The following is a 569,117-nucleotide window of genomic DNA, read 5'->3' as shown; positions in this document are numbered from 1 at the left end:
ATTTTTCTAATCTTCTACATGGGTTTTAACAGGGTAATATCTACTAGTACCTTTGCTACTTACCTCTCAGTGTATTCTTTAGATGGGAGGCCCTGATATGTATTATATTGTCTTAACATCCCTGCAAGAAAGTCAGCAACCCCACTACCCAACTACAGTTGACCCCAAGGTTAGTGGGAGAGATTCTTACTAGGGAAAACAAATAAATGAGAACTATGGTCTCTGGAACCTGAAAGCACCTACTGATTTCTTTCACTTCTTTTCTTTTTTATTTATTTTTTAGAGCTCTCTCAAAAAACCATCGGTAAGTCACCCGCCTCAAATTATAATGCCTTTTGGTCTTTTACAATGCTCAAAACATTAGTCTATTTTAACAATTCATGCCCACAGACTCCAGGATCAAGTGTTTCTGTTGCCACATTATCCCACCCAGAATTCCTAGAGATTAGATTCACTCAGGTTCTGCAATAAAAAGATATTAACTATGAAGTTGAAATATACAGTGAAAAAAATACTCCCCTGGGATGGTCTTTTCTGAGCTGTTCCCACTTCAGTATATAATCTAGTTCTTTAGAACCAATATATAATAAAAGAAAATGTAGAACACAGCACCTGAACTTCTTGCTTTCTGTGCAAATGATTTCTCATTATTAGGTCATCTTCATTTTGTAAAATATGTAAATTCTAAGTTTCTTTTCATTTCTGATTGCTCTGAAAAGTTCTCTCCAGGACAGTTAGGTTCTATTTTCACCAACTTTTAGCAACTTGCCCTATTGCATTTTTCCATAGAAACATTATAAATAATGATTAGGTTCAAAGACACAATCATCCATAATTTACATGTTTATAAACTAAGAGCAGAAACATAACTTTACACACTGGATTATAGTACTAGCAAAAATTGAGAATTTTTTAAATTATAAAACTAAAGAAATATGATTTGAGGTTCCTCTATAGTCATCAACAGAATGAATATGAGTCCTGTATTTGTACCTAGCCATATTCTTTGAATGATTCCTATAATGCTTCATAGTTTTTCTCTAACTTTCACATACATTATTTTGTTGGATCTGTACAACATTCCAATAGTGGTAGGTAAAGCAGATATTATACTCATCTTTAAAGATGAGGAAACTGAGGCCCTCAAAAAGATAAGAGGAGAAGTAGTTAGTTAATAACGAAGTTAGGACTGAAGTTTTGCTGACTTTTAGTTGACCTCTTTCCACTACCATACTGGGTGTTATAATGGGTTATTAGCAATGAATAAAATGAACTTCTGATTTTAGAACTCAGGGGTCAAAAAGGCCTATGGGGAGAGGAAGTGAGCAAAACTACAATAAAACAGTAAAAGATAGAGAATGAAGATATAAGTTAAAAAGAGAAAAATCGAGAGGAAATAAAAAGGAAGAAAATTGAAAGAAGAAAGATTAAGTGAATTGACAGACTGGAAAAGAAAGAAGTGTAATTACTGTATATAAAATAGACAAATAACAAGGACCTACTGTATAGCACAGGGAACTATATTCAATTTCTTATAATGAGCTGTAATGGAAAAGAATCTGAAAATATATACATATATAAAGAAAGAAGTGTAAATGAATATAAATAAAACTGATAAAGAGAAGGAAAAGAAGGGTACAAGGGGTTACAAATTAAAAGTGAAAAAGAGGGGAGAAAATATAGGAAAACTAAAGAAACAAAATAAAATTTGAAATGATCATCTGTCCAAGGGTTTAGTGGCTTTTACCAAGAGGGCAGCTGTCCTAGGAGTCCTACTCCAGGATCAAAGCAAGTATTAAATTATTTTTTCAAAATACCTAAATTTCTAGCTTGTCTACAGCCCATAACCCAGGATACCCAGAACTGGTAAGCCACTTTCTAGCTTTTTTACACAGAAAACAAAATGAGAGTTATAAGTTTGGTTCTTATGGGTCAGAATGGGGATATTTCCTATCAAGAGTGCCATGAAGGGAGGGGCTGTGGAGAAGAGAGATACTGTGATGCCCACTGGGAGGAAGATTCAATTAACCATGCAGACTCACAAAATTATCATAGCCCTCACCTGGCACCAGTAGGACCTAAGGCAGGAAGCACAGCCTGCCAGCAGGGCAGCATCAGCCATCCCTCTTCTGTGGGAGCATTCCTCACAGGTCTCTACAGACCCACCCAGGAACCATTCCCTTTGGTCTCCCATAGGCTGAGTACGGGAGCTACCCTGACTTAGAAACTCCAGGAGCCAACATCTCTAAGAACTCCATACACATAACCTATGGGGATCTCATAAGGAACATGCCCAAATACATGGTCACCGCACTCAAGGAACCCCAAAGCTATGGCTTTCAAATAGGTATTTATAGTTCTCCCAGTTCATATGCAGTTTACTGTTCAAGGATCATTCTTATGTTAAAAAAAAAAAAAAACCAACAATGTTGCCAAGTAACATAACAGATTAACAATCTTTATCAGGTCACCAAAGGATTAGAGCTAGAAAATCAACTGAGGACCAAATTTTCATTAAAAACTGAAGACTTTGTTGATCCTTTGCCCACAGCCACTAAAGCTAATCAAAGCAGTATTTAACTGTCAGCCCCCAATAAGCTGGAAGCTGTTAGCAGCTTAGATCCTTCCCTCTCTACCTTAATGCTTACCCCTAGAACATATTAGTTGGTCAGAAATATTTTAGTACAGGATGGTCCCTTGAAACAGTATTATCTTCTACTGCTACTGACAGGTAAGAAAAGTATAAAGTTTCATTTTTTTCTTATGTCTGCCAGGTTGACAAGGATCCTAGAGAAACCCTCACCTCAGGCTGAAATACTGCAGTATATTTTAATACTCCCTTTCCTCTGTAGTTAACATAGCTCCCTGATGTCCTCATTACTGATAATCACTTTTTCTCCCCTCCTCTATCTTCTAAAGTCCACCCCTAGAATAAAATTAATAAAAAAATGTATTCTTCAACCAAACACCCATACTAATATGCCAATTTGGATTTCTTTTTAGTGCAAACTCCAGGACCTATTGGTAAGTTGCCTATGTGTATTATACACACACATACATATATATATATATATAAACTCATATATCACTCAAGTTCATAATAGGTAGAATAACATTTTTCTAATGGTAATAATAGTGGTTTGTCAATAATCATTAGAAGAACATTCTGGGGGAGGATATAAGAAATGAGCAAGAAGACAAGAGAAAGATGGCTGAGAGAGTGAAATAAAAATGGCGTGAAGGAAAAAAGATGAGGGAAAATGTAGGGAAAGAAATACAATTAAAATTTTACCTTAAACACCTATAAGAGAAAGGCAACAATGAAGTGGTTATCTTTCAAACTAAAACAAGGTTAAAAGTCTCCTCGAGGAAGATCTGATTCTTACAGAGAGCCTATAGACCAGCAGAAGTGCAGTAAAAAATATTTAATCCTAAAACTGGGACTTAGTAATTCCTAGCAAACCATTTTCACTGTTCTCTTTCAGAAAACATCAGTGGTACATGTATTTTTCATGTTTATTAACCACAATAATTTTTTTCTATTTTTAGTACAATGTACTGGACCTAGTGGTAAGTCCCTTATCTACTTCTTTCCTCTGGTGTTCTTTGAACATCAACAATGTCTAGAGGGCCTGTTCTCTGTCCTAAATGTATCTATTGCCATAAAGATAGTGGTTTTAGATATGTTTTCATGCTTCCTAATTTCCAGGAAAATTATTTTTTATAGAAGAAGAGTAAGAAAATTCCTCCAGTAATGGTCATAATGGCTTCTATAACAATATAGAATCTTCTAATGTAACAAAGAAAGAATAATAAGGGTAGCTTTCCAGTTCTGATGTGCTTTGTAGCTGATAAAGGGCCTACTCTAAGATAATGGAGACAATGTAGAGAAAATGAGAAAAGGAAGGCAAAATTTCAAGATAAATGTAAAAGAAGAAAAAGAAAAGCAAACTTAAATAGACTGAGGTCTTATCAGGTTCCTCCCTGGTTTCCTGGGGTAAGTCTACCAGGGAGTGCTGCTCAGGATCTAGTCTACCTTGAGTTCTCCGTCTTTTCTCCTGAGACCTTTCCTTTTCCTCATGTCCCATCCTGCCTCCTCACTCCAAACACCTCTCCACCCACCTCTACCCCCACAGACACCCCACAGAGCTTCAAGAAACAGGATATGACAGTAGTTGGGCTACAACTACAGGATCTGACAGATTCATCAGGTAGAAGAAAGTGGAAGACAAGTTTGCATTGTGATCAGCAAGGGCAAAGCCAGGGTCAAAATCTAGACTGTTGAAACCAACCCCATGTCATAGAAAATTCTGAGTCTGAAAATTAAGTAAAAGCATCCCAAAGTTTAAGTCAAAATGGAGGAAATTATCAGAAGGCAATTCAGGTGTACAGAGATACTCCTTCAACTAGCTGAGCTCCTACTACGTATCAGAAACTGAGCCAAGCACTGGGGATAAAGTTACGAATAAGAGAGAAAGATGTGGTTGATCTCTGGTGCTCTGTGGAGTTTACAGTCCTACAAGGTATCTTGGAAAAAGGAATTCAAAATGTAGAGATGGCAGGCAGTCTCTCACACAGTCATACTATGACCACTAAAACTGGATGTTCATACTATGACCACTAAAACTGGATGTTGCCAGCTCTAGATGCTCGTTCTAAATAAGCTTCATGTTGTAGATGAATATGAGCCATAATTTATTAACTAGTCCCCTAAATCAAGGCTGCCCTTCTCAGTACTTATGATTATCATCAAGACTTACAGACTTGAAAGTTCTCACAATTCTTGTAAGTGAAAAATCACAAATCATTTCACACTGTGGCTAAAGGAAGGGTCCTATCTGGCCCAAAGTCCCCTAATAGTCACCATGTGCCAGAGAATCTATATAGGTACATCAATTCCATTTCCCTTCTTTTCTTCCCTATGTAATTCCCTCTCCCCTATGTGTAAATGCTTTTAAATATATAGTAATGTATAAATGAATTATACTGCTACATGTATTCCTTCCTAGCTTTCCCCTAAATTACAGGTGATTTGGAGAAAGTGCAAAAGGCATTGATTAATTTTTTTAATTAACAAAAATGAGTGGTCCAAGTGGAACTAGTAAGAGGAGGAATGGGAAGAAAACTTTTCAAACCAATTAAAAGATCAGGTAGGAAAAAGACTAGTGAAAACAAGAACGGCAAAAGTACATAGAAGTACAAATTCTAGACCGTATGAACCTCTGTAAGTGTTTCAAACATTTACCATACCCAAAAGGAATAGAACGGATGGCCTCTCTCCTGCCCCAGACAGGAGCAGCAGGCCTGAGGATGCAAAGTACAGGGATGGGTGCTTAAGCCCAGACAACGCTCTGAGCTAACAAGCAGGTTTCAGCGCTCCCTGCATCATCTCTGCCATTACTCTTCTTAAGCCCATCATGGGAGAACTGAGTTCTCTTGGTTCTACACACACTGATTTCTCCTTTTTCTTTCTTTCCATTTTTCCAACAGCTGAAACTTCAGAAATGTCCAGTAAGTTCCATGCCTCTTCTTATATGATGTTCATCTTCAGCTTCCTATAGGGTCTAGATAATAGAAATTTGTATCCCTGTCTTTTGTTTATTCCACTGTCTAGCTGCACCCCACTCCAAGAATGAATGAATTAAGGAGAATACAAACCCCATTTAATAACTCAAAATATATATTATATACATATATGTACATACAGATATAGGTATTACATTATATTTTTAAATAGAGGAAACTATCTCAAGTTTATTGTGACTTATCAGCAAGGGAGGGAGCATATTTGTATGAGTGAATGAGACCTTGTGCCAGATAGCAGAAATAGGAATAAAAAATGTGAAGGCAGCACAGCATAAATTATCAACCCCTGGTAGTTTTAAGTGGTTGACCAGCCAATGCAAAAAGGGAAGAGATCAACCATCTCCCTTCCTGCAGCCTCCCATACTAAGGTGGCGGCAGAATCCCCCAAGGCATGATGGCAATTGTATTCCTCACCACAGTGCACTGCATTACAACACCTACAAGGGTTCTCTCTCCACAGATATTTCTAATAATCTCTCTCAGAACAGCAGCAGGAAATCTAAACCATCTTTCACTGGCATTTTGACACTGATTTCTCTCTTTGTTTTCCAGCTCCAGGATCCTCTTGTAAGTTTGAGTATCTCCCTTTGTGATGGAACTCAATTGTCTCCAGCAGTATCTACACAGATCTACTTGAATCAAAATTTATCCATCCATATTGAGACTACAGTAGCTTAAAGCTCCTATTTCCCTGACTCCTTATTTTTCTAATACTCAGAATCTCACTAGGTTATTAATAAGTTTCTAGAATATTCACTGAGTTACATAAAAATTAAAGAGCAGAGAAAAAAATTCTCAGTGGTTCTAAGAATTGTCAGTTAGGGACTTTCCATACAGAAGGGAAAAATGAATGGGAGAAAAAGACATAGATAATATTTCTGTTTTACAGCTGGGTCATCTATACAAGCAAATAGTAAATCGTTTATTTGTCTCTGCTGTGCACTTATCGAAGTCCAGCAATGTCTATTGAAATTTGAGTTCCAGTACAGAAATTTTAAACTATTTTTCCCCCTTTTGCTTCTCCATTAACCAGAATTCCACCAGCTGATTATGTTTGCTGGAAAATTCAAATAAACTGATTTTAAACAATTTTCATGCAATTATATCACTAGGAAATGTATCAGTAGGAAAAAATGAATAGGAGAGTAAACAAGAAGGGGGAAATACAAAATCTCTCTTATTGCTTTTCAGCGGGATCAACTCCTCATGCAATCAGTAAGTCTGTGTGTTCATTCTGTTCTCTTCCACAGGGTTCTACTGGTTTCTAGTGGGATCCAAAATTCTGTATCTGGCCATATTGGGATACAAAGGGCTTGAGGTACATCCTGACCTCTTGCTACCTCATTATCAAAATCCCTCTGGGTTACTAACGATGTACTGGAAAGTTCTAACACTACTAATTTACATAAATATGAAGAGGGGAGAATAAATTTTGCTTAGTTATAGAAACCAACACAAGACTGTCTACAGCGAAGAGAAAAATGATGGGAGAGAAAGGAGGGGATAAGAATTTTCTAAGACAGTCTTCATTTGGACCTCCTGCCCTACTCACTCTGTTTTCTACATTTGAACTTCAAGATATCTGAGGAAAATTTTCCTGACCCTATAGGGTTTTAGGGACTAGAAGTTCCTATTTCTTTGACATCTTGCATTCACATTACCAATAATTTTCTAAGCTTTTTAATAATTTTGCAGAAAAAGACAAACTCCACTGATCTACATAAAAAATAAAGAGCAGAGAGGAGAGTTTCCCAGCAGTTAAAAATGACATGTTACAAAGGGCTTCACAAAATGAAAAACAAATTGAATGGGGAAGAAAGGGGGAAAAGACGGTTTTTTCTGTTCTGTTTTCCAGCTGGATCAGTTCCACAAGCCCTCAGTAAGTCATTCCATGTTTCCTCCACTGTGGAAACCTCTCCTTTCCCCAGCTATACTAGGATTTCTGGGTATGGGGTACATGCTTCCATAACCACTTACCTTCCCATGATCAAAATTCCATTGTGATTAATGATTTTTTAGAAAGTTCAAATCCTGCTCACTTACATTAAAAGTACATAAAGACCAAAGTTAACTTTTTTCCCTGTTATTATAATGACCTACCAAGAAGGAACTCTTTAAGTAGCAGGGGGAACTACAGTGGGAAAGAAAAGAGTTGTGAAGATATTTTTCTGTCTTTCAGCTGGTCCATCTTCAACACCCGGAGGTAAGTTTAGTTTGTTTTTCTACTGTTTTCTGTTGTTATTGTTGTCTACAAGGCTTTGGGAAATGTCCCTGCCCTACTCATTACTAATTTTTGTGTAGCAACCTGCGACTAAGGACTAAGAAACTGAGGCCACATCCTTGCCCAAGAATACACAGTCATAGAACAATCATTTAAACAAAGAGCTGTGTGACACATAAGCCTCTCCCCTACACAAATATTCCTCCTTAGAAGGAAACTTGTTCTTTTCAAACAAATATCCACTAACAACTAATTTGTTTTTTAGGTCTGCCCGTGGCACCCATAAGTAAGTATTACACCTGTTTCTCTACTTTGGTTCTCTCTGGTCTTCAAAGTCTGAGGGACTTTGTTCTGTTAAAGTGATTTGACTTTCTCACTGCTCTCTTGCTTCCTTATTACCCACCATCCCCTACTTTACAGACAAGTTAAGAAAATACTGATTAGAAGAAAGAATAAATTAGCATTTGTCAACAAAAAAAAACTGAAGAATAATATGAAATAACAGAGGTAGGCAGAATTTTTGAGAGAAAGGAAGTCAAAAATGATGTTTAAATGGAGATAGAGTTTTGAGTGTTTCCTAAAAGAATACACTGTTATTCAAAGGAAACAGAAAGATCCCGTGGTCTTTACCTGGTGCTATACCCAAAGTTGTTCAAGTCCAGTAATGAAGAAGGCTTTTAAGGAAACCCAACTTTGACTTCATCATTACACCATCACTGCTTAATCTTACACCTAAATTTTGCATTACAACTATGCTCTAGGGCTATTTGGGGTGCTTTCTTCATATTCTCACCCAAGTCTTCCCCTCACAGACAAAGGCAGAATATATTACTTAATATAATGGTTTTTTCCTATTTAAGAAAAGTTACATGAATTTCTTTTTGCTTATTTTTTAGTGATTTCACAGAGAACCTCAAGTAAGTTTTTTTACTTCTTAACCTGTCATGTGTGAGACTTCTGAGCTTAGATGTTTCTGTTCTAACAGCACAAAAGATTGAGACTGATGTTTCTCATATTTGTTTGCTTCCACACTATCCAAAGACCTCCAGATTGGGAATGCAAAACAACATTTTTGATTCATAACTATAGGAACTCCCATTATTTCAGTTCTTAACTCAAATTCTCGGGTAACAGACACATACAGTAACTCAATACTTAAACCGGATCAAGCACTGATAATGGCAATAATTAATATAGAATTCATGAAGCCACATTTCACGTTATGCTCTAATATTCCATAATTCAAATTTGGTTCTCACACCTATACTACAAGCTATTTTTATGCAATCCCAATATCTCCTGGGGTTCCTCTGGTTGAAATTAAATGATATTAATATTAAAAGTCAAAGTTCCCATCAAGGCTAAAAATTCAGATGCTGATAGAACTCAGGCAGGTAATGTAAATGAGGTGAGGTACATCCCCTAGGAACTGTGGAGAATGGGAAGGTCACATACTGTCTAAAGAAGATAACTGCTGCTCAGCTCCAGCCAATTTTTCCACCAAAAAAAAAAAAAAAAAAAAAAAAAAAGATCTATAGCTGCCAAAGCATCTCACTTAATCCAGATTTTAGGTAAAATCTCTCAAGTTTTTAAAACATGATAGATATATACATCATTCTGACAGATTGTAAGCATGCTTATACACCCCCCCCATAGTTGCAAAAACACATTCTGAATATATTTTTATTATAATAACAATTTCAATAATGTTAGGACACAAGGATTGGTAAGTAAGGAGGAAATATTGGAAATGCTAACACAGAATGAGCTAGTGTCCTTCTGAAGTTCCCATCTATACATCCTTTTTGAAATTTGAGCAAGGAGGCTGACTAGTAAAGACTCTTACTGCACAGATGATAATTCTTACTTTACAGAGTCAATTGTGCAAACCCAAGGATGAGGTTGGAAACCTCAGATATCCATGTTTGGGCACAGACCCTTTAACTGGGAACAGAGACAAAGGCTCACCTGTGGCCAGCAGAAGGGATTAGTGGTCATGCAGCTAGAAATTATACTCCATAATCTGAATTGAATGAATAATGTAGTTTTCAATGGAGGCATTAGGGATTGACAGGAAAGAGATGTCAAAATTCAAGATCTAAAGGACTGGGAGGAAGAAAAAAGTTATACCAAAGCAACTCAGGATTATGCCACCTTCTTTTGGGCTGGCTTGGCCTTGGTTGCTAATTATTTTAATTAAAAATACACAGCCAAGCTTAAGCATAAAAATGGGAGGAGGGTGTTAGAATGATTTCCAGTGTGTAGAAACCAAATAGGAATACATTGTGAGGAAAAAGTAAAGTTAAGCCCTCAGCAGGAAAGGTGAAGGGACAGAGGAATATAGATAGCAGCTTCACCTCAGAAACAGAGCTAGAGTTTCAACACCTGCTACAAGATGGCAGCCAAAGCCCCAGGACTCAACAGGTAAGAACTGGAATTGGGCCTCCTTGATTGAAGATGGAGGCAGAAAATACACTTCCTGTCCAAGGAGAAGAACCAAAATAATTTCACCCATCTGCCCCAGCCATGAAAACGGAGCCAACAGCACAGGTCTGGACCTAAATCTACCCAGGGCGCAAAACTCAACTGGAAGTGTGCTATCCAAGCAGTGCGGGAATCCCAAGCCAAAACAGTTGATATCTGGTTGGGTGATGTGTACCCAGGTAACAGGCACAACAGCAACCACAAAATTCCCCACAAGAAGGAATCCACAACACAGAGTATTCACAGGATAAAACATCCAAAAAGATAACTCCCAAAGAATAAGAGACTACCCACCCCAAAATTGTGATATGTATGAAGAAATCCAGGCCAGGAATTATCCTAGGCACTGAGAATATAGCAGTGAAAAAGACAAAGGCCCTGCACTCCAGGAACTTACATTTTAGATTAAACCAGGAAAATAGTAGCAAATAAACATATAATAGATGTCAGGTAGATAAATGCCATGAAGAAATATAAGCAGGGTAAACAACTAGACTAGAGAAAGATGGTATGCAGAAGGAAGAAAGAGCTCTCCAGACACAAGGGGCAAGTACAAAGGGCCTGTTGTGGGGTACGTATTGTAGCCCAGCCTGCTTCTTCAACCTGCTTCTTCATTCTGTCCACTCTCTTGAGGTTCCAGTTCCCCCTGAGCTGAGGCTGAGAAGATGAATTTTACTTAATTAGGCATGTAATTTTCCTATTGTGTTAGTTGTAGGTCCTTTTTTCTGAGGACATAAGATTGACTGCCTTTCAATGTCATCTAGGGCAGGCACCCAAAAGCATTATAGAACACACCTTTTACTTCTTTGAAGGAATCTCCAAGTGCTTGCCCAGTTCTGAGAGCTCCACTGTACAGTCTCTGATGTGGAAGTACTGACTCCAGTCTGGACTATTCCAGAGCCCTGTAGCTCCCTCCCCACAGTATACCTCATTTAACAGACTGTGTAACAGTCATGACCTCAAAGGTGCTTATTAGCATAACTTTTAAAATATATAAAACAAAACTGAAAAATACCAAAGAAGAAATCAATATATTTATGATTAAATGAGGATATTTTTGAGAGAGAAGCAAGATGGCAGAGGAGAAGGACGCTTGTAGCTCACCCTCTCCCACAAATACACCGAAACTCACATCTACGGACCTACTCAGCCAACCAGAGCACCTGCTGAACTCCGACAGAACATCGCGGTCTTCGAAAGACAAAGATGCCAAAAATCTGGTAGGAGAAAAGGAAAAAAGAAAGAAGAAAAAGCAAAACTACAGGACCGATCCCGCAGGGAGGGAGCAGCAAACGAGGACTGGCGCTCATTCGCTGGGTACCCCCCTTCCAATGGAGAGGCCAGTGGGACGGAAGGGGAGCCTCCAAGGCTCAGATCTGCCCCGAGCACCCCTTGACCGACAGAACTAAGTTAAATGGGCACAAAGGGTCCCCGCCACACCCAGCCTGAGAGACAAGCTGGCAGCTGGGGCCGGGATAGGCCACCTGAGCCAGGCAGAGGACTGGGGCGGCTGCACTGAGGCAGCCCCAGGGGACTGCAGGGTGCTGCATGCCACGGCTGGGAGGGGATACGGAGCAGAACAACCTCGGTTCCCCACAAATTGCGGAAAAAAGCAAGGCAACATGGCTGGTGTGCCCTGGAGGGAGGGGCACTGTAGCCTTTGTCTCCTCAGACCTGCACCGCCATTACTGGCGCATCTTGCGAGAAGAGAGGCAGGGCACAGCCATAGCCACCATCTCCTCCTGTGCGCAGCACCCGGGCAGGGGAGGGGCCGAGACCTGAATCTGCACCTGAATCCGGGGGCTTCGCAAACTCCTAGGCAGGGCTGAGACTTGTCTACAGCCCAAGGCAGGTAGGATCTTTCTGCCCTGGCACCTCAGAGAATTTGCGCCGCCAAGACAAACAAGGAGCTGAGATTTGGCAAGGAGCAGGGGCAGGGCCGTTCCATGGTCTTCCCCGAGCCCAGAGCATCGACCCAAGGCAGAGCGGGCAGCTGCACAGAGCAGCGGAGCGACCGGCACCAGGAGAGGGTGGGGGTCCACCCCCTTTCTGGCAGGAACGCAGCACCTGACCATGCTGCTGGGAGGGGGCGCGATCCACCCACCTGCCTCCCCTCAAGTACAGCATCTGACTGCAGCATCGGGAGGGGGAGTGACCTGCCTGCCCACCAAGAGCTCAGCTCCTGACCCAGTGTTAGGAGGGGGTGCAATCTGCTAGCCAACAGCCACGGGGAGCAGCACAGACGAGGGTGCCAACAGAGGGCCTCTGGAAACAGCAAGCTGAGTTCGTGAAACAGGGCAAAGACACAAAAACCTCTCAATAAAATCATTAGAGCACACTGTCTCCCGAGAACTAGATAACTGATACTCCTTAAGCCACAGTGCCAGAGAGATATGAGCAATATGAAGAAGCAGAGGAACCACTCCCAATTAAAAGATCAAGAGAAATCCCCTGAAAGCACGATCAAGGAAGTAAACACTGATGGCCTACTAGATCAAAATGTCAAAAAAGGAGTGATCAAAGTACTGAAGAAACTAAAAGAAATAGTGTTCAGAGATATAAAATATGTCAAAAATGAAATAGAAGCTATAAAGAAAGAACTAGAATTAGTAAACTCAATTGCTGAGATGAGAGCTGACTTAAAGGCTGTACAAAGCAGGCTAGATAATGCAGAGGAACCAATAAGTGACCTACAAGAGAGGACAACAGAAAGCACCCAATCAGAACAGCTGAGAGAAAAACAAATAAAAAACAATGAAAACAATATAAGGGACCTATGGGATAATACAAAGTGTGCCAATCTATATACATAATAGGGGTTCCAGAAGGGGAAGAAAGAACAAAGGGGATTGAAAAGGTATTTGAAGAAATCATGACTGAAAACTTCCCAAACCTAAAGAAAGAATCAGATAACGAAATACAGGAGGCTTAGAGGGTCCCAAACAGGAAGAACCCAAACAGACCCACACCAAGACATATCATAATCAAGATGGCCAGAGTCAAGGATAAAGAAATGATCCTAAAGGCAGCAAGAGATAAATAGAGTGAGTTACAAGGGAACCCCCATAAGGCTCTCAGCTGATTTCTCTACACAAATACTACAGGCCAGAAGGGAGTGGCAAGATATATTCAAACTCCTGAATGAAAAAAAGATGCAGCCTAGGATATCCAGCAAGGCTATCCTTTAGGACAGAAGGAGAGAGAAAGAATTTCACAGACAAGCAAAAACTAAAAGAGATTAATTGCCAAAGCATTACTGAAGAGAAAGAAAGAGGCTGGAGGAATAACTCTCCCAGACTTCAGACAATACTATAGAGCTACAGTCATCAAGACAGCATGGTATTGGTACCAAAACAGACATATAGACCAATGGAACACAATAGAGAGCCCAGAAATGAACCCACAAACTTTTGGTCAACTCATCTTTGACAAAGGAGGCAAGAATATACATTGGAATAAAGACCGTCTCTTCAGCAAATGGTGTTGGGAAAACTGGACAGCAGCATGTAAAACAATGAAGCTAGAACACTCCCTTACACCATATACAAAAATCAACTCAAAATGGATTAAAGACTTAAACATAAGACAAGATACAATAAACCTCCTAGAGGAAAACATAGGCAAAACATTGTCTGACATACATCTCAAAAATTTTCTCCTAGAAGAAATAAAAGCAAGAATAAACAAATGGGACCTAATGAAACTTACAAGCTTCTGCACAGCAAAGGAAACCAGAAGTAAAACAAGAAGAAAACCTACGGAATGGGAGAAAATTTTTGCAAGTGAAACCGACAAAGGCTTGATCTCCAGAATATATAAGCGGCTCATACGACTCAATAAGAAAAAAATAAACAACCCAATCCAAAAATGGGCAGAAGACCTAAACAAGCAATTCTCCAAGGAAGACATACAAATGATCAAAAAGCACATGAAAAAATGCTCAATATCACTAATTATCAGAGAAATGCAAATCAAAACTACAATGAGGTATCACCTCACACCAGTCAGAATGGCCGTCATTCAAAAATCCACAAATGACAAATGCTGGAGAGGCTGTGGAGAAAGGGGAACCCTCCTACACTGCTGGTGGGAATGCAGTTTGGTGCAGCCACTATGGAAAACAGTGTGGAGATTCCTCAAAAGACTAGGAATAGACTTACCATATGACCCAGGAATCCCACTCCTGGGCTTGTATCCAGAAGGAACCCTACTTCAAAATGACACCTGCACCCCAATGTTCATAGCAGCACTATTTACAATAGCCAAAACATGGAAACAGCCTAAATGTCCATCAACAGGTGACTGGATAAAGAAGTGGTGGTATATTCATACAATGGAATACTACTCAGCCATAAAAACCGACAACATAATGCCATTTGCAGCAACATGGATGCTCCTGGAGAATGTCATTCTAAGTGAAGTAAGCCAGAAAGAGAAAGAAAAATACCATATGAGATCGCTCATATGTGGAATCTAAAAAGCAAAAACAAAAACAAACAAACAAACAAAAACAAAGCGTAAATAAAGGACAGAAATAGACTCACAGACAGAGAATACAGACTTGTGGTTACCAGGGGGGTGGAGGGTGGGAAGGGATAGACTGGGATTTCAAAATTGTAGAATAGACTACACTGTATAGCACAGGGAAATATACACAAAATGTTATGATAACTCACAGAGAAAAAAATGTGACAATGAGTGTGTATATGTCCATGAATAACTGAAAAATTGTGCTGAACACTGGAATTTGACACAACATTGTAAAATGATTATAAATCAATAAAAAATGTTAAGAAAAAAAAAAGAAGGCACTTGCTCTTGTCTAATCACATCTGCAAGTAAGGAAATATTGGCAAAAATTCATAAAATCTAATTATTCCCTTTGGGTAAATGATGCCAAACTCAGTGGCACTGTTGCCATTTATAAGGATGAATCACACATTTACATTGCCTCTGGACATTATAAATGCCTGTCTCATAAAATGTGAGTAAAAATCCTGCTTCTACTCTGTAACAAGGGTCAGTATGAATAATCAACTCAAAACAAGCCTTTAAAAAAAATAATAAAATAAAATACCACTAATCAATCTAGTCACTTCTAATTGTATCTTCATACCATTGATTGCTTTAATCTTTGTTGTATATTTTATATCTTAAACTTAATTAACACAAATTAGATTTTCTAGGATTTATTTTTTAGAAAACTAATTATCCCATAAAGTGAGATCCACTCTTATTTCAACTTTGCATTGCAGAAGTAAGCCACAAGTATTATTCCACCAAATTCTAAGCTCCTCTCTCCATTCTTCCATACTTCTAGATAATACATAAATCTTTTCTTTCCTTGAGCCTTATAATTTCCATAATATAAAAATTTTAAGCCCTGGTTGAAAGTCTGTTTATTACAGGCAGTAGCCTATACAACAAAATTATAATAGAGTCAAAAGTTTTAATTAAGACCTTGGTGATCATTGTAATGTATTAAATTAAAAATTTAAGGCTGATTAAAATTTTTAAATTGGATTAATTTTTACTAAAGTTGAAAGATATCATGAAATGACTATCACATTAATAATTCTAATCATGTGATACTTAAAATCATGTAGAATATAGACCATGTGCTTTATTAGGATATTAATCTTATTAGATTCTTAATCTAGTGACTTGTCAGAGCACAATCAGATGTAGACTCTAAAAGATCTGTTAAGCATTAGAGGGGAATCATTCTAGTTCTCAGGTTTTGAGTTAATTTAACAGATCATATACTTATTAGCAGAATGTGGAGGTAAGAAAATAAGAAACTCAACTCGAGAGGATGATGAAGTTTGATGGGCAGATCTGTCTTAAAACTTTCTTTGAACAATAAATTAAAACTAGACCTCCTTTTACTGAAAATACCAACACGAAACAATATGTTTGAAATATTGTCAATAAGAACATATCTTTCACAAGAAGAGAATTTAAAAGATTGAACTGTATTTTTCTGGTAATTAAAAATATATTTATTAAAAACGATCCCTTTCCATCTCCCCCTTCCTTTTGGTTAGGAAACACACACAGTCTTATCACCTTCCCCATGTGAGGAGGGCATTTGAGGGATGCAGACAGTTCATGAATGCTCTGAATGCATATTGTTTCTTATTTTGTGAATCAAAAGAAAATAATTTTCGCTTTCATCTTTGTGTTTTCTCCCCACTCACAAACCCACATTCCTTCTAAGTGTGAACTGAGAACAGTGAGGCTTAAGTATGATTATAAAGACATATTTCATGTTTGTCAGTGAATGTTTGAGATACTTGAAATGTATCTCACTACATTGCTTCTTATGATTAAATATTTACAGAGTTTTAAAATTATTATTCTATTTTTATATGATTTCCATGAAGAACTGAGCCATTAATTAAATAATCCTGATATAGAGAAGTCTGAACTTAAAAGTTAAAAGCCAAACTGATTTAAATGAGACATCTTCTATTTTAAAAGGATGATTTATGTGTATTTAATTTTACGGCTTTTCTAGTAGATGTATATTTGTATTTACAAACATTTGATTTATAGATAAGATTTCAGGTCTAATCACAAAAAAGGCATTTGTGATTCAGTATAGGAGGCAGTGTGTTGATTTGGAAAGAGTAGGTACTTCAGAGGCAGGAAGTCCTTGGTTTAAATCCTGACAGTGCTGTTTACTAATTCTTTAAACTTGGGCATGTCTGAACCAGTTTCCTGATCTGTAAAGAAGGGGATAATAATAGCTACCAGGCAGGGCTATAGTAAAGAATAAGAGATACTGTTTTTGAAAATGCCCAGCACAGTGCACAGTATATAGTAGGTGCTCAATACCTACTATCCCTCAAAGGTAAGGTTATTTACAAGGCAACAGGAAGCAGGTAAGATTTTGTTCTTAAATAGTTCTTTTTCCTATTAATATGATTTAGCAGGCCTTCACTTATAACTAAAAAAAGAGTTCTAAATTACCAGCAAAGAACTAACAGAATTCAGAAACCAATCTTTCTTTTATTACATTTTGCTGAGTCAGTAAGGAGATTCTTTTTCAGAGCCTAGAAGATGGCCAGAGACTATGGCACCCTTTTGCAGTCTCTCCAAAAATAGTTATTTAAAATATTGGAAGATTCTGGAGAATAGGGACATTTAAAATGACCTTACAAGCACAAGACTATTTTGTGAGTAGAAACAACCAGTTGAGAAAATAACCATAAACCATGTAAAATATCAGAGTTGAGACTAGATAATGAACTTACCCATAGGAGATAGTGCTAAAAATAAAATACAAAAGAAAGGTCAGTGGGAATTTTCTAACTCAAGGAGAACCCAATTCCCAATGATACCCTTTGTTGGTGAATGCAGGAGTAGGATCTCCAGCGAGTATAAAACCCTGTTTCATCCTCCGGGAAGCTGCTGGCCAAACCCCCACATCCTACTCCACAGGGGAGGTTATCGCTAGGAAACCATTAGTGTGTGGGATTGAATCCTTGGGTAAGGAATATTTATTCCACCAAAATTCAAACTATTGCATTTCCCACTTTTCATTGTTCTCTCACAAGTCAGTTTGTTACCCACTTTGCTTCATTTAAGTTTGAAAAATGTGTATTTTGGTCAGTTATCAAAATCACCATCTAGTCCTATTCTTTGCCAGTCCTGGGGATTTTCCTTTTTAGTAAAAATTATCTATTGCCAGATTATAGCACAAGGAAAATAGGCTCTTTTTTGATGGACTAGCTGGGAATATATGCTGCCAATAATGTTTGATAGAAAATAACCAGAACCAAATATAAGACCATTATATTTTGTTTCAAACAGAAATTAGAGAAAAGGAAATAAAAATATGAGAAAATCAGTTATTTAAGACATAGTGACTATTCTAAGGCAGAAGAGCTTGGAATACAAAAATTTGGGGGAAAACTCAAAGGACCGAGACACAGAAATGGGTAAAGCAATGAAATGAAATGATCCAAACTTACTGATTTTTCCAGAACTGTCCATTGAAAGAGACAAAAAAAAAAAAAAACAAACAAACAAACAAAAAAAAAAAACAAAAACAGTAGGTATTGGGTTTTCCCTTCTTACCCAACCCTCAAGCCTCTATACTGGTTGGAATCTGTGTCAAAAACAATTAAGTTCCATTTATTTAAATATGGAGAACCTCCATTTCCCTTCCCTCTTATCTTGGTCTGTTGTGATTAGCTACTTTGTTAAAAAATTTTTAAACTGAACTATAATTGACATATAACATTACACAAATTGAAGGTATAACAAATGTTAATTTTTTAATTTTCTTTTTTTATTGAAATATAATTGATTTACAACACTGTGTTAGTTTTGGGTGTATAGCAAAGTGATTCAGTTATACATATACATGTATATATATTCTTTTTCAGATTCTTTTCCATTATAGAAAGGAATTCCTATAATGTAATTATTATCACAAGATAGTTAATATAGTTCCCTGTGCTATACAGTAGGTCCTTGTTGTTTATCTATTTTATATATAGTAGTGTGTATATGTTAATCCCAAACTCCTCTAAGTTATTCTCCACCCCACCTCTTTCCCCTTTGGTAACCATTTTTTTTCTCCATCTGTGATTCTGTTTCTGGTTTGTAAATATGTTCATTTGGGTCATTTTTTTTTTTTTTAGATTCCACATATAGGAGATACCATATGATATTTGTCTTTTCTCTGAGTTACTTCACTTAACACAACATAATTTGATACATTTATGTATTATAATATGACTGACATTGTAGTGATAATTAGCACCTCTATCACATTACATAATGATCCTTTTGTTTTAGTGGTTGGCATCCTTATATTCTAGTCTCTTAGCAAGTCTGACAATTATAATATTGTTATCTATATTTACTATACTGTCCATTAAATCTCAAAGGCTTATTGACTACTTGTTGCAAGCTTGTAATCTTAAACATGTCCTATACCTGCACTCCTCTAATTCTCTAGTAACCACCATTTTACTTCTGTTGTTACTAATTTGGCTTTTTTAGATTCCACATCTGGATGATACCATGCAGTACTTCCTTCCTGCGTCTGACTTAACCACTTAGCGTAACATGTTCATGGTCCATCTGTGTTGTTGCAAATGGTGAGATGTCCTCCTTTCTTATGGCTGTGAATCATATTTCATTGTATACATAAGTCATCCCTCAGTATCTCTGGGAATACTTTATCCTTCCCACCCAAATCCATGGAGCTCAACTTTCTTATATAAAATGGCATAGTGTTTGCATATAAACTACAAACATCCTCCTGTATACATTAAATCATCTCTAGATTGCTTAGAGTACTTAATACAATGTAAGTGCTATGTAAATATTTGCTGGTATGCAACAAATTCAAATTTTGCTTTTTGCAAGTTTCTGGAATTTTTTCCTGAATATTTTCTATCCATGGTTGGTTGAATTCATTGATGCTGAACCCATCGATACAGAGGGATGACTGTATGCCACATCTTCTTTATCCATTCATCTGCTCATGGGCACTTAGGTTGTTTCCATATCTTGGCTATTGTGAATAATGCTACAATAAACATGGGATTACATATATCTCTTTGATACCTTGTCTCATTGCCTTTGGGGTATAGACCTGGAAGAGGAATTGCTGGATCATATGGTAGACCTTTTTCTAATTTTTTGAGGAATCTCCTTATTGTTTTCCATAGTGGTTGGACCAATTTACGCTCCCATCAACAGTCCACAAGGGTTCCCTCTTCTCCACATCCTTGCCAACACTTATTATCTCACATTCTTTATATACATATATATATATTTAGATATAGTCAGTTTACATCATTGTGTCAATTTCTGGTGTATAGCATAATGCTTCAGTCATACATGAACATATATATATTCATTTTCATATTCTGTATGAAATATAATTCCTTGTGCTATACAGTATGAACTTGTTGTTTATCTATTTTATATATATATATGTTACTATCTGCAAATCTTGAACTCTCAATTTATCCCTTCCCACCCTCTTCCCCACTAATAATCATAAGTTTGTTTTCTATGTCTGTGAGTCTGTTTTTTTTTTTTTTTTGATTCCACATATAAATGATATCATATAGTAGTTTTCTTTCTCTTTCTGGCTTACTTCACTTAGAATGACAATCTCCAGGTCTATCCATATTGCTGTAAATGGCATTTTTATTCTTTTTTTTATGGCTGAGTAGTATTCCATTGTATGAATATACCACAACTTCTTTATCCAGTCATCTGTCAATGGACATTTAGGTTTTTTCCATGTCTTGGCTATTGTATATAGTGCTGTTATGAACACTGGGGTGCATGTATCTTTTTGAATTAAGGTTCCCTCTGGATATATGCCCAGGAATGAGATTGCTGGATCATATGGTAAGTCTACTTTCAGTCTTTTGAGGAGTCTTCATACTGTTTTCCATAACTGCTGCACCAAACTGCATTCCTACCAGCAGTGTAGGAGGGTTCCCTTTTCTTCACACCCTCTTCAGCACCTATAGCTTCAGATTAAAATATAAATTTCTTAGTGTGTTATTTCCATAGCCTTTCCAGTGATCTGACCCCAAACATATTTTGCCAGAATTGTTTTCCTATTTCTCTTCTGTAACTTAATTCTCTAACCAAATGAACAACTTTTTATTTTTTTTGTCCTTGACATGTGGTTTCCTGTTTCTGTGGGCCTTTAATTTACTGGAACCCCCCCCCCCACCAAACTTCAAATCCCAAGACTGTTTATAATTAAAGTGATACTTAAAAATGTGGAAGAAAAGAGGTGGAAAATAGTCTGATTTTCAGGGTTCAGACCGGTCAGATGTCAAAAGTATCAGTGCGTTAAAGGACCCCAGATGTTACAGATGACCAGAGGAAAGAGAGAAAGACAATTGGAACTTACCAGCTGCTACTGGACCAATTACTAAAAAAGAAAATAAAACAAATTATTATTTAAAAAATTATGTACTCAATTCCCATTGAAAATCCAGTTGGAACATCAGAAAAGGGACTTTTAGGAAACATTGCATCTTGTATGAATGTGCTATCTCTTATTAATTCAATATTAACTCCATTTAAATAACCTAAACATCCAGGCCATTTTGGAAGGCCTGTTTGATAGGTTATATGAGTGAGACTCACTTTTCTAATGAAATAATTTTTAAGATTGTTAACTAGGGCAAAGGTCACAACCTTTCAGGAGACTGGTTACCAGTTCAAGATTACTAATTTAAATTCCCTTTTCCTTATTCCTTTTTTTAAAAAAAATTATTTTAATGTCTTCTTTATTTTTATTTTTAATTTAATTTTATTTATTTATTTTAAAATATTTTACTTATTTATTATTTTATTTTGGTGGGAGTGGGGGGAGGTAATTAGGTTTATTCATTTTTAGAGAGGGTAGTAAGGATTGAACCCAGGACCTCATGCATGCTAAGCATGCGCTCTACCACTTGAGCTATACCCTCCCCCTATTTTATTTTTTTTAATTGAAATATAGTCAGTTACAATGTTGTGTCAATTTTCAATACTTCAGTCATATAGGATCTTTTCATTTTTTCTGTCTTTCAACATTCTCTCTCCCTTTCAAAGCTCTACCACCATCTCAGAACTCATCATATTCCTTTTGTAGTGCACAAAGTTTATTTATAATTATGAATTTTAAAGCTTTTGTAATGATAATTTTTCAATGTTTTTTTCTTTTTGATAATTTCTGGAGTTTAATCAGAATTTTAGAAATAGCGTGTAAAACTTATAACCATGTAAGACAAGCATTCTTTCTTGCACATCTTCAGGGGTATAGGATAGGGCAGAGCCAGGATCAGTTATAATGACAGATGAGAAATTCCAAGAGCTTCAATTTCCTGATCTTCTATAGTCCTCAATCTTTCATATCTTCAGAGTGGGTAAAATGGAGTTTAGTCTTTCTTCCTTTTCTTCTCAATTTTTATGAAAATTTAAAACTCTTCAAGAGCTAGCTATGTTTATTTAAGTTTTGCTCCTTTTATTTTTCTTTCTATTTCAGTCTCTAATCTCAGAATGTGTCTGTTTTATTCTTTACTTTTCCTTATATAATTCTTCTAAGTCCATCACTTTACTATTCCTTGTCTTATTTAAAAGATATCTGAGCTAAAGTCTTTATTACTTTAGGACATTTGTTCTATTAAAATTAAGGCCATATTATGTCTGTTCTTTTTATTCTATTTATTTTTATTCTATTTATTGCATCAATAGATTTTTCACTTATCATCAGTAATTTTGAGAAATGCAGAAAAATTTAAAAGTAAAAGAGATGGGGAAACATGCCACTTAGATTTTGCATTAACAGGCATGATTATAGAGAATCAAAGAACCCTGTGGGAGGCCAAAGGACACTAGGATTGACAACCAGACAGTATGTTGATGGGTTTGGAAAAGAACTGTACCTAACCTAACACAAAATTCAAGCTTCTGAAAATTCAGTTACTAATCATATTCTCTATGGTGGAAGAGGAAAAGAATTCCTGAAACCACTCTTCCTCCTAAGAAGGAAGCTGCAATGAAGCATCATTAATTAACCCCTCTGTTGTTTTTGTCCTGTAATCTAGGGCTGAAGGGCAAAAGTGGAGGCATTAATATACCCACAACTTCATATAAGTTGCAGGTAGTAGGAGTGCTGGGAGATGGCATGCAGTAATGATTATTGTTCTGGTATAGAAGTTATTGACAGTCAGATACTAGTTTCCAGTTAGTATAATGTATTGATTTCACACAATTATTATAGATAAGCATTATTTATGACTTACAAACCAACAGTGACTGTAAAGACTATTATTATAATAAGTTGAAGATTTATTCTTTGCTCATAGGTCATTTAGAAAAGAGTTGAAATATAGTTGTTAGATAAAAATGGCTGGCTTTGTATGTGGAGGGGATACGGTAAGCTGCTGAGAAATAGGCAGCTGGTGAAATTATACATAAAATCTCATCCAAGTCAGTCACACCTCCACCTAGTGTCCTGAACAGAATATGTCTTAATGCTATTGCTTCTAAATATAGTAAAAAGGGACATTTTATCATCTGATTAAAATACGAAGCCTTTTCGCAACACTTAGCACTTAGCTAATGTCAACCTGGAAGAAGCTCTTTATGACTGCCAAATAAAGAACTACACTACTACAGGTACTTCGGAATCTTGTGTCAAAAACATAAAAATAGATCTCTCTACGGGTGTTTATTTTGAAAGAATAACTAACATGGTTTCCCTGACTTAAAGAGTTAGTAAGGTTATCATCCTATATAAATGGACATGAAAAATTTAAGTTTACTTTAGGAGACATAGGCAAGGATGGGAAAAGTATGTATATATACACATATTTCTTAGGAAATCAGGAAAAAAGAATTTCACATTCATGTGTAATTTTTGAAAAACTGTTTCTCTTGAAAGTCCTCCACTGAAAAGTATGTTAAAGTAGACCCTTGAAGCATAGTAGGAGAAAGGAATTAGATGTTGCTACATTTGAATTTAGCTCTCACAATTTTTCTGCCTTCTCTCTTTTGGCTGAAAGTCCTGATTTTTCTGCTCCCTTCTCTCTTCATCATCAGATTTCCCTCATGGCTTGATCTGTGTTGATAAAATGTTTAAACTGTCCCCAGCACTTGTTTCCCCCTGTCTTTTTTTTTCCCCTTCAGTAGAGGTTTATGCTTTCTTCTAATTTATAAATAAATAAATCAGTTGTTTCAGTAATGTGGATTAAGGAGAATGAGAACATCAGATTTGCAAGTAAATAATTAAAGATAATACCAAATAAAGATAATACACATTAAATTTTAAGAGAAATTAAGTAATTTACCCACAGCCACATGTCTGGTGTTTTAGCTGAGATTTGAACTTAGGTCTGTATGATTCTTTTCTTAATCACTGCAATATATTACCTTTCCATTTTCTTTTACCAGTTAAAATCATACAAATGGTTTTATTCCATATTTAGAATCATTCTTGAGAATATATATATATATATATATATATATATATATAAATGGAATTATGAATTTAAAGGATACTATCATCTGTAGAGCTTGCAACATACTGCACATTTGCTTTCTAAAATGGTTATATTAATTTAAATGGAATCAGTGATGTATCAATGTATAATTTTTATCACAGCATTAGTGATATTTTTTTATCATATTTAAATTTTTCTCTTCATTGGGTGAAAAGTACTACCTCAGGGTCATGATTTTCTATCCTTTTTTTTAAATTTTACCAGTCATTGGGCACACTATAGACTCTAAATTCATCAGTAATTTAAGGGTACTAGATAATGGGACAGCAAAGGGGGTTGTAAAATGTGAATTCATTTCAGGGAAACTTTTCTAAAAGACATTAGAATTAAAAACAGATGAATAATAACTTACCAATAGGTATTGGAGTAACTGGCAGGACAACATGAAACAAAAATATATTAGCAGAATTTTTGGATCAAGAATATAATTTCCTTCTTTGCTCTTTCCAGGGCAACAGAGAGATATTTGTAAGACATCAAACCTCCCCCAGAAAGATGCCCATAATGGAATAAGAGGAATTAGCATTTCTCTTGTGGTAAAGGAATAGTCCTAGTCTGATACGACTGGTTTCAGTGTATTATGATGGAGTAGAAAGGCAGGGTGGGCTAGTACATATATGCTTACATCATTCTTTTTCTTCTCTAGTATGGAGGATTTAAATTGTGCAGAGAACTTTCAAAAAATTTGAATGCTAATTGCAGTTATTCTCTTTCCTTTTTTCACATCTAACATAGTGATTTTTCTCCTCTGTTCCTTATTGGTAACTCCATATTGACTATATCCCACCCTATATATCTTTCTTTTTTGCAGTATGAAAAGTTTTATTTGTTACTGAAAGCTTTTTGAGTTTTTTTAGAAAACAAAATGTTTCTTTTATATTTGGCCTCTTAGTCAAATACTCTTTTCATTGAGGAATTAATAACACAGCAGGTTGCCAAGGAAGAAGGAGAAGGAGATTATTTATAAATAAAAGCATTAAGTGCAGCTATTCAGAATTGGAAAAAAGTTCTCATTTTGGGATCCCAATTTGTACCAGATTTATGAAAAGAAAAGGAACTTACTGATAGGTACTGCTACATGTGCTAAAATCGAAACAGAAATTATTAGTATGGGTTGACACTGATAACAGAATTGACACTGATAGTAAAATTCTTACTGATACTGTTTCCAGACAGGAATTTCTGGAATGGAAAGGATGAGCAAGCGCCAAGCCTTTTACGTGAGTTACTTTAGTGTCCCTTTTACAGTTACACAGTAGTTTTGACAGGTGGAGAAGGGGTGAGTTAGTTTCCTTTTATCAGCCAGTTTTGCTTGGAAATTGAAATACCACAGAGCCGGAAAAGCCTTATTTCCTTTCAATTTTGCTTCCATTTTCATTCTATTCCCTTCTCTCATTGCTTACTCTTTCATGAGTTTTCCCACTTTTCTCTGTCATCTCTCTCTTATAGTTAGTTGAAAATATATTTTCTTGAAATTCAGTAGTGCTAATCCCAAGATTTTCATCACATTCTTAATTATTCCTGTTTATCAGTTTCATTTTCCAGGTATTATTCAGTAATCCAGGTGGAAATAAGTTGGTTTATGTATATGCAAAGATATATGACCATGAGCAGTTCTAGCTGTCAGAAATGAAGACAGAGTTCACTTTTTCTGACTCCCTCCTCAGGCAATAATATATGATGTTTATTACATCCATATCGTAAGTCTTTTTAAGTATACAAAAACGGTTTGTTTTTAGTAGGACATTTTAACTTACTAGGAAAAAAATCAGTCATGTTTATTTTTTTCACCTATCTTTGTAATCTGTGCTTTGTATAAAGTCATAAATATTCTAGCAGGATTCTGAAGAGAGGATATAAGAGATATAAATGTCAATCTTTCCCTTGAAATGGAAACAACCATGTTTAGGAAAAAGCCCACAATAGGTACATAACAAATATCAAATAGAAAGGGAATTTCTTAGAATTGCAGGTGTCATCAATCTGGATATAGAGACCATGGCTCTCTTGTTTATACTGTTCAGTGAATGAAGACAGAAATATACTTTACTTCTTAATACTAATAAAACATATTGGTCAGATGCAATAGCTCAATTTCTAGAAGAAGTGAGAGAAATTACTTTTTCTTCCAATTTTCCTCAACTTCTCTGGATGAGAAACATGTCAAGAATGTTCAGATTTATATATAAACTCTGGGAGGGCAGTATCTTCTGTTTTGGTCCTTGCTGTATTCCCAGAGCCTGGCACACGGTAGGCCCTCAATAATTATATATTTCTGAGTGAATAAGATCTCAGTGAATTTAACTTTGCCAGTTCAATTTTATTTCTGTTACCTACTTTTAAAATTTCCTACCAAAATTATTTATAAACTCTAATAATAAAAATATTAGTAGCTAGCTTTTTTCCATAGGTGACAATTTGCAAAAAATATTCATAAGCATTATTTCTTATTTCAGGTCATCTTTAACCAGCTGAATATTTGATTTGCTATCTGTGGTTTTTTACTTTCAAAATATTCATCAGTAACTTTAAAGGAATTTATCCAATGTAAAAACAAGAGAAATTGGAAAAGTTGAATGTCAAGGCCTTACATGTTCAGAAAAGGATGTAATCGATACAGGAACCAACCCTAGAATTAATGAATAGGTGTAGAACTTACCTGGTTCTTCTTGCCTTACTGTGAAAAGGAAATCAAATAATTAAATGAATGGGAGGTTACTGGGTAAAGAACAGAGTTACTTCTCAAATATTTTATGCTGAAAGTTTTAGAAACAGGACTTTAAGAGACCACCAAACCCTCTTTTTAGAGTCAGTTAAATATAGTGGGAGGGTAAGTATCTTCAGATTATTTTGCTCAAGTCCCTTTTAATTTGAGAGCCTTTTTGGAAAGAAACGCAAGAGTGGAATCATTCAGAAAGGCTATTTTCTTCCTTCTGATTTCTCTCTGCTAATTCAAACCTTCAAAAATCATCAACTGGTAAGATTTTTATATAATTTACCCTTTATTGCCTCTTCTTCTTTTTATTCCCCTTTTTTCATCACTTCTTTGGAATTATTGTATGGATTTATCATGGTTACCATGATTCTTCTATGCTAATTATTATTTTTTAGATTAATTTTAGAAAAATTTTTATTTTCCCCATAAGCATAAATATTTTAGGGCTAGTGACTGTATTTCTCATTTGAATGAGATGGAGGCACTGCTTAACTGTATACAAACCTGAATTGAATCCCAGCTTCTGCTGCTCATAATTATGGAATCATAGGCAAGTTACCTAATCTATTTCCTTCTTTTTTTTATAATAGGAATAGCAATACTTATCTGATATAATGTATGTGTATATATAAAGCTCTGAGTACAGTGCCTGGCATATTATAAGTACTTAATACATATTATTTATTATTGTAGTACCACATTAATTACTAATTAGATCCAGTTATAGCCTCCAAATGGAAATTGATAGTTGAAAATGGAGCAAGTTGCTGAAAATAGGAATAGGGAAACAAGAAGATAGAAGGTGAGAAATGCTGAAAAAATTAAGTAAAGCATAGTCAGAAATATAAATCTTAAACCTTGGCACATTCACACTAAAAATGGGCACAAAAGGGCTTCTAGATACTCTGAAAAACCAAGGATAACAACCGAATTGAGGGAAACATGGGACTTACTTTTAGGTTTCTCAGGTCTTGCTTTAATAAAAAATTCAAATGAACAAATTAGTGTAGTTGTCTGATGAAACAAAAACACATTATCACTGATGTCATTATTAAGATGAGCATCACAGACTGAATAGTAGTGAAGAGAGATTAAGAAAGAACCACCTTGCCTTGAGAATGTTATGGAAGGAATGGTCCACAGCTAGTGATGGAGCTCACTCTTTCCTTTCCCATCTAGGTCTCTGATTGTGTGAAATCAGGAAATGTGTCACATCCCCACCTGTTTCAGTTGAGCTACTTTCTTGGTCTTTGCCATTTTTCTCTCCCAATCTCCACCCACATTCTTAATCTCTGTAGTCCTCACCACAGTTCCTCACTGGATTTGCCCAGGTTGTCGCTCCCTTCTCTGAGAGCAAGTTCTATGTTCTCTTCACTAGTAAGGGCAGCTTCTTCAAATAGCCTCATGGGCAGTCGATAAAATAAAGGAAACCAGAGGAGGTTTGTTCTGATAGAAGATTTCAGTGAAGATGTGGAGTTATTCCTTTAGAGATTCCAAGAACTTGAAGGGATAGGTTGCACTGCAAAAAGGGCTGAATCTTTTGCAGGTGGACACACTGGTAATCTACAGACATATTTGTCATGATTACCTGCTTCCTCATGACTTTAGAGTATATTTGTTTTATATGCTTTCTTTTCATTTTCAATTATTTTAAGAATACTAAAAATCACAATATCTCAGGAACTAATAGTTACACTACCTATAATGTAACATTTGTCACATTTGTTCCCAATTTTTCTTTCTAGAAAAAATAGTACTGACATGGCTAAAATTCCTTTGAATCACCAATCCCAGGTTTATTTTCTTCCCTCTGCTCTTTGGAGGCAATCACTGTTATGAATTCATAAATTTTATTATTTATTTATAAGTAATTCTGAAATGAACATAGGGGTGCAGATAACCCTTTAAGATAGTGATTTTGTTTCTTTTGGATATGTACTCTGAAGTGGGATTGCTGGATCATATATTAGTTCTGCTTTTAATTTTTTGAAGAAGCTCAATTCTGTTTTCTATAATGGCTGTGTTAATTTACATTCCCACCAACAGTGCACAAGGGTTCTCTTTTCTCCACAGCCTCACCAGCACTTGTTGTCTTTTTGATAATAAGCATTCTAACAGGTGTGAGATTATGTCTTATTGTAGTTTTGATTTACATTTCCCTAATGGTTAGTGAGTTGAGACTTCATGTACCTATTGGCCATTTGTATATCTTATTTGGAAAAATGTGTATACAGTTTTGCTGCTCATTTTTAAATACAATTTTTTTTGCAATGAGTTCCATATATATATTTTGGATATTAACTCCTTAGCAGATTAGACAGTTTAAAAGTATTTTTTCCTATTCCATAGGCTCCCTTTTCATTTTGCTGATGTTTTCTTTTGCTGCAAAAGTTTTTAGTTTGACTCTCTAGTTGAGTGAATTGGTAGTCAAATTAAATTTTTCGACTGTGCTGGTTGGATGGAAGGTTCTATGTACATCTCTTAGATCAAACTTTTAAAAACTGTGTCAGCCAAAGCTTCTCTAGCCTTAATCATTATTGCTTTTTTTACCTATTTTCTGAGGCGGGTATTATAAAAATATCCTCATATTTTTTTTACATTTTTTTATTGAGTAATAGTTATTTTACAGTGTTGTGTCAAATTCTAGTGTAGAGCACAATTTTTCAGTCATACATGAACATGTTTATATTCATTGCCACATTTTTTTTTTGCTATGAGCTACCACAAGATCTTGTATATATTTCCCTGTGCTATACAGTATAATCTTGCTTATCTATTCTGCATTTTAAAATCCCAGTCTGTCCCTTCCCCCCCCCCGCCCCCTTGGCAACCACAGGTTTGTATTCTGTGAGACTGTTTCTGTTTTGTATTTATGTTTTGTTTGTTTGTTTGTTTGTTTGTTTGTTTGGTTTTAGATTCCTCATCTAAGCGATCTCATATGGTATTTTTCTTTCTCTTTCTGGCTTACTTCACTTTGAATGACATTCTCCAGGAACATCCATGTTGCTGCAAATGGCGTTATGTTGTCGATTTTTGTGGCTGAACAGAATCCCATCATATAAATATACCACATCTTCTTTATTGAGTCATCTGTTGATGGACATCTAGGCTGCTTCCATGTCTTGGCTATTGTAAATAGTGCTGCTATGAACATTGGGGTGCAGGTGTCATCCTGATGTAGGGTTCCTTCTGGGTATATGCCCAGGAGCGGGATTCCTGGGTCATATGGTAAGTCTATTTGTAGTCTTTTGAGGAATCTCCATACTGTTTTCCACAGTGGCTTTCCTTGCTTCCCTCTCCCACTCTTAATGAATTAGATGTCTTCTTTTACAATTTTGTGTTTATTCTTTTTGTAATTCATGGCAGCTATCTCCTTTCCAGTTATAAGTTTCTCATTTTTGTAGCATCCTGCTTCTTTTCCATTTAGAGTAGACCTGTGAATATTTCTTTTAGTATGGGTTAGTGTTGCTAAACTCTTTTAGTTTTTTTTTTTTAACATTTTTTATTGATTTATAATCATTTCACAATGTTGTGTCAAATTCCAGTGTTCAGCACAATTTTTCAGTTATTCATGGACATATACACACTCATTGTCACATTTTTTTCTCTGTGAGTTATCATAACATTTTGTGTATATTTCCCTGTGCTATACAGTGTAGTCTATTCTACAATTTTGAAATCCCAGTCTATCCCTTCCCACCCTCCACCCCCCTGGTAACCACAAGTCTGTATTCTCTGTCTGTGAGTCTATTTCTGTCCTTTATTTACGCTTTGTTTTTGTTTGTTTGTTTGTTTTTGTTTTTGCTTTTTAGATTCCACATATGAGCGATCTCATATGGTATTTTTCTTTCTCTTTCTGGCTTACTTCACTTAGAATGACATTCTCCAGGAGCATCCATGTTGCTGCAAATGGCATTATGTTGTCGGTTTTTATGGCTGAGTAGTATTCCATTGTATGAATATACCACCACTTCTTTATCCAGTCACCTGTTGATGGACATTTAGGCTGTTTCCATGTTTTGGCTATTGTAAATAGTGCTGCTATGAACATTGGGGTGCAGGTGTCATTTTGAAGTAGGGTTCCTTCTGGATACAAGCCCAGGAGTGGGATTCCTGGGTCATATGGTAAGTCTATTCCTAGTCTTTTGAGGAATCTCCACACTGTTTTCCATAGTGGCTGCACCAAACTGCATTCCCACCAGCAGTGTAGGAGGGTTCCCCTTTCTCCACAGCCTCTCCAGCATTTGTCATTTGTGGATTTTTGAATGACGGCCATTCTGACTGGTGTGAGGTGATACCTCATTGTAGTTTTGATTTGCATTTCTCTGATAATTAGTGATATTGAGCATTTTTTCATGTGCTTTTTGATCATTTGTATGTCTTCCTTGGAGAATTGCTTGTTTAGGTCTTCTGCCCATTTTTGGATTGGGTTGTTTATTTTTTTCTTATTGAGTCGTATGAGCCGCTTATATATTCTGGAGATCAAGCCTTTGTCGGTTTCACTTGCAAAAATTTTCTCCCATTCCGTAGGTTTTCTTCTTGTTTTACTTCTGGTTTCCTTTGCTGTGCAGAAGCTTGTAAGTTTCATTAGGTCCCATTTGTTTATTCTTGCTTTTATTTCTTCTAGGAGAAAATTTTTGAGATGTATGTCAGATAATGTTTTGCCTATGTTTTCCTCTAGGACGTTTATTATATCTTGTCTTATGTTTAAGTCTTTGATCCATTTTGAGTTGATTTTTGCATATGGTGTAAGGGAGTGTTCTAGCTTCATTGTTTTACATGCTGCTGTCCAGTTTTCCCAACACCATTTGCTGAAGAGACGGTCTTTATTCCAATGTATATTCTTGCCTCCTTTGTCAAAGATGAGTTGACCAAAAGTTTGTGGGTTCATTTCTGGGCTCTCTATTCTGTTCCATTGGTCTATATGTCTGTTTTGGTACCAATACCATGCTGTCTTGATGACTGTAGCTCTATAGTATTGTCTGAAGTCTGGGAGAGTTATTCCTTCAGCCTCTTTCTTTCTCTTCAGTAATGCTTTGGCAATTCTAGGTCTTTGATGGTTCCATATGAATTTTATTATGATTTTTTCTAGTTCTGTGAAATATGTCCTGGGTAATTGGATAGGGATTGCATTAAATCTGTAGATTGCCTTGGGCAGTGTGACCATTTTAACAATACTGATTCTTCCAATCCAAGAGCATGGAATATCTTTCCATTTTTTAAAGTCTTCTTTAATTTCCTTCATCAATGGTTTATAGTTTTCTGTGTATAATTCTTTCACCTCCTTGGTTAGATTGATTCCCAGATATTTTATTACTTTGGGTGCTATTTTAAAGGGGATTGTTTCTTTACTTTCTTCTTCTGTTGATTTATCGTTAGTGTAAAGAAATGCAACTGATTTTTGAACGTTAATTTTGTAACCTGCTACCTTGCTGAATTCTTCAATCAGCTCTAGTAGCTTTTGTGTGGACCTTTTAGGGTTTTCTATATATAGTAACATGTCATCAGCATATAATGACACTTTTACCTCTTCTTTTCCAATTTGGATCCCTTTTATTTCTTTCTCTTGCCTGACTGCTGTGGCTATGACTTCCAGGACTATGTTGAATAGGAGTGGTGATAGTGGGCATCCTTGTCTTGTCCCAGATTTTAGTGGGAAGCTTTTGAGTTTTTCACCGTTGAGTACTATGCTGGCTGTAGGTTTGTCATATATAGCTTTTATTATGTTGAGATATGTTCCCTCTATACCCACTTTGGCGAGAGTTTTTATCATAAATGGGTGTTGAATTTTATCAAATGCTTTTTCTGCATCGATTGAGATGATCATCTGGTTTTTGTCCTTTCTCTTGTTGATGTGATGTATTACACTGATTGATTTGCGTATGTTGAACCAGCCTTGTGTCCCTGGGATGAACCCCACTTGGTCATGATGTATAATCTTTTTTATGTGTTGTTGCATTCTATTTGCTAAAATTTTGGTGAGGATTTTGGTGTCTATGTTCATCAGTGATATTGGCCTATAATTCTCTTTTTTTGTAGTGTCTGCCTGGTTTTGGTATCAGGGTGATGGTGGCTTCATAGAATGAGTTTGGGAGTATTCCCTCCTTTTCAATCGTCTGGAAGAGTTTGAGAAGGACTGGTATGAGTTCTTCTTTGTATGTTTGGTAGAATTCCCCGGTGAAGCCGTCCGGTCCTGGACTTTTATTTGTAGGGAGGTTTTTAATTGCTATTTCTATTTCCTTTCTAGTGATCGGATTGTTCAAGTGTTCAGATTCTTCTTGATTCAGTTTTGGTGGACAGTATGTTTCCAGAAACTTGTCCATCTCCTCTAGGTTATCCAGTTTGGTTCCATATAGTTTTTCATAATATTCTCGTATGATATTCTGTATTTCTATTTTGTTTGTTGTAATTTCTCCATTTTCCTTTCTTATTTTGCTAATTTGTGCTCTCTCTTTTATCTTCTTTGTGAGTTTGGCCAGAGGTTTGTCGATTTTATTTACTTTTTCAAAAAACCAGCTTTTGGTTTGGTTGATTTTTTCTATGGTCTTGTTAATCTCTATTGTATTTAATTCCTCTCTGATCTTTATTATTTCCTTCCTTCTGCTGCTTTTTGGGGCTTTTTGTTCTTCTTTTTCTAATTCATTCAGGTGATGGGTTAAATTGTTTATTTGAGATTGTTCTTCTTTTTTGAGGAAGGCCTGTATCGCTATAAACTTCCCTCTTAGAACTGCCTTTGCTGTGTCCCATAGGTTTTGAGTGGTTGTGCTTTCATTATCATTTGTCTCAAGGTATTTTTTAATTTCAGCTTTGATTTCCTCATTGATCCATTGTTTTTTCAATAGCATATTGTTTAATCTCCATGCTTTCCTTTTTTTCTCCTTTGTTTCTCTGTTATTGATTTCCAGTTTCAAGGCATTGTGGTCAGTAAAGATGCTTGAGATAATTTCTATCTTCTTAAAATTGTTGAGGTTTCTTTTGTGCCCAAGTACATGATCGATCCTGGAAAATGTTCCATGAGCACTTGAAAAGAATGTATATCCTATTTTTGGGGGGTGTAATGCTCTGAAAATATCCACCAAATCTAGTTTTTCTATTGTAGTATTTAATTTCTCTGTTGCCTTGTTTATTTTCTGTCTGGAAGACCTGTCTAGTGATGTTAATGCAGTGTTAAAATCTCCAACTATGATTGTATTCCCATCAATATCCCCCTTTATCTCTGTTAGTAATTCTTGTATGTACTTAGGTGCTCCTATATTGGGTGTATATATATTAACGAGTGTAATATCCTCATCTTGTATCACTCCTTTAATCACTATAAAATGTCCTTCTTTATCTTTCTTTATGGCCTTTGTTTTAAAGTCTATTTTGTCTGAAATCAGTACTGCAACACCTGCTTTTTTGGCTTTTCCATTTGCATGGAATATCCTTTTCCATCCTTTCACTCTCAATCTATATGTGTCCTTCTCCCTAAAGTGGGTCTCTTGTATGCAGCATATTGAAGGTTCTTGCTTTATTATCCAGTCTGCCACTCTGTGTCTTTTGACTGGAGCATTTAATCCATTAACATTTACAGTAATTAATGATACATGTGTGTTTATTGCCATTTTGAACTTATCTTTACAGTTGAATTGGTATATCCTCTTTGTTCCTTTCTTCTTCCTTTTGTGGTTTGGTAATTTTCCTTTGTATTATCATGGATTTTATTTAATTTTTGTGACTCCTTTGTAAATTTTTGGCTTGTGGTTACCCTTTTTTGTAAATCTATCAACCCACTGCTATAACTGTTTTTATTAAACTGATAGTAACATGATCTCAAACCCATCCTACTGTTAAAAACATTTAAAAAAGAAAGAAAAAGATATTCTATATTTCTCTGCCTCCCTCTCCCACTCTCAGTGATTTGTATGTCTTCTTTTATAATTTCATGTTTACTTTATTTGTAATTCATGAGTTATCACCTTTCCAGTTGTGTGTTTCTCATTTCTGTAGCATCCTGCTGCTTTTCTATTTAGAATAGCCCTTTCAATATTTCTTTTAGCATGGGTTTAGTGTTGCTAAACTCCTGCAGGTTTTTTTTTTTTAGTCTGTGAAACTCTTTATTTCTCCTTCTATCCTCAAGGATAGCCTTGCTGGATAAAGGATCCTAGGCTGCGTCTTTTTTTCATTCAGGGCTTTGAATATATCTTGCCACTCCCTTCTGGCCTGTAGTGTTTGTGTAGAGAAATCAGCTGAGAGCCTTATGGGGGTTCCCTTGTAACTTACTCTTTGCTTTTCTCTTGCTGCCTTTAGAATCATTTCTTTATCCTTGACTCTGGCCATCTTGATTATGATATGTCTTGGTGTGGGTCCATTTGGGTTCTTCCTGTTTGGGATCCTCTGAGCTTCCTGTACTTGGATATCTGATTCCTTCTTTAAGTTTGGGAAGTTTTCAGTCATGATTTCTTCAAAAACCTTTTCAATCCCCTTTGATCTTTCTTCTCCTTCTGGGACCCCTATTATGCGAAGATTGGGACGCTTTATATTATCCCATAGGTCCCTTATGCTATTTTCATTATTTTTTATTTGCTTCTCTTGTAGTTCTTCTGAATGGGTGCTTTCTATTGCCCTGTCTTCTAGATCACTAATTCGTTCCTCTGCATTATCTAGTCGGCTTTGCACAGCTATTAGATCATTCCTCATCTCTGTCAATGAGTTTACCCATTCTACTTGGCTCTTCTTTATAGCTTCAATTTCATTTTTGACATATTTTATATCTCTAAACACTATCTCTTTTAATTCCTTCAGCAATTCGATCACTCCTTTTTTGAAATCTTGATCTAGTAGGCTATCGATGTCTATTTCGTTGATCTTTCTTTCAGGGGATTTCTCTTGTTCTTTTAATTGGGAAAGGTTTTTCTGCTTCTTCATCTTGCTCATACCTCTTTGGCACTGTGGTTTATGGAGTATCAGTTGTTTATTTTGGTCCTTAAGGATTTTATCTATCTGATGCCTATTTAGGAATAGAACTTAGGGAAAAAAAAAGAAAAATAAAATAAGAGAGAGAGAGAAAGAATTTTAAAAGAAGGGAGAAAGAGGGTTTGAAAACAGTGTATAATGAATAATAGAAGAGTGAGTTGAAGCAGAGTATTAATCGGGTTGAGACGTCCTTTTAAAACCTTTACAAAATAAGGGGGGGGGGAGATGAATAGATGTATTTGAAACCTGTGTCTAATCAATAGCAGGACACCAAAACCCAAGAGAAATAGAAATGAATTAAGAAGTAAAGATTAAGAGAGTAATAGAAAATAGAACAGGTAAAAACAGATTTTTAAAAAAAGGGGTGGGGGTTGTCGGTGTTCTCCTGGAGTCTGTGTGCTTTTAATGTGAAGTCTTTCTGTCTTCATCCTGTTTTGGAAGCTCAGCTTGCTGTTTTCAGAGGCCCTCCGTTGGTGCCCTCTTCTGTGCTGCTCCCAGCACCTGTCGGCAAGCAGATCGCGCCTCCTCCTAACACTGGGTCAGGTGCAGCTCTCTGCTGTGGGCGGGCGGGTCGCTGCCCCTCCGGATGCTGCAGTCAGATGTTGCAGACTGGCCAGGTAGGAGGGCAGGTCGTGCCCCCTCCCAGCACCTGGGTCAGGGGCTGTGCTCCTGCCCGAATGGCGGGGGGGCCGCTCTCCCTCTACCTGCGCCGCGGGTAGTTCCGCTCTCTGTGCGGCTGCGCGCTCCGCCCTGGTAGGCGCTCCGTAGGTGGGCTAGAGGAAGACCGAGGGACAGCCCTGTCCCTGCTCCGAGCCAAAACCCAGCTCCTTGTTTGTCTTTGTGGAGCAAGTTCTCTGAGGGACCAGGATGGAAGGATCCTATCTGCCGCGGGCTGCAGGCCAGTCTCAGTCTGGCCTTTGAGGCTGCTAAGCCCTTAGGTGCGGATGCAGGTTTCGCCCCCGCCCACGCCTGAGTGCTCAGCGCGGAGGATATGGCAGCTGTGCCTGAGCCCCGCCTCTCTTCCCCTGAAAACTTTCCGCGGGTTTTCAGAGATGGGGGTGTGCACCCTTCCCCCGAGAGCACATCAACCTCGCTGTTTTATGGAGGGCCCAGGTTGTTCTGCCCTGTGCATCCACAGCCACGGCGCGCAGCCCCTTGTAGTCCCCCGGGGCTGCCTCCGTGCAGCCACTTCCGTCCTCCACCCGGCTTGTGCAGCCTGGCCCTGCCCGCCGCTGCTGGCCCGCGTCTCAGGCTGGGTGTCGGGGGGACGCTCTGTGCCCGTTTAACTTAGTTCTGTTAGTCAAGGGCTGCTCTGTACAGATCCGAGCCTCGGAGGCTCCCCCTCCGTCCCGCTGGCCTCTCAGTGGGAGAGGGGAGACCCAGCGAGCGAGCGCCAGTCCTCCTTTGCCGCTCCCTCCCCGCGGGACCCGTCCTGCGCTGCTTTGCCTTTTGTTCTTTCTTTTTTCCTTTTCTCCTACCAGATTTTTGGCGTCTTTATCTTTTGAAGAGGGCGATGTTCTGTCGGTGTTCCACAGGTGCTCTGGTTGGCTGAGTGGGTCTGTAGATGTGGGTCTTTGTGTATTTGTGGGAGAGGGTGACCTGCGAGCGTCCTTCTACTCCGCCATCTTCTCCCTGTTTGTCTCTGTCCATTATTTTATTAGTATTGTTTATTATATTAATTGATTGTTACATGTTAAGCTGATCTTGCATTCTGGGAATGAACCTCACTTGGTGGTGATCTATAATAATTTTTGTATGAGTTGTTATACTAGGTTTACTATTATTTTACTGAGAGTTTTTGCATCTGTATTCATGAGGGATATTTGTGATGTCTTTGTCTGGCTTTAGTACCAGGGTGATACTAGCCTCAGAATGAGAAGGGAAGTGCTCTACCCTCCTCTGTTTTCTAGAAGATTTTGTTGAATATTGGTATTTTTTTATTCTTTAAATGTTTGATGAAACTCACCAATAAAATCATCTGGGCCTTGGGAATTTTTTAGTGGGATTTTCAGTGAACAATTCAATTATTTTACTTGTTATAGATCTATCCAGATTTTCTATTCCTTAAGTCATTTTGAGTAATTTGTGTACCTTGAGGAATTTGTGCATTTCATCTAAGTCTAATTTATTGGCATGCAATTTTAGTAGAAGTTTCATTTGAGCCTTCTAAATTCTGTAGATTCAATAGTCATGTCTCCTCTTTCATATCTGATTTTGATAACTGGGTTTCTCATTATTATTGAGCAGTCTAGTAAAATTTGCTGACTTTTAAAAGAAGCAATATTTGCTTTATTGATTTTCTCTAACGAATTTTGTTTTTTATCACGGGTTTCTAACTTATTTTTTATTATTTCCTTATTTTGACTACTTTAAGCTAAGCTTCTCTTTTTTGTTCCTTCAGAGAGAAGCTTAGGCTATTGATTTAAGATAATACTCTTGTTCTACTTAAGACATTTAAAGTTCTAAATTTCCTCTAGGCATTACTTTTAGCTGCATCCAATAGTTTCGTAGGTAGCATTTTCATTTTTATTCAATCCAAAATATCTTCAAAAAATTTTTTTGATTTCCTTTTTGGTTCACAGGTTATTTTTAAATATATTAATTAATATCCAAATGTTGTTTATATCTAAAATTTCCTTCTGATTTTTATTTATATTTTAATTTTTTTGTAACTAGATATCATCCCTTTATATAAAAGGGCAGCCTTTTATTAATCATTTAAAATATTTTTTCATGAATAAGTGTTTTTCAATTTGATATGTACCTTTGTCAATTTCCAGCATTGTAAAGTAGTCATTTTGGACAATTTTTCCAGTCTCAATTGTTGCTTTTGGGGGAGGGATTTGCTGAGCTATTCACTTGACCATTCCATGTTATTTTGACAACATTTTTCTCCAAATTTAGTGCGCTTCTCATAAATTTCCTTCTAACCAGTTAGTTTCATGTGTCAATAGCTATTTCCAAAGTACAACTGTAGATATATTTGTCAATTTCATTTTTTTTCCTTATGTGTCTTCTTCATGGTTTCTCTCTTGAAGCTACCTGGTAAAACTGTAAGAAGTCCATCATTATGATCTTTGCTCATTCTTAACTTTCCCAAGTCATTTGGTTCATTAAAGAAATTGCACTATTCCCTTGTGCTAAAAGTGCACTTTTAATTTCATCTTTTATTTCAGGTGGCCTACAAAAGTGATTGCCATACTTGTTCTGTAAAAGCCAAGATTGTAAATATTTTAAGGTTTGTGGGCTATGTAGTCTCTGTAACAATTACTCAACTGTGCCCTATTAGCACAAAAGCAGCCGTAGGCACTGCATAATGAGTTAGAATGGCTGTGTTACAATAAAACTGTATGTACACAAATGGCAGGTGGTGGGCTGGATTTAGCTCCTGGGCCAATCTGCTGACTCTTGGTCTAGAAAAAGTTACCTTTTTAAACTCTGAAAATTTACCCATTTTAGGAATTTTAAAAATTTATTTGCACTTATGCTTGAAACAAAGGTGAATATTTTAAAAATGAATTTTTTTTAATAGGATGTCAATAATAGACCCAATGAATATTCTCTTTTCAAGTTCATTCCTTTAGGTCCTGTTTAGGGCACAAGATATATTTTTTAAACGGTCATAGGAAACAGTTTTAGCATCTGTTTTGTCTCTTCCTATCATGGATGTCTCCACATGCAGTTAGTTTTATCTGTTTTATCACTCTATTGCCTATACACGAAACCAGACCACACTTCTTTAATTGTTGGCTGCAGTATTTCACTTTCATTTTATGATAGCACTTTCTGCCTTGATCAGTGTAATCAGCTTTGATTTTTATAAAAAGCAACTCCCATATCTCCGTGGTTTAACCTCACTCAAACTGGTAATATGAGTATACCTGCATCAGTAGCGCTCCTGGGCAACTCTCTTTAAACTAGTAACTCTGAGAACTAGTTTTTTTCTAGTCTTCTGTCTGCTCTGTTTTTAGGGTCTTGCAGTTCTGGTGTTAGGTGGGAAACTGTTAGAATGAGAATGAGGGTGAAAAAATCCACATGAACTATTTTATTGTCAAAACTGGAAGTGGTATGGCTCCCCGCTAAGCACTGTTGACTGGCCACAAGTCAGTGACGTTGTCTCACCTAAATGCGGTGAAGGTGGTGAGAGGCAGACATGTAATTTTGCTATTTGTTTAAGAAGATAATTGTATGTTGGGAATATCTGAAGTCTGTACTACATAAAGTATAAGTTAGAGGAATTAATTATTATGATTATATTCAATAAGAAAAGCAGTGGAAACTTTAGTTCAAGCAAAAGTTACAGAATAAAATTGGGTCATTAGCAAAAGAAGTATTGGAAAGAAGAAATTATCTCTTGCACCAGGAAATTCAGATACTAGGTCTGACAATGCATATTTATTTTCTCTTCAGACTGGAGGAAGGAATTTTTCCAGGCTGGTGAGTCATTCCCTGATGACCTAAGAGGAACTCAACTCCTTAGTCCCAGGATCAGTCTCAGGATTTGTTGGAAGAGGGCTGATGAAAGCCTCCACATGGGAATATATTCACATCCCACAAGCGCAAAGATATCTCAGGCTTGTATCTTTGCTTCCAGAATCTCTCTTTTTTAGAGATTAAAAGGGTTATTTTCTTTGCAGTGAATGTTACTCTGGATCCAGTCACAGCTCATCCTGCCCTCATCTTGTCTGAAAAGAACAGATGTATAATCTGGGGAGAGAAGCCTCAAGATCTACCTGAGGATCCACAGAGATTTTACTCCCTTCCCTGTGTCCTGGGTCATCAAGTCATCACTTCAGGGAGATGCTACTGGGAAGTAGAAGTCGGGCACAGTGGAGCCTGGGACCTGGGAATTTGTAGGCCTCATGTAACGAGGAAGGGGAGGATTTGTATAAAACCAGAGGATGGTTTCTGGGCCATCAGGTTTTATAAGGATGAGTACTGGGCACTCACCTCTCCAGAAACACAACTTACTTTAAAGGAGCACCCTGCCACAGTATGTATTTTCCTAGAATATGAGGAGGGGCGTATCTCATTTTATAACATGACAGATAAATCCCACATTCACACCTTGTCTCAAGGATCCTTTGATGGGCCCTTAAGGCCATTTTTCAGACTTTGGTCCAGTGATTCAGGGCATTTGACCATCTGTCCAGTGTCTGAAGCAGCACAGGTGCCCCTGTACTAGGAGCACCATTTAAGCTGCGGGTCAGTGTATATTGATGCATCGGATCATGACATGAATTCTCCTATACCAGAAGCAAGTTACTTTTTCTTATTCATTTTTATGCTTCTCCCTATTATTTTATCTCCTTCATAAACAGCTCCCCCAAAGCATGGTGCAGAGTGAAAAACTGTGTGTTGCATGTGGTATGTTTAATGAAATATATAAACATAGACATATATGTATAGACATACTCTCATTTAATGTAATCGTATTATCATTATAAATATACACAAGGAACTAGTGCATGTGATCACCCATACAGTGTTATAATTTCTTTAATATTACAAACTTAAAGTGACAAAGGTAGGAATAAGGGAAGAATAACTTTTTGTTTTATACTCTTTTGTACCTTTGGGTTTTGTACTACATTTAGAAAGTGATATGGAGAAAAATAAAATTAAAAGTTTCAAATAAAAAATAATTCAATTGTTCTCAGTCATCTAACTTATTGACATTCAGAGGGGAAAAGAGGGCACTTAGAACAACAATCTCCAGGTCCATCCATGTTGCTGCAATTGGCATTATTTTATTGTCATTCTAAGTGAAGTAAGCCAGAAAGAGAAAGAAAAATACCATACGGTATCATTTATATGTTGAATCTAAAAAATAATAAAAGATGCAAATGAACTCATTTACAAAATAGAAACAAACTCACAAACATAGAAAACAAACTTATAGTTACCCAGGGGAATGTGGTGGGAAGGGATAAACTGGGAGATTGAGATTTGCAGATACTAACTACTATAGATAAAGTGGATAAACAAATAAGTTTCTACTGTATAGCACAGGGAACTATATTCAATATCTTGTAGTAACCTATAATGAAAAAGAATATGAAAATGAATATATGTACATAGATGTGTGACTGAACAATTATGTTGTACACCAGGGATTGATACAACATTGTAAACTGGCTATACTTCAATAAAAAAATAAAATAAAATAAAATAAAATAAAATTGTGCCAAAAATATTAAAAGTCTATTAAAATACTAAAAAGTAAAAAGAAAAAGAAAATATTATGTCTTTCAAAATTCATTTTTCTAAATATTCATGATCAGAAAATGTTGAACATGTGCAATATCATATAAGTGGATGATTTGGCATTCTCTGATGATAAGCTTACAGGCCACAGGACAAAATTTGAGAAGCAAATGGTCTTGTTTGTATATGCTGAATTTGAAGTACAAGCAAGATGACCAAAAGAAGATGTTCTAGGAGTTGTTAAATATATGTCAGGAGCTCAGAATGAACACTTAACATATATAGTTGGAGTATAGGGAAGAGGTTAAGGGCTAGGATGAAGAGAAAGACCCTGTGATTGGCCTATGGCGACCCACAGAAACAAAAAAGAGTGCATGTTCATGGTAATCAAACAAGACTTCAGTGTCACAGGCTTAGTGACCATACATGTCCAATGCTGTGGAGGGTCAAGTTAGTTCAAGTGTCCAAGCAGAGCACGAGAGACCTGGCTAAGGCACTTCAGCAGACTGATGGGGTTTGGAGAGTGCATGGATATTAGGGAAGTGGAAGAGCTGAGTGTAGACCACTCTTCCAAAGAAACACTGACTGTAAAAGAAAGAAAGATATGACAGGATCTAAAACAGAATGCAGGTTAGAAGGAAGGAATTTAGTTTGTGCTTGCTTGAATAGCTTTGCTTAAATTTGTTTTGTTTTTAAATGGGAAACACCAAAACATATGTTTAGGTAGAAAGGAGAGCAGAACTTGAGAGATGGAAGTGATTGGAGAGAAGGTACTACAGGAAGTGATTATGCCTGGGAAAGAACAGAGGCCATGATATTTGAGCCCAGGATTGAAGCCTGAATAAGAAGATGCGTCATGGAAAAGCACTTTAAGGGAGAAGAATATCAGTTTACCAGTGGTTAAAATGCTCGCTTAGGCTGCATGTATGAGTTGACTAAAATAATCTGCAGGATTAATGCATCTGGTGGAGAGTTAATGCCACCAGAGGCCAAGACCCTGAGAGAAATACCCTGAAAGCAGAGGGAACAGTACACTCTGGAAAAGAGGGACATCTCCAAGAGCCTGAGATGATGAGAAAGGGCAAGACATTGTAGCATTGTTTGTGCAGGTAATCTTAGAAATTGTTCCAGTTGCACTTTTGCTTCTCAGTTATAATTATGCTCAGGATTTGCCACCATTTGGTCTTTTTGAGAAGGGAGCTTACACATTACTCACATATTACCATGTCCCATAAGGTTGGTATCTAAACAACCCCAGACTGAGCTGAGATTCATGACCCTGTTACTAATAACCAGTCACTAGCGATCAGTTAATAATGACTCCATAGCCAATGCTTTCTTTCTCTCTGCAGAAATAACCTTCCAATATTCTGTGGGGTCCTTCTGATATTTTCTCTTTAGTCTTTTTGAAATTCCTTCTGACCTGCATTGCATATTTGTTTGTTAGGTTTCAAATTTTTCCTCTGATTACTCTTGTGCACCATTTTTATCATGACTTTGCCACTGAAATGTACCAATGTTTTAGTTTCTTTTTATGAACCCTAGAACATTCTTCAGTTTTCAAAACTGAAACACATAAAATATTTATACAGCAGATTACTCTCCCAGTGATAAGAAAAATAACTGCTCTGCAGTCTCACGGAATAAATTACAAAGGTGAACCAATTTATAGCCCCGATAGATATCCTTGCTAAGTCATCAGTTACGGATGATTTACTTACTTTTGCAATTATTCTTATCTGGGCAATAAAAACATTCATATGACTTTCTCATATTTTCTAAAGTTCTATGTTCAAAGATCAACAATATGCCAAGAAGGGAAAGAAGAGAAAGAGAATGACAGAAAGACAGGCATCTTATGACACTCAGTAGAGAATTCATGGAGAGCAAATAGAGATGTGAAAATCTGCAAATGTTGGAAACAGATGTATGGATTAGTCTATTTGAACTACTTTGAAAATGTAGGTTGCAATAGAGTGAAGAAAATTAATAAATATAAAGGCATATGAAATTCATTCATTCAACTGCTCATTTGTTCTAAATGCATTTACTAAGTTTTTGCCATGTTTCACACTGTGCAAGTGAGTATAAACTAACAAAATTACAATAAGCTGGATATCAAGGAAATTGTTTTCTGAGCATTAGGAGGGACAAATAAATGATTGTCCTTTTATTTGACATATGATTTAATCCTATTGTTGAAAATACATTTTGAAAGAAATCAATGTACTTGGAGGAGTGTATGCCATGGCGGTTCCTCATCTGCCCTTATGAGAGGTGTACCTGACTCAAGTCCCACTGTGACACCAACAGGTTGGGCCGTGGAGTTCACACTTGAGGCAACACAACACAAAATCAAAAAGTGAAAAAGTGCCAAAAACTGAAATGGAAGGAAAGTTACACAGAGGACTGACATACCCGAGGGAGACACAGGCTAGTCTCAACTAGGGAAGCTGAACCAGTTGTTTTTACCAATAAGGTTACGATTCAAAGCGAAAGATTTCTGAGTGATTTCCCAGGAATGCCTTTATCATTACTAACTTTTTTCTGGACTCCATAGTGAGTGAACAGTAGAGAAACCATCCCCCACCCCTGTCGTCATCAAAAGGCCAAAGTCTCTCACCTGAGGAGCCTAGAATTACAGGGTTTGACTTAGTAGAAATTCCTGACAGTTTCAATGGAATTTTTATGGTAGGACTTGAGTGTTATTTCTGACTTAATTTTTTCCCATTTGACTTTGTTTTTACATTGGTATGCAATAACAATCTCAACGGTAGTAAGAGAGTTAATAGCAATTATTAAGCTCATAGGTTAAGGGATGTGAAAACCACCACCTTACAAGGCTGGAGATGTAAAATTAAGAATCAGCTACCTTCAATGTCCCAGGTCGATTTTCCACAAACTGTAAGCTTAATAAGTCTAGACTGCACAAAACTATACTGGCAGTATATACACACCATGCTTACTCTGAAAAAGGTAAAAGCATAAATCTAGAAAGTTGGTATAATAATAGTTCACTTAAATCTCTATGTTAGTCTCTTGAAATTAATAGTAATAAAAACAGGAAGGACAGCCATTCCTCAGAGGGTTTATAAATTTTGTGTGTGTGTGTGTGTGTGTGTGTGTGAGTATGTGTCTTCATAGGAGCACACATATCAGCTTTATGTTCATGTCAGTTCATATTTATTACCATCATATGAACAAAGAGGAGTAAAGTGCAGTCCAGAGTCCCCTTCTCTGGTACTTCCTGCCCTTGGACTGCTCTCCTACCTTCGCTGGTTACAGAACAGGGAGGAAGACAACTGGGTGGCCTGGAGCTTCCAGGTGCTAGGCTTCAGTGTTCAGAGGGGCCTCAAGAGGAGAGGAGAGGACACTGACACTGTGTTGTTGGAAATTCAGCCAGGTGAGTTAAAAACGAATTTTGTTTGCTGGGGAATTAGAAGTGGAGTGGGGGTGGGGGGTGCGCACTCGTGTGTGCGCAGGGCTTGAGAAAGGTCAATGTAGATGTGACGAATTTAGAAAAAAACAAAGGCCTAAATTTAGCGTTTTGACCCTCATGAATTGTTGATCTTTTCTTTCTTTCTTTCCGTGGTTAGAAAACCTTCAGGGTTTTCTAGGAGACCTCTAGGAGAGCCGTGTCCTCTCCAACCTCGGGTCCTGGGCTCCCCCTCGGCACTCGTCCTCGGAACCTGTCTGGCTCTGTCTCTGTTGGTTCTATATCCCTCCCATGGTCTCTATGTCCTTTAATATCTCTGTTCTCCTTCCATCACTGTTTGCCCAACAGGCTTTTTTTTTTTTTTTTTCTCAGCTGAGAACACTCTGAGACCCATTTCTTTATTGTACCTCTTTCCCTAAACTCAATCCTTCATAAACAAATTAGGAAAATGGGACCTTTTTCTTATAGTCTTCTATTTAATAATACTGTCTAAAATAGGATATGAAAATCATGATAATATTACAATGCACGTAGAAAGAGTTCTGTAAGATTTAAAAACGTAATTCTCTTCTCCTCATACAAATGCCCAAATAAAAATTTTGTTTAAAAAAAAAACAAAAAAACTGTACCGATTAGACTTTTGCTGCTTATTTTATCAGTTTGCTGTCGTTCCATAAGGAAATACATTACCTGCAGAATTGGCCGTATTGTACCATACATATTTGCCAGCTATTTTGTAAATATTTTCCCCTTTTGTTTCCTTCATTACATCCTTTGAAGAATAAAATTTTAGATTTTGTTAAGGTCCAATTCATAATTTTTTTTGATTCAAGCTTTACATGTTCTAAGAAATATATGCTTAGTCCAAAGTTGCAAAAAATTTCTCCTGTGTGTTTTTCCAGATTTATAACTTTTGTATTTATATGAAGCTCTATGAGCCTTTTTGAATTTTTAAAAATATCGTTAAGGTTAACGTTGCTGATTATTTTTTCCCATGTGGCTATCCAGTTGTTTTATTGAAAGATTATTCTTTCTCCCATTGAATGGCTTTGGCATCTTTGTAACAAATCAATTAAGCATATACATATAGATGGGTTTCTGTATTAATCATTCAGGTACATTAGTCTATATATCTCTCCTAATGCTAACAACAAACTTCAGAGATAGCATAGGTTTATTGAAATTTTAAAAATATGCATATAAACCCTCCAACTTTTTTCTTTTTTTAATATTGTGTTGACTAGTTAAAGCCCTTTGTTATCAGACTGTGAATTACCACAAAAAAGGCAGCTGGAGCTTTGCTGAGAAATATGTTGATGCTATAGAAGAATTTGGGGAGAATTGACATTTTAACCATAATAAGTCTCACAATCCATAAAAAAAGTTATTTCTTTCCTTTCATGCTTTTTTAAATTTTTCATGCTTTCCTTAATAATCTGTAGTTTTCAAGGAAGAGATACTATATGCTTTTGTTATGTTCATTCTTAAGTATTTTACATTTTTGCTAATAAAAGTGGAGTTTTCCATTTTTCTTTCCACTTTTATCATCTGTTTATTGTTACTGCATAAACTTAAATTAATATTTGCATATTAACATTGTATTTTGTGTCTCTGCTAAATATACTTATTAGTTGTTGTAGCTGCTTTGTAGATTCCCTAGAGTTTTTTACACGTATATTCTACACATTATCTGCAAATATAGTTCTACTCTTTTCCTTACTGATTTTTATGTTTTTTTTCTTTTTACTGCAATGGCTAGTACCTCAAGTAAATTATTGAGAAGAAGTGGTGAGAGTGGGCTCCTTTCCTGTTGTTCAACCTTGGAGGAAAACATTTAGTATTTAACCATTAAGTACAATATAAGCTTTAGGGTTTATCATAGACATCATTGATCAGATGGAGGAAATTCCCCTAGATTCCTATTTTAATAGCATTTTAATTTTTTTATTCTATGAACAGATGGTGTATTTTGTTAAATGCTTTTGAAAAAATCCTTTGAAGTGATTTTTTTCCTTTTATTTTGTTAATATGATGAATTGCATTGATTGATTTGAGAATATTGACCATTCTTGCATTGCTGAGATACATTCTGTTGACCCCAGTCTTCTCATATATATTGGATTCACAGTTGCAGTTTCTTTGTGAAGGATTTCTGTGTCTTTGTTGATGAGTGTTGTTGACGTGGAACTTACTTTTTGCCAGGTTTTGTTTTAGGAGTTATACTGATCTCATGACACGAATTGATAAATGTTCCCTCCTTCACTATTTTCTGCAAGAATTTAGTGAAAGGCTGGAGTTATTTCTGCTTTAAATGGTCAAAAGAATTCCCCAGTGAAATCACTGTTCTGAACTTTTTCTGTGGAAAGGTTTTGTTAACAAATTCTATTTCTTTAATAACTTAGGGATAATGACATTTTATGTTTCTCTTGCATCACCTGTAGTAAGTTGTATTTTCAAGAATTTTTAAAATTTAATCAAGGTTGTCCAATTTGTTTCTAGAAGTTGATAAAAATATTCTCTCATTATCCTTTTAATATATACAGAATTTATAGTTACAGCTCCTCCTTTATTCCTAATATTAGTGATCTGTGTTATCTCTTTTAAAATTCTTGATCTGATAAATGAGTATTTTATCAATTTTGTTGCTCTTAGCAAAGAATCAACTTTTGGCTTTAAAATTTTTCTCAGTTATTGTCTCTTATATTTTGTAGATTTCAGTTGTTTTGTGGAAATTGACAAGCTGTTACCCAAGCTTGTCAAAATAGTGTATTTCCTTTCTTCTACTTATACTTTGCATTCACTTTGCTTCTCGGGTACATTCTGCAACAGGTTGGTGTAATTATTGATATGGTTGGATTTACGTTTACCGTTTCACATATGTTTTTAATTGTCTCCTCTGATTTGGGTGTTCTGTCCTCCCTTTTCATTTTCTTGTTGATTACTTGAATATTTTTAGGATAGGAGACTATTTTAATTTATTCTTTGACTTTATAGCTTCAACTCTTTGCATTATTATTGTATTGTATGTATTTCATTTAAAATATATAAACAGTAACAACATAGATCCTTTTAGCTCCCCTACCATCCATAATTTGTGAAAAACACATGACAATGTTCTATGTTTTTAAACAGATATGTACATCTCTAAAAGAAAAGTGGGATTTCAAAATTGTAGAATAGATAAACAAGATTATACTATATAGCACAGGGAATCACAAAGGAAAAAATGTGATAATGAGTGTGTATATGTCCATGTATGACTGAAAAATTGTGCTGAATACTAGAATTTGACACAACATTGTAAAATGATTATAAATCAATAAAAAATGTTTAAAAAATGAAAAGTGGACTATTTCATATATCTAGATATTTACTACCTCTGGTGGTCTTCATTCTTTTCTGAAGCTCTGATTTTTCTTATATTATTTCCATTTAGTCTAAAGAATTTCTTTTAGCATTTAAGGTGTGAGTCTGATGGTGACTCTTATAGCTTTTAATTACCATAAAGTATCTTTATTTGTCATTAACTTTGAAGGGTATTTTGCTTAAATTAGAATTTTGGGTTGAAAACTATTTTTTTTAAACTTTACAGAGATATTGTTTCACTGCTTTTGACCTTCCAGAGTTTCTGATAACATTCCGCATTGCCAAATCATTGTTTTTCTTACAGAATATGTCACTTTTCTGGCTACTTTGAAGTTCTTCTCCTTATCTTTAGATTTTTCAGTGTTAACATTGTGTGTCTAAGCATGATGTTCTTTATATTTATCCTGTTGGGGGTTCTCTGAACTGACTGGAACCTCAAATTGTTGTCTTTCACTAAATTTAGGAGGAGAATTTGAAAAAGAACCATTACTTCTTCAAATATGTTTCTGATATAGTCTCTCTCCCCTTTTATTCTCTTTATTCCACATATCTATATGTAATTCTTTTTGCTATTGTTCCACAAGTCCCTTGGGCTCTGTTGTTTTCCCCCGTCTTATACCTCTCTCTTCTTGGTTTGGATAATTATTATGTTCATGTTTATTAACTCTTTCTTTTGTCACATTCTTTCTCCCATAAGCCTATTTATGATAAATTTTTTATATTGTCTTTTTTTAGTTTAAAAATTCCAATGTGATTCCTTTTTGTATTTTCTTATTCTCTACTGAGATTTTCTCTTTGTATTCAAAATGAACATGTTTTCATTTATCTCATTGATCATAGTTATGATAGCAGCTTTAGAGTCATTGTTGGATATTTCCAACACTTAGTTCATTTCTGGAATGCCATCTATTATTTACCTTTTCTCTCGAGATAAAAATGTGTGTCACATTTTCCTAATGCTTCATATATCATATAATATTGGACTATAACATGGACAGTTTGAATGTTATGTTACAAACACTCTGAGGTCTTTTATATATTTCCAAAGACTATTGAATTATTTGCTTTATTGGACAGTTAACTTGCTTAAACTCAAACTGCAAACACTGTGATGCCCAACTTAGATTTCAATTGGGACTTTGAAAGTCATTCCCATGTGCATGGTTGACAACTCTGAGGGATTTGGCATAAATGTGTACAAGACTCTGGGTTTCCCTTTTGGCTCTCCCCTTCCTGCATTCCTCTCTCATTCTCCTGTGTTTTTAGTTCTTTCTCTGGTCCCTATAAATAAAAATATGAGACTTTCTACTAGAATGTAAGCAACACTGCTAGCTGGCCGCCTCAGGGTAAAGGCACAGAAATTAGAAAACTTGCTTTATGCTGGTCGCTTGCTTCAGGTTTTGACTCCCCAACAAATTCTGTCTGCTTTTGTTAACTCTCCAGGGCTCTCAAGTAGTTGCTTTTTATACTTCATTCAAAGTTTATAGTTACTTTCTGTGAGGAGGGTCAGTTTGTTAGTAGGCTAATTCTCCATTTAGAGGCAGACATTGCTTTAACTTAAACATATACCAGCCCACTTTATATCTGTCAAACTGATTTCCAAAATGTTCACTGTGACTTACCTATTGGCAGAAGGCTATGAAAATTCCAATTACTTCACATGTTTACCAGAACTTGGTACCTCAAAAGGAAATATAAATATGTGTGGGTCACATGTGAACAATACACAAGTAACATCTTACTCAATGGTGAAAAGCTGAAAAGTTTTTCTGATCAGATCAGAAATAAGACATATGTCCACTCTTGCAACTTCTATTCATTGTAGCTCAGGCATCTCTCTTTTTATTGCACTTTACTCTATTGTGCTTTGTAGATAATGCTTTTTTTTTTTTACAAATTGTGTTTGTGGCAACCCTCATTGTCAGATGATGGTTAGCATTTTTTTAGCAATAAAGTATTTCTAATTAACGTATGTGCATTTTTAAGACATAATTCTATTGCACACTTAATAGACTACAATATAGTGTAAACATGACTTTTATATGTACTGGAAAACTAAAAATTTGTATGATTCATTTTATTACAGTATTTGCTTTATTGTGGTGGTCTGGAACTGAACCTGCAATATCTCCAAGGTATGTCTGTACTCAAAATCATAGCCAGATCATTAAGGCAAAAATAAATGAAAAATTAAAGAAGTAAAAGGCATCTGATCAGAAAGGAAGACTTAAAATTGTCTCTGTTTGCAGACAACATAAAAGTGTATGTAGAAATCCATAAGGATTTCATAAGAAAATTGTTAGAACTAATACCTAAATTCAGTATTTGTAGGAAACAAAATCAACGTATAAAAATTGGTGGCATTTCTGTACAGTAATGACGAACTACCTAAAAAAGATATTTTAAAATGTCCCATTTCCAATAGCTTCGAAAAGAACAAAATACTTAGGAATAAATTTAGCCATGGATATGAAATATCTGTACACTGAAAATGATAATAATACTGATGAAAGGGATTGAAGGAGACACAAATACATAAAAAGTTATCTCATGTTCATGGATTGGAAGAATCAATTTTGTTAACAATCCATAGTACTCAGAGTAATCTGCAGATTCAATGTAATACTTGCCTTAATTACAATGGCACTTTTTACAAAAATAGAAAAAGGCATCCTGACACTTGGACAGAATGACAAAAGACCCCAAATAGCCACCAAAGTTTCAAGAAAGAAAAATAAAGCTGGAGGAATCAAACTTCCTCATTTCAAACTATATTACAAAGCTAAAGTAATCAAAGTTGTGTGATACTGGCATATAAACAAAAACAAGGACCAATAGAACATAATCATGAGCCCAGAAGAAACTCACGAAGGTAAGTTCAATTACTTTTTGATAAAGATGCTAATAATACACAAAGGAGAAAGAGTAGTCTCTTCAATAAATGGCGTAGGGAAAATTGGATAACCAAATCCAGAAAAATGAAATTTTAACCGTATCTTACAAATCAACCCAAAATTGATTAAAGACTTAAACATAAGATCTGAAGTCATAAAACTACTAGAAGAAATCATAAGGGGAAAAGCTCTTTGACATTGGTATTGGTGATGACTTTTTTTGGATTTAACACCAAAAGAATAAGTAACAAAAACAAAAATAAGTAGTGGACTACATCAAACTACATAGTTTCTGCACGCCAAAGGAAACAATCAGCAAAATGAAAAGGCATCTGAGAAAATGGGAGAAAAAAACTGCCAATCATATATCCGATAAGGTATTAGTATAGTAAGTAAATATAAAGAACTCAAACAACTCCATAGCAAACAAAACAAAACAAAACAAAAACTTTTTAAAAATTGAGCATAGACCCTGAATAAACATTTCTCCAAAGAAGATATACAAATGTCCAAGGGATACATGAAAATGTGTTCAACGTCTTAATCATCCAGCTAATGCAGCATGGTATCACCTCACACTCGTTGTAAAGGCTATTATCACAAAGACAAAAGATAACAAATGTTGGGGAGATTGTGGAGAAAAGTGAACTCTTGTGCACTGTTGGTGGGAATATAAACTGCTACAATTCTCATGGAAAACAGTATGGTAGTTCCTCAAAAATTAAAGCTATCATATGATCCAGCAATCCTGTTCCTGTATATATATTTAAAAGAAGTAAAATCAGGATCTCAAAGCAACATCTGTACTCTTTATGTTCACCACTGCATTATACACAATAACTAAGATGTTGAAAAGCCTAAGTGTACAACATCAACAGATGAATGTATAAAGAAAATGTGTATAGGTATGCAATGATACATTATTCAGCCTTAAAAAGAGAATAAAATCTTACCTGTTTTTGACAAGATGGATTAACCCACACGACATTTTGCTAAGTGAAATAAGCCAGACATATACAGACAAATATTACATGATCTAATTTATATGTGGACTCTTTGGGAAAAAAAAGCCAAACTCATAGAAACATAGTAGAATGGTGGCTACCAGAGACTGGAGCTTGGTGAATAGGGAGAATTGGGTTTTTTTAAAAAAGGAAATAAAAGAAAGAAAGAATAACTGTTTTCAGGAGCTGGGGAGAAGAAATCATAGGGAGTTAATGTTTAATAGGTACAGAGTTTCAGTGTTGCAAGGTGAAAACAGTTCTGGAAATGGTTGCTGGTGATGTTTGCACAATATGAATGTACTTAATACAACCAAACTCTATGCTGAAAAATGGTTAATATAGTAAATTTTTATGTTTATTTCATCACAATTTTTTAAAATTTTTATTGAGTTATAATCACTTTACAATGTTATGTCGAATTCCATTGTAGAGCACAATTTTTCAGTTATACATGAACATACATATATTCACTGTCACTTTTTTTTCTCTGTGAGCTACCATAAGATCTTGTATATATTTCCCTGTGCTATACAGTATAATCTTGTTTATCTATTCTACATTTTGAAATCCCAGTCTGTCCCTTCCCACCCTCCGCCCTCTTGGCAACCACAAGTTTGTATTCTATATCTATGAGTCTGTTTGGGTTTTTTTTGGTTTTTTTTTTTTTTTGTATTTATGTTCTTTTTTTTATTTAGATTCCACATATAAGCGATCTCATATGGTATTTTTCTTTCTCTTTCTGGCTTACTTCACTTAGAATGACATTCTCCAGGAGCATCCATGTTGCTGCAAATGGCATTATGTTGTCGGTTTTTATGGCTGAGTAGTATTCCATTGTATAAATATACCACTCCTTCTTTATCCAGTCATCTGTCGATGGACATTTAGGCTGTTTCCATGTCTTGGCTATTGTAAATAGTGCTGCTATGAACATTGGGGTGCAGACGTCACTTTGAAGTAGGGTTCCTTCTGGATATATGCCCACGAGCAGGATTCCTGGGTCATATGGTAAGTCTATTCCTAGTCTTTTGAGGACTCTCCATACTGTTTTCCACAGTGGCTGCACCAAACTGTATTCCCACCAGCAGTGTAGGAGGGTTTCCTTTTCTCCACAGCCTCTCCAGCATTTATCATTTGTGGACTTTTGAATGATGGCCATTCTGACTGGTGTGAAGTGATACATCATCATAGTTTTGATTTGCATTTCTCTGATAATTAGTGATATTGGGCATTTTTTCATGTGCCTATTGATCATTTGTATTTCTTCCTTAGAAAATTGTTTCAGTCTTTTGCCCATTTTTGGATTGGGTTGTTTTTTTCTTCTTAAGTCGTATGAGCTGCTATATTCTGGCGATCAAGCCTTTGTCGGTTTCACTTGCAAAAATTTTCTCCCATTCCGTAGGTTTTCTTCTTGTTTTACTTCTGGTTTCCTTTGCTGTGCAGAAGCTTGTAAGTTTAATTAGGTCCCATTTGTTTATTCTTGCTTTTATTTCTGTTGATTGGGTGGACTGTCATAGGAGAACATTTTTAAGACAAGATACAGTAAACCTCCTAGAAGAAAATATAGGCAAAACATTATCTGACATACACATCACAATTTTTTTAAATTGGGAAAATTGAATAAATTTAACAAAAGTTATGAAATAAATAATTTTTAACAATTTTTACTGCAGAAAGAGAAGAGATCATGAGAAAGTCGCAACGGAGACCTGACTCAGGCAAGAATTAACACCTGTAACTTTTATTCATATTCCACTGGCAAGAACTAATTATACAGCCAAATAAAGCTGCAGTGGAGATAGATAATATACTCTGGCTGGAATGTTGATTCCGATGTATCTCTCCTTTTATCAGTTATGGGTCAAAAAAAGCAGAAGCCAAGTACATTGGATGTCCTGTGACTAAATTTTCCCTGTGTAAGGTGCATGATTGATATGTCTGGTATCCTCGATGGGTAGAATAGCATTTCATCCAACTTCCTGCATGGTGTGTTTCCAGTTGTGTTCTTTTTTTCATCAGGGGGGTGAATGGAAATAAAAATAAATAAATAAATAACACATTTTTTTCTGATTGGTAACATGGTCTTCAGTCTTGTGGCTCCAATTCTCACCAATGTGTGTCAGTTAGGATCTCAGTGAAAACTATAGCAGTGTTTGAATTTTTTATCTGCATTCCTTTCTGACAATGTGCCATCATTTTAAATTCATTGCTTCTTTCTTCCTTTTATTTTCTCAGTAAATGTGAAGAACAAAATGGTAAATCACATTAAGGTATTTCCCTGGGCACATAGTCAAAGTTTCATCTGTTTTTTTGTATTTTCTTTTAAATTCCTTACAAACATCTTTCTCATTGGACCTACGCATATATGCTTGCATGATTTTCCCTCCAATCTTATTTTTGCACCAAAGGTTGCCATCTTCATTTGCTATTCAATTATCCTCCCACATTCTGGGATAACTGATTTGTCTTCTATGATTTGACTTTTTGCTTCAATCTGTGCAGACATTACTTTTGAGCCAACCAATTTTTATTAAACATACACATCTGAAGTATTAGCACTTTCAGTAACACTGATATGAAAGTTTTTTCCAGGCTATGTCAGGTCCTTTGACTTAGACCATTTCGCTGCCATGTACTACTTCATTTCCTTCTTATCATGGAATTTGATTAATAAGAACATTAGGTAGGCATTTTTTAAAATAGAAATTTACAAAACACAAAGTTATGCATTTATCAGTTGGTGAGAATATTGTGAATAAAGGAGCCCAAGTAGATTGCCCTCTAATATCTCTAGAAGCAGTGCCTCAGGATCTTCCCACCAGGAATTTATTGTGGAACATAGTTACTTCCGAAAGTAGAATCAACGATACATGTAAGTTAAATGCCAAAGGATTTAAGAAATTGTACGAACTGAATAATAAAACCCTAACTGATGTCTAAAAGGAATAGGAAAAAATTTTTAAGCAACCATGAGAACTACTGTTCCTAAAATTTTCTCACAGATCAATAAATTCACTAATTTAATACCATTTTCTTGCCAGAGAGAATACTTTCTGGACAAAATTGTCTCTATAACTCTATATTTGTGCATGCACGCATATCTGTGTGCGTGTGTGTGTGTGTGTGTGTGGTTATCTGTGTCCTTGTATGTTTATTTTTATGTATAAATTTTCTGAAAACCTGTAAGCCCCCCACCCAAATAACTACTCTCATGTTGCCTTAACATACCCTGCCGTTTAATCTGATGCCACCCATTAGTTCCCACGTCTCCTGGATGTCTAACTTTGCTTCCTCAATAAATAGCTTATGGACTTTTCCAAGATTAAATTCTCCTTCTTTCAATTTCCACCTTCCATATTTTCTCATTCCTTCCTCCCTCCCCCGATTCCATAGCATTCTTTCCCTACGCATGCTAGCTTTTTCTGTTTTCCAGACACTTGCTATAATTTCACTTAGAAAGTGGTGAGGTGTAGGGCACTAGGTTGATACGAATATCCTTTCCATTTTGTATATATTTCTGGCACACATCCAGTATTAAGACACCTGTCACATATTTCATGTTCATGGACCAAATTTTATGCCACTGATACTTTCATAATCTAAGACAGGAAAGAAGAGCCTCACTTGCTGATTTCAGTCTGTCCATCCATTGTCTTTCCAAGGCATGTGTATACTCAGATACTACTCATTGGTTAAGTGTTAGATGGAGGCTCATTATTCCACGGATATGAAGCATGAGCTAGGTGTTCCAAAGTATATGAAGTTTTTATGATTCTCACAGAAATTTTTATAAATACAAGCATGCTAACTGTTCTTTCTTTTTTAACTTCTCAATGAAACAATTTAATTTATTAAACATCAATTCCTATTATATATTTGTAAATGGAATTCAGTTCACATGGAATTTTAACTGTTAATGTACCTCTCACTTCTGAATTTTTTACGTGAAATACATGGAAACCATTATCCCGGGATTTTTCCTGAGATGTTTGATTACAATACAAATATAACTCAATTAGAACTTTAACATGCTCTATGTAATTAATATGTTAAATGATAATTTCTATTTCAAAAGGAATTCAGTTCAAGTATATATCAATTTAATGTTTGTATGAAGCTGTATATGAGTACCGCTACGCCAAGAGTATTTAAAAATTTGTGCTTGTAATCTATTCTTTTTCTTTGTTTTCAAGGACCACTTTTTTTGTGTGTGTATGAGTGTGTCTTCATTTTATTCTAAAAAAGGTAGAAGGCCCAAAACAAACCAACAGTTGACATATCCCATATCCTTTAACCCAGAGCGAGTGCTGCTCTACTGCCTTGCATTCTGGGATGTCCCTCTTTGTCCCTTTGTCATGTATGGACGTGAAATAACACTTCCTTGGACTGGGCAGATGGTCTCTGACGTTTGCAGTTTCAATTCTCAGAAGACAGGTCTCAGAAACAGCTATGGAAATGCTTGAAAATTTGTCCTTCTCCTTTCTAACACTGTGTCTCATTTTGGATGAATGATTTCTTTCTCTCCTTTAGTTAATGACGAATGTGAAGAAGAAAATGGTAAGTCTCATGAATGTACCTCCCTGTGTACCTAAGTATGGTTTCAACTGTTACTTATGCCTTTCACTCCAGCTTCCAAGGATCATCTTTCTCAATTCCAGTATGTGCTGATTTTCCACGACTTCCTCTCCAGTCACATTTTTGCAACCGAAGTTTCCCTCTTCATTGGCTTTACAATTATCCCCCAAAACTGCTCTTTGATTTGTCCTGTAATTGCAATGTTTGCAGATATTCTGTTGGAGTTAAGTACATTTTACTAATTGTATACCTTTGGAATAATGGCTTTTCAAAGTGGCTGAAGTGAAACTTTTCCAAGACATGCTCAGGTCACTTGATTTAGGTTCATCTCACTGCTATTTAATACTTTTTTTTTCCTTTTCATGAAAATTAGTTAAGAAAATTTTCATTTAGGCATAGTTGAAAGAGAAATTCACACGCACACTGTTATGTATTCATCGACTGATGAAAATATTCTTAATAGTGCGGCTGAGGGGATACACCCTATGGTACCGCTAGAAGTAGTGGTGTGAGATCCTCCAATTCATTGTTTGTGGCTGCTTTATACCACTTAGATGTCATAAAAACCCAACTGAATATACAGATTAAGTAAAGGAAAAGTACCTACTACATCTTACAAACTCAATCAGAAAAGCCTAATTGTATCTAAAGGGATGAGTAACATTTGAAAGTTTGACACGAGAACTGCTATTTTTAAAAAGCTCTCAAACAAGAATATTCACTCATTTTATGTCTGCTTTCATTTTGAGGGAAATATTTTTCAGGTAAAACTGAGCTCTCAACTACTGCACATGTATTTGTGTGTGTGACTTCATGCAGTGGTATCTGATTGTGTGTATCTGGGTGAACAACCACGTGGGTTCAAATTGAAATATAAATTTTGTGTTAAATCTGAACTAGTTTCCCATTTTACATTATATTTACATTGATCTCTCCATTTTATTTTTCAGAAAGACCTCAGAGGAAAGTAGGTAAGTTTTCAAAAGATCTGTCTCTCCTAACCCCATGAGAATGATGGTTTCTCACTGAATAACATTTCTTGCCCTTTAATTTGTGTCTACCCATTGTCTCGCTCTTCTCCTGGATGCCTACCTTTCCCTCACAATTAAATGTTCATGCAATTCTTTCTTAACTTACCTTAAGTTAACTTTCTTTCAATTTCCCAACCTTCCATTATTTTCTATTCCTTCTTTTTTTATTCCATACCGTTCTTTCCCTATGACATTGGCTTTTTCTGTTTTCTAGAGACTTGCAATAGGTTCCCTGAGAAGTTGGTGAGATGAAGGGCATTAGGTTGATAAGCACATTGTGTTTGTCTTTGTGAAACACGTTCAAAGATAAGAACTCTGTAACATATACCAAGTTGAAGAGACCATTGCTATGCCAATGATATTTCCCCACACATTTAGAGGTGATAGAAGGTGTCTGTCATGTGAGTGATGTTTATCATCCATTGTCCTCTCAAATAACAGTTAATATCAGTCATCAGTTAATGTAAATTTGAGGCTCTTTTATCCACTACTCTTTAATATGTTGTCCAAGCATTTCCACATTTGCAAATAATTTTACATGATTCACCTGGGAAATTTTTAATGTACAATCATACTGCTTTTCTATTTTTGCATTTTCAATAATACAATTTTAACTGTGTCAAATACAATTTCCTGATAAATAATGACAGAAGGACTTCTAGTTCAGGAAAAGCTCTATTAAAATATATCTCTAACATATCAGTTCTCATTTTCCGTGCGATGCAATTACCTAATATGATGTCAAAGATTTTCTTAATATGGAATAGTTTTTTATTGAACTATGGTTGATTTACAATATTGTATTTTTTTCAGGAGTACAGCAAAATGATTCAGTGATATATACATACATAATCAGTGGTGGGAATGTGTATTGGAAGACACTATGAAGGTTCCTTTGAAAACTAAAAATATAGTTAGTATATGATCTTTCAATTCACTCCTATGGTGCGTTATAGACTATAACTGTGGTGAGTTATAGAATTCACCGTAGAAAGTTCTCTTCATTTCGTTTCCCAATTGAAACTACAATTAGCTTATTATATCTAAGAAAATGAATAATGAGAAACTAAGAATAAAAGTGATTAAAAACTTTTTCAAAAGATTACTTCTGTAAATAATGTTTTTACAATTCTCTCTCAGTGTACTACAATGATTCAGTTTATGCCCCTCTCCATTTCTGGAAAATATCCTTGAGCAAAAGTATGGGTTTGGTCACTCTGCATTTGTGAGTGTGTGTGTGTGTCTGCTCCTGTGTGTATGTCCGTTCTCTGTATATGTATTACTGGTTTCTGTAATTCTGGTTTTGAATAAGATTGAATTTGACTTTAAATATAAATTTTAAAATAATTTGCAATTCTCTTTTTCTTTCTTTCTTGGATCTTTTCATGGATCTTTTCTTTTTGTTTTTCAGGTGAACTTCGAAAAATATTTGGTAAAATATTTTTAACTCATATTGTTCCATAACTTTTTAAACTATTGCTAACTATTCCTACCTTTCTATCTATATGCCAGTTCCTGGCTCATCGTTCTCCTCTTCCCTCTCCAATATTTTTGGATAAGGACCACTCTCCTCTTGTTAGATTTCATTTAGGTTTTTTGGGAGGAGAAATTCAGTTCAGCCATGTATCTCTCTACACTTTGCAGAGGCTACCGGTGGTGACTGCTCCATTACCCCATGTGTACAGAAGGGCCCTTTACTGTCTGTTTCCTCATCACTTTTCAGATACGTCTCCCCTCTGTTTCTTCACATCAGTGTTTTATTCTGACAAAGGCTGAGCGACCCACACACGACATGATTGTATTTCTAACCCCAAAGGACTCCAATTCTCCCTCCTCTTGTGGGGCCGTTTCAAATCGGACATCCTCTTGCACGAGGACTGTGTGGAATTAAAACTGCATTACTTCTCACTAGTGGGATGGATTTTGAAACCTTATGGTTCCAACTCTTATGAATGTGATTCCATTTGAACCCAAGAGAAAAACCAAGAAAGGGTTTCGCATGTTTAACCTCCTCCCTACCTGGCTTGACTTGTTATTTCGAATGAATTTGAACGTTTTTTTTCTTCCTTTATTGATCAGTTAGTGTGTAGAGGAAAGAAGCATGATCATCAATATTTCACTGTGTCCCCAAGCATGCTTTCACCTGTTTCGTATCATTTTTCTTCAGCACGCAACTTCCGTCTTCCTCAACACCATCCGACATAGAACGTCCATGATTTATCTTATTATTTAGTTTTCCCAAGTGAAGCATGGCTTCTGTATTTGTTACCCAATTTTCCCCTTATCAACTTTGTGATTTCTCGTATTGAGACAATCTAAGCAGACATTACTTTTGAGTCTACAAAATGTTGGTCATGATACATTTCTACATCCTGCCACGTCCGGGCTTCTGAAGTGTGACTTTTCTCCCTTCTATGCTCAGCCCTTTGATGCACCACCACTTGCACTGTCGTTCAGTACTTAAACCCTGTCTCTTCACGTCAGTTCATGAAGAACTGCTCCACTTTGGCTTTAGCGAAAATAGAAATTCCCGTTACAGACGTGTATGTATCCATCAGTTGACAAAAATGTGACTAGAATCATCTGGGAAACAAACCTGCATTTCTCTACAACACGGATACAAAACGCTAAGTCAGTGTTCCTGGCTTCTATTAAATCTTAGGTATTACAGTAATGAGGTAGGCTCTGTCTATTTAGTCACAGTTTAAGAGAGTATTGGAGTTCAATGCAAATACTAAGAGCGCTACTACATTCAATATAGGTAAAGAATATTTTTAAAAAGTAACTTTCAAAACTAGTATTTTAATAACCATCCTCCATTAAGAGAATACTTTTAAATATTACCCCTACTCTTCTTTGGGAGTATAGTCTCCTGACAAAATGAGCCCTCACCCACTGCACGTGCGTGTGTTTGTGTGTCTGTTCTTATCTGCATTCAGCTAGTTATCAATTTACTGTGAAGTTTGTCAAAAAATTTTGTTCCTTGGTTTTCCATTTCCATAGTATTGACCTTAATATTTCCATTTTATTTTTCTATAGAAATTCAGGAACGAAACGGTACGTATTCTAAAAGTTGTAACTCACTACCTTCTTTCACACGACTGAAATACTAAGTTGTTTATCGTGGGGAGGAGGGTACAGGTCACGTGGAAAATTGCATGCTTAGCTTGCACAAGGCCCTGGCTTCAATTCCTAGTACCTCCTCTAAAAATAAATCAATTAACCTAATTACTTCTCCTCCCTTTCACCCACCCTCCCCCAAAATACATGCATATATGTATATAAATTGTTTATCTTCCTCTCTCTATTCTCAGCTTTAGAGGTGAAAGACCAAGAATCCATTGCCTGGGAAGTTGCCAAAGAGATTTTCTTTTTCCTTGTACAACAGGATGTAGTCCTTCCATCTTTAATATCTTCTAATGGCAGTTTTCAGTGATAATTTTTATTCCAAAGATAATTCCATTCAGGAATAGATCAAATTAATACAAGTACACACTTGATATGACTACCGTTACAGGTAGATGTTTGGACAGATCTGTCCCTTTACTGTGTTCTTCCTCATCTCTTTTCAAGTACCTCTCTTGTGAATGAATGTGGGTTTGTTTTCTGTGTACCCTGATAAAGAAGTAAGGTCCAATGCCAGACCAATAATTGATGTGACTCTTACACCTGAGGGAGGCCTATACTACCTCTTTGCACGATGTCATTTTCAGTCACATTTTTTGGAACACACAGGCATACACAGAAGTGCAAAAATATTTTTTCTGCTTGGTGAAATGAGCTTTGAATGTCATGGCTCCATTGCTCAGAAATGTGTGTCAGTTAGGACTCCACCGAAAAGAATGTCAGTGTTTGAAAAATTTAACCTCCTAGCTTTCCAACATTTTATCCACATTTAAGGGAATTCTTTGTGTTTTCACGTGATCAGTAAATGAGAGGAGAAAAAGGCAAATCCTGTCAATGTTTGCCCCTGTATATCTGGTCATGCTTTTGTCATTGTAATCTTGTTCAGTGCCCAATCACTGTCTTCAAATTCGGTATACACATAGTCTTGCAGGAATTGTCTCGTCTATTTGCTTTTCAACGGATGTTTGCCACATTCATCAGCTATTCAATTTTTCCCAGTGGTACTTCTGTTTTTTGTCCTGTGGTTGCAGTCTCTGCAGACATTCTCTTCTTGTCCAGTTAATGCTAGTAACCAGATACCTCTGGAGCACGATCATTTTCAGTGTGGCTGATGCATAATGTGTTTGTCCAAGACGTGTTCATGTTCTGTGATGTAGAACTTGTATCACTGGTGTTGAATATTTCACGTACCTTCCTTACATGAGATTTAATTCAGATGAGCTTCCTTTTGCCTTGGGTTGAAATAGAAACCCACAAAAATTGGGTAGTATGTTCACTGACTAACATAAATGTGAATAGAGAGGTCCAGTACATGACCGCATGGAATCTCTAGAAGGGGGTTAGCCCTCTCATTCAGCGTTTGTGTCCAGTTTATTGAACGTAACTATCCTGATCTCTGGACACATGTAGTAGCAGCCAAATAGCTTATAATATCTGACTAAATAATGAAAGCCTAACTACTGTCAAAATATTTAAGAACTTTTAAAAAGGTAACCCCCAGGACTAACAGTCCTAAAATTCTCTCTCAATGTGGAAAAATCACTCAGTTTAAGCCCCTGTGCATTTCTGGAGAATATGCTGATGTGAAGTGAGGGTTGACTTTGGTGACTGTGGATGTGTGAGTGTGAGTGTGTGAGTGTCTGTGTGTGTGTGTTTCTGTGAATATGTACTCCTGTGTTTATAGACCTGTTCCGTGTAAGTTTTCCTGTTTTCTGTGTGTGTACCTGACTACTAATGCATTTAATTGTCAGCCCAAAATTTTCAATAAGATTGAATTCAATTTGTTTTTCTTTCTTTTGATATTTCCTTGGACTTTTCATTTTATTTTTCAGATGTTTCTGGAAAACCAGTTGGTAACTTTTCTCGCATTCTTTGCCCCATAACCCTTTCAATGAGTGCTAACTTTCCTGACTTTGTATCTACATGCCACCGATTGGCTCATCCTTCCTTTCTTCCCTCTCCAAGTTTTGGAACTCACCTACACCAATATTAATTTCTTCCATGTCTTCTTGCCCGATTCCATCAATTCCCTTTTATCCTTTTGTATGACAAACGTTTTTTCCTCTGTAACCATTAGGGGTTTTTGTTTCTTTCTCTCTTTCCGTTTTTTTTGTTCAGTGTGTCCAGGAAATGGCCCAGATTTTTATAAATACAACCACACCATTTGTTCTTTCTCTTTTACCTTTTCAATGAAACAATTTAATTTATTAAACTTCAAGTATACTATATATTAGTAGAGGGAATTTTATTCACATGGAATTTTCAACTGTTAATGTACCTCTCACTTCTGAATTTTTTACATGAAATACATGGAAACCATTATCCCGGGATTTTTCCTGAGATGTTTGATTACAATACAAATATAACTCAATTAGAACTTTAACATGCTCTATGTAATTAATATGTTAAATGATAATTTCTATTTCAAAAGGAATTCAGTTCAAGTATATATCAATTTAATGTTTGTATGAAGCTGTATATGAGTACCGCTACGCCAAGAGTATTTAAAAATTTGTGCTTGTAATCTATTCTTTTTCTTTGTTTTCAAGGACCACTTTTTTGGTGTGTGTATGAGTGTGTCTTCATTTTATTCTAAAAAAGGTAGAAGGCCCAAAACAAACCAACAGTTGACATATCCCATATCCTTTAACCCAGAGCGAGTGCTGCTCTACTGCCTTGCATTCTGGGATGTCCCTCTTTGTCCCTTTGTCATGTATGGACGTGAAATAACACTTCCTTGGACTGGGCAGATGGTCTCTGACGTTTGCAGTTTCAATTCTCAGAAGACAGGTCTCAGAAACAGCTATGGAAATGCTTGAAAATTTGTCCTTCTCCTTTCTAACACTGTGTCTCATTTTGGATGAATGATTTCTTTCTCTCCTTTAGTTAATGACGAATGTGAAGAAGAAAATGGTAAGTCTCATGAATGTACCTCCCTGTGTACCTAAGTATGGTTTCAACTGTTACTTATGCCTTTCACTCCAGCTTCCAAGGATCATCTTTCTCAATTCCAGTATGTGCTGATTTTCCACGACTTCCTCTCCAGTCACATTTTTGCAACCGAAGTTTCCCTCTTCATTGGCTTTACAATTATCCCCCAAAACTGCTCTTTGATTTGTCCTGTAATTGCAATGTTTGCAGATATTCTGTTGGAGTTAAGTACATTTTACTAATTGTATACCTTTGGAATAATGGCTTTTCAAAGTGGCTGAAGTGAAACTTTTTCCAAGACATGCTCAGGTCACTTGATTTAGGTTCATCTCACTGCTATTTAATACTTTTTTTTTCCTTTTCATGAAAATTAGTTAAGAAAATTTTCATTTAGGCATAGTTGAAAGAGAAATTCACACGCACACTGTTATGTATTCATCGACTGATGAAAATATTCTTAATAGTGCGGCTGAGGGGATACACCCTATGGTACCGCTAGAAGTAGTGGTGTGAGATCCTCCAATTCATTGTTTGTGGCTGCTTTATACCACTTAGATGTCATAAAAACCCAACTGAATATACAGATTAAGTAAAGGAAAAGTACCTACTACATCTTACAAACTCAATCAGAAAAGCCTAATTGTATCTAAAGGGATGAGTAACATTTGAAAGTTTGACACGAGAACTGCTATTTTTAAAAAGCTCTCAAACAAGAATATTCACTCATTTTATGTCTGCTTTCATTTTGAGGGAAATATTTTTCAGGTAAAACTGAGCTCTCAACTACTGCACATGTATTTGTGTGTGTGACTTCATGCAGTGGTATCTGATTGTGTGTATCTGGGTGAACAACCACGTGGGTTCAAATTGAAATATAAATTTTGTGTTAAATCTGAACTAGTTTCCCATTTTACATTATATTTACATTGATCTCTCCATTTTATTTTTCAGAAAGACCTCAGAGGAAAGTAGGTAAGTTTTCAAAAGATCTGTCTCTCCTAACCCCATGAGAATGATGGTTTCTCACTGAATAACATTTCTTGCCCTTTAATTTGTGTCTACCCATTGTCTCGCTCTTCTCCTGGATGCCTACCTTTCCCTCACAATTAAATGTTCATGCAATTCTTTCTTAACTTACCTTAAGTTAACTTTCTTTCAATTTCCCAACCTTCCATTATTTTCTATTCCTTCTTTTTTTATTCCATACCGTTCTTTCCCTATGACATTGGCTTTTTCTGTTTTCTAGAGACTTGCAATAGGTTCCCTGAGAAGTTGGTGAGATGAAGGGCATTAGGTTGATAAGCACATTGTGTTTGTCTTTGTGAAACACGTTCAAAGATAAGAACTCTGTAACATATACCAAGTTGAAGAGACCATTGCTATGCCAATGATATTTCCCCACACATTTAGAGGTGACAGAAGGTGTCTGTCATGTGAGTGATGTTTATCATCCATTGTCCTCTCAAATAACAGTTAATATCAGTCATCAGTTAATGTAAATTTGAGGCTCTTTTATCCACTACTCTTTAATATGTTGTCCAAGCATTTCCACATTTGCAAATAATTTTACATGATTCACCTGGGAAATTTTTAATGTACAATCATACTGCTTTTCTATTTTTGCATTTTCAATAATACAATTTTAACTGTGTCAAATACAATTTCCTGATAAATAATGACAGAAGGACTTCTAGTTCAGGAAAAGCTCTATTAAAATATATCTCTAACATATCAGTTCTCATTTTCCGTGCGATGCAATTACCTAATATGATGTCAAAGATTTTCTTAATATGGAATAGTTTTTTATTGAACTATGGTTGATTTACAATATTGTATTTTTTTCAGGAGTACAGCAAAATGATTCAGTGATATATACATACATAATCAGTGGTGGGAATGTGTATTGGAAGACACTATGAAGGTTCCTTTGAAAACTAAAAATATAGTTAGTATATGATCTTTCAATTCACTCCTATGGTGCGTTATAGACTATAACTGTGGTGAGTTATAGAATTCACCGTAGAAAGTTCTCTTCATTTCGTTTCCCAATTGAAACTACAATTAGCTTATTATATCTAAGAAAATGAATAATGAGAAACTAAGAATAAAAGTGATTAAAAACTTTTTCAAAAGATTACTTCTGTAAATAATGTTTTTACAATTCTCTCTCAGTGTACTACAATGATTCAGTTTATGCCCCTCTCCATTTCTGGAAAATATCCTTGAGCAAAAGTATGGGTTTGGTCACTCTGCATTTGTGAGTGTGTGTGTGTGTCTGCTCCTGTGTGTATGTCCGTTCTCTGTATATGTATTACTGGTTTCTGTAATTCTGGTTTTGAATAAGATTGAATTTGACTTTAAATATAAATTTTAAAATAATTTGCAATTCTCTTTTTCTTTCTTTCTTGGATCTTTTCATGGATCTTTTCATTTTGTTTTTCAGATGAACTACTAGCACTATATGTTAAATTTGTTTAATGCGCATTGTTCCATACCTTTCTAACTATTTCTAGCTTTTCCTACATTTCTATCTATATACCAGTTCCTGGCACATCCTTCTCCTCTTCCCTCTCCAATATTTTGGATAAGGACCACTCTCATATTAATGTCTTCCTTCTGTTTTTCCCATTTCACTCCCTAATTTTCCTTGTTTTTCACTGCATGCCTTTTCTTTTTCTTTTTTTTTTCTTTTTTTTTTTTTATTTTTAGTTCTTCAGAGACTTGCCCTGATTGATTATTATTTTTGTAGAGATGACTGGCATTAGGCTGGTCACTACATCACTTCCATTCTATATATGTTTTCTGGCAAATGACCGCTGAGGTAGAATTTCTGTCACCTTTCAAGTTCTGGGGAGAATAACTATGCAACTGAAACTGATCCAACTTAAGTGAAAAGAAGACTCCAATTTGCCGAGTGAAATTTCTCAACCTTCTGATCTTTCAGGCACGATAAATTGACGTCATTCTTGGTCAAGTGTGAGCTCTAACTACAGTTCACCTTGATCGTATTACCCAATTGTTCCCAAGTAAACAAATGTATTAGCTAATACTTTGTGACCTCTTTTCTTTCAAAACTATTAGCTCTGCAAAATGTAATTTTTCTTAATGAGTTTAGAGGGACTTTACCTGCTAAGAGAAGGGCATTTAATTACATATCTATCATTAATAAAATGTTATTTCGTTAATGTGAGAAGTGAAGTTTTGGGGAAAATTTTTTAAAGTCTTTCAGAACACACTAATTTAAACACTAACTTTTTACCTCCTCTATCCTCTTGATATTTTCCATCTACATTTTTGTTTCAGGAGGAATTCAGTTTAGCCATGTATCTCTTCACAGTTTTTAGGAGGCTCAAAGTGGTGACTGTTCCATTAGCCCCTGTGCACAGAAGGGCCCTTTACTGTATGTTTTCTCATCACTTTTTAAGTATATCTTCCCTATATTCCTTTACATTAGTATTTTATTTTGAACAAACTTAGAAGAGCCAACATAAGCCCAATAGGAGCTCCTATTCTACCTCATCTTATGGAAAAGTCTCCAATCTTAGATCCTTTGCAAAATAGAGGTTATGGAATTAAAACTACAATACTTCTCATTGGCTATATGGACTTCAAACTTCAAGGCTTCAAATCTCATAAATGTACGCTCATTTGAACCTAAGAGAAAACTAAGTAAATACCATATATTTTTGAAGCCCTCGATTCCTCCCTTCCTGACATCATCATCTTACATGGAATGAGTTGCTGTTTTCTTATTTTTATTGATGGATCAGTGTGAAGAGGGAAAAGTCATGTCTCATAAGGTATCTCACTGTGTACTAGAGCGTGCTTTCATTTGTTTCTTGTAGCTTTGTCTTCAATACTCAATTTCCCTATGCCCAAACAACACTGCACATAGAGCTTACGTGTTTGTCTTGCTATTTAGTCTTTCCAAAGGAAGTTTGCCTTCTCCATTGTTTTTTAATTTCTCCCATTAGTACTTCTGTGATTCCTCTTCTTGATACTATCTAGGCAGATTTTTTTTGGTCAGTAAATATTAGTAATAATACATTTCAATGATTTGCCTTTTCCAAGCTTGTGAAGTGTGAGTTTTCTCCAATATATTCTCAGTCCTTGATGTACAAATGCTTTCAAACTAACATTTGGTACTTAAACTCCATCTTTTCATGGGATTTTATTAAGACATCCTTCAGTAGGCTTTAGCTACACTAGAATGTCGTACTACACGAAGTTATTTATTGATAAGTTGAGAGAAATATGAATAGAATCATCCAGGAAAAGAGCCCTGAATTTCCTCTACAAGACTGGTTCATGATGTTAGTTCAACATACATGTCTTCTTCACACAACTTAGGTATTACAATAATGAAGTTGATTGCATCTATGTATTAACAGGCAAAGAAGTATTACAGCTAACGAACCCAATAATAATAGCTCTAGTAATGTCAAAATAAAGAACATTTTAAAAATGTGCACTTCAGAACTGTTATTATGATACTTTTCCTTAATTTAGATGGTATTTATTTTTATTCTGATTCTCCTTTGGGAGAATGTTTTCTTGACAAAATCAGCTCTAATTCACTGTGTGTACGTGTGTGTGTGTGCCCCTTTGTGTGCGTGTACCTGCATTCAGATAATTTAACTTTATATGTATATATTTTGTAACAACTTTGGTTTCCTGGTTTTCCATTTCCATATTATAGACATTAATCTTCCATTTTGTTTTTTTTTTTTAAAGAACCTGAGGGAAGAGATGACAAGTATCCTAAAAACTCTGATGACAGGATTCTAAAAAGTGGTAAGTATTCTAAAAACTGTAGAATCCCTTTTTCACGGCTGATTTCTTGAGCCCTTAACATTCCCAGTACTCAATCCCTATGTTTTCTTTGTCTTTCCCTTCTCCTGGATGTCGACCTTTACCTCTCGCAATTTTACGTATGGACCTCCCCATAAAATGTTCTCTCCATCTAGTCTCCACTGGTACAATCCATTTCAAATCCTTATTTTTCCATCCTGCATCATTTCTTTCCTGTTAACATTATCTTTGTATGTTTTTAGATACTTTTTATAGATTGTCTAAAAGGTTGATGAGATTATGGACATTAGTATAAAAGGCACTGGGTTCCACTCTGTTTAGCTTCCAGGAAACATCCCTAGTTAGGACCTCTGTTACTTTCCAATTTCAATGGCCCACGTTTGTTTTGATAATACTTCCCCCAAAGCTGCAGAGATCAGAGAAGATGCCTGAGAGGCTGGGTGAAGTTCACCTATTAATTTTCGCTTCAAAGCCTGTGTAAATTCTCCTCTCTCTCCTTCTTGCGGCACATTCCTCCACTGTGCTTGAATACAAACCCTAGCACTCTTAGGTTTAACAATATTTCCAATGGTGTTTTGGGAAGTTTTTCTTTCATCTTCTTCTTCTTTGTTTTTTGTTCTGCACTTTGAATGACACAATGAACACCTCAACAACCAGAAAGTTGTTTGATGTTTACAAAAGAAGTTTAAATAGCAGGAAATGTTCAGTTGTTTTTCTCTCCCTCTCAATTCTCATCTCTTGATGTGAGAATAAGGAAATCATTGCCCTGGAAAGTTTCCAAACAATTTTTTAAAACAATTGGATAATATTTTTAAATTTTAACATCTTTTCATAACAGTTTTCGGTGATAAGTATTATTTTTAAAATAATAGAATTCAGGAATATATCAAATTAATGTATATAGCAGGATTTATAAGACTATCATTACAGGTAGCTTTGAGGAAGATGGGTGCCATTACTCTGTTCTTCCTCATTTCTTTCCAACTACCTCTCTTGTGAGTGGGTTTGTGTTTGTTTTCTATGAGTCCTGAAAAATGACAAAGTTCCGATGGAAGACCAGTGACGTGTAGGACCTTTATCCCTGAGAGAGGGCGCCGATAGCTCTTAGGTATTACAATATGTATAGGTATAACGTGATATCATTTTCACTCTTACTCATTTTGACACACAAGCACATATAGAAGAGCAACTATATTTCCTCTTCCTGGTGAAATAACCTTTGAATCTCCTGGTTCCAGTGCTCAGAAATATGTGTCAGTTAGGACCCCTCAGAAATGTATTGCAGTGTTTGAAAATTTAAAACTCCTCTCTTCCAACATTCACTCCTCATTTTGAGGGAATTGTTTATTTATTTTTTTACTTAAACAGTAACTGTCCTGGTAGTAGCTCACAGTGAAAAAGAATATGAAAATGAATACATGCATATTCATGTATGACTGAAAAATTGTGCTGTACACCAGAAATTGACTCAACATTGAAAACTGACTATAACTCAATAAAATTTAAAAAAAAAAAAAAAAAAGACCGTAATTGTAAGGAGAACAAAGCAAATCTAGTTATTGTTTACCCCTGTGTATCTGGTCATGCTTTCACCGGTTATTGGAATCTTGTCTGCAATGCTCAATTGCCATCTTCTCCAAATGCAATTTACACATATTCTTGTACGATTTTGACTCATCTATTCGCTTTTCAGTGGATGTTTGGCACATTAATTAGTTATGCAGTGTTCCCCATTGGTACTTCTGTGATTGGTCCTGTTGCGTCAGTCTCTGTAGACATTTTCTTCCTCTCTAGTTAATGCCAATAATCACATACCTCTGAAGCACCGTCATTTTCAGGTGTGTAATGTTTGTCTGAGAGACATACAAGCTCTGTAACTTAGAATTTGTGTCACTGGCATTGACTATTTCATTTCCCTTTGCCTCATGAGATTTAATTAACGTGCCCTTCATTTAGGCATGTGTTGAAATAGAAGCCCACAAATACAGGCATGTGTTGAAATAGAAGCCCACAAATACAGGGTGATGTGTTCATTGACTGACACAAAAGTGAAGAGAGAGACTCAGTACATGACCATGTGTAATCTCTAGTAGGGGTTTCTAGTCTTCTAATTCAGTATTTTTATCCAGTTTATTGAACATAACTACCCTGAACCCTGAATAAACGTGGCAGCAGCCAAACAGTTTTTTATATTTTGCAAAATATATAATGAAGGCGTAACTAATATCAGACATATTTAAGAACTTTTTCAAAAGGTAACCTCCAGGACTAACGGTCCTCAAATTGTCTCTCAATGTAGTGAAATCATTTAGTTGAAAAGTCCCTCTCCATTTCTGGAGAATATTCCTGTGCAAAGTAAGGGTTTGGTCACTGTGGATGTGTGAGTGTGTGTGTGTGTTTGTGTGAATATTTGCTCCTGTGACTATAGGCCTGTTCCATGTATGTTTTCTGGTTTTGTGTGTGTACCTGAGTACTAATCCATTTAATTGTCAGTCCAGAAATTTCAATGAAATTGAATTCTATTTGTTTTTCTTTCTTTTGATATTTCCTTGGACTTTTCATTTTGCTTTTCAGATGTTTCCAGAAAACCAATTGGTAACAATTCTTGCATTCTTTGCCCCATAACCCTTTAAATGAGTTCTAACTTTCCTGCCTTTGTATCTGTATGCCACCAACTGGCTCATCCTTCCTTTCTTCCCTCTCCAATTTTTGGATCTCACCTACAATATTAATTTCTTCCATACCTTCTTCCCCAATTCTATCAATTCCCTTTTATTCTTTTGTAGTACATTTTCTTCTCTGTAACCATAAGGGGTTCTTCCTTCCTTCCTTCCAACTTTCTTTCCGTCCTTCCATCTTTCTTCCGTCCTTCCGTCCTTCCTTTCTCTCTCTCTCTGTTGCTCTCTCTCTCTCTCTCTCTGTCTCTCTTTCTTTTTCAGTGTTTCCAGGGAATGGCCCTGATTTGCTTATTGTATTTGCAGAGATGAGGGTTAGTAGGCTGATCGTGACATTGCTTCAGTCCTATGTATATATTTTATGCAAATGACCACAGAGATAGGATCTCTTTGAAATTTCTGATTCAAGTGACAATAATTATACAGCTGATACCAACTAAAACTGCAGTGGAGCGAAAACACAAAATTTGCTGAGAGTCTTTCCTCCACCTTGTGCTCTTTCGAAAGCTAAAGTTCAGACGTCGTTCCTTGGTCAAGCGTGAACTCTAAGCTGACTCTCCCATTCACCCTGATCCTATCACCCAGTTGTCCCCAGGTACACACATGTTTTACATCCCATTGTACGGCCTCATTTCTTTCCAAATTACTAGTTCTGCAAACTGTAGATTTTCTGAATACCTTTAGAAGCGTTTCACCTGTTAACAGGAAGTTACCTGATAACATATTGTCATTAATAAAATATTGTCTCAGTGATATGAAGAGTAATCTTGCTTGGGAAATTTTAAAAGAGTTCTTCAGAAAATACAAAAGTAAACGCTAAGTTTTAACTCCACTCTCCTCTTGATAGTTTTCATTTACGTTTTTGTTTGGGGAGAAATTCAGTTCAGCCATGTATCTCTCTACACTTTGCAGAGGCTACCGGTGGTGACTGCTCCATTACCCCATGTGTACAGAAGGGCCCTTTACTGTCTGTTTCCTCATCACTTTTCAGATACGTCTCCCCTCTGTTTCTTCACATCAGTGTTTTATTCTGACAAAGGCTGAGCGACCCACACACGACATGATTGTATTTCTAACCCCAAAGGACTCCAATTCTCCCTCCTCTTGTGGGGCCGTTTCAAATCGGACATCCTCTTGCACGAGGACTGTGTGGAATTAAAACTGCATTACTTCTCACTAGTGGGATGGATTTTGAAACCTTATGGTTCCAACTCTTATGAATGTGATTCCATTTGAACCCAAGAGAAAAACCAAGAAAGGGTTTCGCATGTTTAACCTCCTCCCTACCTGGCTTGACTTGTTATTTCGAATGAATTTGAACGTTTTTTTTCTTCCTTTATTGATCAGTTAGTGTGTAGAGGAAAGAAGCATGATCATCAATATTTCACTGTGTCCCCAAGCATGCTTTCACCTGTTTCGTATCATTTTTCTTCAGCACGCAACTTCCGTCTTCCTCAACACCATCCGACATAGAACGTCCATGATTTATCTTATTATTTAGTTTTCCCAAGTGAAGCATGGCTTCTGTATTTGTTACCCAATTTTCCCCTTATCAACTTTGTGATTTCTCGTATTGAGACAATCTAAGCAGACATTACTTTTGAGTCTACAAAATGTTGGTCATGATACATTTCTACATCCTGCCACGTCCGGGCTTCTGAAGTGTGACTTTTCTCCCTTCTATGCTCAGCCCTTTGATGCACCACCACTTGCACTGTCGTTCAGTACTTAAACCCTGTCTCTTCACGTCAGTTCATGAAGAACTGCTCCACTTTGGCTTTAGCGAAAATAGAAATTCCCGTTACAGACGTGTATGTATCCATCAGTTGACAAAAATGTGACTAGAATCATCTGGGAAACAAACCTGCATTTCTCTACAACACGGATACAAAACGCTAAGTCAGTGTTCCTGGCTTCTATTAAATCTTAGGTATTACAGTAATGAGGTAGGCTCTGTCTATTTAGTCACAGTTTAAGAGAGTATTGGAGTTCAATGCAAATACTAAGAGCGCTACTACATTCAATATAGGTAAAGAATATTTTTAAAAAGTAACTTTCAAAACTAGTATTTTAATAACCATCCTCCATTAAGAGAATACTTTTAAATATTACCCCTACTCTTCTTTGGGAGTATAGTCTCCTGACAAAATGAGCCCTCACCCACTGCACGTGCGTGTGTTTGTGTGTCTGTTCTTATCTGCATTCAGCTAGTTATCAATTTACTGTGAAGTTTGTCAAAAAATTTTGTTCCTTGGTTTTCCATTTCCATAGTATTGACCTTAATATTTCCATTTTATTTTTCTATAGAAATTCAGGAACGAAACGGTACGTATTCTAAAAGTTGTAACTCACTACCTTCTTTCACACGACTGAAATACTAAGTTGTTTATCGTGGGGAGGAGGGTACAGGTCACGTGGAAAATTGCATGCTTAGCTTGCACAAGGCCCTGGCTTCAATTCCTAGTACCTCCTCTAAAAATAAATCAATTAACCTAATTACTTCTCCTCCCTTTCACCCACCCTCCCCCAAAATACATGCATATATGTATATAAATTGTTTATCTTCCTCTCTCTATTCTCAGCTTTAGAGGTGAAAGACCAAGAATCCATTGCCTGGGAAGTTGCCAAAGAGATTTTCTTTTTCCTTGTACAACAGGATGTAGTCCTTCCATCTTTAATATCTTCTAATGGCAGTTTTCAGTGATAATTTTTATTCCAAAGATAATTCCATTCAGGAATAGATCAAATTAATACAAGTACACACTTGATATGACTACCGTTACAGGTAGATGTTTGGACAGATCTGTCCCTTTACTGTGTTCTTCCTCATCTCTTTTCAAGTACCTCTCTTGTGAATGAATGTGGGTTTGTTTTCTGTGTACCCTGATAAAGAAGTAAGGTCCAATGCCAGACCAATAATTGATGTGACTCTTACACCTGAGGGAGGCCTATACTACCTCTTTGCACGATGTCATTTTCAGTCACATTTTTTGGAACACACAGGCATACACAGAAGTGCAAAAATATTTTTTCTGCTTGGTGAAATGAGCTTTGAATGTCATGGCTCCATTGCTCAGAAATGTGTGTCAGTTAGGACTCCACCGAAAAGAATGTCAGTGTTTGAAAAATTTAACCTCCTAGCTTTCCAACATTTTATCCACATTTAAGGGAATTCTTTGTGTTTTCACGTGATCAGTAAATGAGAGGAGAAAAAGGCAAATCCTGTCAATGTTTGCCCCTGTATATCTGGTCATGCTTTTGTCATTGTAATCTTGTTCAGTGCCCAATCACTGTCTTCAAATTCGGTATACACATAGTCTTGCAGGAATTGTCTCGTCTATTTGCTTTTCAACGGATGTTTGCCACATTCATCAGCTATTCAATTTTTCCCAGTGGTACTTCTGTTTTTTGTCCTGTGGTTGCAGTCTCTGCAGACATTCTCTTCTTGTCCAGTTAATGCTAGTAACCAGATACCTCTGGAGCACGATCATTTTCAGTGTGGCTGATGCATAATGTGTTTGTCCAAGACGTGTTCATGTTCTGTGATGTAGAACTTGTATCACTGGTGTTGAATATTTCACGTACCTTCCTTACATGAGATTTAATTCAGATGAGCTTCCTTTTGCCTTGGGTTGAAATAGAAACCCACAAAAATTGGGTAGTATGTTCACTGACTAACATAAATGTGAATAGAGAGGTCCAGTACATGACCGCATGGAATCTCTAGAAGGGGGTTAGCCCTCTCATTCAGCGTTTGTGTCCAGTTTATTGAACGTAACTATCCTGATCTCTGGACACATGTAGTAGCAGCCAAATAGCTTATAATATCTGACTAAATAATGAAAGCCTAACTACTGTCAAAATATTTAAGAACTTTTAAAAAGGTAACCCCCAGGACTAACAGTCCTAAAATTCTCTCTCAATGTGGAAAAATCACTCAGTTTAAGCCCCTGTGCATTTCTGGAGAATATGCTGATGTGAAGTGAGGGTTGACTTTGGTGACTGTGGATGTGTGAGTGTGAGTGTGTGAGTGTCTGTGTGTGTGTGTTTCTGTGAATATGTACTCCTGTGTTTATAGACCTGTTCCGTGTAAGTTTTCCTGTTTTCTGTGTGTGTACCTGACTACTAATGCATTTAATTGTCAGCCCAAAATTTTCAATAAGATTGAATTCAATTTGTTTTTCTTCTTTTGATATTTCCTTGGACTTTTCATTTTATTTTTCAGATGTTTCTGGAAAACCAGTTGGTAACTTTTCTCGCATTCTTTGCCCCATAACCCTTTCAATGAGTGCTAACTTTCCTGACTTTGTATCTACATGCCACCGATTGGCTCATCCTTCCTTTCTTCCCTCTCCAAGTTTTGGAACTCACCTACACCAATATTAATTTCTTCCATGTCTTCTTGCCCGATTCCATCAATTCCCTTTTATCCTTTTGTATGACAAACGTTTTTTTCCTCTGTAACCATTAGGGGTTTTTGTTTCTTTCTCTCTTTCCGTTTTTTTTGTTCAGTGTGTCCAGGAAATGGCCCAGATTTTTATAAATACAACCACACCATTTGTTCTTTCTCTTTTACCTTTTCAATGAAACAATTTAATTTATTAAACTTCAAGTATACTATATATTAGTAGAGGGAATTTTATTCACATGGAATTTTCAACTGTTAATGTACCTCTCACTTCTGAATTTTTTACATGAAATACATGGAAACCATTATCCCGGGATTTTTCCTGAGATGTTTGATTACAATACAAATATAACTCAATTAGAACTTTAACATGCTCTATGTAATTAATATGTTAAATGATAATTTCTATTTCAAAAGGAATTCAGTTCAAGTATATATCAATTTAATGTTTGTATGAAGCTGTATATGAGTACCGCTACGCCAAGAGTATTTAAAAAATTTGTGCTTGTAATCTATTCTTTTTCTTTGTTTTCAAGGACCACTTTTTTGGTGTGTGTATGAGTGTGTCTTCATTTTATTCTAAAAAAGGTAGAAGGCCCAAAACAAACCAACAGTTGACATATCCCATATCCTTTAACCCAGAGCGAGTGCTGCTCTACTGCCTTGCATTCTGGGATGTCCCTCTTTGTCCCTTTGTCATGTATGGACGTGAAATAACACTTCCTTGGACTGGGCAGATGGTCTCTGACGTTTGCAGTTTCAATTCTCAGAAGACAGGTCTCAGAAACAGCTATGGAAATGCTTGAAAATTTGTCCTTCTCCTTTCTAACACTGTGTCTCATTTTGGATGAATGATTTCTTTCTCTCCTTTAGTTAATGACGAATGTGAAGAAGAAAATGGTAAGTCTCATGAATGTACCTCCCTGTGTACCTAAGTATGGTTTCAACTGTTACTTATGCCTTTCACTCCAGCTTCCAAGGATCATCTTTCTCAATTCCAGTATGTGCTGATTTTCCACGACTTCCTCTCCAGTCACATTTTTGCAACCGAAGTTTCCCTCTTCATTGGCTTTACAATTATCCCCCAAAACTGCTCTTTGATTTGTCCTGTAATTGCAATGTTTGCAGATATTCTGTTGGAGTTAAGTACATTTTACTAATTGTATACCTTTGGAATAATGGCTTTTCAAAGTGGCTGAAGTGAAACTTTTTCCAAGACATGCTCAGGTCACTTGATTTAGGTTCATCTCACTGCTATTTAATACTTTTTTTTTCCTTTTCATGAAAATTAGTTAAGAAAATTTTCATTTAGGCATAGTTGAAAGAGAAATTCACACGCACACTGTTATGTATTCATCGACTGATGAAAATATTCTTAATAGTGCGGCTGAGGGGATACACCCTATGGTACCGCTAGAAGTAGTGGTGTGAGATCCTCCAATTCATTGTTTGTGGCTGCTTTATACCACTTAGATGTCATAAAAACCCAACTGAATATACAGATTAAGTAAAGGAAAAGTACCTACTACATCTTACAAACTCAATCAGAAAAGCCTAATTGTATCTAAAGGGATGAGTAACATTTGAAAGTTTGACACGAGAACTGCTATTTTTAAAAAGCTCTCAAACAAGAATATTCACTCATTTTATGTCTGCTTTCATTTTGAGGGAAATATTTTTCAGGTAAAACTGAGCTCTCAACTACTGCACATGTATTTGTGTGTGTGACTTCATGCAGTGGTATCTGATTGTGTGTATCTGGGTGAACAACCACGTGGGTTCAAATTGAAATATAAATTTTGTGTTAAATCTGAACTAGTTTCCCATTTTACATTATATTTACATTGATCTCTCCATTTTATTTTTCAGAAAGACCTCAGAGGAAAGTAGGTAAGTTTTCAAAAGATCTGTCTCTCCTAACCCCATGAGAATGATGGTTTCTCACTGAATAACATTTCTTGCCCTTTAATTTGTGTCTACCCATTGTCTCGCTCTTCTCCTGGATGCCTACCTTTCCCTCACAATTAAATGTTCATGCAATTCTTTCTTAACTTACCTTAAGTTAACTTTCTTTCAATTTCCCAACCTTCCATTATTTTCTATTCCTTCTTTTTTTATTCCATACCGTTCTTTCCCTATGACATTGGCTTTTTCTGTTTTCTAGAGACTTGCAATAGGTTCCCTGAGAAGTTGGTGAGATGAAGGGCATTAGGTTGATAAGCACATTGTGTTTGTCTTTGTGAAACACGTTCAAAGATAAGAACTCTGTAACATATACCAAGTTGAAGAGACCATTGCTATGCCAATGATATTTCCCCACACATTTAGAGGTGACAGAAGGTGTCTGTCATGTGAGTGATGTTTATCATCCATTGTCCTCTCAAATAACAGTTAATATCAGTCATCAGTTAATGTAAATTTGAGGCTCTTTTATCCACTACTCTTTAATATGTTGTCCAAGCATTTCCACATTTGCAAATAATTTTACATGATTCACCTGGGAAATTTTTAATGTACAATCATACTGCTTTTCTATTTTTGCATTTTCAATAATACAATTTTAACTGTGTCAAATACAATTTCCTGATAAATAATGACAGAAGGACTTCTAGTTCAGGAAAAGCTCTATTAAAATATATCTCTAACATATCAGTTCTCATTTTCCGTGCGATGCAATTACCTAATATGATGTCAAAGATTTTCTTAATATGGAATAGTTTTTTATTGAACTATGGTTGATTTACAATATTGTATTTTTTTCAGGAGTACAGCAAAATGATTCAGTGATATATACATACATAATCAGTGGTGGGAATGTGTATTGGAAGACACTATGAAGGTTCCTTTGAAAACTAAAAATATAGTTAGTATATGATCTTTCAATTCACTCCTATGGTGCGTTATAGACTATAACTGTGGTGAGTTATAGAATTCACCGTAGAAAGTTCTCTTCATTTCGTTTCCCAATTGAAACTACAATTAGCTTATTATATCTAAGAAAATGAATAATGAGAAACTAAGAATAAAAGTGATTAAAAACTTTTTCAAAAGATTACTTCTGTAAATAATGTTTTTACAATTCTCTCTCAGTGTACTACAATGATTCAGTTTATGCCCCTCTCCATTTCTGGAAAATATCCTTGAGCAAAAGTATGGGTTTGGTCACTCTGCATTTGTGAGTGTGTGTGTGTGTCTGCTCCTGTGTGTATGTCCGTTCTCTGTATATGTATTACTGGTTTCTGTAATTCTGGTTTTGAATAAGATTGAATTTGACTTTAAATATAAATTTTAAAATAATTTGCAATTCTCTTTTTCTTTCTTTCTTGGATCTTTTCATGGATCTTTTCATTTTGTTTTTCAGATGAACTACTAGCACTATATGTTAAATTTGTTTAATGCGCATTGTTCCATACCTTTCTAACTATTTCTAGCTTTTCCTACATTTCTATCTATATACCAGTTCCTGGCACATCCTTCTCCTCTTCCCTCTCCAATATTTTGGATAAGGACCACTCTCATATTAATGTCTTCCTTCTGTTTTTCCCATTTCACTCCCTAATTTTCCTTGTTTTTCACTGCATGCCTTTTCTTTTTCTTTTTTTTTTCTTTTTTTTTTTTATTTTTAGTTCTTCAGAGACTTGCCCTGATTGATTATTATTTTGTAGAGATGACTGGCATTAGGCTGGTCACTACATCACTTCCATTCTATATATGTTTTCTGGCAAATGACCGCTGAGGTAGAATTTCTGTCACCTTTCAAGTTCTGGGGAGAATAACTATGCAACTGAAACTGATCCAACTTAAGTGAAAAGAAGACTCCAATTTGCCGAGTGAAATTTCTCAACCTTCTGATCTTTCAGGCACGATAAATTGACGTCATTCTTGGTCAAGTGTGAGCTCTAACTACAGTTCACCTTGATCGTATTACCCAATTGTTCCCAAGTAAACAAATGTATTAGCTAATACTTTGTGACCTCTTTTCTTTCAAAACTATTAGCTCTGCAAAATGTAATTTTTCTTAATGAGTTTAGAGGGACTTTACCTGCTAAGAGAAGGGCATTTAATTACATATCTATCATTAATAAAATGTTATTTCGTTAATGTGAGAAGTGAAGTTTTGGGGAAAATTTTTTAAAGTCTTTCAGAACACACTAATTTAAACACTAACTTTTTACCTCCTCTATCCTCTTGATATTTTCCATCTACATTTTTGTTTCAGGAGGAATTCAGTTTTAGCCATGTATCTCTTCACAGTTTTTAGGAGGCTCAAAGTGGTGACTGTTCCATTAGCCCCTGTGCACAGAAGGGCCCTTACTGTATGTTTTCTCATCACTTTTTAAGTATATCTTCCCTATATTCCTTTACATTAGTATTTTATTTTGAACAAACTTAGAAGAGCCAACATAAGCCCAATAGGAGCTCCTATTCTACCTCATCTTATGGAAAAGTCTCCAATCTTAGATCCTTTGCAAAATAGAGGTTATGGAATTAAAACTACAATACTTCTCATTGGCTATATGGACTTCAAACTTCAAGGCTTCAAATCTCATAAATGTACGCTCATTTGAACCTAAGAGAAAACTAAGTAAATACCATATATTTTTGAAGCCCTCGATTCCTCCCTTCCTGACATCATCATCTTACATGGAATGAGTTGCTGTTTTCTTATTTTTATTGATGGATCAGTGTGAAGAGGGAAAAGTCATGTCTCATAAGGTATCTCACTGTGTACTAGAGCGTGCTTTCATTTGTTTCTTGTAGCTTTGTCTTCAATACTCAATTTCCCTATGCCCAAACAACACTGCACATAGAGCTTACGTGTTTGTCTTGCTATTTAGTCTTTCCAAAGGAAGTTTGCCTTCTCCATTGTTTTTTAATTTCTCCCATTAGTACTTCTGTGATTCCTCTTCTTGATACTATCTAGGCAGATTTTTTTTGGTCAGTAAATATTAGTAATAATACATTTCAATGATTTGCCTTTTCCAAGCTTGTGAAGTGTGAGTTTTCTCCAATATATTCTCAGTCCTTGATGTACAAATGCTTTCAAACTAACATTTGGTACTTAAACTCCATCTTTTCATGGGATTTTATTAAGACATCCTTCAGTAGGCTTTAGCTACACTAGAATGTCGTACTACACGAAGTTATTTATTGATAAGTTGAGAGAAATATGAATAGAATCATCCAGGAAAAGAGCCCTGAATTTCCTCTACAAGACTGGTTCATGATGTTAGTTCAACATACATGTCTTCTTCACACAACTTAGGTATTACAATAATGAAGTTGATTGCATCTATGTATTAACAGGCAAAGAAGTATTACAGCTAACGAACCCAATAATAATAGCTCTAGTAATGTCAAAATAAAGAACATTTTAAAAATGTGCACTTCAGAACTGTTATTATGATACTTTTCCTTAATTTAGATGGTATTTATTTTTATTCTGATTCTCCTTTGGGAGAATGTTTTCTTGACAAAATCAGCTCTAATTCACTGTGTGTACGTGTGTGTGTGTGCCCCTTTGTGTGCGTGTACCTGCATTCAGATAATTTAACTTTATATGTATATATTTTGTAACAACTTTGGTTTCCTGGTTTTCCATTTCCATATTATAGACATTAATCTTCCATTTTGTTTTTTTTTTTTAAAGAACCTGAGGGAAGAGATGACAAGTATCCTAAAAACTCTGATGACAGGATTCTAAAAAGTGGTAAGTATTCTAAAAACTGTAGAATCCCTTTTTCACGGCTGATTTCTTGAGCCCTTAACATTCCCAGTACTCAATCCCTATGTTTTCTTTGTCTTTCCCTTCTCCTGGATGTCGACCTTTACCTCTCGCAATTTTACGTATGGACCTCCCCATAAAATGTTCTCTCCATCTAGTCTCCACTGGTACAATCCATTTCAAATCCTTATTTTTCCATCCTGCATCATTTCTTTCCTGTTAACATTATCTTTGTATGTTTTTAGATACTTTTTATAGATTGTCTAAAAGGTTGATGAGATTATGGACATTAGTATAAAAGGCACTGGGTTCCACTCTGTTTAGCTTCCAGGAAACATCCCTAGTTAGGACCTCTGTTACTTTCCAATTTCAATGGCCCACGTTTGTTTTGATAATACTTCCCCCAAAGCTGCAGAGATCAGAGAAGATGCCTGAGAGGCTGGGTGAAGTTCACCTATTAATTTTCGCTTCAAAGCCTGTGTAAATTCTCCTCTCTCTCCTTCTTGCGGCACATTCCTCCACTGTGCTTGAATACAAACCCTAGCACTCTTAGGTTTAACAATATTTCCAATGGTGTTTTGGGAAGTTTTTCTTTCATCTTCTTCTTCTTTGTTTTTTGTTCTGCACTTTGAATGACACAATGAACACCTCAACAACCAGAAAGTTGTTTGATGTTTACAAAAGAAGTTTAAATAGCAGGAAATGTTCAGTTGTTTTTCTCTCCCTCTCAATTCTCATCTCTTGATGTGAGAATAAGGAAATCATTGCCCTGGAAAGTTTCCAAACAATTTTTTAAAACAATTGGATAATATTTTTAAATTTTAACATCTTTTCATAACAGTTTTCGGTGATAAGTATTATTTTTAAAATAATAGAATTCAGGAATATATCAAATTAATGTATATAGCAGGATTTATAAGACTATCATTACAGGTAGCTTTGAGGAAGATGGGTGCCATTACTCTGTTCTTCCTCATTTCTTTCCAACTACCTCTCTTGTGAGTGGGTTTGTGTTTGTTTTCTATGAGTCCTGAAAAATGACAAAGTTCCGATGGAAGACCAGTGACGTGTAGGACCTTTATCCCTGAGAGAGGGCGCCGATAGCTCTTAGGTATTACAATATGTATAGGTATAACGTGATATCATTTTCACTCTTACTCATTTTGACACACAAGCACATATAGAAGAGCAACTATATTTCCTCTTCCTGGTGAAATAACCTTTGAATCTCCTGGTTCCAGTGCTCAGAAATATGTGTCAGTTAGGACCCCTCAGAAATGTATTGCAGTGTTTGAAAATTTAAAACTCCTCTCTTCCAACATTCACTCCTCATTTTGAGGGAATTGTTTATTTATTTTTTTACTTAAACAGTAACTGTCCTGGTAGTAGCTCACAGTGAAAAAGAATATGAAAATGAATACATGCATATTCATGTATGACTGAAAAATTGTGCTGTACACCAGAAATTGACTCAACATTGAAAACTGACTATAACTCAATAAAATTAAAAAAAAAAAAAAAAAAGACCGTAATTGTAAGGAGAACAAAGCAAATCTAGTTATTGTTTACCCCTGTGTATCTGGTCATGCTTTCACCGGTTATTGGAATCTTGTCTGCAATGCTCAATTGCCATCTTCTCCAAATGCAATTTACACATATTCTTGTACGATTTTGACTCATCTATTCGCTTTTCAGTGGATGTTTGGCACATTAATTAGTTATGCAGTGTTCCCCATTGGTACTTCTGTGATTGGTCCTGTTGCGTCAGTCTCTGTAGACATTTTCTTCCTCTCTAGTTAATGCCAATAATCACATACCTCTGAAGCACCGTCATTTTCAGGTGTGTAATGTTTGTCTGAGAGACATACAAGCTCTGTAACTTAGAATTTGTGTCACTGGCATTGACTATTTCATTTCCCTTTGCCTCATGAGATTTAATTAACGTGCCCTTCATTTAGGCATGTGTTGAAATAGAAGCCCACAAATACAGGCATGTGTTGAAATAGAAGCCCACAAATACAGGGTGATGTGTTCATTGACTGACACAAAAGTGAAGAGAGAGACTCAGTACATGACCATGTGTAATCTCTAGTAGGGGTTTCTAGTCTTCTAATTCAGTATTTTTATCCAGTTTATTGAACATAACTACCCTGAACCCTGAATAAACGTGGCAGCAGCCAAACAGTTTTTTATATTTTGCAAAATATATAATGAAGGCGTAACTAATATCAGACATATTTAAGAACTTTTTCAAAAGGTAACCTCCAGGACTAACGGTCCTCAAATTGTCTCTCAATGTAGTGAAATCATTTAGTTGAAAAGTCCCTCTCCATTTCTGGAGAATATTCCTGTGCAAAGTAAGGGTTTGGTCACTGTGGATGTGTGAGTGTGTGTGTGTGTTTGTGTGAATATTTGCTCCTGTGACTATAGGCCTGTTCCATGTATGTTTTCTGGTTTTGTGTGTGTACCTGAGTACTAATCCATTTAATTGTCAGTCCAGAAATTTCAATGAAATTGAATTCTATTTGTTTTTCTTTCTTTTGATATTTCCTTGGACTTTTCATTTTGCTTTTCAGATGTTTCCAGAAAACCAATTGGTAACAATTCTTGCATTCTTTGCCCCATAACCCTTTAAATGAGTTCTAACTTTCCTGCCTTTGTATCTGTATGCCACCAACTGGCTCATCCTTCCTTTCTTCCCTCTCCAATTTTTGGATCTCACCTACAATATTAATTTCTTCCATACCTTCTTCCCCAATTCTATCAATTCCCTTTTATTCTTTTGTAGTACATTTTCTTCTCTGTAACCATAAGGGGTTCTTCCTTCCTTCCTTCCAACTTTCTTTCCGTCCTTCCATCTTTCTTCCGTCCTTCCGTCCTTCCTTTCTCTCTCTCTCTGTTGCTCTCTCTCTCTCTCTCTCTGTCTCTCTTTCTTTTTCAGTGTTTCCAGGGAATGGCCCTGATTTGCTTATTGTATTTGCAGAGATGAGGGTTAGTAGGCTGATCGTGACATTGCTTCAGTCCTATGTATATATTTTATGCAAATGACCACAGAGATAGGATCTCTTTGAAATTTCTGATTCAAGTGACAATAATTATACAGCTGATACCAACTAAAACTGCAGTGGAGCGAAAACACAAAATTTGCTGAGAGTCTTTCCTCCACCTTGTGCTCTTTCGAAAGCTAAAGTTCAGACGTCGTTCCTTGGTCAAGCGTGAACTCTAAGCTGACTCTCCCATTCACCCTGATCCTATCACCCAGTTGTCCCCAGGTACACACATGTTTTACATCCCATTGTACGGCCTCATTTCTTTCCAAATTACTAGTTCTGCAAACTGTAGATTTTCTGAATACCTTTAGAAGCGTTTCACCTGTTAACAGGAAGTTACCTGATAACATATTGTCATTAATAAAATATTGTCTCAGTGATATGAAGAGTAATCTTGCTTGGGAAATTTTAAAAGAGTTCTTCAGAAAATACAAAAGTAAACGCTAAGTTTTAACTCCACTCTCCTCTTGATAGTTTTCATTTACGTTTTTGTTTGGGGAGAAATTCAGTTCAGCCATGTATCTCTCTACACTTTGCAGAGGCTACCGGTGGTGACTGCTCCATTACCCCATGTGTACAGAAGGGCCCTTTACTGTCTGTTTCCTCATCACTTTTCAGATACGTCTCCCCTCTGTTTCTTCACATCAGTGTTTTATTCTGACAAAGGCTGAGCGACCCACACACGACATGATTGTATTTCTAACCCCAAAGGACTCCAATTCTCCCTCCTCTTGTGGGGCCGTTTCAAATCGGACATCCTCTTGCACGAGGACTGTGTGGAATTAAAACTGCATTACTTCTCACTAGTGGGATGGATTTTGAAACCTTATGGTTCCAACTCTTATGAATGTGATTCCATTTGAACCCAAGAGAAAAACCAAGAAAGGGTTTCGCATGTTTAACCTCCTCCCTACCTGGCTTGACTTGTTATTTCGAATGAATTTGAACGTTTTTTTTCTTCCTTTATTGATCAGTTAGTGTGTAGAGGAAAGAAGCATGATCATCAATATTTCACTGTGTCCCCAAGCATGCTTTCACCTGTTTCGTATCATTTTTCTTCAGCACGCAACTTCCGTCTTCCTCAACACCATCCGACATAGAACGTCCATGATTTATCTTATTATTTAGTTTTCCCAAGTGAAGCATGGCTTCTGTATTTGTTACCCAATTTTCCCCTTATCAACTTTGTGATTTCTCGTATTGAGACAATCTAAGCAGACATTACTTTTGAGTCTACAAAATGTTGGTCATGATACATTTCTACATCCTGCCACGTCCGGGCTTCTGAAGTGTGACTTTTCTCCCTTCTATGCTCAGCCCTTTGATGCACCACCACTTGCACTGTCGTTCAGTACTTAAACCCTGTCTCTTCACGTCAGTTCATGAAGAACTGCTCCACTTTGGCTTTAGCGAAAATAGAAATTCCCGTTACAGACGTGTATGTATCCATCAGTTGACAAAAATGTGACTAGAATCATCTGGGAAACAAACCTGCATTTCTCTACAACACGGATACAAAACGCTAAGTCAGTGTTCCTGGCTTCTATTAAATCTTAGGTATTACAGTAATGAGGTAGGCTCTGTCTATTTAGTCACAGTTTAAGAGAGTATTGGAGTTCAATGCAAATACTAAGAGCGCTACTACATTCAATATAGGTAAAGAATATTTTTAAAAAGTAACTTTCAAAACTAGTATTTTAATAACCATCCTCCATTAAGAGAATACTTTTAAATATTACCCCTACTCTTCTTTGGGAGTATAGTCTCCTGACAAAATGAGCCCTCACCCACTGCACGTGCGTGTGTTTGTGTGTCTGTTCTTATCTGCATTCAGCTAGTTATCAATTTACTGTGAAGTTTGTCAAAAAATTTTGTTCCTTGGTTTTCCATTTCCATAGTATTGACCTTAATATTTCCATTTTATTTTTCTATAGAAATTCAGGAACGAAACGGTACGTATTCTAAAAGTTGTAACTCACTACCTTCTTTCACACGACTGAAATACTAAGTTGTTTATCGTGGGGAGGAGGGTACAGGTCACGTGGAAAATTGCATGCTTAGCTTGCACAAGGCCCTGGCTTCAATTCCTAGTACCTCCTCTAAAAATAAATCAATTAACCTAATTACTTCTCCTCCCTTTCACCCACCCTCCCCCAAAATACATGCATATATGTATATAAATTGTTTATCTTCCTCTCTCTATTCTCAGCTTTAGAGGTGAAAGACCAAGAATCCATTGCCTGGGAAGTTGCCAAAGAGATTTTCTTTTTCCTTGTACAACAGGATGTAGTCCTTCCATCTTTAATATCTTCTAATGGCAGTTTTCAGTGATAATTTTTATTCCAAAGATAATTCCATTCAGGAATAGATCAAATTAATACAAGTACACACTTGATATGACTACCGTTACAGGTAGATGTTTGGACAGATCTGTCCCTTTACTGTGTTCTTCCTCATCTCTTTTCAAGTACCTCTCTTGTGAATGAATGTGGGTTTGTTTTCTGTGTACCCTGATAAAGAAGTAAGGTCCAATGCCAGACCAATAATTGATGTGACTCTTACACCTGAGGGAGGCCTATACTACCTCTTTGCACGATGTCATTTTCAGTCACATTTTTTGGAACACACAGGCATACACAGAAGTGCAAAAATATTTTTTCTGCTTGGTGAAATGAGCTTTGAATGTCATGGCTCCATTGCTCAGAAATGTGTGTCAGTTAGGACTCCACCGAAAAGAATGTCAGTGTTTGAAAAATTTAACCTCCTAGCTTTCCAACATTTTATCCACATTTAAGGGAATTCTTTGTGTTTTCACGTGATCAGTAAATGAGAGGAGAAAAAGGCAAATCCTGTCAATGTTTGCCCCTGTATATCTGGTCATGCTTTTGTCATTGTAATCTTGTTCAGTGCCCAATCACTGTCTTCAAATTCGGTATACACATAGTCTTGCAGGAATTGTCTCGTCTATTTGCTTTTCAACGGATGTTTGCCACATTCATCAGCTATTCAATTTTTCCCAGTGGTACTTCTGTTTTTTGTCCTGTGGTTGCAGTCTCTGCAGACATTCTCTTCTTGTCCAGTTAATGCTAGTAACCAGATACCTCTGGAGCACGATCATTTTCAGTGTGGCTGATGCATAATGTGTTTGTCCAAGACGTGTTCATGTTCTGTGATGTAGAACTTGTATCACTGGTGTTGAATATTTCACGTACCTTCCTTACATGAGATTTAATTCAGATGAGCTTCCTTTTGCCTTGGGTTGAAATAGAAACCCACAAAAATTGGGTAGTATGTTCACTGACTAACATAAATGTGAATAGAGAGGTCCAGTACATGACCGCATGGAATCTCTAGAAGGGGGTTAGCCCTCTCATTCAGCGTTTGTGTCCAGTTTATTGAACGTAACTATCCTGATCTCTGGACACATGTAGTAGCAGCCAAATAGCTTATAATATCTGACTAAATAATGAAAGCCTAACTACTGTCAAAATATTTAAGAACTTTTAAAAAGGTAACCCCCAGGACTAACAGTCCTAAAATTCTCTCTCAATGTGGAAAAATCACTCAGTTTAAGCCCCTGTGCATTTCTGGAGAATATGCTGATGTGAAGTGAGGGTTGACTTTGGTGACTGTGGATGTGTGAGTGTGAGTGTGTGAGTGTCTGTGTGTGTGTGTTTCTGTGAATATGTACTCCTGTGTTTATAGACCTGTTCCGTGTAAGTTTTCCTGTTTTCTGTGTGTGTACCTGACTACTAATGCATTTAATTGTCAGCCCAAAATTTTCAATAAGATTGAATTCAATTTGTTTTTCTTTCTTTTGATATTTCCTTGGACTTTTCATTTTATTTTTCAGATGTTTCTGGAAAACCAGTTGGTAACTTTTCTCGCATTCTTTGCCCCATAACCCTTTCAATGAGTGCTAACTTTCCTGACTTTGTATCTACATGCCACCGATTGGCTCATCCTTCCTTTCTTCCCTCTCCAAGTTTTGGAACTCACCTACACCAATATTAATTTCTTCCATGTCTTCTTGCCCGATTCCATCAATTCCCTTTTATCCTTTTGTATGACAAACGTTTTTTCCTCTGTAACCATTAGGGGTTTTTGTTTCTTTCTCTCTTTCCGTTTTTTTTGTTCAGTGTGTCCAGGAAATGGCCCAGATTTTTATAAATACAACCACACCATTTGTTCTTTCTCTTTTACCTTTTCAATGAAACAATTTAATTTATTAAACTTCAAGTATACTATATATTAGTAGAGGGAATTTTATTCACATGGAATTTTCAACTGTTAATGTACCTCTCACTTCTGAATTTTTTACATGAAATACATGGAAACCATTATCCCGGGATTTTTCCTGAGATGTTTGATTACAATACAAATATAACTCAATTAGAACTTTAACATGCTCTATGTAATTAATATGTTAAATGATAATTTCTATTTCAAAAGGAATTCAGTTCAAGTATATATCAATTTAATGTTTGTATGAAGCTGTATATGAGTACCGCTACGCCAAGAGTATTTAAAAATTTGTGCTTGTAATCTATTCTTTTTCTTTGTTTTCAAGGACCACTTTTTTGGTGTGTGTATGAGTGTGTCTTCATTTTATTCTAAAAAAGGTAGAAGGCCCAAAACAAACCAACAGTTGACATATCCCATATCCTTTAACCCAGAGCGAGTGCTGCTCTACTGCCTTGCATTCTGGGATGTCCCTCTTTGTCCCTTTGTCATGTATGGACGTGAAATAACACTTCCTTGGACTGGGCAGATGGTCTCTGACGTTTGCAGTTTCAATTCTCAGAAGACAGGTCTCAGAAACAGCTATGGAAATGCTTGAAAATTTGTCCTTCTCCTTTCTAACACTGTGTCTCATTTTGGATGAATGATTTCTTTCTCTCCTTTAGTTAATGACGAATGTGAAGAAGAAAATGGTAAGTCTCATGAATGTACCTCCCTGTGTACCTAAGTATGGTTTCAACTGTTACTTATGCCTTTCACTCCAGCTTCCAAGGATCATCTTTCTCAATTCCAGTATGTGCTGATTTTCCACGACTTCCTCTCCAGTCACATTTTTGCAACCGAAGTTTCCCTCTTCATTGGCTTTACAATTATCCCCCAAAACTGCTCTTTGATTTGTCCTGTAATTGCAATGTTTGCAGATATTCTGTTGGAGTTAAGTACATTTTACTAATTGTATACCTTTGGAATAATGGCTTTTCAAAGTGGCTGAAGTGAAACTTTTTCCAAGACATGCTCAGGTCACTTGATTTAGGTTCATCTCACTGCTATTTAATACTTTTTTTTTCCTTTTCATGAAAATTAGTTAAGAAAATTTTCATTTAGGCATAGTTGAAAGAGAAATTCACACGCACACTGTTATGTATTCATCGACTGATGAAAATATTCTTAATAGTGCGGCTGAGGGGATACACCCTATGGTACCGCTAGAAGTAGTGGTGTGAGATCCTCCAATTCATTGTTTGTGGCTGCTTTATACCACTTAGATGTCATAAAAACCCAACTGAATATACAGATTAAGTAAAGGAAAAGTACCTACTACATCTTACAAACTCAATCAGAAAAGCCTAATTGTATCTAAAGGGATGAGTAACATTTGAAAGTTTGACACGAGAACTGCTATTTTTAAAAAGCTCTCAAACAAGAATATTCACTCATTTTATGTCTGCTTTCATTTTGAGGGAAATATTTTTCAGGTAAAACTGAGCTCTCAACTACTGCACATGTATTTGTGTGTGTGACTTCATGCAGTGGTATCTGATTGTGTGTATCTGGGTGAACAACCACGTGGGTTCAAATTGAAATATAAATTTTGTGTTAAATCTGAACTAGTTTCCCATTTTACATTATATTTACATTGATCTCTCCATTTTATTTTTCAGAAAGACCTCAGAGGAAAGTAGGTAAGTTTTCAAAAGATCTGTCTCTCCTAACCCCATGAGAATGATGGTTTCTCACTGAATAACATTTCTTGCCCTTTAATTTGTGTCTACCCATTGTCTCGCTCTTCTCCTGGATGCCTACCTTTCCCTCACAATTAAATGTTCATGCAATTCTTTCTTAACTTACCTTAAGTTAACTTTCTTTCAATTTCCCAACCTTCCATTATTTTCTATTCCTTCTTTTTTTATTCCATACCGTTCTTTCCCTATGACATTGGCTTTTTCTGTTTTCTAGAGACTTGCAATAGGTTCCCTGAGAAGTTGGTGAGATGAAGGGCATTAGGTTGATAAGCACATTGTGTTTGTCTTTGTGAAACACGTTCAAAGATAAGAACTCTGTAACATATACCAAGTTGAAGAGACCATTGCTATGCCAATGATATTTCCCCACACATTTAGAGGTGACAGAAGGTGTCTGTCATGTGAGTGATGTTTATCATCCATTGTCCTCTCAAATAACAGTTAATATCAGTCATCAGTTAATGTAAATTTGAGGCTCTTTTATCCACTACTCTTTAATATGTTGTCCAAGCATTTCCACATTTGCAAATAATTTTACATGATTCACCTGGGAAATTTTTAATGTACAATCATACTGCTTTTCTATTTTTGCATTTTCAATAATACAATTTTAACTGTGTCAAATACAATTTCCTGATAAATAATGACAGAAGGACTTCTAGTTCAGGAAAAGCTCTATTAAAATATATCTCTAACATATCAGTTCTCATTTTCCGTGCGATGCAATTACCTAATATGATGTCAAAGATTTTCTTAATATGGAATAGTTTTTTATTGAACTATGGTTGATTTACAATATTGTATTTTTTTCAGGAGTACAGCAAAATGATTCAGTGATATATACATACATAATCAGTGGTGGGAATGTGTATTGGAAGACACTATGAAGGTTCCTTTGAAAACTAAAAATATAGTTAGTATATGATCTTTCAATTCACTCCTATGGTGCGTTATAGACTATAACTGTGGTGAGTTATAGAATTCACCGTAGAAAGTTCTCTTCATTTCGTTTCCCAATTGAAACTACAATTAGCTTATTATATCTAAGAAAATGAATAATGAGAAACTAAGAATAAAAGTGATTAAAAACTTTTTCAAAAGATTACTTCTGTAAATAATGTTTTTACAATTCTCTCTCAGTGTACTACAATGATTCAGTTTATGCCCCTCTCCATTTCTGGAAAATATCCTTGAGCAAAAGTATGGGTTTGGTCACTCTGCATTTGTGAGTGTGTGTGTGTGTCTGCTCCTGTGTGTATGTCCGTTCTCTGTATATGTATTACTGGTTTCTGTAATTCTGGTTTTGAATAAGATTGAATTTGACTTTAAATATAAATTTTAAAATAATTTGCAATTCTCTTTTTCTTTCTTTCTTGGATCTTTTCATGGATCTTTTCATTTTGTTTTTCAGATGAACTACTAGCACTATATGTTAAATTTGTTTAATGCGCATTGTTCCATACCTTTCTAACTATTTCTAGCTTTTCCTACATTTCTATCTATATACCAGTTCCTGGCACATCCTTCTCCTCTTCCCTCTCCAATATTTTGGATAAGGACCACTCTCATATTAATGTCTTCCTTCTGTTTTTCCCATTTCACTCCCTAATTTTCCTTGTTTTTCACTGCATGCCTTTTCTTTTTCTTTTTTTTTTCTTTTTTTTTTTTTATTTTTAGTTCTTCAGAGACTTGCCCTGATTGATTATTATTTTTGTAGAGATGACTGGCATTAGGCTGGTCACTACATCACTTCCATTCTATATATGTTTTCTGGCAAATGACCGCTGAGGTAGAATTTCTGTCACCTTTCAAGTTCTGGGGAGAATAACTATGCAACTGAAACTGATCCAACTTAAGTGAAAAGAAGACTCCAATTTGCCGAGTGAAATTTCTCAACCTTCTGATCTTTCAGGCACGATAAATTGACGTCATTCTTGGTCAAGTGTGAGCTCTAACTACAGTTCACCTTGATCGTATTACCCAATTGTTCCCAAGTAAACAAATGTATTAGCTAATACTTTGTGACCTCTTTTCTTTCAAAACTATTAGCTCTGCAAAATGTAATTTTTCTTAATGAGTTTAGAGGGACTTTACCTGCTAAGAGAAGGGCATTTAATTACATATCTATCATTAATAAAATGTTATTTCGTTAATGTGAGAAGTGAAGTTTTGGGGAAAATTTTTTAAAGTCTTTCAGAACACACTAATTTAAACACTAACTTTTTACCTCCTCTATCCTCTTGATATTTTCCATCTACATTTTTGTTTCAGGAGGAATTCAGTTTAGCCATGTATCTCTTCACAGTTTTTAGGAGGCTCAAAGTGGTGACTGTTCCATTAGCCCCTGTGCACAGAAGGGCCCTTTACTGTATGTTTTCTCATCACTTTTTAAGTATATCTTCCCTATATTCCTTTACATTAGTATTTTATTTTGAACAAACTTAGAAGAGCCAACATAAGCCCAATAGGAGCTCCTATTCTACCTCATCTTATGGAAAAGTCTCCAATCTTAGATCCTTTGCAAAATAGAGGTTATGGAATTAAAACTACAATACTTCTCATTGGCTATATGGACTTCAAACTTCAAGGCTTCAAATCTCATAAATGTACGCTCATTTGAACCTAAGAGAAAACTAAGTAAATACCATATATTTTTGAAGCCCTCGATTCCTCCCTTCCTGACATCATCATCTTACATGGAATGAGTTGCTGTTTTCTTATTTTTATTGATGGATCAGTGTGAAGAGGGAAAAGTCATGTCTCATAAGGTATCTCACTGTGTACTAGAGCGTGCTTTCATTTGTTTCTTGTAGCTTTGTCTTCAATACTCAATTTCCCTATGCCCAAACAACACTGCACATAGAGCTTACGTGTTTGTCTTGCTATTTAGTCTTTCCAAAGGAAGTTTGCCTTCTCCATTGTTTTTTAATTTCTCCCATTAGTACTTCTGTGATTCCTCTTCTTGATACTATCTAGGCAGATTTTTTTTGGTCAGTAAATATTAGTAATAATACATTTCAATGATTTGCCTTTTCCAAGCTTGTGAAGTGTGAGTTTTCTCCAATATATTCTCAGTCCTTGATGTACAAATGCTTTCAAACTAACATTTGGTACTTAAACTCCATCTTTTCATGGGATTTTATTAAGACATCCTTCAGTAGGCTTTAGCTACACTAGAATGTCGTACTACACGAAGTTATTTATTGATAAGTTGAGAGAAATATGAATAGAATCATCCAGGAAAAGAGCCCTGAATTTCCTCTACAAGACTGGTTCATGATGTTAGTTCAACATACATGTCTTCTTCACACAACTTAGGTATTACAATAATGAAGTTGATTGCATCTATGTATTAACAGGCAAAGAAGTATTACAGCTAACGAACCCAATAATAATAGCTCTAGTAATGTCAAAATAAAGAACATTTTAAAAATGTGCACTTCAGAACTGTTATTATGATACTTTTCCTTAATTTAGATGGTATTTATTTTTATTCTGATTCTCCTTTGGGAGAATGTTTTCTTGACAAAATCAGCTCTAATTCACTGTGTGTACGTGTGTGTGTGTGCCCCTTTGTGTGCGTGTACCTGCATTCAGATAATTTAACTTTATATGTATATATTTTGTAACAACTTTGGTTTCCTGGTTTTCCATTTCCATATTATAGACATTAATCTTCCATTTTGTTTTTTTTTTTTAAAGAACCTGAGGGAAGAGATGACAAGTATCCTAAAAACTCTGATGACAGGATTCTAAAAAGTGGTAAGTATTCTAAAAACTGTAGAATCCCTTTTTCACGGCTGATTTCTTGAGCCCTTAACATTCCCAGTACTCAATCCCTATGTTTTCTTTGTCTTTCCCTTCTCCTGGATGTCGACCTTTACCTCTCGCAATTTTACGTATGGACCTCCCCATAAAATGTTCTCTCCATCTAGTCTCCACTGGTACAATCCATTTCAAATCCTTATTTTTCCATCCTGCATCATTTCTTTCCTGTTAACATTATCTTTGTATGTTTTTAGATACTTTTTATAGATTGTCTAAAAGGTTGATGAGATTATGGACATTAGTATAAAAGGCACTGGGTTCCACTCTGTTTAGCTTCCAGGAAACATCCCTAGTTAGGACCTCTGTTACTTTCCAATTTCAATGGCCCACGTTTGTTTTGATAATACTTCCCCCAAAGCTGCAGAGATCAGAGAAGATGCCTGAGAGGCTGGGTGAAGTTCACCTATTAATTTTCGCTTCAAAGCCTGTGTAAATTCTCCTCTCTCTCCTTCTTGCGGCACATTCCTCCACTGTGCTTGAATACAAACCCTAGCACTCTTAGGTTTAACAATATTTCCAATGGTGTTTTGGGAAGTTTTTCTTTCATCTTCTTCTTCTTTGTTTTTTGTTCTGCACTTTGAATGACACAATGAACACCTCAACAACCAGAAAGTTGTTTGATGTTTACAAAAGAAGTTTAAATAGCAGGAAATGTTCAGTTGTTTTTCTCTCCCTCTCAATTCTCATCTCTTGATGTGAGAATAAGGAAATCATTGCCCTGGAAAGTTTCCAAACAATTTTTTAAAACAATTGGATAATATTTTTAAATTTTAACATCTTTTCATAACAGTTTTCGGTGATAAGTATTATTTTTAAAATAATAGAATTCAGGAATATATCAAATTAATGTATATAGCAGGATTTATAAGACTATCATTACAGGTAGCTTTGAGGAAGATGGGTGCCATTACTCTGTTCTTCCTCATTTCTTTCCAACTACCTCTCTTGTGAGTGGGTTTGTGTTTGTTTTCTATGAGTCCTGAAAAATGACAAAGTTCCGATGGAAGACCAGTGACGTGTAGGACCTTTATCCCTGAGAGAGGGCGCCGATAGCTCTTAGGTATTACAATATGTATAGGTATAACGTGATATCATTTTCACTCTTACTCATTTTGACACACAAGCACATATAGAAGAGCAACTATATTTCCTCTTCCTGGTGAAATAACCTTTGAATCTCCTGGTTCCAGTGCTCAGAAATATGTGTCAGTTAGGACCCCTCAGAAATGTATTGCAGTGTTTGAAAATTTAAAACTCCTCTCTTCCAACATTCACTCCTCATTTTGAGGGAATTGTTTATTTATTTTTTTACTTAAACAGTAACTGTCCTGGTAGTAGCTCACAGTGAAAAAGAATATGAAAATGAATACATGCATATTCATGTATGACTGAAAAATTGTGCTGTACACCAGAAATTGACTCAACATTGAAAACTGACTATAACTCAATAAAATTTAAAAAAAAAAAAAAAAAAGACCGTAATTGTAAGGAGAACAAAGCAAATCTAGTTATTGTTTACCCCTGTGTATCTGGTCATGCTTTCACCGGTTATTGGAATCTTGTCTGCAATGCTCAATTGCCATCTTCTCCAAATGCAATTTACACATATTCTTGTACGATTTTGACTCATCTATTCGCTTTTCAGTGGATGTTTGGCACATTAATTAGTTATGCAGTGTTCCCCATTGGTACTTCTGTGATTGGTCCTGTTGCGTCAGTCTCTGTAGACATTTTCTTCCTCTCTAGTTAATGCCAATAATCACCTACCTCTGAAGCACCGTCATTTTCAGGTGTGTAATGTTTGTCTGAGAGACATACAAGCTCTGTAACTTAGAATTTGTGTCACTGGCATTGACTATTTCATTTCCCTTTGCCTCATGAGATTTAATTAACGTGCCCTTCATTTAGGCATGTGTTGAAATAGAAGCCCACAAATACAGGCATGTGTTGAAATAGAAGCCCACAAATACAGGGTGATGTGTTCATTGACTGACACAAAAGTGAAGAGAGAGACTCAGTACATGACCATGTGTAATCTCTAGTAGGGGTTTCTAGTCTTCTAATTCAGTATTTTTATCCAGTTTATTGAACATAACTACCCTGAACCCTGAATAAACGTGGCAGCAGCCAAACAGTTTTTTATATTTTGCAAAATATATAATGAAGGCGTAACTAATATCAGACATATTTAAGAACTTTTTCAAAAGGTAACCTCCAGGACTAACGGTCCTCAAATTGTCTCTCAATGTAGTGAAATCATTTAGTTGAAAAGTCCCTCTCCATTTCTGGAGAATATTCCTGTGCAAAGTAAGGGTTTGGTCACTGTGGATGTGTGAGTGTGTGTGTGTGTTTGTGTGAATATTTGCTCCTGTGACTATAGGCCTGTTCCATGTATGTTTTCTGGTTTTGTGTGTGTACCTGAGTACTAATCCATTTAATTGTCAGTCCAGAAATTTCAATGAAATTGAATTCTATTTGTTTTTCTTTCTTTTGATATTTCCTTGGACTTTTCATTTTGCTTTTCAGATGTTTCCAGAAAACCAATTGGTAACAATTCTTGCATTCTTTGCCCCATAACCCTTTAAATGAGTTCTAACTTTCCTGCCTTTGTATCTGTATGCCACCAACTGGCTCATCCTTCCTTTCTTCCCTCTCCAATTTTTGGATCTCACCTACAATATTAATTTCTTCCATACCTTCTTCCCCAATTCTATCAATTCCCTTTTATTCTTTTGTAGTACATTTTCTTCTCTGTAACCATAAGGGGTTCTTCCTTCCTTCCTTCCAACTTTCTTTCCGTCCTTCCATCTTTCTTCCGTCCTTCCGTCCTTCCTTTCTCTCTCTCTCTGTTGCTCTCTCTCTCTCTCTCTCTGTCTCTCTTTCTTTTTCAGTGTTTCCAGGGAATGGCCCTGATTTGCTTATTGTATTTGCAGAGATGAGGGTTAGTAGGCTGATCGTGACATTGCTTCAGTCCTATGTATATATTTTATGCAAATGACCACAGAGATAGGATCTCTTTGAAATTTCTGATTCAAGTGACAATAATTATACAGCTGATACCAACTAAAACTGCAGTGGAGCGAAAACACAAAATTTGCTGAGAGTCTTTCCTCCACCTTGTGCTCTTTCGAAAGCTAAAGTTCAGACGTCGTTCCTTGGTCAAGCGTGAACTCTAAGCTGACTCTCCCATTCACCCTGATCCTATCACCCAGTTGTCCCCAGGTACACACATGTTTTACATCCCATTGTACGGCCTCATTTCTTTCCAAATTACTAGTTCTGCAAACTGTAGATTTTCTGAATACCTTTAGAAGCGTTTCACCTGTTAACAGGAAGTTACCTGATAACATATTGTCATTAATAAAATATTGTCTCAGTGATATGAAGAGTAATCTTGCTTGGGAAATTTTAAAAGAGTTCTTCAGAAAATACAAAAGTAAACGCTAAGTTTTAACTCCACTCTCCTCTTGATAGTTTTCATTTACGTTTTTGTTTGGGGAGAAATTCAGTTCAGCCATGTATCTCTCTACACTTTGCAGAGGCTACCGGTGGTGACTGCTCCATTACCCCATGTGTACAGAAGGGCCCTTTACTGTCTGTTTCCTCATCACTTTTCAGATACGTCTCCCCTCTGTTTCTTCACATCAGTGTTTTATTCTGACAAAGGCTGAGCGACCCACACACGACATGATTGTATTTCTAACCCCAAAGGACTCCAATTCTCCCTCCTCTTGTGGGGCCGTTTCAAATCGGACATCCTCTTGCACGAGGACTGTGTGGAATTAAAACTGCATTACTTCTCACTAGTGGGATGGATTTTGAAACCTTATGGTTCCAACTCTTATGAATGTGATTCCATTTGAACCCAAGAGAAAAACCAAGAAAGGGTTTCGCATGTTTAACCTCCTCCCTACCTGGCTTGACTTGTTATTTCGAATGAATTTGAACGTTTTTTTTTCTTCCTTTATTGATCAGTTAGTGTGTAGAGGAAAGAAGCATGATCATCAATATTTCACTGTGTCCCCAAGCATGCTTTCACCTGTTTCGTATCATTTTTCTTCAGCACGCAACTTCCGTCTTCCTCAACACCATCCGACATAGAACGTCCATGATTTATCTTATTATTTAGTTTTCCCAAGTGAAGCATGGCTTCTGTATTTGTTACCCAATTTTCCCCTTATCAACTTTGTGATTTCTCGTATTGAGACAATCTAAGCAGACATTACTTTTGAGTCTACAAAATGTTGGTCATGATACATTTCTACATCCTGCCACGTCCGGGCTTCTGAAGTGTGACTTTTCTCCCTTCTATGCTCAGCCCTTTGATGCACCACCACTTGCACTGTCGTTCAGTACTTAAACCCTGTCTCTTCACGTCAGTTCATGAAGAACTGCTCCACTTTGGCTTTAGCGAAAATAGAAATTCCCGTTACAGACGTGTATGTATCCATCAGTTGACAAAAATGTGACTAGAATCATCTGGGAAACAAACCTGCATTTCTCTACAACACGGATACAAAACGCTAAGTCAGTGTTCCTGGCTTCTATTAAATCTTAGGTATTACAGTAATGAGGTAGGCTCTGTCTATTTAGTCACAGTTTAAGAGAGTATTGGAGTTCAATGCAAATACTAAGAGCGCTACTACATTCAATATAGGTAAAGAATATTTTTAAAAAGTAACTTTCAAAACTAGTATTTTAATAACCATCCTCCATTAAGAGAATACTTTTAAATATTACCCCTACTCTTCTTTGGGAGTATAGTCTCCTGACAAAATGAGCCCTCACCCACTGCACGTGCGTGTGTTTGTGTGTCTGTTCTTATCTGCATTCAGCTAGTTATCAATTTACTGTGAAGTTTGTCAAAAAATTTTGTTCCTTGGTTTTCCATTTCCATAGTATTGACCTTAATATTTCCATTTTATTTTTCTATAGAAATTCAGGAACGAAACGGTACGTATTCTAAAAGTTGTAACTCACTACCTTCTTTCACACGACTGAAATACTAAGTTGTTTATCGTGGGGAGGAGGGTACAGGTCACGTGGAAAATTGCATGCTTAGCTTGCACAAGGCCCTGGCTTCAATTCCTAGTACCTCCTCTAAAAATAAATCAATTAACCTAATTACTTCTCCTCCCTTTCACCCACCCTCCCCCAAAATACATGCATATATGTATATAAATTGTTTATCTTCCTCTCTCTATTCTCAGCTTTAGAGGTGAAAGACCAAGAATCCATTGCCTGGGAAGTTGCCAAAGAGATTTTCTTTTTCCTTGTACAACAGGATATAGTCCTTACATCTTTAATATCTTCTAATGGCAGTTTTCAGTGATAATTTTTATTCCAAAGATAATTCCATTCAGGAATAGATCAAATTAATGCAAGTACATACTTGATATAACTACCATTATAGGTAGATATATGGACAGATCTGTCCCTTTACTGTGATCTTCCTCATCTCTTTTCAAGTACCTCTCTTGTGAATGAATGTGGGTTTGTTTTCTGTGTACCCTGATAAAGAAGTAAGGTCCAATGCCAGACCAATAATTGATGTGACTTTTACACCTGAGGGAGGCCTATACTACCTCTTTGCATGATGTCATTTTCAATCACATTTTTTTTGGACACAGAGGAATATATAAAAGTGCAAAAATATTTTTTCTGCTTGGTGAAATGAGCTTTGAATGTCATGGTTCCATTGCTCTGAAATGTGTGCAGTTAGGACTCCACCGAAAAGAATGTCAGTGTTTCAAAATATTAACCTCCTCCCTTTCCAACATTTTATCCGCATTTAAGGGAATTCTTTGTTTTTTCACATGATCAGTAAATGAGAGGAGAAAAAGGCAAATCCTGTCAATGTTTGCCCCTGTGTATCTATTCATGCTTTCATTTGTTATTGTCACCTTGTTCATTGCCCAATCACTGTCTTCTTCAAATTCGGTATACACATAGTCTTGCAGGAATTGTCTCTTCTATTTGATTTTTAGTAGATGTTTGCCACATTCATTAGTTATTCCGTTTTTCCCAGTGGTACTTCTGTTTTTTTGTCCTGTGGTTGCAGTCTCTGCAGACATTCTCTTCTTGTCTAATAAATGCTAGTAACCAGATACTTCTGGAGTACTATCATTTTCAGTGTGGCTGATGTGTAACATGTGTTTTCAAGATGTGTTCATTTTCTGTAATTTAGAACTCGCATCACTGGTGTTGAATATTTCATATCTGCTCCTTTCATGAGATTTAATTCAGATGAGCTTCCTTTTGCCTTGGGTTGAAATAGAAACCCACAAAAATTGGGGAATATGTTCATTGACTGACATAAATGTGATTAGTCATGATCAAATGGAATCTCTAGAAGGGGGTTAGCCCTCTCATTCAGCGTTTGTGTCCAGTTTATTGAACATAACTACCCTGATCCCTGAACACATGTAGTAGCAGCCAAATAGCTCATAATATCTGACTAAATAATGAAAGCCTAACTAATGTCAAAATATTTAAGAACTTTTAAAAAGGTAACCCCCAGGACTAACAGTCCTAACATTCTCTCTCAGTGTGGAAAAATCACTCTCTTTAAGGCCCTGTCCATTTCTGGAGAATATCCTTGTGCAAAGTGAGGGTTTGGTCACTGTGAATGTGTGAGTGAGTGAGTGTGTGTTGTGTGTCTGTTTCTGTGAGTATGTACTCCTGTGTTTATAGGCCTGTTCCATGAATTTTTTCCTGTGTTGTGTCTGTCTATCTGAATACTAACAAATTTAATTGTAAACGCAAATTTCTTAACAAAATTGAATTACATTTTTCTATATTTACATGGATATTTTATTTTTCAGATGCTCATGGAAATACTTTGGGTAAATTTTCCCACAATCTTTGCCTCATAATATTTGAAATGCTTTCTAACATTCCCTGGCCTTCTAACTATATGCCATCAATTTGTTTGTCCTTCGCCTATTCCCTCTCCAAGTTTTTGGATGTCAACTACTCCCATATTAATTTCTTCCATCTCTTTTCCCCTAATTCCATCACTTCCTCTTCCTTCCTTCTTTCCTTCCTTCCTTCCTTTCTTTTTCTTTCTTTCTTTCTTTCTTCTTCCTTTCTTTCTCATTAAAAAGCTTTTGTTCTCTGTAAGCATTAGGGGTTTTTTTTCTTGTTTTTTATATCACCAGAAAAATGCCCTGATTTGATTTTGATATTTGTTGGGATGTGGTTTATTAAGCTGATCAAGACTTTCCTTCCATCCTACATGTATTTTCAGGCAAATGACCCCAGATATAGAACATCTGTGACATTTCAAGTTCAAGGGATAATAATTATGCAACTGATACCTACCAAAAACTTCAGTGGAAGGAAAACTCCAAATTTGTTGAGTATATATTGTCCACCTTGTGTCCTTGCAAAGACTAAACTTTCAGATGTCATTCTTCAGTCAAGCGTGAGCTCTAACCTAACTCTCCCATTCACCATGACCCTGTTATGCAATTTTTCCTGGGTATACACATGTGTTATGTATAATTGTACATCCTCTTTTATTTCAAAATTACTGGTTCTGAAACCACAGAAGGTCATCTGATAACATGTACCATTAATGAAATGTTATGTTAGTGATATGAGAAATGATGTTTATGGAAAATTTTAAGAGTTCTTCAAAAAACACCAATCTAAACATTAAACTTTAACTGCTCTATCTTCTTGATATTTTTCATTTACACCTTAGTTTGAAGGGAAATGGAATTTAGTAATATTTCGCTTTACAGTTTGTAGTTGGCTAAAAGTATCTACTGCTTCATTAACCCCATGTGTACAGAAAGGTCCCTTTACTGTGTTTCCTTATCATTTTTTAAATATATGTCTTCTATGTCTGTCATGTTAGTCTTTTATTCTGAAAAAGGTTTCTGGGTCAGAAGAAGCCCAATGATGAGTATTGTTTAACCCCGCATAACTCCTATTCTACCTCCTCTGATGAGGCCATTTCCAGTCTTAGACCCTTTAATGAATTGGAGTGAATGGAATTAAAACCACATTACTTCTCATTAATGAGATGAGCTTTGAACACTGTAGTTTAATTTCTCATAAATGTGGGTCCATTTGAACCCAAGAGAAAACTAAGGAAATTTTTGACATTTTTGTCCTCATCCCTTCCTCACATTTGTACCCTCATTTTGAATTGTTTCTTTCCTTCTTGTATTTTAACAATAAATGTGAAGAAAAAGGTAAGTCATATTAATGTATTTCCCTGTTTAAAATCAATTCTTTCTCTTATTGAGCTTTCCTCTTAAATCCCTACAATAACCTTTTTAACTTCAAAATATGCATATTTTACAAGATTTTCTATGGAATCTTACATTTCTAACTGAAGGTGCCATCTTTATTTTTCATTTATTTATCTTCCAATATTCATCCTTTGATTTGTCCTATTTTACAATCTATGCAGATATTTCATTAGACACAAATAAATTTTATTAATTGTTCACCTCTCTAGTATTGGCATTTGCAGTGTAGCCAATGTGAAGGTTTTGTCGAAGATAAAAGTCATTTGACTTAGACCCCCTTCCCTGCCATTTAAGCCTTCATTTCTTTTCCTTTTATGGGGTTTAACTGTGAAGTCCTTAATTTAGGCATTAGTTAAAATAGAAATTCACAAAACACTAGTTTATATTATTGATGGATAAAATGTTGCAAATAGAAGTTCCCACAAAAAATGAACCTGTGGTACCTCTAAAAGCAGTGTTCAGGATCCTCTAGTTTAGTTATTCTTGCTTCTTTATGCCACTTAGGTACTGCAAACTCTTGATTTAACGATCCACATTGATTAAATGCCACCAATTTATTAAGTCTTACAAAAAAAAAATGCCTATAGTCAAAGTGATCCAGAACATTTTTTAAATGCAGATAAGAAAACTACTAATCTTATTTTTTTTTTTCTCAACTCAGTGAAATCACTTATTTTATGATCATTTTCAGTTTTTGGAGAACACTCTTTGGATAAAACTGAGCTCTCAAGCACTGTATTTGTGTATGTGTGTGAGTAGTGTATGTGTGACTCTATGCTGTGTGTTTGAACTGCATGTGGTTCTGTTTACAGTTATCTGCACCCTGATAGTTTTAATTTATAGATGAATTTTGCATTGCAATGAATTTTTGCTGTAGTTCTCTTCAATTTTTAGAAGAATTTCAGAAAAAATACTCATGAATTATCTCTGACATGTCTTTACTCTCAAAATATTTGTAATGGCTATTCTGTTATATTTAATATTTCTAGCCTTTTATTAATTTGTTATTCATTGGCTCCCACATCCTACTATTGTAACTCAAATTTTTGATTACAGAGTTCACCCATATTTCTCTCCTCGTTTTCCTTTTTTTTTTTTTTTCTTTTCCTGTAGAATATTCTCTGAATAAAAGAGAGCAGCTTTCAGCCACTATTGGTGGGTTCATATTGTGTGCACATGTGTATATGTGTATGTGTTTATCTGCTTTCAATACATTATACATTGTTTAGGGATTTTTTTTATTTGATTTCTGTTCATGTTTGTTTTCAATGGTCTTTAAATTAATCTTTCCATTTTATTTTTCAGATGATCTTCAGGAAAAAACTGGTAAATTTCTGACAAGCTTCCATTCCAATAACTTCCAGTGTCTGTTTCCATATACCTTTAACATTATGTTTTTGTTTGTTTGTTTGTTTTTTATCACTATGCTATTCATTGGCTCCTCTTCCTGGATGTCCATTCTTCTCTATCCAATTTTTGGATATGGACTTCTTTCTTATTCCCTTCTCTCCACCGTTTTTCCCAATGTTCCATCAATTCCCTTTGCACCTTTTTTTATTCCGTATCTTTCCTTCCCTATAACATTTGCTTTCTCTGTCATCCAGAGATATGCCATACTTGCATTGTGAATTTGTAGGACAGAGGGGTTTGGACTAATGGGTTTCCACACTATGTATATTCTGGAAAACATCCATGATGGAGGACATTTTCAAGTATCCAAGTGAAGAGGCCATTACTGTGCTATTGATATTTCCCCAAAACTTAACAGGAGAGAGGATTTCAAATTTACTGAATGAAGTTTCTCCCTCCATTGCCTTGTGAAAGATTGTAGGAATTTTGATGTCCTCCACTGGTTAAGTGTTAGACTGAGTCTCACTCTTTTATTGTTCTTGATCATATTACACAAGTTTCCAAATTTTATAAGTATTTTACAATATCTTCCTGTCTTTTTTCATCTATAGTAAATGCTCTTTATTCTTTTGCATTTTTATTCACATAATTATTAATTCTGCAAACTGCAATATCTTTTCAATGTTTGCAGAATGATGTTACATTTTAAGGAAAGTTTATGTACAATACATGTATCAATTCAGAATTTTTAATATGAATGTCAATGGACGCTGTTGTCCTAGGATAAATCCAAAATATTTTTCATAAAGCACTGATAAACTTATTCAGAGTTTAACATCCCTTTTTTATAATGATATTTTGAATCATGTTTTGGCTTACAGATTCAATGAAATTTGGGAACATATCTCATTAATGTATGAAGTGGTCTTAATATGACTACCATTACATTTAGAGTTTTTAACACTGGGGTATTTTCTGTATGCTTTCCCATAACATTTTAGACATCTGTCTCATATATGTGAGCAACTTTGTCTCTTACTGTGAAAGAGCAGAAAGTCAAAAGCAAGATCAATGATTGTCATGGCTTATAACAGGGGAAGTTCACTCTACATTGTCATTATTTCCCTATCTTAATTCCTTTTTCACAAAAGCCTGAGAGAATATGAAACAACATTGCCTCTCATGAGTTACATGGTGTTTGGAAACTTTCATTCCAATTCCTAGGAAGGTGGATCAGTTTAAGGAAAGAATAAACAATGAAAGAGTCAAATTGTTCTCCTCTCCCTGATGTTGTGCTTTCCATTTGTTTGAATGGTTATTTCTTCCTTTTATCTTTCAGCTAAGAATGAACAGGAGAAAGGTAAGTCCCATTGATATTTTACACTTTGTATTTTGTTACGTTTCATCTGTTTATTTACCATTTGTCTTCAATGCTCAATTGTTGCCAAAACATGGTCTCTTTATCCTGCTTACTGAATCAAGACTCGAGGACAGAGTTTTGGATGAAGTAGAAAAGGCAGCTTTATTCCTTTGCCAGGCAAAGGAGATCACAGTGGGCTAATAACTCTAAGACTGTGAGCCTGCTGGGTAGAGAAGGCAGGGAGTTTTAGAGTAAAAGTTCAAGAGTTCAAGGGTCCAAGCTAGTTTCCACAGAGATTGTATATAGGGTAACAAATTGTTGCAAAGTTGTTCTTGATTTTGCAGATGCAGCAGCTCCTTTCCCTCTGCTGGGTAAGAAGTTCACCTCTGGCTCTGGGATTCTTTTAATATTCTTGTTACCTAAAACAAAGGATGCATAGGAAGGTGGATCTATGGAAAAGAGCTCTAGAGAAAAACTTGTGCCTTTTAAAGTCAGGTTGATAAGTGCTTTTAAGCAGGCTGAGACTTGGGACCTTCTGCTGGAAGTTGAATCCTGCAGCTTAAACAGCAGGATACAAAGAAACCACAAAGGGCCAAAAACAATTTCAGACACCTGCACTTGGGGCAAGTTATTAACAACAAGATGCACAAAACACCCAATTGCCATTTCTGAGGTGTTGGGGTCAAGAGGAGAGCACTGAGGTCAAAAGCAGGATACCAAGGTCAAAAGCAGGGCACTGGGGGCAAAAGCAGGACACTGAACATGATCCCTGCACACAGCACCACAAGGGGTTTGGGTGGATCACCCAAGCCTCCCTCCTCTCCAGCCTACCCCTGGTCAGCAAGAGCATGAGAAAAACCCTTTAAACCATGATACAGTTAGGCACTTACAAAAACCATTACAGATACGCGGTGGTCACTGATGACAGTAGGGTCCTGCTTAGTAACACAATGATTATCTTTTTCAACTCCAGCCTAAATTTATAACTTTATATCATATTTTTATCATTCTATTGTTATATCAACTGAAGTTTATCATCTTCATATGTCCTCGTTTGTTATTCAATGCTCATTTTCCTTTGATTTATCCTGTCTTTGCTATTTGTGCAAAAAAAATTCCTTTTTCTCAAATATATACTACTAATAATTAATATGTAAATTTTTTTTATTTTTAAAGTTTCTGATCTGAAAGTTTTGTCCAAGATAGTTTCAGTCATTTGATTTAGAAGCCCCTTTACTGCCATTTAATACTTCAATTCTTGTCTTTTCATCCAACTTTATGAAAGTAAAATTCACTGAGGAAAACTTAAAAGCAAACTCCCATAAAATACAGTTATGTATTAATCAGTAAACAAAATTATGTGAATAGAGGCACCCATGAACCTGACCTGACCTGACCTGACCCAAATATCTTTTTTTTTTAACATTTTTTATTGATTTAGAATCATTTTACAATGTTGTGTCAAATTCCAGTGTTCAGCACAATTTTTTAGTTATTCATGGACATATACACACTCATTGTCACATTTTTTTCTCTATGAGTTATCATAACATTTTGTGTATATTTCCCTGTGCTATACAGTGTAGTCTATTCTACAATTTTGAAATCCCAGTCTATCCCTTCCCACCCTCCACCCCCCTGGTAACCACAAGTCTGTATTCTCTGTCTGTGAGTCTATTTCTGTCCTTTATTTACGCTTTGTTTTTGTTTGTTTGTTTGTTTTTGTTTTTGCTTTTTAGATTCCACATATGAGCGATCTCATATGGTATTTTTCTTTCTCTTTCTGGCTTACTTCACTTAGAATGACATTCTCCAGGAGCATCCATGTTGCTGCAAATGGCATTATGTTGTCGGTTTTTATGGCTGAGTAGTATTCCATTGTATGAATATACCACCACTTCTTTATCCAGTCACCTGTTGATGGACATTTAGGCTGTTTCCATGTTTTGGCTATTGTAAATAGTGCTGCTATGAACATTGGGGTGCAGGTGTCATTTTGAAGTAGGGTTCCTTCTGGATACAAGCCCAGGAGTGGGATTCCTGGGTCATATGGTAAGTCTATTCCTAGTCTTTTGAGGAATCTCCACACTGTTTTCCATAGTGGCTGCACCAAACTGCATTCCCACCAGCAGTGTAGGAGGGTTCCCCTTTCTCCACAGCCTCTCCAGCATTTGTCATTTGTGGATTTTTGAATGACGGCCATTCTGACTGGTGTGAGGTGATACCTCATTGTAGTTTTGATTTGCATTTCTCTGATAATTAGTGATATTGAGCATTTTTTCATGTGCTTTTTGATCATTTGTATGTCTTCCTTGGAGAATTGCTTGTTTAGGTCTTCTGCCCATTTTTGGATTGGGTTGTTTATTTTTTTCTTATTGAGTCGTATGAGCCGCTTATATATTCTGGAGATCAAGCCTTTGTCGGTTTCACTTGCAAAAATTTTCTCCCATTCCGTAGGTTTTCTTCTTGTTTTACTTCTGGTTTCCTTTGCTGTGCAGAAGCTTGTAAGTTTCATTAGGTCCCATTTGTTTATTCTTGCTTTTATTTCTTCTAGGAGAAAATTTTTGAGATGTATGTCAGATAATGTTTTGCCTATGTTTTCCTCTAGGAGGTTTATTGTATCTTGTCTTATGTTTAAGTCTTTGATCCATTTTGAGTTGATTTTTGTATATGGTGTAAGGGAGTGTTCTAGCTTCATTGTTTTACATGCTGCTGTCCAGTTTTCCCAACACCATTTGCTGAAGAGACGGTCTTTATTCCAATGTATATTCTTGCCTCCTTTGTCAAAGATGAGTTGACCAAAAGTTTGTGGGTTCATTTCTGGACTCTCTATTCTGTTCCATTGGTCTATATGTCTGTTTTGATACCAATACCATGCTGTCTTGATGACTGTAGCTCTATAGTATTGTCTGAAGTCTGGGAGAGTTATTCCTCCAGCCTCTTTCTTTCTCTTCAGTAATGCTTTGGCAATTCTAGGTCTTTGATGGTTCCATATGAATTTTATTATGATTTTTTCTAGTTCTGTGAAATATGTCCTGGGTAATTGGATAGGGATTGCATTAAATCTGTAGATTGCCTTGGGCAGTGTGACCATTTTAACAATACTGATTCTTCCAATCCAAGAGCATGGAATATCTTTCCATTTTTTAAAGTCTTCTTTAATTTCCTTCATCAATGGTTTACAGTTTTCTGTGTATAATTCTTTCACCTCCTTGGTTAGATTTATTCCCAGATATTTTATTACTTTGGGTGCTATTTTAAAGGGGATTGTTTCTTTAGTTTCTTCTTCTGTTGATTTATCGTTAGTGTAAAGAAATGCAACTGATTTTTGAACGTTAATTTTGTAACCTGCTACCTTGCTGAATTCTTCAATCAGCTCTAGTAGCTTTTGTGTGGACCTTTTAGGGTTTTCTAAATATAGTAACATGTCATCAGCATATAATGACACTTTTACCTCTTCTTTTCCAATTTGGATCCCTTTTATTTCTTTCTCTTGCCTGACTGCTGTGGCTAGGACTTCCAGGACTATGTTGAATAGGAGTGGTGATAGTGGGCATCCTTGTCTTGTCCCAGATTTTAGTGGGAAGCTTTTGAGTTTTTCACCGTTGAGTACTATGCTGGCTGTAGGTTTGTCATATATAGCTTTTATTATGTTGAGATATGTTCCCTCTATACCCACTTTGGCGAGAGTTTTTATCATAAATGGGTGTTGAATTTTATCAAATGCTTTTTCTGCATCGATTGAGATGATCATCTGGTTTTTGTCCTTTCTCTTGTTGATGTGATGTATTACACTGATTGATTTGCATATGTTGAACCAGCCTTGTGTCCCTGGGATGAACCCCACTTGGTCATGATGTATAATCTTTTTTATGTGTTGTTGGATTCTATTTGCTAAAATTTTGGTGAGGATTTTGGCGTCTATGTTCATCAGTGATATTGGCCTATAATTCTCTTTTTTTGTAGTGTCATTGCCTGGTTTTGGTATCAGGGTGATGGTGGCTTCATAGAATGAGTTTGGGAGTATTCCCTCCTTTTCAATCGTCTGGAAGAGTTTGAGAAGGACTGGTATGAGTTCTTCTTTGTATGTTTGGTAGAATTCCCCGGTGAAGCCGTCCGGTCCTGGACTTTTATTTGTAGGGAGGTTTTTAATTGCTATTTCTGTTTCCTTTCTAGTGATCGGATTGTTCAAGTGTTCAGATTCTTCTTGATTCAGTTTTGGTGGACAGTATGTTTCCAGAAACTTGTCCATCTCCTCTAGGTTATCCAGTTTGGTTCCATATAGTTTTTCATAATATTCTCGTATGATATTCTGTATTTCTATTTTGTTTGTTGTAATTTCTCCATTTTCCTTTCTTATTTTGCTAATTTGTGCCCTCTCTTTTTTCTTCTTTGTGAGTTTGGCCAGAGGTTTGTCGATTTTATTTACTTTTTCAAAAAACCAGCTTTTGGTTTGGTTGATTTTTTCTATGGTCTTGTTAATCTCTATTGTATTTAATTCCTCTCTGATATTTATTATTTCCTTCCTTCTGCTGCTTTTTGGGGCTTTTGTTCTTCTTTTTCTAATTCATTCAGGTGATGGGTTAAATTGTTTATTTGAGATTGTTCTTCTTTTTTGAGGAAGGCCTGTATCGCTATAAACTTCCCTCTTAGAACTGCCTTTGCTGTGTCCCATAGGTTTTGAGTGGTTGTGCTTTCATTATCATTTTTCTCAAGGTATTTTTTAATTTCAGCTTTGATTTCCTCATTGATCCATTGTTTTTTCAATAACATATTGTTTAATCTCCATGCTTTCCTTTTTTTCTCCTTTGTTTCTCTGTTGTTGATTTCCAGTTTCAAGGCATTGTGGTCAGTAAAGATGCTTGAGATAATTTCTATCTTCTTAAAATTGTTGAGGTTTCTTTTGTGCCCAAGTACATGATCGATCCTGGAAAATGTTCCATGTGCACTTGAAAAGAATGTATATCCTATTTTTGGGGGGTGTAATGCTCTGAAAATATCCACCAAATCTAGTTTTTCTATTGTAGTATTTAATTTCTCTGTTGCCTTGTTTATTTTCTGTCTGGAAGATCTGTCTAGTGATGTTAATGCAGTGTTAAAATCTCCAACTATGATTGTATTCCCATCAATATCCCCCTTTATCTCTGTTAGTAATTCTTGTATGTACTTAGGTGCTCCTATATTGGGTGCATATACATTAACGAGTGTAATATCCTCATCTTGTATCACTCCTTTAATCACTATAAAATGTCCTTCTTTATCTTTCTTTATGGCCTTTGTTTTAAAGTCTATTTTGTCTGAAATCAGTACTGCAACACCTGCTTTTTTGGCTTTTCCATTTGCATGGAATATCCTTTTCCATCCTTTCACTCTCAATCTATATGTGTCCTTCTCCCTAAAGTGGGTCTCTTGTATGCAGCATATTGAAGGTTCTTGCTTTATTATCCAGTCTGCCACTCTGTGTCTTTTGACTGGAGCATTTAATCCATTAACATTTACAGTAATTAATGATACATGTGTGTTTATTGCCATTTTGAACTTATCTTTACAGTTGAATTGGTATATCCTCTTTGTTCCTTTCTTCTTCCTTTTGTGGTTTGGTAATTTTCCTTTGTATTATCATGGATTTTATTTAATTTTTGTGACTCCTTTGTAAATTTTTGGCTTGTGGTTACCCTTTTTTGTAAATCTATCAACCCACTACTATAACTGTTTTTATTAAACTGATAGTAACATGATCTCAAACCCATCCTACTGTTAAAAAAATTTTAAAAAGAAAGAAAAAGATATTCTATATTTCCCTGCCTCCCTCTCCCACTCTCAGTGATTTGTATGTCTTCTTTTATAATTTCATGTTTACTTTATTTGTAATTCATGAGTTATCACCTTTCCAGTTGTGTGTTTCTCATTTCTGTAGCATCCTGCTGCTTTTCTATTTAGAATAGCCCTTTCAATATTTCTTTTAGCATGGGTTTAGTGTTGCTAAACTCCTGCAGGTTTTTTTTTTTTTAGTCTGTGAAACTCTTTATTTCTCCTTCTATCCTCAAGGATAGCCTTGCTGGATAAAGGATCCTAGGCTGCATCTTTTTTTCATTCAGGGCTTTGAATATATCTTGCCACTCCCTTCTGGCCTGTAGTGTTTGTGTAGAGAAATCAGCTGAGAGCCTTATGGGGGTTCCCTTGTAACTTACTCTTTGCTTTTCTCTTGCTGCCTTTAGAATCATTTCTTTATCCTTGACTCTGGCCATCTTGATTATATGTCTTGGTGTGGGTCTATTTGGGTTCTTCCTGTTTGGGATCCTCTGAGCTTCCTGTACTTGGATATCTGATTCCTTCTTTAAGTTTGGGAAGTTTTCAGTCATGATTTCTTCAAAAACCTTTTCAATCCCCTTTGATCTTTCTTCTCCTTCTGGGACCCCTATTATGTGAAGATTGGGATGCTTTATATTATCCCATAGGTCCCTTATGCTATTTTCATTATTTTTTATTTGCTTCTCTTGTAGTTCTTCTGAATGGGTGCTTTCTATTGCCCTGTCTTCTAGATCACTAATTCGTTCCTCTGCATTATCTAGTCGGCTTTGCACAGCTATTAGATCATTCCTCATCTCTGTCAATGAGTTTACCCATTCTACTTGGCTCTTCTTTATAGCTTCAATTTCATTTTTGACATATTTTATATCTCTAAACACTATCTCTTTCAATTCCTTCAGCAATTCGATCACTCCTTTTTTGAAATCTTGATCTAGTAGGCTATCGATGTCTATTTCGTTGATCTTTCTTTCAGGGGATTTCTCTTGTTCTTTTAATTGGAAAGGTTTTTCTGCTTCTTCATCTTGCTCATACCTCTTTGGCACTGTGGTTTATGGAGTATCAGTTGTTTATTTTGGTCCTTAAGGATTTTATCTATCTGATGCCTATTTAGGAATAGAACTTAGGAAAAAAAGAAAAAAAAATAAGAGAGAGAGAGAGAAAGAATTTTAAAAGAAGGGAGAAAGAGGGTTTGAAAACAGTGTATAATGAATAATAGAAGAGTGAGTTGAAGCAGAGTATTAATCAGGTTGAGACGTCCTTTTAAAACCTTTACAAAATAAGGGGGGGGGGAGATGAATAGATGTATTTGAAACCTGTGTCTAATCAATAGCAGGACATCAAAACCCAAGAGAAATAGAAATGAATTAAGAAGTAAAGATTAAGAGAGTAATAGAAAATAGAACAGGTAAAAACAGATTTAAAAAAAAGGGGGGGGGGGTTTGTCGGTGTTCTCCTGGAGTCTGTGTGCTTTTAATGTGAAGTCTTTCTGTCTTTGTCCTGTTTTGGAAGCTCAGCTTGCTGTTTTCAGAGGCCCTCCGTTGGTGCCCTCTTCTGTGCTGCTCCCAGCACCTGTCGGCAAGCAGATCGCGCCTCCTCCTAACAGTGGGTCAGGTGCAGCTCTCTGCTGTGGGCGGGCGGGTCGCTGCCCCTCCAGATGCCGCAGTCAGATGTTGCAGACTGGCCAGGTAGGAGGGCGGGTCGTGACCCCTCCCAGCACCTCGGTCAGGGGCTGTGTTCCTGCCCGAATGGCGGGGGGGGGGGGGGGGGGGGGGGGGGCCGCTCTCGCTCTACCTGCACCGCCGGTAGTTCCGCTCTCTGTGCGGCTGCGCGCTCCGCCCTGGTCGGCGCTCCGCGGGTGGGCTCGGGGAAGACCGAGGGACAGCCCTGTCCCCGCTCCGAGCCAAAACCCAGCTCCTTGTTTGTCTTTGTGGAGCAAGTTCTCTGAGGGACCAGGATGGAAGGACCCTATCTGCCGCGGGCTGCAGGCCGGTCTCAGTCTGGCCTTTGAGGCTGCTAAGCCCTTCGGTGCGGATGCAGGTTTCGCCCCCGCCCCCGCCCCCGCCTGAGTGCTAAGCGCGGAGGATATGGCGGCTGTACCTGAGCCCCGCCTCTCTTCCCCTGAAAACTTTCCGCGGGTTTTCAGAGATGGGGGTGTGCACCCTTACCCCGAGAGCACATCAACCTTGCTTTTTATGGGGGGCCCAGGTTGTTCTGCCCTGTGCACCCACAGCCGCGGCGAGCAGCCCCTTGCGTTCCCCCGGGGCTGCCTCCGTGCAGCCACTTCCGTCCTCTGCCCGGCTTGTGCAGCCTAGCCCTGCCCGCCGCTGCCGGCCCGCGTCTCAGGCTGGGTGTCGGGGGGACGCTCTGTGCCCGTTTAACTTAGTTCTGTTAGTCAAGGGCTGCTCTGTACAGATCCGAGCCTCGGAGGCTCCCCCTCCGTCCTGCTGGCCTCTCAGTGGGAGAGGGGAGACCCAGCGAGCGAGCGCCAGTCCTCCTTTGCCGCTCCCTCCCCGCGGGACCCGTCCCGCGCTGCTTTGCCTTTTGTTCTTTCTTTTTTCCTTTTCTCCTACCAGATTTTTGGCGTCTTTATCTTTTGAAGAGGGCGATGTTCTGTCGGAGTTCCACAGGTGCTCTGGTTGGCTGAGTGGGTCTGTAGATGTGGGTCTTTGTGTATTTGTGGGAGAGGGTGACCTGCGAGCGTCCTTCTACTCCGCCATCTTCTCCTTCTTCCACCCCAAATATCTTATGAGACACTAGTTCAGGATTCTGTAATTCAGTGTTTGGTGATTATATATAGTAAAGGTACCACTATAGGAGCATTGAGTGTATATATTTAGCAGCAGTCAGATAACTTATTAAAGATAAAAAGCTGAGTAGTAAAAGACTAAGTAATTTCAAAAGAAATCATGATAAGATTTATCAGGTAATTACCAGAAATAATATTTCTAAAGTTTTCTCAATTCAGAAAATCTATTCATTTTCCCTCTCTTCATTTATTGAATACTATTTATTTCTCAAAAGGAAGCTTTCAGATACTGAGTGTTTTTGTACATCTGTGTGTGTTTGTGTAAGTGTGTCTGTCTTCTGTATTTATCTGCATCTTTTGGGGGTTTTCTTTTTTATTGAAGTATATTTGATCTGCCTCTTGATAATTTATTTCACCTACAAGTTTTTCAAAAATCTGAATTTTCTTCATGTTTCTTTCCAATGACATTCACATTGACTTTTCATTTTATTTTACAGATGAACTTCAGAAAAGAGTTGATAAACGAACTTTGATATCTCTTTACTCCAAAAACACTATAAAATGACTGCTTTCCTGATGTCTTAAACATCTCTCAGCTTTTTATCAATATGCCATCACTGACTTGCACTCTCCCAGATCTCTACTATTCTAAGGCAATTTTTTTGCTTATGAACTTCTCCCATATTCCTCCCTTCTCTGGTCTTTCAAAGCCTCTATAAATCCCGATATAATTTGTTGCTCAAGTGTAAACTAGAGAGTCATTCTTAACACTGCTCTTAAGCCTATTCTCCAAGTGTCCTCAAGTATTCAAATACTTCACATAATTTTTCCTGGAATTTTTTATATCCAGTTAAAGTAATTTTAATTCATTCTTTTTTACTTTATTGACACAACTGTCAATTTGGCAAACTGCAATCCCTTCAAATATTTGTAGAAGGATTTGATGTCTTATGAAAACTCCAATAATAATACATTTCTCAATTCTAAATTTTAATGCAAATGATATAAGAAACTATTGTCCTGTAATGTTTCCAAAATGTTTTTCATAAAACACAAACATATTTTTCAAAAGTTTAACATCTTATTTTTCTAATGACATTTTTCAGTATGTTTTCAGAGTGAATCAAATTTATCTCTGTAACATATGTAGCAGGCTTCATGTAGCCACTGCTACAGACATTGTTTTGAACAAATGAGTGATTTTCCCTTTGTTTCCTCATCTCTTTTTAACTAACTCTGTTTTGTATGGGTGTGTATTTGCATTTTATTCTGAGAAGGTGACTGAAATAAGGTGAGCTTCATTTTGCCATGAGCAGAAATAGAAATTCACCAAAAGCAAAGTTATGTAGTCATTGTGTAACAAAATGTGAAGAGAGGTTCCTAAGAACCAAACCCTGCATTTTCTCTAGAAGCAGTGGTTCAGTATTCTCGAATTCACTGTTTTTGGATAGTTTACACAACAAAGCTAAAACAAGGAGGAGAATTGATGATTTATATTTAGCAGTGGACAAGAAACTTATTAAAGGTAACCAATCACCTAAAAAGAGTCCAAGTAATGTCAAAATAATTTTAAAACATTTCAAAAAGCTGAACACTACAACTAATAATCCTGAAAAATTTCATCTAATGAGTAGGATCATTCATTTTCGCCTTTTAATTTTGAGCCAATACTCTCAGGGCAAAATGAAGCTTTCAGGTACATTGATATCTATGTGTGCTGCACACATGTTTGTATGTGTGTTTATCTATCTAAACCCTGCTGTATTTAACATTGTATGTGACTTTTTCACTAAATTTAAATCTCCCCTGTGTTTGTATCCCATTATATTTATATGGGTGTTTCCTTTTTATTTTTCTGATGATCTTGAGAAGGTGGGTAAATTTCTCTGACAATCTTTTTGCTCCAATAATCTTTAAACAAACACTTTCTTGGTTCTTTTAACACTTTTTTTTTTTTATCTATATGCCATCTGTTGGCTAATGCTGCTTCTGGATGTATACCTTTTCCTGCTCAGTGTTTTTGTTTATTAACTTATTCCATGTTAAATTCTATTTTTGATACCTTGCACCTGATTCTTTCCTAGTGCTTCCTTTTTCATTCATATATTCCTTCCTATAAACATTGTCTTATTCTGTCTTCCAGAGTCTTGACAGTTTCAATATGAATTTTGTGAGAAAAAGGGGATGAGACTGATGGACACATGGCTTACATTCCATATTTATTTTCTGGAACACTTTCATTAACTTGGGACCTCTGTCATGTATTCAAAGTTCAATTTCCCCCATTATGATTTCTTCAATTTGTCACATTGTTTCAGGTGACAAAAACAGACCCTCTCTGTCAGGTAAATTTTATTAATCATATACTTTTCAAGAAGTGGCATATTCAGGAACTAATGTGAAAGTTTTGTCCAAGATATGTCCAAGTTATTTGATTTTGACCCCCCTGCCTTGTTTAGAATGTCATTTCCTTTCTTTCTTGTGATTTGATTAAGATGAGCTTCATGTAGGAATGAATTGAGATAGAAACCAACATAAAACAAGATCACATATTCACTGGTCAGAGAAAACTTTGGAGCAGAGGGGCACCCAGGAACCTAACCTTCTATGTTATCTTGTAGTAGTGGTTCAGTATTCTTTAATTCAGTGACTGTGTCTACTTGTACAAGAGCTACCACAATAATGAGCATTGACTATATATTTAGCACATGTCAAATAACTTATTAAGGCTAAGAACCCAAGTAATATGTATTTAAATAATTTGAATGGGATCAAGACAGTTTTTATAAGGTGACAAACCAGAGAAATAATTATTTTTTTCAGTTCATAAAGTTTACTCATTCTTCTCCTTTTCATTTTTAAATACATTCTTTGCATAAAAGGTGCTTTCTGCCACTGTTTGTGTGTGTGCATGTGTGTGTATGTTTATATACATCATAAGTTTAATCTTATGTATGTTTCAATAAATTTGAATTCACATTATGTTTTTTCCAATGAAATTTGCATGGATTTTCTATTTTATTATTCAGAAGAACTTCAGAACAAAGCTGGTATATTTTCTCTGACGTTCCTTTATATCCAAAAGCCTTTTAAAATGGCTGCTTTTCAAATGATTTTAACATTCCAGCCTTTTTATTTATTTGTCATTCATTGGCTCACACTTCTACTGAATGTAACCTGAAGTATTGCTTACGGACTTCTCCCATATTTCTCTCTCCATTGTCTTTTCAAAACCTGTGTAACTTTTGATATCATTCATTTGTCAAATGTAAATATGAGGGACATTCTTCCACTGCTTTTGAACATATAACCCAAGCATTCCCAGGTATGCAAATATTTAACGTGATTTTTAATAAAATTTTTAAAATATCCAGTGATAGGAATTTTACTTCATTTTTTATATTTACTGACACAATCATCAGTTTGGCACACTTCAATTCTTTTTAAGTGTCTGTAGAATGATCTTCTATAGTAAAGAAAGTTCAGTCATGATACACCTCCCTATTCTGATTTCTTTTAATGTGAAAGAGAGGAGAAGATATTGCCCTGCATAGTTTTCAAAGACTTTTTTTCATAAAATACAAATATTTTAATTAAATATATCTCTTTTTCTAATAACACTTTTAATTATATCTTTGCTTTCAGAGGGAGTGGAATTTAGGAATATCCCTTCATGCACGTAGCAGGCTTCATGTAACTACTGCTGTACACTTTTTGGACAAATGGGTGCTTTTTTTCTCTTTGCTTCCTCACCTCTTTTTAAGTAACTTTGTCATGTGTCATGTGTTTGCATTTTACTCTCAAAAGCTGATTGAGATACGAGACCTTGATTTTGGCATGAGTTAAATTAGAAATTACCAAAAAAAAAAAAAAAAAAGAAAGGTTATGTAATCATTTCTTGAGGAAGCTGTGAATAAGAACCCAACCCTGAATTTTCTCCAGAAACAGTGGGTTCAGTATATTCTAATTCACTGCTTCGGATGCTTTATACAACACAGCTATGAAAACAATGACAGTTTAGAAGTTTCTCCAATTTAAAGGATGCATTGTCTGGACACTGATGAGTTTATCTTAATAGCAACTCAAACCAATAAGATGCAAGAGGCATCCCCACAAGAGAGTGCAAAGGATTTAGCCATCACAACATCTAGAATGTTTACTAAGAAAGTAAAGGGTCTTCATTGTATCAGCAATTGCACTAAGATTGAGATGACAGAGGCCCCTTATTGGCTTGGACCCATTATGATGAATTTCTGTAAGACTAGGCACAGCCAGAAAAGATGACTACTCAGAATCCCAGTCTATTAGACTGGCTGCCAAGTGTACACTATATAAATATACCTTCCAGAGAGCAGAGAACAAGCTCTCAAAACACAGCAAAAAACAAAAACAAAAACCCAAACAAAAATCACACACACCCAAGATCAAGAAGATTAGGTAGAAACACTTGCATCTCAAAGACACAGGGAAAGAAATGTAAGTTCCCTCTAGAAAGGCTTTTGTTCCTACAAGATCAGAATTCTGAAAGGATGTTTTATCAAAACAGCTTCTTCTTTAGCTGCACATGCAGTAAAGGTTAATTTTGCTATGTTAAAACAACCATTTGGCCATCTTTAAGGTAATTTTTTAAATTTCAATTAAGCAAATACTTATAAGTTCTGAGTGTAATAATAAAATCTTTCCAAAGTCTCTCAACTGAAGGTAACCCACTGAGTGTCTTTCAACTGGGTAAAATCTTCTCAGTGTGTTTCAACTGAGGATAACCCAGATACCTCTCCTTGAAACTAAGTTTCAAGAAAACCTACTCTTCTGGCAAGAAGTTTAACACTACTGAATAAAATGCAGGATCATCAACTAATAATGGGAGATCCAACACCCAGGAGAGACTCACTCAAATTCATCTGGACTCTCCAAGGAAGTGGATGAGCCCAAGGGGGCCTCTGCTGGTACCAAGGCTCTGGATCCTCTTAGAGTTCAGGCTAAGGAGAAAAGTCTGCTCTGGGCCCCTTTGCTGGTTACCAAAATTGTTGACTGAAAAAAAAATGCACAACTTAAAAGCTTGAGTATGTTTTATTTATTCTGGGACCTTACTAAGACTATATCCTGGAAGACAGCCTCTTGGACAGCTCTGAGGAACAGTTCCAAAAAGGAAAGGGAGAAGCCAGGATATATAGGAGTTTTTGCGGAATTGAACACACACACACACACACACACACACACACACACACACACAACCAACCATGTAGATGAACATCAAAAGATTACTGCTAATCTCAAAAACAGATCTCTCCAATCAATGATTTTAGCGCTTTTCTATGCATGGGAAAATGCAAGAGTCTGGGTTTATTGAAATTGTTCTTTTGATATGCATCATAAATACTAGGGCCAGTATCTTGAATTTCTCAATCCAGATTTCCCTCAGGGTGCACTGTCGGGCAGCTGCAGTGGCTGATAGCTTGACAGTGGGTAATGTTTTTAGTTTATTGGAATGAAAGGCAATATTTTTTGTCTGCAAGTCTCAACTTCATTTTTCTTTTATTCAGTCAATTAGAAAAAAAATCACTTCCTTTCTCTCTGTTCTAAGATGAAAATGTAATTCCTTGGCATCACAGTTTTTGTTTTGTTTATTTGTTTTTTCTAATTACATTTATCCTATCTATTTATTGTGAAGTGGAAATTTTATTTTCACTTTAACTTTCTATATTGTTTTTCCTTGATATTTATATGAGGTTTCCATTTGTTTTTCAGAACTCCAGGAAGAAACTGGTAAATTTTATGACTTTTTTAAACCAGTGTATTTCCTAGAAATATTTTTTCCTATCCTTTCTAAACATTCACCTCTTACTTACTCCAGTCTTTCCTTCACTTTCTTATGGATTTCAAATTACCCTATCCATTTTTGTTTTGACTTCCTGAATTCCTCCCATACTAAGTTTCCTTCTCATCTTCTCTTCTAGTTTTTATTCTTTCTCTTTTCTTCCTTTGCTGTATTCTTAGGATTCTATCTTCCTGGTGATTACCATAATTTCATGATAAGGTTGGTGATATGCAGGGGATTAGGTTGAGAAGAATGTGGTTGTTTCCATTCAATAGAAAGCTTCCTTTACCTTGGGTTCCCCAACATGTGCTCTGAGATGGAGTCCCTATTGCTTTATATATGACATTGATCCTGTTTTCAAAGGAAGCAGTCAGACTCCAAAGCTGCTAAGTGAGATAAGTTCCTCTTTTGCTGACCTTTCAAACACTTTGTATACACTGATGTCAAGTGTAATCTTGAAACTAGTCAGTCCACTTCCCTTGAACATATTCTCAAGTGATATAGGTATATAAATATTTTTGTATGACTGTGTTTTTTTCTTTTTTCAACCATAATTATTACTGTTCTTTCATCTTTATTTTAATCCACTTAATTATTAATTCAACAATTTTTTCTTCCATTAAGTCTTGATACATGTATTTTTCACTCACTCTAATAGACTTCATTGATAATATATCTCTAAAGTGTATGGCTAATTTCTAAAATAATCCAACATTGTTTTTGGTATCCCATTACAAGAATTATTAAATTTTAATGTTTCTACATATCGATTATAAGCTTCAAATTGTAGTGAAGTTGTCAAATGGAATTAACTTTAGCAACTTTATTGCTTTTGAAACGGACATTACTTACCAACTTTTAGACATAAATATTGGCAAATGTATGGCATTACTTGCATCTCCTTTATGATGTTAAGAAATCTGTATATTTATACACACACACATGATTGTGTCTTTTCTCTTAGATAGGAGGAAGGCTCAATTCAAGTCTGGTGAGTAAAATCTATCTCTCAGAATTCTTCATTCTGTTTCTCCTCATAGTCTGCCCCTATAGCAGTGGTGCAGGATGCAGAAATATAACAAACATTTATAACAGACAAAGCAGCATTGGAAACATTATCTTTATAAATTCCAGTACTGTCAATAAATTCTCTCTGAAGTGCAAACCACTAGTGATTCAACATGTTCTTCCTCCTTCCCTTTTCCTTCCTTCATTTTATAGTCCCTCCTTTCCGCTCCTCCTCCCAATCCCACCTTTCTGTTCCTACATTTCTATCTGTCCTTCACTCCATCATTTCTATATGCTTCAAAAAATGGAATATGAAAATATAGGATAGAAAGATGAAGTCCAAAGAATTCAGAAGAAATGTGACAAACGGTGAAATGGAAAATACAAGAGAAAATATGGAAGAAAAAAAAAGTAAATGGTTTCCTATTTTGTTCTTTTGCAGCTTGGAAGGAATCAAAATTATATCCTGGTGAGTGATATGAACTCTGATGAAGAATGTCATATTATGAGAGATATTTTAAAAGAATACCTACTGTATACAAATCAATATGCTGATAATCAAAGAAACTCCAAGCATTCATTTCATGAATTCAGTAATTACTCACTATTTTAACAGAATGTATTTGAAACATTAAATCTTAATCGTTTTATTATCTTTAATTACATCTAACATCGTATTTCGAATGTAGGTAAAATGCTTATTGTCTGCTAAAATCTGAGGAAACTTAAGTGAAAAATAAGTTATTTGATCAGACTCACCATATCCCCTATTTCCTCTCAAACATCCTAAACAGATTATAAATATTAATCTTGGATGAATGTTGGATGAGGAGAGCATAGGGATGGGGCAAGTCTTCAAGTCAGACATAATTTCGCATCTTGTAAATAGAGGTTCAAGTATGTAAAAGAGTTTTTCTTCAATTGCTGTTATTCTTGAATTATTCCTAAGGAACTTATTAGCACAGTATTCTGGACAGATAGGCAGCTTTAGCTGTCAGATAGTGACTTCTCATGTTCATTTGTTCCTTGCAGATTGGAGGAAAGAAGAGTTCCAGACTGGTGAGTCTATGGTGGTGCAAGAGAGACCCTGCTCCATGTGGGGTAGTGCCAGGGGAAGATGGATGGAGATGAACTGGATCCACCCAGGGCCAGAGACACCCTCACAGAATGGGGACACTCTGGTCCAGGGCTACTGAGACCTTCCTAGAAATGTGATGGCCATGTTTCTTTGCAGTAAATATAACTCTGGATGCAGACACAGCCCATCCTGCCCTCCTCCTGTCTGAAGAGGGGAGAAGAGTAACCTGGCAAGAAATGCAACAAGATCTACCCAACTCCACAAAGAGATTCCACTCTTTTCCTTGTGTGCTTGGTAACCTGCACATCCGCACAGGGAGATACTTCTGGAAAGTGAAGGTTGAGGGCACACATTCCTGGGACCTGGGGATTTGTAGGGATAATGTTAAAAGGACTGGGAGGGTCATAATGTCACCAAACAATGGTTTCTGGGCCATCAGGCTCTATGAGGGGGAGTACTGGGCCCTCACATCCCCAGAAACTCTTCTTACTCTAAAAGAAAAACCCCTTAGTGTGGGGATATTCCTGGATTATGAGGGTGGAGATGTATCTTTCTATAACATGACAGATGGATCCCATATTTTCACCTTTCCCCTGAACGCATTCCATCATGTCCTAAGACCACTTTTCAGACTTTGGTCCTCTGACTCAGGCCCCTTGACCATTGTCCAGATGGAGTAGAACATGCTGATGTAATCCATATGCCTACTCTTCCACGAATAACGACTTTGGTTTCCAAATATGATCACAATTCTCCCCATTAGTCACAGATTGATTTTTTCTTACTCCTTATGGATTTATTCTCAGGATGAAGCTCTGAGACACAGACTCATGGTTGCCCTCATATCAGTTCTCCCTTCTTCTTTACTCATTATTCTCTTATTACTATGCCTTGTGACAGCCTAGTACAAAGATTAGATTTCATAGGCTCACCTGCAGAATGTGACTAAATCATAGTCAGTGCTTTATAAACTGAACTAGTCAGTATGATTTCTGGGATGTGTCCTTAAAGGAAACTTGTGTGCTTTTCTTATTTTCTCTAATTGTTCTGATGGTTGGAATTTGGCATGATGGATAGAACTCTAAAGAATACCTCTGATCATGTAATATGACACAGATGGGAAAGAAAATGGAATGACCTTGGGTTTGTGACAACTTTATGGATCTACTTAATTCTCAATTCCTCAATTCTTTTCAGTAAGAAATAAACTGTTATATCTTTAAGCCATTTATATGTTTGCCAGTTGTGATTGAATCCAATACTAACTCATGCACTCTCCCCTTTAAGGATGGTAGCAGATGACATCCACAGTTGAGTATTCAGATGAAACAGGAGGTGTAAAGCCCTATTCTTGCTTGCTTAGCTACTCCAGTGTGTCAGGTTCATGAGGGCCTTTCAATTTCTCCTGAATCATCGATCCCTTCTGATTTTTTCCTACCCTTTCCTTTGTAGGTACCACAGTTAATAATTTTCAGTATTACCTTACTACTATATAAAAATCCCTGGCCTCATTGTCCTTATTTTATATCTGCTTGGCAAAACCCCAAATATGGATGAATCTAATCATCCCTTTTTCATATGGGTAGCTTTACATGCTATACAGATTCACATATATGAGCAGATTGTTGCTCGATACCCATGTAATCACCTATCACAGCTTGGATGCCAGCACTATCAAGTAATTCTCCCATGCTTCTCTAACTATCTGCATTTTCTTGTTATTGTACTGTCAATTTCATTAGAAATTCTATTTTTGTTAAACTTCCAAATCTACTCCCACCTTACTCGCAATATATAACTGTGTTCCCACTTTGAAAAATAATATTAATAATAATAATTAGAATCAATCAGAAGAGAATTGCCTCATCTTTGTAATAACAAATATAACAAATCTATCTAAATCTCCACCTCTCCATCACTCCTCCCTGATTTTGATATTAGAAAGAGTATCCCCCTTTCTGCACAGGGATCACCAACATATCTTTCTCGCCATCCATCCTGTACTGTCCTCTCTGGTACTGGGATCCATGTTTTTTCTCCAGACTTTCTACTAGCTTTTTCCCATGAACCTTATGTTTTTCAAAATCTTGCCCATCTTAAAATCAAAACAATAGAATTTTTCACCAACTCTAGATCCTCCTTTATACTCTTTCACAATCAAACTTCTCAAAATAATAATCTAAAAACCCTGTTTCTATTTCCCTGATTCCCATTTCCTTCTTAATATACTCTATATTATAGGTTAAATTGTATCTCCCTCGCTACTTCTCCTAAATTCATATGTTTAAAGTCCTAACCTTCAGAAGGTGACTTCGTTTGGAAATAGGATCATTGCAGGTATCATTGCTTAAGATGGAGTAGAGTGGGTCCCTAATACAATAAGACTGTTGTCCTTATAAAAAAGGGAAATTTAGACATAGACATGCACCCAGGGAGGATGACATTTCAGTTCAGAGTTTTGCTGCCACAGCCAAGAACGTCCAAGATTGCTGGCAAACCACTGGACGCTATGAGAGAGGCTTGGAACATGTTCTTCCCCAGCACCTTCACAGGGGCATGGCCCTACCACCTTGACATCACACTTCTTGCCTCTAGAACTACAATACAATAAATGTCTATTGTTTAAGGTACTCAGTGTGTGATATTTTATTACTTTATAGTAGAAAACCTAGAAAACCACTCTTTTTTGTTCTGTTTTGTTAAATACAATGTGATCACTTATTTTCTTTAAAAATAACCCGATTGGGTGGGAAGGGATAGACTGGGATTTCAAAATTGTAGAATAGATAAACAAGATTATAGTGTATAGCACAGGGAAATATACACAAAATCTTATGGTAGCTCACAGAGAAAAAAATGTGACAATGAGTGTGTATATGTCCATGTATGACTGAAAAATTGTGCTGAACACTGGAATCTGACACAACACTGTAAAATGATTATAAATCAATAAAAAATGTTTAAAAAATATAAATAAATAAAAAATAAATTAAAATAACCCAAAAGACCTGTTACAGAAATTCCAGGGAATTTCTACATTTATATAAACTTCATGTCACAGTTGAAAACCAACAAATGATTAAAATGTTTTACATTGCACACCTCTGATGAATTTATGTAAAGTACTTAAGTCTGTGATAATTATGTCTTGCATTTTAATGTTAACAATTTCACATATTTTATACCTGTTGTTTCATGTTAAAGCTAAGAATATATCTTATAAATGTTTTGTTCCTATTTTATAGATGAGTAAATTAAGGCTTTGATTATTTAAATTAAATTATCTAACTCACTTGTCCAAAATAACATATTTACTAGATGCCAGAACTGGAAGTGGAGTCTCAGACTTCTAATTCCCCAAATATAAGGCAACGTTTACTACCCAATTAAACACACTCTTCCCTTACTTATAGTGACCAGAGAGAGCATCCTGATACATGTACTGCATGCTGAGAACCAGTTACAGGCTTATGATTAAAAAAGCAAAATCAATAGTAGTATTGATTCTACCAAGTGTGAAAATCAAAGAGAGTTATAGTGAATGGTGGGTGGGCGTAAGACTTTTTAGTTTAAATAACCCTAAGCTGTTAATTCTCCAAATGTGGCTTCATAGAACATTAGTTCTGTGATAATCTTCTTGGTCAAATAAAGTTTGCAAACTCTTTTCTAATGTAAGGATGATAAAATCCTGTAGGCTGTAGTATACCCTGGAAAACACTACTCTAAATTATTCCAACCCTAAAAGCAGTGAAAAGAAATAGGAAAACAATCTATGTTAACATACAATGAGTCAGAAATGTTAAGATATTTTTGAAAATCATGTCTAAATCTTCTGTTGTGTTACTGAAGTCCACTCACTTAAGAACAGAAATCTGCAGCTAAGAGCCATGTTTCCTTTTAGTGCTTTGAGGCTTTGTGCTATTCTTTCCAATCACTTCCTCAATCCAGTATGCCCCACATCACCAATTCCACCTAACCAGTGGAAGCATCTGCATTAGTTGCAGTAACAGAAGGATTTAGTTTTAGAAGATGCCATAAAGATAATCTAATCCAGGTTCTTGAAGAATTCTTTTCATGGACCAGGCTGTCAAAAATCAGAAATGAACGAACACATATCTGAATACCTTTGGCATGTGGTTCTCCACAACAGATAAACTTAGAAGTACCCACAGTAATTTTTAATTTAATTTTTATTTTTTAAAATTCTAAGCCCAGGCTACATTTCAATTGAATTAGAATCTTCTGAAGTTTTGACTGAGGCAGCAATGTTTTTTGTTTGTTTTTGTTCTTAAATATTCCTTCAAGTGATTTTATATGTAGCCAAGGTCAGTGCAAATACTGCTTTAAGGGGTGAATGCAATTTCTAATTCTCCTCTGCTAACGTTTACTCTGGATTCTAAACAAACTTGCCAGTTTTACAGATAAGCTTAGAGGACCTGAGGGCTTCAAGATCACTTTGGTTGGTGTTATCTCAGGGGCACGGTTCCTCCAGGTCTTCAGACTTCCACTTCAAGGTGTTTCAGTGTGGTGGTGGTGGTGGTGGTGGTGGTGGTGGTGCAACACTGATCATATAAAAAAAGCAAACCTACCCAACAATCTGCCTCAAAATTAGGAGATTCCTAGGACCCATAGCTTTTGCCTAGTCATCTGATACATGCCTTCAATTTTTCTGGGTTTCTGGGTTCTTATTGCTTATTTGTATTTATAGCAATCTATTTAGTTTTCCTTGATTCTTGTTCATAGTACTCCTTTTATCTTTCTGTGATGATAGTTTTGTGAGTTAACTTGGCTAGGCTATAATAACCAGTTACTGAATCAAACACTAATCTAGGGTGTTACTATAATGGTATTTTGTAGATGAGGTAACATATACAATCAATTGACTTTAAGTAAAGGAGATTATCCTCAGTAATGTAGTTAGTTTTATCCTGTTAGTTGAGGGCCTTAAGAACAAAACTGATTTACCTTACAGGAAATTCTGCCTCAAGGCTACAGCATTAGCCTGAGTTTCTAGCCTGCCAAGGCCTGCCCTGCCCTATGGATTTCACACTAGATATCCCCCACAGTAAGTGAGCCAATTCCTTTCTCTCTCTCTCTTTCTCTCTCTCTCTTTCTTTCGCTCTCGCTCGCTCTCTCTCTCTCTCTCTCTCTCTCTCTCTCTCTCTCTCTCTCAGTCTCTCTCCTGATTCTATTTCTGGGGTGTATCCTGACAGATACATCCTTTGAATACCCTCTAACACTTTTCCTTGCTTTAAGGCTTCATCCCTTTTCTGAACTGTTCCTCTTACTTAGACCGCTAGGATCTGAGCCTTGGTTTCAGACTGTCATTGATTTTTAACTCCTTATCTTGATATGTCTCATAATAATTTGTATACTTTGACTGAGAATGCTTACCTGGTTCTGATACCTCAGCTGCACCTTAAGATGCTGCTTCCTGGTACTTTCCAAGATGTACATTGATTCTATGCCATCTTTTTTTTTTAATCACAATTACCCTAACCCTCGCACTATATATTTACTCTATGATTGTTTCCCAATCTGCCAGAACTTTCTTCTTCCACCTTCTTAACCTATCCACTTTTCAACTCCAAGAACACACACACACACACACACACACACATACACACATCACACACACAAAACACTAGAAAAATGAAGTCAGAAGGCCTCTGATAATAATAAAGTCATGTCTCTCACTTACAAGTTAGTTAACTCTTGACATCAAATTCTTCATTTTTAAGGTAATCTCAGATTATATCAAAATTAAATTTTGAATATTAAAAGAGAAATATTGTAGTCTCTCATGTGCTGAGGTGAGGAAACCTCAGAGAATCTACCTGGGGCAAGGACAGGTAGTTGCAGTAGAGATGCTGCATTGTCTAGTCTCTATCATATTTTCTGCACAGCAATTTCCCCAACTGAGCCCTAAATCTCAACCACTTTTGAAATTTATTCCTAACAGTTCCCCTGAGCATTGTACCTATTTCCACAATTTTTTGTTGATGAAATTCAAAATATAATAATAGAGTGATTTTGTATGTTTGGGGGTGTCAGGGCACGAGTAATACAAGTCTACTAATAAGAATCAAACTCTTTTTTTCCCTCAGGGTTGGGGATAACATTTGTTTAATTGAAGTTCAACATTATTGTTTCCTATCTCCAAATGTATAACAAATGTTCATCTGTGTTGATCAGTAATGAGATTTTATATATTTCTTCTTGGAAAATGTCTTTTCACATAAAGAGGTACTGAAAAATATTGATATCAATCCACCAGCTTTGTAGTATGTTCTGAAATTGGAAAGTATAAGTCTTCCCATTTTGATCTGGTTTAAACAAATTATTTTGGCTGTTCTGGTTCCACTGCATTTCATATGAATTTTAGGATTGATGATAATTTCTGCCAAAAAAAAAAACTGGTGGAATTTTGATAGGAATTGTGTTGAATTTATTGATACTTATTTTGTTGATATTTTGTTGAATTTTTGTTGAATTTTGTTGAATTTTTGAATATTTTGTTGAATTGGTTGACATTTTGTTAAATTTATTGATATTGAATTTATTGATAAATTTGAGGCAAAATTGACATTTCAGTGATAGCGAGTCTTTCTACTTATAAACATAGAATATTCTCTTTTTGCTTATAACTTCTTCATTGGTCTCAGAAATGTTTCGTAGTTTTCATTGAATAAATCTTGCACTTTCAAATTAAATTTCTTCCTGAGTGATGTTTTTAAGCAATTGTGAATTGAATTTTTTAATTTTAATTCCGGACTATTCATGTTGATTTTCCAATTTTCCTTGTTTTTGGTGACCTTAACTGTATTGAATCGTGTAGCTAAGTATTTTATAAGATGTCCCCCTAGCTCTACTGGAATTATTCTAATGATTTCTCATGATCAGACCCATTGTCAAGCTCTCCTATGTTTTCTTTGAGAAGTTTTCTGTTTGTTAGTTTGCTTATATTTAAGTCCATGGTTCATAGACTTAACATTCGAGTTAATTTTCATAAAAGATATAAACTCTATGCTGACATTCATTATTTTCCATATGCATATCCAATTTTTCCAGCATCTTTTTACAAAAGACTAACGTTTCTTCATTGGACAGCAATTTCTCCTTTATCAAAGACCAGTGGACCATCTTGGTGTTGGTGTATTTCTGGGCTCCTTATTTTGTTCCATTACTCTGTATGTTTAATATAAACTCTATATGTTTTTTTTTTTTCATGACTACCAAACTGTCCTGATTATCGCAGATTTTTACTGAGTCTTGAGGTCAGGTAATGTCAGTCCTACCACACATTTCTTCTTTTTCAGTATTGTACTGGCTATTCTAGATCCTTTACTTTCCCATTTAAACTTTAGAATCAGATTATCAACATCTACAAATAGATTGTTGAGATTTTGATTGTGATTGCGTTGAACGTATAGATCAATTTGGGAAGAAATGAAATCTTAACATACTGAGTCTTCTAATCCATGAACGTGAAACAGCTCTTCCTTTATTAGATACTATTTGATTGTTTTCATTAGAGTTTTGTTTTCTATGTATAGATCCAGTGCATATTTTGTTAGATTTATAACTATTTCATTTTTTATGTCATTGTAAATAGTATTTGGTTTTTAATTTCAAATCCTAATTGCTCATTGCTGGTATATAAAAAGCAATTAAATTTTGTCTAGTAACTTTATATTCCTAGACCTTACTATAATCATTTACTGGCTACAGGAAAATTTTTGTCTGTTTTTTGAATCTTGTACTTGGAAAATTATGTCATCTGAAAACACAAACAGTTTAATTTCTTCTTCTCAATCTATATATCTTTTACTTCTTTTCTTCATCTTACTGCACCACCTGGGATTTCATTCAGGATAACATTGAATAGCAGTAGAGAGAGGGTACATCCTTCCCTTATTCCTGATCTTATGGGTAGAGTATCTAGATTCTCATCATTGTCATATTAGCTGTGTGTGTGTTTTTTTTTAAAAAAGGATCTTCTTTATCAAATTGAAAAAGTTCCCTCTATTTCTAACTTCTTTCAAGGCAGGAGAATATTATTACCAAATTATGGTTAAAGTAGTCACTTGAGCTACGGTAATGAGTTGACTAAATTAATCCATACAAGGTTAGGTCTAGTGTAGAGTGAATGCTTCTGGAGGCTACGATCCTAAAAAAGGTTTTCTTAATTGGGAGAAAAATCATGAGAGCAAAGGGAATAGCAGATTCTGGAGAATGGCATCTCTGAGGGCCTAGGATGATGAAAGAGTGTGAGAAACTGTGAAATTGTTTGTGCAGGTGAATCAGAGACATGGTTCCAGTTGCATATCTGCCTCTTATTTTGTTATATTTTTGATTTGTCACCATTTGGTCTTTTCAAGAGGACAGCTGACACACTGCCTTGTCCCATGAAGTTTGTATCTAATCATCACAATCCAAGACTGAGCCCAAAGTAATGCCTCTATATACACAGTTACTAATAACCTCCATAGTCAACATTATATCTCTATGCAGAAATAATCTTCTAACATTCTGTCAGATCTCCAGATACTTGCTCGTCACTATTTCTGAAGTCCTCTGACCTGTATTATATTCAATTGTTAAGTTCTTTTCAAATCTCCTTTTCTCTAATTGTTCTTGTGCACCATTTTTGTCGTGATTTTGCCTCTGAAATGTCCCAATATGTTTATGAACCCTAGAAGATTCTCAGTTTTTCACAATGAAATACAAAAAAAAAAAGGTTTCTCATCAAATTACTTTCTCTGCAATAAAACAGTATTTCCCTCTTCCTAACCCCATGGACTAAATAACAAAGGTCAACGATTTTATAGCCCAGATATCTTCGCTAAGTCATCAGTTGTAGCTGATTTATTGCTGCAATCATTCTTATGCAGGCAATAAAAACTTTGCATTGCTTTTTCTCGTTATCTGAAATAGAACATTTAAAGATCAACAATATACTGAAAAGGGAGAAAAGAGAGAGAAACAGAGAGGCACCTTATTACATTCAGTAGAGAATTTATGGAGAGCAAATGGAGATGAGAAATCAGCAAACTTCAGTGGAAAAGATATACGGATTATTCTACATGAATTACTTTGAAAATTTAGGTGACAATAGAATGGTAAAGACAATAAATATAAGGAAACATGAAATTCATTCAGTTGTTCATTTGTTCCAAATGCATTTACTAGGTTTTTACCTTCTTTCACATTGTGCAAGTCAGTATAAACTAGCAAAATTAAAACAAGCTTGCAATCAAGGAAATTGCCGAGTATTACCAGAGACAAACAAACTATTGTTCCTTGATTTAATATGTAATTGAATTATACTATTGGAAATAAGTTTTGAGGAACTACTATATACCTGGAGAACTACATGCCATGGTGTTTCCCAGTTTGCCCCAGTGACAGGTGTTGATGGATCAGCCAGAGGTCTGGCACCAACAGGTTGGACCATGGAGTCTGTACTTAAGGCAACACAAGAACAAAATCTAAAGTGTGAAAATATATACATAATTCAGCAGAAAGTGCCAAAAACTAATACAAGGAAAATTACACAGAAAATTGATACATCAGAGTGAGACATATAGTCTTAAATTAGGGAAGCAGAAGCAGTTGTCTTTACCAAGGGAAGTCAGAATTCAAAGCAAAGGAACTCCAGAAGCGTCTTTATCATTTTTTACTTTTGGGGGGCCTCCATAAAGGTTAGTAGTAAAGAAACCAACCCCCACTTCTCCATCAGTAGTGGCTAAAATCTCTCATCTGAGTAGCTTAGATGAGAGTAGTGGGTTTACTTGGTAGAAATTCCTGATATTTTAATGGAATTTTTATGGTAAGTCTTGGCTGTTACTTTCTGGCTTAGATTTTTCCTATTTAACTTTCTTTTTTACACTGGCCATGGAGCTAACAATCTGTCCAGTAGTAAGAGAGTTACTAGCAATTACTAGACTCATAGGCTCAGAGAGGTGTGGAAAACAGCACCTGGGCATCCTAATACCTCTGCGGTTGCAGGTTGTGATGTCCTTCAAGTCCTTGAAATTCTCCAAATCAGGGGAGAAGTTTTTGGAGGAGCTAGCCTTTCTGATATCCCTTGTGCATGCAAAACCATTGAAGTCTATTCTTTATTTTGTCCATGAATCCAAAAGAACATCCTCCAAATAGCACAGTTCTGAATTTCTCATCTGCAAAGTTTTCTGTAGACCTATTTTCTCTAGTCTGACAGGAGGAGGGAGTAAGTTTGAGAACCTGTTGCACTAAGTCATCCAAATTGCCCATCTGAGGGGCAGAACCATGTAGAACATTCTCAGACAAGGAACAAACGGCTCCAAGGCCAAAGAAGTGCATGATGTTGACATCACTGTGGGGAACTGAGAGCCACGAGAGTCAGTTAGTCTGTCAGGGATAGAATGCAAGGAATCAGGAGATATCTAGTAAATTCAGTTCTTGAAGCCTAGTATTTAGTTTTTGTCCTAAGAGATTAAATTGAATGCAAATGTTCCAACAACACTTGAAAGATAGGTGGTTCCTGTGTTCTTGCCTAGAGTAACCATTAGAGTTCTAATTTAATTTTACGAGCTCACAGTGTTTAATTCATGGGATATCCTGGAGAAAACATATTCTTGATTGTAAATATCTGCAGTAGCTTTTTCCATGGGCAGGATACAAACATTTATAGGGCTGGAGATGTAAATATAGAAATCAGCTACTCTCAACATCCTGGGCATATTTTCCATAAACCATAGGATTAATAAGGATTTAAAAACAGATTGCAAAAACCTGTAGAGGTAGCCTATATACACATTCCTTGCTCTGAATAAGGTAAATACATAAATCTGGGAAGATGGTGTGAGAATGTTTTGTTTAAATCTCTACTATATGCTATGATCTTGAAAGTAATAATAAAAGCAATAAAAGCAGGCAGAACGGCAGTCATTCTTCAGAGGATTGTGTGTGTGTGTTCATATGAGCATGTATCTGGATTAAACAGTTGGCTTTATGGCTTTAGGTCTTTATTACCATGATAAGACTGGAGAAGAGCAAAGTGCGAGCTAGAGTCCCTTCCCTGCTATCTCATGTCCTTGCGTTACTCTTACATCCCTATTGGTTGCAGTGCATTCGGGAAGACTACTGAGCGGTCTGACTGACACTTCTAGGTGTTGTACTTCAGCATTTCAGAGGAAGCTTAAGAGAAGAGACATATCCAATGTATGCCAAGAAAGTGCTATTTTTCTGTTGGTGATTAAGCCAGGTAAGTGTAAAAAGAAATTTTTATCATTAGGAAGAAGGGCAGTGTTAGAGAGAGAGTGTGTGTGTGTGTGTGTGAAGGATCTGAGAAAGGTCAGTAGAGACAGCAAAAAATCTTGAAAAAGGACCCAAATTTAGTGTCTTTGACCTCAGTGATTTTTCCATCTTTGTTCTAATTTATTCCTTTCCCCAATTAGAAAACCTTAAGGATTCTTCTAGAAAAGCTATAATCCTCTCCAACCTTAGATACTGGGATTTTATCTTACTCTCTCTGGTCCTCAGAACTTACCTAGCTCTATCCCTATTGGTTCTGGATCCATTCCATGGTCCCCATATTATCCCTACATCCCTTAGTTTTCCTTCCATCACTTTCTATCCAGCAGGGGCATTTATCTTGTGTCAGGTGAGAACATGAGTCTCTTTTCACCTGCAGTCACTCATCCAAAACCCTTACAAGAATTTATTCAGGCAAATTTTCTAAAGGTCTGGAATCTTTCCTATTTCTTCTAGCCTCTCATACTTCATTCAGGAAGGAAGACGAGAATGATAGCAGGCCTGTGATCAGGCAGGGGTTCCTTCACTCTCCTGCACTGGTGCTGCCAGGAGAAGTTACCTCACTCAAAGTGCAGGACCCAGGAGAGAAGCTCCTTCCTTTCCCCCACCAACCCTGTCTTTGCTTTGTTACCATAGGCCAACCCAGACAGCAATCTTCCCCTGTATCCCTAGGGAGAGATGGAGGTCAGCTGTCCTGAGGAAAACTGATCTGTGTCATGATTTTTCTGATTGTTTGCAGGAAAGAAGTGAAGAAAAACACTTTTAATCCATATAGGAGTCAACAGAAAGGTCTCTAGGATTCCATTTTTCACATCTTACATTATAATGATTAAATTATTCAAGATCATGTCAGCTGCCCTTCTAATCACTGTGCTAACTTTGTTTTATCATGTCATCTCTGCAAACTCTGGAGAAAATGGTAAGTTTAAAAATAAGTGAAGTGGTAAATCTGAATATTTATAGCACTGGACTTCCTAATGGTGCCAAGGAAAGCTCTGAACAGTGTTTTAGTGTATCTGAAGAATGTAATTTCCACAGAAAACTGTTATCTGATAAACTCATTCTATCATTTTGTCATTCAGTGGTCACATTAAACCTGTATTTTTTTGCTTGTTTGTTTTTTGTTTTTCTAGTTTTTATTATTCTATTTATATTTTTGACTTACAATGTTGTATTAGTTTCTAGTGTACAGCATAGAATATATATATATTCTTTGTCATATTCTTTTTCATTACAGGTTACTATGAGCCATTGAATATAGTTCCCTGTGTTACACAGTAGGATCTTTTTGTTTATTCTGTACCTAGTAGTTTGTATCAGCCAAACCCAAACTCCCAATTTATCCTTCCCTTCCTGGTTCTCCCTACCCCTAGGAATGGTAAGTTTGTTTTCTGTGTCTGTGAGTCTCTTTCTGTTTTGTGAATAAGTTCGTTTGTGTCATTTTTTTTTTTTTTAGATTCCATATGTAAGTGATATCATATGGTGTTTATCATTCTCTGCCTGGCTTACTTCACTTAGTATGATAATCTCTAGGTCCACCCATGTTCCTGCAAATGACATTTCATTCCTTTATTTGGCTGAGTAGTATTCCAGTGTGTGTGTGTGTGTGTATAACTGAGTCACTATCATATATATATATATATATATATATATATATATATATATATACACACACACACACACACACACACACACACACATATCATATATATATACATACACACCACATTTTCTTTATCCATTCATCTGTTGATGGACATTTAGGTTGCTTCCATGTTTTGGCAATTGTAAAAATTGCTTCTATGAACATTGAAGTGCGTGTGTCTTTTCTGATTAGTTTTCTATGGATATATGCCCAGGAGTTGGATTGCTAGATCATATGGTAAGTCTATTTTTAGTTTTTTCAAAGAATCCCAATACTGTTCTCCATAGTGGCTAAACCAGTTTACATTCCCACCAACAGTGTAGGAGGTTCCTTTTTCTTCACACCCTCTCCAGCATTTATTATTTACACACTTTTTGATGATGGCCATTCTGACTGGTGTAAGATGATACCTCATTGTAGTTTTGATTTGCTTTTCTCTAATAATCAGCAATATAGAGCATCTTTTCATGTGCCTGGTAGCCATCTATATGTCCTCTTTGGAGAAATGTCTATTTGGATCATCTGCCCATTTTTTATTGGGTTGTTTGGGTTTTTTATAATTGAGCTACATGAGCTGCTTGTATATTTTGGAAATTAATCCCTTGTCAGTTGCATCATTTACAAATATTTTCTCTGATTCTGTATGTTGTCTTTTCATTTGTTTATGATTTCCTTTGCTATGAAAAAGCTTTTAAGTTTGATTAGATCCCATTTATTTATTTTTTATTTTATTTCTATTACTCTAAGAGACAGACCCCCAAAAACATTGCTGTGATTTATGTTAAAGAGTGTTCCACCTAAGTTTTCCTCTAGGGGTTTTATAGTATATGGTCTTACATTTAGGTCTTTAATCCATTTTGTGTTTATTTTTGTTTATGGTGTTAGACAATGTTCTAATTTCATTCTCTTACATGTAGCTGTCCTTCTTGCCCAGCACCACTTATTGAAGAAACTATTTTCTTCATTGTATATTCTTGCTTCCTTTGTCATAGGTTAATTGACCAGAAATGTGTGGGTTTATTTCTGGACTTTCTATCCTGTTCCACTGATCTATGTGTCTGTTTTTGTGCCAGTACCATACTGTTTTGATTACTAAAGCTTTGCAATACAGTCTGAAGTCAGGGAGCTCTGTTCTTCTTTCTCAAGATTGTTTTGGCTATTCAGGGTCTTCTGTGTTTCCATAAAAATTTTAGCCTTTTTTGTTTCAGTTATGTGAAAAATGCCATTGGTAATCTGATAGGGATTGCATTGAATCTGTGTATCACCTTGGGTAGTATAGCCATTTTAACAATATTGATTATTCCAATCCAAGAACACAATATATCTTTCCATCTGTTTGTGTCATCTTCAATTTCTTTCATCAGTGTCATAGGATTCAAAGTACAGGTACTTTGCCTCCTTGGGGAGGTTTATTCCTAAGTATTTTATTCTTTTTGATGATATGGTAAACGGAATTGTTTCCTTAATTTCTTTTTCTGATATTTCATTGTTAGTATGCAACAGATTTTTATGTATTAATTTTATATCCTGCAACTTTACCAAATTCATTGATGAGCATCTTTAGGATTTTCTATCTATAGTAGTATGTCATCTGCAAACAGTGACAGTTTTACTACATCTTTTCCAATTTGGATTCCTTTTATTTCTTTTTCTTCTCTGCTGTAGCTAGGACTTCCAAAACTATGTTGAGTAAAAGTGGTGAGAGAGGGCATCCTTGTCTTGTTCCTAATCTTAGAGGAAATGTTTCAGCTTTTTACCATTGAATATGATATTAGCTATGAGCTTATCCCATATGGCCTTTCTTATGTTGAGGTAGTCTCCCTCTGTGCTCACTTTCTGAAGAGTTTTTATCATAAATCAATGCTGAATTTTGTCAAAAGCCTTTTATGCAGCCATTGAGCTGATCATATGGTTTTTATTCTTTAATTTGTTAATGTGGTGTATCCCATTGATTGATTTGTGGTTATTGAAAAGTCCTTGTATCCCTGGAATAAATCCCACTTGATCATGGTGTATGATTCTTTTACTATATTGTTGGAGTTGACTTGCTAGTATTTTCTTGAGGATTTTTCATCTATGTTTGTCAGTGATGTTGGCTTGTAACTTTCTTTTTTCTGATGTCTTTGTCTGGTTTTGGTATTGGGGTGATGGTGGATAGAATGAGTTTGGAAGTGTTCCTTCCTTTGCAATTTTTTTGGGAAGCTTCAGAAGGATATATGTTAACTCTTCTCTTAGTGTTTGGTAGAAGTAGACTGTGAAGCTATGTGGTCCTGGACTTTTGTTTGTTGGGAGTTTTTAAATTACTGATTCAATTTCAGTACCGGTAATTGGTCTGTTCATATTTTTTATTTCTTTCTGGTTCAGACTTGGCAAATTGTACCCATCTAAGAAACTGCCCATTTCTTCTACGTTGTCCATTTTTTGGGCATATAGTTGCTCATAGTAGCCTCACATGATCCTTTGTATTTTTGTGATGTCAGTTGTAACTTCTCTTTTTTCATTTCTGATTTTATTGATTTGGGCCCTCTCCCTCTTTTCTTGATGAGTCTGGCTAAAGGTTTGTCAGTTTTGTTTATCTTTTCAAAGTACCAGCTTTTAGTTTCATTGATCTTTTCTATTGCTTTTTTAGTCTCAATTTCATTTATTTCTGCTCTGATCTTTATAATATCTTTCCTTCTACTAACTTTGGGTTTTGTTTGTTCTTCTTTTTCTAATTGCTTTAGATGTAAGGTTAAGTTGTTTATTTGAGATTTTCCTAGTTTCCTGAGGCAAGCTTGTATTGCTATAAACTTTGCTCTTAGAACAGCTTTTGCTGCATCCCAGATATTTTGGTTATGTTTTCTTTTTCATTTGTCTCTAGATATTTTTTTATTTCCTCTTTGATTTCTTCAGTGATCCATTGGTTGTTTAGTAGTTTTGTTTAGTTATATTGTTTTGCCTCCACATGTCTATGGGTTTTGCAGGTTTTTTCTTGTAATTGATTTTTAATCTTGATATGATTTCAATTTTCTTAAATTTACCAAGTCATGCTTTGTAGCCCAGCACATGATCTATCCTAGAGAAAGTTCCATGTGAACTTGAGAAGAATGTATTCTCTGCTTTCAGATGGAATACTCTCTAGACATCAGTTAAGTCCATCTGGTGTAATGTGTCATTTAAGGCCAGTGTTTCTTTATTGATTTTCTGTCTGGATGATCTGCCCAGTGGTGTAAGCATGGTGTTAAGGTCCCCCACTATTATTGTGTTACTGTTGATTTCTTCTTTTATGTCTGTTAACAGATGCCTTATATATTTAGGTGTTTTTATATTGGGTGCATATATATTTACAAGTGTTATATCTTCTTGGATTGATCCTTTGAGCATTAAGTAGTGTTCTTCTTTGTCTCTTGTAACAGTCTTTATTTTAAAGTCTGTTTTTTTCTGATATAAATATTACTACTCCAGCTTTCTTTCATTTTTCATTTGCATAGAATACCTCTTACCATCCCCTCACTTTCAGCCTGTATGTGTCTCTAGCTCTGAAGTAGGTCTCTTGTAGACAGCATATATATGGGTCTTGTTTTTGTATCCATTCAACCAATATGTGTCTTTTGGTTGGGCATTTATCTATTTATATTTAAGCTAATTATCAATACATATGTTCTTACTGCCATTTTGTTAATTGTTTTGAATTTGTTTTAGTAGGTCTTTTTCTTCCTTTTCTTCTTTTGGGAGATATATATATACACACAATGGAATAGAACTCAGCCATAAAAAAAATAAACTAATGTCATTTGCAGCAACATGAATGGGCCTAGTGGTTATCATACTAAATGAAGTAAAACAGACAGACAAATATCATATAATATCACTCACATGTGGAATTTTTCAAAAGATACAAATTTTATTTACAAACCAGAAATATACTCACAGACACTGAAAACAAACTATGGTTACCAAAGGGGAAAAGTGGGGGAGGCATAAATTAGAAGTTTGGGATTAACAGATACACACTACTATATATAAAATAGATAAATATCAAGAACCTACTGTATAGCACAGGGAACTATGTTTAATTTCTTGTAATATACTTTAATAACAAAGAATCTGAAAATACGTGTGTGTGTGTGTGTGTGTGTGTGTGTGTGTGTGTGTGGGTGTGTGTGTGTATAACTGAAATACTTTGCTGTACACCGGAAACTAACATTGTAAATCAACTACATTTCAATAAAAATTTTTTAAAATTATGTTTAATATTGCTTTTGATTAATTCTTTAGCCCATTGTTTTTTTTTAAGAAATATATTATTTAGTTTCACACATATGGAGATTATCAAAAAAATTTTTTGTTTTCTTTTTAATTTTTTTGAGGAGAGGCAATGAGATTATCAAAAAGTTTTAACTGATCCCAAATTACTGTGGTCAGACAACACAGTAATTCAATTATTTAATACCTATTTGGATTCTGTTACGAACAAAGTTTTGGTCTGTCTAAAATTTTAAGTACACTTTTCATTGTTGATATGGAATTTAGTGCTTTATAGATGCCAAGTATTTCAAATTGGTTGATAATGTTAAGGTCTTTTATATCCTTACTGCTCTTCTTTTTACTTTTCCTATCAGTTGCAGACAGAAAACATTTAAATATTCAAATATAATTAGGAATTTATCTAATTGTTCTGTTAGTTTGGTCAGTTTCTTCTTCTGGAAGCATTTTGAAACTGTGTTATTAAACACATACATTTAGAATTGTATATCTGCTGTAGGAATTCATCCTTTGCCATTATGAAATGTCCCTCTATTCCATCTTGTCACAAATGTGACAAATAATATTCTGCTCTTTTGAAATAAGAATGTCACACATCCAAAGCCAAAAACAATTTAACAGTGATATTTATTCCTCCAACAAGTTGCACCAGCAAATCACATGTCAACAGTCAACAATGTGTACGTTTATTTCAAGAAGGAAGTGAAAAATAATACAATCTATATGTAAATGTCAGTGTCAAGATAGTGATGGATATTTGCCCATATAAGTCACGCAGTCATTCAAGATAATAATAGCATATATGCTGGAGATAAGAAGCCAAAATAAAATCTGTGAAATAGTCTATGAGAAACAAGTTGAAAATTAGCCGACTCACCTAACTTGAACATAAATATAAATTTTCTTAATTATTTTGATGCTTCGATAAACATAATACTTTTCCTTTTGTTTTTCAATGATCAATACAGAGAGAGAAGATGAGTTATATTTTCCTTTAGAGCTATTCTAGTGCTTGTCCTATTTGGGGAAAGGGGGTTCAGTATATTTGTATTCTTTGTCCCCACTGGCATTTACATATGTATTTTTAAATTTCATCTTTTCTATCTGTATCTATAAGAAAATGATAATTTTATATAACCCGGTTGCTAACCAAAGATTATTCTATGTAATTTCTTCTAACCTTTATCCTTCCACTTTTACCTAGCCCATTGCTCTTTTCCTCTTACTTTTACTTTGCTCACCATCCAAAATTTTTCTCTACACTTGTCTTTTTTGCACCCCAGTGATTACCAGATTCTCTGAGATGTTGAGATGAGAGATATTGGGGTATAAAGCCTAAAGTTACTTCTATTTGTAGAATCTTTTGAAAGCATTTTAAATTTTGGTTACCTTTCACAGTTTCTGATTTGGCATTTCCTTGGCATGCCTCTTTTAATTTTTCCAAATCTTCTAGGAGCCTAACTGTAGCCAAAGTGGCTAATAAATTCCTTTTTGGTCTCTATTACTTTAGAGAAATCTTTTAACAGACATTCTCAAGAAGTGTTTATTGTTAATATCTCTAAGATAAAGGTTGTAATTTTTTCCTTTGTCATTCTGTCATTGCTGAATGCTCCCACCTTTAATTTGACAGATAATGTTGCTTTGGGAATCTGGGATACCAAACTGAATAGTTAACTGCTACCCAATTTTATTAATGGAATTCAATCTTTCTTGCATAGGTTTGTCAGAAAAATCCTCGGAAGAAAAAGGTGAATTTCATTAACTTTTTTACCTCTACTTATTCACTGCTATTTTTTTTTTAACTTTTCAGTCTTCCCCTTGGGCTTTCATCTTCCATTGTATTTCTTTAGGTCCCTAGGCATACAAATATGTTTCTGAAAATTTGTCTCACAAACTGACACTTACAAAATTTTTAAATGTACCTTTTTTTGCACACATTGCCTATTTTTGTCTTCACAACTCCTCTGACATTCCCACATGTCTCTTTCACTTAAAAGGATACTTGTGATTGTATTTGACCCACCCAGATTATCAAAGATAATCTCCCCATCTCATTGTCTTTAATTTTAGTATTTGCAGCATTTCTTGCAGTAAGTAAGGTAGCATACTCACAGAATGCAAGGATTTGTATGTGGGCATTTTTCTTTTGTTTTGTTTTGTTTTACTGAAGTATAGTCAGTTATAATGTGTCAATTTCTGGTATACAACACAATGTCCCAGTCATGCATATACATTTTTTTATATTCTTTTTCATTAAAGGTTATTACAAGTTACTGAATATCGTTCCCCATGCTATACAGAAGAAAGTTGTTTTTTTAATCTATTTTTATATATAGTTGTATGCAAAAATTTTGGAAGGCAACTATTCTTCCTGTCACAATATAGATTATTGCATCAATCTCAATAATATATAGATATGTTTTGTAGTTTTTATTCTTTAGAAATGAATTTTTTTAAATGTTGTATATGCTTAGAATGCCACATAATATGCTTTGAAAAAGAGAAATCTTCGGTATATCTCTATGGATGTTTTTATACAAATTTGAAGAAACGAGAGCACTTTATTCTCCTTTTATAAGCTTTATGTAAAAGATATTCTTTGATACAGATTTTTATGTACATGGAATTATACACTATATCCTTATTTTATCTTCTGGCTTCTTTCACTTGGTAATTATTGTTAGATCCATCCATCTTGTAGCATGAGAAAATTGTTTACTCCTTTTTATTACTGAGTAGTATTTTATTGTAGGGATATACCACAACTGATTTATCTATTAATCTGTTTATGAACATTTACTTTGTTTTAATTTTTTATGTTAAATAAAACCACTGTGTACTTTCTGGAAAAGTATCTGTATAGACATGATTTCATTTCTCCTGAAAGTGAAATGGCTGAATCATATATTTTCTAGTTAATTCATTTTTACTCTAATTTTTATTATTTTATTCCTTCTGTTTTCATGGATTTAATTTGCTGTTATTTTCATCAGTTCCTAAGGCGGAAGCTTAGATTTTTTTTAACCTTTTCATGCAATTTTTAAAGGTTATTTTCCATTTACAGTTATCACAAAATATTGGCTATATGCCCAATGTTGTACAATAAATTCTTGAGCTTGTCTTACACCCAACAATTTGTACCTTCTACTCTTCAGTCCTTGTATTGTCCCTCTCCCCTCCTCATTGGTAATGATAAGTTTGTTCTCTTTATCTGTCAGTCTTCTCATTTTTTATTATATTCTCTAGTTTGTTGTATTTTTTAGATTCCACATATAAATGAGATTATATGGTATGTCTTTTGCTGTCTAACTTATTTCATGTAATATGATGCCCTCCAGTCTGTCCATGTTGCTGCAAATGGCAACAATTCATTCTTTCTTTTGGCTGAGTTATACACACACACACACACCACTTCTTCTTTATGTATTTATCTGTTGTTGAACACTTAGGCTGTTTCCATATCCTGGCAATTATAAATAATACTGCCATGAACATTGGGGTGCATGTATCTTTTTGAATTAGTGTTTTGGGTTTGGTTTTTCTAGACATATTTGAGACAAGGAGTGGAACTGCTGAGTCATATGGTAGTACTATTTTTTGGTCTCAAAGTACTTTTTTATTTCCTTTTTGATTTCTTCATTGACCCATTTGTTTTTTAGTATCATATTATTTAGTCAACATTTGTTTGTATTTTTTCATTTTCTTCTTGATTTCTAGTTTTACACCAATGTGGTTGGAAAAGATGTTTGATATGATTTTATACCTCTTAAATTGACACTTGTTTTGTGGCCTAATATGTGATCTATCCTAGAGAACGTTTCTTGAGCACTTGAAAAGAATTCCACTCTTATGGATGGTACGTTCTGAATAAAACTGTTAAGTCAACCTGTGTGCCTAATGTCATTTAAGCTCAATATTTCCTCATTGATTTTCTGGCTGGATAATTTACCCATTGACATAAGTGGGGTATTAAAGGCCCTTACTATTATTATATCTGTGTATATTTCTCCTTTTAGGTCTGTTCATATTTATTTTATATATTAGGTGCTCCTATTTTGGGTGCATAAATGTTTACAAATGTTATATCCTCTTGTTGGATTACTTTTTTATCATTATGTAATCTCCTTCTTTGTCTTTTGTTACAGTCTTTTTTTTTAAAGTTGACTGGTTTTTGTTTTTTTTTTTTTCTGGTATGTCTATTATAATCCCAGCTATCTTTTTTCCCCATTTGTATGGAATATCTTTTTCTGTCCCTTCACTGTTAATCTATTTGTATCATTAGATCTGAGATAATTCTGTAGGCAGCATATAGATGGGGTCTATTTTATTATCCATTTAGCTACACAGTATCCTTTAATTGGAACATTTAGTCTACTTACTTTTAACATAATTATTGATAGGTATATACTTAATACAATTTTGTTCAATATTTTCTGGTTGTTTTTGTAGTTCTCTGTTCTTGACTTTTGTTTTCTTTTCTTAAGGTTCAATAGACTCTTTTAGTGGTTTTTTATTTCTTTATTTTTTGTATTCATTATAAGCTTTTGGTTTGTGGCTGCCATGAGGTATATATAGCCATTTGTTTTAAGCTGATAATTGCTTAAGTCTAAAGGCATTCTAAAGTACATGTTTACTCCCACATACAAATTTTATGTTTTTATGTCATATTTTGCTTCTTTTTCATTTTGTGTATTACTTAACTACTTATTATACTTACTGTTTATTGTACTGTATTGTCTTTTAACTTTCATACTACCTTGTTAAGTGCCTGATTCTATGCCTTTACTTATATGCCTTTACCAATGAAATTTTAGCTTTCATAAATTTTCTTATTTCTGGTGGTGGCATTTTCTTTTCTGCTTAAAGAAGACCTGTTAACATTTCTTGTAAGGCTAGTTTAGTCATAATACACTTCTTCTGCTTTTGCTTGTCTGGGCAACCATCTCTCATTCAATTCTGAATGATAACCTTGCCAGAAAGAGTATTCTATAGTTATTTTTTTTCTTTTAGCACTAAATATATCTTGCCACTCCCTTCTGGCCTGTAAAGTTTCTGATGAAAAATCAGCTGATAGTCTTATAAGGTTTCCCTTGTATGTGATCAGTTGTTTTTCTCTTGCTGCCTTTAATATTCTCCATCTTTAACTTTTGCCATTTTAATTATTATGTGATTTGGTGTAAATCTCTTTGAGATCACCTTGCTTGTGACTCTCTGTGCTTCCTGGACCTGGATATCTGTTTCCTTCCCCAAGGTAGAGAAGTTTTCAGCCATTATATTCTCAGATAAGTTTTCTGTTACTTTCCTTCTTTCTTCTCCTTCTGGGACCTCTATAATGTGAAAGCTAGTATGCTTGGTATTGTCCCAGAAGTCTCTTAAATATAGGCTGAGGTCCCCTCTCAGCATATTTTAAGTTCCTACTTCCTTTTGCTGTTCTGATTGGGTCCCACAAAAGGTCTCTGCAAGGTCCCTTCCCTAGTTCACTCCTCTATGGCTAAATTAAATTAGCCAACCATTCATTGGCCATTTTTCTGTGGTTGCACTTAAATTTTTAAGGACACAAATCCCTGGAACTCCAACCACATCATATAACTAGAGTGAAAATTCCTAAGCAAAAAAAGTATAAATTCTGTTGGATGTGTTCCACCTCACAACTTGTGTAATATCACAAAACTACCTGATGTTCAAAAACATGCTTCTGTTCTTTGAACCAAGAGACAATTCTTAAACTCCAGATGGGAGTAGAATAATGTAAATGGCTCTTCTAGGGTGAAAGAGGAGTAAGAATGGAATGAATATTGAATCCTACTGTACATGTCTATCTCTCGTTTTATTTTTCAGAAAATTTTTCAAGGAAAGATACAATTATAATGGTGCTTGGAATCATCAATGGAACACTTATAATAATTTTAGTAATTTTAATTGTCTACTGTTGCAAAAAAAATGGCCAAAACAGGGGTAAGATATAAAAAATGCAATGCAATAAATTATAACAAAGCCAATATAATGAGTGGGACACGTGAAAATAAGGAAAGAGTAACATCAATTTTTTCTTGAGATGTTCACTGTTTAGAAAAAACAAGATACCTGGGGAAGGGAAAAAAAGTTCCCCTATCCTTCTTTGTTCTTTTGGCTGGTCTAATAATTACATTGACACAAAACAAATTAACAGGTGAAAAAACAATAATTTTACTATACAGAAGTTTGATAAATATGAGACCCAAGAAGTAGTCAAAGCAGGATGTTTCTATACGTTTTAGGGACAGAAACATCTGAGCCTCTGAGGCTACATATCTGTCCTGGCAAACTTCACAGTTGTTGACTGGAGTACGCAGGGAGAAAGAACATTTCCCTTTGGTAGTTTGCTCCAAGAGGTACAGGTCCCAACTCAATTCCTTTTTTCCCCTTTTATTCAGCCAGCTTACATAGTGATTTTTCTTACAAATTTGATTGCATGAGGTCTACTCCCAGTGTTCAGGGGGTATTCTGTGAGAATTTTTCCACATGTAGATGTATTTTTTATGCATTTGAGGGAGGAAGTGAGCTCCATTTGCTTTCATTCCTTCATCTTCATCACCACAGAATTATATATCATACAGAGAGTTCAAATATATCTCACTTTCTGACCACAAGGCCCTCAAGTTTATCCTTTTGATTTACACATTTGTCTATTACTGATGTCGAGTGTGAACGTGACATATACTAGTCCACTTCTCTTGACCATACTCCCAAGTGATCCAATGTATACAAATATTTTTGCCTGATCATGGCTGGTCAGTTTCAATTCCAACCATAGTTATTACTGTTCTTTCATTTTCACTTCTACCCATTTGATTACTAATTCACCAAATTACTCTTCCTTTGGGTTCTTTATACGTACTTGTTTCACTCAGGTGAACTTCATGGATGATATATCACTAAAGACTGAGTCAATGTTCTAAAATATTCTACACCTCTTTTTAATACCATAACACAAGAATTGCTTAAAACTTTATATCCCTACATATCGCACGCTGTTCTTTATATTGTACTGATGTTTTCAATGGACTGGATTTCAGAGATCTACCTATTTAATGACCAAATGGGTGGGACATGAAAATGTTGAAACAATAATAATTAAGAGATGTGGAGTTTGGGTTGTAGCTTCTTCATAATGCTCAGAAAACCTATTTCATGTATGTGTGTTTAGATATTTTCTCTCAGATAGAAGGAAGCACAATAAAAGTGTGGTGGGACATAGAATCTCTCTCAGAGAAACCATTCCTTTCTCTCTCCTGGATTCAGCACCCATGTGATTTGGTTGAGATAAGATTCATTCATGCATAAATTAAAACAGAAACTCAAATACAAGGTTGCAAATTAATCAGTGGAAATAACATTATGAAAAGAGGTACCAGGAAACCGGACCTTGTATTATTACATTTAGGAACAGTGTTTCAGTATTGCCTCATACGGTGTCTGTGGCAAGTTCGTATAAGCTACTCACCACAATGATGAGAATTGACTAATATATTTAAAAGCATCCAACGACCATACTAAAGGTAACAAATGAAACAACAGGAACCTAAATATTATCAAAGGGATCAAGAATAAGTTTACAAATTGAACATCAGAACTAATATACCTAAAGTTTTTCAATAAATTAAAATAACTCCACTTCTCCCCTTTTCGTGCACTATACCATATCTCTGGCCAACACTGACCTATGAGCCAACGTGTGTGGGTGTGTGGGGAGTGTGTGTGTTCGTTTGAAACTGGATATGGTTAATTTTAAATATAAACTTTTCAGTAAATTTGAATTCTTTCTGTAGTTATGTCCCATGAAATTTACATTTATCTTTCCATTTATTTTTCAGAAGAACTTCGGAGAAGGCTTGGTAAATTTTCTGATATCCCTTTACTCTTGACTCCCTTTAAAATGACTGCTTTCTTGATGTCTTTAACATTTCCTGACCTTTTTTATCTATATGCCTTGCTTTGGAATACCTTTCTTCTGCATGTCTACTAGTTCCACCCAAATTTTTCGGTGTTGGACTCCTCTCACTTCAGTTCTGTCCATTGCTGTCTCCCTCCCTTCTCTACTTTTCCATTCCTTCTCTTCGCATTTCACGCCATGCCTTCCCTATAAAGACTGGATTCTTCTGCATCACACAGGTTTGCCATGATTTTCTTAGGAAGGTGGTGAGATGAAAGGCATTAAGCTGATAGGGAGATGGTTTCTATCCTATATATATTTGTAGGAAACTTCCAAACATAGTACCTCTGTCAGGCATTCCAAGTTTGAGGGGCCACTACATCATGCACTTGATATGTCTTCAAAACCTTAAGTGATGAGAGAAGACATCGAAAGTGCTAAGTTTCCCTGTTCACTGCCCTTTCCAAGTTTGCGTAGTATATGATATCATTCTTCAGTGAAGTGTAAACTTGGGCTCTTCCCCTGTCTTTGAACATATGAACAATATTCCCGGATATCTACATGTGTTACTTAACTTTTCCTGCCTTGTTAAAACAAACTCCAACCCTACTCATTATTCTTTATTCTTTTGCATTCGTTCACACAATTATCAAATCAGCAAACTGCAAATCCCATTAAATATTTTTAGAAGAATTATATATCTCAAAGAAAGTTCAAATATCTCTCCCAATACTGAAAATATTGAGTGAAGGACACAAGCACTATTCTCTTGCAAGAGACATTATACAAACTTTAATGTTCTCCCTTTCTCGTGACTATTTCTATTATATTCTTGTTTTCCTGGGAGTGGGATTTAAGAGCATATCTCTTTAATGTATGTCGTACGTCTCATACGACTACTGCTACAGATCCAGTTTTGCACACATGGGTGTATGCTTCCTCATCACTTTTTAAGTGCCTGTCTCATCCCTGTGTGTATGTCTGCATTTTATTGTGAAGAAGGACGGCCCAATGAAAGATGAATAACTGATTTTGTACATCCCCAAAGAATTCCTGCCCTATCTCCTCTTATGGTTTCATTTCTTAATTTAGTTCCCTTTACATGAAGTGATGGAGGGATGTAAAACAACATTATCTCTGATTGGTCAGATGTCCTTTGGAACCTTATGGTTCCAGTTTTCACAAGTTGCACCACAGAGTAAACTATGAAAGGGATCCCAATTTTTGTTCTCCTTCCTTCCTGACATTATGCTTTGATTTGGAACGAATTGTTTACTTCTTCCTTTTACTTTTTAGAGATGAGTAAACAGCGAAAGGGCAAGTACAAATAATGTATTCCACTGTGTACCTTGTGATTTTCTCATATATTTCTTGTGCCCTTGCCTTCAACTCTTAATGATCAACTCCCTTATTGGAAACAGAGATGTGTTTCTACACGACCTTATGTCATGTATCTTACCCTTCCAACTTAGGTTATCCATCTTCATTTGCTGTTCAATATATGCCATTGTTAACCTCTTTCATATTTCTAGTCCTTGCAATCAAGAAGACAGGGTCTTCTGGTGAACAGAATTTTATCCCTAAGATATGTGTCAAATTTGGGTATTTTAAACTTCTGACCTATCACTTTTCTCCAAGATGGGTTCATTTAATAGAGATCCCTCTTTACTGCTACATAACACCTCTTTTCTGTTCCCTTCCTGATATTTAAATCACATGATGAGTTTTTCCTAATAGGAATGTATATGAGATAATATTTTTCCACCTTCTTTTCAAGTGAGGAATTATATCCTAAAAGGCATCTAAATGTGGGAAGGTTGTAACTTGAGAGACAGAGATCAGTGTTCACCGATGTTTTAGTCTAGCAAATACAAGAGAGATGAGTCAAAAGACCACACAGTGGATATAACACCACCTGAGAGGTTTCCTCCAAGAGTGTAGGGCAAGTAAATGTGTGCATAGTACATAAAAACTTAAATTCTGTAAGTTGTAAGGACTGCCAAATGCTGTCTTTCAACAAAATGCCCATTCTATAAATGAGCTAGTCTTGAAATTGCATGAGAGATTTACAAGGGACATCAATAAAGCCTAGAGTTACACTACAGGAAACAGATCAAGTTCGTATACAAAGCACAGCTTTCTAACACTTTGCTCATATGAGTGGAGCATTTGTTTTCCTCCATTAACTCATTTTTGTGAATTGCATTTCCCCCAAATACATGAGCCAGTCATCAGCATCAATTTTATTCCTTTCATTTTCTGTTGGTTTACAAAAGATCTGTTTGCTGAGAAATTCTCTACTGTGAAGAACGGAACGAATTTGGCTAGAGCCATGTCTCTCAATTCCTTGACTTCCTGCAGTAGATGATAAAATAGGAATGAGTGTTCAGGCTTTCAGAGCTTATCTTGAAAACCCTATCAATTGACAACATAATTAATTTTATCACAGTTTTGTTAAATGCAAAGAATTAGAAACCATCAGACTTGCAAAAACATTGTACCCAGACAGATAGTCATTCACTTTCTCAATGGCTGCGGCATCTTCTAAAAAGACCTTTACAGGGCTTACACATATGTTTACCACTAATTATACATATTACGTTTGACTTAAAGACTTCTTGTTTAATGTGACTCAGAAACATTTGCAAAACTAAAAATCAATTTCAATATTCTACGACTAAGATAGCATCTGTCATAAAATTATTTCATTATTTTACTCAGTATGTATTTTGGTCTGTATTTTGAATTAGGAATTCCATGCTTGGAAATTTTCTTCTTATTTTTATTTTCTGTGTTGGTTTTCCTTGCCATTTACATGAGTATTTTTTTTATTTACTTTTCAGAACTCCTTCAGGATGAAAATGGTAACTTTTTTCTGAAATTATTTTCTGGATGTATTTGCTAGAAATATTTTTTCTTAGCTTCCTTTTCCTCCTGTGATATAGCATTGTTACTTCCTTCCAGATGAATACCATAATTACCATATATAGCCTGTGACATTAGAAGGTTGGTTAAATGAAGGGGATTAGGCTAAGAAGTATGTAGTTTTATCTGTTTAATAGAAAGCTTTCTTTAACTTGGGTTCTTCAAGCTGTCCTCTCAGATTGACTGCCCATTGTTTTGCACATGATTTTATCCCAGCGCTTAAAGGAAGAGTTCCGATTCAAAACCTGGTGAGAGAGATGAGTTCTTCCTTTCTAATTTATCTTTCTCTGACCTCCCATCCCCCACTGCTATCCCCTTTGGTAACCGTAAGTTTCTTTTCCATGAATGTGAGTCTCTTACTGTTTTGTAAAAAAGTTAATTTGTATCATTTTTTAGATTCCACACATAAGTCATACCATACGTTTGTCTTTCTCTGCCTGACTTACTTCACTTGGTATGATAATATCTAGGTCCATCCATGTTGCTGCAAATGGCATTATTTCATTCTTTTTTATGGCTGAGTAATAGTCTTTGTATGTATGTATGTATGTGTACCTTCTTTATCCATTCATCTGCCCGTGGACATTTAGGTTGCTTCCACGTCTTGCATATTGTACCTAGTGCTTCTATGAACATGGGGGTGCATGCGTCTTTTTGAATTAGAGTTTTTTCTGGGTACATGCCCACGAGTGGAATTGCTGGATCATATGGTAACTCTTGATTTTAGTTTTCTCAGGAACCTCCATACTGCTCTCCACAGTGACTGTACTAATTTACATTCCTACCAACACTGTAGGAAGGTACTTTTTTCTACACCGTCTCCAGCATTTATTATTCGTAGACTTTTTGATAATGGCCATTTTGACTCGTGTGAGGTGATACCTTATTGTAGTTTTGATTTGCATTTCTCTGATAGTGATATTGAGTACCTTTTCATGTGTCTCTTGGCCATCTGCATGTCTTCTTTGGAGAAATGTCTATTTGGATCATCTGCCCATTTTTTGATTGGATTTATACATATAGTTATACATATGTTTATACATAGTATGTATGTATGTATATATATATATATATATATATATATATATATATATATACACACATATATATATAAGTTTATACATAGATATATATATTTAGCTGTATGAGCTGTTTGTATATTTTGGAAATTAATCCCTTGTCAGTCGCATCATTTACAAATATATTCTCCCAGTTTGTAGACTGCTTTTCAGTTTGCTCATCATTTCTTTTGCTGTGCAAAACTTTTTAAGTTTGATTAGGTCGCATTCATTTATTTGCATTTTTATTTCTATTTCTCTAGGAGAGACATCCAAAAAAATATTGCTGGGATTCTTGTCAGAGTGTTCTGCCTATGTTTTCCTCTAGATGTTTTATAGTATCTGGTTTTACATTTAGGTCTTTAATCCATTTTTGAGATTATTTTTTAATATGGTGTTAGAGAATGTTCTGATTGCATTCTTTCACATGTAGCTGTCTAGTTTTCCAGCACCACAGAAGAGGCTCTTTTCTCCTTTGTATATCTTGCCTCCTTTGTCATAGAATAGTTGACCTTAAATGTATGGGCTTACTTCTGGGCTCTCTATTCTGTTCCATTAATCTGTATGTCTGCGCTTTTGTGCTGGTACCATACTGTTTCAATTACTGTAGCTTTTTGTAGTTTAGTCTGAAGTCAGGCAGCGTGATTACACCAGCTCCATTTCTCTTTCTCAGGATTGTTCTGCCTTTTGGGATCTTTTGTGTTTCCATGCAAATTTTAACATTTTTCATTGTAATTCTGTGAAGATCACCATTGGTAATTTGACAGGGATTGCATTAAGTCTGTAGATTGCCTTGGGTGGTATGGTCATTTTAACAATACTGATTCTTCCAGTCCAAGAACACAGTATATCTTTTATCTATTTGTGTCTTCTTCAATTACTTTCATCAGCATCTTACAGTTTTTGGAGTAGAGGTCTTTTACCTCCTTAGGTAGGTTTATTCCTAAGTATTTTATTCTTTATGATTTGATGGTATCAGATTGTTTCTTCCATTCCATTCCTCTATCTGATAATTCATTATTAGTATATAGAAATGCAAGAGATTTCTCTATATTAATTTTCCATCCTGCAACACTACTGACTTCATTGATGAGCTATACTCATGTATGCCCTTTATTATGTTGAGGTATTATGTTCAGGCCTTTATTATGTTGAGATTCCCTCTATGCTCACTTTCTGAAGACTTTTTTTTTGTCATAAATGGATGCTGAATTTTAGGGAAAGCTTTTTCTGCATCTATTGAGCTAATCATATGGCTTTTATTTATTAATAGCTTAATGTGGTACAACACATTGTCTGACCTGGGAGTGATGAAAATTCCTTGCATCCCTGGGGTAAATCCCACTTTATCATAGCGTTTGCTCCTTTTAATGTATTGTTGGATTTAGTTTGCTAGCATTTTATTGAGGATTTTTGCATCTGTGTTCATCAGTGATGTTGGCCTGTAATTTCCTTTTGTGTGTGTGGTATCCTTGTCTGGTTTTGGTATCAGGGTGATGCTAGCCTCATACAATGAGTTTTGAAGTATTCCTTCCTCTGCGATTTTTCTGAGTACTTTCAGAAGGATAGGTGTTAACTCTTTTCTAACTGGGAGGATTCCCCTGTGATGCCAACTGATCCAGGATTTTTGTGTGTTACAAGTTACTAAATCACTGATTCAATTTCAGTACCGGTAACTGGTCTGTTCATATTTTCTATTTCTTCCTGGTTGACTCTTGGAAAATTGTACTTTTCTAAGAAATTGTCCGTTTCTTCTACATTGTCCTTTCTTTGGCATACAGTTGCTTATAGTAGCCTCATACGAGCCTCTGTATTTCTGTAGTGTCAGTTGTAACTTCTTTTTCATTTCTGACATCATTAACTTGGGCCCTCTCTCTTTTTTTCTTGATGGGTCTGACTAAAGTTTTGGCAATTTTGTTTATCTTTTCAAGGAACCAGCTTTTAGTTCCATTGATTTTTTCTTTTCTTTTTTCTTTTTTTTTTTTTTTTTTAAGTGTCTATTTCACGTCTTTCTGCTCTAATATTTATGATTTTCTTCTCCTAACTCTGGGTTTTGTTTTTTCTTCTTTCTCTGGTTGCTTTAGGTGTAAGGTTAGGTTGTTTATCCAAGATTTTTCTTGTTCCCTGAGGTAAGCTTGTATTGCTCTAAACTTCCCTCTTAGAACTGCTTTTGCTGTGCTTCGCAGGTTTTGGATCATTGTGTTTTCACTTTCATTTGCCTCTAGGTAATTTTTAAATTTCCTGTTTGATTTCTTTAGTGATCCACTGGTTGTTCAATAGCATATTGTTTACCTTCCACGTGTTTGCATTTTTACAGTTTTTTTTCTTGTAGTTGATTTCTAGCCTCATAGCATTGTGGTCAGAAATGATGCTTGATACGATTTCAGTTTTCTTAAACTTACTGAGGCTAGCTTTCTGACCCAGCATGGGATCTATCCTGGAGAATGTTCCATGTACCTTGAAAAGAACGATAATTCTGCTGCTTTCAGATGGAATGCTCTCTAGACGTCAATTAAGTCCATCTGCTGTAATGTGTCATTAAGGCCAGTGTTTCCTCATTGATTTTCTATCTGTATGATCTGTCCACTGATGTAAGTGGGGTGTTAAAGTCCCTACTATTCTTGTTTTACTGTCAATTTCTCCTTCTATGTCTGTTAACCTTTGCCTTATAATTTAGGTCTCCCTATGTTGTGTGCATATATATTTATAGTTGTTATATTTTCTTCTTGGATTGATCCCTTGATTATTAAGTAGTGTCCTTCTTTGTCTCTTGTAACACTCTTCATTTTAAAGTTCATTTTGTCTGATATAAGTATCCAGCTTCCTTAGGATTTCCATTTGCATGGAATACCTTTTTCATCCCCTTTCTTTAAGTCTACATTTGTCTCTAGATCTGATGTGAGTCCCTTATAGGCAGCATATATACTGGTCCTGTTTTTGTATCCATTCAGCCTCTTTATGTCTTTTGATTGGAGCATTTAGCCCATTTATGTTTAAGGTTAACTATCAGTGTGTATATTCCCACTGCCATTTTCTTAATTTTTCTGAATTTGTTTTTGTAGGTCTTGTTTTCCCCTTCTCCTTTTGTTTTCTTCTCTTGTGATTTGATGACTGTCTTTAATATGGCGTTTGGATTCTTCTTTCCTTTTTGTGTGTATATCTATTATAGATTTTGTTTCTGTGGTTACCATGAGGTGTTTGTATAGCAGTCTATATATATACCTATCTATCTATCTATCTATCTATCTATCTATCTATCTATCTATCTATCTATCTATCTAAATAGACAGTGGTGGTGTCTACTTATCTATCTATCTGTCTGTCTATTTAGATAGATAGATAGATAATTGCTTGTTTTAGTTTGATGATTTCTTAATTTCCAATGCACTTTAGATACCCTGCATTTTTACTCTCCTCCTTTCACAATTATTATGATTTTATATTTTACACCTAATTGTTTTATGTATTCTTTAACTGTTTATTGTGGATACAGATGATTTACTACTTTAGTCTTTTAACTTCCCTATTAGTTTGTGTGTGGATAGTTTCCACCTTTACTGTATGTTTGCCTTTACAGGGAGCTTTTCCCGGTCATAATTTTCTTGCTTGTAGTTTTGGGCTTTCCTTTTCCGCCTAGAGAAGTTCCTTTCACATTTGTTGTAAGGTTGGCTTAGTGGTGCTGAACTCTTTTAGTTTTTGCTTGTCTGTAAAGCTTTGGATTTCTCTGTCAAATCTGAACGAGACCCTTGTTAGGTGAGTCTTGTTGATTGTAGGTTGTTCTCTTTCATCATTGTAAGTATATTTTGCCATTTCTTTCCAGCCTGCAGAATTTCTGCTGAAAAATCAGCTGATAGCCTTATGGAAATTCCCTTCTATGTTATTTGTTGCTTTTCCCTCGTTCCTTTAATATTCTGTCTTTATATTTAATTTGTCATTTGATTACATTGTGTCATGGTGTGTTTCTCTGTGGGTTAATTCTGTCTTCACTTCCTAGACTTGGATGACTCTTTTCTTTCTAACTTAGTTAGGAAAGTTTTCCGCTATTATCTCTTCAAATATTTTCTCAGGCCCCTTCTTTCTCTTTTCTCCTTCTGGGACTCATATAACATGAATATGAGCAAGCTTGATGTTGTCCCAGAAGTCTCTGAAACTCTCCTCATTTCTTTTCATTCTTCTTTCTTTTTTCTGTTCAGTGGCAGTGACTTCCACTGCTCTGTCTTCCAGCTCACTAATCTGTTCTTCTGCCTCATTTAGTCTATTACTGATTCCTTCTAGCGTATTTTTCATTTCAGTTATTGTATTCTTCAATTCTGTTTGGTTGTTCTTTATATTTTCTAATTCTTTGTTAAAAACTTCTCATTTCTACCTCTATGCATCCAGTCTCCTCCCAAGTTCTTTGATCATTACTCTGAACTCTTTTTCAAGTACATCGCCTATCTCCACATCATACAGTTCATCTTTTAGGGTTTTATAATGTTCCTTCACCTGGAACATATTCCTCTGCCATCTCATTTTTTCTAAATTGCTGCTTGCATTTTCATGTATGCAGTAGGTCAGCTACATTTCTCGACCTTGGAGAAGTGGTCCTCTGTAGGTGACATCCTATGCGTCCCAGCAGTGCACTTAAAATCACAAAATATTTTAAGCACCATAAGATATACGGAGCCATCTCAGGCTGCTCTCACTTGCTTTCTCGTGCTCTCTCTCTCTCTCCCGCGATGTCAACTGTGGAGCCCCATCAAGAGTTTTATCTAACTGGGGAGCCTCACCACCAGCTCCACTCAACCATGGAGCATGTTAGGAGCAGGTCTCCACTGTGAAGGCCTGCTTGTGGCTGCCTAAACACAAGGCTCTCAAGTTTCTCCTCTTGACTTACACATTAGTCTATAACTGATGGTAAGTTTAAACTTGAGGCTTGCTAGTCCACTTCTCTTGACCATATGTATACAAATATTTTTGCCTGATCATGGCTGGTCAGTTTCAATTCCAACCTTAGTTATTACTCTTCTTTCATTTTCACTTCTACCCATTTGATTACTAATTCACCAAATTACTCTTCCTTTGGGTTCTTTATATGTACTTGTTTCACTCAGGTGAACTTCATGGATGATATATCACTAAAGACTGAGTCAATGTTCAAAAATATTCTACACCTCTTTTTAATACCATAACACAAGAATTGCTTAAAACTTTATATCCCTACATATCGCACGCTGTTCTTTATATTGTACTGATGTTTTCAATGGACTGGATTTCAGAGATCTACCTATTTAATGACCAAATGGGTGGGACATGAAAATGTTGAAACAATAATAATTAAGAGATGTGGAGTTTGGGTTGTAGCTTCTTTATAATGCTCAGAAAACCTATTTCATGTATGTGTGTTTAGATATTTTCTCTCAGATAGAAGGAAGCACAATAAAAGTGTGGTGGGGCACAGAATCTCTCTCAGAGAAACCATTCCTTTCTCTCTCCTGGATTCAGCACCCATGTGATTTGGTTGAGATAAGATTCATTCATGCATAAATTAAAACAGAAACTCAAATACAAGGTTGCAAATTAATCAGTGGAAATAACATTATGAAAAGAGGTACCAGGAAACCGGACCTTGTATTATTACATTTAGGAACAGTGTTTCAGTATTGCCTCATACGGTGTCTGTGGCAAGTTCGTATAAGCTACTCACCACAATGATGAGAATTGACTAATATATTTAAAAGTATCCAACGACCATACTAAAGGTAACAAATGAAACAACAGGAACCTAAATATTATCAAAGGGATCAAGAATAAGTTTACAAATTGAACATCAGAACTAATATACCTAAAGTTTTTCAATAAATTAAAATAACTCCACTTCTCCCCTTTTCGTGCACTATACCATATCTCTGGCCAACACTGACCTATGAGCCAACGTGTGTGGGTGTGTGGGGAGTGTGTGTGTTCGTTTGAAACTGGATATGGTTAATTTTAAATATAAACTTTTCAGTAAATTTGAATTCTTTCTGTAGTTATGTCCCATGAAATTTACATTTATCTTTCCATTTATTTTTCAGAAGAACTTCGGAGAAGGCTTGGTAAATTTTCTGATATCCCTTTACTCTTGACTCCCTTTAAAATGACTGCTTTCTTGATGTCTTTAACATTTCCTGACCTTTTTTATCTATATGCCTTGCTTTGGAATACCTTTCTTCTGCATGTCTACTAGTTCCACCCAAATTTTTCGGTGTTGGACTCCTCTCACTTCAGTTCTGTCCATTGCTGTCTCCCTCCCTTCTCTACTTTTCCATTCCTTCTCTTCGCATTTCATGCCATGCCTTCCCTATAAAGACTGGATTCTTCTGCATCACACAGGTTTGCCATGATTTTCTTAGGAAGGTGGTGAGATGAAAGGCATTAAGCTGATAGGGAGATGGTTTCTATCCTATATATATTTGTAGGAAACTTCCAAACATAGTACCTCTGTCAGGCATTCCAAGTTTGAGGGGCCACTACATCATGCACTTGATATGTCTTCAAAACCTTAAGTGATGAGAGAAGACATCGAAAGTGCTAAGTTTCCCTGTTCACTGCCCTTTCCAAGTTTGCGTAGTATATGATATCATTCTTCAGTGAAGTGTAAACTTGGGCTCTTCCCCTGTCTTTGAACATATGAACAATATTCCCGGATATCTACATGTGTTACTTAACTTTTCCTGCCTTGTTAAAACAAACTCCAACCCTACTCATTATTCTTTATTCTTTTGCATTCGTTCACACAATTATCAAATCAGCAAACTGCAAATCCCATTAAATATTTTTAGAAGAATTATATATCTCAAAGAAAGTTCAAATATCTCTCCCAATACTGAAAATATTGAGTGAAGGACACAAGCACTATTCTCTTGCAAGAGACATTATACAAACTTTAATGTTCTCCCTTTCTCGTGACTATTTCTATTATATTCTTGTTTTCCTGGGAGTGGGATTTAAGAGCATATCTCTTTAATGTATGTCGTACGTCTCATACGACTACTGCTACAGATCCAGTTTTGCACACATGGGTGTATGCTTCCTCATCACTTTTTAAGTGCCTGTCTCATCCCTGTGTGTATGTCTGCATTTTATTGTGAAGAAGGACGGCCCAATGAAAGATGAATAACTGATTTTGTACATCCCCAAAGAATTCCTGCCCTATCTCCTCTTATGGTTTCATTTCTTAATTTAGTTCCCTTTACATGAAGTGATGGAGGGATGTAAAACAACATTATCTCTGATTGGTCAGATGTCCTTTGGAACCTTATGGTTCCAGTTTTCACAAGTTGCACCACAGAGTAAACTATGAAAGGGATCCCAATTTTTGTTCTCCTTCCTTCCTGACATTATGCTTTGATTTGGAACGAATTGTTTACTTCTTCCTTTTACTTTTTAGAGATGAGTAAACAGCGAAAGGGCAAGTACAAATAATGTATTCCACTGTGTACCTTGTGATTTTCTCATATATTTCTTGTGCCCTTGCCTTCAACTCTTAATGATCAACTCCCTTATTGGAAACAGAGATGTGTTTCTACACGACCTTATGTCATGTATCTTACCCTTCCAACTTAGGTTATCCATCTTCATTTGCTGTTCAATATATGCCATTGTTAACCTCTTTCATATTTCTAGTCCTTGCAATCAAGAAGACAGGGTCTTCTGGTGAACAGAATTTTATCCCTAAGATATGTGTCAAATTTGGGTATTTTAAACTTCTGACCTATCACTTTTCTCCAAGATGGGTTCATTTAATATAGATCCCTCTTTACTGCTACATAACACCTCTTTTCTGTTCCTTTCCTGATATTTAAATCACAATGATGAGTTTTTCCTAATAGGAATGTATATGAGATAATATTTTTCCACCTTCTTTTCAAGTGAGGAATTATATCCTAAAAGGCATCTAAATGTGGGAAGGTTATAACTTGAGAGACAGAGATCAGTGTTCACCGATGTTTTAGTCTAGCAAATACAAGAGAGATGAGTCAAAAGACCACACAGTGGATATAACACCACCTGAGAGGTTTCCTCCAAGAGTGTAGGGCAAGTAAATGTGTGCATAGTACATAAAAACTTAAATTCTGTAAGTTGTAAGGACTGCCAAATGCTGTCTTTCAACAAAATGCCCATTCTATAAATGAGCTAGTCTTGAAATTGCATGAGAGATTTACAAGGGACATCAATAAAGCCTAGAGTTACACTACAGGAAACAGATCAAGTTCGTATACAAAGCACAGCTTTCTAACACTTTGCTCATATGAGTGGAGCATTTGTTTTCCTCCATTAACTCATTTTTGTGAATTGCATTTCCCCCAAATACATGAGCCAGTCATCAGCATCAATTTTATTCCTTTCATTTTCTGTTGGTTTACAAAAGATCTGTTTGCTGAGAAATTCTCTACTGTGAAGAACGGAACGAATTTGGCTAGAGCCATGTCTCTCAATTCCTTGACTTCCTGCAGTAGATGATAAAATAGGAATGAGTGTTCAGGCTTTCAGAGCTTATCTTGAAAACCCTATCAATTGACAACATAATTAATTTTATCACAGTTTTGTTAAATGCAAAGAATTAGAAACCATCAGACTTGCAAAAACATTGTACCCAGACAGATAGTCATTCACTTTCTCAATGGCTGCGGCATCTTCTAAAAAGACCTTTACAGGGCTTACACATATGTTTACCACTAAGTATACGTATTACGTTTCACTTAAAGACGTCTTGTTTAATGTGACTCAGAAACATTTGCAAAACTAAAAATCAATTTCAATATTCTACGACTAAGATAGCATCTGTCATAAAATTATTTCATTATTTTACTCAGTATGTATTTTGGTCTGTATTTTGAATTAGGAATTCCATGCTTGGAAATTTTCTTCTTATTTTTATTTTCTGTGTTGGTTTTCCTTGCCATTTACATGAGTATTTTTTTTATTTACTTTTCAGAACTCCTTCAGGATGAAAATGGTAACTTTTTTCTGAAATTATTTTCTGGATGTATTTGCTAGAAATATTTTTTCTTAGCTTCCTTTTCCTCCTGTGATATAGCATTGTTACTTCCTTCCAGATGAATACCATAATTACCATATATAGCCTGTGACATTAGAAGGTTGGTTAAATGAAGGGGATTAGGCTAAGAAGTATGTAGTTTTATCTGTTTAATAGAAAGCTTTCTTTAACTTGGGTTCTTCAAGCTGTCCTCTCAGATTGACTGCCCATTGTTTTGCACATGATTTTATCCCAGGGTTTAAAGGAGGAGTTCAGATTCAAAACCTGGTGAGAGAGATGAGTTCTTCCTTTTTAAATTTTTTAATTGAAGTATAGTTAATTTACAATGTTGTGTTAGTTTCAGGTGTAGAGCAAAGTGGTTCAGATATGTATAGACACACACACACACACACACACATACATATATATTCAATACCTCGTAATAGCCTATAATGGAAAGCGTACCTCCTCCAGAATCTTTTCCATTATTCGTTATTACAAGATATTGAATATAGTTCCCTGTGCTGTACAGTAGGTTCTTGTTGTTTATTTTAAACAATGTAGTAGGTATATGTTAATCCAAAACTCCTAATTTATCTTTCTCTAACCCCCCATCCCCCACTGCTATCCCCTTTGGTAACCATAAGTTTCTTTTATATGAATGTGAGTCTCTTACTGTTTTGTAAAAAGTTAATTTGTATCACTTTTTACAATCCACACATAAGTCATATCATACATTTGTCTTTCTCTGCCTGTCTTACTTCACTTGGTATGATAATATCTAGGTCCATCCATGTTGCTGCAAATGGCATTATTTCATTCTTTTTTATGGCTGAGTAATAGTCTTTGTATGTATGTATGTGTGCGTATCTTCTTTATCCATTCATCTGCCCGTGGACATTTAGGTTGCTTCCACGTCTTGCATATTGTACCTAGTGCTTCTATGAACATGGGGGTGCATGCGTCTTTTAGAATTAGAGTTTTTTCTGGGTACATGCCCAAGAGTGGAATTGCTGGATCATATGGTAACTCTTGATTTTAGTTTTCTCAGGAACCTCCGTACTGCTCTCCACAGTGACTGTACTAATTTACATTCCTACCAACACTGTAGGAAGGTACTTTTTTTCTACACCCTCTCCAGCATTTATTATTCGTAGACTTTTTAATAATGGCCATTGTGACTCGTGTGAGGTGATACCTTATTGTAGTTTTGATTTGCATTTCTCTGATAGTGATATTGAGTACCTTTTCATGTGTCTCTTGGCCACCTGTATGTCTTCTTTGGAGAAATGTCTATTTGAATCATCTGCCCATTTTTTGATTGGATTTATACATATAGTTATACATATGTTTATACATAGCATGTATATATATATATATACATATAAGTTTATACATAGAGAGATATATATATTTAGCTGTATGAGCTGTTTGTATATTTTGGAAATTAGTCCCTTGTCACTCGCATCATTTACAAATATATTCTCCCAGTTTGTAGACTGCTTTTCAGTTTGCTCATCGTTTCTTTTGCTGTGCAAAACTTTTTAAGTTTGATTAGGTCCCATTCATTTATTTGCATTTTTATTTCTATTTCTCTAGGAGAGACATCCAAAAAAATATTGCTGGGATTCTTGTCAGAGTGTTCTGCCTATGTTTTCCTCTAGATGTTTTATAGTATCTGGCCTTACATTTAGGTCTTTAATCCATTTTTGAGATTATTTTTTTAATATGGTGTTAGAGAATGTTCTGATTGCATTCTTTCACATGTAGCTGTCTAGTTTTCCAGCACCGCTGAAGAGGCTCTTTTCTCCTTTGTATATCTTGCCTCCTTTGTCATAGAATAGTTGACCTTAAATGTATGGGTTTACTTCTAGGCTCTCTATTCTGTTCCATTAATCTGTACGTCTGCTTTTGTGCTGGTACCATACTGTTCAATTACTGTAGCTTTGTAGTTTAGTCTGAAGTCAGGCAGCGTGATTACACCAGCTCCATTTCTCTTTCTCAGGATTGTTCTGCCTTTTGGGATCTTTTGTGTTCCCATGCAAATTTTAACATTTTTCATTGTAATTCTGTGAAGATCACCATTGGTAATTTGACAGGGATTGCATTAAATCTGTAGATTGCCTTGGGTGGTATGGTCATTTTAACAATACTGATTCTTCCAGTCCAAGAACACAGTATATCTTTTTATCTGTTTGTGTCTTCTTCAGTTACTTTCATCAGCATCTTACAGTTTTTTGAGTACAGGTCTTTTACCTCCTTAGGTAGGTTTATTCCTAAGTATTTTATTCTTTATGATTTGATGGTATCAGATTGTTTCTTTCATTCCATTCCTCTATCTGATAATTCATTATTAGTATATAGAAATGCAAGAGATTTCTCTATAGTAATTTTCCATCCTGCAACACTACTGACTTCATTGATGAGCTATACTCATGTATGCCCTTTATTATGTTGAGGTATTATGTTCAGGCCTTTATTATGTTGAGATTCCCTCTATGCTCACTTTCTGAAGACTTTTTTTTTTAATCATAAATGCATGCTGAATTTTATGGAAAGCTTTTTCTGCATCTATTGAGCTAATCATATGGCTTTTATTTATTAATAGCTTAATGTGGTACAACACATTGACTGATCTGGGAGTGTTGAAAATTCCTTGCATCCCTGGGGTAAATCCCACTTTATCATAGTGTTTGCTCCTTTTAACATATTGTTGGATTTGGTTTGCTAGCATTTTATTGAGGATTTTTGCATCTGTGTTCATCAGTGATGTTGGCCTGTAATTTCCTTTTGTGTGTGTGGTATCTTTGTCTGGTTTTGGTATCAGGGTGATGCTAGCCTCATACAATGAGTTTTGAAGTATTCCGTCCTCTGCGATTTTTGTGAGTCGTTTCAGAAGGATAGGTGTTAACTCTTATCTACCTGGGAGAATTCCCCTGTGATGCCAACTGATCCAGGATTTTTGTGTGTTACAAGTTACTAAATCACTGATTCAATTTCAGTACCGGTAACTGGTCTGTTCATATTTTCTATTTCTTCCTGGTTGACTCTTGGAAAATTGTACTTTTCTAAGAAAGTGTCCGTGTCTTCTACATTGTCCTTTCTTTGGCATACAGTTGCCTCATACGAGCCTCTGTATTTCTGTAGTGTCAGTTGTAACTTCTTTTTCATTTCTGACATCATTAACTTGGGCCCTCTCTCTCTTTTTTCTTGATGGGTCTGACTAAAGGTTTGGCAATTTTGTTTATCTTTTCAAGGAACCAGCTTTTAGTTCCATTGATCTTTTTTCTTTTCTTTTCTTTTCTTTTCTTTTCTTTTCTTTTCTTTTCTTTACTTTTTTCTCTTTTCTCTTTTTTTTTTTTTTTTTTGTGTGTGTCTATTTCACTTATTTCTGCTCTAATATTTATGATTTTCTTCTCCTAACTCTGGGTTTTGTTTTTTCTTCTTTCTCTGGTTACTTTAGGTGTAAGTTTAGGTTGTTTATGTAAGATTTTTCTTGCTCCCTGAGGTAAGCTTGTATTGCTCTAAACTTCCCTCTTAGAACTGCTTTTCCTGTGCTTCGCAGGTTTTGGATCATTGTGTTTTCACTTTCATTTGCCTCTAAGTAATTCTTAAATTTCCTGTTTGATTTCTTTAGTGATCCACTGGTTGTTCAATAGCATATTGTTCACCTTCCACGTGTTTGCGTTTTTACAGTTTTTTTTCTTGTAGTTGATTTCTAGCCTCATAGCATTGTGGTCAGAAATGATGCTTGATACGACTTCAGTTTTCTTAAACTTACTGAGGCTAGCTTTCTGGCCCAGCATGGGATGTGTCCTGGAGAATGTTCCATGTACCTTGAAAAGAACGATAATTCTGCTGCTTTCAGATGGAATGCTCTCTAGACGTCAATTAAGTCCATCTGCTGTAATGTGTCAAGGCCAGTGTTTCCTCATTGATTTTCTATCTGTATGATCTGTCCACTGATGTAAGTGGGGTGTTAAAGTGCCTACTATTCTCGTTTTACTGTCAATTTCTCCTTCTATGTCTGTTAACCTTTGCCTTATAATTTAGGTCTCCCTATGTTGCGTGCATATATATTTATAGTTGTTATATTTTCTTCTTGGATTGAGCCCTTGATCATTAAGTAGTGTCCTTCTTTGTCTCTTGTAACACTCTTCATTTTAAAGTCTATGTTGTCTGATATAAGTATCCAGCTTTCTTAGGATTTCCATTTGCATGGAATACCTTTTTCATCCCCTTTCTTTAAGTCTACATTTGTCTCTAGATCTGATGTGAGTCCCTTATAGGCAGCATATATACTGGTCCTGTTTTTGTATCCATTCAGCCTCTTTATGTCTTTTGATTGGAGCATTTAGCCCATTTATGTTTAAGGTTAACTATCAGTGTGTATATTCCCACTGCCATTTTCTTAATTTTTTTGGATTTGTTTTTGTAGGTCTTGTTTTCCCCTTCTCCTTTTGTTTTCTTCTCTTGTGATTTGATGACTATCTTTAATATGACGTTTGCATTCTTCTTTCCTTTTTGTGTGTATATCTATTATAGATTTTGTTTCTGTGGTTACCTTGAGGTGTTTGTATAGCAGTCTATATATATATATAGCAGTCTATATATACATATCTATCTATCTATCTATCTAATAGATAGACATGTAGATACATAGATACATAGATAGATAATTGCTTGTTTTAGTTTGATGATTTCTTAATTTCCAATGCACTTTAGATACCCTGCATTTTTACTCTCCTCCTTTCACAATTATCGTTTATGATTTTATATTTTACACCTAGTTGTTTTATGTATTCTTTACCTGTTTATTGTGGATACAGATGATTTACTACTTTAGTCTTTTAACTTCCCTATTAGTTTGTGTGTGGATAGTTTCCACCTTTACTGTATGTTTGCCTTTACAGGGAGCTATTCCCGGTCATAATTTTCTTGCTTGTAGTTTCGGGCTTTCCTTTTCCGCCTAGAGAAGTTCCTTTCACATTTGTTGTAAGGTTGGCTTAGTGGTGCTGAACTCTTTTAGCTTTTGCTTGTCTGTAAAGCTTTGGATTTCTCCGTCAAATCTGAACGAGACCCTTGTTAGGTAGTCTTGTTGATTGTAGGTTGTTCTCTTTCATCATTTTAAGAATATTTTGCCATTTCTTTCTGGCCTGCAGAACTTCTGCTGAAAAATCAGCTGATAGCCTTATGGAAATTCCCTTCTATGTTATTTGTCGCTTTTCCCTCGTTCCTTTAATATTCTGTCTTTATAGTTAATTTGTCATTTGATTACATTGTGTCTTGGTGTGTTTCTCTGTGGGTTAGTTCTCTCTTCACTTCCTAGACTTGGATGACTCTTTTCTTTCTTAACTTTCTTAGGAAAGTTTTCCACTATTACCTCTTCAAATATTTTCTCAGGCCCCTTCTTTCTCTTTTCTCCTTCTGGGACTCATATAACATGAATATGAGCAAGCTTGATGTTGTCCCAGAAGTCTCTGAAACTCTCCTCATTTCTTTTCATTCTTCTTTCTTTTTTCTGTTCAGTGGCAGTGACTTCCACTGCTCTGTTGTCCAGCTCACTAATCTGTTCTTCTGCCTCATTTAGTCTATTAATGATTCTTTCTAGCGTATTTTTCATTTCAGTTATTGTATTCTTCAATTCTGTTTGGTTGTTCTTTATCTTTTCTAATTCTTTGTTAAAAAACTTCTCATTTCTACCTCTATGCATCCATTCTCCTCCCAAGTTCTTTGATCATTACTCTGAACTCTTTTTTCAAGTACATCGCCTATCTCCACATCATTTAGTTCATCTTCTAGGGTTTTATAATGTTCCTTCACCTGGAACATATTCCTCTGCCATCTCATTTTGTCTAAATTGCTACTGGCATTTTCATGTATGCGGTAGGCCAGCTACATTTCTCGACCTTGGAGAAGTGGTCCTCTGTAGGTGACATCCTATGCGTCCCAGCAGTGCACTTAAAATCACAAAATATTTTAAGCACCGTAAGATATACAGAGCCATATCAGGCAGCTCTCACTTGCTCTCTTGTGCTCTCTCTCTCTCTCTCTCTCTCTCTCACCCTCAATGCCATCTGTGGAGCCCCATCAGGAGTTTTTTCTAACTGGGGAGTCTCACCACCAGCTCCACTCAACCATGGAGCATGTTAGGAGCAGGTCTCCACTGTGAAGGTCTGCTTGTGGCTGCCTGAACACAAGGCTCTCATGTTTCTCCTTTTGACTTACACATTAGTCTATAACTGATGGTAAGGTTAAACTTGAGGCTTGCTAGTCCACTTCTCTTGACCATACTCCCAAGTGATCCAATGTATACAAATATTTTTGCCTGATCATGTCTGGTCAGTTTCAGTACCAACCATAGTTATTACTCTTCTTTCAGTTTCACATCTACCCATTTGATTACTAATTCACCAAATTACTCTTCCTTTGGGTTCTTTATACGTACTTGTTTCACTCAGGTGAACTTCATGGATGATATATCACTAAAGACTGAGTCAACGTTCTAAAATATTCTACACCTCTTTTTAATACCATAACACAAGAATTGCTTAAAACTTTATATCCCTACATATCGCACGCTGTTCCTTATATTGTACTGATGTCTTCAATGGACTGGATTTCAGAGATCTACCTATTTAACGACCAAATGGGTGGCACATGAAAATGTTGAAACAATAATAATTAAGAGATGTGGAGTTTGGGTTGTAGCTTCTTTATAATGCTCAGAAAGCCTATTTCATGTATGTATGTTTAGATATTTTCTCTCAGATAGAAGGAAGCACAATGAAAGTGTGGTGGGACACAGAATCTCTCTCAGAGAAACCATTCTTTTCTCTCTCCTGGATTCAGCACCCATGTGATTTGGTTGAGATAAGATTCATCCATGCATTAAATTAAAACAGAAACTCAAATACAAGGTTGCAAATTAATCAGTGGAAATAACGTTGTGAAAAGAGGCACCAGGAAACGGACCTTGTATTACCTTTAGGAACAGTGTTTCAGTATTGCCTCATACGGTGTCTGTGGCAAGTTCGTGTAAGCTACTCACCACAATGATGAGAATTGACTAATATATTTAAAAGCATCCAACGACCATACTAAAGGTAACAAATGGAACAACAGGAACCTAAATATTATCAAAGGGATCAAGAATAAGTTTACAAATTGAACATCAGAACTAATATACCTAAAGTTTTTCAATAAATTAAATTAACTCCATTTCTCCCCTTTTCGTGCACTATAGCATATCTCTGGCCAATACTGACCTATGAGCCAACGTGTGTGTGTGTGTGTGTGTGTGTGTGTGTGTGTGTGTGTTTGAAACTGGATATGGCTAATTTTAAATATAAACTTTTCAGTAAATTTGAATTCTTTCTGTAGTTATGTCCCATGAAATTTACATTTATTTTTCCATTTATTTTTCAGAAGAACTTCGGAGAAGGCTTGGTAAAGTTTCTGATATCCCTTTTCTCTTGACTCCCTTTAAAATGACTGCTTTCTTGATGTCTTTAACATTTCCTGACCTTTTTTATCTATATGCCTTGCTTTGGAATACCTTTCTTCCGCATGTCTACTAGTTCCACCCAAATTTTTCGGTGTTGGACTCCTCTCACTTCAGTTCTGTCCATTGCTGTCTCCCTCCCTTCTCTACTTTTCCATTCCTTCTCTTCGCATTTCACGCCATGCCTTCCCTATAAAGACTGGATTCTTCTGCATCACACAGGTTTGCCATGATTTTCTTAGGAAGGTGGTGAGATGAAAGGCATTAAGCTGATAGGGAGATGGTTTCTATCCTATATATATTTGTAGGAAACTTCCAAACATAGTACCTCTGTCGGGCATTCCAAGTTTGAGGGGCCACTACATCATGCACTTGATATGTCTTCAAAACCTTAAGTGATGAGAGAAGACATCGAAAGTGCTAAGTTTCCCTGTTCACTGCCCTTTCCAAGCTTGTGTAGTATATGATATCATCCTCCAGTGAAGTGTAAACTTAGGCTCTTCCCCTATCTTTGAACATATGAACAATATTGCCGGATATCTACATGTATTACTTAACTTTTCCTGCCTTTTTAAAACAAACTCCAACCCTACTCATTATTCTTTATTCTTTTGCATTCGTTCACACAATTATCAAGTCAGCAAACTGCAAATCCCATTAAATATTTTTAGAAGAATTATATATCTCAAAGAAAGTTCAAATATCTCTCCCAATACTGAAAATATTGAGTGAAGGACACAAGCACTATTCTCTTGCAAGAGACATTATTCAAACTTTAATATTCTCCCTTTCTCAGGACTATTTCTATTATATTCTTGTTTTCCTGGGAGTGGAATTTAAGAGTGTATCTCTTTAATGTATGTCGTACGTCTCATACGGCTACTGCTACAGATCCAGTTTTGCACACATGGGTGTATGCTTCCTCATCACTTTTTAAGTGCCTGTCTCATCCCTGTGTGTATGTCTGCATTTTATTGTGAAGAAGGATGGCCCAATGAAAGAGGAATGACTGATTTTGTACATCCCCAAAGAATTCCTGCCCTATCTCCTCTTATGGTTTCATTTCTTAATTTAGTTCCCTTTACATGAAGTGATGGAGGGATGTAAAACAACATTGCCTCTCATTGGTCAGATGTCCATTGGAACCTTATGGTTCCAGTTTTCACAAGTTGCACCACAGAGTAAACTACGAAAGGGATCCCAATTTTTGTTCTCCTTCCTCCCTGACATTATGCTTTGATTTGGAATGAATTGTTTACTTCTTCCTTTTTCTTTTTAGATTCGAGTGAACAGAGAAAAGGCAAGTACGAATAATGCATTCCACTGTGTACCTTGTGATTTTCTCATGTATTTCTTGTGCCCTTGCCTTCAACTCTTAATGATCAACTCCCTTACTGGAAACAGAGATGTGTTTTTACACGACTTTACGTCATGTATCTTACCCTTCCAACTTAGGTTATCCATCTTCATTTGCTATTCAATATATGCCATTGTTACCTCTTTCACATTTCTAGTCATTGCAATCAAGAAGACAGGGTCTTTTGGTGAACAGAATTTTATCCCTAAGATATGTGTCAAATTTGGGTATTTTAAACTTCTGACCTATCACTTTTCTCCAAGATGGGTTCATTTAATAGAGATCCCTCTTTACTGCTACATAACACCTCTTTTCTGTTCCTTTCCTGATATTTAAATCACAATGATGAGTTTTTCCTAATAGGAATGTATATGAGATAATATTTTTCCACCTTCTTTTCAAGTGAGGAATTATATCCTAAAAGGCATCTAAATGTGGGAAGGTTATAACTTGAAAGACAGAGATCAGTGTTCACCGATGTTTTAGTCTAGCAAATACAAGAGAGATGAGTCAAAAGACCACACAGTGGATATAACACCACCTGAGAGGTTTCCTCCAAGAGTGTAGGGCAAGTAAATGTGTGCATAGTACATAAAAACTTAAATTCTGTAAGTTGTAAGGACTGCCAAATGCTGTCTTTCAACAAAATGTCCATTCTATAAATGAGCTAGTCTTGAAATTGCATGAGAGATTTACAAGGGACATCAATAAAGCCTAGAGTTACACTACAGGAAAGAGATCAAGTTCGTATACAAAGCACAGCTTTCTAACACTTTGCTCATATGAGTGGAGCATTTGTTTTCCTCCATTAACTCATTTTTCTGAATTGCATTTCCCCCACATACATGAGCCAGTCATCAGCATCAATTTTATTCCTTTCATTTTCTGTTGGTTTACAAAAGATCTGTTTGCTGAGAAATTCTCTACTGTGAAGAACGGAACGAATTTGGCTAGAGCCATGTCTCTCAATTCCTTGACTTCCTGCAGTAGATGATAAAATAGGAATGAGCGTTCAGGCTTTCAGAGCTTATCTTGAAAACCCTATCAATTGACAACATAATTAATTTTATCACAATTTTGTTAAATGCAAAGAATTAAAAACCATCAGACTTGCAAAAACATTGTACCCTACAGATAGTCATTCACTTTCTCAATGGCTGTGGCATCTTCTAAAAAGGCCTTCACAGGGCTTACACATTTATTTACCACTAATTATACATATTACGTTTCACTTAAAGACATGTTGTTTAATGTGACTTAGAAATATTTGCATAACTAAAAATCTATTTCAATATACTACTACCAAGATAACATTTGTCATAAAATTATTTTACTAAATATGTATTTTGGTCTGTATTTTGAATTAGGAATTCCATGCTTCTAAATTTTATTCATATTTTTATTTTCTATGTTGGTTTTCCTTGCCATTTACATGAGTATTTTTTTAATTTACTTTTCAGAACTCCTTCAGGATGAAATTGGTATGAAATTGGTAACCTTTTTCTGACTTTTTTTGAAGATGTATTTTGTAGAAATATTTTCCCTTTGTTTTCTTCCCTTCCTTTATATATAGCCTTAAGTTACTATCTTCCAGATAATTTCATTATAAGGTTGGTTAAATGTAGGGGATTAGACTACAAAGAATGTATTTTTACCTGTTTAGTAGAAACCTTTCTTTAACTTGGGTCCTTGAGCATGTCTTCTGAGATGGTGTGTCCATTGTTATGTATATAACATTGCCCCAGTTTTTAAAGTAAGGGATTAGGTTCCAAACCTGGTGAGAGAGAGAAGGTTTTCCTTTTAATTTACACACTTAATCTACTATAAATTTCTCTTGTTGGCCTTTTATGTATTTGTCTATTACTAATGTCACATGTAAACCTGTGACTTGTTAGTTCCCTTCTTTTGGCCTTACCCTCATGTGGTCCAATGTCTGTAAACATTTTTTCTTATTTTCCCTGCTTATTTTCTCTTCCCAACGTTCGTTATTATTCTTCTTTCATTTTTATTTTAATCCACTCAAACAATATTCAACAAATTGTTTTCAGGATATTTTATATTGCATTGCATTTTTCACTCAAGAAACTTCAGTGCTATTGTATCTCTGCAGGCTAACGCTATTTCGTAAGGTATTCCTACAACACTTTTTAGTACCTCACTAGAAGAATTGTCTCATGACCCTTCATATTATATAGTATTCTTCAAATTGAAGCAAATTTTTCATTTGGAATGGACTTTAGAGATTTCTCTCATCATTTTTTAAATGTGCATTACTTGACCAATATGCAGACACAGACATTAGCAGATGTATGGCTTTAATTGCATCTTTTTATAATGTTAAGAAATCCTGTCAAATATATGCGTATTCATGTATTTTCTCTCAGATAGGAGGAAGGCTCAATTCATGTCTGGTGAGTAATGCTTATCTCTCAGAAATCTCCATTCTTCCAACTCTCTTGCGTTTTGCCCCTATAACAGGAGGATAGGATGCAAAAGTAAAATAAAAATGTTTATATTCAGCAAAGAAGGATTTGTTTTTCTTTATTTAAATTTCTGTAATTTCAATGTATTCTCTCTGAAGCATAAATGAGAAGTGATTCAGCATATTTTTCCTCCTCTCCTCCGTCCTTCTTTCTTGTCTTTATTTGCTGCTCCCTCCTTCTTGCTCTTCTTCTGTCCCTCCCACCTTTTCTTGCTTCTATATTTCTACCTGTCTTACACCTGACCGTTTTTATTATCATGTTTGAAAGAAATGGAATACGAAAGCAATACAGAATGGATAGAGGAAGTCCAAGGGATTCAAAAGAAGAAATAGGTCAAAGACAGGAAGAAACGGGAAAGACAATGAGAGAAAATAGGGAAGAAAAGAAGGTAAAGGGTTTCCTATTTTGTTCTTTTGCAGTCTGGAGGAACGCACCATTATATGCTGGTGAGTGATGTGGAATCTGATGAAGAATGTCCTATTATTGAAGATACCTTAAATGAACACTTACAGTGTGTGAAACAATATACTGAAAATCAAAGGAACTCCAAAGCATATACAAAATGAATGTCATAGATTACTCAATATTTTAACAGATAATCATGTCTTTAAAACATTAAATTTTAGCAGTTTTTTTGTTTGTTTTTTTAATTGCATCTTACATTGTGTTTTGAGCATGTGTAGAGCAGTTCAACTGCTAAAATCTAAGGAAACTAAGTGAAAATTAAGTTATTTGGTCAGACACACTGTGTTCCCTACTTCCTCTCAAACATCCTAAATAGATTATAGATATTTATACTGGAGTAACATTGGTATCTCAAGTCAGACATAATTCAGTAGACTGTAAAAAGAAGTTCAAGGTTTGAAAATGTATATTCTTTGGTTGCTATTACCTTTGAGTTAATCCTAGGGAATTTATACTCATAGTATTTTGGACAGACAGGCAGCTTCATCTTTCATATGATGGGTTCTCATGTTTATTTTTTCCTTGCAGATTGGAGGAAAGAAGAATTCAAAGCTGGTGAGCCTATGATGATCTTCAAGGGACCTTGACCTTTGTGGGATAGTCTGGAAGAATGTTGGGTGGAAGTGAGCTGGGTCTACCCAGGGCCAGAGGAGTCCTCACAGAATGGGAATCTTCTGGCCCAGGCCTACTAAGACCCTTCCCAGAAACGTGATGGTCCACTTGTCTTTGCAGTAAACGTGACCCTGGATGCAGCCACTGCCCATCCTGCCCTCCTCCTGTCTGAAAAAGGGAGACAAGTTACCTGGCAAGAAACATGTCAAGATCTACCCAGCTCCCCACAGAGATTTGACTCCCTTCCCTGTGTGCTGGGTCAGCCACACATCAGTTCAGGGAGATTCTACTGGGAAGTACAGGTTGAGGACATGCTATCCTGGGACTTGGGAATTTGTAGGGATAATGTAACAAGGAAGGGGAGAGTCACAATGTCCCCACAGAATGGTTTCTGGGCCATTAGGCTCTACAAGGGAGAATACTGGGCCCTCACCTCCCCAGTAACGCCTCTTATTCTAAAAGAAACTCTCCTTAGAGTAGGGATATTCCTAGATTATGAGGCTGGAGATGTATCTTTCTATAACATGACAGCTGGATCCCACATTTACACCTTTCCCCAGAATACATTCTATGGTGTCCTAAGGCCACTTTTCAGACTTTGGTCCTCTGAGTCAGGCCCCCTAACCATCTGTCCAGGGGAAGGAGAAAGCTACTGATGTTGTAATTCATATGCCTACCTCTCCATGAAAAATGATTATTTGGGGACCCCATGAAGATCACAATTCTCCCGCAATGAGATATAAATTGATTTTTTCTACTCCTTACTGGATCATTCTCAAGATGAAGCTCTGGGACACAGACTTAACAATTGTCCTCCATATCACTTCTCCCTTCTTCTTTAGTTATAGATTTCTTCTTATTATTACCTTTTCCTATGATAGCCTCATATAAATATTAGATTTCCTAGCCTCCCCTGTTGTATATGACTAAATGATGGTGGTGTATTAAATGCTGAATTATAAAGATGTGTTCTTAAAAGGAAATTGTGTCTTTTCTTCTTTACTTTTTCTTCTGGCTGTAATATGTCATGATGGATGGAACTCAAAGAACACATATGACCCTGTAATATGACATGGATGTCAGAGAAATTAAAATGAACTTGCATTATTGACAACTCCATGGATCTACTCCAATGCCCAATTCTCAAATTCTTTTCTGTGAGAAATAAACTTTTATATCTCAATCAATTTATATGTTCGATATTTGTCACTTGTGATTGATTCTCATCCTTCCTGCTGCACTCTCCCCTTACGTTTGGCTGCAAATGACATCCACAACTGAATATACAGGTGAAACTGGAGTTGTAAACTCCAGTCCTTGATTACTTAGCTACTGCTTCTCTTCCAGGGTGACACTTCCATTAGGCCCCTCAATTTCTCCTGATCATGAGTCACTCCTGACTTCACTTCCTGCCCTTTCTTATTTAGGTGCCATGGCTAATAATTTGAAGTATTCTCTTACTAATAAATGAAAATACTGGTGTCATTGTCCTTCTGTCACATCAACTTGGCAAAATTCCAAATTAATCTAATTATCCATTTCTTATACTGGCAGCTTAGCCTGCTATAACATCCCACACAAATGAGTAGATTGTTTCCTTCATACATGTGTATCTATATATCAATTCTTGGACACCAGCACTATCTGATAATCCTCCTATGCATCTCCAGCCATTTGCATTCCCTTATTTTGCAGGCAATTTCAGTAAAAAAAAAATTCCACTTTCTTTAAACTTCCAACTCTACTATGCCCTTATTCTCAGTTTATGACTATATTCCCTCTTTGAATAAAAATATAATTGTAAGAGGAAGAAGAAGAAAAAGAAGGATCTATCAGAAGGGTACTGTATGCAAATAACAAACCTATTTAACTGTGCACCTCGCCATTATTCCTTCCTCCTTGTTATATTAAAAGAAATATTCCTCTTCCTTTACAGGAAGCACCAATTCTTCTTCCCCACATCCATCCTGTATTGCCTCTCTGGTACTTGGATCCACCAATTATTCCTCTTAGCTTTTGTACAAGCTTCTCCCCATAAACCTAAAAATTTTTTAAATCTTTCCCAGATTAAAATTAAAACAATACAATTTTTCATCAACTCTGTGTCCTCTAATATACTCTCCTAACTCATTCTCTTTTCATAATCAAACTTCTCAGAATGGTTATCTAAATAATCTATTTATATTTCCCTGTTTCCCATTTCCTCCTCTGCATACTCTATATTATGGGTAGAATTGTGTCCCCCACCACCAACCCATACCCCTCAGAAGTCACATGTTGAAGTCATAATCCCCAGTATTCAGAATGTGACTTTATCTGGAATTAGGGTCCTTATGAATGTAATTGGCTAAGATGAGGTCATACTGGAGTAGGGTGAGTCCCTAATCCAACATTACTGGTGTCCTCATAAAAAGGTTAAATCTGGACACAAACATGCACACATCATATCAAGAATGGAGTTTGGTCCCACAAGCCAAGGAATGTTCAAGATTGCTGGCAAAGCATGAAAAGTTAGAAGAGAGGCATGGAACAGAACCTTTTCCTGTACTTTGAGAGGAAGTATAGTCCTGCTGATACCTTGATCTCAGACCTGTACTTTTCACAACTGTGAGACAACAAACTTCTCTAGTTTAAGCCACTCATTTGTGGTACTTTGTTACAGCAGCCCTAGCAAAGTAATACATTCTATTTTTATCCCAAGAATTTCACTGAACTTTTCCCACTGAAGTCATCATTCTCTCAGTGGGTCTCAGTGGATACAACAGCAGTTATGTGAACCACATGTGTCTTCAGTATATACCCACATTTCTCTGGAGGGACAGCCTTAGCGCTCCAGTATTTGGGGGGGCCAACTGAGTATAGTCTTCAGGTAATGTCTAGACCTTAAGAAGACAAGCTACACACTCACAAAGAACCATCAATTCCTCTAAAATAGTTTCCTGAAATTCAGTCACAACTTTTCTTTTCAAAAGCAGTATTTGAACCCAACATACTAGTCAAACTTTATCTGCCTGTTTTATAGTTCATCTCCTATATATTTTATACAGCCTAAGAGATAGTCAAAAAGGAAAGTAAAGAAACAATCCCTTTTAAAATTGCATCCAAATAAATAAATAAATAAAGTACTTAGGAATAAATCTGACCGAGGAAGTGAAAGATTTATACTTGAAGAACTACAAAACATTGACTAAGGAAATTAAAGATGATTTAAAGAAATGGAAAGATATCTCATGTTCTTGGATTGGAAGAATTAATATTGTTAAAATGACCATACTACCCAAAGCAATCTACAGATTTAATGTGATCTCTATCAAATTATCCAGGACATTTTTCACAGAACTAGAACAAATAATCCTAAAATGTATATGGAATGGCAAAAGATCCAGAATTGCCAAAGCAATACTGAAGAAAAAGAATGAAGCTGGAGGAATAACCTTCTCAGACTTTAGACAATACTACCGAACTATGGTAATAAAAACAGCACGGTACAGGTACAAGAACAGACATATGGACCAATGGAACAGAATAGAAATCCCAGAAATAAAACCACAGACTTCTGGTCAATTAATCTTTGACAAAGGAGGCAAGAACATGTAATGAAGTAAAGACAGTCTCTCCAGCAAATGATGTTGGGATAACTGGACAGCTAGCTGCATGTAAATCAATGAAGTTAGAATACTACCTCACACCATATACAAAAAATAAACTCAAAATGGCTTAAAGACTTAAACATAAGATAAGACACAATAAACCTCTTAGAAGAAAACTTAGGCAAAACATCATCTGACTTAAAAATCTTAGCAATGTTCTCCTAGAGTAATCTACCCAGGCAAAAGAAATAAAGGCAAAAATAAATAAATGGGACCTAATTAAACTTACACGCTTTTGCACAGCAAAGGAAACCATAGCAAAACTAAAAGACAACCTACAGAACGGTAGAAAATATTTACAAAAGATGAGGCTGACAAGGACTTAATTTCCAGAATATATAAACAGCTCATACAACTTAATAAGAAAAAAAAAAAAACCTAATCTAAAAATGGGCAGAAGACTTAAACAAGCAATTCTCCAGTGAAGGCATACAAATGGCCAATAGGCACATGAAAAAATGCTCAGTATTGCTAATTATCAGAGAAATGCAAATCAAAACTACAATGAGGTATCACCTCATACCAGTCACAATGGGCATCATTCAAAAGTCCACAAACCATAAATGCTGGAGAGGCTGTGGAGAAAAGGGAACCCTCCTACACTGTTGGTGGAAATGTAGTTTGGTGCAGCCGTTAGGGAGAACAATATGGAGATTCCTCAAAAGACTACAAACAGACTTACTATATGATCCAGCAATCCCACTCCTGGGCATATATCCAGAGTGAACCTTAATTCAAAAAGATATATGCACCCCAATATTCACAGCAGCACTATTTACAGTAGCCATGGAAACAGCCTAAATGTCCATCAACAGATGACTAGATAAAGAAGTTGTGGTATATTTATAAAATGGAATACTATTCAACCATAAAAAATAATAAAATAATGCCACTTACAGCAATATGGATGGATCTGGAGATTGTCATTCTAAGTGAAATAAGCCAGAAAGAGAAAGAAAAATATCATATGATATCATTTATATGTAGAATCTAAAAAAAAAAAAAAAGATAAATGAACTTATTTACAAAACAGAAACAGACTCATAGACATGGAAAACAAACTTATGGTTACCAGTGGGGGAAGGAGGTGGGAAGGGATAAATTGGGAGTTTGAGATTTGCAGATACTAACTAATATATATAAAACAGATAAACAAAAAGTTCATACTGTACAGTATAGAGAACTATATTCAATATCTTGTAGTAACCTATGGTGAAAAAGAATATGAAAATGAATATATGTATGTTCATGTATGACTGAAGCATTATGCTTATATTATATATATATGCATAATTTTTCTCATCTCATCCAAATACCTAAATTAAAGGATAAGTATACTTTTAAGATATCTGCTTTGCTTATCAGTCTGAGGCAAACAAAGCGTATGGATCAAAGGTGATACTTCCTATTCACTACTGTACATTTCTTAAACTGTAACCTCCATCAAATCAAATCCACTGAAAGCTACATATCTGAACTCTTTCCACATTATTTCTTTCTCTCTGTTAGTATTTTAGAATTCCTATTGTGTGTGGTCAGTTTTCTAAAATACATCAAATGTCCCCCACCCATACTGGAAGTGCACAGAGAGCCCAAAGTTAGTTGTTCTGTTTTGTTTTCTTTTAACATGTACACTATATCACATTGGCAATAATGAGACATTAAGCCAGGGGGTGTATTCATCAGGGTTCTCCAGAGAAAGAGAAGTAACAGGGTATATAGAAAAGGAGATTTATTGCAAGGAATTGGCTTACACAACTGTAGGGGCTGGCAAGTCTGAAATATGTAGGGTGGGTGAGCAGGCTATAAATTTATGTAAGAGTTGATATTGCTGTTGTGAGTTTGAAATCCACAGGGTAAGCCAAGCATGTTGGAAACACAGGCAAAGTTCCCTGATGCAGTCTTGAGACATGATTCTTTTCTTCCTTAGGATATCTCAGCCTTTGCTCTGAAGGCCTTCAACTGATTGGATGAGTCCTACCCATATTACGGACAGTAACTTGCTTTACTTAGACTTGTGATTGTAAATGCTTATTACATCTAAAAGATACCTTCATAGCAACATCTAGACTGGTATTTGATCAAATAACTGGGCACAATAGCCTAGGGAAGTTGACACATGAACTATCACAGGGGGTGTTTTGTTTTTTTGGTTTAGTTTGAATTTGGGTTCAGGTTTATGATGGTAGTAGTAGTTATGATGGTAATACCATAGAATTATTACGTTTCCTCCATTAGAATTTTTCTGCAAGTTTACAGTTAGTCTACAGTAAGATAGCTGCAATTCAGAAAACAGGCCGAGATATTAATTTATTTTGTAAAATGTTATACAATCAAATTATATATAATTCTTTGATGGTATGCTATTAACATAGTCAAAATTACGTAGTTTATCACTGTGACTGACTATTGGATTTGTAATGGTTCTAATAACTGCAGTGTAATTAGAATGAATCTGTGTCAATAGTCAACTAAAATATGGAGTGATTATTTAAATATTAGCAATTTAAACTTATATATGTAGAAATTTTTAATGATCCCTTCCTCATCAACCTAGACCATAAAAATAGGCCAAATAAGGATTTCCACCATCAAAGTTAATTTTAAAAGTTGGCAGGTAGAGAATCCTACAACTGGAGAGCATTACTCTCCTCCTCCTGCAGCTCGCTGCTTAGCCTAAAAAAAAATCTTCATGGACAGTAGGCCTCCAAGATTGAAATGAAACATGGCTTTGTAAATAGAGTATGGTCTTTGGAGTCAGAAACTCTGCCATTTGTTGGCTGGGCAACTTCAGATGTTTCCATCTTAAAGGGTTTCATGGTGAAGGTTATTGAGGATTAAATGAGTTTGTACTTGGAAAGTATCTACTACAGAGCCTTATAGTTCCTAGATAAATAAAAGGGAGTCTTACTGCTCTCCTTGTTCTCCACAATGGCTTATGGAATCCCATTCACTGGCTCATTCTTCCTAGCACCACAGACCTCTTAACTTTCCCTTACTATCTAACTCCATCACCTCAGCTTCATGGTTCACCCTTCATTTGTTTCAAGGTTCCTCTTTTTAAATATTTATAAAAATATATTTTATAAATATAAATTAAAGGTCTATTTAAACAAAATGTTTTTCATTTTTAATCATCAAACATTTATTTAGTGTCTAATCTATAGGAGGTTCTTTGCCTCAAGAGTTACAGAGATGAATGAAATACAATCTCTGGCCTCAAAATCTCTGGAAAGTTAGAAATTATTCCAGAGCCCAGATAGAATAAGCTCCCTTTCAGTATCTTAAATTTAATGTCCTCCAAAGTATTCTGAAATCTTCCCAGCTTCTTGATCCTCCTCTTGCCTTTCTAAGTTCTAGTTCTTTGTTATGACACAGATTCCAGAACTTTCATAGGCCATACTCCTGTAGTCTGCTTAGGTCTGATCAACCTGAGCCACACAATTCCTCTGCGACCTTCTGCACCCTTACCTACAAGGGCATTCCCCACATCCAAGTTCATACTGCTCAGAAACAGTGAGCTTGGGGTGTTCATTTTATCTTGATCTCCCTCTGACAAAGAAATCCAGATGACGCAGAACCCACTGAAGATAGTATCTGGAAAATGGCAGTCTTGGGTATGGTGACTCCTTCTCTGAGGCCTCCTTGACTTTGTTCGCTCAGGAGTCTTCTCTTTGGGAACTTTATCTTCCTTGCCTGCTTTCTTTCAAATTCAATACCCTTTCTTTCACTCTCATCGACTTCTCTAGAAACCTGGGGAAAACAACACATTCAACTCAGCTCTAGAGTGAGAGTGCCTATTTCTCCTTCAGTCTGATTAGTTTTGAACTGGTCAAAGAAACCAGGTACCTTCCAGAGCAATAGGAAAATTCCTTAGCCTGTTATCTCACTTCCTATAATATTGCTCACTTTATAATCTTTCTCAACTCTTCCTCTTATTTTCCTCATAAATGGAGAGGATCATTTTCTAAATGGCCTAAAGCAAGAATATTTCAGACACCATTCAAGGGGAGTACTATTTTCCTGAGGCTTGATCCAAGTACACCACCTGCTTATCCCTTCCTCCCCTAAGGATTATTTCACATCAGATATGAAATTTTTACTTTCATGATAGGGGCCAAACTACTTACTATTCATTTTAGGAGTCCATTAGGAGCAAATTCTCTGAAGGTTAATTTGATAAGAGAATTTTCTCACATGATCTAACACCTAAAAGACTCAGTAGACATTTGCCTAATTTGCTCCAGTTGGAAGTGTATCATTACATCTTGAGGTGAATTCATGTACTGATTTTTGCAGTAGCCTTAATGTTGTTGTAGTTAATTTTCTTAGCCCTTCAGAGTTAATTTTTCTTCCAAATTTTTCTTTTTTTTATTTTAAACTTTTTTTATTGAGTTATAGTCATTTTACAATGTTGTGTCAAATTCCAGTGTAGAGCACAATTTTTCAGTTATACATGAACATACATACATTCATTGTCACATTCTCTTTCGCTTTGAGCCACCACAAGATCCTGTATATATTTCCCTGTGCTACACAGTACAATCTTATTTTTTTTTCATCTATTCTACATTTTGAAATTGTCATAGGCAGATTTATGGTTGGTTCTTTCATTCACTCCTTCCTCTCATTCTTTCTCCCATCCTTCCTCTCTTCCTACCTCCTTTCTTTCTTTTTTTCTTCCCTCCTTACTTCTTGCTTCCTTCCTTTCTGCTTTTTTTTCTTCCTTTCTTTCTTTCTTTTTCTTCTGAAGCTTCCATAGTCTCTGTTTTTCATAACCATAGCAAGATATCTAAGATTTTCTCTCCTATGACACAGAAACAAACACAGGTTAGGAAGTCCCACCGTACTTTCTCCTATTCACCATAGTAACAACCCTCATAAATATCTATCTTATATGAGGAGCTTAGTAGGTGATAACTGAAAAGTCTTTTCCAATGATAAGAAATTTCTGTCCTCTACTGTGGCTTTCATTAATATGAAATAAATGACCTTCAGTCAGGGGCCTCCAAAATGTTTTTATCACTAATCCATGCAAAAATTTTGAGTATGCATTCCTTATATATGTCTATTTTAAATTTTTCGGAACATACTATTCTACTGATATATATGTTTTAAAACAGAAAACCTATTAATTTTAAAGCTATAAGATAAAAAGACATATATATATAGACAAAAATATAACATAAAAATAGAACAATATTTTTCTCATATCCCAATGGATTGCTTGGCATACCACTGATTCCCTCTAATCTTATCCTGCCCACAGAATAAGGGTTCAATGAGGAGGAAATCTATCAGATTCCCCACTCTAAACCATGGGGGCATAGCATCTGAGGGTCTTAGTATCTGACTGAAAGGAGGAGCAGAAAAGCCAAGAAATGGACAGGGAAAGAAATGTGAGGACAATAAGATGATGAAGAGAAAGAAAGAAAGCGGTTGAGGTGGCAGAAAAGTGGATGAAGGGAAAATGGGTATCTGTATGTAAGAAGTGACCAGAAGTTGTCTCTGATAATAACAAGTTTTAAATAAATAGGCCTACAGGTGAGTCTTTGTTTCAGAAATAACTTTGGCTGTCATCTTGACTCTACTGGGATTTGCCATTCGGGCTATTTTGTTAACAAGATGGACACGACGCAAGCAAAAGGGTGAGTAACAATGAGTCAAAAGGGAGATTCCCTATGAAAGTCACAGAGGAAGGGATGCCAACATTCAGTCTGAGTTCATTTCTATTTATCAGATATCTAGAGACCTTGCCAATATTCTGGAATCCATTTCAGCACATGAATCAAAGAATCTCTGACCTATTAGTGATTGCCCTGCACTTTTAAACTCCCAAAGTTCATGTTACCTATAATGCCAACAACAACAAAAAAAACCCACGCTGAGTTTAACAATAGTAATAATAAGAATACTCTAAAAGAAAGCTATCTGAACTCCAAGGGAAATTAGTGAGGAAAAGAAAACAGAAGAGTGAAGACATTATGGTAGATATCACTAGCTAATATAATATGGGAAGAATTCAATAATTTTAATTACTTAATTTTGGGGAGGTGATAAGAAGAAACAAATATAGAGTAGTACTTGTAAGAAACAGAAATGGGGCTTACAAAAACAATGACCTATTTCTATGTCAAGAGACGTCTCCAGGATTTTTCTTAGCATCTTTCCCACTCCTTTCGAGTCAGCTGCATCCCCTCTTTATTTCTCATCCTCTGTGCCTGTGAGCTCTCAGAAAATAGTAAGTGGTATGGCAGGATAGATAAAACAGGGCTGGCTGGAAGCACTGAGAAGAAGTGGGAACCAGTAATGCATCATGTCAAGAAGACTATTTGGGGAGTAAAGAAGAAAAGTTTAGAGAGAGGAGAGTTGAACAGGAGGAAGAATATCTCTCATAAGTAGCTAACAGAAATATTTTTGCTTAATTCTTCCACAGAAATTGATGTCTCAAGATACAGTTCTGAACAAAGTAAGTACTTATACCCATGAGAAACAGAAAGATAGTAAATAAGCATTTATGGAATAAATCAGGGACCAAATCAGTCTTGTTACAATTTCCAGCACCTTGCATAGTGCATCACTTCCTGAACTGAACTACTAAGTTCCTGGGAGAAATCTACCAACGATTTCTATGCAACAATGAGTGCCAAACTGGAATTGGGCAGAATGAAATAGTAATGGGTAGATCTGCATGATTGTGAAGCTCTCTTCTGATGTCTCCCGTGGTCCAAGAACAGCAACAGAGATACCAAACCATGGAAATAGCAGGCTCCTCAGGCAATGAAGCAGAAAGTCTAAACCTGGTAGGGAAGAAGACCTCAGCAAGGGAGCCATGGAGAAGAATCTAGCATAGCTAGGAATAATGACAGTGAACATAAGATAATTATGATTGAGAAGGAGAGCACCACATTAAAGATGTGAAGAGGTGAAGCAGATTTTCCACAGCAATATCCAGTGAGATGCCAAAGTTGCTGAAAGATAGCCCAGGATTACTAAGAAAAGAAAAACAGGAGCTAGATGCTGGAGTACCAAGAGGGAAAAGCATCTTTGAGGTCCCTTCTGATTATTATCTAGCCTGGATAATATTAAGGAAATGGTGAATAGCATGGTCACTTAGCTATTCATGCACAGTCCCTAGTTCCTAACAAAGTAAATTAATTCCCATCATTACTCACTATCAGGACATCATGTCTACATTAGCTCTCAGAGTCTTAAAGTCTCGCTAATTTTCAAGAAGCAAAATCATGGAGCTCTCTCTCCTTTTTTCTCCAGGTGCCAGTCTTCTGGACTATGAGGATGGTAGAGGTAAATAGATTAGGAACTACTAGAGAATTAATGGAGAAAAAGTGCTCTTTAGAGAACAAAATGGACTTATCTTCCTTTAAGCATGATCTGTCAGGTCAGCACATCTTTTGTTGTTATAATATCCAACTGCCAATCATCTCTCTAATAGATAAACACAAGAAAGACTGAGCATTTTTTTTTCTGAGAGAAGGCAAATATGTTCCCTTCCTAAGACCACTAAAAGAATTCTTTCCAGCTTCTGTTTATCCCAAGATCTTGGAAAGATTAAGGAACCCCTATGAAACAATTTTCTGATGCATAAAATGGGAATAAAATACATAATTTATGGGCTGTCATGAAGATTGAATGCTATATGTGAAAAGACACTTTGTAAGCTATAAAGTATAATAGGTGAGCACAACTTATATTATTATCTCCATTTTAGAAGATGAAATTGATGCTCAAAAGTTAAGAGACTTACCTAAATTCACCTAGCAAAGGGAGGAGTTGGCTAGCGAACCCAGGTTTGTGGCCCTGAATTCAGTACTCATATTCTTATGTCATACTATCCCCACTTAGTTTAAGACAAAGGCTCATTTTATACTGAGTTTCAGTAGTTATTATTATAGAGTTACACTCTGTCCCTCAAATCAGAACATGTGGTCTGACATGAGTGAGGAATAATAATAAAGATCACTTACAATAAAACATCTAGAAATCTGATGGTCCTAAGGTGTTTGCAAGGCACTGTCTACTTTTTTATAGAGACACACCACACACACGCACACACACGCACACTGCAAGCACATAGATTCATATCTCCAAGAGGAAAGAAAAGAGGAGGTAACTTGATCACTCTGCTAGCTGTCCATGCCCCACACTTGAACTCTTGGCCCATTTCCTCTCTTCTTACCTTTGTGATTTATCTGTCATGACTGACAGGCAAAGCACTGTCAACTGAAAAAAATGCACAACATGAGAGCTGTGAGTTAAGTTTTATCTGGGGCAAAATGAGGACTATAGCCCAGGACATAGCATTTCAGATAGCTCTAAAGAACTGCTCCAAAGAGGTAGGGGGAATGTCAGTCAGTATCATATACAATTTTAGTGAGGGTAGGGGGCAGATGTGCAATCAAGCACACATTTTAGCAGAAGCTTGCTGCTAGTCACGAAGAGCAGATGCCACTGTTAATGATTTTAGTGCTTTTCTAGATATGAGGAGATGCAAGAATTTGGGCTCATAAAATCTCCTGAAAATATCTAACTATCTGAAGGCCTGTTCTGCCAGTTTTTCCCAGAGCACAGAGTGCCTCATTCCTGATCTCCACCCTCAAATTCTCTCAGGGTGTAAAAGGTCAGTGGCTGCAGTGGCTCTTGATTTAATCATTGTGTAGCGACAGGTGGCAAGTGCAAATTTTAGTTAGCAGGGCCATGGCATCCCCTCTTTCTTTCCTGAAATGAAATCCAAAGAAAATGAGAACACCACTGTGAAAGTAGAAAAATGTCTTAATAGTTGGATTGAGACTAATGATAAAACTTTTCTTGATGAGCTGTTAGTTAACTTAATATGTCTTGGCTTTTTCCCCAAAAGATTTTTCCTCTCAAAGATCTAAAAGAGAAAGAGGTAAATAGATTTTCACCTAATAAAAAAATAATATAGACATAGTTGTCAAGGTAGAGTCTCATGTTTTTATCTTATCTTTTAGGATTCCGGCATTCATATTCAACAGAAAGTGGTAAATAAATTAGATCTTGAATTGCTAAGAAATTAATACAGAAATTGTTTATGAGAAATTAAGACTCTCATATTTTTTCCTTAATCCTGTAGATACTTCATATGATGATCGAGGTAAGTATATTTAGAGATTATGGTAAAATTAAAGGAAAATCCATGTTTGTTTCCTGTTATAACATAAGGGGCTATAAAAAGTAAAAAGTCAAGTAACCAAAGTAGCACATAGAAGATTCTGAGATATGTTCAGAAATGTTCACCTTCACACTGTGAGGGACATTTTTCCCAGTGCTATTCAATTCCTTTCTCATTTGCCTCCTAATCAGTTAACAAAAGTAATCTGAGCACTCAAGAGAAATTTGGTACCCCAGAGCTCAGAAATGCTAACCACTCAGTGAGCCTTTCTTAATATAAATGGAAGAATAAATCCCTGACAACTCATCACATTAGAGTAGGACCTGTATGTACTGAAATTCCAAGGTCACAAAAAAGTGCTGCTATTGTCTACTGCTTTTTGAGGTTTTTTTCCTTTTTTTTTTTAATAAATAGACTTTATTTTTTAGAGCAGTTTCAGGTTCACAGCAAAATTGAGCAGAAAATACAGAGTGTTCACACATAACCTTCCCTACCCACACATATATATACTCCCCTACCCTCAACATCTCTCATCGGTATGGCATATTTGGTAAAATCTATGAACCAACACAGACACATTATTATCAACCAAAGTCCATAGTTTACATTAGGGTTCACTTTTGATGTTGTACAGCTATTGTCTACAGTTGTCATTTACATCTCATGTTTCTTAGGAAACAAACCTCCTTAGCAACAGTTAATCAGCGAAACACCTTTAACCAGTGCAAGAAGCTACATAGTTTGAAGAATTTAAGGGTACACAGATAAGCAAAACAAAACCATACACAATAGGAAAGGAAGAGAATTAACATGCACTCAGCATCTACTATATGCTAGTCACTCTGGTGAGCATTTTTCATTTTAATTTATTTAGTATCTACAAACGACCCTGTCAACCGCACAAGGACAAACCACCCATAAATCACCCCCAACCCTCTGGTTGTCCAAGGCCTCTATTAGCCTTTAGGTTGCTTTGCTGCGAATTAGAGAGTGTTCCTTCCTCCAGGCAGAGGCAGCCCCACAGCAGGGACAGTGTTAGGGATTTTAGTCCCCATATCCCTTTGTGCAGTGAACAACCTATATAACTATAATGCAGTGGTCCTGAAGATATACAAGAGGCATGTCACTCTTAACATATCCAAAACCCAAGTCCTGATTCCTTCTACACACAGGTATTGGCACTGTACTCACCCAATGCTCAGGCCAAATATCTTGAAGTCATCTCTAACTCCTTTCTCTCACTATCCTCATCTAATCTACCAGAAAATCCCATATGTGATACTTTCAAATTATACTCCAAATCAGACCACTTTTTACCATGATGACAGTCTTAACCTAAGCACCAACATCTCTTGCCTGAACTACTTCAGCTGTCTTCTAACTGGTTTCCTTGCTTCTACCTTTGCCCGCTTATAGTCTGTCCCTCTCACCAATCTTTAATAAGTAGTTCTAAGGTAAAGAGGTTTGAGTGGCAACTCAGGCCACCCAAATGATTTTACTCTCAACTCTACAGCCTACTCAAAAGGTTCCATAAAACACACCCTTAAATGAAATTGTTAATCCAACACATAGACACCCTCTTTGTAAAAAAAAAAAAGATACCAAGGAAGTATGTGTTTTCTGTTGGGTCCCACACCATTAAAAAAAAAAAAAGTAGTTTAAAATAAATCAATTAATTTACTATACATTGTTATTCCTAATTTATAGAAGAGAAACATTTGTATAAAAAATGTTAAATGACTTGCCCAAGGCCACAGGGCTTGCAAGCGACTGAACTTGGATATGAACTTAGAGTTGATTGACTCCAAATTTCATATTTAGTTCTATCTTAATAATAAATTTTCTGGTTATGGATCTTTAGTGCACAGTCTGCAATCTTAGCTTCCAGGCTACCCTTGTATTCTTAGGGAAAACTTGCATAAGTTAACCTTTTACTGTTGTCTGAATAAGCCATAATTTAAAATTCATAAAGGCAAATGACAATTTCTCTGACTTTCAAATCTCCTCTAAGGTAGCCCTATAAATCTCAATCATCCTAAGTTTCTAACTTCCCAAGTTCTACTAGTCTTCCCTCTGTCATTTCTGGACATAGAAATTTAAATTTGCTGGTCAATTTGAGACTATGGAAATCTTCTGACAGGAAAATATTAAGTAAGGTTATTATGTTAGTCTCGGTACATGAACTTTAGTACTTAAATCTTAGTTGGATTTAAATACATTCATACTATATATTAAAGTTGCAGTGATAATTCAAAAATTTTGAATGCACCGAATTTATTTTTAATGTTATTGTTTATAGCAAATGTAAGTGTAGCATATGAACGTGTTCAGCATCTCTTAATATTTTCTATCTTTAAAATAGCCACAGAACCATGAGAAGCAAGTAACATTAGTGTAAAACAGGGAAGATTTTGTGTGTTTGGGCCTTAATTCCCATCACAATGACAATCAAGTACAGAAGGAAAGCATTCATTTTCAGAAAAGGAACTGAGAAAAAATATACATGTTATCTTTACAGTTCTGGGTGGATCTTTCACTACCTATACTTTAGTAAAATATCAAATGATAATACTGTGCAATATTATGTAAGTCATTTCCAGAGTGTCAGTATTATTTATTTTTACACTTTCATGAAAATAATAGTGATAACATGACAAGTTTTTGTGTAACTTGCTTTGTCTCCAGAGCTTTTAGAAAGTCTATTTCCATGACATCACTAAGAAACAAGTTTTAGATCATAGAATATACATCCAATCACAATAAGTATATGCATATGTATTTATTATAATTTGCCGTATCTTCATTGAACTTGAATTTTCAATCAGCTGAGTACATAATTTTTCATTTCTTCTCTTATTTGGCCTCATCTTATTTTATAACTAATATATTGTTTTGTTTTAGTGTTTCCATGTATAGTTTATTATTTCTTCTCACTACACATTTACCTAAGTTAACCTTTGCTTTTTTTTTAACATTTTTTATTGAGTTATAGTCATTTTACAATGTTGTGCCAAATTCCAGTGTAGAGCACAATGTTTTCAGTTATACATGAACATATATATATTCGTTGTCACATTTTTTTTCACTGTGAGCTACCACAAGATCTTGCATATATTTCCCTGTGCTATACAGTATAATCTTGTTTATCTATTCTACATATGTCTGTCAGTATTACAAATTTTGAACTCCCAGTCTATCCCTTCCTACCTTCCTCCCCCTTGGCAACCACAAGTTTGTATTCTACGTCTATGAGTCTGTTTCTGTTTTATATTTATGTTTTGTTTTGTTTTGTTTTGTTTTGTTTTTAAGATTTCACATACGAGCAATCTCATATGGTATTTTTCTTTCTCTTTCTGGCTCACTTCACTTAGAATGACATTCTCCAGGGACATCTATGTTGCTGCAAATGGTGTTATGTTGTTGGTTTTTAGGGCTGAATAGTATTCCATTGTATAAATATACCACAGCTTCTTTATTCAGTCATCTGTTGATGGATATCTAGGCTGCTTCCATGTCTTGACTATTGTAAATAGTGCTGCTATGAACATTGGGGTGCAGGTGTCTTTTTGAAGTAGGGTTCCTTCTGGATATATGCCCAGGAGTGGGATTACTGGGTCATATGGTAAGTCTGCTTGTAGTCTTTTGAGGAATATCCGTACTGTTTTCCACAGTGGCTGCACCAAACTGCATTCCCACCAGCAGTGTAGGAGGGCTCCCTTTTCTCCACAGCCTCTCCAGCATTTGTCATTTGTGGACTTTGGAATGATGCCATTCTGACTGGCGTGAGGTGATACCTCATTGTAGTTTTGATTTGCATTTCTCTGATAATTACTGATACTGAGCATTTTTTCATGTGCCTATTGACTGCTTTTTTATGTCATTTGACTCATAAACTAAGGGCATAGGATTTTGCCTCCAGTTTCTTGCCTACTTGGATGTTTGAGGGTGTTGATTGGATAATCCTCTATAATAATGTTAAAACTACAGAACAGAAAATCCAAACTAACTTTTCTTCATTTTGTATTTTTAGAGGGATACAAAGGAAATTACAGTAAATATCCTCTTGTTTCTCAACAAGTTTGTTTCCCGTTAGTAACATTTCCCTAGATTGTAAATACTTTGAGGAAAGAGAAATTCTATCTGTGTATATAAATACTAAGCAGTAAATAAAGTCTTCTAGTGTTGATTTAGGATGGCCTATCAGTAATTGAGAGGGAAGAAAAAAAAACAGAGAAAATGGTGAGTGTGAGAAAAGAGAAGTGATAGAGATAAAAGGCTAGAAGAAAAAAAGAGACAGAAAGGGAGAGAGGGATAAGGACAGAGAAAAATGTAACCGACAAAGTTTCATAGGAATAGCTACCATCTACTAAAAGATGAAACTCTGTAGATGAGAGGTCTGGTAGGCGTGGTCTCCAGTACCCACCACCAGGTCAGTGGATCTCCCTGGGCTTCATCTCCTGAGAGAAAGTCACGATGACTGAAGCTAATATGCAAAGGTTAAGAATCCAAATTCTGATGATTTGCCTCATGTGTCTGTGTGTGTGTGTTTTAGCACCATCAGCCAACTCCCTCGGTAAGTTCTTTGTTGTTTTCTTTCTACTGTCGTCTGGTTTGCAAGCCCTGTAGTTCTTGTATTTGTTATTTCTTTCTCCTAAAGAAGTTTTAAAAATAAAATTCAAAAATAAATCCACACCCCAGATTTGATAACTGATATTTTGTCACAATTCTCAACTGACAGATAATACAGAAATTTTTTGTCTCCATTCCTAGATCCATTCTACTCTCCCTTCTTCCTAAAGAGTTATAAATGTATTATAAATCTTTTAAGTTTATTTTCATGTATTTATATAATCTCTATGTAATACTGAAAAATAAATAGTATTGTTTTGTATGTATTTTTTTAATTTTACTAAATAGCATCATTCTAAAAGTATCATTGCAACTTGCTTTTATCCCCAAATCATGGTAATAATGAGATATATAGAAACTCTGGTTATGCATTTTAATTGCTGAATGTCCAGTTTACAAATATACATTATTTATTCTTTCTCCTACTGATGCATTCCTAATGTTTCCAATTTCTGCTATCACAAGTAATGCTGCAAAATGTTCTTAAGGAAGTGGAAAATAGTTTATCCAAGGTACTGACCCTGAAGTGGGATTAATGAATTACACAGTGTATGAACATTTATGTAAGTTAGGCACATTTTATTTCTTTTTTTCTTTTTTGGAGTGGGGACAGTAATTAGGTTTATTTACTTAGGTTTATTTTAGAGGAGGGACTGGCGATTGAACCCACGACCTCATGCATGCTAAGCATGCACTTTACCACTTGAGCTATACCTTCCCCTCTAGGCACATTTTACTTTTCTAAAAATTGTTTGAGTTGCATGGTAGTTACATAGGAGGCCCACCAAAATGTGTAAAAGTTTCCCATTTCCCTGCATCAATAACAACCTTAGATTTTGTCATACTTTCACATTATTGCCACTTGAATAAGTGTAAAATTTTTTAATTTGCATTTTCCTACTCACTTCTGAAATTGAGTGTCTTCTCATATGTCTGTTGGCTAGTTAGGCTTCACCTTACACAAATTATTTACTTTACTTATTTATCTATTAATTTATTGATATGTAGGAACTTTTTATGATTATGAAAGCTAATTATTTATGTTTTGTGTTCAATATTTGCAAATGTCTCCTCCAATTCTGTCTCTTAGTTTTAATTATAGTGACACTTAGAAGGTCCCCATTCCCCCTCCCTGTCCTCACATATAATTTATTGAAATATTTGTAAATCTTTGTTTTCTTTTAGAGTTTGGGGGGGTGTTTTTTGATTTTTACTTTTTTTGGCCTTTCTTATCACAAAGATGTTATCCTACACTTTCTCATAATAGTTTCTCTTTCCATATATAGAACTTTAATCCAAACTGATTTGTTTATACTTTGGGGGTTGTTTTTCGTTTGTTCATAAACATTATAGAGTCTAACTCTGAAAAATTAATTGCTCCAACTGAACATATTGAATCATGCATTCTTTCCCTACTGATTTGTAATACTTCCTTCATGATATGCTTGGTTTTTCCTTGGATTTTCTTCTCTGTTTCAATGATCTTCTGTCTTGCTGACAGACACTAAACTGCTTCCATTACTAAAGCTTTATGATAATATTTACCATGAGGAATGGCACATTCTCTCTCTTTGTTCTTTTTTTTTTCAAAAATACTTTGACTATTCTTCTACTTTTACTCTTACACAAGAATGTTTAGAATCAATTTCTCTAGTTCCATATGACTCACAAGACTCCCTTCAACTTCCCACTTCCTCTTTTTAGGACTCTTAAGATTACATTGGGCCCACACAGATCATCTAAAACAATCTCCCTATTTCAGGGTCAACTGATTAGCAACATTGACTCCATTTGCATCCTTAATTCCCCTGAACCATGTAACCTAACATATTCACAGGTTCCGGGGATTAGGAAGTGACCATAGAGAGGAGGAGAGAGGATAGACTCTATACCATCTCCTTATTTCTCTCTACTGGGTCCTCGATGACTTCCCTCAGATTTATTATTCACTAATTCTTTAGCCGAGTCTGTTTTCTTTGCTTACCCACCTAAACAACATTATAATTTAATGACTGTATTTTCTACATTTGCTATTTCCATTTTGTTCTTAGTCAAATACAGCTGCTTCTGACTAATGTTATTGCTATTTTATGGATTCTGTTCCTTCATTAGTATCTTTGAATATTTGAAACACACTTGTTTGAAAATTCCTTTTGAATTGCTCTTCTTACAGGTGTTGTCCCATTTGTTGTGGGCACTGTCTTATCACATCAGTAGGTTTCCTCAAATGTATTTTGACTTTAGTCTGTGAGCTCATTGGTTATCATTTGTTAGAGTTTCTCATAAACTCTGTTGTGCAATAATCCCATTACTACATGATTTTGTAGGCCAGTTTTTATAATAGTTTCTGCATGCACAGCTTCTTCCCTACATAAGGAGTTCAAATGTGGGTTCTATACCTGAACTCAGCTTACCTTGAGGGTTCTACCATTGCTGAAGACAGTTTCCAACCATGGCCTGGTGCAAGCAAGTAAATTCCTGGCATACTCTGCCTGAACAACAGGTAGGGATTAATGGTGTCCTTTTCACAGAAAATGCTTTGTGAGCCTTAGATATACAGGAAGATTCGTGCCAGGTTGTTACAACACATGAGGCCTGTGGCCTTGACTTTTGCTTCTGATCTGGTGTTGACAATCCAGTCTCCAGAAATGTAGGATATGTAGGTGATGAAACTTATCATTCACTATCAAAAGTATGGGCTCCCTCTTGAAATATGACTCTGGGACACTTTTCTTTCTAGTTTTCAAGCTCAGCTCTACATTTTAAATGTTTAAAAAATGTTGTGCCCAACTTTTCCCAGTGATTATATAAGACGGTAAAATATCCATCTTGACAGTGAGCCCCATTCCCTGCCTTGACTCTTTATCTTCTAATACTCAGGCACATCCTAATTTTTCTTGTTATTCAGCATCCCCAGAGGACAAATATGATTTTGGAAATTTAGAAACCCTTTTTTGAAGCAAACTGTAGTAATAATTTGGTGCAACAAAGGCTCTTTCAGACAAGAGGGGAAAAAAGAAAGAAAATTAAGGAGAGGGGAGAGGAGGAAGAGGAGAGACAAAGAAAGAAAAAGGGAAAGAATAAAAGCAGTAGGATCAGAAATGAAAGAAGACATGGAGGCTGGAAAATTTCCATGGACCGAGAAACTGGCAATCACCAAAATAGTGTTATTCTTTTACTAAAAGAGATTAAAGGATGGGCTGCATAGATCTTGCCATCCTGCCCTACCATAAGAGTATTACCAATGGAATAAACAAAGTCTGAAGTTCATACCCGAAAAGCAATCCATAGGTGGATATCCATCCTCCCACCACATTACATTGCAACTGACAACAGAAAATGGAATGTGACCCACTGCTGCCTTCTCTCCCATACCTCTTCCTAACATCATAGCTATGGGATCTCAGTTCTCCCTGAGACACACAGATCCCATTCTTGTTTTGTTTTCTTTTAGCACCATCTCAATCAAGTATTGGTAAGTTCCTTCACTTTTCTTCAATTCTGCTGACATTTAGCTGCATTTAATCAAGGGGATATTTCCCTAAACTGCCTAGACTTCTACTGAGGCACAGCAGAAGCTTGAGCTTCACACTTCTCCTATTTCTTTTTACTACATAACTCAGATACCTCAATAATCAGCCAGAAGTACAGGAAGTAAATGAAAGTTTCTAGTGGCTTACCATAATGACATGTCACCAAGAAACAGAAAACATTTCCAAACTTGTGTTGCTGGGAAAAAAGAGTAAAGAAGGAAGAGAGCAAAAAGTTAGTAAGAAAGATGAGAATGTAATGGAGATAATACAGTGTGTGAGACAAATGGTGTTAGCTGTCTCCGGAGAATTTCAAAGCTTTGTATGGCTGAGGGGAAAGGAAGCCTCCCTAAAGTTGTCCCCAGGTCTCGCTGGCAGCAATGCAGGAAATGTCTCATCTCCTACCTCCTTGAGCTGCAACTGACATTCAGGGTTTGGTGCTCCCGGGGATTCCCTGTTCTGATACTCCCAAAACAAGCAACAACAACAACATGTGTAGTTTTTGACCCAGACAACCATATGATCTTTTCATGTTTCTCTTTAGGAGAACAAAGGGGTAAGTTCCTTTTCCGTTTCCCAATTCTAATTCTCCTTGGTATATCACAGAACTGAGGATCATTCCCTAACTCTGCCTAGGTTTTGTCCCTTGTCTTCTCTTCCTTCCCTATAATTGAGCATTTTATCTGAAACTAACTTTGGAAAATAAAAAGTTCACTGATTTAAAAAAAATAATAAAGATAGGATTTAAATGGTTTTAGCTGGCTACGATGGTTTCAGCAAAATAATTATATCTTCTGTAACTTAGGAGGGAAGGAGAAAGAACGTTGTGAAGAGGGCAGGGAATGGGAGTAAAGGACAAGGGAGAGATGAAACTAAAGAAAACTTTGTTTTTTGAATCTATATTTACAGGTATTATAGTTGAGAAAATTGAAGTTGAGGGACAATATTTAACTTGCCCAAGGGCACATAACTATAGTAAAAGGTAACACTGAGGCTTTAAACACTGGAGTTCTTTCAACTCCAAATCCCTGTGCTTGTCCAATTACCTAGGACACCATTAAATATATTTAATTTTTTAATTCAAAGAATTTAGGAAATTATGCATATGTTAAAAATATTACTTTAATTTTTTAAATGTAATTGAAATTCAAAAGGTGTGAACTAATCTAAATCTCAAAATTATTTTGCTAGTCCAATACTGTGACATAACCCATCCCATAAATAAGAGTGTTTTATAGATATCTATATAGATAAAGGTATAGCTCTAGCTATATCTTGATAGATAGATAGATAGCAAGCAAGCAAGAAAGATATTTTAAAGGGTGCTTCTGGAAAACTCTAGAGATTAATAAAAAAGACCAGAAAAAAAACTGGAAGAGTTGATACATAGAAAAGAAGTTAAATTACTTTTTAAAAGAACAATCCAGAAAGAACAGAAAGAGAAGGAAATTATGTGAGGTATAGAGGAAAGTGCATTGAACTGAAAAACGGGAGGCTAAAACTGCCTATAATTTTTCAGGTACCCAGGCACAGACCTTTGCCTCTCTCAGCCTCAGTTTTCTTTTATTATAAAAGTAGAATCTTCCTAACATTGTCTGTCTTTGATTCTTGAAGCCATTACATTATGGAGAGGAGATTCCCCAAACTGAAAAGAGAAAAGTAAGAGGGAGGAATGGAAAACAGGGAAAAAGAAAGGTGCTGAATGATATCAGAATATTGGAAATACAGTAAATCTTGATACTCTCCCCAAAACTTCCACTCCTGGATAGTGTTCACGGGGGAAGAAGATTGGAATTTAGGGTGTGGTAACTACGTGCCTACTAAGGAATGGAGAGCCAAATGTATCCTGAGGGCTCAATTTCTGGAAAGACTCTTGGGAAATGGGTGAGTTATTCAAATCACTAATTCTAGACTGATTTGAACATTTGCTATTGTTCTTTAGCTTTACTGCAAGGATTTGTAAGTTTTTCTTGTTTCAGAATCTGGTATTGTAGGGCTTCTACACTAGGCAGAGGTAGTCTCCCTGTCTTATCTGCTCCCTGCTTAGTCAGAGTGACAGGGCTTAAGGCTCATGATTCTCCACCTTCTCCTTTATTAATTATCTTACCTGTCATTCTGATGCCACCTGTAGATGTGTTTTGTTTGACCAGCATAAAATTATTTTAAATTTTGGATTTGAATGCTTTAAGATAGGTGTGCATTGTTCAAATGGCCAACATTTGCACTACCTCCTATGACTAACAGATTCACAGTGATTCATGAGAATTGCTGGCCTGCTGACAGCAACAGAGTTTGTGACCTCCACAAAGACAACCAGTATTTCTGTTTCTGTCCAGTATGGAAAATTTAGTCTCTAGGAGAACTAATTCTGTTATTTTCATTAGGAAGAATAACCATAGAAACTGCACTTTTTTTTTAACTTTTTTTTATTGAGTTATAGTCATTTTACAATGTTGCGTCAAATTCCAGTGTAGAGCACAATTTTTCAGTTATACATGGACATACATATACTCATTGTCACATTTTTTTCCACTGTGAGTTACCACAAGAACTTATATATATTTCCCTGTGCTATACAGTATAATCTTGTTTATCTATTCTACATTTTGAAATCCCAGTCTGTCCCTTCGCACCCTCCACCCCCACCCTTGGCAACCACAAGTTTGTATTCTATGTCTATGAGTCTGTTTCTGTTTTGTATTTATGTTTCGTTTTGTTTTTTTAAGATTCCATATATGAGCGATCTCATATGGTATTTTTATTTCTCCTTCTGGCTTACTTCACTTAGAATGACATTCTCCAGGAACATCCATGTTGCTGCAAATGGCATTATGTTCTCGGTTTTTATGGCTGAATAGCATTCCATTGTATAAATATACCACAGCTTCTTTATCCAGTCTTCTGTTGATGGACATTTAGGCTGTTTCCATGTCTTGGCTACTGGAAATAGTACTGCTATGAACATTGGGGTGCAGGTGTCTTTTTGAAGTAGGGTTCCTTCTGGATATATGCCCAGGAGTGGGATTACTGGGTCATATGGTAAGTCTGCTTGTAGTCTTTTGAGGAATATCCATACTGTTTTCCACAGTGGCTGCACCAAACTGCATTCCCACCAGCAGTGTAGGAGGGTTCCCTTTTCTCCACAGCCTCTCCAGCATTTGTCATTTGTAGACTTTGGAATGATGGCCATTCTGACTGGTGTGAGGTGATACCTCATTGTAGTTTTGATTTGCATTTCTCTGATAATTAGTGATATTGAGCATTTTTTCATGTGCCTATTGATCATTTGTATTTCTTCCTTGGAGAATTGCTTGTTTCGGTCTTTTGCCCATTTTTGGATTGGGTTGTTTGTTTTTGAACATAGATGAAAAAATCCTCACCAAAATATTAGCAAATAGAATCCAACAGCACATAAAAAAGATTATACATCATGATCAAGTGGGGTTCATCCCAGGGACACAAGGGTGGTTCTACATACACAAATCAATCAATGTAATACATCACATCAACAAGAGAAAGGACAAAAACCACATGATCATCTCAACAGATGCAGAAAAAGCTTTTGATAAAATTCAACACTCATTATGATATAATCTCTCACCAAAGTGGGTATAGAGGGAACATATCTCAACATAATAAAAGCTATATATGACAAACCTACAGCCAGCATAGTACTCAATGGTGAAAAACTCAAAAGCTTCCCACTAAAATCTGGGACAAGACAAGGATGCCTACTCTCACCACTCCTATTCAACATAATCTTGGAAGTCCTAGCTACAGCAGTCAGGCAAGAGAGAGAAATAAAAGGGATCCAAATTGGAAAAGGAGAGGTAAAAGTGTCACTATATGCAGATGACATCATACTATATATAGAAAAACCCTAAAAGGTCCACATAAAAACTACTGGAGCTGATTGAAGAATTCAGCAAGGTAGCAGGTTACAAGATTAACGTTCAAAAATCAGTTGTGTTTCTATACACTAATGATGAATCAACAGAAAAAGAAAGTAAAGAAACAATCTCCTTTAAAATAGCACCCAAAGTAATAAAATACCTAGGAATAAATCTAACCAATGAGGTGAAAGACTTATACATGGAAAACTATAAACCATTGATGAGAGAAATTAAAGAAGACTTTGTAAAATGGAAAGATATCCCATTTGTTTATTCTTGTTTTTATTTCTATTGCTTGGGTAGACTGCCCTGGGAGAACATTTTTGAGATATATGTCAGATAATGTTTTGCCTATATTTTCTTCTAAGAGGTTTATTGTATCTTGTCTTATGTTTAAGTCTTTGATCCATTTTTCAGTTTATTTTTGTGTATGACGTAAGGGAGTGTTCTAGCTTCATTAATTTACATGCTGCTGTTCAGTTTTCCCAACACCATTTACTGAAGAGACTGTCTTTATTCCATTGTATACTCTTGCCTCCTTTGTTGAAGATGAGTTGACCAAAAGTTTGTGGGTTCATTTCTGGGCACTCTATTCTGTTCCATTGGTCTATATGTCTGTTTTTGTACCAATATCATGCTGTCTTGATGACTGTAGCTCTGTAGTATTGTCTGAAGTCTGGGAGAGTTATTCCTCCAGCCTCTTTCTTTTTCTTCAGTAATGCTTTGGCAATTCTAGGTCTTTTGTGGTTCCATATAAATTTTATTATGATTTGTTCTAGTTCTGTGAAGTATGTCCTGGGTAATTTGATAGGGATTGCATTAAATCTGTAGATTGCCTTGGGCAGTGTGACCATTTTAACAATATTGATTCTTCCAATCCAGGAGCATGGGATATCTTTCCATTTTTTTAAGTCTTCTTTAATTTCCTTAATCAGTGTTTTATAGTTTTCCATGTATAAGTCTTTCACCTCATTGGTTAGATTTATTCCTAGGTATTTTATTACTTTGGGTGCTATTTTAAAGGAGATTGTTTCTTTACTTTCTTTTTCTGTTGATTCATCATTAGTGTATAGAAACGCAACTGATTTTTGAACGTTAATCTTGTAACCTGCTACCTTGCTGAATTCTTCAATCAGCTCCAGTAGTTTTTATGTGGACCTTTTAGGGTTTTTCTATATATAGTATGATGTCATCTGCATATAGTGACACTTTTACCTCTCCTTTTCCAATTTGGATCCCTTTTATTTCTCTCTCTTGCCTGACTGCTGTAGCTAGGACTTCCAAGATTATGTTGAATAGGAGTGGTGAGAGTAGGCATCCTTGTCTTGTCCCAGATTTTAGTGGGAAGCTTTTGAGTTTTTCACCATTGAGTACTATGCTGGCTGTAGGTTTGTCATATATAGCTTTTATTATGTTGAGATATGTTCCCTCTATACCCACTTTGGTGAGAGATTATATCATAATGAGTGTTGAATTTTATCAAAAGCTTTTTCTGCATCTGTTGAGATGATCATGTGGTTTTTGTCCTTTCTCTTGTTGATGTGATGTATTACATTGATTGATTTGTGTATGTAGAACCACCCTTGTGTCCCTGGGATGAACCCCACTTGATCATGATGTATAATCTTTTTTATGTGCTGTTGGATTCTATTTGCTAATATTTTGGTGAGGATTTTTGCATCTATGTTCATCAGTGATATTGGTCTGTAATTCTCTTTTTTGGTGGCATCTTTGCCTGGTTTTGGTATCAGGGTGACGGTGGCTTCATAGAATGAGTTTGGGAGTATTCCCTCCTTTTCAATCTTCTGGAAGAGTTTGACAAGGACTGGTATGAATTCTTCTTTGTATGTTTGGTAGAATTCCCCAGTCAAGCAGTCTGGTCCTGGACTTTTATTTGTAGGGAGGTTTTTTTTTGCTAATTCGATTTCATTTCAGGTGATTGGTTTGTTCAAGTGGTCAGAGAAACTGCACTTTTAATCAAAAAGCACACAATACTCAGTATTTTGGCAAGATACTTGTCTTATAATTTTTTATCCACTTCTCCACTCTGAAAGTCAGTAAGTGAATATCTTTCATTATCCTGCTTATTTGTCTTCACCTAGACAAGGCCACAAAACTCTCAGTTCAAAATTTTCCTTTGTCTTCATTATTATATTACTTTAGGTCGGGAATAGAAATATATGATACATATGCCACCTCTGTTCACATCTTTGCCCTTGGCAGACATTAGTAATTGATCATAGTTCTCTTTCCTGCTCAGCCCACATGTAACCTAAAATTCTTCTCATCTCCAGGGAGTTGCTACTAATTGATCAGAATTAGCATACAATGCAAATATATTTGTCATTCTTAATATAGGTTAATATTCTTAAATTTTGAAAATCTGAAGTATATAGGAGCTGCCCTTTTAAAACTATATTTACTTGGTAGTGGACATGATAGTATGTTTCTTCAGTTTATATCATTTAGAAAAACTGATATCTCTTCCCAAGTGCTGGAGTAGATCTTATCATTTATGTGAAAAGCTACTACTACTCCCCACAAAACAGAAAAAACAAATAAAATCAGAGTCATAAATATACAAGTAAAACCAAGGATATATTGAATAGCACAGGGAATTATAGCCATTATTTTATAACTTTTAATAGAGTATAATCTGAAAAAAAAACTGAACCACTATGCTGTACACCTGAAACTAATATAATATTGTAAATCAACTGTACTTCAATTAAAAAAAGAATAAGAAACTACAAATTTTTCAACTTACAAAAAGCTTTCCTACTAACTATAATTTTTTTAAATAAGACTTCAGCACTTAAACATTGTTCAGCAAAGAGAAATAAAAATACATAAGGAATAAAGAATTGAACAGGTGAAAAAGGAAAAAGTGGGGAGGAAAAGAATTTGGAGGAAGAATTTCAGTGAAAATCTCTAGAACAGGAAAATAAAAGACCAAAGTAGGCTCTAAGTCCAAGTCATAATTTCACATATACATAAAACCTTTGGAATTCCATGGGGAAGTTAATTCACTTCATAAATAAACTTGCTCAGTAAAGAGAATTTTGACATCTTAAAATAAGATTGGTTACTTCTCAAGGTAGAAACAAGTTAGAGACTGCTGATAATCTCACTAGAACTTCAAAGGGCATAACTAAGATACTAAAGGACCTAAGGAATACAAAAAGATCATTTTTTTAAGTAAAACTGTTACGGAAACAACAGGCCAGCCAAGAAACAATCAACACTCGGAGGGTTGGAGTATTCATGTTTATTACGCCCGGCGGGCTCAGAATGGCTATCGCTCTGGGGCTCTGAGCACCTTTAAGACATGTGTGTGAGGTTTTATAGGGTAGATTACAAGCTTGGGGTATATTGGCCAATAAGGTGCAAACAGCTCAGCAATATCACAAAAAGGAAGCAGGGAATCAGTAAACCAGAACTTATCTAATAAGAACAGATCAGTTACCAACACGAATTAAACTTAGATTTACGAGTTAGTCCAGCAGAACTCAGATCAGTAAACCGACACTTGTTAAACTTAGATTTACAAGTAGGCCCAGCAGGAATCAGATCAGTAAACCGACACTTCGATTTACGAGTTGGCCCAGCCCGGCTTTTCCTTCTCAAAATCACACAGATTAACAAACCAGAAAAACACAATGAAATGCTCATAATTATGGCCTGTCACCAACATTCAGAACTTTCCAAATGACAGCAAGGAATAAGAAGGAAAACAGAGAAAGTAGAAGAAAAGTAAAGCAGAATACCTTAAATGCAGTGAAAACTAACTACTTTGCAGAATTTCATTCCTTTGTAGTCACTGAATATTTCTTTCCGTAACATTTTTAATACAATTTTTCAGCTTCTTATCCATTGTTACTCTTGAATTTTCACTACAGCCTTGCAGTATAAGTAAGACAGGAGAGACAATGTCCATTTTAAATATTAGAAAATTAATGTTTCGAAGGCTTAGTGACTTATCCAGTCATAGAGCTAGAGTAGCAAATCTAGGGCTCTCTAGTCTCTGGTCTTTAACCTCAAGAGTATTTTGTACCTCACACCTGGGGAGGAGGGGATAGGATTGCCTACACTCCATGTTCTCTGAAAATTTAAGTGAGATTATATTTGTCAATTTTCTTTTTTTTTTTTTTCTTTTGGCTTAAACAAAAAAATTTATTTCTCACAGTTCTTCTCAATTTTCGTTTATAGGTGATACAAAAGGCTTAAAAGCCACTCCAGAACCTTTATGTAAGTTCTCCCTGTTTCTCAACTCAGTTCATTTGTCTTTTACAAAGTGCGTACTACTGGGTGAGGGGTAAGGAGACACAAAGGTGGAGGAAAGTAGAACAGCTACTCATTATTTTACTGCTCTCCTTTGCTTTACCAGTGTGAGGAACTTGAGGCTGTTTTCAGGATCCCCCTAAGTAACATGATTTTTTTATTTAGCAAAGTGGAAAGTCTGCTAATAAAAAATAAAGCAATTAATTAAAAAATAAAATGAAACACCCTAGGGTTGGATGGAGTCATTTATGAAAAATAAACTTTTAGACGGATTTGACAAGAAGATTGTAAAAACTGAGAACAAGAAAAATAATTGCAAGGAGTATGATTTTATTGGTCTCCTAAGGAAAAAAAGGAGAAATGCAGACTACCTTCTTCTGCCTTCCATGTAAATCTAATATATAGAAACACTAGATCTGAAACTTCACGAAATGTATGTGCGATAGTCTCTCCAAACTTACTTGTTTGTGTTTATATTTCAGCTGGCACTGCTGGAGCTATAAGTGAGTCCTTTCTCAGCGCTTTAATTCTCCTGTGCTTTGCATCACTACACTGTTAGAATATGTAAGACACTCCTATTCCTGCATGAATTGTTTTTTAATCCCTCCTGAACAAATTCAGTTCTTTTCTCCTTATTCTCTAATATGATCTTAATAAACTAGGTGACTCTGTGAGGAAGTACTATCATTTTTAATTTCATCAAAATCTTGAGATTCATTGGCAGTTAGAAAGGTAGGAAGGTTCCTTTCTAGCAATTCCAGTAACACTCAGAGGAAGAGGGTAGTGAGTCCCAGTTGGCTGACATAGGATCCCCAGGGTATCGTTAATGGTTGTGTGGAATTAAACGTCCTGTTATTAACAAAGACTATGTCTGGAAGAAGTGTCCCAATAGCATTTTAAATGACATTACCACAAACATTTCTAGCAGAAGCACTGGAAGGGAATAGTGAAGGATGAGTGGGAGGCAGTTTATTTAGAAACGAAAAAAAAAAAAAAAAGTAAATGGAAACCATGATATACAAATGCTCTGAGATTTTACCTGTCCTTTATGGCCTTACTGCTTAAAGTGAGTCCAAGGAGCTGCATCAGCATCACCTTGGAGTTTGTAAGAAATGCAGAATCTCAGTCTAACACTCATTCCCAGAGCTACTAAATCAGAATCTGAATTTTAACAAGATCACCAAGTGGTCTCTGTGAACATTAAAGTTCAGAACCATTGCTTTACAGAGTTTCAATCCCTTTGCACTTAGAAAGGAAATAAGTTGAGTGCACTTGATCTAAGTTTAACCAGCTCCTCTATCCCTAAAGATTCTCCACACAGAGTAGCCTTAAAGCCAATGGCAAGAAAGATGAAACTCACTGAGGTTTAATTCATTTCTTAACACATTTCTATCTATCATTCCTGAGGATGTTCAGAGCTTGAGCACCTAGGGCAGGGTCAACCCTGAAAGGAAGAGGAAGAAGAACAATTTGAAAGTTAGGGCTCATGGCAAATCATACTCTGTGTCTACTCTTCCTGGAGCATGTATACACATGAAACATGATTAAAATAATCAAAAGTCAAACTTCAAACTGGGGAGGTATCACAAAAGCACATGTAGCTTAAGCCTAAGAGGTACAGAGGGGTGTGTGTGTTTTCAAAACAGAAGGCTGTAATTGATAAGCTTGTGCATCTAGTGTCCAAATTCTTTTACCCACTAACCATACCTATGAATGTCTTGAGTCTATCTAGAAGTTTTCTATTCCCTCTTAGATACTAAAATATTGCAGGCCAAGTTATTCTGTTGAATAAGGGAGCCAAGATCATCTACAAGAGACAGAAATTCCCACTGCCTCCTTCAGAAGATGAGGCTATGGATTCTAGCTCAACAAGTTCAAATTAGCCCAACTGGAAGAAAGGCAATGGCCTGGGTAATCCACTGAGTTATAAACAGGACACCCATCTGGGAGGGAACACTGACTACTGCATCCTTGAAGCTCCAGCTGTCAGATCCCAGTAGTACTGGGGTCCTCCAAGATGGGGAATGAAGAATGAACTTCATTTGCTCTTCCAATGAAGTGGAAATTTTAGCTCTCATGTCCCTATTTCTGATGTTTTCCCAGAAATAATTTCAATGTAAACTGTATTTTCCTGTGCCAAAGAGCCATTCTAATTAGTTCTGTCTTGTTTTTCCCATATTTTAGCTGGAGCTATTGGACCAATAAGTGAGTTCCTTCTCTGTTTCCTAATTCTGACATTCTTTGGTCTTCTGTGGGATAGAGGGCCCTCTCCTCACCATGGCGATTTCCATTTCTACACCTCTAGGCTTTCCCAATCGTGTTTATTGATTGAATTTGAATCTCCTGGCACCTCATGATGTCCAAGCCATCAAAAATAAATGCCATGACTTGTCACTGAGTTTAAGACAAGGGAAAGCCAAATTATTCATATTTTAAATAATGACCAGGAAAAAATTCTCTGAGCTGTGATAGAAAGAATCAAAACACCTATTTATGCGCTTTTCCTAAATTGAGGGAAGAGCTACAAGAAAAACAGTTCTAGGAGAAGGCAAAAGAATAAGCATGATAAAGACAAAAGAGGAGGTGTTCATGAAAAAAAGATAAAGAAACTGACATCTACCTACCCCTAAAGAGTTTCAGTTCTTTGAGACAGCTGAGGGGTGGACAGAGAAAAAAAGAGACAGAGGAATGGAAGTGAAAGAGAAGAGCCAACAACCTTCAGCCTAGGTTCTATATGCTCCCCTCTGCCATGGGTTCCTCAATGCTGAATGATTTGATCTGGTGAGAGGGTTAGGAGTCTTCCATGTTAAAATTATCTACAGACCTGCAGTAATAGTTCTCCCTCTGGCTGAGATGCTTCATGAATTCTTTAAAAAGAATATTGGTAGAATGAGAATTCTGTTAATATCAAACTACTGATTTTCCTCCTCTTTGTATTTCAGTGCAATTCACAGCACCTATTCGTAAGTATTGAATTTGTTTATCTACTCAAGTTCCTTTGATTTTAAGTATTGAATTTGTTTATCTACTCAAGTTCCTTTGATTTCTGACCTACAGGTCTTAAGGACTAATCTACCCTGTTTTCCTGATACCATGTTTCTCAACTCCCCTAGCATTTCTAGAAGAAGCTCTGCATGAAGCAGAGAGACTACAAACCCCATAGGCTATTGTAAGAAAATAGAAGAAAGGGGGGAAGGCCTCTTTTAAGCAGTCATAAAGCAATCAGCAAGGGAGGATTCACTGTTCAAGTAACAATAAGTACCTAACGGAATGAGAAAGAAAAAAAAGAAAAATGTAAGAAAAAATAGAGGCATTACAAATTAGTATGAAATGAGCCTTTCTCAATCCTCTCTAAAGAGTTTGAATCGTCACTGAAAACAAGGGGAGGCCTCCATTCCTGTAGATCTCCTGTATTATGCAACAGGAAACCTGTCCAAGGATTGCCATACAAGCAACCCTTGCTCTTCCTAGGGTTTTCATTTATGACACTCCCTCTAGAGTAAGTGATGCAGAATGGGTATTTTCTTCACAGTGGTGAAGCATAATGACCTCTCTCTCTCCCCACCCCACCCCTCATTTCTCAGCTGGAGCTACGGGACCTATCAGTAAGTTTGCTGTCTAATTCTTCACTGTAAAGCATTTTAATTTCATGCAGTATATTAAGGGTCCTTCCTTGGATGCCATGTTGGGATTTACAGAGCTTTGGGGTCCACATTTTCTTGACCTTTCAGTTTTCTTCTACCTAGCAAGTCATTAATGATCCTGTGAATGTACATTCCACTGCTAAATACAAACTATAAAGTAGAGGACAAATACTTGTAGAAGGTTTCCAGTGGCCTGTCAACAGCCCACAAAGGACTTTTAAGACCAGAATGAGATGGAGAGAAATGAAATAATAGGACAAAGAAAGAAAATTAAGTTTAAATGGAAAAGGATTTTTCTAATCTTCTACATGGGTTTTAACAGGGTAATATCTACTAGTACCTTTGCTACTTACCTCTCAGTGTATTCTTTAGATGGGAGGCCCTGATATCTATTACATTGTCTTAACATCCCTGCAAGAAAGTCAGCAACCCCACTACCCAACTACAGCTGACCCCAAGGTTAGTGGGAGAGATTCTTACTAGGAAAAGCAAATAAATGAGAACTATGGTCTCTAGAACCTGAAAGCACCTACTGATTTCTTTCATTTCTTTTCTCTTTTATTTATTTTTTTAGAGCTCTCTCAAAAAACCATTGGTAAGTCACCCGCCTCAAATTATAATGCCTTTTGGTCTTTTACAATGCTCAAAACATTAGTCTATTTTAACAATTCATGCCCACAGACTCCAGGATCAAATGTTTCCACCGCCACATTATCCCACCCAGAATTCCTAGAGATTAGATTCACTCAGGTTCTGCAATAAAAAGATATTAACTATGAAGTTGAAATATACAGTGAAAAAAATACTCCCCTGGGATGGTCTTTTCTGAGCTGTTCCCACTTCAGTATATAATCTAGGTCTTTAGAACCAATATATAATAAAAAAAAAAAAAATGTAGAACACAGCACCTGAACTTCTTGCTTTCTGTGCAAATGATTTCTCATTATTAGGTCATCTTCATTTTGTAAAATATGTAAATTCTAAGTTTCTTTTCATTTCTGATTGCTCTGAAAAGTTCTCTCCAGGACAGTTAGGTTCTATTTTCACCAACTTTTAGCAACTTGCCCTATTGCATTTTTCCATAGAAACATTACAAATAATGATTAGGTTCAAAGACACAACCATCCATAATTTACATGTTTATAAACTAAGAGCAAAAACATAACTTCACACACTGGATTATAGTACTAGCAAAAATTGAGAATTTTTTAAATTATAAAACTAAAGAATATGATTTGAGGTTCCTCTATAGTCATCAACAGAATGAATATGAGTCCTATATTTGTACCTAGCCATATTCTTTGAATGATTCCTATAATGCTTCATAGTTTTTCTCTAACTTTCACATACATTATTTTGTTGGATCTGTACAACATTCCAATAGTGGTAGGTGAAGCAGGTATTATACCCATCTTTAAAGACAAGGAAACTGAGGCCCTCAAAAAGATAAGAGGAGAAGTAGTTAGTTAATAACGAAGTTAGGACTGAAGTTTTGCTGACTTTTAGTTGACCTCTTTCCACTACCATACTGGATGTTATAAATGGGTTATTAGCAATGAATAAAATGAACTTCTGATTTTAGAACTCAGGGGTCAAAAAGGCCTATGGGGAGAGGAAGTGAGCAAAAGTACAATAAAACAGTAAAAGATAGAGAATGAAGATATAATTTAAAAAGAGAAAAATCGAGAGGAAATAAAAAGGAAGAAAATTGAAAGAAGAAAGATTAAGTGAATTGGCAGATTGGAAAAGAAAGAAGTGTAATTACTGTATATAAAATAGACAAATAACAAGGACCTACTGTATAGCACAGGGAACTATATTCAATTTCTTATAATGAGCTGTAATGGAAAAGAATTTGAAAATATATACATATAAAAAGAAAGAAGTATAAATGAATATAAATAAAACTGATAAAAGGAAGGAAAAGAAGGGTACAAGGGGTCACAAATTAAAAGTGAAAAAGAGGGGAGAAAATACAGGAAAACTAAAGAAACAAAATAAAATTTGAAATGATCATCTGTCTATTTAGGGCTTTTACCAAGAGGGTAGCTGTCCTAGGAGTCCTACTCTAGGATCAAGGGCACTTTTTTATAGATCAAAGCAAGTATTAAATTATTTTTTCAAAATACCTAAATTTCTAGCTTGTCTACAGCTCATAACCCAGGATACCCAGAATTGGTAAGCCACCTTCTAGCTTTTTTACACAGAAAAAAATCAGAGTTATAAGTTTGGTTCTTATGGGTCAGAATGGGGATATTTCCTACCATGAAGGGAGTGGCTGTGGAGAAGACAGATACTGCAATGCCCACTGGGAGGAAGGGTGGTCTTTTAGATTCAATTAACCATGCAGACTCACAAGAGTATCATAACCCTCACCTGGCACCAGTAGGACCTAAGACAGGAAGCACAGCCTGCCAGCAGGGCAGCATCAGCCATCCCTCTTCTGTGGGAGCATTCCTCACAGGTCTCTACAGACCCACCCAGGAACCATTCTCTTTGGTCTCCCATAGGCTGAGCGCAGGAGCTACCCTTATTTAGAAACTCCAGGAGCCAATATCTCTAAGAACTCCATACCTATAACCTATGGGGATCTCATAAGGAAGTGCCCAAATACATGGTCACTGCACTCAAGGAATCCCAAAGCTATGGCTTTCTAATAGGTATTTATAGTTCTCGCAGTTCATATGCAATTTACTGTTCAAGGATCATTCTTACGTTAAAAAAAAAATGTTGCCAAGTAGCATAACAGATTTATAATCTTTATCAGGTCACCAAAGGATCAGAGCTAGAAAATCAACTGAGGGCCAAATTTTCATTAAAAACTGAAGACTTTGTTGATCCTTTGCCCACAGCCACTAAAGCTAATCAAAGCAGTATTTAACTGTCAGTCCCCAATAAGCTGGAAGCTGTTAGCAGCTTAGATCCTGCCCTCCCTACCTTAATGCTTACCCCTAGAACATATTAGTTGGTCAGAAATATTTTAGTACAGGATGGTCCCTTGAAACAGTATTATCTTCTACTGCTACTAACAGGTAAGAAAAGATAAAGTTTCACTTTTTTCTTATGTCTGCCAGGTTGACAAGGATCCTAGAGAAACCCTCACCTCAGGCTGAAATATTGCAGTGTATTTTAATACTCCCTTTCCTCTGTAGTTAACATAGCTCCCTGATGTCCTCATTACTGATAATCACTTTTTCTCCCCTCCTCTACCTTCTAAAGTCCACCCCTAGAATAAAATTAATAAAAAATGTATTCTTCAACCAAACACCCATACTAATATGCCAATTTGGATTTCTTTTTAGTGCAAACTCCAGGACCTATTGGTAAGTTGCCTGTGTGTATTTTATTTATATATATATAAATATATACAAACATGCACACATATATATACACACATATATATATAAACTCATATATCATTCAAGTTCATAATAGGTAGAATAACATTTTTCTAATGGTAATAAGAGTGGTTTGTCAATAATCATTAGAAGAACGTTCTGGGGGAGGATGTAAGAAATGAGCAAGAAGACAAGAGAAAGATGGCTGAGAGAGTGAAATAAAAACGGCGTGAAGGAAAAAAGGTGAGGGAAAATGAAGGGAAAAGAATACAATTAAAATTTTACCTTAAACACCTATAGAGTAAGGCAACAATGAAGTGGTTATCTTTCAAACTAAAACAAGGTTAAAAGTCTCCTCGAGGAAGATCTAATTCTTACAGAGAGGCTATAGACCAGCAGCAGTGCAGTAAAAAATATTTAATCCTAAAACTGGGATTTAGTAATTCCTAGGAAACCATTTTCACTGTTCTCTTTCAGAAAACATCAGTGGTACATGTGTTTTTCATGTTCATCAACCACAATTTATGTTTTTTTCTATTTTTAGTACAATACACTGGACCTAGTGGTAAGTCTCTTATCTACTTCTTTCCTCTGGTGTTCTTTGATCATCAAAAATGTCTAGAGGGCCTGTTCTCTGTCCTAAATGTATCTATTGCCATAAAGATAGTGGTTTTAGACATGTTTTCATGCTTCCCAGTTTCCAGGAAAATTATTTTTTATAGAAGAAGAGTAAGAAAATTCCTCCAGTAATGGTCATAATGGCTTCTATAACAATATAGAATTTTCTAATGTAACAAAGAAAGAATAATAAGGGTAGCTTTCCAGTTCTGATGTGCTTTGTAGCTGATAAAGGGCCTACTCTAAGATAATGGAGACAATGTAGAGAAAATGAGAAAAGGAAGGCAAAATTTCAAGATAAATGTAAAAGAGGAAAAAGAAAAGCAAACTTAAATAGACTGAGGTCTTACCAGATTCCTCCCTGGTTTCCTGGGGTAAGTCTACCAGGGAGTGCTGCTCAGGATCTAGTCTACCTTGAGTTCTCCGTCTTTTCTCCTGAGGCCTTTCCTTTTCCTCATGTCCCATCCTGCCTCCTCACTCCAAACACCTCTCCACCCACCTCTACCCCCACAGACACCCCACAGAGCTTCAAGAAACAGGATATGACAGTAGTTGGGCTACAACTACAGGATCTGACAGATTCATCAGGTAGAAGAAAGTGGAAGACAAGTTTGCATTGTGATCAACAAGGGCAAAGCCAGGGTCAAAATCTAGACTGTTGAAACCAACCCCATGTCATAGAAAATTCTGAGTCTGAAAATTAAGTAAAAGCATCCCAAAGTTTAAGTCAAAATGGAGGAAATTATCAGAAGGCAATTCAGGTGTACAGAGATACTCCTTCAACTAGCTGAGCTCCTACTACATATCAGAAACTGAGCCGAGTCCTGGGGATAAAGTTACGAATAAGAGAGAAAGATGTGGTTGATCTCTGGTGCTCTGTAGAGTTTACAGTCCTACAAGGTATCTTGGAAAAAGGAATTCAAAATGTAGAGATGGCAGGCAGTCTCCCACACAGTCATACTATGACCACTAAAACTGGATGTTCATACTATGACCACTAAAACTGGATGTTGCCAGCTCTAGATGCTCGTCCTAAATAAGCTTCATGTTGTAGATGAATATGATCCATAATTTATTAACTATTCCCCTAAATCAAGGCTGCCCTTCTCAGTACTTATGATTATCATCAAGACTTACAGACTTGAAAGTTCTCACAATTCTTGTAAGGGAAAAAATCACAAATCATTTCACACTGTGGCTAAAGGAAGGGTCCTATCTGGCCCAAAGTCCCCTAATAGTCACCATGTGCCAGAGAATCTGTACAGGTACATCAATTTCCTTTCCCTTCTCTTCTTCCCTATGTAATTCCCTCTCCCCTATGTGTAAATGCTTTTAAATATATAGTAATGTATAAATGAATTATACTGCTACATTTATTCCTTCCTAGCTTTCCCCTAAATTACAGGTGATTTGGAGAAATTGCAAAAGACATTGATTAATTTTTTTAATTAACAAAAATGAGTGGTCCAAGTGGAACTAGTAAGAGGAGGAGTGGGAAGAAAACTTTTCAAACCAATTAAAAGATCAGGTAGGAAAAAGACTAGTGAAAACAAGAATGGCAAAAGTACATAGAAGTACAAGTTCAAGACCGAATGAAACTCTGTAAGTGTTTCAAATATTTACCATACCCAAAAGGAATAGAACGGAGGCCCTCTCTCCTGCCCCAGACAGGAGCAGTAGGCCTGAGGATGCAAAGCACAGGGATGGGTGCTTAAGCCCAGACAATGCTCTGAGCTAATAAGCAGGTTTCAGCGCTCCCTGCATCATCTCTGCCATTACTCTTTTTAAGCCCATCATGGGAGAACTGAGTTCTCTTGGTTCTACACACACTGATTTCTCCTTTTTTTTTCTTTCCATTTTTCCTTCAGCTGAAACTTCAGAAATGTCCAGTAAGTTCCATGTCTCTTCTTATATGATGGTCATCTTCAGCTTCCTATAGGGTCTAGATAATAGAAATTTGTGTCCCTGTCTTTTGCTTATTCCACTATCTAGCTGCACCCCACTCCAAGAATGAATGAATTAAGGAGAATACAAACCCCATTTAATAACTCAAAATATATATTATATACATATATGTACATACAGATATATGTATTACATTATATTTTTAAATAGAGGAAACTATCTCAAGTTTATTGTGACTTATCAGCAAGGGAGGGAGCATATTTGTATGAGTGAATGAGACCTTGTGCCAGATAGCAGAAATAGGAAGAAAAAATGTGAAGGCAGCACAGCATAAATTACCAACCCCTGGTGGTTTTAAGCGGTTGACCAGCCAATGCAAAAGGAAAGAGATCAATCATCTCCCCTTCCTGCAGCCTCCCAGACTAAGGTGGCTGCAGAATCCCCCAAGGCATGAAGGCAATTGTATTCCTCACCACAGTGCACTGCATTACAACACCTACAAGGGTTCTCTCTCCACAGATATTTCTAATAATCTCTCTCAGAACAGCAGCAGGAAAACTAATCCATCTTTCCCCGGCATTTTGACACTGATTTCTCTCTTTGTTTTCCAGCTCCAGGATCCTCTTGTAAGTTTGAATATCTCCCTTTGTGATGGAACTCAATTGTCTCCAGCAGTATCTACACAGATCTACTTGAATCAAAATTTATCCATCCATATTGAGACTGCAGTAGCTTAAAGCTCCTATTTCTCTGCCTCCTTATTTTTCTAATACTCAGAATTTCACTAGGTTATCAATAAGTTTCTAGAATGTTCACTGAGTTACATAAAAATTAAAGAGCAGAGAAAAAAATTCTCAGTGGTTCTAAGGATTATCAGCTACGGACTTTCCATACAAAAGGGAAAAATGAATGGGAGAAAAAGACATAGATAATATTTCTGTTTTACAGCTGGGTCATCTATACAAGCAAATAGTAAGTTGTTTATTTGTCTCTGCTGTGCACTTATAAAAGTCCAGCAATGTCTATTGAAATTTGAGTTCCAGTACAGAAATTTTAAACTCCTATTTTTTCCCCCTTTTGCTTCTCCGTTAACCAGAATTCCACCAGCTGATTATGTTTGCTGGAAAATTCAAATAAACTGATTTTAAACACTTTTCATGCAATTATATCACTAGGAAATGTATCAATAGGAAAAAATGAATAGGAGAGTAAACAAGAAGGGGGAAATACAAAATCTCTCTTATTGCTTTTCAGCGGGATCAACTCCCATGCAATCAGTAAGTCTGTGTGTTCATTGTTCTCTTCCACAGGGTTCTACTGGTTTCTAGTGGGATTCAAAATTCTGTATCTGGCCATATTGGGATACAAAGGGCTTGAGGTACATCCTGACCTCTTGCTACCTCATTATCAAAATCCCTCTGGGTTACTAACGATGTACTGGAAAGTTCTAACACTACTAATTTACATAAATATGAAGAGGGGAGAATAAATTTTGCTTAGTTATAGAAACCAACACAAGACTGTCTACAGCGAAGAGAAAAATGATGGGAGAGAAAGGAGGGGATAAGAATTTTCTAAGACAGTTTTCATTTGGACCTCCTGCCCTACTCACTCTGTTTTCTACATTTGAACTTCAAGATATCTGAGGAAAATTTTCCTGACCCTATAGGGTTTTAGGGACTAGAAGTTCCTATTTCTTTGACATCTTGCATTCACATTACCAATAATTTTCTAAGCTTTTTAATAATTTTGCAGAAAAAGACAAACTCCACTGATCTACATAAAAAATAAAGAGCAGAGAGGAGAGTTTCCCAGCAGTTAAAAATGACATGTTACAAAGGGCTTCACAAAATGAAAAACAAATTGAATGGGGAAGAAAGGGGGAAAAGACGGTTTTTTATGTTCTGTTTTCCAGCTGGATCAGTTCCACAAGCCCTCAGTAAGTCATTCCATGTTTCCTCCACTGTGGAAACCTCTCCTTTCCCCAGCTATACTAGGATTTCTGGGTATGGGGTACATGCTTCCATAACCACTTACCTTCCCATGATCAAAATTCCATTGTCATTAATGATTCTTTAGAAAGTTCAAATCCTGCTTACTTACATTAAAAGTACATAAAGACCAAAGGTAACTTTTTTCCCTGTTGTTATAATGACCTACCAAGAAGGAACTCTTTAAGTAGCAGGGGGAACTACAGTGGAAAAGAAAAGAGTTGTGAAGATATTTTTCTGTCTTTCAGCTAGTCCATCTTCAGCACCCGGAGGTAAGTTTTGTCTGTTTTTCTACTGTTTTCTGTTGTTATTGTTGTCTACAAGGCTTTGGGAACTGTCCCTGCCCTACTCATTACTAATTGTTGTGTAGCAACCTGCGACTAAGGACTAAGAAACTGAGGTCACATCCTTGCCCAAGAATACACAGTCATAGAACAATCATTTAAACAAAGAGCTGTGTGACACATAAGCCTCTCCCCTACACAAATATTCCTCCTTAGAAGGAAACTTGTTCTTTTCAAACAAATATCCACTAACAACTAATTTGTTTTTTAGGTCTGCCCGTGGCACCCATAAGTAAGTATTACACCTGTTTCTCTACTTTGGTTCTCTCTGGTCTTCAAAGTCTGAGGGACTTTGTTCTGTTAAAGTGATTTGACTTTCTCACTGCTCTATTGCTTCCTACTTACCCACTTTCCCTTACTTTACAGACAATTTAAGAAAATACTGATTAGAAGAAAGAATAAATTAGCATTTCTCAACAAAAAAACCAGAAGAATAATATGAAATAACAGAGGTAGGCAGAATTTTTGAGAGAAAGGAAGTCAAAAATGATGTTTAAATGGAGATAGAGTTTTGAGTGTTTCCTAAAAGAATACACTGTTATTCAAAGGAAACAGAAAGATTCCGTGGTCTCTACCTGGTGCTATATCCAAAGTTGTTCAAGTCCAGTAATGAAGAAGGCTTTTAAGGAAACCCAACTTTGACTTCATCATTACACCATCACTGCTTAATCTTACATCTAAGTTTTGCATTACAACTATGCTCTAGGGATATTTGGGGTGCTTTCTTCATATTCTCACCCAAGTCTTCCCCTCACAGACAAAGGCAGAACATATTAGGTAATATAATGGTTTTTTCCTATTTAAGAAAAGTTACATGAATTTCTTTTTGCTTATTTTTTAGTGATTTCACAGAGAACCTCAAGTAAGTTATTTTACTTCTTAACCTGTCATATGTGAGACTTCTGAGCTTAGATGTTTCTGTTCTAACAGCACAAAAGATTGAGATTGATGTTTCTCATATTTGTGTGCTTCCACACTATCCAAAGGCCTCCAGATTAGGACTGCAAAACAACCTTTTTGATTCATAACTATAGGAACTCCCATTATTTCAGTTCTTAACTCAATTTCCCGGGTAACAGACACATACAGTAACTCAATATTTAAACCAGATCAAGCACTGATAATGGCAATAATTAATATAGAATTCATGAACCCACATTTCACACTATGTTCTAATATTCCATAATTCAAATTTGGTTCTCACACCTATACTACAAGCTATTTTTATGCAATCCCAATATCCCCTGGGGTTCCTCTGGTTGAAATTAAATGACATTAATATTAAAAGTCAAAGTTCCTATCAAGGCTAAAAATTCAGATGCTGACAGAACCCAGGCAGGTAATGTAAATGACTGAGGTGAGGTACATCCCCTAGGAATTGTGGAGAATGGGAAGGTCATATACTGTCTAAAGAAGATAACTGCTGCTCAGCTCCAGCCAATTTTTCCACCAAAAAAAAAAAAGATCTATAGCTGCCAAAGCATCTCACTTAATCCAGATCTTAGGAAAAATCTCTCAAGTTTTTAAAACATGATAGATATATACATCATTCTAACAGATTGTAAGCATGCTTATACACCCCCCATAGTTGCAAAAACACATTCTGAATATATTTTTTTTATTTTTTATATTTTTTATACAATAACAATTTTTATTATAATAACAATTTTTATTATAATAACAATTTCAATAATGTTAGGACACAAGGATTGGTAAGTAAGGAGGAAATATTGGAACTGCTAACACAGAATGAGCTAGTGTCCTTCTGAAGTTCCCATCTATACATCCTTTTAGAATCTTGAGCAAGGAGGCTGACTAGTAAAGACTCTTACTGCACAGATGATAATCCTTACTTTACAGAGTCAATGGTGCAGACCCAAGGATGAGGTTGGAAACCTCAGATATCCATGTTTGGGCACAGACCCTTTAACTGGGAACAGAGACAAAGGCTCACCTGTGGTCAGCAGAAGGGATTAGTGGTCGCGCAGCTAGAAATTATAATCCATACTCTGAATTGAATGAATAATGTAGTTTTCAATGGAGGCATTAGGGATGGGCAGGAAAGAGACGTCAAAATTCAAGATCTGAAGGACTGGGAGGAAGAAAAAAGTTATACCAAAGCAACTCAGGAATATGCCACCTTCTTTTGGGCTGGCTTGGCCTTAGTTGCTAATTTTTTTAATTAAAAATACACAGCCAAGCTTAAGCATAAAAATGGGAGGAGGGTGTTAGAATGATTTCCAGTGAGTAGGAACCGAATAGGCATACATTGTGAGGAAAAGGTAAAGTTAAGCCCTCAGCAGGAAAGGTGAAGGGACAGAGGAATATAGATAGCAGCTTCACCTCAGAAACAGAGCTAGAGTTTCAACACCTGCTACAAGATGGCAGCCAAAGCCCCAGGACTCAACAGGTAAGAACTGGAATTGGGCCTCCTTGAATGAAGATGGAGGCAGAAAATACACTTCTTGTCCAAGGAGAAGAACCAAAATAATTTCACCCATCTGCCCCAGCCATGAAAACAGAGCCACTGGCACAGGTCTGGACCTAAATCTACCCAGGGTGCAAAACTCAACTGGAAGTGTGCTATCCAAGCAGTGCGGGAATCCCAAGCTAAAACAGTTGATATCTGGTTGGATGATGGTGTACCCAGGTAACAGGCACAACAGCAACCACAAAATTCCCCACAAGAAGGAATCCACAACACAGAGTATTCACAGGATAAAACATCCAAAAAGATAACTCCCAAAGAATAAGAGACTACCCACCCCAAAATTGTGATATGTATGAAGAAATCCAGGCCAGGAATTATCCTAGGCACTGAGAATATAGCAGTGAAAAAGACAAAGGCCCTGCACTCCAGGAACTTACATTTTAGATTAAACCAGGAAAATAGTAGCAAATAAACATATAATAGATGTCAGGTAGATAAATGCCATGAAGAAATATAAGCAGGGTAAACAACTAGACTAGAGAAAGATGGTATGCAGAAGGAAGAAAGAGCGCTCCCAACACAAGGAGCAAGTACAAAGGGCCTGTTGTGGGGTACATATTGTAGCCCAGCCTGCTTCTTCAACCTGCTTCTTCTTTCTGTCCATTCTCTTGAGGTTCCAGTTCCCCCTGAGCTGTGGCTGAGAAGATGGATTTTACTTAATTAGGCATGTTATTTCCCTACTCTGTTAGTTGTAGGTCCTTTTTTCTGAGGACATAAGATTGACTGCCTTTCAATGTCATCTAGGGCAGGCACCCAAAAGTATTATAGAACACACGTTTTAGTTCTTTGAAGGAATCTCCAAGTGCTTGCTCAGTTCTGAGAGCTCCACTGTACAGTCTCTGATGTGGAAGTACTGACTCCAGTCTGGACCATTCCAGAGCCCCGTAGCTCCCTCCCCACAGTATACCTCATTTAACAGACTGTGTAACAGTCATGACCTCAAAGGTGCTTATTAGCATAACTTTTAAAATATATAAAACAAAACTGAAAAATACCAAAGAAGAAATCAATATATTTATAATTAAATGAGGATATTTTTGAGAGAGAAGCAAGATGGCTACGAGTAGAAGGACACTCGTAGCTCACCCTTTCCCACAAATACACCAAAACTCACATCTACGGACCTACTCAGCCAACCAGAGCACCTGCTGAACTCCGACAGAACATCGCCCTCTTTGAAAGACAAAGACGCCAAAAATATGGTGGTAGAAAAGGAAAAAAGAAAGAAGGAAAAGCAAAACAGTGCAGGACAGATCCCACGAGGAGGGAGCGGCAAAGGAGGACTGGTGCTTGTTCGCTGGGTAGTCCCCCTCCAATGGAGAGGCCAGCGGGACAGAAGGGGAGCCTCCGAGGCTCAGATCTGCCCTGAGCACACCTTGACCGACAGAACTAAGTTAAACGGGCACAAAGTGTCCCCGCTACACCCAGCCTGAGACGCAAGCTGGCAGCTGGGGCCAGGAAAGGCCACTTGAGCCAGGCGGAGGACTTGGGCGGCTGCACTGAGGCAGCCCCAGGGGACTGCAGGGTGCTGCATGCCATGGCTGGGAGGGGATATGGAGCAGAACAACCTTGGTCCCCCATAAATTGTGAAAAAAGCAAAGCAACATGGCTGGTGTGCCCTGGGGGGAGGGGCGCTGTAGCCTTTGTCTCCTCAGACCTGCGCTGCCATTACTGGCGCATCTCGCGAGAAGAGAGGTAGGGGGGCAACCACAGCTGCCATCTCCTCCTGTGAGCAGCGCCCGGGCGAGGGAGGGGCCGAGACCTGAATCTGCACCCGGGTCTCCGCAACCTCCTACGCAGGGCTGAGACTTGTCTACAGCCAAAGGCAGATAGGATCTTTCTGCCTTGGCACCTCAAGGAACTTGCGCTGCCAAGACAAACAAGGAGCTAAGATTTGGCAAAGAGCAGGGGCAGGGCCATTCCATGGTCTTCCCCGAGCCCAGAGTGTCGACCCAAGGCAGAGCGGGCAGCTGCACAGAGCAGTGGAGCAACCAGCGCCAGGAGAGGGTGGGGGTCCACCCCCTTTCTGGCAGGAATGCAGCACCTGACCATGCTGCTGGGAGGGGGCGCGATCCACCCACCTGCCTCCCCTCAAGTACAGCATCTGACTGCAGCATCAGGAGGGGGAGTGACCTGCCTGCCCACCAAGAGCTCAGCTCCTGACCCAGTGTTAGGAGGGGGTGCAATCTGCTAGCCAACAGCCACGGGGAGCAGCACAGACGAGGGTGCCAACAGAGGGCCTCTGGAAACAGCAAGCTGAGTTCGTGAAACAGGGCAAAGACACAAAAACCTCTCAATAAAATCATTAGAGCACACTGTCTCCAGGAGAACTAGATAACTGATACTCCTTAAGCCCCAGTGCCAGAGAGATATGAGCAATATGAAGAAGCAGAGGAACCACTCCCAATTAAAAGATCAAGTGAAATCCCCTGAAAGCACGATCAAGGAAGTAGACACTGATGGCTTACTAGATCAAAATGTCAAAAAAGGAGTGATCAAAGTACTGAAGAAACTAAAAGAAATAGTGTTTAGAGATATAAAATATGTCAAAAATGAAATAGAAGCTATAAAGAACCAACTAGAATTAGTAAACTCAATTGCTGAGATGAGAGCTGACTTAAAGGCTGTACAAAGCAGGCTAGATAATGCAGAGGAACAAATAAGTGACCTACAAGAGAGGACAACAGAAAGCACCCAATCAGAACAGCTGAGAGAAAAACAAATAAAAAACAATGAAAACAATATAAGGGACCTATGGGATAATACAAAGTGTGCCAATCTATATACATAATAGGGGTTCCAGAAGGGGAAGAAAGAACAAAGGGGATTGAAAAGGTATTTGAAGAAATCATGACTGAAAACTTCCCAAACCTAAAGAAAGAATCAGATAACCAAGTACAGGAGGCTCAGAGGGTCCCAAACAGGAAGAACCCAAACAGACCCACACCAAGACATATCATAATCAAGATGGCCAGAGTCAAGGATAAAGAAAGGATCCTAAAGGCTGCAAGAGAAAAATAGAGTGAGTTACAAGGGAACCCCCATCAGGCTCTCAGATGATTTCTCTACACAAACACTACAGGCCAGGAGGGAGTGGCAAGATATATTCAAAGTCCTGAATGAAAAAAAGATGCAGCCTAGGATACTCTATCCAGCAAGGCTATCCTTTAGGATAGAAGGAGAGATAAAGAACTTCACAGACAAGCAAAAACTAAAAGAGTTTAGCAACACTAAACCCATGCTAAAAGAAATATTCACAGGTCTACTCTAAATGGAAAAGAAGCAGGATGCTACAAAAATGAGAAATTTATAACTGGAAAGGTGATAACTGCCATGAATTACAAAAAGAATAAACACAAAATTGTAAAAGAAGACATCTAAATCATTAAGAGTGGGAGAGGGAAGCAAGGAAAGCCACTGTGGAAAACAGTATGGAGATTCCTCAAAAGACTACAAATAGACTTACCATATGACCCAGGAATCCTGCTCCTGGGCATATATCCAGAAGGAACCCTACTTCAAAATGACACCTGCACCCCAATGTTCATAGCAGCACTATTTACAATAGCCAAGACATGGAAACAGCTTAAATGTCCATCAACAGATGACTGAGTAAAGAAGAAGTGGTATATTTATAAGGTGGAATACTATTCAGCCATAAAAACCAACAATATAACGCCATTTGCAGGAACATGGATGTTCCTGGATAATGTCATTCTAAGTGAAGTAAGCCAGAAAGAGAAAGAAAAATACCATATGAGATCGCTCATATTAGGAATCTAAAAACAAAACAAAACATAAATACAAAACAGAAACAGACTCATAGACATAGAATACAAACTTGTGGTTGCAAAGGGAGGAGGGGTGGGAAGGGACAGACTGGGATTTTAAAATGCAGAATAGATAAACAAGATTATACTGTATAGTACAGGGAAATACAAACAAGATCTTGTGGTAGCTCATAGCAAAAAAAAATGTGATAATGAATATATATATGTTCATATATAACTGAAAGATTGTGCTCTACACTAGAATTTGACAAAAATTCGAAAATGACTATTACTCAATGAAAAAAATGTAAAAAAAAAAAAGAGGATATTTTTATAATACCACTCTCAGAAAATAGGTAAAAAAGCAAAAATGATTAAGGCTAGAGAAGCTTTGGCTGACACAGTTTTTAAAAGTTTGATCTAAGAGATGTACATAGAACCTTCCATCCAACCAGCACAGTCGAAAAATTTAATTTGACTACCAATTCACTCAACTAGAGAGTCAAACTAAAAACTTTTGCAGCAAAAGAAAATATCAGCAAAATGAAAAGGGAGCCTATGGAATAGGAAAAAATACTTGTAAACTGTCTATCTGCTAAGGAGTTAATATCCAAAATATATATATGGAACTCATCTCAATAGCAAAAAAAAAATCGTATTTAAAAATGAGCAGCAGAACTGAATACACATTTTTCCAAATAAGATATACAAATGGCCAATAGGTACATGAAGTCTCTCAACTCACTAACCACTAGGGAAATGTAAATCAAAACTACAATAAGACATAATCTCACACCTGTTAGAATGATTATTATCAAAAAGACAACAAATGTTGGTGAGGCTGTGGAGAAAAGAGAACCCTTGTGCACTGTTGGTGGGAATGTAAATTAATACAGCCATTATAGAAAACAGAATTGAGGTTCTTCAAAAAATTAAAAACAGAACTAATATATGATCCAGCAATCCCACTTCAGAGTACATATCCAAAAGAAACAAAATCACTATCTTAAAGGGTTATCTGCACCCCTATGTTCATTTCAGAATTACTTATAAATAAATAATAAAATTTATGAATTCATAATAGTGATTGCCTCCAAAGAGCAGAGGGAAGAAAATAAACCTGGGATTGGTGATTCAAAGGAATTTTAGCCATGTCAGTACTATTTCTTCTAGGAAGAAAAATTGCAAACAAATGTGACAAATGTTACATTATAGGTAATGTGACTATTGGTTCCTGAGATATTGTGATTTTTAATATTTTTAAAATAACTGAAAATGAAAAGAAAGCATATAAAACAAATATACTCTAAAGTCATGAGGAAGCAGGTAATCATGACAAATATGTCTGTAGATTACCAGTGTGTCCACCTGCAAAAGATTCAGCCCTTTTTGCAGTGCAACCTATCCCTTCAAGTTCTTGGAATCTCTAAAGGAATAACTCCACATCTTCACTGAAATCTTCTATCAGAACAAACCTCCTCTGGTTTCCTTTATTTTATCGACTGCCCATGAGGCTATTTGAAGAAGCTGCCCTTACTAGTGAAGAGAACACAGAACTTGCTCTCAGAGAAGGGAGCGACAACCTGGGCAAATCCAGTGAGGAACGGTGGTGAGGACTACAGAGATTAAGAATGTGGGTGGAGATTGGGAGAGAAAAATGGCAAAGACCAAGAAAGTAGCTCAACTGAAACAGGTGGGGATGTGACACATTTCCTGATTTCACACAATCAGAGACCTAGATGGGAAAGGAAAGAGTGAGCTCCATCACTAGCTGTGGACCATTCCTTCCATAACATTCTCAAGGCAAGGTGGTTCTTTCTTAATCTCTCTTCTTTTCACTACTATTCAGTCTGTGATGCTCATCTTAATAATGACATCAGTGATAATGTGTTTTTGTTTCATCAGACAACTACACTAATTTGTTCATTTGAATTTTTTATTAAAGCAAGACCTGAGAAACCTAAAAGTAAGTCCCATGTTTCCCTCAATTCGGTTGTTATCCTTGGTTTTTCAGAGTATCTAGAAGCCCTTTTGTGCCCATTTTTAGTGTGAATGTGCCAAGGTTTAAGATTTATATTTCTGACTATGCTTTACTTAATTTTTTCAGCATTTCTCACCTTCTATCTTCTTGTTTCCCTATTCCTATTTTCAGCAACTTGCTCCATTTTCAACTATCAATTTCCATTTGGAGGCTATAACTGGATCTAATTAGTAATTAATGTGGTACTACAATAATAAATAATATGTATTAAGTACTTATAATATGCCAGGCACTGTACTCAGAGCTTTATATATACACATACATTATATCAGATAAGTATTGCTATTCCTATTATAAAAAAAAGAAGGAAATAGATTAGGTAACTTGCCTATGATTCCATAATTATGAGCAGCAGAAGCTGGGATTCAATTCAGGTTTGTATACAGTTAAGCAGTGCCTCCATCTCATTCAAATGAGAAATACAGTCACTAGCCCTAAAATATTTATGCTTATGGGGAAAATAAAAATTTTTCTAAAATTAATCTAAAAAATAATAATTAGCATAGAAGAATCATGGTAACCATGATAAATCCATACAATAATTCCAAAGAAGTGATGAAAAAAGGGGAATAAAAAGAAGAAGAGGCAATAAAGGGTAAATTATATAAAAATCTTACCAGTTGATGATTTTTGAAGGTTTGAATTAGCAGAGAGAAATCAGAAGGAAGAAAATAGCCTTTCTGAATGATTCCACTCTTGCGTTTCTTTCCAAAAAGGCTCTCAAATTAAAAGGGACTTGAGCAAAATAATCTGAAGATACTTACCCTCCCACTATATTTAACTGACTCTAAAAAGAGGGTTTGGTGGTCTCTTAAAGTCCTGTTTCTAAAACTTTCAGCATAAAATATTTGAGAAGTAACTCTGTTCTTTACCCAGTAACCTCCCATTCATTTAATTATTTGATTTCCTTTTCACAGTAAGGCAAGAAGAACCAGGTAAGTTCTACACCTATTCATTAATTCTAGGGTTGGTTCCTGTATCGATTACATCCTTTTCTGAACATGTAAGGCCTTGACATTCAACTTTTCCAATTTCTCTTGTTTTTACATTGGATAAATTCCTTTAAAGTTACTGATGAATATTTTGAAAGTAAAAAACCACAGATAGCAAATCAAATATTCAGCTGGTTAAAGATGACCTGAAATAAGAAATAATGCTTATGAACATTTTTTGCAAATTGTCACCTATGGAAAAAAGCTGGCTACTAATATTTTTATTATTAGAGTTTATAAATAATTTTGGTAGGAAATTTTAAAAGTAGGTAACAGAAATAAAATTGAACTGGCAAAGTTAAATTCACTGAGATCTTATTCACTCAGAAATATATAATTATTGAGGGCCTACCGTGTGCCAGGCTCTGGGAATACAGCAAGGACCAAAACAGAAGATACTGCCCTCCCAGAGTTTATATATAAATCTGAACATTCTTGACATGTTTCTCATCCAGAGAAGTTGAGGAAAATTGGAAGAAAAAGTAATTTCTCTCACTTCTTCTAGAAATTGAGCTATTGCATCTGACCAATATGTTTTATTAGTATTAAGAAGTAAAGTATATTTCTGTCTTCATTCACTGAACAGTATAAACAAGAGAGCCATGGTCTCTATATCCAGATTGATGACACCTGCAATTCTAAGAAATTCCCTTTCTATTTGATATTTGTTATGTACCTATTGTGGGCTTTTTCCTAAACATGGTTGTTTCCATTTCAAGGGAAAGATTGACATTTATATCTCTTATATCCTCTCTTCAGAATCCTGCTAGAATATTTATGACTTTATACAAAGCACAGATTACAAAGATAGGTGAAAAAAATAAACATGACTGATTTTTTTCCTAGTAAGTTAAAAATGTCCTACTAAAAACAAACCGTTTTTGTATACTTAAAAAGACTTACGATATGGATGTAATAAACATCATATATTATTGCCTGAGGAGGGAGTCAGAAAAAGTGAACTCTGTCTTCATTTCTGACAGCTAGAACTGCTCATGGTCATATATCTTTGCATACACATAAACCAACTTATTTCCACCTGGATTACTGAATAATACCTGGAAAATGAAACTGATAAACAGGAATAATTAAGAATGTGATGAAAATCTTGGGATTAGCACTACTGAATTTCAAGAAAATATATTTTCAACTAACTATAAGAGAGAAATGACAGAGAAAAGTGGGAAAACTCATGAAAGAGTAAGCAATGAGAGAAGGGAATAGAATGAAAATGGAAGCAAAATTGAAAGGAAATAAGCCTTTTCCGGCTCTGTGGTATTTCAATTTCCAAGCAAAACTGGCTGATAAAAGGAAACTAACTCACCCCTTCTCCACCTGTCAAAACTACTGTGTAACTGTAAAAGGGACACTAAAGTAACTCACGTAAAAGGCTTGGCGCTTGCTCATCCTTTCCATTCCAGAAATTCCTGTCTGGAAACAGTATCAGTAAGAATTTTACTATCAGTGTCAATTCTGTTATCAGTGTCAACCCATACTAATAATTTCTGTTTCGATTTTAGCACATGTAGCAGTACCTATCAGTAAGTTCCTTTTCTTTTCATAAATCTGGTACAAATTGGGATCCCAAAATGAGAACTTTTTTCCAATTCTGAATAGCTGTACTTAATGCTTCTATTTATAAATAATCTCCTTCTCCTTCTTCCTTGGCAACCTGCTGTGTTATTAATTCCTCAATGAAAAGAGTATTTGACTAAGAGGCCAAATATAAAAGAAACATTTTGTTTTCTAAAAAAATTCAAAAAGCTTTCAGTAACAAATAGAACTTTTCATACTGCAAAAAAGAAAGATATATAGGGTGGGATATAGTCAATATGGAGTTACCAATAAGGAACAGAGGAGAAAAATCACTATGTTAGGTGTGGAAAAAGGAAAGAGAATAACTGCAATTAGCATTCAAATTTTTTGAAAGTTCTCTGCACAATTTAAATCCTCCATACTAGAGAAGAAAAAGAATGATGTAAGCATATATGTACTAGCCCACCCTGCCTTTCTACTCCATCATAATACACTGAAACCAGTCGTATCAGACTAGGACTATTCCTTTACCACAAGAGAAATGCTAATTCCTCTTATTCCATTATGGGCATCTTTCTGGGGGAGGTTTGATGTCTTACAAATATCTCTCTGTTGCCCTGGAAAGAGCAAAGAAGGAAATTATATTCTTGATCCAAAAATTCTGCTAATATATTTTTGTTTCATGTTGTCCTGCCAGTTACTCCAATACCTATTGGTAAGTTATTATTCATCTGTTTTTAATTCTAATGTCTTTTAGAAAAGTTTCCCTGAAATGAATTCACATTTTACAACCCCCTTTGCTGTCCCATTATCTAGTACCCTTAAATTACTGATGAATTTAGAGTCTATACTGTGCCAAATGACTGGTAAAATTTTAAAAAAAGGATAGAAAATTATGACCCTGAGGTAGTACTTTTTACCCAATGAAGAGAAAAATTTAAATATGATAAAAAATATCACTAATGCTGTGATAAAAATTATACATTGATACATCACTCATTCCATTTAAATTAATATAACCATTTTAGAAAGCAAATGTGCAGTATGTTGCAAGATCTACAGATGATAGTATCCTTTAAATTCATAATTCCATTTATATATATATATATATATTCTCAAGAATGATTCTAAATATGGAATAAAACCATTTGCATGATTTTAACTGGTAAAAGAAAATGGAAAGGTAATATATTGCAGTGATTAAGAAAAGAATCATACAGACCTAAGTTCAAATCTCAGCTAAAACACCAGACATGTGGCTGTGGGTAAATTACTTAATTTCTCTTAAAATTTAATGTGTATTATCTTTATTTGGTGTTATCTTTAATTATTTACTCGCAAATCTGATGTTCTCATTCTCCTTAACCCACATTACTGAAACAACTGATTTATTTATTTATAAATTAGAGGAAAGCATAAACCCCTACTGAAGGGAAAAAAAAGACAGGGGGAAACAAGTGCTGGGGACAGTTTAAACATTTTATCAACACAGATCAAGCCATGAGGGAAATCTGATGAAGAGAGAAGGAGAGCAGAGAAATCAGGTCTTTCAGCCAAAAGAGAGAAGGCAGAAAAATTGTGAGAGCTAAATTCAAATGTAGCAACATCTAATTCCTTTCTCCTACTATGCTTCAAGGGTCTACTTTAACATACTTTTCAGTGGAGGACTTTCAAGAGAAACAGTTTTTCAAAAATTACACATGAATGTGAAATTCTTTTTTCCTGATTTCCTAAGAAATATGTGTATATATACATACTTTTCCCATCCTTGCCTATGTCTCCTAAAGTAAACTTAAATTTTTCATGTCCATTTATATAGGATGATAACCTTACTAACTCTTTAAGTCAGGGAAACCATGTTAGTTATTCTTTCAAAATAAACACCCGTAGAGAGATCTATTTTTATGTTTTTGACACAAGATTCCGAAGTACCTGTAGTAGTGTAGTTCTTTATTTGGCAGTCATAAAGAGCTTCTTCCAGGTTGACATTAGCTAAGTGCTAAGTGTTGCGAAAAGGCTTCGTATTTTAATCAGATGATAAAATGTCCCTTTTTACTATATTTAGAAGCAATAACATTAAGACATATTCTGTTCAGGACACTAGGTGGAGGTGTGACTGACTTGGATGAGATTTTATGTATAATTTCACCAGCTGCCTATTTCTCAGCAGCTTACCGTATCCCCTCCACATACAAAGCCAGCCATTTTTATCTAACAACTATATTTCAACTCTTTTCTAAATGACCTATGAGCAAAGAATAAATCTTCAACTTATTATAATAATAGTCTTTACAGTCACTGTTGGTTTGTAAGTCATAAATAATGCTTATCTATAATAATTGTTTGAAATCAATACATTATACTAACTGGAAACTAGTATCTGACTGTCAATAACTTCTATACCAGAACAATAATCATTACTGCATGCCATCTCCCAGCACTCCTATTACCTGCAACTTATATGAAGTTGTGGGTATATTAATGCCTCCACTTTTGCCCTTCAGCCCTAGATTACAGGACAAAAACAACAGAGGGGTTAATTAATGATGCTTCATTGCAGCTTCCTTCTTAGGAGGAAGAGTGGTTTCAGGAATTCTTTTCCTCTTCCACCATAGAGAATATGATTAGTAACTGAATTTTCAGAAGCTTGAATTTTGTGTTAGGTTAGGTACAGTTCTTTTCCAAACCCATCAACATACTGTCTGGTTGTCAATCCTAGTGTCCTTTGGCCTCCCACAGGGTTCTTTGATTCTCTATAATCATGCCTGTTAATGCAAAATCTAAGTGGCATGTTTCCCCATCTCTTTTACTTTTAAATTTTTCTGCATTTCTCAAAATTACTGATGATAAGTGAAAAATCTATTGATGCAATAAATAGAATAAAAATAAATAGAATAAAAAGAACAGACATAATATGGCCTTATTTTTAATAGAACAAATGTCCTAAAGTAATAAAGACTTTAGCTCAGATATTTTTTAAATAAGACAAGGAATAGTAAAGTGATGGACTTAGAAGAATTACATAAGGGAAGGTAAAGAATAAAACAGACACATTCTGAGATTAGAGACTGAAATAGAAAAATAAAAGCAGCAAAATTTAAATAAACATAGCTAGCTCTTGAAGAGTTTTAAATTTTCATAAAAATTGAGAAGAAAAGCAAGAAAGACTAAACTCCATTTTGCCCACTCTGAAGATATGAAAGATTGAGGACTATAGAAGATCAGGAAATTGAAGCTCTTGGAATTTCTCATCTGTCATTATAACTGATCCTGGCTCTACCCTATCCTATACCCCTGAAGATGTGCAAGAAAGAATGCTTGTCTTACATGGTTATAAGTTTTACATGCTATTTCTTAAACTAGATTTAAAATTCTGATTAAACTCCAGAAATTATCAAAAAGGAAAAAACATTGAAAAATTATCATTACAAAAGCTTTAAAATTCATAATTATAAATAAACTTTGTGTACTACAAAAGGAATATGATGAGTGCTGAGATGGTGGTAGAGCTTTGAAAGGGAGAGAGAACGTTGAAAGACAGAAAAAATGAAAAGATCCTATATGACTGAAATATTGAAAATTGACACAACATTGTAACTGACTATATTTCAATTAAAAAAAATAAAATAAGGGGAGGGTATAGCTCAAGTGGTAGAGCGCATGCTTAGCATGCATGAGGTCCTGGGTTCAATCCTTACTACCCTCTCTAAAAATGAATAAACCTAATTGCCTCCCCCACTCCCACCAAAATAAAATAATAAATAAGTAAAATATTTTTAAAATAAATAAATAAAATTAAATTAAAAATAAAAATAAATAAGACATTAAAATAATTTTTTTTAAAAAAAAAGGAATAAGGAAAAGGGAATTTAAATTAGTAACCTTGAACTGGTAACCAGTCTCCTGAAAGGTTGTGACCATTGCCCTAGTTAACAATCTTAAAAATTATTTCATTAGAAAAGTGAGTCTCACTCATATAACCTATCAAACAGGCCTTCCAAAATGGCCTGGATGTTTAGGTTATTTAAATGGAGTTAATATTGAATTAATAAGAGATAGCACATTCATACAAGATGCAATGTTTCCTAAAAGTCCCTTTTCTGATGTTCCAACTGGATTTTCAATGGGAATTGAGTACATAATTTTTTAAATAATAATTTGTTTTATTTTCTTTTTTAGTAATTGGTCCAATAGCAGCTGGTAAGTTCCAATTGTCTTTCTCTCTTTCCTCTGGTCATCTGTAACGTCTGGGGTCCTTTAATGCACTGATACTTTTGACATCTGACCAGTCTGAACCCTGAAAATCAGACTATTTTCTACCTCTTTTCTTCCACATTTTTAAGTATTACTTTAATTATAAACAGTCTTGGGATTTGGAGTTTTGGGGGGTTTTCCAGTAAATTAAAAGGCCCACAGAAACAAGAAACAACATGTCAAGGACAAAAAAAATAAAAAGTTGTTCATTTGGTTAGAGAATTAAGTTACAGAAGAGAAACAGGAAAACAATGTTGGCAAAATATGTTTGGGGTCAGATCACTGGAAAGGCTATGGAAATAACACACTAAGAAATTTATATTTTAATCTGAAGCTATAGGTGCTGAAGAGGGTGTGAAGAAAAGGGAACCCTCCTACACTGCTGGTAGGAATGTAGTTTGGTGCAGCCGTTAAGAAAAACATTATGGAGATTCCTCAAAAGACTGAAAATAGACTTACCATATGATCCAGCAATCTCATTCCTGGGCATATATCCAGAGGGAACCTTAATTCAAAAAGATACATGCACCCCAGTGTTCATAGCAGCACTATATACAATAGCCAAGACATGGAAAAACCTAAATGTCCATTGTCAGATGACTGGATAAAGAAGTTGTGGTATATTCATACAATGGAATACTACTCAGCCATAAAAAAGAATGAAAATGCCATTTACAGCAATATGGATATACCTGGAGATTGTCATTCTAAGCGAAGTAAGCCAGAAAGAGAAAGAAAACTACTATATGATATCATTTATATGTGGAATCAAAAAAAAAAACAGACTCACAGACATAGAAAACAAACTTATGATTATTAGTGGGGAAGAGGGTGGGAAGGGATAAATTGGGAGTTCAAGATTTGCAGAAAGTAACATATATATATATAAAATAGATAAACAACAAGTTCATACTGTATAGCACAAGGAATTATATTTCATACAGAATATGAAAACGAATATATATATGTTCATGTATGATTGAAGCATTATGCTATACACCAGAAATTGACACAATGATGTAAACTGACTATATCTAAATATATATATATGTATATAAAGAATGTGAGATAATAAGTGTTGGCAAGGATGTGGAGAAGAGGGAACCCTTGTGGACTGTTGATGGGAATGTAAATTGGTCCAACCACTATGGAAAACAATAAGGAGATTCCTCAAAAAATTAGAAAAAGGTCTACCAGATGATCCGGCAATTCCTCTTCCAGGTATATACCCCAAAGGCAATGAGACAAGGTATCAAAGAGATATATGTAATCCCATGTTTATTGTAGCATTATTCACAATAGTCAAGATACGGAAACAACCTAAGTGCCCACGAGCAGATGAATGGATAAAGAAGATGTCGCATACAGTCATCCCTCTGTATCGAAGGGTTCAGCATCAATGAATTCAACCAACCATGGATAGAAAATATTCAGGAAAAAATTCCAGAAACTTGCAAAAAGCAAAATTTGAATTTGTTGCATACCAGCAAATATTTACATAGCACTTACATTGTATTAAGTACTCTAAGCAATCTAGAGATGATTTAAAGTATACAGGAGGATGTTTGTTGTTTATATGCAAATACTATGCCATTTTATATAAGAAAGTTGAGCTCCATGGATTTGGGTGGGAAGGATAAAGTATTCCCGGAGATACTGAGGGATGACTTATGTATACAATGAAATATGATTCACAGCCATAAGAAAGAAGGACATCTCACCATTTGGAACAACACAGATGGCCATGAACATGTTTCGCTAAGTGGTTAAGCCAGACACAGGAAGGAAGTACTGCATGGTATCATCCATATGTGGAATCTAAAAAAGCCAAATTAGTAACAACAGAAGTAAAATGGTGGTTACTAGAGAATTAGAGGAGTGCAGGTATAGGACATGTTTAAGATTACAAGCTTGCAACAAGTAGTCAATAAGCCTTTGAGATTTAATGGACAATATAGTAAATATAGATAACAATATTATAATTGTCAGACTTGCTAAGAGACTAGAATATAAGGATTCCTACCACTAAAACAAAAGGATCATTATGTAATGTGATAGAGGTGCTAATTATCACTACAATGACAGTCATATTATAATACATAAATGTATCAAATTATGTTGTGTTAAGTGAAGTAACTCAGAGAAAAGACAAGTATCATATGATATCTCCTCTATGTGGAATCTAAAAAAAAAAAAAAAAAAATGACCCAAATGAACACATTTACAAACCAGAAACAGAATCACAGATGTAGAAAATAATGGTTACCAAAGGGGAAAGAGGTGGGGTGGAGAATAAATTAGAGGAGTTTGGGATTAACATATACACACTACTATATATAAAATAGATAAACAACAAGGACCTACTGTATAGCACAGGGAACTATATTAACTATCTTGTGATAATAATTACATTATAGGAATTCCTTTCTATAATGGAAAAGAATCTGAAAAAGAATATATATACATGTATATGTATAACTGAATCACTTTGCTATACACCCAAAACTAACACAGTGTTGTAAATCAATTATACTTCAATAAAAGAAGAAAATTAAAAATTAACATTTGTTATACCTTCAATTTGTGTAATGTTATATGTCAATTATAGTTCAGTTTAAAAAATTTTTAATAAAGTAGCTAATCACAACAGACCAAGATAAGAGGGAAGGGAAATGGAGGTTCTCCATATTTAAATAAATGGAACTTAATTGTTCTTGACACAGATTCCAACCAGTACAGAGGCTTGAGGGCTGGGGAAGAAGGGAAAACCCAATACCTATTGTTGTTGTTGTTGTTTTGTCTCTTTCAGTGGACAGTTCTGGAAAAATCAGTAAGTTTGGATCATTTCATTTCATTGCTTTACCCATTTCTGTGTCTCGGTCCTTTGAGTTTTCCCCCAAATTTTTGTATTCCAAGCTCTTCTGCCTTAGAATAGTCACTATGTCTTAAATAACTGATTTTCTCATATTTTTATTTCCTTTTCTCTAATTTCTGTTTGAAACAAAATATAATGGTCTTATATTTGGTTCTGGTTATTTTCTATCAAACATTATCGGCAGCATATATTCCCAGCTAGTCCATCGAAAAAGAGCCTATTTTCCTTGTGCTATAATCTGGCAATAGATAATTTTTATTAAAAAGGAAAATCCCCTAAGACTGACAAAGAATAAGACTAGATGGTGATTTTGATAACTGACCAAAATACACATTTTTCAAACTTAAATGAAGCAAAGTGGGTAACAAACTGACTTGTGAGAGAACAATGAAAAGTGGGAAATGCAATAGTTTGAATTTTGGTGGAATAAATATTACTTACCCAAGGATTCAATCCCATACACTAATGGTTTCCTAGAGATAACCTCCCCTGTGGAGTAGGATGTGGGGGTTTGGCCAGCAGCTTCCCGGAGGATGAAACAGGGTTTTATACTCGCTGGAGATCCTACTCCTGCATTCACCAACAAAGGGTATCATTGGGAATTGGGTTCTCCTTGAGTTAGAAAATTCCCACTGACCTTTCTTTTGTATTTTATTTTTAGCACTATCTCCTATGGGTAAGTTCATTATCTAGTCTCAACTCTGATATTTTACATGGTTTATGGTTATTTTCTCAACTGGTTGTTTCTACTCACAAAATAGTCTTGTGCTTGTAAGGTCATTTTAAATGTCCCTATTCTCCAGAATCTTCCAATATTTTAAATAACTATTTTTGGAGAGATTGCAAAAGGGTGCCATAGTCTCTGGCCATCTTCTAGGCTCTGAAAAAGAATCTCCTTACTGACTCAGCAAAATGTAATAAAAGAAAGATTGGTTTCTGAATTCTGTTAGTTCTTTGCTGGTAATTTAGAACTCTTTTTTTAGTTATAAGTGAAGGCCTGCTAAATCATATTAATAGGAAAAAGAACTATTTAAGAACAAAATCTTACCTGCTTCCTGTTGCCTTGTAAATAACCTTACCTTTGAGGGATAGTAGGTATTGAGCACCTACTATATACTGTGCACTGTGCTGGGCATTTTCAAAAACAGTATCTCTTATTCTTTACTATAGCCCTGCCTGGTAGCTATTATTATCCCCTTCTTTACAGATCAGGAAACTGGTTCAGACATGCCCAAGTTTAAAGAATTAGTAAACAGCACTGCCAGGATTTAAACCAAGGACTTCCTGCCTCTGAAGTACCTACTCTTTCCAAATCAACACACTGCCTCCTATACTGAATCACAAATGCCTTTTTTGTGATTAGACCTGAAATCTTATCTATAAATCAAATGTTTGTAAATACAAATATACATCTACTAGAAAAGCCGTAAAATTAAATATACATAAATCATCCTTTTAAAATAGAAGATGTCTCATTTAAATCAGTTTGGCTTTTAACTTTTAAGTTCAGACTTCTCTATATCAGGATTATTTAATTAATGGCTCAGTTCTTCATGGAAATCATATAAAAATAGAATAATAATGTTTAAAACTCTGTAAATATTTAATCATAAGAAGTAATACTTATATGTAGTGAGATACATTTCAAGTATCTCATTCACTGACAAACATGAAATATGTCTTTATAATCATATTTAAGCCTCACTGTTTGTTCTCAGTTCACACTTAGAAGGAGTGTGGGTTTGTGAGTGGGGAGAAAACACAAAGTTGGAAGCGAAAATTATTTTCTTTTGATTCACAAAATAAGAAACAATATGCATTCAGAGCATTCATGATGTGTCTGCGTCCCTCAAATGCCCTCCTCACATGGGGAAGGTAATAAGACTGTGTGTGTTTCCTAACCAAAAGGAAGGGGGAGATGGAAAGGGATCGTTTTTAATAAATATATTTTTAATTACCAGAAAAAACAGTTCAATCTTTTAAATTCTTTTCTTGTGAAAGATATGTTTTTATTGACAATATTTCAAACATATTGTTTCGTGTTGGTATTTTCAGTAAAAGGAGGTCTAGTTTTAATTTATTGTTCAAAGAAAGATTTAAGACAGATCTGCCCATCAAACTTCATCATCCTCTCGAGTTGAGTTTCTTATTTTCTTACCTCCACATTCTGCTAATAAGTATATGATCTGTTAAATTAACTCAAAACCTGAGAACTAGAATGATTCACCTCTAATGCTTAACAGATCTTTTAGAGTCTACATTTGATTGTGCTCTGACAAGTCACTAGATTAAGAATCTAGTAAGATTAATATCCTAATAAAGCACATGGTCTATATTCTTCTACATGATTTTAAGTATCACATGATTAGAATTATTAATGTGATAGTCATTTTATGATATCTTTCAACTTTAGTAAAAATTAATCCAATTTAAAATTTTTAATCAGCCTTAAATTTTTAATTTAATACATTACAATGATCACCAAGGTCTTAATTAAAAGTTTTGACTCTATTATAATTTTGTTGTATAGGCTACTGCCTGTAATAAACAGACTTTCAACCAGGGCTTAAAATTTTTATATTATGGAAATTATAAGGCTCAAGGAAAGAAAAGATTTATGTATTATCTAGAAATATGGAAGAATGGAGAGAGGAGCTTAGAATTTGGTGGAATAATACTTGTGGCTTACTTCTGCAATGCAAAGTTGAAATAAGAGTGGATCTCACTTTATGGGATAATTAGTTTTCTAAAAAATAAATCCTAGAAAATCTAATTTGTGTTAAGTTTAAAATATAAAATATACAACAAAGATTAAAGCAATCAGTGGTATGAAGATACTATTAGAAGTGACTAGATTAATTAGTGGTATTTTAGATTAGAAGCTTCTGTGAAAAAACATGCTCTTTACCATACCACACCCCTAAACAAAATAAGTGTCAACTGATAGTGCTGTCAAACATCAAAATATTCTGGACTGTCTTTCTCAATATAGAAATGCTTGGGATATGTTACTATTGATTTTTTCAATTAAAAAACTGGAAATGAGTTTGTCTAAAATAAAATATAAGTACTCATTTCTTATTGAACTGCACTATGGAGGAAAACATACAAAAGGGCTCAGAAAGTACTACTGCAAGGTTCCTAATATTATTTTTATTTTGGTGTCAAAAGTTTAAAAAACCAAACAGAAAACACTGAACTACAACATCCCTTTTGATTTATAGTTACCTTCTTACCTAATACAAATGTGTTTCACTTTAACAATTAGTAAATGTCAATTTTTCAAACATCTAACTCAAAATGTACCAGAAAGCTTTCTCTGTTAAAAAAAAAAGTTAAATTTTAAGCAATGTATCTTTCTCTGACACAATTAACCATTTTTCTAAATTATTTGGTTGGAACTAAAAATGCTTTGTTAGATCAGAGACAGTTTTTGCCTGTACTATCTCATTTGATAGTAATAATAGTCCATATTTACTGACTACATACTATATTCCATGCACTGTACTGAGTGATTTACTTAGATATTATTTAATCTTCCTTATACTTCTGTGAAGTAGCTACTGCTATTGCTCCCATTTTACAGGTAAGAAAGTGAAGTTTACCCAAGATCAGCCAGCTAGCTAGCTAGGTATGGACCTGGATTTAAACCAGTCTGTCTCTAAAGGCCAGGCTCCTTAAACATTGTCTAGAATCCTTAAATAACCCTACAAAGTGGGCAGAGCAGACTAAATATGAAGAAAATAAGTCTCTGGGGGTTAACTGATTTACCCAAATAAACCCAGTTAACAGGGATACTAAACCCAGGTGTTCTGATTTAGCTCTTAAATTCAGTATTCTTTATACTACATTAAATGTTAGGTTTTCTCAAAGAAAGATATGACTGCTTCGTAGCAAGAACCCACACAATTCTCCTTGGCAACACAGATACTGTTTTTTCTTAATTCAGGGAACTAAATCACTAAAAAAAAAAAAAAAAAAAAAAAAAAAAGCAGCAGCAGCAGCAAACAAATTCAAGTTTATTCTATCACATAGAAATTGAGACATAGCAGAGTTAATTTACCTATACATGACAAAAGGGACCCGAAATTTTTGCATAGTGTGTTAACAGGTATCACAAGAAGCAGTCTAGGGTATTGGTTAAAACTGAAATGTGGAATCTGACTACTCAGGTTCAAGTCCCAGCTCCACCACCTACTAACTTCACGACCATATGGACATTCATTTAAAATTTTGTGTCTCAATTTTTTCATCTGTAAAATGGGGATAATAATAGTACCTACCTTATGGTTGTTGTGAGAATTATATGAGGTAATACATACAAAGTGCTCAGAACAGTTAAATGCCTGGTGTATGGTAGGCACTTAGTAACTGTCAGCTAGTACTAGTACTACTTTTGCATAATGAGATGTGCTTTTATTCAATATGGAAAGCACATTTTGAGTTTTCTTTTTCTATTTTAAAAAACAATTACTGCTTCTTTCCATAAATTTTCTAAAATTAAATTGTTTCCTTTCAGAGTACACCCTCCTTTAGCTATTAAGCATTATTCACTAGCCATCATATACTGAACAAATATCAGTTCATTTATAGCATATTTTACCTTTTATTTTATTAATCTTCCAATTTATTGAAAAGAGTCTGGAATGTTATCAGTACTTATATAATTTTATGTGTATAGTTCCACCACTTTATATTTTCAGGAATATTTCAAGTTATCTCCCATTTGTCAGTTTTAAGACAAAAAGAAAGAGAGAAACCAGTATCAGGAAAAAAGTAGGAATAAAGAGAAAATACTTGATATCTGAATCGTGCACTTTTGTTGTGTGCTCAGTTATATTTCCAGGTTACGTGGATGGAGAACTTGCAAAAAAATCAGATTCCAAAGACCAGATTCTAAAAAGTAGAGGCACTACAAAGTTTCAGAGTAGCCAACAAAACAAGGGAGCACTAAAGAAGGAAATTTTATTCACAGATTCTGATAAAAGCTTGACATCAATGCACAAAAGAGAGTCAAAAAGGAAAGCAAAAGACATTGAGTTGGAGAAAGGTGAAATAGGAATGGAGGTCAAGGTAAAGGACAGTGATGCCACAATAATGAAAAGACAAGAATCCCAAGTAAAAGTGAGTGACATGAGAATGACAAAAGAACTGGAAGCCCAAGAAGAGAAGAGTGAGGCTGAAATACCACAAGGGCAGGAAGCCCAGGCAGAGAAGAGTGAGGCTGAAATACCACAAGGGCAGGAAGCCCAAGTAGAGAAGAGTGAGGCTGGAATACCAAAAGGACAGAGATCCAAAGTAAAGAAGAGTGAGACTGGAATATCAAAAGGACAGGAAACCCAAGAAAAGAGGGAGAGTTTTGAGGATAAAGAAGAGCAGGACAATAAAAAGAGAGATGCAGGAAAGAATAAAGATACAGAAGAAAATGATGTTGAAAACAAGAAAGATGATGGAGGAAAGAACAAAGTTAAAGGAAAGAATGAATCAAAAAAGGGTAAAAAAGCAGAAGTTTCACTAAGGCGCAAGGGCAAGTAAAACCTCCCTTACTTGTAAAGTATAACAAAAAGGAAGAGTAAGGATAAATAAAAGGAAGGCCCATAAGACAACTGATTATTGTGATTTCCATCTTCCAAATACAAGTCATATCCTAGTCACCACCTAACTGGACCATAATTGTAGAATCCCTTTAATCTATGCATCTGCAGAGATTTCTACTCTTTGGAAGTTTCACCATTTTTAGATCTCTCAGCCACCACAAACCTCAGCTTCCAATTGTTTTATAAGTTGATACTTATATTATTTAGTCAAGAAAGACTGCATACTTTCTGAAATAAAACATTTTGATTAAAAAATTCTAATAATTTCCTTTGAGAAGTATTTTATCTTTATAATAGTCCAACCAATCAACCGACCAATAACTCCTCCTGATGGGCCTAATGTTTGCAAGGCACTGTCCTAGCAATAAGGGGTACACAGAAAAGTATGAGTCCCTATAATCAATAGCTTACAACATATATAGTGATATAATATGTATATAAATGACAATTTTTTAAGTAAAATCTAAGCATCAAGATATAGTTTAGATGAACAATAAAATACAAGTTAGCAACCTCTTGGGATGAGAAGGTAAAGGGGATACCTTCATGGGGAAGGGACTGGTGGTATACGATGTGTCTCAAAAGATAGATAAGATGTCAATGTTCTGAGTGAAGTGGAAGAGTAGGAAAAAAACAAAGGGATTAAAGACTGCCATGTCATTTTCTAGCAGAAGTAGGTAATATTGTTGCAGTAGACTCGTGAGAAGCATTTGGTGATATAATTTTGAAAACGAGGGTGAGAAGAAGATGCTAAAGGGATGTTAAAAACAAATCAGGAATTTATATTTTACTCATCAGGCAACTGGAAGCCTTCTTGGGTGTTTGAGAAGGAGAGTGAAGTGAATAAGGTCGCTTTTTTTTTAAGTTAATCTTGTGGTTGTGCCAAATAAATTGAAGAAGAGAAATGTCATAAGTCGTAAATCTAGTTAAGAGGTGCTTGGGATAGTAAGTGATGGAAAGAGAATAAATAAAAGAGACAGATACGATATATTTTTTTCAAAAAAGAATCACTATTTCCTAATGATTGACTACATATGAGAAAGGAAAAGGAAAAATAAAATAATTGACTCCATAACTATTGAAACGTGGTGACAATAACAAACTGGGAGCTAATTTGTGGGACAGAAAGAGAAAAACAAACTAATGAGTTTAAAGGGACAAACAATAACACTTGTCATTTGAGGGGTCAGTCCAATAGAGGTCACAACTGAAGCCGTAAGAGTAAATGACCTCCCCAGAAGAGAAAGCACAGAGCTAGCAAAAGCAGAGGCCTAAGAACTGAGCCTGCTACATGGAACAGATTAAAGAAGAAAAAAAAAGCTGTGGGAAGATATAAGGAGAATCTGTATAATGTTATGATAATTAAGGAAGATGAGAATTTCAAAAAGAAAGGATGATTATCGCTAAGTCAGCCACCCATTTGTGACACGCATCATGGGTGTGACACACATGTTGGTCCCATATGTGTTCTGCACTACATGTACAGAGAAAAGGCAAGGTTATTCAACAGGTCATGAGAAAATGACAGCAACTGACCAGGTCCTGTTCCTAAACAGAAAAAAATGTGTTGGCTCCAGGTATCTACCTTCCCTGAGCCCTCTTGTTCAATGTAACTTTTAACCACATCTTCAATTAGAAAGTCTGATGTAGCAGAGAGAGAGGCTATCAGGTCAATTTATATGTCAGGATTCAGATCTGGTGGTCCTTTCACACCTCGTGTAATCTATCCCAAGTATGTTAACCTGTCCCCAACTCTTTCCCCTTTCTTCTTGCTGTGTGTTTTCATTTGGTTCAGTAAATCATTTGATTCAAGTGCCTTAAGAAAAAGAATGATTAAAGGATAGCTGAGACATCAAGGAGAATAAGAACTGAAAGAAACCATTGTAGTTGCTGTTTTGGAGATGGCTGATGCACTTGTAAAAAAGCACTTTCCAAAAAGAGGCAGCTAGGAGAAGAAATTTAAGCAGGCAAAATATAGAGACACAAATAAGTAGCTGCAAGGTATGGCTTATAATAAAGTCAATTTTAGTCTAATTTAAAAGCATAGTTTTTAAGAACTTTATTTTCATACTGCTATATTCTGTGCTAGTTAGCTCATACTTTGAATATTACATTCAGTTCTGTTATGGGATATGGATAAACTAGAGTGCCTTCAGAAGAGAAAGACTATGATGGTAAGGGGACTCAATTTCAAGTGAGCAGAAAATTCCGCAGTTTCACCTGGGGGTGGTGGGAGGGACACAAAGGAGACAATGAGAATTATTTTCAAATATATGAAGGTTCATCATGGATTAGAATATTTTGTATATCCCCAAGGAAATAAGACCAGTGAATAGAAGGTTCAAAGTAACAGATGTTTATATCAGCTATAAAAAGAAGTGGGATGCCTTAAAAAGTTTGAGCAAGAGTTGAAGCATGCATGATCATTCACTGGGAATGCTGCAGAGGAGATTCTAAGGAACCAGCTGAGTAGCTGGAATAGATTTTCTTTATGGCTTCTTCCAAATATGAGTCTATAATTCTAAATGTAAAATCCTTCTGGATTAACTGGATGTCTTCCAAGGAAACTTTTCAAACTAATCTAATATGCTAGGATTCTTTAAAGAGGTTTGACCGAAAAGAGAGAGACTGAGAAATTATACTTTAGTCCTTGCCCGAAGTATAAAATGTTTCACAAATGATTGATGTTATTAACCACAAGCTGAAGACAGCAGCTCCACAGCTTCTAGTACAATTTAAAGCACTCGTGGATCCCTATCGTGTGCTCAGAGCTCTGCAACTGCTGTAGAACCTAAATTACTTTTAGAAATCACAGAATTCTAAGATCTTTGATAAACCACATGGATTTATTAGCAAGCCTGAATTGAAAACAAAAGGAGAGAAGGTGGAAGGACAAATATGGAACATGAAATTTTTATATTGTAAGTTAAATATATGTCTCTGGAATATACACATTTAGAGATTTTTACCAGTTTTAGTTGACATCACTTGCATATATTATGCTTATTATCAGGGAAAAATATGACCAGAAAGCTTTTCATATAGTTTAAAATATTTAGGTTTTCATGATCCTTATGTCATTTTTCTATAGTTCTCTCTCATCCATCTGGCAGCTAGCTGGTAGGAGTTAGAAGGCTCTGACTAATGCATCTTCTCTAGGATTTCTGCTAAGAAACAGGGACCCTGCCAGGGAAACTACTGGAAAAACAGTAGACAGACTTTAGCAATCCATTGAGCTGGCTCCATATCTAAGAGTATATCTCTCCAAACCAAGGATTCAGAAAGGATAGATCCATAAAAACTTCCCTGTATCTTCTCCGTAACTTCTAACTTGCAGTCAAAATATCTTCATCTCCACTAGGTTTCTTTGAAGCAAGTAAGTCATATAATAAATAGGAAACTCTAACTATGAAAACTTTGTAAACTATTCTCTAAAGGCCACCAAAAAGCAGGCCAGTTAAAAACAATTGTTAATCCTCCCTTAAGTATACAGGAATGGAAATCTTAAAGGACCTCAGAAAAACGAAGGGGAAAAGGGTGAGCTATCAAAATGGCACCATGCTTAGCAAAATGATGCAAATATTAGTAAAATGAACATATGTACTCTCAAGACAGTTTAGATATAAAGGTAGAAATGTAGGGCTTAACAGAAAATCAGTAATGGTAAATTTTATTTTACAAATAAGCTAACACAAATGTCAAGTACCCAGTTCACAAGAACAAGCAGAAACATACATCCAAACTTCAAGCTGGCTGCTAACAGTAGATCTTAAAAGTTCTCATCAAAGGAAATAAGAAAATTTGAAACTATGTAAGGTGATAGCAATCAATATATATACACATATATAGTAAACCTTAACATACACAATGTTATACGTCAATTATATCTCAGTAAAACTGGGAGTGAAATCAAGTATCACATCTTAAATATATATAATTTTTATCTTTCAATTATACCTCAGTAAAGATGGGAAGAAAAAAATACGTGGAAGGCTTACCACTAGACATTTTATGTTTAGGAGGAAAGCATAAGTAAAGAAAAGCAGGAAAGTGACTTTTGAAATAACAAAGCTGAATAAGAAATGCAAAGATACTTGGAAATAAATGATTTATGTAAAATTAGTGTGATTCTTATCTCAGTTAAAGATTTCCTGGGTTGGAACTGCATTAAAAATATAATTTCCCATTATTTCCAAATATCTCTCACCCCAGATGATAACTGACATATCTAGGAAGTAAATATAGGGAGCTAGTGAAAGGGGGAAAGTATAGAATTTTAAAACAGGATTGAAGAGATAAAAGGATAAACTGAAAAATTTATCTGAATATTTAGTTTTATATTTGATTAAATTCTGTTACTCTCCCCCTTTAAAGCAATTAAGAGCAGGAAAAACAACCACTGTCCTCCTCTACCTGGGAGGTTCCAATTAGGTTTTAAAGAAATAGAAGCATATTTTTCTAGTGTTTAAGGAATAAAGATACCCTTATCCATCATCATCCAGAAGCCTGAGCATCTGCCATGACTGAGAAATCAAACCACACTCCAGATTATACACATCGTAATCCAAGTCTCAAAAATATTTTATTTAAATTTTTATTAAATTTATCTTTAAAAATTAAAAACTCATGTTATCAGTGTTAACTTCCTATGAATCTCTCCATATCTTAATTCATGCTCATATAAAATATGCAAATAAAGTCAAACTATATGCATTCTTCTGCAACTTGATTTCTTCACCTAAAATTGTCATGTACATCACTCCAGGTAGATATATATCACTCTAAACAATTATTGTCATAGTGTAGCATCCAACATTGTGGATGAATTACTGCTTATTCATTTCCTTAAATCTGGACATTTGACTTGTTTCTAGCTTTTTGCCATTGGCCAAATGGTGCTGCAATTGCCAAATGGTGCTGTAATAAACATTTTGGACATGATGAGGATTTTACTTCTCTAGGCTAGATTTCCAAACGTGGAGTATCAAAGAAAATACGTATTTTTTATGTTAATAGATATTACCTGACCACTTTCCCCACAATTTGTAATAATTCAGGAATGTGTAAGAGTTCTGTTTTCCCCAAACTCTCTCACTGGTGCTGCAAACAGTAGCTATCTTTCAATTTTGTCTATCTAATGAGAAAAGTGGTATCCAATTGTTGCTTTAATGCATTTTCCAGACTGCTAGTGAGACTGAGCATTTTTCACAGGCTTATTGATCTTTTGTACTTCCTCCTTTGCAAATTACTCATTTTTCAAATTGGTGGTTTGTTCTTTTCTTATTCAATTTATAGGTATTTATTGTCAATTAATGTCTTATCTTCCATTTGTGTTGAAAAAATGTTTTCCCAATCTACTTGTTCTTTCTCTATTCAAACTGTCCCTTAAAATTGTATCCCAAATCTGACTAGTTCTCACTTCCTTCATCAAGTAATCCAAGCCTTCACCATATCTCACCTGTACTGCTGTGACAGCCTCCAAATTGAGTTTCTTGAGCACACTCCCCACTCCCAGGGTATTTGCTTTACTGTGGTCAGATTTATACTTTTTTTTTAATTGAGGTATAGTCAGTTTACAATGTTGTGTCAGTTTCTGGTGTACAGCACACTGCTTCAGTCATACATGGAGATTCATACTTTTAAAATGTACATCAGAAATTGATACAACATTGTAAACTGACTATACTTCAATAAAAATGTATTTTTAAAAATATAAATTAGATCATGTTACTTCTCTGTTCAAGACCCTCCAAAGGCTTCCCAATCCCCTCAGTGCAAAAATCTAAAGTTCCTATGGACTTCAAGACCTTATAATATTCAGCCAGGGCTTCCCTTCCAGCCTCTTCTCCCACTCTCTCTCCCATTGCTGCAGCCACACTGGTGGCCTCATTTTTCTTCACACCTGCCACACATGTACCCACTTCAATGTCTGCTGGAATACTCTCCTCAAATATTTGCACAACTCACTTCCTCTATTCTTTAAGATGTTGATAAAATTGACTATCTTAACTAAAACAGTACTCCTCATTTTCTATCCTTTTGTTCTTACTTTTCTGCCTAGTATTTACCACTACCTCATGATATATTTGTTTATTGACTTTCTGCCCCTACTTGATATAAACTCTAAGAAGGCAGGGACTTTGTTTTTTTTCACTGCTAAATCTCCAGTGCTTATCAGAGTGTTTTATACATAGTAGATGTTCAACAAAAATATATTAAATGAAGTGGAATAAAGATATCTCTTGCTATACAAAAATTTATTGCATTTAGTCAGATGTGTCTACCTTATCCTTGATAGCTTCCAGGCTTTCAAAATGGACTCCCTCACTACTACGGTACATATATTCAGTTTTTCATTTCTCTTTCACACTTATTTAGCCATTTGTTTATGATGTGAAATAAACTTTGTTTTCTATCTTTGCTTCATTCAGTTTTAATAACTTGTGTCTTTCAAGGAATATGTCCATTTTGCTTTAGTTGTCCAGTTAGCTGGCCTAAAGTTGTTCATAATACCTCCCTCCAATCTGTAGGATCTGTAGCAATTACCCCTTTCTCATTCCTGATATTCTTGTGTCCTCTTCTCTTTTCTTAATAATCTAATTCTACAGATTTATCAATTTAATTAATATTTTAAAATAGCACAATATTTAAAAGCTGCACATCACAAATTTTGGTATGTTGTATTTTCATTTCTATTTAGTTTTAAATGTTTTCTAATTTCTCTGTAATTTCTTCTTTAATTTATGGGTTCCTAATATTTGGGGGTTTTTTCAGATAGATTTCTGTTATTGATTACTAATTTAATTCTGTTATTACAGAACATTCATATAATTTCAATCTTTTTTAATTTACTGCTACTTGTCTTGTGGCCAAGGATATAGTCAATCTTAGTGAATACTCCAAATATACTTGAAATGCTGAGTGAAGTAGAAAAAGTAAAAGAAAGGCAAAGGGATTAAAGACTGCCATGCCATGCTCTAGGGGAAGTAGCAATTTTATTGTTGCAGCAGTTTCATGGGGAGCATTCTAGGGTACTTGAAATGCACTTGAAAAGAATACACATTTTTCTGTTATGTTAGGTGGATTTTCTACAAGTGTCAACTAGGTTGATTGATAGTATTGTTCTTATCTTCTATGAATTACTGATATTGTTGAGTTTACACCTATCATTTTACTATTTGCTTTCTATTTATTCCAATTGCTCTGCAGGGTTTTTCTTCTCTTTCCCTCCTTCCTTTCAGATTAATTGGATACTTTTTAAGTTTCCAATTTGCCTCGAATATTGTCTTACTAGTTATCTCTGTTTCTCCTGGTGTTTGCTATAGATGATCATACTAAGTGATATAAATCAGACAGAGAAAGACAAATATCATGATATCACTTACATGTGGAATCTAAAAAATAATGCAAATGAATCTATATAAAAAACAGAAGCAGACTCACAAACATAGAAAACAAATTTATGGTTACCAAAGGGGAAAGGGAAGGGGAGAGATAAATTAGGATTATGAGATTAACAGATACAAATTACTGTATATAAAGTATACAAGCAATAAGAATTTACTTTATAGCACAGGGAACTATATTCAATATCCTGTATAACCTATAACGGAAAATAACCTGAAAATATATATATATATAACTGAATCACTTTGCCGTACACATGAAACTAACAAAATTTTGTAAATCAACTACACTTCAATTTTACACCACTTCATATATAATGTAAGAAACTTAAAATATATTTTCATTTCCCATTCCTGTCCTTTGCGATATTTTCATTATATATTTTACTTCTACATGCATTTTAAATCCCACAATACATTACTGTTTTGTGTTAGTCAATTATCTTTCTAAAAAATTTTAATAAGAAAACAAGATAATTTTATATATGCCCATATATTTACTATTTCTGGAGCTTCTCTTTCTTTTGTGTGGATCCAATTTACATCTGGTGTAATTTTTTTTCTGGCTTTAGACCTGCCTTTAATATTTCCTATATGAAAATCTGCTGGAGATAAATTCTCTCAGCTTTTATCTGTCAGAAAAAAATCTATTTAACTTTAAGTGTTGAAAGATACTGCTTCTGAGTATAGAATTCTAGGTTGACTTTTTTCTCAGCACTTTAAAGATGCTGTTTCATTGTCTTCTGGCTTTAAAATTCACTAGGAGGCCACTTGGGTGTGGAGTATTTTGATAAGAATTTAAGATTCAATTGCTCTAAATCTTATAGGTTTATTCAGATTTTGCATTTCTTCTTACGTTTTGTATCTTCCTTTTCATCTTCCTTATTGTATATTTATTTTCTATTTAATTAATTTCTGCTCTTATCTTTGCTATTACTTTCCTGCTATTTTCTTTGGCTTAATTTGCTATTTTTCTAATTTCTTGAGTTAAATAACAATATTATTGATTTTCAACCAATTTTCCTTTCTAATATTTGCATTTAAAGTTCTAAATTTACTTCTAATTAAGGCTTAAACTAGATCCCACAAGTATTGAAATACAGATTTTCATTATCCTTTATTAAAAACATATATATTTCTATTCTAGTTTCTTATTTAACCTATGGTTTATTTTTAAGATGTAACTCTTAATTTCCAGATGTATAGAGATCTTCTAATTGTCTTTCTTTTTTTTTATTAAATTCCAATCTAATTCCATAGTGGGCAAAACACACTCATTTTAATCTTTGAATTTTATGGTGAGTTGCTTCCTAGCCCATTATATTTTGTGTATTTGGTAAAAATATGTATTCTCCTCTTGCTGGGTGTAATACTTTTTGCATATTAAATAAGTCAAGACTTTTAATTATATTATTCATGTTGTCTTATCAAACTCATTTTTTTTCTGCTTCTTCTGTTACTGGGATTTAATCATCTATTCTGTATGTACATTGATTGCCAGTCAATTTATGCTTTACATATTTTTAGACAACTTAACTTGATGCATATTAACTTAGAACTGTTATATAATCTTTGTGAACTGATTATCGTTATGAAAGGACCCTCTTTATATCTAGTAATGCTTTTTGCCTGAAAGTATACTATGTATGAAATTAATGTAGTTACTCTAGCTCACTTTTGAATAATGTTTGGATTATGTTTCCTTTTGGTTCTTTCACTTACAACTTTCCTGTATCTTTGTTTTAGATGGGTCCCTTATGATAAAGGTGTTTTTAATTTAATTATCTTTATATTTGTAATGAAATAGTTCATTTATTTAAATTCAGTGTCATCACAGACATATTTGGACTTAAACATATCCTATTACTTGCTTTCTATTCCCGCCATACATATCTTTTTCAACCTTCTTTGGATGGACAATTTTAATTATTCTGTTTTCTCCTCTATTAGATTGTTATTTATACATTACTTTACCATTCTTTTAATGATCATATTAAAGATATATGATTCATCCTTGACTTCAAGTCTTCAAATGTTTGGTAAAATTCACCAGTGAAGCCTTCTGGTCCTGGGATTTTTCTTCATTGGGAGAGCTTTGATTTCTGATTCAACCACCTTACTAGTAGTTGGTCTGTTCAGATTTTCTATTTCTTCTTGATTCAGTCTTAGTAAATTACATATTTCTAAAAATTTTCCCATTTTTTTCTAGATTGTCTGGTTTCTTGGCATACAGTTTTTCATAGTAGCTTCTTATGATCCTTTGTGTTTCTGTGGTATCAGATGTAATGTTTCCTCTTTCATTTATAAGTTTGTTGATTTGGATCCTCTCTCTTTTTTAGTTAGATTTTAGTTAGATTAGCTAAAGGTTTATCAATTTTACTTACGTTTTCAAAGAATCAGCTCTTAGTTTTGTTAATCTTTTCTACCGTCTTTTGTTCTATATTTCACTTATTTCTGCTCTAATCTTTATTTCCTTTCTTCTGCTAACTTTGGGCTCAGTTTGTTCTTCTTTTTACCCATTAGAGGTTTGAGGTCATAGTGCATATCTTTTTAGTGCTGAATAATACTCCATTATCTGAATGTACCACAGTTTATTTATCCATTCACCTACTGAAGGACATCTTGGTTGCTTCAAAGTTTTGGCAATTATGAATAAAGCTGTTATAAACATCCATGTGCATATTCTTGTGTGGACACAAGGTTTTTTAGCCCTTTTGGGTAAATACCAAGGAGCATGATTGCTGGATCATATGGTAAAGGTATGTTTAGCTTTGTAAGAAACCTCTGCTCTGTCTTCCAAAGTGGCTGTTTACATTCCTATCAGCAATGAATGAGAGTTCCTTTTGCTCCACATCCTTGCCAGCATTGGATGATGTCAGCATCTGGGACCACTCTAATAGGTATGTTGTGGTACTTCATTGTTAATTTTATTTGAATCTCCCTGATGACATGTGGTGTGGGAGCATCTATTCATATACTTGTTTGCCATTTGTTATCTTCTTTGGTGAGGTGTCATTTCAGTTCTTTTACCCATTTTTTAATTGGGTTGTTTATTTTTTCATTGTTGAGTTTCAAGAGTTCTTTGTATATTTTGGATAACACATCTTTATCAGATATGTTTTTGCAAATGTTTCCTCTCAATCGGTGGATTGTCTCTCACTTTCTTGACAGTGTCTTTCACGGAACAGAGTTTTTTATTTTAATGAAGTCCAACTTATCAATTATTTTTTTCATGGGTTGTGCCTTTGGCATGTTGAACCAAGAAGTCATCATCAAACCCATGTTAAATCCAGATATCTTTTTTTGTTAGGTTTATTTTGATTCCTCTATTTTTTTTCTTGATATTCTTATCTGAGTTTTTATCAGTTCTACTTCCCTGGGAGACACACTTTAGATATTTAATTTGGTTTTCCTACCTCTGGTTTTGAGTGAAATATCTCTTTGCTTATTCAGGCTAATTTGCCCTAAGCCATCAGATTAACTATCAGACTCAGGATTTCTCATTATTGACAATCATTATGCCATTGAAGTCATGACAGGGCCTGCTCATGTGTCTGTGTACAAAGTGAAAAATCCTTGTTCTTATATTTGACACAGGAGGGGAGGATCCTTGCTTCCATGTCTCTCCCTAACCAGATCTTTCCTAACCACAAGAACTGGGAGCAATTTGGCCCAGCAAGATGGGCAGGATCAAGGATACTCTCCTAGGAGCACAAAAGAGTATAAAAGAACAGCCTTTTCCAATGGGCTTCACAGGTTTTCACATGTTAAGCTCCCTCAAAGAATCATAAACTCCTGATATTTTCCCCAGGCCTCAAGGAGAGAAAAGTCCTCACCTCTAGAACTAATAACTCAGGCTGTATCATAGGAAAATGCTGTTCCTACCCTTTCTCCCTAAAGATCTCTATAGAATCAGCATCCTCAAAGATGAGGACAGAGAGTCACAATGTACTCACATCACTATATGTCACTATCTTTTATACTTAAAAACAATAAACATTTGCTAAACATTGTTGAAGAGCAGTAGAAAAGAGGCCACTAAGTAAAATCCAACACATGGAATCCCTTCGCACTAAACAGGTATCATGCCTAGGAAACAATGACCATACTAAGACTACCTCTCAGGATTACTTATACTGCCTTTTCAACAACAAATATTCAGTCTGGGTAGGGTGAAGGTGGGGATGGTGTGAGGAGGCAGTGAGAACACGAGAGACAAAATAAGACAGAACAGAGAGAAGAAGACAGAAGTGGAAATACAATAAACTGTAGTGTCTGAATGTCTCAGAGCCTGGATTCAAATCTCAGTTCACTCTTAAAGAGAATTATGGGCTTGAAAAAAGCAAAGGTGAGGAGAAAAAAAAAAAAACAAAAACTCCTTACCAAAGGCAAACCATATTTATTTATTCCAGTATGTGTTTTAGAGAGAGGGAAAAAAACATGCATGAACTATTAGCAATTCTTTATCTACTTCACATCTCTAGTTTTCTTTATCCGTCATAGAGTCAGAGGTAGTACTAATAACTATGGATATTACCAAAATCTTGATGTTCCTATAATTCATTCCCTCTTTCCCTTGTCCAATAGTCAGCATGCACTAACTTACTAACAATGGGAAGGAGTATTTAAGTACAATGGTTTAAAAATCTATTTTTCTACAATCCATATGTGGTTGAGAAGTTCTGATTTGGGCTGCCTAACAAATAGAGGACAGGTAAGAATACGATGAAAATGTGAATACAGCAGGATTTGCATGTTCTAATGCCTTATACCTATAATGAAAAGTTTCAATCAAAGGTACAGAAAAATATTTATGGATGTTATTGTCTTCAATCTAACAAACTTAAGAAATCTTAAAACCATCAGATTAGCACTGTTCTTAAATCACAATAGGGGTTGCACAAACTGGTTAATCCCACTGAAGTTGACTTTTCTGATACAATACTATAGGTTCATTTTTCTGATGTTCCACATTAAAAAGTGTAAATAGAAGCCTTGTTCTTAATTAAAAACATAAGCAGATAAAAAAAAAACTTTCGCACTTTTGTGGCAAACCTTTCTGATCAAAACTAGAAGTTACTTTCTTATTTCTCAGCAAATTTATGGAAATCTCAACAGTCCTTGAAGTGAAAAGAGATGAAAGGGAATACAGAATGGCTGCACAGATTTCCCAGACCTATGACATTTCTACTATGAAGACTAAGAACAAAATAGAGATGACTTAGGGCCCCAAAATTGTCTAACTTTTAAATTAATTCCCCCAAAAGAAGTATTAGAGGAAAACGTGACATTGGGCTCCTTCTATGAAGGAAACCACAGTTGTATATTTAAGTTTGTATTCTATGAAAGACTCAGAATCTTCAGCAAGTTCCCAAACTGTTCCTTAACTCTAATGGACTTCAGTTTATTAATTCTTTAAAAGCTTTTGATCTTTCTAATTACTAATATTTTCAGTCCTACATGCCATATAATAAAGTAATATTAAAGAAAACTAGGGTCTCCTTCCCTTAAGCAAATGATACTTACATGTTTACATTTATATTTCAGAAAAGATATCAGACCCCAGCAGTAAGTTTCTTTCTTGTTTGTTTCTTATTTGTGATTGATTTAGTATTAATGGTGTGGAAGATTTTTTACCTCACTGATTGTTACCAGTTCCATGTCTATCATGTTTAAATATGAGCCCCAAAATGTGTTCAGCGTGGGCAGAAGTGGGTGAGTTCCGGTTTACAAGGCATTTATCTCAACTCCCTGCTAAAATCTCACTGGAATGAAAATAAAGAGATAGAAAAAGCATACACACAGATGATAAAGAACAGGAGGAAAGGAAAAGAGAGCAATTTTTAAGTGTTGAGAAACTTTTGAAAACAGATGACTAACTAACTTAGCAGACAGAAGAAGCCTGAGTCCAAACAGCAGAGAAAGGCAAGAATATCAGTTCAAATGGAGAATTCTAGAGAGGCTCAAGAACTGAAGGCAGATGTGCAGGGTGAGACTAAAAACAGGATGACCAACTAAAAATCTTTATCAGAACCTTGAACACCCTGCTCCACCCTTCACAGCCAGGCAAACACCCCACCTTAAAAGAACCCTAATGGTTTAATGGCTAGAGAGGTTCTACATAGTTCTTGGTACAACCGCAACCAGGCATATCTTTGCTTACCAGGAAAAAATTTAGAGAATTTTTTATGGGAAAAAACAAACTCCCCAAAGAAAAGGCCTATATATATACCTTATGATAGTCTTATTTTTAAACATTTTTATTTTTTAAAATATTTTAAATGGAGACCTCAAGCAAAACAAATAAACTTGGACACCAATTTGCCTTATGATAAAAAGCCACCAACAATGCCCGTTCCTCCCAATATCCACTTGTAATGTCTTCCATTTGCTCTGCTGGACCTCAGATGCTCTCTATTGCTTTTTTATTTCATTCATTGAGTTCTTTAGCTTCAGATTTTCTGACTGGTTCTTTTTTATGATTTCTCTTTGTTAAATATCTCATTTTGAAACTTTTTTCATTATTTCATTGAATTATCTTTCTGTGTTTCCTTGTAGCTTATTGTATTTCTTCAACATAGCTATTTTGAATTCTTTATCAGCTAGATTGCAAAATTCCATGCCTTTGCATTTGGTTATTGCAGAATTATTATCCTTTGGGGATGATGTTTCCCTGATTTTTCATATTCCTTGTAGTTCTGCAATACGGCTTTCACATTTGAAGTAGCAGGCATCTACCTAAATATTTGCTCTTTACTTTACAGATAGAGTATTCTATTCCTTGGTGGTGTTACTAACTGGGGTTTTCTCTGTCTTATACAGGTACACCTGTTTTCACTCTTCTCATTTCTTCATGTGGCAAAATTCTTAAACTTTAATATCTTTTTTAATTCTTACAACTACTTGGATGACCACTGGAAATCACTCTTTTGTTTTCCAGAAGGTAGTATTATATCTCAAGTTTATTTCTCCCTTGTCTGCAGACCCTGGCCTGTTTTCTGAGTACACTCCCTGACTACTGAAATTTGCTCTTGCCACTGCACTCAGGAGTAAGTATAAGGAGCCAGCCACAGGGTAGAGACAGGTGTGAGTTTAGCACTCAGTGCACTGGGGTAGAAAGATCCCCAGATGTGGTCCTCCTAGAGGCTTGCGAATGGACTTCTTGCTAAGCACAGTCAGTAGAAACCACATCCCTTTAATGCTCTTTGATATACTTATCTGCCCTTTTATCAATCTTCCTCCTTCTCCCACCTCAGTACTCACAGTGCTGCTAGAGAGAAATGGGTTTCTCCAACTGCATTCCACACCACAAGGGTAGCCAGGCATTCCCTCACCACTCTTTCTCTTGTAGGAGAGTTCTGCCACTGCCTGATAGTATGGTTCCTTGCAGTGTTGCTTTGGGGGATTTGCAGGGGTGGCAGGTTGGGGACAACACTGGTAAAATTCTTCTTACCATCTCCACTGTGACCAAATTAAGCTTGGGGCGGCGGGGGGGGGGGTTCCTATAGCATGCTAAAATCTCCCCTAAGGAAGGCTGGACTTCTGCAATTTCTCACTTTTCTATGAGTATCTTCCCAGGACAACACTCTACAGATTTTTTCCAAATGCAGCAAGAGGGGCTGGGGCAGTTTCAAGGCTTCACTGATTCCACAGTCTGAACTGAGGTCTGTCTATTACCAGATGCACATATGGGCGAGACTCATCCCAGGTCCCTTGGCCTAAGGTGCTAGATTCCACAGCTCCCACAAAGGTGCTTTTGTTCATGAATGGATATCTAATTCTTTGTTGAAAGAGGAGGGGAGAGGAGGAATGTCTTACATCACCATGATGCTGATATCACCCCCCACTTAAACTCTTTCTACATTATTATGTTTAATGTGTCTCTTGCAAGATAGACATACGTATATAGATATAGATAGATATGGATTTTTTACTCCAGTCTGAAATCTTTTTTAGTTGGAATATTTATCAATTTAAATTTAATGTAATTAATTATTTATATATTGGGGTTAAAATATCTTATTATATGTTTCTAATTGTCTCACCGATCCTATATCCTATTCCTTTCTCTCTCTTCCAATTTCTTAGATTAATTTGTTTTTTATAATTCCCTTGTCTCCTTCCTTTCCATGTCAGTTATACATTCTTTTGCTATGCTTTTAGTAGCTTTCATGAAGATGAAAGCATGCATACTAATCTTATTTAATATAAATTACTACTTTTAACATTTCATAATTTAAAAGATTTAGAACACTTAAACTCTACCTCTGCCTTTTCACCCCACAAAACATTATTATTACTTTATATAGTCAATATTTGCTTCTACTTACCTACAAATTTGCTTTTCTATTGTAATTGTTTTCAAGCAACTACATGTTTCCATCAGAAAATTTTTCTATTTCTTGTAACATCTTTTCACGTTCTGCCTCATTCTATCTCTCCTTTACTTCTATGGCTACTATCATGTTTGTTAGACTTTTCCCCATATTCCATATGTTTCTATACTCTTTTATGAGGTGTATGATTTCTTGCTAGTTGTCTGTCAACTGGAGAGAGCGCTCAGCTGCAGAGACCCTTGCAGTTCCTCACCACAAGGGCCTCTCACAACATTGCAGCTTACTTATTCAAAGCCAGGAGCAAAATCTCTTGTTCTAGTCTGCTAAGATTATGTCTTACATAACGTAGCATTACCATGGGAATGACTATCCTTTCACTTTGGCTATATATTATTGGCTGGAAGCAAGTCACAGATTCCACACACACTTTGTGGAAGGGATTACACAAAGATGTGACTCCTTTAACATTCCCTTTCGTGCATGCCCCTTCTCTCTCCATCCCATTTTTTTTTTTTTTGTAAATATATATTTTTTTTAATTGAAATACAGTCAGTTTACAATGTTGTGTCAAGTTCTGGTGTACAGCATAATGCTTCAGTCATACATGAACATACATATTCTTAATATTTACATACATTTCTAGGAGAAAGGGCCTACATTTAAATACTCCATGTTTCTCATTTGAGAAAATATGATTATAAATGGATAAGGTAGGAAACTAATCTGTTTTGCTATAAGCCTACAAAATTAACTTTTTAATATTAGATTAAATGTTACTTTCATGAAAACAAGTAAACTTTAATTTACATTTGAATATGCCAATTGTGTATCATGTTCCAAATCAAAAAAGCTATTTAGAGAAAACTAGTTTTCTTTTCACAGATAAATAACAATTTTGTGTTTGTTTTGTTTGTGTTTTAGTTGAGACTCCAGAGTCTATCCAAAGTATACTTTCAATTTCTCAAATCTGCTTTGGTCTCCTAGTTGCACAAAAATTTTTGTATTCTCAGGCTATTATAACTTCAAGTTTATTAATCAGTCTAAAATAGATGAGGGAGACAAAACATTAATCTCCTCTCAGGCAAATCAAACTGATGGACTTACTTGTATGAAAGATCTTAGAATGAATCAGTGCCCTCACATCCAGTTTCTAAAATGTAGACGATTTGGTCTGCTAATGGTGAAGGAGATTTTTAGATATTGCCATGTCTGCTTGTAAAACCATCCAGGTAAAAACTGTCAGAGGCCATAATAGGTAAATTGAAGAGGGGCACTTTCTTCTCTTCCCTTCAGAAACCAACTAAAGTTTTCAAATTCTTTTTCACCATAAGTTACTACAAGATTTGAATATAGTTCCCTGTGCTATACAGTATAAACTTGTTTTCTATCCCACTTCTATAACTGAAATTTCATGTTTGTTAGGCTATTTTGTAATATCCTATATGTCTCTTTTCTGAGATGTTCACTTTCTCACTAGCTGTCAGCTGAGGCCACTGTCAGATCCTAGAGACTTCTAAAGTTTCTTGTCACATTACCCTCTCAAAGGCACTCTCACAACATGGAAGCTTACGTCTTCAAAGCTAGCAGAATTTCTCAATCTAATCACCTAGAACCAAGCCATAGATTATGTAACATTAACATGGAAGTGACTATCCTATTACCTTAGCCAAATGCTATTGACCAAACACAAGTCATAGGTTCTATTCTCACTCAAGTGGAGTGTGTTATATAAGGGTCTATATATAAATCATTGGATTTATCTTAAAATATGGCTATTACAGAAAGGTAAAAGAGGTGATACATTAGGTGGAGGAACAAGAAAGCCTAATCTTGAGAGTAAGAAGTCAGTAGATGACATTTTAAACTAAAAATATAAGAAACTGCATTTTGATAAAGCAGTTTTTAAATATTTCTATAAATTCCAGAAGAAGAGATTACACACAAATATTGAATAATTGTGGGGAGAAAATTTTGTGAATATATTCAGTAGGGAACTAATGACTTTTCTATACACCTACAACATGAGTTGACTTTAAAATTAGAAAATATATGACTTTCATAAACAAGTAAATTCTAATAGTACACCTGAGTATGTCCATTTTACATTGTGACTTAATCAAAAAGATTGTAAGAAAAATTGTAAGAAAAAGATTATAAGAAAAAAGTTTTCTTTTCTTAGGCAAATAATTTTGTTTGTTTTGTTTGTGTTTTAGTTGAGACTCCAGAATCCATCCATAAGTTAATTTTGAATTTTTCATATCTACACATTCTACTTGTTGGAAGGAAGACTTTTGAGTTCTTGAAGTTATAACTTCAATTTTTAAAGTCATTCTAACCTAAATTAGAAAGAGAAATATTCACTAAACTTGTATTTTTCTTTATCCTTTTCACTAAATAATCTTGGGATGATTTGGAGAAGGGTAGAAAAAGAGGCTAAGCCCAGTTGTCCATAGTAGGAAGTCTATATACATTATCCATATTTTTAAGTTATAAAATAAACACTCTATAAACAAATAGTAGTTAAACTGCCAGTCCAAAAATATGTAAATGTAAAGGAAATTGGGGGCAGGAAGGGATTGTTCAGAGAACTGCTGTTTTTACCTACATAATATAATCTTACTTTTAAAATAGATATATGAACTTTGATATAAGAAAAGCTCAATTTAAATAACTTATATAACTTTGGTATTCTATCAAGTGATTTTAGAAAAATAATAAGGAAAACTAATTTCCTTCTAATGGTCAACCAATGCCTATATTTTTATCTTTCTTCTTATTTCAGTTGTGACTTCAAAACCTGTCAGTAAGTTCCTCTTTTGAATCTCGAATATTGTATGTTTATGTATCAATTAACACTGGATCTCTGTATTCTCTAGCTATCATCATTTCTATATTTGTATCTGCTGTTTAAAAATTAGAAATAATTGTTATAACATCTTTCAGTTAGCTTATATGTTTATTTGTATTTATTTCTGTAGGAACAATCTCAACACAAACCGGTAAGTTCCTCTACATTGCTTATCACTACAATGATTTGCTCTCTTAGGAAAAAAAAAAAATTTTCCTTTCCTACAATTTTTATAACTCTCATTATTAAAAGAGTATCACTGATACACTGAAGTTGAAAATTAAAACTTTTAAAATTCCATTTTCCTCCATGTACTCTTGAGAACACACTAAACTGAGAGAAAAGACATGTTTTAAAATACTAAACTATGATGTCTAAGAAATAACAGAAGAATGCACCAGAAGAAAATTTGAAACAAAATTTTTAAAGCTGACAGCAGATGAGTAATAACTAGCTAATCTGATCTACACATATGAATCCTAAGTAAACCCAAGAGGGCTAATCCTAAATGGCAAAATTAAAAATGCTCAGGATTATCAGGGCCCAAGTAACATTTTAGTGAAGCATGTGAAGGTGGGGATGAAGACAAACTGATTAGCTTAAAATTTGTTATGTAAGTCTATATAAATCATGTCTTCCACTATTTTCCATGTGGCTTCCACTCTGGTACCCACACTGTAATTGAATAGAGGAAAAGAAGTGAATGCTCAGGACAGGTTGAATCAAAGGAACTCTACGTATCAAAGGGATTCCACAAACAGGTAAAATCAGAGTGACATCAGAACAATAGAGGAACAAAATAAGAGTCTACAATCTACATTTTTCCCCTCAATGTATTCAGAGCAACTTGACAGTCAGATTTACATTCTTCGTACAAGAAATGTACAGAATATATCTTGGAATAAGATAAACTATACTAAGGGAAAGACTTAGAGATTCTGAAATGGTATAATGAGGTTCATCCAGTAAAGCTAATAGGCTCAGGTGACAATTGATACTTAATGATACTTAATATCACCTACTTAGAGCTTTATTTTTCAATATAAATGGACTTCCAAGGATCACAATACACTGCAGGACAATATTCTACCTTGAAAGATGAAGGACCAAACTATCATGCAGAAAGTAAGAAATTAGAGAAAACCAAGAAATTTGGAGGGGGAAATGAAAGCTTAAATAAGACACATAAGAGATGAGATCTTATACTCATAAAATGGATAAAGATGTGGTGTGTGTGTGTGTGTATATATATATATATATATGTATATATATAGTGGACTATTACTCAGCCATTAAAAATGAAATCTTGCCATATGCAACATGAATGGATCTAGAGAGTATTATGCTAAGTGATATAAGTCAGAGAAAAACAAATACCACATGATCTCACTTATATGTAGGATCTAAAAGATAAAACAAACAAAAAACAAAACAAAACCAGACTCATAGATACAGAGAACAAACAGGTGGTTGCCAGAGGGGAGGGAGGTGGGGGTTGAACAATATAGGTAAAGGGGATCAAAAGGTACAAAGCTCCAGTTATAAAAATAAGTAAGTCATGGAGATGTAAAATAAAGCATAAGAGATGTGGTTATTAATGTTGTAATAACTTTGGGGACAAATGATAATTAGACCATTTTGTAATGTATACAAATGTCAAATCACTATGTAGCACTTAAAACTAACATAATATTGTAAATCAACTATATTTCAATAATTTTTTTAAAAAGGCAAAAAGATGACACCAGAAAACAAAACAACACCTAAAAGTTTTTTGGAAGTGTTTGCCACTAAGGGGAGGGAGTTGGGAGTATAGGGAGTAAGTCATAAGGCTAATTTTCATAAAAGGCCAATAAAACTTCATTTTTAAAACACATACATAAATATTATGAAAATTTGATTTTTTAATTTCATATAATTATACATTTTGCTGATAATGAAAGACTTTTAGGGGAGCCATATTCTTCTCCCCATACAATAACACTTATTCCTCTTATCTGTGTTTGTATTTTTTTAAACATTTTTTGTGTTTGTATTTTAGTTACAACTAAAGAACCACTCACAAGTAAGTTCCTCTTATATTTCTTATATCTAATTTGGTCCCCTAGTTATTTGGAAATCCTATTACTCTAATTATTATTTCTGATTTTAAAATTTACTCTGGAAGAGAATCTTTAGAAGAAAAGAACAATCTACTTTCAAACTACATTGAGGCTTTTATTTATGTTGAAGCAAGACCCCACAACCTGTTACCTGGTTCCTTTTTCTTTTTTTTTTTTTTTTTTTTTTTTTTGCAGTATATTTGACATAGAACATTATATTAGTTTCAGGTGTACAACATAATGTTTCAATATTTGTATATGTTGCAAAATTGTGACGAAAATAAGTCTGGTTAACATCCCTCAGCACTTATAGTTACAGAATTTTTTTCTTGTGATGAAAAGTTTTAAGGTCTGCTCTTTTAGCATCTTTTAAATATGCAACATAGTATTATTAACTGCTGCCATGCTGTACATTATATCCTCATGACTCATTTATTTTATAACTAGAAACTTGCACCTTTGACTCCCTTCACCCATTTTGCCCGCTCTCCCATCCCCTGCCCTCGTCTTTTGGCAATCACCAATTGGCTCTCTGTATCTATGCTCTGTATATTGGGTTTTGAGTTTGTTTGTTTGTTTTTTTAATTCCAGTTTAAGTGAGATCACACAGTATTTGTCTTTCTCCATCTAGCTTATTTCACTTGGTATAATGCTCTCAAGATCTATCCATCTTGTCACAAATGGCAAAATTTCATTCTTTTTTATGCTAATAATATTCCATTGTATATTTAAACCACATCTTCTTTATCCATTCATCCATCAATGGACACTTAGGTTGTTTCTACATGTTGACTGTTGTAAACAATGCTGCAATGAACATGGGGGTGCATATATATTTTCAAGTTAGGTTTTTCATTTTCTTCAGATAAATACCCAGAAATAGAATTGCTGAATCATACAGTAGTTCTACTTTTAACTTATTGAGGAAACTCCATACAGTTTTCCATATTGGCTGCACCAATTTACATTCCCATCAGCAGTGCACATGGGTTCCCTTTTCCCCACATCCTTGCCAACACTTATTATTATTTCTTGCCTTTTTTATAATAACCATTCTAACAGGTGTGAGGTAATTGTGGTTTTGATTTGCATTTCCCTGTTTTGATATCCTTTTCAACTTTCATCTCTCATGTACTTTAACCTAATAATGTGAAAGGCTTTTGCTTCCTCTGGCTTTTACCAGATCTACTTGTAAAACCATCTGGGAAAAGTATTAAAGGAGACTTCAGAGGACATAACAGTTCAAACACACTCATTTTACCCACTCTAGTGAAATGAGTGCCTTCTAAATGCACAGAAGTGATAGTTAAGGCATTAAAATGGCATAAAACCCAAAGGACAATCTAGGCAACCTGTTTTAAAAAACAAAATGGAAAAAGTTAATTATAGGCAATACAAAGAATTGTACAGTAAGCAATATAACCATAGCGTAGTACATGCCTTAGCTGTGGAGATAGGTTGGTGTCATGATGATGTAATCACTGAATATATTAATTTAACCAAAAAATTGTAACAAGATATACTGGGAGAATTGGAGAAGGAAAAGTGCATTGTGGGGGAAGGGAGAGAGAATATAAGAAATAAAGCCTGGTAAGAAGTCAAAAATTAAGATGGAATTTTATAAATCAAGAAATAGCTCTTATAAATGTGTTCTTTAGAAAAACAGATGTAAAAACACAAGAAAAAAACAACATAAGAATGTTAAAAGTGGTTCCTTCCAACGAAAGAAAATGGGAATAAAGGGAGTGGGTCAGGATATTGCTGTTTTTTCTTATGTTTATAAAATTATTTGAAGTTTTTAAGAATATATATGTATTACTTTCATAAAACTAAATTATAAATGTAAAAATCATATGAATTTTTAATCTACTGTACTTTAAAGAGTTTAAAGTCTAATATACTCTTAGACCAAAAACATCTATATATGTATTATATTTCAGTAAAAACAACAGATAAGTTGCTGTCCAAGTATATTTTGATCTTCTACAGTGTCTTGGGGCCTTTATTTCTAACCTTCCAAAAGTTTAATATTCATTCCTAGTGCCTCATTCTTCAGAATTCTGGTATATTATTAACATTTTCTTTAAAATATAATCACTTCTAATAAACAAAATAACATGGAATAACAATAGTCTGGAAAAGGATTTCTAGAGACTAACAATATAAACCAACACTTGCCATTCAGAAAACACGTGTGTGTAAAAAGGGAAAAAAATCATAAAGGAGAAAGAAAATTAGGGATATGAAGCAGACTATTCAGCAGATGAAGAAAGAAATAATTAGCTCCATCTATTTAATCCCCTACTGTTCTACCAAGCTAATGACCATTGAATCCCACAAAGGGGTTATTCAGAATTACTGTGAAATGCCAATCTCTTACAATGTCAAACATCATTCACTGACAATAAATAAATAACCCTTTTTTACGCTTATATTGGAAGAATATTACAGAAAATATTATTAATCTCAAAATGCAACAGTAATTTTTTAGGGCTAATTCATGTGTATTTTTTTCTCTTTTAGAAACCTGTTCACCTTACAGTAGTAAGTTGCTCATTTCTTTCTTGATTTTGGTGTATTTCAGTCTTTCAGAACACAACAGAACCACTCCACACCCTAATCATTTTCTGTTCTGGCTCTAAATGACCTGAGACACATGGTTCTCTATTTCCTTTGGTTTTGTAGTACGTAAAATCCTCTCCATTCGTTGAGAACATTTAGAAGACAAAAATCCCAACAACTGGCCAAAAGAATAGAATTAATAGAAATGTCTCCAAAGATTGATTGTAATGGGTTACTAATTGAAACTTCCAAACTAATGATGAGGGGAAAAAGGAGATGGAAAGCATACTTTAAAATAAGAGAAGAAAAAGAATGAAATAAGAAACCAGGGGCAGAAAATTTTTACATAAGGCCATTTTTAATAGTCAATAACTGTCTTCAAAAACTGAAGGAAAAGGATGGAAGTCTTTTTCCTGGTAGAGGCAAAAATGCCACAGAATCTGTTGTGAAGGATTTGGTGGCCCTATGAAATAATATAATCAACACATACTACTTCACCATGCTTACATGGGAGAGATTTTTAAATGTGTTTTATTTTAGAAATATCTGTAGTAACTCCCAATAGCTTCCCTTTTTTTATTGACTTCCTGCAGAATGCTCTGAAAACTGTATGATAGACCAGCATTGTCACACAAAAGATTTAGACCACAAGTCTCCTCTCTTTCCTGACAGGTTACTAATACATTTAGAAAGTTACAATAGCTCTGACGTGAAAAGGGAAATGTTCTGATAAAGCTGAAAGTAGTTCCTAAACAACAAAAATTACTATTACACACATTTCTATATTCAGTGACAGAATAAGAATAGAGAGAGAATAAAGAGTTGATGATAGAAAAAAATAGTGAGAAGTAGGGATACAGTAAATATTTTAAGTTTAATTCGCTATGTCTTTTAACTCTGGGCTAAAAATGATCTGAAAATCTGGAAGAGAGGCTACACCCACCCCAGCATCCCTCAAGGTCTACCAAACTGAATGTTCATAGACATGAAAGAACTAGAGCTATTCTTAAAGTTAGAGATGCTGCACTCAGTACATTTTCTTACAATTGAGTAACTTTGAAGATGTGGCACCCCTGAATGTGTATGTTTCCCATGCAAAGATTAGATAAGACATGGGTAACTGATTCAGACAATCTAACTTTATTTATTTTTTTGGCTTACTTTTAGGCATATCTTCAGCATCTTTTAGTAAGTTTTTTCATTCTCAAATATGGTTTTCTCAGAGTCTTCCAGGGAATTTTTTTGAATTTTTCTATTTTCACTTCTGGATAGACTCAAATTTAGACTCAGGTATTTTCACCTCTTTTAATTTTACATAATCAGAATTTCATTAGACTGCTTATAAATGTTGAGCAAATGAAGAGAACTTACTAATAAAAAGAATGGAAAGTAAATCAAGAAGGATTAAAACAAAATTCAGGACCCTGGTTAATTCAAGCAAGCAAAAAAAAAAAAAAAAAAGGAGAAGAAAAGAAAAAGAAATGAAGAGGAAAATGCAATCAGGGAAAGCACACAGCTCAGGGCACCTGGACGTTGGGTAGATGGCTATTATTCTTTACACTATACACAAACATATCTAAACTCTTATATATGCATGAAATATTTCATAGTGAGGTATTTTTTTAACTCCAGAGACAGGAAAAGATTAAATCAGCAATCTCATTGAAATGATTATAGTGGTTCATCATCAAAAACAATAAATGTATAAATATGTATGAGGGGCAGTGGGAGTGGAAAGAAAAACAGAAGAAAAACAGAGCAAAATGAGAAAGAACAGAAGATAAAGAAAATAAGATTAAATAAAAGTTAATGTAGTGATGTTTGAATAACATCAGGTAAACAGAAATGGCATCCCTAGAAAGAGAGGGATGGAAAGAAAGAGATGAAAAGGAAAGGATATGAACTGAGCACATAAGAAGACTTTACATATATTATTTTTCTTAAATTCAATATAATTCTATCATTTGCCTTATTTTAGAGGCAAGAAATCATGCATATTGAGTTAAATATGTATTCAAATCCATATAGTTCTTAAGCAAATCCAAGGCTGAAATCAGATCAAAGTGGATTTAAAATTCAAACTCAGATAAACAAGTTCATACTGTTACAGCACAGGGAACTATATTCAATGCCTTTTAATAACCTATAATGAAAAAGAATATGAAAAGGAATATGTGTATGTATATGGATGACAGAAACATTATGTTGTACACAAGAAATTGACTCAACATTGTAAACTGACTATACTTCAATTTTTTTAAAAAGGGCGGCAAAGCAGTAAAAAGAAAAATTCAAATTCTTCTGCTTTTCTAATATTTCACCTTCACTCACAGCTCTCAGTCCCATTCCTTTCACAAGTATATACAACTACTGTTTGTCCTTAAATATCCTTCAATACCTAAATAACCTGTAGCATTTATTTACATGTATGTATACTTAATTTCATCAGTTAATCTCATTCTTCTCATTTTTTGCTGCTAATAACTCTAAAGATCTATCCATATTGCTGTATGTACATCCCATACTCTGTTTCTAGTTTTGTGAAGTATTACAGAAACTGTCTCTCATATTTCCATTTTCCTGGTGGTAGCCACATCACTAATGTAATGTAGTTATTGAGATGTATGAGTGGCACCTGAAAATGAGTAAGAAAAAGACAAAAAATTCAATAGAGAAGTTTTGTATTATACCTTCAACACTCTAATGTCACAAACATACTGTAATTGGACATCCTGATATGTGATCCCTTGAGGACTTGAGTTAGAATTCCTTGAGATATATTTTCAGCAAATGGATATCTGGCATACAGCATAGGCCAGGTAACTTGCATAATTGCTATACAATTTATATTCCCACCTGTAATCCAGGACTGTTGAACCACTTTCCTACCAATATCTTGAATCATGTTGCTTGCAAATTTTGCCAATCAGATGGAGGAAGAGTCTATCAATGTTGCTTTCATCTGTACTCCTATGGTCTCAGTGGATTTGTGCACTTCAACACATACTTGTTAAGCATTGTTTCCTTTTTGTGAGCTTGAATGCATATCAGTTGCCACTTTTCTATTAGACTTTTTGTCTTTTTCTTATGGGTTTCAGGTGCCATTCATACATCTCAATTACTGTATTTCAGGTTTTAGATATTGAAGATACCTCAGTCTGTTGTTTATCTCTGAAATCTGTATATTGTGTGCTTCACTGAACAGAAATCCTAAAATTTTATGTACTCAAATAACTCAGTTTTTCACATTATGGTTTGGCTTATGGTGGTTTGAATTCTTACCTAACTTAAACCTCAAAGAGATAGTCTTCTACAATTTCTTCCATTACTTTTATATTATTTTTACCTTTCATTTTTTTCTTTAAAGCATCTATCAGTGCCTTCCCATTGTACTCTATCCCTCCTTGTCTCCTATTAAAGAAACATTTTTCCTTTACAATCAAGCCATAAGGGGAGAGTTCAACAATTCCCAAAATGTATCAACTCCTCAGAAGGGCTGAGAGAAAAGGGAATAAGAGTGATACTTCCTCCTCTATGTTCCTAAAGCACCTTGTCCACATGTCTATTAGAGTACTCACTACCCTGATGGAATAATTTATTATGATGGCTGATTCCTTTGGTAGACTATTCAATTCTTCAAGGGTCAGCTCAGTGTTCCATCTTGAATTCTATGTCCAGCACCTAACATAGTGCCTAGAACATACATATATTCAATACACATCTGTGGAATAAATGAAAGTAGACCATCTCTTCTAAAAAATTTGAAAAGGGGTTGAATTACACGAAAACTCTATAGAGTATAATAAACCTGGATTCCAGGTCCAGGTCTACCATTAAAGAAAATAAAGGAAATAAGAGCATGATATTATCCAAAAAAAGTTCACAGACTCAGACCAATACTGAGATTATGGGGTCAAATTGACCAAAAAATAGTTTTTCAAAGCAAGACTAGATCCTGAGTGCTTGGAGCAGACTGTGGCTCCGTTAATTACTAGCTGTGTGACCTTGATAATCTCTGTGCTCAGAATCTTCATCATGGGGTTGCTGAGGATTAAATAATATCAATCACATAAAGCTCTTAGACAAGTGCTTGGCACATGGTAATTTGCCAATAAAATGATCTGATATTATTTAGTACTCCAAGATAATCTAAGCCTAAACAATGTTTTTATCAAGCATTTTAGCAAATCATATCATACTTATTTGCTTATGTTTTGTTTTAGGAAGATATTCAGCAACCACAGGTAAGTTTTGCATTCATTAACTAATGCCTTTTACCATTTAGAATTAGCAGGAACTTTTGCAAACTCTAACTTAAATAAGTCTAATTTTTCAAATATAAGAGCTCATATTTTCTTTCATCTCCTCTCTTCCTTTCTCAGAAACTTGTTTAGTGTAAAATTTTAATTACATTCATGAATGAAAAAGCATCAATATAATCTAACTGTAAAGATAAAGATTTTTTGCTCCTAGCTCATAGTATCAGATATTGGAAGGTTTGGATTTTAACGTTGATGGAGATAAACATGCTACGAAGATCCTTAATCTTCTACCAGTCAAACCACACTAACTTATTAATTTATGTTTGCATTTTAGGAAATATCGAGAGCATCCTCAGTAAGTTCCACTTCCATTTCTTAATTTGAATGGTTTCTGAACATCAAAGCTTATGAAGGCTTTTTGCTTAAATCTGATCTTAGTATATCAAGCTTGGCAAATCTTATTTCTCAGTCCACTTTATTTCCCATTAGTCAGCATTTTGTAGATTACTGACAGTCTACAGGAAATTTTAATTGCATTGATTGATTAAGAGAGAACAACAGAAAACTTAAAAGTCATTTTTAAAAACATACATTGTAACTGGCATACATGAGGAGAAGAGAATCCAGTTTGGAAAAAGAGAGAGGAGTGATGAAAAAGAGCACAACATTCTACCACTTTCGCTAAATACTTCAACCTTATCTTTGCACTGGATAAGAATGCAAAAGTATGCTAAAGTCTGTATCTTCATAAGCAAAGATCCACCAAAGAGGAAGCACAATGCAACCCACATAATAGGTCAACTCTTTAAATGATAAGAAGCTTTCATTTCTTTTAATTATCTTTCTTGAGCATAATGATCTGTACTTTCAAAAATTCTTTAAAATTCTTTTTTGTGAGGTACCCCACTAAAGTGCATGACTGACAATTTTGTTATAACCCAGGAAACGTATAAGTAATTCCTTTATTTTACATCTTTCCATGTCCTAAACATATTTTGATATTTCTTTCCTTTTTAGTTTTGGTTCTTAAAGGAAACTTGATAATCCAGTAGTTAATTGCCTTCTAAAGTTCATTAGGCTTGAATTATCATTTTCCCTACTTCTATTTACGGTTCCTACTGTTAAAAAAAATTAATATTTATTACTTAACAATTTCTCCATGGCATACACATTAGAGGATTTTCAGGGAAATTAAAATACACTAATTAATAGATGGTATCAATAAGAGAAATGCACTCCTGGCATTAGTTAATTCACACAACAGAAAACAACAGAAATAGAAATAGTAACCTCGACTACTATTACAGAAATTAAAATTAAACATACAATGCCTATCATATATTAGATTAACAAACACAAAACCCAATGTTGGTATGTTTACAAAGAAATAGATACATTCATAATTCTAGGAGAAGGTGCTATCTTATAACAAATCTAGCAAAGAGTACAAACACATAACTCTGAATAGGTGGGTAGAGTATAGCTGATTAACCCAACTTATTATAATTAGGAATGACAATTATGAAGATAATTAAGTCTAGCCTCCACAATGTAATAAATGGTAGGAAAAAATTCAAGCTTACATGTACACCATAATCAAAATAGAAATAAATCATGTCTTAATAAGCTCTGGAAAGCTTATAGTGTTTTACCATATTGTGAATTCATAGCAAGAAATGTTTTATTATTTAATATCAATTGATATTTGACCCTTTCCTTTGATCTTTTATTATTGTTCAATTAAATACACAATTCAAAAATTTTATTGAATTATAGTAAGGTAGATCAATTTCTACAGTGGCTGTTTGACACATTAGAATTGTTCCTTATGAAAAAGGAACCCTCCTACACTGTTGGTGGGAATGTAAATTGGTGCAGCCACTATGGAGATCAAAGACTTAAACATAAGACAAGATACAATAAACCTCCTAGAAGAAAACATAGACAAAACATTATCTCACATACATCTCATAAATCTTTTCCTAGGGCAGTCTACCCAAGCAATAGAAATAAAAGCAAGAATAAACAAATGGGACCTAATTAAACTTACAAGCTTCTGCACAGCAAAGGAAACCATAAGTAAAACAAAAAGACAAACTACAGAATGGGAGAACATTTTTGCAAAAGATGAAACTGACAAAGGCTTGATCTCCAGAATATATAAGCAGCTCATATGACTTAATAAGAAAAAAACAAACAACCCATACAAAAATGAGCAAAAGACCGAAACAAGCAATTTTCCAAGGAAGAAATACAAATGATCAATAGGCACATGAAAAAATGCTCAATATCACTAATTATCAGAGAAATGCAAATCAAAACTACAATGAGGTATCACCTCACACCAGTCAGAATCACCATCATTCAAAAGTCCACAAGTGACAAATGCTGGAGAGGCTGTGGAGAAAAGGGAGCCCTCCTACACTGCTGGTGGGAATGCAGTTTGGTGCAGCCACTGTGGAAAACAGTATGGAAATTACTCAAAAGACTAGGAATAGACTTACCTAGGACCCAGGAATCCCACTACTGGGCATATATTCAGAAGAAACTCTACTTCAAAATGACCACCTGCACCCAAATGTTCATAGCAGCACTATTTACAATAGCCAAGACATGGAAACAGCCTAAATGTCCATCAACAGATGAGTGGATAAAGAAGCAGTGGTATATTTATACAATGGAATACTATTGTATAAATAGTATACAATAGCCATAAAAAACAACAACATAATGCCATTTGCAGCAACATGGATGCTCCTGGAGAATGTCATTCTAAGTGAAGTAAGCCAGAAAGAGAAAGAAAAATACCATATGAGATTTCTCATATGTGGAATTTAAAAAAAAAAGGACATAAACACAAAACAGAAACAGACTCACAGACATAGAATACAAACTTGTGGTTGCCAAGGGGGTGGGGGTAGGAAGGGACAGATTGGGAGTTTGAAATTTGTAGATACTGACAGGCATATGTAGAATAGATAAACAAGATTACACTGTATAGCACAGTGAAATATATACAAGATCTTGTGGTAGCTCACAGCAAAAAAGAATCTGACAATGAATATACGTATGTTCATGTATAACTGAAAATTGTACTCTATACTGGAAATTGACACAACATTGTAAACTGACTATAACTCAATAAAAAAAAATGTTAAATAAATAAATAAATACATACATACATACATACATACTAAAAATAGAGTTGCCATATGATCCAGCAATCCCACTCCTGGGCATATATCCAGAGAAAAGTACATGTGCCCCAATATTTATAGCAGCACTATTTACAGTAGCCAAGACATGAAAGCAACCTAAATGTCCATATGAATGGATAAAGAAGATATGGTGTGTGTGTATATATACATGAATATTATTCAGCCATAAAAAGGAATGAAATAATGCCATTTGCAGCAACATAGATGGACCATACTAAGTGAAGAAAGTCAGACAAAGACAAATATCATATGCTACCATTTATATGTAGAATCTTTAAAAAATGATACAAATGAACTCATTTACAAAACAGAAATAGACTCACAGACATAGAAAACAAACTTATGGTTACCAAAGGGAAAGGGGTGGGAGGGAAGGATAAAATTAGGAGTTTGGGATTATATACACTACTATATAAAAAACAGATAACCAGCAAGGGCCTACTGTATAGCACAGAAAACTAAATTCAATATCTTGTAATAACCTATAATGGAAAAGAATCTGAAAAAATATATATATATATACACACACATATATAGGTATGTATAACTGAATCACTTTCCTATACACCTGAAATGGACACACTGTAAATCAACTATACATCAATAAAAAAATAAAATTTTAAAAAAGAAAGATTTGCTCCTTCTTAGATTTCCATGTTCTACTATATCCTTTCCTTTTTTATTGATATGATTTCTTTATAAGTATTTCCTTTTGTTTAATTTTTTACAAACAAAAAGCTATACATAATTAATGTATAACCTTGATGAGTTCAGAGATAAGTGTGCATCCATGAAACCATCACCACAATCTGTACTATAAACCTCCAAAAGTTTCATCTCTCTTGTTTTTTTGGTAATAAGAACATTTAACATAAGACTTACCCTCTTAGCAAATTTTTAAGTATCAATACAATATTTGTTGATTATAGGCACTATGCTGCAGACCACCAGAAGTTACTCATCCTGTATAACTAAAACTTCATACCCTTTAACTAATAACTCTCCACCTCCCCATCGCCCAACCCCTGTCAATCACTTCTATGAGTCTATTTTAGATTCCATATCTAAGATCATGTAGTATTTGTCCTCGGTTTCTGATTTACTTCACTTAGCATAATGTCCTCCCAGTTCATCTGTCTTGTCACAAATGGAAGGATTCCTTTCTCCTAAAGGCCAATATATATTCCATTGTATGTATATTCCACATTTTCTTTATCCATTCATCAATGGACATTTAGACTGCTTCCAAGTGTTGTGAGTAATGCTGCAAAGAACATGGGCGTAAAGATATCTCTTTGAGATCCTGATTTCAATTCCTTCAGATATATACCCAGAACTAAGATTGCTGGATCATATGGTGATTCTGTTTTTAGTTTCTTGATGAAACTCCATATCTTTTTCCATAGTGGTTGCACCAATTTATATTCCTACCAACAATGTACAAAGTTCCCTTTTCTCCACATCCTCCTCAACATTTTTTGTCCTTTTAGGGTTTTTTGATAATAGCCATCCAACAAATATGAAGTGATATCTCATTGTTGTTGTTTTGATGTGCATTTCCCTGAGCATTAGAGATATTGAACACTTTTCATTATATCTATTGGCCATTTGTATGTCTTCTTTTGAGAAATGTCTACTCAGGTTCTTTGTCCATGGAAACTTTTGGAGGTGTTGGATAAGCTCATGGCATTGACTGTGACAATGGTTTCATGGGTATATACTTACCTCCAGATACACAAAGTTGTATACATTAAATATAGCTTTTTGTTTACCAATCATACTTTAAAAAATTTTTGAAGTATTAGGTTCAAGAATTTTGAACAAGGTCCCTCACTGATTGCTATAAATTCTACTTGCATAAAATATGGTTTTCAACTGCCTTTCATTCTAAATAATAGTCATCCTCTTAAGTAACTAACGAATTTTAGATGGGAAAAGAAAGAAATGAATTGATAAAAATAATTAGGAGCTTGACAAAAAAATTTATTCTAACTAAAAAAGCGGAAATTCTCAATCCAATAGAATATAGGTGGAATAGAAGTAGGCAGAGACACAAAATGAGAGAATAGAAAAAATAAGAGGGAAAAAATTATAACAGGCAGGCACAAAAAAGTTTTTTGCCATAGAAATATGCCAAAGTCCAAGAAAACTGAAAAGAAAGTTTCAAATGCATATAAATGAATTTTATACCTCTCAGCTCTGTTTAAGGATAGAGTGAATGGCTAATGAGAAACATTAAGCTTTTATTTAGGTCAGAAGCACAGACTTCTTACTTGATACAGATATTGCACAGGGGATACAACAACATTTGGGTTTCCCAGGATCCCTTCTAATCCTTAAACTATACTTTAGTACTGCATCAAGGAATTCTTTATCTGGGTCAACAGCTTCAAAATAAATGATGCAAATATTATGGTGCCTTTTCTAAAAAGTGTCATTTTTCAAAGCCATCCTGAAAAAGATTATTGAAAGAGATTATGATCAACTGAAAGTATGTTTTGTGTTGTATTTCAGGAAAACATAGACCATCTACTGGTAAGTTACTTTACTATTTGGTAACTATAATAGTGCACATGTGACAAAGGATTTTATTTACTCTGGCTATTTTCATTTATACCTGCACAGAAACTAAGCATTTTAATGAGTAATTGAAAGTATATCTGCTATTTAGCCCCACTGGTTTAAGAAAGAATACATTGAGAATTATGTCAACTGGTTTATCAATAATAAATTTGATGTTTTTACTAAGAAGAAATAGACACAGAATATTCAGTGAAATAAAACAGAGTCAAAATCTAGGCAGAGGAAAAGAGAAATAAAATTTGTTTACAAGGAAACTCTTTTCCTAATTTGCAGATAGCTGCCTTCTCACTCTGTCCTCACTTGGCAGAAAGAGGAGAGCAAGCAAGCTCCCTGGTGTCTCTTCTTATAAGGGTACTAATCTCATCATGAGGGCCCTACCATAAACACCTCATCTAACCTTAATTACCTCTCAAAAGGCCCCAACTCTACATTGACCATAGGGCTTCAATATATGAATTGCGGGGACACAAACACTGAGTTCATAACACTTTCCAAAGGTCCAGCAAGTTGAAGAACCATCAGATGAGACTGCTGAAAATTACATTTAATGCCCATCATCTACTGGAAGAAACTGGTGCATTGTGAATGTAGTATGTTCCTTCCAGAACAATATCAGAAGAAATTGTTGTTAATCCAGAGAACCCAACACTAATGTGTGTGTGTGTGCGTGCACGCATACATGAAAATGTTTTCTTTTTCAGAAAGAGTTTCAGAATTTAAAAGTAAGTTTTTTTCTATTTTTTATTTTTGATATATTTCAGTCTTTCATAAAGTCTGGGGCTATGGCTCTATATGTTCAGAACTTCAGATTTCCTTCTATATAGAATTCTCCCATTTCACGATTTTTCAGAAAGTAAAATTCCAATGATTTAGCAGAAAGAAAGCAACAAGGTATATGTCTCCAGAGGTGAATTTGAATAGGCATTCCAACTCTCTTAAATTAAATGCAAGGAAGGGTTGGGGTGACTTCTTTCTCAGCCTTTCAAAAGTCTGCATTGACAAGGGCTGCAATATCATAGAATTTGTCATGAGGTAATTTGGTGGCTCTAGGACCTGATGTTCTAAGGAAAAAAAGATTATTAACAGGAGCTATAGTTACCAAATACCAGACACAGAAGATAATATATATGCATTTTATCTTAAAAATAACTGAAATTACTCCAAACAATTTCCTTTTCAATTGACTTCATGTAAAGTGATTTGGTTTTGAACCTTGGATGAGAAGCTAACACAGTCATTTGCATAACAGATCAGAGCCACACTCCTCCCTCTCTCTTACCAAATTAATGACGCCAATTTACAAAATATATACAACTTTCATGGATAGAAAGCATTAATATAGAGGGGGAAATATCCTGGAAATGCTGAAAATATCTTGCAAACAACAAAAAAAATGGCATCTTATACTAAACTATTCAGCAACAGAAATATTATAGAATAAGGATATAGCTGAGAAATGACAAAAGAAAGATAAACAGAATAAATAGTAAGAAGAATGGATATATTAAATACTTGTGAGTCCCTTAAATAGAGATCAGAGCTCAGAGATAAATTTAAAAAAAAAAAAGTGGAATAGACTATCCTATCCCAACACCCTGAGGGAGTTTGTAATTGAATGTTCACAGAAACAAAAGAACTAGAGGTGTTCTCATAGCAAAGCAGAGAATACTGAAACATTTGCCCAAAATCTGATTTGGGAGTTTGGGCTCTACCTTAAGAAATCATATATGACATTTCTCTAAAAATAAAATGAATAGGAGTTGAGTTACTAATCTGGATGATTATTATCTAAATTGTTTCACTGTGTTATTTTTAGGCATGACTTCTCCATCCCCTGGTAAGTATTTTTAATCTAAATTCTAGTGTTCCCAGGTATGTCTAGGACCCTTTCTTGCACTAGCTCTTTTTAATTCCATTTATAAAACTTTGAGACTTCTGTGTTTCAATTTGAATTTTTAGAAAATAAAAGCCCAATTGGGAAGCGCAGGGGTGGAGGAGCTCGAGGTGGTACACAGGAGGAATGATGAGTATCCTGGGAATGATTATTCTGGCTTATCAGCCAAAAACAGTACATTCTGTGATTAGAGTCTGAGAGTAAAAGCAGAAAGAAACAATAAAAGAAATGAGGTTAAGTGAAAAATCCATGTAGCTGTGCTGAAATAATGTAAAGGTTGAACAGAAGTGATGTGGGGTCAGAAAAGGAAGATGAGAGGGAAAACAAAAACTTACATTAATTGAGCATGTTTAAATGCTAGATACTTCATATGTATTTTTAATTAAATCTCAGGATAATTCTACAAATCACATACTGCTTAGAATCATTTTATAGATGAAGAAGCTGAGACATAGTAGAGTTTAAAAAAAAATTATCAACTGTAAGCAAACAGCTTGAAACTAAAGACAATAAATAAATAAAATAAATCAAAAGTGCATGCTCTCAGGCTCTTTTTTAATGTTATTTTTCTCCTTCACCCTTTCCTCCACTCCCAATCCCCTTTCCACCATGGGCACACACTCTAAAATGTGGGGAGTATGGGTATACTACACCCATCCAATTTTGTTGTAATGGATCCTTAGCTGCCCCCATCTTCCTAGCACCACAAACACTCTGATGAACGTACTAGTGTGTATCCTCTTCTCTTCCATTAGATTTATTATTTTACCTTTCCTATTTAGGACTTTCATCCCCAAAACCTGGCTCTTCCCACTGTACAGTCTCCTATAAAGAGACATAGGTGCAGTCTGTACTGTGTGCTCCTTTGTATGTTGAACTTACCTCTATCAGTCTTGCATCTGTGCAGTTATAGTTTAAATAACCAATTCCTTTCCTAAACTGTCCAGTCTTTCAAAGTCAGGCACAATGTTCTTATTATGCTTCTATCACCAGCATCTTATGTATTAAGAAACATTTATTAAATAAATATCACCCTTTTCTATACACTCAGGGAAAAGGTAAACTGACACAAGAACTATAAAGTCAAACAAACTTTGATTCCAGTCCGATTGGCCACCTTACAAACTTGGAGACTGTGACCAAATTAAAACCTTCTTCTGTCTCAGAGAAGAGTTGAAAAGATGAAAAAGAAAATAAAGGAAATGAGAGTAAAATAGTGTATAAGAAGCTGTGAAGGAAATTAAGTTTAAGAAAGAAACTTAGGTTAATGTCTGGGACACCAGTGCCAAATAGTCAACATGGAATTCTGTGACACATGACGTTAAGATGACCTCCAGTGCACCTCTGCCTAGCTCATATCAAATCACTACCAATTAAAGCTGCTAGAAACTGGGAGAAAATAAAAGAGACAATGTTAGAGATTAAGCTACTTAATCTCTCTGTGACTAGTTTCTTGCTCTATAAAATTGGAATAAGAGTTCAGAACCCATAGGATTAAATCATTTAAATGAAAAGAAATACTTCAAACAATATCTGCTATCTAATCACTTACGATTACCAAATGTTGGCTATTAGTATTGGATGTTTGGATGCTCTAAGTGTGTCATAGCCCAAAGACATTATCAAGATCTTTACTCTCCCCAGTGACAAACCCTCTCACACTCACTTCCTTGTATTTTATTTTAGGAAAAGTAAAATCCACAGGTAAGTTCATTTTTCTATTCTTTAATTCAAGGAAGAGATCCAGGCTAAAGATATAAATCTGGAATTTGTCAGCATATAAATGGCATTTAGACCCTTGAAACCAAAATGAGAACATCTAGGAGGTTAGTGCAGATGGAGAAAGGAAAACGAGGCCCTGGGGCCTTCCAAAAGTTAGAAATTGAGAACTCCGAGAGGAGATCAGAAGAAACATGAGGAGTGAGTGAGGAGAACAGTCTCCAGAGAGAGTAGTGCCCCAGAAGCCAGGGGAGGAAATGCTAAGAAAGAAGGATAAACTATCAAAAGCTGCCTAGGGGTAAAAGAAAGGGAGTAATGCCAGAAGCATAGGGACCACTCTTCACTCATTCTTTCTTCCATATTCACAATCCTATTCATTAGTTGGAAATTTTTTAAATCACTGTCAAACAAAAAAATAAATAAATACAGCCAAACATTGAAACCATGTTATCTCTTCTCTGCTTATCCACAGTATTCGGTATGGAAACTTTCAGGATTTTAAAAAATTAGATATGAAACAACTCTTAGAACAGTAATTTGAGTCTTAATCTCCTACCAGTCAAATCACACTGTTTATTTCATACTATTAGGTTTAAATGATTAGTATTTTACCTAATTGTAAAAGTTTTCCAAGTCCAAGTGAGAATGGGAAGAAATTCTAACATGTATTCACGAACTCTGTGACAGCAAGTCTGGGCCCAAGAAGAAATGATGACCATGGAATGGGATGAAACTCCCTTTGATAAAGAGACACTGATACAGGCTTGTCACTTGGTGGAGAGACTTCAGAGGGATACAACTGTGGTTAGTGGCTGGACCATGAAGTCGTAAAACACTTTCCAGCTCCAAATTTAATACTTTACTCACAAAAGATTTCATTTTCTGAGGCTAAAACGTCAAAGTAATTGATGTAGCACTTTTGATGTTTATTGGATATTATTTTTATTCTTTTTTTTTTATTGAAGTATAGTTGATTTACAAAGTTGTGCTAGTTTGGGGTATGCAGCAAAGTGATTTAGTTACACACATATATATAAATCTATTCTTTTTCAGATTATTTTCCATTATAGGCTGTTACAAGAAATTAAATATAATTCTCTGTTAACTATTGTGTATTACTGTAAAAGACCCTTGGGGAAAGATTAACAATGAGTAAATATACACACAAAAGACTGACAAAAATTATTTGCTTGTATTTATATTTCAGCAAAACCAGCTCCACCTTTAAGTAAGTTATCTTGTTTGTAATTTTCATATTACTGTAGTGATACATGATGTAGGACTTTTGTTAAATTGACAGTTTTCTTTTTCAATAGTGCAAAGCTAGCATTTTACCAAATTGTTGACAATGTCTCTGAAATTTAGTCTTACTGAATAAACTGAAAAGGACTTTGTTAGGTCAACTGACTTTCCAATATTAAAAAAGTTTCAGCCAAAGAAAAGGTATATACCAAGAAATTTTGGGTGAAATGAATTGGAATCACGAAAAGGAAGCTAGCCAGAGAAATAAGGAGGCAAAAAGCAAAAAAAAAAAAAAAAAAAGGAGGGCTCATGAAAAGTGGAAAAGTGAACTTTTTTAACAAGATAACTGTAGGTTTGGTGTTTCTTGCATGTCGTTTCAAAAGATTCCCCAGGGGAACCTTAAGTCCAATAATAGGCTAATGAAATGAGCTAACGCTTGCTTGTTTTGTATTTCAGGGAGAGTTATACCACCTACTAGTAAGTTCATTATCCTATTTTTTTTTCTTAAAAAAAATTTTTATTGAACTGTAGTTGATTTACAATGTTAGTTTCAGGTGTACAGCAAAGCAATTCAGTTATACATATACATGTATATATTTCAGATTCTTTTCTATTATATGTTATTACAAGAAATTGAATATTATCTTATTTATAACACTAGTATATACTGGACTACTATAGGATGCGTGAGATTTTATTAATAGATTTTTCATTTTCAGAAGATCAAAAGTTAGAGTTGTTGGTGATTAACTTATAATGAACCACAATGGTTTGTAGAAAGCATAAACTGATAAATATATTGTTATATCAAGAAAACTGATTTGTCTATCTTTAAAAGTTAACATATCCATACTAGGACAGAAAAAAACACCATTTTAAATGAGATGTAATGGAAGCGAGAAGGAAACTTGTCACAGAATTAAAGGGGGAAGAAGGAACTAACCAAAGAGATAACTAAACTTTATATGCATTACATTGTGTCACTAAAAAGACAGAAATTTGAGAAGAAGGTAAATACAAGAATGATTCATATACTTATGTTTCTGCTAAGATGTCCAAAATAAAAGATAACTGTAGCTAGTTTAAAAGATAGGTATTAAAACAACATAAAGAAGTATTTTGGGTAGGCCTAAGATAGTAGGTCAAACATTCTCCTTTATTTTTGTTTTTTGGAACTGTTGAGAAAATTTCCACTAAGTTACTTTTCTGTGACTAGTATCCGGAAAATATGTGCATGAAGACATTTTCATAGATAAATCCAACTATGGCCATAATCAACTTTGCAAATTCCAATGTTATTATTTCACTTTCTATATTCCCTTCACGTTAGTGAGCCTTCTTTATAGATCACTAACAATTTGCAGGAAAGCTTAAAAATACGCATTGTGAGACTACATACCACAAAACAAATAAAAATCCTTTTCAAAACAAAATGTAAAAGGAATCTATACAGAAGACAAGAGTCCGGTTTTGAAAGAGAAGTAGAGTGATAGGTAAAACTCCAACTACTGCAACATCATACCACCTTCCTAAAAGATTTTAATATTTCTTTGTCCTGCATAAGAAAGGTAAAGTACACAGAAAAATAGCCTCTCAAGAGAGTCCCTTCAAACAGAACACCAAAATTCTGGGATTAATCAGATATTAAAATGATCTTCCATTAAACACAGATAATCTCAACTGTTTTGAAATTCCTTTGACTTTTGTTTTTTGGAACACTCTCTAGAAATTTCATGAGTGACAATTTTGTTCTAACATCCACACACCTAGATAAATTTCTTGATTGAATATATTTTCATATGCCACACATTACTTACATCTTTATTTTTCTTTCTGTTTTAAAGTACCTGCATCAACCATCAGTAAGTTCCTTTTCAAATCCTAAAATCTGTAGAAGGTAAGCCAGTTTTACTCCCTATAGCTATTATAGTGTTAGCAGTCTAAAATCTCAGTGCTAATATTTCTATACACTTTCTCTGTGTGATACAGATAAATAATTGATGATACTGTAAAAGATGAAGATCTATTAATCAACAATTAATAGATTATACCTATTATGAGAAATATTATTATCAAACCAGTTTTGATACTGCACCAATGTGATACTCATAAGCATAAAAAAAAAGAGATAAGGAAAGTTAATAAAAGTACAAAAAGAAGAAGGGAGATTAAGTAGTATGACTTCTTGACAAGTCCAAAAATAGTATAAACCTATGACAATGGGCAAGAAAACAATAGCTAAATAGGCTCAAGGAAGACAATTTGCTTTGCCCTTCTACCAGAGAAAAGGAGCCCTCACTCCATCCATCAGGTCTTCTCTTAGAATACAACAGAGGCACCAACAACATCAACTATATAATCAGATTTCTTCAAAGCAGCAGAGTAGAAATGATACCATAGATGCTAGTGCAAGTTTGACCTACCAAAACTGTTTGTGCCATTTTTATAGGTCAATAATTTTTCTGTTGACAATGGTTGAAGAACATGTACCGTTAATTTGCCCAAAAGAAAATTCAAACAGTAAACATATGGAGAAATATTAAACATCAACAGTCACTAAATGAATTCTAATTTTAACTACTATAGTGTATTTCTTATATGTATTACATGATCATAAACAAAAATCAAGATGTTATAGTGAAAAAAAGAGTTTTTCAGGTGTGTTTCTAGATTTAGTTATCTCTAGATTTAAAGGTAAGTACAAGTCTTCAAAATAATTCATTATTTGTGTGTTTTAGCCCATAGTTTCAATTTGGGCATTACTAAGGATATGAAACAAATGAAAAGAACACGATTTCTAGAAATATATTTACAAGTAAGTAAATATCATGGCTAAAATCGAGAAGAGAGTCCAAATGCCATAGAAGAATTGGTTTTTAATATGATAATATATGACTTTATAACTAGAACTAACAATTGTTTTTTCTCTGAATCAGGATTTGCTAAACCAATTGGTAAGTTTTTTTTCTTTTCCTCACTATTATGTCTTTCAGTTTAAATAACACTCTGGAAGTTATTCCTACAGTTTTTTATTGAATATAATTAACATATAACTTCTATTAGTTTCAAGTGTACAACATAATTCAATATTCATTCATATTGTGAAATGATCATCACAGTAAGTCTAGTTAACATCCATCACCAGACATAGTTACATTTTTTTCTTGTGTTGAAAAAGAATAAAGAAGTGGTATATATGTACAATGAAATATTACTCAGCAACAAAGAAAGAATGAAATTCTGCTATTTGCAACAACTTGGATGGACCTAGAAAGTATTATGCTTAGTGAAATAAGTCAGGCAGAGAAAGATAAATACTCTATGTTACCACTCATACGAGGAATCTAAAAAATAAAACAATTGAATGAATATAACAAAATATAAACAGGCTCACCAATACAGAGAACAAACCATAGGTTACCAGTGGGGAGAGGGAAGTGGGGAGGAGTGAGATAGGAATATGGAATTAAGAGACACAAACTATTATGTATAAAATAAATAAGCTACAAGGACATACTGTATGGCACAGGGAAATATAGCCATTATTTTGCAATAATTTTAAATGGAGTATAATCTATAAAAATATTGAATCACTATTTCTACACCTGAAATTAATATAATATTATAAATCAACTATACTTTAATAAAAAAGATGTTGTGGTATAAAGGTAAAAAGAAGACCTAAGAAGTAAGTTACTCTTCAGTCCTGAGAGTGTGAATTTTATGTCTCATATAGGACCATCCATCCCACTAGAAATCAAATTAACTGATGCAAAAGTGTTTGTGCTTTTTTAATGTTTTTATTTTTTAAATTTATTTTATTTTATTTTTTGAGAGGGGAGGTCATTAAGTTTACTTATTTATTTATTTTTAGAAGAGGTACTGGGGATTGAACCCAAGACCTTGTGCATGCTAAGCACACGCTCTACCAATTGAACTATACCCTCTCCCCATGTTTGTGCTTCTTGAATATTATTTTATAAGACCCTCACCAGGAATATTTACAAGGGAAATGTGTTGTATACTTAAGAGCTAAATAATTAATAATAATAATAATAATAATAATAATAATAATAATAATAATAATAATAATAATTGTGTTTTTATTTTAGCAAAAACCTCAACCTCACCACTTCCTAGTAAGTACAATATTTTATAATTCTACTGATGTAGTCTATTGCTGCATGCATAGATCTGTTATTAAGCTCTGTGGTTGTTATTTTCCAGTGGAGCAAAAGTCAAGAATTTTACTCTTTTTGACAATTATCTTGAAATTAAACCCAAATGATTTATAGAAAGAGTAAATACAGAAGTACACTATCATTTAGTCAAGTCAACTGACTTACCTGCAACAAAGAAGAATGTTCTTACTAGGGATAAAAATGAGTTGAAGCTGAGAAGAAAAAATAGAGAAATATATGGAAGAATAATTTTTTAAATACCTTGATAAATCTTCTAAATCTGACACACAGGATCCAAAAATTTAGTTGAGTGTCTGAACAAGTAAAGAGAATAAAAGAATGGACTATATCCATGTTAATTCTAAGATATCAAAATTAATAGAATAGAATCAATTAGGATTAATATTACAAATAGGATGAAAAGAGAAATTCTGAAAAAAAAAAGATAAATTAGATGGGGAAATGGAAACAGCAAAGCGCAAAAGAATCAAACTGACTATATTGTATCTTAATGAATAGAAGAAGCACATAGAGTTACCATTGACCCAATTCATACTAACAAAAAGACTTGTACTAATAAGAAAAAGTATTTTTTAAAAGTAATAGATCACATGAGCTTAGATTTTGTGTTATCTGAGGATAAACAGCTAAAGATTGTCAAATATTCTAGACTAAATTTTAAGAAAGCCAACTTCAAAAGTTCCAATTATAAACCTAGAAGACTGCCATAGCTTGAGAAATTATGGTTCTCTTCAGTAAAAAAGAAACATTTAAAAACACTGGAGGAAACTTAGACCATTTGGCCAAAAGTATGTCAGATTTATTGAAATGGACATCATGTATATGAAAAAATTAGGCAATATTGGTTCCAAGTCTGGCAGGGAAAAAGAAATATTCACAAAGTCATGTAAATGGAATGTTTTCCAGTGCCATCTTCCTCTGATCACCATGTGGGGAAGCAGAAGAAATTCCTATTTCTATCCTGCCCAAAAGTCTTGTCTCAAATGATGCTATTCAAACTAGACCATGACCAGACCAATTCACCTCATGCCTCTGCTGAAAATTCCAAATTTCAAGGTTTCATTTCTCAGAGGTTCTTCACTTCTTCATTCAATACCTTCTTACAGAGGTATTATAAGATAAAGTTTTTAACAGTTTCTGATAGGTCTCCAATTCTAGAAGAGAGTGAAAGGAGAGGATGGAGCGTGTTCCCCTCCATTTCCTCTCCCTGAAGTACTATATGGAATGGGACTGTGGCAGCACAGACACAGACATGGAGAGGGTGGAATTTCCCTCTTGATTAAGGATAGTATTAAGACCATAGTCCACATTTCTGACCATGGCATACTAAGATATATGTATTTATATTTATATTTACATTTACATTTATATTTTAGCAAGATCTAGTAGTAACTACACACATATTATTTGCATTTTCCAGTTCCTGCAGGAAAATACCATTTCTAATACTGAAAAAAAGGATGTTTCTACATAACCCTTTCTCTCCTCATTCACCATACAGTTAAGTTATTGATAATGTTTTAAAGGACATGATTGTCAGGAAGAATGAATGGAGGAAAGAGAAGAGGAAAGGTGGATAATGGAAACTAGAGGAAGAGGGTACTTAATGGGGTGACCCCAAAACAATCTCCAAAGAGTTTTACCTCTAGACTGAGCGGGAAGAAACACACTGGAAGGGTTTCACTCCACATTATTTTAGTTGGCTGACGCTATCGAAGTTATGGAGACACCGTACAGAGCCTTTCTAAAGTCCCTATCACACACAGTACAGTACAACTTAGTGACTTGGAAGGGTTGGTTCTCCCTAAAAGTCATACATCTAAAGCTTACAGTAAACACTTTGAATAAACTAGGTTGTTCAACAAAAAATAACCTGTTATTTTGGGTTTTCCTTCCACGGAACCTTCAGTACCCACTGGTAAGCTATTTAATCCTCAGTTCCAGCATCTATAAAAACATCTTTCTCAATATTTTCTGCACTCACTAATTTCACTTCTAGATATTTACCCAGTAACCCCTTAACTTCTTGATTAAGTCTGAAAACAGAGATTTCACCTACCTAAGACAAAAAAAGTAAGCAAGTAATCTTCTAGAACTGCTTCCAGTAAGTTGTAGGCAGAAACTAAAAACTAAACCACCTGAGTTTAATGAGGAGCAGGGGAGAGAATTAAAAAGTAAAGAAGATGCATAAAATTCAGTGCAGCAAATTTTTCAAAAGGAGACATTTGAACAGTTTCTGATAGGTTTCCATTTCTTATAGGGGCTGAGAGAAAAAAAGATGATAAAACCCACTTATGTCTTCTGCCTCCTCCTAAAACTCTACCTTGAGCAAGGGTATCCCTCCACAGACACAGAGGCTGGAGTTTCTTTCCTAAGAAGTACATCTTTATAACCATATTCAAGAGCCTGTGACCAAGTCACCTTTGTGTTTTTATTTTACAAAAATCTGTAGTAAAATCATACCCATGAACTCACATTATTTTCCCCCTAAACTACAATTTTGTTGTTGTTCTTTCATAGTTCCTAGAGGGAACCATCATTACTAACACTAAAGAAACCTGATAGTATAATTCCCACACTTTGTTCATTATCAAGTTGTTAATGGTGTTATAGGAAAAACATATTCCCTTAATTAACTGAAATAACAAAAGAAATAACAGGAAAATTCTCCTGGTAAATACTTAAATGCTTATCAACAACAGGAAACCAGCAAGATATATAATTTTTTCTAGGTACAGTGAACAATTCTAAGTGTTTATCTTAAAGAAAGATAATATGGTTATTGAGGCCAGTTAATGTTGTACCTTCTATGTCATTCAGAAGTCTAGTTCTCTAGACAATGTCTACATTAGAATTAGGCATGCAGACATGTCTAATTCTGTCAGCAAGAGGTGGTTGTTGAAAAGTCTGAAGCACAGTGATGTCAACAATGTGGTGGAATAGGAGGTCACCAGCTTGCTTCCCCAACACAAACTAACTGGTAGCCATTCATGGACAAATGTGCCTTTTGTGGAGATTTGGGATCCAGGTAGTAGGTAAACCCCAAGACTGAGGATAGCTGCTTTCAAAAGGCAGGCCCACTTCCTGGTGGCAATCTCACCAAACATGGTTCTATCTGCCACACCACAAGTAGCCCCAACCCTCTATGGACTCAGCCCTACCCTGCTTGGCCATAGTCCAGCAATTTATGATTAGGTAACGAGTATGCCTTTAACATATTTAACAGATCTGAGGCTCAGGGAAGTGATTTTCTACAGGTTGCCTAATTGCTAAGTGATAAACCTGAATTTCAAACCAGTTCTTTTGACTTCAGATTTTGTTCTCTTTTTTCAATGCTAGCCTTCTTTCTAGGAAAATGCAAGCCCAAAGTTTGGAAGTTTTGGGAAGTCCTTAATATTAATCAATATCTTCCATTATAGTGGAGGTGAGGGAGAGTAAGAGGTACAAACTTCCAGTTACAAAATAAATGAGTCACATGTATGAAATGTAGTGTGGGGAGTATAGTCACTGATAATGTAATATCTTTGTATGGTAACAGAGGTAACTAGACTTATTATGGTCATCATTTGTAACACACAGAAATATCAAATCACTATGTCGTGTACCAGGAACTAACATAGTGTCATAGGTCAATTATACTTCAAAAACATACTTATAGAAAAAGAGATCAAATTTGTGGTTACCAGACAAGGGGGTAAGGGGAGGAGGAATTGTATGAAAGTAGTGAAAATGCACAAAGTTCCAGTTATAAGATAAATAAGTACTAGGGATGTAATGTACAACATGGTAAATACAATTAACACTGTTGTACGTTATACATGAAAATTGTTAAGAAAGTATATCTAAGAGTTCTTATCACAAGAATTTTTTTCTTTTTCCTTTATTTTGTATCTATATGAAATGATGGATGTTCACTAAACTTATAGCAGTAGTCATTTCATGATGTAAATAAGTCAAATCATTATGCTGTATACCTTGAACTTATACGGTGCTGTATATCAATTATATCTTAACAAAACTGGAAGAAAAAATAATTTTTAAAAATCTAACTTTAAAAAATCAATATCCTCCATTATAAAGATGTTTCATATCATTTTTTAAATGATTATTAGGTTATTTATATGCATTAAAAAATAATTTTTTTACTTTGTAAACTAACATCCTACAGTGCTCTCTTGAGGAACAAGATTATTTTCTAAGAATGATATAAAATACAGAAACTGTAATTTAAAAGTTTGATTAATTAGACTACATCTCTTTTTTATCTTCTATATTAAAGAAATTACCAAAAACAAAGTTGAAAAGCAAATAGAAATTTGGAAAACAAAACCACTTATACCAGACAAAAATTTTCTCTCTTGAATATATAATGATCTCTGGGGGGAAAATAAATAAATAAAGCAAAAGAGGTCAATAATAAATGCTAAAGATCCAAAACTACTAGTTAATAAAAAATACAGATAAAGAGGAGCTATTTTTTTTAATCTATCAGTTTGTGAAAGATCAAAGATATTTACAGAGAATAATGTTTTTAGGGTTTGGCCACATTTCTATTCCTATGCCCCATTTCTTTTTGGGTTTTTTGGGGGGGTGCGTAATTAGGGTGTTTTTTTTTTTTAATGGAAGTACTAGGGATTGAACCCATGACCTCATGCATGTTACACAGGCACTCTACTGCTGAGCTACATCCTCCCCTCTTTATGCCCTATTGATATTAAGGTAACTTGGCTTTAATGTTCAAGAGTGCATATGGCAATATGTTTCAAAATACAAAATGTGCACATCCTTTGACTAAGAATTTATACCTCTAGAAATGTTTTCTATGAAAAAAAGAGCAGCTTTTCAAAGGAATATACATTAAGTGGTTTATTGCAGAATTATTTATAATAATTAAAACTTGAAAATAATACTTATTAATAGGAGGTTGTTTTAAAATTGAGATTATATAAATAGAATATTATGTAAACACTTAAATGATCATATCAATCAATATTATTGACACAGAACCATTAAATATTTTTTAATTAAAAGATCACTGTAGTAATTACTTTTACAGTAAAATTTCCCTTGTGCTACAGATAGTTAATCTCATGTATTTGTCACATACTATTTTAGCAATTTTAAAAGACATCGATGTACTTTTTCTCCATTTGTCCTCACGTAACTCTGTGAGGTGAATATGGCCAGTATTATTAACTTCATTATACAAATAAAAAAGGTAAGATACAAAAAGATTAAGGGTCTTTGGCAAATAATAAATAATAGAACTCAAATATTTTTTTACTTCTCATCCAATGATCTCTCCACTATCCTGAATTCAGTCCAACAAGCCTTCTCAAAACATGAAACAAGACTATTTCACAATGTCCACATTCTAGGATGGAAACCCTGTTTAGAATGTTCTTCATAGTTATCCTCCCCTATCTCTCTACCCTCAACATCACCTGTCCAGTTTCACAAATTATAAATTACTTTATTCTTATTCCCACAACTTTCAAGCAGCTGTGTGTTCCCACTGTGCAAATGTTAACCTTCCTTTGCTAATAAAATACAGAAAGGGTGGAAATGGGTATATGGGGGTACCCAGTACAGATAGTACAACACCCAAACACAAAACACCCACCTAGAATTCAGCCAAAGGGAAGAGCCAGTTAGAGGGTATGTCATCCACAGGTACAGAACCAACTGAATAAATCTGAGTGCTCAGTGCTGAGTATCTAGGAACTCTTATCAAGGGACACCACTATGAAGCACAGCATGAGGCCTCATTAAATTCTTGACCCACTCCCAATTTGGGGAGACCTGTAACTCTCATTACTTGCTTAAATTATATTTTCTATCCCATTTCAGTAACTACTGGTCCTATTTCCTCTATATTAAAATAAGAAAAGGGTATTGAAACATGACAGAAGCAAACACTCAAGATCAATAAAAAGATAAATTAATAACAAAATGTAACTAAAAGAATCTGTATTTCAGTAAAATAATCATGCTTTACTTTTCATATTTATAAAAATATTAATTTTAGTTTGCTATGTATCACACAGCAGTAAATATTCCTATTTTTAGCATAGGCCCTACAAGAACCAAATGTTTTTTGACCTTAAGTCATGCTATCATCTCTAAATCACTTTAAATGCAGACTCCATGAAAACCTGTGAGATAACTAAGGAAAGTTCCAGCCTCACTGTCTCTCAAATTACTAGCTTAGCAATTCTTATCACTCAAAGGGAAATGAAGCTTCCTTAAGAAATCATGAACATTATATAATAATATAATTTTCTCAGAAAAAGTTCCCCTTTTCAGTTTACATCTCTAATAATTTTAATCATACACTCTAGCCATATTCTACTAAGCAATTACCAATTCCTTTGTGTTATATTTTTCCCTTTTCTCAATTCAATTTCTGAAAAGAGTCTGCATTTCAATGACCTCTTATCAAATCCTTTGTGTGTATACAGCTTCACAAATTTTATATTATTGGGAAGACAAATTTATTGATTCAAGCTTAATGCAAAGTAAAAGTGTCTGATAACAAAAAATGCAAGCAGATAAAAATTACTTAAGATATGAATTATGCACTTATATGCTCTATTATATTTTCAGGTAATTTGAGAGAAGGTTCAAAAACAGAGGTAAAAAGTGGCACTAGAGAAACAAGGAATGCTATCTCCAAACAGGATATTCATTTAAGAATTCAGGCAGTCCCACCACAAAATAGCCAAAGTGGTCCTAAGCACCAACATGAAAGAGAAGTAGGTGGCCCTGAGGAGACCTATGAAAAGGAACAAAAACAGAAAACTGGAGTGAAAGTTGAAGAGCTTCCTGGGAAAACTCAGAGTAAAGAAGAGAAGAGAGAGAAAGACAATGAAAGGAAACATACTAGGGAGGACATGGACAAGGAAAAGAAAATAGATAAGGACCAACCAAAGAAAGGGGATGGTGAAAAAGATAAAGGTGAAAAAGGGGAACAAAGGGTGAACATGAAAAAGAAGGGAGATGAGGACAGGGAAAATAAAGACAAGAAGGGAGATGAAGACAAGGAGGAGGACCAGGACAAGAAGGGAGATGAAGACAAAAATGAGCACAAAGACAAGAAGGAAGATGAGGACAAGGACATGAAGGGAGATGAGGACAAGACACAGGACAAGGTCATGAAGGGAAATGAGGACAAGACAGAGGGCAAGGACAAGAAGGAAGACGAGAACATAAAAGAGGACAAGGATAAGATGGAAGATGAGAACAAGACAGAGGACAACAGCATGAAGGGAAATGAGGACAAGACAGAGGACAAGGACAAGGAGGAAGACGAGAACATGAAAGAGGACAAGGATAAGATGGAAGATGAGGACAAGACAGAGGACAAGGGCATGAAGGGAGATGAGGACAAAAAGACAGAGACAGAGGACAAGAAGGGAGTCAAGGACAAAAAGGAGAGCAAGAATATCAAAGGTGAGTCTAAGAATAAAAGGGACAAAACAGAAATAAGTAAAGAGGAGAAGGGTATAAACCAAAAAGAAGATTCCAGGAAGAAAAGGGACAGTAAAAAAAGGTCACGTTGAAGAAAAATAGCACCAAATTTTATAAACTAATAAAATAAAATTGAATAAATTCACTCCAACACATCAACTTCAAAACTAGCTCCCAGTCTTCTAAAGTATCAATTAAAATGACAGACTCCTTACATTTTCTTTAGCCACAAAGTTTCTACTCCTTTGCTTGCAATCTGGCAAAAGATCCTTCAGAAATTTTTTTCTTTTTAGGTCTCTTAGTCTCAAACTTCAGCTTCCAAGTGTAAATTTTTCAAAATGTATGTGCATGATGCATCACTGTCAGGAAATTACAATTTTTCTGAAATAAAACTCTGATTAAAGAAAAGTAGAACTCTTTTTCTCAATGAAGTATGGTATTTCCCTGCCTAATCAAATAGCTATTTACTTAGTCCCTACTAAATGCAACATCCATAGAGGAATACAAAAACATCTTCATGAAGAAGATAAATATAAATGAAAAGACTAAAACAATGTTAAAAATATGAATATCCAAAAAATGATTCTGAGCAGTAAATACAATAGGAAAAATTCAGATGAGAAAAACCTCTTTGTTTTTTTGTTTGTTTGTTTTTGTTTTTTTGCAGGGGGAGGTAATTAGGCTTATCTATTTTAAAAGGAAGTACTGGGGATTGAACCCAGGACCTTGTGCATGCTACGCACATGCCCCACCACTGAGCTATACCCTCCCCTCTGAGAAGAATCTCTTTGGACAGAGGTGATACATGAAGGACTTTAACAGCAGTAGAATTTGAGCTGGGCATCAATCAAAGACAGGAGTTTTATATTGTTTGAGACTGTGGATTAGTAATTCCTCTAACAGAGTATAAACTTTTTGAAGGAAAATCTGTTTCTTACCATTACCTTCATCCTCAGTGCCTATTACAATCTTTACTAAATTGAATTGACTGGGAAAGGAAATGAGGGAACAAAAAAGAAAAAGGTTAGACATGAAAAAATGTATTCTAAATGCAGGGAGAAGAGCAGAGAATTTGTGTGCAGCAAAGCTCCCCAAAGTTTAGTTCCCCAGACCACCAATAATGCATAGGATGATTTCAGGTGGTACACAGGTAAATATTTTAATATAAAACTTAATATTTATTATTACATGAATTAGAAAAAAAGGTGTATACAGTCCATCAAGCCCATGATTTTGAAGAAATTATAGATTAGGATGAGACTAAGTAAAATGATGAGTCAATTTAAAGAAAAATACTGAATAAAAAATAGTACAGTTTGTATGTACTTAGACACAGCAACAATTATGAAAAGTGGTGGGATATGAATGAAATTGGCAACACTGAGGGTAATAGAAGAAAATAAGGTTGAAATTAAAAACCAGGGTTTTGGAGGGACTTGAACTTTTATTTCATTTATTTGATAGGCAACAGAAATATAAGCTGGGATGTCTTTCAGGAAGAGTAATTTGGTGGTTTAGACATGAGAAAGGATGAGAGATCAGTAGAAGACTATTGTAGTGATACAGCCATAAAAAGACAAGAGACTAAATTAATTTGGAGGTGATGAGAATAAAATGAAAGAAACAGATGTGAAAATTATCTTGAAAGAGAAATGAACTTACTTTGACAACTAACTGAATGTATATGACATGGAGAACCTCAAAGATGATCCCAAGGTTTTGACAAACCTGGGTAACTGATAAGATGAAGGCACCAATCATAGAAGGAGGGAAATTCAGTGGGAAAAAGGTAAGTTATTTGTTAACTGTTGGGACATAATAAATAATGGCTTCACACTATTGCACTATAGTAATTATGATACTATATATAATTGAGAGACTTTTTATAATAACCATTATAACATAACACCAAAGTAGAGTTCATTTTTTTAATTCTATGAGATCCAAGCTTATATTTCCAACTGCATACTTTACTCCTCCATTTTGATTGATTCATTGACCAAACATGTATCAAGTGCCTGTTACATGCCAGGCATTGCCCTGAGTGCTGAAAATGCAATGGTAGGCACAATTAAATACAGCCCATGCTCTCATGGAACTCATTCCAAAGGGAAAGATATTAATCCAATAATAAACATGTAAAACTGCAATTGTAACAACAATTATTCTTAAAATGACCTGTAATAGGAAGATTTCTACCTAGTCAACCAGATCAGGGAAGGCTTAATATTAAGAAAGTACTGCTTGACAGAGAAAGACATATAAGATATCACTATATGTGGAATCTAAAATATGATACAAATGAACTTATTTACAAAACAGAAACAGACTCACGGATATAGAAAACAAACTTACAGTTACCGGGTATAAAGGAGAGAGAGGGATAAACTAAGAGTTTGTGATAAACAGATACAAACTACTAAATATAAATAGATAAACAATAAGGTCCTAGTATATAGCACAGGGAACTATATTCAATACCTTATAATGGCCTGTGGTGAAAAAGAATATGAAAAGGAATATATAGAGATGTATAAATGAATCACTACACTGTGCACTAGAATTTAACACATTGTAAATCAACTCTACTTCAATTAAAAAAAAATTTAAGAGACATAAAAAAGGGGTTAAATTCTCAAAAGAGTAATTCCTAAATCAAAGTTTATCTGGTACAGCAGCTATGGGGACTGGGTGTAGAACCCCTACTTTGCAATGACAAGGCAGTGTTTTCCTCCCAACTAGAGAATGTGGGGCAAGAAAGATGATGGATAAAAAGGAAGGGAGATGGGGATATTCTGAATCTCTGTATGAAATCCTTCTGAGTGGTACATCTAAGAAACTGACCAGACTATTCACCAAAAACTAGCACAACATTGTAAATCAACTATATTTCCATTTAAAATTTTTAATTTTTAGTGTAGAAAACCTAAAAAAAAAAAAAAGAAAGAAAGAAAGAAACTGACCAGAAATGACACCTTAAGGGATCTGAGAACTGAACATTGATCTGGAATACTACCAGGTTTCAAACTGGCCTCTGAATAAAACACAACTGGGGCAGGCCAGAAAAGCATTGCAAAGGCCTTAAAAACCATTAACATTTGACCACGGCCCACAAAAGTAGGTCAGTATGTGTATTCCAAACTTAAGCAAGTTGACTGCCTGCTAAAACGAAGAGTTAAATAGAAGCAAGAGTCTCATAGTATAATATCCAAAATGTCCAACATATAGTCAAAAAATCAGTTGTCATTACCAAGACCCTCAAAAATCACACCTCAGTAAGAAAATGCAAACAATGGCAACACCAAGATGACACAGGTGTTAGAATTATCTCACCAGGACTTTGCAGCAGCTATCATAAAAATGTTCCAACAAGCAATTGTGATCACCTTTGTAACAAAAAATAGAACATCTCAGTAAAGAAATAGAAAATGTAAGGAAGACGCAAATAGGAATTTTATAATTAAAAAATAAAATAACCAAAATGAAAAATTACTGGATGGGGTTACCAATAATAGAATTGAGGTCACAGAAGAAAGAATCTGCAAACCTAAGGATAAATCAATTGAAATTACCCAATCCAAACTGAGAAAAAAAAATTAACAGATCACCACAGACACCTGTGGGAAATAACAAACCACCTAACATTCTTGTCATCAGAATCTCAAAAAAAGAGGACGAAGAGTGCTAGAAAAAAACTGAAGAAATTACTGAAGACTTCCCAAATTTAGTGAAAGACATAAACATGCAATTCAAGAAACTAAGTCAACCTTTCTTTAATACAATAAACTCTAAGAAATCCATGCTCAGTCATATCATAATCAAATTTATGAACACTAAAGACAAAGAAAAAATACTGAAAACATTCAGAGAAAAAAAAAAGCATTACCTACAGAACAACTACTTGAATGACAGTGGACTTCCTATCAAAAACCATGAAGCTGGAAGAAAGTGGCATAACAGTTTTCAAGTGCTGAAAGACAAGAACTGTCAACTCAGAAGTTTATATCCAGAGAAAATGGCCCAAAGAACTATAAAAACATTTCTAGAACTATTAAGGGAGTTTAGCAAGTCTACAAAATACAAATCAATCATATTTCTATAAACTAGCAAAAAATAGGAAACCAAAATTAAAGCACAATACCATTTACAACCACTGCAAAGAAAACTAACACTAAGGTATAAATCAAACAAAATATATATAGAATCTGAATGCTAAAAACTGCAAAATGCTGATGAAAGATATAAAAATAGATCTAATTAGAAATACATGCAGTGTTAGTTAACTGGAAGACTCAACAAAGTAAGGATATCATGTCTCCCCAAATTGATCTATAGGTTTAGCATAATTTGTATCAAACACTTTCTTTTGTATATACAGACAAGCTGGTCCTAAAATTTACATGGAACAGCAAAGGAACAAGAATAACTAAAACACTATTGAAAAATCATAATAAAATAGGTGGAATCACACAAACCAATGTTAAGATTTACTATATAACTACAGTGTCAAGACACTATAGTACCAGAAGAGGAATAGAACCGTGTATCATCAGAACATGATAGCACAGAAGAAGAACCCAACTCCTAGTCCCAGCTGATTTTTCACAAAGGTGCAAAAGCAATTCAAAGGCAATCTTGGTATCCTTTGAAAATGGCATTTTCAATAAATGGTGTGGCTGAAACAACTGGACTTCCACCAAACAAAAATAAAATTAATCTCAACCTCAATATCACACATTATTTTAAAAAAATAAGTCAAAGTTGATCATAAATTTAAATCTAAAAACCGTAAAAATTATAAATGAAAATATAGGAGAAAAATATTGTGATTAGATGTAACATGAAAAACACAATCCATAAAACAAAAATTAGAAATTGGACTCTATCAAAATTTAAAACTTTGATTTTCAAAATTCCCTGTCAAGAGGATGAAAATACAAGCAATAGGCTGGGAGAAAACATCTGCAAAACACATATTCAACAAATGGCTTGTCTTCGGAATATGTCAAGAACTCTCTAAATTCAACGTTAAGAAAACAAACAATCTCTTTAGAAAATGGGCAAAAGACCTGAACTGACACTTCACCAAAGAGGAGACAGATGAAAAGATTTAACAACATCAGACATTAAAGACATGCAAATTTAAATACATGAGGTGGCACTAAAGATCTACCAGCTGGCTAAAATTTAAAAGTACTGATAACAGCAAGTGTTAAAACGATTAGCGCAACTGACTCTTACAGATTGGTAGGAGAATGTAAAATGATACAGCAACTCTGGAAAACAGTTTGTCAGTTTTTTACAAAGTGAAACATACAGTGACCATACAATCTAGCTACCATCATACTGCTGGATATTTATCCTGGAGAAATAAAACATGACCACACAGAAAAAATACAGGAACATTCATAGTAGCTTCGTTTGTAATAGCCTCAAGCTGGAAACAATCCAAATGTCCTTCAGTGGGCAAATAGATAACAAAATGCGGCATATCCATACAATGAAATACCATAAGCCATCAAAAAGGAACAAATTACTGATCCACACAATAACTTGGATGGACCTCCAGGGTGATTCGCTGTTTGAACCTCAAGTGATTACATATGTATGATTCTATTTATAACACTCTTAAAATGACATACTTACAGCGATGGAGAACAAGTCAGTGGTTGTCTAGGGTTAAGGCTGGGGGAAGGTCTAACTAAAAACATACCATGAGAGAGATTCTTTGTGGCGATAAAACTATTTTGTATTCTGACAGCAGTAGCAATTTCATAAACCTACATATGTGATACAACTTCATAGTACCATAGACCCCAAAAAAGTATATAAAAACTGGTGAGATCTGAATAAGGTCTGTAGTTTACTTAATAATACCGTACCGATGTCAGTTTCCTGGCTTTGAAAAATGTATGATCATGTAAAATGTTATCATTGGGGACAGATGGGTGGAAGATACTTTGTGGCGGCGGAAGCTCTGGGGGAGGGAGTTGGTTGTTTGCTGGCTTCTTTGTTTTGGTTACACTATTTTTGCCACTACTTGTAAGTTTTAAATTAATTCAAAATAAAAAGGTTTATAGAAAGAAGGGAGGGAGGAAGAGTCCTAAGAGTCCTACACCTGCTGTTCTGGGAAAAAGTACAAGTCAAAAAGAACTGCATTTGTTCAGGTTTAGTCAGACTGCGAGGACCACTGTAAGAGGTGGAAGCGGTGGAGAAGGAACTTACGCTGTGGAAGAGGCGAGCGAAGTCTCTCTTCCGAAGCTGACCCTTCAGAGAATTCCTCTCAAAGCCAAACCTCCTTGGCGTGGTGGGTCTAACGGGGAAGATCCAGAAGGCACCCTCATAGCCTCGAGGTGGAGACCCGGAGCAGAGCAGGCGCGCGCCCGGCACAGGACCCGAGTCTCAGGCTGAGGCAGCTCGGGGAAGCGCTGGTCCTGCGGCTCGCGCTCCGGGTGCTACGCGCCCCTCGCCGGGCTCCCGCCCACCGCGCGCCGACCTGGCGTCTTCCCCACCCCACCGCGAACCTTATTCCTCTCTGACTTTCACCCCTTCCTCACCACACTTTCCCGGCTTCCCCCGTTTCCCTCACCGCCCTCACCGCCTTGTCTCCTCAGTTTCCCTCACTGTCTTCTCCCCTCAAAGTGTCCCGTCACAGACGTTTCTCCTCACACTTTTCTCTCAGGTCCCTGCTCCCCTCACAGGTTCCTCCTCACCACTTTCTATCTTCACCTTTTCCTCTCAGTTTATCCTTTCACCTCTGTCTCCCCTGACAGTTTCACCTCACCACCTTCTCATTTTCTCCCTCACTGTCCTCTCACCAGCTTCTCCACAGTTTCCCCCTCGCTGCCATCTCCCCACACACTTTCCCACTTACAGCCTTCTCTCCTCACAGTTTCTTCTCACTGCCCCTCACTTCATCCTCCCCCACAGCTTTTCCCTCCAAGTTTTCTCCCCTAGGTTCCCCTCCCGGTGTTCTCTCCCCACAGTTTCTCCCTCCACCTCTCTCATCACAGAGTCCCTGTCACAGCCTTCTCCCCGCACATTTTCCCCCTCACTCTCTTCTGTCAGTGTCTGCCTCACGGCCAATTACCCCCTCGCCGCCTTCTACCCTCACACGTTTTCCCTCAGTGCCTTCTGTCCTCACAACTTTCCTTCAAGCCTCTTTTCTCCACAGTTTCCTGTTTCTCTCTCCTCAGTTTCTACCGCGCTGTGTTCTCCCCTCACAGTTCTCACAGCTTCCTGTCAGTTTCCCCTCACAGCCTTCTCTCCCACCAAATTCCTGCTCAATGCCTTCTCCCTCAGTTTCCTCCTCACTGCCTTCCCTCCTAGTTTCCCTGCACCACTTTATTTCCTCACATTTTCCGCTTAAGACCCCCTTCCTTCACAATGTCCCTCACCACCTTCTCTCTTCAGTTTTCCCCTCACAGCCTTCTCCCCTCGGTTTTCCCCTCATGTCTTCACTCACAACAATTTGCCCTTACAACCTCCTCTCTGCAATATCCCCCTCCCTGCTTTCTCCTCAGTGTCCCCCTCACTGCCTTTTCCCCTTTAGGTTTCCCCTCGCTGCCTTCTCTCCTTACACTTTCAAGCCCTCTCATTCCTCACAGTTTCTCCCTCACTGCCTTCTCCCTTCCCAGCTTCCCCTTACCACTTTATTTTCTAATATTTTCCCCTCACAACCCTCCTTCTTCACTGTTTCCCCTCATCCTTTGTCTAATGCACAGACACCAACACAGAGTCAAGGAAAATAAAGAATCAGGCAAAGATGTTCCAAACAAAGGAGCAAAATAAATCTTTAGAAAGTGGCCCTAATGAAACAAAGCTATGTAATTTACCTGACAGAGAATTCAAAATCGCTGACGTATATTTTCCTTAACAGCCATTCTGCTATTTGTAATAAATGCATGGCTTAAATCATATATGGTCATTATTTTGGAAATATTCCACAAACCCTTACAAGGTATTCTCTTTGAATATAATATGTGTTTAATAAATAGCCTCCATTCATCCAAAAACAAACAAACAAAAGAGCTGAGGAAAAGACGCTCACTGAGGTCAAGAGAATAATCCATGAATAAAGTGAGAATTTCAACCAAGAGGTAGTGAGGTGGGAAGCCCCATGAAAAGATTGGCAGGAACCCCAGGCAGGGACACTACATTCCTGCCTGCACTGACTGGTTCCCTGGCCCTGTGGCATTATCTCACTTTTTTCTTCTGTAAAACGGCTTATTTCTAGGAAAGCAGAACTTACCCCTAAGATTCTAAGATTCTCAAAGATCACTCCTGATTGGACCATTTATAACATCTACACTGCATAGGGCACAAACCTAGCTCACTCCTGATTGGTCCATTTCTTTCACTCCTGATTGGTCCATTTCTAATACCTACTCTGCATATGATGTTGCAAAATGTTGCAAAGTCTTGACTTTGTAAACCTGTAAGCCTGTGTAAACCTACAAATGGGGTCCAGAGCTTGGAGTGTTAAATCCTGTGGGCCCACCGGTGTAATAAACCTGAGTTCTCCAACCATCCAAGTGTCGCTTAATCTCTCAGCAGGATCCAGGTTGCTGTAGCACTCTGCTGTGACACTATGCTGTGACACTTTGCTGTAACAGTAGAAATATTTCAAAATACTAAACACAATTAACAAGCTAGAGAACACAATAATCAAACTGAAAACTTAATTAGAAGGGTTCAACAGACTAGATCAAGCAGAAAAAAAAGATCAATAGAGAGTGAAACCTCCACCCATGGCTTAGGCCCATAAATACAACTTGACAACCAGCCTTGTAAAAGTTTTGATTCATTAATTGATTAAGCCTAAGCTGCAAAAAAAAAAAAAAAAAAAAAAAAAAAAAAGTGCACTCCTTTTCCTGAACTCCATGTCTCAGCACTACATCCCCCTGCAGAGTAACTGGGAAGTATCCCAGATTCCTTTTTCGGGACAACATACATTCCACCAGTACCAAGTCCTGTTAGTTCTGTCTCCTATCCACAACCCCTCCATTCCACCCTTGCCTGACAACAGGATTCCTAGAGTATTCATCTGAATGACTAAGTCTCCCGTGGGTCTGTCTATATCTTCATTCTCCACACAATAGAGTAATCTAAAAACTTATCTTTTTCTATGAGTTTGTTTTTATTTGTTTGTTTGTTTTTGAAGTCATAATTGACCTGCAACACTATGTTAGTTCCTGGTGCACAGCATAGTGATTGGATACATCTATCCATTTCAAAATGATCACCACAATGAGTCTAGTTACCATCTGTCACCAAAGAAATATATTATTATTGACTTTATTATCCACACTGTATATTTCATACCTATGACTCATTTATTTTGTAACTGAAAGTATCTTTTCATCTCTCTCATCTATTTATCTCCTCCCTACACCCTCATCCCCTCTGGCAACCACCTATTTGTTCTCTGTAACTCATGCTCTGTTTCTGTTTTATGTTCATTCATATATTTTTTAGGATTCCACATATAAGTGAAATCATACAGTTTGTGTCTTTCTCTGTGTGATTTAGCATAACACACTCTAGGTCTATCCATGTTATCATAAATAGCAAGATTTCATTCATTTTTATGGCTAAGTAATATTCCATTTATGTATATATAAAATCTCAAATCTTTTTAATCAATTTATCTATCGATGTACACTTAGGTTGCTTCCATATCTTAGCTATTGTAAATAATGCCACAGAGAATATAACAGGTGCATATATGTTTTTGAATTAGTGTTTTTGTTTTCTTTGGAATACCTAGGATTGGAAGTGCTAGATCATACGGAAGTTTTCTTTTGAATTTTTTGAGGAACTTCCATACCATTTTCTATAATGGACACACCAATTTACATTCCCACCAAGAGTGTACAGGGGTTCACATTTTCCATATCCTTGCATATTTGTTATTTGTTATACTTTTGATAATAGCCATTCTAACAGGTGTAAGGTGATATCTCACTGTGGTTTTCACTTGCATTTCCCTGATGATTAGTGATTTTGAGTATCTTTTCATGTGGTCTCTGGGCCATCTTTTGTTTTCTTTAGGAAAATCTCTATTAAAGTATTTAGTTGGGCTGGGGTTGTTTTTTTTTTTTTGGTTTTTGTTTGTTTGTTTGTTTGTTTGATGTTGGGTTGTATGACTTCTTTCTATATTTTGAAGATTAACCCCTTCTCAGGTATATAGTTTGCAATTATCTTCTTTCTTTCAGTAAGAGGTCTTTTATCTGTGTTCATGGTTCTCTTCACTGTAGAAAGCTTTTTAGTTTCATATAGTCCCATTTGTTTATTTCTGCTTTTGTTTCCCTTGCCTGAGGAGACATATCCAAAAAAAAAAAAAAAGTTACTAAGACCAATGTCAAAGAGTATACTGCCTATGTTTTCTTCTAGTTTTATAATTTCAGGACTTACATTTAAGTCTTTAATCCATTTTGAGTTTATTTTTAATACAGTGTGAGAAAGTAGTCCAGTTTGATTCTTTTGCATGTAGCAGTCCAGTTTTTGCAACACCATGTACTGAAGAGGCTGTCTTTTCCCATTGTATATTCTTGCCTCTGGTGTTATAGATTAATTGGCCATATAAGGGTCAGTTCATTTCTGGGCTCTCTATTCTGTTCCATTGATCTAAGAGTCTGTTTTTGTGCCAGTACTATACTCTTTTGATTACTGAAGCTTTATAGTATACTTTAAGAGTGTGATACCCAGATTTGTTCTTCTTTGTCAAGATTGTAGCTATTCAGGATGTAGATGATACCCAAGTTTCTCACATGGACACCTGGGTTGCTAGTAAGGACATGAATTAAGAGAGAACTCAGAGGGAAAAAAAGTAGTATTCTGCAATCAGGAGAGGGAGTAACATGTTACGTTTTAAACAAGCAAGGTGTGAATTACTTGTGGTATGAGGAAGTGATTTAAAATTTTAAAATGTAATTTTGAAATTATTTACCAATTAACTTACCTCCTCTTTTAAAGAAAATTGAAAACAAAATTTTGGGTCACATAATGCCTCAGGTGTCTAGAAATTAAATGAAAAAGGAGTTCTGTAGTTCGAGAAAGAGATTGAACAGGAGACATAGCTGTGGAAGTCACGAGTTGTGGGTGAGAGCTGACATCTAGAGTATGGATGGGAAATAATATCTAGGAGGAAAAGAGAAGAGAATCTAAGACTAAATCCTAGGAAACAACATTTTAAAAGCCAGTACAAGGAGAGTTTGCAAGAAAAAGAAATGACTGAGACAGATGAGTGGAAGGGTTTGACATTACAGAAGCCAAAAAGGAGAAAATGAGAAGGAGGATGTTATGATCAGGAAAGTCCAGTTCCTCAGCTAGACGAGATAGTTCACTCACTCTTGGCTGGTTGTATGTCTGCATATTTATTTATACGCTACCTTATTCTAAATAACAATTTTGAACAACTCTTAAAAAATGCTATCAAAACAGCAATGAAAGGGTGCAGATAATAGCTCAGAAGTAGAATGCATGCTTACCATGCACAATGTCCTGGGTTCAATCCCCAGTACCTCCATCCAATTAAATAAATAAATAAAAATGAACTGAAGAGATAAAATCAAGGAAAATGAAGAACAGAAATGAAAATATAAAATAAAATCAAGAGAGAGTATATATCCAAAATAAACAATTATTAGAAATATATAAGCCACAAATTAACCTGAACTTCTAGCAGCAAATATAAGGAGGGAAACATGAGCAGTTATATTCATTCAACAAATATTTGTTAAGTAACCATAATATGACAGGCATTGTAACCTCGGGCTTTGTGGATACATGTCCCATACGAGATTCATATTCTGGAGGAGACCCCAGCATCAATCAAATAATCAGGATTAACTGTAAATTGAAATAACTGCTCCAAAGTTACGGAACAGTATTCTGTAAGACCAACTAATGGAACACATTCCATTTAAACTGGAGAGAGAGCCTGAGCACCAACAGAAAGAGTAGCAATGAACCAGAGAAAGAGTTCAGGGGAGAGGGCAAGGTAAAAAATAAATCTGTTTCTCCACAGCAATGCCACTGGTATGTAGCCCCATCTTACACAAAGAGTGTGGTTCCTGGGAAGGCAAATCTTATGTATGGTCAAAAAAAACCCTTGAAAATCCTTTATCTTGTTCTTCAAGTACAGCTCCATGGCTGGGAAGGACAGCCCCATGCATAAAGTAGGCATATAATGTATAAAGTTTACAACAATAGATAACATTATAAATAGGGTTGCAACAAATGAAACATGCATTTTAAACATGAAAATCATACTCAGTGCTTGAACAACTCAGATGGAACAGCGGTCTCATAAGCAAACAAAAGTTAACATCTCCCTTTTCACACTGAAACCAAGGCTGAAACATCCTCAGTCGAGTGAAATAGTTTTCCATTTACACTGCTGCCTTGTTTTTGCCCGGTTCCTTTTTCTACCCTTGGCAGAAAATTCATAGTTGAACTTCTTCTTATTATTCTTTCTGGACTTACTCAGGAAACTAGTCCTCTTGTTTACAAAGATTATTCTTCTTTTGTGTGGATGATTCAAATCACATGCTTACCTTTCTTTATTTTTTTTCTTGAGTTTGAGGGAAATATGCCGATAGCTCATCCAAAAGTAATATAGTATCATAAAGGTACAAGACAAATGGAAGTGGGGATAAGTATAATGGAAAATACGTTAACATATAGAATACTTAAAATCCACACAAACACTCCAAGAATATGTTTGTGTGACTTTGTTGTTGGGCTGAACCATTTTAATGAGTTTGTCAGTGCCTCCACTACTCCTTCCACACACTGAGGGCAGTGCAGTGCCCTGCTCAAAGCTACACTGCACTTTAGATTTTACGTCAGTCAGAGGCCAGTTAGGAGACAGAAATCACATTAAGTCATTTGAACAGGGAAAATTGAGATGAGAAATCCTTAACTAGCAAAAAGTTAACTATTAAAGGAGGGGAAAAAAACCACACTAAGGAATAGAGAAATGGCAGGTATGGGGGGCACACATCACCTCTAGGGCTGAGGCAGACACCCAAGCAAAGGAGAAATTTGGGAGAAAACTCTCGTTAGAGAGGATTTGGGATTCAGAGCTTGTTGGGTAAAAGGGGACTGTAGCCCCCTGGAAAGTGAAGAAGTTCTGCAATGTGTCACCAGCCAAGGCTGCTGGGCAGGACATCACCCACTGGAGGTCTGCAAGTTTCCACGGGAAGCAAGTCTCTGGAAAACAGCCTGCTGCAATGCCAGACAAGTTCACAAAAAAAAGAGAAATCTTGGACCTTGTGCAGGCCACTGGCTGTCCCATCGTAGGATCCAGAAGAAAAGCACCAGACTGACAAGACAAGCCCTGCCCTCTGTTATGTCTGCAGTGTCCCCTTCAGTAACTGACACTGCGCCACATGCGAGAGGAGATGTTTATGGGCTTCAGCTCCAGGACCACAAAGCAGGGGAAATACAGGGTAGATTTGGGACCAAGAGGCAACAAACTGATATTGAGCACAGTCCACACTTTGGCCACTCAGCTGCCACACACACAGTTGAACTTCCATATAATAACACAACTCTGCCTTCTCTCCCATCAAGACAAAGCTTCACTTACAAATGCAGAATTTCTCATCCTTTCCCCAAAATGAGAAGACAGACAGTCCTAGAAATTGGAGCCAACACTGCTCCATTACCTACTCCTCAAACATAGTCACAATGCCTTGGATCATTCTGGTCCACAAAGACTGTATTACAAACATAACCTCCAACAACTTGAATATAAGCATAAGGGAAAGAAGAAGGGAGAGGAAGAAACTGGAACATGAACACAAATCAACATACACTCACACACATGACAAGAAAGAGAAAACACGCAAGGCTGCTAAAGTCCTCTTTCTGTAATTGGTCACAGGGCAGAATCGGGACCCATGACTTCTTCCACTTCCCACCTTCTGTGTCTTCTCACCCAGAACCGGAGCAGGTCAGGGTTCTCCACCTGGTTGAGTGACCACACCTCCATTCCCAAAGGTCTGAGTCCTCAAGAGTCCTGCTTCTCTTTCTTTGCTGTAGTTTTCCATTAACATTTACTATTGGACTCGGTAGTCCTGAGAGACACTACACTAACAGCTGGCTCCATGCTGGTGGTCAAAGCTTTCTGCAATTCCCCCGGCCTCTGAAAATTTTCTCTTCATTTATATCTTAATTCAAATCGCAATTCTCTATTTTCTATTAACAAAAATTAAAAACCCAGATCTTTCTCTTCAATCTTTTGGTACAGTTTTTCACAAGTAACAGAAATTTACTGAGGTTTGGGAAAATCAGTGTGTTTCAAATCAACTTGTTTTCAAAACAGAAACAGGTTCACAGATATAGAACACAAACTTATGGTTACCAGAGGAAAGCGGGTGGCAAGGGATAAATTGGGAGTTCGAGATTTTCAAATACTAACTACTATGTATAAAATAGATAAACAACTTTACTGTATAGCACAGGAAACTATATTCAATAACTTGTAGTAGCCTATAGTGAAAAGGAATATGAAAAGGAATATACGCATGTATGTGTATGACTGAAATACAATGCTGTACACCAGAAATTGACACAACATTCTAAACAGACTATAGGTCATTTTTAAAAAAAAAAGGGAAATGGGTGTGTTCTATCCATCTCAGAATATGAAATACATAAAATTAAAATATCAGACTCCTTTCAGGAGCTACTCAATTCCCTGGAAATTTTTTGATGGCCAGCTTTTCTGGCTTGATAGTGCAGATCTCTCAGATAGAGCAGGGACCCACTGTCAGCCTCTGGGTTCTTCTGCACAAACTCAAATTGGATAAAGGAAATACCACTTTATTCTGCAGAGTAATTCAACCTCTCATCATCTACTATCCAAACAGTATAAAAACCTCATGAAATATGTTTCATTACCAAAAGAAATACTTCCCCAAATAAAATGCACCCTACCCCTCAACCAGCTCCAAGAGTCAACTTTTATAATCTGATACGTGAGCACATGGCATGAACTGACTCTTCTCCTAACCACACGCCCAGGAGTCTGTCTCCAGAGCAGGTGGGCAAGACTCCCAGCCATCAACAGTCCACTCTGAGGCCTTAGTCACATGGGATCTCCAGCTCCAGGAAAGGCCACAGTGAGGGGTCTGGGACAGTGAGGGGGCCCTATGGGGATGCAGCCCCAGGGCTGCAGGGGAGTAATGGAGACTGAACCCCCGGGGGAGCATCAGCACAACAGCCTGAGCAGAACCCCTCCTCTGGGAGGCTCACAGGCTCCTCCAGAGAAGAACTGTTAAGGGGCACAGGGAGCCCCTCAGACCCACCCGCCGTGGAGCAGACAGTCATGGACACATCTCCTGACATAAGCATGAAGTATGGAAAGAGGGCCCCAGAGAAGGAAGCCTGAGGGAAGGAGAAAATGTGGGAGCCGTCAGTCATGTTATAGAAGGAGACATCCCCTTCCTCGTGGTCCAGGAACACCCCCACCTTGTGGGGAAACTGCCTAAGGGAGATCCAAGTCTGAGGGCAAGTACAGGCAAAATAGCCAAATTCACATCTATGGATAACCCACAACCCCCATCTGGGAATTGTAAGTACCAACCTATCCTTTCCACATTTTCCCTACAGACCCCCAAGGCCCACTCACTTCTGTCTCCGTTTCTGACCTCCACCTCCCAGTACCAGTGCCCGGCTGTGATGCCCTCAAAGCCCAGTATGCACAGAACTCTAATGGGAACATACGAAAGTCTTTCAAGGCCACACGTTTCATTTCATGAGAGAAGACAAGGCCTGAATGGGCAGATCCTGGATCCAGAGTGACAGGACCTGCAGAGAAAGTTGCCTGTAATGCAAGGAATACCCCTGCCCCATAACAAGATCTCCCAACCACCCCCAGCCTGGACTCCAAGTTCATGGGGTAAGGCTAAGCCCCCTGAGGTTAGAAACTTGTGACTCAAGCTCATGACCCTCCAGGCTGGGGAAGGAACCACAAGGCTGCTTTGGGGGTTAGATATGTCCCAGGGCCCTTTAGGACCAGCCTACACTCCAAGGACTGAAGCATCTCTACCTAGCACCCAAAGTCAGGCACACCCACCAGCCCCAACTATGTGACTATCACGGCCACATCCCACCCCACCACCACCGATGACGCTGGCATCTCCATCACCACAGAGAAATGAAGGGGAAGCCCCAGGGCAGCAGAAGGAATACTCAGAAAGAGCTCGAAGTCACACACAGTCCTGGAACTTCTCCTTCCGCCAATCTACAAGAGAACCACGGGTTTCATTTCAGGGAGTTTCAGAGACTGTACACATAAGGGTCGGTACCTAATCTACTGAAACATACTGATGAGAGAGTTATAGGGAGAAATGCCTTGGAAACATTCAACTGATGCATGTGTTTCTTTTCACACACACACACACACACACACACACACACACATACAGAATCATCATGCTGCATCCTACCATGAAGGCTAAGCTTAATAACAAGGGACTGAGAGGCTTGATGTCAATTTGAACATAAACATCATTGCCCAGATTTCACTATAAACTAATGCTTTCTCAAGGCCCTAGTCATACATCTATCCTGAAAGCTAGCTTTTATTAAGAAAGAAATGGGGAGATCAAAATTTCCAAGGCTTCCATTTAATGATCAAGAACTAATTGAGCTGAATGTTCAGGTTACCTCCAAGCCATTGGTAGACAGAATACAACTTGGCTGAGCTGAACTCAAAGGATGACTACAAGCTTTGAGTACAAACAATCCAGGATAGAGCATCACAGAAGTCTTGCCCAGCTTGGAGGCAGCAGAAAGATTTGAAGTAAGAGACAGAGATGTTCAAAGTGAGAAACACATATATTCAGTGAGAGGAAAAGACACTAACGAATTCTCCTCCCCTTTTCACAGGGTAGTGAAGCAAAAATATTCCTATACGGAAGGGAGAACCCAAAATATTGGATCTAGTCATCTGCTGCCCCCGATAACTGCCCAGAAAGGTTGGAAGCTTCCAGGAGAACCTCAATGTGCTAGGCTCCCAAAGGTGTCCACATTCTAAACTCCAGAATGTGTGAATATGTTGCGGCAAAGGGAACTTTACAGACGTGATTAAGATCCTTGAGATGGGGTCACCGGTATCGGGGGAACAACAGTGCCCAAATAGCAGCACAGGACCTGCCACTCCTCAGCAGACCCCAAACCAAGCATCTTAAGGGCCAGCTCAGGCTAGTCTCCACAGGGTGATGCCCTGATGCAACTAAGAGGACAGCATAGGGACCCCTACCCCACTGACTCAGAGCCACATAATCTCTTCCAACCTTCATACTCCCTGTTGGGAAGAAGAAAGGAAGCTCGTGGGGCAAAGCAAAACCTATAAAAGTCATAGGACCCTGAAATGTCTGCTCTGGAGAGCTGTTGCCTCCAACACGGCGGAGACTGGGGAACAAGGTTAGAACATTTATAGAAATAAGTAAATGACATTTTCTTGCACATTAGGGGTATAAATATATGACCACTATTTCCACTTAAGACAGGTTTATGCAAAAATTATTTCCATCTCTGTTGATTTGCTTGATAGAAATAAGATCGCATGAAATGGCCTGACCCATATGACCGTTTGAGAAAAAGATTAACACTAATTCACTTGTACTTCACAAAAACAGTAGTTGATACCAGATATAAACTTCTATATCACAGCCAGAAGAGGTTACCAAAGAAGAAAGGGGAGGAGGAGAAAGGAGAATTGGCATTTGTGAAACTCTACAATGTGTCCAGTGTTCTGCTATTCTTCACTTAATTTCCACAGAAAATCGATAAGTTACAAATCATTTTTTCAATTTTATGAAAAAAACAGGTCAGACCTTTGGTCTCCTCACACTATGAATCTGTCAATATAAAATGTAGATTCCGGTGTAATACGGTCTGTCCTTACAGAAATAGAAAGGTGTATACAGGTATACATTAAAACACACACTCTTTAATCAGGCAGACAAGGGGGCAGATGCTAAAAGAAGACTATCTGACCCTCAGGTTTAACATATAAATCCCAGGGAGAATCAGTAACAATCCCGAAGGCGAGATCCTCACTCCTCACACCTCCGGTCCCCAGGCTGCCTTCACCCCTTGGAATACTTCTCTCCATCCCTCACAGTCTATATTTCTGACCATAAAAAGAAACATTCCAAGCTAGGAAAGGGCATTGAACACAGGTTCAGAGGATACAGATTTTTAACTCACCCCAAAGCTGATGGGGCCTCTGGACAACCCCCCTTGCAGTAGCATCCCCCGCACCACACTCCTGCCCCAACCACCACAAGAAGGTTGAGGTGGTCTCATTATCAGAGGCAAACTCAATTAGGTGGTTACTTTAAAATGGCTTAAAAATAACTGTCTTTACTGAAATTTCTCAAAGAGGGATCGAGGAGCTGATTACCCTTTATGCACCGAAGTAACTTGTACATGCGCTGTGTGCTCCCCAACTCAGAGCTACATGGCTGTGACTTGTGGTCTCTCTCTCACCCTCCAAGCTACCCCAAATCTCTATAAGTCGAATCTCAGACCCTCTACTTCCTCCTCATCGCCTCCTCTCTTCCTCCTTCTGGTCTTATCTTCCCTGATTTTCTCCCCACCCTTTTTCTGGGAAACAATTTTGATTCCTCTAGGTTGCTCCTTTCCCGGTCTTCACATATTGCCCCTAATAAGCCCAACAAGGAATGAGCCTATCAGCAAATAAGATTTCTCAGAAAAGGAGAGAGAATGGTTGTTACATTCGGTTCCTGTTACACAAACATATACACAAAATTTTGCATGTAATTTCTGATCTTTCACAGACCCTCACTCCAGAAATCCATAAACATCCCACGTGTTCTGTTTCCCAGATCGAGAAAGCTTGCTCTAGAATAACTAATTCCTCAGCAACTAAGGAGTCTTAGAGGAAGACACACAGCCTGGACAGGGAGTTAGAGAAAAAGCAGCAGAGAGAAGACGAATAGCCCAGAGGACCAGGAAGACACCGGAAAACCAAAAGTAGATCCAAAAGAGTAGGAGTTTTGGAGCGACACGAATCAAGAACCAAAAGGCTCCCTTAGGAAAACCTGAGTCCCAAGCAGGCAAGCATGGTTGCTGGAATCTTGTAGAGATGAGCGATTCCTGAGTCATTATCCTGCTGCCATCTCCCCTCACAACTGACCTCTCCATTGTCTCTGCAACAACAAGAAGTAGCAGCTGGACAAGGAGTCTGGGGAGAATGTTGCTAACCCTAACAGTGACCTGCGGGGGGATAGCCCAGAATGGAGGCAGCCCTGTGTTCCCACAAGGAGTCCCTGCAGACTCCAGATGGAGAATACAGAAGTGATAAGGAGACAGATCACCAACCCCTCCCTGGTGTGGGGGCCCCTGATGGAGAAGAGGGCAGAGTCCGGGCTGGGAAGGGGAGGCCACAGGAACTCAAAGCCACTCACCTGCATACAGCTGGGCCTTCCTCCAGGCTGAAAGGGAACACACCCTGGTGAGACCTCAGCTAGAACCAGCCCACTCAGCGTGACTCCGCTGGCCCTTGCCTCCCCTCTGTTCTGCAGGTGAGACTAACTGCAGTGGGGGAGAGGCTGGAGACAAGGTGACCTCCTGCCACGTGCAGACAGCAGGTCCCACGCGGAATCCCCTGGACCACAGGGCAGGAGGCCTGCGTTGCAGGCTGAGTTCCTCCACTGTCCCGCTCCTACGATGCGACTTTTGGCAAGTTACTTAGTTGTTCTGTGCCTAAAAAACCTCAAACATTTTTGGTAAGGAGGAATATACCTCGGTGATAGAATACATGCTTAGCATGCTGTGGTCATGGGTTCAATCCCCAGTACCTCCACTAAAACATTTAAAAACCTCAAAAATTAATATACAATCTGCATTCACTATTGCCACTAAGGATCAAACAAATAAAAGACAAATTATTACATTGTTCTAAGAAAGAATTCTCATATCCAGTCTTTTTCTGGCAAAGATATCTTTGGGAAATCACTTGAAATGGGAATTATATAAGCACAGGAATGTGAGGTGAGCTCTGGGGTAAAAGTGGCCAATCGTTCTCAGATGAAATATTTCTAGACATAAACATCATTTTTCTGGGCTGTTGACAGCCCAGCCCATGACATTTCCATGCACGGTCAGCTCAGTCCGCCCCCTCTCCTAACAATCACTTTTTGATCAGCACCCACAGAAACTGGACAGACTATACTCTTCTCGGATGGTGTTTTGAGGTGGAGACAGAAAGTCACACTCCTAAACTTAATCACCCCCTTCATTTATAGCTCTTTAATGACATCTCAGTGCACGTGGTTTTGGCTTCCAAGTACTGACTGAAAACCAGATGCATTCAAGGCTTGAAACTATCCGTATAGCGGGTCAGTCAGGGTTGGAATAAGACCCCAGTGCATGGCAGGCCCCAGGGGTCACCGTCACAGCCACGCTCTGAAGCACTGGGTAGCAAAGAGCAGCCCAGATCGGGGAGACCCCTGGAGCTGGGTTCTGCCTCCCACCAGCTTCCACATCCACCCCAGGGGAGGGGGTCCACATGTTTGTGTCTAGACAGAAACAAGGACAGCGGTGCCCTGGCACAGGCAGGAAAGGAGACCCAAGCACATCTGGAGAGTCACTCACCAGCCAGGTACACTGACTTCCTCCAGGCTGAAAGGCAACGTACAGGAAACACATGAGCTGAGAACCACAAGGTCTCCTACGACAGGGATGCAGAGAGCTCAGGAGGAAAAGCAGGACTCACCAAGTTGTGCCTGGAGTTCACCTGAAAGAGAGTGAAAAAAACGCATGAACTCCCATCCCTGAGAAAAAGAATCCACAAAAACAACCTCTTTGTATGTGACCTGGAAGACGTTCCCACTCCAGACCCGTCCGAGCCTCCACGGCTCCGGCCGTCCTCCCTGCATCTCCCCAGCCACCCGCTCCGGGCCTGGATTTCCCTGGAGGGCTGGAGCCCAGGACTCGGCCCTGCGGTCAGCTTGGCCCTCTCAGCACAGGCTGCCACTCTCGCCAGCCGTGGCCGCTGTCCTGTCTTACCGATCTCCTTCCGCGCCTCCTCCTGTTCCCGCTGGTCCTGCTCCTTATCCAGGCAGAGACGCTTCTTTTTCGCAACCTCCTGTAACTTTGTGGCATGTTCTCTCCTGGTGTAACATCCAGCCCCAAGGAGTAGGATCATCAGCACAGTCAGGCTCACCCGGAAAGCCAGCTTCCAGGGAGACGCCTGGGGGAAGAAGGGCGCTGCCGCCCAGCCACAGACCCCGTCAGGGCCACAGCCCGGGGCGGCCCAGCCCGGCACACTCAGGAACGCCCGACCCTCCTCCCGCCCTGCCGGAAGCTGGGAGCAGCGCTGACCTGGGATGAAAATGGCCATGGCCTTCTCCTGGCCCAGGACAGGGTTGAGGAGGGAGCAGGTCACGTTCCCCACAGAGCTGTCTCTCACCACCAGAGTGGCCTCCACACTGAACAGCCCTTCAGCATCCTGGGCGTGGGCCTCAGAGAACGCCAGGAACTTCCCTCCACGGAGGTCTCTCCACTGCACCTGGGGCTTCGGGAACCACCCCGAGGCCGTGCACACCACGCGGACCCCGTCCTCCTCCGGGCCTGTGATGCGCACTGCAGGGGCAGAGCCCACACCTGCGGGAGGGACGATGTAGAGCCCGGGGGGGGGGGGCCGCCTGGCTGCTGTGGACCCCGGCAGCGTTACGTGTGCACAACTGCAGGGGGAGCCACTCACTTTGCTTTTGCGGGGCTCTGGGGACAGGCTGCCCCCTGCAAGGAGCAAGGCAGCGGCCCTTCCACGGGGAACAGAAGGAAGGAGACCTACAGGGACTCGGGGCCTGGGGCCCTTCTCCCCAGTCAGCAGGTGAAACGGCTGACACCCAGGTGAACAGCGGGAGGAATCTGGCCCAGGGTTCCACCCCTGTCCTAACTCTCCTCACCTCACATACTCTCCCAGGGCACCTGCTTCCACACCCACTGCCTCTCTTTGTAAGTCATCACCAAAATTAGATAGGCTGACAACCCTGTCCCCTGAGGAACCCTCCTTATACCCACAGGTTCACCTCTGCTGGGCTTCCTCACATCCACTTCAAACTCAGAGTCGCAGAACTGACTATGTGACTTTGCCCTGTCAGTGATAGATTATGAAAATTAGGCAGGATCTTCACTTATCTTCATGTCCAGCTCGCCCTCTGCTACACACTTTTTAGTGCCTTCACACTGTGCCCCTGGGCTGGGTCATGGGACTTGACCGGCCAGTGGGAGATCAGCCACGTGACTCGAGCAGAGGCTGTAAAGGGCTTGTGCCTTTGGGCTGCCCTCCGCCTCGGGAAGGACCTGCTCGGTTGAGTGCAGCCTTTGCAGCTGAAGCTTTCCTACAGTCACTTCAACAAACCCCTATGAACAGACCCAGCCAAGGTCCTATGTGACCTCCTCAGCTGACCATAAGGACAAATAAAATTTTAAAGTAAGAGGCTTCATTCAAGGGAAGAGGTTTACCCCCTCCTTTTTCTTAAATCGTTTACTTTCGGAAACCTGTAATTGTAGGTACTTTCTCCCCTCTTTGAAACGTACATAAATCCTTTTGGAAAAACTAGTTAAGCTTTTGCCAGCTTTGTGACCCAGGAATGGCTTTCTCTAGAACCTGGGGGCCATCTCTCTGAAAAATAAACCACAGGAGAGCTGGTACTCCCACTTTCCCCTTCCCTGTGGGAGGGTAGGAGCCTAACTTCAGGGGGCACTGTGCTCCAACGTGTAAAGCTTCCCCCCGTCATAAAGATATGAGGATTTATTTTCCTCTGGGTAAAGCCAATTGGCTAACATAGGTAATGATTACCTCAACTACCAGGAAAATTTAGGGTGAACCATGAGACAAATGGTGCTTCCAAGTCCTATGACTTGAGGATTAGTTAAGTAATGGGTTGCATCTGCTTGGCTTTATAAAAGGGGGAGATTTCTTTTTGTCTTTGCCATCTCTTGGTAGATTGCCTGCCATGTGTATCACATTCTGCTTTATTGCCCTTTTAATAATTAAACTGTTTTCTTTCTCCCTAAATTTGTGAAGAGGATTTTGGTTTGGGAGGTTTTGTTTTTAATTATATTTCGCCAACGTGACTAAAGATGTATAAGTCAGCCCAGGTGAGGTCAGTCAACTACTGTCCGAATCAGCTGTACTTCCTTAACGCCTGAAGTAAATAAATGGTTATCGCTGTATGCCACTGTGATTTTTGTGGCTCTTTGTTACACAGCTTTATTATGGAAACAGGTAACTAACACATAAGTAACGTGTAAAACAAAGAATGCTGCCCACCATCCAGTTCTACAAGGATCAAGTCATTAGCCGCTGCTCACTCACTGACAGTACATGCCAAAAGGAATTCAGGATGAAAAACAGGATAAGTACTCTGTGTTTTGGAAAAACAGGCCCCTTAGACAGTTGTAGATAGGGGGAAAAATTTACTGAACCTAGATTCTTGCATATTCCCATACATAGTAAAGCATTAAAATCATTAACTGAGCTATCTGATCCTGGTGGTAGCAATAACTTTATTCCGAGATGTATGCTTGACTATAAGCATTCCCTACCCAGAATCCTAATATACTGACTTCTCTGCCACCCACTTTGGGTCAGTTTTTCAGAGCTGCTGAGAGGCTGTTTCCCAGATTATAGAGCCCTCAGTAAGATCCTGAAATAAACTCAGCTCATAGCTCTTAGGTTGAATATATTTCTTCAGTTGACACACCTAACTTTCAATATCCCGACCACTAAAGAATAAACAGCCAAGGCAAAACACTGGGTGCTTCTGCAGTCCCCACTTTCCCTCCACACGCTCTGTGTCCCCAGATCCACTCACTCAGTTGACTCTACCTTTTAAACCTCTGATGTGTGATAACTCCTGTCCCTCTCTACGTGACGTCACTGCCTCTACTTGAGGCATCCTCTCCGCCCCATCACTGCATCCGTGCCTGCAGCCTTGCTCACCTTCCATCCAGCCTCCTCACAGCTGACAAAGGGGACATTCCTGGCCCTGCTCCCTTTAAGCTTTCCTCACCCATGAATCAAAACTCCATAGCCCAGCACACAATGTCTTCGATGACCTTGCATCAGCCTTCCCTCCCAAACTCCTTCTCTCGTCTTCCTCCATACTCCCACTACCTGTGCCCCTCCGGGATCACACACTTAAGACCCCAGGATTCTTTGGTTAACTGCTAAGAACTATGATCAACATGCTGTATGCGCCCCCTGCCTTCTCACGTTCCCATCCATCAACCTCAAGGGATCTTTGGAACATTGTCTGGTGAACACAAGTGCCTGCTCGAGTGTATTACCTATAAACTCTTCCTGACCACCACAGAGAGCATGAAGCAACCCTTTCTGCACACCCTATACCAGGAACATCTCGTTATTCCATCATTGTCACCTCTCATCACCCTCCCACTCACTCGTCTTACCAACCATCATGGCCTCCATGTGTGCCCAGAGCAAACCAGCCACACTCCTACCACAAGGGTTTCACGCTGGGCGTTTTCTCTGCTGCGAACACTTGGCTAAATCCTGACTTCCTTTCAGCTTCTGCTCAAATTGTCAGTAAGTCACACCCCGAACCCCCATGTAACACTGAAGCCCTCCTCACCCACATCCTGGTCCTCTTCCACTGTTTGACTTGGCCTTTTATCCTAAGTGCTTACCACCTGATAACATCCTCTGTAACCTCTTGATCTAAGTATTTATGTACTGCCTCTAGAACATAAACTCCACAGCACAGGGAACTTTGTTTGGTCCACTGATGTGTCCCAGGTTCACAGAAGAGGACGTGGCACACAATAAGGTTTCTATGTATTTGCACTGGATGATGAAAGGAGTGAATGTGCCTCCTGTTCCTCATCTATAAACTGAGTGGTCCAATTACATGGTCCTTGAGCTTCCTCCCAACCCCAATATTCCGCAACTCAAAAATATCAAGTCACCAACCTGCCACCTTCAGCTCAAAAGTGGCCTCTTTGTATAAACTTCCCTTTCTGAAGGAGCAGGTGTACAGCCCATTGTCGGAAACCTGGACATTATGGATGCGCACAGCAGCTTCCCCCTGTGTGAGGAGGTCCCTCCTTGCCAGTGAGGTCCGCCCTACATATTGAGCCACCTGCTCCTCATTCTGCTCCTGTCGGTTTTGATAGATGAACACGGCTTCTGAAAACTTGGAGCGGAACCACATCGGCTCCATGTCTTCGACACTCATGGTCGGGAACACACGACAGCGCAGCGTGACATCCCGGCCGAGCACTGCCACGATGGGGTCTGAGGGGCTGAACACCAAGAACTCCTCTGTGGACACAGACATAGGAGCAAGAAAGTAGGACAGACACAGACCGAGGGCAGGGAGCACACACCATCAGGTGGGTAGACCCCGGTATCAGATGAGATGACCAGTGAATTGATGGACTGAGCTGTGAAGACCCTGAATCTGGGCAGGATCTTCCGACCACAATTGTGTGACCCAGAAATCATGTCACGGAGAATCCATTCATCTGTACTCCTGACCTCACGTCCTTTCATGGAGGGCTGTGATGCAGGGGTTTGCAGCCTTCAGCATGCAGTGGAAACAGCAAGAGGGCTTATAAATCACACACTGCTGGGCCCTGTCCCCGGAGCTTCTCAACCAGCAGGTCTGGGCTGGGCACCAGCATGTGCATTTCTAAAGAACCGCCCAGACGCTGATACTTCGATAACATAGAGCCCTGAGCAAAGAGCACACCTGCGACTAGGTCAGACCTCCCAGATCCTTCAGCCACACCCAGGAACGTCTCCACTGCCACCCCTAAAACTTTATTACTTCTGTTCAAGTCTTTCTCCTCGGCTGAATCATACATGCACCAAAAAGCAAAACCAATGCTATTTCCATTAAAACCTGCCCTCACTCTCATCACCCACAGGAACTCATATCTCAGCTTGTTAAAAAAAAAAAAAGTATTCACCCCACTGATATCTTCTCAGAGCCACTGGCCTTTTGAGACCTGGAGGATGGACCATGACACGACTCTTCTTCAGGAGAGCCCCGCTGGACGTCCAAAGAAACACTTCTCAGGGAGGAGGGTACAGCTCAGTGGCAGAGTGCATGCTTGGCATGCTCGAGGTCCTGGGTTCAATCCCCAGTACCTCCATTAAAATAAAGAAATGAACCTAATTACCTCCTGCCTATACACGGAACCGTCACAAAAAAACAAAACAAAGACTGACTTCTCACCTCCCGAGCCGCTCAAACTTTGCCTGAGTCACCATGATCTCTCCCCTGGAGGATGACAGCAGACTGTGTCTCCCCGTGTCTTCCTCTCCCCACTCCCACATCTGCAGCTCTTTTCACTGTAACTCATGTCGCTACTCAGCTCACAGCCTAACAATGGCTCCTCAGATACCCCAGTGAAACACAGGCCAGAGGGACGCCCCCCAGGGCCTCTCTGACCCCTGGCTCTGCTTCTCTCCCTCTCGCTCACTCAGCTCCAGCCAACACTAGCCTCCACAGGCCTTCAACATCCCAGAAACTCAGGCAGCTTTGCACTGACTCTTCTCTCCTCCAGAAACCATCCACGCAAGGGTATCCTCACAGGCTCACCTCCCTCTCCTCCAAGTCTTTTTCCCCAAGTCACTGTGTTCACTGAAAACTGCTGCCGGCCCGCTTCCCACCTCCCACACCCCTGCCCGCCCCACCGGGGGCTACTTCACTGCCCCTCCTCTCATCTCTTGTAACAAAATGGAGATTACACTTGTTTCCTTCTTTTATTATTCATTGCTTCCTGCTCTACTGTAGTCTCCATAAAAATAGAAATGTGCCTGTTTTGTTCAAATATAGCACCTAATGCAAAGTCCACACCCTATAAATGTATGTGGAATGGCATGAAGGAGTGAAGGAGTAAGTGCTTAATAAAATGAAGCCAGGAAACAATAAAGGAATGGAAAGGAATTGTCACATTTTTTGATAGCTGACTTTTGAAAACATCATAAACTCCTCACTGGGCAATTATCAAAGTCCCTTACCCTTATTTTATGGTTTAGATTGTTCTTAAATATTTAATTACAATTACCGGCTAGGGGAGCATAATCTTTCCAGAGAAGGGACTCTTCAAACAGCCACCCACTCCTGATGGACAAACCTGCCCAGCTGCTGGGTGGCTCCCATCCACCCAAGAGGGCCCCGGAAGAGGGATGGGGACACTCACCTACGGACCCCGCAGTGGGCAGCTGGACGAGGAGGAGCAGGCAGGTGAGATGGCAGAGCACAGAGTGGCTGCAGAAATCCTCCATTTCCTCGGGGCTGGGGAGAGAGACAGGGCAGCAGGCAGGGCCAGCCCAGAGCCCGGGGGCCCAGGGGGAGGGCAGGGGGAGGGCTGGCAACAGTCCCAGGAGGAGAGGGGCCTTCCCTTCCTGATCCTTATGCTGATGAGCTGGCGGGACCCCCACAACCCGGACTCCAGGAAAACACTGGGCCTGGGCTCCTCCCAGCCCTTTAAAAGGCCTCTGTGGTGCTAGACAACCGTTAGGTCGGCTTGGGAAAAAACACCCCTTTCCTGCCCACCCCAATGGCACCTGCAGCACAGCCCACTCTGCCCAGAAAGCCAGGCACTTCCTTTCTCAGCACCGGGGGCCCCGGGGCAGAGACCGGCCTCTGTCTCTCCATTATTCACAGCCACCAGTGCTGCCCCAGGACAGAGGGCCCGGACGCAGGCCCCTCACCACGGAGGACATGCCAGCTCCTGTCGGCGGCTGACCTGGGACCAGGAATCACCGAGAGTCCTCGGAGTGTGTCTCCTCCTCAAGGAGACAATGGGTCCCGTCACAGGCACCCAGTGCTGCCTTTGTTCCTTGTTTAGTTCACCTGAATTTCAGTCCACTTGGCCCTTTCCTGCGAGGGACCAAAGACATGGTCCTGCACCCAGGTGCCCAGTCAGTCCCACTAACAAGTTAATCCTTATTCTCAATCTCTTTTTTTTTTTACATTTCCCTCTTTATAATTATTTATTTTATTTATTTAGTGATGGGGGAGAAGGTAATTCAGTTCATTTATTCATTTACTTTTTAATTATTTTTGACAGAGGACCAGGGGTTGAGCCCAGGACCTCATGCATGCTGGGCACGCACTCTACCACTGAGCTGTACCCTCCTCCCATCCTCAATATCTTTCAAGAAGATTTCTGCATCAGCGTAAAAGACCCAGTGGAAACACAGCAGCGCAGGAGGTACAATCAGTCCTGGTCACAGAAGAGACCCCCAGATGACTTATTGCTCAGGGTTGGGGAGGAGGCAACTTAGGGTCCTGGGCAGACAGATTCTGAGGCCTGAGTACTGGGTTCCCTCCAAGGCTGGGCCACTCTCTGTGACGACCTCACTCAAGTTTCTTGACTTTCTCTGCATGTTTCCCCAACTACAAAATGGACATATTAACAGCATCTCCATCCCAAGCTTTTAATGAGAATCACATGAATTTATATTGTTGTCACTACATGTAATTAGAACAGGACACGGTCCTAGGAAGTGCTACAGATACAACATTGAATTAAATGAATGAAGGTGCAACCCTCACTGTGGCTGTCCTGGGTCATCCTGAGGCCACACCATCATCCAGCACCACCCAGAACCTGCCCCCAGGCCCACCATGTGCTCAGCCTCCTCCTCACAGCCAGCTGCTCCCTGCTTCCTCTTCTTGGCTCACAAGGGACTTCAAAACCAACTTACCAGCTTAGAAAGGCTGGGACTTCTGAAGCGTCCCTTATCTCAGGAGCATTAGAAGATTCAGGGACCCCAGGAGATCCCAAATCTGCCCGCACAGTTTGCACCTCCACTTAGTGGCTCAGAGCCCCAGATCCTAACTCCAGGTCCAAATCGGAGTCTGAGAGGTGAGGGACTCCCAGGAGAGGGGACAAGAAGCCAAGTCTGGCCCAGGTTGACGGGTACCTGCAGAGACCAGCCCACGGGGACCCCGTCAGAACGATCCCGGACAGTGGAGTCCGCCCTTCTCTGACTCCTTCCACTATTTGAAAGTGAAACTTGCAAAAAGCATTCCCCGCAGACTCTGCCCTGCCCTCTGGACGGTCACCCCAGCTATCAAGACAGAAACAGCATGATCAGAGCAGCAAACGGAGAGGAGGTCCAGGTGCCCTGAAACAACACTGAGGGGGACAGACAGGCACAGACTCAACAACCGCAGTGTGAGCACGTGCTGCCCTCCTGGACGGCTGGCTTCTAACCTCAGGGGAGGGCACTGTGTGTGGCACAGCCAGGACCGTACCCAGCCCCGTGCCTGGCTCTGTCCGGACCAGCCGCTCACTACTGAGATGATTCCATGTCTGCTGGTAAATTGCACACAAACACAGCCCCATGTGGCTGTTTCTTTTCTTCCCCAACCGATGACCCAGGAGCTCCCCTCAACCTGGCAACTGAGGGTCCTGCCCCAAACTGGCCTCTGTGCCCCGAAATCGGATTGACACTCAGAGGCAGAGTTTGGGAAAGACAGAAAAGAACAGCTTCATTGCTTTCCCAGGCAAAGGGAGCCACGGCAGGCTCATGCCTTAGACACTGTGAATCCATCTCAGAGTTGGGGTCTTGAGGTTTTATTGGAAAAAACTGGATGGAACAGAAAAGGTGATAGCAATCAGGGCGCTTTACAGGGTGCTGCTACATTCCCCTCAACCTCCATGAACCGTCCTGTCTTGGGGGAACTGCAGAGGGTCTGGTCATTCTTCTGAGACTATGGGCCCATTGCCCTCTTCCTGGAGCACAGCCCCTGGGCTGAAGCTGTTGTAAAGAGTGTGAGGGAGAAGCCCCAGGGGGACTCAGCAGCACAAAAGCAGTAAGGGAGGAAAGCAAACTGCAGGATGCCTTACAAAGAGTCAGCAAACAGTTTTAGCATCAGGGAAGTTAGTTCATTTCCTTTTCCTTCAAGGGGTTAACCCCAGGCATCAGGAGGTTCCAGGACCCGCTCCAGGACACTGGGCCTGCCCAGACCAATGGGACAGTGCCCTAAGGCTTGTTAAGATTTTAATATCACCCAAGGCTTGGTACAGCCACTCAGGACCGCCCCCCACCCCCCACCCCTGCCAGGCCCCAGTGGACACCAGGAAAGGCCCGGTTCTGTGGTCTCCAAAGGAAAACCAAGGAGACCGGGCCTTCCTCCAGCCCCTCCCTTCCCGCAGGTTCCTCACCTCGGTGAAGGCCACCTGTGGTCACCCAGTTTTCTCCAACAGAATCAAAGGGGCACTCTTTTGACACTCTCCTCTCCCACCCAGTCTACTTCCAACCTACCGGAAAGTTCCAGAGACTTCACAAATTCATGTCGATGGCCAGCAGCTACTTCCACGCTCCTCTCATTTCTCGCCTGGCTCAGACGACCTTGCTCAGGGAATTTGCTGACCTCCTGATCCCCATTATGTGCCCCACACACGTGCTTGCTGCGGTTTTGCTGGCACCCTGTCTCCTCCACAGCCCTCACCTGTGTCTGTCTGGGGAATGACTGGAATCCAGGAGAGGAGGCACGGTGTGTGCTGTTCACGGGTCCAGCACGTAGAAGACACTCGATAAACCTAAGTTGTCCTCGTTTGCAGGAGTCCCTTCCACAGCACATGAGCTACTCAGCCTCATCCACTTTCAGAAAATATTCTAGGCCTGAGAAAACACAAAGAAAACTGAGAAACATGAAGACTGTTACCTCTGAGCTAATGGAGTCAGCCCTGGTTGGATGCCACAGCCCCCCTCCATCTTCCCATCTACCCCAAACACAAATGCATCACTGACTACATCCCTCAGTGGGAAACGTCAGGTTCCTCCACCTTGCATGCTCCCTCCAGCCTGCCCTGTGCCCGGGGGTCATGGGTTAAGTGACTTTGGCTCGTGTCTCTCCCACTCCACCTGCCTTCTGCCCAGTGCTTGTCATTATTATCCTCATTGTGCAGTAGAGGAAACCACGTCTCACAGATTCACAACCACACACTGAGTACACTCAGTCCACTAGCTTTGAAGAGGAGGGAGGGGCTCGAGCTGCAGGGAGACTGCCCCCTGCCCACGCCCAGCGCCACACAACTCCACCCGAAGGACAGGCAGAAAGCGGACCCTGGACTCCGAAATGCCCCGAGGTGATCTGGCCAGAAAGCTTATCTCGGCCTGAATGCCAGCCCTTGGATTCCATACGGGGAGGGAGAGGGGGGTGGAAATGACAAAGTACAGGGAAGGTTTATCCCCAAGCACCGGGAAGGACACTTGAACAACCGCAAGAGGGACAAAACAGCAAACTTCGCCGCCCTCTGCCAGGCATCAGGGTCATGCTCCGGCTGCTTTACCAACAAAGACTGCTCACTAGCCACAGATGACTTTTCTTTCTCGAAATATAAATTTTCCTAATGTTAATGCGGTTAATATTTTACTTTCTTAACAGCCGTATAATACCTCTTATCTTTTACTTGCTTCAAGTACTTTCAAAACAGTTTCAGATAAATACCTGAGCCATAAAACAACGGTGACATAAAATACATTGTGATTTTTCAATGTTACTGGATGGGAAGGAATAATCTCCCTTTTTTAAAAACACACAATCTGATAAAGCTTGTTTTAAAAGACACTTAAATCGAAGTGTTCACGGGGTTAAATTACACTGCAGGGAAAGTTAAAACAACTATTTCTACCTGCTCTTTTTCTGAAAAATAAAAAATCAGGCTCACACACACACTCACACAGGAGGCAATGGCTTGGTTCAACTTTAAAATTTTTCCTTCCTTCTCTAACCACAATGACCCTGGATGGTGGGGAACTCTACCCAGGGAGCTGCTGAGCAGAGTCCCCAAGGGCACAGCTGGGGACAGGACCATCCTCTGAACCTGGACTTCTGCCCCTCTAGTGAGGGCAGAGAATAGGCTGTCATCTCCAAACTGAAATATCCAAACAAATGTGGCTCAGGGACGTCCTAAGGACCCTCTCCCGCTCCCAGGAGTCGGCGCTGCCCCGGCCCACCAGGCCCACAGCACCTACCCGATCCCCTCTGAGTAGGCAATCCACTCTGCTTCCACAGTCTGAGGTTCCAGGGCACATGAGGGGGCAGCACTCCCACCAAGCCCTGAGGGGTATAAATGAAAATGAGTGAGACTGGGGGGAATGCAAACATGTAATAAATTTTATTGCACTATTAAGCAAAACAGAAACAGGAAATTAAAAGGAAAGGAAGCAGAGAGAAAGATAGTGTAAGAAAAGAAAGAGCAGGAAGGAGGGAAGCAAAGGAAGCAGGGATGGAAGGAAGGCGAGAGGGAGAAAGAGGGAAAAAGGAAGGGGTAGGATCCTCCTGGCCCTCGGCACTGACGTACCTGAGACAGGACACCAGAATGGGCACATCTGCCCAGGGTGTCTCAAGCACGTTCCCCAGACACTGACATGTCAGTGTGTGAGTTGCGGTGTGAGTGTTTCTACTGCCCCACGTGGGTGACCCAGTCAGCAACCTGGGAAGACTTGACTCACTCTCCCAGACCCACATGGGTCAGGCTCACCCGGGGTCAAGGCTAAAACAGACAACTCCTGACAGGAGGGAGTTCAATGCCAAGTCATGGGAAAGGCCCGCAGGCCTGGCACTTTGGCCTCTGAGAATCAGAGGAGAGCAGCCTGGGGCAGTAAAGGCAACAGAGGACCTGACCAAGCCTGAGAAGCTGATTCTAAGCTCCCCAGGATGCCCGACACCCTGTTCCTTCATGTCAGGGAGACTGGTCTCCGCAGACTGACCTGTAGGCTGAAGCCCTGAGGCCGGGCCCCTGCCCTCTGCAGACCGTCACCAAATACTCAAGCCCACCTGCTCCCAGTGCCGTTTCACTCTCAGCATTACATCCTTGATTTCAGTGAATGTTGTACTACGCTCCTTGAGGAAAGTCTTCCTTTCTTCATGTTACAGCTGGGAGACGGAGGCCCAGGGTCATGGCTTCGTGTGTCAAACCCACAGGAGCCAGGCCCTTCCAAGCTCAGCTGACCTCTGAACAGGGGACCAGAGAGGGATGACCAGCCCCAGGGGTGCTCCAGGGATCTGGGGGCAAGAAGGGAGGCAGAAAAAATATTAGAAGTTCTATGATAAATGCTTTAATGTTATTTCTTTTAAGGTATTGTCTGTATGTTTTTATAATATGTGTAACATTTGTGCGTATAAGATAGCTGCACGTTCAAATACATTATTGAACGGAGTGCGTGATCTAGAGAGTTCAGAGACCCTGTCTCTAAACTTTCACTCCGGAAATCCTCTCCAAAGCAGCAGGTCTCAGAGGGGGAAACAGCAGGACCACCCTGCAGCAGCTGCCTGGGACGCAGCCCAGAAGCTCCCTGGGTGGGAGGAGTAACCCAGGGGCCCCCAGAGTGGCTGCTCTGCGGGGTCAGCCCACGTTCCACCGGGTTCTGCCGCCCTCTAGTGGTCGGCGCGGTGAACTGAAAGAGCGCTTCCCTGGGGAGGACACTGAGGGAGGAATGGAGACGCAGACACGGAATCTTAGAAAAGTGGACAGGAGCACAGGAAACCGCACACAAATCCTGCACGCTGCAGGATTCCTGGTCTATTAAGTTAAAGAACAGCAAAGTGCATGAGGAGACCCTGACCTGCTGAAGTCTAGTTAGGACAGAAAAGGGACACCCGCAGTGTCCCGGGGCTTAACTGAAGTCCTTACATTTTTTGTTTCTTTGTTTGCTCTTTTGTTTGGGGGGGCGGGGCAGTTAGGTTTTTTTTATTTATTTATTTTTAATGGAGGTACTGGGGATTGAACCCAGGGCCGCATGCCTGCTAAACACAGGCTCCACCACTGAGCTGTACACCCCCTGTGAAGGGCATGTGGACTTCCTGAAGAGTTAGCTCTTATTCATATTCTTTATTACTTTTATTTTATTTATTTTAATACAATAATATTCATTTTAAGGATAAAACTGTTTGCTTAGAAGAATATTCGGACATCAGCATCTCTGTCCAACCAAATCCCCACTCATTGGTCTGTCCCATAATGCTCCCCAAACTCACTGTTCCCCTGAAGCCTGGGAAGGTAAGGATGGACCCCTCCCACTCCTACCCCCACCCCCACCCCCACCCAAACACACACACACACACACACACACACACACACTTCCTGACTTTGCAAAAGACCCAGTCTGCTCTGCCATTTCCCCCAAAACAACAGCTTTCCTCCTCCACCTGCCCCCTCCCCTTCCACCTCTCCTGGCATCCCTGCTGAAAGGTTACAGGACACACTCCCTACACTCACTGGCTCAGTGCACATTTATTGACAGCTGCAAGCACTCGGAGAAGACAGCCTCCTGCCCCAGGCAGCCTCACAGCCTGGCCACCTGACAGGACACGAGGTGAAGTGGAGAAAAATCACAAAACAAGACAACCCTCAGGTACTGAAGAGAAGTCACACCTCAGGGAGACGTGGGCAGAGCTCCTGGAGGAGTGCCCCCGATTTCAGCTTTGGTGCCCGGGGAAACTCTGAATTCCCTGGAACAAAACTGAAAATGGCAGGTCAGAGCCTGACCTCTCTGAGGAGGCGTCTTCCTTGCTGAGAAGGCATGGGCTCCGGAGAGCTGGAATCAGAGGTTCAAAGGTAGAGGGAGGTGTTAAAGGCTGAGTCCCAGGAAGGTGGGGGATGACGCTGAAGACTCTACCTGGTGGTGGAGGGGACCGCAGGCCTCAGCCACTCCGACGTGCAGGCAGCCATCCTACACCCCCCTCAGCTTCTCCAGGTGCCAGTGTTCAGCAGCCTTCCCACCACCCCTCCCCTCCGGCCATGGAAAAGTTCACTGCTACTATCATTCTTGGTGCGTCCTCTATCAGCCAAGGCAATCCACTCACCGCTCCGTCACACCCTGACCTTGATCGCCTCATCCGATGACAATGTCCTCCCTGCACCGCTCCTCTTGCGCCGCAGCCATACCTTGGTCTTGTCATTACCTGGACCTGTAACATCATAATCTCAGCTGTAAGTATCCCACACCGTGCCCAACACCTCCCGTCTCTGCACATCACTCTCTCGCCAGTAATTTTTCTACTCCCCAAACCTCTCATACTTTCTTTCCCCTCACAACCCTCCTTCTTCACTGTTTCCCCTCATCCTTTGTCTAATGCACAGACACCAACATAGAGTCAAGGAAAATAAAGAATCAGCCAAAGATGTTCCAAACAAAGGAGCAAAATAAATCTTTAGAAAGTGGCCCTAATGAAATGAAGCTATGTAATTTACCTGACAGAGAATTCAAAATAGCTGACGTGTATTTTCCTTAACAGCCATCCTGCTATTTGTAATAAATGCATGGCTTAAATCATATATGGTCATTATTTTGGAAATATTCCACAAACCCTTACACAGCGCTCCCTTTGAATATAATTTGTGTTTAATAAATAGCCTCCATTCACCCAAAAACAAACAAACAAAATAGGTGACTAAGAAGCTCACCCAGGTCAATGCACGAATAAAGTGAGAATTTCAGCCAAGAGGTAGAAATATTTCAAAATACTAAACTGAATTAACAAGCTGGAGAACACAATAATCAAGCTGAAAAGTTCATTAGAAGGGTTCAACAGACCAGATCAAGCAGAAGAAAAGATCAACAGACAGTGAAACCTCTGCCTGAGCTATATCCTCCACCCATGGCTTAAGCCCATTAATACAACTTGACAACCAGCCTTGCAAAGGTTTTGACTCATAAACTGATTTAGCCTAAGCTGCAAAAAATTGCGCTCCTTTTCCTGAACTCCCGGTCTCAGTACCACATCCCCCTGCAGAGTAACTGGGAAGTATCCCAGATTCCTTTCTCAGGACCACGTGCATTCCACCAGTACCGAGTCCTGTTAGTTCTATCTCCTATCCACAAGCCCTCCATTCTACCCTTGCCTGAGAACAGGATTCCTAGAGTTTTCATCTGAATGACTTAGTCTCCTGTGGGTCTGCCTGTATCTTCATTCTCCACAGTAGAGTAACCTAAAAACTAAAATTTTTTTCTATGAGTTTGTTGGGTTTTGTTTATTTCTTTGTTTCTGAAGTCATAATTGAGCTGCAACACTATGTTAGTTCCTGGTGCACAACATAGTGATTGGATATGTCTATCCATTTCAAAATGATCACCACAATGAGTCTAGTTACCACCTGTCACCAAAGAAATATATTACTTTATTATTAACTTTATTCTCCACACTGTATATTTCATACCTATCACTCGTTTATTTTGTAACTGGAAGTTAGTACCTCTTCATCTCTCTCATCTATTTATCTCCTCCCCTACTCCACTCTAGCTACCATCTATTTGTCCTCTGTAACTCGTGCTCTGTTTCTGTTTTATGTTCATTCATGTTTTTTAGGATCCCACATATAAGTGAAATCATTCAGTATGTGTCTTTCTCTGACTTAGCATAACACCCTCTAGGTCTATCCGCGTTGTCATAAATAGCAAGATTTCATTCTCCTTTACAGCTAAGTAATATTCCATTTTATATATTTTATATATATATTATATATATATCACATCTTCTTTATCAATTTGTCTATCGGTGAACGCTTAGGTTGCTTCCATATCTTGGCTATTGTAAATAATGCTGCAGTGAACATACACGTGCATCTGTGTTTTTGAATTAGTGTTTTTGTTTTCTTTGGATACATACCCAGGATTGGAAGTGCTAGATCATATGGAAGTCTTAATTTGAATTTTTCGAGGAACTTCCATACCATTTTCTATAATGGATGCACCAATTTACATTCCCAACAACAGTGTACAGGGGTTCACTTTTTCCATATCCTTGCAAATATTTCTTATTTGTTATACGTTTGATAATAGCCATTCTAACAGATGTAAGGTGATATCTCATTGTGGTTTTCCTTTGCATTTCCCTCATGATTAGTGATTTTGAGTATCTTTTCATGTGTCTCTGGGCCATCTTTTGTCTTCTTTGGGAAAATATCTATTAAAGTCTTCTGCCCAATATTTACTTGGGCTGTTTGTTTTTTTGATGTTGAGTTGTATGACTTCTTTGTATATTTTGAAGATTAACTCCTTATCAGGTATATAATTTGCAATTATCTTTTCTTTTTCAGTAAGTGGTCTTCTCGTTTTGTTGATGGTTTTCTTCGCTGTGAAACAGCTTTTTAGTTTCATATAGTCCCATTTGTTTATTTCTGCTTTTGTTTCTCTTGCCTGAGAAGACATATCAAATAAAAATTACCAAGATCAATGTCAAACAGCACATTGCCTATATTTTCTTCTAGGAGTTTTATGGTTTGGGGTGTTAAATTTAAGTCCTTAATCCACTTCAAGCTTAGTTTTTTAATATGGTGTGAGAAAGTAGTCCAGTTTGATTCTTTTGCATGTAGCTGTCCAGTGTTCCCAACACCATGTACTGAAGAGGCTGTCTTTTCCCATTGTCTATTTTGCCTCCCTTGTTGTAGATTAATTGCCCATATAAGGGTCAGTTCATTTCTGGGCTCTCTATTCCATTCCATTGATCTATGAGTTTGTTTTTGTGCCAGTACTATACTGTTTTGATTCCTGAAGCTTTGAAATATAGATTAGAGTGTGATACCCATATTTTTGTTCTTTGTTCTCAAGATTGTAGCTATTCGGGATGAGGATGGCTCCCAGGTTTCTGACATAGACACCAGGGTTGCTAGTAAGAACATGAATTAAGAGAGAATTCAGGGGTAAAAAGTAGTATTCTGCAATCAGGAGAGGGAGTAACATGTTATGTTTTGAACAACCTAGGTGTTAATTACTTGTGGTATGAGAAAGTGATTTTATTTTTGTTTGTTTGTTTTCTTTTCTTTTCTTTTAATATTTTTATTGAGTTATAGCCATTTTACAATGTTGTGTCAAATTCCAGTGTAGAGCACACTTTTTCAGTTATACATGAACATATATATATTTATTGTCACTTTTTTTCTCTGTGAGTTACCATAAGATCTTGTATATATTTCCCTGTGCATACAGTATAATCTTGTTAATCTATTCTACATTTTGAAATCCCAGTCTGTCCCTTCCCACCTCCCACCCCCTTGGCAACCACAAGTTTGTATTCTATGTCTATGAGTCTTTTTCTGTTTTGTATTTGTTTTGTTTTTTTTTTTTTAGATTCCACATATGAGCAATCTCATATGGTATTTTTCTTTCTCTTTCTGGCTTACTTCACTTAGAATGACATTCTCCAGGAACATCCATGTTGCTGCAAATGGCGTTATGTTGTCAGTTTTTATGGCTGAATAGTATTCCATTGTATAAAAACACCACTTTTTCTTTATCCACTCATCTGTTGATGGACATTTAGGCTGTTTCTATGTCTTGGCTATTGTAAATAGTGCTGCTATGAACATTGGGGTGCAGGTGTCATTTTGAAGTAGAGTTTCTTCTGAATATATGCCCAGGAGCAGGATTCCTGGGTCATACGGTAAGTCTATTCCTAGTCTTTTGAAGAATCTCCTTACTGTTTTCCACAGTGGCTGCACCAAACTGCATTCCCACCAGCAGTGTAGGAGGGTTCCCCTTTCTCCACAGCCTCTCCAGCATTTGTCATTTGTGGATTTTGAAACATGGCCATTCTGACTGGTGTGAGGTGATACCTCATTGTAGTTTTGATTTGCATTTCTCTGATAATTAGTGATATTGAACATTTTTTCATGTGTCTATTGATCATTTGTATTTCTTCCTTGGAGAATTGCTTGTTTAGGTCTTCTGCCCATTTCTGGATGGGCCCATTTCTTGTTAAGTCGTATGAGCTACTTATATATTCTGGAGATTAAGCCTTTGTTGGTTTCATTTGCAAAAATGTTCTCTCATTCCGTAGGTTGTCTTTTTTTTTTTACTTACGGTTTCCTTTGCTGTGCAGAAGCTTGTAAGGTTAATTAGGTCCCATTTGTTTATTCTTGCTTTTATTTCTTTTGCTTGGGTAGACTGCCCTAGGAGAACATTTTTGAGATGTATGTCAGATAATGTTTGCCTGTATTTTCTTCTAGGAGATTTATTGTATCTTGTCTTATGGTTAAGTCTTTAATCCATTCTGAGTTTATTTTTGTGTGTGGTGTAAGGGAGTGTTCTAGCTTCAATGATTTACATGCTGCTGTCCAGTTTTCCCAACACCATTTGTTGAAGAGACTGTCTTTCTTCCATTGTATATTCTTGCCTCCTTTGTCGAAGATTAGCTGACCAAAAGTTTGTGGGTTCATTTCTGGGCGCTCTGTTCTGTTCCATTGGTCCATATGTCTGTTTTTGTACCAATACCATGCTGTTTTGATTACTGTAGCTCTGTAGTATTGTCTGAAGTCTGGGAGAGTTATTCCTCCAGTCTCTTTCTTTCTCTTCAGTAATGCTTTGGCAATTCTAGGTCTTTGATGGTCCCATATAAATTTTATTATGATTTGTTCTAGTTCTGTGAAATATGTCCTGAGTAATTTGATAGGGATTGCATTAAATCTGTAGATTGCCTTGGGCAGTGTGATCATTTTAACAATATGGATTCTTCCAATCCAGGAGCACGGGATATCTTTCCATTTTTTAAGTCTTCATTAATTTCCTTAATCAGTGTTTTATAGTTTTCCATGTATAAGTCTTTCACCTCCTTAGTTAGAATTATTCCTAGGTATTTTATTACTTTGGGTGCTATTTTAAAGGAGATTGTTTCCTTACTTTCTTTTTCTGTTGATTCGTTAGTGTATAGAAATGCAACTGATTTTTGAACGTTTATCTTGTAACCTGCTACCTTGCTGAATTCTTCAATCAGCTCCAGTAGTTTTGGTGTGGACCTTTTAGGGTTTTCTATATATAGTAACATGTCACTTTTACCTCTTCTTTTCCAATTTGGGGCCCTTTTATTTCTCCTGCCTGGTTGCTGTGGCTAGGACTTGCAAGACTATGTTGAATAGGAGTGGTGAGAGTGGCAGCCTTGTCTTGTCCCAGATTTTAGTGGGAAGCTTTTGAGTTTTTCACTGTTGAGTACTATGCTGGCTGTAGGTTTGTCATATATAGCTTTTATTATATTGAGATATGTTCCCTCTGTACCCACTTTGGTGAGTTTTTATCATAAATGGGTGTTGAATTTTATCAGATGCTTTTTCTGCATCTATTGAGATGATCGTCTGGTTTTTGTCCTTTCTCTTGTTGATGGGATGTATTACATTGATTGATTTGCATATGTTGAACCACCCCTGGGTCCCTGGGATGAACCCCACTTAATTATGATGTGTAATCTTGAGAAGTGATGTTAAATTTTAAAATGTAATTTGGAAATTATTTACCAATTAACTTACCTCCTCTTTTAATAGAAATTGAAAACAAAATCTTGTATTTATAGACACATGATGCATCAGGTATCTAGAAATTTAATGAAAACAGAGTTCTGTAGTTCGACAAAGGGACTGAACAGGAGACATAGCTGTGGAAGTCACGAGTATGTGGGTGAGAGCTGACTTCTAGAGTATGGATGGGAAATAACATCCAGGAGGAAAAGAGAAGAGAATCTAAGACTAAATCCTAGGAAACAACATTTTAAAAGCCAGTACAAGGAGAGTCTGCAAGAAAAAGAAATGATTGAGGCAGATGAGTGGAAGGGTTTGACATTACAGAGCCAAAAAGGAGAAAATGAGAAGAAGGTTTTGATCAAGAAAGTCCAATTCCTCAGCTAGATGAGATATTTCACTCATGTTTGGCTGGTTGTATGTCTGCATATTTATTTATACGGTACCTTATTCTAAATAACAATTTTGAACAACTCTTTAAAAATGCTATCAAAACAACAATGAAGGGGTGGGGGTAATAGCTCTGTAGTAGAATGTATGCTTAACATGCACAAGGTCCTGGGTTCAATCCCCAGTACCTCCATCCAAATAAATAAATGAGTACAAATAAACTGAAGAGATGAAATCAAGCAAAATGAAAATATAAAATAAAATCAAGAGAGAATATATATCGAAAATCTACAATTATTAGAAATATATAAGACACAAATTGACCTGAACTTCTAGCAGCAAACACAAGGAGGGAAACATGAGCAGTTAAATTCATTCAACAAATATTTATTAAGTAACCATAATGTAACAGCCATTGTAACCTTGGGCTTTGGGATGCATGTCCCCTATGGGACTTATATTTTGGAGGAGACCTCAGCATCAATCAAATAATCAGGAGTAACTGTAAATTGAAATAACTAATCAAAAGTTAAGGAACAGTATTCTGTGAGACCAACTAATGGAAAACATTCCATTTAAATTGGAGAGAGAGCCTGAGCATCAACTGAATGAGTAGCAATGAACCAGAGAAAGAGTTCAGGGGTGAGGGCAAAGTAAAAAATAAGTCTGTTTCTCCACAGCAATGTCACTGGTATGTAGCCCCATCTTACACAAAGAGTGTGGTTCCTGGGAAGGCAAATCTTATGTATGGTCAAAATGACTATTAAAAATCCTTTATCTTTCTCCTCAAGTACAGCTCCATGGCTGGGGTGGACAGCCCCATGCATAAAGTAGGCATATAATGTATAAAGTTTACAGTAATGGACATAACATTATAAATAGGGTTGCAACAAATGAAACATGCATTTTAAACATGAAAATCATATTCAGTGCTTGAACAACTCAGATGGAACAGAGGTCTCATAAGAAACAAAAGTTAACATCTCCCTTTTCACACTGAAACCAAGGCTGACACGTCCTGACTCGAGTGAAATAGTTTTCCATTTACATCGCTGCCTTGTTTTGCCCGGTTCTTTTTTCTTCCCTTGGCAGAAAATTCATAGTCGAACTTCTTACTATTCTTTCTGGACTTACTCAGGCAACTAGTCCTCTTGTTTACAAAGATTATTCCTCTTTTGTGTGGATGATTCATATCACACGCGTACCTTTCTTTTTTTTTCCTCTAGTTTGAAGGAAATATGCCCATAGCTCATCCAAAAGTACTACACTATCATAAAGGTACAAGACAAACGGAAGTGGGGATAAGCATAATGCAAAATATATTAACATACAGAATACTTAAACTTCACACAAACACTCCAACAATGTATTTGTGTGACTTTGTTGTTGGGCTGAACCACTTTAATGAGTTTGTCAGTGCCTCCACTACTCCTTCCACACGCTGGGGGCAGGGCAGGGCCCCGCTCCAACCTACACTGCACTTCAGATTTTACGTCAGTCAGAGCCCAGTCAGGAGACAGAAACCACATAAGTCATTTGAACAGGGAAAATTAGATGAGAAATTCTTAACTAGAAAAAGTAGTTAACTATTAAAGGAGGTAAAAAAAAAAACCACACTAAGGAATAGAGAAATAGCAGACATGGGGGGCACACGTTCCCTCTAGGGCTGAGGCAGACACCCAAGCAAAGGAGAAATTTGGGAGAAAACTCTCGTTAGAGAGGATCTGGGATTCAGAGCTTGTTGGGCAAAAGGGGACTGCAGCCCCCTGGAAAGTGAAGAAGTTCTGCAATGTGTCACCAGCCAAGGCTGCAGGGCAGGACATCACCCACTGGAGGACTGCAAGTTTCCACGGGAAGCAAGCCTCTGGAAAACAGCCTGCTGCAATGCCAGACACGTTCACGAAAAAAGAGAGATCTTGGACCTTGTGCAGGCCACTGGCTGTCCCATCGTAGGATCCAGAAGAAAAGCATCAGACTGACAACACAAGCCCTGCCCTCTGCTATGTCCGCGGTGTCCCCTTCACTTACTGACACTGCGCCACATGCGAGAGGAGATGTTTATGGGGTTCAGCTCCAGTACCACAAAGCAGGGGAAATACAGGGTAGATTGGGGACCAAGAGGCAACAAATTCATAAGGAGCACAGTCCACACTTTGGCCACTCAGCTGCCACACACACAGTTGAACTTCCACATAATAACACAACTCTGCCTTCTCACCCATTTGTAAGCTCCACTTACAAATGCAGAATTTCTCACCCTTTCCCCAAAATGAGGAGACAGACAGTCGCAGAAATTGGAGCCAACACTGCTCTGTTATCCATACCTCAAACACAGTCACAATGCCTTGGATCATTCTGGTCCCCAAAGACTATATTAAAAACATGACCTCCAACAACTTGAATATAAGCATAAGGGAAAGAAGAAGGGAGAGGAAGAAACTGGAACATGAACACAAATCAACACGCACTCACACATGACAAGAAAGAGAAAACATGCAAGGCTGGTAGAGTCCTCTTTCTGTCACTGGTCACAGGGCAGAATCGGGACCCATCACTTCTTCCACTTCCCACCTTCTGTGTCTTCTCACCCAGAACCAGAGCAGGTTCAGAGTTCTCCACCTGGCTGAGTGACCACACCTCCATTCCCAAAGGTCTCAGTCCTCAACAGTCCTGCTTCTCTTTCTTTGCTGTAGTTTTCCATTAACATTTACCATTGGACTCGGGAGTCCTGAGAGACAGTACGCTGATAGCTGGCTCCATGCTCGTGCTCAAACCTTTCTGCAATTCCCCCGGCCTCTGAAAGCTTTCTCTTCATTTATATCTTAATTCACACAGCAATTCTCTATTTTCCACTTGCTATTGACAAAAATTAAAAACCCACATCTTTCTCCTCAATTCTTTAAATAAACAAAGTACAAGTTTTTCACAGGTAATGGAAATTTACTGAGGTTTGGGAAAATCGGTGTGTTTCAAATCAACTTGTTTTCAAAACAGAAACAGGTTCACAGGTATAGAAAACAAACTTACGGTTACCAGAGGAAAGGGGGTGGCAAGGGATAAATTGGGAGTTCGAGATTTTCAAATACTAACTTCTATGTATAAAATAGATAAACAAGTTTATACTGTATAGCACAGGAAACTATATTCAATAACTTGTAGTAGCCTATAGTGAGAAAGAATATAAAAAGGAATATATGCATGTATGTGTATGACTGAAATACCATGCTGTATACACCAGAAATTGACACAACGATGTCAACTGACTACAGGTCAATTTAAAAAAAAAGGAAAATGGGTGTGTTTTATCCATCTCAGAATATGAAATACATAAAATAAAAATATCACACTACTTTCAGGAGCCACCCAACTCCCTGGAAATTTTTCGATGGTCACCTTTTCTGGCTTGATAGTGCAGATCTCTCAGATAGAGCAGGGACCCACTGTCAGCCTCTGGGTTCTTCTGCACAAACTCAAATTGGATAAAGGAAATACCACTTTATTCTGCAGAGTAATTCAAACTCTCATCACCTATCCTATTCAAACAGTATAAAAACCTCATGAAATATTTTTCATTACCAAAAGAAAAAAAAACTTCCCAAAATAAAATGCACCCTATCCCCAAACCAGCTCCAAGGGTCAACTTTTATAATCTGATACTTGAGCACATGGCATGAACTGACTCTTCTCCTAACCATGCACCCAGGAGTCTGTCTCCAGAGCAGGTGGGCAAGACTCCCAGCCATCAACAGTCCACTCTGAGGCCTTAATCACATGGGATCTCCAGCTCCAGGAAAGGCCACAGTGAGGGGTCTGGGACAGTGAGGGGGCCCTATGGGGATGCAGCCCCAGGGCTGCAGGGGAGTAATGGAGACTGAACCCCCGGGGGAGCATCAGCACCACAGCCTGAGCAGAACCCCTCCTCTGGGAGGCTCACAGGCTCCTCCAGAGAAGAACTGTTAAGGGGCACAGGGAGCCCCTCAGACCCACCCGCCGTGGAGCAGACAGTCATGGACACATCTCCTGATATAAACATGAAGTATGGAAAGAGGGCCCCAGAGAAGGAAGCCTGAGGGAAGGAGAAAATGTGGGAGCCGTCAGTCATGTTATAGAAGGAGACATCCCCTTCCTCGTGGTCCAGGAACACCCCCACCTTGTGGGGAACCTGCCTACAGGAGAGCTCAGTTTTAGGGTTAGTACGGGCACAGTATCCACTTCCAAATCGACCCAAAACCCAGAACCCCCTATCTGGTGATTCTACGTACCAACCTTTCCTGTTCACACCTTCCCTACAGACTCCCAGAGCCCACTCGCTTCTGTCTCCATTCCTGACCTCCACCTCCCAGTACCAGCGCCCGGCTGCGATGCTCTCAAAGCCCAGTACGCTGCAGATGTCTGATGAGGGATTATTGCAGTCCTTCCAGGCCACACTTTTCATTTCATGAGAGATGACAAGGTCTGAATGGGCAGATCCTGGATCCAGAGTGACAGGACCTGCAGAGAAAGTTGCCTGTCATACAAGGCCTTCCCCTGCCCCATAACAAGATCTCCCAACCACTCCCCAGCTTGGACTCCCAACTGCATGGGGGGAAGGCTAAGCTGCCTGAGATTAGAAACTTGTGAATCAAGCCCATGGCCCTCCAGGCTGGAGAAGGAACCACAAGGCTGATTTGGGGGTTAGGTATGTCCCAGGGCCCTTTAGGACCAGCCTGGACTCCAAGGGCTGAAACATCTCTACCTAGCACCCAAAGTCAGCCACACCCACCAGCCCCAACTATGTGACTATCACGGCCACATCCCACCCCACCACCACCGATGACACTGGCATCTGTATCATCACAGACAACTGAAGGGGAGGCCACGGGACAGCAGTAGGAATACTCAGAAAGGACACAAAGTCACTCACAGGCCTGGAACTTCTCCTTCCGCCAATCTACAAGAGAACCATGGGCTTCGTTTCAGGGAGTTTCAGAGACTATACACATTAGGGTCGGTACCTAATCAAATGAAACTTACTGATGAGAGAGATATAGGGAGAAATGCCTTGGAAACATTCAACTGATGCATTTATTTCTTCACACACACACACACACACACACAGAGAACCATCATGCTGCAGCCTCCCATGAAGGCTAAGCCACAAACCTTAATACCGAGGGACTGAGAGGCTTGATGTCAATTTGAACATAAACATCATTGCCCAGATTTCACTATAAACTAATGCTTTCTCAAGGCCCTAGTCATACAGCTATCCTGAAAGCTAGGTTTTCTTGAGAAAGAACTGGGGAGATCATAATTTTCAAGGCTTCCATTTAATGATCAAGAACTAATTGAGCTGAATGTGCAGGTTACCTCCAAGACATCGGTAGACAGAATACAACTTGGCTGAACTGAACTCAAAGGATGACTACAAGCCTTGAGTACAAACAATCCAGGACAGAGCATCAGAGAGGTCTTCCCCAGCTTGGAGGCAACAGAGAGGTTTCAAGGAAGGAGAGAGATGTTCAAAGTGAGAAACACATATATTCAGTGAGAGGAAAAGACACTAACGAATTCTCTTCACCTTTTCACAGAGTAGTGAAGCAAAAACATCCCTATACAGAAAGGAGAACCCAAAATATTGGATCTAGTCATCTGCTGCCCCCGATAACTGCCCAGAAAGTTTGGAAGCTTCCAGGAGAAACTCAATGTGCTAGGCTCCCAAAGATGTCCATATTCTAAACTCCAGAATGTGTGAATACATTGTGGCAAAGGGAACGTTATAGACGTGATTAAGATCCTTGAGATGGGGTCACGGGTAGAGGGGGAACAACAGTGCCCAAATAGCAGCACAGGACCTGCCACTCCTCAGCAGACCCCAAGCCAAGCGTCTTAAGGGCCAGCTCAGGCTAGTCTCCACACGGTGATGGCCGGATGCAACTAAGAGGAGAGCGAAGGGACCCCTACCCCACTGACTCAGAGCCACATAATCTCTTCCAACCTTCATACTCCCTTTTAGGAAGAAGAAAAGAAGCTTGTGGGGCATAGCAAAACCTATAAAAGTCATAGGACCCTGAAATGTCTGCACTGGGAGAGCTGTTGCCTCCAACAGGGTGGAGACTGGGGAACAAGGTTAGAACATTTATAGAAATAAGTAAATGACATTTTCTTGCACATTTGGGGTATAAATATATGACCACTATTTCCACTTAAGACAGGTTTATGCAGAAATTCACATTTCGATCTCTGTTGATTTGCTTGATGGAAATAAGATCACACAAAATGGCCTGACTCATGTGATCCTTTGAGAAGAAAATGAACTCTAATTCACTTGTTCTTCACAAAGGCACTAGTTGATACCAGATATAAACTTCTATATCACAGCCAGCAGAGGTTACCAAAGAAGAAAGGGGAGGAGGAGAAAAGAGAATTGGCATTTGTGAAACTCTACAATGTGTCCAGTGTTCTGCTATTCTTCACTTAATTTCCACAGAAAATCGATAAGTTACAAATCATTTTTTCAATTTTATGAAAAAAACAGGTCAGACCTTTGGTCTCCTCACACTATGAATCTGTCAATATAAAATGTAGATTCTGGTGTAATACGGTCTGTCCTTACAGAAATAGAAAGGTGTATACAGGTATACATTAAAACACACACTCTTTAATCAGGCAGACAAGGGGGCAGATGCTAAAAGAAGACTATCTGACCCTCAGGTTTAACATATAAATCCCAGGGAGAATCAGTAACAATCCCGAAGGCGAGATCCTCACTCCTCACACCTCCGGTCCCCAGGCTGCCTTCACCCCTTGGAATACTTCTCTCCATCCCTCACAGTCTATATTTCTGACCATAAAAAGAAACATTCCAAGCTAGGAAAGGGCATTGAACACAGGTTCAGAGGATACAGATTTTTAACTCACCCCAAAGCTGATGGGGCCTCTGGACAACCCCCCTTGCAGTAGCATCCCCCGCACCACACTCCTGCCCCAACCACCACAAGAAGGTTGAGGTGGTCTCATTATCAGAGGCAAACTCAATTAGGCAGTTCCTTTAAAATGGTTTTAAAATAAGTGTCTTTACTGAAATTTCTCAAAGAGGAATCGAGCAGCTGATTACCCTTTATGCACCGAAGTAACTTGTACATGTGCCGTGTGCTCCCCAACTCAGAGCTACATGGCTGTGACTTGTGGTCCCTCTTCCACCCTCCAAGCCACCCCAAATCTCTATAAGGTGAATCTCAGACACTCTACTTCCTCATCATTGCCTCCTCTCTTCCTCCTTCTGGTCTTATCTTCCCTGATTTTCTCCCCACCCTTTTTCTGGGAAACAATTTTGATTCCCCTAGGTTGCTCCTTTCCCAGTCCTCACACATTGCCCCTAATAAGCCCAACAAGGAATGAGCCTATCAGCAAATAAGATTTCACAGAAAAGGAGAGAGAATGATTATTACATTTGGTTCCTGTTACACAAACATATACATAGGATTTTGCGTATAATTTCTGATCTTTCACAGACCCTCATCCTAAGAATCCATAAACATCCCACAGGTTCTGGACCCCAGATTCAGAAAACTTGTTCTACAACAACTAATTCTTCAGCAACCAAGGAGGCTTGGAGGAAGAAACACAGCCTGGAAAGGGAGTCAGAGCATAAGGAGCAGAGAGAACACCAATACCCAGAGGACAAGGAAGAAGCGGGAAAACCAAAAGTAGATCCAAAAGAGTAGGAGTTTTGGAGCGACACAGATCAAGAACCAAAAGGCTCCCTTAGGAAAACCTGAGTCCCAAGCAGGCAAGCATGGTTTCTGGAATCTTCTCGAGATGAGAGATTCCTGAGTCATTATGCTGCTGCCATCTCCCCACACAACTGACGTCTCCATTGTCTCTGCACCAACAAGAAGTAGCAGCTGGACAAGGAGTTTGGGGAGAGTGTTGCTAACCCTAACAGTGACCTGCGGGGGGATAGCCCAGAATGGAGGCAGCCCTGTGTTCCCACAAGAAGTCCCTGCAGACTCCAGATGGAGACTACAGAAGTGATAAGGAGACAGATCACCAACCCCTCCCTGGTGTGGGGGCCCCTGATGGAGAAGAGGGCAGAGTCCGGGCTGGGAAGGGGAGGCCACAGGAACTCAGAGCCACTCACCTGCATACAGCTGGGCCTTCCTCCAGGCTGAAAGGGAACACACCCTGGTAAGACCTCAGCTAGAACCAGCCCACTCAGCGTGACTCCGCTGGCCCTTGCCTCCCCTCTGTTCTGCAGGTGAGACTAACTGCAGTGGGGGAGAGGCTGGAGACAAGGTGACCTCCTGCCACGTGCAGACAGCAGGTCCCACGCGGAATCCCCTGGACCACAGGGCAGGAGGCCTGCGTTGCAGGCTGAGTTCCTCCACTGTCCCGCTCCTACGATGCGACTTTTGGCAAGTTACTTAGTTGTTCTGTGCCTAAAAAACCTCAAACATTTTTGGTAAGGAGGAATATACCTCGGTGATAGAATACATGCTTAGCATGCTGTGGTCATGGGTTCAATCCCCAGTACCTCCACTAAAACATTTAAAAACCTCAAAAATTAATATACAATCTGCATTCACTATTGCCACTAAGGATCAAACAAATAAAAGACAAATTATTACATTGTTCTAAGAAAGAATTCTCATATCCAGTCTTTTTCTGGCAAAGATATCTTTGGGAAATCACTTGAAATGGGAATTATATAAGCACAGGAATGTGAGGTGAGCTCTGGGGTAAAAGTGGCCAATCGTTCTCAGATGAAATATTTCTAGACATAAACATCATTTTTCTGGGCTGTTGACAGCCCAGCCCATGACATTTCCATGCACGGTCAGCTCAGTCCGCCCCCTCTCCTAACAATCACTTTTTGATCAGCACCCACAGAAACTGGACAGACTATACTCTTCTCGGATGGTGTTTTGAGGTGGAGACAGAAAGTCACACTCCTAAACTTAATCACCCCCTTCATTTATAGCTCCTTTAATGACATCTCAGTGCACGTGGTTTTGGCTTCCAAGTACTGACTGAAAACCAGATGCATTCAAGGCTTGAAACTATCCGTATAGCGGGTCAGTCAGGGTTGGAATAAGACCCCAGTGCATGGCAGGCCCCAGGGGTCACCGTCACAGCCACGCTCTGAAGCACTGGGTAGCAAAGAGCAGCCCAGATCGGGGAGACCCCTGGAGCTGGGTTCTGCCTCCCACCAGCTTCCACATCCACCCCAGGGGAGGGGGTCCACATGTTTGTGTCTAGACAGAAACAAGGACAGCGGTGCCCTGGCACAGGCAGGAAAGGAGACCCAAGCACATCTGGAGAGTCACTCACCAGCCAGGTACACTGACTTCCTCCAGGCTGAAAGGCAACGTACAGGAAACACGTGAGCTGAGAACCACAAGGTCTCCTACGACGGGGATGCAGAGAGCTCAGGAGGAAAAGCAGGACTCACCAAGTTGTGCCTGGAGTTCACCTGAAAGAGAGTGAAAAAAACACATGAACTCCCATCCCTGAGAAAAAGAATCCACAAAAACAACCTCTTTGTATGTGACCTGGAAGACGTTCCCACTCCAGACCCGTCCGAGCCTCCACGGCTCCGGCCGTCCTCCCTGCATCTCCCCAGCCACCCGCTCCGGGCCTGGATTTCCCTGGAGGGCTGGAGCCCAGGACTCGGCCCTGCGGTCAGCTTGGCCCTCTCAGCACAGGCTGCCACTCTCGCCAGCCGTGGCCGCTGTCCTGTCTTACCGATCTCCTTCCGTGCCTCCTCCTGTTCCCGCTGGTCCTGCTCCTTATCCAGGCAGAGACGCTTCTTTTTCGCAACCTCCTGTAACTTTGTGGCATGTTCTCTCCTGGTGTAACATCCAGCCCCAAGGAGTAGGATCATCAGCACAGTCAGGCTCACCTGGAAAGCCAGCTTCCAGGGAGACGCCTGGGGGAAGAAGGGCGCTGCCGCCCAGCCACAGACCCCGTCAGGGCCACAGCCCGGGGCGGCCCAGCCCGGCACACTCAGGAACGCCCGACCCTCCTCCCGCCCTGCCGGAAGCTGGGAGCAGCGCTGACCTGGGATGAAAATGGCCATGGCCTTCTCCTGGCCCAGGACAGGGTTGAGGAGGGAGCAGGTCACGTTCCCCACAGAGCTGTCTCTCACCACCAGAGTGGCCTCCACACTGAACAGCCCTTCAGCATCCTGGGCGTGGGCCTCAGAGAACGCCAGGAACTTCCCTCCACGGAGGTCTCTCCACTGCACCTGGGGCTTCGGGAACCACCCCGAGGCCGTGCACACCACGCGGACCCCGTCCTCCTCCGGGCCTGTGATGCGCACTGCAGGGGCAGAGCCCACACCTGCGGGAGGGAACATGTACAGCCCAGGGGGGGGTCGCCTGGCTCCAGGCGACCCTGGCAGCGTTACGTGTACACAACTGCAGGGGGAGCCACTCATTCTGCATTCTGGGGACTCTGGGGACAGGCTGCCCCCTGCAAGGAGCAAGGCAGTGGCCCTGACACGGGGAACAGAAGGAAGGAGACCTACAGGGACTCGGGGCCTGGGGCCCTTCTCCCCAGTCAGCAGGTGGAACGGCTGACACCCAGGTGAACAGCGGGAGGAATCTGGCCCAGGGTTCCATCCCTGTCCTAACGATCCTCACCTCACACACTCTCCCAGGGCGCCTGCTTCCACACCCACTGCCTCTCTGTAAATCATCACCAAAATTAGATCAGCTGACGACGCTGTCCCCTGAGGAACCCTCTTATACCTACAGTTCACCTCTGCTGGGCTTCCTCACACCCACTTCAACCTCCGAGTCCCAGAACTAAGGATGTGACTTTGCCCTGTCAGTGATAGGTTATGAAAATTAGGCAGGATCTTCACTTATCTTCATGTCCAGCTCGCCCTCTGCTACACACTTTTTAGTGCCTTCACACTGTGCCCCTGGGCTGGGTCATGGGACTTGACCGGCCAGTGGGAGATCAGCCATGTGACTCGAGCAGAGGCTGTAAAGGGCTTGCGCCTTGGGCTGCCTCCGCCTCAGGAAGAACCTGTTTGGTCGAGCGCAGCCTTTGCAGCTGAAGCTTTCCTACAGTCACTTCAACAAACCCCTGTGAACAGACCCAGCCAAGGTCCTCATGTGACCTCCTCAGCTGACTGTAAGGACAAATAAAATTTTAAAGTAAGAGGCTTCATTCAAGGGAAGAGGTTTACCACCTCTTTTTCTTAAATCGTTTACTTTGGGAAACCTGTAATTGTAGGTACTTTCTCCCCTCTTTGAAACGTATATAAATCCTTTTGGAAAAGCTAGATAGGCTTCTGCCAGCTTTGTGACCCAGGAATGGCTTTCTCTAGAACCTGGGGGCCATCTCTCTGAAAAATAAACATCAGGAGAGCTGGTTCTCCCACTTTCCCCTTCCCTGTGGGAGGGTAGGAGCCTAACTTCAGGGGGCACTGTGCTCCAACGTGTAAAGCTTCCCCCCGTCATAAAGATATGAGGATTTATTTTCCTCTGGGTAAAGCCAATTAGCTAACATGGATGATTACCTCAAATACCAGGAAAATTTAGGGTGAACCACGTGGCAAATGGTGCTTCCAAGTCCTATGACTTGAGGATTAGTTAGGTAATCGGTTGCATCTGCTTGGCTTTATAAAAGGGGGAGATTTCTTTTTGTCTTTGCCATCTCTTGGTAGATTGCCTGCCATGTGTATCACATTCTGCTTTAATGCCCTTTTAAAAATATAACTGTTTTCTTTCTCTACTAACTTTGTCAAGAGGATTTTGGTTTCGGAGGTTTTGTTTTTAATTATATTTCGCCAACGTGACTAAAGATGTATAAGTCAGCCCAGGTGAGGTCAGTCAACTACTGTCCGAATCAGCTGTACTTCCTTAACGCCTGAAGTAAATAAATGGTTATTGCTGTATGCCACTGTGATTTTTGTGGCTCTTTGTTACACAGCATTATTATGGAAACAGGTAACTAACACATAAGTAACACATGTAAAATAAAGAATGCTGCCCACCATCCAGTTCTACAAGGATCAAGTCATTAGCCACTGCAGTCACTCACTGACAGTACATGCCAAAAGGAATTCAGGATGAAAAACAGGATAAGGTAGTCTGTGTTTTGGAAAAACAGACCCCCTAGATAGTTACAAATATCTCAGGGGGGAAAAAATTTACTGAACCTAGATTCTTGCATCTTCCCATACATAGCAAAGCATTAAAATCATTAACTGAGGTCTCTGATCCTCGTGACTAGCAATAAATTTGTACCGAGATGCATGCTTGACTGTACCCGTTCCCTAGCCAAAATTCTATATATACTGACTGCTCTGCCTACCGCTTTGGGTCAGTTTTTCACAGCTACTGAGAGGCTGTTTCCCAGAGTGTACAGCCCTCAGTAAGATCCTGAAATAAACTCAGCTCACAGCTCTTAGGTTGTATGTGTTTCTTCAGTTGACACACATAATTTTCAATATCCCTACCACTAACAACAAACAGCCAAGGCAAAACCTGGGAGTTTCTACAACCCCCCTTCCCCTCCACACTCTTTGTATCCCTAGATGCACTCACTCAGCTGAGTCTACTTTCTAAACCTCTGATGTGTGATCCCTCCTGTCCCTCTCTACGTGACGTCACTGCCTCTACTTGAGGCATCCTCTCCGCCCCATCCCTGCATCCGTGCCTGCAGCCTTGCTCACCTTCCATCCAGCCTCCTCACAGCTGACAAAGGGGACATTCCTGGCCCTGCTCCCTTTAAAATTTCCTCAGCCATGAAACAAAACTCCATAGCCCAGCACACAAAGTCTTCGATGACCTGGCATCTGCCTTCCCTCCCAAACACCTTCTCTCGTCTTCCTCCCAACTCCCACTACCTGTGCCCCTCCTGGACGACATACTCCAGCCCCGAGGACTCGATGGTTAACTGCTAAGAACTATGATCAACATGCTGTATGCGCCCCCTGCCTTCTCACGTTCCCATCCATCAACCTCAAGGGATCTTTGGAACATTGTCTGGTGACTACAAGTGCCTGCTCGAGTGTATTACCTATAAACTCTTCCTGACCATCTCGGAGAGCATGAAGCAACCCCTTCTGCACACCCCATACCAGGAACATCTCTTCATCATTCCACCTCTCATCACCCTCCCATTCACTCGTCTTACCAACCATCATGGCCTCCATGTGTGCCCAGTGAAAACCAGCCACACTCCTACCTCAAGGGTTTCCCACTGGGTGTTTTCTCTGCTGGGAACACTTGGCTAAATCCTGACTTCCTTTCAGCTTCTGCTCAAATTGTCAGTAAGTCCCACCCCAAGCCCCCATGTAACACTGAAGCCCTCCTCACCCACATCCTGGTCCTCTTCCACTGTTTGACTTGGCCTTTTATCCTAAGTGCTTACCACCTGATAACATCCTCTGTAACCTCTTGATCTAAGTATTTAAGTACTGCCTCTAGAACATAAACTCCACAGCACAGGGAACTTTGTTTGGTCCACTGATGTGTCCCAGGTTCACAGAAGATGACATGGCACACAGTAGGGTTTCTATGTATTTGCACTGAGTAATGGAAGGAATTAATGTACCTCCTGTTCCTCATCTATAAACTGAGTGGTCCATTTACGTGGTCCCTGAACTTCCTCCCAACCCCAATATTCCGCAACTCAAAAATATCAAGTCACCAACCTGCCACCTTCAGCTCCAAAATGGCCTCTTCGTAGAAGCCTCCCTTTCTGAAGAAGCAGGTGAACAGCCCATTGTCGGCAACCTGGACCTTATGGATGCGCACGGCAGCTCCCCCCTGAGTGAGGAGATCCCTCACCAGTGAGGTCCGCCCTACATATTGAGCCACCTGCTCCTCATTCTGCTCCTGTCGGTTTTGATAGATGAACACGGCTTCTGAAAACTTGGAGCGGAACCACCTCAGCTCCATGTCTTCGACACTCATGGTCGGGGACACACGACAGGGCAGTGCGACATCCTGGCCAAGCACTGCCACGATGGGTTCCGAGGGGCCAACCACCAGGAACTCCTCTGTGGACACAGACATAGGAGCAAGAAAGTAGGAGAGACATAGACCGAGGGCAGGGAACACACACCATCGGGTGGGTAGACCCCGGTGTCAGATGAGATGACCAGTGAATTGATGGACTGAGCTGTGAACACTCTAAATATGGGCAAGATCTTCCAACCACAATTCTGTGACCCAGAAATCATGTCACAGAGAATCCCCTCATCTGTACTCCTGACTTCACGTCCTTTCATGGAGGGCTGTGATGCAGGGGTTTGCAGCCTTCAGCATGCAGTGCAATCAGCAAGAGGGCTTATAAATCACACACTGCTGGGCCCTGTTCCCATAGCTTCTCACCCAGCGGGTCAGGGCTGGACACCAGCATGTGCATTTCTAAAGAACCGCCCAGACGCAGATACTTCGATAAGATAGAGCCCTGAGCAAAGAGCATACCTGCGACTAGGTCAGACCTCCCAGATCCTTCAGCCACACCCAGGAACATCTCCACTGCCACCCCTAAAACTTTACTACTTCTGTTCATGTCTTTCTCCTCGGCTGCATCATACATGCACCAAAAAGCAAAACCAGTGCTATTTCCATTAAAACCTGCCCTCACTCTCATCACCCACAGGAAATCGTATCTCAGCTTGTTAAAAAAAAAAAAAAAAAAAAGTATTCACCCCACTGATATCTTCTCAGAGCCACTGGCCTTTTGAGACCTGGAGGATGGACCATGACACGACTCTTCTTCAGGAGAGCCCCGCTGGACGTCCAAAGATACACTTCTCAGGGAGGAGGGTACAGCTCAGTGGCAGAGTGCATGCTTGGCATGCTCGAGGTCCTGGGTTCAATCCCCAGTACCTCCATTAAAATAAAGAAATGAACCTAATTACCTCCTGCCTATACACGGAACCGTCACAAAAAAACAAAACAAAGACTGACTTCTCACCTCCTGAGCCGCTCAAACTTTGCCTGAGTCACCATGATCTCTCCCCTGGAGGATGACAGCAGACTGCGTCTCCCCGTGTCTTCCTCTCCCCACTCCCACATCTGCAGCTCTTTTCACTGTAACTCACGTCGCTACTCAGCTCACAGCCTAACAATGGCTCCTCAGATACCCCAGTGAAACACAGGCCAGAGGGACGCCCCCCAGGGCCTCTCTGACCCCCGGCTCTGCTTCTCTCCCTCTCGCTCACTCAGCTCCAGCCAACACTAGCCTCCACAGGCCTTCAACATCCCAGAAACTCAGGCAGCTTTGCACTGACTCTTCTCTCCTCCAGAAACCATCCACGCAAGGGTATCCTCACAGGCTCACCTCCCTCTCCTCCAAGTCTTTATTCCCATGTCACTGTGTTCACTGAAAACTGCTGCCGGCCCGCTTCCCACCTCCCACACCCCTGCCCGCCCCACCGGGGGCTACTTCACTGCCCCTCCTCTCATCTCTTGTAACAAAATGGAGATTACACTTGTTTCCTTCTTTTATTATTCATTGCTTCCTGCTCTACTGTAGTCTCCATAAAAATAGAAATGTGCCTGTTTTGTTCAAATATAGCACCTAATGCAAAGTCCACACCCTATAAATGTATGTGGAATGGCATGAAGGAGTGAAGGAGTAAGTGCTTAATAAAATGAAGCCAGGAAACAATAAAGGAATGGAAAGGAATTGTCACATTTTTGATAGCTGACTTTTGAAAACATCATAAACTCCTCACTGGGCAATTATCAAAGTCCCTTACCCTTATTTTATGGTTTAGATTGTTCTTAAATATTTAATTACAATTACCGGCTAGGGGAGCATAATCTTTCCAGAGAAGGGACTCTTCAAACAGCCACCCACTCCTGATGGACAAACCTGCCCAGCTGCTGGGTGGCTCCCATCCACCCAAGAGGGCCCCGGAAGAGGGATGGGGACACTCACCTACGGACCCCGCAGTGGGCAGCTGGACGAGGAGGAGCAGGCAGGTGAGATGGCAGAGCACAGAGTGGCTGCAGAAATCCTCCATTTCCTCGGGGCTGGGGAGAGAGACAGGGCAGCAGGCAGGGCCAGCCCAGAGCCCGGGGGCCCAGGGGGAGGGCAGGGGGAGGGCTGGCAACAGTCCCAGGAGGAGAGGGGCCTTCCCTTCCTGATCCTTATGCTGATGAGCTGGCGGGACCCCCACAACCCGGACTCCAGGAAAACACTGGGCCTGGGCTCCTCCCAGCCCTTTAAAAGGCCTCTGTGGTGCTAGACAACCGTTAGGTCGGCTTGGGAAAAAACACCCCTTTCCTGCCCACCCCAATGGCACCTGCAGCACAGCCCACTCTGCCCAGAAAGCCAGGCACTTCCTTTCTCAGCACCGGGGGCCCCGGGGCAGAGACCGGCCTCTGTCTCTCCATTATTCACAGCCACCAGTGCTGCCCCAGGACAGAGGGCCCGGACGCAGGCCCCTCACCACGGAGGACATGCCAGCTCCTGTCGGCGGCTGACCTGGGACCAGGAATCACCGAGAGTCCTCGGAGTGTGTCTCCTCCTCAAGGAGACAATGGGTCCCGTCACAGGCACCCAGTGCTGCCTTTGTTCCTTGTTTAGTTCACCTGAATTTCAGTCCACTTGGCCCTTTCCTGCGAGGGACCAAAGACATGGTCCTGCACCCAGGTGCCCAGTCAGTCCCACTAACAAGTTAATCCTTATTCTCAATCTCTTTTTTTTTTACATTTCCCTCTTTATAATTATTTATTTTATTTATTTAGTGATGGGGGAGAAGGTAATTCAGTTCATTTATTCATTTACTTTTTAATTATTTTTGACAGAGGACCAGGGGTTGAGCCCAGGACCTCATGCATGCTGGGCACGCACTCTACCACTGAGCTGTACCCTCCTCCCATCCTCAATATCTTTCAAGAAGATTTCTGCATCAGCGTAAAAGACCCAGTGGAAACACAGCAGCGCAGGAGGTACAATCAGTCCTGGTCACAGAAGAGACCCCCAGATGACTTATTGCTCAGGGTTGGGGAGGAGGCAACTTAGGGTCCTGGGCAGACAGATTCTGAGGCCTGAGTACTGGGTTCCCTCCAAGGCTGGGCCACTCTCTGTGACGACCTCACTCAAGTTTCTTGACTTTCTCTGCATGTTTCCCCAACTACAAAATGGACATATTAACAGCATCTCCATCCCAAGCTTTTAATGAGAATCACATGAATTTATATTGTTGTCACTACATGTAATTAGAACAGGACACGGTCCTAGGAAGTGCTACAGATACAACATTGAATTAAATGAATGAAGGTGCAACCCTCACTGTGGCTGTCCTGGGTCATCCTGAGGCCACACCATCATCCAGCACCACCCAGAACCTGCCCCCAGGCCCACCATGTGCTCAGCCTCCTCCTCACAGCCAGCTGCTCCCTGCTTCCTCTTCTTGGCTCACAAGGGACTTCAAAACCAACTTACCAGCTTAGAAAGGCTGGGACTTCTGAAGCGTCCCTTATCTCAGGAGCATTAGAAGATTCAGGGACCCCAGGAGATCCCAAATCTGCCCGCACAGTTTGCACCTCCACTTAGTGGCTCAGAGCCCCAGATCCTAACTCCAGGTCCAAATCGGAGTCTGAGAGGTGAGGGACTCCCAGGAGAGGGGACAAGAAGCCAAGTCTGGCCCAGGTTGACGGGTACCTGCAGAGACCAGCCCACGGGGACCCCGTCAGAACGATCCCGGACAGTGGAGTCCGCCCTTCTCTGACTCCTTCCACTATTTGAAAGTGAAACTTGCAAAAAGCATTCCCCGCAGACTCTGCCCTGCCCTCTGGACGGTCACCCCAGCTATCAAGACGGAAACAGCATGATCAGAGCAGCAAACGGAGAGGAGGTCCAGGTGCCCTGAAACAACGCTGAGGGGGACAGACAGGCACAGACTCAACAACCGCAGTGTGAGCACGTGCTGCCCTCCTGGACGGCTGGCTTCTAACCTCAGAGGAGGGCACTGTGTGTGGCACAGCCAGGACCGTACCCAGCCCCGTGCCTGGCTCTGTCCGGACCAGCCGCTCACTACTGAGATGATTCCATGTCTGCTGGTAAATTGCACACAAACACAGCCCCATGTGGCTGTTTCTTTTCTTCCCCAACCGATGACCCAGGAGCTCCCCTCAACCTGGCAACTGAGGGTCCTGCCCCAAACTGGCCTCTGTGCCCCGAAAACGGATTGACACTCAGAGGCAGAGTTTGGGAAAGACAGAAAAGAACAGCTTCATTGCTTTCCCAGGCAAAGGGAGCCACGGCAGGCTCATGCCTTAGACACTGTGAATCCATCTCAGAGTTGGGGTCTTGAGGTTTTATTGGAAAAAACTGGATGGAACAGAAAAGGTGATAGCAATCAGGGCGCTTTACAGGGTGCTGCTACATTCCCCTCAACCTCCATGAACCCTGTCTTGGGGGAACTGCAGAGGGTCTGGTCATTCTTCTGAGACTATGGGCCCATTGCCCTCTTCCTGGAGCACAGCCCCTGGGCTGAAGCTGTTGTAAAGAGTGTGAGGGAGAAGCCCCAGGGGGACTCAGCAGCACAAAAGCAGTAAGGGAGGAAAGCAAACTGCAGGATGCCTTACAAAGAGTCAGCAAACAGTTTTAGCATCAGGGAAGTTAGTTCATTTCCTTTTCCTTCAAGGGGTTAACCCCAGGCATCAGGAGGTTCCAGGACCCGCTCCAGGACACTGGGCCTGCCCAGACCAATGGGACAGTGCCCTAAGGCTTGTTAAGATTTTAATATCACCCAAAGCTTGGTACAGCCACTCAGGACCGCCCCCCACCCCCCACCCCTGCCAGGCCCCAGTGGACACCAGGAAAGGCCCGGTTCTGTGGTCTCCAAAGGAAAACCAAGGAGACCGGGCCTTCCTCCAGCCCCTCCCTTCCCGCAGGTTCCTCACCTCGGTGAAGGCCACCTGTGGTCACCCAGTTTTCTCCAACAGAATCAAAGGGGCACTCTTTTGACACTCTCCTCTCCCACCCAGTCTACTTCCAACCTACCGGAAAGTTCCAGAGACTTCACAAATTCATGTCGATGGCCAGCAGCTACTTCCACGCTCCTCTCATTTCTCGCCTGGCTCAGACGACCTTGCTCAGGGAATTTGCTGACCTCCTGATCCCCATTATGTGCCCCACACACGTGCTTGCTGCGGTTTTGCTGGCACCCTGTCTCCTCCACAGCCCTCACCTGTGTCCGTCTGGGGAATGACTGGAATCCAGGAGAGGAGGCACGGTGTGTGCTGTTCACGGGTCCAGCACGTAGAAGACACTCGATAAACCTAAGTTGTCCTCGTTTGCAGGAGTCCCTTCCACAGCACATGAGCTACTCAGCCTCATCCACTTTCAGAAAATATTCTAGGCCTGAGAAAACACAAAGAAAACTGAGAAACATGAAGACTGTTACCTCTGAGCTAATGGAGTCAGCCCTGGTTGGATGCCACAGCCCCCCTCCATCTTCCCATCTACCCCAAACACAAATGCATCACTGACTACATCCCTCAGTGGGAAACGTCAGGTTCCTCCACCTTGCATGCTCCCTCCAGCCTGCCCTGTGCCCGGGGGTCATGGGTTAAGTGACTTTGGCTCGTGTCTCTCCCACTCCACCTGCCTTCTGCCCAGTGCTTGTCATTATTATCCTCATTGTGCAGTAGAGGAAACCACGTCTCACAGATTCACAACCACACACTGAGTACACTCAGTCCACTAGCTTTGAAGAGGAGGGAGGGGCTCGAGCTGCAGGGAGACTGCCCCCTGCCCACGCCCAGCGCCACACAACTCCACCCGAAGGACAGGCAGAAAGCGGACCCTGGACTCCGAAATGCCCCGAGGTGATCTGGCCAGAAAGCTTATCTCGGCCTGAATGCCAGCCCTTGGATTCCATACGGGGAGGGAGAGGGGGTGGAAATGACAAAGTACAGGGAAGGTTTATCCCCAAGCACCGGGAAGGACACTTGAACAACCGCAAGAGGGACAAAACAGCAAACTTCGCCGCCCTCTGCCAGGCATCAGGGTCATGTTCCGGCTGCTTTACCAACAAAGACTGCTCACTAGCCACAGATGACTTTTCTTTCTCGAAATATAAATTTTCCTAATGTTAATGCGGTTAATATTTTACTTTCTTAACAGCCATATAATACCTCTTATCTTTTACTTGTTTCAAGTACTTTCAAAACAGTTTCAGATAAATACCTGAGCCATAAAACAACGGTGACATAAAATACATTGTGATTTTTCAATGTTACTGGATGGGAAGGAATAATCTCCCTTTTTTAAAAACACACAATCTGATAAAGCTTGTTTTAAAAGACACTTAAATCGAAGTGTTCACGGGGTTAAATTACACTGCAGGGAAAGTTAAAACAACTATTTCTACCTGCTCTTTTTCTGAAAAATAAAAAATCAGGCTCACACACACACTCACACAGGAGGCAATGGCTTGGTTCAACTTTAAAATTTTTCCTTCCTTCTCTAACCATAATGACCCTGGATGGTGGGGAACTCTACCCAGGGAGCTGCTGAGCAGAGTCCCCAAAGGCACAGCTGGGGACAGGACCATCCTCTGAACCTGGACTTCTGCCCCTCTAGTGAGGGCAGAGAATAGGCTGTCATCTCCAAACTGAAATATCCAAACAAATGTGGCTCAGGGACGTCCTAAGGACCCTGTCCCGCTCCCAGGAGTCAGCGCTGCCCCGGCCCACCAGGCCCACAGCACCTACCCGATCCCCTCTGAGTAGGCAATCCACTGTGCTTCCACAGTCTGAGGTTCCAGGGCACATGAGGGGGCAGCACTCCCACCAAGCCCTGAGGGGTATAAATGAAAATGAGTGAGACTGGGGAGAATGCAAACGTGTAATAAATTTTATTGCACTATTAAGCAAAACAGAAACAGGAAATTAAAAGGAAAGGAAGCAGACAGACAGAAAGATAGTGTAAGAAAAGAAAGAGCAGGAAGGAGGGAAGCAAAGGAGGCAGGGACGGAAGGAAGGTGGGAGGGAGGAAGAGGGAAAAAGGAAGGGGTAGGATCCTCCTGGCCCTCGGCACTGACGTACCTGAGACAGGACACCAGAATGGGCACATCTGCCCAGGGTGTCTCAAGCACGTTCCCCAGACACTGACATGTCAGTGTGTGAGTTGCGGTGTGAGTGTTTCTACTGCCCCACGTGGGTGACCCAGTCAGCAACCTGGGAAGACTTTACTCACTCTGTTACGGAAATGGCAGGCCAGTCAAGAAACAAGCACCACTCGGAGGGTTGGAGTACTCAGATTTATTACGCCGGCGGGCTCAGAGGGGCTTCTGCTCTGAAGCTCTGAGCACCTCCAAGATGTGCACATGAGGTTTTATAGGGTTAATTACAAGTATGGGGCTATTAGCCAATAAGGTTCAAACAACAAAAAGCAAGGAATCAGTACACTGGAGCTTATCAATTTGGAACGGATCACGTTACTGACACTTGTTGAGCTTGGATTTACGAGTTAGCTTGTTAGCCCAGTAAACTGACACTAAACTTCAGATTTACGAGTTAGCCCGGCAGAACTTAGATCAGTAAACCAACACTTATCACACTTAGATTTGTGACTTAGCTCGTTAGCCCAGCTGGGCTTTTCCCTTCACAACTCTCCCAGTCCCACATGGGTCAGGCTCACCCGGGGTCAAGGCTAAAACAGACAACTCCTGACAGGAGGGAGTTCAATGCCAAGTCATGGGAAAGGCCCGCAGGCCTGGCACTTTGGCTTCTGAGAATCAGAGGAGAGCAGCCTGGGGCAGTAAAGGCAAGAGAGGACCTGACCAAGCCTGAGAAGCTGATTCTAAGCTCCCCAGGATGCCCGACACCCTGTTCCTTCATGTCAGGGAGACTGGTCCCCACAGACTGACCTGTAGGCTGAAGCCCTGAGGCCAGGCCCCTGCCCTCTGCAGACCGTCACCAAATACTCAAGCCCACCTGCTCCCAGTGCCATTTCACTCTCAGCATTACATCCTTGATTTCAGTGAATGTTGTACTACGCTCCTTGAGAAAAGTCTTCCTTTCTTCATGTTACAGCTGGGAGACGGAGGCCCAGGGTCATGGCTTCGTGTGTCAAACCCACAGGAGCCAGGCCCTTCCAAGCTCAGCTGACCTCTGAACAGGGGACCAGAGAGGGATGACCAGCCCCAGGGGTGCTCCAGGGATCTGGGGGCAAGAAGGGAGGCAGAAAAAATATTAGAAGTTCTATGATAAATGCTTTAATGTTATTTCTTTTAAGGTATTGTCTGTATGTTTTTATAATATGTGTAACATTTGTGCATATGTGATAGCTGCATGTATGTTCAAAATATATTACTGAACGGAGTGCGTGATCTAGAGAGTTCGGAGACCCTGGCTCCAAACCGCCACTCCAGAAATCCTCTCCAAAGCAGCGGGTCTCAGAGAGGGAAGCAGCAGGACCACCCTGCAGCAGCTGCCTGGGACGCAGCCCAGAAGCTCCCTGGGTGGGAGGAGTAACCCAGGGGCCCCCAGAGTGGCTGCTCTGCGGGGTCAGCCCACGTTCCACCGGGTTCTGCCGCCCTCTAGTGGTCGGCGCGGTGAACTGAAAGAGCGCTTCCCTGGGGAGGACACTGAGGGAGGAATGGAGACGCAGACACGGAATCTTGGAAAAGTGGACAGGAGCACAGGAAACCGCACACAAATCCTGCACGCTGCAGGATTCCTGGTCTATGATGTTAAAGAACAGCAAAATGCATCTGTGGCCGCAGAAGTCAGATGAGGAGACCCTGACCTGCTGAAGTCTAGTTAGGACAGGAAATGGACACTAGGGAGTGTCTGTCCCAGGGTGGTGGGGCTTAACTAAAGTCCTTACGTCTTTCGTTTCTTTGTTTGTTTACTCTGTTTTGGGGGGGGGGGGTAATTACATTTACTTATTTATTTATTTTTAATGGAGGTACTGGGGATTGAACCCAGGGCCTCATGCCTGCTAAGCACAGGCTCCACCACTGAGCTATACACCCCCTCTGAAGTGCATATGGACTTCCTGAAGAGTTAGCTCTTATTCTTTTTCTTTATTACTTTTATTTTACTTATTTGTTTTAATAAAATAATATTCATTTTAAGGATAAAACTGTGTTTTCCTCAGAAGATTGTTCAGACAACGTCAGCATCTCTGTCCAATCAAGTCCCCACTCACTGGTCTGTCCCATAATGCTCCCCAAACTCCCCTGAAGCCTGGGAAGGTGAGGACGGACCCCTCCCACACCCATCCCCACCCAAACACACACACACACACACACTTCCTGACTTTGCAAAAGACCCAGTCTTTGCTCTCCCATTTCCCCCAAAACAACAGCTTTCCCCCTCCACCTGCCCCCTCCCCTTCCACCTCTACTGGCATCCCTGCTGAAAGGTTACAGGACACACTCCCTACACTCACTGGCTCAGTGCGCATTTATTGACAGCTGCAAGCATTTGTAGAAGACAAAGTCTCCTGCCCCAGGCAGCCTCACAGCCTGGCCACCTGACAGGACACGAGGTGAAGTGGAGAAAAATCACAAAACAAGACAACCCTCAGGTACTGAAGAGAAGTCACACCTCAGGGAGACGTGGGCAGAGCTCCTGGAGGAGTGCCCCCGATTTCAGCTTTGGTGCCCGGGGAAACTCTGAATTCCCTGGAACAAAACTGAAAATGGCAGGTCAGAGCCTGACCTCTCTGAGGAGGCGTCTTCCTTGCTGAGAAGGCATGGGCTCCGGAGAGCTGGAATCAGAGGTTCAAAGGTAGAGGGAGGTGTTAAAGGCTGAGTCCCAGGAAGGTGGGGGATGACGCTGAAGACTCTACCTGGTGGTGGAGGGGACCGCAGGCCTCAGCCACTCCGACGTGCACGCAGCCATCCTACACCCCCCTCAGCTTCTCCAGGTGCCAGTGTTCAGCAGCCTTCCCACCACCCCTCCCCTCCGGCCATGGAACAGTTCAGCCCACTCCTGCTGCCATTCTTGGTCCTCTATCAGCCAAGACAATCCACTCAACACGCTGGCTCACACCCTGACCTTGATTGCCTCATTCGGTGACGTTGTCCTCCCTGCACCGCGCCCCCCGCGCCACAGTCACACCTTGGTCTTGTCATTACCTGGACCTGTAACGTCTCCATAATCTCAGCTGTAAGTATCCCACACTGTGCCCAACACCTCCCGTCTCTGCACATCACTCTCTCGCCAGCAATTTTTCTACTCCCCAAACCTCCAACCCCTTTGACTCTGATAGTAAGAGATCCTACCGCCTTCCAACCTTACCCCACTTAGATTTTATGACCTGTTGTTATAATCGCCAACTTGCCTGCTCAAATCCCATTTCCCTCACTGCCCCTCATCATATCAGCCTGGCAAAAGCCTGGCTCTGGCTAAATCCAGCTTCCCACCTGCTCCACGCCTGCCTCCATGAAGCTGAAGCGGTTAGATAAAACATGGAGTATTTACAAGCACAGACTTCACGTTGGCCATTAGAAGTGCCCAGCATCTTCCTGGTCACCCACAAACTTTCAAGGCAATTATTTCCCATTTTATTCTTCCTCATTACACAACCTCCCTCCTCTTCATTTTCAACTAATAACCAACCTTCCGCTTGGGCATTGGACCCTATCTCTTCTCACCTACTCACAGACATTCCATCAGCAACCCTCTCTCTCCCACAACATCGCCTTTACCTCTGCAGTGCATCACACCCCTCAGCAAGAAAACATGTTACACTTTCTATCTTAAAAAATAAATAAGCAGAAACCTTCCCTAGTACCCAAATCAAGGTCTCTTTTTCCATTCCCAGTAAAAAAGAACCATGTAGCAGTATTCGTACAAGTGGACCCTGCGGGCCAGGAGGCCATCAAAGGTATTAGAATCGTGTCAACTTGAGGCTTACACTCGCCAAATATGGGACAAATTGAGCATCAATAAAAAATAATCACTGAGAGGGAATAAAACACATTAAAATGAATTTATTCATGGTTATACTGAATAAAAACTCATTGGTTCCCCTTTGGAGGATGCTAGAGAATGAACTCATTATCCTGAAAAGTGGTAAATAAAGAGTAAAGAAAGGTGCTAATCTGCCTTTCCTAAATAAATCGAATGGAAATAGAAGACAAGGCATAGTTTCTCTGTATGAATAAAATAAACAAAGACAGTATGATAGAATTAAAATATCACCACTTTACAACCCCTAATAAAACCATGGACCTAGGCAACACTCGTCAAAGGGTGCCAACTAGAACTATATGCCTCCTGATGGAAAAACACAACACAACACTACCTATGACATACCCCTGCCAAAAAATAGATTCTGAATCATGTCAAGTCTATAAATCTAACTACCAGTTTACAGGAAAAAATGAGGGAGGAAGAAGAACATGGTAAATGACATAGGATTGCAATGAGCAAATTTTAGAATGTGAAATATTCTATAGGAAACAAGTCGTTTCTTCAAAAAATAAATGCCAAGGAAAGAAAGATTAAAGAGACTTAAGCTCCTAATCTAACCATGAGAAAAAACACCAAACAAATTCCAAAAGGGAGGGAACATCCTATAAAATACCTAACCAGTATTCCTCAAAACCGTCCAGTTCATTGAAAACAAGAAAAGTCTGAAGAACTGTCCCAGCCAAGAAGGGCCCAAGGATACGTGGCAATTACATATAATGTGTCCTGGAGGGGGTTCTGGCTCAGATAAAGAGCAAAAACATACATAAGAAAATCTGAAGACAGTATGGATTCTAATGAGAAGCTATCAATCTTGATTTATTGTCTATAACAAATGTACTATGTTCACATAAAATGTTAATAATAGGGAACACTGGGTGCAGGGTGCATGGCTTTATACTCTCATCTCAATTTTTCTATAAAATTAAAACTATTTTTAAAAACAGTTCTCCTTAGAAGACTGAAAATTCAAGAGACATATCAATCAAAGGCAATGAGTGGATCTTGTTTTGATCTTGATTCAAACAAATGAACTGCGTATATATTTATATATTGATTGGAAAATTTGGGAATTTTCAACATTGGCTGCATATTTTAGGATAGTAAGGAATAATTATGAATTTTTAGGCATCATAATGTCACTGTGGTTATTTTCTTTAAGAGTCCTTATCCTTTAGAGATACTAAAATATTTGTGACAGAAATGATATAATGTCTAGATTTGTTCAATCTAGAGTGGAGTGTGGGAGTAGAGGTGGAACCAGAGTGGTCTTGAATTCATGATGGTGGATAGTTGGAGCTTTTCCACTTAACTGTATGTTTGAGTTTTCTATAATAATAAGGTAAACTTTTTTCCCTTGACCTCGTATGCTCTCCTACTAGACATCTTTTTGTCTGCAACTAATTTTTTGCCTATTTTTTTCTGTTTAATTAACTTTCTTTGTTTTGAGATAATTACAAATTCACATGCAATTGTAAGACATAACACAGAGAGATTCTGTGTACCCTTTACCCTGTTTCCCCCAATATTAGCATCTTGCAAGACTGGACTATAGAATCAAAATTGGGATGTTAACATCAGTACAATCAAGACACAGAACACTGCCATCATCACAGGAATCTCTCATGTTGCCTTTTAATGGCCACAGCTGCTTCCTTTCCACCCCATCCTCTCCTTAACCCCAGATCACCACTAATCTGTTCTCCATTTCTACGTTTCTGCCATTTTAAGTATATCATATAAATTAACCATGCAATGTGTACTCTTTTGGGTCTTTTTCCATGAAGGCTAAGTTAAGATATGTAAAAATGATAGTGGCTTGGACTAGGGTATTAACAGTGGGGATCAGAGGAGATAAGAGGTGGTCAGATTCTGGATTTATTTTGAAGGTAGAGCCACAAGGATTTAAGACAGATTAAATGTAGAATATGAGAAAAAGAGAGGCATCAGCAATGTTTCTGAGGATTTGGGTCCGAACAACTGAAAGAACAAAATTGCAAAGCCCAGTTCTATCAGCAGGGAGGAGAAAGCTTGGAGAAGAAGATCACATCAGTTCTGGGCATGCTGAGTTTGAGGTACTCCTTAAACACTGGAAGTACAAGTTTGCAGTTAAGGGGAGTGAGTGGTCTACTCTAGAAACACAAATTTGGGAGTCATCAGTGGAAAGATAGATTCCCTTCATAGGGGATATTTAAAAATCTGATGCAAAGCATAAGACTGGATGAGATTACAGAAGGGCTGTGTGGTCCTGAGCAGGTGCACGCCGCCTTCCCTTAGGTGGGGATAACACAAGATGTGGGCTGTGCCCCTTCCTGACATTGTCCTTAACTTCACTTCTGCCCACCACACCCTTGGTTCTCCTTCTCCTAACCCTCCTTCTCCATCCCTGCTACCATTTCTTCTTCTTTCTCTCAAGTCACAGCCTAGGGCCCCAACCTACTTTTCCACAAAAACTGTGAGGCTAGCAACATGGTAGAAATGGAGAGGTTAGTTCTTTCCACTCAGGTCTTCATGGTTCCTCAAGAAGCTTGATGCCTTTCTACTTTACTTTCATTTCTCACGAACACTAAATCCACCCTCCCAAGTTCACAAGCCAGACAGTGCAAAAGAAGGAACTTTTCAAACTAGATTTCTTCTGCTGAGATCTCTACATCCACGGTTGTCTCCTCAACCAAGAAAGCTGATGGGAAAATGACAATGACATCAATAGAACAATGGAACAGAATCACGGACAGGCAATTCATGAAAGAAGAAACGTAAACAGCCAGTAAACAGATAAAAAGAATGTGATCCCTACAACAAAATGCAACTTAAAACAATGAGATTTTCTTTCTTTTTTTTACTGAAGTATAGTCGATGTACAATATTATGTAAGTTAAAGGTGTACAATATAGTCATTCACAATTTTTAAAGGTTATATTCCATTTATAGTTATTATGAAATATTGACTATATCCCGTTTGGACAATATATCCTTGTAGCTTATTTTATACGTAATAGTTTGTACAACAATGAGATGGGATTTCGCCTATCAAAGTGGCATGAATTCGGATTCCAGAGTTGGTGAGGGTAAGGGCATGCAGAGACACTACTTCCAAGAATATAAAGTCCTGTACTGCCTTCTGAAGAATGACACTTAGGTACCAAAAGCTCTAAAACTAAGTCTCTCCTCATTTGGAGTCTCCTTCTGCAGAGAAGAGAATCAATCTAGAATTTACTAGCATTACTTTGTTTTCACTGAAGTTATTTTTATGGCGATTCTCTATTTACAATCAGACAGAGCTTACCTACAGATTCCTTTTAAAATCTAAGTTTGAAAATGGGAGTAGATTTTTTTAAATGTATAAAACAAATAATATTACTGATGGGTGCAGGTATGTGTGAGCGTGGTCAGGAATGACTGTAGTTTTAGAAAAATAGAACTAGTGCTAAACACAGGATAATTAACTGCAGTGAATGTTAAAAATACGTTGGACTGAAAAAAGGAGGGTGACTTACAAATAGATACATGTCTTAATTCTTCTCAAAGTCAGATTTTTCTTTTTAAAGTCTATCCTTTGACCCTTTGACTCAGTGGTTTCCCTTCTAGAAATTTAACCTAAGGAAATAATTAGACAACCCTGCAAATATGTATGTTCAAGAATATTTATTGCACCATAGTTTACCACATTTTTAAAGATTGAGATCCATCTAAGTGCTCTACAGTAGGAAACTGGTTTAATGAACTAGGTTCACCAAACAGTGGAATACTAATCAGCCATTAAGAATAATGTTCATTCTTATTTGTGACAAGGTGGTTGACCAAGATGCGAGAAGAAAGTTTAAAAAATGAGATGAAACTTGAGATTCATGTCCTTCACAGGTATGTAAACAGATGTTTTATCTGTGCAAAAGAAAATGCACCCCAATGTTCATAGAGCATTATTTACAATTGTCAAGATATGGAAACAACCTAAGTGTCCCTCAACAGAGGACTGGATAAAGAAGCTGTGGTATATTTATACAATGGACTACTACTCAGCCATAAGAAATAATAAAATAATGCCATTTGCAGCAACATGGATGAACCTGAAGAATATCATTCTAAGTGAAGTAAGCCAGAAAGAGAGAAAAAAATACCATATGGTATCACTTATATGTGGAATTTTTAAAAAAAGAATTTATTTACAAAACAGAAACAGACTCACAGACATAGAAAACAAACTTATGGTTACCAGGGGTGAAGGGGGTGGGAAGGAATAAATTGGGAGTTCAAGATTTGCAGATACTAACTAATATACATAAAACAGATAAACAAGAAGTTTATACTGTATAGCACAGGGAACTATATTCAATATCTTACAGTAACTTATGGTGAAAAAGAATATGAAAATGAATATATGTATGTTCCTACATGACTGAAGCATTGTGCTGTACACCAGAAATTGACACAGCATTGTAAACTGATTATATTTCAATAAAAATATATATTTAAAAAAAGAATGATGTTCAGAAATTGACACAACATTGTAAACTAACTATAGTTCAATTAAAAATTAAATTTTTTTTTAATTTTAAATGCAAAAAAAAAAAAATGTTGGCTCATGTGTCCCTGGTGTGATACATTGAGGACTCAGCATCACTTGTGTGGCAATCAAAAGATGCATAAACTGAAGAAACATCAGACATACCTAAATTTAAGAACCGTCTAAAACTAAAATAAAAAAATAAGAAAAGAACAGTCTGCAAAATAACTAACCTGTATTCCTCAAAAATGTCAATATAATGAAAGACAAAGTAAGGCTAAGGAATTGTATCTTTTTATTTTATTAAAATAAAGGAGACTGAAAAGACAAATGCAATGCATGATCCTAGGTTGGATCCTGGACCAAGAAAAAAAGAGAATCGTTATAAAGGACATTATGGGGCAATTGGCAAATCTTGAATATGAACTGTAGGTCAGATAATAATTTTGTATCAGTCTAAGCTTCCTGATCTTGACGGTCGTACTGTGGTTATGTAAAAGAAGGCTCTTGTTCGTAAAAACTTCACATCGATGTGTTTACAAGGAAAGGGAGATACTGCGTGCAACTTGGTCTCAGATGGTTCAGAAAAGAATGCTACTGTGTATTTAGAGAAATAATGTGGTCAAATGACCACAAATAATGTGGTCAAATCAGTTGGTGAATCTGAGTGAAGAGTACCCTGGAATTATTTTTAGGATTCTTGCCTCTTTTCTGTGAGTTTTAAATTACTTCAAAATAAAAAGTTAATAATAATAAAAAGAATGGTGCTGGCAAAGTGTATTCATTGGCGGGGGACCAAGGCTCAGGACGCACCAGGCTGTGGCCGGGCGTGCCTCGATGCTGGGGCCGTGCACAGTCACTGATAACACCTCCAGCCACCCTGGACTCTCGGTTCTCTGTGCAACTAGAGGAACTGGGTGTGTGGCTGACCCCAAAGCTGTCCTGGGTTGACTCAAGAACGCTGGATGAGTCAGGGCCATGAATTCTCTTTTGTGATTTTTAATTCAATGACTGGCATTCCTTGCTTCCCAGGGACTTCTGTGGTGGATGGAGGGAGCCATGGGGGGAGGGGCACCTACCCAAATGCAGTGTTTGCTAGGGACAATACAGATTACAAAATTCAGTGTAGACCTATAAATAAAAATAGATTTTAAAAAAAAGTTTCTTCTGTGTAGCACAGAGAACTATGTTCAATAACTTGTAATAATCTTTAAAGAAAAAAATGAAAACGAATATATGTATGTATATGCATGACTGGGATACTGTGCTGTACACCAGAAATTACACATTGTAATTGACTGTACTCCAATAAAAAAAATCAAAGAAAAATTCAGTGTAAAAGACATTTATTTCTCATTGATGACAATCTTATACATTCCCTGCCAAAGAAGGCCAAGATTTCCCCCAAAACCAGCCCAGCGCCTTGCCCGTTCCCCCGAAAGGAGAAAACTAAGTCCCCAGTAAAGCCCAAGGTGAGACCCCAAAGTTCTCTGGGTTCCTTCTGCCAAGATTAGTGGTTCCAAGTCATAGAAAGGGGCAGACTCCCTGAAAAGCATCCGTCCTGACCTCATGAAAAAAGCCTCCTCTCCTAGGAAGAGGTACAGGAGATCTCCCATCACCTCCCACCTCTGTTTCCAGGCCCTGACCCTCCCCCGCCCCAGGGCCCTGCAGCCACCTTGCAGTCCCCCCTCTGGGAAGGAGAGGACACATCTACAGCAGAAGGCGGGGCTGCTCCCAGGGCCCCAGCAGCCCAGTGCTCCCCTTCTACCACACGCCCTCTGGCCGCGCTGTCCTACCCGCCCCACTTCCCCAGGGGTTGTCAGGGACAGAGGCCCCTCCCTCATCCCCCTCAATTTTCCTCCACTCCCCCCCATCACCAGGGTGTCCAGGACATTGTGTGACTCAGGAAACAGCTCAGACGTGAGGTTCACTACAGGCTGAGGAGGAGGAAGAAGGGGCCGTGGGAGCAGGGGAGGTGGTTGTGGCCTCAGTGGGGGCTCGGAGGGTCCCTGCAGAGGAGGCAGAGGGGATCTTGGGGCAGGGGCTCTGGGATGCAGCCCCCTTCACTGCTGCTGTTGCCGCTACTGCTGCTGTGTGTCATCAAGACCAGAGGTGAGGCACGGGGTGGGAGAGGTGAAGGGACCAAGACGGGACCTTAGGACGATTTCCCATGGGTTGGGGACAGACGGCCAAGCCCTGGATGGAGGAGTTTCTCATCTCCCAGATGGAATAGCCTGTAGGGAGACTCAACTCTGCCTCTGCAGCTATACAGCCCAAGGCTATAGGCCTCATGCCAGGGGTGGTGACCGTAGGGGGATGGGTGAGAGGGTGCCCACCCCCAGGGAGAACCCAGTTGGCCCTGCAGCTGGGGGACAGCAGGGTCTTGTGATCACATTTAGGAGGAAAAGAGGAAAGAGAGTAACCACCTGCTAGGGGAGCAGGAGATGGAGACATGGGAAGGTCAAGTCCCTTTCCTGGTCCAGCTGTCCCCACCCCTGATGGCTCAATGCTGGGCCCTTCCGGGAGGAAATCCCTTCAATGTTTCAGCCATTCACCTCCCAGGAGTCCCCTCAGCGCCCCCCCCCTCCAATCCCTGTTGCCTTGCTTCCGAGGGACGGATCCTGAAGCTGGACTTAGGAGGCCAGAGAATAAACAGGAAAGAGGGGGTGGAGATTCGTAACTGAGAGGCCTGGGATCTGGGGGGCTGGGGAGCAAGTGCCACGTGGAGACTAGAAACACAGATACAAAGGCAATGGTGGTTTAGAGCACGTGTGTGGGGGGCGGCTGTGGTCAGGTCCCTCCGGATTAATCAGAGGAGGAAAAGGGGAGCATAATGCTCCCTGCTCCCTTCTCATCCTCATCTCCATCCCTAGGGCTGCGGTGTGGGAGTTTCCCAGAACCCTGTGCTAACGGAGGCACCTGCTTGAGCCTATCTCAGGGGCAAGGGACCTGCCAGTGAGTGTACCTCGTGGGAATGGGAGACTGGAAAGGGCGAGGGAGAGCAGGGAGAAGTGAAAAGAAAGGAGAAGGGAGAAAGGGAGGTGGTTGAAGGGAAACAAATGAACAGGAGGGAGGAGAGAAGGCAGAGGGGCCAGGATGTGAGCTTTCCTCTCCTCCCCTGCCCAGGTGTGCCCCTGGCTTCCTGGGTGAGACGTGCCAGTTTCCCGACCCCTGCCAGGATGCCCAGCTCTGCCAGAATGGGGGCAGCTGCCGAGCCCTGCTTCCCACCCTTCCCAGCTCCCCCAGCCCTACCTCACCCTCCGCCCCCAGCTTCTTCTGCACCTGCCCCCCTGGCTTCACTGGTGAGAGGTGCCAGGCCCAGCTCAAGGACCCCTGTTCTTCCTTCTGTTCCAAAATGGGCAGCTGCCACATCCAGGCCTCAGGCCGCCCACAGTGCTCCTGCCTGCCAGGATGGACAGGTGAGCACTGGCGGGAGTAGGGAGGAACAGCCGGCAGGACAAGGGCTGGGCTATGGGGTGATGGGGTGGGAAGGATGGAACTAGGGACTGAGAGACTGGGAGCCCTTTGAGGACAGAGGTCTTGAGAATCAACAAGCCAGTTCTTGGGGGCGAGGATACAGCTCACTGGTAAAGCTCATGCTTAGCATGAGGTCCTGGGTTCAATCCCAGTATTTCCATTAAAAATAAATAAATAAACCTAATTACCTCCCCCACCTCCTGCCAAAAGAAAAAAAAAAAAAAAAAGATCAAGATGAGAAAGGCAAGCCAACTGCCCAAGGGCACATAACCGGTCATCCCACAGCGAGGGGCTCTGTCTCCTGCATGCAAAGCCTGCAGGTTTTCATCTCCCCACCAAGGTCACTACTGAAGGGACCCTGCGTCCCCAGTCCAGCAGGGCTCAGGTGCAGTACTCCTACCAACAGCTCCATGTACTGTTTTCAGTTTGGAAAAGGTAGCCACTCCAGATAGAACCCTCCCAAGGAATGGTAAAACTGAGGGTGAGGGAACAAGGCAGAGAGGGTATGGGAGGGAAGGGAAGTAAATATGGAAATTAGACACAGATAACCTGGAGGGAGAGCTGGGTCATCTCAGAGGAGCTGGAATTTGTGCCTCCTCTGTCCTTCACCTCAGGTGAGCAGTGCCAGCTTCGGGACTTCTGCTCAGCCAACCCCTGCATCAACGGAGGGGTGTGTCTGACCACCTACCCCCAGATTCAGTGCCGCTGCCCACCTGGTTTCGAGGGCCATGCCTGCGAACATGACATCAACGAGTGTTTCCTGGACCCAGGACCCTGCCCCAAGGGCACTTCCTGCCACAACACCCTGGGATCCTTCCAGTGTCTCTGCCCCACCGGGCGGGAGGGGCCACGCTGTAAGCTCCAGCCAGGACCCTGCCCCACCAGCGGCTGTCTCAATGGGGGCACCTGTCAGCTGGTTCCAGGGAGAGACTCCACCTTCCACCTCTGCCTGTGTCCCCCAGGTGCGTCCTCACAGGGCTCTTCTGGGCACCCAGGTGGTCTCCCGTGGGTCCCCCTTTCTCAGCTGATCACATGACCCTGACAGGTTTCACAGGCCCAAGCTGTGAGGTGAATCCAGATGACTGTGTGGGGCACCAGTGTCAGAACGGGGGCACTTGCCAGGATGGGCTGGCCACCTACACCTGCCTCTGCCCAGAGGACTGGACAGGTGAGTCACTGAAGCCAAGTCGATGGCACCAGTGGCCCAGACGGTCGTCCCTTGTTCTCCCCTCCCCACAGGGCCCCAGCTCCAGCACCTGTCCCCTTCCCGCCCCCTGCAGGCTGGGATTGCTCTGAAGATGTGGATGAATGTGAGGCTCAGGGTCCCCCTCTCTGTAAAAATGGAGGGACCTGCCAGAACTCAGCTGGCAGCTTTCACTGTGTGTGCGTCAGTGGCTGGGGAGGCACGGGCTGCGAGGAGAACCTGGACGACTGTGCTGCAGCCACCTGTGCCCCAGGATCCACCTGCATCGACCGTGTGGGCTCCTTCTCCTGCCTCTGCCCACCTGGCCGCACAGGTGTGGCGTGGGGGGCACAGGGAGGTGGGAGGTGGGGATGGCACTTGAGCAAAGCATGAGGAGGGCAGCTGGGGGCTTCAAGCAGCCTCTGAGAGCCTCTCCCACCTGCCCTCCAGGCCTCCTGTGCCACATGGAGGACATGTGTCTGAGCCGGCCGTGCCATGGGGAAGCCCAGTGCAGCACAAACCCCCTGACGGGCTCCACTCTCTGCCTGTGTCAGCCTGGCTACACCGGGCCCACCTGCCACCAGGACCTGGACGAGTGTCAGATGGGTGAGGCACCCCTCATCAGACCCACTCTGAGCCCCAGACAGGCTCTGCACTGAAGAGAGAAACAGGCAAATTGCTTTTCAAATTAAAAACATTAACATCTCCTCTTTCCTGAATTTGTCCAGATTTGGCATCTCTTCCCTACACAGTCTTTTCACCAACGCTCAGCCCTCCAGGCCCCAATGAGTCCTTCTCCTTCTTAAAGACACAAGCCCTTTCCCCAGTTGGGTCTCATCTGCCACAAACAGACCCCCCATAGTGTCCCTGCCAGTCTGGCCTCCTTGCCTTCCCGCCCCGACCCCTGTGGACCCCCGGTTCTTCTCTCCCCGCAGCCCAGCAAGGCCCTAGTCCCTGTGAACATGGCGGCTCCTGCTTCAACACGCCCGGCTCCTTTGAGTGCCTCTGTCCCCCTGGCTACACGGGATCCCGCTGTGAGGCTGATCACAATGAGTGCCTGTCCCAGCCCTGCCACCCGGGCAGCACCTGCCTGGACTTGCTCGCCACCTTCCACTGCCTCTGCCCACCAGGTACCAGCAGAATGGGGCCTCGGGTAGAGAAGACAGGGCACTAACCCACGGGGTGTGACCTCTCTGGAGCCTAGATAGCCTCAGGTCAGTTGGGGTCAGTTACCAAAGAATGTTTCTCCTCCTCTCCCCACCCCCAGGTGAAAACTCTGGAAACCGATGGCCCCTAAGAGAAGGGCGGCCACAGACGTAGTGAGGTTGTGCACTGCTCTACTCTTGGGGGAAGAGGACGTATTCACTTCAAAGTCATTAAGGGTGCACAGCCTGGTCCATTGGACCCAGAGGCCCATCAGGGGAAAGCAGAATAGCGGTTAACAGCTTTTCACGCTGCAGCCTCTGCTCATGCCAACCCAGAATGGTCCTTCTAATCACAGAAACTCTCCCCTGGAGAGATCAAGAGTAAACCCTTAAAACCCCAAGGGCTTGTGTGCTTGAATTTGGTACAACGGGAAAGAATGCTGCAAGGCTGCGCCTACGTACAAGTTAGTGTTAAGAGGGGAATTATCTCCCCAGGGAGACAGCAACAGAGCCAATATCAAGGAGCTGAATGAAACCAGAAAAATAACAGCTTACTCTATGCCAGGTATTGCCTGAGCCTCTTACACGCATTATCTAATCTTGACAATAACCCTATGAGGTCAACATCGTTACTATGCCCATTTTATAAATGAAGAAACCGATTTGTCCAAGGTTGCCCAGCTAGTAAGTGGCAGAGCCAGGATTCAAACCCAGGGCTTTGATAGTTTTAACCACTACACTATACAGCCTTTCCATGCTGACAGCATCCAACAAAAAATGCTGAGAAAACTACCCAGTAATCCGAGGGACAAGGTTGTAGATAACAAGGAGCTTCAGAGGCAGGCTCCCCAGGCAAGAAGAGGGAAGCAACTGAGGTCCAGAGGCTGGTCCAGCTTCAGTTCAGGGTGAGACAGTGGAGACCAGGATGAGGCCAAAGACACAGGACAAATATGGGAGCAACACAGCTTCCCAGATGCCCTTCAAATGCCTACCTTGGGGATCCCTGGTCTCCCTGGCACAGAGGCCTGTCCAGGTAGAACAAGAGGAGTGAGCCACCTCCAAGTAGATGCTCATTTGTCACACTGGCACCTCGAGAACCCCCCGAGGCTGATCAGCTACCCTCCCCCCCATCCCGAGTGAGCCCTGCCTTCTGTGCACAGAGGAATAGCCCCAAAAGACACTTCCCAGGAGCCCTCCCACAGGTCCCCGCAGGCGCCCTGCTCCCTGAGCTTTCACACTGGAGAGAGCAGAGCCACACACAGCAGAGCAGCGGAGCCTCGGGTTCACCTCTCCAGCCCCTATGCAGATGGCACCCTGGGAGGGGCTGCCTGATGGAGACACACAGCAAGTCAGGGACCAGGCTGGTTCTGGGACCCGGGCCTCCCGGGCAGAAGGGGTGAGCAGCCAGGGCAAGGCTGGCGTGGCTGAGCCTCACCCCTGACCGCACCTCTACACCCTCAGGCTTTGAAGGGCAGCTCTGTGAGGTGGAGACAGATGAGTGTGCCTCTGCCCCTTGCCTGAACCAGGCTGACTGCCACGACCTGCTCAGTGGCTTCCAGTGTGTCTGCCGGCCCGGTGAGTGCAGATTCCAGTCCAGCCCCCTCAGCCCCCTGGGCTCCTGAACCTCCACAGTTCAGACCTGACAATCGCCCGGGGCCTCCTGAAGCTCCCTCTAGCCTGGCCAAGGAGTCCCCCATTTCTCCAGCTTCTCCTCTGCTCTCCAAGCTCTCTTCCGTTACATCCCCCAAATCCTCCATTGCTTACTCGCCCACCTCATCTCTGTCCGGCCAGATCACCCAATGTCCCTCCTCTCCAGCCCTCCTTCAGAGTCCCCTGTATGCTCTCCCTGCCTGCCGGGGCTGCCGGGCTGGTCTGCCCTCCAGGGACGCAGGGAAATTTGCCCCAGGCCTGCCTTCTCCAGCTTCATGGAACACCCCTGTGTTCCCTGCTATGATAATAACTGAGGTTTGTTGAGTATTTACTCCAGGCCAGGCACATGGCCATGTACTTTTCAGGCATTGTCTCCTTGAATGCTTTCAATGGTATCATGAGGTAGGTTCTGTCATTATTCCTCTTTTACAGTGGAGCCCAGAGAGGTTGAGTAGCTTGCCCAAAGTCACACAGCCAGCAGGTGGTTGAGCTTCACCTTTTCTGCATCACCCTTCTGTCACCTCGACCTGCCCTAGGTGTCTTCTCTGGAAAGGTTTCCAGGTTCCTCTTTCCTGGCAAGGGGAAGGGCCAGGACTTGTATTTATGCTTTCGGTAAAATGTGTTTTCAACATTAGTACACATATCCAGTTATGCCTTATTTAAATGAAGAATAAAATTACCAAGTTATGCTCCATTATGTCCTGAAATCCACATCACTATTTGAGAAGCCCCCAAATTGGTCCCTTTATTACATGATACATTTAGACAAAACCCCAAACCAAACCATTTGAAACAAGAGTCTCTCCACTGCCATTTGTAGCGATGTTGTTTCTGTATTTGCCAAGAGAAGACTAACAGCAGTGTCAACTCTCAATTTCTTGTTTGAATCCATGAAATCATGCCTGTAAAGCTCAAACACTTGTAACAAACTCTCTAATACATCTACAGAAAAAAAAAAAAGACCTTTGCCACCTCTCCTCCCCCCGGCTTCCCGCCCCACCAGGATTCACCGGCCCGCGGTGTGAGGAGGACATAGACGAGTGCAGAAGCTCTCCCTGTGCCAACGGTGGGCAGTGCCGGGACCAGCCTGGATCCTTCCACTGCGAGTGTCTCCCAGGTAAACTGGGGCTCAAACACTGGAGGAGAGAGAGGGGCAGGGGCAGGGGCAGAGTCCGTGCAGCCCCTGGCCCTCCTGTTGTGCCACAGGCTTTGAAGGCCCGCGCTGTCAGGCGGAGGTGGACGAGTGTCTGAGCGGCCCATGCCCTGCTGGAGCCAGCTGCCTCGATCTCCCAGGAGCTTTCCTTTGCCTCTGCCCATCTGGCTTCACAGGTCAGCAGGGGAGGCACTGGAAAGAACCGGAGGGATAATGAAATCCACTGTGGGTGGAGCAGAGGTCATTGATGGGTGTTGGAGGACTGGGATGTGAGAACAGAATGAGAATGGGACCCCTTAAAGTTCTGCAGTGCAAAACCTGCACAACCATACAGGGGCTGAGGGCAAGTGTTACTGTAGGGCCCACACCGGGCCCAAAGTGAATGGCATGATTGGGGATCAGGAGTGGAGGATGGGATTCAAAGGCAAAACATTCATTTGCTTATTCAGCAAACATTTATTAAGTGCCTACTATGCACTTAATAGACACAGACACAAAGTTGAGTAAGAGATGCTGTCCCCAAGTGACCTTAAATCTACTGCAGAGAGACCAAGTCTCTCGTTGATTATGGCCCAGAGACGTGCTCTGAGAGAGGAATGCACAGGATCCTATGGGAACACAAAGGACGGGCTAACCCAGACTAGAGATGGGAAGCCTTCATGAACAGAGTCTGAAGGACTGAGTAGGAGTTTGTTGAGACAGAATGCAAGACAGCATGTTTTAGCTGCAGATGACGGCATGTGCAAAGGCACAGAAGGAAGAAAAGCGTACCTGACTCAAGGGACTGTAGGAGCCCAGAGCTTAGGGTACAGTGGGGCAAAGGTGAGAAATGCAGCAGTCGCAGGAAGGTCACGTCGTGTAGGGCCCCACGTGTCATTCTGAGGAAGTTAGTATCCCAAGGCAACAGGGAGCCACTGAAGGACAGGTCCTTGGGGAGGAAGCAAGTCATGCATAAGAAGTGGCCTTTGGCCCCATCAAAGACAGGGAGGGACTCTGTTTTCTCTCTGACCCATCTCCCCACCCAGGTCATCTCTGTGAAATTCCCCTGTGTGCCCCCGACCTGTGCCAGCCCAAGCAAACATGCCAGGATCAGGAGGACAAGGCCCCCTGTCTCTGCCCCAATGGAAGCCCTGGCTGTGCCCCTGCTGCAGACAACTGCACCTGCCACCATGGGCACTGCCAGAGGTAACATCTTCCGGGCCCTCCCCATTTACAGTCTCCTCTGGGTCCTCCTCAGATAGGGCAGGAGAAGACAGCCAGTGAGGTGCGAGCCTGTAGGAAATGGCCAACAGGGACTAGGAAGGAGATGGCAAAGTACTGGGGTCACAGACAATGGGAGGGTTCAGCTGGTGAGTGCTATCCAATGAGGGGAGAGTTCATAAATGATGAGGGAAACAGAGGACTGGGGCTGGGGCTTGTCAAAGCAGAAAGCAGAGTAGTATTAAATCCCAGGACCAATTCATTTCACCACTTCTTAGACAAATAGTTATTGAGCGTCTATGTGTGGACACTTTTCCAGGCACTGGAGAACAGTGCAGAACAAAAGAGATGCAGTATCTGCTCTCATAGTGCTTTGGTTCTAATGAGCAAAGACAGCCAATAAACAAGCTATGGACGGAATATAAAGAGAAATGTACTTGGAGAAAATGGGTAGAGCAGCTGGGGCAGAAGGGGGACAGTGCTGAGAGCAAAGCCACTGAGGAAAGGCCAGAGTCTCATGGCCAACAAAAGAAGAGGTCATAGGGGTCTGACCAATGGGGAGGGGAGAAGAGAAAAACATCAGAAGAGAAAACCCTTCCCTTCCTCTCTGTGACCAGATCCTCGTGTGTGTGTGATGTGGGTTGGACAGGACCGGAGTGTGACTCAGAGCTGGGGGGCTGCGTCTCCACGCCCTGTGCCCATGGAGGGACCTGCCACCCCCAGCCCTTTGGCTACAACTGCACCTGCCCCACAGGCTTCACAGGTGAGCTGCTCCCTAAACCACACATACCCTGGGATGACCACCCTCTAAATCAAGGGCAAGACCAGTGGAGGCCTGTGTCCAGGGGCTCTGGGTCTCAGTCACCACCAAGAACTGGGCACGGGCAGCAGGGGACATGGGTGATGTGTGGGAGGTGGTGACAAAAGAAGAGAGGTTGGGTGGGGGAGAAGAGTGGTGATAGGGATGAGGAGGGGAAGGAAAGAGAAAGGGAAGAGGAGGAAGAGAGGAGAAAAGGACAAGTCCCCTTCTCAGACCCTACCCACTTCCCTCAGGGCCCACGTGCAGCGAGGAGGTGACAGCTTGTCACTCAGGGCCCTGTCTCAATGGTGGTTCCTGCAGCCCCAGCCCTGGGGGCTACTCCTGCACCTGCCCTCCGAGCCACACTGGGCTCCGCTGCCAGATCAGCGTCGACCACTGTGCCTCTGGTGAGTGCCCACCGTGTCTGGGGCTGGGCCACAGGACAATGCAGAAATTGGTCAGGGTATGTTTGTGCCATAATTTTTAAAAACTTAACTGGATGCCGCAAGCCGGCGTTTGGGTGAGGAAGTGGCGGTGGGAGCGCTGTCCTGTGTGCAGTGTGACTGAGGTCACAGGCCAGGTTACAGGCAGGGAACCCAACCCCTCACAGCCTCCTCTCTCCAGCACCGTGCCTCAATGGGGGCACCTGTGTGAATAGGCCCGGCACCTCCTCCTGCCTCTGTGCCCCGGGCTTCCAGGGCCCACGCTGTGAGGGGAGGATCCGTCCCAGCTGCGCAGACAGGTGAGCAGGGCACAGAGACCCCTGGAGGAAGGGAGGGAGCCCTTCCCACCCTGCCTCTCCATCTCTTCCGGGGCTCCATGCTGCCTCTCCTCCTATACCCCACACCCTCTCACTCCGCCCTCCCTCCTGTTTTCCCCTCCCCCTCACCGAGGCCCTCCTGCCCCCCCAGAATCACACACTCCCTCCCCTTGTTTCCCAGACCCTCCTCCTACCACGCCTTCTTTCTTATCCAGCCCCTGTAGGAACTGGGCAACCTGCCAAGATGGCCCTCAGGGTCCCCACTGCCTCTGCCCCCCTGGCTACACAGGAGGTAGCTGCCAGGTGAGGGGCACTGAGCCAGGTGTGCTGAGGAGGGGGTGGCTAGAGAGCTCCAGGGAGAGGGTCTCAGGTATTAAAAGGTGGGCAGCAGGGAAGCTTAGGAGAGGTGTCCACATGAAAGGAGGTTTGGGAGTCTAGGAGTTGGGGTCTAACTTGAGATTTGTATGGAGTTGAAGGACTGAGAGGATTTCTGATCCCAGGGACTATTCTGGGATGTGAGTATCAGAGGAAACCAGAGAGGGTAACCTGGTCCCAGACCATCCAGGAAAGAGTTTTAGAGATAAGGGAGTTTGAGGAGCTGGCAGAGGACCATCTCCGAACCTGATGCTCTTTCCTGCCTCATGCTCCCTCCTGACCCTCAGACGCTGATGGACTTATGTGCCCAGAAGCCCTGCCCACACAATTCCCACTGCATCCAGACTGGGCCCTCCTTCCAGTGCCTGTGCCTCCAGGGATGGACTGGGCCTCTCTGCAACCTTCCGCTGTCCTCCTGCCAGAGGGCTGCTCTGAGCCAAGGTACCAACCCAAGGACCGACTAGGGAGCAGATGGAGAGAAAAGGGTGTCCTCCTCTACCTCATCCCTAAGGACATCCACACACAACATTCAGCCAAACAACCAAGAGTCCAAGTAACACAGACCAACCAGTCACGGTGCCACAGCTCAACACCCAGGACAGCCTAGCACAACTCAGCTCCTAGCACCACATTCAACACAACTCAAGCAACATCAACCAGCCCAGTCGACGAGACTCCTATTTAACACAACCACCTGGGACAGAAAGTGTGGAACAACTCAACATTGCCATTATCACCATAACTCAACTGCAGTGAACCACATTTAACCCAACTATGCTCAACATACTTCACCATGCCCTGCTCACTTGGATGTTATGCCAACCCCTGGTACAAGAATACCACCCCCGCCTTGATCAAATAAATTTTGATATGAGAAGAACTCAGGAGACTATTGTGGGGTCCGGGGATGGTCAGTGGGAATCACTGGGAGAGAATATGCGAGGATGCAAAACCCAGGGGACAGACAGGCCATTAGTTAAGTCACATGCCCCCACCTTAAAAATAAAATTTAACAGTTAGAGAAAAAGGGCAGTTGAGATTTCTTTAAAGCCAAGAATACAGCTGCTTATAATGCTCTGATAAGCCAAAGAAGAGGTATTCCTCTCCATCTGACAAAACAGGCAGGAGGGGGAACTTGGTATTTTAACCTCTTCAGCGTCAGGAGTTACTGACTCCTCAGGCTTCCAGGAATGTTAGTGGCCCCCACTCTCCTCTCTGCTCAGCGTCTGGGGCCCCTGAGCATCTTCCACCCCATTTAGCTTTATCAGTCCCCGTTTGTCTCTCTTCCCAGGCACAGAAATCTCTTCCCTGTGCCAGAATGGAGGCATCTGCATTGACAACGGCCCCTCCTACTTCTGCCACTGTCCCCCCGGATTCCAAGGCAGTACCTGCCAGGACAGGGTGAACCCATGTGAGTCCAGGCCCTGCCAGCACGGGGCCACCTGCGTGGCCCAACCCAATGGTTATCTCTGCCAGGTGAGAGGGTCTAGAGGAGCTGCGGGAGACAAAGGTGGGCTGGCTGTGGGAAATGGCAGTCGTGGGTCAGAATGGAGGATGGGGCATTTTCCTTTCACTTCCCCCACACATCCCATCAACCACCGAGTCGTGCTGCTTACCTCCTAGTACTTCTCAGCTCTGTCCTTGCACCCGCACCCTCATCGCCCTGCCTTTGTCCAGGCCTTCACTGCCTTCCACCCAGATCTCAGCCTCCTAACTATCGTCCAGCCTCACACTTGTCCTCCTAAATGTTCAGCCTCTGCGCCACTACCAGGGAGCTTCGTTGAAAATATTAAGCTGACCTGTCGCTCCCCTACTTAAAACCCTTCAGTGGCTGCCCACCTCTTTGACAATGAAGTCCAAAGCCCTGTGTGACCCAGCCCCGCCTGCCTCTCCGGCCTCATCTCTCCCCACCCCCGCCCTCCTCCCTTACTCCTGCAACACAAAACTGCTGCTGGCTTCCCCCCACCCCAAACTGGCTCTTTGATGGCATTCCTCACCCCTCTCCCAATGGATGGTGCCCCAGAAGCGTCTGCCTCAGGAAAATGTCCCGAACTTCTCTCCAGACTGGGTTACGGCCCCTCCTTGGTGGTTTGAGTCACCGAGCAGGAGAGGGAGGCAAAGCTGGGGTTCAAGTCCAAGCAACCTGATCCTTGTACTCAGAACCACGACTTTGGCTAGAAGGCATGAGGCAGGTCCACCAACTGCCCTTTTTCTCTAACTGTTAAATTTTATTTTTTACCTTATTCTTATGAGCATTTTCAAACTGACACAAAAGCAGTGTGCTGATTAGCAGTGAACCCTCATACACCTAATACTCAGCTCTGCTTCCCTGCCCATGAAACTCCTTCTTCCCAAAGTTTCCAAGACACCCCCCTTGCCTGCTTCTTCCAGCCCTCTGGCAGCTCCTCAGATTCTCTATGAATCCCTTTTTCTCCATCATATTTCTGAAGCCCTGTTGGGACTCCATTCTCACATACCCTCCTTCCCCCTGCAAGAACTCTGCACGTGGTACAGCCCTCATCAATGGCCCTCTCTCACTAGCAGAAAGATCTGAAACAACTGGAAAACGGTTAAGGCATCAGCTATGGGGTCCTTGACTTGGCCTACCACCTACTGCTGTGTGGTTTGCCCAAGTCAAGGAATTAGTTTCCTTTTTCTGTAAAGTGAGAATCAAATGAGATGGCCCATGTAGAGGGTTGTTGGGAAGGTTTGTGAGGTTATATACACAAAGCATGCAATAAATTCTAGCTGCCTCTCTCCTCTGGTTGACTGAGGACTTCATGAAAGCAGGGATGTGTTCTAATTTTCTTTGTATTCCTAGTGCCTAAAACGGTGCCTGGCACAAAGTAGGCATTCGATGAAGGTTTATAAATTAATTAATAAAGCATGACAGAGCCCGGTGGGTGTGTGGTTGAGGGAGGAAGGTTTGACCAAAAACGGAACTATATTTACTGGCAATGTAGCATAGAGATTGTTTGTGGCTGGGAAGGGATTACGTTTCATATTATTGAACAACTGTGTATCATGTGGAGTTGAGATAAAGGGTTAAGCTACCATGGCTGTGATGGATGCTGAGCTGAGTGATGGTTTGAGCTGGAGGCGGGGAGCTAGGCAGACTGTCTTGAGCTAGTCCCCTACGGTGCCAGGATGGGCTCATTTACTGGTTCCCTGTCTGACCCTCTTTGCCTGCAAGTGTGCACCAGGTTACAGTGGACAGAACTGCTCAAAGGAGCCCGACGCTTGTCAATCCCAGCCCTGTCACAACCATGGGACCTGCACCCCCAAACCTGGAGGCTTCCACTGTGCCTGCCCTCCAGGCTTTGTGGGGCTGCGCTGTGAGGGGGACGTGGATGAGTGTCTGGACCGGCCCTGTCACCCCACAGGCACTGCAGCCTGCCACTCTCTGGCCAATGCCTTCTACTGCCAGTGTCTGCCCGGACACACAGGTAAGGCCTGGGACGAGGGGTGTAGGCATCTCTGTGCACAGCTGAACTGACCATGGAAACCCAGACAATCCCCACCCACGAGGCAGCCTAGTCATCTGGTCTATCCCCCTGCCTCCATGCCCCCCCCCCAGAGAATATGCCCCATGATCCCTTTGTCTGTGCAGCCAGTGCTGGGCTGACTCCCAGGAATGCGCTAGGAAGGAGGCAGCCAGTGAAGTAGAGAGTTATGTTTAATCCCACCCCCGCCCCCAGGCCAGTTGTGTGAACAGGAGATAGACCCCTGCCAGAGCCAGCCCTGCTCCCACGGAGGGTCTTGTGAGACCACACCAGGACCACCCCCAGGATTCACCTGCCACTGCCCCCAGGTGAGTGACCACAGAGCTGCTTTCTCTGTCGCCCCGATGCTGACGCAAGGTGAGAATGTCTGAGCCAGAACCTGGCGGAGCACCGGAGTGGGAATTATTGAAGAAAACTGTCTCATGTTCACAGTGGTAAGTGGCTCTCAGAAGCAGTAGTGGGGAAAGGCAGAATCCAGTGGGAGCATGAATGGAATTATCAGAAGTATGGGCATTGCCTAAGGGAAGGTTCCCCCAGGTCAAGCTGGATGACCTTGGATAAATTCTTTTAACTCTGTGTATTTGTTTATTGACCTCAGATGCACCAAACTGGGTTAATCTTAAAAACTTGGTTCTTGATACACTAACGTACAAACTAACACTGGTTTCTGCACAGCCTTCTTTTACTTTATTATACTTACAAGATAATATCCCTGAAAAATAAAAAATTTTTAAAAAGATAACACCCATGAACCAAACCAAGGAATTACAATATTAACAATAACTTTCATATACTTATGTCCTCCTCTATCCAGAAGAGAAAGTATACAATCCTATCTCCAAGGATTAAGATAATATAGTGCTAGTTCAATTACTATCACTCTATTAACAGTCTTCCAGGACTTGCATGGTGAGTCACCCATGTAGTTGTGTAGAGCTGTGGTCCATCCTTCTCCCCCACTATGTAGTATGCCACTGTGGGGGGGGGGGGGGATCTGTAAAATGAACTTAATATTCTGAGGCCCCTTCCAGATGAGAATCTAGGATCCTCTGAGTTATCTTAACCCAGGAATTTGCTTGAGAGGAAGTGGGAAGAATACAAGGTCCTTCACCAATATCTCTCCTCTCCACAGGGTTTTGAAGGCCCCACCTGTAGCCAAAGAGCCCCCTCCTGCGGCCTTCATCACTGCCACCACGGTGGCCTCTGTCTGCCCTCCCCCAAGTCTGGATTCCCGCCCCGCTGTGCCTGCTTCAGTGGTTATGGGGGCCCTGACTGCCTGACCCCACCCGCTCCTCAAGGCTGCGGCCCTCCTTCTCCATGCCTACACAATGGCAGCTGCTCAGAGACGCCTGGGCTGGGGGCCCCAGGCTTTCGATGCTCCTGCCCTCCCAGCTCTCCAGGGCCCCGGTGTCAGAGGCCCGGAGCAAAGGGATGTGAGGGTAGAGGTGGAGATGGGGCCTGTGACGCTGGCTGCAGTGGCCCAGGAGGAAACTGGGATGGGGGGGACTGCTCCCTGGGGGTCCCAGACCCCTGGAAGGGCTGCCCCTCCCATTCTCGGTGCTGGCTTCTCTTCCGGGATGGGCAGTGCCACCCACAGTGTGACTCTGAAGAGTGTTTGTTTGATGGCTACGACTGTGAGACTCCTCCAGCCTGCACGTGAGCCTGAAGCCCTGCCTTGGGCTGGGGGGGGGGGGGGAGGTGGCAGGGAGGCAGGAGGAAGGACACAGAGGTCTCTGAGTTACAGGGTGACCACAGCCTCAAGCCCCAGGGAGAGTCTACCCTAATACCCATTGCTAAGTAGGGGTATAAGATGCTGGACTCTAACCCGAGGGAATGGGGGCAGCATAAATATTTAATGTGGGGACCAGGAAAGAGGGCGCTGCCTCTGTCTGGGCTCCTCTCTGAGGGATGTGGGAGCTCTGATCTCAAGCTCTCTCTTTAAGCCCTGTTGCTGTGGAGGATCTCCCCTAGCAACCAGCACCCCTAAGGGAAAAGGGCTCCCCTTCAGGGAGACAGGAGAGCTTGGGAGGGTCCCAAGGGAGGGAGATTAGCTGCAGAGTGTTTTCTGGGAACGGTCCTGGGGGACCTATGGGGACCTAGGGGATGGTCCTAGGAAACAAGGGTGTCAGCAGATATTAGGGTATCTGGACTACCTACCATCCAGGGACTAAGCCCACTGCCCCAGAGCTGCCCCCACTTAACAACCAGAGCCCTAGAGGCCGTGGAATATCAGGAATCCTCTCTGGGATGAGGGAGTCAGGTTTCCTTGGGGGTCCTGAGTCCCTGTCTCCTCACCCCACAGACCAGCCTACGACCAGTACTGCCACGATCACTTCCACAACGGACACTGCGAGAAGGGCTGCAACACTGCAGAATGTGGCTGGGATGGGGGTGACTGCAGGCCCAGAGACGGGGATGCAGAGTGGGGGCCCTCCCTGGCCCTGCTGGTGGTGCTGAACCCCTCAACCCTGGACCAGCAGCTGCGTGCCCTGGCCCGGGTGCTGTCCCTGACTCTGAGGGTAGGGCTCTGGGTGAGAAAGGATAGTGACGGCAGGGATATGGTGTACCCCTATCCTGGGGCCCAGGCCGAAGAGGAGTTAGGAGGAACCCCAGACCCCTCTCACCAGAGAGCAGCCCCTCAAACACAGCCTGTAGGCAAGGAGACAGACTCCCTCAGCACTGGGTAAGAAGCTGGGGGCAGCGGGCAGACATTAGTTTTTTTACCCATGGAGGGAAGGGAGCCAGGGACCAACACAGGGGCCTCTGAGGTGCCTTCCCCACAGGTTCGTGGTGGTGATGGGTGTGGATCTGTCCCACTGTGGCCCGGACCACCCTGCATCCCGCTGTCCCTGGGACCCTGGGCTCCTGCTCCGCTTCCTTGCTGCGATGGCCGCAGTGGGGGCCCTGGAACCCCTACTGCCAGGACCCCTGCTGGCTGCCCACCCTCGTGCAGACACCGGTAGGTGACCCCCTATCATTTCCCCTCACTTTGCTCCCGGGCTAGCTTTCATGCCAACAACCAGCAATGGAGATCAAATGAAACAGAATCGCTGGGACCCCAAGTGTTCTTTATGGAGACTTACCCTTGTTAACCTCCTTCTCTAACTAGATCTCCTCATGGCCCATTTGCTCTGCAGTCTCCTTCCTTATTTCCCCAAGTACTTTAGCCTAACCTCTATCGTACACCTCCCACAAACCTTGGGTTCCGGTCTGTCCTCTCTACGAGACCAAGAGTATCCAATCATCCCCACGTCAAACAGTTGGTAATACATGAAAGAATAATAACTCTTAATAGCACTATGTGCCAGCCTCGGTCTAAGCATTTTACAGTATTAACTCATTTAATCCTCCCAACAACCCCATGAGGGAAGTACTCTTACTATTCCCATTTTACAGTTGAGGAAACTGTGGCAAAAAGAGGTGACTGCACTTGCCCAAAGTCTCACAGGAGTACCCAGCCCCACCAGGAATGGCCTCTTTTCCTGACTGTGTCTCTTCCACCAGTGCCCCCCGCCAACCAGCTTCCCTGGCCTGTACTGTGCTCACCGGTGGCCGGGGTGCTTCTCCTGGCTCTCGGGGCCCTGCTTGTCCTCCAGCTCATCCGCCGGCGGCGCCGAGAGCATGGGGCCCTCTGGCTGCCCCCTGGGTTCACTCGAAGGCCTCGGACTCAGCCAGTTCCCCGCCGACGCCGGCCCCCTCTGGGCGAGGACAGCATCGGCCTCAAGTGAGAGTGAGGAAGAACCGGGACTCAGGGTGGGGGCTCTTTCCCATGGAGGTATTTATGATCAGAAGCAATGAGAGATGCTATTGCAGAAGCTGAAGACAAGAAAGGTGAGGGAGGAGGAAGGCTGCTGGAAATCTTAGAGACCCTGAAGGTTCTCTACCCACCCACCCTCTTCCTTCCAGGGCACTGAAACCAGAGGGAGAAGTTGATGAAGATGGAGTTGTGATGTGCTCAGGCCCCGAGGAAGGAGAGGAGGTGGGCCAGGTGAAGGCACTGGGGCAGGAATGGTCCCAAGGTGATGGAAGGGTTGAAGAGAAAAGTCAGCGCCACTTCACTGATCCTTGCTCTGATCCCCAAGGCTGAAGAAATGGCCTCACCTTCCAAGTGCCAGCTCTGGCCTCTAAGTGGTGACTGTCAGGAGCTCCCCCAGGCAGCCATGCTGACTCCTCCCCAGGAATCTGAACTGGACGTCCCTGACGTGGACACCCGTGGACCTGGTATGTATGCAACTCAGACCAAGAAAATGAAAACTCCCTCTGACCGTTTTAGAATCAGAAAACCCTTTGCTATCAGAACTGGAGAAACTAATGTTAGAGTTAGTGTTTTAGAGCAGTCATTCTCAGACAGAAGAATCGGCATCACCAGGGAAATTGTTAGAAATACAAATTCTCAGGCTCCACTCCACAGCTACTGATTCAGAAATTCAAAATACTGACAAGCCCTGCAGGTGAGTCTGATCCAGGACTCAAGTTTGAGAACCATTGCCTTAGGGTGAGAGTACTATGGCCTGTTGCTTCCTTTTACAAATCAGGAAACCGAAGTCCAGAGAAAAGGAAAGTCATTTGATTAAAGCCACACAAAATTGTGAGCCCAAGCTGGGCTTCCCAACACCTCAGGCTGTGATTTTCCCTGAGCCTCCGTGTTCTCCCCTCCCCCAGTTATGTCCTTTTGATTGATTTGTCTCCCATTCCTCATGTCTCTTACACACAGATGGGGTGACACCCCTGATGTCAGCAGTCTGCTGTGGGGGAGTGGAGTCCAGGACCTATCAGGGGACATGGCTGGGAAGCCCTGAGCCCTGGGAACCTCTGCTGGGTGGAGGGGCCTGTCCCCAGGTTCACACCTTGGGCACTGGGGAGACTCCCCTGCACCTAGCTGCCCGATTCTCCCGACCAACCGCTGCCCGCCGCCTCCTTGAGGCAGGAGCCAACCCCAACCAGCCTGACCGGGCAGGGCGCACCCCTCTTCACACCGCTGTGGCTGCTGATGCCCGGGAGGTTTGCCAGGTCAGTCAGTGCACAATGGAGTCGCTAAAGGAAACGGGGCAAACTTGCAACTAAAGTCAGGCAAAAGCATCCTCAAGGGTTTGGCAGAGGAAGGTGATGTGAGATTGGGGACTGAAAGGGAAACAAGAACAGATGGTTGAATACGGACTGGGGGGTGGTTAACAGTGTGATAAACCTTAGCTAGAAGTCCAGATATACCAAGGATCACTGGCCCTCTCTGGCTCCCCTAGCTCTTACTCCGCAGCAGACAGACCTTAGTGGATGCACGGACAGAGGATGGGACCACAGCCCTGATGCTGGCTGCCAGGCTGGCTGTTGAGGACCTGGTTGAAGAACTGATTGCAGCCAAAGCAGATGTGGGGGCCAAAGATAAATGGGGTATGGATCTGGGGAAGCTGATGTTGTGCTATAAAGAAGTTGAGCAAATGGGGCGTAAGATGCCAAGGAGGGGGGCAGCAGAGGGACCAGCTGGAGGCTGGGGCATTCCCTCCCACTCTGCTGTGAGGGTGGTAAACCTGCGGTGCGGTGGCAGTACACAGAACGTGAGTCTTCCTCACCATCCTCAAAAACACACACACTGCTCTAGTCCACTGGGAACTAGGATGCGGGAAATGTCTGAGAAGGGGGAAGGGTCTCGTGGGAGGGAGGTGGTCTGCCGGTCCCACCGACCCCAGAACAATGCCCCATTGTCCCTCCCGCGCGCCGGTGACGTCACCAGGGGCAACGCTTCCTGCAGGCCGGCGGTCACCCGGGCAACGCTTCCGCTTTTGAGGTACCCGGCAGGCCGAATAGCCCTTCCCCCAAGACCAGAATCCGTGGGAAACAGGAACCCAGGCGACTGGCCCCCAGCCTCCGGGTTAACAACCTCCCACGTCGTCCCCTAGGAAAAACCGCGCTGCACTGGGCCGCCGCCGTGAACAACGCCAGGGCCGCCCGCTCCCTTCTCCAGGCCGGAGCCGATAAAGACGCACAGGATGGCAGGGTTAGACCGGGTAGAGGGCTCCCCGCAATAAAACGGGCCAGGAGAAGTGAAACGCGCGGGAACTCCGCAAAACCTGAAGGGGGAGGGGCCAGCGGTCGAGCAGGAGGAGGGCCAGCCCTGTGGGGCGTGGCCTTCCCTGACCTCGCCCCCTGGTTGTTTCCTCCCTCGCAGGAGCAGACGCCGCTGTTCCTGGCGGCCCGGGAAGGGGCAGTGGAGGTAGCCCAGCTGCTGCTGGAGCTGGGGGCGGCCCGAGGGCTGCGGGACCAGGCCGGGCTAGCGCCCGGGGACATCGCCCGCCAGCGAAACCACTGGGATCTGCTGACGTTGCTGGAAGGGGCGGGACCACTGGAGGCGCGTCACAAAGCCACGCCGGGCCGCGAGGTCGGCGCTTACCAGAGCGCGAGAACTCCGTCGGGAAGCGTGCCCCCGCGCGGGGGCGGGGCTCTGCCGCGCTGCCGGACGCTGTCGGCCGGAGCCTGTCCGCAAGCTCGGACTTTGTCCGTAGACTTGGCCGCGCGTGGGGGCGGGGCCTATTCGCATAGCCGGAGCCTATCGAAAGGAGCAGCAGGAGGCGGCCCGCCCCTCCGCGGCCGTAGGTTTTCTACAGGCATGCGCGGGCCTCGACCCAACCCTGCAATAGAGCGAGGAAGATCCGGGGTCGCGGCCGGGAGCGGGGGTGTGGCCTCAGCTGATGACTGGCCCTGCAATTGGGTGGCCCTAGGAGCCTGCGGCCCCGCCTCCAACACTCCAATCCCGCCTCCCTGCCTTACTCCGTCCCCGGAGCGGGGATCCCCTCAAGTTGCCTGGTGTTCCCCAGCCCACCAGATAGTACCCTTAAATGCGGGAGGTGAGGGTCAGAAATAAAAGGCTACATGGCAGGGAGGGATTCTAAAAGTGAGTACTCATTAAATGACAGGCAGTCTGGAAGGTCTCCAGATTTTAAGATCCTTGAGCCCCAAACTTGAGGGATTATGAGTGTAGTGTCCCTCCCAAAGTGAGTGTATGCCACATCGTCTTACACGTGGAGAAACTGCAGCCCTGGAAAAGGAGTTTAGGGTGCTGGGATGAAGCAGGCCCATCCTCTCTCCCAGAAAATAAGGGTGAGAGGTTACAGGAGGATGGAGTGGAATGGGAGAAGTACCCCTGAACTGGAACCAAAACTGCAAACAGGATGTAAGATGTCCTTTCCTATATATGGTTCCCAGGGAGAGCCCCATCGCCTGTAACCCCGACCACTCACAAAGGGCTGACAAATATTTATTGAGCACCTACTGTGTGCCAGACACTGTGCAGGTGCTGAAGGGAGGGCCAAGGGTCACTCCAGCTGATGACTCCTTGCATTCTCTCCACCTTCCCCCACCCCCAAACAAACCACTGCAGGCATGAAGTGCCACTCTTATAGCCACCACTCTATTTAAGAACCCCACATGTGTCAACCCATAATAAAGCTGACTTGAAGTGTTACCTTTTTTTGGAGGGGTTGGGAAGTGGAAAAAATATGGGATTAACTGCACAGTGTTTTCAGAATTTTGTGCCCTAGGTTCAACATTTGGATGGAAGCTTTGAGCATAGTGTTAAGAGCAAGAATAAGTAGACTTGGGGGTCCTGTGTTAATTTAGGGTATCAAAAGGTGAAAGTCTCTAGTAGCTCAGGGAGAAACGACTCACACACTAAACCAGGCCTACCCTTTGTTCCTCTTGCAAGGGCATTTAGTTATAGCCACTTAGGAGATTCCTGAGATCTCAAGTAGAGGGAGATGGAGAAAGCATCTCCAACTTTATCCTCCATTCAGCAACTTGGTTATACCTCTTTCATAGCAATGGACCTGAGACATGGAGGCATGAAGTATTTTGAAAGCTAATAACTACCATTGCTGGAGCATTCACTATGTGCCAAATGCTTAATATCACACTTAATCCTTACATCAACACTATAAAAAATAATTTTATAAGACCTCCCTTTTACTCTCAGAAACTGAGGCAGAGGTTTCACTTGCCCCAAATTGCAAAGCATTAAGTGGCAGAACCTGATCTCTCTATCATATTTTACGTTCAAAGTCACTGAGCTAACATGACAGCCATTTAGAGGTCCAAAATGTCTCTGTCCTCTTCCCACCTTGGTGCCAGCCAGCCTGACCAACGTGGATCAAAGACCAAGCCAGGTTGTGGTCCTCTCTCTTTTCCATTTCATAACTAGAGGAAAGCTTCCCCTGCCCCTTGTCTCTTACATTTGGTGCATATCTTGTCCCCTGAATAGACTGTAAGCACCTATAAGGCAGTTATTACTATTCAACACAGTTATTAGACACAGTGCTAGGGGTGTATGTATACATGTTTCAGGCCCTGGCATCCCTGGATCTAAGTCCTGCTTCCCACCAGAACCATGCCTCTCCCAGTCCCAGTAAGTCTGAGGGAAGCTGAGAAGCAGGGGGAGGGTCCTTCTTGGGGAAGGTACCTGGGGCAAGGGGGTGAGGGGGGTTTCTGAGGAGTGAAACCACTTCCTTTGTAGCTAGTTCCTGTGTTGACAGAACTGAAGGGTAGGAGGGGGGTGGAAGGAACAGAGCCGGGGGTTGGGGGACTACTGAGGATCTGGAGATGAGAAAGCCAAAGTCCTTCCCCTCCCTGACACCCCCATCACTACTGCAGCTGGAGGAGCTTTTCCCAGTCTCTGTTCCCCTGGGGCGAGAGAGGTCAAGCATGCAGTTTGGGTGGGAAAAGAGAACTGGAGGAAGTTGACAGAGATGGGCGGGGCCCGTGGGGGGGCTGACCAGGAACCCAGCTTCCTGCTCAGTACCCAGACATCCAGCCCCCGGCTCACCCCCACCCCTTTCAGCCCCTACTCCCCTCAGGAACTCAGGGTTCCGGCCCTCCTCCCAAATCAGAGCTACTCCTCCCCCACCAGTTTCTCCCCTCTAGGGGATGGAGGCTGAGAGACCCCAGGAAGAAGAGGATGATGAGCAGGTGAGCTGGGCACCGGGTCTGGGAGGCTGACACTGGGAGAGGGAGGTGAGAAGACCTGAGGCAGAGACTGAGTAATGGTGGACTCAGGCGACTTGGACGGGCTTGGGCACACTGAGGCAGGAACAGAGACACCAAGAGAGGAAATGGGCTGCTGGCCTAGTCCTCTGCGCACCCCACCCCTGCTTGACTGGAACGGATGTCTCTCAGCATCAGGGCCCCCCTCAGGATGAGCGTGGCTGGCCCCCTGTGAACACTGGTACTCGGCCTTGGCGATCTGCTCCTCCATCCCCTCCTCCTCCAGGGACCCACCACACAGGTACCCCCCTCACCCAGGGGGCTCCCTGACCCTGGTGCCCACATCCTTCCTGATCCCATTACCAAGGCCCATTCCATCATGGGCTCTCTCCCCACCTCCAGACTCCCCATCACACCCCCTTAGCTCTGACCCCACGTCCCTAATCATACCCCCACATCCACCACCCTGTCTGCCAACTTCTATGGGTCCCTGAGCCCTTCCCCTCCTCTCCCCAGCCCTGGGGCCCCGCTCGGCCTCCCTGCTCTCCCTGCAGACTGAGCTGCTTCTGGACTTGGTGGCTGAGGCCCAGTCCCGCCGCCTAGAGGAGCAGAGGGCCACCTTCCATGCCCCTCAAAACCCCCCAAGCTTAGGCCGAGCCCCACCCCGGCCTCTTGAGGACAGAGAACAGCTCTACAGCACCATCCTCAGTCACCAGGTGAGACGCCCCCCACCCCCACCCCAGGAGGCAAGGCCCAGGCTTCTTGGTCTCTTGGCCCCTGTTCTCCTTTGGCCCTACCCCTCCTTCTCCCCAGGCATCTGCCCCCTCACCAGATCCTAGTCCCCTCATCCCCATCCCCATCACAGGTGTCCTATACGCCCCTCACACCAGCTCTGGCTCCTTTCAAGGCCTGCTCCTCTTAGAAGCTCACCAACAACTTCCCTTCCCTCCACTCCTCCAGTGCCAGCGGATGGAAGCCCAGCGGTCAGAGCCTCCCCTACCCCCAGGAGGACAGGAGCTCCTGGAGTTGCTGCTGAGAGTTCAGGGTGGGGGTCGAATGGAGGAGCAAAGGTCCCAGCCCCCCACACACACCTGCTGAGACTTGAGCCCCCACCAGCCCCTCTGTACTGCTGTGGCTCAAAGCTGGGCAGCCCACTGCATGCCCTCAACCCTGCCTGGCAGAGGCACCAGAGACTGGAAGACCCAGCAGAAATCTCAGTAGTCATCGCCCTCATCCACCCTTCCTGGGAGCTGGAGGGTTGCAAGTCCTCAGACCCTGGGAATAGTCAAGGTAGGATGGACATTTAACTCCCTCTGTGACCAAGTACATGGGAGCTGAAGGCCTTGAGAGGAACCCGGCCACAGAGGGACAACTCACCCTCTCCTCTGGTCTCAGGGAGGAACTGGGAGTCTTGGTCTTGAGTTGTGGGGACACTCCCTATACTCAAGACACCAGGCAGGATCTGAGGGTTCAGGCCTCCACCTCCCAAGAAAAGGCAAATCTCCCAAGGTTTGGACCTGAGAGACAGTTCCACCCTCCTTCTCAGTAAGAAGAAAGGAAGAGAGGGCACAGCAAAGGCTTATTGTCCCACCTCCATCACCGGCACCCCCCAGCCCCAGGACTGAGGGGCCTATAGGCTGTGAATGGACATTTAGCCCTGCCCACCCTCCCTCCCCATTGCTGTTCTGAGCTGTCTGATGTTTGGTGACATGAATAAATGTAATTCCCCTCTGGACTGAAGACTGGTGTCTGGGATGGCGGGGTGGAGGGTAGGAAGGTAAGACCAGAGGCCGTCACTCTCCCCAGTCTGGCCAGAGGCCAGCTCCCCTCCCTGGCTGGTTAATTACTGGCTCATTAAGCAGCGGCTGGAGACCTCCCTAATTATCCCCCCCAGCCCCCCTCTCCTGGTTTTAATTAAGTAGAACAGGGAGGGGAGTCATTAGGATAAGAAATATGAACTAAGCTGTCTGTGAACCCAGGCATTCCAGCGGCCAGAGTCCACTTCTGCTAGATCCCGGACTGAGAACCCAGGTGGCAGCCCCCACCCCCCAGCCCCCAATACGCCCTCCTCCAAGGCCACAGAAGTCCAGCCCCTGGGGCCTTCCCTTATTTTCCCCACGGGCTAGTCTCCTCCCCTCGTCCCCTCTCCCCTCCTCCACTCGGTCTCAGTTCCTCTGTTTCTGTGTGTCTCTCTCCGCCCCCAGCTCCTCCCTGTTCCTCCTCTCTTCTCCCCTCCTCTTCCTCCCCGGCTCCCCTCCCCCAGCCTCCCTCCCTCGCTCCCCCCTCCTCCCTCCTCCCTCCTCCCTCTCTCTCACACACACCCCCGCTTGGGCCTCCTCTCTCTCTCCGGCTCCATTTTCTCCGCCGCCGGGGGCCGGGGTCTCCTGTGGGGGGACCAGACGGTACCCCAGGTCTCCCTTCAGGGCCGGGGCGAACCCCCGGGAAAGCCGGGAGGTGGGGAGACGGGCGGGGGCTGGGGCGGAGGGAGCAGCGGCCCCAGCGAGTTTGGGGGGGGGGAGTAACCAGGCGGGGGGGAGGGGCGGAGCAGGGAGGGGGCCTCAGGGCCCCCCCCAACTATGGACGAGCGGCTGCTGGGGCCGCCCCCTCCTGGCGGGGGCCGGGGGGGCCTGGGATTGGTGGGTGGGGAGCCTGGGGGCCCTGGCGAGCCTCCCGGTGGCGGAGACCCCGGTGGGGGTAGCGGGGGGGTCCCGGGAGGCCGAGGGAAGCAAGACATCGGGGACATTCTGCAGCAGATAATGACCATCACCGACCAGAGCCTGGACGAGGCCCAGGCCAAGTGAGTGCCCCCAACCCGGGACCCCACACAGACCTAGCAGAAGCCCCATTCACAAGGTCTGAATCTTACGGGAGCCCCCAACTCCAGGACCCTCCCCAGGACCCTACAGCTCTCCTCTCCTCTCCTTACTCCCGAGAGCCCCGAGATAATCAATCCCTCTCAAATTTCCCTTCACCTCCAATCCCTGAAACCTTCAAAAAGGGGAACCCTAGGTGGTCTCATGCCCCCCAGCCTCTCACTGACCCCCCACACTCCCCTGGAACATCTCCCATCTCCAGAGCCTCCTTCTGGCTCCCAGACTAAGAAAGTGCTATGCTGTCTTCTCCCCTAACTCTCTAGCTCACCCTCATCCTAGGGGCCTCCATACCCCTCCCTAGAGTTCCTTCCATACTGCTCCACCGATGGCCCAGCCTCCAAGGGTCCTCCTCACCCTTTGCCCCTGCTCAGCTGACACTGCGAGCATCAGCGCCTCCCAGCCTGCTCAGTCCCAGGACCCCTCACACACCTCTGTATTGAACTCCCCACTTCAGCTCAGCACCCTGAACCCCCTCTGGCACCTCCAACTCTGCCTCTTCTCCTCCCCAGCCTCCTCCTCTGTTCCTCTGAAATCTACCTAGTCACCCTCATTTCTGCAGTCACCCCCAGACTCCCTCTCTCTACCCTTCTAGACTGTCTCCCACCACCCTCAACCTGGCCGTGGTGCCTTTAGCCTGCTGCACCGTCCCTCCGTCCACCCAAAGCCAAGCAGCTTCCCTGGCATCTCCACATTCTGGGAGCTGATCTCTTACCAAGAACCCCCCAACTCCTTTCTGCCCCCAACCCTGCTTTCTCCTGCCGCACATTTACCCATCACCTTTCCTCTTATCCGCAGGCTCCCTTCTCTCACATTCATGGGTGTGTCATTTTGTGGTTTTGTGTCTTTCCCACTCCCCCCACCATTTCTGTAGCCTCTCAACTTTTCTCTCCCATTCCTTCCAAGGAAACATGCCCTAAACTGCCACCGAATGAAGCCTGCTCTTTTTAGTGTCCTGTGTGAAATCAAGGAGAAAACCGGTATGTAGGCCCCCCTGATTCCTCAACTCTGGGACAGAACCCTGTTCACTCTAGGGCTCAGGCCAAGAGTTTGACAACTTGGGGCCCTGAGGAAAGTGGGGGTCAGGCAGGTTGCTGAGGGGCGTTGGGGAGGGAACACACACCTGGAAACTTGGGTCTCTAGGAGGCACCAGGAGGGCTGAGAGCTGGGTGTGGGGTCCCTGGGCCCCTGAGTCCACTCCCCTGCACACTAGGCCTCAGCATTCGGAGCTCCCAAGAGGAGGAGCCTGTGGACCCACAGCTGATGCGCTTGGACAACATGCTTCTGGCAGAGGGCGTGGCTGGGCCGGAGAAAGGGGGTGGCTCAGCGGCAGCAGCTGCAGCGGCTGCAGCCTCCGGGGGCGGTGTGTCCCCTGACAACTCCATCGAACACTCGGACTATCGCAGCAAACTTGCCCAGATCCGCCACATCTACCACTCAGAGCTGGAGAAGTATGAGCAGGTGAGGTGCGGCAGCTGGAGTGGGTGGAGGCAGTGGCCCTTAGAGGGGATGCCTAGGCTCCTCCTCACCAGGCCACGGGCACCCCCTGCAGGCATGTAATGAGTTCACAACCCATGTCATGAACCTGCTGAGGGAGCAGAGCCGCACACGGCCCGTGGCCCCCAAGGAGATGGAGCGCATGGTGAGCATCATCCATCGGAAGTTCAGCGCCATCCAGATGCAGCTCAAACAGAGCACTTGCGAGGCTGTCATGATCCTGCGTTCCCGCTTCCTGGATGCCAGGTGGGGCCCAGGGCCCCAGGCCAGTCCCCAGCACCACGCTCCTTCTCACTCGACTCCAAGCCTCTGGGCCACCACATTGCATCACACACACTACTCTATGACAGTGGTGCCCTCTGGAGTTAAGAGTGGCCCTGCTGGGACACCGACACCCTCCTCATCACCCCCTCTCTCCTCTGTAGACGAAAACGCCGTAACTTCAGCAAACAGGCCACTGAGGTCCTGAACGAGTATTTCTACTCCCACCTGAGTAACCCATATCCTAGTGAGGAGGCCAAGGAGGAGCTCGCCAAGAAGTGTGGAATCACTGTCTCTCAGGTATTGGGGAGGCTTGGGGAGGAGTTTTGGGGTGAAAAGCTGGCTCTCCAATCCTGTTGACTGAGGTGTTTACAGAGGGACAGGTTCCCACCTGACCCTCCTTTCTGCCCAACACCCCCCAGGTCTCCAACTGGTTTGGCAACAAGCGGATTCGCTATAAGAAAAATATTGGAAAGTTCCAAGAGGAGGCAAATATATATGCTGTCAAGACCGCTGTGTCAGTCACCCAGGGAGGCCACAGCCGCACAAGCTCCCCAACACCCCCTTCCTCCGCAGGTGGATCCCGCTGCCAGCCTGTCTGGCTGTTTTGCACACTTCCTGCTTTTGTTCCCACTTCCTAACTAGGCAGGATCCTAGCAGAGAGGAGGGTGCCTTTTGGGGTGAGAGGGACGGAGCTGAGACGAGGTGAGGATATCGGAACAGAGGCTGCTCCAGTGAAATTACTTTAGCCTTTCTTCCAGAAAGTGGCCAGGGGAGACTCAGGAACGGTCTGCTCTTTCATAGTGTTGTAGTGTTGCTTTGTGGGTAATTTGTGTATGGTGGCGCACCCTCAGCGCTAGTTGAGAGAGCTTTTTGAAAACTCAGAGCGGTGGTGAGTCTCCTGTCTGCCATCACAGGCTCTGTTACACTCCTCCCTAACTCCCTCTCTGCTCCCCCCAGGCTCTGGCGGCTCTTTCAATCTCTCAGGATCCGGTGACATGTTTCTGGGGATGCCCGGGCTCAACGGAGATTCCTATTCTGCCTCCCAGGTCAGGTGGTCCATCTCCCCTTGAGCAGGGCTTTCCCAAACTCAGTGTCCCTACTTTTGGATCTGAGACTTTCTTCTTTTGAGGCTTCTCACTGTCACTTTGTTGTCTGCAGGTGGAATCACTCCGACACTCAATGGGGCCAGGGGGCTATGGGGATAACCTCGCGGGAGGCCAGATATATAGCCCTCGGGAAATGAGGGTGAGTGAGTACCTGAAGCCCCCTCTCTCCACCTCGCACCAGCAGGACTCTCTAGCCTGGACCAGAGGGCATTTCCCCCGGCAGTGTTATCCCCCATGCTGGGTTTCCCAAAGCCCTCCCCCAACTCAATGGGTGTCTGTCTCTTTTTCCAGGCAAATGGCGGCTGGCAGGAGGCTGTGACCCCATCCTCAGTGACATCCCCAACGGAGGGACCAGGGAGCGTTCACTCTGACACTTCCAACTGATCTCGCCCCTCAGGGCCACAGGGGTGGGGGCTCACAAGGCAACTCTTGAAGAGGACGCAGGCATCCAGAGGACAAAACCCAGACACAGGAGAAGCACAAGACAGAGAAGGGCAAACGGGGTCATCCCATCCCCGGCTGGACTCTCTCAGTGCTGGGGGTGCTGACTACATGGCAGGGAAGATAAGGTCCCCTAAGGGGAGAGTGGAGTCTGTCTCCCCTTTTTCCATTCTTTTCTCTCTCCCATAGAAACACACACATAGAATCCTATTTTTCAGATCTTTCTCTCCTCTCTCTCTCATACACACATACAACTATTGTCTGTCTCTCTCTCTCTGGGCTCCCCCACTCTCCCTCCCCCACCCCACTTATCTGCTCTGGGATCTGTGGAGACGCCAGCCCTGCCCGACCAGAGATGCCAAAAATGGGGACTCGACTTCTGGACAGAGGACATGGGCCACGCCCCCCGTGCCTCCCCGCCCCCGGCCCCTCCAGACGGCTTTATTACCTCATACGCAGCTCATCTTAAACCAATAGAATCGCTCGGTGGACGAGAGTGTCTGACTCAGATATCTACCTCGGAGGGAGTTTCTGCTACTTTAGGGAATTGTTGACTGGGCTTTGGGGTTGAACTTTTTTTTTTAAAAGGAAAGAAAAAATAACCCTGGGATCCATCTGTATTTTTTTTTTTATTTGGGGGGGGGGGTGTTGTTCGTGGTGATGGTTCTTAATTTTTAATTTAGTTTGGAGAAGTAGATGTTTTTATAAATTTTTTTTTATTGCTTTCCCATATTAGGGGTGATAGCCAAAGGGGTCACGATAAGAGAAAGGGGAACAAATAGAACTGGTGAAGAGGCCTGCCTGGCTCCAGTCCTGTCTGTCAGGAAGTGCATTTAGCAGGGCACCAAGCCTGCCCCCCTAAAATCACTTAGGAATGTTCTCCTTTGCTTGTGAAGTCACTTAGGTGTTCTTTGCTTGTGCAGGCAGTTTTCTGTTGCACCTGGTGTGGAGGCAGTCAAGGTCAGTCAGGGGTTTGCTCTGCCAGCCTGTCCTCTCTTCCCACAATCTTTAGGCAGGGCTGGACTCAGTCATTTTGAGCAAATGCCACCTTCCCCTGTGAGTGACACGTCTTTAAATTTTTTTTTAACTATTTGCAGATTGGAGGGGGAAGAATGGGGAGGGGGTTATTGCCAAATATGTTAAATATGGGGTTGGGTGTTTGTGTATTTCCCCAGAAATAAGGTATCTTTTTTTTTCTCTCAATCCAAAATCAAGAAGGTGGGGAGAGAGGAGGGAGGCCGCAAGAAGCCAGGTGTGGGGAAAGTAAAATCACTGTCCCATTCTTGGCCCTGAACCCTACCATCTGAACCCCTCAAACATCCTCAGGATTTTACAAGAGTGGGGAACCCCTCTCGTCAGAGATCTGGGCAGGATTAGGGGGCAGGTTGGGAGTGTGATGGGTTGGGGTGGGAGGCATGGGCCGGGGGCAGTTCTCTCCTCACTTGTAAACTTGTAGTTTCACAGAAAAACAAAAAAACAAAAAACGCAGTTTTGAATAAAGAAATTGCTTTTTTCCCTGGGTTTAGTTGAGAATTCTTTTCAAAAACGTGAGAAACCCCAGAAAAAAATATTTTTCTCTCATAAAGCCCCCCAAACAAGTGTTCCCCCTGAGTCCCCCAGCCTTGCCCTCATCACACAGGCCCCAGGTTTCACCCCAGCCTCCTCTCCACAGGAAACAGCCAGTCCTGAACCCTGCTGCCTAGCAACCTTGCCTAGTCAAGATAGGGGTCCAGTCCTCCAAGAGACAGCCCTCAGTGGACTGATGGAATACGTTGGGCCCTGGGGATTACCCAAAGAGATGTACTCCCCACCCCCGTGGATGTGGTTGTGCCCAGAGGCTGGCAGTGCCCAGGGGTGGGGTGACAATTGTTTCTCCTAGTACCTGAAGGACTCTTGTCCAAGAGGCACAAATTCCTAGCATTCCCTGTGACGGGACAGGACTGGAGAGATGGGGGCTGGGGAGAGGGTACAAGCCCCACCTAGGGTGGTGGCCACAGCAGCGAGGGGCAGACAGAGCCAGGAAACTGGGACAGAAGCAGGATGGTAGCAGCTGGAGCCTGGGTGCTGGTCCTCGGTCTGTGGGGTGAGCCACTCCCCACACACTGATTCTCCAGGCAGAAAGCACTCTGCCCCTCTCCCCAGACCTCCCCACAACTTTCTGGGAACCTGGGTACTGCTTTCCAGTCTCCCTCGTCCACCCTGTTCTAGTCTTACTAGCTCCCATCTCCCTTCCTGCCCCTCTATCGTGGTGCTGTCTCCCAGGGGCAGTAGTAGGGGATCGAAACATCTCAGCCCGGATTGGGAAGCCACTGGTGCTGAACTGTAAGGGGGCCCCCAAGAAACCACCGCAGCAGCTGGAATGGAAACTGGTAAGTGGGGCTCCTGTCGCAGTCTCCCCATTTCCAGGGAGATGGGTGACGATTCACATCCCCTCCTCCCCACCTGTCTGCCTTGTGAGTCCTTTCCTGAAGGGCTTGTTCTGCTTCCCAGAACACAGGCCGGACAGAAGCTTGGAAGGTCTTATCTCCCCAGGGAGGGCCCTGGGATAGCGTGGCCCGTGTCCTCCCCAACGGCTCCCTCCTCCTGCCAGCTGTTGGGATCCAGGATGAGGGGACCTTCCGGTGCCGGGCAACGAGCCGGCATGGAAAGGAGACCAAGTCCAACTACCGAGTCCGAGTCTACCGTAAGGTTCCAGGGCCTTCCTCAAGGCCCACCTCTCATCTAAGGAAAAGCCTTCTACCCCAGCCCTTGACTCCTTGGCCCTGGCACGAGAGACCCTGATTCAGCTGCACCCCCTATTCCCGCACCCGGGGTGTGCGACTCTTCAAAGCTGCAAACAACCTCTGATTGGAATTTTCCCTCCTTCAGAGATTCCTGGGAAGCCAGAAATTGTTGATCCTGCCTCCGAACTCATGGCTGGTGTTCCCAGTAAGGTAGTGGAAGAAAAGGGGAGGCATAGGAAGGGGTCCTGAGGATGGGAGGGGGGTGTAGCTGTGTCTATGTGTATGGATTCTTTTATTTTCCTTTTTATTTTCCCTTGGGGATGGGGGAGGTAATTCAGTTTATTTATTTCCGCTTTAATGGAGGCACTGGGGATTGAACCCAGGACCCCGTGTGTGCTAAGTGCACACTTTACCACTGAGCTATACCTTTCCCCTGTGATTCTCTTATTTTCAAAGATGATGAGGTCTTTTTCCCCAGGTGGGGACATGTGTGTCCGAGGGGGGCTACCCTGCAGGGACTCTTAGCTGGCACTTGGATGGGAAAACCCTGACACCTGATGGCAAAGGTGAGCCCCAAGTTCCCCCCTCCTGGCTGCCTTCTTTTTGACCCCTCCCCCATGCCCCCCTGGAATGTCTTGCCTTGTTCTCCACCCACTGTAGGAGTGTCTGTGAAGGAAGAGACCAGGAGACACCCTGAGACGGGGCTTTTCACACTCCATTCGGAGCTGATGGTGACCCCAGCCCAGGGAGGAGCTCCCCACCCCTCCTTCTCCTGCAGCTTCAGCCCTGGCCTTCCACGGCGCCGAGCCCTGCACACGGCCCCCATCCAGCTCAGCGTCTTGGGTGAGAGCAGAGGTGGGGAGGGCCCCAAGCCTGGGTGAGCACATGTCAGAAGTATGACCCTCAGGGAAGGAAGGGTTTAGCCAACGGATGGTCGGATGGTCGCTGTGACCACACACAGGTGTGACTCTCAACCCCCAGAGCCTGTACCACTGGAGGAGGTCCAGCTGGTGGTAGAGCCAGAAGGTGGAGCAGTAGCTCCCGGTGGTACCGTGACCCTGACCTGTGAAGCCCCTGCCCAGCCCCCGCCTCAAATCCACTGGATCAAGGATGTGAGTGACCAGGAGAGGGGACTGGGAGGTAGAGGGATACATAATTGGCAAGGAGGAGGGCAGAGGGCTCATGGAGAGAGAGGCAGGTGGGGAGCTGGGGAAGACGAGGGTGTCTGAGGATGTGGAGGCAGCAGCAGGAGTATGGGGTGTGTGGACAGGGGTTTTGATTGTTCCCTGTCCCCCTTTCCCCGCCAGGGTATGCCCCTGCCCCTCCCCGCCAGCCCTGTGCTGCTCCTCCCTGAGGTCGGGCCTGAGGACCAGGGAACCTACAGCTGCGTGGCCACCCATCCCAGCCACCGGCCCCAGGAGAGCCGTGCTGTCAGCATCAGCATTACTGGTGAGAAGACCTCTCTCCAAATCCCAGGGACCCTGAGGGACAGTGCAGGCTCCAGTTCCCTTCTCCATTCTGGTACGGTCCCCAGGGGCCACCCCACACTTCCCTCAGTGCAGCCACACCCAGGCCTCCTCTGCCTGACCCAAACTGTAACCAGAGAACGGCCCGGCCTGTCCCCTCTCCTCTGAACTGACCTAAGAAAGGAAAAGACCCCACTGGGGCTCCCACTGAATAGCCCACTCTCAAACTGAAGACTTTCCTTCTGACTTTGTTTTCTAGAAACAGGCGAAGAGGGACCAACTGCAGGTGAGGTGCTGGATAAAGTCAAAGAGAAGCAGACAGACCTTAGTGTCACTGAGGGGATGGTCGAGGAGAAAGGAGTTGTGAGTAGGGGGCTGTGCCCTCAATTCTCCCCATCTTGCTACAGGCTCTGTGGCAGAGCCAGGGCTGGGAACTCTAGCCCTGGCCCTGGGGATCCTGGGAGGCCTGGGGACAGCTGCCCTGCTCATTGGGGTCATTGTGTGGCACAGGCGGCAACGCAGAGGAGAGGAGAGGTGAGTGGGAAAAGACAGACACCTCAGACGGAGGGCTTCCAGGCAGCAAGGAGGGATGTAGGGGGAGGAATGATGGAGCGCCAGAAACCATGTGCGGGACTCTACCCAATCCTCCTCCCCAGGAAGGCCCCAGAAAACCAGGAGGAGGAAGAGGAGGAGCGTGCAGAACTGAATCAGCAGGAGGAGCCCGAGGCAGCGGAGAGCAGTGCCGGAGGGCCTTGAGGGGCCCGAAGCCTGACCCCAACCATCAGCTCCCTTTTCCTTCTCCCACCCTGTGTTCTGGCCCCAGACCAGTTCCCCGCTGTATAATCTCTACCCCACCTCCCCAGACTTTCTTCCACAACCAGAGCCTCCCACAAACTGCGATGAGTAAACACCTGACACGTCTTGCCCCATTCACTCGTGTGTGTGTGTGTGTGTGTGTGAGACACCCTCACCCCCTGCACGCTTGAGAGCCCTGAAGGAGAGGGGCTCAAGCGCATGCTTCCCCACACCACACCAAAATCTACGCAAGTTGGGGAGAAGATGTTCCTGTCATGGAAGGAAGGAGGGACGGGCCAAGGTGGGCAGAGTTCCCATGACTAGATCTCACCTTGTTTATTGAATTTGTAGTAAAGGAGGTAGTGAGGGGAAGGAAGCACTTAAGAGTCAAAACCCACGTTAGACACTGGGGAGAGAAAAATTAAATTAAATCAACAAGGAGGCTGTGGGGAAGAGAAAGAGGGAGCCTTGCCCACCTGTCAACATCAAATCAAGAAATGCTGGGGAGAGTGGAGGATCGGGAGAGGAGAGACAGATAGTCTCTTCCGTCCGTCCTCCTCTCTCAGAGCTGGGAGTTCTGATGCTACTGACGGAGCAGTTCAGAGCAAAGGTTTTCCCATCCTATGCACAGATGTCACTCCTCCTCCCCACACCCTCCCAGAAAGTGGCCGGGGTTGGCCTTAGCCAAGAGAAAGGGAGTAGTTGAGGGGAGGGTCCGTGGTTAAGGAAGGGTCAGCAGAGACCCCCAATACTGATTCTCCCTGGCTGGAGGTGGGCAGGAAGGAGACACAGCTCAAATACTGAGCAGCCAGAAAAAGAAGAAGATGGCGAGAAACAGGAAGAGGGAGTCCTGCCAGCTGGAGGCCGGGTGACCCTGTCTCAGATCCACACCTGTGGGAGAGAGGAAAGCTGTGGAAAGAGCATCCACTTGTAGGCCCGGACGGGGGCTGGGGGGATTCAGAGGGCTTGCTGGTAATAGCTGAGGGAAGTCTCTTACCTGTACCCCGACGGAATGGCTCATGGGTGTTGAAGATGGTGGTGAAAAAGCCAAAGGGAAAAGCACCAACACCAAATGAGAAGTGAAAGCCCCCAGTGTCACCAAATGGCTGGAATCCCTAGAGAGGTGGAGAAAGTCAGTAGGGAGATGGGCAAGTCTTTGGCCAGGAAGGAACACAATCAGACAAGACTCACCCCTCTGCTCTCCGGAGCTGGTCGCTGGCCCTGGGGGCGAGGTGGGGTTTTCAATCTGAGGAAGAGGAGAGGGACTATCAACAGGAAATATTCCCTCCTCTTCCACACCCACTCCCAGGACAGAAGCTTCCACCTTCCCTCGGCACCACTTCCCCTCTCTCACCTGGGATCCTGGGGCTTCTGGCTCCCTCGCCCATAAAGGGGGACAACCTTTTCTCTGCTGATCCCAGCTTTACACACTGGGCACTCTTGCCGCTCTGGCCGTGTCTCCAGCCACTGGGGGAAAAAAATGTAGTGGTTTCCAGTACACAGAAGGGTCTTCCAGCTTCTCAGACCTCCCCAATTCCCTCTTCATATCCTCTGAGTACGCACCTGATGAAGACAGGGCCAGCTGGAAGGGGGAAAAAAGAAAGGTCAAACCAGCTACACAAAAGAGAGACACAGACCCAACCTCAGTCCCATCTCGCCCCCTCTTCCCAGGTATTACCTGCTGTTTCTTTTCATATTTTCCACAACCTCTACCAGGCCAGCCAACTCAGCCTTCCTGGTTCTCTGACTTCCCCTCAGAGGTACATCCATCCTCAACATGCTCAACCGTTTCCTCTCCCCCAAGACACACACACACACACACACACACACACACACACACACACACACACACACACACACACACACACATTCTCCCCCTCCCTTCTCTGTCTTTGGACTTAATTTCCACTCTTCAAGCACACTTTTCCAGATCTACTCTTTCAGCCCCAGTCCCCATCCTTGCCCTCATCACTCCCAAACCAAACCCTCTTTTACTAGCACTTACCCCACTACTCCTTTTCCTCTCTCCTATGCCCAATAAAATCCCTATTTCCACAATTCCTTAACCCCTGGGGGCTGCCCCTCCACAGTGCCCTTGTCCCCAGTTTGCCATACCACCTCTTCCCATCTCTCACCTGAATGTAACCTCACATTCCCTAGATTCTCTAGATCTCCCCCAACTCAGTTGATGCGTGCCTCTCCTGACCTTTGAGTCTAGTCCGTATCCACCTGTACAGCTAAGATCCTTCCCAAGGGTAAGGTGGCTAGGGTCTCACCTGCACAGATGTCTGGTGCCCACCCCCGGCGCGGCGCCACACTTCTTAACACACCATACGCCTCAGCTCCTAATTCCTATCACTCCCCTCTCCCAGGTCTTCTCTGTACAGACGTGACCCTCTCGCCCACACATGCCCAAAAAGACGTAAGACCCCCTCCTCAGGCCTCACCTATGAGACTGTGCCCTCCGAGTATCCATATGACTGTATGGTCCCCGCGCCCCCAGCCTCCCGGGTATGGAGGTGAACCCCACTCCTTTTCGCGCCCGTCCCAGAGTCTCACCAGTACAGGTGGCCACACACACTGACCACAGCTTCCCGAGCAGTCTCCAGGCATATATTACATTCGAAGGTCGCGCCCGCCCCGCCCCGCTCGCGGTTTGGCCCTTCGGGGCCCCCGTCCTCCTCCTCCGCCGCTGCCATGACCAGTTCTGCTTCGCCCCCTCGTACCCCTCAATCCCCCGAAACAAACATACAAACGCCCCAGCAAACGAGAAACCGCCTCCTGCCCACGATCTTTGGGCAGGCTTCAAGGTTTTCTAATCACTATTGGCCTGAGTGCCTGCCAATCACACAGGGCCTAAAGAAAGAATTGGTCCAAAGGGTGGGGGGTGGAAAGAGGTTTGCGCGGTCCGGCCCTTGCACACTGACTATTGGCTGGTACAGTCGACGTCAGTATGCAGTGCCAAGGGATTGGTAACAACTCCATACGTCCTGTCGCACTGCCAGGGAAGGCTTTATTCGTCCGAGTAGCTGCCCGTCATAACCAAAGGCCAGAGGCAATTGGCTCAAGACCACATAGACCTCGCCCACCAAAACCCCTTTTTTGCCTCTACTTCCTCTTTCAGAGAACGTCCGCATTCCTATTGGACTTTGGAGCGTATGACTCCAAAGCAATTGGTTGGCTAGAACTCGACGGAAAATGGTGGCTAGGTAAAATGCGCGTGCGCAGCAGGCGGCGGGAAGGGGTGGGCCAATCCTGTAAGGGTTGAGCCTCCTCGGGTCCCACCCCTTCACCTCTCTCTTGTCGCCATGGTGACTGCTCTACAATTGGCGGGGTTTGGGTTCAAAGGCCTCGGCTCGGCCTCATCCGGGTCCTCCGGCTGTGGACTCTCTCGGCTGATTGGGCCGTTTCTTTCGCCCTTGATTGGCCGAGATCGGAAAAGACGGCGAAGAGCTCGGAAAAGAGGACAAATACTGGGGTCGCAGGGTTCAAAATGGCTCCGGCCTCCTTCGGTGACGTAGAGGACAGAGTTTGGGTCTGCCCTTCCCTCTTAGTGAAGAAGGGAGCAGAACTGGGATTAGCCCGACTTTTGGATGGTGCCAACCTCGATTTGCAGCGCTGGTGTTAACCCATCTCCCTCATCTGGACGACTCAGTCCGCCCATCTCTAGGTGATTTACAGAGTAGAACTGAACTAAATGCCCACCCCCTTTCTAATGTGACACAGTAGAACAGAGTTGATCTCGACTCCGTTTTAAATCTTAAGAGCAGAAAAGGTCTAGCTCCGCCCCCTTGTGAGGGTGCAGAAGAGGCAAGGCCCGCCCCCCTTTTAGGCGACCCGCGGCGGAATGGGGTTAGGCCCGCCCCTTCCTTCTCGTACTGTGTCCGGGGGTCTTCCTCCCGGGCTGGACCCCTGGGAGTTGGGCTAGCTGCTAGAGTCTGGGCCTTTCCTACGAGTTTGGGCCTTTTCTACAGTCTGTGGCCCTCACTGTGGCCCAAGGAGCAGGACTAGGTAACAGCCCTCTCATTATTAGTGTTCTTTACATCCTGTTGCTCAGGGCGTGTAAACTCTCAGGGCAAAGGTGTCTGAGGACGTGGAGGCCAGACACAAGCTGAGGCCTATTCAACATCCTTATAAAAGGTCCAAGTGACTCAAGTGAGGAAAGGTAAAAAGTTGGGAGTTGTCTAAGGCAGGGGAGGTAAAGGTTCAGGAGGCATGTAGAGGTCTAGGGGCAGTTATTGAGAGGGAGAGGTGGAGACCAAGAAGGGAGAAGTGATGGAGTAATCTTGGTAAGGGGATGATGGGAGTATGGGGAAGAGGGCTGGGGAGAGAGCTAGGTACATGATGACAAAATTAAGGAGGCATGCTCATCCCAGAAGAATCAGCATTCTTCCCCACTTAATTTTTCAAGAAAGCAACCCTAATGCCCAATTTCCATTGGAAGAAAAGAGTACTTTTCTGCTTTGCGGAGAGGGGGCGGTGATGGGCTCTGTTTTGCCAATCGCAAAACAGCTCAGTTGTCTCAGCTTCGGTGAGTAAGGAGACTGATATGAAGGAAAGGAACTAGAAAAGAAGTACTAAGTTAAGGAATGGGGGGAGGACAGGAGCAGGGAGAGGGCCTGAGAGTATCCCTTCTCTCCAAAGACCAGGAAGGGAGTGGGTGGAGGAGGGAGCTGGACTGCTGGGAGATAGTGGGGGGACAAAGGGCAGAGAGACCAGGCAAGAGGGCCGGAGGGCAAGTTGCGGTGAGATGGAGCCCTGGAGAGAAAGAGAGAGGTGAAGAACTCAGTGCTTGGCATATAGTAGGTGCTTGATAAATATTTGGACTTGAACAGGGAACAGGAGGAAGGAGTTGGAGAAGGGTTGGAATTGGAGGGAATAAGTAGCAGATGTGGGCGTTAAGGAGAAACGAAGAAACCAATTGACTAAGAGGAGAGCTGATGGAGAATGAGAAGGACCGGGTCACGGAAGGAATACAGCACCACGGGGCACCCAAGGCATGTGTGCTGAAGGGAAACTGTGGGAAAAAAAATACAGCTGGAGGCAGAGAAGGCCAGTGCGAGGGAGGCAGAGCCAGGGCGAGCTCCCGTGGGGAGGAGCTAGCAAGAGACTACTGAAAGATGTGGGGAGGAGATGCCTGGGTCCCCGGGAGGCGATTGGCAAAACACAGCGCCCATCACCGCCCCCTACTTCCTGGCCAGCCCCGGAAACTAGCGGGCGTGGGGAGGGGTGGCGGGGGATAGCGGCAGCAGCAGCCCCAGCCCTCAGAGAGACAGCAGGAAGGGAGGGAGGGAGCTGGGGGGACAACCCCCCACCATTCCTACCGCTATGGGCCCAGCCTCCCACTCTCACCTCCCCTCCATCGGCCGGGGCTAGGACACCCCCAAATCCTGTCGCCCCCTTGGCACCGACACCCCGACTGAGGCAGAGACACAGCCACCCGCCACCACCGCTGCCGCAGCCCGGCTGGGGAGGGGGCCAGCCCCCCAGGCCCCCCACCCCACTGAGGTGGGGGCAGGAAAGGGATGGGCGGAGGAGGGAGGAGGGTGTTAAAAGGGACGAGGAGGAGGGGATGGGGGAAAAACTGGGTCTGGGAGGGCGGACCGGAGAGAGGATTGGTGAGAAAAGGATAAGGGCCGACTGGGGAGAGGGTTGCTGGGGAAAGGAGAGGGGGCCTGAGAGGGAGGAAGGATGGAAGAGACACAAGAGGAAGGAGAGATGGAGACCCTGTTAATTTGGGATGGGGGTGTGGACGGGGAATCTTGGAGAGGGAATTCCCGACACTTTCCCAATTCCTTTTCTTGCCCTTTGGCCCCACATGATCTTGGGGGGCTTGTGGCAGGCAGAAGGCAGTGTATTGCCCTCCTTCCCCCAGCAGAATTGGCTTCCTACGAATGCCCTCAGACACCTCTGTTTCTCTCTAGGCACGGGACCTCTTGTTTCTTGTGGCCTTCTATACTGTTGTAGACCCTTACTGACATGCAGTGCCTCATAGGGGGCCATGTTTTCTACATGGAGTCCGTGTGCCTTTGACATGTTTAATGGCTTGGGTGCAGCTAGGTTGTCCTATGCTCTCCATGGGCTGTGAAGAAATGATGTGTTCTTTTCCATCAGAATCTCCTGTTCTCATATCTGATGCCCATGTCTCCTGTCCAGTCTTAACACGTTCACGTGTGTGTGTTTTTCATCTGTTGCGTCTATTATGTGGTTTCATGTTTCTTACACATTTTATGGTTTTGCATGTTTACTTTAACCTGTAAAGGTTATACTTTAGTTTGTTCGGGCTCACAGGTTACGTCCACAGCCCTGCCACAGGCAGTCGTCTCTGTGTGGGATCTCGTGGCTTAGCTGACCAGCGCACACTCGTGTTGTGATCAGACTGGCCTGTTTACCGCGTTTGTTTTCCCAGTCTCGGTTCACAGTGCACATATGTGTGTCCCTTCACATGATGTGCTGACGTGACATGTCCATAGCTTCTTGCTTCTGGTTACACGTACTATTCATTTCATGATTTTATTGACAATATATTTTATGAGCGGTATGCTCAGTACCTCATTTGCCTTCCACTGGGCTTATAAGTCCTCAGACAGTCCTGCTCTGGAGAGGGTCACTTGATGTCGAATATTAGAGAAGAAGGTAACTGGGTCTCCATGTCCCTAAAGAACCACCCCCATGTGCCTTACGTTGCTGACCTCGCGGGCTCTTGTCTCTTCACCCACATTGCCTCCAGTGGCTGTGAACCGTCTGTCCGGGAAACTCAGTGCACACCGCAGGGTCAGCCCTGCCGTGCCCATTGTCTGTCCCTCACTCTTTGCACTGTTGGCATCTGTTGGATGACAGCAGCATCTTTCCCCTGTGGCATGTTAATCCCCATTCTGTATGCTTCTACTGTGTGTGAGATGGTAAGTGCCGTGTTGATTGTTGTCCCTCTGCCTTCACCGTGACCCCGTATCTTATGTGTAGATTCAGAGTAGGTTACTTTTTGGTCTGGTGTGTTCATTACTTTCTTGGTGCCTTTTCATAGTTGATAGTCCTCAGGAGGGTAGCTGATTCATTGTTTAGAACCATTGTCTCTGTCCTTAGTTATGGCTGTGTGGGTATGTATACAGAAGTAGAATCTGTTCAGCAGATGTTTAGTGAGTGTCTTCTCTGCTTCCTTCTGCCCTGGGCATAAGACAGTTCCTGTCCTTAAGCTGCTTACAGGTTGGGGAGGAAAATAAAAATGCCCTGAGCAGTTACACCCTGCCTTGTGTCAGGATGGGTGGTTCTCAAACCTGTGTGCACATCAGACTCATCTGAAGGGCTTCTTAAAATAATATACAGATTGATGGGCCCAATGTCCAAGATTCAGCAGATCAGAGGTGAGGTCTAAGAATCTACATTTCCACACTTTGAAAACCAGTGATTAAGATAAAAGTGTAATGAAAACACAGGCTTGGAGGGGTTCAGGAAGACTTCCAAAAAGTGCCACTGAAGTGTGTGAGACAAGTGAAGAGGCGGAAGGACATTCCAGCCAGAGGGAACAGCGTGTTCACAGCACAGAAGCATGAAAGATCACGGTGTGTCTGAGGAGCTGAAGTAAATCAGTTTGACTGGAGCAAAAGAGGCTTTTTTGGCGGTGTGGCCAAAGACGTAAGCAGAAGTAAGCTTGTCGAGAAGGGCCTTTAGGCAAGATCAAAATATGCTCCGAGGTCTGTTAACAGAAACATCGGTGGTTGCCGTGGTGGAAGACAGATTAAAGGGGAGGGGTTAGGAGTTGCAGATAATCCAGGGGAGCAGTGCTCATCCAAACTGGGGGGCGGGGGGTGTAGGATCGAGCAGCGCTGCTGCCCTAGTGCTGGCAGAGTCCTGTTTCCTCTGTTGCCTGTTACCTTTACCCTTGTTTGGCAGTGGGCTTACCTTAGAGCACAGCCCTTCTGTCATTGGAAGGGAGTGCCTCTGGCCTTGATGTGAGTGACAGTTATTTGCCTAAACACTGTTTTTTGTGAATTGTGGCCCTGCCCCCAACAGTGGGACAGAGTGGAGGAAGGAGGAAAAGTCTAGAAAGCAGGTTCTGTGTGCGTGCTCCTCTTCCTCCTGAGCCCTTTCCTCTCCCCGGCAGGTGGTGTGATGTCCCTTTTACTCTTTGCCCTCTTTTTTTCACCTACAAGCTACCTGCCTGACCACAGTGCTCCAGCGTCACTGGAAGGGAGGGAAGGGGCTGGTGGGATTTGTTTGCCTGTCTGTGGAGGCAGGATTAATGGACAGAGCCACCCCTGGTATGTCGTGTCCAGATAAGGGGACAAGGGAGCCTGCTTAGGTGGAGAGGGGTTCTTCTGGGTATGCGTTTATAATCCTTTATCTGCCATGGGTGTGATAATAAATTTGTGTGTGTGTGTGGACAGGTCAGCCTATGTGCCTGTGTGTGTCTGCGTTTGTGACGGAGACTTTATTCTTGCCAGTCGGCCCTTGAGAATGTCTGTGAGTGTTTTGTCAGTTTCCCTGTCCCTGCTGTGTGTACACGTGTGTGTGTGTAGACAGGCAGCAGTGTAGCCGAGTGGTTAGAAGCACAGCCACTTAGGTTTAAGCTAGGAAGTGCCTCTTAGGAATCATATCACCTCAAGTAAGTTTTTTAACCACTCTGGGCCTATTTAGTTTTAAATGTAAATTGTGTGGTTCATATTGAAAAGCTTAACTTAATATATAGACCAACCCTGTCCAACAGAAGTATAATGCAAGCCACATATGTAATTTTAAATTTTCTGGTAGCTACATAAAAAAGGTAAAAAGTCACAGGGTGAAATTTACTTTAGTATGTTGAACCAAGTATGTCCGAAAGTTTAAAATTTCAGAGTTACCAATATAAAAGATGATTAATGGGATATTTTACCTTCTGTTTTTCATTCAAAGTCTTTTGAATCCAATGTGTATTTTACACTTCTGGCATCTCAGTTCAGACCAGACCACATTTCAAGTGCTCAGTAGCCATATGTGGCTGGTGGCTACCATATTGGACAGTGGCGGGCTAGACCATTATAAGATCCTTACCAGCTACAAGTGTTAGCTGTTGTTATTAATGTCCTTTTATTATTGCGTGTCTGTGGATGTCCGTGTCTTGTGTCTCTTGTCTGAATGTATCTGCAGCCTTCAGGGCGAGGGGTAGGAGAGCAGGCCTGAGCTCCCATCCCCTCTGCCCCCAGCCTAGAGAGGCTTCCTAGACAGGTTTTGATGAGAGTTCTGGCCCTATTCTGTGTCTCTGGCCCTTGTCCCCAGAGCCCTACCAGACCCTGCCTTCTGCACCTTGCCTGCCCCATCCCCCTCCCAGGAGCCAGGCCCACTGTCCTTTGCCCCATCCCCTGCAGGTGACCAGCATGGAGCTGTGGCCAGGGGCATGGACTCTGCTGCTGCTGCTCTTCCTGCTGCTGCTCTTCCTGCTGCCCATTCTATGGTTCTGCAGCCCCAGTGCCAAGTACTTCTTCAAGATGGCCTTCTACAATGGCTGGATCCTCTTCCTGGCTGTGCTTGCCATCCCCGTGTGCGCCGTGCGAGGGCGCAACGTGGAGAACATGAAGTGAGGGTCGGAGTGTTGGGTGATGAGGGAGCCTAAGTGTCGTGAGTGAGTGTGGATGGGGAAGGTATCGGATGTGGAGACACTGAGAGAGCCCAGGGACAAGGAGGAGAAGATGCAAAGATGCCCAGAAAGGGGGTGTGGGTAGGGGCTGAGGGGAGGTGAGGCATGCAGGTGGATGTCAGCGGATTCCGCTGGAACCCTCTTCCCTGACCCCGCAGGATCTTGCGTCTGATGATGCTCCACATCAAGTACCTGTATGGGATCCGAGTGGAGGTGCGAGGGGCTCACCACTTCCCTCCCTCCCAGCCCTACGTTGTCGTCTCCAACCACCAGAGCTCCCTGGACCTGCTTGGTGAGCAGCCTCCCCTAGCCATGCCTGCCCTCCTGGAACCTTCCCCGGGATGTCATCCCCCAGAGGTCCTCAAGCCTCCCTCACCTGGGATGTTGCACCCTTGCTCCCTCCCCAGGCCTCTTTCCCTGGAGTAGAGCTGCCCTCATAAGCAGGATAATAGACCTTTAGTTGCCCTTTCTTCCTTTTTGGGGCTTCCCTGCCCCCTCCCCTCAGTCTGCCTCTTCCTTTATCTCCAGTCCCTGGTAGTGTGGGTGATGACCTGGGTGAGGTAGGCTGCTTCCTGTGACACTCTGGTCCTTACCTCATCCCCACCTCTGCCCTAGGGATGATGGAGGTACTGCCAGGGCGCTGTGTGCCCATTGCCAAGCGTGAGCTACTGTGGGCTGGCTCTGCCGGGCTGGCCTGCTGGCTGGCAGGAGTCATCTTCATTGACCGAAAGCGCACTGGGGATGCCATCAGTGTCATGTCTGAGGTCGCCCAGACCCTGCTCACACAGGACGTGAGTCACCCTGGGGAACTGGAGGGTTAAGGAGTAGAACAGTTGTAAATAAACTGATGTGCAGGGCCAGCAGACCTCAGAAGTCCCATTACAGCATCACAGCCATTTTCTGACCCCTTCCAGGTACGAGTCTGGGTTTTTCCTGAGGGCACAAGAAACCACAACGGCTCCATGCTGCCCTTCAAACGTGGCGCCTTCCACCTTGCAGTGCAGGCCCAGGTGATTACTACTTCCCCTTCTACTGCTGCGCCCCCAGCCCCCACCATCCCTTCCTCTCTTGGCAGAGGTTTGTCGTGGGGGCCTCGGAAGGGAGCTGTGGGCTGATCGCTTTTCGCCTTCCTCAGGTTCCCATCGTCCCCATAGTCATGTCCTCCTATCAAGACTTCTACTGCAAGAAGGAGCGCCGCTTCACTTCGGGTGAGGGCTCTGAGCAGATCCGGGATTGGGGGCTGGCCAGGAAGGCCTGGGAGAGGCTAGAGGGACGTCCCCGGGAGGCAGGAGGTTCAGGCAGTGTCAGAACTGTGAGATGTCCACAGGCTCATCTAGTGTGACATCAGCCAGTAAGTATTTATGAAGCACCCACTGCATCCTGCTAGGTGGGTAACGCTTGGTCCCTCCAAGAGGGGCCACTACTGTCTAGCGGGAAGGATAAAGCCTACATGTGCCAAGCTGTAATATTCAGCAGTAAACGCTAAACCTAGACAGCAGGGGCTGGCAGGGCACTGAGGTGTCTGGACTGGGGTTTGAGGAAGGCTTTGTACAGGAGGACCTCCGAGAACAGGTGGCAGCTGGTGAGCAGAGGGCAGCTGTCCAGGGCAAGGGGAAGAGAACTGAAAGGTTAAGGAGGAGAGTAAGTAGCAGGAGCGCTCAGAAACCAGGCTCCGCCTGTGATCAAAGTCCCAGTAGATAGGCCGCAATGGTGCTCACCGCCCCCTACCCCCATCCAGGGCAATGTCAGGTCCGGGTGCTGCCCCCAGTGCCCACAGAAGGGCTGACACCAGACGACGTCCCGGCGCTGGCTGACAGAGTCCGGCACTCCATGCTCACCGTTTTCCGGGAAATCTCCACCGATGGCAGGGGTGGTGGTGACTATCTGAAGAAGCCTGGAGGGGTGGGCGAGGCCCGGCTCTGAGCTCCCCTCCCGGCTACCCCCCACCTTCTCCACACCTACCAGCCCAGTGGGCCTGAAACCAGGCCAAGCCCTGTTCCTCATTTCCCCTCCTCCCCACTTGTTCTCCTCTTTGGAGTCTTCAACTTTTGAAGTGAACGTGGTTATAGCACCCCCCCCTGCCCCCTTCCCAGCCCCACCACGGACTCTCTTGCCTAGGTGCAATCTCCCCTCTGACCCCCACCTTCTGTGCCATCTTGTGTGTGGGACAGTTGCCTCCCCCTCATCTCCAGTGGCTCAGTCTACACCAGGGTAGGAACACTCCATCCTGTCCCCAGTGGACCCTCGTCCTTTGTGGTCCTCTCTCCCTCTCCACCCCACATTGGCCAGTGGACTCATCTGTTCTGTGGAACAATTCCTCACCCCCAAGTCCAGAAGTCCATGGATTTAGTGGACTCATCCATTTGTGAGGACTCCTCACACTGGCTGGAAGCCGATGCCTGGAACATTCCTCTCAGGCTTGTACTGGGAACATTCCTCAGCACCTTCACCCTCCCTCCTATGGAGCCTCCTGTCTGTGGAGGCTGGACTTTTCTCACTCAGAGGTCTCATCCCTGCCCGTGTCCAGGTGTCCAGGGTTGAGCACACTCTTGGAGGCCAGTTTGCTCTCCACATTTCTGCTTCCCCTCATCCTCTTGGTACATTCTTCAGTGGTCCTGGCCCCACCCAGCCCCCTGCAGCCCCTCTGTACCATTCTAACCAGACACGGGAGGAGACAGATGTCAATGCTGCTTTCGTGTCTCCCTGGGGTGTTGGAGAAAGGAACTGAACCCTGGCTGGAGGGGATGGGAAGGCTTTTAATTTATTTCTCTTTCTTTTGGGGCTTCCCCTCTCTGAGCCAGTTTTCATTTCCTCCCTGTGGCATTAGCCACTTTCAGCCCCCCCACCCCAGACCTGTGCCCGCAACTGGGGAGGTGGGCTGGGAGCAAAAGGAGAGGCTGGGACCCAGTTTTGCGTGATTGATTTTTATTAATTATCTGGGTAACAGCAAGAAACCAAGAATAAAGATTGAGAGCGAAATGGGCACTTTCTGGCTGTGTTTGTTAAAGAGTTAAAAAAGCAGTTCTCACCCAGGCATCTGCCCCAGCCGGAAGACTCGGCAGGCCAAGACAACCTGCCTGCCTTCTCTCTTCCGCTTTCCAAAGTTTCCATTGTTCGTTGCTCCTTAATGGCAGATGACCTTATCTGCAGCTCCCCAGCCGCAAATCTTGGAGGATTAGTGGGTCCAGTTTCTGTATAAATTAGGGGGGCAGGGGCTCTGCAGAGGCTCCTTATCTCTGCCGCTTGAGGCCTGGGCCGAGGCTGTTGTCCTCACAAGAGCCTGGTTAATGACAGGGAGACAGGCAGACACACTGGCTGTGGATTTCTTGGGTGCCTGGAGTGGGCCCTGAGCACTGAAGACATTGACAGGCTCACCCAACAATAAGTGGAACCACCCAGTTGGAGACAGGGTACCAGAAGAAGGAGTGGTAAAGTTCAGAAGTCTGGGGAAAGTATGGGGCAAGTGAGTGCAGGGGAAGAGGTTTTGGAAAATGAAAACTGAGTTGGGGAAAGGTGTTTGGAAGAGCCAGGAGCAATTGTTGGGAGATGGAGGGTCCCAGCAGAGAGGTATGGGGACTCACAGGCACCTAGCCTCTCCTCCAGCAGCAGCACCTGATCACTGAGAGACTCGATCCTGTCACCCCGGCCCCACAACTCTGCCACCTGTTCGGGCTGCAGCTCTTCCGGTGGCATGGGCAGCACTGCTCGGACCCAGGCCCCAACCTGACCAGCCCACTGCAAAGGAAGATTCACCTCAGGGTCTTGGGGATGGGGTCTGCCTGGTTCTGCAGGCTTTGCCCCAGGGTTCTCAGTTCACCTGCTCCAGCCGCTCCAGGCGCCCTCGCAGCTCGTGAATCTCCAGCCTCAGGGCACGCTCATCCTGTCCAGCTTCCCGAACTGGGACGTAGGAGAGCGAGCGTGACCACGGCTCTGGCCCTGCCTCCAGCCCCAGGCACTCCGCATGTCCCAAGCTCCCGCCCGCTCACCGGCCACGCTGAGGATGCTGGCACTGGTTGGGGGCTCTGGAGCCCCTTCTGCGCAGGTGCGCCCGTCTGGGCCCAGCACCAGGCCTTGGGGGCAGCCACAGGTGAAGCTGCCTGCCGTATTGAGGCACCAGTGCGAGCAGAGATTGACGCCAGTCCTACATTCATTCACGTCTAGTTCCCGGAAAGAGGAGGGGGTTGAGGGGGTGGGGCGGGGATGGGCGCCGCGGTGGGTGGGGAGGTCCTGGCACCACCCCCGAGGGAGGGCGGGCCAACTCACCCACGTGACAGTGCTTCCCTCCCCAGCCCGGGGCGCACTCGCACTGGTCGGGGCGGATGCAGACGCCTCGGTTCTGGCAGGGCTTGGCGCAGATGGCTGCAAGCACGGGAAGTGGGGTTCAAGACCGGGCAACGGCCCTGCTCCCCAGCCCCGAGGGGGCGCACCTCTCCCCGAGACCTGGAAAGACCCAGTCTCACCTTCATCGCAGGTGAGCGCCCCGGGATGCCTCTTTTTCCAGCCTTGGCAGCACACGGCGTGGGTCTGCTGTACCTCCCTCCTCACCTCTCGCCAGGCCACGCGGTACGTGGTCCTGGAACACAGCACCCGACCCGGCCCTGGACATTGGCATATGGGTCCTGTCCCCGGTTCCTGGGATTCCTCTTGCGAGACCCCAGAGTCCAGGCTCCCCATCCTTACCTATAGGTGCTGCAGACACGCCTTCCAGAACACAGGGTCAAGTAGGGCTTATACACCGGTTGGCTGTAGGACTCGTTGTACCGGAGCGGGACCACCAGCGTCTGCTTGGAGCAGACCCCCTGACTGCACCCATGTTGGGGAAGGTGACATTAAGTGGGCCAGGCCCTGGGGGGCCTGGAGCTCCACTTCCCTTAAGGCTCCCCTGAGACCCCACCCTCCCTAGAAGAGACAGCCTCACCCCCATTCTAAATTTTCTTTTGCCACCTGTGAAGCCCCACCCCCAGCAGGTTTCATGAAGCCCTCACCCCTGGCCCTGACCCCGCTGTTGTCACCTCTCTTTGAGAGGTCCACCCTTGGCCCCCTCGCCTGACATCAGGAGCAGGAGGAATGAGAGTCCGCCTAAGAGAGTGCACAGCTCAGCCCTGGACCCCATGATTCTCCTTGACTCCAGGCTCTGCCAGCTGCAGGCAAGAAGAGGTTAATGGAGGCCCTTTCCCTCTCCTGTTAACTTCTCCAGTGCTGGCCCTTACAAGAGCAGTCAGTCTGCAGGTTCCCTTTAAGGGGGCCAGGACATACATTTGCACACCTGCATGTACATTTACCACCACCCCTTCCTTTAGCACATCATCGTCCATGCGGCATCATACAAGCTCACACCACGACACGCACCCTCCACCTCCCTTCATGGCCCTGTCTTGCACCTGCCCTCTTCTAATCTTCCTACTTTCAAAGTCTCAAATAGTCACCCCTTCACAACTTGTACACAAACCCATACACCTGTACACACCGCCTTAAACACATTCCTGCTACCCTCACACACCCACACCACCACACACACCCTGGACCCACTCCCCTTACTCAGACAACACCCCCCAACTCACACTCACTCTAAGACTCTGAGTGACCCCCTACTCTTTCCCCATTGACATTCTCTCCCCACCTGTCTTTCCCTTTCTTGGGAGACTTCAGGACAACCAGCCTCAGCAGCAACTCAGACTGGTGGCGGGCCAGGCGGGCTGCAAAGGAGAGGGGCGGGGCCAGACAGAGCCCTCCCAATCCTGCCCCCTCCCACAAGCTTCCTCCATCGCTGGAGCGCAGTGAGTTCAGTGGGGTCCAAATCCCACCACCTTCACCCACAGCTGAGCAAAGGGTCCACTAGAAGTCTCTTCTCAACCCTCTGAGGCCCCTTATTTCTGGACCAGCCCTCCAAATCAGCAGAAGCTACTGGCTTTATAACACCAGCAGTATCCTTGGCCCTTGCCCCCCACCCTTCAACCCAACACAGGCTGGGGAAGTACTGGAGGGGCAGGGATAGGCAGAGCTGGCAGAGAACAAAGTGGGGTCCGGTCATGGGAGAAAGGCGAGATAGGCTGAGGAAAGAAAGAAGGGCAAGACACCACAAAGCAGGGTGGGAGGGGGGCTGCCCAGGGAACTAAGGGGAAAATTGCCCCTATTTCTTGATGACATTTGTTAGTGCCTGGGGAAGGGTGCAGAGTTGAGTCAGCCACCACCCCCATGCCAGGGCAGACAGGGCCTTATTGTCTCCACCAAGATTCCTTCTTTCAAGGAAGAGGAGGCTCATTGTCCAGCCCCTCACCCGGCTCTGGCCTACAAAGGTCGAAAAGGGGCGCAACAAATGCCCACCCTGACCCTCAGCCCCCTCGTCTAGCCTGGGGGTGGCCAGCACATTCCACCCATGAGGCTGGGGCACAAACCACTGGAGCCCTGGGCTCAGCCCCCCAATCATAGGCTGGGACAGGAAGAGAATTGTCCTCAGCAGGAAAGACCCCACAGAGAATCAGGAACCCACACAGAATGGGCATTGAGTGAGCGGAAACACCAAGGGGGTCCCACCCCAGACCAGGCATCCGGGCACCTACGCCTCAGGCTCTCCATCCCCACCCTCCCTAGGAGTCGGGTCCTCCTCACCTGGAAATGAGTCAAGCCACACTGAGTAAATGAAACTTTATTTCCATAAATATAGGGGTAACACCCATTCAAGGATAGCTAAAAGAGGGGCTGGAGCCTCAAAGAAACTAGGCTCCCAGAGGGCACCCCAATACTGAACATAGGGACTGGGGGATCCCCAAACCTGAGATGGGCCTCACAGGCCACAGATATTCCCCAGCACTGACACTTCAAGAACGGAACCGTCCCCATAGGGGAGCCTCAGAACCCCACTCTCATGGGTGGTCCTTCCTGGGGCTTGGGAGGGCTGACCACAGGGGAGTTCAGAGAAAAGAGAATATAGGGAAAACAGAAGCTAAAAATATCCTGAGTGGCCTGGAAGGAGGCCCCTGTGGTGGGCAGGGGCTGGGTTCTCCTCCTGTACGGCCAGAGACGGGGGAGCAGCAGCAGTAGGAGCAGCCACAAGTTAAAAACCTGGTTTCTCACTTCCCAACCTCGGCTTGGGAGGATGGGAGAGCATGGAGCAACCCCCAAATGAGAGAAGAGATGGAGGAGACCAGGACTTGTCATTCACAGAGGTGCAGGGAAGGGGGCCTGGGAGCCCTGGTTGGAGGGGGGCAGTGTGGGAGCGATGAGGTGGTCACAGGCACACTAGGGCCTGATGTCCAAGGCTACCACTTGGTCTCTGGGCTGAGGAGTTCCTGAGGGACCCCTTAGGAGAGCCAAGGTTCAATGCAGGTCTCATAGAGGGTACGGTTGGAGTGCCAGACCGTGTGGGAGATCCCAGCCATCGGACACCTCACTATGGCCCCCCGGGCCAAGAGAGTCTTCAACCCAAAAGAATCATGCAGATAAACCTTCAAGGAGGGTGAAGGGACATGGAAGAAAGACACAGGGAGAGACAAAGTGAGTTCCTGCTGGTGTCCCAGACCCCTTCCCCACAGGGTGAACCCTTCAGCTCACATGTCAGTGGCAGGGAGGGCCACAGACTGAGATGGGACAGTGCATGCAGAAAGGGGAAGTAACTCCAGGGGACTCACCAGTTGCTCTTCCATCTCCAAGACCGTCTCGTTTGCATCATAGAAACCAAAGAAGCTACAAAGAGATTGGAGGGTAAGGAGGAGAAGGTTATCAGGAGAGATGGAGAAAATCAAGGTGGGCTAGGGTCCTTCAGGAACGCGTGGCCTGTTGGGGACATGGGCAGCAAGGAGGACACTCAAAATATTTAACTGGGTATCATGTACCTCATAAGGTGATGCACTGAGGATACAGCATCGCTTCTGCAGAATTCCCATCAAAAATGCATACCCTGAATCTAATCATGACAAACTAGCCAACAAACCCAAACTGAGGGACATTCTATAAAATAGCCAGCTCATATGCTTCAGAAATATCAATGTCATGGCCAGAGACTGAGGGAGCTTTCCGGATTAAAAGAGGCAAAAGAGACAAGTAAAGGCAACACGTGATCATGGGTTGGATTTTGCACTGGACATTTTTTTCTATAAGGACAATGGAGAGATTCTTGAATAAGGTCTCCAGAGTACTGTATCAATGTTCATTTCCTGATTTTGATCATTATATTGTGGATACATAAAAGAAATGTCCTGTATATAGGAAAGAGACATGGACATATTGAAGTTTTAAGGGAAAGAGATATTGTGTCTGCAATCTACTCTCAAATGGTTCATACACATCCTCCATATATATATGGGGGGTGGGGTAATGTAATGTAAACTTGGCAAAATGTTAACATTTGGGGAAATCTAGGTGAAGATATACAAGACTGCTTTGTACTACTTTGGCAACTTCTTAAGTATGATATTTCAAAATATAAAGGTCTTAACATTCTTTAAATTAAGAAGATTTAACTGGCGTGGACACTGACCAAGGATAACTAAAGAAATATCTAATAGTGTTAAGTCCAGTGGGTTATGGGAACAAAGAGGAGAGGTCACTACCCTAGTTTTAGAGCATCAACAAAGGCTTCCCAGCAATGACCTTGGACTAGGGAAGGCTGTCCCAGGCAAATGGAACAGCAAAAGCAATGGCACAGAGGTAAGACACAGCTGGGTACATGGAGGTGCTGGGTTGGAGGGCTGGATCTCATAAAGTGTAGGAGAGCAGTAGGGGCACAAAGACCTGGATTTGAACTCCAGCTCTGCCACACGCTCCCCGCTGTGTGTGGTTGATCATGCTGCTGGTCTTCTTTGCCCTATAATACCTCCTTTGTAGACAGGAACTAAAACACTGTGGTTAAGTCACACAGCCTGACCTCACCACTTACTAACTCTATGCATGTATAAATGTTATTTGAAAAGTACTTAGAATAATGCTTTGGGACATAAAGGTGCTATATAACCTTGAGCCATTATTATTTACATAGGATTCTAGTAGATGTGAAATGAGATAAAAAGAAATCCCATCTCTAACCTTTATAAGGAATGTTACTCCTTCACTCAAAATCCTCCAAGATGTTCCCATCTCACTTAGAATTAAAAAAAAAAAAAAAAATCAAGGGCCATGGTTGGCAGGAGCCAGGGAGAAGCAGGGATGCATTTAAAGGGTTTGAGGTTTCAGTTTGGGAAGAAAAAAAAAGTTCTTGAGATAGTGGTGATGGCTACATAAGATTGTGAGTGGGTGCTTGCTTCAGCAGCACATATACCAAGACTGGAACGATACAGAGACAGACGATTAGCATGACCCCTGCGCAAGGATGACATGCAAATTTGTGAAGCATCCCATATTTAAGACATTTTTTTAATTTTTAAAAAAGAACGTGAACAGACTTGATGCCACTGAACTATACACTCAAAAAGAGTAAATTTTATACTATGTATATTTTAGGGAAAAAAAAAAAGGGGGGGCCTTACTTTGCCCTACAGAGGCTCTCTGTAACTAGCTCCCTGTACCTCCCACCTGCTCTTCACACTTCCCTGCATTCTAGGCACAGGGGCCTCCTTAACTCCTCACACCTGCCCCAGGGCCTTTGCAGGTGCTATTCATCTTCCCTGGGTTGTTCTTCCCCCAGGTTGTTGAACAACTCCTTCCCTCACTTCCTTCTGCTCAAATGGCAAATCTCCCAGAAAGACTTCTCTGGCCACTATCTTAAAAAGGCCCCTGTCGGGTGAGGGTATAGCTCTGCGGTAGACCACTTGCTTAGCATGCATGAGGTCCTGGGTTCAATCCCTAGTACCTCTGTTAAAAATAAATAAACCTAATTACAAATAAATAAATAAATAAACCTAATCCCCCCCCCAAAAATTTTTTAATAAAATAAAATAGGCCCCAGTCATACTCTAATCCCTTCCCTTATCTTACTTTATCACCACCTGGCATATATATTTACATTTATTATCTGTCTCCCCCACTAGACTGTATGGACTTCTCTTTCATTTATGGGAGCATCCCCAGGGCCTAGGAAAATGCCTGGGCACAGTGTTCAATGAGTGTTGAGTGACTAAAGTAGATCAGGTGACATTTCAGATCAGTCATGATGATCAGAGGCAGCCACATAGTACCAGGAGCTCTGGCTTTTCCTGAGGAATAGGATAGAGGGGACATAGTCCAGGTAAGTAAAAGAGATGGTAGGAAATGTGATTAAATGGCATGGAACTATATACGCATATTCTACCAAAGTCCATTTCCTGGTTTTGATATTGCGCTATAGTTACATAGGCGGCAACCACTGGGGGAAACTGAGCAAAGGCTACACAGGACCTCTCTAAACTATCTCTGCAACTTCCTATGAGCCTGTAAATATTTTAAAGTTAAAAGTTTTTACAAGGGGGGATAGTAGGGATGGAGAGGCAGTACAGTCAGCAGGGTTTAGTGACCGGCTAGCTATGAGAGGCTGGGAGATGACTCCCAGGTTTTGGTCTTGGGTAACAAGACGGATGGAGGGTGGGGGTATTAACTCAACAGAGAGTGGGAGGAGTGAGCCAGTTTCAGAAAACATATAAAAGATTGATGAGGCCTGGGGGTGTCCTGAGGCAATGTTCAAGCCACACAGTCTCTTATTACCTGGATTGCCAGGGGGTAATGACACCATCATCAGGGCCCCCAATCAGCACCAGGCGGCCCACACGAAGAAAGTTCTTCCGCCACACTGCAGGGTGGGAAGAAGAGAGCCTTAGTCAGTCATAGGGGTCAGGCCAGGTTGGAAAGGGGAACATCGGGGCTCAGAGAAGCAGAAAATGGGTCCCAGGTAGGAGCCCAGGGTCTCACCAGTGGCATTGGGATGGTCTCTTTCTCCATTGATCAGGGCCAGGAAGCTGCTGGCATTGAGGTACAAGTCATCATGGTGGGGGTCTGGGTACAAACAGCAGTTAGAAAGACAGTCAGAAGCAGGGAGAGGAGGCAAGACCAGAGGCTAAAAGAACAATCAAGAGGCTACAGTAATAGACAAGGTGAATAGTAATACAATGGTATCAATAATAGTAATTGTAAACATGCTAGCAAACATCTTCATCTAGCACCTACCATGAGCCAGATACTATTCAAAGTACATTACATTCATTCGTTTATTTAATCCATATCTACCCTATAAGGGTATGCACTATATCATTATTTTAGATGAGGATATATAAATGTCATCATTATAAATGAGGAAAATTGAGTCACAGAAAGCCTGAGAAACTTGCTCAAAGTCACCCAGCAGGGCCAGGCTTCCAACCCAAGAAGTCTGGACCCAGTATCCATGGTCTTAAAAACTATACGAGGCATTTGCAAACTATGACTCATTAGCCAAATCCAGTTCACCGTTTGTTTCTGTAAATAACTTTTTATTGGAACAGAGACACACTCATTCATCTACATATGGTCTATGGCCACTTTTACACTACTGCAGCAGAACTGAGTGGTTGTGGTGGAGACTGGATGGCCTGCAAAACTAAAAATATTTACCATCTGGCCCTTTAAGGACAAAGTCTGCCAACCCCTGCACCAGATTTGGCTAAGGCAGTAAGGTGATACACATAAAACGTTTTAAACAGTGCAGGTTCACACAGTAAGTGCTCAGTAAATGTAAGCCACCATCATTATTATCACTGCTGCTGGTTATGGCACAGGTGGGAACAGCAGGCCCTACCCTCCAGGATGCCCTTTCCATGGAGGCCTCCATTTGGCATGCCTTACTCACCGTGCCAGTAGTTGCAGATGGAGAATTCCTGGCCCCAGGGGCTATAGCAGATCCGGTAGAGGTTAGACCTCATGGAGGTGGGGAACAGCCACTTCAAATAGTCCGTGTCTGGCGAGAGAACAGCAGGGCCAAGTGACCCCAAACATTTGTACTCACAAAACTCAGGGCCCCCTTATGGAGCCCGCAAGTGCCCACTCACCTCCATACTGTCCCATCTGTGGAGAGGAGAGGGAGATGAAAGAATCCACATTGTGTTCATCCATCACTGAGAGCAGTGCCCGGCACACGAGGCCCCCTGGCGGCGGAACACAACATTGGGAGGGACTTAGGGACTGCCAGGCCAACAGTCCCCCCATTCCACCGGCCCCCCGACACACACAATGTACATAAAGGAAACCTGGCCCGAAGGAGGCAAGCACACCCTGTCAAAACATCCCCCATCTTGTAAGAGACAGAGCCAGAATTCCATGCTGGGGCTTCTGACTAACTCTAGGGTGCTCTTTACTGTCCCACTGTCCCTTATGTCCAAGACCGATGGGTAATGGATAAAGAAAGGGGCAGCAGTGCAGGGAGGTCACACAGAGAGATAAGACCTAGGTGCAGAAGGAGGTCAGAAAAGGAGGGCTCGAGTACCAGGGATTTGGCTGGAGGAAGGTGATTCATCAAAGAGAACACTTAGGTAAGGATTGAGCCTCAGATAGGGCTTAGGAGTTGGGGTGGGGAGAGGGTGCCTACCCTGGGAGTAGCAGATGAGATGCACCCCTTGAGGGGCCTTTGCCATGATGGGGGCCACAGCCTCTCGGAACCCTTGCACCTGTTCCCACAGGGGCCGCAAACTCTCTCTCCCATCGAAGAGATCGAGCACTGTCACCACAGTCCCGGGGTGTGTCTGCGGGAAAGGGGCAATGCCGCAACTGGGGTTGAACTACGAAGCGCCTCCACACCGCCCCCTGGCCAGCACCCATATGCCTATTGTGCCCAGCTAGAACCAGGGATCTCGGGCCCCCAACTTTCTCCCCGAGCAACTGGGCAGGCCCGGAAGGGCAGCTTTCAGTTCCCCATTCTCCTTCCCCAGCCACTGTAGACACTTCCAAAGCCCCACAACCGGGTGTCCCCTGCCAGACCTCATTGATGTATTCCAGCAGGTGGCGGAAGCTGTACGAGCTGTCAAAGAGCCCGTGTACCACGATGACCGGCTTGTAGGAAGTCCGATGGGGCGCAGGGGCTGCGGGCAGCAGCAGCAGCAGGAATGGCAACAGGAACAGGAACCCTGCCGGGGGGAGCCGCAGCCCCCGGAGCCCCGGCATGCTCCCGCCTGAGAAGAGGGAGATGGGGGCCTGTGAGAGAGGTGACAACAGCCCCTCCCTTCGGAACAGACGGCTGGCAATCAAGCCTCCCCTGCCGGTTCCCACACCTTGTCACAGAATATCCTACTTTTAACTTCCTCCAGTCCTCTCCCCACAAACGTAGACGCACACCAATGCGCACCCAAGCCCCACCCCCAACTCAGCGGGTACTTTTATCTCTAGGCCCAGGATCTTCCTAATGCATCATCCTAGCCATGCACGACCGGGGTTTCGCAAGAAAAGACCCCTGAGCAGCAGCGCAGGCCCCTTTAAGCGTGCAAACTCCCACCTGGCCTTGGTCCGCGAGCCTCGCCCCGCCCGCTGTTTACTTCTCCCCAGCCTGGAACCCACGTGGGGGAGGGGAAGGGTGTAAGGAAAACGCGCGCAGGGGAATGACGGCCGGGAGGGGAGGCTGCTCGGGGTCGCGCTTAGCCGTCACGTCCGGGGCTTTCCCTAGCAACCGTGCCAGCGTCCTCCGCAACTCAGGCCCCAGACAGGAGGGGCAATGGAACAATCCATTGCGCCCTAAGAGCGGGGGAGGAAATAGGCGGAGCGATCTCTTTAGAGCGGCGGAGAGAGGGAGAAGCAGCAAACATATCCTGGGAACTGAGAGGTGGCCTCTTCAGGCCCTGCGGTACCAGCGACTCGGGGGTCCGATTTCTCGGTTGATTCACCCTACTTCCCAATTCAGGCGACCCGCAACGGAACACGGAGCTCTCTCCCCAGGGAGACGCTGGGGAAACAAACTGGGGAAAGGTAGTCCTCAGTATTTTGTCGTCCGCCAGAGTAGGGCTTAAGGTAGACCGGGCAGACCCTACCCCCAACCCCTAACCGCCCGCCCGCCCGCGCCAGGCCTGCATCTTACAACTCTCCATCCTGAAGTGCTTGTAGTGCCCTTGTCTCCAGAGACACGGAGAGTCCTCGAGGTCCCTCGAGATAAAAGTGCGGCTTGGCCCAGTTTCTTTTGCCCTACTCTACTCCACTGCCAATATACGACCCACCCCCTACCAGGGGACGGACGGCCTGTAGGGCCGCGCTGACTCACGCTCGCTTGGATTCGACCAGTTGTTCGACCTGAGCGACCCTCACAATCCCCCTCCCCCCTGAATTTCGAGTTCTTTGTGGGCGGCTCCTTACTCAGACCTTCCCACCCGAATCGAACTTCTGAACTCCAGGCGTCCCGCACCTCCCCGCCTCTGACCCCTACGGACATCCTGGTGCCTGGGTTAGGGCTTTTAGTTAGCATTTAAAAACACTTCCCTTGATAAAAGGATTTTGCTGCTTATCAGAACCCCTCCCTCTGTTTACAAAGTCTTTGCCAGTCTAAATCTCCCAATAAAACCAATTTGCGCCCGAGTCATGATGATGGAGTGGCGGTAGTGGGGTTAGGGGCTCACACGAACCCCTTAGAAACCAGAACGGCGAGGATGGGGCCGTAATCTAAATCTCTGGCGCCTGGGACTGGCCCAGGCGAGCTCCTCATTTACACCTCTGTAGTCTCCTCCTGGACTCGGAGCGGAAGGACAGCTCCGGAGAACGACTGCTTCAGGCGGGTACTGGGAAGTACTAGTCTAAGGGGGGAGGATGGGGTGGGTAATAGCGACTCCGGGTAATAATGTTTTTGCAAAACGCCAACGCTGGTAAATCTCGGTAGACTGCTAATCTTCACCTCCCCTCCCCACGTACGCGCTCCCGAGATGAAAAGAGCAAAATAAAAAGACTGCAATTACCGCTGTGGCCCCAGGTTGACTCAGGCAGTGGCGCAGCGTCTCGGCGGGGGTGGTGAGTGGGTGGGACTAAAGGAATGGATTGAACACTGAGGCCCCTGGAAACTCTAAGAAGCCCAATAAGCAAGGGGGAGGGGAGGGGGGACAAAGCACGTATTCCCAAACCTAGCTGCTAGCAATGAGCAGTTGATTCATCCCCTCCTCCCAAAGCGCTTCAGCTCCTTGGCCGTGGAGGAAGAAGGTATCTCTATCCCCTAAGCTTCCTCCAGTCGTACCCCACCACCACCACCACCACCACACCGCAGACCTTGCTACCTCCAAACTGCTATGAACTGGAGCCTCTCGGTTTCCCTCCCCATTCATCCCAGGCCAAGGTGGCAGGTCGAGGCCAGAACCCTGGGAACTTTCCAGGCCATCTCTGGTCTCCGCTATGCAAGCCATTTTCTCTCATAGTTATCTCTCCTTCAGAGGGGAGAACTAAGGCCAAGGTTTGGGAGAAGATCCTGAGATCTTACAGGGACTCTGAGGGAAGCTGAGAAGGGGGAGGCCTGACTGGGGTGAACCAGACCCAGAGGGAACTGGGGTATTGAATCCACTGAGCACCTGCTTGGCTTCCTCTCATAATATAATCACTACAGCCAGTCTTGGAGGGGAAGACTCTAGAGAGTTCTTTCTCCCTCCTTCCTTCCCCTAGTCCCACCCGCCTTGCCTGGTCTTGCTTGCCTCCCTGTTTCCATGACAACTCCAAAGGAGCCCAAACTGGGGGCTTGAATGCCGGGGTGAGAGGAGGAGAGAGACCAAGAGGGGGTACGTCTGAAGCACTCCCCCTCCCTCGCCTCGGTCCCTTTAAGCTCCCCCCCCCCCCCCCCCGCTTTTCCTCCGCCCGCCGCCGCCACTGTCTTCATCTCTCCATCTCTGCGCTGCTGCCGGCTGCTCAATCTGCGCACCCAGACTCCGGTGCTAGCCAGGGACCCCGACTCTGGACTCCGGCTGCACGGATCCTGTCCCAGGGAGACCGCAGGCATGTCATCCGAAAAGTCAGGTAGAAAACAACAACAAAACCTCCAGCCCTCTCTACTGTCTCCGGACTCTCTCCCTACCCCTTGGCCCCAAACCCCTCCCTTACCCCTCCCTAAATGGTGGTCCTGTTTCATTCCCCTTCTGTACAGCTCTCAACATCCCCCCCCAAGCCCCCTCATCTTTCTATATCCCTCCCTTCTCTTCCTTTCCTCCTGCCAGTCTCAGCCTCAGTCCCTTGCCAACAACATGGGTAGGGGGGCAGGTTGAGAGGGTGAGCGAAGTACAAGAGTGCTTTAGCATCACCCGGGTACTGCATGGGCAGCATCATTGCGAGTGACAGATGGACAGATGACACTGGCTGGCATGGAGACATCCAGTGGGGAAATATGGAGAGATGAGCAGATGGGGGTTGTAAGGGGAGTAAATTCAGAGGACCCTTCTTTAACCTGCCCTAAAAGAGGTACTGAGATTCCCAGAAAGACTAAGGCACCCCTTCCCCACTGAAGGAATGGGAGAGTGGAACATGTTCTCCTGCATGTGTTTATACAACTGTTGGGCTGAGCACATGTTAACCCAGTATTGCATGTCTACCCATGTGCACACACAGGACTAGCTCAGATGGGCAAGCCCAAAGGCAGCCATAAGCCAAAAAGGGTAGAAGATTGGGTCTGCGGATTAAAGCTGTATGCCCATTGCTGAAGAAGGGAGAGGAGCATAAGAGAGTTATGACCTCAAAACTAGATTGAAAAGAAGTGTGTGTGTGGGGGGGGGGTTGCTGATGGCCTAGATACAACCCCTCTCCTGCCCCAAGAATAAATGATGGCTTCTCACCCATTTCCTCTCTGTCTCTCCTATTATCTTTCCACATCCCTGACCCTCTGTGTCTCCCCCACCCCTCCTTATCTCATCCGTCGGTCTTATCTCTCCCCATACCCTCTCCCCTGCTCACCGCCCCCCAGGCCTCCCGGACTCAGTCCCTCACACCTCTCCACCACCCTACAATGCCCCCCAGCCCCCCGCCGAACCTCCCGCCCCGCCCCCACAGGCAGCCCCTTCCTCGCACCATCACCACCACCACCACTACCACCAGTCCGGCACCGCCACTCTCCCGCGCTTAGGGGCAGGGGGCCTGGCTTCTGGGGCCAGTGCTCAGCGCGGTCCCTCGTCCTCAGCCACCTTGCCGAGGCCCCCACACCACGCCCCGCCAGGCCCCGCCGCCGGGGCGCCCCCACCGGGCTGCGCTACCTTGCCCCGCATGCCACCCGACCCTTACCTGCAGGAGACTCGCTTCGAGGGTCCACTGCCCCCGCCGCCGCCCGCCGCCGCCGCCCCGCCCCCGCCGGCGCCCTCTCATACTACCCAGGCCCCGGGCTTCGTGGTGCCCACGCACACGGGAGCGGTCGGCACGCTGCCACTGGGCGGCTACGTAGCCCCTGGCTACCCCTTACAGCTGCAGCCTTGCACTGCCTACGTGCCAGTCTACCCGGTGGGCACGGTGAGTATGGGGCAGACAGGGGCCTGGGAGGAGGACGGTGGAACAGGACCTGGAACTGGGGACACCCTGGGGGCTGGTGGGACAGAAAAACGGGGCCAGGGTACCAGGCGGTATTCTGGGGCCAAGGGAGAGGAGGGACTAAGGAAAGGCCTGGGAATGAGTGGGGCGGGGGGGGGGGTAGTGTCTGGTGGCCAGTGGAGTCAAAGATCAGGGCCTGGGAGGAGAAACAGAGCCGAGAAGTCCAGAGGAGGTTTTAAAGAAGAAAATAGCCTTCTTTCTCTGTCAGAGCTGGAAAGTTGGTGGGCTCAGATAGGGTAAGAGTGACATCCTCTCCCCACAACCTTCCTTCTACAGCCCTATGCAGGCGGAACCCCGGGGGGAACGGGAGTAACCTCCACACTCCCCCCGCCACCCCAGGGCCCGGGCCTGGCCCTTCTGGAGCCAAGGCGCCCGCCGCACGACTACATGCCCATCGCAGTGCTGACCACCATCTGCTGCTTCTGGCCTACGGGCATCATTGCCATCTTCAAGGCAGTGCAGGTGTGTAGAAGGTGGAGTGGGGAAGGGAATGGAGGCGGAGTATGGAGAGGAGGGCTCACTAAGTTTGTCTTATTCCCAGGGAGTGCTGGAGATTTGGGGAAGCATCTTAGAGCTCTGAGTCGTGCAGCCAAGGTAGCAGCTCTCTGATCAGCTCTCCCCCACCATCCCCTGCAGGTACGCACGGCCTTGGCCCGCGGAGACATGGTGTCAGCCGAGATCGCTTCACGCGAGGCCCGGAACTTCTCCTTCATCTCCCTGGCCGTGGGCATAGCAGCCATGGTGCTGTGTACCATCCTCACCGTAGTCATCATCATCGCTGCGCAGCACCACGAGAACTATTGGGATCCGTAAGGATGCCCCCAGCCCAGCCCCACCCTGCGCCCCTCGACCTCCCAAGCGCGTTTTACCGTCAAGCCGCGGATCCAATGGGCGCCCTGCGCACCCGCTTCTGGGGCCACCGGACTTCTTTACATCCTAAACTAGGCCTCCACGGAAACTCTCGCCTTGTGAGCACGCTCCGAATCCAGTTCCTCAGGAACCTCGCCAAAACACACACTAACAGGGACACCGCTTCCCGGGATCCCTGCCAAATCCTGGGCCCTCAGTCGCTCCAGGCCCCCACCCCTTCAAAATGCAGCACCCCCAGTCGAGCTCCCTGGGTCACTGCTCCGCAGCCTGGAGACTGGTCCCTAAAGCCCCGCCTCCTCCATAGGCTCCGCCCCAGCTCTGACAAAACCCCGCCTCCAGGTCGGCAGGCTCCGCCTTCTTTTTTTCCCTGCGGGGTGATTCAGTCCGGTGATTGGGTTTGTGGCGCCAGGCCTCGCCCTCAAACCGACAGACTCCTCCCCTTTTCCTGGCGCAAGAGCCGAACTCGGGGGTAGCCATGCCGCAACTCTCACTCCCGTTTTTTTGCTAGTACACTTCCGTCTCTTTTCCACCCTGATACCCGCCTATTTTCTTGCTAATCCCAGAGCCTCTATCTACTTTTGATTTTTTTGGAATGAGATTTAGGGGGTTCCCAGTTTAGGGACCTTCACCCTGAAATGAAGATTACGTCCCTCTTCTCTGTAAATACTCCTTTCCTCCTATCCCAACTCCTGGGCAGTCGGGCAGAACGGAACCCAGGGTACAAATCTCCCAGTGTCGCGAGGGAGCCGGCCCGCTCCACACTCCCTGCTCCCCTTGGTAGTCCCCACCTTGTTCTGATCTGTGTGTGAGTGTGTGTGTGAATTTCTGAAAGACAACATTAAATAGACTAAGTAGATTCATCACCCGCAATTCTGAAGACTGCAGCCTTGCAAAGACCCTGCTCTTTTGGCTTTTCCTTTCACCTCCCCTTATCTCCCCTTGTGGGGTGGGGGTTGAAAAAAGAAAACTGACAAAGACAAAGCAGGAGGAGATAGAGTCCCAGGACACTAGAGAAACAGACACAAATATGGGAGTGGGGGCCTCCCTAGGAATCTTACTGGGGAGGACTTTGGGGTCCATTCTTGGTGGGAATTTCTTTACCCAGCACACATTTTCCACTCTGTACCAGAATGGGCTTAGGGCTTTGGAGAGGGAGGATTTACAAGGAGACTCAGGGATCTACCCCTAGAACGCCACGAAGTTGGGTGGAAAGAAGGCAGACCATTCTGAAAAAGTTGGCCAGGGATAGGATGTCAGGGGCAGGGAAAAGATGCCAACTGCCCACAGCTATTCCTGTGTGCAGGCTGGAGGGTGGCAGACAACTTGAATTAGAGCTCTACTTGGTGTTTTGTTCCAGTGTAGGGAAGGTAAGGGAGCAAAGAGCTGTGGGAGTCTGCCTCAGTCCTTTCAGGCTGCTATGACAAAAATACTATCACTGAGTGGCTTACAAAGAACAGAAATTTACTGGAAGTCTGAGATCAGGGTGGCAGCACTGTAAGGTGTGGGTCATGTTCTGGGTTGTAGACTCATTGTATCCTCACTTGGCAGAAGGGGCTAGGGAGCTCTGTGAGGTCTCTTTTACAATCCCATTCCTGAAGGCTCTATTCTTATGACCTAAATACCAATCGCAAAGGCCCCAACTCCTAATACCATTATATTGCACATTAAGATTTCAACATATGAATTGCCAGGTGGGGCACACAAACATTCTGACCACAGCAAAGCACCAGGGAAGAGATCAATAGCCTCTCAGGTCCTTCTGGGGCTAGTTGTCCTCTCCTATCCTGAGGGCAACCAGGAGACCTGTTGGGGAGGGGAGGTGGCATAAGCAGTGGACTTGGTATCTTCAGCTGTACACCTGCAAGACAGGGTCCTATCTTGAATTCCATGCAGGTTGCTGGTGAGACAGCAGGTGTGAACGCTGAAACTCACGAAGCTTATAATCTAGAAGGAAAGCCATGCACCGAGATAGGAGACATGGGATGAGGATCAGATGGAGGATGGAAATCATGGGTTCTCCTTTGGACATTTCCAGTTTAATATGCCTTCCTTACCAAACTTCTTGAAAAAACTCATGTTTGCTGTTTGTACTTCCTCAACCACCCACTCACCTCCCCTCCCTTAAATAGGGTGTATTATTGTTAGAGATGTGTCTTTCTTTCATATTCACTGCTTCCTGACCCTTTGAAATATGCTTCCACTCCCTCCTTTACTGAAACTGTTCTTTCAAATAGTATTCAATGACCAGAAGTTACCAGGAGCCAAAATCAATGGCATTTTCACAGTACTCTGCCTCTCTGAACCTCCCCATGTTTGTCCCTTGACCCCGGATTCCCGACTTCTCAGGTTCAGGGACATTTTATTGCCTCCCCACCTACCTCCACACACACCTCAAATCACCCCTCCTCCTCCTCTCTCCCCACCTGTTTTTTCTCCTCCCTTGCCTAAGTGTCTATCTCTGGATTTTTTTTTTTCCTTCTTTGAGAATTTCCCTTGAAAATATCATCCACTCCAAACTCAGACATCATTTGTAACCAAATGCTTCTCTGCTATAGATCCAACGTTTGTGTTCCCCCAAAATGCATGTGTTGAAGCCTAATCCCCAATGTGAGGATGGGGCCTTTGGCAGGTGCTTAGGTCTTGAGGAGGGGAGCTAATGAATGAGATAAGTGCCCTTATAAGAGAGCTCCCTTACCCCTTCTACCATAGGAAAGAGGGAGATCTGGCCTCGTGGACCATGCTGCTGGTCCCCTAAACTGAGCATGTTCCAAACCAAACTGATGAAATACCATCGGAAACCTCCTTCCCTATCTCTGTTGACAGCACCATTTCTCAGCTCCTTTATCTGAAAACTTGGTGCCTCTTCCACCTCCCTCCTCCCTTTACCTTTGGTGAGCTGTCAAGCCAAGTCACTTCTACCATCACAGTGTCTTTTGGATCTGTAACTCTTCCCCAACTCTTGCTGGAAAAATGACCCCACCTAGGATTATTGCAACAACTCCCCTAATAGATCTCCCTCTTTCCTATGGCTCCCTAAGCCAAGTCTTCCTTGACACTGCCGTCAGCTTATCCTCCCTAAACACACTCCTTATAGAACCCTGCTGCTCAAAAGCCCTTCAAGATTTCCTGTTGCTTACTCAACTGTTTACAAAATTTTAATCTGGCCTTCAACCCCTTCCATAATTTCAAATCATCCAGCTTTCTCCGGAACCATGCTGTATTATCATCACTCCCACCTCCAGGTCTTTGCCCAGCTGTTCTCAAATCTAAGACCTCTTTCTCCAGTCTCTGCCTGTTACAAACCAAACTGCTTGCTGCTTCTCATGTTTCAGACCACATCTAAGCTTTTGCTCAGTGTTCTCCCTTGCTTCACATCTGCATCCCCACTTGGCCAAAATGTACCTATCCTTCAAGGCCCAGGCCAATTCACCCCCTGACCACAGCAAGAAGGAATCTCTCTCTACTATGAGTCGGACTAAAGCAGTGGGTTTCTGAGCATCACTACCAGACTGAATATTCCTAAAGGGCAAAGGAAGTATCAGTATGTCACCAACAAAGCCCATTAACAATTCCTGGGAAATAAAAATAGAATCTGGGGATAAAAGAAAATCTAAACTTTGAGGAAAAAAAAAAGGTCCAGGCATTCCTTGAAACAATGATTCTCACCCATACATTAGAGTCATCTGGGGAGCATTTAAAAATCCCAAAGCCCCGGTTACATCCTAGACCAATTAAATCACAATCTCTTGGGAGTGGGACTCAGGTATCAACATCTCTTAAGACATCCCCAGCTGATTCCAAAGGGCAGCCAAGGCTGTGAATCACAGGCCTGGAGGCACTTCCAGGACCACCAGGAGAGGAGAGACCAAAAGGTGTGGCTTCAACCACAGCAACTTTTTTTAGGAGAAAGGGATCCTGTGTCTAAGTTAGATACATTGTTTACTTTATCGGGATTTTCCCCCCATCTCTTCATCTCTTCCCACCTGAGATCTTGATGTCCCCACCTTACCTAGTGAGTTACTTGAAGGCAGGAGCAAAATCTGGCTTATCTGGGGTTTTCAGATCCTCACTAGACAAAACCTCTTCTACCAATCTTTTAAATGAATTGAATCAAAAGGAATTAAGCAGAGAAAAAAAATAAATGAAAACGACTGCTCTCAGATCTCTTCACCTCACTGAGAATCCTCCCTCAGAAAGTGTATTCAATTCAATTCTCCTCCCACCTTACCTTAACTCCCTCCAAACATGGTTCCCTTGGCTCTTGCACCCCTGTCAACAGAGATTCCATCATCCAGGAGAGTCTTTGGCACCTAGAACACCCAGCACCGACTGGGAGCTCAGATTTCCCCATGATTCAGTCTGGGTCATCATGCTCCCATTGAATCCTCACTGAAGATACCGTATCTAGCTTACTGCCTTCCTCTCTACCACCACCTCTGCCATTTCATTATTTTTGGCGGCTTCAATATCCATGCAGATAACCATGCAGCATCCCTGTCAGTTCCTTCCTTTCCTCACCTCCGTTGATGATTTCCCGCTCCCAGCCCTGTATCATATCTTTGACTTGGTTACAACCAGTAATCGCCACACCTCCAAAATCTCTTCAGTTTTTTCATGTCACCCCCTCTTCCTCCACCCAGTACCCCTGTTCCAAAAATTCTTCAACTTCACCCAGAACTCCCATTCATTGACTCTCTCACTCTCCTCTGCTGTTTGATCCCCTCATTTCTCACCTCCCTCAGTACCTACTGCAGCTCCCAAGTCTCCACACTGGATTTGCCTTTCAGCCCTTGCTTTGTATTCCTGGCCCCTCCCCATTCCACACATTTTATCCCTGGTTCCATCCAATCCTGTCTGCACCACACCTGCACCCAACAACTGACTATGTGTGTGTGTGTGTGGGGGGGGGGGGACACAGTCATACCTACTAGTCTTGCTTCCTATAGGCCTCCAGAAATGGCCAAGCCTGTATTTCCCCAGTTGGTCACATTCCCCAAATCTGAGACCACAATTTCACAACATGATAACCTTCCTTCCTATTTCAGTGAGAAAATAGAAACTTTCAGAAGAGAATTTCCTCATGGTCCCACCCCCAGATCTACCAGGCTACCTGTATCCCTGTTGAATTCATTGCCTTCCCCTTGTTATGGCGGAGAAGCTGACCTTCTCCCAGTCCTCACCCGATCTGTGCACTGGGATCCCATCTCTTCTCACCTGCTCAGAAATGAGACTCTTGAAATTATCCCCTATCTTGCCCACATGATCAGTTTTCCCCTCGTTGCTGAAACATTCCCATCACCATACAAACATGTTATAATAATATAAGTCTTCCAGACTGCTAAATATTAGAGAGCCTCAGGACTCTACAATTGGCCCTCTCTTCTGCCCAAATCCAAGCTTCCATGCTACCTTAGCCCCTTCATTGAAGTTTCTGCTTTCATTTTTGACTGATACAGTCCTTCCTTCATATAGAAGCCAGAGTGATCTTTTACTCTTTTTTCCGGGGGGAGCTATTTGTTGTATAACTCAACATTGTTGAGGTTTGGGGGGGTTGGGGAGATAGGTAATTAGGTATTTATATATTTATTTATTTAAATGGAAGTACTGGGGATTGAACCCAGGACCTTGTGCATGCTGAGCACGTACTCTACCACTGAGCTATACTCTCCCCATCCTCAGGGTGATCTTTTAAATTACCAGATAATGTCATTCATCTCACTCAAACCCTCTGATGGCCCCCAAGCACAATTAGAACAAAACCCTTACCTCGGCCTGTGAAGCCTACCTGACCCAGTTTCTCCCCACCTCTCTGACTGCATCCCTTCCAACCCTTTCCCTTGTTTACTCTGCTTCACCCACTCTGGCCCCTTTGCTCTTCTTCTAGCTGCCACGAATTTAGCATAAAAATCTAATTCCCTCCTGCCTCAGGGCCTCTGCACTCGTGTTTTTTTTCCCCTGGACACTCTTCCTTCAGATAGCTGCATGCCTGCTCCCTTACAACACTCACGTCTTTGCACAAATGTCACCTCCGAAAGGAGGCCTGCCCTCATCACTTGATTAAAAACAGCACCATATACACCTGGGGCATTTTCTATCCATTGCCTTATCCAGCTTTATTGTGTTCACAGCACTTGCTACTTTATTTTTTTTTTCCTTTTTGATTATTATTTATTTATTTGTCTAATACCCCCTTGTGGTACAAAATTGACATTATATTTTAGTGACTGATTTTGATTGCCTATTATCTTCACTTGAATATAAGCCACAAGAGATCCAGGGCTTTTTTCCTCTGTCTTATTCCCAGAAACTAGTACACTGCTTGGCACAGAGGAGGCCCTTAATAAAGATTTGCTGAATGACTAAAGAAGTAGCTCCCGGAGTTGTGTGAGGAGAAGTGACATAACATACATGAGACACTTAGAGCAAGTGGTACTGTGGTCATCATTCACGGTTGGGGGTGGTATCATTAAACATCATCATTAGACATTTCACAATGGAAAAGGCTGCCTTTCAAGGCCTCATCCTCCCTGAAAACCCTGCCCATAAGGAAGGCACAAGCAAAATGGATCAGGAGCAGAGAGGAGAGAGGAACTATTTTGACATAAATCCCGCAGAACTAAAAACTACAGAAACCATCAAAGCTAAACAGAAGGGGAAATTTATTTAGCCTTTGGAAAGCTAGAAATTTTGTCTCTTATGCTGATGACAACTGGCAGACAGTAAGTGCGGCATATGGTTCCATGTGGTGAGGACGGAATGCAGGGGAATGTGAGGGTGTAAAAACTCCCAACCAGCTTGATGCCTGCTGACAGGGCGCTGCGAATGGGTACAGGAATACTCTGGAAAAGCTGAGACTGACAAGCTGGAGACGAATAATATGGGTGGAAAGTGGCTTCCCTTCCTTATATCTCCTGCCTTGTGCTGCGTCCTCCACCTGCAACAAATCCCTTCCATCTCTACATGTCACAGTTACAGCCATCCTCCAAGGCTCAACCCTTTGGAATCCTTTTCAGATCACCCCGGTTGGAAATAACTTCCCTGCCACTGATCACTTTTGCCCCTGCATCTGGAGCTTTTGTTAACTATCACTATTCTTGTTAGACTACTGATGGGGAGTTCGCTATTTATCTCCATGTGTCATTGGCTAATTCTGAGTCCTCAGTAAGGATTGTTGAATGGATAAGAAAAGAACTGTTCCCTGGAAAACTGAATTTTCCTCTTGGTGGATGTGGAGTCAAAAGACACAACCAAGCCAAAGATGGGGAGAAGGAGGTATTTAACACTTGCAGCAAGTAAGGAGAACACGAGGGATCTTTCCCAGAGCAGTGTGTTCTTGAATAGCAAAATTGGGGAAGTTTTAAGCTAAGGGTACATATATATTCATGAAGAGGCTTGAGCAGAGGAGGATTTAGCATAGAATTTGGGCAAAGATTGACAGAGTCCAAGCTTTAGTTGACTGAAGTCAAGAGGGTCAGAAAAGGTCAACATCAGCACCCCTTAGGTTCCTGTTGGTCTAGTGGTTGAGTGCTTGAAGGGGAAGTTAAATTCTGCAAAACGGCTCGAGAAAGTGCTTCAGGCTAGTTCTTATTATTGAAATTGAACTGGGAGTCTTCCAACAATACATTAAAAGGATCATACAACATGATCAAGTGGGATTTATCCCAAGGATGAAAGGTCTTTTCAGTATCCACAAATCAATTGGTGTGATGCACCACATTAACACATTTGAGGAATAAAAACCATATGCTCAGCTCAAGAGAGGCAGAAAAAGCTTTTGATAAAATTCAACCTCAGGAAGAGGGTAATAGCTCAGTGGTAGAGCACATCCTTGGCATGCACGAAGTCCTGGGTTCAATCCCTAGTACCTCCATTAAAAAAGTTCAACATCCATTTACAATTAAAAATGCTCCATAAAGTGGGCATACAGAGAACGTATTTCAACATAATCAAATCCACACATGACAAACCCACAGCTAACATCATACTCAATGGTGAAAAGCTGAAAGCATTTCCTCTAAGATCAGGAAAAAGACAAGAATGTTTACTCTCGCCACTTTCATTCAACATAGTTTTGGAAGTACAGCAATCAGAGAAGAAAAGGAAATAAAAGTGGTCCAAGTTGAGGGGGGGGGGGAGTAAAACTGCCACTGTTTGCAGATGACATGATACTATACATAGAAAATACTAAAGATGTTACCAGATGAATTTGGTAAAGTTGCAGGATACAAAATTAATAGACAGAAATCTGTTGCATCTCTACACACTAACAATGAAATATCATAAAAAGAAATTAAGGAAACAATCCCATTTACCATCACATCAAAAAGAATAAAATACCTAGGAATAAACCTACCTAGGGAGGCAAAAGACCTGTACTCTGAAAACTGTAACACTCTGATGAAAGAAATTGAAGATGACACAAACAGATGGGAAGATAGACCACGTTCTTGGATTGGAAGAATCAATATTGTTAAAATGGCCATACTACTCAAGACAATATCCAGATTCAATGTGATCCCTATCAAATTACTAATGGCATTTTTCACAGAACTGGAACAAAAGAAATTTTTAAGTTTGTATGGAAACACTAAAGACCTTGAATAGAACTGGAAGCCTTTACAACTGATTCATTGTCTTTGCTATTGTTACTTCTTTTGCCTGGTATTGCATTGCATTGTTCCCCTTAAAATCTTTATGATTGAGACCCGTTCAAGGGCAAGCATTGTGGCTAGGCTTAGATCACAAAATGGCTTGGGCCTCAAATGGCTTCTCTTATGTTAAAAAGCTATTATCTGGTTCTTTTCTTATGGGGACCCCACTACCCTATCTGCTTACAGAATCTTAGGTCACCCATTTGGAGGGGAAGTGTCATGCTCTGTGTGTGCTGAAACAACATGGAACCACCAGTAGCTCACAATTACCCCACACCAGCTCATGAACATCTCCCTGGGTTCTGCCATCAGCCTAGATCTTTAATGAAGGCAAAACAATGCCCTTAATGGGGCAGGGCAAGGAGAGCAGTAGAATATGGCCAGGTCCTCTGAGAGCCCACGTTCTCTAGCCAGGCCTGGGGATATAATCCTCCGGGTTTGTATCCCTTCTTGCTGATTCTTTAGTGACTGTCTCCAGAGAACTGAGCCCTAGCATAATAGGACTCATGGGGCAGGGAACTGGGAGAGAGCAAGCAGTGTGAGTCCATCAACATTCATGCAGTAATACTTTGCGGGGGCAGCTTAGGCTACTGCCCATTTCTGAGCTTTCACCTCTTGGCCCCTTCCTAGTCCTGTGTTTCTCAAGCTGAGACCTGGGGAACCTACAGATCCATGAATGTCTTCTCTGGGGACTTCTCAGTCCTCTTATAAAACTTAGAAATTTTGTGTTTTCATTTTAATGGATCATCTTCTTAAAAATAAAAATATTTTCATTTTGGATGATTTGGATTACTGTTTTTAGGGGTTTCAGTGCCTATGTTTGTTTTTATGTATAGTCACAATGGTGACAAGGGATTCTCTTAAGGAGACAAATTTGACTATTTAATTCAGTTTTCCTCAGTATGGCGTCTTTTGGTGTATTCTCAGAGGTTCAGCTCTAACTCATTCTTTAGATGGCAGCAAAAAATGCCTCATTCTCAAGAAGTATGCCCTCATCTCTCATTCACTCTCATGGCATCACACACACTTCTTCATACCGCTGTAATTACTTATTCTCCATGGCCAGACTATAAGTTCCATGAGAGCAGAGACTGTCTAAGTATCCCCAGTTCCTACCATTCTGCCTGGAACATAGCAGATGCTCAATAAATATTTGTTGAATGAATGAATGGAGAAGAAGGAAACAAAAGAAATAGAGACAAGATCCATGCCCTGTGGATTGTGTTCCAGTGATGGAACTGAAACACACAGAAAACAGTAAGAGAACATTACAAAGCAATACACTTGTAACAGAGTATAGTTTCTTTCAGCTGAGAGAAACAAATCTTCAAAGGGTCATTGGAGTGGACCTCTCAGTTAAGGCACACATAATACAAATTAGCAATCTTTGTCCAGGGATTAGGGTATAATCAAATCTTTTGTGACTATTCTTAACTTTCTGCCTTTCCCAGAAATCCCTGAAATGAAAAGGGGAAGAGGGAGGGAGAAAAGGTAGGTTAATTTTCAATAGGAACACGGGGATTCTAAGAATCAGAGTATTTAGCCTTAGTCACAGTGGACTAAGGTTACTCTGGCACAGAACCCAGAAATAAACTTGAGGGGAAAAGAAGTCTAGGTTAGTGATCTGAGGCTCAACACAGAAATGGAGGGGACTGTTTTGGCACAAGTCTGTGGTTAGTGATGAAATTACCTCCCCTCCTGGCTGTCCTGGCGCGGCCCTTGTAGTTTGGGGCACAGCGGCATGGTGTTAGAGAGCAAATGGAAGAGGGAGCCAAAGTGAGGTACTGAGAATGGAATTCTCCTTCCCTGAAGAGCTGTGGTGGCTGAGCCTGTGCAGGGAGCTGGACAAGCAATGCTGAATCACAAAGGGGACCTACACCTTTTATTAGGAAGAGGAGGACCAGTTTTCCACTGATACACCCAGTGGAGCAGGTTACACTAGTTATATATGCAAAATATAGGACAAACTAAATGGGCACAGAGCAAGGGGTGAAGAGAATGGCATGAGATTATTCTAGAATCATGCTATTCAAAGTGTGGTCCGTGGACCAGCAGCAACAGCATCCAAGAGCTTGCTAGAAATGCAGACTCGCAAGTCCCACCCTAGACTTCCTTAATCAGAACCTGCTATTTAACAAGTTCACCAGATGATACGTATACACATTAAAGTTTGAAAAGCACTAAGACTTCTGGAGGAAGAAGAGGTGGAAAAGCATTGATAAATATGAGGGGAAAGGTAAGGAAAGCCTCAGGTGGTCCCTCAAGGGAACGGGACAGTTAGGAAGAGAGTTCATTTTGAAGCACCCTAGATTGAAGGGGAGAAGGAGCAGACGGGTGGACCCTGGCTGGGCGCCCTGAACATAGGGATAAGGTGATTAGCACAGGTGAGCCCGAGGTTGCCAGATACAATGCTGGTTGCTGCCGCTATCATTCACCACCAGCTCCACAATTCCCCACTCTACCCTCATTCGCCACAATCTCCCTTTCCAGGACTTCTCCAGACTTTGACTCTGAATAGCTTGGCCAGGCAACCTCGCCTAGTTGGGTTCGATTTGGCCTAGGTCGGTTGTAAGGCCTGGAGCTTCCCGGTTGCGGGGTTGGGAGGAGTGGTGGGGTTTGGGGGCGGGGTGGGAAATGATGTCATGTCCAAAAGGCGGGCTAACCAGACTTCCCCTCCTCCCGATTGGCTGCCAGGAATTTGACTAGATTCTCCGTCTCGCGGGCTCCAGGGTTAGCTGTCAGCGTCTCTCCCCAGCTGCTCCCTGGCCCCCCAGACAGTTCTCTCCGCTTGGGGCAAGACTCCGAGCACAGTACTCAGTAGCACTTGGCTTCGGAAGAAGTGATTCGAATGGTCCAGCTATTGCCACCAGGCGATGAGCTTCGGCCGCCAGGTACTTTTTGACTGGATCGACTGTCCGTAGTTGGGACGGCTACCCAAGCCGCAGGGAATTGTGGAACTTATAGTTCTAGGTTAGTTCGGGGTTGGAAGGGAGGCTTGAGCCGAGCAGAGATTTTTGGAGGAAAAAAAGAAAAAGAGGATTTTGAGGGCTGGGACCGCGTCCTAGGAAGACAGGAAAGTCGTCTAAATAAGAATCCTGCTGTTAGCGTTGTTTTGACTTTTTTTTTTCAAATCAAGTGCTGACCAAAGGTGCCATCCCTTTCTGACCAAAACTGTTTACCCACGGTGAAAGGGACCGGGCACCCAAATGGAGACGCCACCAGTCAATCCAATGGGAGAGAAGGACACCTCTCAACCGCAGCAACAATGCGGAAAGAACTTCCGGAAGAACTTTGATTCAGCTACTCAAATTAGGCAGCAGCCCCGAGACCCTCCTACCGAAATCCTTGAGCTGAGAGTGAGCCCAGATCCAGCCATCCAAATTCTAGAGAATCCTCAAGAAACTGAAAATCTGGCCGCTGGACTTGAAGGAGACTCTGATAAGTCTCATGGATCAGCCAGTGAGATGCCAGAGCCCCTTGAAGCTTCTGACCTCTGGTACTGTCCTGATGGGAGCTTTGTCAAGAAGATCATAACCCATGGCCATGGCTTGGACAAACCCAAGCTGGGCTCCCGCTGCCGGGTACAGGCTTCTGGATTTCCTTTGGGGTCAGGGCTGCCAGAGGGTTGGACAGAGCTAACTATGGGGTTAGGCCCATGGCGGGAGGAATCCTGGGGGGAGCTCATAGAAAAATGCTTGGAGTCCATGTGTCAAGGTGAAGTGGCAGAGCTTCAGCTCCCTGGGTGCTCTGGACCTCCTATCAGGCTCACACTGGCCTCCTTCACTCAGGGCCGGGACTCCTGGGAGCTGGAGGCCGCCGAGAAGGAGGCCCTGGCCAGGGAAGAACGTGCAAGGGGCACAGAATTATTTCAAGCTGGGAACCCTGAAGGGGCTGCCCGATGCTATGGACGGGCTCTTAGGCTGCTGCTGACTTTACCCCCACCTGGCTCTCCAGAACGAACTGTCCTTCATGCCAACCTGGCTGCCTGTCAGTTGCTGCTAGGGCAGCCCCATTTGGCAGCCCAGAGCTGTGATCGGGTGCTGGAGCAAGAGCCTGGCCATTTAAAGGCCTTGTACCGAAGAGGGGTTGCCCAGGCTGCTCTTGGGAACCTGGAAAAAGCAAGTGCTGACTTCAAGAAGGTGCTGGCAGTAGACCCGAAAAACCGGGCAGCCCAGGAAGAGCTGGGAAAGGTGATCATTCAGGGGAAGAAACAGGATGCAAGGCTGGCTCAGGGACTGCGCAAGATGTTTGGCTGATTAAAAGTTAAACCTTAAAAGAGACAGGAACCTGTGAATTGTGGTCTATGCTGTGAGATGGGGGGTAGGGGGGACGGCCAGAGGGAGGGTTTCACCGATATCCCTTTCCCAGCTTTTGCCTTCCTAGGGGAGGTAGCAGTGATCTCAGGGCGCTTCTTTACCCTTTTACCATTAAAAAGCCATATGTCATGTGTGCTATGGGGTTTTTTTTTTGGGGGGGGTTGCTTTTCCATCTCCGAAGATGAATAGAAGCCGTCCAAACGAAATTTAGGACTGGCTGAGGGAGACGGCAGACCTTTAAAACCTGGGAGCTGCATTTCCTAAGCGATTTCTGGCTGGGTCCAGCTGGCGCATGCGCAAACCTCACTGCCCAGTTCTGTGGAAGCGCTGGCCTTCCACGCTCGCATTGGCCGGGCCTGTACAGCCACCGCTTCTATTGACTCACGTGCTCAGTACCCAGGTCTCTTACTGGTCGATAGCGCTTCCGGGACGACCCCTCGCTTTTTAAGAGTCAACTGATTAGTTGCTGATGGGGAGAGGCGGGCCTTGGGAACCGTCTCATGGTTGGGGGGCGGGGGGGAAAGATGGCGGAGCTGATGCTTCTCAGCGAGATTGCGGATCCGACGCGTTTTTTCACCGATAATTTGCTGAGCCCGGAGGACTGGGGTGTGTGGAGTGTAGGCCTCGGGGTGGGGAGAGGGCTGTGGCATACTGTGTCCCTAAGGCGCGGAGGCCCATAGAGGAAGGCTGGGCAAATAGGGAATCTACTGTCTGAAGGAAGGCGGAACAGAGGGGCTAGTTGTGCTTTGGGGGAGGAAACGGGAGTTGGGGAAGACCTGTACTCCCTGCGGAAATCTGGAGTTATTCCGGGGTCGGGGAAGGAGGAGTGAAGTTCTTTAGCTGTATCACTTTTCTAGTGGGCGGGCGGTGGGTCTGGCCGAGCCGAGCCAATGAGGGATGGGGTGAGGGCAGAGTGTGGATCCTTGTGCGGCGCTACCGGACGACCCCCATGACCGTCCGCGCCTCTTGCAGACAGCACCTTGTACGCCGGCCTGGATGAAGTGGCCGAGGAGCAGACGCAGCTCTTCCGTTGCCTGGAGCAGGATGTCCCGGTATCGCTCCCCAAGCCTAGTCTCTTACCCTGGGTGGGTGGGAATGGTCCCAGAACCAGGACTCGTCCCCAGGCCAGAGCTCATCTGGAGCCACCACTTCCTCCTCACCCCTGCCGCCTAATATCCTCCCTTATTCAGTTTGGCAGCAGCCCCCTGGACTTGGGGATGGATATCAGCCCTCCCGAACCCCCCTGGGACCCTCTGCCTATCTCTCCAGGTAAGATACCCTTTGTGAGTCCCTCACCTTCCAGAAACCCTGATCTTCCCATTGTTCCCCAGAAATTATGTGATTCCTCTTATCCTCACGCCTCCTCCACCCCAGTGCCTGTAGACTCCTTTCCGTCTTTGATCCCTTATATGTGCTCCTTCCCCCTTGCCCAGGGAGGGGTCCTTACCTGGGGTCCTTGGACACATTTTGGACTCTTGCTTCCTAGTTATGTTCTAACCCCTTTTCCTTCAGATCTTCAGGTGAAGTCTGAGCCATCCTCTCCCTGCTCTTCCTCCTCCCTCAGCTCTGAATCATCACATCTTTCCACAGAGCCCTCCACCCAGGTGAGAGAGTCATCTCCCTCCTACTCTCCGCGGCAGGGACTCAGCTCCCTTCCCTTCACCTGCAGATGCTGAGGGAATGATCTGTGCTTTGAGTCGTGGGGGTGGGGGTGGGGGTGGGGGGCTTTTCCGCCTTTGCCATTTCTTTAATCTCCTCGTTTTCCACATCTACACTCTGGTTGTCTAGAATTGAAAATGGAGTTTTTTAATATACAGAAATATGTGGCAGCTATGGTGGGGCTAGGAAGAAGAAAGTTGTTAGCTGCTGAGAGTTCTGGAACTGTTCTTAGCCAAGTTGTCCACTCTAAGGCAGTTTTTGAAATCGTGAGACTTCATCATCCCTCCCAGGAATAAAGTAGAAAGAGAGAACAAGGGGCCAGAGGCAGCTTAGGGAGATGTTGAGTACCTTTCAAAGCAGAAGGTCAAGTAACTGGTGGTTCAGTTAAGCTTTAAAGCATTTGTTCTAGCTCTTACTCTCAACACGTCCTTTGTTTTCTTTCCTTGTTTTTGTGCCCTCTGCTTCACCCTCACTTTTACCCAGGCCTCTGGTGTAGGGGAGGTGCTGGTTGTGAAGACAGAGTCCTTGGCACCCCCACTCTGCCTCCTGGGAGATGATCCAACATCCCCATTTGAAACTGTCCAGATCAATGTGGGCCCCACCGCCGATGATCCCTCAGGTAATAACAGCCTACGTCATCCCCAGGCCACACCAAGGTAGAGTGTACGTACATGTGTGCGTGTGTGCGTGTTTGTATGGGAAGGGGGACTGCAGTCAGCAGGACAGGGAGGAAAAGGTGGGAGGGGAAACAGCAGATAACCAGGAGAGAGGCCAGGAATAGGAGGGAGAATTTCAGGAAATCACAGCAAAGGCAGCACTGAAGAGATGGGGATGATTTTTCTTTCTTTTCTTGTTCATACCTGCTGTGTGATTGAACTTCTCATTGCTTTGCTTTTTTTATAAAAACTTGTGGACAGTTTAGGGCATATTTATCTATGTTACTTTTCCCTCAAGATTTCATTATAAAAGTTTTCGAACATACAGGAAAGTTGGGATACCCTATACCCAACTCCTAGATTCTACAAATAACATTACTTGTGCTATTTTTTTAAAGTGTTATTGAGTTTATTTACTCTTATATATTTATTCAGCACCTGCATTTATTGAGCACCTACTCCATGCCAGATACTGGACAGGGTGCTGGAGATACAGAGATGAAGAACATATAACCACCACACTGACTTAAGAATCCTGCAGTGTGGTCAGGGGAGAAAGACAAGGAAGGTGTAGAGATTATCACAAGATGCCATGAAAGCTCATAAGAGGGCTGAACCTGGCTCTCAGATGGGTTCACCTACATGGGGCAGTCAACAAGTCTCAAAGAGAGATTTATCAGAGGCCATGAAGGCTCAGAGGTGACTGAGCTTTGCAACTTGGTGCCTAGAAGGCTGACAGAGTACGAAGGGAATCTGTATAAAGGGACAACCAGTGAGCCCTGTTTAAGACCAGTTGAATCTGGGTGACCAGGGGTTGGGGGTGGGAGGCATGAGGATGGAAGTGACCAGCAGGGAGCTTGGGAGTCAGAATCAGGACACCAGGAAGCAGTCAAGGGTAGAAACATAGCCTGGGTAGTTGTTAGCGTGGAGATGCCTGATAGCATTGGGCCAGGGTGCAGTAAAAGTCTAACCAGACAGGAATTCAGGCCCATAGGAATGCTGCAGAGTCCCTGCTTGGGCCTCGTCTCCATGAACGGACAAGGTGTATGAGGAAGAAAGAGGGAGAGAGAAGGGCAAGGGCAGCCATGGGGGAAACTCAGCACTGGTGAAAACACCTGAGAGGGGCCATGGAGGGAGAGAGGGGGTCCTGGGTGAAGAGGGGGAAGGAGAGCCAGCAGGTCAGCAGCTCCGTGGCTCCCCTCCTCCCAGACTGCCCTCCTCAGCAAGAACAGTTTTCCTTTCAGGTGCAAGGAAAATGACCATGTCTCCCATCTCCCCATCTTGGCCCTTGTCTCCTTCAGTGCTTCTCTGATACCCAGCTTTTTGTCTTGTCCTGCCATCCCACAGATGTCCAGATTAAGATAGAACCTGTCTCTCCATCTTCCTCCATCAACTCTGAGGCGTCCCTGCTCTCTGCAGAGTCCTCCAGCCAGGTGAGCATCAGCGTCCCTGCCTCCCTCCAGCACCCCGTGAGTCCCTCCTGACTCTCAGAAGTGTGAACACTTTCTCTTCTTCAGCTTCTTCTCCTCAGCCCTCCTCCTGACTCACATATCTTCTGGAATGCCCCACATAGGCTTTTATAGGAGAGGAGGTACTGGAAGTGAAGACAGAGTCCCCATCCCCTCAAGGCTGTCTCCTGCGGGATGTCGCAGGCGCCCCACTTGGTGCCGTTCAGATCAGCGTGGGCCCATCCTCCGATGGCTCCTCAGGTAATGGGGCCTCCTGACACCTGGGATCCCTGGCAAGAGGACTGTAGTCCTCATATTCCTTCCTTCTTTCCTTTCACCTTCCTTCAGGCAAAGCCCTGCCCGCCCGGAAGCCACCGCTGCAGCCCAAACCTGTGGTGATAACTGCTGTCCCGATGCCACCCAGAGCTGTGCCTCCCAGCACCGCTGTCCTTCTGCAGCCCCTCGTCCAGCCACCCCCAGGTACTGAAAAAGGAGAGAAGGAGGCCACTTGGATTGACCCTCTCAGGGAGCTCACAGCCATTGAGGCTCCCAACCCTTGGGTGCTCGGGTGTGGCTGCGGACACAAGGAACCCACCTGACTTCCAGCTCTCTGACCTCCTTCTCCTGCTCACTTGCCCCAGTGTCGCCAGTCCTCCTCATCCAAGGTGCTATTCGAGTCCAGCCTGAGGGACCGAACCCCCCTGCTCCAAGACCTGAGAGGAAGAGCATTGTTCCAGCTCCTATGCCAGGGAACTCCTGCCCACCTGAGGTGGATGTAAGTATTGGGGAGGGAGGAGTAGGGATGGTAGTGGAGGGGAAGAGAACTGTAATGCGAGAGAACTGTAGAGTGAAAAGAGAGCAAAAAGTGAGGAAGTGGGCCCATAAAATGATCCTGAAGGTCAGAGTGGACCTCTTTCATACAAGAGTATCAACTCCTTGTAGTTTGAGGCTCTTCACCTTTGCTGTCACTGCAGATGGAGAAATGGGAGTGGTCTCAGTAAATCAGTCAGGGCAGTCATACTGTGTGGTGGAAGAGGGATGCTGCTTCCTAAGGGAAAACTAGGTAAACTCTTCTTTCATTATAGCAAGCTTAAACGTTGGGTCCTAAAAAGGAGAACTGAGAAGAAAGACCACCCATCAAGGAAAGGAACTGAGAATGGAGGAAGTTCCTCCTACAGTCTTAACTTCTCTCAGCTCTGAGGATCAGGATTACGGAGTGGTTGAGAGCAGGGCCCCTTCCCTGAAATGTTTTAGTAGAGAGGAAAAACCCCTCTCTGGCTGTGCAAGCAGAGATTAGGGAGGCAGGAGAGTAGCGCCCTAGAGCGTGGAGTAACGGGTCCCTGGAGCAGAGGACGTGGCTCCCCTCTCGCCCCGCCCCTCTTTCATTCTCTTTGACCCTCTCCTGCGTAGGTGAAGCTGCTGAAGCGGCAGCAGCGAATGATCAAGAACCGGGAGTCAGCCTGCCAGTCCCGGAGGAAGAAGAAAGAGTACCTGCAGGGGCTGGAAGCGAGGCTGCAGGCCGTGCTGGCCGACAACCAGCAGCTCCGGCGGGAGAATGCTGCCCTCCGCCGGCGGCTGGAGGCCCTGCTGGCTGAGGTAAGACCCGGGTGTCCTTGGGAGACCAGCGGGTGTTGGGCTCCCGGGGATGACTCACCCTCTCCAGCTTCCCTCTTTCTCTGTACCTTAGAACAGCGAGCTCAAGTTAGGGTCCGGAAACAGGAAGGTGGTCTGCATCATGGTCTTCCTTCTCTTCATTGCCTTCAACTTTGGGCCTGTCAGGTGAGACCCTCCTTGCCTCCCCAGAACCTTCTGGGTGGAGCTCACCCCTCTGCTGCCTGATTGCCTGCTTTGGCGCCCTCCCTTTCATCCCACGTACCCACAGACAGCTATGGTGTCCTTGACACTGATGGTGTATCCAGCCAGTCCTTTCTTGTTCCATCATTTCTCTCATAAATGATAGGTTGTGGAGTAGATGATGGTGAGAACACTGATAAAAACAGTGACTGTCGAGTGCTTCCTTAGTTCCGGGCTCTTGGTTCAGCGCTCTCCTTTTCTCATGTTTTCTGGCTGGCTAGGGGTAGGGACTGCTCTCATTCCATCCTACAGGTGAAGAGGTTCAGTCTCAAAGAGCAGATTGGAACCAGGCAGGCTGTCTGCAGAGCACTTGCTCTTAACTAGCCCCTCATTGAAGCTGGAATTCTTCCTCATACTCTGTCCTTCCCCATCCACAGCATCAGTGAGCCTCCTCCAGCTCCCATCTCTCCTCGGATGAGCAGAGAGGAGCCTCGACCCCGGAGACACTTGCTGGGGTTCTCGGCCCAAGAGCCTGTTCATGGAGCTGAGCCCCCGCAGCGTCCTTCTCAGGGCCCCGAGGAGCCCCAGTCCAGCCCTGCAGGCCAGCCAAGCTTCAGGTGAGGAGAGGGCCCTCTCTATTTTGGGGGTCCTGAGTGTGTCTTCTCCCTCAAAGCTAACTTTGAGGAGAGCCAGAGTTGTTCTTTTACATCATTGTCTTCTTCTTTGATGGGGGAGTGCGGGGCAGCCCTGGGTCATTGCCTCCTCCCTGCCTCACTCCAGGAACCTGACGGCCTTCCCCGGGGGCGCCAGGGAGCTGCTGCTGAGAGACCTGGACCAGCTCTTCCTCTCCTCTGATTGCCGGCACTTCAACCGAACTGAGTCCCTGAGGTGTGGGGGATTCACCACTGGGGCGCCTTCCCTGTTGTCCTGAGCTCCCCTACTCCCCCTGCCCCCAGACGGCCTGGCTGTCCCGTGTGCTGAAGCACCAGCTCGCCTTGCCCTCAGTCCTCCTCTCCCTCCCTCGGGCGATGAGAGTAGGAGAGTGGCCGGGCATGGAGGTGTTACCCTTCCTCTGCTTCCCCAGGCTTGCTGATGAGCTCAGTGGCTGGGTCCAGCGCCACCAGAGAGGCCGGCGGAAGGTCCCTCCGAGGGCCCAGGAGAGGCAGGTAGGAGGGCATGGGGCTGCTTCAAGGACAGCCAGGTGAGGACAGGGGCTAACTGTCCTGGGGATTTTAAGTAGTTATCGAACTGTGGGGGTTGGGGGCAGTGGAAGGGTGGGTGTGCGGTGGCGTTGGCTTCCAGGGGCCGTCTGTCTCTTTCCCTTTTCCCTTCACCCTCTTCAAATCCTTAGATACTTCTCCTTCCAGAAGTCTCAGCTATGGAAGAAGTCACCTCCATTTAAGGCAGTCCCCACCCAGCCCCTTGGGCCCCCAGAAAGGTGAGTCTTTACTGGGTGCTTATTATTAAGGGAGGTTCCACTCCAAAGAGCTATACCCCCAGGGACCGTCCTGTGCTTGGAGTTTTGTCACCCCTGGCATTATGCCTCCTTCATCCACCAGGGGTCTCCTGTCTCTTTTTCTCTCATCCTCTCCGCTTTCCCCAGTGGAAACTGGGCACTGGGTTTTAGTTGCTCACAATTCCTGTTTCCCCACTTGCCTAGGGATTCTGTGGGCCAGCTGCAGCTATATCGCCACCCAGACCGTTCGCAGCCAGAGTTCCTGGATGCAATCGACCGACGGGAGGACACATTTTATGTTGTCTCCTTCCGAAGGGTGAGTTTCTCCTCCTGGCCTGTCCCCATCACCCTGGGTTCTCTAGCAGTCTGTCTGCAGGTTGAGGCTGTAGAGTATGGCCAGGGAGCCTGTCGGCATCTTCTTCTCCATCCTTTCGGCCTGGCCCCTCTGTTTCCCAGGACCACCTGCTGCTCCCAGCCATCAGCCACAACAAGACCTCTCGGCCCAAGATGTCCCTGGTGATGCCCGCCATGGCCCCCAATGGTAATTCTTTCCCTGCCCAGTGTGGGGAGGGATCCTGAAATTGAGGGAGGGGGAAGTTCTGATAGGAGATCTAGCATGCGGAGTTGAGGGGGGAAATGGGGAGCGGAGCGGGGATACCGCAGAGATGCTAGATGCCTGGGTGAGAAGCTGGAAAGGGGTGGAGAGAAAAACAAGATACAGGAGACTGACGGGAGGCCAGTGAGGGTGCGGGTCCTCCCTTAGTGGAGGTGTTGGGCAGATGAGGGGTGGGCTGGGAACCTGCCAGACTCTTACTTCCTTTTTTCTCCTGATATCCTCCCCTCTGTGACCTCACACTCATAAATGCCATTTTCTCTTCCTACTTCTTTCCTTTTCCCTGCACCAACTCCATCCCTACCCTCTCTCTGAACTCCCACTGGGGATCTGCCTCATCACCCTTGCCCTTTCCTCCCTGTCCACCACCACTTTTCCAACCCCTCCTCTCTGTGTGCCTCCCCTCCCCTCTCCCTCACCTCTTCCCTTCTCACAGAGACCCTGTCAGGCCGGGGGCCCCCGGGGGACTATGAGGAGATGATGCAGATCGAGTGTGAGGTCATGGACACCCGGGTGATTCACATCAAGACCTCCACAGTGCCCCCCTCGCTCCGAAAACAGCCGTCCTCCACCCCGGGCAATGCCACAGGCGGCCCCTTGCCAGCTTCTGCATCCAGCCAGGCCCCCCCGGCTGCCCATCAGCCCCTCTACCTCAATCATCCCTGACCTCTGCTGCTCACATTGACTTAGAACTGGGGGGCAGGGGTGGGGCTGACCTAGTGGGACTGTTTTGAATTTTCCCCATCCCTGGGCTTGGGGCAGTTGGTCAAGGAAAGATAGGTGAGGGGTTAAGCACCTATTTGGGGTGGGGTGGAATTTTACCTCTCTTCGTGCCCCTTTTTGGAATATAGGGCTTCTCTCATTTCTAGGAACCCCCAGTCCCTCCTTCTTTCTTTGAAGGTGTTGAGTGAGGTTAAGTGTGGTGGGGGAGCTCCTGTACATTGTTTATTCTTTTGTTTCTATTTGGGGGGGTGGAGGTGGGAATTTAGTCCCCAGGTGGGACAAGGGGAGTTTTTACATTTGGGACCTAGTTACTGGGCGTAAAGGAGGCATGGTGGAGGGAGGCCAGGTTGATGTTTGTGCATATCTTCTTTTTTATTATTAAATAAACAACTTGGAGGGAGTTGAAGGAACGATGGCTCATGACAGGGAATTTGGGGGAAGGTGGCTTCTGTAGGGCCCGTATGTCAGAACCAAGCACTGAAGACATAGCTGGCTCTGGGGTGGGGAGGGTGTGCGATCGCAGACCTCAAGTCATCCCCTTACCCCACCCCTGCAACTCTGGACGTCTGCTGTCTAACGGGGGAGCGGGGGAGTGATGTCCCATGGCGTGACCAGCCAGAGGATACAGATCCTGGAATGTGTCTGAGTAAACAGGAAGGACAGGGGGCCCCACGCCCTTTAGGGTGAGCAGCCTCCCTGGGTCCCCGGCCCTCTAGCAGGTTCTCCCCCGCTTGCTTTCCAGGATGAGCAGCTCGAACAAACAGTGGAGCTGGGGCCAAGGGCTGTGAGCCCAGAGAGGAGGAGCCACAGGGGACAGGGGGCAGTGTTTGGAGAGAAGGGGGATGTTGAAGAACATCTTCTTAGCCCTAAACTGGAGGCAACTGAGATTGAGAACCCAGTTGAAAATAAGGGATGAGTGAGGGGCCAGCAGGAAAGGCTGTACTTTCTAATTAGGAGGAAGGGGGACAGGATGAAGGGTGGGGGGCCAAGTCTCATTCAACCTGGGGGGGTCCCCTGTCAGCAGCTCCTGTCCGGCAGCACCTCCGGCCTGGCCCTGCAGGAGTGTCCTGGGTCAGTGGGAGGGTGTGGGCTAGGCCTGGGCTCAACGCCCAGATCACTGGACAGGGGCCGCCTGGGCCACAAGCCCAGGCCTGAAACGGGGGAAGAACCTCACGTGTCCAGCCAGGCTCTCCCCCTTCCCCATTACTGTGTTTGGGGTGAAAACAGACCAAGTAACTACGGCAACCTGGAACCAGGGCCCCCAGGAACTAGGCCTCACCTCCTTCCAGAGGGCAGTCCTGGCTCCTCCATCAGCACTTCCTGTCCCAACGTCCCTCGAGCCTTATCCAGCCTCATCCAGGCGGTGAGTGCAAGGAGAACAAGGAGTTTGGAGGCAGACCACCTGAGTGGGAGTGGGAGTCCCTGCTTTGCCTTTTATTAGTGGGCCTCCTTAAGAGGTAACTTAAACACTCTGAGCCTTAGTTTCCTCATCTGTGAAATGGGCTACTCCTACCCACGTCTCAGGGTTGATGTGAGGATAAAAGATGATGTTCACAGTGCCTGGTCCATAGTGGGCACACCCTCCCCTCATCCCTTGCTCCTTTCTCTCTCCATTTACCTGTCCTTTTCTCCTCTGTTCCACTTTTAACCCATCTGGGTCCATCACTGTTTCATTGTCCCATTGCTTTTTCTCTTTCCTGCCCCACCCGCCCCCACTGCTCGGGAAAGTGTTTGAAGTACTGGCATCAGCCTGGTGCTCTCGGGTGGGGCCTGCAGCTCCTCCTGCGAAGTGGCAGCTAGGGACAGCTGGCACTTGGGTGTGAACCAGGCAGGAATCAGGCTCTTTTGGACCAGGGAGTGGGGTGGTGGGAAGGCCCGAGAGGGGTGTGAAGAGGAGGTCAGTCGGCTGCAGGGGTGAAGGCAGGTCTGTCTGGGCTGCCGCCCTCCAGGCCCACGTGGGTGTCCAGCCACAGCCCCCGTTTGGTCATCTCAGCATGCTGGCCACTGTAACTTAGTGCCTCCTGTTGGCTCCTTCCTGTCTCAGGCCCTCTTTATCTTTCTGTTCTGCTTTCCTTCCTCAGAATCCGCCTTTTGTTCCTCTTACCACCCCTGACGCACTCTCTCTCCCTCTTCTCTTTTCTCTAGGCTTCTTTCCTGCATCGCTTTGCCCTCTACCCAGCACGAGTCCCCGCCTTCTCTTTCTGACTCTTTAGTCTGTTCATCTGTTGTTTCTCGCTGTTTTTGTATTTCCCCTTCCTTCCCCTCGGCCTCACTATCTGCTCCCTTTCTTTTTTCGTTGTCTTCTCATCCCCTCCCTCTGCTGACCCTGGACACGTCCTCCCTTGTCACACCACCCCCTCCATTGCCCTCTCCACTCCTTTGTCCACATTCCTTGTCCCCTTCCACGACTTCCTCTCTTCTCCCCACCTCAGCCCTCTCCTCCTTCCTCCCCCCTTCTCCCTTCACCTCCCCGCTCCAGTCCTCTGTCCTCTTCCCAGCTGCGGGGCCGGGACTGGGGAGCCTGACACGTTTGCCTCATCGTTCTGCTATGGCTTCTGGATACAGCACATCTGGATTCCGGGGCCCAGATGTGTGGTTGCTACAGCGACCTCAGTCCCTCTGGTAAATACGGGCGCCCACCCGCCCCAGAGCAGAGAACAAAATAATTCTGTGACTTTCTTTTGTCACGGGATAGAAATGTCCTCCCTCCTCCCTTTTCCCCACACCCATGGCTTCAGGCAGAGGAAGTCCAAACCCTTCCTCCTGTGGCTCTCTTGCCCCCTTTTCAGCCTCAGCTTCTTAGTTCTCCCATGTTTCATCCCAGGCTGTCTTCTCTCTCCACGTCCCCCTTTCTCACCACCTCCCGCCTCCAAATCTCAATAGTGGAGTGTTGACCCTGTGACTTATACTTGGCAATTTCTTCCAACTGAATCTACATGGTAACTGGATGCAGAAAGAAGTTTCAGAAATCCAGATCATCCACCCTTCCTTCTCAAACAAGTCCTTCCAGAACCCCCTTCATTTGTTTCTGCCCGAAGTCTTCAGTCTTCCCATGGCTGTTCCTGGAGAAAGGGAAGGAACACAGGCTCTGGAATCAGAAAACCTGGGCTGAGGCCCACCCTCACCACCACTAGCAAGGTTGCTGGGACAAGTCCCTGAGAGCCTGGGAGCCTCCGAGTCCTTAGCACGAAGTGGCACTAAAATGCTGCGGTGTCAGCGCTTTGTAAACGGAAGCCCAGTACAACTGTTTTCTATCTTCCCCTCCCTGGGACTGCTTCCTTGGATTGCAGCCCCGGCCTCTCTTCGCTGCCTCTCCCATCCCTCAGGCCCTTGCCCTTAATTGCCCTTAGTCTCCTTTGTCTTCCTTGGCTTTCCCTTTCCTACCGTGCTATACCTTATACCCCACATCCTCCTGAAGTCATGACAGGAACTTGGAGGTTCATTCAAGGATGGAGGCCCAGAGCTGAAGACACCTGGACTGAGGATTCAGAGAACAGCCAGAGCACCTGGACAGTTCTTGACGACACCTCAGCCTTTCTGCCCATCACCCAGGACATCTGGGTGAAGGTGCCCCAGCTCTGACCACTGGACTCCCTGCCTTCCTGCTGGGGCTCCCTGCCAGGCCCTCTTGCCACACAGCCTTCCCTCACAGTCCTTGTACCAGCAGGCATTTATCAGGCACCTGCTCTGTGCAAGGCCTGGTGCTTGTCTGATAAAATGCAAGCATATAGGAGACACGAGCTCCTCCAAGAGCCTGAAATCCAGGGTGGGAGTCAAATTTTAGATAATGATTATCTGAAAACCTGGAATTACATCTCTGTCAGGCCTCCGTGGCTTCTTCAAATGCCTTGTAAGCTTGTAAATGTCTGGAATCCCACACCCCGCTCTGACTCCAGCACCCTGTCTCTCCCCAGCAGTGGACTTTCAATACCTCAGAGCTGTCCTTCCAGCTCTTGCTCCTCTCCAGGGTCTCCTGGCCTCTCTCTGGGCCAAGTATACCTATGGTGACCATACATCCTAAATAATAAAACCGAGACGTAGGGTATAGGATGAAAAAAAAAAAGAAAGGCTATGACCATGGGACAGAATTACTGGAATTGGGGGGTTTCAGAGAAAATGTTCTCTGTGCTGTCTGCTCCCCCATAAGATGCTGTTTCAGACCCCCTTCACCTTTTCATCTACTTTCCCCCAACCCCTGCCTGCAAATCTGAGGGAAGCCGTTAGCTATTCCAGGCTCTGGGGGCCTCAGGCCAACGCAGAGGAAGGAAGCTGAGCCCAGCTCTATCCAAGATGCTGACTTCATCCTCCCCATCAAAGCCAGGAAAAAAACAGCCACAGACACACGGACACACACGGGGACACCCACGCGAGAGCCCATGCGAGCCTTTGCCCTCAGCCCTGGGAGCTAACTAGGCAAATGGTACCACCACATGCTGTCCCAGCACACCCTGACCTGGGAACACCACACACCCACGACCACGGGGATCTGACTTGGGGTGCTGACACCTGTGCCCCAGCCCAAGCAGTGGAGTCAGGCACATCCAGGCTTTCACCCATCACCTGCGACTTGGCCAAGCTACTCCTTAATGGTGAGGATTGTAGCTGGGCAGCAAGAATTAATCCTCAGGTTGAAACCTGGGATGGGGTCTCCCTCAACCTGGATAGTTCTCATCTGGCGTAAGTCTCCTTTTCAGCCCCTCATCCAGGTAGCAAAGCACGCAGAGAAATGAGGCCAGAGAAACAGCGCAGCAGCCTGATTTGGGTGTGTCTGCACCCCTGCCCTCTGGTGTCAGTTTTCCTATCTCTGCCTGAGATCAAAGTGACCTTTTACCCCAGCCCACAACTCTCTCCCTACCCCAGCCCCTCTTCCCCACAGGACCCAGACATTAGCCCCCTTCCACTTTTCACAACTTAGCCCCACCATTTCTGCCCCTGCCTCTAGCTCTTTCTCCAGCCCTAAAGCTTCCTCCTAACTTGCAGGCTTCCCTTCCCTGTCTCCCCTGAACTCCACCATCTTTCCCAGGTCTTCTGTGACCCAGGGTTCAGCCAAGCCCTTGTCCAGCCAGTGCCCAAGCCTCATCTGCCATTTCTCTAGGAATTTGCTGAGGTGGGAGAATCAAAAGGGGCCATTGATCCCGAGCTGAGAACCAGAGGTAGACTGAACAGTGCAGACATTCGGACAGGGACCAGGCAGCATGGAGGCAGGGCGAGCAGAGACAATAGAAGAAAAAGAGACAGCGCAGGTGGGAGCAGTTGGGGCCGGGCAGGGGCAGAGGTGAGGACAAGGAGTCCTGGAGAAGGCTCCATGTTGGAGAGGGATTTAGGCTTGGGAGGGAGGTTTCCCCCTGTCATCCTCCCACTTTGGTCCCTGCCCCGCACTGCCAGGAGACAATTGGTGGTGAGGGGGGATGAAGGAGTGGGTGTTGGCCCAGACAGATCAGGCAAGATCCAAGCTGGAGCAGTGTGGCAGCTGGGGAGGGTGGGGAGGTGCAGGGGAGGGAGGAGGGAGAGGGGCTGGCCATAGGGAAGGGAGTTGGAAGAGAGGAGGAATCTGGTCAGAGAGCTGGAGCAGCAGGTGGGGAAGTGGTGGGGGGAAAGGAGAAAAGGCTTGAGGGATGGGGATGTCTGTTTGGATAAAGATTAGGGTGAAGAGGAAGAGTAAAAATGGGATAAGAAAAGGACGTGGGAGGTCAGACCAGGGGCGAGATGAGTGTATTATGGGACTCAGTGATCCCAGACAGGGAGGGGGGTCGGGTTGATGGCAGGAGAGGGGGGTGGTATGTGATGACGTTGGGAGGGCCTGGCAGGGGCGGGAGGGTGGGAAGACCTGCCCTATCTCCGCTCCCCTCCCTGACCTCATGCTGGTCCTCCCCTTCTCCTCCCCCTGCTCGATGCAGGCTCCCTCCTTCTCACTGTCGCTGCCCAGATCGACTGTCGGGTCAGTGAGCCCCTGCTGCAGGGAATAAGCAGGGGACATCCAGGGAATCCAGGGCTGCCAAGGGGCACCTACCACCCTGCCCTGAGCGCCCCCTTCCCAAGGTCGGAGACAGAGCAGGTGCAGAGGGACTGCAGCCGCTTGTTACCCAGGTAAGGAACGGTGCTCTTGGGAGACAGAAGAGCCGGGAGAGGTGAGGACTTCTGTCCCCACACCACAGGTGAAGGCTGACAGGAGAGCTCTCAGCAGAGCCTCCCAGAGCAAGGACTTTCCTTTGGGGCAGAGGAAATCGGACCATGCACTGGGGACTGGACTCCCTGTGGAAGGTGTGTCTGGGAGGTGGGTCAGTGCATGTGTATTTGTGTGCAGGGCGGCGGGTGCTGGGGTTTGGACAGGACCCGGTGGTGGCACCAAGGTGGCAGTGGCTATCGGTGAGGAGGGGCTCTGGGCCCCGGAGGGGTTGAGGCTGGGGGAAACCAGGGACCAGGCTGAGCTGGTGGCCAGCTGAAGGAGGAAAGTGCTGGTGGAACCCCAAGTGCTGTGGCTGGCGAGGCTGAGCCAGAGCTCCAGGAAGGAGCTTCTTTGAGCATCCAGATGGGAGCTCCCCAGGTGACAACACGTGGGTTACAAGGCCTGGGAGGGAGGTCTGGGGGTCTTGAGCCTTTAGGAAATGCTGAAATGGAGCAGAGTCAGGACTCCCAGGTCTGGGATGGGCACGGAGCCTGCAGAGAGAATCCTAAAACTTGTTCTTGGCAGAGAGCTTTGCACCCATGACTCACGGTTCAGCGGGGCTGGGATGATTGAGAGATGCCTCCAGGGTCACAGGGCTCCGTCTTCATTCCGTCCCCCTTCCAGGCTCTCCCTGCTTCTGTCCGTCTGAACCTCCCCCTACACGTGACACACCCTGGGTGGGATGGGCGGGCCCCTTATCTCGCCTGGAAAGAATTTAATGGCTTGGAAACAACTGGAAATGGAACTGAGAGGAACTACTGGGAAGCAACTCGGAAACACGGAAACACCACAGCTGCTGTGTGTCCACTTCCAATCCCCACCCACTTCCCAGATCCTCAGCCCCCTCCCCTTTCCCTGGCCCTGCCTCCAAACCCCTGGGGACCCAACACCTCAATTCTGCAAACTTCCTTTCCCTCAAGTCCTGCCAGGTCACTCAGTGCAGGACCAGAACCCGCCTTCCTATCTCTCACTGACTACCCCCACCCCCCACCCCGACTCTTTCCCACTGGGGGTCTGGAAATCCTTTCTCTTAATTTTTACATTTCTCTGGCCTATTAGCTCCCCAGAATAAGAGGCATCTGGTCCCTCCAACTCCCCACTCCTGGTACCTTATTGCCACCTGTTTCCAACCCAGTATCTGGAACCCACCCTCATCTCCCTCCTTCATCTCACAGTCTCGGAATCCTTCTACCTTCAGTCCTCTGGTGGCCCAAGGAGCAGAGGGAAGCATGGGGATGGGACCAAAATCCCCCCTCTTAAGAACATCCCTCAAGGAAGCCAGCTCTTTCCCCACCTCTTGAGACCTACAGTCCCTGATGAGCAAAGTGTCAAAGTTGGCTATGACGTGAATACCCAGCACACTGAGTCACAGCTTGGGAAGATGCCCCCATCCCTGCCAGCCCTCCAACTGTGGGGAGGATGCCAAGAGGGTGAGGCCGCATCCCCTCTCCCTCTCGCTCCACTGCACAGAGGCACCCAGATGCAGCGGTAGGAGGGATGATGGGGGGAGACACAAGGGACACACAAGTTTTCTGTTTTCCTAGTGCTGAGAGAAGAGCAGAATTCTGCCAAGAATTGGGAGTGAGGAGCTGCCAGGCAGGAGATGGGAGGTGGTGGTGGGGGCAGTGGAGACTCGGCAGGAGAGGGGGACAGGGATGGAGGCTCTGGGGGTATGGTCTGTGGGGACCACTCCTCTTCTCTCAGACAAGCATCAGTACTTTCCCACTTCTTTCCTTCCTGCTGCAGAGACCCTCCCCCTTCAGTCTACCATGTGGAGAAAGATGCAGAATCCAATTGTGGGGGGTAGGGTTGCTGGACAGCTCTCAAAGGCCTCCCCAGGTGTGGGGCACCCGTATCCTCTGCTCCCCACTGGAGAAGGACCTCCTGTGTGATTCCCCTCCAACTAAGTTCTTTGACTCACACAGCTGCCCTCTAAGCCAATGAGAAATCAGCTTTTTTAGGCATCACTTGATGAATGGGTATGAAGGAAATAAAGAAGAAAGAGACTGTGTGTGTGTGTGTGTGTGTGTGTGTGTGTGTGTGTGTGTGTCTGTGTGTGTGTGTCTGTGCGCGCACGCGCGCGCGCACACGCGTGAGCCCAAGCACACCGTCCAACGTGTGTTCCTGCAAAGATGCAGGCTTCCTTGGATGAATATGAGTATGTGTATACAAGAAGTATGGTTATATTTGTGTTTGTGGATGAGTGCACTTGAGTATATTTGTATGTGTACGTGTATTTGTGTGTGCACGCACCAGTGATGTGCACGGCCTCAGACATGGGGCAACAGGATTGGAAGGTAGAGCCCACTTCAGACCCCAGGCTATGCTCCAAGCTGAGGGGAGGGCTGGGGGACCTCTCTGCCTGGGCTTCGTTGGCCAGGTTGCCTTTCAGTGTGGAAACACTCTGTCCCTGTTGTCCAGCTCCCCTTCCGTCTCTGTGGGATGGTGGCAGGGTGTGATGGCTGGTAGCCCTGAAAACTCCTTTTTCTCAGACGCAGAGGAGAATTTTAAGAGTAAGATGCCAGGAAATGTGAGCATGCTGGGGGGAGATGCTGGTCACTGTCCCTTCCCTCCTCATCAGTTAGCATTTCCACACTTACCTTACCCTCCTTCCTGCTCTAGCCTCTCTTGTCTGGAAGAACTGGGCACCTGCTGACACCTCTCCTTCACCCTTCCCCTGAACCAAATCCTGGCCTGGCCACTCCACACTCCTCTGTTACCATAGCACCTCTTATGGTTCACCCTGAGCACCCCACTACTATCCCTCTCTAACCCTTGTCTCCCTGTGCCCCCCAATTCTTACCTCAGTGGATTCCACAAACTAACACAACTGGGTAACAAGCACCCAGATCAAGAAACAGGATATTCTTTGGGTCCCAGAAGTCCCCCACCATGCCCCTTCTGGTCACTACTTCCCCAGGAGTACCACACTTGCGACTTGTAACACTACAGAAGAATGTTGCCTCACTGCATGTAAATAGAATGTTTCAGCATGTTCCCTTCTGTGTCTGACTTCCCTGCTCCACCCCGTATGAATGAGACCCATCCATGTTACTGCATATTGTTGTAGTTTGTTCTTGTTGCTTTATTTTATTCCACTGTGTGGACAACCCAGACTTTATGTAATCTGTTCCACTGATGTGAGACATTTGGGTAGTTCCCCGTTTGAGGCTATTGTGAGAAGTACTGCTAAGGTGGGTACATTCCTAGGAGTGGAATTGCCAAGGCATAGCGTTTGCATATAGCTCTAGTAGATTTAGTAGATTGTGCCAAATGGTTTTCCATAGTGCTTGCACCGCGTGGCCCTGCCAGGATCCACGCCTTGCCTGCTCCCTGGTCAGCTTCTGCCCCAACAGCTGTTCCTAACCAACTTTCAGCCCCAGACCCTGTCCGTGGTCCTAGCCCTGACCTTGGTCCTGTCCTTGATTTCAACCCTGATGCTAGTCCTGGGCTTAAATTGAACTATATAAATTGACTAAATATTTATATAGTCAATAAATATTTATCGAGAACCTACTATGTGCCAGATGCAAGGATGCAGCAACCAAGCTAAAAACAGATACTGTGCCTGCCCCCCGGACCTTCCAGCCTAGTGGGCAAGATTGAGTGTGAGCAAGAAAGTAATAAAATAATCCTGCAAATAAATTTATGATTATAAATTGTTATAAATGCTACAAATAAGAGTTATGTGATGCTGTAATATCGCATGATGGGGAAACCTGACCTGGGCAGGAAAGGTCTCCTGAGGAAGTGATTTGGGGCTGAGACCTGAAGGATGAGGAAGCCAGGAGAAAAGGGAAGAGCATTTCACATAGAGGGAACCGCATATACAATGGTCTGGGGCTGGGAAGAGTGTGAGGGACTTAAGGCCAGTGGGAGTAGAGAGAGGGTGGGAAGTGTTATGAGGGATGAGGTGGGAGAGGTCAGCAGGGGCCAGATGATGTAGGGCTGTCAGTGTCTGAAGACAATTTGAAAGAGACACTGAAGAGTTTCTAGCAGGAGAGGGCCATCTAGCTGCCTTTACAAGATTACAAGGGGCAAGAATGGGAGAGGAGGGACCAGCTAGAAGGCAATTGCAGTTGTCAAGCAAAAGGTAGATAGTAGCTTGGACTATAATGATGCTTAGAGGGAGAGACATAAGCAAATTAAAGAGCAATTTACAAGAAAATATGGGTAAATATGAATGAAATATAGTGGTGTTGAATGGGCTGTTTAGTTTCTGGCTTGGAAGGCTGAATGATTGATGGGGCATGAGCTGCAATGGAGAACACTGAGACGGGGTTGGTTGGGTACAGGGCAGAATGATCATAAGGTCAATTTTAGACATGTTGAATTTGTTGGTACCTAAGAAGAGATGCCAAATAGGAAGTTGGATGTATTGCTTGGAGTTAAGAGGAGAGAGTTTATAAATTGAGGTATAGTTTGGAAATTAAAGTCATGGATCTGGATGAAGGTACCTGGCTGTGTGACTACAGCAGTAGGTCTCAACTCCAGCTGGACATTACAATCACCTGGGGAGATTTTAAAAAATGCTAAATGAAATTCAGTGCTTCAGTCACTCTAGCCACATTTCAAGTGTTTGGGAGCCAGATATCTCTCCTGGCTACCATATAGATAGCACAGATATAGAATGTCCTAAAATGGAAGATGTGGTCAACAGTGTCCAGTGATTTTGAGAGAGGTCAAGTAAGGTGAAGATGGATGTCTTTTAGATTTTGGGACACTGAGATCATTGGGAGACCTGTGGCAGGGCTATTTCAGGGGTTGAAAGGTGGGGAAGTCAGATGGGAGTGGATTGAGACACGCATGAGATATGGGGAAATAGAAACAGCAAGTAAAGATAAATATTTTGACAACTATGGCCATGAAGTAGAGAAGATAGATATCTGGTGGCTGAAGGGAGGGTGAGATTAAAGGGAAAAAATTTTAAGTGTATTTTTGTATAATTAAGTATATTTTGTATGTTAAGAACATTTTGTGCATATAGTGAAGTGCACAAATCTAAAGTGTATAGCTCAATTAATTTTTCAATATGTATACGTCTGTTTTGCCACCACCCAAATCAAAGTACAAAATGTTTCTAATAAGTCTGTCCCATCTTGTATTAGCAAAGATGAGCTCTGCCTGTTTTTGACCCTCAGATAAATAGTATCATTCACAATGTTCTCTTTTGTGTGTCTGGTTTCTTTTGCTTAGCATCCTACATGTGAAATTTGTCCATGTCGTTGCATGTAACAAGAGGGTGTTTTTCATTGTTGTATAGCATTCCATCGTATGACTATGCTGCAATTTACTTATATATTCTACTATTAATGGACACTTGAGGTGCTTCCAGTTTGGGCTAATATAAAAGAAAAGCCCACAAACATAAGCAGGACACTGTGATGGAGAGTAATGAAAGGCTGCCCAACCTGGGCATTAAGGAAGACCTCTGAGAGTCGATGACATGTGAGTTAAGATTTAAACAAGAAGGAGCCAGCCTCTAAGAGCTCTGTGAAGAACATCCCAAACAGAGGGAACATAGAGTGCAAAGGCCTTTGGGCTGATGTAAGCTTATGGTGTCTGTGGAACAAACAAAAGAGACAAGTGTGGGTGGAACAATAAAAAAAAATACATAAAATATAAAAACAGGGAGCAGGGTGACCAAATGGCATCAGAAACAAGGTAGAGACCAATGCTGCTCAAGGAGGGTGTCTATTAGGGTTGGGCTGAATGTGGATTTTTTTATACATGTGAGTTGGGTACATTAGTTGTGGGTGGTGGGACAATGAGTATGTATGTTGGGGAAGTGGGGATATCCATCTTGTCTCCTTCTCTGTGAAGCTGCTCTCATATGTTCCCTCTCTCCCTGCAGCCTCCTGAATGATGCCAGCTCAATGTTCCCTAGCCTCCAACCTGGCCCTCCTGGTGCTGCTGGGCACAGTCAGAGCAGGTCCTTTCTCTCCACGGGCCAACATGACACTCCCAGCCCCACGGCCCCCTCCCCAGCCAGGGGGCCGCACAGGAGGGGGAAGCCCCTCTTCTCGGCTGTATGAGCACACCGTGGAAGGAGGGGAGAAGCAGGTGGTGTTCACCCACCGCATTAACCTGCCCCCTTCAGCTGGCTGTGGCTGTCCCCCAGGCACTGAGCCCCCTGTCCCTGCTTCAGAGGTACAGGCTCTGAGGGTCCGGCTAGAGATCCTGGAGGAGCTGGTGAAGGGGCTCAAGGAACAGTGCACTGGGGGATGTTGCCCTGCTGCTGCCCAGGCTGGCACAGGTGAGCAGATGATCACAAGAAGGTGCACGGAAAAGAAGGAAGGTGGAGATCATGGTTAGGGTTGGGTGGGCAGCGCTAGTCCATAAAAGACCCCGGTATGAATTAGCAAAAGGCACCCCTTCCTCTCCCTTGGGGGTGGTGAGTGCAGCCCATGGCACGGCTCTGAGAGAGGAGCCACCTATTTAGACATCAGCCTTCTCCTCCCAAGCATATGCTAGGGCACTGTGAGGCCACATATATAGACAAGTTGCAGCTGGAAACTAAGATGGCCTTAGGAAATGAGGCTGGCCCTGCTGGAGGGGCCAACTCACAGGAGCAGCCTGTCCCCCAGAGAGACTGAGGCCCATCTTTCCTTCTTACTCCAGGCCAGACAGACGTTCGGACCCTCTGCAGTCTCCATGGTGTGTTTGACCTGAGCCGCTGTGCCTGCTCCTGCGAGCCTGGCTGGGGTGGGCCTACCTGCTCGGATCCCATGGATTCCGGGGTGTCCCCTTCCTCCCCACCCTCAGCCTCCGGGTCCTGCCCAGATGACTGCAATGATCAGGGTCGCTGCGTCCGTGGTCGCTGCGTGTGCTTCCCTGGCTACACCGGCCCCAGCTGTAGCTGGCCCTCCTGTCCCGGGGACTGCCAAGGCCGCGGGCGCTGCGTGCAGGGCGTGTGCGTGTGCCGGGCGGGCTTCTCCGGCGACGACTGCAGTCTGCGCTCTTGCCCTCGGGGCTGCAGCCAGAGGGGGCGCTGCGAGGACGGGCGCTGCGTCTGTGACCCCGGCTACACTGGCGAGGACTGTGGAATGAGGAGTTGCCCCCGAGACTGCAGCCAGAGGGGGCGCTGCGAGAATGGGCGCTGCGTGTGCAACTCCGGCTACACTGGCGAGGACTGTGCGATGAGGACCTGCCCCCGAGGTTGCAGCCAGAAGGGGCGCTGCGAGGACGGGCGCTGCGTCTGTGACCCTGGCTACACCGGCGACGACTGCGGCTCGCGGAGCTGCCCGTGGGACTGTGGCGAGGGCGGGCGCTGTGTAGACGGCCGCTGCGTGTGCTGGCCCGGGTATGCGGGCGAGGACTGCAGCACACGGACCTGCCCCCGCGACTGTCGGGGCCGAGGGCGCTGCGAGGATGGCGAATGCATCTGCAACGCAGGCTACAGCGGGGACGATTGCGGCGTGCGCAGCTGCCCGGGCGATTGCAGTCAAAGGGGCCGCTGCGAGGACGGCCGCTGCGTGTGCTGGCCCGGGTACTCCGGGCCTGACTGCGGCGCGCGCGCCTGCCCGCGCGACTGTCGGGGCCGCGGGCGCTGCGAGAACGGCGTGTGCGTGTGTAACGCGGGCTACAGCGGCGAGGACTGCGGCGTGCGCAGCTGTCCCGGGGATTGTCGCGGCCGAGGCCGTTGCGAGAATGGTCGCTGCGTGTGTTGGCCCGGGTATACAGGCCGGGACTGTGGCACGCGCGCCTGCCCGGGCGACTGTCGCGGGCGCGGGCGCTGCGCGGACGGCCGCTGCGTGTGCAACCCGGGTTTCACAGGCGAGGACTGCGGAAGCCTTCGGTGCCCTGGGGACTGCCGCGGTCGCGGCCGCTGTGACGACGGCGTATGCTTGTGCGACGTAGGCTACGAGGGCGAAGACTGCGGCTCGCGCAGCTGCCCCGGCGGTTGCAGAGGTCGCGGCCAGTGTCTGGAGGGGCGCTGCGTGTGCGACGACGGCTATGAGGGCGAAGACTGCGGGGTGAGACGGTGCCCGCGCGACTGCAGCCAGCGCGGCGTGTGCCGGGACGGTGTGTGCACCTGTTGGGAGGGCTACTCAGGTGAGGACTGCAGCCTCCGTACCTGCCCCTCCAACTGTCACCGGCGCGGCCGCTGTGAGGACGGGCGTTGCGTGTGCGACTCAGGCTACACAGGCCCCTCCTGCTCCACCCGCACCTGCCCTGCCGACTGTCGGGGCCGTGGGCGGTGTGTGCAGGGAGTATGCGTTTGCCACTTGGGCTACAGCGGCGAGGACTGTGGGCAAGAAGAGCCTCCCGCCAGCGCCTGCCCCGGGGGCTGCGGGCCCCGGGAACTGTGTCGCGAAGGCCAGTGTGTATGCGTCGAGGGCTTCCGAGGTCCTGACTGCGCCATCCAGACGTGTCCCGGGGACTGCCGCAGCAGGGGAGAGTGCCAAGAGGGCCGCTGCATCTGCCAAGATGGCTATGCAGGAGAGGACTGCGGGGAAGGTGAGTAGGCAGCCTTCCTCGATATGCTTGGTCAGGGAATGAAAAACTGGAGCCAGTGGAAAAGCCTGAGTCTGATGCCTAGAAGCCCAGGAACCTGGAGGAAGAGTGAAGGAAGGTCATATATTGGGGTGGGGAGGTTGGGGAATCAGAGGAGCCAGAGAGCCTTGTCCTCTAGGGGCAGCAGAACCATAGGGGCATGACCACAGGCAGGACCTGCTTTCAGATCTCTGCTGAGCAGACTGGGGGTCCCCTTCGTTGCTTTTAGGAAGATTCTGTGTTCCTGGAGATGGGAGGCAGTGAAGGAGACTCAGGGCCTGTTCAGGCCTCTGCCAGCTTTGCCCCACCCCCAGTGACAGTGGGAACTTGGAGGGATCTCTTAGAGAGGCCTAAGTAGGGGGAGCCTTGTGGTGGTGGGGGTAGGGGTGGAGGGCTTCCTTGGGCTGAGCAGCTTCTCATACCCCATTCTCCTGGGCAGAGGTGCCAGCCATTGAGGGCATGAGGATGCACCTCCTGGAGGAGACGACGGTTCGGACAGAGTGGACCCGGGCTCCCGGCAATGTGGATGCCTATGAAATTCAGTTCATCCCCACGGTGAGAACCAAGCTCCAGGAGGGGCTGGGTGGCAGGGCTGGGGGAGGGGGTGCTCACCTCAAGCAGGACTTCCAGGTAATCAGTGGTTGAGTCCAGATGTCTGATTCCTGAAGCTGTTCTAAAGGCCTTCTCATCCTGTCCCACACTGAGGGCAGAAGGCCTTAGCAGCATTGGTCCTTTATGGATGGAACACCCTGGTGACCATGAGCTCAGTGCTTCCCAAGATTGTCCCATCCAGCTTATCACTATAGTCAGTTCTTTTTGTTGTTGCTGAATCCAAATCTGCCTCAGTCTAACATCCGTCCATTGGCCCTAGCTAAACCTTCACCAGCAGTTGGAATGTGTTTTTTGCCTTCCCTTCATCTTAGACCACAGGCTTTCAGGTATTGGGGACATCAGCCATTATGTCAGCCTTCATTCTGGTTTCTCCATCCCTTTTCCTAAAGGCTTGGTTCTCTGAATCCTTCACTCCTTGGTTTTCCTCCTCTAATGCCACCTGCTTTGTGCACGTGCCCTCCAAAAGTGTGGGGTCAGAGAGGAGCCCTGTCATTCACCCAACTAACTCTGGATACACTGACATTGTTCTCAGAACTGATGCAACTGAACTTGCGGTCACACAAACTGTCAGTTGTTTTGATCATCTTTGATTTTTTTAAGTAACTTTTTATTATAGAAGTCATATAGCTCAGCATAGAAAATATAAACAAAAAATAAGAAAGGAGAAAAGAAGACACTCAACTACATACACTTTTTGTAGCCTAAATATAGGCCTTTGCATTTAGCATTGCTTAGTGTTATCTTTTTTGGTTTGGGCCAAGCTGTCTAGGCTGTTGCAATAATTTAAGTCTGTGAGCTGGTTCCCCTCCTCCATGTCATCAGTGCATTGAAAAACCTCCCTTCTGTCTCCTAGCTCACTCTTAAAATATTTGGGGGGCACTCTAAGGACAAAGCCTTGTGGCCTCTCATTAGCGATCTCCCTTTATGCAGATTGGGCTTTTATGATGTGTTTGGTCTCCTAGTTCCAAATCATCTGACATTTTTACAGTCCAATTTTTGTTTTTCTGCATCATCCCACAAATGCCATGGGTGGGTAGGCCATGTCACTGTCATCTCTACACAGTCAGGACTCCGGAAAAATAATTAACTCCCAGGGCCCAGACCTAGGAAGCCTCTAGGACAGAAGGGACAGCTCAGACGTGCTGGCTGTCATCCCCACCCCGACTGGCCACATCAATCTAAGTCTTATTATACCCTCAGCCCAGACCCCTACCATGTTCTGTCTCTCCTTACCCCCTGGTGGAAGCAGAGGCAGAAATACCCACTTTGCTGCACAATCAAGATGTTTAAATTTTTTTCTTCTGTTTAAAAAAAAAATTTTTTTTTTCAGTTATAAACATAATTTAATCACAAGATAAGAATTTGGCAACTAGATAAAAAAACAAATAATCCTTGGCTGCTTCACACTAAAACAAGCCCTGTTAACATTTTTAAGTGTTTCTCCCACTCTCTTCTTCTGTGTGTATATTATTTACATAGTTCTAATCTCAAGAGGGTAGGACTTTTAAAGGGAACTTTCCTAAGAAACTTCAGGGAAAGAAGAATTAAAATAAACACTTGAGATGGAAGGAGCTTGCAGAGCAGCATCGTCTCCTGCTCTCAGTAAATGTGAACTCAACCTTGGTGTTTTCAAAAGGTGCGACTTCTCGGCCAAAGCCCTTGGCTTCCTCCCTCTCGATGGGGCCGGGGTGATGTTGAGCTGGCCTGTGCCCAGCTTGGTCATGCTCTTAGCTCATTTGCTCTGCTCTGAGTATGGGCCTCTGTCACATTCTGGGTTCTCTCTGAGCTTGGGTGTGGAAAATGCTCCTGGAAAATTGGTCTCCGGACACCTCTCTTGGACTCCACATCAGCCTGTGCTACTGGCCCTCTGACGATGCTTTCTGTGACTGGGCCCTGGCCAGGACTCTCTATCCATTGCAGTTGGCACACAGTATATTCAGTAGCTGGCTGTGCTCTGGCCACTACCATCTTCCTAGAAGTCTCTCTCTACCTTATCCCCTCCCCTTTTCCAGAAACACTTCATTCTCAAAGCCCAAAGTCTACTATTCCTGGCCAAGGGACACACCTAGTTATTGGAATGATTCTCAGAACACAAAAGAGGAACATTCCTCCTTTCCCTGCATACGTGGCATTGTTACTCTGACTCAGTGGTTCTTAAAGTGTGTTCCTGGACCTGCAGCATTAGCATCACCTGGCACATCAGACATGGAAATTGTCAGACTACACTCCCTGATCTACTGAGTCAACCGCTCTAGGGGGTGGAGCCCAGTAACCTGTGTTATAACAAGCCCTCCAGGTGATTCTGATGCACCCCAAACCCAAGGACCACCAATTTAAGGAATGTTGTTAATTTGCAAAATGCAGGCTCCTCTATGAATATGAGAGAAAGCATGAGGAAATGGAGGGAGGTGAACCCCTGAACAGAATGAGGCTCACATATTCCCTGTCTGGGTATATTCTGCAGCCTGGAAATTGGGGCTATGCCATGTTTTCATTGGGACAAACTTGTAGCCTCAGAAAAGTTTGTGTTTGGGTCTGGTCTGAAAAGGGGGATGAGGGTGAGGTATATACCCCTGGGACCAGCCAAGGTGGAGTCCTCCACCTGGGGCCATGAGGTTGATATCAAGAATAGAGTTAGAAACTTGCCAAGCACAATCAGAGAAGCAGCCAAACTTTCACCAAGTGGCAGAGCCAGCTGCCAGCATCTGGTGAGACAATTGGCCTTGGGCCAGACAGATGGTACTAGGAGATGTGAATTAGACCCACAGTGGGACTTTCAGGGGACTGTTCCCAAATGGATCTCAGGAGGGACTATGAAGTGTCTAAAAGGTTCACATAGATGGTCGAAAGGAGAAGGAAAACGGGACCAGCTCATCTTGCTGAAAGGACCAGACATCAACAGGAGACACTCAAGGGATGTGCGTGCATGTGTGTGTGTGTGTGTTTGTGGTGGGTTGGGGGAGTAAGAGGAAAGAGAGAAAGTTCTGGGAAGGATGGGGACCCCACAAGGCTTGAGTTGAGGCCAATCCAAGGCCTCCTAGGCTGGGGTATCCTAGAGCAGAGTAAGTGGGAGAGGGATGGGGGATCCTGTGTGCCCTGGAAAACTTTTCAGCCAAGAAAACTCTGACAAAGCTTTATTTCATCCTCAACCCAGAAATCTCTACATGGCCTCTCGTCTGGTTTTATACTTTGGTATTTACTATGTTGATTTCTCCACAATTCTCTTAGTTTAGGAGAGTACCTTTTGAAATTTCCAATCCTACTTGGCCGAACAGAGGTATCTCCATAACAGCCAACATAGCTAACCAGAACAGAGTGTCCTTATTAGCTGTCCTAGCTCGACAGCCCTGGGAAGTGCTGGACTCTTAGACGGCTCACAGATGTCCATTCCTCCTATTGCCCCAGTGGCTGGCACTCCAGGAGTCCCTGCCTGGAGCAGGGACTGGCAGATTGCCTGCGGGGTCACCACAAATGATCATAATACCTTAAGTGTATACTCAAAGGAGGGTTGCTCTCTCACAGACATGTGCTGCACATGGGGATCTGGGTAGGGATCTAATAAAACATAAGACATGGTCATACATTTAGCTACTAGAGTATAAGCTAGTTGAGGACAGGGACCATATCTTCTATTTTGTGTTTCCAGTGCCCAGAATGATGCCAGGTACAAAACTGGAAAATGTATTTGTGGAACTTTGAGGAGGTGAGCCTTGTTTGTGAGGAGCCTATGACCCTGCTGAGGAGACAAGAAAATTACCTAAAAGGAAATGACTTGACATGGGTCACACCTAAATTACACAGCCAGGGGCAGGTGTCTGTGGGGTGGCTCAGCCTGGGGCAGGTGCTTTAAGGAGAAAGTGAGACTTGAAGTGATCCCTCACCTACTTCATCTGCTGTGACAGGAGCGGGCTTAGGAGAAGCCTCCTCGTGCCCAGGTGGTCAGGGTTGCCGGGGGAAAGCCGGAAGGAGTGTCCTGGCGTGTGTCATGTAGGATTCTGGCAGACAGATGATGAACAGGCTAAGAAGGTAGTGCCCATGACAGGGGACTCTGAGGTCACACTGCCTGGGTTGAAATCTCTGATACTTTCTTGGTGTTGGTGACCTTGGACAAGGCACTTAATCCTTTTGTACCTCAGTTTCCTCATCTGCCCAGTGGGAATTCTTAAGATGATTAACTGAGTTTGTATTTGTGAATTGCGTTGAACAATACCTGGCATGGAGTAAGTGTTCGAGATGTGTTTGCTGATACCACCCATACAAGGTCAAGTTCTACACAGTCCCGTGTCGACCCTGCCTGGATTTGGAAAAAGAAAGGATGAGGGGGATTGAGCAGCAAGAGTGCCAGCCCTGATCCACCTGGTGCTCTCTCTCTTGCAGACAGAGGGAGAGAGCCCCCCGTTCACAGCACGGGTGCCCAGCTCTGCCTCAGCCTATGACCAGAGAGGACTGGCCCCCGGTCAGGAGTACCAAGTCACTGTCCGTGCTCTTCGAGGGACTAACTGGGGCCCTCCTGCCTCCAAGACCATCACCACTAGTGAGAGCTGTGGCTTTGGGATGGGGTCCTGGGTGGAGATCTGTATTTGAGAGGGATGGCTGGGACTATGCCCCTCAAGAGGGCAAAGGCAGGGACTGGTTAGGGGCCAGGCTCTTAGAAGGAAAGCTGGTGAAGAACCAGACTCCCACCTGACCCCTCCTCTCTCTAATCTGGCTAGTGATTGATGGCCCCCAGGACCTCCGTGTGGTGGCAGTGACACCAACCACGCTGGAGCTCAACTGGATGCGCCCCCAGGCTGAGGTGGACCGGTTCGTGGTGTCCTACGTCAGTGCTGGCAACCAGAGAGTGCGACTGGAAGTGCCCCCTGAGGCAGACGGGACGCTGCTGACTGGCCTGATGCCAGGCGTAGAATACGTGGTGACCGTCACGGCTGAGCGGGGCCAGGCAGTAAGCTACCCGGCTTCCGTCAGGGCCAATACAGGTACGGCTGGCCAAGGATTAGGGAAGTTTCGGAGCATAAGAGCCCCTTCCTTGCGAGTCTAGGGCTCACAGGCTCCTCTGAATGCACTTGACAGGGTGTGTGGCAGTCCCAAACCACCTGCCTGGGGTAGGGGTGGGGGCCTTGCTCTGTACCAAGGGCACTTGGGAGACAGAGTCCTCAGGTGCCAGGAGTCCTGTAGGAAGGCTGTGGGTAAGAGTTTGAGAGGAGCCGACTCATGGAGAGAAGCAGGAAATAAGAAAATGCTGTCTGACCCACGCAGGTGGGGGAGGTTCCCATCCAAACCTGGGCACAGGGACAGCCCTTGTGCTCAGTCAGTGGTCAGATCTTGCAGACTGGAATTCGGCAGATTAGAGATCAGCACTCACGTTGACTGGAGGACTGGGGTTTGGGGGATTAGGGCTCACAGCAGAAATTTTCCACTAACCCTCAAGGTCTCTTAACAGATGCCTGGATTTTTCTTTTCTTTTCCTGTGACAGAGGGACGCCCACCTCACTGTAGCTCACATTCTCTCCTCCCACGCCCCTTTCTCTCCTTCAGACACAGGGCCTCACCCGCTGGCTTCTCTCTTCTTTCCAGGGCACCAACACTGGCGGGCTTGGAGGGCGAGGGGTGAGGGGTTCCTGGGACACTAACTCCTTTCGGTTCTCTTTCCAGGTGGGGCTGGGGCACAGTGAAGAGGCCTCTTGCTCCGTTGGGAGGGATGGAGGGACGGACTGCCTGCCGTGAGGAGGAGTGCAGGGATTGGTGGGGGGCTGCCACTGACCTGCTCTCCCCTCCCCCTTTTTCCGCCCCCGGCAGCACCAGGCCACTACAGTTACCCGGAGGCGCACCCCCCAGCCCCGCCCCCCAAGCCCCGGCCCCGGCCCCGGCCGGCCCCGCGGCCCCCGCGCCCCCCTCGGCCCCCTCGGCCCTCGCCTTCACCCTCGGGGCCCGCGGAGGAGGGGCAGGACTCTCGGCCCGGGCAGAGCCTACCCCAGCCCCCTCGGCGGGCGTGGGGCAACCTGACGGCCGAGCTGGGCCGCTTCCGCGGCACCGTGCAGGACCTGGAGCACCACCTGCGGGCTCACGGCTACCCGCTGCGGGCCAACCAGACCTACACGTCGGTGGCGCGCCACATCCACGAATACTTGCAGCGGCGTCGCCTGGCGGCTGCTGCCCCCACCGGGTCCCCCGCACCCCCGCCCCGTCGCCCTCGCCCCACCGCCAGCCCCGATTCGGGCACCTGGAAGCGGGACTCCAACCAGGGCATCTACGGCCTCTCGCCCGAAGGCGTCGACCGGGTGGCTGCGCCCCGCCACCCCAAGCCCGAGGTGCTGGGCAGTTCTGCCGACGGCGCGCTACTCGTGTCCCTCGACGGGCTACGCGGCCACTTCGAGCGCGTGGTGCTGCGCTGGCGGCCCCAGCCGCCCGCGGAGGCTCCCAGCGGGGAGCTGACCGTGCCTGGCACCTCGCGCACCGTCAGCCTACCTGATCTCAGGCCCGGCACCACCTACCACGTGGAGGTTCACGGGGTGCGGGCAGGGCAGACCTCCAAGTCCTACGCCTTCATCACCACTACAGGTAGCGTGGGCTGGGGCCGCGGGACCACCCATCCCCTGCCCAGTCTCACCTGCCATTGGAGTCTGCATCCATGAGTCCCTCACACTGCCTCACTTCTCAGACTGCCACCCCTCTACCGCCTCCTTCTGCCTTCAAGATCCAGGGGACCCTCCCCCACAACAAGGCACACTTTCCTGTGTCCCTAGAAGCCATCTCCACCCCCAAGGTCCTGGTGGATACCCAAAGCCAAGGAGATCTGAGAGAGCCCTGATTTTTCACTTGGGTTCATAGGGCACTTCTGCCAGGATTGCTGTTCTAGGCATTTGGTGAGAGGGGCAGTGTCTGCAAAGACTCACTGGAGCAGTTTGGGTGGGGTAGGGAGTGAAACCAGTGGTTCACCACTCTGACTCATTGTGGTGAGGGTGGCTGAAGACTGTGGTCAGTGGTTACTATTTTCCACAATCTTCCCCTAACCTCAGAGGGACACATCGGAACTGCCTGGGGGTGGCCTTGAAGCCATCAGGCAGCATGTGTCTGTGAGAGGTGAAACCACTGCTTCTTGAGCTGCCTTTGCAGACCTCCTGGCTCACTCCACGCTTGTCTCTCCCACAGGAACGATGTCCGGGCTCGGGGAAGGGGCGCTCTGTGGGGAGGGTTGTGGACCTCTTCTTCCCCCATAGGGCCAAGATGCCACCTGAGCTGGATGTCCACCCCGCACACACCTCTTCCCTTTCTTCTCACTACCCACTCTCTCCTGCATCCTCCTTCCCTAACACCACCGTCTCCTCCTTTCTTCCAGGCTTCTCACTGCAGCACTAATGGAAGCCACGGCCACCGCCCAGTGGGGAGGGGGATGCCTGTGGGGAGGGACATGGTGGTCTGTGTGGCTGGAGGTCATAGGAGCCATGTGGGGGAGGGATGGCAGACTTTATTCCTTTTATTACTAGCAGACCTGTCTGTGCAGGGCTGTGGTGGACCTTTGGGAGGATGAGATTACCCGGGGGTGACCTAGGAGAAGAGGGAGGGTCTGTAGGCTCTTAGGGGCTAGAGGACAGAACCTGGGGCCTGGGGCTTCTTTTCCGGCTCTCACATTCGACTCTCCTGTTTTTCTTGCCCTGCCTCTTCCCAGGTTCCTCCCCCTTAGGCCTCTTGGGGGCCACAGATGAGCCGCCTCCCTCAGGCCCGTCAACAACTCAAGGGGCCCAGGCCCCTGTCCTGCAGCAGCGCCCCCAGGAGCTGGGAGAGTTGAGGGTGCTGGGCAGAGACAAGACAGGGCGCCTCCGCGTGGCCTGGACCGCTCAGCCTGACACCTTTGCCCACTTCCAGCTGCACCTACGGGTGCCCGAAGGGCCGGGGGCACATGAGGAACGACTGCCAGGGGATGTCCATCAGGCTCTGGTGCCCTCACCCCCTCCTGGATCCCCCTATGAGCTGTCACTTCGTGGGGTCCCCCCGGAGGGCGAGCCCTCTGCCCCTCTCATCTACCAAGGCATTATGGGTACATCCTGGATTCTGCCCAAGACTAGTGTCCTGAGGTTGGGGGAGGGGCCAGGCCATTAGGACATAAGAAATGGGGTGGAGATTGACAGGTAGAGCTGGTGGCTGGGTCAGGGGGATAGGAGAAACAAGGAGCTAAAAGGAGCTGAGGGTTCAGAGGCAAGAGGGAGGGAGGGGGTCTTAGAACAGTGATAAGGTGGGCTGGGGAGGGGAGAACTCCAGGAAAAGTAGATGAGAGGAGAAAAGTCAGAGGATGGGACTAGGATTCAAGGAGGGAGGCTTTGGCCCCTGGCTCTTCACTTGTCTTTGCCCTGTGTCCTGCCCCCATTTCCTGGTCACTCCCCTGCCCCACCCTTCCCCTTGACCTCTCAGGATGGGTGTGCGAATGCCTCTGGCACTGAGGATACTGACGCTCAGTTTCCTCCTCCCTTTCCCTTCCCCAGAGCCCCTACCATCCCCTTACTAAACAGGCTAGGACAGTGGTGTTGCCCTCCACCCACACCCAGGGAACCCGGCCCACAGTGGACAGTGCCCTGTGGTCCCATCAGCCAGTTCCTGCTTGGGGTGGAGGTTCCTTGGGGTAGGGCGCTTCACAGCCATCAGGACTTCAGAGATGAGTGAGGTTTGTGGAACCAGTGTAGGAGCCTGGAGTTCCTGGCTCTCACATTTCACCTGGCTCCCTGTTTATAGGACTAGGGTAGCCAGTTCTCCTTGCAACTCCAGATCCAGTTCACCACTGGGGAGAGGGTGGCAAGGGAGAGAGAAGTTCAGATGGCCTGAGGCATCTTCAGACTGTTTTGAAACAGGAATGGGGATGTCCTAAACTCTCAGGAAGAACCATGGGGACTTGAAACCCCCTCAGAGATCTTGGTGTGAAGAGGGACTGGGACCTTTGTAAGGGGTGGGGAAGCTATCACAAGGGAAGGTCCAAAGCTTTTACTCCAGAACAGAGATTGAAGGAAATGCCACTCTTCCACAAAAGGCTAGTCACAGAGGACCGAGGGTAGAGAAGTAGAGGCTTCAAGGGAGGGAGCTGTCCAGGATGGAATGAGCCAGTGGGCAGACAAGAGGGAAGGAGACTGGGCACACAGCAATGGTTGAGCCCATCTGCTTTGCTTTTGCCCCCCAAACCCCAGACAGGGATGGGGAGAAGCCTGGGAAGCCCTTGGCCCCGCCACGCCTGGGCAAGCTGTCAGTGACTGACGTGACCTCCAACTCCCTACTTCTGCATTGGACAGTCCTTGAGGGCGAGTTCGACTCCTTCATGATCCAGTATAAGGACAGGGACGGGCCCCAGGTGGTGCCAGTGGAGGGGCCCCAGCGCTCAGCCCTCATCTCCAACCTGGATGTCGGTCGCAAGTATAAATTTGTCCTGTATGGGCTTGTGGGCAAGAAGAAGCACGGCCCCCTGGTGACTGAAGCCAAGATCTGTAAGTGAGGGTGGTCATACACCCCTGCCCCTGCCCTCTGCATGGTCCTGAAGGGGGTCTGCCCAGTGCTTTGGGAATTCCAGGAAGGGTTCCTGGAGGCGGTGGTGCCTGAGATGAATCCTGAAGGAAAAATTGTGGTGGGTCAGGCAGGGAGGTTGAGGAGGGCAGTGCAAACAGAAGGAGCAGTGGAGAGCAAGAAGTGAGAATGGCCCTGAAAGAGAATCAAAGTCTCTTCCCTCTGGGTGGGGGCAGGGCCCCGGCGGGCTGAGGGGTCTTCTAATCTCATGTGTCTGACTGAGGCACTCAGTCCTCATCTGAGGACCCTAGGGGAACGCTGAAGGGCTTGAAGTGGGAGAGTGACCTGATTCAGTATTTATCCTACAAGTAACTCAGAGGCTGCTGCAGAGGATAGCTGGAGAAGTGAGTTAAAAACCGGCAAGAAATGATGGTCGCCTGGCTGGGATGGTGACAGTGAGGCTGGATGTGGGAGGTGAAGAAACTGAGGAGGCCCAGGCACCCCTACGTTTCTGGGTCAGACTGTCCCCCCATTCCCTGAGGCAGGGAACAGCGGATGTGAGGAACAATGCAGCATGGGACACTTAGTTAAAACATCTGAGCGTTTGTGAAGTGTCAGATGTGTTCAAGATGTTCCAAGTGTATCATCACACTTAGTCCTTAGAAGCAGCCCTGTGAGACATGCTCACTTTATAGATGAGGAGAATCAAGGCCCAGAGAGGGAAGGTCAGACAAGCAGCAAGTAACGCAGCCCTCATGGGCCTGGGGAGCAGAAAAAAAGGCCTGAAGAGGGGGTATGGGTGTCCCAGTGGACAGAAGCCAGGGTAAGGCAGGGGACAGTGGGGGAGAGAGGGCCACTGGAACCCTGGAGACGGCCAATATTCACGGCATGAGCAGAGAAAGAGGAGCCTCAGGACAGCCTGAGGGGTGGTGTGGGGAGGACGCCAAAATGCAGGGTGTGGTCAGACATGTCAGATTCCCCAAGTGTGATTCAGGGCTACAGTGTCCACAGGACTTAGCAATGGCGAGGTCATCACTGACCCTGGTGAGAGCTGCTGGTGGCGGGTGGAGCTGGGCTGGGAGAGTGATTGAGGTGAGGACATGACTACAAACAGTATAGATGTCTCTTTCTGGAATCTGGGCTGGAAAGAGAGCAAAGAGGGAGGGTGGAGGCCGGAGGGCGGTACAGCCTAGTGGAGGAGCTTGTGTAAATGCTGATGGCACAGCGGAGGGAGTGAGGGTGGGAGAGGAGGAAGTGGGGCTCAGAGCACAGGTGTGGGAGACTCTCCCACATTAAAATGCTCCAAGAATTGAGCATCCCTCTTTTGGAGGGAAAACCAGCTAGTTGTTAGGCTTGGAAGCAGTAGAGGCTGTCTTGGAAGATGTCCCTGGCTATGGAGACGTGGAAGGGGCTGGCTGGACTCCCTTCTCTCTGAAGCCCCTCCCCACACTGTGGAATGAGTCAGGGTCACACTAGTTCATGCAGTGCTTTTGTGCCACTTCAAAGAAGGCACCCCTTCTTCTAGGTTAGCGTAGCCCCCTGCCTACATACACAGCTTGGCAAGCACAGTGTTAGTTGGATTTCTGTCCTCAGTGCACCATCAGCCATGGTCCTTTGTGCAGTGAACAGCCTGCACAACCACACACAGCATCCCCATGTGGGAGATGGATTCCCCCTTCTCCTTTGACCTGTGTCCCTCCCTTCTCTCTACCTCCTCTTTCTAGTGGCTCAGACTGATCCCAGCCCAGGAACTCCACCCCGCCTGGGGATGCTGTGGGTGACAGATCCCACCCCAGACTCGCTGCACCTCTCCTGGACTGTCCCTGAAGGGCAGTTTGACTCCTTCGTGGTCCAGTACAGGGACAGGGATGGACGACCCCAGGTGGTGCCCGTGGAAGGGCCTGAGCGCTCAGTCGTTGTCTCCCCGCTGGACCCTGACCACAAGTACAGATTCACTCTGTTTGGGATTGCCAACAGGAAGCGGCATGGCCCCCTCACAGCCGAGGGCACCACTGGTGAGTGGCAGCCATCTAAGCCCCCATATGACCCCTCCCAGTCTTCCCCACCTTTGCCCTCAGCCATGGACCAGCTGGGGCCTCCCAGCGAGACGACTGACTCTGAATCCTGGCCCCGCATTTGGGCTCAGGGCCAGCCAGCCTCCTCCGCACTGCTGGGCCCCTTTCATCCTGTGCAGCTGCTCCCCAAGGCCCAGAAGGTATGTCATACCCTGGCCTGTGCCAGATGACGCAGGAGTTCAGCGCTCATGCTAGTGGAGTAGAGACCCCCTAGGTGTGACAGCTTGTCGAAATCCCAAGCCCCAACCCCAGGCTGCCAGTTCAGCCCTGCCTATTTCCTCTTATTTGCAGCTCCAGAGAAGAGAGAGGAGCCTCGCCACCCAGAGTCCCCCCAGCAGCCCCTATTGGGAGAGCTGGCGGTGACTGGTGCCACCCCAGACTCCCTGCACCTGTCCTGGACGGTGGCCCAGGGCTCTTTCGACTCCTTCACGGTCCAGTACAAGGATGCGCAGGGGCGGCCCCAAGTGGTACCCGTCAGGGGGGAAGAGAATGAGGTCACCATCCCTGGCCTGGAGTCGGACCGGAAGTATAAGATGAACCTCTACGGGCTTCATGGCAGGCAGCGTGTGGGGCCGGTTTCTGTGGTGGCCACCACAGGTGAGTCAGAGCCACACGGGCCTCCCTCCCCTGCCAACCCCCAACCCTCTGAGCGGGACCTGGCCTGCGATCCTTTGCACCTCCCACCACCTTCTCTTTCTCAGCTCCAACTCTGCCAAGGCCTCCACCATCCACTCCCCACATCTCAGGACTTCTCCTCCAGCCTCCAGCCCCTAACCTCTTGGCCCTGCTTCTCCACTCCACTAATAGGCCCCATTTCTCCCATTCTGAGCCCTGGGAATCATGCCTCTGCCCCGGGCTGTCTCCCCGTAGATGTTCTCAGCCAATGTGTTCTTTCCCCGCTGTCTTTGCTGGCCTTTGTCCCCTAGCTCAGGCCATGGTCACCTCTGAGCTTCTGTTGCCTGCTGCCCACACCCTCCCACCATTACTGCTCTGCTCAGAGCTGGCGAGTCCAAGGGACGTGAGCTCCACGTCTCCCCAGCCTCCTCCCAGCCTCCTGACTCCCCGACTCCCTGCCAACTTGGAGCAGGGCAAAGGGCTCACTTTCAGCCCCGGTCCCTGCGTTCCTCCAGGGCTCAGCCTCCCCTGGCCAGCGCCATTTCTGTGGCTGTGCAGCATCGTGGTTGGGAGCATGGGCTCTGGAGCCAACTGCCCGGATTTTCATTGTAACTCTGAGATCTTATGCAAATGACTAAACCTCTCTGGGCCTCAGCTTTCTCATCTGTCAAATGAGGTTAATAACAGTAACTGCTTCACAGAGTTCTTGGAGTTAAATGAGTTAATATACATATGCACTTAGGCCAGTGCCTGGCACGTCAAAACAGCTATTGGAGAGTGATCTGCTATTTTGCCCTGACTCTCTCACTTCCCAGTACCCTTTTCTCCTCACCTCCTCACCTTCCCCATCCTGTCTGAGTTGTCATTCTTGCCTGCTACCTCCTCAACCTCCTGTCCCCTAAGCAGTCCCCCATGCACTGGGGAGTGGGTCACAGAAGGGCTGGCTTCCCTCGTGCCAGTCTCCCCACCCCATGAAGAGCCTCAGAAAAGACCTAGCTGCTTCAGGTGGTGGGTAGATGCCCTCAGGGCTGTGATTCGAGCCCCAGCCAGGGAAGAGCCTGGCCCACCCCAGCCCCCACCCCCATCCCCAGATCTTTCTCCCATCTTGTCTGAAGTGGAGGGAGGGTCAGGGCTGCCCTGGGAGGCCTGAGTCAGAGCCCGACCCATCTCCTGACCTGGTAAGTGGGGTGGGGGCAGCTGGAAAGCCTGGGGAAGTGGCAGGAGCTGAAAGGGAGAAACACAGGTGGGAAGGGGCCTCAGTTCTCCCTCAAGTTCCTGAGGGTAGCACTGTCCATGAACACAGTACATAATTCCTCAGTCTCCTCACTTCCATCTCACCTCCTTTCTCAGACATGAGGGGAGACCACTGCCCCACAGAACCCACAGTGGAATCTGGCCAGCTGTACATGATGGGCTTTAGGGGCCTGTCTCAGCCCTGTCTCCTCTGATGAGTTGCTGAATGGCTAATACAAAGTCTACAAGAACCCCTAAGTCTACAGCTTGAAGAGTATTATTTGCTGGATGAACTTTATTATAAATAGTCATGATTAATGTCACCAGCAAAGCATGTCACCTATAAAGCCTGATCTCTTCTCTCAGCCCTCCAGGAAATTGTGGATGAGACCCCCAGCCCCACAGAGCCCAGCACAGAGGCCCCGGAGCCCCCTGAGGAGCCCCTCCTGGGGGAGATGACAGTGACTGGATCCTCCCCGGACTCGCTCAGCCTCTCCTGGACCGTCCCCCAAGGCCACTTTGATTCCTTCACCGTCCAGCACAGAGACAGGGATGGGCAGCCCAAGGTGATGCGGGTGCCGGGGCACGAGGACGGGGTCACCGTCTCGGGCCTGGAGCCGGACCACAAGTACAAGATGAACCTGTACGGCTTCCACAATGGCCAGCGCCTGGGCCCCGTCTCTGTCATCGGGGTGACAAGTGAGTGGACAGGGGAAGCCCCACCCTCTCTCAGGTGGAGGGTGAGTGGGGTGAGGAGGCCTCTCTGCTCGAGGCTGAGCCATGGTGCCCTTTGTGCCACCTCCCCCCTCCCTGAGTACCAGTGGATCGTCCTGGGCAGAGAAGGACCTCCGTGAGCTGTGCTGGTGGCCGCCCTGGTCCCCACAGCTGATCCCTGAGGCTCTGGGCATGTCTGTGAGATGTCAGCTGAGCAGGACCACCTGCCCCAAGGACGGGCTTCTCTGAACTGACCTCAGGGTCCCCAGTCAGGGACAAGGCTTGGGAGGAGACCCAAGGACATCTGGCAGGGCCCCTGCCTCACCCTCTGTGTCTCCTTCTCAGCTGCAGAGGAAGAGACCCCCAGCCCCACTGAGCCCAGCACGGAGGCCCCAGAGCCCCCCGAGGAGCCCCTCCTGGGGGAGCTGACGGTGACAGGATCCTCCCCAGACTCGCTCAGCCTCTCCTGGACCGTCCCCCAGGGCCACTTCGACTCCTTCACCGTCCAGTACAAGGGCAGGGACGGGCCCCAGGTGGTGCGTGTCGGGGGCGAGGAGAGCGAGGTGACCGTTGGGGACCTGGAGCCCGGGCGCAAGTACAAGATGCACCTGTACGGCCTGCATGGAGGGCGGCGCGTGGGTCCCGTGTCCACCGTGGGTGTGACAGGTGAGTGAGGACGGAGTCTTGTTTGTTTTCCTCCGGCCAGTGGCTCCCAGCCTCCCTGTGGCGATTGCCCCCTCTTGCTGAACCACGTGCCTGGGGAAGACCTAGAAAGAACAGGTCACTGTGGACTGGGCTACAACCAGCTGCATGACCTTGAGCAAGTTTTAAACTTTCTAGGCCTGTTTCCTCATCTGTAAAATGGGGATTTTAACGCCTACCTCACAAAACTGTTGTGAGAATAAATGAGTTGAGACATACAAATGGGCCTGGCACAGAGTAGACATGCTGTCAGTGTTGGCCACTATGATCACTGTATTTGTCCCGACTCTGGTGTCTGCTCTGTTCCCTTTGGCTGGTTTGGTTTCTTAGATGGTCAGAATGTGCATGAAACATTGGCCTCTCACCAGTGCAGCTGGAGACTTTCTTACTATTCATCCAGTGAGTGACTACAACAAGGAGGAATGTCGCCTCTGCCAGGGTATAGGGCCACTCAACTACCAGAGAGGACCCAGCCTGGGCACCTGCTCTCCAGAGCCCCAGCGTCTGGGGCTGGATCCCAGGCAGGCCTCTGGGACCCTCCTGCTGATCTGCCCAGCTTGGTCCCAACAAAGGGCGTCTCTTTTCCCCTTTGTTCGCTGAAACAAAGACACAGCTTTTTCAAAAATAACTTTTACTGGGGAGGTGGGTATAGCTCAGTGGTACAGCATGTGTTTGGCATGCCCGAGGTCCTGAGTTCATCCCTGTGCCTCCATTAAGTGGGGGGAAAAAGAAAGAAAATCAAAAACAACTTTACTATAAAGGAAGAGATTTTAAAAAGCAGAGAAACAGATAGATTTCCAGAGCCCGGCTTCTGTGCTGCCACAGAGCCCAGCCTCACAGGGACTTGGTTGGCTTAGCTTCCAGAACTTTTACTCCCGATTTCTTTTCTTTCTTCAGTCAGCACAGAGTAGGGTGTCGGAAAGCCTCCCTGAGTTACTGTCCTGCCGGCCCGAGTAGCAGGGTGGAGCTTGTGCCGGGCCCAGAACATGTGGCCGAGGTTTCTCCTGGGGTGACCCTTTGTCCGTCTGTCTGTCCTGGGCGGCCACACTGGTCCCCGGTAAGGATGGGCTGTGTCGAGCTCTGGCTGAGGTGGTGCAGTAGAGGAAAACTGAGTCTTGGAATCAGACCACCTGAGTTCCAGTCCCGGCTTCCCAAGTTCTTAGCCATGTGACCAGGCGTGGTGCTTGTTTCCAGGGCAGGTCAGTGACGGGCAGCTGGAGCCCGCTGAGCTGACCTGAAACACGGCACGTGCTGAACCGTTGCCAGGAGGAGAACGAGCAGGCAGCTTTAGAAACATTTCTGAATTAGGAAAGGATTATGCCAGATGCAGCAGGGAAACAGCCATGCTTATGGCCCAGTTCAGCCAAACCACCAGCAGTAAGGCTTGATGGCAAGGGACAGTTTCTCACTCTCAGGGGAAGAAGTACAGACAGGGCAAGAACAAACAGGAAATGGATGCTCCAGGAAGGAACAGAGCTTGAAGGCAAATGAAATACAGTGCCTGACCTGGGACCTGTACCGGGTGGAAATTCAGTAGCTGGTGGTCACTCCCGCCCACCTTCAGCTGCCTCCATCCCTGCCCTCCCCACTCAGACTTATGTGTGTCCTCCTCAGGCCTGGTCACCAGCCTGTTTTTAAAGCAGGTTTTACCTGTATGGAACCTAGCCTTGTCCTCCCAAAGGAGCCAGAGAAACAAGCTCTTGGGAACCCCACCCACCCAGCCACCCCTCTACCAGTTGCCTCTGGGGACCACCTTCCAGGCTGGGTCACTAATAGGAAAGGGCATCCCAGACTCAGCTCCTCCTGGAGCAGTGGGGACCAGCAGGTCCTGAGCTCGGCCTTTCCCAGCACAGACACAGACCACTCATTCATTAACTTAAACATTTGTGGAGCCCCCACCGGCTGCCCGTGCTGGAGACACAGCACTGAACAAGGCAAAACTCCTGCCGGGAGCCAGATTCTAACAGAGGGAGACAGGCTCCAAAGTGTACAAATATATCAGCGATGGTGATGAGAGCTGGGGAGAAAAGCAAAGCCCAGTAGGTGAGATGGTGTGTGGGCAGGAAGGGGGTGGGAAGGGGCCTCGCTGAGGAAGGACCTACAGGAGGGAGAGGACAAGCCCCTAGGCCTGTTGGGGAGAGCATCCTGGACAGAGGGAAAGAGCCTGAATGTCTGTGGACCAGCGAGGAATGTTTTGGAATGGGGAGGGTGATGTGAGGTGCAAACAACTGGGGCCTTGGCGTGATAGTAAGGGCTTGGATTTTGCTCTGAGTGAGAGTGGAAGCTGTTGCGGGAACGGGCTCTGACTAATGCCTTAATGGTAGGAAACAGAGTGAAGTGGGGATGGGGAGGAGGGCGAGGATTTAGGAGCTGGTACTATAGTCCAGTAAGAGCCGGTGATACTTGGTGATGGCGACAGTGGAGCTAGGGAGGGAGGGTAAGCTTCTGAAGTCAGTGACAACAGGACTTACTCGCAGGCTGGAGGTGGGTGTAAGGGAACTCAGGGAGGACTCTGAGAATGGAGCTGCGGTTTTGCCTAGATGGGAAGGTTCTGGGGGGAGCATGTGTGGAGGGAGCCCCTGAGTTCACTTTTGGACTTGCTGCATTTGAGACATCAATTAAGCATCCAAGGAAGATGCTGAGCAAACACAAGTCCAGGGGTCAGGAGAAGGTCTGGATGGGAGGACTTGGAGCCGGTGATACACAGATGCCACTTCAGCCACTTCCCCAGGGTCTCGGTGTGGCTGACACCCCTCCCCAGAAGCCCCGCCCCAGATCCTGGCAGGGACTTAGTGAAGGTTTGTTGGCCAGACAGATGTTGCCAATCAGTGTAGTCTTACATCAGAACCACCCCGTGGGCACCACAAAAACAACTGACATTATTACTACCAAGGGGAAGAGGGGCTTTTCCTAACAGCCTCCGCCATTTCTGTCTCAGCTCCACAACCAGAAGAGACTCCTCCAGCCACCGAGCCCCCGCTGGAGCCGCGCCTGGGGGAGCTGACAGTGACAGATGTGACCCCCAACTCCGTGGGCCTTGCATGGACTGTCCCTGAGGGCCAGTTTGACTCCTTCGTGGTGCAGTACAAGGACAGGGACGGGCAGCCCCAGGCGGTGCCTGTGGCCGCGGACCAGCGTGAGGTCACCGTCCTCGGCCTGGAACCGGCACACAAATACAAGATGAACTTCTATGGGCTTCATGGTGGGCGGCGCGTGGGCCCCCTCGCTGTGGTAGCCGTGACGGGTGAGTGAGGACGCGTAAAGGTAGCTCCCATCCCCCAGCCTCCCTCTGAAGTCCTGCCTCAGTGGCCCCACAGGTCCTTTCCCAAGTCACAGGCATCTTAGTCTGTTCCCTGACCCCTCCGCTCCTGGAACATTGCCTTCCAGTCTCCATCTCCACTCCACCTCCTCCCCCAGGCAGGATTGTCCTCCTTCCATCTGACCTAAATCCAGCCAGACTATCTGATTGCCCACAGCTGTTTCCTTCCCACTTTACAACCCTGCTGTGACTTGGACCCAGTTACCACCTCCCCCTGCTGCCCCTTTTTGTTGGGGTTAAACAGCACACATCCCTTGACTCTCTTCTCTGAGGCCCTCAGCCCCCTGGCCTGAGCAGTGTTCCCTTCTGGCCGACCCAGAGTCTTCCTCCCTCAGGGAAGCAGCCTTGCTCTTGGCTCCCAGCTTCTTCCCACCCCTCCTGTTTCCTGGGCTCAGGCTGCCACCATTTTTGTGCCATGGTGTCTGGTGAAATGAACAAACCCCTTTCAGAGCAATGTTTCTAAATCTATAAAATAAAATGCATAGGATTACAAAAGAAACCAATTATCCTGACAGCCAATGATCTAAATATTTTAAAATTCAAATTTATGATTTAGTAATACAGGAACTTTTTCATTAGTTCATTAAATGGCAAGAACTTAGTGGCGTGTGTAATAACCTGCTCACGTCTAGGAGCAGTGCTAAGTGTAGCAGTACTTCGAAGCGTCTGCAGTAATGCTAAGGTGATGTGAAATCACCGGCGATTCCCACTGGGGAGAGTCACAGGCACTGCTAGTACCACCGTGGTTGGCTTCCTATAGTCATCTATAGTCATTGTTGAAGGAAAGGCTACATTTCACTTAGAGGGCAGTGGAAATAGAGATGTAACTGTTTCCCATCTGAGTTCAAGGCCCCCTTGAGACCCTCATAGCCCAGGAGCCCTGTGACAGGGGAGTTCTCCCGCCGGAGTTCAGCCATGTTCTTTGTCTTCCTGGATCCTAGCTCCCCTCCCTCCAGCTCCAGCCACAGAGCACCCCCTGGAGCCACGCCTGGGGGAGCTGACAGTGACTGACGTGACCCCGGACTCCGTGGGCCTCTCCTGGACCGTCCCTGAGGGCAAATTCGACTCCTTCGTGGTCCAGTACAAGGACAGGGACGGGCAGCCCCAGGTAGTGCCTGTGGCCTCAGACCAGCGTGAGGTCACCGTCCCCGGCCTGGAGCCCAGTAGGAAATACAAGTTCCTGCTTTTTGGGATTCTGGATGGGAAACGCCACAGCCCAGTCTCTGTGGAGGCAAAGACAGGTGAGCGGGACCCCCCAGGAAGCCGATCCTGAGGCCCTTGCCTTGCCCCCCCCAACACCGCCCCATCTGCTCGCCCTTCCTCCAGGGCTCCCCTCCGTCCACCTCTTCTGTTTCATTTGAAAAGCCACTCTGCCTGCCCCAACCTAGGCAGATGAGAACCAGGAAAAGGGGCCAGTTACTGGATTAGTTCCCCTTGCTGACTTTTCCTCTCTTTTCATAATTCCTGCTTCCACTGAATGGGGGAGGCTCCTTCATACCCCTTCCTGAAAGGTGGAACATGAGAAACAGGAGGGGCTGGGAAGCAGGGGAGGGAGCCAGGAGCCGTGGTGGGTCCTCAGCCCCATGTAGCCATCACCTCCTGAGAGTTCTTCCCTCTGACTCTCACTAGTCATTGGGTGAGGTACCTTGGCTCCCACATCAGCCTCCCCCAAAGGACCCCTTTCCTCTTCTGCCCTCTTCCTTGAGCCTCAGAAACTGGAGACCAGAGGAATCTGAGACTGGCTACCCAGCCTGGTCTGGTCGGGCCCAGCCAAGTGCGCCTCTTTCCTGGATATTAGTCCAGGCCCTCCCCTGTCCCTGGGGGCTCCCTGTTGCCAGAAAACTCTCACAATAACAATGCCGTCAGCGTCCTTGCTGTCCAGGAAGGCAGAAGGCCAGCTCCTTCTCAGGCCTCTGGATGACTTCCTGGGCAGACACCAGGTCCTTCCCGTCTGGGCTCCCCTTCTTCTCCCTGTCCCCCTCACACGTAGGCAGCCGCTGCTCCTATGCTAGGTCCTGTGAGGGTCCCTACATCATAATATCCTACCTCCCCACCTGCTATCTGCCCCCATCAGGGATCCTGTGCCCCCTCTGACGTCTCCAGGACCTTCGGATTTCCCCAGGGGTCAGTCAAATCACAAAGAGTGGGCTCCTTGGAAATAAACAAACCACATCTATGATAAGCTGCACCCTGCGGGGGAAATAGTCTCTAATAGGTAGTTAGAGGCTGGACAGCAAGAGGGATAAGATAAACAGGAAGCTAGGGAATCTCTTGTCCCAGAGATGTCTGAGGACAGAAGACCCCTCCCTGCGCTGGTTCAGTGGACAGAGCATGGCCAGTTGGGGATGGTGGCGGGCATGGGAGGGTGATGGAAATATTTGGGAGAAGCACTGGTCATTTGGGAAACTCTGGGTTTTTCCAACTCCAGTGGGAGGCAGTCAAGGAGTCATTTTGGAAAAAAAATAAACACAAGAACCTTTCCTCTCTGTCAGCTGCCCGAGGTGACGCCAGCCTAGGAGCCCCACCCCGCCTTGGGGAGCTGTGGGTGACAGACCCCACCCCAGACTCGCTGCGCCTCTCCTGGACAGTCCCTGAAGGCCACTTCGACTCCTTTGTGGTCCAGTTCAAGGACAGGGATGGGCCCCAGGTGGTGCCTGTGGAGGGCCATGAGCGCTCAGTCACCGTGGCCCCGCTGGACGCCAACCGCAAGTACAAGTTCCTCCTCTACGGCCTCCTGGGCAAAAAGCGCCACGGCCCCCTCAGCGCCGAGGGCACCACAGGTGAGGGCAGCCCCTGCAGGGGCATCTCTGCCCCAGAGCCCCCCGGCGGAAGGTCACCTGTGGTCACTGTGGTGGCTGCCATCACGGTAGTTGTCTGGCTCTTGCCGTTCTGGCTGGGCTCCAGCATCCCTTCTCCTTGGATGAGCCCAAAGCACCAGCCCTGCGGGATTCAGCCACTGGACAGCCCTGTCTTTATACCTCTCAATCCTGCCCTTTGAAGTCACCCGGCCTTCTGGAAACAGCTCACCTATTTCCTCTCTGTGATTCCATCTCAGGGACTCAGAGTGCTGTGGATGAGGCCAGAACAAAGCATCCGTCAAAGCCCCGCCTAGGGGAGGAGCTGCAGGTGACCAGTGTGACATCAGACTCCATGGGTCTCTCGTGGACGGTCCCCGAGGGCCAGTTTGACTCCTTTGTGGTCCAGTACAAGGACAGGGATGGGCAACCCCAGGTGGTGCCCGTGGATGGCAGCCTCAGGGAGGTCAGTATCTCGGGCCTGGACCCTGCCCGCAGGTACAAGTTGCTGCTCTACGGGCTGCACAAGGGCAGGCGTGTGGGTCCCATCTCCGCCATCACCGAGACCGGTGAGTGCAGCTGGGGGAAACGCGGTCCTTCCTTCTGCCTGGCTCTCCTGGTCTGTTGGAGCCTCAGGATTTCTGAGTTTCCTATTTCCCTTTTGTGGGGGAGGGATCAGCTTTACAGAGGCATAATTTACATACAATAGAATTCACTCATTTTAAGTGCATAATTCAGTGAGTTTGGGCAAATGTATGTCATGAAACCATTACCACAACAAAGATATAAGACAATATTGGTGACTCCAGAAGTTTCCCTGTGCTCCTTTGCAGTCAGTTTCCCTAAACCCAACTTCTGGCAACCATGGATTGCTTTCTGTCATTATGGTTTTGTCTTTTTAAGCATTTTCATTTAACCGCATCATCCAATGCATAATCTTTTGTATTTGGCTTCTTGCACTTAGCATAATGCTTTTGAAATTCATCCTTGAGTGTCAATAATTGGTCCCCTTTTGTTACCTCTTGCCTTCATATCCTTCCCTCCTCTTGGAGCATCTTAGTGCAGCGACAGACCAGTCACCCATCCCTACCTGTCTCCCTGAACCAGCCCCCAAAGAAGAAATGGAAGCTGAGACCGAGGCCCCCAGCCCCCCAGCGTCTGAGCCTCACCTGGGGGAGGTGACCGTGGAAGAAGCCACGCCACACACCCTGCGTCTCTCCTGGATGGTGACTGAGGGAGAATTTGACTCCTTTGAGGTCCAGTACACAGACGAGGATGGGCAGCTCCAAGTAGTCCGTTTAGGTGGCGACCAGAATGACATCACCCTCTCTGACCTGGAATCTGACCACAAATACCTGGTGAGCCTGTACGGTTTCCACAACGGGCAGAGTGTGGGTCCTGTCCACGTGGAGGCCCTGACAGGTGAGCAAAAGAACTCTGCCTGCTCTGCTTCCTCCCAGGGGCAGTGAGGGCCCAGAGGAGGGCTGAGTCCCGGTGGACAGCACTCCCCCCTCTCAGGTCCTTCTCTCTCTGTGCCTGTGTGCAGCCCCAAGAGAGGAAGAGGATGAACCTTCAGAATCTCCCTCTACCACCCCAGAGCCTCCCATCAAGCCGCGCCTGGGGGAGCTGGCAGTGACAGACACCAGCCCAGACTCCCTGAGCCTCTCATGGACCATCCCTGAGGGCCAGTTTGACCACTTCCTGGTCCAGTACAAGAACGGAGATGGGCAGCCCAAGGCGGTGCGGGTGCCGGGGCACGAGGACGGGGTCACTGTCTCGGGCCTGGAGCCGGACCACAAGTACAAGATGAACCTGTACGGCTTTCACGACGGCCAGCGCCTGGGCCCTGTCTCTGTCATCGGGGTGACAAGTGAGTGGACGGTGGAAGCCCCAGAGTGGGACCTAGTGGGAGGACTACCCTCTCTCAGGTGGAGGGTGAGTGGGGTGAGGAGACCTCTCTGCTCGAGGCTGAGCCACGGTGCCCTTTGTGCCACCTCCCCTCTCCCTGAGTACCAGCGGATCGTCCTGGGCAGAAAAGGACCTCCGTGAGCTGTGCTGGTGGCCTCCCTGGTCCCCACAGCTGACCCCAGAGGCTCTGGGCATGTATGTGAGATGTCAGCTGAGCAGGACCACCTGCCCCAAGGACGGGCTTCTCTGAACTGACCTCAGGGTCCCCAGTCAGGGACAAGGCTTGGGAGGAGACCCAAGGACATCTGGCAGGGCCCCTGCCTCACCCTCTGTGTCTCCTCAGCTGCAGAGGAAGAGACCCCCAGCCCCACAGAGATGGAGGAGACACCCAGCCCCACCGAGCCCAGCACAGAGGCCCCAGAGCCCCCCGAGGAGCCCCTCCTGGGGGAGCTGACAGTGACCGGATCCTCCCCAGACTCGCTCAGCCTCTCCTGGACCGTCCCCCAGGGCCACTTCGACTCCTTCACCGTCCAGTACAAGGGCAGGGACGGGCCCCAGGTGGTGCGTGTTGGGGGCGAGGAGAGCGAGGTGACCGTTGGGGGCCTGGAGCCCGGGCGCAAGTACAAGATGCACCTGTACGGCCTGCACGGGGGTCAGCGCATGGGCCCTGTGTCCACCGTGGGTGTGACTGGTGAGTGAGGGCCCTCAGTCTTAGGTCTCAGGAAAGGTCTCACAGTATAGCCTCTTGAGTCTCCTTCACTGAAGACCCAGGACTCTAAAATCCCCCAAACCTCTAACCCACTCCTCATCCACTCAACACATCAGGACAGGTGTGATCTGAGGGCAGGAAGAGTGAGGCCCAGGAAAGTGCTTTGCCCATTTGAGAGAGGCTGCTGAGGACTGAGGACTCCAAGGCAGTCACTCACTGATCAATTTGTGGCTCTCTGCTTTGCCTGGGAACTCTGAAAAGAACTCTTTTGGGGAGATGGGACAAATGCCGTGAAAGATTAATTCTCAACAAGTATTTATTATATAAAATTTCAAACATATACCCAAAGGGAAAATATAATGTCCTATGTATTCACCACCCTGCTGCAACCAAAGATCAACCCCTGGCCAGTCTGGCTCGCCCAGACCCCACTCCCTTCCTGCCCTCCCCAACTAAAATGTCTTCTTTATTAACAGCTTTGTTGAGGTGTAATTTACATACCTTAAAATTCACCTGTTTTCAGTATACAGTTTATAAGTTTTAGTGTATTTAGAGAGTTGTGCAACTGTCATCACTACCTAGTTGTAGGACTTTTCTACCACATCAAGAAGAAGCCTGATCTCCAGACCCATGCCCAGGCCCAGGCCCCACTAATCTACTTTCTGTCTCTGTAGATTTGCCTTTGCTGGACTTAACATAGAAATGGAATCACACAGTATGTGTTCTTTTGCGTCCGGCTTCTTTTATGGAGCATCTTTTTGAGGTTGATCCGTGTTGCAGCGTGTAGCAGTCCTTCATTCCTTTATAGCCAAATAGCATTCTGTTGTGTGGCTATGTTGCTGCAATATTTTTAAACTTATTGTATACACTCTATATCTCATCATTACATATTTAAGTGTCCTGCTTTTTTCAAAAAGACTATTTAAAAATAACCACAATACAATGATTGTACCTTTAAAAAGGAACAATTATTCCCTAAGATCCCCAGATGTCTAGGTAGTGCTAGAGTGTGTCATAATTGTTGTTTTGCAATTAGTGGCTGGATTCAGGTCCAAAGAAGGAAAATAGGCTACAATTGGGAGAACTGGGATTGTAAATAGTGTGGTCAGGGAAGGCCCCAAAGACAAGGTGACATTTGAACAAAGACTTAAGGAGATGTGAACTTGAGCCATGCAGACATCTGGGGAAAGAAGAGTCAGGCAGAGGAAACAGTCAGCAAAATGGCCTTAAGGCCAGGGCTGGGACATCTGATGGACCCTAAAGAGGCAACAAAGAGATTTTGATGATCATAAGTGGAAGCGGATCTTAAGTTAGGCCCACAGAGCTGGCCCACTTTCTGGCCTGAATCCAGGAGAGCAGGGTCTCAATATTTTCTTCCAGCAGGAATGATTCTGTTTGCATCTCTTCCCAGCCCCTGAAGAGGAGCCCCCTGCCAGCCCCCCTTTGAAGCCATACCTGGGGGACCTGACCGTGACAGACGCCACCCCTGACTCCCTGAGCCTCTCCTGGACCGTCCCCGAGGGCCAGTTCGACCACTTCCTGGTCCAGTACAAGAATGGGAATGGGCAGCCCAAGGCGGTGCGGGTGCCAGGGCATCAGGACGGGGTCACCGTCTCAGGCCTTGAGCCAGACCACAAGTACAAAATGAACCTGTATGGCTTCCACGAAGGCCAGCGCCTGGGCCCCGTCTCCACTATTGGTTTAACTGGTGAGTGTGCAGTGGAACACTGGGCCTGCCCTGAGCTGGACTCAGTTTCCCTTTTATTGCTAGTACTGAGGTGTTTTTGTCCCACTCTTCTTCAGACTGAGCCTCCCAATATCCTGGGGGCAGTCCTGCTTGTGTCTTCACTCTGAGCCTTTGGTGTCATCTTAGCTGTCTCATCCTTTACGTGTGGACTTTTTGGGTCCTTGAAGAGGCAGGGCGCCAGGGAAATAACACAGACTGAGGCAGACCTGGGGCTGACCCTAGCCTCAGCTCATTAGAGCTGCATGGCCTCGAGAGAGTCACTCAGCCTCTCTGTGCCTCCCTTTCCTCATCCATACAGAAGGAATGGACCACACCTGTCTTGCAGGGTGGGCATGAATGTGGCTTGGCTCACATACAATGTTCAGTAACAACAGTCTTCCCCTTCCAAGAATGAAAATTAGTTCCTGAAAACTCTTGGGATGAATTCTCATAATTATTATTGATTTCAGTGGGTAAACTTATACAGGTTCCCCAGTCCCCAAACTGATACCCATATATGCTATATCAACCTGGAATCCAGCTGACATCGATACTATTAATTCAATAGTTACTATTAGTCATATGTGCAGTTTAACAAGGTGTTTTCTCTTCATTAATTAGTCCCTAATGTGGCTGTTGGTTGCTTTTGTTAAGCTCTTTTGTAGCTGTTGCCCGCTAGATGCTTAAAACCTGGTCCACAAGCACAGCAGAGATACGAAACAAGATGATTTTGTAATTTAGCTATTAAGGCAGAATAAAGCCGTCTGCTGAACAGAAAAGAGGAAAGAAATCTGGGGGTGTGATGAGTTGTCTCTGCCATAAGTTAGCAAGAGAATTAATACAAGATCCAAAAACAACCCAACTGAAAAAAAAGATGATCTCAAGTCATCTCATCTCTTTCCCTCAACTGTGAAATCTAAATTAGTTCCTCAAATGCTCTGAAAAGCCTTCTAAACCAGAGGCGGTATTAAAGGAAAATACTCATGAAGTGGAATTCCTGAACGTGAGCATATGCACCACCTGATGTGACCTGTCTGTTAGGCATAGTGCTGTTAAAAGCATTAGTCTTGTCCTGCTAAATGAATTTGCTCAATGGCTCCTAAAAGTTTTGTGCTGCACGCATTCAGCTACCATCGTGATGTCTCCACAAGTGTGTGTTCTGTCCCCTAGAAACCGAAAGTTCAAACCGGGGAAATGATGTCTAAACCCTGGGGCACTGGCATCCAGCATGCAGGGCCCTGGTATGTCGGGAGAAATCCCAGAATCCATCCCCTGTTAGGATGGCAAAGCATGTCCACCAATCTATTTGTCTCCTGATATAGCCCCAGGAAAGGACCTAGAAATGACCCCAGCCCCAACAGACCTACCCACCGAGCCTCCCATCAAGCCGCGCCTGGGGGAGCTGGCAGTGACAGACGCCAGCCCAGACTCCCTGAGCCTCTCATGGACTGTCCCCGAGGGCCAGTTTGACCACTTCCTGGTCCAGTACAAGAACGGAGATGGGCAGCCTAAGGCGGTGCGGGTGCCGGGGCACGAGGACGGGGTCACCGTCTCGGGCCTGGAGCCAGACCACAAGTACAAGATGAACCTATACGGCTTCCATGACGGCCAGCGCCTGGGCCCTGTCTCTGTCATCGGGGTGACAAGTGAGTGGACGGTGGAAGCCCCAGGGTGGGACCTAGTGGGAGGACCACCCTCTCTCAGGTGGAGGGTGAGTGGGGTGAGGAGGCCTCTCTGCTCGAGGCTGAGCCACGGTGCCCTTTGTGCCCCTGACCCCGCTCCCTGAGGACCAGCGGGTCTTCCTGGGCAGAGAAGGACCTCTGTGAGCTGTGCTGTTCCCTGTTCCCCACAGCTGACCCCAGAGGCTCTGGGCATGTATGTGAGATGTCAGCTGAGCAGGACCACCTGCCCCAAGGACGGGCTTCTCTGAACTGACCTCAGGGTCCCCAGTCAGGGACAAGGCTTGGGAGGAGACCCAAGGACATCTGGCAGGGCCCCTGCCTCACCCTCTGTGTCTCCTTCTCAGCTGCAGAGGAAGAGACCCCCAGCCCCACCGAGCCCAGCACGGAGGCCCCAGAGCCCCCCGAGGAGCCCCTCCTGGGGGAGCTGACGGTGACCGGATCCTCCCCAGACTCGCTCAGCCTCTCCTGGACCGTCCCCCAGGGCCACTTCGACTCCTTCACCGTCCAGTACAAGGGCAGGGACGGGCCCCAGGTGGTGCGTGTTGGGGGCGAGGAGAGCGAGGTGACCGTTGGGGGCCTGGAGCCCGGGCGCAAGTACAAGATGCACCTGTACGGCCTGCATGGAGGGCGGCGCGTGGGTCCCGTGTCCACTGTGGGTGTGACTGGTGAGTGACAACGGGGCTCGTTAGTCTCAGAGACTTTTCCTCCTGGTTAACCTGGTTGACTGTTCTGCTCTTTTGCCAGCCCTTGTTCCCTTTTTATGTCCTTGTTTCATGGTCCTGGGCCATGACCCATGAGTAGTGGCTTGGCCTTTGCCAACCTGCAGCCTCACCGTCCACACTAGCATGGCCTCCTTCTGACAGTCAGCCACTGGCCCCCTCCAAGAGAGAAGTGTGTCAGGCACAGGCCAAGCCTGATTTTACTAGAATTTTCTCTTCTTTCCATCTTAATCACAAGCATTCTTTGTCATAATTTTTAAAAAAAGAACAAAAGAAACAATCCAACAACCAACCACACTGAAATGATTAAGTACTTAATCATGTCTATAAAATGAGCCTTTATGCCATCATTGAAATGTTTCAACATAAGACAATTACTTTATATTATTACAATAAAAAGAGGCTTAAAGATTTTGTAAGGATGCAAATCACAACCACTTGAAAATAGCATGTATGGTAAGACAGCTGGAAGGAAACACATCCCACGAAATGCATGGTTTGTGGGACAGAATAGAATGTTCCTGTACTTTTTTTTTCTGTTTTATTCTATTCTGTCATTTAAATTTTCTTAAAGTTTACAATTTCTAGTCCCGAAGAAATTAGGAGAAAAAAATCACGAGGTGAATTAAATTCCAAAATTGCACTCAGGCTGGCTTTTCTAAGTCACTGTCAGCCATATCCTATGCCTGGTGGTGGTATTTCATGAGAGTTTCTCTGGATGTGAAAGAACTCAGCCCCTCTGAGAGCCAGTCTTTTGGGGGGACATGTAACTGCCTCTGTGCGGGTCACTCTCTCTCTTGAAGATACTTAGGACAGAGGGACCCCCTGTCGTGGCAAATCACAAGTATATGCAAAGTATGGAGGGACCCAAGCCCCCACTCCACACTCTCCACCGGCTTACTAATTTTTATAACCCAGGATTTCTCTTTAAGCCCATATTTTTCTCTGAAAAGAATATAGCAACATGATGGAAAGTTTGGAAAATAGGAAAAAAATCTCTCATCAGACCACTTCTGATCCAATAACCACCATTCATAACAATGTGTGTAACACACCCTTTCTTTCTGCATTTTCCATGCAGGGCATGTTTTAAGGTTGCACAGTATATCATTCTTGGCTCTTACTCTTTTTTTTTTTTTTTGTACGCAAGTTACACTGAGAACATTTATCCTGTGGCTGCACAACCAGCATTAATCATCATTTTAATGGTTATTTGATGCTTCATGGTGAAAGTTCCATAACAAAATTAATCTTCTACCAGTCATTTGGGTCTCTGACACAATTTTGCTGTCAGGAATGATCCCAAGATGAACTCCTGTGATACAACTTTTTCCTGCTTTTTAATAATTTTCTTAGGATAGCTGCCCAGAAATGAGATTATTGGGTCAAAGGAAATGAGCATTATTTTGGCTGCCGACACATATGTCCAAATTGCCTTCTGAAGGTTCGTGGTGCCCGCCAGCCAGTACATGATGGGGGCCGGGGCTGTCCCATCCTCTCCAGCAGAGTCACCGTGTGGCTCATCCGAAAGCTATGCAAGCTTCCAGTCCTAACACCTTGAGGAGCATTTTGCTAGACATGCCTGATTGTCCCTATTGACATCACCAGCCAGGCAAGTCACTCTCTAAGCCTCTACCCACCAATCTCTTTTCTCAGCCCCCCAGGACGTTGTGGAGGACACGCCCAGCCCCACCGAGCCCAGCACAGAGGCCCCAGAGCCCCCCGAGGAGCCCCTCCTGGGGGAGCTGACGGTGACCGGATCCTCCCCAGACTCGCTCAGCCTCTCCTGGACTGTCCCCCAGGGCCACTTCGACTCCTTCACCGTCCAGTACAAGGGCAGGGATGGGCCCCAGGTGGTGCGTGTTGGGGGCGAGGAGAGCGAGGTGACCGTTGGGGGCCTGGAGCCCGGGCACAAGTACAAGATGCACCTGTACGGCCTGCACGGGGGGCGGCGCGTGGGTCCCGTGTCCACCGTGGGCGTGACCGGTGAGTGAGGACTGGGGTGGGGTTGTGCAGGGTGGGGAAGACAGGCTCTGGAAGACTTTCCCTTTATTACCATCTTTGAGAAAAGGTAAATATTCTCAACAGCAGGTCTCTGGGCATCAGATGGCCTGGGAATCTTGTAAAAGGGCAGATTCAGAGTCAGCAGCTTTGGGCTGGGGTCAGAGATTCTGTGTTTCTAACAAGATCCTTCGTGATGCTGATGCTGCTTGTCCGAGGACCGCACTTTGAGTAGCAAAGCTCCTCACAACAAAGGAATTGCACACTTTCTTAGAATCTGCTGGAGAAAACTGTACATGCACCCTAATTCCTCACTGAGATTCAGTCTACTGTAGGCTGTGGAGGAAGACAGAGTGTGCTCAGAACACAGCATCTTGACTGAAAGAACCCCTAGCCTCATTATTCTTGTATTAACAGACTTATGACACCAATGGGTCAACAAAGATGTGGGGGCCTCAGCCAAACACTGTGGAAGTTCACTAAGATAAACCTGGAATGTGGCAGAGACCAGTTCTCATCCTATGGGGCTCACGGTTTGGGGGAGACAAGCTGTGAACCAGCAAATCAGGCAAAGGGGATGCATGTAAGCCAGGAAGCCCCACAGCCAGGCCAAGACTGGGCAGAGATGCCTGCACCAGCCTGCCCACCGGTTCCCATGGGATGGTGGAGACCTGGTGTCGGGCAGGTGTTAGCTTGGTGACAGGATGAAGGGTGTGTCAGATCGTCACAGCTGGTACAAAGCCTGGAAATTAGGACCATCATGACACATGAGAGGATTTTGCATGAAAGCCTTTGAGTGTGGGAGATAGTCTTGAGATGGGGGTAGAGAGGTACAGACAGCTCAAGAAGCCAGGGATTTCTCCTGGGGATAAGGAGGGGTTTTGCATAGTTTTAAGCTAAGATTGACACCATCAGATGTGCATTTAAAGGCTTATTCTGGCCCCTGATGGAGAACAGATGGGGGAGGGAGGTGGTAACCCAGGTGATAGGTAAGGGTAGCCCAAACCCGGATGGTGGGGCTGCAGGTATGGGGAGGGAGGAGACTCAGGAGGAACTTGGGAGAGAGGGTGGGACACTCTGAATGTGATGGCAGCTGGGGACAGGAACAAGTTCAGGAAGACTCCAGGTTTCTGATTGGAGAAGGCGGCTCTGAGCTGTCTGGAAGCTAAGACGTGAGCCAAAGGGTTGAGATGCTAATGAGATCCTAGTGGAGGGAGGCCCAGGGCCCAGTGGCCATGTGGGCCTATGTCTAGAGGAGAAATGTGTACTGGAGGGAGAGGGAGAGGTCACAGGGGTGCTGGTAAGTAGTGGGTGAGGGCAGAGTAGATGCGGGTGAGGGGACAGAAGGCCGACATTAAAGGGACCAGAAAGAATAGCAGTTAGAGCCACTCCAGACAGACAGTTCCTGTTCCTTATTAATCTAATTTTTGTAATACACTCCTGTATATGCTGAACTGAGGACTGAGACCTCCCCTGTCCTGCATGTCTCTGGCAGCTCCAGAATACGAAGCTATGACCACCCAAGCCCCGCCCACCGAGGCCCCCGAGCCTCCCATCAAGCCGCGCCTGGGGGAGCTGGCAGTGACAGACGCCAGCCCAGACTCCCTGAGCCTCTCATGGACTGTCCCCGAGGGCCAGTTTGACCACTTCCTGGTCCAGTACAAGAACGGAGATGGGCAGCCCAAGGCAGTGCGGGTGCCGGGGCACGAGGACGGGGTCACCGTCTCGGGCCTGGAGCCAGACCACAAGTACAAGATGAACCTATACGGCTTCCATGACGGCCAGCGCCTGGGCCCTGTCTCTGTCATCGGGGTGACAAGTGAGTGGACGGTGGAAGCCCCAGGGTGGGACCTAGTGGGAGGACCACCCTCTCTCAGGTGGAGGGTGAGTGGGGTGAGGAGGCCTCTCTGCTCGAGGCTGAGCCACGGTGCCCTTTGTGCCCCTGACCCCGCTCCCTGAGGACCAGCTGGTCTTCCTGGGCAGAGAAGGACCTCCGTGAGCTGTGCTGGTGGCCTCCCTGTTCCCCACAGCTGACCCCAGAGGCTCTGGGCATGTATGTGAGATGTCAGCTGAGCAGGACCACCTGCCCCAAGGACGGGCTTCTCTGAACTGACCTCAGGGTCCCCAGTCAGGGACAAGGCTTGGGAGGAGACCCAAGGACATCTGGCAGGGCCCCTGCCTCACCCTCTGTGTCTCCTTCTCAGCTGCAGAGGAAGAGACCCCCAGCCCCACAGAGATGGAGGAGACGCCCAGCCCCACCGATCCCAGCACGGAGGGCCCAGAGTCCCCCGAGGAGCCCCTCCTGGGGGAGCTGACAGTGACCGGATCCTCCCCAGACTCGCTCAGCCTCTCCTGGACCGTCCCCCAGGGCCACTTCGACTCCTTCACCGTCCAGTACAAGGGCAGGGACGGGCCCCAGGTGGTGCGTGTTGGGGGCGAGGAGAGCGAGGTGACCGTTGGGGGCCTGGAGCCCGGGCGCAAGTACAAGATGCACCTGTACGGCCTGCATGGAGGGCGGCGCGTGGGTCCCGTGTCCACTGTGGGTGTGACAGGTGAGTGAGGGACAGGCCCTGACCCCCAGGTTTCCCTCTGTTGCTCTCTTGTTTAACCCCTTTGGATCTCAGCACTCCTCAAAGTGGGCCTCTGGGTCCCTCTCTTTTCTCCTGTGGTGCTGAAGATCCTGCCTCATCCTTGAATTGAGTGAGGACTGATGGAGACTGGGTTCAGGGTCAGCTGGGCGTGCAGCCTATGCTCACACTTTTCAGCTTTCCTCCTTCCTTCTCAATCCGGAACCTCAAACTTGCTCAGCTGTTCCCACGTGTCTTCCTCAGTCTCCCTGGCTGAGCATTTTAGGGGCTTGAATCCTGCTCTGAATGTACTGATGGTGTGATTTTTCAAATGTTTCTTAACCTCTCTGCGCTGCAGATCCAGGCAGGATGAGGGTGATAATGATAAAAGCACCTCTTTCATCTGTTGTGTGAGGATGACGTGCACTGTTTGTGAATGGCTGACAGCAAGGCCGGGAACACATTAAGCACGTTACACAAGTTTGTTCCAAATGTTCATTTCATAGTTTGGGAACCTCACTCCCTCTCTTGCCCAGGGTCCTGCCATTAACCTCAGCCTCCTCTGCTCTGTTCCAGCCTCCCTGACTACAGAGCCCCCATTGCCACCCCAACTCAGAGAGCTGACTGTGGCAGCTGTGGGCTCGGACACAGTGCGCCTCTTGTGGACCGTGGCCCAGGGCCTCTTTGACTCCTTCCTGGTCCAATACAAGGATGTGCAGGGACAGCCCCAGGCAGTGCCTGTGGGTGGAGACCTCCGGGAGGTCACGGTTTCAGGTCTTGCCCCGGCCCGCAAGTACAAGTTCCTACTCTTTGGACTCCAGGATGAGAAACGACACGGCCCAGTCTCTGCAGATGCAAAGACCCGTGAGTGAGGGCTGGAGGCTGCCTGTGCCCCTGGAGCCTCCTGACAATCCTCCACTCCCTTGTGGAATTTCACATTTCTGTGCTTCACACTCCAGACCTGTTTATTTACTGGGTCCAGTGAAATCCAGGTCCTGAGTACCCCTCAACCCCCTCATTCCCATCTCATCTCCCTACTCCTCCTACATCCCGAGGGACCTGCTTTCTTCTCTGGCTCCTCTTTTCTCCCTACTCTTCTGCCTCTGCCTTCTGACATGTGGCCTGGTCGCCCCTTCCCAGCTCCCAGAACCAGTGCCCAGAGTCCTAGCATCCTGAGGGGCCCCTGCTTCCGTTTCTGTCATGTTCCATGCACCTCCCCCTTTTCCAGTCCCAGACATGAAAACTTCTCCCCGCCTGGGGGAGCTGACAGTGACGGATGTGACCCCAGACTCCATGATCCTGTCCTGGACAGTCGCCGAGGGCGAATTCGACTCCTTCGTGGTCCAGTACAAGGACAGGGACGGGCAGCCCCACGTGGTGCCTGTGGCCGCAGACCAGCACGAGATCACCATCCCGGGCCTGGAGCCCAATAGGAAATACAAGTTTCTGCTCTACGGGCTGGCAGGCAGTAAGCGACTGGGCCCCATCTCTGCTGACGGCAGCACAGGTGAGCCCTGGCCCTCCTCTCACCTTTTCCAGAGTTGCCTTTCATCTGAGCACCCAGCGCTGGCCCTGGGGCTTTCCCATGAAGCCAATTCTCCTGCCTTCAGCCTTGGCATGACAATCATAACACCAAAAGCAAATCTTTATTGCGTCCCCACTGAATGCCAGGCACTGTTTAGAGCATTTTATATGCATTATTTCCTCTACTCACTGATTGGAAATGTAATTAAAAGATTACAGATTTTGGAGCCAAGCAGATGTATGTTGAAATTCTGATTGCCTGCTGTGTGGCCTTAGACAAGCCACTTGTTTCTTTTGAACCTCAGTTTCCACACCTGCATAATGGTTATGAATAATATCTACTGGGACTCAATAAATGTTCACATTCTCCTCCCTCTATGGCAAGAGGTGGAAAATATGGGCGGGTTTGGCTGCAGAAGACTATGGAAATATCTGGTGTCTTGTGCCCATGACTCAGCCCCCCAAGGAAGGGGTGGAGGTGGGTCACTGACCCTTACCACACCTCCAGGACCATGAGTCACCTTGGCCAGACAAGGATGGGGCACACGGCCAGTTGGGGCTTGGGGCTCTCAGACTCCATAATTATCTCCCCCAACCCCCAAATTGTGAAAACTGGATACAGGCTTCTCCAGCCCCTATCAGTCAACACTCACACCCACCTAGACAAATCTCTTTTGTGCTCTGCTCTGCCCTTTGCCCTCTCAGCTCTGCCCCTGGCTTCCCACCCTGCCCCACCTGGCCGTCTGGGTCTAGTGGTGTTCGTGCAGGAAGCAGGTGGAAAGGAGGGCCCAGGCTGATAACAAATGAAGGGGAGTTCAAGTCCGGGTGATGGGAGCCCATGAGCTTGGCTGGCTGCCCAGCCCAGCCCTGACTGTTTGGGGCGTCTCTCTGACAACCCACACACCCTCTGGGGGCCTTTCTCAGCTCTGAACCACAGCTCTGGTTCCTGCTCTGGGGGCCAGGGGTTGGGGGAAACTGAGCCCTTCTCTGCAATCCCAGCTGCCCTTCTCTGACGGGGTGATCTTTCATGTGTTTACTGCATCCTGATCACAGAGGGGAGGGAGAGGGGGCAGGAAGGAGTTTGGACAGTGGCCTCCAGAGGAGGAGACAGGGCTCCTTCATTCAGGGCAGGGCTGAAGCAGGCATGTCTGTCTCCCCAGGTGAGTGTCCCCTGAAGCCACACTTCAGGGACTCTTCCCAGACCCTCCCTCCTCCCAGAAGTTTCCAGGGCTGAGGTAAAGGCAGCTCTTGACTAAGGGTTTCTCCCCCACCCCCACTCTCCCCACAGCTCCCCTGGAGGAGCAGCAGCCCCCACCCCGCCTGGGGGAGCTGACTGTGATGGATGAGACCCCAGACTCCCTGCGCCTCTTGTGGACTGTGGCCCAGGGCCCCTTTGACTCCTTTGTGGTCCAGTTCAGGGACACAGACAGGCAACCCCGGGTGGTGCCTGTGGCCGCAGACCAGAGGGAGGTCACCATAGAGGGCCTGGAGCCTGGCAGGAAATACAAGTTTCTGCTCTATGGGCTCCACAGAGGACAGCGTCTGGGCCCTATCTCTGTCCTGGGAGTGACAGGTGAGCAGGAGGTTGCCCTGTTTGGCCCTGGCAAACCCGCCTGAGTGGGTTTCCTCGCTCCTCTGTGCTGAAGGACTGGCAGCAGTGGGCCAGGTGGAGGGCGGAGGGGCTCAGGGCTCAGGAGGAGGAAGGGCAGCGGAGCCAGCGCTGACAGTGCGATGATCAAGGGTCCATCAAAGGCAGGAGCCAGGACAGGTGGCAGGGCGAGGCTCTGGCAGTGGTCTCTAATTTCCCAAATCCTGCCCGGCCCCCGTGCGGCCAGCTACTCCCCATTACTCTCATGGACTAGTTCTTACCTCCCGGCGGGGTGGCCTTGCCCAGATAAAGGCAAATCCCCTCCCATGGATGAGTCAGGAGCATTTTCTCAAATGGAAAATTACTGGAAAACAAAGCAGGCAAGGGGCATAGAAACCAATAGGAGTGGCCATGCTGATGGGGCCGGCTCCTCTTCCAGACTTACTACCACCCACCTCGACTCAGCCCGACGGGTATGTGGCCAGACCTGGCTGGCATGATTCGCCCTTCGAGTTCACCAGCCAGTTCCATCCTCAGCTTTTCTCAGCAGGGAGGGCCACGTGCCCTGTGCTCAGGGAGTGACTGGGTTAGTCCTGCCTCAGGCCCTCAGCACAGGCGCCCTGGTGGGTTGGGGAGGGAGTAGGGCCTATGCAGACATTTCAAATGGGGTGCGATGAGACACTGAGGCGAAGAGGGGAGAGCAAACAGCAGATTCAGGCAGAGCAAAGGAGCCCCACAGAGGGTCGTGGGGCCCCTGGGTTGGCGCTTAGAGAGGTCCTGGGCTGGCAGAAGTTGGGACCAGAGCAGGGATGTGGCAGATTCAAGAGAAGAAAGATGCTAGGAGAGCCTCAGTCCCTCTCTTCTGTCCACTTGGCTGCCGTGGCCAGGATCGTAAAGTCCCTACCTCAGCCTTGGGCCAGCCCTGAGTCCCCTCTCTGGAGGGTGAGTGGAGTGGGAGGGCCCTGCTGCACTCCCCCCACACCCAGCTTCTCCCTGGGTTTCTCCCACACAGCCCCAGAAGAGGACATGCCAGCCCCCTGGCACTCGGCCACAGAGGCCCCCAAGCCCCCTGAAGGGCCCCGCCTGGGGGTGCTGGCAGTGAGTGACGTGTCCCCAGACTCCCTGCGTCTCTCATGGAGCGTGGCCCGGGGCCCCTTTGACTCCTTCGTGGTCCAGTATCAGGACACAGATGGGCAGCCCCAGGCCTTGCTCGTGGGCGGCAACCAGAACAAGATCCGGGTGTCGGGTCTTGAGCCCAGCACCTCCTACACATTCTTTCTCTACGGCCTCCACGAAGGGAAGCGCCTGGGGCCTGTCTCAGCCGAGGGCACCACAGGTACCACCTCACCTGCCTCTAGTCTAGGACTGAAAGGGTGAAAGAGGGGGCCCAGAAGCGGTGACCATAGGGAAATAACAGGAGGAGGGCCCCACGGAGGGAGGGAGGGGCACACGAGTAGCCCTTGGCTCTGCACACACATGCCGCCATTATGGGTCCTACCGGTGGGTGCGGGCTCCTCATTAGGTCCATTTTACAGATGAGGAAATGGGGGCCAGGTGAGGTGGCAGAAGGGACCTGCCCCAAGTTACCTAGCTGATGTGCTTGTGTCTCCAAACTCTTTTCTCCCACCCACTCTGTAGGGCCAGCTCCTGCTGGTCTGAGCCCCGGAGAGCCAGGGCCCCGCCTGTCCCACCTGTCGGTGACTGACGTGACCACCAGTTCGCTGCGGCTCAACTGGGAAGCCCCACATGAAGCCTTTGACTCCTTCCTGCTCCGATTTGGGGTCCCATCACCAAGCACCCTGGAGCCACATCCACGTCCCCTGCTGCAGCGGGAGCTGACGGTGCCAGGGACACGGCGCTCGGCCGTGCTCCGGGACCTGCGTCCAGGGACCCTGTATACCCTTACACTGTATGGACTGAGGGGGCCCCACAAGGCAGACAGCATCCAGGGCACAGCCCATACCCTCAGCCCAGGTAAGGCCCTGTGCTGGGCACATATGCCCTCTGCTCCAAAGTGGGGGTTGTTGCATAGTAAGGTGGGACCTAGTGTCTCAGCCAGAGGGGAGGTTGGTGAGTGGTGGAGAGCTTGGAACCAGCAGAGTGGCTTCCATTTCTAGGTCTGGAGGAAAGGGGTGGTGGTGAGTATGTCTGGAGGCATGGGGCCCAGGGAGAGGAAGGAGGGGTGAGAATCCAGGGGTGGGAACCTCCCTGCCCCATGTCCTCACCGTCATTCCTTTGCACCGTCTCCCCTCAGTTCTGGAGAGCCCCCGTGACCTCCAGTTCAGCGAAATCAGGGAGACCTCAGCCAAGGTCAGCTGGGTACCCCCACCATCCAGAGTGGACAGCTTCAAAGTGTCCTACCAACTGGCAGATGGAGGTGATACCCTTTTGCCCGTGTCCTCGCTTGCCCCCTTCCTCCTGCGCCCTGCACTCTGCCCACCCTGCAGTTCCTCCTTGCTTCCCTGGGCCACCTCCCAAGCCCATTGTGTTTTCAGGGGAGCCACTGAGCATGCAGGTGGACGGCCGAGCCCGGACGCAGAAACTAGAGGGGCTGATCCCAGGGGCTCGCTACGAGGTGACCGTGGTCTCCGTCCGTGGCTTTGAGGAGAGTGAGCCTCTCACTGGCTTCCTTACCACAGGTGAGGCTGATGGGACAGTGCAGGAAATAGGAGAAAATGAGGGCACAGGTGGTTGTTGAGAGTGAACGCAGAAGGGGAAAGGGGGGGTTGGAGGCTCCAGTGGTGGAGGGGAGGCACAGCAGAGTTTGGGAGGTGAGGGGTGGGGAGAGCAGCAGGGCACAGCTCTGGGCCCCTCCCTTCTCCCAGTTCCTGACGGCCCCACCCAGCTGCGAGCACTGAACCTGACAGAGGGATCTGCCCTGCTGCATTGGAAGCCCCCTCAGGCACCAGTGGATACATATGACGTCAAGGTCACAGCCCCAGGGGGTGAGCAGGGCTGAAGCCTCTGAAGAGGACTTATTCAGGGTCGGGAGGGGCAGGCTGGGCTTCCGCAGGGCAGAAGCTGATGCCCCACCCCCTCTCCCAGCCCCTTCTCTACAGGCCTCAGCCCCTGGCAGTGCTGTGGACTACCCCCTGCATGACCTGGTGCTCCACACCAACTACACAGCCACCCTGCGCGGCCTTCGGGGCCCCAACCTCACCTCCCCAGCCAGCATCACCTTCACCACAGGTATGGCCTGCGAGGTACCTGGGATGGTGGGGGAGAGGGGGTGAAAGGGAACCAGGAGGGGCCTCGTCTCCATCTTCTCATCCCTCCACCCTGCCCAGGGCTGGAGGCCCCCCAGAACTTGGAGGCCAAGGAAGTGACCCCCCGCACAGTCCTGCTCACTTGGACTGCACCCCAAGTCACCCCGACTGGCTACCTACTCAGCTTCAACACCCCTGGCGGACAGATCCAGGTGCCCTGGCCCCTGTCCCCTTGGCCAACTCCCCTCCTTGTGTTCCAGTCCAGGAGGTGCCACCTCTGCCGCTCCCAGTGGGGCTCCACCTCCTTCTCCCCTGACCTGCACCTTGTCTGTTCCACAGGAGATCCTGCTCCCAGGAGGGGTCACCTCTCACCAGCTGTCGGGTCTCTTTCCCTCCACCCCCTACAGCACATGGCTGCGGGCCATGTGGGGCCAGAGCTTCACTCCACCTGTGTCCACCTCCTTCACCACTGGTGCGCAGGCGCTGGGACCTGAGGTCTGGGGGCTGAGTGGGTAGAAGGGGTCTAGGGTTTGGAGAAAGGACTGGGCTGGCACTCTCCTCTCCCCAGGTGGACTGCGGATCCCCTTCCCCCGGGACTGTGGGGAGGAGATGCAGAATGGGGTCAGCACTTCAAGGACCACCACCATCTTCCTCAACGGCAACCGCGAGCGGCCCCTGAACGTGTTTTGTGACATGGAGACGGATGGGGGTGGCTGGCTGGTGGGTGGCAGCCGGAACCCCAGGGGTCTGTACAGGGCAAGGCTGCTGTGCCAGGAGGCATAGGCTGATGGTGCCCCCACCCACTTCCCAGGTGTTCCAGCGCCGCATGGATGGAAAAACAGACTTCTGGAGGGACTGGGAGGACTATGCCCACGGTTTTGGGAACCTCTCTGGGGAGTTCTGGCTGGGTCAGTGCCTCACAGGGATTGGGGGACCAGGAAGTGATGAGGGCCCTGTGGACACCAGGACCCTGATGAGTGCACACTTCACCACCCCCAGGCAATGAGGCCCTGCACAGCTTGACCAAAGCTGGCGACTACTCCTTGCGTGTGGACCTGCGGGATGGGGATGAGGCCGTGTTTGCCCAGTATGACTCCTTCCAAGTAGACTCAGCTGCTGAGTACTACCGCCTGCACCTGGATGGCTACCATGGCACCGCAGGTGAGGGGCGGGTCTAGGGGGGCAGGCCTGGTGGGGGCGAGGGTGGGGCAGGGGTGGGGGAGGTCCTCACGGATCCTTCCACTCCCTGCCCAGGGGACTCCATGAGCTACCACAGCGGCAGTGTCTTCTCTGCCCGGGACCGAGACCCCAACAACTTGCTCATCTCCTGTGCTGTCTCTTACCGCGGGGCCTGGTGGTACAGGAACTGCCACTATGCCAACCTCAATGGGCTCTACGGGAGCACAGTGGATCACCAGGTGAGAGGCCGGGAGGTAGCCCGGGGCTGGGGGTGTTTGGGGCTCGGCCTGCTGGGGTGTGTGTTACATACAGTGTGACAGGACAAGCCACTGAGCCACTAGGTGCTCCTGGGCCCTCATCCGTGAAATGGAACAATGCCAATCTCACCAACTTATCCTGAGGAGGGGATGATTTATTGGATGTAAAAGGACAGCACAGGATTCAGCCTCAGTCCTTTGTAGCCGAGGGTTATGAAGAAAAAAGGGAGGGAGGATGGTTGATTGATTTCTGGGAACGATCTCCCCAAAGGGGGCAGAGGTGGGAGCAGGTGGGCTGTCTGGCTTTGACTCTCCTTCAACAACCCTCTTCCCAGGGAGTGAGCTGGTACTACTGGAAGGGCTTCGATTTCTCCATACCCTTCACGGAAATGAAGCTGAGACCAAGAAGCTACCGGCCCCCGGGCAGGGGAAGCTGAGCCGCTGCTCACCCCTCCAGCGCCCCACTATGACTGCCGAGCACTGAGGGGTTGCGCTGAGAGAAGAGCCAGGGGCCACCTTCACCATCCAGCCGTCAGCAGAAGCCTTCTCCACCCGCGATCTCACAGCACCATGTTTACAGGGGGGAGGGACGAGGTTTGTATGGGAGCAATAAAAGGAGAAACTGAGGCACGTGACTGGCACGAGTCCTGCCCTGTCACTGGTCACTGGCACTCTCCCAGACCCGGGGCCTCCGCCTCCCGAGGCTGCAGCCGCACCTGGAAAGGCTGTATCTTGAGGTTGAGGCCGCAGTAGGGATAGGGTTGCAGCGAGGGCAAGGCGCCCGCGGGAGGCAGCAGCGTGAAGGCCCGGAGCAGGTGCACCAGCACCACGAAGAGCTCCAGGCGCGCCAGCGGCTCGCCCAGGCACACGCGCGCCCCGCAGCCAAACGCCAACACGCAGGGGTTGGCGCCCGGGCCCAGGAAGCGGTCTGCAGGTGGAAGGACAGACCCGGGGTTCAGTGGCCGCCAGCCCCAGCCTCCGCTGCCCCCACGCCCCGGGCCCCCGCCTCGCCACGCACCCGGCCGGAACTCGTGAGGCTGCTCCCAGACCGTCTCGTCAAGGTGGGCGCCTTGGAGGTTGGGGATGACCACCATGCCCTCGGGGATGTCATAGCCGAAGATGCTGAGGGAGGGGTGCACTTAGAGGCCGGCCGGGAACCCCTGGGGCCTTCCCCGCTCATCCCTGCCCCTTGGGAGTCACCTGCTAGGCCGCGTGGCGCGGTGCGGCAAGGCCAGGGGCACAACGGGCCGCAGGCGCAGCACCTCCGCGATGGTGGCGTTGAGCAAGGGCAGCCGAGCCCGGTCCTTGAATGGGACTCGGGTACCTGAGGCTCTGGGGCCCAGCTCATGATCCAGCTCCTCCTGCAGTCGCTGCTGAATCTGGGAAAGGGGTCAAGCCTGGTATCAGGGGTCCAAGCCCTGCCGCTGGCCTATACGGAGCTGCCCAGCCTCCCACCACGTCCTGGAGCAACTCACAGGAGACTTCATGCCAATTAGGGAAGCCCCTCCCAAACCATCCCATCCCCCCAGCCCCTCCCCACCCCCACCCCCACCCCCAGCACAGCCTACATCAGGGTGGAGCCAGCTGGGTTCCTGCTGCCCTGGCCAGGCTGCCAGGAAGGAGCCTTTTGCCTGCCTCCAGAGCATACCTCAGGGTGGTGAAGCAGGAAGGCCACAGCCCAGGAAAGGGTTATCGCCGTGGTCTCAGTGCCACCGATGAAAAGGTCCACCACAGACATATGCACGTGCCCTTCGAGGAGCTGTCCAGGGCCCTCTCCCTCTCTTGGCCTCCCCACCCCTTGGAGCATGTAGTCCACCATGTCCCTCCACTGGCCGGCCACCATGCTCTCCTGGGGAGGGGAGGAGGAGCAGGCCTGAGCACCTGGCTTGGGGCAGGGGTTCTGGGGGTGGCAACAGGTCCAGGACTGGTGGGATGCCGAAGAAGCTGCCTAGCTCTGGGGCAGGAGCATCACTGCTATGGGCTGAGGGGGAGCCCGGTCCACACACGGTTCCCACCTTGTGCCGCCTCAGCTGCTTCTCTACAATGTGGTCCCTGTTCTCCAAGGCCTGCTTCAGCCTCCAGAGGCTGGGGTTGGGGAAGAACTGGGGCAGAGAGCAAGAGAGTGTAGCTGCTGGGAAGGAAGCCTGTTCCCCCAACCCTTTCTCCCAGGACCCAGGTGTGCCGGGGCTCTGCCTCCTCACCCTGAGAAAGGGAACCATGTCCAACATTTGGAGGGACCAGTGGTCCCAGGTTTTCATCAAGTCTTGGACACAGTCATGAATGGCATGTACTAAGGTCTCCTCCTGCTGGGAAAGGATGGGATCCTTTCAGTTCAGGACAAGGAGAGGGCCAGGGAGGGGCTGTGGGGTGGGCCCAAGCATCTGTGAGAGGAAGAGAGCCTTGACCTTGTCTCCAAAGGTAAGGTAACAGATGATGCTGCAGGTGAGGAAAGAGAATTCCTTCTGGATGGTCACAGGGGCACCGGCCTGGGCTCTCATGCGCTATGGAAAAGGGGCGTGAACTAAATAGGGGGCCTGCCAAGAGGGACGAAGCTGACCCCGGGGGACTGTGGGAGTCCAGCCTTACCTCACAGAACTCCTGGGTCAGCTGCTCCACCCAGGGCTCCATGGAGTTGCGGATGCCCAGCAGCAGGGCAGAGCGGGTGAGCTTCTTGTGGGCCTTCCAGAGCAGGGAGTAGTCCCCCAGGGAGATGTCCTCACAGTGCTGAGACACCAGCTTGTCTGTGAGTAGGGGTTGGGGGTGGGGGGTCGAACTGACCAAGGAAGCCATGGGCCTGCCCTTCCCTGCCTCCCACAGCCCCTGCTTCTTCCCGAAACGCCCCCTCCCCTTACAGGATGGTATCTGGGGTCTGCCAGCGAAGTCCACCCACTTCCTGACCATGGCCTCCTCAATGGTCCTCTTGGAGTTCAGCACCACCACATCTGGGGAAAGGAAACACAGGAGGTCAGCAGGGAGCAGACCGCCCCTCCCTGCTGCAGTGGGGCCGGGGAGGGAGCAGCCTCTCACCTTGCAGCCCAAGGCGGACCCTGTAGATAGGCCCGAGTTTCTGAGTCAGGCCAAGTAGATAGATGGGGAGGTTGGGCTGCAGCAGGTGCAAGAAGCCAGGAACAAGAGGGGGGAGGTGGAGGCTCCTGAGCTTCCACTGGCCCCACAGCAGGCGAGCCCCGGCTAGCAGGGCCAGCAGCAGCGGCAGCAGCAGCAGCCCCACGGGGACCATGGTTGGAGACCCATGCCAAGGCCCTGGCCCGGCCACTTATAGCTCTTGAGACCCTCATCCATCTGGCTACTTGGGCGGTTCTGAGACCTCCCTTGAGTCCTTCTCTCAGGCCCCTGCCCACTGTCCCGCCCACAAAGTGGCACATTCCTGGAATGGCACCAGTCCTCTTGGCCTTGGAAAATCCCCATTTCAAAGAGCAGGCCTTTTTCCGTTCATCTATCAAGAAGAAAGGAAGGGAAACACAACCCTGACCTTCTCGAACAGCTAGAATCCACTTTCTGGCTACACGTCAATCATACAGGAAGAAGTGTCCACTCTCCAGCCTGAGCCTGCTCCCGCTCCCACCCCACCTTAGAGCAGATTCCTGCTCTGGAGTTTGTCTTGGAGGGAAAATGACAATCCCTGACTAATACACCCTCCAGGATTTCCTGAAGAACAAACTGAGATGAAAGTGATCTGTGTGTTTTTCTAACTTCCATGTAGAGGATGCAGATATCCTGGTTAGCCTGGGTTATCCCAGTTTATACCTGTAGCCCCAGTGTCATCATTAATAGTGCCCCATTTCACTCTCAAAAGTTGAAGGTGAAGAATTATATGGTCCCCCAATTTGGAGCTCTTACCACGTGCCTGATGCTTGTTGGTTGCAAGGAAAAGTGACCCACTTGAGCTGGCTTGAGCCAAACACAACTGTTCTATAAATACATCTTCTGGAACCCAAGAGCAGGAAAGTAGGAGGGACCTATTGGCCTTGGAAGGTCAGGGATAGGGGACAAGAAAAGCTTTAGAAACGGGGCCCCTCCCTCATTCTTCATTCCTCCCTCCTCTTTGCCTCCTGACCCCTCCTCCCTCTCTGCAGTCAAGCTGCTTGTGCTTCCAGGTGCAGGCAGAACAGGGCTGCCTTCGGTGTTAGAGCCCACAGGTTACAGGTCTAGCCCCAGGGCAAGTGGGGTTTCCTCGCTGAACATACCCGTCGATTCCAAAGTCCCCAGAAGGGAACTTGATAACTACAGCTGGGATCAGGGCTCCAGCCCTATTCTGGGAGCCATAGCCATAAGGGGTGGGGTCCCACTGGATCAAGTAGGGCTGTCAGGGACCACTTTTACAGGTGAGGAGGCAGTGGAGGGGCTTATAGGAAGGGCTTGGGGAGAGGTCATGCCAAAGAGAGGCAGCAGGTTTCAGTGAAAGGTTGGGGCATCTAAGCGGTGGGGCTGATGGCTTGGAGGTGATCTGAGGCCCATGCATCTCCCAATTCCCCATCCCTGGCTTTGTGAACTGACCCCAGTGGGGTTGGGATGCTCAGAGATTTAACCAAAGCAAGGCTGTGCCACCCACTAGCTTGAAGCGTTAACCACTGGGGGTCCCGATGGAGGAGGCTCAGCCCAGAACCATGCCTAGGGTGGGGAGGGAGAAAACGGGGTGGGGTTTCTGGGATTGGGCAGCAACAGCTGGTACCTTCCTTGTGGTTGACCTCCCAGCCCCAGGCCATGTCTTGACACAAGCATTAGCTTAATCTCTCATTCTTACAAATGGGTTTATGCCACCACCAGGCCGATCAGCCTTTGGGAGAGATCTGATGGGCAGCAACCGGGCCATGTAAACAACAGTCCTCGGAAGCCTCTGAAATACTGGGGAAGGTCAGGACTTCTCAAAGCTGCATTGGGATAGGAGGGGGCCTCCACTCAAAAGGAGAGAGACCTGGAATGCTGGCATGCTTGTGACCATCCCTTCATGAACTGACACCATTTACCTTGCCAGCCCCATCTGTTCCATACCACCTCCAAATCGAAATTCCAGACATGAATGTCTACATGCCGTGCCCCAAATGTGCCCTGTCCTGTCCCCAGCCTCTAGGCCTTTTATATTTTCTTCTACCTCAAACACTCTCATCTATCCCTACTCTTTATCCTTCAGAATCTAACTTAGATGTCACTTCCTCCAGGAAGCCTCCCCTGAACTCCTCACATACCCCCAGACTGAGTCAGATGCCTCAACTCTGTGCCGCACAGGACCTTGCAGCTCCCTGACATCACACCTTTCATGGAGGGTGGGGGCCTGTCACGAGGCATGGCATGGAGGGAGAATTCCACAAATTTCTGTTAAATGGTTGAATGGCAGGCTGTTGTGCTCTCTGTTTCCATCAAAATTGAACTCATCAAATTTCTCCATCCTCTCACTTTCAATCTATGTGTGTCCTTCACCCTAAAGTGGGTCTCTTGTAGGCTCTTGCTTTATTAGCCAATCTTCAGCAAATTTCTCAATGAACTTCTAGGTCAGCCTTGAAGACCCAAGGAGTGCCACCCAATGGGAAGAGCCGGACAGGCAGGTGGCAAGGGTTGACCCCAGTAGAATAGCAGTCCCTGCAGAGAATTAACAAATACACCAAAGTCGGCCTTTTGGTTTGTTTAAAATCAGCCTCTAGATGCAGACATCATTGACCTGAGGATTGCACAACCTTCTGGGAGAGTTACATAATGCGGCTAATTAAGGGATTGAGTGCCAAACGGGCCAGGTCTCGACTGCCAGCTGCATGAGGCCAGAGTGGGAGACGTGTGGCTGGACACTGCTCCCGAGGCAGAAGGGCTGAGGTGCTGGTGAGCACGAGCCCCGCCGAAGGCCGCAGTGACGGACTGCCTGGGTGCAGTCTGGCCTTGGTGTGGACATTGGATCCCCAGAGTGCAGGGTGATCTATTGGGTCACAAGTCTGCTTGGGGTGGTCCTATGAGAGACTGAGCTCCGAGGGAGTCATCTGTGGGGGTGTGGGGTAGGGTTCAGGCAGAGCTGGACACTGCAAGGGTCACCTCAGCTCTGACAGCCTAAGATTATGCAACCCCTGGCCTGGGCCCCCCAAACCTGGAAGGGGCGGTGGGGACACTGGTCCCAGCCCTGGAGAGGCACACTGACACTTTGCTGCCAAAGGCCTTTATTGAGTCCCCAGTCCTGCCTGGGGCTATGTTCAGGGGACTGGGCACAGCACCCATCCAGGCGTGAGCTTTCCCTGGCTCAGGCTCCTCCCGGGGCAGGCGGGAGGGCAGCTGCTACACCTGGCAGCCCTGGGTGCTGTACTCATTGATGAAGTCGTTGAGCTGGGCACAGGCTGCCCGTTGGCGGCTGCTCCGGCACAGGCGCTCTGAGGGCATCTCCTCGATCCAGCTGTTCGAGTCCAGCAGGTACTGGGGGCTGTAGGGGCAAAGGGGCAGTCAGTAGGGGGCAGGGCAATGCTCAGGTGGCAGAGCATGAGAGGCACCTCGCTTCAGAGGGGGCACGGGTTCGGCGTGAGGTATGAGGAGAGCAAGAGACCAAGGGGCCCAGAGAACTCACTCTCCCTTGAGGTCATAGGTGCTCCCGTCCAGACCCATGATCAAATATTCTTTCCCAGGTTCCAAACGAAGGCGGCAAGAGGCTCGAACCAGGAAGTTTCGGGTCTGACCAGCCTTGGCCTTGGCATCCTTGGCTGAGGGGATCACATCCACAAGCATTGTCACGGGGGAGGAGAAGGTGCGGGACAGGGGCTTTGCCTCTTTGTCAAGCCTCTCATCTGACCCACCACTCCCAGCAAGGAAGTGTGACTGCTTTTCTATTTATGGACAAGCCCAGAGCTTCTAAGAGGCTGAGGTGATCTGAGCTCAGATTTGGCTGAAATTTCACTATTCCAAGCGGCCAGGCCCCAAAGCTCCCCTGTATCCCCACAGCCCTGCCCACTTATCCATCCCCTTCTTACTGAAGTGCAGGACTTGGATGATGCTGATCTCAAAGAGGCGGAAAGCAGCTCTGCCATCTTCTCGGAGAACCTTAACCTGGAAGCCTACGAGGGAGTTCAGGAGAAGGGAGGGGAGGTTAGTTGCCCTCAGTGCAGAGCAGAAAGGCTGCCCGGGGGCCTGAGAGGAGCAGGCACAATCAGAGAGACCCTTAGGATGGGCCAGGGCCAGGGCTGGGCCTGGGGCCGGGGCAGGAAGACTGACCATACTCCACGCGGGGAAAGTAGCAGGCAAACTTCATCCTGTAACCATCTACCTCCTGCAGCCCCCGCTCCAGGGCCCGGCGCTGTCGAGGGCACTTCCCTGAAATCAGGGGCCCAGATGAGAGAGTGTCGACCCCAACCATACCGTCTTCCCACCCCGGCCCCCAGGCCCTGGGTCTCACCCTCAGCACACTGGCAGACGTCGGCAGAGCACAACGTGGACAAGAGTTTGCTCTTAGTTGGTGCCCCATAAAACACAGAACATTTGTGCTCTGGAGAAGAGCACAGAGGGGAGAGTTAGGGTGCATGCCCCCTTCTCTGCCTCCCGGTCCCATGGAGCCACAGGACTCCCCTGTCACCCTTCACCGCCACCTATTCCAAACCTCCCGAGTGTTGCCGAAGTGCTCACCGGGGTTGTAGTAGTCATATAGGATGGCGCTGGCCGGCTGTACCAGCCCCACGGGCACCTCCTGCACAGCTCCAAAGCCCACACACTCCCGGGAGGTGGGGACCTGGCGTTGTAGGGGAAGGTGGGGAGGAGGAGAGGTCAGGGCCCCACAGGCTGCTGTGATGTGTTTCCTTGGCCTGTCTCTGTTTGGTTCCTGTTATCTCAGCTCCAGTGTCCTTCACACTTGGTTACCTTCCAGCCTCCGGATTTCTAAAAGCTGCTCCCCAAGGTCTCTGCTGACTTCACTGCCTGCATGGTGCTCTTATCCCAGTCCCCAGTGCCCCGGGCCCCTCTGCAGGGTCTCACATCATGGACACATTCTCCTAAGCTCAGGGTTAGCTTCCCGACCACCCAGCTTCTGATCTGATCATTCCTGACATTCCCTCCTCCTCCGCCCTCCCAGAGGCACAGTCTCAGCCGCCGGCCTTCCCCTCCTCTGCGCTCCCCCGTGGAGGTCACATGGCTCCCTGGTTCTCCCCAAAATTTCCCAGGCTGGTGATTCCCGAACCAAACATTCAGCCTTCTTCTTGCATTAAGATTTTTACAGGCTGTATTAAATTCTCCAAATTCACTCAGCCTGCCCCCTCCCCCATTCTCCCACCCACTTATCCTCTTGACAGCCTCACTTGGGCACTGATACAACTAAGGTCTCCCTTAGTCTGCCGCAACCTAAGGGCAGGTGCTGCCACTCTGCCCGGCCCCTGTGACCCCACCACACATATTCAGGCCCAGAAACTTCTTCTCATGCCCACACCAGTCCAGTCCAGCCTGGTACCCTGCTAGTCTCCATCCTAAGCTGCAGTTAGCTCCCTGCCTTGAAATCTTCCTGGTTCCTCATTTTCCACTGTGTTCAACCAGACTCCTCTGCCTGGCTTCTCAAGCTAACAGGGTCTGTGCCCTCTGCATGCACTGGGCAGGGAGGGTCTTCCCTGATCCACAAACACCTGGCTAAGTGTTAACATGCCTTTTTCACATTTTCTCCAAGAGGTTAGAGAAAATGTTCAAAAACCATTTTTGGAGGGCCATCAGAGGGTTGATAACTCTCTGTTTTAGCCAAATAAGGCCACGAAAAAACAAAAACAACTCATCTAGGACCATTATCATTTTAAAAATCAAAATATACTTTCATATTAAAAAAAAAAAAAACAAAACGGGAAGGTCAACAAGAGAACAAAACAAAAGTAGCTCCTCAAACTGAATGAATTCAGCTTTACGAGAGGCTCACTCTCAAGCTCTTCCCTGCTGACTGGCACTGGCCCTGCCCGCGGGCAGGCACCGGCCCCCCTACCCGGTGCCCCCCTAACTGCCCCGGGGCACTCTTGCGCCATCTCCCTGCTCACATCACAAGTTCTCTCTAAGAGCACTAGCCGCAGGTACAGCTGCTTCCTGGGAAACCTCAGCACCAGCTCAGGAAACCCAGTGCCATGCGTGCCTCCCGTCATCCTCCCTGCTCACCGAGTCGAAGTACAGCAGGACGTGGGGCCCCGTGGTCTCAAAGTGACTCACGTACTGGTCAGAGAGGGAGGTCAGCTGTGGGGAAGGGGAGCCGGTCACAGGGAGGCAGTCCTGGGCCCTGCGCATGACCGGGCTCAGCAGCTGGGGGCCTTGTGGGGATGGAGCAGGGCTCCCAAGGGCACAAGGGGCCCCTCTGGGCAGCTGGCCACACCTTCTCCAGGTCGGCCCGCAGGGCATAGAATCCACTCAGGAGGGTGATGTCCGCAATGGCCATGCCCGACAGCCCCACCTTGCCATTCCGCCTGTGGAGAGATGCACCCTGTTGTCTGGGTCCCAACCGTGCCAGGTTGCAGTCACCTGGCCCAACCTCGGTCCTGCCCTCTCCCCGCCCAGCAGTGCCCCACGCGCCCCAGGCCACCCCCAGAGCTCACCAGATGCACACGGTGTACTGCACCCTAGATTCCTGTTCCTCGGCCACCTTGGGTGCCTCCCTCCTGCGGCGGTTCCTCCGTCCGTCAAACAGCTGCAGGGGCATCATGGGCTGGGAATGGGCCGCTGGGTCATCCCTGGCTGGCAGGTCCTCATACTCATAGTCCTTGTAGTCTTCATTCGCCTCCACTGCATGGGGACAGCATCGTGGCTCAGTCCTGGCACCAGCCTCTCAGGGATCCACCGCCTCTGACCTCAACACTCACTCGTGTACTCGACGTGGCCAACGACTGTCACTTCAATCTGAAGATCCTGGCAGGTCGTGTTCTTCATGCTCAGGACATTGTAGGTACGAAGCACCTGGCTCAGCAAGGGGTGGAGAGAGGACATTTGGGGCCACAGAGCTCTCTCCAGAGCCACACCAAAGGGGCCTCCCTGAGCTAAGGAGTCCGAGGCCTTCAGCCCCTTCTCACCCCCTTCCCGGACCAGTCCGGGAATGGGCCCAGGTGTTGGGTTAGACGGTGAGAGAGTGGGAAGCAAGGACCAGGCCTGGGGGCGAGTATTCTACACAGTGCACAGAAGAGGTTGGAATGGAAAGTTCAGGAAAGGCTTCCAGCTGAGGCTTGAAGGAGGACAATGAATTTGTCAGGGGGGACAAGAAGCAGGGGAAGCACATTCAAGGCAAGGAGATCAGTGCAGGTGGGTGGATCTGTCTGGGGAGGGTGGGCAGGGCTAGGGTAGGAGCAGAGGAGGAGGTACTGGGGTCATGAGGGGCTCGGGAAGTAGGGGCACTAAGATGGCCCCTGGGGTGACAGCCGGGCTCCTGCAGGGAAGGGACACCATCAACCAGACAAGGGGATGCAGGAGGAAGAAGGGGCTTAGGGCACAACCATGTCTAAGGTGCTGTGGGACACAAGGACCCGGAGCTCAGGAGGGAGGCTGGGACTGAGGTGCCAGGTGTTGGAGCATCAGCACCGAGGGGGTAAAGGGAACAACAGGTGCCCAGAAAGAGTGGAGACCAGAGTAGTGGGGAAGTGCCCAGGGTAGAGCACAGGGGATGCCAGCCCTGGCGTGCCCACAGGTCTCCCACTCAAGACCCCAGCTTCATCCTGCTGGCTCCAGGCATCCAGCCAGCTCTCACCTTCAAGGTTCCTTTGCTGTTTCCTCCCACCTGCACATTAATCTTGCTGCCCAAGGAAAACTTTCAGAAACAAAAAAGGGAAAGAGATGTCAGAGGGCACACTGTTTGTTGCTCTAATTTACCTCCTCCCGAAAAACGACCCCACCTCTGCTCCCCATCTCACATTTCCACAAAGTTTCCACTTTCACATGCATTCTCTCACTGCTGCCTCCTAAAACCCCTGTGGGGTAGACTTTGCATGCATCATTTTCAGACGAGAAAAAGGAAGCGCAGAGGCTTGGTGACTTTCTCAAGTTCACACAGCCAGTAAGACTTCCAGCAAAGATATCAGAAAGAGGTGCCCTGGGGATTCTATGGGGGCGGGGCCCAGGGATGGCTTCTGGCCTGGCTGAGGTAGGCCCAGGTGTCCTGGAAACCCAGGTGAGGGAAGGGTTCACCTGCAGCTCCTCCTCCAGTCCCTGAACTTGGTGGTTGGTCAGCTGCAATGTGTGGGACTTGAACCCACTGCGGCCCATGGAGCTGAGAGTCACATTGAGCCCCTGCTCCTCAGGGGTGTGGGAAGCGATCCAGTATGCAGACAGGGCATCCAGGGCGATCACCGTGTCCTGGGGATGTTGGGCCAGGACTCAGGCACTTGGTCTCAGAACCACCCATCCCTCAGAGCCCCAGGGCAGCCTCTACCTGGGTGCTGCGGAATCCCCCTCGGAAGCTGCCCTGGCGGGTCAGCCAGGACGCAGCATGGTCGGCCATCTCAGCCTTGCCCTCCCGAAGCAGCAGGTGCAGCAGGCCATAGGCTGTGGTTTCAATCCACAGGGCTGGGGCCTGGGGCATGGGGTCTGCTGGGCTGCGAGGAGCCAGGGTGGGTGACAGGACGTTGCTGTGAGAATTGATGACTGAGCCCCAGTACAGGTTATCTGGGAGTGAAAGGAGAACCACAGGTGAACAGGGGGAGGATGCTAGTTGCCTGGCTGTTGACGCTCCCTGTCAGCCTCTCCTGATTCTACCCCAGTCATCCCTGCTCGTGCCCTGATTCCATCTGGGGGCCTTCCTTCATTCAATTTCCCCCTGTGGGCACACTCAAGGTTCCCAAGGTCCCCCGAGCCCCAGGCTCCCTCACCACCAGTCTCCTGGGCCATGGCCATGAGGTTGTTGTGGGCAACATCCCGCAGGTCCTCAGGGGCCTTGGTCAGCGACAGGGCGTAGGCTGAGATGGCGGCTGCGTGGGTGCCCAGGAGCCCACTACTTACTTTTGCTCCCAAGAATGTGTTTGCTCTGGAGATGGAGTTTTCCTAGAAGAAAGTGGGGAGGAAGGTCTCGGGGCTGGACACCTGGGTTCCTGAGGAGAAAGGAGACCCGCGAAGGGCAGACGCACGGGTGTCTTACCACTCTCCTCCACTGCTCTGAATTCCTGTCCTGGAAGACAGCCAGCCCATGCTGAAGGGCGATGACCACAAAGGCTGTGAGCGCCACGGTCTCATCGTTTCCCACTAAGCCCCCCTAGTTGAAGTGGGGGGAAGAGAAGACGTCAACCAGGAGGGTCAGGAGCTGGGAGGCTCTTCCCACCTGTGCTCCTTGGCCCAGCCTCCCAGCCCCACACCTGCATTTCCCTGTGGATAACTGGACAGGGGTCCTGGAATGACCCGTCATCCTGCTGCTGCGACAGCAGCCACTCGGCTGTCTCCTGCAGCTTTTCAGGTGAGCCGCCCACCTGTTCCTGGGCCAAACTTAGTACCTTCAGCACAAAGGCTGTGAGCCTAGAGGGGAGAAAGGAATGGCTGGGGATAGAGACTGGTTTCTACAGGGGACATGGCCCCACTCCCCCAGGCACCTGGTAATTTACCCTCCCACTGTACCTGGCTCTGCCCCCACCAGCCCCGGACCCTTTCGGAAACCCAGAACCTCTCTCCCAACCTCACCAGGTGCTGCTGTCCCGTTTTAACCAAGCCCCATAGGAACCATCTGTTTTCCGAAACTCCTGGATCCGCGTGTAGCCTTGGAGAGAAGAGGTGGCTACTGAGGTGACACTGACTCTCCCACTATTTGTGCCCGATGCCGTGCTCCCCATTTCCATTGGGCACCCTCTCTCTTCCCCCTTCCAGCCACCTGGGCTGCCTAGCCTCCATTAATTGCCCTCTCCTGGCCCCAGTTCCTGCTTGCTACTGCGCCCAGAACCTTTCTGGATCAGGTCCACAGCGCGGTCCTTGGTCTCAGGGGGCAACTTGCTCCATTGCTCTGTCTTGTCCAGGTAGCGGGAAGCAGCCAATGTTGGAGCCAAGAGGACCATGGTTTGTTCCCCGCAGCCCTGGGGAAGCCTCAGGAGGGAGGCCAGGCCTCCTGGTGACAAGGCCCCCTCAGAGCCCAAAGTGTCCAATGCATCTGAGGCTATAGGGGAGGGAAAGGGTTAAGGATCAGAGAGCAGGTCGGGGGACCCAGGGTCAGAGGATCATGGTGTCATGGGATCAAACAGGTCTATAGGTTTCACATGACTCCAAGGGGGGGCCACTGGGAAGGGACGGGAGGACACTCTCACCTGTGACCCTGACAAAGCTCCTGAAATCTGAATCAGGGATAATATTGGGATCAGAGTTGCCAGGAATTTCCAAGGTCCGGCCTCGGGGGTCTGGGGAGATGACAGAAGTTGGTAATCTGTCCTGCTGTCTACATCCCCTGCCACCTACAACCCTCTTAGGACACTGATGGCTGGGGGTGGGGGTCACTCACCCAGGGGGTTGAGTTCATAGACCATCTCCTCCCTGTGAATGGCCCCTTCCTTCTGTCTCAGGGGAAACACAGCTGTGAGAGATCACACAGGACCACAGCCTGCCCCTCCCAATGCAGACTCCTCAGGACTTGGAGTTTGAACTTCAGGGGCAGAGTCGGATCAGAATTATAGAAGACGCAAACAGACCAGAGCATCGGATTTGGGTCTCTGGTCTGGCCAGTAGAGAGGGGCTCAGGGTTGTGGGGGTTAATTCTGGGAGCCTGGGGACCTAAGATTCAGGGGTGTTCCATTCACCTCAATTTGTAGAACCTTAGATACTGCGTCCCCCACAGGGAACTCCAAGGATCCTCGGGCCACCACCTTAACGGGCACAGCTGCAGCCGCTGTGGGTACCACAGAGAAGCCCACGGGCCGGGCAGAGCCCGCAGGCACCAGCACCTGCTGGGCTAGCCCTCCGCCCCCAGCCAGGCACAGCCCCTCCACTGGGGACACGTGGACGCTCACCTGGGGACAGAAAGATGGGGAGGGCCAGAGCCCCAGCCCAGTTAGGCTCCCCACCCCTCACCTGCCTACCCCCTACCTCCGAACGCTCAGGCTCCCAAGGGGCCTCACGGTCATATCTGCATCCAGATAGTTGTAGAGGACAGGCCGCAGTTCAAGCTGCTCAAAGCGGCGAACAGAGACAGGCAGGCGGAGGTGCAAGTGGAATTCCCGGAATACTCGGACCCGGGCAGGAGTAGCCACACACAAGCCTGATGGATGGAGGGGGCAGATATGAGAGGCCTGGGGGCATCACAGCATCGGGGTCCTAGCTCCGCCCCGTCCTGTCCCTACTCTCTGGCTTCTCGGGCCTGGTGCATGGCGTGCCGACTTCGTGTCTCTGCCCCACCATCCCATACCAAGAGCAAAGGGAGCCTTGTCAAGGTGGCATGGCAGAGGAAGGCCATAGGCCCCCACAGGGTGACTGCACCTGTGCTTTTAGACAGGCTCACGCCATGGATCTCCCACGTGGTCAGAGAGTCAGGGAGCGGCCGTGCCAATCTGCAGTGGGAAAGATGACACACTCTGTCACGCCCCGGGCTGATCCCAGACACCTCCCAGAGACAAGGCCAGGCCCACCACACGCTCTCACTGGAAGGAGCGGTCTACTGTCTCCACTCTCCAGAGCCAGTTCTCAGGGAAGAAGCTGCGCACGGGGATGTCATCTTCATCGATCAGTTCCTCCTCCTGCAGGATCTCCATGGCTGGGGGACCACAGTGGAGGGCAATGAGGAGGGGCTGTTCTGCCCCTCCAGCTGCCCCTGCCAGTCCTCTGGCCCTATCCAGCCCCTCACCTCGGGCAAGGCCCGCCTGGTCCTTGGACTGGAGCTTCTTGCGCAGGCCCTCAGCAAACTGGCAGCAGGACAGGAAGGGCTCCCGGCAGTCCGGCTGCTTCACACGAGCCACCCGCTGCTCACAGGTGCGTGCCATGGGCAGTCGCGTCAGCCCATCCTGGCAGCAGCGCTTGGCCATGGGGGAAGCGTACTGGCCCACTGTGGGGCCAGATGAGGGTGAGCAGGAGGGAACAAAAAGGAGACATGCCTCATCTCCCAGCCTGACCTCAAGATGCACAAGGACTCACCCTGAGGGACCAGGAACTCCAGAGAGGCCGAAGGAGAGTGCCTCCCGCCTGCTCACCTTCAACCTTGGGACTTGGGTCTCTGGCCCTGAGCACCAGGTACTGGCTTGCCCAGAAGCCAAGGAGCCGACAGGCCAAACCCCACCCTGATCCTGGGGCCCAAGTAGAGGGTTTCACAGGCACCCACAACTCACGCTTCTCCTGAATTGCCTTTTGGAAGTTCACGTTTCTCTTTTTCCGGGTTTTTGTCTCCTTGGGACAGCTCAGACCTGGTAGAGAGAAGGACTGCAGCCAGCCGTGGGGGTTATGTGGCCTCCCACCCTCTCTCCTTGCTCCCTCTCCCAGCCCAGCCCTTCTCACCCCTCCTCTTCCTGTCTTACCCCCTCCAGCCCCACTTCCTCCCCATCTTCCCACCACCCACGTCCCCTCCTCCTCTGTGCTCACTCTTTCTGGTAGAGGTCAATTGGTCTCCATCAGAAAAGGCCAGACCAGCTGCCTCAAACACCTGAAGGGCACTGTCCCCACCCCCAGGACCACAGCCAAGGTCATAGCTGTTCATAGCTTCGAAGACCTGGTGAGAAAAGGCAGAGATGTTGCAGAGACAGGTGTGGCTGTGGGACACGTCGGCCACTCAGCTCCAGGTGAGAAGGCAGGGTATGGACAAATCCGAAAGAGGGGGATAGAGTCCACGGGGGCCAAGGCCTGCGGGAAGACTGGGAGGAGCCATGAGTGAGATCTAGGGGCTGGGCCCAGGGCTCAAAGCGGCAGGATAATGAGGATGGAGGGGATGGAGGATGAGGGAGAGGGGCTTGACAAACCTTGACCATGTCAAGGGGTTTCTGGGACTTGCCGCCCACAGCATACAGAGCCATGTCCACAGCTCCCAGTGCCACCAGGGCTGGAGAATCTGTCTGCAGGTGGAGCTTTATAGTATCCCCAGGACGGTATTCCTTGCTACCATCCACGTTCAGCTCCAGCTGGCAGAGGCAGGAGGTAGAGGGCAGTCAGAGTAGAGAGAGATTTCAGTCATGTGCTTCCCCAGTGCACCCCAAACTAGACCCACACCTTGTTTGCAATCACCCTGTCTTCTTTCTCTCTTAACCTCCCCCCAATATACACATGCATGCTGTCTCTCCCAATGCCAGTTACCTTGCCCTCACAGTCCCCAGCCTGAACGTCCACTCGCAGGGAATTGGCCACCGGGAGGCCCCCATGATAGTAGAAGGCCACCAGGTGGAAGGAGGGTGCCAGGTGATGGTCCACAAATACGGAGACGGAGGTCAGTGTCCTCCTGGGCTCTCGATGCACAGACACGATCTGGCCCTGGGACAGGATCTGGGGCAAGAGTGGGGTCTTCTTCACTGCACATCCTCAGCCCTGAAACTGCTACCCGACCCCAAGGGTCCTTTCCTGCCTGAGACCCTCCTGCACCCATCCTCTGCTACAACCCAGCGCATGCACACCATGTAGTAGAAATGAGAGAAGCTGTTCCCACTGATGCCCACGGCTCGCAGGTTTAGGTTAATGGTGTCCCCGACTTTAGGGGGTTGAGGATTCAGCTGCTCAATGGACAGAAACCCGGAGCTTCGTGACGAAGGGGCTCTCACGGTGAGCCTGCCTGTGATGGGGTGGGTGGAGCCTGCAGACACCTGAAGAGGGGGCCAGGGTGGCAGGGTCAGTGGCAAAGACTCAGGTACCCAACATCTCCTCTCAGCTCGGGAACCCTCTCTCCTTCTCCTCCCTCTCCCGTGAGGAGGAGTCCTACCAAGAGCTGCACTTCTGAGGTGGTTGGGGAGACAGCAATGGGAACAATGACTTGGCCGCTCCTGTCGGTGTTTTGTTGAAAGTCCTGGTTTTTAGAAGAAGATCCAGAAGACAACTTGGCAGAAACTTTGACGGGAATGCCAAGGGCTGGGGAGCCTGATATGTTGCGGACCAGGGCCTAGGTAGGTGCGGGAGGGGCAGGGGAAAGAGTGGGCAGTGAGACCCTGTGTCCTCCTGACCACCCCCTCCCTCCACCGCCCATCCTCCCCCTTCCAGAAGAAACCTGGAGCAGAAAGGGGGCCCCAGGCACAAGGTGTCGCTTGGTTTTGCTCAGATCCAAGGAGAAGGGAGATGACACAAAACGCCAGGATGTGAGCTCTGCCTCCTCCATCTCCCCTCCTGCAAGACACAGGGTGGAGGGAGGTGGAGGACAGAGACCCAAGAAGACAGGGGAAGAAGAGCCAGCGGGAGGCTGCTCGAGTGTTTCCCACCCACAAGACTGAACACTTCAGGGGACAGGCCACCTCCTGTTGGTCTCTACGTTTGCCGAGGCCAACACAGGGCCCAGCACACAGATGGTATGTAACATGTGTCTGATGGATGGATGGATGGATGATTGGATGGATGGGTGGATGGATGGATGTTTGGGTAAAAAAAAAAAATAAATTGAGATGGGAGGAAGGTACCCCTTCCCCAGAAACCACCCAGAAATGCAGTTGGAGAGAGATAGTCTCCTGGGTCTTTCCTGGCTTTGGGTCCCAGATGAGGGGAAGAAGGCGGTGTCAGTGCTGGAGAACAGAGGGTCAGCTCAGAGGTCAGAGGCGAGGGTCTGGGCTTATAACCAGGGGAAGCCACTCACCTGGTGACTCAATGATGGAGGCTGCCACATAGAGGCGCTGCCCTGGGAGGTCATTAATATTAATACTCAGCTTCTCCAGCGCACCCTGAACCTCAGCCTTTGAGAGGGAAATGCGACACTGGCCATCTATCAGCTGGGGCAAAGAAGACAGGACATGGGATGAGAAGAGACCTTGAGTCTTCAGCCTCACATCCTCACCCTCCCTCCCTCTCCTCACCTACCGCATGCATCCCCTCCCTCCTTCCTACCTTGCTCTGATGCTCCAGCCCCCGAAGGAAAGTCTTTTCACCGTCCTCTCCCAGGAGCCCAAAGCGCACATATGCCACCCCCTGCACTGGCTTCCCATAGATGTACCTGCCGTGGCAGAGAGATTCGGAAGAGGGTGGGCTAAGGGCCGGAGGAAAGAATGGAATGGTCTGGGAGGGAGGAGGGCTGGGGCAAGAGAGGGGAGTGGGGTTCCATGGCATGTTCACACTGAATGCGGAGCCCTGGGAGCAGGGCCCAGCCTGGGGGTTGGGGGCAGTTACCTGGCCTGGATGTCTACTTGGATTTCACTGAGAAAGCCAGGCGCTGTCAGGATGTAGGGCTTTTCAGGAATGATCTTCACCTCAAAGTTGGGAAGGACTGACCCAGGGCAAAGGGAGGGTCAGACTCTTGTGAAAGGGCCCTTTAAAGATTCCCTGCCCCTCTGCGCTGTGGCAGCCACATCTCCCTGCCCCTGCCTTGCCCCCACCCTCTCTCCTCCCACCCCTTATTCCCTGCAGGAAAGGAGCTGCTTGTCCCTGGAGTCTCCAGCTCTCACCATATTTCTTCACCTCAAACTGGGTGCTGCTGTTGGAATCCAGGCTATCTGAGAATCGGGCTGAGATCTTCCAAGTCCCTGGCCTGAGGACAACAAGGGAGAGACTCAGCCCATGTGTACAAGAGGCCCATGGAGAGCCAGTGGCCTGGCTCCCTAGGAAGAGGACCTCAGGGGTGAACCAGGGGCTGATGGGAGCTTGGGATGGCTAAGTGCTGGAGGTGGAAAGCCAAGGGAACAGCGCGTAGGTGGGGGCAAGCCCTAGGTGGGGAGCACTTACTCTGAGATGTCTGGGATCACAAAGTCATCCTGGAAGATGGAGGTGGGAGCATACACCTCCTTCTTCCGCACGTGGAGGCCACAAGAGTTCTGCGATGGGGGTAGAAGTCGTCACGATGGAAGGGCAGAGCAGCAGCCCTGGCCAGTCAGGAAGGTCAGAGGTAGGGAACTCACCTCCACCATGACTGTGAGGGTATCAGTGGATGGGCGCATCTTTTGATCCAGAGCAAAGACTCGGTACCGAACTGGAAATGGAGGGCGAGGAGGTGAGCGGGACGCCACGTGCCAACGGAGGGTGGGCCCTGGGCCCCCCACCCCTTCCAGGGAGTGATGAGGAGGAGAACAAAGATTTGCAAAGCAGCCTTCCTGTGGGGCACCTTCCCGGTGCTCTCACTCAGGGGGCTGGGAAGGAGTGAAAGGTGGAGGCCCCAGGGCCGAGACTCACCGCGCTGGCCAGGGTTATAAACGGGCTGGTCAGTCTGCAGAAAGAGGTGGCCCCGGCGAGAGGAGAAGAACAGGTTGACACCCTGCCTGTCAGTCTGCTTGGACAGATAGTTCTTCAGCCATGACGACTGGACCACCAGCTGCACCTCGGGGGCTCTGCGGAGGAGATGGAGGCCACAGTCCTTCGCATCCTTCAGGGAGATCTGTCACAAAAGGGAACAGGAGAGGGAGCAGGTCAGAGACAGAGCAGAAGGAAAAAGAGAGACTGAGACAGAAACAGGGAAGATGACTAGGTGGGAGAAGGAGAGAGGGGCCAGTGAGAAGACAAAGACATTTACAAGAAGACAGAGGAGAACAGAGTAGGAGATGCTGGGCAGAAACAAGAGGGCGTCGTGGCCAGTTACCGGGAGGCTGAGAAGTATGAAGTCTTTCTCTGAGTTGAGGGTGAAATCCACCTCCGCAGAACAGAGGTGACGATGGTTGGACGGGTTTCTCAGGAACACTGATCCTGTCACTACCTGCCCGGGAGGAGCATCCTGGAGCTGCACCACCACCGACAGGGGGACCCCTAGGTGAACCACAGAAGGAGAAAACAGGAGCAACCTGGGAAGAACAGGCGAGGGTCAGCAGCCAGCCTCCACTAGGGCCCCTCTACCCCTGGCTCCTGAATCAGGTCCCCCTGCGCCTGCTGTCCGCTCGCCAACCCTGGCCCTGCTCAAGCACCCAGCATCCTGCCTCCAGGACCTGGGCTTCTGCAGAGACAAGGCGAAGAAGCCAGATGCCCAGATCAGCCCCAGGAGGAGCCTCATGGCTGGAGCACCCCAGAGGGATCAGACCCGTCTGTCTGCCTGCTCCCTTCTGGTCAACCTCGGGCTTGGAGCATATTTGACTCTGGACCTTGCTCCTCCCCTGGCCCAGCTAAGTCGGGAAAGCACGTGACAGCCAAGAACTGCAACTGGCCCCAGGCCCAGTATTGGGGGGGGGGCACCCGGGACACCTGGGTCTCTGAGGGAGTCTGAGGAAATCACAGCACAGAGAGATAGCCAGTCCTTCCCTGTTAACCCCTTTCATCCCAGTTTCCTGGGCACCTCCCGCTACTGGGTCTATCTGGGTGTGTGTAAGCATACACATGCTCGAGTACAGCACGTATACACGTACGTGGGTGCACGAGGGCCCATGTGGCTCAGCAAGCAGCCACTTGACTCCTTTGTCGGTCTTAACAAAGCAAGGTACTTAGACACCTGCCTCTCGCTATAACCCCCACAAAAACAACTACGCGAAGTTTTTGCTTTTTGTAGGCTTTAACAGAAACTCTGTGGTTTAGGAGATCAGGCGCACCCTCACCACCCCGTGAGGGGAATTGAACTCAGTGTCCTTTTTTACTCTCTGAACCAAGAGGCAAAGCTCAGGCCCAAGTTTGGCTTTACCTCTATCCCCAAATGAGGCACCTGGACACACCTGTCATGTTAAACAAAAGACATCCAGCAAATATCACAGGCAGAAGTACTTTATTTGGCAGTTTCAAGCCAACATATAGGGGAAGAACCCTGCTGTCCTTCACCAGCCTCCCCAGGAACCCTTCCTTCCCATCTCAAGACAGAGCAGCGGCACCTCACTGCATGAAAGGCAGCGGCCATGGCCTTGGCACGGTTTCTGGTTCCACTTCAGTGAAAGGGCAAAGGAGCATTGCCTAAACCCCAAGTAAACAGCAGCAGTCACATCTGACCCTTTGCACGGATGCAAGCCCAACACTCATCGTGGCTCCCGAGCCTTCCCAAGGTGACCCCATCTCAGCACTCCTGGGCCCCCCTCTCTCCACTCTGGGGAAGGTTGCCATGACGAGCAGAATCCTCACGTCTCCGGCAGGCGGAGGAGGGTTCCAGAAGTGGTGGAGACGCTGCAAGAGAGACAAGGCTGGAGCCAGATGCCTAGGCCCAGGGTCTGGGGGGAACTCAGAACTCGGCCACAGAGGTGCCTGGGTTCCAGAGAATGAGAGAGGAGCTAGGCTTCTTCACTAGTGAATGAAGAGTGAGTCGGGGGGAATCCAACCTTTGGGTCATGGACCCGTCATCTGTCAGACACTGGGGGCGAGACTCACCAGTCCACCAGCTGGGCCCCAATGAGGTCATGCACGTGGTAGGCAAGGCCAAGTCTCACCGCAGCAGGTACCCGCCGGCCTAGGAGCTCCGAAAGGAGTAACTCCCGGTACTTGGCCTTCCGGACCATGCCAAGGACAGCCTGGCGCCCTGGAGGAGAGGTGGCACAGGAGAGGGGAAAGGTGAGTGAGGCCTGGAGGCCTGAGGAGTCACCAAAAGGCATTCTTGAGGGGCTGCGGGCTTTAGCTGCAGACAGGCTACCTTTAACAAAATACTTGATGAATCTCCCAGCTCCAGGCACAGCTAACCACCAACTTCCAGCATCTCGGACAGTGAGGACTCCAGCATTCACCAGCTGCCTGAGGCGGGAGAAATGAGGCATTGGCTCTAAGAACCCTCTCTCCTCCTCACCTGGTCATCTTTGGACACTAATTCTCCAGAAGCCTGGGTACCCACACAGGAGACTTAATAAGAGAAGCCCACCTGGGGCAGTTCTCTGCTCACACCATGCTGCTCAGTGCCCCGTGCCCTTGCTTGCTCCATTCTCCTCCCTGACTGCCCTCCCCCAACTCCTTCTTTTCCTGTTACTATTACACATTCACTAAGACAGCTTCTCTCGGAAGCCCTCCTTGACTACATGCCCCAACGCACTCAGTCCCACCACCAGGGGAGAAACAAGGCTCCTGCCACTACCTACGCAGACCTTACCATAGCTCTTCCCACATTGTACTGAAAAGGAGTGTAAAATGCTTTCACGTCTACCATGGGTTACGAAGCAGGGAGCTTGAGCCAGACACAGGCTCCTGAAATGATATTCTTACTTAGCCCTTGTTTGGTTGCTGTTCTTTTGAATGTGAATGCTTTCGGGGCATCAGAGCTCCTACCATCCTCCAGTTTCTTGGTTTCAGCACAATTCACATCAGGCCTTTATGGTTCCTGTCAGACCTCCCTTTGTATCTGATTAGCCACTCAGATCTCCTGAATTTTACTTCAGGGCTCTTTCCAAGGCCCCAGGTAAGACAGGCCTCTTCTCTTGGGGGAACATAAAGTTAGGTCATTTTATTTGAACTTTAGTTCACCAAAAAGAAGGGGACAAGGCTGGATAGAGCTGGAGGGAGGGAGGGATAGGCCAGATGCCTGATTCTGTTGGTTCCCCAGGTCTCACGTGATTTCTGGGTCCCTGAAGCCAAAGGTCTGTGTCATTTGGTCCTGCTGGAAGCTAAGGTCGCTACAGGCTGGAAGCACCGAAGCCAGAAACTTTTGCACTGCGCCAGCATAGGGGCGCCCATCACAAGCCTTGAGGACCTGGAACCAGAAGTGAGAGATGTGGTCTGGCCCCACTTTCACCCTCCACCAATCTCAGAACCCACGGCAACATGTCTCTTCCTCTGTTTTCCCTTCTGCTCAAGTCCTTCTCCCTCTCATACTCCTCCTCCTCATACTAATACTTAACCAGAGCCCCGTGCCTTCTCAGTAAGATTTGAGGTGGGGTAATTGTCTCTTTTTTTTAACATGTGCATTCCCCAGTTTCTCGGCACCCCCCTCCCCTGGCCTCAGTGACATAAACACAGTCACACGCACTCTGGTCCTGTAGTCCTCAGTGAAGATAATTCCTTGGGCATCCAAGTCGAAGCCTAGCTGGATGATTCTGATCTCCCCCTGCTCTTGAAGTGCCTTCTATCTCCAGAGAGATGAGAATAAAAAGAAGGGTATCAGGGTAAGATGCTCTGCTATACTTTGGAAACTTCTGGGCAGGGAGATTTTGTTTGCGAGCATTGGGGAGTTTCTCCCTAAGTAAAGGAAAAATTATGGGGAGAGAATCAGGTGATTATCAAATAGCATTTTCCAATTAGTTTTCCATCCACTCACCTCATCAGTTATCTGTCTGATAAAATAGCAATTAAGACACAGGCTCTGCCCTCAAGGAATGAACAGTCTAGATTTTGGGTGGGGGAAGGTGGGGAGGAATATGGGAGAAAATGTTTAAAACAAAAGTAAACTGGGACTTCCATTTGCAGGAATATAGTAAGACCAACTCACTTGCTGAAAATTACATAAAATTCTGGATAAAATATTATTTTTAAAATTGTTTAAGTATTAAAGAGCTCACAAGGTAATAAGGAATTACCAGACTAATATAATATCTACGTGAAAACAAGAGCTCACAGAAGAAATTGGGACACGGAGTGCATTTGGTGATTTAGGCAAATCCATCCAACACATAGTCAAAATTAACTGGGCACAAGGAAACAAAACTCAAAAAAGAAACAGACAATAGAAACAAACCTAAAAAGACATGGTATAGTGAAATTACCAAAGACAGGCTTTTTTTAAAAAACTATGCTTATAATGCTAAAATAAATAAAAGCCAAGATGGAAAATTTCAGCACGAGATTATAAAAATTGACATAATGGACTTCAAAGACATCTCAGTAGAAATTCTAGAACTCAAAAATAAAGCAGGTGCAATTAAGAACTCAATGAATGGGTTTAGTAGATTAAGGCACGGCTAAATAAAAAGCTATTAATCTGGAAAACAGATTTTTTAAAAACCAACCAGAATATGATAAAGGTAGTCAAAAACACTGAAAATGCAGACAAGAGGCTAAGAGACTTAAAGGATACAAAGAGATGATCCACTTTATGTTTAGTTGGAGTCCCAGAAAGAAAGAAAAGCAATAATGAGGTGTGGGAAATATCTGAAGTACCAATAACAAATCCACAATCACAAAAGTACATTAATCCAACTTGCATAAACTCATAGAACAAACAGACGATACAGTGATCAGTGGGAAAATAAAAGATTTCAATAATAATTTTAGTTACTAAGAAATTAATAACTGAATAATACATATTCTTTTCAAATATACATAGAATATTTAGCAAAACTGACTATATTGCACTAAGCACATCTCAGTAAGTTTCGAATGACTAAAATCATAATATCGTGTCTGTTCTCTGGTCACAATATCATTTAAGCCAGAAATTGGTAACAATAAGGTAATAAGAAAATGGTTAGAAAGTAAGTTATACACTTCTAATCAACCCAATGAGTCAAAGAAAAAAAAAATCACAAAGGAAATTAGAAGCTGATGAAAACATACTAAAACTTGGTAGATACAGATATAGGTACTGACATAGACATATGTCAATACTTAGGGGGAAACTACAGCCTGACACCCATCTGTTAGAAAAGAATAGAGGATGAAAATTAATGGGAAAAAAAAAAGTAAGATAAACCCAACAGCACAGAGGAAACATGAATGAAACAGAATACGTGCATACAAGAGACAGCAGCAAAGCTAAAAGTTAATTCTTTGAAAGACTATTAAAACTGGGAAACCCTGGTGAGACTGACAGAGAAAAATGGATGGGGGAGCCTAGAAAAAGCACAGATGACCAATATAGAAAATGAAAAAAGGATCTTTTCTGCTGATTCTACAGACAATAAAATGAGATTATAAACCTTACAGCAATAAATTTGAATATTTAGATGAAATTGACAAATTCCTAGCAAACATAATTTCTTCCACCAGAATGGACAGAAAAGGGTACATTCATAAAAGGGAAGTGTATGAAAATGAAATTAACTATAGCTACATGCAACAATCTGGATGAATCTCAAAAATATTCATCTAATGAAACAAGATATAAACCAACACATACGGTATGATTTTGTTTATAATCAAGTTCAAAAGTGGGTAAAACTAAGCATGTTGTTTATGGATAAACACATAGATGGTATAAAGAAAATCAAGGGAAACATTTTCATACCAGTCAGGTATGTTACCTCCTGGGACATAAGGCATTTTGATCAGAGAACAATATATGCAGGCTGTGGCCGTGTCCTACAGTCTGACTTGGGTGATGGTTAAGTAGGTATTTCCTTTATAAACATTCTTTTAAATTTTGTGTTTATATTTTCTGTTGTGCAACTTTTAAAGCTTTCCTAAAATTTAGGCTAACACCAGGAGGTTAAAAACAACCAAATACTCTAAGGAGTGGTTCTGACTCGCTTCCTTAAGAGACTGGAGCAAGTCCCCATCTTCCTTTTCTTCCCTCTTTTCTTCCTGACAGGTTGTCATAATAACCTGCTATCTGCTAAATCCAATTGGGTATTATTTTACTTGACCTCTTCACATACCACTGCCTTGAATCACAGATGCTAACACGGCCAACTACTCCACCTTCTTGAAAATTTCTCCTTTCTCAATAGGCCTCTTCCTGGGTTCCTCCTAATGACAATTCCTTCTCAGCCTCTTTCACAGACTTGTCTTTCTCTGTTTTCCCCTTGTATCAGTGGATCTCAAATTTTAAGGCCCAGTAAGAATTACCTGGGGCAGCAGCTTAAAAATGTAGATTCCCAGGTCCTGCCCAAGAAATCTTCATTCATGAGCATAGAGTGAATCCCAGGTATTTTTGAATAAGTAGTCCTGGTGGTTCTGGTACAGGTAGAACTAAAGACATACTTTGAGAAAGACTGCCTTAAGTTTTTTATCTCCCAGCATTGGGGATTTGGCTCTGTTATCTTTCACTGCAAACCTAGGGTCGTTAAACCTTTGATCTCAGAGGATCTGTGAAACAACCCCCTCCCCACCAAATTATACATACACCACATATATATAGGACATATATGCGTTTTTCTAGAGAAAGAACGCCATAGCTTTCATTATCTTCTAAAGTTTGTAAAACTCCTCACTTCCTATAGATCTCACCCACATTCAGAGACTGAACCACTGCTCACAGCTCAAATTCCTCTATATCACTGACCCTGAATTCTCTCCAGCTGTCTAATGCACATTTGCCTTTCCATGCTCCAGCAGCACCTCCAACTCAACTTGAACAAAATTAAACACATCATCTGCCCCCAACAAACAATTCAATATTCTTCTACTCTAATCACTCAGTCATCCAGAAGATCTCAGAATTTCCTTGATTCCTCCCGCTTCCCACTCTCCACATCACTCACCCTCACCCATCCTCTCCCTCCCACTACACTGACCTCATTCAGGCCTTCACCAGTCCTCCACCAGTCCTCAGCTGCAATAACTTCCTGGTTGATCTCCCTGCCTCATCTCACTACCTCCAATCCATGCAACACACCGCTGCCTCTCCTGTTTAACATTCTCTGCCAGCTCATTGCTTTCAACGTAAGATGGAAACAACACTGTTGTACAAGGCCTGTCCTAATCTGACGCCTGCCTGCATTCCCAGCGCTGTAGGCTCGAACCATGCCCGGTGAGGCAGTTTCCCCAAAAGCTTCGCTCTTCCACCATCATGATTTGGCATGCTCTCTACTGCTGGAGGGTCTGCAGCATTCTCCTTGGCACCACAGTGCCTGGCACAATGTCTGGCCCAGAAAGACCCAACGCTTGCTGAATGGCAGAATAGCGGGCCGACCGACTGAGTGAGTGATAGGGAACATCGGAAGTGCTCTCGAGGCAAGTAAGCGCTTTTCGTCGGTCGCTCTGACGCCCCTCACCAGCTGCAGGTCAGCCACAGTTCGGTCGGGCACGAGGCTGTAGACCTGGCTCCTCAACACGATGGGCGGTAGCGCATCCTCAAACAGGACTCGTGGGAACAGCCGCACTAGCTCCGCGACGGCCGCGCGCGCAGACCCTGAGCGGAGAGACCGAGCCACTGAGACGAGAACTGGGGCGAAGGGAAGCGGGGGTACGACTCTGGGAGGCGCTGCTGTCCCAACATACAGGGTTACCGGAGGCGAGGCCGCTCCCAGCTGAGGTCTTTAGCCTCGCCCCGGGGTTGCCATGGTTACCTGATTCGCCCCGCAATGAATCGACCTCTACATCCCCTCGTTCCCGCCGCCTCTTCAGTCCAAAGGGCTCCGGGACCAGGCGATGCCTCTTCCGGCTCATATCCCGGGATCTTACTGTACCGGGGAAGAGGTAGCTGTTGAGAGAAGAGAACACGAAAAGAGAGTCTTCCGGCGCAGAGCAGTGACGCACGGGCTCCCTGGGCGTCCCTCCTGGGAGACCTGTCAGCCCGGTGTTAGTAAGACGACGTGGTGACCAAAGAGGCGTCGATTTGTCATCGCGGGCCCTTGCTGGGAGGGGCGGTGCCAAGGCGGATACCAACACCACCCGCATTGGCCGAGGCTCCACGGCCGCCGCTGATTGGCTTCGTCCGAGCGCACTCACGTCCGGGGACGCCCAGGCGGTGAGGAGGGGCGCCGGTGGCCACGTTGAGATCAACCTGCTGGTGTAAAGCGCACAGACCACCCCCCCACCCCCACCCCAGAGGAGTTTGCCTGCTACTGTCGCTGAATGATTGCGTCATCGAAAGCTGGAAAACCACCTTGGCATCCCTCTCCCACATCTGACGTACCTGCCATGACGTCATAGCTCTGCGAAGGTGGAAGTCGAGGTTGGCGGGCTTTGAGGTAACCAGATCCTTGATCTGAGCCCAAACATCCTTTCTAACCTCACTGCGTTTGGATGACCTGGGGGTGGGGAGATAGGTCAAGGGAAAAGGTGAGATGTGCATCTGACCGTGGTTCTGTTTGAGGAGATGGGGCCTGGTTGTTTCAAGGCCAGAGTCTGGCCATCAAGAGTCTCACTTAGTCCTGACCTGGAGTCCCCCTTCCTCAGGCCTCCTCTGTAAAAGGGGAACTTACCCAGCCCCTCTCAGGACCTCATGGAGCCCAGAGGGACCAAGAGAGGAGCTGGAAAAATAGAGGTAGCTGAGCCTCGGAACAAAGTCCCCCGCCCAGCACCCTCGCTGCCCACAGACCCTGCCCTCTACTCTGGACCCTTTCCTTTCTACCGGCGCCCTTCTGAACTGGGCTGCTTCTCCCTGGATGCACAACGCCAGTACCATGGAGATGCTCGAGCCTTGCGCTACTACAGCCCACCCCCCACCAATGGACAAGGACCCAACTTTGACCTCAGAGACGGATACCCAGATCGATACCAGCCCCGGGACGAGGAGGTCCAAGAGAGGCTGGACCACCTGCTACGCTGGCTCCTGGAGCACCGAGGCCAGCTGGAGGGGTGAGCAAAGCATAGCACACAAGTAGATCTAGAGACCTGCACCTGCCCTCTAAAACTGGGAGAGCCAAAGCTGGAGTTAGCTCAATCCTTAGAAGGAACTTAGGCTATTCTTTGGGGGAGCCATCTGCACTAATGCTTGTGTCAGATCTTCAGCCCCTAATTCCTCCCTTTCAGGAGTCCAGACTGGCGCCCAGGGGCCATAGTGACATGGCGGGGGCACCTGACAAAATTGCTGACAACACCATATGAGCGGCAGGAGGGCTGGCAGCTGGCAGCCTCCCGGTTCCAGGGGACACTGTACCTGAGTGAGGTAGAGACGCCGGCTGCTCGGGTTCGGAGGCTTACCCGGCCACCTCTCCTCCGGGAGCTTATGTACATGGGGTACAAGTTCGAGCAGTACATGTGTGCAGGTGAGAGTTGTCCTGGCTCTGAAACGCCCTCCCCTTTCCCCAGAGATTGAGAACCCCCAGCCCTGCTGCTGTTTCTCTTCTTATGCAGACAAACCCGGAGGCTCCCCAGACCCCTCTGGGGAGGTTAACACCAACGTGGCCTTCTGCTCTGTGCTACGCAGCCGCCTGGGGAACCATCCACTGCTCTTCTCTGGGGAGGTAGACTGCATAGACCCCCAGGCCCCATCCATGCAGCCCCCCACCTGCTATGTGGAGCTCAAGACCTCCAAGGAAATGCACAGCCCTGGCCAATGGAAGAGCTTCTACAGGTTCAGGATGAGGGGTGGGGTGGACAAGAGCCTAGAACTGACAGCTGGGAAAGGGACTTGGATGAGGCTGGAGAAGTCCCACTGACCCCTTGCCTTTCCTGACAGACACAAGCTCCTGAAATGGTGGGCTCAGTCATTCCTTCCGGGGGTCCCAAATGTCATTGCTGGTTTCCGTAACCCAGAGGGTTTCGTCTGTTCCCTCAAGACCTTTCCTACCATGGAGATGTTTGAATACGTCAGGGTAAGGCAATGGTGTCACAGCTCCTGCCCATACTCCCCTGAGCCAAGACCACAGGTCCGGTGTCCAGGGCTGCAGTGCACCTTCCCCTTTTCCCACCCTCTCCCTCACTGCCAGTCTTCTGCCTCCTGGTCCCACTCCAGAATGACCGTGATGGCTGGAATCCCTCAGTGTGCATGAACTTCTGTGCTGCCTTCCTTAGCTTTGCCCAGAACACAGTTGTCCAGGACGACCCCAGGTGAGGCCTTCAGCTCTGCCCCTCCCCTCTGGGTCCCTGAAGCTCAGCCTCCAGTCCTCAACTCATGACTCCACCTGCCCCCTAGACTCGTCTACCTCTTCTCCTGGGAGCCTGGTGGCCCAGTCACAGTGTCTGAACATCGAGATGCACCGCATGCCTTTCTGCCTACATGGTATGTCGAAGCCATGACCCAGGACCTCCTGTCACCCCCCAAGACACCCTCCCCAAAGGACTGATGCTTCTCAGGGGCTGGTCCTGTTTCTGTGTGCATAGATAAAGGCATATTTCTAGGTGGTTCTCCCTGCTGTGTCTTTTGAGCTGAGTCATCCCTGCCCAACACCTCAGGTTCACACAGGTGGTTTGCTGTTTTATTGTTACATTTTACACAGGGGTCATTCACTGAGTGTAGAGGCTGGCCGCGAAGACGATGTCCCTCCGTAGCAGGGTGGCCGCCGTCTCCATCTTGGCACCTAGCACAGGCTCGCCTACCAGGCGGGCTGCCCCCCGAAGTGAGCGACACATCTCGGCCAGGCGCTGGATGCAGCGGACCACCAGGCCCTCGGGGGTCCCTGAGAGCCCCGCCAACTCAGAGAAGGGCTGTAGGGGAAGCAGGGTGGGGACTGAATAGTCAGCCCGGGTCACCTCTCCCCAACCGGCCTTCTACAAAGCTCCAAACCCCAGCTACTCACCATGCCCCGGGCCCACTCGTACACAACCTCAACCAGCCCAAAATTCAGCTCCCCCACAAATTCCTCCACTGTCTGGTTCAGGCCACAGGCCACTTGGACCTCACCAATCCGCTTGGCCACAGCTTGGACACATTCCACCCCCTGCAGATAGAAGAGGAGAGGTTAAGCTCAACCTTCCTGCTCCAGAGCAGGGGAGGCCCGGCTCCAGAAGGAATTCCGGCTCTTAGGGGCACTCCCAGGGCTGGATGGGGCACGTGGGGAATACATGGCGGTGGGGACTGGGAGTGCCACCGCTGAGGGAGGGAGAGGGGATAGGTGTCCCATACCTGTTTGAGGGTGCTGGGGAGCTGATCCCCAGGGTCGCCAGGGCTCTGGCAGACCAGGCCAGAGAGCAGGGCTGCAATTTCCTCGGGCCGCAGGGCGCTCAGCGCATTGTCGAACATGAGCTCGGTGAGAAGCAGCTCATGGCTGCTCATGGCACAAGCCACCCGCCCTGCCAGCTTCACGGTGCCCGCCTCGTCTACGTACCCCAGAGTTCGGAGCACCTGGACGAAGGATGGTGGGTGTTGGGAGCCTGCTGACCTCTTCTTCACGAGCCCCCCAGCGCCATCCCCGTCCTCCCACCTCTACTCGCTGGTGGTACTCGGGGAGCAGCAGCAGGGACTGATCCGACAGCAGGAAGCGCAGCCGCTCCATCTCCTTCTGTATCTGCATTCGCTCTCGCAGCTTCAGGTACTACAGGGAGCCACCGGCAGGAGCATGTTAGCCTGCTCCTCGCCCTCAGCAGGGGTGTACTGAGGACAAGGGCTGAGACGGGGGTGGCCAGTCAACAGAGAACCAGAGGAAACGTTCCCCTCCTAGCTTGGGAGCCGGCATCCAGTACCTACCTGGGCAGGGAAACGGGGACTGTGCACACACTGAGCCCCCCGGATCAGCTCCTCCAGCTTCCGTGCCCGGAGGCCCCCCTCTACCACTGACACATCCTTGAGCTGCAGGTCATTGACAGGGTCAAGGGTAGAGGGTCCTGCTGGGTAGGCCTGAGCCAGACGTAGCAGTTCCTGAACAGCAGTTGTCACGGGCGCAGAGGGAGGATCCTTCCTGAGGAAGGAGCAGGACCTGAGACCTGGGGCAGAGGCTTCTCTTCCAGAGGAACCCCCTCAGGCTGGGGGAGCTGCCCCGACCCCACCTCCCCACCCCCGAACATGGTCTCTCCCCAGCATCTCTGACTTGAATTTTGGTTGCTGCCTCCTGCTGAAGTCCTCCAAGATCTTCTCCCCATTCACCCGGAGCACCTTGGTGGTGATGGCAGCCACATCTCCTGCCTGGAGCTTGGCCACGGTGTGGTCGCAGGGCCCTGTAAAGAGGGGAGAGCAGGGTCAAACCTCACTACGGCCCTGGCATCCTGCCTGCACTGCTGTCAGGAACCCAGCCATCTGCCCACTCTCACCTTCAGGCAGGAACAGCTTGAATCCTACAAGGTCATCTGGATAGGGCACATCAGGGGAGGCCGGCCCCCTCTCCTGTGGGTCCTCAGACACAGGTTTCTCACACAAGACCAGAGTTGTGAATACTCTGCTGGTGGAATTTGAAGAGACCTAGGGCAGGTTGGGGAGGCCAGGACAGGGCAATGTGAAGAGTGGACATTGGAGGGAGAGACCAGATCCCCACCCTCAGGCAGGGATCATGGAAGAGCCATGCAGAGTCCGCCAGTATTACCATTGCTCTTACCTGAAGGATCACACCCAGCGCATTGTGATGCTCCTGACTCTTCACGACCACCACCCTTCCCGCGGAGAGAGACTTCAGCCCATTCACAGAGTCCATGATGCGTCGCTGAAGAGCAGGGGCGTGAACAACAGGGATAAGGGATGAATGTCACAGAGACACTGGGACTAGGTTCAGGAGTACCCAAGGTGTCACACTCCCTTCCTCCCCGCCTCCATCACCCCCACCCCCCAACACACACACACTAACCTGGATCAGGCTCCGGGTCTCTGTCAGTTCCTCCCCCCAGCTGTAATACTCAGGCAGGTCAACGAGCTGGCCAGTCATGTCAGGCTCCTCCAAGGCCTCCAGCCTCTTGGTCAGTTCAGCCAGAGCCTGTTCATGGGCCTGGGCAGAAACCAGGGTGGGTATGAAACAATAGTCTCCAGGCCCAGCCTGCCACCTCCCCCATAGTCACCTGCTGGGGCCTCCAGATGCCCACCTGCTCCCAGCCTGGCTTCCTTGTCCTACATCCTGCACGGTATCCTGGTCACCCTCTACTCACCTTGCTGTCCTTGCGGGATGGAAACTCAGAGAAGCTCCTCTTCATCATGTCTTCCACCCTGAGAGCGTCCACCCGCAGCAGGTTGAGGATCATGGTGTACGTGAGGCGGAACTGGGACTGCAGCTGGGACGGCTTCCCCTGGGCCGGGTCAGAGAGGGCAGTGAGACCCAGGGGGTCCCGCTGCTCAGCTCCCTCCACTCCCAGCAGCTCCACTCCCAGCTCCACAAGCACAGGACCCTAGACAAACTGCTTGCTCCCCTCTGCAAAACAAGGGAGCGAAACTAAATAAATAGACTCCCCAAGGTCCTGTCTAGTTCCATATTCACAGTAAAGAAAGACCAGAGGAGACAAGATCCAGTGTCATCCTTGGATTTGCTCACTCTTACCCTGGCTCTCCCAGGCAAAAGGAAAGAAGTAGAAAGGAGGGGAGAAGAGAGTTGGAAGAGAGAGAATCCAGCAGGTGCACCAAGTCGGCTCGGCTTCGCACTGCCCCAGTAGCTCACCATCATCATGCGGTGCAGATCCGCCATCTCGGGCACGCGGCCCTTGCAGAGCAGGATGACAGTGCCCGTGGGGTCCAGGCCCCTGCGCCCTGCCCGACCTGCCATCTGCACGTACTCCCCAGGGAGCAGGTCCCGGAAGGTGGAGCCATCGTGCTTGCGCATGGAGTCAAACACCACCGTTCGGGCTGGCATATTTACACCCATGGCAAAGGTCTCTGTGGCAAACAAGACCTGGGACGGGGAAAAGAGAGTCAGCAAGGGAGCCGCCTGCAGACCAAAGCCCAGCCCTGGCCAAGCCCACCTCACTTTGTAGCCAAGGCTGAGTAGACCCCAGGCACGGTCCCAGATGGTTAACTCACAGGACCTTATTTAACCCTCAAGGCAAATCTGCAGAGTAGGTACCATTGTTTTCCTCAGTTTATTTATTTAGCTGCCTATTTTTTTCCTTTTACCCCCATATCCCACTTCTGCCCTCCCACTATCAATCATCCCAGTGTATTTAATGAATATCTTTTTGTGTTAACGTGTTTCATAAAACATGTCTTGTTTTGTGTGTAATTTACAACTTGCAGTAAAGGCAATTACGTATCTCCTGTTTTCTTCTTTTCTGCCATGTAGTGTTTTCAACATCCACCCATGTTCCCGTGGTTACATCAGATCCATTGCTGCAGAACACTTTGTGGGGCCTACCTACTCTCCCAGTGAAGGGCACCTTGGTACCCCAACACCCTGCCACAGGATTATAGCCAAAAAGGCAAGAGCAGACATGTTCCCCCCTTGACCAGGGTGAGAATTTCTTTATGATTTACACTCAGGAATGGAATTTAGGGATAAAGAGTATGCTATACTTGTTTTTGCCTCAAGAGTGCCACGTCAGACTGGCCACACCTGTATAGGGTTCCTGTAGTCCTGTAGTCTCCTATGTCTCGAGTAACACTTGGCATTAGCCAGTTTCCTAAATTTTACCATCTAATAGCTGTAAAGTTCTCTCTTGGGAGTATTTCAATTTGCATTTTTCTCGTGACTGATGATGACATATGCTTGTTAGTTAGCTTTTTTGGTTCCTCTTCTGACTACTGCCTGTTAATATCTTATGTGTCTCCATTTTAAGAACGGAAACCTAAAGTTCAGGGAGATTGAAGTAATTTGCCCCAGGTCACAGTGAGTAAGTGACAGAGCTGGGATTCACACCCAGGCAGTCTAGATCCAGAGCCCAGGTTGGTAACCACTGCATTGTCCTGCCTAAAAGCCTGTCCCTCCACCAACTGGGCAGCCCCTAAGGGGGCAGAAAATGCCCTGGGGTGTCCCTCTCCCACCAGCTTGCGCACCTTGACCAGGCCGCGGCTGAACAGCATCTCCACGATCTCCTTAAGGATGGGCAGGATGCCACTGTGGTGCACGCCCAGGCCGCGGTGCAAGAGCTCGGACATGTGCAGGACCTATGGGTGGCCGAGGCCCAGGGTCAGGGATGGGGTTGTGGAACACCCGATCCCCCATAGTCTCCGAGTCCCTGCTCCACACCTGGGGCAGCTGGCGGTCAGAGCCTCGGAGGCGAGCGAGGCAGCGCTGCAGGAAGAGGTGAATCTCACTCTTCTCTGAACTTGTGGTGAGGTCCAGGGAGGTGAGGCCCGAGGCCTGCTCGTCACAGCGGCCCCGGGAGAAGATGAACACCACTACGGGCAGCTGCGCACGGGTACGGAGGGAGGCCAGGAGGGACAGGTACACGCCACGGTCCTGGGGGAGGAGGGAGTGAGACTGAGTCCCTGAACCAGTGGGGACCGAAGTGGGGGAAGGTAGAGCAGAGTCAAATCAGGCTGCGCTCAGAGCTCAACTCCAAAGCCTGGGAGGACGAGGGGAGAAAGATGGCAGAATCAGGTGGTGGCAGGTACACAGCCCACCAGTTCTCACCTGTGCGGGCCCCCCCTGATGCGTGGGCTGCTTGGCCCCAAAGGTCTGGGCGTGTTTGCTCATCCGCTCCTTCTTGGCCTCCACAGCCGCGTAGTACCTGGGGCAGGGGAGGGGCGGCAATCACAGTCACACCCGGCGGGCAGCCTGGACTCTGCCCCGTCCCCGGCTTACCCCTTCGTGTGGAAGGCACCCCGCGAGTCCAGCAGCAGGAAGAGCTCCCCCTGGGTCTTGGGACTGTTGCCCGTGAAGAGATAATGCTCCAGGGGGACAGGGCGAGCAACAGTGCTGATGACGTAGATCTGGCGACGCTTCAGCCGCCTGAGTGGGAAGGAGGCAGCAGGGCGGGGGTGGGCGTGCGGGCAAGAGCCTACATCCCCACCACTGTCCCCCTGTGGCTTTAGCCAGTCTTTTCTGGGAGCTGGATTGGAAGGCCCCATCATCCTACCTCTCAACATGCAACGTGATGTGGACCCAAGTGGGATCCCATAGCCTCCAGAGCTGGACATGTTCCCCAGCTGCACCCCTTTCTCATCTGCACCCCCAAGGCCTGACCACTCTCCCTGCTGTGACAGTCTTCACCCCCCGACCCCACCCAACAAATGCTACAGCCCCCTTCACCCAAGGTACCCAGGACACGCATCTTACCCGATCCAGTCAGCAAATTCAAGGGCATTGGGGACAGTAGCACTCAGAAGGATGATGGAAACGTGGTCAGGGAGCATGATCAGCACCTCCTCCCACACAACCCCACGCTATGCACAGGAAAGGAAGACAAGTTACCAGCAGCTCAGAGGGGGCTGCCCTTCTGCCCCCAGGGAAGTAGCACAGGGTTCCACTTCCAGGCAAAAAAGGCAGCGAGGTTCACAGGCTATGTGCAGTAAAGGAGCTGCTGACCTGGTCCCCCAGGATCTGGGGACCCTGTTCCTCTTACCTCAGCATCGTTGATGTAGTGAACCTCATCAAAGATGACCCACTCCAGATCCCGTATGACATCCGAGCCGCTGTACAGCATGGAGCTGGAGGAAAGAGGTGGTAGGCCGACTCCCACGTGGCTCCTGTCTCCACCCTCAACTCAGCCAACATGCTCTCCAGAGCAGCCTCACCTTCCTGACCAAAAGTCCACCCGTGTTGAGTGCCCATCTCTTACCGAAGGATCTCTGTTGTCATAATGAGGCAAGAGGCCTCTGGGTGCAGCTGCACGTCCCCCGTGAGCAGTCCTACATCCCCAAATGTGTTTCGGAAGTCTCGGAACTTCTGGTTGCTCAGGGCCTTGATGGGCGAAGTATAGATGGTGCTGGGAAGAAGGCGTGAAGTTAGCCAGTCCCTCCACGCAGACCCATGGGCAGCACCTCTTCTCCTACCCTGAGCCTTCCCAGAGGTGCCCCACAGAGCTCAGGTGCCCCATTTCTTCACGTGTACTTCCCTCACATACCCCTTCATGGTGTGACCCCAGAAAAACTGTCTCTTAATCCATCCCTCAGCTAACACAGGTCATTCTGCTAACCTCTCTCGCCACATCTCATTTCCCTCTGCGCCCGTGTCAATTTCTCCCCCCAACCTCGCATCTAAACGATGAGGTAGGGAGGTGGAGAAGAAATGAGACTTAGAAACGATGCAGGAGAGAGCAGGGCTGGCTGATAAAGGGGGAGGCTGGGGAGGGGACCTGTACCGCGTCATGTGTTTCTGGGCAAGGGCAATGGCGTATTCAGCCACAACTGTCTTCCCTGCGGATGTGTGAGCCGCAACAAAGACTGAGTCGTGCCGTTCCAAGTGCAGGATGGCCTGTTTCTGAAACACATCTGGTTCAAATGCCCACTGTGGGAAAAAGAAAGAGATGGGGGCTGAAGAAGGGAGAGGGGTCTTCCTACCTCTGGCTCATGGAGCAATCAGGACAGTGGGGAAAAGGCCAGAGTGAGGCGAGGCTGGGACTGAGGTCCCATGGAGACATGTGGCGGTCTGGTGGGGAAAGGACACAAGGGAGTGGGCTGGGAGGAGGTGGGGGAGCACATGAGGACTGGGTTACACTACCTGGAAGGCTGGCTGGGGAATGAGGCGGTAGAAATCACCAACAGGGGAGGTGACATCCACAGGGACAGCCCACTGCTCCTGAGGTAGGGGCTTGGAAGGCTCTGGGGGGGCTACAGCTGTGGACGCTTCCTGGAAAAGTCCAGGGTAGAGGTGACAAAGACAGGGCCAGAGAACTCTGTTACCACTCCTCCAAAAGATGCTCCAGTCATCCCCTTGGACCCAACGAAGCCAGCCCACCCTGTCTGGCAAGGCTCCTTCTTTCCTGTTTCAACCGCAAGGAACTACCAACCTTCAACACTAGGTCCTCCAAGCTGCTTGCTCGGGCCAAGGGAGCACTGCAGGGAGAGGCTGAAACAGTGTCCCCTCTGGGACCTCTGGGCTGTCCCACAGCCTCACTCTCATCCTCATCACCCCCGCCCAAATCCAGGGGCTCCAGCAGACGGCTGAGGCTGAGCAACCCAGGAGCTGGAGCTTGGTGATCTGAGGAGCAAAGCAAAGACAGAGACCTGGTCATGTCCACGTCTATTCTGAAGAAGAGGGGTACCACTTCCCTTGTGCCCCCATCCCAAACCTCAACTCACCCTTTGGTGCAAAGTCCACGCCTTTCTTGAAACCAGGTGGAACAGTAAGAAGATCTGGAAGACAGGGACAGAGAAAGAGAATCGGGGCCACTGCACACTGTTGTACAAGTTGTACGTTACGTGAACCTAAAGGACATTCACAGCGTAGACGTCGTAGATGGGGATATTTATTGTTACAGTTTTCCAACAGCTGACCGTAAAGGTTGTTATAGAAGGGGAACCTTTCCCTAATTTGTCAAAGGCATGGAAGGCCTTGCAAGGACCTGGTGATAGGCCTGGGCCTCTCTTCCTCAGGGCCCAGACTCAGAGCCCTATCTCCCACAGGGCCATCCTGCTACCACCTCACCTTTCTCAAAGTCTATCTCCTCCTCAGCCTCCTCCCGAGTGCTCAGATCTGTTATGGTGGGCTCATCCATTCCACCTGGGGAGAGGTTGGACAAATAGGGATTCATGGGGTAAGACTGATACAGGAGGGGTGGAGACTAAGGGATCCCTCTCCCACTATCCCATTTCCACTAACGTCACCTGGCCAGAAAGGGTACTGTGTTGGATTCCCCCACAGGGACTGGGAGATGGGCCCTGGTGGCCGGCGAAGAGACAAGGAGGTCGTGGCCGACAGGTTTGTATTCTCCAACAGGACCTGAAGCAAGAAAGCAGAGCACCAGTGAGGCTGAGCTTGCCTCTCACCCCCATCCCTTCTCCCAAGTCTGCTTCTCATGGCCCCTGACCTCTTACCTCCTTGTAGCCCAGTATCTGGCCTGTGGTTGGGTGTCTTTGGGCCTGTAGATCGGAGGGGACTGGGGCACCCAGTGTGGCCAGGAGAGACCAGGGATCCATCTTTCTCTGCCATTTTCTGGACAGAAGGAAAGTAATGTTCAGGCCTTCTTTCTCCTATGTCCCAGCTTCCTTTAGGGACCCATCTCCCTAGGCCAGGCCTCTCTAGACCCCTCACCGGGCTGAGTGCTCCACACCATGTAGAGGCAGCCAGGCTGGAGATGACAGAAACAACTGCTCTGCTTCTTGCTGCAGATCTGGGGCACAGGGAGGGAGGCCGTGGGGAAGCTGGAACAAGGGCAGGGTGAGAGGCATTTAGGGAAGAAAACAGAGTAGGCCACAGACAAAAGAGAAAGTAATGAGATTGGTGTTTAGATTAGAAATGGTATATGTTCCAGGCAGACTAGGACAATCGGGCTGAAGCAGTATTTTCCAAAGGTCATTCTGCTTTATTTGTCAGGACAAACGACCTGCAACTGAATTACCTGGGGTGCTGGTTAATAACACAGATTTTGAATTTCAAATTCTCAGGGATGGACCTAAGACTTTGTAGTTTAAAAGCTCCCCGACTAATCATAAGGCACACTGAAATTTGAGAATCCCTAGTCTTAGGAAAAGGGGTCCCAGACCTAAAAAGGAAGAGCCAGGTGCTCAAAGGCTAGCATCTCAACCACCACCAACAAGGGTCTTGGTGCTTGGAGACAGAAGAGGACTCCAAGGAGAAAAGACATTTGAAAGAGCAGTTCTCAGAGCTAAGGTATCCCCAGGGCTCCCTGCTCTGTTCTTTCAAGGGCTCTGACCCACCGCAGGTCCACTGGGTTAGGTTCTATCCAGCACCAGTCCTGGCCAGGATGACAGATGTCCAGGGACAGGAGAGCCACATCAAGTTAGATCCTAATGTGAGGAAGGTGAAGGAAGTTTTAAGCTCAATGAGGGTCAAGGGTAGGATCAATAGTCACTCACGGTGCTCTCTGGAGCCCCAGGCACATTCAGCAGCTCCCAGCGTCCTGTGCATCCCAATTCCACGGCCCGAAGGGGCAGGTCCAGGGGATCCGGGGGAGGTAGCACTACGGGGGGAAAGGTCATAGGTCAGGGGTCAAGGGTCATTCTCCGTCTACTCCTTCTTTTCACCCGCTGCCCCTCACCAAGTCGCTCCGTCTCCATCATCCTGCAGCCACGGCAGCTACCGTGCAGCCCAGAAGTGTCAGGGGTAGCCCAAATGGGCGGAAGTGAAGGCAACTTCCGGCACACACCCCCGCCGAGGGGCGGGCCTAAGCTGGTGGGAGGCCGGGCGGAAGTGTGCGCGCCGCGGGCCGCCCTGGTTACCGCGTTCTCCGCCCCTCGCTGCGTCATCGCTCTGAGCCCGCAATCCGCTGCCCGCGCGGGCGCCGCCTGAGACCATCGGGGCCCCGGTTGCCGCCCCCTCAGGTAAGGCCTTCTCTTTCTCAGCCTTCGCCCCTTTTTTCGGAGCTCCTTTTCTCTTCTTAACCTTTTCGTTGGTCTAAGAGCGATGCGCGGGTTCCACTGCTTCCTCTGCTGTTCAGACCCCGCGATTGCCATATAACCCCAGCGAGGTAGGGGGGTCTGGTGCCATCGTCTTCGCGACGGAGAGAGTGTTTCTCCCTTCCCGGGCCACATGGTGTCCCAAGGTGCTGGTATCCGTGATTCCTGGAGAGAGAAGGGAATGCTGGTTGATCCCGACGGCGGGGGCTTGGACAGCAGCCTGGTTTAAGCAAGGTGTAGGGAGAAGCAAAAGACAGGAGTAGGCAGGCCTGGAGGGGTGGGGTTGGGTTCTGTGTGGACGGCGTGTGAATCCTGGGCGGTGACAGTGGAGAAAGATGTCTTGGGCCCTGCCCCTGAACCAGGAGCCACCATGTTGGTGATACCCCCCGGACTGAGCGAGGAGGAGGAGGCTCTGCAGAAGAAATTCAACAAACTCAAGAAAAAGGTGAGGGAGTGTGTGTGGGCATTGCCCAAACTTTCAAAGACTCTACACTCTGAGAACACCTGGGGTGAGTGAGGGGATGGGGGTGGGGGTGTTCTTCTGCCTCCCACCTGGAGACATATCACCTCTCAGTGTAGCTTCAGAGGTGGACTTTCCCAAGTCTTGGTTTGTACTTTCTTTTGTCTCTTTTCTATGCAGTCTGCCTTGGAGTTGTCTTCCTTTCTTACGGCTTTTAGTACTACCTAAGAGCTGGTGATCCCCAAGCTCGGTTTTTCGAGTTCCGTCTAGAGTCTTATTGATAACCTTACGTATCTCAAATTGAAGTTATTACCTTACTATTCTAATCTTGGCCTTCCAAATAGGACTGACTACATTCATTTCTCTTGTGTGTTTGGAATTAAAATCTCATCTCCGTCTTCTCCGCTATTTGCACAACCAAATATTTGCCAAGTCACCTTTATTCTTCCCTTGAAGTAATTTCCTGTTTTCTTTTTCCTGTGTATTCTCTAGATCAGGTCTTTGCTGATAGATGCTCACCTAGACTGTTGTAATGGTCTCTCAACAAGTTTCTTTTTTGGACAGATTTCTTTACTCCTGTCAAAGTGATACATTGAAAACACAAAACTCTGTCCCTCTTTTTCTCAGAAGCTATGCGTGGTTTCATGATGTCTATAAAACAAAGTCTTAACGTGGCACCTCTTCCTAGTCAAATAGAACTATTCCCTAATCCCAAAACATGCTCTCCCAAAGCCTTCTTATCTCCGCTTCTTTGGCACCCTGTTTGCTTTGTCTACAGTCCCCTTTCCTCTCAGTCTGCATCATGTAGATTCTATCCAGGGCCCAGTATAATAGTCATTTGGCATCAGAAAAACCTTACTTGCGCTCAGCTACAAACAGTCTGCACCTCCTATAATTATTCTTGACAATTCAGTCTAGTCATCTTACTTCTTAGACTGAAAGCTTCTTGAGGGGAAAATTTACGCCTCATACTTTTGCATATCCCTGTTTCAAAGTAGTGGGATGTCCTCCTTCTATATGTAGGAGGCGGATGGATGAAGCCTCTAGAGAAAGGCATGTAGGCTTATACTTAATTGCAGCTTATATCTGAGGGCTCTTGTCTGTGACTGAATTCCTTGTCTTCAACTTGTAAAACATGAGTCTGGAAAGCCTCTGGATACCATGGTTTGGATAGATTAGGTATGGCTGGCCTTATAGATGATCTGGGGGGCCTTATAAGAGGCAAGGTTACCTCAGTGTACCATTCCAGGGACACCACGTGCATTAGTTTCTCTGAGAAAGGTGTCCCCTGGAGTGATGCACCTAGGGGCCTTGGGAGAGGACCTGGCCAGGGACTGGCCCTCACCGACCCCTCTCTTCTCACTGTCATTACCAGAAAAAGGCATTGCTGGCTCTGAAGAAGCAAAGCAGCAGCAGCACAGCCAGCCAAGGCGGTGTCAAACGCTGTGAGTGACGGGGCTGGGGCAGACGAAGTGAGCGGCGTGGGGCTGACCTCTGTCCCAGCCTGGCTAACATAATGCCTCTTTCCCTCACCACTCCAGCACTGTCAGAGCAGCCTGTGGTGGACACAGCCACAGCAACAGAGCAGGCAAAGCAGCTGGTGAAGTCAGGAGCCATCAGTGCCATCAAGGCCGAGACCAAGAACTCAGGCTTCAAACGTTCTCGAACCCTAGAGGGGAAGTTAAAGGTGAGCACAAGGAGAAAAGTTGTTCAGGGGATCCTTGACTCCAGAGGGCATCCTTGCAAGTTGAAATGGAGGTAGGTTTAAGGGAAAAGTGACGCCTGTTCAATCATGCGCAAGTTGCTATCCCATTTTGAGCTTCCAGTTTCTTATCCGTAAGGTGAAGAAAGTGGGTGGCTCCTGAATTCTTTGTTTTACGCATTCTGTGAGTCTAATTCACCACATATTAGAGCTCCTGGATTTTGTTACTCTGAGGAGTTGAACAGGCTGAAAATGTCATCAGGTTCAAGAAATTTTTAAGTAAACTAAATACTTTAAGGGTGTATTAAGTCATTTATGAAAAATACCACACAGTCAAGTAAGAATGGTACAGAGGAGTTAACAGAAAATAAAGATAGGCCAGAGGAAGCCAAGAAGAGGGTGAGGGAGGAGGAACCCCCACCATCCCATGGTTAGGTAGCCTCCTGCTCCCCCCGCTGAGGTAGCTCTCTCCCACCTTCCCAGGACCCTGAGAAGGGGCCAGTCCCCACTTTCCAGCCATTCCAGAGGAGTGTATCTGCCGACGACGATCTGCAGGAGGTAATTGTTTCCAATTTTCTGTCTCTGAGGGGCCCAGGATTGAAAAAGACGAGAAACCCACGTATTTGGGGCCACATGCCAGCAAAGAGGAATCGTCTTACCTGTCTTTGGTCTCTCTTTCAGTCATCCAGACGTCCCCAGAGGAAATCTCTGTATGAGAGGTTAGAGAAAGATAGGACTGGGTCCCCTTTGGCTGGGGAGGGGAGGAAAATAGTGGGGGCATCGCCTGGGTCCTTAGACGATTCGGGACTGGAGTGGGAGGAGCTGGGGCTACGGAGGGAGTGTTGAGTCTCCACAGGATCTGGGAAGATGAAGTAGAGGCCCCCTTTGATCCTCATTGTCTGCCTCTCCGCAGTTTTGTATCTTCCAGTGATCGGCTTCGGGAACTGGGGCCAGATGGGGAAGAAGCAGAGGTCTCAGGGGCTGGTGATGGCCCCCCTCGAAGCTTTGACTGGGGTTATGAAGAACGTGGTGGTGCCCGCTCCTCAGCCTCCCCACCCCGAAGCCGCAGCCGGGACCGCAGTCGTGAGCGGAACCGGGACAGAGACCGGGAACGGGACCGAGACCGGGATCGAGACCGGGACCGGGACAGAGACCGCGATCGAGACCGGGACAGAGATCGGGACAGGGACCGAGACCGAGATCGAGACCGGGACAGGGATCGGGACCGAGAGGGCCCTTTCCGCAGTGAGTGATCTTGGCTGGTGGGGAAGTGACCTCAGATAAGTTTTAGGTGAGTCCCACTAAAGTGGACTCTTAAAGTGGAGGGTGAGATAGACTAGGCCTCATGACTAATTCCTGTCCTGTAGGGTCGGACTCATTCCCTGAACGCCGGGCCCCGCGGAAGGGGAATACTCTCTATGTGTATGGAGAAGACATGACGCCCACCCTCCTCCGTGGGGCCTTCTCTCCCTTTGGAAACATCATTGACCTCTCCATGGACCCACCCAGAAAGTAAGGACGACCATGAGGAAAGATGATAAGTCCTAGGAGGACCTGGGGTGTGAGCCCTAAGGGAGGAAGCTCGCCTGTCTCCACAGCCTGTTACACTGGGTTTGGCGGGGTCCTGAAGAGCCCATAGGCCCTCTACTGACCCTGTGTTTTCTCATCCCAGCTGTGCCTTCGTCACTTACGAAAAGATGGAGTCAGCAGATCAGGCCGTTGCTGAGGTTGGGACTTCCCAGATCTGTTCTTCCCATCCCTCCTGCCATCCTCCTATTTTCCTTTTAAAATGCTGGGATCCAGGAGGAAATCATTTCCTCTTGACAAAAAGTCCCTCCCTATTCACACAGGAAACTTTATACCCTCAGATCCCTACTCAATCTACTTCTAGGGTGGCAGCGCCTAGAAATCCTCCTTTAGTTTGTCTGTAATGTTCCCCCCCCCATCCGCTGCCCCCTCCCCTCTTCTGCCCCAGCTCAACGGGACCCAGGTGGAGTCCGTACAGCTCAAAGTCAGCATTGCCCGAAAACAGCCCATGCTGGATGCCGCCACTGGCAAGTCTGTCTGGGGCTCCCTGGGTAAGAACAGGATTCTTCCTCCCTCATCCTGTCCCTCACTAGGCCACCCCTTTTTTTGTTCTCCTGCATGTTTCTGGGTTCCCTAGAGGGGGCAGAGGTCTGGATTTGTGTGGCGGCTGCGGGAATGAGAAGAAGAATTGTCTGGCCCCCTGTTAGAGGCAGGAGAAGGAGAGAAAAGGATTGAAGATAATTTCTAAGGCAGTACCAGCACAGGGAGGAAGAGGGGAGTGAGTCAGTCAGCTTGGTGAGGAAAATGAGCATCTCATGTGGCATGTTCATTTTGAGATGGAGTATAGCTGGTTTTGTAAAATAAGCCTTTGACGTTAGGGGTCTGGAACTCAGGTGTGAGGTGAGCAATGAAAACACAGATCAGAGTCCTCTGTATCACAGGGTAGCTGCAAAGCGGTAGTATCGGTGGGGGAGACTGAATTTGGAGGGAAAAATGACCCAGGACTGGGCTTGAGGAGTATTCGGAGACTGTGTTAGGGAGCAGGGCTGTCCTCCTCACTCCCCACACATCCCCAGCCTCCCGACATGTCAGGCGGAAGTCGAGGATGCAGCAAAGGAGACAGAAGGAGAGGTCACGGTGCTGAGAGCAGCACCGTCGAGGGTTGTTGAAGCCTAAGGGTACAAGCTTTGAGAAGGAGGAAATGATCAGCAGTGTCAAGATACACAGCTCCAGGAGAACGGGGCTTGGTGTGAGGGGTTCACTCTAGCCCCAGAGATAGCGTGGAGGGGCACGGTGTGGGGAGGGAAGAGGAAGGGGAGAGGCAGCTCGAGGGAGAATTCTTGCGGCCAGAGCTACACCTGGAGTGAGTTCTCCTAATGGGGCAAATAACTCATTTTACCTGAAATGGATTTTCGTGCAAAGGGATGGGTGCAAAGGGGTTCAGAGTGGGAGTGGCACTCTATATAAGAGGAAGGAGCCAGAAATGATCTGCATGTTAACAAAGGGCTATAAAGGTTTTCTAATTTTTAATTTTTGGTGTACTGACTGAAAGTAGTAGGTTAACATCATTCACATGTCTCAACAGTAACATTTGAGATTTCTTACCTAAGTGGTGTAAAGCTAGAAAGGCCATCCAGCCACCAGAGGGCAGCATGGAGGCTGGGCCGCCAAGGGCCAGAGAGAGGGCAGAGGTGTTGAGGTGGTCAGACTCTGGGCCTCAGGTCTCCTCAGTGCTCTCCTTCGGACCTTAACAAATCCTTTCCTCCCTCCCTAGCTGTCCAGAATAGCCCTAAGGGTTGCCACCGGGACAAGAGGACCCAGATTGTCTACAGTGATGACGTCTACAAGGAAAACCTTGTGGACGGCTTCTAGGGAGTGAAGCTGGATTCCGTGTGCCTCATCTGCCCCAACGCTGGTCTCAGTAAAACACTGAGGTGGAAGCTTACAGATCTCCCTCAGCCTCTGGTTTTTCAGCACTTGGGACTGGGGTCAAGCTTTTAAAAACAGCCGTTAGTTTTGATCTCAGTTGTAACAACATGGCCAGCGCACGTTCCCCATTCCTTTACCCCAAAAGGATCTTGAACACAGGTGTTGTCGCAGCTGTTTTAATTTGATCTCATGCCCCTTTCCAGCAGGAAACCCCTTATAGAAAACCGAGGTCTTCATCTTTGAGTTTCTCCTTGAGCCAGGGCAGCACTTGGAAGAGGTTGATGTAGAAGTCTCGGGCATGAGCAGGTGGCTGCTTCTGCCCCTTGCAGACATCCACAACGCCCCAGCTGATCACACCCACCTGGAGAGGGCGAGGGGATACCACCGGTCACTGGGCGGAATTCCTTCCTAATCCCAGGAAGCAGCTGTTTGCATTTGAGCTGACGTGGGAGGACTAGACCAGGGGCCCAGCTCAGTCTTATCCTCCAGCACACAGACCAGACACACAGCCCTAAGTTGGCCAGTTTAAGGAAGAGTCCTAAGGCAGGGCAGGCTCCACCCTCCGCTTTCCAGCCACATGCATTGAGCTTTCCTGCTGTGGGACACAACACTGACCACCTGGCATCTCCCCACAGTTAGGAAAGGGGAAACTCACTTGAATGAAGCGACTCTTCTTGTGAATAATCAGAGGGCCACCAGAATCACCTGTGGGGAGGAAGAGCTGTAGGGGAAGAGACTCTTGGGTCCCAGGAACTTACAGCACAACCAAAGAGCCTTCTCTCACCTTTGCAAGTGTTGGGGTCAGCGTAGGGAGCCACCCCTCCAGTGCAAAGGAACCTGGGGGTGACCACCTCAGAGACGTCCTTGACTTTGTCATAGCCTGGGGCATGCAGAGCATCTCTCTCACAGGCGGTTTTCTGTAGGTGGGGTAGGAAGCACAGAGGAGGAAGAGGTGAAGAACAGAGCTTGCTTAGGAAGAATTGGGGCCTAAAGGACCCCTTCAGGATCCCACGTTCCTCACCTTTTCCCCATTCTTGATGTAGACCTCCTTCCGTATCAGTTTCTTTTCTTTGGGCAACTCAGACACAAACAGAGCTTTGATATCCTTTGCAGGGAGCAGCTCTTCCCCTAGACAAGTGGACAGACGGGGTCATTTTGGCACCCTTCCACCCCCCCACCATCTATCCATTGTCTTTGTCACTCAGCCAATGTCCCTCAGCCCCTTCGTGTGAGCTGGAGCCTGGGCTGGGCATCACCTACAGCTCCCCCTCATGCCTCATTTGCCTCTTGGAATCTCACCCTTTTGCTCCTCTCCCAGAATATGTCTTACTCTGTTGCTGGCAAGTGGTTAGCCTTGGAAGCCTCAAGGCTTGATTGGATCCCTCAGTGCAAGGGAGACAAATGGGCCTGTTAAGGAGAGACAGGGACACTCAGGGATGGCGAACTCTGGACCTGCCCCAGTCTCCCAGCCCTCCCTCTCCCGGCCTTTTCTCCTCAGGGATCCAGCTGGCTCACCTGGTGGTCTGATCATATGTCAGCTTCTTCCTGAGTTTGATCAGGGCCACATCATAGTCATAAAATTCAGGAATTCCTTCTGCTTTTTTCGCATTGAGGTCATAGTTTGGGTGAAATATGACTTCCTCTATCTGCAGGGCCTGATTCTTCCCTCCTGAAGTAGGAAAGTGGGTACTTGTAGAACACTCACTTCTTTGCGAGAAGCCTCCTGCCTCGAGCCCCGTGTCATCCGTAACTTCAGTCTTCCCCATCCCTAACTGGTCCAGCATGCAAGGGAGGGAGCTACATTGAGGACCGGTGGAGTGTGGGCTCAAGAAGTGGCAGGTCCTGCCCAGAGGGCACGGCTGAAGGTCAGGACTGACTGGTTGCCTCCTTACCCACGCTGACCTTGATTGAGTGAGCCTCATCCTCCACCGTGAAACAGTGTGCGGCTGTCAGCACAAAGTACTCAGATACCACAGCACCCATACAGTTTTCATGTCCCCTCGAAGGGCGCTAGGAACAGAGCAGCAGAGGGGGGAAGCTCGCCTTTCACAAACACCACAACCTAATGTGAACAGATTGCTCTTCCCCCACCTTCATTTCACCCTGACCTCACCTCCCATGAGTCCCCACCAGCACTTACAGTGACTGAAATCTTGGTGTGCCATGGTTGCTTGTGGTAGTCAGTACCTCCCTTGTGCTCCCAAACCATGCCACAGAGGCCCAGAGTCCGGCTTTCATCTGGCAAGAAAGGAGAATGTGCTGAAAGCTGGCCCTTCACTTCCAAATGGCAGCAGTCTTGGGGAGGGACATGTATGTGTCTTTGGGGAGCAGAGGCCCATAGGAGGAAGGGAGGGGCAGGGGCACTTGCTTCTTTATGCTGAGAGTAAGAAACCACTGGTATCGTGAAGAGAACATGGGACTCGGATTAGAGACCCAGCGACTTTCAGGCCCAACTCTTGCTAGCCTGCTGTTCCTGGATCTCTCTGGGCCTTAATTTCCACATCTGTAAAACAAGGGACTCTAGAAAGCTCTCCGACTTCAATCAGAGCCCTGTGAGTCTAAAATCAGGGAATGGACAGTGCCAGGAGGCAAGAATAGTGACACCGAGGTAGAGAGGAAAGAATGAGAAAGGACTTGCAGGCTGCCAGGGCTTTGGGAGGAGTGGACGAATGAGTGACCTTGGGAGGCCTGGAGAGGACTGAGTTTCCTGACCATCTTCTACCCTTCCGGTATCTGCCTACCAAGCATTTGAATGAAAACATTCTCCAGGTCCTCCATGTCCTTGACTTTGAACACGTGTTGCTCTTTATCCTTCTTGGAAGCCAAAGCATTGATGTTCTCTTGGTTCACCAGAGGCCCAACCCCGAACACATAGATGTCTGAGGGAGAAAAAGGGAGAGTGAGGGTCAAGGCCCTAAGTGGGCAGGAGCTGAGAAAGTGGGGTGCTGGGTCCTGGGCACTGAAACGCACCCAGATAATCCTCCCTTGGGTTTTTGCGACTTCTACCAATGTCCAGCAAGTCCCGGATATCATGAATGGCAGAGACTGGATCCCCGCCCATGTTGTGCAAGCCTGCAGGAGAGACAGGGCCATGAAGGTAGGAGACAAGGAGGGGAGAGGGTCAAGGAAGAGAAACTGGCTAGAAGGAGTGACACCTATGGCTGAGTGAGCAGATTGGGGAGGTGATGGAAGTGACAGCTCATAGCTTTAAAGAAAAGGGTCCCTCCTTATAAAGGTTCCCAGGAGAGATGGACAAATTCAGGGCCCTGAGCAGCGGTCAGGGCCCAGCCATGAGTCCAGTGTTACATGTGGACTTAAGGCCATACGCTGGTGTGAGAGGGTGGGGAGTCGGGCAGGAGAAAGGCCCCTCTGACCATCAGTCATGAGGATGATGACATGGCGGGTGCGGTTCCAGGTTTCAGGTAAGGTGTTCACTTCCCTGCTCATCATGTTGTATATTTCCAGGAGGGCCTTCTTTGTGTTTGTCCCTGCCTTCAGCTTGTGATCTGTGGAAAGGGAAGAAATCATCACCTCACCTGGTCTTCCAAGCCATCCGTGTCCCCAGAGGCCTATCAGTAACCCACATTTTCGAACTTTCTGAGTTAATTGTCACCCCCACTGACTTCCCTTTGATGACAAAGTGACCCTCTCAGTTCCAACAGACTCCCCAGTGACCCTGCTGTCCAGCTAGAAAAAGTAGTCCTCCCTGCCCCACTATATGGTCTCACTCCCCACTCCCCACAACACCCCTGAAACTTCTGATCCCTCTGACCCCAAAGTGAACCTCCCACCATTCCCTTCCTTGACCTCTGACCTTCGTAGTTGATCTGGTTGACCTGCTCTGTGACCCAGTCTGCATCACTGCTCTTTGCATCAGACACTTTGATCAAAACTTTGGGATATGTGGCATATGTCACTAGACCATATTTTGGCTTCACCCCATAACTTGCCACCTGTGGGTGAGGGAAGCAAGTGGGAGAATTCAGTAGCTTTGCTAGGACAGGTAGGGAAGGCCAGAGTAAGAGATTCAAGGACTGACTCGTCACCCTGGGGTTCTTGGAGGAGTCTGGGTTAAAGGTCAAGAAACTGCTTCAAGTAAAAGTGAAGGAGGACAGAACAGGACCTGGAGATTTTCTGGGACCCTGTGGCTCAGAGCGGCTGGGAGCTCCAAGAGCTAATCCCAGCAGGGCAGCCAGATCCATTCAGGGTCCCCACGTTCAAGGGGAGGGGATTTCACCTTCTCAATGAAGTCTCTGAGACAGTTCTTGGCTCCTGTGAAGTTGTGGGCCCCGATGCTGTCTGATCCATCCAGCACCAGGTAGATGTTCATGGAGCCCGAGGGGTCCAGGACAATCCTCCTCTTCTGTTGTTCCCCTGGGTGCCACCAGAGAGACTCATGGTTCTCCTGCCCCTTCATCCTCCAACCCCACCCCCACCTCGCTTCCCATCTCTGCCTTCACACCTGGAATGTGTCCATCCTCAGCATCAACTCCTTCTATGGTCTCTGTCAGGGAGGATAGGAAGGCTTCGGCCACCTCTCCAGGAGTGTCATACATAAAGGAGTCTGAGAGAGGTCAGAAATCAGGTCAAATGTCTGGGAGGTCAGGGACGCAGTGACCAGAGAGACAGGGTATGGTGGATTTCTGGGGTGGAAAGGGCTCAGAAGTGAGGGAGTCCTAAAGGGATGTTTAAGAGTGAGGAAGGAGCTGGCTTGCAGTAGGGAGAAGGCAGTGCCCTTGTGTGGGGATGTGAGGATGGTGAGCAAGATCTGACCTGACTGTCCAGCTCAAGAGTCACCTTGGCAGGAAGGCTCCGTTCCACTCCAAGAGCCACCCTCCTGGCATTTGCGCTGCTGGGAGCCCCGTAGGGTGAGCCCCCGGTTGCAGTAGTAGGTGACAGTGTCTTCAAGGCGGTACTGGCTGCCCACCTTCCTTGTGCCAATGGGGATGCCCGGGTTCGGGCAGTACCCCGCTGCGGAAGCATGAGATGCGGAGGTGAAGGCCAAAGCCGGAGGCCCGGAGAGCAAGGTGGAGCACAAGAGCTCTGGTGCCAGTTCCTCAGGCTGAGGTGGTCAGGGCAAGGGTGCCGTCATGGGGAGAGGAGAAGTTTCTCACCTCCATCATCACAGATGGCCGTTTGCCCGTCCCACCGACCATTCTCTTGGCAGGTGCGATTGGCAGAGCCCCGGAGAGTGTAACCATCATAGCAGCGGAAAGTGATCTGGTCACTCAAATTGTAGTAGGCAGCCCTGGGCCAGTACTCCCCATTCTCAAAGTCCTGTGGTCTGGGGCAGCGAATTGCTTTGGGGGAGGGGAACAAGTAGAAGTGACCGAGAGGGAAGGGCTGCCCTTTAGGACATCCCTCCTGGTCTCGGGGACCCTGTCACTGAGAAACAGTGTCTTCTCGATCCCACAGGATCAGCTACTAGCCTCAACCCGTGAGGAGTCCAGCCACTTACCCTCCCCATTTCTGAATGTTCTTTCAGCTGCCAGGGCTGCCTGACACAGTCAATGCTTAATAAAGTTTAGCCCCCTTGCTGCTCCCTCCATCCCACCGCCAACCCTTGCTCGGCTCCCACCCCTGTTCAGCCCGCCTGGTCAGACTGCCTGGTCTCAACACAACTCTAATCTTGTCCAAGTCTGGGTCGTGGCCACCACCTGCTCCGTCCCTCTGCTGGCCCATGCCCCCCTTCGCTGCCCTCCAACCTTTGCATTCGGCCCTCTTGACAATCTTTCTGTCTTGAGTCTTCAGGGTGCTCCAGGACCCTGTGGATCTGCAGGTGCGAATCTGCGCAGGGTATGGGTAGAAGCCGGAAGGGCACACGTACTCCAGTGCCTGCCCCTCCTTGAGCAGCCGAAAGGAGCCACCTTTGATCTCTACTCCCTCCAGAGAGCAGGTGCTCTGGGGCCCAGCCTCAGGCAATGGCGTCATGCTCACACCTAAAGAGGAAGGCCCGTGAAGCCCAGGCTCACAAGGCCAAGGAGGGATCCTGGGGGCAGCAGGAGGGAGCCTGTGAGGGCACTTACCTCCAGACAAGAGGGCCAGGATCAAGGGGGCTAGGCAGGGTCGGCAGCTGCGACTGCTCCCCATGGCTTTGGAAGACAGGGAGAAGCTGGGGCTGCGGGTAGGACGGCCTGTCTCAGCTTCTGCTATGTGTCTGCTTGGCGGGCTTTTCCAAGCTGAAGCTCCAGACCTGGGCTGTGTCACGCGCCCTTCCCCTGCCCCCTACAACCTCCAGCCTTTTATGCAACCTGTGTTCTGGCGCCTGCTGTTCGCCCCACCCACCCTACCCACATCACTTTCCGGAATGTCCGAGCGGGAGGGCCCCCCTCTGAGCTGCCAGTCAAGGAAACAGAAACTGCAAAATCCCACCTTTGGCTGCCCAGGATCCAGGATTCTTCCTGTCAACACCTCCTCTCAGCCTTCGTTCCTCCCCAACAAGCCCCCTACCCCTTAGGGACCAGACACAAGGCCCTCACTGGTTCCCCTGTTGACTCTGTTATGGAGCAGAGTCCAGCCATTGTTTGTCCAGAAGGGTCTCTGACCTGCCTTCTTGCAGTTCCTGGAATCATTCTGGCTTTTCTCTCCCCACAGGACCCAGGTAGAGGCACAGATAGATGAGGAAATCATTGATTTTTATTAATTTCATAACTGGGAAATTCCACGTGAAAGTGAAAGGAAAGAGTGAGCCAAGTAAAGCCGAGGATCTCCACGCCGGCAGGAGCCCTGGGGATTCCCCGGCTTGCATGTGCCGCTGGCTGCCTCGCCTCGGGTTCCTAGAGGCAGGGGTTTACTCAGAGCAGGGAGAGGGGATGGGTCACGGAGTCTGAGGGTAAAAGTTGAAAGATAGGAAATGGGAGAGATGGCAGGTCCCGGCAGGACAGCAAAGGCCTCGGTGGCCATGATTAGAGGGGCAAAAAGTTCAGGATGCCCTCCAGGTGCTGCCTCAGCCAGGGCTGCAGGCGGAAGAGATTGATGTGGAAATCTCGTGGTGGTGGGATCCTGCCACGGGGGGCCTTTCTGCGGGAGTTTTTATTGGAGCTGCCACAGGGGTTGTAGAGACCCCAGCTCACCAGGCCCACCTGAAAAAAGGAGAAGATGGGGTGGGAGGCTGCCCCAGCCCTAGCTCCAAGCCCCAACCTCCCTGGATTCTCCAAAGGCCTGCCTCTTCCCCCAAGGTCAAGATCCCGTAACTCCATCCCCCTTCCCTCCTCACCTGAAAAAACCTGAATCTCCGCTGAAGGAAAACTGCTCCCCCAGATTCTCCTGCCAGAAAAGAGGGACAAGAGACTGTCATCCTGACTCTCACCACTGCATCAGGGCAGTGCACTGGTGTCCTGGTACACGTGCCAGCCACAGGGACACAGGTGGCCTTCCCCTTGGGAATCCAGGTTCCAGGATGAGGGTCGAGAAGTGGGTGGGAGGGGCTCACCCTTGCAGGGATTGTCATCCTCCTCAGTCCCACTGCATAGGAACTGGTCTGTCACCACCTCTCTGATATCTGTCAAGTTGGGGAATGTGACTTTGTCTTGAGAGACGACCTGGATACAGTTTTTCCACTGCAGTAGGGGTGGAACAGGACAGAAGGATGGCATGAGCAGGCCCAGGGGACAGCTGGCAGCGCAGCTAGGTCTGGGAGGAGCGGTGACTTGGGGTCAGATGGAGAAAGCAGCCCAAGCTACAGGATGAAGAGAGATGTTCCAGGAGCTACCACAGGGGAATCCAATCCCTGCATAGCATCCCGGACCTGAGACACTCACCTTTGACCCTGTCTTGAGGTTAATGTTCAGCTTGCTCCCATTCAAGGCCACGAAATGAGCAGGAATGCTCATTTGGTTCAGAAGTTCCCTCTCTGCCATCAAGGAAAAGGATGTCAGTTCTGATCTCTTTACTCAGCATCCAGACTCTTGACCTGGGGGCTGCCGCACAGACCATGTCATCACCCCAAGCCCCGGTCCCTGGGTCCTCATGCACGCTGAGCCCGGCACTCACCATGGTCTTGGCAGGTGCTGCCCGGAGGTCTCCGCAGAGCCAGATTGGCCCCCACCGTGCAGGGAAGGCAGATGGGCCTGAAGAGAAGAAGTGTCACACAGGCCCATCCTTGGTGTCCCCTCCTCCAGGCGCCCCAGAGCACTCACCCTGGGGGCACCCTCCCATCCCAGACTCCGGCACCTGGCGTGGGTAGACATCTTCACTTTCTGGGCCAGCTTTAGCAGGGCAATGTCATTGCCATAGAACTCCGGGATTCCCTGATTCTTCTTGGAATAGACATTGAACTCCGAGGAGATCACTGCCTTCTCAATTTGGAATTCTTTGCCCCACTTGGAGTTGGGATCCCCTGAAAACAATATGGCAGATTAGGCTGGACCAGGGCTCCTGAAGGGGCCAGAGGCTAGGGACAAGGGGTGGGAACTCTGGCTGCAGGGTCGGGACGCTGGTGCGTGCCCTGCCTTACCCACACTGACCCTCCACAGGGAGCGGTCCTCGGCCTGGCGGAAGCAGTGAGCAGCTGTCAGGACCCACTGGTCTGAGATGAGCGCCCCCCGGCAGGTCTCCTGGCTCTTGGGCTGTAGGGGAACAGGTGATCTTCAGGGACTGCTGTGTCTCTGGCCCATGGCCACTGTCACCTCTGGGATCCAAGCCCCATCCCTCCTTCCTGGTACCTTAATAGTGACATGCCAAGGTGTCCTCTCCTGGGCAGAGGCATTGGCAGACATGTTCCCTACCCCACAGATGGTGTCCGTGAGCTGGGAAACATCTGTGGATGTGAGGAGCAGATGGGGAAGGAGGCAGGTGAGGGGTGCTGTGAGCAGTTGCCAACCTGGACCCTTGGCCGGTTCCACTCTGGGCACCCTGCTCAGGAGAGGGTGAAGCACACTCACCCAGCATGTGCTCAAAGACCTGACTCAGAGCCTTCGTGTCCTTCAGAATGAAGGCATGCCTCTCGCCATCCTTCTTGGACCCCAGCTCATTCAGTTCTCTCCAGTCCACATCCAGGTTGCCCACGCCAATGGCATAGATGTCTGATGGGAAGGAAGAAATCACCAGAATCTTGTGGCCAAGGGGCTACCCTGTTGCATAGGAGGCTGTAATTTGGAACTCGCTGTGCCCCACATAAGGAGGACTCCCTTGCCCCCACTACCTAACTGACCTCATTACCTACTACTCCTCACCCTTCTCTCTCTTCCAGCCACATGGCCTCCTTGAAGCTCCTCAAATTGGTGGGCACACTCCCACCTCAGGTCCTTTGCATGAGCTGCGCCTCTGCTTGGTTCACGCCTCCCCCAGACTTCCCACGTGGCTCCCTCTCTGAACTTTTTAAGTCTTGACTCAAATGTCACCATCTCAGTGAGGCCTTCCCTGGTCTCCTTGTCTAAAACTGCAGTGGCCCAGAGACTTCCACCCACTCCATTTCATTTTATACCTTAGTACATGTCACTGTCTATCGTGCAATATGGTTTCCTTCTTATTTTGTTTAATGCCTAGAGTGGGTAGAATGGTGTCCCCCACAAAAGGTATGTTCAAGTCCTAACCCTTAGTACCTGTGACTAATAATAGGGAAATAGAATGTCTTTTTGGCTATAATCAGTTAAGATGAGGTCACCCTGGATTAGGGTGGGCCCAGCCTGATGCCTTTATAAGAACAGGAGACTCTAGACACAAAAACACAGAGAGAGAAAACCGTGTGACAACACAGAGAAACCCTCAGGGAAGAAGGTGACGTGAAGACAGAGGCAGAAATTGGGTGATCCTGCTGCAAGCCAAGGAAAGCCCAGAGCCGCCGGAAACTGGGGGAGGTAAGAACAACGTTCCACTAGAGCCTCCAGAGGGAGCATGGCCCTGCTGACACCTTGACCTTGGTATCAGCCAAGTCTGTATTATCTGCTGCCCTAGGAAACTAACACATTGCCCCCTCCAGAGTGACATCCCCATGCAAGCAGGCATTTTCATCTGTTTTGTTCACAGCTGTATCCTTAGAACATGACTGGCCCAGGAGAGGCTTTTAGCGAGGACTTTTAAATGACTACATCGATAAAAAGAACCTATGATGTAGCATTCAAAACTGGTCTTCCTCTGTAAAATGTAGACTCTGGGACGGGGCCCCCAAGCCATCTCTTCCCGCTGGAGAACCTGGGTCCACACAACCATCCACACCAGCCTCTGAGCACATGTGGGTGCCAATCAGAAACTGCCTTGGAGTGGCTCAAAGAGTCCAGTCTTCTCCCACCCTTTGTACCCCTTACAGTCCTTTTTTGCAGTTATGATAGGAACTGGACAATTGTCAGGCCCCACATGTTTTCTCTGACTATTTCCCTTCAGTTTCTGCTTCTTTTTAATAAGATGCTTTCAAGCATTTAACCTTGGCCCAGTGATGCTAAGGAGTTAGGATGTAAAGTTTGGCTTTTGCCTTCCTTAGGTCAGGGGAGTTTTTTGTTTTTCTTTTATAAATTTTTAAAATATCGTTCTTTTTTGTCCCTTCCAGTTTTATTGAGACATAGTTGACATACAGCACTGTGTACTTTGATTTTTTTTTGGAGGAAGGTATGGGGGAGGTAATTAGGGTTGTTTTGTTTTGTTTTGTTTTATGGAAGTACTGGGGATTGAATCCAAGCCCTTGTGCTTGCTAGGCACGCTCTCTACCACTGAGCTGCCTGCTCCTCCAGGTCAGGGTTTTGAAGAATCTGTTTACTCATAAGGGGCAAATGGAGTGAGAGGCATGAACAGAAAAGAGAGGTCCCAAGGGGAAAGTAAAACTTGGGGCCTCAAAACCAGCTGCCCTCCCTTATCTGGAGCTTTTCTCTTTGAAGTTTTTTTCTGGTCAAAGGTCAGTGCAATTTTTGTTTAGTCTGAATTAAAGGAATTGTTTTAGAGACTGCAACTGCCAAAGCCTTCGTTAGTTATGTGCACTGCTCTAAGAGTGCCTGGGACAGTCCTCACAAGGTCCAGGCCTCTTCTTCCGGGAGAGGCCTGTGGAACATAAGATGGTGGGAAAAAACCACGACAATGAGGATGATGATGGTGCCGCTGACGTACACCGAGTTTTTCTGTGCCAAGCGATGTTTGAGCGTTCGCCTTCATCGGCCTCTGAGGCAGGTCCTTATACTGGCCCCTCTTACAAGTAAAGACACTACCCACAGCCACAGCCAGTCGAAGATGAATCCAAGGTTGAAACCACAGGCAGTTTGACTAGACTCCAGTGTGACAGTCGGCTGCCTTCATACAGAACAACCCAGACTGGTGTCTCAATAGAAAGAAAACCAAGAGGCTGGAGCCCCTGGCAGTGGGCCTCGTGCCCCCTGCAGGGCAGCACAGGTGGGCCGGTGGGGGGGAGGCTCACCCAGATAGTCAGTCCTCTTCTGGTTGATGTTCAAGATCTCTTTGATGTTGTCAACAGCTGGCTTTGGAGAGCCACCCATGTTGGACTTGCCTAGAAAGAGGAGGGAAAGAACTGTCCATCTGGGTGGATATATGAAGGTTCCCCACAGCCCTGGAGGAGTGAGGAGGCCTTCATCCCGGGAATCTCCGCACATACACGCCACACTCGAGTTTCAAGATTCTGAAATTATTTACTGAAGTTCTTTGGCTCTGGGCCAGGAGCTCCATATACTTTGCCTCATTTCATTCTCATGAAACCCCAGGAAATGAGGGTATCCTTACTTTATAGACAAAAAAAATTGATTTCTAGAGGGGCTGTGTATTTTTTTGGACAAAATCAAGAGATAAATGGCAGAGCCCAGATCCACCACCCAGTCTGCCCTTCCATCCATGCCCCTCGACATCACTGGTCCAGAGCCACGCCTCCCCATCCAGCACACTCTAGGTGACCTCTCAGGTAGTAACAATAGCTAACACTTAACAGTCTTAAAGCACTTTTACATAAACTACTTAAGTTGCTCTTCATAAAAACTGTGTAAGTGAAGGAGGGCAGCTACCATGACATCACCACCACTGTTATGGTGGTCATTACCATCATCATTAACACTATTCCTACTTTATAAACAAGAAACGGAGGCCAGAAGTGGCAGTGGGAGAACCAGACTGCAGGTCTTCTGACCCCATGGGCCTGCTCCTTCCACGTGCCAGACTCACTCACCGTCTGTCAGAAGGATGATGGCGTGTCGGATTTCCTGCCAGGCCGCCGTGTTCATGCCAAGGCGTTCCATCTGGTTGTTCATCATGTTATAGACACTATTTAGAGCCTTGTAGATGTTGGTCCCAGTTCCATTTTCATGGTCTGGAATATCCAAAGACGAAAAGCTCTCTTAGAAACTTCCTGCCTGCCACCTGGGAGAAGGGAATCACGCCATTTCCCCAAACACTGGAAATGCATATATCAATTGGTGTGATAAACTCAGACCTTTGATATCCAGTTAGACATTGCCTGTTTAAACATGAAAAGCCTTTCCCCTTACAAATGTTTATTGCATAACCCCACTAAAGACCACTCTAAAGTCCCAAGATTCAAAGATGGGGTTTCCAAAGCACTTGGGTTGTTTTAGCCGCCTGCTAGCTACCACTCCCGTGGTTTCACAGTGGTACAGGGGGACTATGAAAAGCAGACCATGTGGTTCTGGCATCAGGAAGGAGCTGACAACATGCACGGCACGTGTGGACATGCAGCATGTCCGAGTAAGCCATGTGTTGGTAGGACCTGGGACTCCCCCACCAGGAACCTGACTTGGAAGCCACCCCCACCTGAGGAACTTTAGTCCCAGAGCCCTGGGACTTGAATGCCACCAAGAGGCCTCACTCTGTAACTTGTCTAGAATCAGCTGGCAGCTACAGAGAGCTCATCCCCGCCCCACTCCCGTCACTGTCACTGGATGACATCATACCTTTATAGCTGGCATTTTCCAGACTGTTGGCCACTTCAGTCACATCCCGGGATTTGTCGCTCAGGACTGACATGATGATTTTGGGTTTTGATGCAAAGGTGATGATGGCGACACTAACATTGATCTCAAAGCTGAAGATCTGAGAAAGGGAGGTGAGAGGTAGCGTGAGGGACCCCAGAACCAAAAGGAAGATGGTAAGAGAGCCGCAAAGGGCCCTGGAGGAGGCCGAGAGCCTGGACGGAGACTGACAGACACAAGGCCTTCAGGGGTCCCTTCTTGGGAAACAGCTGCTTGAAGAAGGCAGGAACCTGACATTTGCTGGTCCTGTCTACTCTTTGACAGGTTCACTGTTCATTTATTCCTCACATCAATGCTGTGAGGGGGTCGTGAGGGTCCCTATCATATAGATGAGGAAGCTGAGGCCCATTACGTCACCCCAGATCACACCGCTGGCAAGAGGTGGAGGTGGAATTTGAACCTATCAGCACATTTCTGTCGCATTTTGCAGCCTTCATGGTTTAGTGAATCACTTAAGTTACTTTCTTAAGAAAGACACTAAGGTGTACAAAAGCTGCCTTCTTTAAAATGTAGCCGGGAGGAAAAAACATTTATCTACACAAACTATTGTGAAAAGCATAATTACCAAGCACAGTCTTGGCAAGGAATCTGAACCAATGGCTTCCAAGCTCTCCTGCTCATGCGTCACATCAGTAAAAACATTTTGAGCACATCCCTCAACATACACATATGTATTTATAACGTACACTCATATTTATAAAGTGTATCACTATTCAAATATAGTATACATATTTTAAAACCTAAACAAAATATTGAAAATTTTTAAAAAGTTTTAAATATTAAGTTGTTAATGTAAGTTAAATTGCAACTATTCAATACGGAGACCAGTATTTTCCAGCCACATCCTGGTGGATTATTTTGGGTACCTCTCTGTGAAGACCTCTATTCTAGATGATTAAATCCTGGAAAGTGGGATCTCAGCCTTGTTCATCTTTGGGGTCCCCCCAGCACCCAGAACAGGGCCTCACATATATAGCCCAATAGTGTTTGTGGAATGAAAAATAGGATCCTATAAATTAAAGCCATGATTCCTGCATGGCATGCATATAATCCAGGAAGACTTCTTGGAGGAGGTGGGCTGTGAGTGTGATTCTGAGGAAAGGAAGGAGACCGAGAGAGACGGCGAGCGCAGGAAGTCCTCCTCTGTGTGTGGGCTCCTATTTACTGACCCTGTCCACCACGTGGGAGGAACTGTCCTTGAAGACTTCAAAGTCCTCTTCTGACACACTCTGAGAGGCATCCAGAAGCAGATAGAGGTTCAAGTGACCCGAACGCTGGATTTGTATTTTTCGGCCCAGGTTTTCTGGGAGGAAAGTGGAAAGGGCAGATTCAGATCTCCTCCTCCTCCCTGCTTTCTTACCAGGCCTCTTTGCCTCCCCGCCGGTCAGCTTAGCCCCTAGGAAGCACGCCCTTCCCCAGCAGCCTGCCGCCCCCTCCTGGAGAACTCACCATTCTTCTTCTGGGTGGGATTGGTGGATTCAAGGAGGTGGGACAAGGAGGTGCCTAGGGCGGGGGCCACATCCTCAGGAAAGTCATAAGAGTAGGGCTCTGTAGGAAGAGCCACCGGGTCAGCCAGGGCCGGGGCAGTGGCCAGGAGTCTCAGGAGGATCAGAATAGCTACTTACGGCGGCAGATGGGCTCCGTCCCACTCCAGACCCCACTGTCCTGGCACTCCCGCTCCACAGAGCCTGTCAGCACCAGATTCAAGGAGCAGTGGTATCTGACCTTGTCCCCAAGGCCAAAGCGGGACCCCGTCCGCACCGCACCCACGGATATGCCCGGGTTGGGGCAGTGGCTGGCTGCAAGGAACAAAGGAAGATGGAGGTGAGCCGGGACGCCTCCTCAGCCTCTAAATGCTGCTTCTCCACCCTCTCCCTCCAGGCTCTTCCTCCTCCAGACCCTCAGAGGCTCTGTGGGTCCCATGGTCTCTCCCTTGGGAAACACGTGCCTCCCAGGCATGTGGATGGAAAACCTGAAGTAGGGGGAGATGTTCAGAACTCAGTAGCCTCAAAAAAATACAAAAGAACTCAGTAACCTCAGTTTCCAGCTAAAGTATCCCACTTCCAACACAGAGAGTCGGCCTGCACCCACCCCAGAGCCCCAGGGAAGATGCTGGCTGAGAAGCCCCACCCTTCCACAGAGATTGTTTGCAAACAATGAGACAACACTCCACACCCACTGAAATGGCTAAAACTAAAAAGATGGGTAATTCCAAGTGTCAAAGATGATGTGGGACAGACAACCTGAGCTGTTACATTGCTGGAGTGTCAATTGGGAATCTGTTTGCAGCCTCCACTAAAACAAAACATCTGCCAACCTATGACCCAGTAATTCCACTCCTAGGTGTCATGCTTAAGAGAAACAAGCGTCTAGGGGCACCCACAGTCGTGTGCAAGGACATGCATAGAGCATAGAGCCAAAAACTGGAAATAGCCCAAATGCCCACCAACAGAAGAATGCATAGATAAATTATAATATTTTCATATAATGGAAACACACAGCAACTAAAAAAAAAAAACAAACTGCTAAAACACAGGAAAACATGGATACATCTCCCAGGCAGAATGTTGACTAAAGGAAGCCAGTTGCAAAACAGCACGTGCATATGAGTCCACGTGTGTGAGGTGTAAGAATAAGCTAAACTCGTCCATGGAGGCAGAGGTCCGAAGAGTGGTCACCTTATGGGAGAGAACAGGAGGAGCCTCCCGAGGTGATGGGCACTCGGTCTTGGGTGATTACATGGGTGGACACATGTATAAAATCTCCTCAAGCTGAATACTTAAGATTTCTATGTTTTAGGTAGATTAAACCTCCATATTCAAATAAATTATATTTATGTTTGAATAAATGATCAAGGGTGTAACTAGGGGGCCAACTAGGAAGTCTGGGTACCAGGTGAGGTCCTGGTCCTGCCATTTCGTGGACTCTTGAGTCTTCTGTATTGTGTACTCAGAACAGTGACCCCGGAAACTCCCCAAACCCACAGACAGATGTGGCTCCAGGGGTTCCGGGAGCCCTGCTTCAGTCAAGCAGAGCTGGTTGTCTTTCACAGGGGCAGGAATGACCGTGACCGAAGTATATGTGGAGCTTATTAGATCCTAGGGACTGTTCCAGACGCAACTCACTTGATCCACCCAGCACTCCCAGGCAGTCGGTACTCTTACTATCTCCATTTTACAGATGGGGAAACTGAGGCATAGAGAGGTTAAATAACTAGCCCAAAGGCTACCAAAGTCAGAGCTGGGCTTGTAACACAAACTTGCTCCATTCGCAAGAACCTAAGCCCAAACTCGATTGCCTTCAGCGCATCCTCCCTGCAATAGCCCTGGGGGCCTGAAAACCAATCTGGCTTTGAGGCATTTGCAGAAGCCAGATAGAGAATGTGGAGTCTTTTGTCAGATCTGAAGCTTAGCACCAACTGCCTTGGGCCAGGGTCCCCACAAGCCGGAGATGTGTGACCTATAGACCTCAATTTACCAAAATCCAGGAATGTGATTTTGGCACCAGAAGCACCAGGTCCCTGTCCCCACAGAGGCTCCCTGGGCACACATCTAACTCCAGGACTCCCGGGAGACCCCCGCCCCATGCAGCCATCAGTCAGGGCACTCACCACCGTTGTCACACACGGCCGTCTCCCCATCCCACATGCCATTGGGGCGACACTGCCGCACAGGCGAGCCCCGAAGTGTGAAGCCATCCTCACATTCGAAGCTCAAGTTGCCGCCCACAGGGTGGGACCCCAGCCGTGGGGTGTACACACCGTTCTCAAAGGAAACAGGGGCTGGACAGCGAACAGCTGCAGGGAGAGACAGGGATGAGACTGGGGATGGATGGATAACACTTGGGCTGGACACCAAGTAAGTGACATTCAGCTTGGATGCCTGGGAAGAGCCAACTGGTTGTCAAAATATTAGGTTGATGCCCATGAAATTGCTACTTTTGGCAATTGGCTGAATATTGGCAATTTCACACCAACCTAGTAGATTGAAATACAGCCACTTCTCTCAGCCCCTGAATGCCACAGCCACCCCAGCCCCTCCCCTGGGATCCTCATGAGTGGGTGACTAAAGGGGTGAAGCCTGGCACAACAGGGGGCTCCAGGATCATTCAGCAGCCACTCTGAATGGTCAGCACCATGCAGTGGATTGTTAAGTATTTTAAAAATCATCCCTGGCTTTAGTTCCCCACAATCTCCATCAGAGCCTGCCTCCAATGCTTGGCTGTGGGCAGTTGACATTTTCCCACTATTTTGAAAAGCTTCTTAGCCATCCTATCTAGTCAGGTTAAGCCCCACCCCAGCAACTCCTAAATAGAAGTCCTGGGTGGGGGGGCCCGCCGGCGGGGAGCTCACGTTTGCAGACCACCTTTGTCACCCGGATGGCTCTCGGGACCTGCCACTGCCCGTTGCTCCTGCACAGCCGTGATGCCACAGGGAATGGGTAGCGGCCCAGGGGACAGGAGTAGGTGAGGACACTCCCAGGGGCCCAGCCGTTGCTGAGGGTGAACGTGCCACCAGAGATATTCACATTCTGAGGGCAGGAGGGAGCGGCTGTAGCCAAGCCTGTGGGCATGGGGACATGGCACAGAAATGGAGAGCAGGAAGGCACAGATAAGGAAAGGAAAGCAGAAGAGACTGTCAGTTTTGCATATGGGTGGTACTGGGATCACCCACGGGACCCCCACATCCCCCTCCCCTGCTCCTACCTGGGTACAGGGGCAGCAGGCAAAGGACGGCCATCAGTGGGTCCATGGTGTCCACCTTAGGGGCAGGGAGAGGCAGAGTGCTGGGAGAGGGAAAAGGTCATCTGACTTCCCGAAAGCCAGAGTTGGCTCAGCAGCCGCTTCATGAGCTGCCAGAGAAAGAAAACTAGGGAGTGGCAAGGGGGAATGTTCTCTCATTAGGAAAGAAGTAATCAGGGATCGGGGACTGAGCTGAGGTGGTGAAACCTTTGCCCTGTCTCCCTAATCCCAGCACATCCATAGAGCTGTCGATCTGCATCACGGGCTTTGTGTGGCGCTTCAAACCTCCACCCCTCGCAGACCCGCCTGCTCACAAGCTCTTGCAAGAATAGTCTAAAGCACACAGACCCACCAACCAGCTGAGATGTTGCAAAACATTTTATTTAAGTAAAGTTTCAGTTTTCTTTTGGGTTTTACCAAGTGGATTTTACTTCCTCAGAGTCTAGGATAGTACTGTCTTTTTGAATATAAACCCCCAAGGGATTAAAACGAATTTTCTTAGAAATTTTTGATACATAGGAGAATTCCTCATCTTTTTCTTCCCTACAACCCTTCCCCAGAGAGAATCTAGGGACAAAAATGAAATCAACATTTAGTTTTTGAGACTGGAAAAATATTGAGAACATTTTTAGGGAAAGTCCAGTAGATAAAATCCCCAACTTATAAAATAAACAAGTCTGGGGTTGTTTACTCAAAGGAATAAAAGTACTTTTGAAAATGAGATAATGTCTTTAAATTACAACCTGCATTTTGTGTGAAGTGCTGGAAGCAAAGAAACTCTAAGCTAGTGTGTTAGCCTCCCCACAGAAGACTCTTTAAAATCTGTCAAATGGCGGGGAGGGTATAGCTCAGTGGGAGCTCATGCTCAGCATGCACGAGGTCCGGGGTTTAATCCCCAGTACCTCCATTAAAAAAAAAAAAAAAAACACTTTTCGAACAATGTGGAATATAATAAGTAAATAGAAGCAACCAGAAAAGAAGATGAAACATCTCTGAAGTGAGCATTTAAGTTTATGAACACTCTTGATTTACAAATAACTTCTCAGAAACACAGACACACACAGTTAGGCTCACCTTGGACAGAACTGACTGGATGTAGAAGACCGTGATCCCCAGTGCTGGAGGTCCCAAAGCTGCTGCTGTGGCAGAGCTACTGGCACCTTCCCTGCACCCAGTATTTGTTCTCCCTCCTTCTACAGTAAGAGATGTTCAGCAGGACACAGTCACCCAGCTAAAGACTACATTTCCCAGCTTCCCTTGCAGCTAGTGGCCAGGTGACACAGCTCTAGCCAATAGAACTGATGTGTGTAACTTCCAAATTATGCCCCTAAAATAAACGGAGAGTGTACCCCTCCTTTCCCATGGGCTGGAATATAAATTTGATGGTGATTCCAGAGAAGCACCCTGGGAATGACAGGGCAAACAGACAGAGGAGCCTTGCGTCCCTGACACTGTGTTGATGTCATACCAGCCCTGCCTACCTGCTTAGATTGTTACAAGAGAGAAATAAACTATATTAAAGGTGGTGGGCATTTGAGATGTTCACAAATGTTCTGGCTTCGTCTCCTTTCAGTCACACAGTAGGATTAAACTTCCCTATCCACTTGCTTTGTCCAATGAAAGGTGGGTATAAGTGACGTGAACCACTGGTACATGGAAGCTTTATTAGCCAATGCAGTCTTCCTCGGGCTCATAATCTTTCCCTCTGGATGGCTACTTTTGGGATGGTGGCTGCTCCATCAGCCTAGATCACTGGGTGACACCAAAAGCAGAACCCCTGCTGACCCTTACCAGATATGCAATGTGAGCAAGAAATAAACTTTTGTTGTTTTAATCCACTGCATTACCACAGCTGCAGGGGGAAAAAAATACTACCCCAAATTTAGGGCTTTAAAAATGTTTTATTCCTGCTCATGATTTTGTGGGTTGGCCAGGAGATTCTTGCCTGGACTCACTCATGCAGCTGCAGCCAGCTGAGGGCTGAGTTCAGCAGGAACAGTAAGCCCCGTGGTCTGTCACCCAGAGCCCCTCATATCATGGCAGTCTCAGGACAGCATCCTAAGAGATGCAACACATACGCTGCAAGGTCTCTTGAGGCCTGTCCTCAGAAGTCACATGACATCACTTCCTCATGTTCTATTGGTCACAGCAAATCACAAGGCCAGCCCAGATTTAAGGGTGGGAGGAACTTTACCTTTTGATGGGAGGAGTGGCAAAGTCACACTGCAAAGAGGCACACACACCAGAATAGTAGAGATGTACAGCCATGTTTTGCAAACCACTAAGGCAACCAAGATCGGGAGATTGTCATAATGGCATAATGAATCCTGCCTGACTGAATACTTAAATCACTGAATTTTGGGTGCCTCTTTAAGTTGCTGCTATGGACTGAATTAAATTTATATGTTGAACGCCTAACCCCTAATATGACTATATTTGGTGATGACAGGGCCTGTAAAGAGGTAATTAATCTTCAATGAGGTCATAAGAATGGGGTTCTGAGGTTCTGATCCAATAGGATAAGTGACATTATCCAGGATACCAGAAACTTCTCTCTCCCTCCCTCCTTCTCCGTCTCTCTTTCTTTCTCCACACACACATCCCTCCAGCCCTACACGTCACAGAGGACTGTGACCCCACCATGGGATAACGCTGAGATTCTGAACGACTCCAGGGTTCCTCAGCAGAACCAATCTCCACTCATTCACAATGGTAAATTCTCTTGATTGTGAAGGAAAAGCTGGGCTGGTCTAACAAGATAACTCACAAGTCTAAGTATTGGAATACTGATCTGAGTTCTGCTAGACTAACTTGTAAATCTAGGTTAACTAGTGTTGGTTTGCTGTTTATGTTTTTTTGCTAGCCAGCTGGATTTTCAAAGATACATATCTGGCTTCGGAATGTTGGTTTGCTGCCTCCCCGCCTCCACTTTTGTGATGATAATGCTGCTAAGGCTGTTCCATGCCTATTGGCCGAATACCCCAAGCTTGTACTTTACCCTATAAAACCTCACGCGCACGTCTTGGAGGTGCTCAGAGCTTCGGAGCAGAAGCCCCTCTGAGCCCGCCGGCGTAATACATCTGAGTACTCCAACCCTCCGAGTGGTGCTTGTTTCTTGGCTGGCCTGTCGTTTCCGTAACAGATAAGACCCACTTTATTGACTGTCTTCCTTCGCTATCCCTCTTTCCCGCCCCCTACCCACATGTCCTGAGACCATTTCTCAAATGCACTATTTGCACTTGAATCTTTGTCTCAGGGCTGCTTCTGGGGGAAGAAGATATCATATCAACAGGAATTACTATGAGCCAGACGCTGTTCTAAGCCCTTTATAAGTAGGAGCTCACGTAATCCTCACAATAAACCTAAGACACAGGTTTTATCATTGTCCCCACTTAACATATGAGGAAAGTGAGGCACAGAAATGTTAAATGACCTGCCTTAGATTCACACGGGTACTAAGTGGCAGAGCTGAGATTCAGACCAAGGCAGCGTGGCTCCTGAGTCTACACTCGTAGCCCTTATGCTTTAGTGCCTCTTCCTAACATCTCTGTGGTGGCTCTTCTGAGCTCCCAGAGGAGCTCTTCCCAAGGCCTTTCTCCCCTATGTGCTTGTTTCTTCCTTCTCCTTCTCCTGAAACACCTTCTCCATTCTCCTCAAATCCCTCAGCCTTCAGGAAGTCCTCCAGAAAGTCCTCCAGATTCCTACAGGACCTGTCCACAGAATGTACTGCTTTGAGTCACTTGTGTGCTTATCTCAGCCTCCCCAGAGGAGGGTTCCCAGGAGCTGTTGTTGAAACACTGAGCTCCATGGTTAAGGTCAGGCTGAAGGTTATACCCCAGACTCTAGATTATACCCAGCAGAACCTCCTCCCCAGTCCTATTCTCACTCCAAGGAAACAGCTTCCTTTAGATCAGCAACAGAAGTGTCTTTGGTTTCTATTCCTCCCACTTCTTCCTTAATAAAATATTTACTTTGGGTCAGACCCCACCCCCTTGCTCTAACACAGGCTACTGTTAGAGGGCTGGGTATACAACCACCCCCATCCTGCCACGTACTGACCTACTTACTTTGAGCTGATTTCCCAACTGTGACTTTGAGAAATCTTTACATAAAGCACCCTTTGAACCTCAGAAAAGGGTTATGCCTAGCCCCTGGGCCCCTCCCATCCCCGGACTCTGCCAGGCCCCTGGACCCAGAGGCTACCCTGCAAGCCCAGACTCTGGGTCAGGACACTGAACGCCCTCTCCTCACCCAAACAGTGCCTGAGAATTAAGTGAGGGTGGAGTGGGGACCTCCCAGGAAACAGAAGGCCTGTTTCTGATCTCCTGTAAGGGGCCACGTCTCTTTCAGATGGAAACTCAGCCCCTGGAAACAGCCAGGCCTGGGCTGCACCACGTGCCTGTCTGCCCACACTACAGCCCCTACCTCACCCCTGTGCACCCCATCCCTCTGGGCTCTGCCAGTCCTGGGGGTGCCAGTGGTGCATGTCATTCCCGCTCCCTGACTTCTCACCACCTAGGGGGAGGCTGCCCAGCATGGCCCAGGGGAGAGGATGGTGATCATGGCCCAGGGACTCAGGGGTCAGCTGTAAAGGGCAAGGGGAGGGATGGCCTCTGGCTGTAACCTCCCTGGCTCCTCCCTCACACTGCCTCACTCCTACTCCCTCCATGTCTGGACTTAGCTTTGGTTGGGGGAGACCTAGCTGCGTTCCTCTGCTCTTTCATCCAAAATGTCTCTCTAACATTTTCCTCCATATCCTGGTGTGGGGACATGGGGGATCCACTTATTTCTCTCTTCTGGATACCAGGTCCCTCCCACCAAAAGGGCAGCCCTCAGGTTCAAAGTTGGGCAGCTTCCTGCCCACACACCCCAGTGCTGCCAAGGGGCAGGGAGGGAGATTTCCAGTCTAGAAGAGACACTCATGCCTTGCTTTCCCGTCAGACTCAAGTGAAAGTCATACCCCAGCAGATTCTTCCTGCCCACATTTCTGGCCCCAGCCCCAGGGTGCTGGAAGGAATTCAGGCTTTGATTGAAGACAGGCTGGAACTGCGGGTTCAGCTTGGCAGATTTATTAGCTATTTCAACCTTGCTCACTCTATTTTATCACCTGTCATACATGGAGCCAACAGCAAAATACACTCCCCTTACGGTTACCTCTGAGAATTAGATTAGGATGATCAAAATGAGAGGCTCTTCTCCCCTGCAGGTGTGGAAGTGTGATGCACAAAGATATCCACTGCAGCTTTCATTGTTACCAAGAGAGAAAGTTCGGGAATAACCCGCATCCATCAGCAGAGGGACCTTTACATAAAGGACTGACACACAGTACATTGTGGTTTGGATGGTGGAAACTATGCAGCCTCTGAAAGCTTAAGGCTTATCTGTACCTATGAGTGCAATGTCTTAAGATATTATGTATAATACAACATATACTTTTTAACTAAGTATACAGTCAAGACCCTGTGTATGGGACGCCACCATTTATGCAAAAAAGGAGGGGAGAGGATGTAGTTGTGTATGCTCTTTGTACGTGTGAAAGTTCTCCCCGGAAAGGTGGACAAGAACGTGGATAGGAGAACTGGGGGCTGGAAAATGGGATGTGGGGCAAGGAGAGAGATTTACTTTTCATTAAATCCCCTTTATTATTCTTTGAGCTTTTTGTTGGGTATGAATGATTCTTATTCAAATAGGTGGAGGGAAACACAAGGAGCCGAGGAGAAAGCCCCGGAACCAGGCAGGAGATCTCTGAGGGAGCTGGTACCTCCTTTGTGTCCTCAGTCTGTGTCTTCAGTAGAAGCCCTGTGAAAGCCTTTTACAGGAAAAAGAGGCTTGAATATATGTCAACCTGTAGCACTGCACCGAAAGAATTCTGCTGGATTTCTAACAAGAGACCCTGATGCAGTCCCTCTACAGACTGTTTACGTCTTATTTTGTAAAACTTCAAATATATGCAAAAGTAGAGAAAACAGTATAGTGAATGTCCATGTATTTATCACCCAACTTCAACCATAGTCCATATATGGACAATCCTGGTTCATCTCTGTACCCAACCACTCCTTCTGGGATTTATTTTTACACAAATCCAAGACATCAGGTTACAATTCACCTGTACATATACATCAGTAAGTACCTCTACAAGATAAGGACTCTTTTTTGAAAACACAACCATAATACAGTTCTCACACTTTAAAAAACATCAGGAGAAGGTACAGCTCAGTGGTAGAGCGCATGCCCAGCATGCACAAGGTCCTGAGTTCAATTCTCAGTACCTCCATTAAATAAACAAATAAACCTAATTAGCTCCCCCCCAAAAAGTAAATAAAAATCAGCAATATCAAACCTATTTTTTAATTGCTTTATTGTGGTAAAGTACCCATAACATAAAATTTACCATCTTCACCACTTTTAAGTTGTGAAGTTAATTCAAATAACTATAGTTATTAATATATTAACATAATTAGTATATTAATTAACAGTTCAGTAGTATTAAATACATTCATAATGTGGTGGAATCCCCAGCCAAAAGGAGTAGGGACAGAGTTGTAATGGAGCAGAGTTTTTGTACATTATTGGAGGTAAGCTGGTATAAATTCAAATTAGAATGTTATAACTTTAGGATGCTAAAAGTAATCCCCATGGTAACCACAAAGAAAATAGCTATAGAATATACAAAAAGGAAATGAAAGAAGCATTTAAACATTTCGCTTTGAAAAATCAACTGAATACAAAAGAAGACAGTAATGAAGGAAATGAGGGACAAAAAAGCCATAAGGCATATAGAAAAGAAACAGCAAAATAGTAGGTGTACCCCTCACAGTACTGTGGTGACACTGTGGTTTTTTTTTTAACTGAAATATAGTTGACACACAATATTATGTTAGTTTCAGGTGTACCACATACAAATAAAGATTTAACATTTGCCTACTTTATGAAATGATCACCATGATAAGTCTAGTAACCATCTGTCCTCATACAAATTTATTACAATATTATTATTCCATATTCCTTATACTGTATATTACTAACCATATTCCTTATGCTGTATATTACATCCACATAGTGATTATGTTTTAAAATTCTTTTGATGTAGGCATGCAAACAGCAGTATTTACAGATGAACTGATATGATGTCTGGCATTTGCTTTAAAATTCTCTAGAGGGAGGGGGAGGCCAGAAGAAGCAAGTGTGGCATACAGTTGAAAATTGTTGAAGCTGAGTGATCTGCACATGGGAGATCTGTATACTATTCTCCCAAACTTCAGTGTATGTTTGAAATTTTCCATAATAAAAAGTTAAAAAAAGAAAATATTTTAACCCCCTCTGACCATTGAGCAACTAAGATTAAACAAATAAAAAGATCAGACGAGACACAAAGGTACGGTCATAACTATCGAATGAACGGATGATAAAGCTAAGGGGACATAAGCATTGAATCATCTTGCAAGTCACATTGACTACTGAAATTAATAAATGAGCCATTTATACATTGGTCTTTCATGAGTTTTATTAGCATGAGTCAGTTACCTGGGGACCAGTCATATTTGCGGGCATTTTTTAAATCCCCATTTCTGAATTCGTAAAGCCCAGAGCAATACCTTTTGGAAAATAACTACAGAAAAGTAAAACCACCCTGTCAGAGCCACCTGTCATCCTTCCCTAGATGATGCTTCTGTCTTCCTATAAATTACCACAACACCCTACCTCACAAGAATGCTATACCAAATAAGGGTAAGGTGTACTAAATTAGCACCTAGCATAGCAACTGGCAGGAAGCCGTAACTCAATCAGCATGAAGTCCCTGCAGCAGCGGCTGCTGGTGCCCGGCATCTCCTCGCCCACCTCTGACCTCAGCTGTGGCTGAGGCTTGCGGGTCTTTGCAGCTCAGTTTCACTTTGCACTAAATCATACCAGCCTGGGCCTTCTCTGGTACATCGGTGCTCAAAGGGCAACACATGTAAGAAAGACAGGGAAACAGCCCCAGAGTCAACCTGCAATTAATCAGAGAATGGAAACTGGGGGATACATGCTCATGCCCCCTGGTCCCTCAGTTGGACAATTTCTGTTTCTCTCCTCAGAAATTTCCAATGGAATTGAATCACTGTCACTATCTTAGTTGGCTTTTCCTCCTTTGCGATCTCACACTCCCTCACTTCTGCTTTCTGGAATCACCTAAGTTACCTGCCTATACCTCTATCTCAGGCTCCATCCACTTCCAGGGACACTCAACTAAGACTGTCCCTCTCCCATCCTCCTCTCCCATGTTCCATTGCCCTTCTTTCATGGGTTCTGCCCCAGCAACACTCCAGTCAAACCTGGACTGTAACATTAACACAGAGAATTACAGTGTACTGGTCTCTCCACACTGCTCTAGGACAGGGACCCTGGGACATGTCTGGGATCCCTCGGTGTCCCATGGGAGAGAGTCATGCAAGCTGGTCAGCACTGAACCCAGCTGTGATAGTCACTGAGTCATTCACCAATCTTGCCGTTTTCTGCCTTCCAGGCACATGGTAGGACTGAATTTCAGCTTGCTTTCACCAGTGAAGTATGAGCCCAAGCCATGTGAGTTCTTTCAGGCAGATGCATTCATTGCCAGTGCAATGTGAGACACTGCAGCGCCCTCTTCTGACAGAATGTCCTTATATCTGGCCCCCGAGTGACTGTGCTGATCAGAGACTCCCAGCACCATTCCACTGACCCAACAGGTAGCATTGTAAGAAATAAAATTCGTGTTGAGCTACTGAGATTGCCAGATTGTTCGTTTCTCCAGTGTTACTTAGCCATTCTGGCTGATACAACCTGAGATAGGAACGCATATAAAGTTTAGAGGAACACAAAAAGGGAGGTATCAC

At 43.5% G+C, this 569,117-nt stretch overlaps 25 protein-coding genes, 3 long non-coding RNA genes, 1 other non-coding gene and 1 pseudogene across 82 annotated transcripts; 17 read left to right on the top strand and 13 right to left on the bottom strand.

Moving 5' to 3' along the window:
• The first annotated feature begins 39,098 nt into the window (after positions 1-39,098).
• Positions 39,099-40,703, top strand: LOC116658243. The gene is made up of 3 exons (XR_004313514.1): positions 39,099-39,245; positions 40,418-40,444; positions 40,645-40,703. It is a non-coding gene; the product is annotated as an uncharacterized LOC116658243 (long non-coding RNA).
• Positions 40,704-118,631: 77,928 nt separating this feature from the next.
• On the top strand, positions 118,632-123,656 carry LOC116658387 (annotated as a pseudogene).
• A 47,247-nt stretch (positions 123,657-170,903) lies between these two features.
• On the top strand, positions 170,904-174,146 carry LOC116658242 (butyrophilin subfamily 1 member A1-like). The gene is made up of 5 exons (XM_032462761.1): positions 170,904-170,920; positions 171,824-171,850; positions 172,342-172,368; positions 172,916-172,942; positions 173,120-174,146. Exons 2-5 carry the CDS (start codon positions 171,844-171,846, stop codon positions 173,653-173,655), a joined length of 597 nt encoding a protein of 198 aa, XP_032318652.1. The 5' UTR covers positions 170,904-170,920; positions 171,824-171,843; the 3' UTR covers positions 173,656-174,146.
• A 6,107-nt stretch (positions 174,147-180,253) lies between these two features.
• On the top strand, positions 180,254-237,891 carry TSBP1 (testis expressed basic protein 1). Its single transcript, XM_032463517.1, has 22 exons — positions 180,254-180,266; positions 182,199-182,297; positions 183,086-183,118; positions 183,922-183,954; positions 185,525-185,557; positions 185,640-185,669; positions 185,762-185,782; positions 205,076-205,096; positions 205,718-205,738; positions 206,352-206,372; positions 209,080-209,100; positions 214,185-214,205; positions 214,815-214,835; positions 222,180-222,200; positions 223,193-223,210; positions 224,788-224,808; positions 225,501-225,518; positions 228,983-229,003; positions 231,867-231,887; positions 232,594-232,608; positions 236,767-237,372; positions 237,827-237,891. Exons 1-22 carry the CDS (start codon positions 180,254-180,256, stop codon positions 237,889-237,891), a joined length of 1,194 nt encoding a protein of 397 aa, XP_032319408.1.
• Positions 237,892-286,286: 48,395 nt separating this feature from the next.
• LOC116658386 (myb-like protein X) lies at positions 286,287-287,465 on the top strand. Its single transcript, XM_032463516.1, has one exon. The coding sequence runs from the start codon at positions 286,473-286,475 to the stop codon at positions 287,463-287,465; it is 993 nt and encodes a 330-aa protein (XP_032319407.1). The 5' UTR covers positions 286,287-286,472.
• Positions 287,466-302,007: 14,542 nt separating this feature from the next.
• Positions 302,008-320,196, bottom strand: LOC116656650 (butyrophilin-like protein 1). 3 transcript variants are annotated; one of them, XM_032462749.1, is made up of 13 exons: positions 319,729-320,196; positions 319,400-319,484; positions 317,871-318,043; positions 314,605-316,336; positions 312,365-312,715; positions 308,746-309,027; positions 308,431-308,631; positions 308,138-308,158; positions 308,017-308,043; positions 306,828-306,854; positions 303,605-303,631; positions 303,036-303,195; positions 302,008-302,772 (listed from the first exon to the last, which is right to left on the bottom strand). In XM_032462749.1, exons 4-13 carry the CDS (start codon positions 314,687-314,689, stop codon positions 302,712-302,714), a joined length of 1,242 nt encoding a protein of 413 aa, XP_032318640.1. In that variant the 5' UTR covers positions 314,690-316,336; positions 317,871-318,043; positions 319,400-319,484; positions 319,729-320,196; the 3' UTR covers positions 302,008-302,711. The 3 variants fall into 3 exon arrangements, with proteins under 3 accessions (XP_032318640.1, XP_032318638.1, XP_032318639.1); XM_032462747.1 differs by lacking the exons at positions 302,008-302,772; positions 303,036-303,195; positions 303,605-303,631; ... (1 more) ...; positions 319,400-319,484; positions 319,729-320,196 and adding exons at positions 303,652-306,569; positions 317,684-317,864; XM_032462748.1 differs by lacking the exons at positions 302,008-302,772; positions 303,036-303,195; positions 303,605-303,631; ... (1 more) ...; positions 319,400-319,484; positions 319,729-320,196 and adding exons at positions 303,652-306,569; positions 317,684-317,864 and having other exon boundaries at positions 314,605-314,699.
• A 14-nt stretch (positions 320,197-320,210) lies between these two features.
• On the bottom strand, positions 320,211-379,196 carry LOC102507588 (butyrophilin subfamily 1 member A1). Of its 10 annotated transcripts, XM_032462732.1 has the most exons (16): positions 379,078-379,196; positions 349,953-350,180; positions 348,729-348,813; positions 347,201-347,373; positions 343,939-345,669; positions 341,696-342,043; positions 338,083-338,364; positions 337,768-337,968; positions 337,475-337,495; positions 337,354-337,380; positions 336,164-336,190; positions 332,945-332,971; positions 332,372-332,532; positions 322,233-322,337; positions 321,916-321,964; positions 320,223-320,432 (listed from the first exon to the last, which is right to left on the bottom strand). In XM_032462732.1, exons 5-16 carry the CDS (start codon positions 344,021-344,023, stop codon positions 320,371-320,373), a joined length of 1,395 nt encoding a protein of 464 aa, XP_032318623.1. In that variant the 5' UTR covers positions 344,024-345,669; positions 347,201-347,373; positions 348,729-348,813; positions 349,953-350,180; positions 379,078-379,196; the 3' UTR covers positions 320,223-320,370. The 10 variants fall into 10 exon arrangements, with proteins under 10 accessions (XP_032318624.1, XP_032318623.1, XP_032318616.1 ...); XM_032462733.1 differs by lacking the exon at positions 321,916-321,964 and having other exon boundaries at positions 320,211-320,432; XM_032462725.1 differs by lacking the exons at positions 320,223-320,432; positions 321,916-321,964; positions 322,233-322,337 and having other exon boundaries at positions 331,215-332,532; positions 343,939-344,033; positions 345,451-345,669.
• NOTCH4 (notch receptor 4) lies at positions 359,317-380,148 on the top strand. Of its 4 annotated transcripts, none has more exons than XM_032462723.1 (30): positions 359,317-359,559; positions 360,321-360,402; positions 360,574-360,866; positions 361,539-361,886; positions 361,970-362,092; positions 362,205-362,441; positions 362,558-362,713; positions 363,043-363,237; positions 364,714-364,827; positions 365,906-366,019; positions 366,109-366,231; positions 367,081-367,240; positions 367,873-368,018; positions 368,309-368,461; positions 368,679-368,796; positions 369,030-369,117; positions 369,477-369,630; positions 370,481-370,600; positions 372,573-372,635; positions 372,888-373,000; positions 373,825-374,348; positions 374,995-375,375; positions 375,476-375,651; positions 376,197-376,416; positions 376,599-376,680; positions 376,775-376,913; positions 377,407-377,702; positions 377,933-378,080; positions 378,587-378,684; positions 378,856-380,148. In XM_032462723.1, the coding sequence occupies exons 1-30, from the start codon at positions 359,499-359,501 to the stop codon at positions 379,546-379,548; spliced, it is 5,718 nt and encodes a 1,905-aa protein (XP_032318614.1). In that variant the 5' UTR covers positions 359,317-359,498; the 3' UTR covers positions 379,549-380,148. The 4 variants fall into 4 exon arrangements, with proteins under 4 accessions (XP_032318614.1, XP_032318613.1, XP_032318612.1 ...); XM_032462722.1 differs by having other exon boundaries at positions 359,318-359,559; positions 360,811-360,866; positions 370,481-370,665; positions 372,383-372,635; XM_032462721.1 differs by having other exon boundaries at positions 359,318-359,559; positions 370,481-370,665; positions 372,383-372,635; positions 376,599-376,671.
• Positions 380,149-381,602: 1,454 nt separating this feature from the next.
• On the top strand, positions 381,603-383,394 carry GPSM3 (G protein signaling modulator 3). Its single transcript, XM_014554192.2, has 4 exons — positions 381,603-381,644; positions 381,852-381,960; positions 382,176-382,375; positions 382,620-383,394. Exons 1-4 carry the CDS (start codon positions 381,603-381,605, stop codon positions 382,755-382,757), a joined length of 489 nt encoding a protein of 162 aa, XP_014409678.1. The 3' UTR covers positions 382,758-383,394.
• A 573-nt stretch (positions 383,395-383,967) lies between these two features.
• On the top strand, positions 383,968-389,358 carry PBX2 (PBX homeobox 2). Its single transcript, XM_006178808.3, has 9 exons — positions 383,968-384,456; positions 385,436-385,509; positions 385,743-385,990; positions 386,082-386,272; positions 386,452-386,587; positions 386,710-386,863; positions 387,248-387,336; positions 387,449-387,535; positions 387,688-389,358. Exons 1-9 carry the CDS (start codon positions 384,236-384,238, stop codon positions 387,778-387,780), a joined length of 1,293 nt encoding a protein of 430 aa, XP_006178870.2. The 5' UTR covers positions 383,968-384,235; the 3' UTR covers positions 387,781-389,358.
• Positions 389,359-389,785: 427 nt separating this feature from the next.
• Positions 389,786-392,955, top strand: AGER (advanced glycosylation end-product specific receptor). The gene is given in 12 exon segments (XM_006178809.3): positions 389,786-389,861; positions 389,864-389,920; positions 390,100-390,206; positions 390,328-390,520; positions 390,706-390,770; positions 391,039-391,126; positions 391,221-391,403; positions 391,542-391,672; positions 391,868-392,009; positions 392,286-392,312; positions 392,434-392,560; positions 392,683-392,955. Coding segments are annotated over 12 exon segments (1,296 nt in total). The 3' UTR covers positions 392,783-392,955.
• Positions 392,956-393,132: 177 nt separating this feature from the next.
• On the bottom strand, positions 393,133-395,738 carry RNF5 (ring finger protein 5). The gene is made up of 6 exons (XM_006178811.3): positions 395,381-395,738; positions 394,385-394,403; positions 394,176-394,288; positions 394,013-394,067; positions 393,819-393,936; positions 393,133-393,712 (listed from the first exon to the last, which is right to left on the bottom strand). Exons 1-6 carry the CDS (start codon positions 395,518-395,520, stop codon positions 393,615-393,617), a joined length of 543 nt encoding a protein of 180 aa, XP_006178873.1. The 5' UTR covers positions 395,521-395,738; the 3' UTR covers positions 393,133-393,614.
• Positions 395,739-396,241: 503 nt separating this feature from the next.
• Positions 396,242-405,416, top strand: AGPAT1 (1-acylglycerol-3-phosphate O-acyltransferase 1). 5 transcript variants are annotated; one of them, XM_014554267.2, is made up of 7 exons: positions 396,242-396,491; positions 402,163-402,371; positions 402,590-402,723; positions 403,047-403,222; positions 403,346-403,441; positions 403,567-403,639; positions 404,170-405,416. In XM_014554267.2, the coding sequence occupies exons 2-7, from the start codon at positions 402,172-402,174 to the stop codon at positions 404,352-404,354; spliced, it is 864 nt and encodes a 287-aa protein (XP_014409753.1). In that variant the 5' UTR covers positions 396,242-396,491; positions 402,163-402,171; the 3' UTR covers positions 404,355-405,416. The 5 variants fall into 5 exon arrangements, with proteins under 5 accessions (XP_014409753.1, XP_014409754.1, XP_006178869.3 ...); XM_014554268.2 differs by lacking the exon at positions 396,242-396,491 and adding an exon at positions 396,809-396,832; XM_006178807.3 differs by lacking the exon at positions 396,242-396,491 and adding an exon at positions 397,546-397,623.
• EGFL8 (EGF like domain multiple 8) lies at positions 405,340-408,121 on the bottom strand. The gene is made up of 9 exons (XM_006178806.3): positions 408,052-408,121; positions 407,444-407,572; positions 407,112-407,234; positions 406,892-407,004; positions 406,695-406,790; positions 406,418-406,588; positions 406,249-406,328; positions 406,013-406,166; positions 405,340-405,711 (listed from the first exon to the last, which is right to left on the bottom strand). Exons 2-9 carry the CDS (start codon positions 407,542-407,544, stop codon positions 405,662-405,664), a joined length of 888 nt encoding a protein of 295 aa, XP_006178868.1. The 5' UTR covers positions 407,545-407,572; positions 408,052-408,121; the 3' UTR covers positions 405,340-405,661.
• Positions 408,057-420,713, bottom strand: PPT2 (palmitoyl-protein thioesterase 2). 7 transcript variants are annotated; one of them, XM_032462758.1, is made up of 9 exons: positions 420,695-420,713; positions 415,284-415,474; positions 414,895-415,048; positions 414,359-414,454; positions 414,160-414,267; positions 413,247-413,330; positions 413,043-413,127; positions 410,060-410,114; positions 409,062-409,876 (listed from the first exon to the last, which is right to left on the bottom strand). In XM_032462758.1, the coding sequence occupies exons 2-9, from the start codon at positions 415,464-415,466 to the stop codon at positions 409,733-409,735; spliced, it is 909 nt and encodes a 302-aa protein (XP_032318649.1). In that variant the 5' UTR covers positions 415,467-415,474; positions 420,695-420,713; the 3' UTR covers positions 409,062-409,732. The 7 variants fall into 7 exon arrangements, with proteins under 7 accessions (XP_032318650.1, XP_032318649.1, XP_032318647.1 ...); XM_032462756.1 differs by lacking the exon at positions 420,695-420,713 and adding an exon at positions 417,236-417,529; XM_032462755.1 differs by lacking the exon at positions 420,695-420,713 and adding an exon at positions 416,144-416,268.
• LOC116658403 lies at positions 411,660-411,770 on the top strand. The gene has a single exon (XR_004313783.1). It is a non-coding gene; the product is annotated as a U6 spliceosomal RNA (small nuclear RNA).
• Positions 415,865-424,317, top strand: PRRT1 (proline rich transmembrane protein 1). 3 transcript variants are annotated; one of them, XM_032462734.1, is made up of 6 exons: positions 415,865-416,261; positions 416,976-417,054; positions 417,927-418,039; positions 419,532-419,747; positions 420,102-420,287; positions 420,462-424,317. In XM_032462734.1, the coding sequence occupies exons 1-6, from the start codon at positions 415,898-415,900 to the stop codon at positions 421,166-421,168; spliced, it is 1,665 nt and encodes a 554-aa protein (XP_032318625.1). In that variant the 5' UTR covers positions 415,865-415,897; the 3' UTR covers positions 421,169-424,317. The 3 variants fall into 3 exon arrangements, with proteins under 3 accessions (XP_032318625.1, XP_006178885.2, XP_032318626.1); XM_006178823.3 differs by lacking the exons at positions 415,865-416,261; positions 416,976-417,054; positions 417,927-418,039 and adding an exon at positions 418,112-418,274; XM_032462735.1 differs by lacking the exons at positions 415,865-416,261; positions 416,976-417,054; positions 417,927-418,039 and adding an exon at positions 418,112-418,274 and having other exon boundaries at positions 419,212-419,747.
• Positions 424,318-428,308: 3,991 nt separating this feature from the next.
• Positions 428,309-428,616, bottom strand: LOC116658244. The gene is made up of 2 exons (XR_004313515.1): positions 428,581-428,616; positions 428,309-428,484 (listed from the first exon to the last, which is right to left on the bottom strand). It is a non-coding gene; the product is annotated as an uncharacterized LOC116658244 (long non-coding RNA).
• Positions 428,617-432,020: 3,404 nt separating this feature from the next.
• Positions 432,021-433,796, top strand: FKBPL (FKBP prolyl isomerase like). Its single transcript, XM_006178803.3, has 2 exons — positions 432,021-432,237; positions 432,483-433,796. Exon 2 carries the CDS (start codon positions 432,553-432,555, stop codon positions 433,600-433,602), a length of 1,050 nt encoding a protein of 349 aa, XP_006178865.1. The 5' UTR covers positions 432,021-432,237; positions 432,483-432,552; the 3' UTR covers positions 433,603-433,796.
• A 311-nt stretch (positions 433,797-434,107) lies between these two features.
• On the top strand, positions 434,108-442,421 carry ATF6B (activating transcription factor 6 beta). The gene is made up of 18 exons (XM_006178802.2): positions 434,108-434,268; positions 434,635-434,714; positions 434,853-434,931; positions 435,175-435,266; positions 435,805-435,940; positions 437,325-437,410; positions 437,551-437,686; positions 437,774-437,905; positions 438,067-438,200; positions 438,836-439,021; positions 439,113-439,204; positions 439,657-439,836; positions 440,000-440,107; positions 440,304-440,385; positions 440,587-440,657; positions 440,880-440,991; positions 441,132-441,216; positions 441,725-442,421. Exons 1-18 carry the CDS (start codon positions 434,163-434,165, stop codon positions 441,952-441,954), a joined length of 2,127 nt encoding a protein of 708 aa, XP_006178864.2. The 5' UTR covers positions 434,108-434,162; the 3' UTR covers positions 441,955-442,421.
• Positions 442,422-444,486: 2,065 nt separating this feature from the next.
• LOC106728917 lies at positions 444,487-448,877 on the bottom strand. Its single transcript, XR_001365196.2, has 3 exons — positions 448,726-448,877; positions 445,943-446,028; positions 444,487-445,073 (listed from the first exon to the last, which is right to left on the bottom strand). It is a non-coding gene; the product is annotated as an uncharacterized LOC106728917 (long non-coding RNA).
• Positions 447,942-497,919, top strand: TNXB (tenascin XB). Of its 15 annotated transcripts, none has more exons than XM_032462704.1 (42): positions 447,942-448,098; positions 454,032-454,433; positions 454,799-456,637; positions 457,113-457,228; positions 461,663-461,819; positions 461,998-462,261; positions 463,082-463,843; positions 464,952-465,320; positions 466,456-466,749; positions 468,490-468,780; positions 469,132-469,437; positions 471,055-471,387; positions 471,748-472,068; positions 475,043-475,348; positions 476,365-476,664; positions 477,916-478,203; positions 478,479-478,787; positions 479,284-479,640; positions 479,765-480,088; positions 480,470-480,817; positions 482,247-482,543; positions 483,884-484,207; positions 484,588-484,908; positions 486,619-486,948; positions 488,459-488,782; positions 489,168-489,515; positions 490,107-490,394; positions 490,759-491,037; positions 492,343-492,627; positions 493,655-493,978; positions 494,281-494,616; positions 494,897-495,019; positions 495,138-495,281; positions 495,468-495,587; positions 495,688-495,831; positions 495,930-496,060; positions 496,188-496,320; positions 496,417-496,568; positions 496,660-496,756; positions 496,848-497,009; positions 497,103-497,266; positions 497,620-497,919. In XM_032462704.1, exons 2-42 carry the CDS (start codon positions 454,040-454,042, stop codon positions 497,719-497,721), a joined length of 12,606 nt encoding a protein of 4,201 aa, XP_032318595.1. In that variant the 5' UTR covers positions 447,942-448,098; positions 454,032-454,039; the 3' UTR covers positions 497,722-497,919. The 15 variants fall into 15 exon arrangements, with proteins under 15 accessions (XP_032318595.1, XP_032318600.1, XP_032318598.1 ...); XM_032462708.1 differs by having other exon boundaries at positions 447,944-448,098; positions 471,055-471,095; positions 471,753-472,068; XM_032462705.1 differs by having other exon boundaries at positions 447,944-448,098; positions 479,326-479,640.
• LOC102506530 (steroid 21-hydroxylase) lies at positions 497,419-503,277 on the bottom strand. 9 transcript variants are annotated; one of them, XM_032462742.1, is made up of 10 exons: positions 502,555-503,277; positions 500,137-500,226; positions 499,871-500,025; positions 499,690-499,785; positions 499,486-499,590; positions 499,300-499,386; positions 498,933-499,133; positions 498,485-498,663; positions 498,303-498,406; positions 497,419-498,212 (listed from the first exon to the last, which is right to left on the bottom strand). In XM_032462742.1, exons 1-10 carry the CDS (start codon positions 502,586-502,588, stop codon positions 497,947-497,949), a joined length of 1,317 nt encoding a protein of 438 aa, XP_032318633.1. In that variant the 5' UTR covers positions 502,589-503,277; the 3' UTR covers positions 497,419-497,946. The 9 variants fall into 9 exon arrangements, with proteins under 9 accessions (XP_032318633.1, XP_032318635.1, XP_032318634.1 ...); XM_032462744.1 differs by having other exon boundaries at positions 502,697-503,277; XM_032462743.1 differs by lacking the exon at positions 502,555-503,277 and adding an exon at positions 501,143-502,538.
• Positions 503,278-503,425: 148 nt separating this feature from the next.
• LOC102521056 (complement C4) lies at positions 503,426-517,341 on the bottom strand. Its single transcript, XM_006178799.3, has 41 exons — positions 517,183-517,341; positions 516,843-517,041; positions 516,440-516,641; positions 516,169-516,239; positions 515,996-516,084; positions 515,719-515,801; positions 515,444-515,540; positions 515,165-515,270; positions 514,917-515,049; positions 514,341-514,456; positions 514,059-514,235; positions 513,757-513,942; positions 513,443-513,628; positions 513,112-513,270; positions 512,738-512,864; positions 512,488-512,562; positions 512,010-512,207; positions 511,808-511,919; positions 511,646-511,716; positions 511,288-511,427; positions 510,970-511,179; positions 510,675-510,726; positions 510,484-510,573; positions 510,126-510,335; positions 509,870-509,945; positions 509,551-509,707; positions 509,337-509,450; positions 509,071-509,242; positions 508,635-508,867; positions 508,391-508,558; positions 507,954-508,013; positions 507,079-507,172; positions 506,815-507,001; positions 506,595-506,685; positions 506,384-506,458; positions 504,890-504,992; positions 504,663-504,752; positions 504,482-504,580; positions 504,241-504,324; positions 503,841-503,973; positions 503,426-503,699 (listed from the first exon to the last, which is right to left on the bottom strand). Exons 1-41 carry the CDS (start codon positions 517,245-517,247, stop codon positions 503,558-503,560), a joined length of 5,232 nt encoding a protein of 1,743 aa, XP_006178861.2. The 5' UTR covers positions 517,248-517,341; the 3' UTR covers positions 503,426-503,557.
• Positions 517,342-517,927: 586 nt separating this feature from the next.
• Positions 517,928-524,655, bottom strand: STK19 (serine/threonine kinase 19). 2 transcript variants are annotated; one of them, XM_006178798.3, is made up of 7 exons: positions 524,311-524,655; positions 524,017-524,153; positions 520,116-520,211; positions 519,700-519,839; positions 518,796-518,893; positions 518,537-518,684; positions 517,928-518,335 (listed from the first exon to the last, which is right to left on the bottom strand). In XM_006178798.3, the coding sequence occupies exons 1-7, from the start codon at positions 524,639-524,641 to the stop codon at positions 518,290-518,292; spliced, it is 996 nt and encodes a 331-aa protein (XP_006178860.3). In that variant the 5' UTR covers positions 524,642-524,655; the 3' UTR covers positions 517,928-518,289. The 2 variants fall into 2 exon arrangements, with proteins under 2 accessions (XP_006178860.3, XP_014409756.2); XM_014554270.2 differs by lacking the exon at positions 520,116-520,211.
• DXO (decapping exoribonuclease) lies at positions 524,526-527,035 on the top strand. Of its 2 annotated transcripts, none has more exons than XR_004313513.1 (7): positions 524,526-524,934; positions 525,143-525,544; positions 525,719-525,954; positions 526,043-526,262; positions 526,368-526,503; positions 526,618-526,738; positions 526,824-526,961. XR_004313513.1 is itself a non-coding variant. In XM_006178797.3 (7 exons), exons 2-7 carry the CDS (start codon positions 525,189-525,191, stop codon positions 526,972-526,974), a joined length of 1,194 nt encoding a protein of 397 aa, XP_006178859.1. In that variant the 5' UTR covers positions 524,530-524,934; positions 525,143-525,188; the 3' UTR covers positions 526,975-527,035. The 2 variants fall into 2 exon arrangements, 1 of the variants encoding a protein (XP_006178859.1); XM_006178797.3 differs by having other exon boundaries at positions 524,530-524,934; positions 526,644-526,738; positions 526,824-527,035.
• A 49-nt stretch (positions 527,036-527,084) lies between these two features.
• On the bottom strand, positions 527,085-536,769 carry SKIV2L (Ski2 like RNA helicase). Its single transcript, XM_006178794.3, has 28 exons — positions 536,636-536,769; positions 536,454-536,557; positions 535,669-535,778; positions 535,452-535,569; positions 535,242-535,356; positions 535,063-535,137; positions 534,717-534,770; positions 534,425-534,615; positions 534,136-534,264; positions 533,777-533,922; positions 533,255-533,401; positions 533,039-533,123; positions 532,753-532,859; positions 532,279-532,425; positions 532,108-532,204; positions 531,721-531,933; positions 531,528-531,638; positions 530,200-530,430; positions 529,697-529,834; positions 529,402-529,539; positions 529,156-529,260; positions 528,875-529,022; positions 528,655-528,781; positions 528,315-528,525; positions 528,052-528,162; positions 527,754-527,972; positions 527,428-527,568; positions 527,085-527,335 (listed from the first exon to the last, which is right to left on the bottom strand). The coding sequence occupies exons 1-28, from the start codon at positions 536,655-536,657 to the stop codon at positions 527,135-527,137; spliced, it is 3,741 nt and encodes a 1,246-aa protein (XP_006178856.2). The 5' UTR covers positions 536,658-536,769; the 3' UTR covers positions 527,085-527,134.
• On the top strand, positions 536,754-542,769 carry NELFE (negative elongation factor complex member E). 3 transcript variants are annotated; one of them, XM_006178792.3, is made up of 11 exons: positions 536,754-536,918; positions 537,356-537,438; positions 538,829-538,898; positions 538,995-539,140; positions 539,639-539,713; positions 539,837-539,874; positions 540,069-540,400; positions 540,523-540,667; positions 540,828-540,882; positions 541,131-541,233; positions 542,457-542,769. In XM_006178792.3, the coding sequence occupies exons 2-11, from the start codon at positions 537,364-537,366 to the stop codon at positions 542,552-542,554; spliced, it is 1,137 nt and encodes a 378-aa protein (XP_006178854.1). In that variant the 5' UTR covers positions 536,754-536,918; positions 537,356-537,363; the 3' UTR covers positions 542,555-542,769. The 3 variants fall into 3 exon arrangements, with proteins under 3 accessions (XP_006178854.1, XP_032318644.1, XP_014409748.1); XM_032462753.1 differs by lacking the exon at positions 540,828-540,882 and having other exon boundaries at positions 536,767-536,918; positions 542,457-542,629; XM_014554262.2 differs by lacking the exon at positions 541,131-541,233 and having other exon boundaries at positions 536,767-536,918; positions 542,457-542,629.
• A 2-nt stretch (positions 542,770-542,771) lies between these two features.
• On the bottom strand, positions 542,772-549,106 carry CFB (complement factor B). 2 transcript variants are annotated; one of them, XM_032462724.1, is made up of 19 exons: positions 548,984-549,106; positions 548,638-548,729; positions 548,317-548,550; positions 547,726-547,911; positions 547,409-547,582; positions 547,074-547,175; positions 546,849-546,985; positions 546,426-546,564; positions 545,986-546,117; positions 545,582-545,683; positions 545,353-545,490; positions 544,752-544,849; positions 544,504-544,621; positions 544,127-544,280; positions 543,942-544,018; positions 543,633-543,739; positions 543,396-543,528; positions 543,267-543,316; positions 542,772-542,972 (listed from the first exon to the last, which is right to left on the bottom strand). In XM_032462724.1, the coding sequence occupies exons 2-19, from the start codon at positions 548,699-548,701 to the stop codon at positions 542,826-542,828; spliced, it is 2,292 nt and encodes a 763-aa protein (XP_032318615.1). In that variant the 5' UTR covers positions 548,702-548,729; positions 548,984-549,106; the 3' UTR covers positions 542,772-542,825. The 2 variants fall into 2 exon arrangements, with proteins under 2 accessions (XP_032318615.1, XP_006178853.1); XM_006178791.3 differs by lacking the exon at positions 548,984-549,106 and having other exon boundaries at positions 548,638-548,850.
• A 123-nt stretch (positions 549,107-549,229) lies between these two features.
• On the bottom strand, positions 549,230-560,541 carry C2 (complement C2). Its single transcript, XM_006178789.3, has 18 exons — positions 560,230-560,541; positions 559,877-560,086; positions 559,136-559,321; positions 557,151-557,324; positions 556,975-557,073; positions 556,695-556,828; positions 555,448-555,586; positions 554,706-554,846; positions 553,950-554,039; positions 551,494-551,634; positions 551,275-551,369; positions 551,067-551,178; positions 550,784-550,949; positions 550,604-550,680; positions 550,372-550,463; positions 550,044-550,170; positions 549,828-549,877; positions 549,230-549,693 (listed from the first exon to the last, which is right to left on the bottom strand). Exons 1-18 carry the CDS (start codon positions 560,273-560,275, stop codon positions 549,517-549,519), a joined length of 2,256 nt encoding a protein of 751 aa, XP_006178851.1. The 5' UTR covers positions 560,276-560,541; the 3' UTR covers positions 549,230-549,516.
• Positions 560,542-569,117: the final 8,576 nt, after the last annotated feature.

This window comes from Camelus ferus, chromosome 20 (assembly GCF_009834535.1).
Source record: "Camelus ferus isolate YT-003-E chromosome 20, BCGSAC_Cfer_1.0, whole genome shotgun sequence".
Lineage (NCBI taxonomy): Eukaryota > Metazoa > Chordata > Mammalia > Artiodactyla > Camelidae > Camelus > Camelus ferus.
Note: the sequence above shows the minus strand (reverse complement) of the source record. Positions and strands in the feature narration are given on the sequence as shown.

Coding starts and splice junctions, on each gene's coding strand:
- PRRT1 (XM_032462734.1), top strand. CDS start 415,898: ATGACGGCCGGGAGGGGAGGCTGCTCGGGGTCGCGCTTAGCCGTCACG. Junction 416,262..416,975: donor GGGAAACAAACTGGGGAAAG/GTAGTCCTCAGT, acceptor GGACTGGCCCAG/GCGAGCTCCTCATTTACACC. Junction 420,288..420,461: donor CCATCTTCAAGGCAGTGCAG/GTGTGTAGAAGG, acceptor CATCCCCTGCAG/GTACGCACGGCCTTGGCCCG.
- SKIV2L (XM_006178794.3), bottom strand. CDS start 536,657: ATGATGGAGACGGAGCGACTTG. Junction 530,431..531,527: donor TCAGCCGCGGCCTGGTCAAG/GTGCGCAAGCTG, acceptor TCCCCGTCCCAG/GTCTTGTTTGCCACAGAGAC. Junction 529,835..530,199: donor ATCTGCACCGCATGATGATG/GTGAGCTACTGG, acceptor GACCCGGCCCAG/GGGAAGCCGTCCCAGCTGCA.
- FKBPL (XM_006178803.3), top strand. CDS start 432,553: ATGGAGACGCCACCAGTCAATCCAATGGGAGAGAAGGACACCTCTCAA.
- EGFL8 (XM_006178806.3), bottom strand. CDS start 407,544: ATGGGGTCCAGGGCTGAGCTGTGCACTCTCTTAGGCGGACTCTCATTC. Junction 407,005..407,111: donor CGTGTCTGCAGCACCTATAG/GTAAGGATGGGG, acceptor GCTGTGTTCCAG/GACCACGTACCGCGTGGCCT. Junction 406,167..406,248: donor GCCTGGAGCGGCTGGAGCAG/GTGAACTGAGAA, acceptor CTTCCTTTGCAG/TGGGCTGGTCAGGTTGGGGC.
- NOTCH4 (XM_032462720.1), top strand. CDS start 359,499: ATGCAGCCCCCTTCACTGCTGCTGTTGCCGCTACTGCTGCTGTGTGTC. Junction 368,462..368,678: donor CGTCGACCACTGTGCCTCTG/GTGAGTGCCCAC, acceptor TCCTCTCTCCAG/CACCGTGCCTCAATGGGGGC. Junction 375,652..376,196: donor CCACCCTCGTGCAGACACCG/GTAGGTGACCCC, acceptor CTCTTCCACCAG/TGCCCCCCGCCAACCAGCTT.
- DXO (XM_006178797.3), top strand. CDS start 525,189: ATGGAGCCCAGAGGGACCAAGAGAGGAGCTGGAAAAATAGAGGTAGCT. Junction 525,955..526,042: donor CGAGCAGTACATGTGTGCAG/GTGAGAGTTGTC, acceptor CTTCTTATGCAG/ACAAACCCGGAGGCTCCCCA. Junction 526,739..526,823: donor GTTGTCCAGGACGACCCCAG/GTGAGGCCTTCA, acceptor CCTGCCCCCTAG/ACTCGTCTACCTCTTCTCCT.
- ATF6B (XM_006178802.2), top strand. CDS start 434,163: ATGGTTGGGGGGCGGGGGGGAAAGATGGCGGAGCTGATGCTTCTCAGC. Junction 437,687..437,773: donor ATCCTCCGATGGCTCCTCAG/GTAATGGGGCCT, acceptor ACCTTCCTTCAG/GCAAAGCCCTGCCCGCCCGG. Junction 441,217..441,724: donor GCCCGCCATGGCCCCCAATG/GTAATTCTTTCC, acceptor CCCTTCTCACAG/AGACCCTGTCAGGCCGGGGG.
- CFB (XM_032462724.1), bottom strand. CDS start 548,701: ATGGGGAGCAGTCGCAGCTGCCGACCCTGCCTAGCCCCCTTGATCCTG. Junction 547,912..548,316: donor CAAGAGGGCCGAATGCAAAG/GTTGGAGGGCAG, acceptor CCTCCCCCAAAG/CAATTCGCTGCCCCAGACCA. Junction 545,491..545,581: donor CCCAAGGGAGGATTATCTGG/GTGCGTTTCAGT, acceptor TTTCTCCCTCAG/ACATCTATGTGTTCGGGGTT.
- LOC116658386 (XM_032463516.1), top strand. CDS start 286,473: ATGAATTATGCACTTATATGCTCTATTATATTTTCAGGTAATTTGAGA.
- PPT2 (XM_032462758.1), bottom strand. CDS start 415,466: ATGCCGGGGCTCCGGGGGCTGCGGCTCCCCCCGGCAGGGTTCCTGTTC. Junction 415,049..415,283: donor TGCTGGAATACATCAATGAG/GTCTGGCAGGGG, acceptor CCTTTCCCGCAG/ACACACCCCGGGACTGTGGT. Junction 414,268..414,358: donor ACAGATGGGACAGTATGGAG/GTGAGTGGGCAC, acceptor TTCTCTCGCCAG/ACACGGACTATTTGAAGTGG.
- AGPAT1 (XM_032462750.1), top strand. CDS start 397,821: ATGTGTGCTGAAGGGAAACTGTGGGAAAAAAAATACAGCTGGAGGCAG. Junction 398,330..402,589: donor AGGCCCCCCACCCCACTGAG/GTGGGGGCAGGA, acceptor CTGACCCCGCAG/GATCTTGCGTCTGATGATGC. Junction 403,442..403,566: donor ACCTTGCAGTGCAGGCCCAG/GTGATTACTACT, acceptor CGCCTTCCTCAG/GTTCCCATCGTCCCCATAGT.
- PBX2 (XM_006178808.3), top strand. CDS start 384,236: ATGGACGAGCGGCTGCTGGGGCCGCCCCCTCCTGGCGGGGGCCGGGGG. Junction 384,457..385,435: donor CTGGACGAGGCCCAGGCCAA/GTGAGTGCCCCC, acceptor ATTCCTTCCAAG/GAAACATGCCCTAAACTGCC. Junction 386,864..387,247: donor AACACCCCCTTCCTCCGCAG/GTGGATCCCGCT, acceptor TGCTCCCCCCAG/GCTCTGGCGGCTCTTTCAAT.
- LOC116658242 (XM_032462761.1), top strand. Junction 172,369..172,915: donor GAACGCACCATTATATGCTG/GTGAGTGATGTG, acceptor TTTTCCTTGCAG/ATTGGAGGAAAGAAGAATTC. Junction 172,943..173,119: donor GAAAGAAGAATTCAAAGCTG/GTGAGCCTATGA, acceptor TTGTCTTTGCAG/TAAACGTGACCCTGGATGCA.
- LOC102507588 (XM_032462728.1), bottom strand. CDS start 344,023: ATGGAGGATTTCTGCAGCCACTCTGTGCTCTGCCATCTCACCTGCCTG. Junction 342,044..343,938: donor GCCCACTGCGGGGTCCGTAG/GTGAGTGTCCCC, acceptor CTGTGTCCACAG/AGGAGTTCCTGGTGGTTGGC. Junction 337,381..337,474: donor TGAACTCCAGGCACAACTTG/GTGAGTCCTGCT, acceptor GTTGCCTTTCAG/CCTGGAGGAAGTCAGTGTAC.
- LOC116656650 (XM_032462747.1), bottom strand. CDS start 314,689: ATGGAGGATTTCTGCAGCCACTCTGTGCTCTGCCATCTCACCTGCCTG. Junction 312,716..314,604: donor GCCCACTGCGGGGTCCGTAG/GTGAGTGTCCCC, acceptor CTGTGTCCACAG/AGGAGTTCTTGGTGTTCAGC. Junction 306,570..306,827: donor GAAGGCCCAGCTGTATGCAG/GTGAGTGGCTTT, acceptor TTGTTGTTGCAG/AGACAATGGAGAGGTCAGTT.
- TSBP1 (XM_032463517.1), top strand. Junction 183,955..185,524: donor GGACTATGAGGATGGTAGAG/GTAAATAGATTA, acceptor TTTCCCCAAAAG/ATTTTTCCTCTCAAAGATCT. Junction 185,558..185,639: donor AAGATCTAAAAGAGAAAGAG/GTAAATAGATTT, acceptor CTTATCTTTTAG/GATTCCGGCATTCATATTCA.
- NELFE (XM_006178792.3), top strand. CDS start 537,364: ATGTTGGTGATACCCCCCGGACTGAGCGAGGAGGAGGAGGCTCTGCAG. Junction 539,141..539,638: donor CCCTAGAGGGGAAGTTAAAG/GTGAGCACAAGG, acceptor CCACCTTCCCAG/GACCCTGAGAAGGGGCCAGT. Junction 541,234..542,456: donor GTCTGTCTGGGGCTCCCTGG/GTAAGAACAGGA, acceptor CTCCCTCCCTAG/CTGTCCAGAATAGCCCTAAG.
- GPSM3 (XM_014554192.2), top strand. CDS start 381,603: ATGGAGGCTGAGAGACCCCAGGAAGAAGAGGATGATGAGCAG. Junction 381,645..381,851: donor AAGAAGAGGATGATGAGCAG/GTGAGCTGGGCA, acceptor GATGTCTCTCAG/CATCAGGGCCCCCCTCAGGA. Junction 382,376..382,619: donor GCACCATCCTCAGTCACCAG/GTGAGACGCCCC, acceptor CCACTCCTCCAG/TGCCAGCGGATGGAAGCCCA.
- C2 (XM_006178789.3), bottom strand. CDS start 560,275: ATGGACCCACTGATGGCCGTCCTTTGCCTGCTGCCCCTGTACCCAG. Junction 551,370..551,493: donor GGTCTTTGAGCACATGCTGG/GTGAGTGTGCTT, acceptor TCACATCCACAG/ATGTTTCCCAGCTCACGGAC. Junction 549,878..550,043: donor GGATGACAATCCCTGCAAGG/GTGAGCCCCTCC, acceptor CTTTTCTGGCAG/GAGAATCTGGGGGAGCAGTT.
- STK19 (XM_006178798.3), bottom strand. CDS start 524,641: ATGCGGGTGGTGTTGGTATCCGCCTTGGCACCGCCCCTCCCAGCAAGG. Junction 519,840..520,115: donor CTGAGGACTACAGGACCAGA/GTGCGTGTGACT, acceptor TTCTGGTTCCAG/GTCCTCAAGGCTTGTGATGG. Junction 518,894..519,699: donor TTCAGGGACCCAGAAATCAC/GTGAGACCTGGG, acceptor CTCCCGCCTCAG/GCAGCTGGTGAATGCTGGAG.
- TNXB (XM_032462704.1), top strand. CDS start 454,040: ATGATGCCAGCTCAATGTTCCCTAGCCTCCAACCTGGCCCTCCTGGTG. Junction 476,665..477,915: donor CTCTGTGGAGGCAAAGACAG/GTGAGCGGGACC, acceptor CCTCTCTGTCAG/CTGCCCGAGGTGACGCCAGC. Junction 495,282..495,467: donor CACTGGCTTCCTTACCACAG/GTGAGGCTGATG, acceptor CCCTTCTCCCAG/TTCCTGACGGCCCCACCCAG.
- RNF5 (XM_006178811.3), bottom strand. CDS start 395,520: ATGGCAGCGGCGGAGGAGGAGGACGGGGGCCCCGAAGGGCCAAACCGC. Junction 394,068..394,175: donor CAGAAGCCCCAGGATCCCAG/GTGAGAGAGGGG, acceptor CCTCTTCCTCAG/ATTGAAAACCCCACCTCGCC. Junction 393,937..394,012: donor CAGCTCCGGAGAGCAGAGGG/GTGAGTCTTGTC, acceptor CCACCTCTCTAG/GGATTCCAGCCATTTGGTGA.
- LOC102506530 (XM_032462736.1), bottom strand. CDS start 500,522: ATGGTCCCCGTGGGGCTGCTGCTGCTGCCGCTGCTGCTGGCCCTGCTA. Junction 500,227..500,311: donor GGTCCGCCTTGGGCTGCAAG/GTGAGAGGCTGC, acceptor TCCTTTCCCCAG/ATGTGGTGGTGCTGAACTCC. Junction 499,387..499,485: donor ACATGGTTCCCTTTCTCAGG/GTGAGGAGGCAG, acceptor TCTCTGCCCCAG/TTCTTCCCCAACCCCAGCCT.
- LOC102521056 (XM_006178799.3), bottom strand. CDS start 517,247: ATGAGGCTCCTCCTGGGGCTGATCTGGGCATCTGGCTTCTTCGCCTTG. Junction 516,240..516,439: donor TTATAACCCTGGCCAGCGCG/GTGAGTCTCGGC, acceptor CTCCATTTCCAG/TTCGGTACCGAGTCTTTGCT. Junction 506,459..506,594: donor TGCGGGCCGACCTGGAGAAG/GTGTGGCCAGCT, acceptor CCTTCCCCACAG/CTGACCTCCCTCTCTGACCA.